This window comes from Podarcis muralis, chromosome 14, assembly GCF_964188315.1.
Source record: "Podarcis muralis chromosome 14, rPodMur119.hap1.1, whole genome shotgun sequence".
Taxonomy (NCBI): domain Eukaryota; kingdom Metazoa; phylum Chordata; class Lepidosauria; order Squamata; family Lacertidae; genus Podarcis; species Podarcis muralis.
In genome coordinates, this window is record NC_135668.1 from 21,647,897 (window position 1) to 22,188,150 (window position 540,254).

At 44.9% G+C, this 540,254-nt stretch overlaps 2 protein-coding genes, 1 long non-coding RNA gene and 1 other non-coding gene across 7 annotated transcripts; 2 read left to right on the forward strand and 2 right to left on the reverse strand.

Moving 5' to 3' along the window:
- Window positions 1-10,846: 10,846 nt before the first annotated feature.
- On the reverse strand, window positions 10,847-412,602 carry AGBL1 (AGBL carboxypeptidase 1). The gene is made up of 23 exons (XM_028706413.2): window positions 412,105-412,602; window positions 385,060-385,123; window positions 383,968-384,114; window positions 382,944-383,075; window positions 377,536-377,629; window positions 349,185-349,222; window positions 338,702-338,910; window positions 332,032-332,191; window positions 330,674-330,747; window positions 329,947-330,063; window positions 329,257-329,846; window positions 328,296-328,379; window positions 326,456-326,542; window positions 323,443-323,591; window positions 315,910-315,997; window positions 300,987-301,137; window positions 297,180-297,333; window positions 263,194-263,374; window positions 214,230-214,359; window positions 201,519-201,650; window positions 191,788-191,964; window positions 131,442-131,605; window positions 10,847-12,212 (listed from the first exon to the last, which is right to left on the reverse strand). The coding sequence occupies exons 1-23, from the start codon at window positions 412,153-412,155 to the stop codon at window positions 12,086-12,088; spliced, it is 3,300 nt and encodes a 1,099-aa protein (XP_028562246.2). The 5' UTR covers window positions 412,156-412,602; the 3' UTR covers window positions 10,847-12,085.
- LOC144325483 (uncharacterized) lies at window positions 393,811-398,652 on the forward strand. The gene is made up of 3 exons (XR_013390647.1): window positions 393,811-394,065; window positions 395,556-395,773; window positions 397,336-398,652. It is a non-coding gene; the product is annotated as an uncharacterized LOC144325483 (long non-coding RNA).
- A 59,438-nt stretch (window positions 412,603-472,040) lies between the features above and the next one.
- On the reverse strand, window positions 472,041-472,115 carry TRNAA-UGC (transfer RNA alanine (anticodon UGC)). The gene has a single exon. It is a non-coding gene; the product is annotated as a tRNA-Ala (tRNA).
- Window positions 472,116-507,370: 35,255 nt separating this feature from the next.
- On the forward strand, window positions 507,371-537,438 carry KLHL25 (kelch like family member 25). 4 transcript variants are annotated; one of them, XR_013390661.1, is made up of 3 exons: window positions 507,371-507,571; window positions 527,861-529,803; window positions 536,915-537,438. XR_013390661.1 is itself a non-coding variant. In XM_028706339.2 (3 exons), the coding sequence occupies exon 2, from the start codon at window positions 527,878-527,880 to the stop codon at window positions 529,645-529,647; it is 1,770 nt and encodes a 589-aa protein (XP_028562172.1). In that variant the 5' UTR covers window positions 507,373-507,571; window positions 527,861-527,877; the 3' UTR covers window positions 529,648-529,687; window positions 536,915-537,438. The 4 variants fall into 4 exon arrangements, 3 of the variants coding, with proteins under 3 accessions (XP_028562172.1, XP_028562173.1, XP_028562174.1); XM_028706339.2 differs by having other exon boundaries at window positions 507,373-507,571; window positions 527,861-529,687; XM_028706340.2 differs by lacking the exon at window positions 507,371-507,571 and adding an exon at window positions 507,616-508,020 and having other exon boundaries at window positions 527,861-529,687.
- The last annotated feature ends 2,816 nt before the right edge of the window (window positions 537,439-540,254 follow it).

Here is a 540,254-nt window from a genome sequence, read left to right on the forward strand (position 1 = left end):
CTAAGAACACCCCTACTTCTTTCTTTCGTTCTTTCGTTTGTTCTTTCATTCTGTCTGTCTGTCTGTCTGTCTGTCTGTCTGTCTGTCTGTCTGTCTGTCTGGTTTATATCCCAGCTTTTCCCCAAGGAGCTCAATATGCTGTACAGTGGTACCTCGGGTTAAGTACTTAATTAGTTCCGGAGGTCTGTTCTTAACCTGAAACTGTTCTTAACCTGAAGCACCACTTTAGCTCATGGGGCCTCCTGCTGCTGCCGGGCCGCCAGAGCACGATTTCTGTTCTCGTCCTGAAGCAAAGTTCTTAACAAGAGGTAATATTTCTGGGTTAGCGGAGTCTGTAACCTGAAGCGTATGTAACCTGAAGCATATGTAACCCGAGGTACTGTACATGGTTCTCCCCCCACCCACAACAACCCTGTGGGTAGGTTAGGCTGAGAGGCAGTGACCATTCCATGGTCATGCACTGAGCTTCATGGCCAAGTGGAGGTTTGAACCCTAGTCTTCCAGATTCTAGTCTGGCACTCTAATCGCTACAACACACCAGATGGCTGGACTCTGGAACCTCATCAGTAAACCCTCAGTGCCACACTGAGTTTGGAGGCACCAATGGTTGTCTCAGCATTAACTGCCACACTATGGATTATATCTAAGTTCTACTCAGAGTCAACGTTTTGAAATTAATGGACCTAAGTTAGTCACGTCCAATAATTTCAATGGGTATGCTCTAACTAACATTGTTTTCTAGCTTTGTGAAAGTCCTTGTGATAGTTCTCACAATGGGATTGGGAGGGCATGTCAATTTCTCCTCCCCTCCTCCTCCTCCCATATCTCTCTTAAGGAAGCCAAATGCCTTGGCATCTAATTAGTGACATGCATAAATGGATGAATGAGATTCTAGATGACTCTTGGGATCCCTTCAAATTCTAGAAATCTTTGAGTCTATTATTCTATACTTCTGCTATTTTATGTCCATTAAACAACAACTGGAAGGCAGGGGGACTTTTCAAGAGCTGAAAGAGGAGCACATTGCAAGACCTCTTCCCCCACCCCCAACAGATTAAACAGGGTTGCCATATTCCGGGGATCAAAAACCTGGACACCTTCCCACCATCAGGGCACCCTTCCATCCTGTATCTCCCTCATTTGCCCCCTCCCTGCCAATAACCCCTTCCTTGCCTGCCTGTTCCCCCCTTCTTCCCTCCCCTCTCTTCCCTTTGCTTTCTTCAGCCTTCTGCTCACGATTGGGAGGCTGAGTGGCTCCAGGAAGGTCACACAAAGCCAGGGTGACCACGAGGACCGACACGGGGCCTAGTGCAGCCCCATGAAGGCCACACAAGGCCTAGCACCAACTAGGAACAATAGTAGCCCTAGGGCGACCCCCAGCAGGCCGCTGCAAGCCACCCAATGCCTGCTTCCTGTTCTGGGGCACAGTGCCTTCTGAGCACTGTGCCCCAAAAAACCCAAAACCTAAAAATAAAAAACCCAAACCTAGACATTTAATCAAAAATTCACCCTGATGGGGGTGCTGCCGCCCCTAAACTGGATGTGTCCAGGAAATTCCGGATTTATGGCAACCCAAGATTGTGTTGTTGTTTAGTCGTTTAGTCGTGTCCGACTCTTCGTGACCCCATGGACCAGACCACGCCAGGCACTCCTGTCTTCCACTGCCTCCCGCAGTTAGGTCAAACTCATGCTGGTAGCTTTGAGAACACTGTCCAACCGTCTCGTCCTCTGTTGTCCCCTTCTCCTTGTGCCCTCCATCTTTCCCAACATCAGGGTCTTTTCCAGGGAGTCTTCTCTTCTCATGAGGTGGCCAAAGTATTGGAGCCTCAGCTTCAGGATCTGTCCTTCCAGTGAGCACTCAAGGCTGATTTCCTTAAGAATGGATAGGTTTGATCTTCATGCAGTCCATGGAACTCTCAAGAATCTCCTCCAGCACCATAATTGAAAAGCATCAATTCTTCGGTGATCAGCCTTCTTTATGGTCCAGCTCTCACTTCCATAACCCTAGAGTAAATCACCATAAACTCAGGGTGAGCACGCATGGCTCAGTTTATGCTTTGCATGTGAAATGACCCAAGTTCAGAGTACCGAATCAGGTTGGTCTACTAAAAAAAACATATTGAACCAATTCCTCTTCCATTCCTAACTCCTACCAAACTGGCAGCAACCCCATTGCTTCATATCAAACACTCTAGGAGAGAGAGAGCTCTGTTTACCCAGAAGGAATCTTCTAACTCTCCGTCTCATCATGCCCATCATGATTTATTCAAACATGTTTGGGGAACCAGTTTTTGCTGGGAAGGCAACGTATGGCAGGTAATCAGCCCTACCCATGATTCCATCTTCTGATATCACAAGAACTCCATGTGACCCATTTTTGCCCATCAGCTGATCAGCAGTGGCTGCAAACCCTTTCTGGTCCAACCACATCTTTACCTGTAAGGAAGATGTGAGTGGCTTGTTGGAAACTGCATCATGGTGCAAAATGGAGACTTCTACCAGGCCTAATTAGACTTGCAGCCTGGAGGTTCCCCACCTGCCTTAATCCTCTGTTTCTTCACATGCACACTGCAGCATCAATGAGATGGTTGGAGGAGATGATGTCAGCTTCCCCAAGCTCTGATAGGTTTCCCATTCCAAACTATATCAAGAAACTCTCTTCCAGTAATTAGCTATCACAAAGAGACATTCTTCTATCTAATAATTTATATCATCGGACATTTAAAGATCAGAGGTTTCTACACAGGCACACTTTCATCTCCCAATCTGGCAAACAAAGGCATTATCACACTTCAGTGGCATATTCAGTGGCCCATTCTAGCTAGGCAAAGGCACTTGGCAGAGCTAATGAAATTTGTGTCCTGGGGAGAGTCTTGGGAACCAGATAGTGAGTTGGGGGGGGGGCTAGAGCTGAGTTTTCTCCACACATGGACACCCACACCCCAGGTTTCTTGTGACATCCATGAAGGGTGGTCGCCCACTGGTCAACAACTTCCATTTCCCCTTCCCTTTCACTACATTGCCTGCCAAAGTAGAGACCTTTCCCTGTGTATTTATTATTTTTTTTAAAAAAACTCAGCTTGATAAGAGATTGGCAAGGGGAAGCTGACTTTTAAAAAATTATACTTCGCTATTAAGCCAAAGCACAAAAACCATCTCACGGACAGTTAACATAGTCAATATACACCGTTAAATTGATGAGCGACCTATATATATTTTAAAAATGGAACGGCTCGGCAGCCCTTTTGCACATCAGAATAATTTACCCCTTCTCCTGCCCCTTTCATCTGAAATGCTGAAAGCATCAATTTGCACCCGTGAAATGAGGAATAGCCTTGTGCGCCAGGTGGGGAGAACTGAGCAGCGAAGGAAAGAGAGGAGCCTGGCTTGGGGACACATATACTTCCCGAACAACTCTTGTGTCGGCAGTTTTTGGCAGCCAGGTGCTGGGAAGAGGTGATGGCAGCACTTCCTTCATTGTCATTTCTAATTAGTCTATGGCTTATGTGCTCTCTCTCTCTCTCTTGCACATGCATGCACACATACCCCTAAGCACATCAACTAGGAAAATATATCCCACTAAAATGAATGGGATCTACAACCAAAATGATAATTTAATATTGGAGCATCAAATGTCTGTTTTCAATTCATGTGGGGCAGCACCTGTTACAGACAGCTGTCAGCATTGCTGGGACAGCAGTGACAGGAAGAGACTGGAGCCCAGGTGCAAAGGACTCAGGATCTGACCCTTGCTCCCAGATATTAGGCAGGTCAAAGGTTTACAGTGGGGAAGAAAGTCTTCAAAAGTTCGGCTTTTTCATTTGGAAACTATGAATGTACTTATACAGAGTCAGCTCATTGATTCATGTAGCTCGGTACTGTCTACATCTGTTTAAACTTGTGTTCCCAAATGTTGTGTGACTACAACCCCCATCATCCTCAGCCAGCTTAGCTAATAGTCAGGGGTGATGGATGTTTTCATCCAGCAACATCTGGGAACAAAAGGTTAAGTAACGCCAATGTAGACAGCAGCGGCGTAGCGTGGGTTGTCAGCACCCGGGGCAAGGCAAGTAATTTGCGCCCCCTAACCCATGGATTTGCACCCCCTAAGCTGTGGATTTGTGCCCCCTAACCCGTGGATTTGCCCTAACCCCAGATGTTGCGCCCGGTGCGGCCGGGCCCCCCCTGCACCCCCCACGCTACGCCACTGGTAGACAGTACTAAGCTAGATGGATCAATGGCACTGTCTACAATGGTGTTATTTATCCTTGTGTTCCCATATGTTGTTGGACTAAAATGTCCATCACTGCTGACTATTGGCTAAGCTGGCTGGGGGCAATGGGAGTTATAAATCCAGCAACACCTGGGGACCCAAAGTTGAAGATCATTGGTCTACACTGACTGGTAGTGGCTGTCAAGATTTTCAGGCAGGTGTCTTTTCCAGCCGTACCCGGAGATACTGGTTGGAGGCAATAATGCTTTTGAATAACAATAGCAGGAAACCACAAGAAGGGAGAGTGCTCTTGTGCTTGGGTCCTCCTTGGGGGTTTCCTGCAGTTATCTAGATGGTCATAGGATGGTGAACTAGATGGGCCAATGACCCTCTTCAGCAGGCTCTTCTTATGTCCGTTCCTTGCCTGGCAAGTCTGTGCCATGGTCCCAGGACACTGGTTTCAAATCCTCTCTGTCTCTGTCTGTGTCTGTCTGTCTGTCTCTCTGTCTCTCTCTCTCTTAGTGAGGGCTGTTGCTTTCATACCTCATTTCTGGACATCCAGGAAGCATCTGATTGGCTACTGTGAGAAACAGGATGTTGGACTAGATTAGGCTGTTAGTCTGATCTTGCATGGCTCTCCTTATACTATCTGAATTGGGCTAATTTATCAAGCTGCCTCCTGGAACTAAATGAAGCTGATTTCTTTTTTCATCAAGACCCAATAGGGCCAGACCTCCACATAACTGATTTGAATGTCTTTTAATCTTATTCTCTCCCTCTCTCTTTCTTATTGTTAATTATTTGTTTTGAGCTCCAACCTCAGAGAGCTTTTTCTAAAGACAATTTCACCCAAAGCTTAGGAGGGCATCAAAGGAAATGGCTTCAAGCTGTGAAAAGGTCACTGGCTGGCACCTAATTAGACTGCCGCAATTTTGCTAATATCTGCAAGAAGGGCGAGGAGAAAATTCAGGATGAAGCAGATTGGAGCGGATGCTGTACATCTTGGGTTTTTGCTGTGGCATATGGACATGATAGAATCAGGCTGACACAGGACCACTTTCAGTAACTGGGAGGGCAGGCAAGAAAGCATCGCCTTGAGCAGAGGGTGTTGTAGTAAGAATCACCTTAGATGTTATCTGACATAGTCAGGAGTATCTCACTGTAGGTTAGGAAGGGCTATAGCTCAGTTGCAGAGCATCTGGCTTTCAGGCAGAAGTCCCTGGTTCAATTCTAGACTCCAGGTAGGATTAAAAGAGGCTGCTGCCTGAAATTCTGGAGAGCTGATGCCAGTAAACAATGCTGAGGTAGATACTTGCTGAAGAGGCTTGCTGACCTCCTGGAAAAACACAAATTCGATCTTCTCCTTTTAGGTAAAGATCATAAGAGGACCCGGACAGTCGCCAGATTCTGTCTACAGATCTGTAGGCACAGACCATCCCCTGATAAAAATGAGTCCGTCAAGAAAATCCCCATACACGGGTGACTCTGGGCCAATTTCCTATGGTCGCTTTTCCCAAAGATATTATGTGTTTGCGCATTTAGCACATATTTAAACATGTAAGCCATTGCTGTATATTGTTTTAAATGTCTGCTTTGCTTTTGGGAATTCAGTCCCATTATGTGTTTTACAAGCTGGTCTCTGACCATAATAAAAAAATATTATCATCTCCTGGTATGCCCCGCGGAGGACAACGTTTTGGAGGTCCCAAGTTGCAAGGTGGTTAGATTGGTCTCAACTAGGGCCAGGGCCTTTTCAGTACTGGCCCCAACTTGGTGGAATGCTCTGTCACAAGTGACTAGGGCCCTGTGGGACCTGACATCTTTCTGCAGGGCCTGCAAGACAGAGCTGTTCCACCTGGCCTTTGGTTTGGACTCAGTCTGACCCTTATGTTTCCCTCCCCTTATGGTTTTGATCTATGGGCTATTATTAAAATGAGGCTGCTTTTTAAATTGTATTTCAACCTGTATTTTAAATTGGTTCCTCCCCCCCCCCCTTATGTTTTTATTGTAATTTTACTGGTGTTAGCCACCCTGAGCCCGGCTCTGGCTGGGGAGGGCAGGTTATAAATAAAATTATTATTTTTATTATTATTATTATTATTATTATTATTATTATTATTATTATTATTATTATTCTGAGCTAGATGGGCCAATGGTCTGACTCAGTATAAGGCAGATTCCTATCTCTTGAAGATGACACTTCTTCTGGGGATGAAAGTGGGGGAGAATGCAATAGAGTCAGTCTCAAGAATGAGGACTCTGCCTCTAATACCCTTCTCACTAAGAGTGAATGGATGGTAGCTGTCCTACCGCCAACTCTCCTATTAGGGAGAACAAGGAGCCTGCCTTACATGGCAGATGCTTGCAGGTGGGTAGTGTAGCATCAAGGTGTTGTAGGACAAAGCTGTGTGTGCCACACACTCCATTCTCCACCTTCTAATCTAGCCTGCCCCCTTGGGTATGATGGAGGATGCTGGCCCTTCTGGGAAGGGGGTATTCCGTTAGCAACATGACTTATGGGTGGGTGTGCTGATTGGACAGTCCTGTACTAGTGGAGATAATCCAGACAATTCAAAGGTCCTTGCAGGATGCATACAGCACAATGTGGACTGCCATGACTCCAGCGTAACTGCGTAACTTGATGAGAAATTTTGCTCCTTATACTACTCCCTTGTTCACCCATGAACTTGTTGACCCAAGTAGGGATAGACCACAGCCCATGTCTATTTTGCATATGGGTAAGCATATGGTTTTATGGGATCCTGAGTGGAATGGGACCAATTCGGGTTCACCCAGGATTCAGTTTGATTGGGTTGAAGCTGCCCCAGATCACCCCGAGTTGAAACCAGGGTGCCCCAAGGTACCAGATTGGACCCCAACTTAGAGGGGATGGGCTATTCACAGCCGTATTCATATTTCCATTCCACTCTGTTTCTGCATCAATCTTAATTTTTAAAAAAAATATGTGCATGAAAAATTGAATTCCTTTACTCACACACACACAAAAAGAATCATATACTAGGTTCCTGCAGCTACTGCTACCTTACCTATCACATCAGAAGTGGGATCCAGAGGCACTGATGGCTGTTGTTGCCTCACTTAGTGTTTCAGTTCAGTCTGGGAAGGTACTGGACTGGTAGAGGAGGAGTAGGGAACTTTTTTTTTCAGTCTGAGGGCCACATTTCCTTACAGGCAATCTCCCAGGGGCCATATGCCAGAGGTGAATGTGGCCAGAAGCAAAAGTAGGTGGAGCCACTGCTATTCCCCCCCCCCAAAAAAAAGAGGCGCCAGAACTCACCATGAACGCCTCCCTCATTCTCTTCAGATTGCAATGGTGTCCACCTGAGAGGTGCTGGAACTCACCTGAGAGGTGCCAGAACTGAGTTCCGCTGAGTTCCAGCTGGAAAAAGCCCTGGGTGGAGCAATCAATGTTCCTTTCACCTTCATACATCCTTCTACAGTCATACCTCATGTTACATCCGCTTCATGTTACGTTCTTTCAGGTTATGTCCCGTGGTGACCCGGAAGTACCGGAAAGGGTTACTTCTGGGTTTTGCCACTCACGCATGCGCAGAAGCACAAAATAACATCACACACATGCGCAGAAGCAGCAAATCACAACCCACGTGTGGGCAGATGTGCCGCTGCAGGTTGCGCTCTTTTCATGTTGCGAACGGGCCTCCTGAACGGATCCTGTTTGCAACCAGAGGTACCACTGGGCTGTATTCCCTCCAGCCCAGCAAACTGCCTTATTGACATTCAAGGGCACATTCCAGCCACGCAAAAGCATACAAGTGGGATGCAGAGCAGGACCGTCAAAGGGTTTGGCCTGGGGAGAGTTCCAAGGGCTGAGAAAGGTGGGGAACAACTGTGCCTTATGCAGAGAGGAGACCATCCTAAGATGCTGCTGCTGCTGCTGCTGCCAGCACTGTGAGAATGAAGCTGTGCCTGCCAGAATTGCCACCTTCCTCAAATGATGGGAGGAACCAAAGCTCTTTGTCCTGCAGGAAGGGTGGCACCCTGGTTGCTGTGGTGAAAGCTCCTATTCTGGGGGCCAGGAAGGGTGTAGACACCCTCTCGGAATCACAAATGCGAATGGATAAACAAGCTGGGAGTTAATCTCAAATTGTTTTACACTCTGTCTCATTTCAGTCAATGCATTTCCGTTCCTCCGTGCAGAGCCTAGTTCTGCTTAATTACCATGACTCAGGGAGAATGCTAATTGCCGGAGAACCCTGGCAGGAGCCACAACAGAGGTCCTCTCCTGACCTCTAGGGGCCAGATGGGTGATGGAGATGCAGATTACATTCCAAACCAAAGGATGGTGCTTGTATGCCAGTGAGAGAGAGACCAGCTTTTTCTAAGATCCTTTTGGGATGTCACCTCCTGTTAATTTCTCACTTTTAGAGTTACCAGATGCAACAGAAGCCCCCTTGACCTGGGCCAGCAGCTTGATATGGATGACAGTTTTCCATTGCAGGGCAGGAGCAGCAGCGATAATTCTTTCCTCAGCTGATCTGCATGGATCCGTTTAGAAAGGGGGGTTTGTGTGTCCTTACATGTGTGAGTAAGTGGGTAGAGTAATGAAAGTGTTCATTACCACATTCACTGTTGGTCAGACACACACCATTGGCACGTGGACCCTGGAGGGCTGGCAAAGGGGAATGTGGCCCTCAGGTCAAATGAATTTGCCCATCAGCTGTTTCAAAAAAGCCTTTGATTGGGCTGTGATAAACATAAGGGTGTGAGGCCAGTGTAAATGAAACAGGAAAAAATGCCCTCCCCACAAAAAATGAATGGCCAGACAAAGGATAGATGGTTTCAGCTCAATTCTGCTTTTCATGCAGGCTACATTCACACAGCACTTTGTTCAATTTCCTCAACCTTCTCCTAACAGTTACTTTCTGCATTATAGTTGAGCTTTCACATAACACAAAGGCCAACTCAGGGCATTCTTTAGCATATGCGGTGCCAGGGTGCAAAAAACTGCCCCCCAGTTTTTTGGGGGGAGGGCAGGCCAAAGTTATTGAGCTTTTTCGGGGGGGGCACGCAACTCTCTCCCATGCCCTTGCAGGTGGAAGGAGGAGAGCAATCCCCACAGAGGCTTGGGAGGGAAGCTGCATGCCTCATGTGAGCAGCTCCCCAGCTGGCTGCCTCTGCACCCGCAGCAGAAAAACCTGTGGCGTTCCAACGGACTCTGCTCTGCTTGGCAGCAGCTGTCAGCTGGCCTGGCTCTTCAATCCCCAGACTCCAAATCTCAGCCCCAGACTCTCAGCCTGGCGCCCCTGAGAGCCCGTGCCCAGGTGCCCCACACCCCTAGTGCCTATGGATAAGCTGGCCCTGGGCCAACTTCATAAAACTATTTAGTGCTCATTTCCATGTCATTTGATTCCAGCAAAGGTGTGTGTGTGTGTTACAATTTCAGCCCCCTTTGTCCAGAAAATTGTGGGAGAAAAGTGACTAAATTTGGGGCAGTGTACTGGCATATTGTTCTTTCTTGGGAATCATGGGGGGAAAGGAGTGCGCGGGTGCAGAAAGGGTGGGGTAAGCATTGATGTTGCCCACTGATATTTGCTGTTGTATCACAGCACACCCACAGGTGTGAATGGAATTTAGTGTGGCATGCAGGTATATTGGTCAAAAAGCCACAGTTCCATAACACAAAATGTACTGCAGTGTGAAAGAAACATTAGAAAACAGGGCAGAAACACTAGCATTATAATCAGGAAAACTAACACGACACTCTCCGCATCTGAATGCACCTGATGCCTTGCAAAACGTTATCCTTTAGTCCGCCACAATTTTGAGTGCCTCAGCCTAAATGTAGCCAGGGGAAGAGTTGCATAGAAATGCACAGCACCCTCCACTGCTTAGCATCTGCCCCACTTCCTTGCTGCTCAAGGAAGCCATCTGACAGTAAAGATAATATAATAAATGACATTTTTACATCCCATTCTATACACCATGCAGGGCTCGGAGCACTGACTTTGACCCGGGAAACATTAGAAAGGCCAAGAACGGCACAGCCATTGCCTGTGGTACTCTTGTACTGTCACACAATCCCCCCTCTCTTTATTATTATTTTATTACATTTTAAACATTTTCATGACACAGAGGGGGGAATAAGTCAATCCCATTTACAGCTAACCCCGGAGGAAAAGGAGGAACCGTCCTCCATGAATTCTAATGTACCAGTGAGCAGGCTGAGAGGCGCTAAGCAACTGATGTTCTCGGGTCGATGTTTTCCTTAGTGCCTTCCTAGTAGGAGGAAGGCTCTCAAATGGTGGAGGTTCAGAACAAGGACTGATGGAACCAGGAGGAGCTGGCACATGCAGGAGATAAGGACGTCACCAGGTGGTTCGCTCCTCAAATGGCATTTCCTAGGAATTTTGGGAAGTTGTCTGTCTGCTTTTTGTGTGCTCAGGCACCTCTTGAGAAATCATCACCAAATTTGGCATGTTCTGGAGCCCCGGTGGAGTGGGGGAGTGCCAAAGCAAATGAGTAATGATGAATAAACAAGTAATGATAAATACTGCAGCTTAGTTCCAGCTTCCAGCTCTGCTGGCCCTTTGCCTGACCTCACAGCACCTCTTACATATATAGTCAAAAAAGAGGATGAAATGGACAACTGAATTGCAAACACTCTTTTATACATATAGCTGCAAATCTATAAATAACTGCTATAATTCAAATAGAGCAAAAACATACATCTCGTCCTAGTGGGGAAGATTGTGACTCCAGGTGGTCCATGTACCTGCCTGATCAGTCTCAACGTTGACGGCAATTTTAATGCTCTTCCTGATCTCCAGTCTTGATAGTTAAACTGAACTTAGATGAGTCAGTCCTTCAAACAGTCAACATCTTCCAGTGGAGGGCTAGCCCCTGAAAGCGTTTAAAAGAGAGGACTGCTCTCTGTTTAGATGGACTTATGATCACCCTAGCCTGAGAAATAAATGCCAAAGCTAACTTAAACAGAAATGTATTTCACCATAGTGGGGGAAAGGATGGACAGGTGAACTGCCTGCTTAGTCTGCTTTCCGGATGCTCCTAAATGTTGATGGGCAACTTCAAGGCCCCTGTTGCTCTCCCTCCTCAGGGTTATTTATGTTTAAGACAAATGTGGACGAGGCAGCCCTTCAAGAAGAGGACTCCTTCCAAAAGGGGACTCTGCTCTGTAAAGGTAGGACATGTAGCTCCCTTATACTTAGCTCTGGTCCACCTTGCTAGACTCCCAGTGGAATTAGAACTGGGTCTGATACTGTTGCCTTTATGCACAGGGATAAGAAAAGGAAGTGGGTCAGTTGAAAATCTTCACCCTTATGCTCAAGAAGAGTTCCTCCACCAACTCAGTCAATAAAATTGTATGTGTGTGAGAGAGAAGACAGAAAAACAAACCATTGAGCAGAAAACACTGCAAAAGAAAAGCACCATCCGTCATGCATCCTCCACTTTTGGCTAACTGGTGCTCACACATTGCTATAGAGATATATCAGTACATTACGAGGAATCTCTCCCTCTTTCTATGGAATCTAGATAATAGTTTCAATAGCAAAAAGAAGAAGAACAGAGAGATCTATTTTGGAAGTGCAAACAGGGCAAGACATCTGGGATTGGAACTGTCACCACATAAGAAGCAGATGCAAGCTGTGAGCTGCCTGCTCATTGCTTGAGGATTGATGGCTTGGGCCTGCTCTCCAGTCAGCTGAAGACCCCAAGCATTATTGACAGCAATGGGAGAAGCTGGCTGCTTGGGCTGACTCAAGATGTAGAAAGTCCTCCATGTGACGTGTGTGTGTGTGTGTCAGTGTCATACATCTTTCCTCTATTGGCTTCTGATTCTTCTTTGACTCCTTCAGCCCTGGAGCGATACTCCTAGATCTCTTTGTCCAGCTCTGAAAAGTCTCCTTCCTGGTCAGAGCAGCTGTCTGTGTTATAATCCACTTCATCCCCAAAGGGAAGTTCATCGTCCGTCTCCAGGTTGCCGTTGCTGCTGCTGCTTCTGCCACAGAATTGCAAAGAGAGAGACATAAAGAGAATTGAATGCAGGCAGCAAAACACTTGATAAGAGATCACAGCACATGTTAGTATGTGGGAGGGGACTGATAGAATGGCCAGAAATTGAAAAATTCTCATTTTTCTAATCAGTTCTCCACATTTCTGCATGATTCAATTCTATGATTCTACGATCCTGTTTTAGAAGAAATCTGGTAGCTGCTTTGGCCAAGCATCAGTGTGTTACTGTGGCCTGAACTTCTGGAGAAAGCCCCAATACAGTAGTTCGAGCTGAACATCCTCTCTGTTTTGGATTCAGGTTTCCAATACGTAATTGGGAAAGCTGAGTTTGCTCTGTGTGTGTGTGTGTGTGTGTGTGTGTGTGTGTGTAGCTAGGGAGCCCTTGCTCAGCAGGAAAATGAAATAAAACCACATTCAAGCAATGCACACAGATACATAGGAATTGATTGCCCCGCTGCACATTTAACGCCTACTGTCCCATAACCCCCATCTAGTGAGCTCTATGGGAGCCTCAGCAGCAATTTGCAACTTTATGATGTGATAAATAGAAATCCTTTGTTTTGATTTTTAATTTGCATATTTATTGAGAGATGACTTGATCTTAATTAGTTCTGCTTTGTATGTATGTGTGTGCGCATATTTGTTTGTTTGCTTGTGTTCTTGAAAGGCTGTTTTGTATGAGTAGGAGCCCAGCGTTCCTGCTGACATAACCAAAAACAAGAGAAAAGACAGGCCCATTGGGGCTGTTATTTATTCCTAAGTCAAACACCCCCTCCCCCATCTCTCTCACTCTTCTAGAAAAGGCTCTTTTATGTTAAATGCTGGCACAAACATTCAGTTCATGCTACGTACGCTAAGCTCTCAAGCTTCGGTGCTCTTCTGCATTTGAACATCAGAATATCTTGCTCAGCACTGTCTACACGGACTGGTAGTGGCTCTCCATAGTTTTCCTTCCTGCACTACCTAGAGACTCCAGGCATTGAACCTGAGACAGTGTGCAAGGCCGATGCTCTACCATTGAGCTACAGATAGCACTCCCTCTTCTTCTTCTGATGAAGAACTACTTCAGGGTGAGCTGCAGCCCCCAGAAACTCAGGAACAGCCCAGAACAGCAGCCATGGAGGAGTCTCGATGAGGTTTCCCTCAGCCAAATTGACGTTACAATTTTCTCACAATCTTCATTGTTTCCTGGTGATATATTATATTGCTGGCAGCTTTCTACAATTAAGTTGTAATGTTTGTGAACATTCTTTTTTATTTCAGACAAAACATTAAAATAAACAAACCAATATAAAACAAGCCAAACATTTCAAAGATCACACCTAGAGAAAGAAATACATAAATGAACCTTGTGTGTCCTCATTACACACTTTGGAAAGAATATATCTATAAATGCCAAACAAACAGCAGACTTACAAAGTTAACAACAATGTCCTTTAAATCTTCGCATCAGTGACATGATGTCAAATTAAAGAAAACGTGGAATATCGAGAAAAAGTTCAGGATAGCATACATCCCCCAAAAGGGGGGTATTATTGGTTCTTCTGTTGAGAAATTGATGAAAGGAAGGAAAGGTGACTGGTTATCATAAAATTTATCTTGTTGAATATCACCTCTGGCTACTCTGCAATGTTGTGTTAGTTTGTCTACAAGTGCCATCTTGCAAACCTTATTGTAGTAAAGGTAAAGGACCCCTGGATGGTTAAGTCCAATCAAAGGCGACTATGGGGTGTGGGGATCATCTTGCTTTTCAGGCTAAGGGAGCCGGTGTTTGTCCACAGACAGCTTTCCGGGTCATGTGACCAGCATGACTAAACCACTTCTGGCATGACGGGACACCATGACACGTACCAGAGCACACGGAAATGCCTTTTACCTTCACACCACAGTGGTACCTACTTGCACTGCTAGGCTGGGAGAAGCTGGGACAAAGCAACGGGAGCTCACCCCATCACATGGATTTGAACCGCTGACCTTCCAGTCTGCAAGCCCAAAAGGCTCACTAATTTAGACCACAGCGCTACCAAAAACTCTGCTGTACCAGCTCTGTGTAGTTAACAAACGATCTCTTCTCCATAAGAATGCAATCTCCAACCAGACAGGAAATGGATTATTAACGGCTTAAAAATATGTATCTTTACTTGCTGCTCAGAATAATGATAGCAAGACCAACTGTGGCCTTTAACCACTGTAATATTCAGAATTTTAATAACTCAGTGTAAAACATCATCCCAAAATCTGGTTATGGCTTGAAACTCCCATCAAAAGTGAATATAAGGTCCATTGGTAGAAGACCTCCACCAACCAAGAGAGGAAACCAAGAAACAAATATGACATAAATGCACTGGAGTCGGATTAATTTAAGTGATTGCTTCTTAACAAGTGTAGAAATTAATTTAAAAGAGGGTGGCCACCATATAGCCTTTCAGTTCCTTTCAGATATTTCCCCTATATCTGCTTCCTATATCCAACACAAGTCCCCCTTATTAATGAATAAGTTTATGAACATCCCATGACATCATAGCACCTCATCCAATGATTGCTCCTCTCTGCAAAGCATTCTTCATCATCATCATCCCATCTTTTATTTTATTTTTTTATCATCAGCCCATCTGTATAGATTTCTGGTTCAGAGCTGTGGCAAACACCCTATAAATAGGTAAAGGTAAAGGTACCGCTGCCCGTACGGGCCAGTCTTGACAGACTCTAGGGTTGTGCGCCCATCTCACTCAAGAGGCTGGGGGCCAGCGCTGTCCGGAGACACTTCCAGGTCACGTGGCCAGCGTGACAAAGCTGCATCTGGCGAGCCAGCGCAGCACACGGAACGCCGTTTACCTTCCCTCTAGTAAGCGGTCCCTATTTATCTACTTGCACCCGGGGGTGCTTTCGAACTGCTAGGTTGGCAGGCGCTGGGACCGAGCAACAGGAGCGCACCCCGCCCTGGGGATTCGAACCGCCGACCTTTCAATCGGCAAGCCTTAGGTGCTGAGGCTTTTACCCACAGCGCTACCCGCAAACACCCTATAAATAAACACTGTTTATTACAGAGAAACAATTAATAGTTGTCTCCAAGATTCTGTTTGTGATGACTATTTCCTTGATAAGCTTCCTTTTTCTGAGTTCACATTTCCTTCTCTTTCTCCATAAAAGTCTAAAGGAAAGGTATAACTTGTTAGGACTTGTACTAATTAGTTTTTCAGGAGTTCCCAAGGTAATTGCAGCTTGCAAGGTTTGTAATTGATTTTGCCAGATTAAAAAAAAAAAGTTGCCTGATAGAGGCCTGTAGAAATTTATCATGTCAAAGCAAGGGGAAAACAGCTTGTCAGGCTAAATGGAAGGATCATAAGACTAGAGAACCAAAGGGGCTGACTTCTGGCCCACAATATATCAATTTCTTTAAAGTATGTTTGAACCACCTCACCTTTTGACTATAAGATCCTTTCATCAGTGGAGGTTGGTGCTCATTGGGACTGGTAGGGCAGAAAGCAGGGAGGCCAACAGCAGATGGCACTACAGCCAATGACTGGTAGGGCCAGAACTGATGAAACACAGAGCCAACTAATTCTGGTTTTGCTCCCATTCTCCTCCCAGCTAAGTTCTACGAAGGGAACATAAAGACTAAGGAGGAGAAGGCTGAGAACTAGTGGCAGCTGCCCCCAAGATTAGTTATAAGTAAAGAGTTGGGGGTTGGCTAAGGGCACACTGAGCTTGGTGGGACAATGCCCCATTCACACAAATTGACCCACCTCCACTGCCTGTCACTGTCTCAATAAATAAATAAGAAAATAAGAAACAACATAAGTGAATGATATATTGTACGTGTAGTAAATTTGTTAAAAGCTCTGAAAAATCTAATTAAAATTAAGATTAAAAAAAATAAAACCAGCAGGCTTTGGGGAACTGACTGATTTTAATGAAAGAGCTGGTGGTGTGTTGTTTTTATTGTAGTTATTTGCGTGGCTTTAGTAGATTTTATATATGCATACAGGTAACTTGCAACTTAGCCACATTTAACTTGTGTGCATTCAGCTTTATGTGATTGGCAAATTTCCCCAAATATTTTTTTAAAGAGAGCAGGTGTCCAGGAAAAAGGACTTTGGCAATCCCACCTGCCATTGAACCCAATGTGTTTTGGCTACAGGCAATTTGGATTTACATGCAGTCCCCGGAACGTAACCCCACTGTAAGTTGAGAGTTGCCTGTATAGTTGAAATTCTGTCAATGCTTTTTTAAAAAAAATAAAATAATTTTTTTTTCCTTTCTCTGTTGTTAGCAGTTCTTGTTTTTATCTGTAAGCCACCTTGAATCCCAACAGTGAAAATGGCAGGGAATGAATGAATGAACCTGTAGATTGCAAATCTTATTTAAAAATAATGTTAGCATGAAATGATAAAACCATAAAAAAGAACACAGTTGAACACAGCAAATAGTAAATAAGAATATTAATGCCAATACTACTATTAGTAATAATAAATAGGAGGAGAAGCAACAGCCACATAACACATAGCAAGTTGACCAGATGCAATAGTCTGGGATCATGTTATTCGCAGCAGTATGATGCCATTTTAAACAGTCATGGCTTCTCTCAAAGTATTCTGGGAAGTGTAGTTTAGGGTGCTGAGACTTGGTAGCAAAATCCTATTCCGCCTCACAGGACTACAATTCTCAGAGTGAGGGGCGCCAACTCCTGGAGGCCCTACCCTTTTCGGCTCCCCAAATGTTCAAAATAATTAGGCCCAAGCACTGAGCCAAGCGCAGCGTGGTTTCAATGGCCAGCTTCTCCTCCTCCTCCTCCTCCTCCTCCTCCTCCTGTTGAACCCATCCGTTCCTTAGAATCAGCATCAGAGGCATTGATCATTGGCCCACATTTAAAACCAGTTAGAAGGCATTTTCTCCTCCCTTAGTAGAGACATTCCATGGCAGAACCATGGAACAGAACAGCTGGATCGAGCTGTTATGGGGTTCAGTGACAGAAGAGATCACTTTGTGTAGACTAAAGAAGGAAAGGGCAGAACAACCTTTGGGGTGGAGAAATAGGATGGGGCAGCTAAGAGATTAAGGTGCATCTATTCAGTGGGGGTGCAGAGTAGATTTGTTGTCCCAATGTGTGTGTGTGTGTGTGTGTGTGTGTGTTAAAAAATAATGCAGAGCTAAAAATTGCAACCAAAAAAGGTTTCTTTCCCCCTGGTAACCATAGCAATGCCACCCTCCTGCATTAATAAAAATGAAAAAGTGGCCCTTGGAGTAATTTAAGTTGTGAACCCCTTTGTAGCAGAGCTACAATCTGGGAGAAGCACATCACTGCATCAGTAAACTAAATAATACTTTCCCTCTAGATACTTTCATGCATTTGAGCTGAAATTTAATTGAAGCATTTTTTTTTCTAAGGGGAAGAACGAGCAGAAATAAAAAATAAAAAAAACAAAGAAGCTTTGGGGATCAGTACAGAGACTTGCCTCCCCCTGTTTTGTGACTGCCTTGCATCTGTTCAAGTCAGTTTGTTTTATTAATGCTCGCTTGGCCTAAAGCGATCGGAGGGATGTTAAAAGATGCAGTGTTAGCACAGTACTGACACAGGGATTCCCCCCCCCCTGTAAGAAATAAAATTAACGATTGCACATAAGATTGAACCCGGCCTTTCTCCAGCTCTCCAATCTTCCACATTTTTGGGGTTAACACCCCCCCCCCAACAAACCTAGCACAGCGGAAGGAGAATAAAGCACATAGATGTATCGCTCCATTATATTAGGATGCCTGCAAGAGGGTTCAGAGAGCCAATATTGAAGGAGAGCAAATGATCTGCAGAGACCTTCAAGTTCAAGTCTAAGAAAGGTATAAGATTCCCACTCCCCCCCCCCCCAGCTTCTGAATTTTTCGGTAGCAAACATTAGGAAACAAGAATTCCGATCTCCTTGCCAAGACAATAACTTGGGGGTAGAGCAGCTGTTTTGTACACTGTGGGTTCCTGGTTCAATTCCCGGCCTCCCCTGTCAAAAAGAATTCAACTAGCAGGTGATTGGGAAGATCTTCTGCTTGATATCCTGGAGAGTTGCTGCTGGTCAGTGTGGACAATGCTGGCTAAACCTTAGATGACGAAATCTGAAAGATCAGGGTTCAATAAACCACACAGTCATGAAGCTCATTGGATGAGCATAGGCCAATTGCCATCTCCCAGTTCAACCCACCTCACAAGCTTGTTGTGATAACGAAATCTCGAGGGGGGAACCATGGAAGGTACCTTGAACTCCCTGGAGGAACGGTGGCATACAAATGCAATCAGTAAATGAAATATCTGGTGCTATTTATTAGTGGCAAAAATAGACACTTTGAAGCCACAATCCTATGCACATTTATCTGAGAGCAAGTCCTCAGCAAGTCCTGAGCTCTGTGGGAGTTACTTTTGAGTAAACATTTATATGATTGTGCTTAAGCACGTGAGCAATCTCCATCCCATCCTGTGTTCATCCCAATCACTGCTGCTTCCGTTCTGCTACAGTTCGGCTTTTGTTAAAATCTATGTTTTCCATCTCACTATCCACTAAGACTGAAATGAACATCCTTAATCATGTGATTGATTTCAATGCTTTTCAGTGGAAGGGAAGCATTGAAAACACCAAAAATAACATAATTGTTCATATGCTATTTGCAGACTAAAAGAATGATGGCGGTGAATATTGTTCATATTCACTTGTGTGATTTCCATCCCTGACCTTAGATGAATACGCCAATTGTGTCAATTTCGGCTCCCATTTCTGTTTCCAACTCTCCAGACTCTCTAATTGTGCTGCAAGCGTTACACCTCTATGAATACACCATCCCTGTGTAAATAATCTAGGTTCTGGCCATTTTTATATAGGGTAGCTGGAAAACTGATGTGAGAGATCTTCATCTTACACAGCACCAAAAAATAGGAAGCGCATCACATACACACACAGACACCCCCCACACACAAAAGACAACTAAAGTGGATACAAATTTGCATGAAAGTTCTGTGTGCTAATTTATATGTATTGGTGCACACTTAGACATGATTAATTGCTAAAATTCAGTCAAAAATGCCTCTTGCTGGACAGAAGGAAGACTGGCCAATGGAGCGTGTGCCTGTTCAATCTGCAGATCAGATAATGAAGGGCAAGAAGTTGTTCTCTGTTTCCCCTGTTCTCCCTTCTTATGATTTCTCTCTTTGAAGCAGACATTCACACTATGCATTTAAAGCACTGTGGCCCTACTTTAAATGGTCTTGGCTTCCCCCAAAGAATTCTGGGAGCTGTAGTTTGTTAAGGATATGGAGAATTGTTAGGAGACCCCTATTCCTCTCACAGAACTACAATTCTCAGAGTGCTTTAACAATCAATCTGTCTTCACATGTTCAAACAGTATGTATCATTTGGATGCCTGAGAAAGGCAGAGTCAGCTCCCAAGAAACGCAGTCGGCCGGTGAACATGATCCAGACCCCACCCTCTCCATACATTCATTCATGTGTATCAGGGAGTATTGTGGTTTTTATTATTATTATTATTTGTTACCATGTTATGTATTATAGTGTTTTTATATTGTAAACCATCCTGTGATCCTTGGATGAAGGATGGTATAGTAGTAGTAGTAGTAGTAGTAGTAGTAAGTAGTAGTATCTTTCCCTGAACTTGGTGTGTTGTGTGAAATATGGCTAAAATCTGAACTCATAGAAACAACAACTCTTGAGTACTGTGGAAGCTGAACTATTAGAGTAAACATATGCAGTCTTCAGAGACAAAACAATTTAACATATGTATGAATAGTTCGAATTCAACATGGACATGCTCCTTAGATCTGCAACTTGACAATGGAAGTTTACAGAGAAAATTGATTTAATTGCTTTGCAAATCTATAACTCTCTGTAGGTTATTCATGTATTCATCTTCCATTATATTTGAGTTTGAGATTATGTAAATGTGTTTACATAAACCATGGTTGGCAGGTTCATCTGTGTCCCCTGATGCACAGCTTCAGCTATGTGGGGGGAAAGGGTTGGGGGCTTGGATCTGGGTCCAACTCCTTGAAGGCTTGAAGAAACAATATTAGTTTGGCAGGGGTGAAGGGGTGTGTGTGTGTCTGTGTGTGTGTGTGTGTGTGTGTGTGTGTGTGTGTGTGTGTTATTGACAGCTTAAAAGCCAGAAATTTAAATGGGAACGGCAACAATTTGCTGCTTGTAACTGTGATATTTTTGAGCTAACGTCTTGTTAATGAACCTGTGTTTGAAAGCTTTGATCACACACCTTATGTCATTTTTTTGTTTCTACCATAATGGGAAGGGGGAATAAATGTTTCATTCCCACAGAAATGTGCTGGGTAATTAGTTGCCATTTACTTCATCATATGCTGCTCAGACCCGGCTCTGATCTGCAGTTAGTGTCATGAGTCCCGTGGAGATCCCTTGGAGTGGGGATCCTAGCAGATGGAGGAAGAGATTGTGGAGTTGGAGCTAGACAGCGCAGAGGGGGGCCCGAGCAGGATGGGGTTGGCAGGACTGGTGCCTCAAAAAAATGTCTGAGTTAGAAGACGTGGCGAGTGATCAGACTCAGGAGCTGGATCCTGGGGAAGGTTCAAGCAGGTTGTCAGAGAGGTGTTGTTGTTTAGTCGTTTAGTCGTGTCTGACTCTTCGTGACCCCATGGACCAGAGCACGCCAGGCACTCCTGTCTTCCACCGCCTCCCGCAGTTTGGTCAGGCTCATGTTTGTAGCTTCGAGAACACTATCCAACCATCTCATCCTCTGTCGTCCCCTTCTCCTTGTGCCCTCCTTTCCCAACATCAGGGTCTTTTCCAGGGAGTCTTCTCTTCTCATGAGGTGGCCAAAGTATTGGAGCCTCAACTTCACGATCTGTCCTTCCAGTGAGCACTCAGGTCTGATTTCCTTAAGAATGGATGTGTTTGATCTTCTTGCAGTCCATGGGACTCTCAAGAGTCTCCTCCAGCACCATAATTCAAAAGCATGTCAGAGAGGTATTCTGCCCCTATAATACATCTAGCCAGGTACCTCTAAAGGGTCACGGTTGGCAGCCCCTCCTGTTACTCCTCTTACTAAGCAGCCTCCTCCAGGAGAGGTTCAGGAGAGTGAGTTGGATACAGAGCTGGCACCTCCAGCACCAAGGACATAGACATGCCAGTGTTGCCATGTACAAACCTCACAAGCCCAGCCCAGTTGCAGAAGCACCCATTTGCTAGCCTGGAGTAGAGGTGGCTGCTGTTTGCCATGCTAATGCTTTTGCCTGCACCCCCGCCCCCTTAAAAGGAAGAGGCAAAGGGTGTGAAGCTTGTTGGGTCAACGTCTCAACTCAGGTCACTATTTTAAATCAAACTGTAGGCTAAACATATGACAATGGGCTGTAGCCAATTAAGTCAATGTAGAACTATTTAAATCATTGGGCTTAAGTCAGTACTTTGATTGTGGTGGATCTACTCTGAGTATGGCATAAGTTGGCTTCCACACAATACCTCATGAAGAGAATCTTTAAACTGGCCATTATTTAGGGGGAAAGCCAGATATAACCATGAAGCTTGCAGGTCCGGGATTCAAGTATGAGGGCAGCATTATATCTCCCTAATTCCTTTAATCCAAGCGAAAGAATAGCTTCCCTCTTCCTTCCTCTCAACCCAATCAGCAAACATCTCTTCCTTCCTCAGCTCTCTCTTCACAAGTGCTCTTCTCTTTCTTTCCATGGCTACTGTTGCCTGACTAGCCTCCAGCATAGGAGGACGAAAGGCCTTCCTTCCAAGGTAAGTGGCCTGATGGGTTTGGGGAATCACAGGTGTGAAGGAAAAGGATTGGGGGGGACTCATGGGACAGTGGAAGGATCAGAGTTCATTATACCTCTGACTGGGTGTACAATAGATTCCCTTCCTTTGAGGAACTGGTTTGTATTATTTTAAGCCAGGGATTGCCAACATGTGACTGCCAATGTGTTTGCCAATACTTCTTACGGTGCCCATGAAAGGTCTCATTAAACATCCCCTCAGAAATGCAAAATAGACTGTTGGCTGTCCCTGCTCAGTTCCTGTTTGCATAAGTGCTCAGCTTCCCCTACATTGCTCCCTTAAACATGCCCCCTTGGATGCCAGAATTGGACACCCATCCTCCTATCCATTCCAAGCAGAAGAGAGGCACAAAGAGCTTCATTTTGTAAGGGTGGTGGTGATTGATGTACGTGCTTTTAATATGGTGTGGCTAAAGGGGACAGGGAGGATGCCCACACCATTTTGTGGTCCTTCCTCTTTTGGATGTGGCAGCCATTTTGTTATGCCACACAGAGCTTTCTCATCATTCCAAGGGTGTCCTCTGCCCCTTAAAGCTCAGCAACTGCTTTTAATTAGGTGAGCTGGGGAGACGGGTGGGAGTAAGTTGTGCTTCACTAGAATCTTACAGCATCTGATTTACAAAACAGAACTTCGTTGGTTAAAAACTGGAGAGCTCAGCCAGAAAAAGACCCTGCAAATCCAGTTGGCAATTATTAAAAGGGGGGAGGAAGCACACCCATGTGTGTTTTCTCAAATTAATTTCCACCAGCTTTGCTCATAGGCCATGCTTTTCTTTGCTTCTGTTGTCTGCCTCACAAGGGATCTGTGAGTTCTGATTAGTGCAGAAGACAAATGTGGAAACATTGTGTGTGTGTGTGTGTGTGTGTGTGTGCGCGCGCATGTGCTTGTGTGTTACCAAAGGGACTTTTTCTCCATTTGCTAGTTCCGTGTGTGCCTTAGCGAATGGGTTTAAAAGAGGATTGGACAAATGCATGGAGGAGAATAAGGCTTCTAAGTGGCTGCTAACCACAATGGCTATCCTCTAACTCCACAGTTGGAGATAGTGATGGTTCTGAATACCAGTTTCTGGAAACCACATGAGGGGATCGTGTTCTTATGCTCTGGTCCTGCTGGTAGGTTTCCCAGAGGCATCTGGTTGACCATAGTGAGAGCAGGATGCTGAATTGGTCCAGCAACCTATTTTCATGCTCTTACTGCAGAAGTAGGGAACCATATGCTTGGAGGCCAAGTGTGGCCAATGGACTTTTCTATATGGTCCTCAGTCCTCTTCCCAGACCACATCCTTCATTGGCTCTACTTCACACCCTCCTTGAGTATTTCATACCCTCCAACATTTCTCCGATGAAAATAGGGACGTCCTATTCCATAATAGCTCACTGGAAGGACAGATCCTGAAGCTGAGGCTCCAATACTTTGGCCAGACTCCCTGGAAAAGACCCTGATGTTGGGAAAGATGGAGGGCACAAGGAGAAGGGGACGACAGAGGACGAGATGGTTGGATAGTGTTCGCAAAGCTACCAGCATGAGTTTGGCCAAACTGCAGGAGGCAGTGGAAGACAGAAATGCCTGGCGTGCTCTGGTCCATGGAGTCACGAAGAGTCAGACACGACTAAACGACTAAACAACAACAACATTCCATAATACTTTTATTATCTATACCCTACCCATCTGACTGGGTTGCTCCAGGTACTCTGGGTGGCTTCCAACATACTTAAAACCATAAAAAACTATACAGAGCTGCCTTCAGATGTCTTCAAAAGGTTTTATACTTAGCTATCGCCTTGGCTTGGGGGTCACATAACTCCATACCCTCCGATGAAAATAGGGACGTCCTACTATACCCACCGGGGACACGGGTGGCGCTGTGGGTAAAAGCCTCAGCGCCTAGGGCTTGCCGATCGAAAGGTCGGCGGTTCGAATCCCCGCGGCGGGGTGCGCTCCCGTTGTTTGGTCCCAGCGCCTGCCAACCTAGCAGTTCGAAAGCACCCCCGGGTGCAAGTAGATAAATAGGGACCGCTTACTAGCGGGAAGGTAAACGGCGTTTCCGTGTGTGGCTCTGGCTCGCCAGAGCAGCGATGTCACGCTGGCCACGTGATCCGGAAGTGTCTCCGGACAGCGCTGGCCCCCAGCCTCTTGAGTGAGATGGGCGCACAACCCTAGAGTCTGTCAAGACTGGCCCGTACAGGCAGGGGTACCTTTACCTCTTACTATACCCACCAACATTTCTCCAATGAAAATAGGGGCATCCCAAGGAAAAGTGGGATATTCTGGGATCAAATCAGAAACTGAGACAGCTTCTGTAAATCTGGCACTGTCCCTGGAAAATAGGGACACTTGGAGGGTCTTGTATATCTGCCTAGCTGGAATGCTTGTTGTTTGTGTGGATAGAGGTGTGTGTGTGTGTGTGTGTGTGTGTGTGTGTGTGTGTGTGTGTAGAAACTAGGCTGCTGTAGAAAAGTAACTGTTTACATCTATTCAGTGCTATTTTTCTAGAAAAAGAGGTACCAGAACTCACCATGAACACCTCCCTTGTTCTCTTTGAATGGCAATGGCGGCCACCTGAGAGGTGCCAGAATTGAGTTCCATTAAGTTCCAGCTGAAAAAGCCCTTCATCTATTGTTCTGCAGTCTTTTGTCTATGGCCCCACCCACCACTCATATGTGGGCCTAAAAAGGTGGCCCAGAAAGGAAGGCGGCCTTCAAGCTAAAAAAAGTCACATCCCTGTCGTAGTATAATTCAGACACATGCAATAGCTGGCCTAATGTAGCTCACCTTCCATATATTGTGGCTGTCCAGATGTTAGTCATCTTCCCTGTTTTTGGAGCCATAAGCAGGCAGTAAGAGCTGAGTTAATCCCCAGGTGGGTCATAAGAATAATATTTAGCATTAATACAGTGCTTTCGAGTACTCAAATCAAGATTACTTATCTCAGTAATCTCAGCCTTCTGCATAGCATTACACATGAGACATCTTGTCTCTTGTCCCTATTCATGAACGTTTTTCACTTGAAAGCCGGTCCCATTAATGTCACTAGAATTGGCTTCCTGAATGGCAGTGCTTAGAATTGGCAATATCAGCAACGTTCCTTAATTATCTGGTTCAGAATATGAATTTGTCCAGCTCTTCATGCTCTGCTGCATTAGGAATTAAGCTTCATTGCCTCCCAAATGTACCTCTCTGGCTAGGAAAGTAAAATAAAATTAAGAAGAGAAGAAGGACCCTGCTGGATCAGGCCAAATGTTCATCTAGTCCAGCAGCCTATTCTTACAGGGGCCAACCAGATGCCTATGGCAGGGGTGGAAAACTTCTAGACCTCAGGCCAAACATGGCCTGTCAGAGATCTTAATTAGGCTCCCAAGGCCATTTCCCCCATACCACACCCACCCCACACCTGGCATCATATAGGATGACAGGTGTGGAGTAGGTACTGACATGACGTTGGAGAATAATTCAGAGGTTGAGGTGAGCTTAAGACTGTTTTTTTGTTTGTTTGTGGTTTTTTTGTGTGTTTTTGCTTGAGCAACAGTGATCTACAGGGGTTGAAGCAATATGTGACCCAGTGTACAATCATCCTACAAAATCTGCACTTCTCCAAATGTTGCAATTTAGTTCTCCAACAAAAATGTATATATTAGGAGTGCAACATTAGTGAAAATAATGTACAAAACTAAAGTTCATTCCATGAGGGGAAATTGTTTGCAGAAAATATGTACTTTGGTGAAAACTGCATTCAAAAATGTGTACCTTAGGAGAAAAACGCACTAATTTTTTTCATGAGGATTAAAATTTGTGAAGCACTAAGAAATGTAAAGAACTATATTTAAGGGCTGCACCCAACAGTTTCTGTCCACTAGTGAAAGGGTGCTTTCACTAGTGAGCTTTAATTTACAAAAGAGAGGATTGCAGTGCAACAGCTGGGCTAGTGGAAAATAGTTGTGCAACCAAGTTACCAGCAACTTACTTATTTATTCTTTTGAGCAACAGTGTTCTGCTGCCACGAAAGCCTTTCACTCGTGGAGCAAGGCTAAGTGACTTTAACTGTGAGCTACATTGGATACAACACAAAGTTGGATGGTGGGGGGGGGGGGCGGGTAGAGAACAAGAAAAACCAAAATTGGCAGAGTCATCCATCCCTTATCTAGATCTGGGCTTCATAGATTGGAGGAATAGAGAAGGTCCAAAGTTCTTCAGTCAGGTAGCAGCTTTTCTTTCTTTCTTTCCCTGCTTGGTCACTCCACAGATTCACTGTGTCAGAGTTAATGGTGCTCAGCTACAGTTGGTTCAGTTATCAAGGAGCAGAAAACATCTCTCAGGCAAGATGGGTTATCAGCTTATCTCGCAAAGCAGCCTATCAAGCAACACTGGCAGGGCGATTTGAGAAATCTATATTTTAGATGTTACCTTAAGCCTGAAACTTTGTTTGAAAACTTCATACATCTCTCCAAGCAGGAGGTAGCAAAACCCACTAAGATCAGATATCTGTCCAGATGAAAAAGTAATACACTGGAAGTATATGAACTGCTGCTTTCAGACGGCAGGGGGGTTGGGGTGGGATGGAGATGACACTGGGAGAATGAATGCTGTAACCACCCTGCCTTCTCCAATACTGCCAGGTAACTTTTCTTAGGCCTTCAACATTCAATTACCTTCTCGCCAGCAGAATCTCACTTTTGGATTCACAGAACAATTTGTGTGGGGCTTGAACTGACAGCTAGAAAGATTGCAGGCAGATATTCATTCTGCACATGACCACCCATCTCTAGGCATAAGATAAAACTGCAGGGAGACAGGACACATTAGCTAAAGAAACTTCCCTTGCCCAGATAGGCCAGAGCAAATCATGTGATAGCTTTCCATCCCTCAAAGGTTTTTGGGTTCGAGCATCTAGGATGGGGTGGAGAGAACCTCAAGCTCGGGGCCATTTGTGGTCTACCAACCTTCCCTATTATTTAGCTCTCAGGGCTCTCCTCGGGTCATGACACTTCCTGCACCAGCCTTGTCACGTGCCCTCCTAAAGTGCTTCTGCCTGGGCAGAATGTGTCCTTGAACCATTGTGATGCTTCTTCCTTGCCTGGCTAGAGGATGGAAAGATCTGCACATGTGTAGAAAACTCTTGTTTACATGTGGCTGGAATGTAGACTACTGTACAAAGGTAAAGGTCATAACCATTGCTCCACCTACTTTTGCCTTATACTGAGTCGGACCATTGGTTTGAATTCAAATTGCTGGAATCACAGGTGGGCAGAGTGCTCCTGTGCTCATGTCCTGCTTTTGGGCTTCCCATAGGTATCTGGTTGCCTTTTGTGAGAAGAGGATGCTGGAATAGATGGGTCATTAACCCAATCAATCAGACTTTTTTATTTTCTTATGTCCATCTAGGTTAATGTTGCCTATACTCACTGTCAGTGGCTCTCCAAAGTTTCTAGCAAGGGACATGCGAGCTCTACCAGGATATCCTGAGGACTGAACCTGGGACCTTCTACTTGCAAAGCGACTGCTCTACCGTGCTTTAAAAGAGGGTTAGACAAATTCGTGGAGGATAAGGCTATCAGTGGCTGCCAGCCATAATGGCTATGGACTTCCTCCTATCTCCAGCAGTATGCCCAGCTTAAGGACAGCTCAGTTAGTTAGAGCATGGTGCTGATTGCACCAAGGTTGCAGGTTCGATCCCTGCATGGGACAGCTGCATATTCAGGTTTGACCTGATGATCCTCAGGGTCCCTTCCAACTCTATGATTCTATGACCCTCTATGACCAGTGGCTGAGAAGCAGTAGAAGCAGTGTTATGAGTAGAAGCAGTGTTGTTGCACTGAAGTCCTGCAAGTGGCCTTCCCATAGGCATATGGTTGGCCACTGTGAAAACAGGATGCTGCAGAAGATGGACCTTTGGTCTGACTGAGTAGGGTTCTTCTTATGTTCTTCACCATCCATCAGTGGAACAGAAACAGCTTGATACAATCCAGTATGCTTGAACCTTCTCGATAAAACATCAGATGGTTTTAAAGCAACAATACTATTTGAAGATAGGTTTTCATTTAAATTGGAGTTCATTTAATCACTTTCTTGGCAGGTGGTCCTTAGATATGCCTTAGAGGCTAGCTTCCAGCCTTCTTCAGTGTCATCAGGTGGCACTGACTAGGACACCTTCACTTTAATAGTGCAGTGTCATTATCTGGAGCAAATGGAAAAAAGTTTGATGCTGGTTTTGTATTTAATTTGGTTTGGGAAGCAATTAAATAGAAGCCTGCATATTTCCTTCTGAACTGTTCCGAATTGGGGCACCCTGGAGATGGCTGGACAGAGGGCTAGGATATCAGGGTGTGCAAAGCTGTTAACATTTTGTCCAGATGGAATGATTTATTAAACATATACTTTAAGATAATGCCTCTCTAAGGAAGGAGGGAAATGGAAGGCCTCATGACTCCAGACTCCTTTGAAAGTTAAATTATGCTAAGAGTGGTTGCCATAGGAGAAGCACCAAGGTTAATGTGTCATTCCTTTCATCTTCTGAAATTCCATTATGCATGTGATGTGCAGGTCATAAATGGAATGAACTGGAGAGGCCCAGCCCTTAGTCTGCCAATTGGTCTTTGATGCTCCTCTCAGATTTTCTTTCTTTCTGTGGAGTGGTTCCTCACTCCAGGAAAGACACAGCTCTGCATCATTACAACTGTTGGAGTGTTTATTGGATTCACGTAGGATTAAGGTATGCAGCTAACAATAGACCTATTTCATTCTAAATAGGGCTTAACAGAACACATGAGGAGGGAATGGTGTGCATGAGTGTGCTACTCCCACCCCTGTTGCTGACACCTTTCACATGTTCAAGGGCAGCTGTCTGCAGCTTGGAAACTTCCTCCATCATGGTTTTTCTATGGCTGCTAGCCATTATGGCTATGCACTACCTCCATGGCCAGAGGCAGTATGCAAATGAATACCAGTTGCTGGAAGCCACATGTGGGGAGAGTGATCTTGTGCTCAGGTTCTGCTTGTGGGCTTCTCATAGGGCCACTGTGAAAACAGGGTGCTGAACTAGATGGGCCACTGGCCTAATCCAGCAGGCTCTTCTTACTGTCTTATGAAAAGGGAAGAATCCAGGGTTTCAGTTGCTCTTGAACACAGAAGGGGATGGTGATTGGAGGCAGAGTTTAGCATGCTCATGCATGCTCTTCCCTCCTTGCATGTTTAGTTAAACACCCTATACAGAACACATCAATAAGGTTCTCAGGATGGTTTCTGAGATATCTCTCTCCTGTTAAGTGGAGCCAAACCAAGTAGATGCATACTGGACAATGAAACGGTCATTAAAGGATAGGAATAGAGAAATCTGTCAATTTCAGTTTCTCTCAGTTTCTTATTTTTCTAGTCTTAAATTCAGCTCTCCACAATAGCCATCTTCAAATAATTCAGCACTCATTGGGATGTTTTAGATCTCCAAGCCCAAGCCAGCAACATCTCAATTGTACACATGGATAGCACTGTTTTGGCTGCTTAAGTAATAGTGTTCTCCTCTGAATGTTGGAAAGAGAAGAAGTTAGGTTTATTACTGGGGGAAAGAGGGAATATATGAGGCAGGATGTTAAGCAAACTTATTGGGTGGTTTCCAACAGTCTCTGCATTAGTGGATAGCAGCGTTTAAAGCTTGCATAATAAGGGAATTCCATGCAAAGGATGTGCTGTTGGAAGCATGTTATGCAACCACTGATCCTTGTTGCGCAATCCATCGCATAACCATCTTTGGTAATGTACTTGTGTTTCTCCTTGAACAACTGTTGGTTCTTGTTGTGCAACAAGCTGGTCCTCTTTGCGCAATCTGCTTCACAGCAGACTTTGGTAAGGTACTTCTGTTTTCACTTGTGCAACAATGTTCCACTTGCACCTTCCACTAGCACTATAACATTAACTGAGTTTAACATAGTGCTGCACTGGGTACACCCCACTGCATGCCCTGATAAGCCCACACTAATGCCACTTCCCTGTTGTCACTCCTGTCACCCTCCAGCTCCTTGAAGGCAAACATCTGGGCTTGTGGATTTCCTCTATTCTTGGAGGCCCCCAATGCATTTCAGAATCTTGATCCCCCACCTTTTTAATGCCTGGGGAACAGTTCTGTTGCAAGTCCAGTTATGCTTCTATTTGAGCAACTTGCTACAGACTCGCTCTCTTCCTTGAGAAGTAATGTATGTCATTTCTCGCTGTGCCATCAGTGAGGCATCCATCAGGCCTGGAGAGCTTGGAACCCGCTGATAAATGGTTGTTTTCCCTGCTCCAGCTAACATCTCTTAAATGTTTAACAGCACGATTAAACACATGCCTATTGGCTGCTTGGTTACTTTTTATTTTGGATGAGGCGCTGTGCTGTTCATTGGAAATGAGTGTGTGTGTGTGTGTGTGTGTGTGTGTGCAAGCGTGTGTCAAATATTCATAAATGGCAGAAGAATCTGAAGAATCTATCTTCAGTATTTATTTGTAGCATTTATCTATCAAGAGTATCTATCTTTGCATTGCTAGCTGCTGTGTAAGCTGGTGCCTTATCCATTTTCTCTGAGCATCTATCTGTCTAGCAAGACCCTTCTCCTCAGAGCATCCATTTGTAGCATTTGTCTGTCTACGGAATCATTTTAGGTTTCCTCGCCATATCCATCTCTTTAATGCCATCTATATATCCCCACTATCTAACTCGTACATCTATCCAAAAGTGTTTACTGTATCTTTCGATGGAAACTCTTTATCTTGCCTCACCATCTCTCAGTCACATTCCAGCTCAGCTTGTATTGCTGGGGATTCTAAGACTCCGAGGTCTTCTGTTTGGTCCTCAAGCTGTGATGGTTGCCTCCGCAAAAGTACCAATTAATTTATCTACTTTGCAAGAAAGGTTAGGCGTGAGGAAATGAACTCTGAAAGGGCACAAATACCACCGGGTTCACGTCTGTTTTCCAGACTTGAATGCTTTCTCTCCCTATCACATTGGAGGGGGACGTAGCTAATAGGAAGAAGAGTGGGCAACAACACACTAATTGATGAAGCAAATGACCCCAAAAGGTGATGAAAGGGCAAAGGGCAGAGAAATATAAGTTCTCTTGAAGTTATTGCAGCCAGCTGGGAGTTTTACTGATTGGGAGGGAGGCTCCCGGTTATGGAGAGACCTGATATCCCTGTATTGATCACCTGGCATTAAAAATTAGCAGATTTTTCAAATTTTAAAAAGAAGATATGATGTATCCCGAAACATCTTTCAGGGAAGCCGCAAATCCAAACAGAACCTCCTTGGATTAGAGGTGGGGAAGCAGTGCCCCTCCAGGTGTTGTTGGACTCCAACTCCCATCAGGCCTGTCTGCTGACCAAGTTGGCTGGGGCTGATGGGAGCCGGAGTCCAACAACATCTGGATGCCCACTTGTTCCCCATCCTTGCAGTGGGTGGTGTGTTTATTTTGCCTATGGGGATGTAAATAAGTAAAGGCATGGCTTAGGTTTTAAGTTGCTTTTTTCCCGGAGGAGAGGGATTGTGATCGGGAGCCTTTCCCGCGCTTTGCAGGGGGCGTGCCAGCCCCCCTGCCCATCATCCCTGCTGACGCGCCCACTCCCTGGTCAGCCTTCCAATCGGTAGGAAGCTCGGGGGCGGGGTTTAGCCGCCTAAAAGTGGCCGCGGCAGCTCTTCCCCTCATTGTGCTGCCGTTTCATCCTTTCTGAATGACCTTGCTATGGACCTTCAGTTGGTCGCCTTGGTTGTCCGAGGGGCCTGGTAAGAGTTTTTTCCCAATTGGCACCGGCCTCTTGGTTTTTTTGCCTACCTCGTGGCAACTCATCACAACTTTCTGGTATTGGTGGTTAGGCATTGGAATCTGTGGTTGGTGTATGGAAGGGCAGGTTGTGGCCATCGCCTACCCCTTCCTTATGGGTATTCCGTTAAAGGAATCCGGCGGTCGTGGATCCTGTCCGATGCCCTGCTGTGGCTGGGGGCCGTGGCACGACCCCGGTGACATCAGGGGAGAGCTTACAGTTGTATTTGCATCAACAGGCTCCCCCTACTGGTGGTTAACCCCTTTTAGACTTGCCCCTCTCTGAGGGGCAGAGTCAAACTTTGAGGTTTCTCCAATGCCTAAGCCAATACCTCTCACATGCTGTAATCAATAAAGTTGTGGCCTTTTCTAGCCCGTTAACCCTAAATACTGTGTCCATGTGTCTTTCTTAATCCCTAAGCATGGGGGGAGGGTCCTCAAATCACAATTTCATGCCTGAAGTTCCATGTACCATTCAAAACAAGTTCTGCAACCCTCAGTAGCAAATATTAAGGGCTGAAAGGAGACTGCAAAGGCAAGGGGTGACGTGGGAGGAAAGCCCCATTCTTTGAAGAAGGACCGTAAGCTCGGGGGTAGTAATCAGGCGTTTTTTCAGCCCAAACTCGCCAGAACTCAGTTCCAGTACCTCTCAGGTGGACACCATTGTCATTAAAAGACAACAGGATGAATTCTGGCACCTCTTTTTCGAGAAATATAGCACTGGTAGTAACTGCTTTGCATGCAGAAGTGGGGATGTAAGGATCAGTATATTATTGGTTCATGATAATTGGGCATGTGCTTATTCTTCAGCTTCTTTCTGATCAGGGTCACAAAATAGTGCAGGCATGACTACCTGCTCCTCAGTGAGAAAATAGCAACTAAACCAGCCTCTTCCACACCCAGAGAGTGAAGCTTTTTGCACCTCTCCTCTCTTCAGAACAGAAGTGGGGGCTGAGTGTCCAATCCTAACATCTAGTGAAGTGTGGGCATATTGACAGGGTCATGGTCAGTGTAGGAAAATCTGATCCAGTGCAAGCAGGAATTGAGAAGGGAGAGCAAACAACCTGCCATGCACTCTAGATTTTTAAGGGATATATAATGAGAGCTTTTGTGGGTGCCAGATGATGTATTGCCACTGGCATCTGTAGGCATTACATTGTCAGCCTTTGTTTTAGAGACTGCAACAGAGAGAGAGGTTAGAGAATAAGTTTGGTTTGGTTTCTGTTTTCAAGGAAAAGATTTGAGCAGTGAAGCAAAAGCTTCGGGAAACTCAAGTGCTTTTTAACATGGAGTGGCTTACCCCCGTCCTTTTTTGCATCACTTCGAAACGTAGATGGATAAAGAGGATAAATTTGCATGGGGAGGAGAGGGCGGTGGCAGAGGAAACTGAGAGAATCAGTGGTAACCATGTTTGATAAGGCTGTGATTAAATCAAGGTCTCACTCTAATTACGCTGCATTTAAAAAAAAACTTAGTCTAGTAAGTAATTGTAATTAAACTACAATTAAACATGTATTTATATCACTCTTTCCTCCTCCTTGCAGCTGTTTGGATGCACCTCCTGTTGTTGCTGTTTACCTTCCAAAACCTCTCCAGTCTGGCACAGGGGAGCCCATTAGATGGGAAGAGGATCTTCCCCAAGCCCAGGAGGTGGAGGAGATAACACAGCAGAAGTTTCCTAGGGTCTGAACTAGAGGCACATATTTGCAGACCTGCCTCTAGGAGAAGGAGGGTTGATTTTTAATATATAAAATAGTTTTGGAGCTCCAAGCAATGGTCCTGAAACTAGTAGGAATGAAGGAGAAGCTTGATGAAATAGGCATTTAAAGCTGAATCAATTTTGCACTTGCCAAAACAATCTGCAAACCAAAGCACAGCTATCCTTTGAAATTCACGCTTATACAAGTTTTGCAGTTCTCCAAACCATGTTTGGTGGGGGGTGGAAATAGGGGTAAATGTTATTGGGACTAAAGTGTGTGAGCTTCCCTTGGGTGCCTAGTCGGCCACTGCAAAAGCAGAATTGTTTACTAAATGGACCTTTGGCCTGATCCAGCAGGACTTTTCTTATGTTCTTAGAAGACATATCAGCAACCATTTCCTGTCAGGAGCTGCTGGATCTAGAACGGAGAACCAGTGGTGTTGCATCCTTTGCTGGCACCCGGGGCATGCATGTGTGCACCAAGTAGGACTAGGGACTGGATGCAGAGGGGAAACAAAACCCACCATGCTAACTTAACCCTTGCCAGGCAGGTGCCAGGGTTCATGGGGCACACTGTGCCACCTGTCTGCCTGCCTGCCTGTGCAAGGGGAGTCTGGCTGGCCGACATGACCCTTGATGGGCGCAGAATTGTATAATAAATGGGATGCCTGGCTTATGTCCCGTCAAAATCATGTGCCTGGGCTATGGCCCCCTTGGCCCTCCCCACGCTACGCCCCTGCTGAGAACCTACAATGGGTCATAGCTCAGTAGTAGATCATCAGTTTTACAAATAGAAGGTCCCGGGTTCAAATCCCAGCATCTCCAGACTGGGCTGGTAAGGAGTGCTGCTCGAAACCGCATAGAGCCAGTTCTAGTCAATGTTGGCAACACTGAGCTAAATGGACTAATAACTTGAGTTGATATAAGGTGACTTGAATGCCTGCAAAAATGAAATGGGGCAAAAGTACTCTGTTCTGTTCATTGCTTGCTTCCACTGCTGATTTTAAAATTCATGCAGGTTTGCTATATCAGTGGTCTTCATCAACCTTCAGTCCCTGATGTTGTTGGACCACAATTCCCAGCATCCCTCACCAATGACTAAGCTGTCTTGGGAATGATGGGAGTTGTAGTCCAACAACATCTGGAGTCCCGATGCTGAAGAACATTGTGCTATTTTATGCCGTTTAGTACATATATTTTAAAATGGGATTTTATCGCATGTTGTTTTGAGTGCTCTATAAAGTGGACTGCAGTCCATGAGAATTCCTTTATGCCTTTATAAACTGGTTAGCATTTAAGGTGCCACGAGGCTCTTTGTTGTTATATACACATAAGCATTGTATAAATCATCTTGATGTTTACGAGGATGTCAGAATTTTGCTTGGGTGGAAATGTGGTAGCACCTCTTCTTGACTGAATCTTCTACATGCACTCAACTATGCTAAATTTAGTAGCGAGGCAGCCTTGTCTTGTGCAGAGGAGTTTGCTAGCAAAATACAACCTTCCAAACAGCCTCAGGCTTCCAGGGCTCTATCTGAGCATGAGGGCAGGTTTGTTTCCTGACCTGTCACAAATGCTAGTCTCTCCTGGCTGCACCTCTGCAGGTGGGGGACATCAAAGTGAATTTGTCACGGCTTCTGCTCTCTGGTGCTCTGCGAGCAGTCTGTTGCCTTCGGGCTGCAATTTGGCTGTGCTGTAAGGAAGCATGTGTTATTTCCCTGAGCCCCGAGTAAAAGGAGGAAAAAGAGAAATATTGCTGTGCAGAATTTTGGTTCACCCCAGAACTCCTGGCAGCTTTGCCTGCAAGTCATATGGGTTACCCAGGGTCAACCACTTGTGATTTGATGCCTTAAGGCAAGAGATGGGGGACCTTTTCCAGCCCATGGGCCTAATTCCCTTCTGGACAATATTCCAGCAGTGGGCACCCCCAGGGGCAAAAGTGGATGGAGCAAAGAAAATGTTGTTGTTTTTTCCCCTTTGTACAGCAGAGTAGTTTCTACACACACACTTTATTCTCCAGCCAAGCAAGCAAGAATCACTATTAGAGTTCAGGGATCAGGGCCAGATTTAGGTTTGATCAGGCCCTAAGCTACTGAAGGTAATGGGGCCCTTTATATGTCCAGCTGTCCTTTGTCAGCAACAAATTGTCACTGTTTTTTGTGTGTTGAATATATGCTATATGGTAATTTATGGACCTAATAGGTACCTAAAGCCATTTGCACATAACAAAATATGTATTTTATCAAAGTAATTGTTGAACTGGAAAAAAATTGGGGCCCCCAAGAGAGTGGGGGCCCTAAACTATAGGTTGTTTAGCTTATACATAAATCTGGCACTGTCAGGGAGATATTCTAGCCAAGCAACAACACTGAAAGTAAGGCAGATGAGGACATAGGGTTTGGGCGAGAGTGTGTGACTCAGGAGGAGGTGGGGTCTGCGGAAAGTTCTAAGGGCCAGATACAGATACTTGGAGGGCTGCATTTCATAGAATCATAGAATTGTAGAGTTGGAAGAGTCATCTAGTCCAACTCCCTGCAATGCAGGAATACTGCACAAAACCATCCCTGGGTAGGCTTGAACCACCAACCTTTTGGTTAACAGATGTACTGATTGTGCCACTGGAGGCCCTTGGCACTTTGGTTTGAGGTTACCCACCCCTGGTGGGGAAGAAGGGGAAGAAATGGAGGCAGTGAGAGATTTTACTTTCTTGGGCTCCATGATCACTGCAGATGGTGACAGCAGCCACGAAATTAAAAGACGCCTGCTTCTTGGGAGAAAAGCAATGACAAACCTAGACAGCATCTTAAAAAGCAGAGACATCACCTTGCCAAGAAAGGTCCGAATAGTAAAAGCTATGGTTTTCCCAGTAGTGATGTATGGAAGTGAGAGCTGGACCATAAAGAAGGCTGATAGCTGAAGAATTGATGTTTTTGAATTATGGTGCTGGAGCAGACTCTTGAGAGTCCCATGGATTGCAAGAAGATCAAACCTATGCATTCTAAAGGAAATCAGCCCTGAGTGCTCACTGGAAGGACAGATCCTGAAGCTGAGACTCCAATACTTTGGCCACCTCATGAGAAGAGAAGACTCCCTGGAAATGATGAAGACTTCCTCTGATGTTGGGGAAGATGGAGGGCACAAGGAGAAGGGGATGGCAGAGGACGAGATGGTTGGACAGTGTTCTCAAAGCTACCAGCATGAGTTTGACCAAACTGCGGGAGGCAGTGGAAGACAGGAGTGCCTGGCGTGCTCTGGTCCATGGGGTCACGAAGAGTCGGACATGACTAAATGACTAAACAACAACAACCCCTGGTGTAGGGTAATAATTTTCAACTACAGCAAAACAAAACAGGATCCCAAACGGCTGCAAAAATCCACTCCTATGTTTGTATATTTTCTTCTCTCCAGCCATGGAGGGATCAGTCGCTCTCAATTTCACTTGAGTTGGCCCATAGGTTGCCGCTTTCCTCTTAGCAGGTTGGTGGGAAACTTTGTGATCATAAGCCAGGATATAAGGCCATATTAAATGAATTTACATAACCAGATCTATAGAGATGGCAATCTATGTAGGAAGCGAAAGCCCCATTCCACTGCTGTTCAGATTGGTTGTCCAGAGAAGGGTACAAACAGTGTGATGCCATGTTGCTAAACTTGCATTATCTCTGACCTTTGGAGGTGCTAGATAAGGCTGGTGGGAGTTGTAGTTCAACAACATGCAGAGGAGAGAGCTATCCATACTCTACCACTTCCTTTAAGCCCCACCGTGCCTGCCCGAATGTGGCCAGATTGCTCTGACTATCACCACTAGGTAATTCCAGCCAGCACAGAATCAGCGCAGGGTAGACACAGTGCAGAATCAGTGTCAGTGGATGGAAAACACTGGGTGAGAATCATCATCATCATCATCATCATTATCCCTTGTTACTTAAAAGGACTCCAGGAAACTTACATTAAAAAAAAAATACATAAATAAATTAGCTCATGGTGGGGTATGTAAAACATTAACATTTCCTACAACATATAAGATGCACACTCACACAAGATCAGCTATAGGAAGATTTGGCAGCATGCTAGCAATAAAACAAATTCAACTAAGTGTATCAAAACGAAGAGGCGTAGCGCTGTTTGCCAGTGCCTGGGGCGGGTGTGTGCATAAGCGCACCAGGTGGGAGCAGAGCGCGCTTGCCCAACCCTTACTTCTGACGCCACAGAGCGGACGCTCATGCGCTGGTGGGGGTGGGGCATGGAGGGTGTTCTTCATCCTCCACTTGCCCAGCCCTCACCCCTGACTTGTGGGTGCTTGTGCGCCACCAGGGGGAGGGCACGGAGGGTGCTTTTGATCCTCTACACTTACTCAGCACTTGCTGCCATGCAATAGGGATTTCTGCTGTGGGTGCCTGGTTCCTGCTCCCCATTGTGTACCTGGGGCAATGGGCCCCCTGCCACCCCCCATGCTATGCCACTGTCAAATTGCGAGTCTTTACTGAAAAGATGCCCACAAAGGCTATCATCACTAGGGAGTTCCTTCCACAGGTGGGGAGCCACAACTAAAAAGACCGTGTCATTACTCTCTGAGCTTCCCTCAGAGGAGGGGTCAAGAGAAGAGTCTTGGATGGTGATGGAAAGGAATTCTTCTCTGGCTCAGATTAAAATCCAAGGTGGAAAATAATCCAAGGAGTCTTAATTCTTGGGGGGTGGGTTGGGAAAGGGAGCAGCATCATGAGATCTCAAGCTCAGAAATAGGAGATTTGCAGCACAGCTGTGTGGGGCCTGGCACAATGTGGAGCTTACTGGCCTCTCCAGTACAAATCCCAGCTCCCTGACAGAACATCAGCACAGTGAAATACTGGCTAGGATTTCATCAAATGTTGACTTCTATTACTCGGTATCCTTGTGTTTCGAGGGCCTGATAGGCTGCAGGGAAATGAATGCTGGAATATTTGTCCCCAACAAATACCCACGAATAACTCTTGGCCAGCCATTTCATGTTTTTTTATGCAGAAGGTAACACTTGCAAGTTTAAGAAAAGATTGGAAGAAATTGAGAGCCTCAAGCTCAAGATCTATATTCACTGACAAGACTGATTGGGCCAGTTCAGGTTGATGGCTATCATATCACAAGAATGAGATTAATGGGGCCACTGTGTTATCTTGCGCTAATACCTGGCAGCGGCCAGGCTTGAGACAAGCTATTTGTGAAGAAAAGAGCAAGAGGAGGTGAAGGGGCAAGAAAATTAATGGGCATTTCACAGAGCCCCGATGCTATCACTGGACCTTAGGAAGGGATTTCTGCCGACTTGGCTTCAGACAAAGCAGGCTAGACTTTGCAGCAAAATAATAATAATAATAATAATAATAATAATAATAATAATAATAATAAATCTACACATTACGCAGCAGAATGCATGACAATTAGTACATTCTCAAAACTCCAGATGTGCCAACTGGCCCAAAAAGGTTGGCAACTGTGGGTCAACACTGACAGGATTTCAAGCAGGGGAAATTTCCAGCTCTTCCCAGAAATGCTGGGACTATCTGCATGCTCTACCACTGAGCTATGACCCATCCTCACCCCCACTACTCACTTATCATGGGTGTCTAGGAAACAGAGGCACCGGCTGTGGTGATCACACAGGGTCCCCAGACATTTCACCATCTATTGATTCCTGTGCCACCACTTTATTTCTCACTGCCACCACCCAGGCCCTACCTGGTACAATACTGAGTCCAGTCAGGGTTAAACTGGAATATAAACTTCTGTTTATTTATTGCAGTTTAACAAGTGTGTGGTTTCATAAACGGTATCGGTCCATTACATTCATGGGTATGCCTATCCAGACCTATAACTTCCGCTACCTGCTCTCACTCACTAAACCACCTCTCAGATATTTACTTGTCTTCCTAGTTCCTAACTGTTCCTGACTCAGCTTATTTCCGTACGCTAATTCAACCTACCCACAGACTCTATCCCAATTCACTCCCACTCCAACCAACCAACTACCCAACTCCCAACAAACTCCTCCTCCCAGAGCTGGTTTTATAGTCCCTTTGACTCCACCCCCTGGGTTCTGATTGGGTAACCTGTTTAACTGTTTCACCTCCAGCACTCTCATATGTTAATGTCACACCTGCTTGCGAGGGTGATGGGGGGGACAACAATGTTGTGTGCGTGATGCCTCGACATCCCAATGTAGCACACATGATGTCCTGAAGTCAGAAAGAGCAGGGGCTGGAGCCGAACGCAGCAGCTGTGTTTGCAATGGCTGGCGGCTTCTCCTCTGCCTCCTCTTGGCAGCAGCGCTGGCGGGAGGCTGCTTTGACCCTTCTTCCCTTCTTCCCTTCTTCCATGGCAGGAGAAGGGGGGAGTCAGCCACTGGAGCCACATTGTGGTCAGCCTCATGCTTCACCTCCACACTTTTTGTGGGGCCAAAGGGCTCAGCCCCCAGGAGCCGGCACTCCCGGTAGTGAATAAAGAAATATGGTTTGTGCGGCACAATTGCATGCGTATGCTCTAAAGTCAAGAAGCATGTGGGTCACTTGATAGTTAACCCAGGAGAGGGGCCTCCAGATGTTGCCTAGACTACAATTCCCATCACCCCTTTGGCCATGCTGGGTGGCATTGACAGAAGTTGGAGTCTGGCAACATCTGGAAGATACCACATTGCCTAACCTGGCTTAAAATCTGAACAGCACCAGCGGGCTGTGTGTGAACGACTGTCGCGGTATTATGAAAATATATTCTTAACCCTTCCTCCCCCAAAAAGGGGGGGAAATGGGGGTGATGTTTTACAAGGAGCAGGTACCAGCAGATCATTGGAGGGTTTTAAAAATGAAATAAAATAAAAAAATAAAATAAAATAAAAACAAAATGCTTGTAGTGAGAGCTACACTGTTCATATGTGCCCATAATGACTTGCTGTCAGGGAGATGCATGCTCATTTTTTCAGCAATGGAACACAAAGAGGTTGACTCTGGAATTTTCCCAATCCCTTAAATAGGGCTTTGCTAGGAGAAAAAGCCAGGTGTAGAAGCCAGGTGTTGACAGCAGGAGGAAAGTTCACCTGAATTCAACTATACAGCTCAGGGATCTGTCCTCACCTCCTTTGTTATACTTCCTTTTTCAGGTGATGCACTTTTGCCTGTTTTCTGCATTGCCTCATTTGCCCTAATTCAAACTGGAAGAACCATAGGAAAATTAAAGCTGCCTTATACTGAGTCAGATCCTTAGTCTGTCTAGTTTAGTATTGTCTGAAGCAGACGTGAGGAATCTTTTTGGCCCCGCGAGCCAGATCTTCATCTCTTCCCACCTGCATCGGTCCACTTTGATAGGTGGGTGAGACCACCCGGCAGTGAATAATGGGGTGCTTTCAAGTGGTTGACAAGTGAATGGTCCAGCCCAACTGTTAGTTGGTCCATGGGGTGGGGGAAGATAGTGACCAAGGCTATCAGCTGAGGAGTGAGGAGTTCAGCTCTGCTTTCTGCTTGGGCTGGTTGCGCAAGCTAGTTTTTCACAACAGCAGCCACATGGGTGGGATATAAAATAATAATAATGGTAATGGTAATAATAATAATTCATGATATTATTATTATTATTATTATTATTATTATTATTATTATTATTATCATTACCTGGCACCTAAAGATATATAATGAAGGCACAGGTAAGTCTTCCAGGGGAGAGCATTCCATAAGCAGGGAGCCACAGCAGAAAAGGCCTGTTATTGTGTTGCTGCCCTCCAGGCCTCTTATAGAGGGAACACATGAAGAAGGGTGATTCCAAGGTCTGGGTCCGTTCATATGGGGAGAGGCGGTCCTTGCTCACTTAAATTTTGATGTTAACATTGAATTGCTGATGTATCCTATCATTTTTGTGCTTCAGCTTTTTTAACGTGAACTGGTTATAGCCAGGGCTTTTTTCTTGGCTGGAACTCCCTGGAACTCAGTTCTGACACCTGTCAGGTAGGCATTCTAAGAGAGTGAGGGAGGTGGTGAGTTCCAGCACCTATTTTCCTAGAAAAATAGCACTGATTAGAGCATGGGTAGGCAAACTAAGGCCCAGGAGCTGGATCCGGCCCAATCGCCTTCTAAATCCGGCCTGCGAACGGTCCAGGAATCAGTGTGTTTTTACATGAGTAGAATGTGTCCTTTTATTTAAAATGCATCTCTGGGTTATTTGTGGGGCATAAGAATTCGTTCATTTCCCCCCCCCCAAAAAAAAAATATACTCCGGCCCCCCACAAGGTCTGAGGGACAGTGGACCAGCCCCCTGCTGAAAAAGTTTGCTGACCCCTGGATTAGGGCACTGGTATTTGTGAAAGTGGTGGGATAGAAATGGGCACTATTCCACTTGGGATTCAGTCGCCTAGCTTCAAAAGCCAGGTTACACAATTATCATTGATTGGGAGGCCTTGTGAAACAATAAAGATTGGATTTTTTTGTGATAAGAAAAATGATGGGGAACTGCCCGGGAAAATGTTAGCCGACATGTCCTTGATGCAGCAACAGCTAAGCTCCCTGCAAACAAATCAGGATGAATGCTTAATAAGCAGGTCACCATACCCTGAAAGCACTACGATACCACTTTAAACACCCATGGCTTCCCCCAAAGGATTCTGGGAGGTATAGTATGTTAAGTGTGCTGAGAGTTAAACCAGAGTGGTTTAACAGCTCTTCATAGACACCTCTGGGAATTAGAGCTTGGCAAGGGGAACAGGGGGTCTCCTAACTATTCTCAGCACCCTTAACAAACTACAGTTCCCAAAATCCTTTGGGGAAGCCATGCTTGTTTAAAGTGGTATCCTAGTGCTTTAAATCAGTGTTCCCCAACCTTGGGCCTCCAGCTGTTTTTGGACTACAACTCCCATCATCCCTCGCTAGCAAGACCAGTGGTCAAGGATGATGGGAATTGTAGTCCAAAAACAGCTGGAGGCCCAAGGTTGGGGAACACTGCTTTAAATGTGCGGTGTGAATGTGGTCTGTGGAAGGCAAACAGAGGTTTCAGGGTTGGGTTTATCAGCTATCATTGGGTAGTTCATAGTTTCGAAGTGTTTTCATCCCCGGGCTTTCAAAATTCCCCTTGTTCCTCCCCTCCCCTGCCTATAGGGTTGGCTTTGCAGCCTGACCCCTCTGTGCTTGCAAATCACGCTAAGTGGGAGAGAGCAGAGCTTTAGGTGGTTGTGTTTGATGCATTTTGTTTAAGTTGCTCATGCTGTTCCAACATCTGTCATTCCCTCTGCAGCCGTGCAATCAAACTGTCAGGGCTGAGTGAAGTTTTGCTGATCCAATCTGCTCCTGCTGCAGTTCCTTGTCAAAAACATCAGGATGTGGTGGATACAGTTGCATGCTCTTTAAACAACACAGCTTTATTTTCCCCCATTAGGGGTACTGTGGATGTTTTGGTCGGTTCTTTCACAAGTCCCAGAGTACTCTCCTTCATTTGCAAAACATGTGTGGCTTGGGTTGCGATCACAGTAACGCACAACAACACCCTGATTCCAGCAGTGTCAGAAAGCATCTCATTCTTCTCTCTTCCTGTGCTTGTGCTACCCAGACAGAAGGCAACTATATCTCTCCATCTTAGAATCATAGAATAGAATCATAGAGTTGGAATAGACCACAAGGGCCATCGAGTCCAACCCCCTGCCAAGCCGGAAGCACCATCAGAGCACACCTGACATATGGTTGTCAAGCCTCTACTTAAAGACCTCCAAAGAAGGAGACTCCACCACACTCCTTGGCAGCAAATTCCATTGTCGAACAGCTCTTACTGTCAGGAAGTTCCTCCTAATGTTTAGGTGGAATCTTCTTTCTTGTAGTTTGGATCCATTGCTCCGTGTCCGCTTCTCTGGAGCAGCAGAAAACAACCTTTTCCCCTCCTCTATATGACATCCTTTTATATATTTGAACATGGCTATCATATCACCCCTTAACCTCCTCTTCTCCAGGCTAAACATGCCCAGCTCCCTTAGCCGTTCCTCATAAGGCATCGTTTCCAGGCCTTTGACCATTTTGGTTGCCCTCCTCTGGACACGTTCCAGTTTGTCAGTGTCCTTCTTGAACTGTGGTGCCCAGAACTGGACACAGTACTCCAGGTGAGGTCTGACCAGAGCAGAATACAGTGGCACTATTACTTCCCTTGATCTAGATGCTATACTCCTATTGATGCAGCCCAGAATTGCATTGGCTTTTTTAGCTGCCGCGTCACACTGTTGGCTCATGTCAAGTTTGTGGCATTCCAAAAACACATCCTAGGAACGGATTTCTTGGGGGCCCCCATTTGTTTCAGAACAATTCCAAGTGCTGAGTTTGACTGTTAGATCACAGGTAAAGAACTTGGGCCCTGAAGAAATATTTCCCTCCACATTTGTCTGTTGATACACCATGATGCAGCAGCCAAGATGGCGGTCTCTAAATTTTGTTGGATTAACAGTTCCCATCTTCCATCACCACGGACAGAGGTTGATGGAAGTTGCAGCCCAACAACTGCTAGAAGGCACCACTAGGCAGGGGCGCCGACTTGGCCCCCACAACATGGGTGCCCAGAGCGCATACGTGTGCCACAAACATCACAATGTGACATCATGGCGGTGCGCTAGTTGGTGTGTGGAAGGAGACCACTGCAGTTCACCTCGCCAAGCACACCTGGGGTGGCATGACACAGCCTCTCTGTCTCCAGGTCAAGCCTCACCCAAGGATGGAACTGCTGCACCCGGGCGGTGGGATGGGTGTGGAAGACACATTCTGCTGCATGTTGTCCCAACCTAGTAAATAATCAGGTTACTGAGCTAAAGCCCAGGAGGCTACACACACAACACACAGCAGCATGGATCTGGCATACTGAACTGCACAGACCTCCTCCTGTGCTCTCTAACTTGCTTGCCATCTTTATTTTTTTAAAATAATAATAATAATAACTTGCTTGCCATCTTTCTCTCCTTCTGCTTTTTAAACAAATAACTGAGCACCACTCAGGTGACCAGATCAGAGCGCCTTGGGTACATTCCCGCCCAACTCTGTACACCTTTTATTACACATTGGCCAAGAGGTCAGAAGTCCTACAGAAAATTCACAAGAATTTCAGTGCAATTTTTTCGTAGTATACCTATTTCTGCATGCACGTTTGTCTAACAGACACACAATGTAAAGCATTTTTATATGATATTCTCATGAATATATGCAATTTTATGCACACTTTATCCTGATATATGGGGTTTGGGACATATTCATTGGCTTGAGAACTGCATTGCAAAATTCGGAGACCCTCAAATTTTGAAGCACGGCTGTTTGTGTTCACACATTCATTCAGACAGCCCAAATTAGCAAGGTTGACCTTTCAAAAGAAATGGACTAAAAGTCTCCACTCGCACCACTGCATTCATTCCTATGCGCCTTGTTAGCGACCCTTGCACTAAGATCTTCGGCAGAAGCACTTCTTAGGGTTCCCCCACAATCTGATGTGTGTCCGATGACTACCAGGGAAGAACATTCTTCAGAGTGCCTCCCCAAGTGGAAAGTGCTCTCCCTGTAGGGACTTGAATGGTTCCTACTGTTATATCATTTTGTAAATAGGGGAACTAAATTTTATTTTCCCCAGGCTCTTAAGCCCAACCTTTATTATCTCTGCATGATTGCTTTTATGCTGTGATGATGTTGTTTTTAATCTACAGGTGGTTTTTATGCTGCTCTTTAAAACTGTGCTGCCTTTAATGCTTTTGTTTCAAATTGGTTCCATTGTAATATTAACTCTTTGCAAACCACCCTAGGAACTCTGGGGAAGGGCTGTAGCAGGGGAAGGGTCATAGCTCAGCGGTACAGCATCTTCTTTGCATGCAGAAGTCCCCTGATTCAACCCCTGGCATCTCCAAGTAGGGCTGAGAGCAAAGGCAGAGCTAGACTTCCTGATCTATGATTGCAGTCATAGGATTGTTGTCTTGCACATGACGGTATAGGTTTTGACTCCACCGAGTGGGAAGTGATGGAGACAGGATGTTTTGTTACTGTGTTCCATGAAGTGGGACTATTGTCCTTTGTTCTTTTTCTCTTTGCTGTCTGATGCTAGAGGGAAAGGGAGCCATGTTGCAGTGCTCTGTGTGTGTTTATATGTAAATAAAGTAGATTAGCCAAAATGCTGAGTTGCTGAAGTCTGTTATGCAACTGCGCAAACTCTGCGGATCTCTAAGTGTGCCGGTGTCGGTTGGCATCGGTCGCTGTGATGTTCGGGCTGAAGAAAGCTTATGAAGCTGCTGAATGATCGACCAGGAGGGAGGGAACATGCCAGTCGGGCATGTGTCTCTGCCAGGGTCCTACTCGAGTGTAGGCTGAACTCCTGACAAGCCAGATGATCTGGCACCCAGACCTGTGGACCCAGGGGTGAGACTAGCCGTCTGCGAGCATCCCAGGGGGAGCAGGGGGCGATGTCACCCCCCTCAGGGATAGCACCTGGAGCGGACTGCACCCACCACCCACCCCTTCCTCCACCAGTGGCTGAGAGCAGCTGCCAATCAATGTACACAATACTGAGTGAGATAGAGCAATAGCCTGCCCCAATATAAAGTAGTTTCTTATGTTATCAGTAGAAGGAAGGTATGGATCTCTAATATTGTATGGTATAATATTTATTCATTCATAGGCAATGCTGGCTAGTTGCCATTGAGACAGAGCCAATGGGACAAAAGTTAGCAAGACAAGATCTTCTTCCGTCCCCGCAGGTTTAGCCTGTTGCCTGCAGAGCAGAGCCTTATCAAGGGCAGCACCCTGAGCCTTTTTTGTATGTCTCACACACCTCAATAAGGAAGGCACTTTTCAGAATTCTCTCTGAATATTCTCCACCAATTGTGCATCCCAAAGTTCAAGGGAGCGGCCAATTCCTCCCTCAGAATGCCGCCATGTTCAGTGACACTACAGGCTGTGTGTGCAAAATGCAGCTATGTGCTAAGACCGTTGTTGCTATTGCCACTTTCAGTAATAACCAGAGCAACCAAAAAGAAATCCCCCAAACCTGCTGGTGGGGAAATTTGGTAATGTAGTCATCAAATAGGGTGCAGAATTTTGAATTTGCACACACCTCTACTGCAGGGTGCTGAATGGCCAGGTTGTGACCTGCACACACCGCTTCCCTTTTTGAAGTGCCACAAACCAAATGAAAAAACACCCTTACCATTTGTCAGGGGCGACTTAAACCACATTTAATTGAAAGCCTTGTTGGATGCATGCTGGTTTTTTTTTATTATTATTAAAAAAAAAGAGAGCAACGTCCTTTAAAGACATTAGTAAAAAAGAAAGAAAAACCCACATCGGAACAAAATCAAAGTCAGACACTGATAAAGAAGACCTAAACTGGAGCAACTGATTATGAGAACATGCTCATCATTAGTGATAAAAAGAAATTGGCTATGATTTTTTAAAAAGGGGGAAAGTGGGGGGGGGGGGTTAAGAGAACCCACTAACTACCACCAGGACTAAATGGAGGTGAACAGCAGTTACTTTTTAAAGGCGCAATCTCTCCGACATTGCCTACATCTTAATAGTTGAAAGTATTAAGAGAGGAAACGGTTCTGATTATGCTCTGTTAACAGCCACATGCATTTTTAATCCGTTTTGCTGGCTTGTCGCACCTTATTCCTCCTCCTCATCCCCACTGGTGCTGTTATGTACATGGTCTTTAATAGAATCTTTATATGCCTTTCTTTTAATAGGACTCTGAACTTGGAGTTGAGGGGAGCTGCCTGTGGGTGCCCTCACTCCTACAGCGACTGCACGGCTTCTGCGTCTCACCCTCATCAAGGGGAAATTGCCTTCCAAATTGTGCTCCAGCCTATATCGAACCTAGACCCCAAATGCGCCTGTGCCCTTTTCCTCAGCCAAAGAGAAATTCCTGCAGAGATTTCAAAACAAAACCAAGCTTACAAATGCTGTCATACATTCAAAAGGGTGGAAATGGAAGGAGGAGGACCAGTAAGAAGCTCTGCTACATTTTCTTTCTTTCTTTCTTTCTTTCTTTCTTTCTTTCTTTCTTTCTTTCTTTCTTTCTTTCTTTCTTGAAAGATATGGATATTATCCATATCTATAGCTTATCCCCGGGAGAACCATATGCACCCAAACCAAAGTTTAGTAATCTGACACCGTCTTTTTCTCCACCAAGTGCCCCAACTGACCTCTGGGATGACACATTCAAGGAGCAAAGCAAATCCCAGTTATAATATGAACCCTAAAGTTCATCATCTTCTCTCTCTTTTTCCCCCTTTGTGTGTGTGTTTCATCTAGACAAACCCAAAAATCACTGAATCCCGGTTAAAGAATTCATTTTCCCATGCAGAGAAAGAAGCTGGAAAATGTCAACTGCCACTCTCCCGTTTATACTGCTGATGAAATAAAAGTTCAGGCAAAGAGGTAGAATGGTTCTGCAGAAAACTAGAAATTTTGATGATAGAGAGGCTTTCCTGCCTGATTTTATTGCTTGTGCTTTGGCTTTTCCAAGTAATATATAAAAACATGTATCTGTTGCCCACAGCCAAATACAATGGATACCTAAAGAAGAAGGGTGGGAGCTATTGGTACAGTATTGAGGAGTTGATTTCTCCTGTTCTGCTTCATTATTATTCCACAATTCTGATGCCATTTATATTCCACTTAGGTTGTCTTCCAGCAAAAGAGAGGAGAGGTGGTGTGGTTAGAGTGCTAGACTAGAATCCAAACAAATTGATGGGTCCAGATAGCATCTACCCAAGGGTCCTCTAAGAAATCAAATGTGAAATTGCTGACCTTCCAACAAAAAATATGTAGCTTGCTCCAAAGGCCAGTCTTCATACCTGAGGCCTATAAAGTGAGCAATGTAGCACCAATTTTTAGGAAAGGATCCACAATTTTTTACTGATAATAATTAGCTAAACAGTTGGAGGATCTATACAACTCTGTAACATGCAGAAAATAGCATTATTGGAGAAACCAAAGACTGGAACTGAGGGAAGTGGGGGTGGGGAGTGGGGGATGGGTTTGTGGGGGTGGGGTGGGGAAATGGGGGGGAATAAGGATATGTTTTTGGAAAATATGTTTTGTTATAACTTTGAATAAAAAATTTTTTTAAAAAAGGGGATAGGATGACTCTCCTAGGAGGAAAGATTACAACATTTGGGGCTTTTTAGTTTAGAGGAGAAGATAGTGAGAGGTGATAGAAGCATATATGGGGTTTGACTGGATGATCCTTGAGTCCCTTCCAACTCTACAATTCTATGATCATGCATGGTATGGAGAAAATGGACATAACCTCTCTCATATTTAACCAGATTTAAGGTGCTGGTTTTGACCTTTAAAGCCCTTCACAGCCTAGGACCCTCGTATCTATGGGACCACCTCTCCCGGTATGTCCCACGGAGGACCTTAAGGTCCATAAATAGTAACACCCTAGAGGTCCTGGGCCCTAAGGAAGTCAGATTAGCCTCAACCAGAGCCAGGGCCTTTTCAACACTGGCTCCGGCTTGGTGGAACGCTCTGTCTCATGAGACCAGGGCCCTGCAGGATCTGATTTCTTTCCGCAGGGCCTGTAAGACAGAGTTGTTCCACCTGGCCTTTGGCTTGGAATCAACTTGATTCCCCTCCCCCTCTTTCCTTTCTCCTTTTGTGATGGAACTCCTGCTTGGGGACTTTCCTGGATTTTTTCTGGCCCACGTAGGACCAGTTTGGATAGTTGGCCTTGGTGAAGACTTGACGTTTTCATCCCCCCAAATTTTTTTGATTTGAGTTCCTACTGAAATGTGGCTGCATTTTAATGTTGTTTTTAAGTTGTATTTCAATCAATTGTTTTTATACCTGGTGTTAACTCCCCTGAGCCCGGTCTTGGCTGGGGAGGGTGGGGTATAAATAAATTATTATTATTACGCTAGAACCTGTGGACATTCTATGAAGCTTAATTTAGGAAGATTCAGGACTGGAAAAAGTACTTCTTCACACATAGCACAGAGTTAAACTATGGAACTCACTCCCACAGGAGGCAGAGAAAGCCATCAACCTGGATGGATTTTAAAGGAGGATGAGGCAAATTGGGGAAGGATGATTAGTAGCTACTAGCCATGACAGCTTTGTTCTCACAGTTGGAGGCAGTGATGCTTCTGAATACCAGTTGCTGAAGCCTGCAGGAAGGAAGAGTGTTTGTGGGTTTCCAAAGGCATCTGGTTGGCCACTGTGAGAACAGGATGCTGGGATAGATGGGCCACTGTCTCAGTTCAGGAGGGCTGCTATTGTGTTCTTATACTTCCCTTGCTATGTTTGAGTAGACATGGTTAGAACTACACCATGGGTAGGCAAACTAAGGCCCGGGGGCCAGATCCGACCCAATCGCCTTCTAAATCCAGCCCGCAGATGGTCCAGGAATCAGCATGTTTTTACATGAGTAGAATGTGTCCTTTTATTTAAAATGCATCTCTGGGTAATTTGTGGGGCATAGCAATTCATTCATTATTATTATTTTTTCCAAAATATAGTCCGCCCCCCCCCCCACAAGGTCTGAGGGACAGTGGACCGGCCCCCTGCTGAAAAACTTTGCTGACCCCTGAACTACACCGTAACTAAGGATGTGGGAACCTGTCCTCATTTTTCCAATGTTCTCCACATTTCCATGTCAGTTTGTGATATTGTTTATTTATTTATTTAAAATCCCCATGAAAATTTATCAGCACTGGAGGGTGGGGTGGGGCAGTACATAAATACTGCTAGGAATGAATGTGCAAAGGACTGCCTGATCTGGAAACCACAAGAAGGGAGAGTGCTCTTGTGTTCGAATCCTGATTGCAAGTTTCCCACAGGCATCTGGTTGGCCACTGAGATAACAGGATGTTGGACAAGATGGGCCATTGGCCTCATCCGGCAGGCTTTCCTTATGTTCCTATGAAGAGAGATTGATGGTTAAACGACTCTGGAAAATGTAGCTCTGTGAGCTGTTGCTCTGTGCATGGAATAGGGGTACCCTAACAATTCACAGCACTCTTAACAAGCTACAGCTCCCAGAGTTCTTTGCGGGAAGCCACGACTGTTTAAAGTGTTGCCATGGTGCTTTAAAAATGTATAGTGTGAAAGTGGTCATGGTGTTAGGACGCCTCATGGGCTTAATTGTAACTTCATCTTCTGAACTTGCCTCATAGCTGAAAATTAAAAGGAAAACAATCCTATTTCTGAATGTCTTGGTTCCATAGGTGGCCCCATCATTGCTGGACCCCCATCGTTCCTGAATGGAAATACATTTTTTCATATATCCAGACTGCTTTTCTTTATTATCCTCAATCAATATGTATATAAAGAGTAGCTCCCCATGGGCTCATTTCCATCTGCTGGTGATAGAATTGGAGTGGGGAAGAGAAATTTGAAGCTGGAAATATCCATTAGGGTCCCTAATTAGACTCCCTTCCAAGCCATTGCTGTTCAGCTCATGCTTGCAGACTCCCCCATTCTCTATCAAAACCAATGGGGCTTTTATGTCAGGGAAAATACGTTTAGGATGGGAATATTAATATGAAAGTTATGGCTCTTTCAAAAATCAAGCACATGAGATGAAACTCCCTCACACCAAATGCACATTGACGTCATGTGCCTTCACTTTGCGCACAACTGATATTTCTTTCTGATGCCATCTCAGCTTGGCCTGACTGAGCACTGAGATGTTGCACAGAGCAACTAGCACCTTTTCAGAGAAAATATGGGTTCCTCATGAAAGTAGCTGAGTGCTTCCTTACGCCTGGCAAAAGAACAGCAGCTACGGCAGAAGTGCAGAAACCTTATGCCCATGGCCCCAGTGCAGGCCCCAAAGTCTCTCTAAATGGCCCTCATGACCTCCCCAGCCACACACCCTCTTGCCAGTACAAGCCCTTCACTATCCCTGCTTCACACCTTCCTGGGTTGTTCTTATTTATTTCATTAAATTCTAAAAATATCATATAGTACCTAGTCCACCCTCACCCAGAAGATGGTGTTTAGGCAATGCATGCAATATAGGTAAAAGGTAAAGGACACCTGGAAGTTAAGTATAGTTAAAAGCGACCATGGGGTTGCAGCGTTCATCTCGCTTTCAGGCCGAGGGAGCCTGCGCTTGTCCACAGACAGCTTTCTGGGTCATGTGGCCAGCATGACTAAACCACTTCTGGTGCAACAGAACACAATGACAGAAACCAGAGAGCACGGAAATACCGTTTACCTTCCTGCCATAGCAGTATCTATTTATCTACTTGCACTGGCGTGCTTTTGAACTGGCAGGAGCTGGGACAGAGCAACAGAAGCTCACTCCATTGCGGGGATTTGAACCACCAACCTTCTGATCAGCAAACCCAAGAGGCTCAGTGGTTTAGACCACAGCACCACCCACATCCAAATAGCACAGCAAGTTCTTATCTCAGGCTACCATTCGTGTAAAAGGTGATAAACTGTTTATGTCAGGGCTCAGCTAACTTTTTCAGCAGTGGTCTGGTCCACTGTCCCTCAGACCTTGGGGGGGCAGACTATATTTGGGGGGGGGGGTGATGCAAGAGCAGCACAAGCCCCGGTGGCTGTTTACCTGTGTCTTGCGATCGGCAGGGGCTGGCGGCGGCAGGGCGGCAGAGGGACAATGAGCGGTGTGCAAAAGGGCTCCAGAGAGGGGCTGCTTAAAATGGCGGCTGCTCAAGTGCTGCTGCTGCTGGCACCAACAAAGCCCAGCCCCCTTCCTCCTCTAGGCAGGGCAGGGAAAAGCCAGGAGGAGGGAGGGAGAAGGCGCAGCCACTGCCATGTGAGGGAGAGGGAAAGAAAGTGTGCGCTGGCAATCCATGCAGCGATTCCCACAACATCCACAGGCCAGATCCAGAAGCCAATTGGGCCTGATCTGGCCCATGGATCTTAGTTTACTGACCCATAGTTCATGTCAACCGAAAGGTTTGATAATATGAGGGGGAATCCTCTTCGTTTTCAGCCACGTTCATAATAAAGCTGTGCCAATCAGTTGCAAAAGAGTATTTGTGCTTCCAGCCTTGTGCCAATTTTATTCTAAAATGCCAGGCTCACATGCTTCTCTGTCTGATCTTTGGGATTCTGATCAGGACACACCCCTCCCTAGTCTTGCTTTGCACCCTTCTTGAGGGGTTGTGCCTGTCTGGAATGTGTCCATGAACTCTGTTAATGCTTCTTGATTGACTGGATGAAGAGGAGCAAGAAAACAAACAATGGATGCAGGTGAAATGGTGGGGCTCAGCAGACAGAATCAGAACCGGTTCTTTCAGTTCTTTCAATAAGCAGGGTGAAGTCTGGAACATCGTCAGTGGTGACGAATTCCTCTGAAAACAGGGATCAACAGGAACAGACTTTTTACCTCCCCACCTGACATCTCAGTTGCATTCCCTAGAACACCTTTTGCAACCTTTTATTTCAATTCACTTCAATTAAGGGGAAATCAAGCACTACGTCTTATGACAACTTTGTGAACATTTTCCCTGGCAGGGGAGATACCATGATCACTGACTCTACAGCTTTCAGAGACAGAGACTTTAGGGATGCGTCCATTGCAATTTCCAGCCCCTCCTCTATGTGCATATGAACGTCATGGTGATGTGTATAGTTATTAGTTGACAAGAATATCCCTAATGCAAAAAGTGAATATGTATGGACAAATGTCAGAATGACAGGTTAAGACTACAATTCCCACTGGACACAGTGGGATGCAATTTTTGAGTAAACATGCACAGTTTTGTGCTGCTAATGCATAACTAAGTCAATGGGGTGCACAGGAAGAAGATTCAGAGCCAATGTGACGTGTAAGTCCCAGTTTCCTTGGTTTGCCAACTAACAAATTTGCTGGGAAATACATTTGAAGAAGAGGATGGGAAACAGGAGCTTTGGGGGTGAGGAGCTGGGCAAAGAGAATATGTACATTGCTTCCTTTCTCCAGGGTGATGGAAAAAGAATACTGGAGGCAATTAGATCTGAGTTGGCCAATTGCCCCCTCCCCCCAAATCCACAATGACTGGACGAGATCCTTTAAAAACAAAAAATAGGAATGCCTTGAGGTGAAGCCAATTCAATTAGTTTCCACGGTATAACTGTCAAGAGCCAAATACTAGGTGGAATAATGAACTGATTAAATCCTGTAATTGCAATTCAATGGAGGAAACCATTCATCACGGAGATGGCAACAGTCCCCATTTTCCAGACTGCACTGGGCTGCCAGTGGAAAGATGGCATGAACACGAATCCTTAATGGAAACTTAGTTTCACTAAGCAATTATGCATGGATGAATTTGGGCTGCAATGGGCGGGGTGGGGGGAAGGCTTTAACTACACAGCTTAAAGGGTGAGGGAAATAGGTTTCTTTACTGAACCTCCCTCTCTCACGCACACAGTTGTCAGCTGCTCAGAAGCAAACGCATGAAGACCTGGCTAGATCATTCCCAGCCAAAGTCAGATCTCATAGCTCTTCTAAATCTTATATGTGATACATGAACTGAGATTGGCTGTATTAAAGAAAGTTGGATCATTAGGAAAGGGAATGAAAATAAAACTGGCACTCATCACGATGCAGTTACACAAATCTGTGTTGTGACTACTCTTGGAATACTCTGTCCCGTTCCAGTTGCCTCATCTCAAAAAGAATATTGCATAGCTGAAAAGGGTTCAGAAAAGGGAAGGCAAAAAGATGAAGATTTGGAGCAACTCTTCTACAAGGCATGGGTACAATACGACATTTTAGTTTAGAGAAAACGTGAAGAAGCAATGATGCACTAGAATGATGCATAGTCTGAAGAAAGTGGATAGAAAGTTGTTTTTCTCCCTCTCTCATAATACTACAACCTGAGGCTACCTAATGAAGCTGAATGTTGGAAGATTTAGGACAGACAAATGAAAGTGCTTTTTCACTCAGCACATAATTAAACAATTCATTCTCATGAGAAATAGTGATGGCCTCCAACTTGGGCGGCTTTAAAAGAGGATCAGACATATATGCATATTGTGCCCCAATATATGCATTTTCATGCACTTTCTGGGTGGGAAAACTGCGTTACAAAATATGGAGAACCATAAAATTTTGACGGATGGGTCCATTTCAATCCAGGTATTGTTTCAGGAAGTGCAAATTAGGTAGGTTTGCATCAGAACGTGAACCAAACCCAATTTATCCTCCTTCCCAAAGTTGCTACTGTTCCAAAGTTGTTGACTTGTCGATGGTAGTTGAGGGTGTGGTTGGACTCAAGTTAAATGACCCCTAATCGTTTGAGATGTGCTCTGCTCCCTAATTGTTTGAGATTTGCTCAAGTGTCATTTCAGTTTGGGTGCCATTTTGAACAACTGTTCTCTTCCCAAAAGAACTGTAAGTCACTTACAATGTAGCTTAATGCCACCACTGCAGAACTCCTTACCCATTTTGAGTGGAAATCTTTTTGGCCTTCACCTATTACCAGCTGTGATTGATTTGGGGTCAAGCCAAGCAATTCAGGTTCAGTTCAAGCACAGATGATTTACAGGTGCTAATGAGATACCAACTTTTGCAACATGGAGTCAATTCACACATTCCTTCAAGTCCAATTATGTGGCATATATCAATGTGTAAACCAGTCCCAGTTTTCTAAGTATTGATTGATTTCTATTTTATTTTTTGCAAAGGTCTGCCTGTAACTGTGCAAAGGAAGGAGGTTGTGTTGTGAAGAGAAAAGGGGAGGGTAGCAATAATTCTTCTCAACAAATGAACAGCCATTTTGTAAATTTTACATCTGGGGCTCCTGAAGGGAACAAAAGCTTTAGGAGACAAATATGATTTCCTTTTTGCCACTGGCTGACTTCACTTTTGTTGATGCTTCAGTAACAAGGGAAAATGGTTCTACTTCTGGAGGTGGGGAAAATTAATGGGGGGTGGATTGTCTCCACAACACATGGTTTTTAGATGTGCAGGAACTGTGAACCATTGCTGCAGGTGGCTAGCAGTTTGTACACTCAGCCTAACAAAATTGAATACAAACTTATTACAGGGGTTAGAGCTTCTGGTTTATTTCCCCCCCCCCCCACTTAAACACATAAGAACTTGCTAGATTAGGTCAGTGGCCCATCTAGTCTAGCATCTTGCTCTCATAGAGGGCAACTAGATGTCTGTGACTTCCAGCAACTGGTATTCAGACGCACTACTGTCTCCAACTGTGGAGGCAGAGCATAGTCATGACAAGTAGCTACTGATAGAGTTATCGTCCGTGGAAGCCTTATCCTTCTACAGAACTAGAGTTCTGAACTCTTATGGATCCACATTGAGCTCTACTCCAAAACTCTATTCTAAAATGGATCAAGTCCAAAACTTATTGTGATTCTTCAAAGCGTTTCCTTGCCTTCCCATTCCTCCTTTTCTTTCCCTTTCCTATTTCTGCAGTCCATTTCTGGTTTCAAATCTCGGTTGAAGCACAATGCTCTGCCAACATCGGAGCTCCAACATTGGTAGGATTGTCAGGGGGTGGTTTATGGTTTGTGTCAATGCAAACCAGGAGAAGGCATGCCCCCAAACAGGGAGAGAGTCATGCTAGCTATGGATGTCAGAGAATTGTGATAAAAACACAAATGGGGGCAGAAACGGCTCATATCCACTAATTTGTCCAATGTCTGGAATGGAAATCAATCCAGCAGCTACAATTGGTGTTTTCAGCTGGTGTTGATTTCAGTTTGCGAATGATATAATAATAATAATAATAATAATAATAATAATAATAATAATAATAATAATAATAATAATAATAATTTATTTATACCCCACCCTTCCTGGTTCAAGAACCGGGCTCAGGGCAGCTAACAACAAATTTAAAACACTTAATTATAAAAGCAGCATAAAATACAGTATAAAAACATGAATAACAATAAATTCAAAAACCAATTAGATAATCCCCAGGGCTAGCTGGCTGAATTGGTCCTACTTGCACCAGCAAGGGGGCCAGGGGAGAATTAGCTGTGGGGTCTCAGAGTGGGTGATCTTCATAAAAGGGGAGGGGGAGGGAAGAGAAGAGAAGGGAAGGGAAATAAAATTCTGAATTCAAATTAAAGGCCAGGCGGAATAGCTCTGTTTTACAGGCCCAACGGAAGGAGGTTAAATCCTGAAGGGCCCTAGTCTCATGGGACAGAGCATTCCACCAGGTCGGAGCCATCACTGAAAAGACCCTGGCCCTGGTGGAGGATAGTCTGACTTCCTTAGGGCCCAGGACCTCTAAACTATGGTTATTCATGGACCTTAAGGTCCTCTGTGGGGTATACCAGTAGAGGTGGTCCCGTAGATTATGTAATTATTTCCCCTCCCACATTTGAGTTATGTTTCCTTTGCACTGAATTGAACATGGTGGAATAACATAATGACAATGCAACTTAGGTAATTTACAAAATTACTTATGAAAGTTATGCCATTTTTGCCAAAGTGGACAGCAAGACTAATAATGTAGTTTGTTAGCAGAAGGTGAATTGCAGTGGAATGGAAACAGTCCTGCAGCCAACAAATACAGGGCAGAAGTGAAAGCGAAGCCTTCTGACACCCCTAATGCCAACTCAGGAACTGCTATTAAGATATGCTGTTAAATTTCCATCCCATTGTTTTCTGCTTGCTTGTCTTCTGCTCAAGAACTGTAGCACAAACATAAGGGTGGGTGAATCTGTCGATTTTGGTTAAGCATAGTTCTTCCTTTTCCCAGTCCTACATTGAGTTTGTTCACTTCTGCAGCAGTTTGCAAATTTATTTATAAAAATTCTTTACATTTCTCCTAATGTACACACTTTTGTATGCACTTTTGCCTAATGTATGCATGACTGCAAGCAGCTTTCTCCAATACAGAGTTTTTTTCTATGTTAGTTTCACTAGCATTTGTTCGCATCCTTTTCCTCTAATATATGTGTTTTTGCATGCATCTTTTGGCAGGAGAGCTGCCTTGAAAAAAATGTGGAGAGGTGCATATTTTGAAGAATAACTGGGTTTCAGTTAATGTGTACGTGGATAGCTTATGGAACTACAACTCCCATCATCCCTGAATATTCACCATGCTGGCTGCAGTCCAAGACACTATTTTGGCTGCCCCTGTTGCACTGATTCGGTGTAATAGCTCACATCAAAATGAAAACTGAACAAATTCCCCCACCTCAACTCTAAGTATGACCCAAAAGAGCTTTGAAAAGAATTTCACACACACACACATCTCTGTGGGTCACTAAAAGCTCTGCCTCTAAGGAAGCAATTGTATACACAAGAAGCTAGTGCAAAGCAAGCTGGCATAAATTGCGCCAGATCCAAACCTCTGCTCAGGAGTGGGGCTACTTCTGGGTGAGCCAACCTAAGCCTGGCAGAGAGAAAAAGAAAATATGCTTGAGTAATCACACCCCGAAGAATTGATGCTTTTGAATTATGGTGTTGGAGGAGACTCTTGAGAGTCCCATGGACTAGAAGAAGATCAAACCTCTCCATTCTGAAGGAAATCAGCCCTGAGTGCTCACTGGAAGGACAGATCATGAAGCTGAGGCTCCAATACTTTGGCCACCTCATGAGAAGAGAAGACTCCCTGGAAAAGACCCTGATGTTGGGAAAGATGGAGGGCACAAGGAGAAGGGGACGACAGAGGGCGAGATGGTTGGAGAGTGTTCTCGAAGCTACCAGCATGAGTTTGACCAAATTGCGGGAGGCAATGGAAGACAGAAGTGCCCGGCGTGCTCTGGTCCATGGGATCACGAAGAGTCGGACATGACTAAACGACTAAACAACAACAATCACACCCCTTTTACTGGCTGATGTTAGGTTACCAAGTCATGTGATGAAGCTGAACAGGTTTAGGAACCAGCCAAAGTCCCCCCACCCCACCCCACCCCCACCACTTCCCTTTCCAGGGCTTATGCCAACTTAAGATCCACCAGGCTTGACTCAGCCAGCTTCCTGAGATAGGATGGGGAAATACGCCAGCATATATCTGGCTGAGCCAAAGATGTAAAGTTATGCATAGCCCAGCTGTGCTGGCAACCTCCTAGCTCAGCCAGAAATCCACTGGATCTTAACCCTGCTCATCCTGACAGATCTTGCTATAGGATTGCTTCCTTAGGAAACTTTCTCCCCCAAATTACTTTCCTTTGACTTTTTCATTCTCTGCTTCAAGCTACTACTCTTTGTCTTACCTAATTCTGAGGCCATAAACAACTCTATTCTTTATTTATACCGCTCCCTTGAAGATGTTTATAGACATTGATCACATCGCACTGAGTCTTCTCTTTCCTTTCAGTACATAAATTTTGGTCCCTTGGTTTGTTGCTAGTCATATCATTGCTGTTGTCTTCCCTTATCCCCCAGGGGCACCACTTCGTTTATTTGTTTCTGCATCTCTTCGAACTGGCGAGGACCAGAACATAAAAATATGTGTTATTAATAAATAGGATAGAGTGTTGTGACATCAACAGAGTTTTGGCGATTGACATGGGCTTCAGATATGTCCCAAATTATGTGATCCCATTGTGCCAATAATCTAGAAGGATATATAATAAAAATCTCATATTTTTGTTCATTTTGGGGGGGGGGACCCTATCAAACTGACTAAATTTATCCTCCCAACTAAAATATATGTATTGCAAGAGTCAAAGACGTAGGAGGAATGACTTTGCATCATCTCCCTGTTGAAATAGGTATATAGCAGTTTTGGTAGTATCCCAAATTATTATCATATATGTTGGGATTATTGTACTTGTTGTTTTTAAAAGTTGCAATTGTTTCACTAATGTTTATGTTAATTAAAAATATTTAATTATTTTTATTAAGATTTTACAACAAATTTTAGCATAATCAAAAATTCAAATTACATGTTACATTTTCAGTTAACCCCCCCCCAACTTCCCTTTCTGGTTTATAGCACACTTATTTCTTCTGCATATAATTTTATATGCCTTATGTACTAAAATTAAAGTTGTACCTTGTCAGTCTGTTCTTAACATTTTAACCTCATTTTTCTATTTTCTATTTATATTTGTCCGTTGTAAGTGCATTACTCGAATCCTGCACTAGTAATATGTTCTATTATTTTAACCCACCCTGGGACTTTATGGTGAAAGGTGGGTAAGAAATCTTTTGTATCTTATACATCAATACATATAATGTATGGAAGATGCAAAATCAGGGCCAGCCCAAGCCATTTTGCCACCTGAGGTGGGGCAGGATCCACAACCGTCCTGCCATGCTATCCCCCAGGCACAAAATTTTTAGAGGCACAAAAAATCAACACTTGGTGCTGCCTCAAATACAGCTGCACGCTTCCGTCACTGGGCTCTGTTGAAAATGGCTTCTCCAAGCGAAGCAGGAAGTGACCTCTCCAGACAATGGAAAGACTCTTCTTTACTTATCTGTGCAGCTGTGATCTCTGGGTAACACAGACACCATTAGGCAGTTGAATGTGCATGCGTACTCAATCCATTTCCCTCCCTCGCACACCCCTCTGTGTGGCTCCAGGCTCTGGCAACCCACGTTATGCCACTGCTTCCCCCAAAAGACAAAGGCAGGAACTCTCCAGTTTTTCAGTGGTTTGTAAAGTTGGGTGGGCTAAAATTAAAAGCAGCTTGTCCCCTCCCCCCACACTTTTAAAAAATCTAGCTTTAATGTGTCCTTGAAATCTGATCATGCTTCCTGCTTGCCTGGAAGGAGAATAGAGTGGGGGGCAGAAGTGAGTGTGTGTAGATCCTAGCCTACTGTACTATGGTACCTCGGGTTAAGTACTTAATTCATTCCGGAGGTCCGTTCTTAACCTGAAACTGTTCTTAACCTGAAACACCACTTTAGCTAATGGGGCCTCCTGCTGCTGCTGCGCCACCGGAGCCCGATTTCTGTTCTTATCCTGAAGCAAAGTTCTTAACCTGAAGCACTATTTCTGGGTCAGCAGAGTCTGTAACCTGAAGCGTATGTAACCTGAAACGTATGTAACCCGAGGTACCACTGTACAAGGCAAATTTTTCATTCATTGCTCCAGCCATATTAAGCTCTGACCCCACCCACTGCTTGCATGTGGACCTCAGAATGTAGTCCAGAAAGGAATGTGGCCCCTGCACTTAAGAAGAGTCTCTGCCCCTTTTGAGAGTGACTGGCCCAGTTCCAGCAGACTCTACACAGTAGCTTTGCTCTTAGGTGCATTTAGTTTCTTCTCTCATAAAAGGCATTCAGAGAAGTTAAATCCCTCACTATCATTTGAAATGTTTACAGGATTTATTTCTACAGGCTAGAGAACTATTTAATCTCCAAAGAAGATAAAGTTTAATTCTTCCTCAAGTTTAATAATATCCACAAGCTGTTGACAGGCAGTGTGAGTACCCCCCCTTTTTTTCAATTTTCTTTTTGAGTTATACATCTTCAGCATAAACCAAGATTCAAGCTCTCCTCTCAACAACGCTGTTTCGTACATTATCCAAGCTGGTTTGTAGTCTCATTAAGGATGTCCTCAGTTCCTGTGGCATTGGCACAGGAGATAAGCCGAGCTACTTCCGCCAACGAATCAGAAGTGGCTTGACTTATTCTCTGAGCCAATTAGGCTTCAGAAGTCATCCATGCCCCAACCCTCCTCTCCCGCACCCCATCTTCCTTATTTCCTTCAACCTTCTCCATTTTAGGCAGTACTAAGGACCCATGTGCACTATACATTGAAAGCTATATTATGTCACTTTAAACAGCCATGGTTTCTCAAAAAATAAATAAATCATGGAAATTGTAATTTGTTAAAGGTCCTGAGAGTTGTTAGGGCACTTCTGCTTGCCCTGCAGAGCTAGAATTCCCAGAATACGCTAACAATCAATCCCTCTTACCATTGATGTATGATCAATTTAGGATCAATATACCACCCTGTCACACTGAATTTAGTTCATACCAGTGGGTATAGAATGACCAAACAGTGGGCATCATTGGACATGTCACTACCCTTTATGTACATGTTTCCTCGTGATTCACCCGGGGGGGGGGGGGGGAATGGTATGTAAGAATACTGCCCCAAATTTCATCACTTGACCCTGATCCAGGGTAACTACAGAAAATGATAGCACAAAACTCTCACGATTTTCTGGGTAAAGAGTTTTTTTGTTGTTTTTTCCTGAAAGCAATTAACATGGAAACGAGCACAAAACTTCTGCTAGATTTCAAGAAGTGGCTTTTACATTGTGTGAAAGATCACTTAAAATTCAGAAATTATCACCTAAAGAAATGTTGGGGGAATGGGATAAAGTACTGTTTGAATGCAGCCTATGTATCATCATCATCATCATCATCATCATCATCAAAACCATGCCTTCCCTGTCTGTTTGGTACAAATATGTTTATAGGTTGCAATATTATATTTTTGCTTTTTATCATCATGGCGTTTTCATATATATTTAACTTGCAGGTTACTTTAGCAGCCGGACCGAAAATAACTAGAGTAATGAAAAAGTCTACCCCATGCCTTTAATGTAGTTACATTGCTTAGTTCTAAAGCTTTTCTCCTTGTTCTAGTGCAATCTTGATCCAGAAAGAAACTTAAAAGTTCTGCCATGACCTTTCCTGGAAGAAAAAGTGAGCTTTGAAGCAGGGAAATGGTGGGTTCATGGGTCATTTTGAGAAGATGCAAAGACTTGTCAAACCCAAAAATATATTTCCTTCTCTAGTGATACAGAGAATGGAGACTCTTGTGACTAGGGGCAGATTAATCTGTCTATTTTGGTTCCGTTTCTCATTTTCCCCGCTCTAAGTTCAATTCACCCCATTACCACATGTGTTTGCAGACTTTTTTATTAGACTACACAAAAATTGTGACACATTCTCACATGCACTTCTCCTGATAGATGCATTTTGGATAAACATTTCCTAATATAAGCATTTTTGCAATTGGTTTCTCCCCAACTGCACCTCAGATTTCAGCAAAGTTTTGACTTTGAAAGACAGTATATTTGTTCGGAAATTGTGAATGATTTTATTTATGGGTGTATAAACAACTTCCGACAAGTATCTCCAATATATACGTTGGTGAAACACACACACACAGTGTTGCAAAATGTTTCGACTTCCACCTTCCTTATCTGCTCTGATAAAAATTAAATGATGCTGTTTCAAAGATGGCAGTTGTAGAGCTTTGACGAGGGATGCTCAAAAGGGCTTCATTCACTGAAGCTAAGCAACATTGGTACTGTCCTACAGGTTGAGGCCATGTGATATTAATGTGCCCATCATGTACATCCAGAAGTTCTCCATTTTTCCTACCATAGGTGGACGTGTGGTATCTCTATTGCAACTGCTGGTAAGTCTGGCAGGCAGTGGTTCTCAGAATTAAAATGTTTAGCAACAGATTCATCTGCTTTATTTTGTCAAAATTGCCCATTTGTGGTTTCTAAAATGTGTGCATACATTACTTGTAGTTTTAACTTTATACTGGATATGACATCCTGTTTTTTTGTTTTGCATTTGATAATATAGATTATACTGCAGGACCTGTAGGTGATGTTTGTTTGATGTAATATGGTCTGCCTGTCCTGTTGCTTTTGAAGAGATCTTTCTCCACGAGATACACACAGGTGATACAGTGTTTGGAATTACAAGGATGAAATCAAGGATTGCTGAGAGATGGCTTATAAATGCATCTTTCACTAATTTGAGTCAGGGCCAGATTAGAACCTTTAAAGGCCCCAAGCACTTAAAAGATTTTGGTGCCCCTGTATATATCAAATTCAAAATATAAACAATAATAAACCATAAAATAAAATACTGCTTTTGAAATGGAACAAAACCCACAGTAAGATGGAAAACAATGTTTATTTGTTTTCTATATTTGTATAAACAATGTTTATTTTTGTTCAGCTGCACCATATGGTCCATGGTAAATCCAGCAATGGTCAATTTCTCTGGTGGCTCCCCTTCCCTTGATGTTTTAAGCATGTGCTTATTTTGCTTAATGGTTAATCCAGCCCTGATTTGAGTCGATTTGGAGATCATCAAAATGCTGTAACAGGGGACTTGTTGAGAGCTATAGCAAGATATTTTGAGTTTGCTAACAATAGGTAGCCTTCTCTGATTGCCAGGTGATAGTTAGAAGATGCAGGATCGAAATCTACCACAAATGGGATACATGGTTCTTTGTTAGTTGACACCTCACTATGATGAAGGAGGTTTTTCTCTCCACAGGATGGAAGCCCAGTGCCCGTTGCAATCAATTTCATGTGGAGAATATCATCTTTGCAGAAGGTGCTCTTTAAGTTCACTGATCTTTCTTTAGTATTTTTCTTCATTGTTGCAAATGCACTTGATCCTGAAATCCAAGATGTAGACAGTGTTTTTCTTTATATGTTTTGGATGGCAGGATTTCCAGCATAAGGAGATGTGGGCATCAGTGGGTTCCTTGTAGAGATCATTGCTATTTTGTTCTCAGTGGTGAGGAGTATATCAAGGAAAGGGATTTGTGGGTTATCAATGGTGTTGCTGAATTAAAACTTGATAAACCCTTGGATGGATAGGGATGGTGGAATTTATAGATTGTTCAAAGTTCTTGTTGTCATTTGTCCAAAGAAAGGGTTGTTGTTTAGTCATTTAGTCGTGTCCGACTCTTCGTGACCCCATGGACCAGAGCACGCCAGACACTCCTGTCTTCCACTGCCTCCCGCAGTTTGGTCAAACTCATGCTGGTAGCTTCGAGAACACTATCCAACCATCTCGTCCTCTGTTGTCCCCTTCTCCTTGTGGCCTCAATCTTTCCCAACATCAGGGTCATTTCCAGGGAGTCTTCTCTCCTCATGAGGTGGCCAAAGTATTAACCATGGGGTGAATTTTGTCTATTCCCACAACTTCCACCTTCCCTTCCCCAAGTTAAATTCTGCTGCTTGCCCTGATCCTGTTTGTAACCAACACTCAGGAGTCACCTATCAAGAAACAGAATAAAAATGACAGCTCTTGGTGGGTTCTGAAAAGGCCAGATCCTGCTCACAGCAACAGGTGCACATCCTGGACTCCACTTGCCCCCAAATAACCATGGCAAAGTCCAAATGCTCCATCAGTTCCCAGCATTGCTGCCAATACCAGCGAGTGATCCAATTTACTTTTTGGCCCAAAGAATAATCAGATTAGTGGTGGGGGATTACATTTTGGCGGCGGCAGAGGGGAGCCTTAATCTGGTACTTGAACAAGGCATTAATTTGCATATAGGGCCAGTCAGCCAGCATATCAGAAGAGGATAATAACTTGGGTAGCTTCTTCTTCTTCTTTATCTTCTTTTATACCAAAGCTTTATCATTCTTCATATCTCAGACAGCAGACGTATTTTCCATAGTGCTGCACATCCAAATATATCAAAGTACTTTTCAGATATTAATTATAATTAATTACTGGCTGTGGTATGTTAATAATTCACAAGCTGCAAAAAGCTGAGTTTTTCCTGTCTTCCTGTCTCCCTTCTCAGTTCCTCTCATGCACCTCCTTCTGTTCTCCTCTTGATATGCCATGCTTTCATGACCTGCTCACTAGGAGTAGGAGATCAGTCCAGTTTTGTTTGCATTTTATTTATTTAGGAAAATATTTTTAAGAATGTAAGAAGTGCTTTGCTAAATCAGGCCAATGGTGCATCCATCTTCCTGTTTTCACTGCGGCTATCCAAAATGCTTCTGGATTTTTCCTGTCTTTCCTCAGATGTTTGGCCTGATGTCTGACATACACACATACACCTAAATTCACTTTGAAATTTGTTGTGGGTAATATGTTTGCTATAACTTATCTCCCGATTGCCACCTGCCACCTAGGATTGATTCTTCAGCTTTCTTTATTAGGCATTTTCTCAATGAAGATCTGAAATTCAGAGTGAATCATCCTTGACAAACTTTTGGCACTTGCCCGTTATTTGGGTGTATGGGGGGAGGGGGAGGGGAGTTGGCTGGAAATCTGATCACAGCGACCTCTGGGGAGATTTTTACAGAGCTTTTTCTTCCTCTATCCAGTTTCTACCCTGATCAGATGGAAGCATCAGCTTGCAATCAGAGACATAACAGCCAAATGGAAAGATCAATTGGGAGCTATCAGCAATTAGTACCGTTGTTATTGGCTGCTGCATTTGTAAGTGGAGGGGAGAGAAAGAAATGAAGTGGGCAAGTCAACATGTGCCTGAGGAACAAGAGGCCCTTGTCACACAGAGACCTAGGAATGGCAGGAGACGAGAGAGTGGTGGTGGCGTTGATTTTTCAAAATTGCCTTTCATTTCCCATTCCGTCGTCACAGCTTGTAGCCATCTGGCCCTGTGTGCATTCTGTCTCCCAAGACCATTATCGAACCATCTGGTTCACAGAAAGAGCCAGGTGGCATCCGTACCCTTTTGCTTGCAGAATCGCGAAGCAAGCTTGTGAGATGGAGAAACCTGGTGGGAGTAACAGAATCCCAAGTGCAGGGGGTGAGGGAGTCTTGATTGGCCTAAGGCGACATTGACATGCACAGAGGCAGTAGCTTCAATCTTGCTCTTTCCAGACCTTGAGGAAAGCCACCAATATCAAACTGCCCATGGTAATTTTTTATTGTATGTGTCATAGATGGGCAACCTGTGGCCCATGGAATGGATGTGGTCCCCAACCACATTTTATCAAGCCCCCCCCCCCAACACCTGTTGGAACTCTCTTGCATCTCTGCACCATCAAAACTCTTTTCTTCCTGCTTCCTTCCTCTTTATTTTTCCTGCTCTTTAAAAGGTGAAGAACCATAGCTCAATGATAGAGAAGCTGCCTTGCATGTAAAAAGTCCCTGGTTCCACCTCTGGCATCTCCAGGTCAGGCTGGAAACTCTCCTGCCTGAAATTCTGGATGGCCACTGTCACTCAGAACAGACAACACTAAGTCAGGTGGGTCAATGGTCTGAATCCATAACAAGTTTGTTTTGGGAACTGCCCATCATTGACTCTGGCTCTCCCCACCATCAACATGAATTCTCTGACAGATTACCAACGAAAGAATGCAGACCTCACCAAATAAAAGGTTGTCCCCAGCTACCTCTCATTCTAAGGACAACTAGAGCCAATCTGGGCCAACTGGAAGAAGTGGCACTCAACATTGTGTTTTCTCTTGCTGATTCAGAATGATTAGGCAAATGGGAAGCCGCTAGGATGAATTTATTCCTTAAAATATTTTTCTCCCACCGCTCCATCTAAAGACTTCCAAGGCAGCTAGGAACATAACATTAACACCATGGAATCATTAAGAACACAATTAGAGATGAGTGGGTTTCTGATGGCTCATGTCAGATCAACTTGGAAATAAACTAAGATACATCAACAACTGGGAAATAGCTCAGCTTATTTCTGAGCCAATTCAATATTGGCAACCTAACAACTCACCCAACCACCCTCGCAGTTGTCATTTGCAGATGATGCTTGTGGAACATGCAATAGTCAATGTGGTGCCCTTTATATATTGTTGGGCTACAACTCTCACCATTCCTGGACACTGGCCATGCTGGCTGGGTCTGATGAGAGTTGGAGTCCAACAACATCTGGAGGATCAAAGATTCCCCTCCCTGTATTAGATTTCCCTCTTGCCAGCAAGGCCAGGGACCTGGACTGTATCAGGCTGGCAAAAGTCGTTCTGAAATATGAGTGCCTGGGGCTCTGAAGGACTTGTATCTCATTAAAAACACAAACATATGGAAGCAGCAATCAGGAAAGGATTATGTTGTTGTTTCTTTTCAAGGAGACATGCCTTTATTTTTCCTATTGGCATGGCCCTTTACACTTGATGAGATGTGCATGTATTTTGCACCTGTTATGGGTAAATTTATTCAGAGTGTGGGGCAAGTGGACAGAGATAACTTTTCCTCCCTCTCATCCAATACTAGAACTTGGGGACATGCAGTTAAACTGAATGTCTGAAGATTCAGGACAGAAGAGAGGGGGAAACACAGCACATCGTTAAAAATATAAAATCTACTCCCACAAGAAGCAGTGGTGGTCATCAACTCAGATGGCTTTACAAGAGGATTAGACAAAGCCATAGAGGATAAGGCTATCAATGGTTATTAGCCATGATGGCTATGTTCTACCTCCACTGTCAGAGAGGCATTATGCCTCTGAATACAAATTATTGGGAATTTCAATTGGGAAGAGTGTCCTGCTGCACAAGCATCTGTTTGGCGACTGTGAGAAAAGGATGCTCAACCAGATAGGCTTTAAGCCTGATCCAGCAGTACTCATGTGATTATGGACCACAAATCCTTCCATGGGGGTGGCTGATGTAGGGCATAGGAAACTGCCTTTTGTTGAGTCAGACCATTGGTCTGTATAACTTGGAATTGCCCCTGAGTGGGTGGCACTGTAGGTTAAACCACATAGCCTAGGACTTGCCCATCAGAAGGTCAGCGATTCGAATCCCCGCAATGGAGTGAGTTCCCATTACTCGGTCCCTGCTCCTGCCAACCTAGCAGTTCAAAAGCATGTCAAAGTGCAAGTAGATAAGTAGGTAAGGTAAATGGTGTTTCTGTGCACTGCTCTGGTTCGCCAGAAGCAGCTCAGTCATGCTGGCCACATGACCCGGAAGCTGTAAGCCGGCTCCCTCGGCCAATAAAGCGAGATGAGCGCCGCAACCCCAGAGTCGGCCACAAGTGGACCTAATGGTCAGGGGTCCCTTTACCTTTACCTTTTTACCAGTTGCTAGGCATCATGAGCAGGGAGGTTGTAATCATGATTGGTGAGGGAGGGGAGTTGTGATTGTGCCTTCTATGTGCATTTCCCACAGGCACTTGATTGGCCACGGTGAGAAAAGGATCCTGCGCTAGATGGGCTTTTGGCCTGATCCAGCAGGCTCACCTTATGTTATGTTAATATCCAGATTCCAAAAATCATGAAATTAAAAGCAGGGCTGTGTGAAGGAGCCAACTGTTCAAATAGCTGAAAGCAGAAGCGGTCAAAACAAAGGTGAAAATTGTGTTCTTTTTTTCCTTCCTTTTTTTTTTGTGTGTGTGTGTGTATTGCAAGTTCCCACTACCACCATCCCCGGGCTGGTGATATGTTATTCTCCTTTCACCTTCAAAAGCAACATAATTTGAACATCAAAATAAAATAAAAACCACTTGATACACCTAAACATTTCATTTTTTCCCCCCTTCGGAAAAGAAAGAAAGAAAAAACCCCAAGAGTCTTGTAATAAGAGCTGACTTTTAAAATATGGCTTTAGCTGTAAGCTCTATCCCAGATGCTTTGGCGCTGTTGGTATTATCTGTTACCTTGAGGCAAGATTGCTTTGAGTTTTGGAATGCATTAGAGTTCATTTGAGACTTTGGGATCATCCTCCAGGAGAGAGGGAAGATGAATCCTAAAAAGGAGAAGAACAACTACTTTATGCCAAAGACTACTCTCCTTAGGCCACAATCCTATACACTTATCAAGGAGTAAGCCCAGTAAACTCAGCCAGGCTTCCTTCCGGGAAGATGTCTAGGATTGCATTGTGGCACATAGTAACACTGGGAGTTGCCTTATTCCAAGCCAGGCCCTCGGTCCATGTAGGTCAGTATTGGGTAGCCTGACTGGCAAAGGTTTCTCCAGGGTAGTCAGGCTGGAACATTTTCCAGCCCTACCTGGAGATACCAGGGATTGAACCTGGGACTGTCAACATGAAAGGCAGATGCTCTTCTACTGAGCTATGATCTCTCCCCCCCACACACACTTATGTACAAATCCCCACTTTTCAAGTCACATCACCCACATGGGTTATTGCCTGTGAATCACATGTATGTCATTTTCATGATTGAAGAAAGGAGATGATGATAGATGATAGATAGATAGATGATAGATGAGAGATAGATAGATAGATAGATAGATAGATGATAGATAGATAGATAGATAGATGATAGATAGATAGATAGATAGATAGATAGATAGATAGATAGATAGATAGAGATAGATGATAGATAGATAGATAGATAGATAGATAGATAGATAGATAGATAGATAGATAGATGAGAGAGAGATGAGAGAGAGAGAGAGAGAGAGAGAGAGAGAGAGAGAGAGATTAGTAAGCAGTGCTCTTTTTATAGAAAATGAAGCGCTGGAATTCACCATGAACACCACCTTTGTTCACTTAAAATGGCAATGGTGCTCACCTAAGAGGTGCCAGAACTGAGTTCTTGTGAGTTCTGGCTGAAATGAAGCCCTTGTAGTAAGTAAATAAATTCCCCCCTTGTAGCTGCTAGAAGAGAATTTCTCTGTTCTTCCCTGGCACCTATAACAGCTTCAGGCTTCCCTTTCTTCCCTGTTTTCCCTTTAGCACCAACTGAGCCTGGGGCCCAGGTCTCCAAGAAAGCATCACAAACAGAGATTTGTATTCTGCTGTCAGGGGGAAAATGGCTTCCCCTTTCAAAGTGTTGCTCTGAGGCCATGAGTCTAGATGGTTGCCTAGGGTGACCTAGGGAAGTTGAAATGCAGAGGAACAGAGAGAGAGGCAGCCTGCATGGCTCTGCTTAACTCAGCTGGAGATATTTGGCTTTGCAGCCCATGGATGATTTAACCTAAGTTCAGAGAAGTTCAGCTGGAGGCCTCCCTGTCCAGATAATGGCACCAGAGGGGACCATTTAGAATAGCTTCATTAGTGAAGCTGCATAACCTCCGAGTCCTTTGGCCAATTTCAGCTTGGTGTCCTTTTTCCAGCAGAACGTTTATTGCAAGCCTGCCTTACAGGAACAGCTTCAGGCCACCTTGGCCAAATCAGCTCACTCTGTTCCCTGCCCCCTTTCCCCCTACACCTTGATTACATCTAGAGATTGAGCAGTGCAAGTCAATGCTAATTGACACTTTGGCATTACATTTTACAGCCCTAGTGAGCCTTAGCTTGGCTGAACTTGACAATGCTAGGCATTGTCAGAGGGTTTGCACAGAAGTTAAGCCTTCCACGTGGCAGTGCATTTCCAGTAATCACAGGGAGAAGAGCCAGGACTGAAGGGAGCAGAGGAAATGAGTCAGGGATTCCTTTATAAGGCTGATCCACCTTATCCCTTGAAACCACTTCCACCTCCTTGAGTGGTTTGTGGCAGTTCTCTCCTCTCCCCCCCCCCCCCTCGTTCCATGAGGAAGGGAATACTAGGCACTGCCTTGCATTAATTCTTGCAGATGATGTCTCCACTTCTTCTAATGTCAAACTTGAGTGTCAGGGTAGCAATCAGTTTGACAGGTCAAGGGGCCACCCAAAATTAAGGTAAAGGGCTTGTGTATTCTCAGATTCTCCAACTTTGTGGAAGAATATTAATAGGTTAACAGAAAGAAAGAAAGAAAGAAAGAAAGAAAGAAAGAAAGAAAGAAAGAAAGAAAGACAGCCGGCCTCACAATGATCCACACTCTGAAATGGTGTCAATTATAGAGGATGGAGAAATAAAAAATGGGAGAGGGTAAAATTGGTACCCCTTCCTGCATTGTACAGAACAGTGTCAAGATGGAAAAAGGACACATTTGCCCCCTAGAATCATAGCAGTATAGAGCTGGAAGGGACCCTGAGAGTCATCTACCTCTTCCAGTTTGGTGACATCTGTAATTTAGATGAGCTTCCCCTCAATTCGTTCATCCAAGTCATTTATAAAAATGTTGAACAATAACAGGCCCAGGACAGAACCCTGAAGCACCCCACTTGTCAATTTTTTTCCAAGGATGACAAGGAACAATTAGTGAGCACTCTTTGGATTTGGTCAGTCAACCAGTTACAAATCTGCCTAATAGTTACCTCACCCAGCCCAAATTTTACCAGCTTCTCTATAAGGATATAATGGGAGATTTTTTTTTTTCAAAAGCCTTATTGAAATCAAGATACACTATGTCCACAGCATTCCCCTGATCCACCAAGCTTGTAAGAATACCAGCAAAATAAATGAGATTTGTCTAGCATGACTTGTTTTTTTGAGAAATCCGTGCTGGTTCTCAGTAATCATAGCATCCTTTTCTAAGTGCTCACAGACTGTCTGTTTAATTATCTGTTCAAGGACCTCTCCTGGTATTGGTGTCAAGCTCACTGGTTTGTAGTTACCAGTGTCTTCTTTCCCACCCCTTTTGAAAATGGGGGCAACATTTGTTCACCTCCAGTCTTCAAGAACCTCACCTGTTCCCCAAGAATTTTCAAAGATTATAGGCAAAGGAGATTACATCTACAAGTTCCTTTGTTACCCTTGGGTGCAGCTCATCAGGCCCTGGAGATCTGAATTCATTTAAAGTAGCTAGGTGTTCTCTTATCACCTATTTTTCTATCTTGGGCTGTAGCTCCATCCTTGCATTGTTTTTCTGCTATCACCAGGTTGGGCACTGTTTTCCTTTTGGGTGAAGACAGAGGCAAAGCAGGTGTTGAGCAGTTCCATCTTCTCTCTGTCACCCAATAGCATTTCTCCATCTTATCCATGCAGAGGACCTACTACTTGTTCTTGTTCTTCTTCTTGCTTCAAACATAGCCAAAGAAACCTTTTAAAGTTATTTTTAGCCTCTCTTGCAAGACTGAGCTTATTCTGAACCCTCCTTCACATTCTCCAGAAACCTCCCATTCCTTTGGACCTTGCCAGGTTGACCGGATCCCTGGATAAGATCAGGTCAGGGTTAGGTACCTGTGGCCCTCTAGATATTGTCAGACTACTACTCCATGCTGTCCGGGGCTGATTGAAGTTGGAAGTCCAATAATATCTGGATGGCCATAAGTTCCCAACCCCTGCGCTAAGAGTTGGGGATATACTGCTGTCTAGAAATATCAGGGATGTATTATTATTATTATTATTATTATTATTATTATTATTATTCACCACCCCTATGACTGGGTTGCCCCAGCCACTCTAGAATCAGTTAGCAGCTGAATGCAAGATCAGTTTGGTCCAAAATTCACTGTTCGTTTTGCAAATTTCTTATCACCACGACTCTGCTTGTTCCCAGTATTCAATGCCTCCATGGTTGAGCTTTTAAATTCCTGCAAGCCCCAGAAGGTTTGCAACCCTCTCCCATAAGGTGTTTTGAAGTGCAAATGAACGGAATCTAGGTAGAAGCTGCAGATTCAAAGGCAATGAATGATCTGCTATCAAGAACAATTATGAACAGGTACATATTTTAGTGGGGCAGAGAAGGGGAAATGCTGAATGATAGAAAATTCTGGAACACCTGGCTGCAAACTCCCTAGCATGCATATATCAAAATATATATTCTGTGCAGCTGCTGACAATAATCAACATGTTTAAGATTCCTTCTGAATCCCAGGCCTTCCGTCTATTCAGTGCAACAACCACCTGGTTATTATGCTGTAAAATCTTAATCCTCCTACACTTGTAAACAGCACTTTATTAATCAGATATTAGGGTCAATCAAAGCCTAATTTAGTTATGATTAAAAATGGGATTTATTTGACAATGACTACAATTCCATGCAAAAAATAATGATGATGGCATTTAGAACATTGATTACAGTACAGGAGTGCTTTAACTCCAGTTGTTAAATATGTTTTCTGGAGCCTGAATTGTCTCCTTCTTGTCCAGCTTGGATGTATACCAGATTGTGAAATTTAGGTCTGGGAAACAAATATGACCCCACGTTCTCTGGCCTAATGATTTGTCTCCTCATAGGAAGTGCCACCTTTCTAATGCTGAGAATGCCTTGCTGGGTCATACGATGCGAGCTGGTCCATGGATATATTCTGAAGTTGTTATCTGCATCAATTTTGTATTGGCAAAATCCTTGATCTTTTCAGATGTTCACATGCTTTAAAATTATAATTCTGCAGTGTGGGGTTTAATGGAAGGACAACAAAAGTAGACTTTGTGAGCCCTTATGGTTGCTATGAGACTTCTACTTTGAGACTGGAAGGATAAATAGCCACCATCTTTTACACAATACCTGCAGCCTTGGCACCATGCTCTAACCAACTGAACTATCCAGCTTAAGGATACCTATTTGGACATCTGGAGGGCTTATATTATACACTTAACTTAAGATGCATGAACTGATGGTTACAATATCTTTAATGTGAAATGATGGTGATTTTTTGTGAGTATTATTTCTATATTATTTTCTTTTTTAAAAAAAATGTATTTTGCTTTCATACCCCCCTTCCTCTTTTTTCTGAAATTTGCAGAAAAATACATAATTATTGTTATTTTAAGTAAATGTCCCCCTCCCTCCCATGCCACACACCCTTATCACCCTAATCAATGTGCCCTTGAACTGTGCCAATACCTCTTGTTCAGGATAAACCAGAGAAAGTACTTCTTCACACATGCACTATGGGAGTTGTTCCCACAAGAGGCAATGGAGGCCAGCAAATTGGATGACTTTAAAAGAAGACTGGACAAATTTATGAAGGATGAGGCCATCGATGGCTACTAGCCACTAGCTCTACCTCCATGGTCAGAGGCAGTAATGCTTCTGAATAGCAGTTGCTGAAAGCCACAGAAGGAGAGAGTGCTCTTGTGCTCAGGTCCTGTTTGCAGGATTCTAACAAGCATCTGGTTGGTCCAGGATGCTGGACTAGATGGGCCATGGGCTTGTTCTATCAGGCTCTTCTTGTGTTCTTGTTTGCCTGGGTGGAGGTTGATTGTGCTTTGATGCCTGTCTAGAAACCTCTGGCTTTTGTGTGTACCCTACTGTACAAAATTATGAGTTTTGACTGTTCTTCCATCCACTTATGCCCAACAGCAGAGGAAGCCGCTTGGGCACCTGGGGCAGTGCACCTGGGGCAAGGGCGGGACGAGCTGCCATAGGGGCAGGGTGCACCCAGGGGCCTACCTCCTCCCACTTCGCCTCCCTACAGCTGGGGGGGGGGCAGAGGATGGACCGTTTGGGCAGCACGGAGCCTGCATGCGCCCAAGCCACCATGCCTCTCCCAGGAGGGACATGTGGCTCAAGCGAGCTGTGGGCCCCGCGTTAAGTGCTGCCCGGCATCTTGTCACCCCCCTCAGTGGTGACAACTGGGGTGGTCCGCATCCACCGCACCCCCTGTTGAGGTTGTGAGAAACTGCAGCTTTGAAGCGGACAATTAGTGAGTTGGCAAGAAGCCAAGTTAAGCAAGAGTACGTGAGAAAGTCTGCTGGGAGGTAGGGAAGCCTAGCAACAGGTGATGATTGGCTAAACGTTTTCCCTTATAAGCAGCCAGTGGCGTAGCGTGGGCAGTGCAGGGGGGGCCGGCAGCACCGGGCGCAACATCTGGGGGGCGCGCTCGCACTCACAGCTCTCTGCCCCTACCTGGCTCACTCGGGTTAGGGGGCGCAAATTACTTGCCTTGCCCCGGGTGCTGACAACCCACGCTATGCCACTGTAAGCAGCATGACACAGTAGTCTGGTGTTGGAGTTCAGAGGTTGGTGTGTAGAGTTTGAATCGAGTCTGTGTAACTTGTAACTTGTAACTAGAGTTTGAATCGAGTCTGTGTAACTTGTAACTTGTAACTAGAGTTTGAATCGAGTCTGTGTAACTTGTAACTTGTAACTAGAGTTTGAATCGAGTCTGTGTAACTTGTAACTAGTAACTTGTACAAAGCTGTGCTATACTCTGTATATAATATAAGCAAATACAAATCAAGTTACTGTTCAGCAAGTTATGTTCCTGAGTTGTCATCCTGGACTACATGGACTAAGCAGCCGGTAGCAGAGAGTTTTGGTTGAGATCCATCAACCCCCCTTCCTCCGCTCCTGCTTATGCCTCTGGTCCCACTATGGAGGGTGTGTGTGTGGAATTCACATTTGAAAGTGAACCTGCCTAATTTGCAATTTCCAATACAATATGTGAAATGAAACACAGCCACTCTTTGAACTTCATACATTTCTGAATTTTGCAGCACAGTTCGCCAGCTAAGTAACGTGTCCAAAAATGCACATGTTGGGGTAAAGTACAGTATGCATAAAAATATGGGTTGTGGGGAATGCAGGGGCAGTCTTCATATGCGGGGAAATGGTTTTGCAAGAAATGTTTATGTTAGGCAAAATGGCATGCAACAAATGTGTGCTTTAGGAGAAATCTGCACTGAAATGCTGATGAATTTTCATGAGGACTTAAAAAATAAAGGGGGGAAATGCAACCCAAAACCAATTTCAAAAAAAGAGAAAGTGGGAGAAAATAAAACTGGCAGATTTACCCATCTTTCAGCCACACCTAACACTGGCCTACAGCCCTCAGAAAGCTGTTTCTGAGAGATCTCTGTTGTTGGGTGGCGAAGGTTCCCCACCCCTGTGCTAGAAAAGGATTTCAATCCAGCACCATTGCACTAGCATATACTGGAACAGTAATTAACTTGTCATACAAGAGAGTGCTTCTGTTAAGAAAGGATACAGGGGCTGTGTGTGGAGAGAGAGAGAGAGAGAGAGAGAGAGAGAGAGAGAGAGAGAGAGGGAGAGAGAGAGATGGATTTACATGAGCCAGAAATTGTCTTTGTTTACCTGGCTCTTTCTTTTCTTTTCTTTATGGATTGTAGGAAATCACAAAAACAGACACAGCAGCCATTAAGGTTGACTGTGGTCTGATTGCAGGGTTCTCTCTCTCTTTTTGCTTTCTGGGTTTTTCTTTTTTAATTGCATAGAATAGGGGTATTTTGGAAGATGTGTAATTTAAAGGCTCGTTGATTGCCTCCAACTTGGAATCACACTTTCAGGAGTGGGCGGGTGGAAGGGGATGCTAGAGTCCTTTCCATTGGCAATCGGCTGCTTGCATTCCACACTACCAAACAGCTGAGAAAATCATATATATATATATATATATATATATATATATATATATATATATATTCCCCAGCAATGAAATGCTCATTGTGCTCAGAGAATTGCATTTAAAGCAGCCAGGGCCGGAGGCTGGTTGTATTCAAGGTGGGATCGATGGGAGGTGTGCAAGGAAAGGACCCTGTGTAACTGACAATCCACCTGCCCCACCAACTGCCCACCCTTGCAGAAATCAACAGGTGGTTGTTGTTGTTGTTTTACTCTTGCATTTCTGGGGAGAACTTCTCTAACTTCTAAATGTGTGCTTCGCTCATTTGCCTCCTACAGCGATTCCAGCAGCATTGTGAATATGTTCGAAAGCAGGATCTCAATACAAAAATCAAGGTCTGGTTAGAGGTAGAAGTGTGGAGCAGAAACAGTTTGCATTTCCCCCAGAAAGCCTCTTTGTCTCTGGTCCTGTGCTATTACTTAGCAACCCACTCAGCTGCTGCTGCTGCTGCCACTAGAGCGCAGGGGTCTCTCTTCCCCACCACCACCTTAAGCTAGCCATTGGTTTTATTTAGACACAGTTGGGGAGTCTGGATGCTGATTTTGGCTTTATGAGTCTTCACATGCCTAGGCCAGTAGGAAGGCAGATCTTTATTTTAGCAAATTGTTTGGAGGCAGAGATGGGGGAGAAACTATGATGGTTCCCCACTAGGAACTCTGTTGGTGGGCATATATTCTGCACCACTTTGATACAGAGCTATAATACTGCTGTGGATTCATGGCTGTTCTTCCATGACACAGTCAGAAAGAAAGCATTATGGACCTAGATTAAACTAGCTATGTAGCTATCCCCTACCCCAGGTGACCAATGTGTTGATTGTTTGCCTGCCTCACTGGGATTCAAACATTTCCAGGGCCAGTCCTACCATTAGGCAGAGTCGGGCAATTTCCTAAGGCGGCAGGTGCTGTGAGCGTAGAATGAATGCATGAAGATGCAGGCAGGGTGGTTAGGGATAATTTATATCAGCCCAAATCCCAACCTTCACATTTTCATTCAACCTTTTATTCGGGAACTTGAATGCAGCTTGAATGCACATAGGAGCTGCAAATCAAGGGACCATACCCTATGCACAGATAACTTATCCAGAAGATCAGATGAGCTTGTAGAGCAGTGTTTCCCAAACTTGGGTCTCCAGCTGTTTTGGACTGCAACTCCCTTCATCACTAGATAGCAAGACCGGTGGTTACGGATGATAGGAACTGTAGTTCAAAAATAGCTGGAGACCCAAGTTTGGGGAACTTGTAGAGGATGGTATGAGGCCAGAGGATGTCATTCAAAGGCTTCCCACCTCAGTGCCTTCACCCTACATGCCATCTGCACCTGGCTAGTGAATTTACACAATGAAAATCTCATCGTGCCAAGGGCCTGATGGCTCAGAATTTGGCAGCCCCAGATGGACCAGGGGGAGGAGGAAGGAGAAAATGGGCAGCTGGACTATTTTTTGCCTGTCTGGTAAAGGGACCCCTGACCGTTAGGTCCAGCCGCAGACGACTCTGGGGTTGCAGCTCTCATCTTGATTTATTGGCCAAGGGAGCAGGTGTACAGCTTCCGGGTCATGTGGCCAGCATGACTAAGCCACTTGTGGCGAACCAAAGCAGCACACGGAAACGCCGTTTACCTTCCCGCCAGAGCGGTACCTATTTATCTACTTGTACTTTGACATGCTTTCGAACTGCTAGGTTGGCAGGAGCAGGGACTGAGCAACGGGAGCTCACCCCGTCACAGGGATTCAAACTGCCGACCTTCTGATCGGCAAGCCCTAGGCTCTGTGGTTTAGACCACAGCGCCACCCACGTCCTGGCTGGAAAGTGTCCTAAAACTCCTAAAACTCTGAGAATGCATCTTGCTTGCCTAGACGGAGAATAGAGAGGTGTGTGAAAACATGTGTAGAAATTACTGTACAATGGTAAATTTTGCATTCACTGCTTCCCTCATGTGGCCCTTAGAGGCTTGCCCAGAAAAGAATGAGGCCCTCAGGCTGGAAATGTTTCTTCCTCTCCTGAATTACACACTGGAGTTTTGACAGCCCAGGAGGGTGCAATACACTAGAATAGGGTCAGTTAGGAAAAAATGCCACTCACAGTGCACATATTTCAAATGAATATATTGACACTTGTAGTTTTCAGAGCTGTCAATCAACCCCCTTTCACAAAAGTTGAACTCACCAACAGGAGGGGGTTGGAGAGAGGAGGAGAGAAGGGGGAAAAATCTTTCTCCACATCCTCCTCCCTCCTCTTCTGTAACCCAATTTGATATCTTTTTTGTTGTTGGAGTCTTGGAGCTCTTGATTTTTTATTATTATTTTTTGGTAACATGTGACTGGCTTCAACACTGCAGAGAGGGCACACACGTGTCTAGGATGTATTTTTTAAAAAAAAGATATATATCTAAAAATGTACATGGAAACTTGGATCACAGGAGTCCTATGGAGGTGGAACTGAGGAGAGATCTAAAGAGATTACTTAAAGGGATGGACACCTCACAAGGGGTAGGGGAATAAAAGCAATTTCAGATGGAGGGCATGGAAGGGGGAAATGAATGGGGAAAACTTTCTCCTTCTGAAACAATCTGCAAAACTAGGAGCTGCAGGAGAACCAGGCTATGTCATAGCAATTCCTGTGGGAGATGGGAGATTGCTGTTTTCCCCGAGCCTCCCAATTAATTATGCATGACATTGAAGAGATGTAACCCAGTTTCAAAAAATAAAACAATGATTTAAAACACACACACACACACACACGAATGAAGAAGAAAGGAGTGAAAAGACAAAACAGTTTTGTTAATCCATGTTAGAGCTAATTTTGCTTTCATCCTAACCTGACAGGGAAATGGTACGCTGCAGCTCCTGTCATGTGAAGCAAAGATATCTCCACTGCCTGTAATGGGCAAAAACATTTTGCCATTGACCTTGAGAGGGAGGAGAATGTTCATGGGCATGGTTTCAAGAGAGGCTAATATTTTCTGCCATCAGCTCTACAGCTCACTGGTCATTGAACTCGCAGCTTGAGTAAATGAGATGTGTATCGGAGGGTTAGCATCTTCAAAACATCTGCTTAAGGATGGTGTCGGAATGGCCACACTCTGTGCATGCCGGACACCTCATTGAGAAAGCTTTTTAGTTCTCTTGGAACACCTTGGGTTCCTTTGACGTCCAGCCCACACAGGAATCACTGAATCACACACACACAAACCGGAAGAAGTGGTGTCAAGTTAGAGTGCAACTCTATCGTGTGAGATACTGAAGCTGAGTTGGGCCTTGTAAGTGGTGTTATTCTCCACTTACAGAGAAAAAGTTGTGTTGGTGAAATGAGATGCTGGTTCCACCAGCACCCCACCACCTCCATGGAAGCAAAGTTGGCAAAATAGGTTTAGCTGCCAGAGGCAAAGGACAAAATTCTCTCCCTTCCCCAAAGTATAGAACTGTCCAGACTGGTAGGTGAAAACTCTAGTAGTGTAACAGTATCCTCCACCACAACATGCCTGCCTGCCTGCCTTCTTACTTATTGCCAGTCATAGCTGTCAGCTTCTTCCTCCTTAGTCCTAGTTTTGCTCTTGTACTACTCAGAATGGAGGAGGAATGGGAGAAAATTAAAATTAGTTGGTTCTGCCTATCATTGGCTCTGGTACCACCTACTGTTGGCTTCTCAGCTTCTGCCCTACCAGTTCCAATGGGCATCAGGCACCAATGGCTCAGGAGGAATGCCTGGGATGCAGCCACTGCTGCCCCACCAGCGCCTGCTTCCAAAGACAGTCACCACACTCTGCCTAATGACAATACTGTTACAGGTTTGGGCAGTGCTTTTATTCTAGAAAAATAGGTTCCGGTACTCACCATGAAGTTGTTACAGTAAGTGCCACACTTTTTAACAAGGGTACTGTGCCCCCTGGGGGAAAAAAGCACTGGGTTTGGGAGGGGTGATCAGCCTGAATGATGTCCATGGGTCTGTTCCAGACCTGTAATCCTGTATCAGTGAGGTTAGAATATATCCGAGGAAACCTGTCAAACTGGTTCCTTTATTAAGGTTTAGCTGCTCAGCTAAATGCCCATCAACAGAAGCTTAAAAAGCAAGCTCTGTTGTCATAGAGACAAATGACTGGTTCTTTCCCCACCTCACATGGCTGGATGCCAGGTCATCCTAGAAAGGATAAAAGTTGGCTATCTTGGTGAGTTGGTTCTGATACTGGAAGCTGGAGATGCAAGAGACTTGTCTTGTTCTGTGCTGGACCCAAAGCTACAGCCCGGTGATCTCTATGAGAACCTAATGGGGAGGCAAAGTCTATGGAAGGTTAATGCTGTGAGTTCCTCCACCTTATTATATGGGTGGGTGGGTGTGGGTGTGCAAATATGTAGCCGGTTGATTGTTGTGTGGCTCCTACAGGCCCCCCAGCATTTCACAAACAAAACTAGGGGCATGCTCACAAAACCCAAGTTATCTTATAAAAGATGTAAGTCCTTCTCCTTCCTCATCACCCCACAGATGCTGCTAAAGTCTCCACTCTGTCTTCTGTATGCTGTTATTGTTTTCATCTGCAATTGCCAGTCTTCCTCTGATCTAAAAGCCAGGAGGGTGCTTGTTCTTTTGGTGAGAGATACTCTAGAAAAAACTATTTGTCCTACAATGGGTTATCAACAGTTTGTACTCTGCAGCTCCATTGTTCGAAATGGCAGGCTGTGCTCTGCATTTAGTGTTGTGTAGGCTGTGTGTTGCTGTAGCACTCATGCCTATGTGTTGATGCTTCACATGTTGCATGGTCCACCCTCCACGTCTTGGGACCCAGAGGAGGGAGCTGAACCCTGAAGAATGACAACTCAAGTGACTCACCGTGACAAACCATGAACAAAGTCTCACAAATAGATATTCTTGTGACTCAGGGACTATGCAGTGGATGACTCAGAGGTGGGGACATGCTGGCTCCAGGATTGCCAAGACCTTTCTTCAGAGGAGTCCCCATGTCTCCCCAGCCCCGCAGGAACCAAAAACAGAAAAAATGAGGCAACACACCCTTAATAGACAGACAACTCCCCTGGGAAAGTGGGTCTTACTATGTTAGATCCAGTTAACATATATAGGGGTTCAATTATCTAGGTTCTTGCTGGTATAATAACTTGCACAGTTGCCGGAGCAGAATTTTGGGAGCTCTCCAAGGTTCTGCAGGTGCTTTGGATTCCTGCCTTAAGACTATTGACTTGGCCTCTTGATGGAACACTGCTGGACTTCTGCAGCAAGCCTCAAGCACTCTCAGAACAGGACAGTGATGTAGCACAAACTGATTTAGTAGAGATGGATGCGAGAAAATCTGTGAGCAGTCCATGCTTCCACTTATTTTCAACCACTGCCCTCTTTATTTAAGGGGTTACACCAGGAATAGAAACTTTTTTTCAGAATGAGAGCTGCATTCCCTTGTGGACAAACTGCTGGGTGCCACAATCCATTGATGAGTAAGGAAAGGGAGAGTAGGGGGACAGAGCAATGGATACAACTCCTACCTTTACACATTAGGTTCCATTTCAAATAGAGGTTGCTGGGTTCTACATGCACTAACATATCTCCTTCAATATCCACAAACCAGGCAAGCAAGAGGCATGATCAAAGTTCAAGGATACAATGCAGTGAAGCAGAAGCACCCAAGGAAAGTGTGGAGAAGGACTGGGGGCATGGACTGGGGTAGTCTTGAAGGCCAGATAGAAAGGTCTGGAGGGCCACATTCATTTCACAGGCCTAAGGTTCCCCACCCCTGGGTTACACAGCTTAAACCTCCTCCATCTTCAAGTGGTGGTAATATCTCATCCATCTTCCTAGTCCACAGAAGCTATTGAGGCTGGCATAACCTCCTCCCATGGTATCCTGGCACCGATCACAAGACCAAAACAAGGGAGATCCCTTGTCCCATGTGAACCAGACATGCTGTAGATCAGAGAACCATTTAACTCTGCTTGATAAAAGCATGGTCTGCAAGCTCGAAACATCCCTTTTGCTTTGTGGACCTTCTCAGTTCACTGAAGCACAAAAGCATCAGGGACACAGCCTGCAGACACAATCCACTCCATCATTCTCTCACTGTCTTGACAAGTAAGACACAGCATCTTAAAGTGGATTTTCCATTTGTTGGCCCTGTAACATGCTTCATGGCAGCTCTTGTTTTGCAAATACAGCCCACTCTGCAAGCAGTAGTGAATGGTGGGAGGCAAGGGAAATCCTTAGCAAGAAAACGAGGGTGGGGAGAGGTGACATTTCCTAGAAGCATGTCAGGTTTCCTCCTCTTTAAAAAGTACTGTTGTTTTCTGTACAGGAGCAACCATAATTCATTCATTCAATCAATTAAAAAAAATGCACTCCTGCCTCCAGCTGTTACAGATGGAAAAAAATCTAACTTTCTTAAGCATATAGATGCTGGAGGCATAAATGGAATTTAGGAAGCTGCCTTATAATGAGTCAGATCAATGGTTCATCCATCTAGTTCAGTGTTGTCTATGCAGTGGCAGAGCATATGCCCATGCTGCCCAGGGCAGGTGAGCTCCTGAGGGGGGTGTGGCACAGAGAGTGCCCTCCCAGGCATGGGCTAGACGCTTGGGTACCCGGAGCAGTGTGCACGCCCTGCAGCAGGGAATGGAGCAAGCTGCCCATGGTGAACATTCGGTGCACCGCCCGCCCAAGACTCCCAAACCTTCCCCAAGCTGCTAAAATGAAGGGGGAAGGGGTGATTGCCGCTGGTAAAGCAGCGCAGCTCCCCCCTTTACCCCAACAGCTCAGGGTAGGCTTGGGAGCTGAGGGCTGGCAGAGCATCAAATGTCACCCCCCCCTCAGTGAGGGCACCCAGGGCAGCCCGCCCCCACCGCCCCCTCCCTATGCCCCTGTGTCTACAGTGACACTCAGCAGCTCTGCAGGGTTCAGACACTGGATATTCCAACTTTCCTTGGGGACTGAACCTGGAACTTCTTGCATGCAAAGCATGTCCTCTACCACTATGCTATGATGCTCAATGTTTGGGAAGAGTGCTTTCTGTAGCCATGGCTGGATTACGGAAGTTCCTGCGTGGAAGGTGCAGCTGGCCCCATCTCCTCTAGGAAACTGAGTTAAGAAGACCTTTTTATTTGAGCTGTCAGACTGAAGAACTTTATTGGACCAGTCATTTGTTTTTAAGCTGCTTGATCTGCTGTTTGTTTTTGTTTTACCATTTTAATGTGTGGCCTGTAGGATGCCTGGAGCATTGTGTTGGATCCAGTGCTGGATAGAATAGACCTATTGAAGTTCTTAGGTTACCTTAGGTTCATTAACTTCAATAGGTCTATTCTATCCAGCACTGGATGCAACACAATGCTCCAGGCATCCTACAGGCCACACATTAAAATGGTATCAATTTCATTGAGTCTACTCTGAATAGGACTATCATTGGAAGGGTCAGATATACAATAAATAAAGGACCTTTAATGGGTCTACTCTGAGTAAAACATAGTTGAATACCATACATTTATTTATATATTTGCTACATCTTATCTACTTTCTGTGGCCTCCTGCCTGAAGTGTTCCCTGTGCTGTGGGGCAGGGGCAGTAGGATGGAAGGTATTTGCTAGAACTACTCTATTCCAAACTTAATAATGGAAAGCGTAATGCTGGTGGTCAACAAAAGAGATTTAAATACTCTCTCAAGGCAAATCATAAAAAATATAGTATAAACACCGACAACAGGGAAACACTGGCCTGCAAGCACTCCAGTTGGAGAACAGCCTTTACCAAAGGTGTCATGGACTTTGAAGGCGCTCGAACTCAGGACGCAAGGGAGAAACGTGCTAAGAGGAAGGCAAGTTTGGCAAACCCTCACCATGATCAACTCCTGCCCGGAAACCTATGTCCCCACTGTGGAAGGACATGTGGATCCAGAATTGGCCTCCGCAGTCACTTACGGACTCACTGTTAAAACCGTGTTTATGGAAGACAATCTTACTCGGCTATGAATGATCACCAAAGAAGAAGAAGAAGATTTGCTAGCCTTGGGAGAAGAACTCTGTTAGGGTCCTGGCTTGAGAGTCCCCCAGGAAGAGGGGGCTGATTCTTAAACTACTCTGTAAATAGCAGCTCTGTGAGGCAATAAGGGACTCCTAACAACTCGTGGCACCCTTAACAAACTACAGTTCCCATACTTTTGTGGAGGAAGCCGTGATTGTTAAAGTAGAATCAGAGCACTTTAAATGTATGGTGCAGATGTGGTCCTGGACTAGGCCAGCTCATCCTCCTCTGATTCTGAGCCCAAGGCTAGGGTCATGGCATCAGGTGACAAGAAAAAAGAGGGCTTTCTTGTCTGTGATGCCCTCATTTTGGAACTCTCCTCCCTCCATGGAGACCAGCCTGACCTCCACTTCATTTTGGGTGTAAGGTGAATAGATTCCACCCCCCTTGGACAATTAATGCTTCAGAATTTAAATATCAGAGGGCGCTGCTATTTTCAACATGAACAATTTACTCTGCTCTTTTAATTGAGATTTAATTGTGCTGCTTGAATTCAATTCAGCTGCTTTATATTTGATTGTTGCTGTTTTGCTTTTAACTGCATCATAAACTGTCTTGAAGTAGATATTAGGGTGGTATATAAAAGTCTCAAATACATACTTAAATAAGCAAACATTAAATAGACAAAATAAATGTTGCTCCTCATTACCACCTTATAACATGGGAAGTAATGATAGTGCCAAGTGTTTCTGGTAGTAAGGAACCAGGAACTTAAAGGGAGAAGTTTTGTGACAGATGGAAAATAAGCCCACAAAAATTCCACAAAATCGATGAAAATGAATTCCTCCCAACACACCCAATAATGACACGTATGACACTATACTGGATTCCATTTGCAAAAATTTGTCAACATCCCCAATATGTCAAAAGATCTCTGCAATAATTATACGTGTGTGTGTGACTACATTTGCGGGGCTGAATAACCTCTAGAGCCTCAATCTGAGAAATTTTTTATGGTACGGTTCCAATTACCTGAATGCAGAAAATCCAAATTGCCTGAACTTTTGTTGTCAGGAAACCTTAAACTTGCAATGCATCCCTGGGTCAGCTATGCCTACTATGTAAACAGAACTCATTTTGATCAAAATAACCCGTTTAAATGAAAATATAAGCACTCTCTGCCAATCACAGATTGGACTCCCCAACACACACACACCGTTGGTGGAGACTGCAATATAGTTTTGTAGGTAAAGATTAACAGTTTCACACATATTGGTCCTGAAAATAGCCTTGAGTAACTAGATTAACTTCCTGAACATCCTGCAGATATGCCAGACATCAGGCACTGCAGGCATCAAAGAGCCCAGCCTGGATTTATTTTGGATTTGAACCAGGGTCCTCAATGCCTTGGAATCCACCCTAAAATAAAGCCATCAAAAATGGACTTCCCAAATGCAGGTTGCAGAGCTAAGCCTTGCCATGCAAATCTCCCAGAGCTGCAGCTGCCAGAGTGGAATAACAATCAATCCCTCTTCCCAGGAGACTCTGGGAATTGTAGCTCTGTGAGGGATGTAGGGTCTGCTAGCAACTCTCAGCACCCCTAACAAACTACAGCTCCCAGAATGCTTTGGGGAAAGCCATAACTGTTCAAAATGGCACCATAGCACTTCAAATGTATGGTGTGAATGTGTCCAGATTAATGCAGAAATAAGATGAACTGAATTTACAAGTGAAGACATGAAAAATTGGCCTGGGTTGGTGACAGACCGATCCCACTCTTTCATTAAAAGGAAACTAATAACTCCTTTGCAACCCTGTATATGCCAAGATTAGGCTATGGTGGATAAAATCTAGAGGAAGGGGTGGCAGTTTATAAAACAGTCTGACGGAGGAGGAACTGCAAAGGAGGTTACATCTCCTTACATCTGGCGTAGGCAAACTCGGCCCTCCAGATGTTTTGGGACTACAACTCCCATCATCCCTAGCTAACAGGACCAATGGTCAGGGATGATGTGAGTTGTAGTCCCAAAACATCTGGAGGGCCAAGTTTGCCTATGTCTGCCTTACATTGATTCCTGTGAATCCTTTCTGAGGTCCACCTTAGAATTTTGAGTACATTTCCACCACCGATGTGAAAAAGCTTTCCTATTTACCAACCCTCTGTGCTGAAATTCAATGACAACAGCAGATTGCACTCAGAGGGTGGTATGGGATTTATGGAGCAATCTCTGAAGTCTTTGGGCTATTAATTTTGAAATAATAGCAATAATATATGAGTATTTGGCTCTGAGGGGTAATGACTTTCTGGATTGTTGGTCAAATTTCTACCCTCTAACCTAAATCGGGTTTTGTTGCAGAGAGAAAGTAAGAACAGTACAGAGTCTGTATGTTTTCCACATTATGCAGTAGAGTTTCAACAATTCTAGCTCATCATTCCCCAATCCGGTGCCCTCCATATGTTTTGGGTCACAATTCCCACCGGCCCAAACCAGCACAACCCAACACAATATATGTGCGATTCCCAAGTGGTCACCCATCCAAACACTGACCACACCTAGTCCTGCTTAGCTTCAGCAAGGCGGTGGCCTCCTGTCCCTTCGGGCCATACCTATTCTTTCTTTCTTTTTAAATTGTGCTTTATTGCTTACAGAAGTTGTTCTAATACAATGAAGAGAATTTTTTTATAAAATGTAAAGCAGTAAACAAAATAAATCTCCCCACCTCCTTTCTTGCTGCAGGATAATGTTGGTAAAAGTAAAGCTTTAGTTCATGATACTGCTGAGGCTCCAATACTTTGGCCACCTCATTTGAAGAGAAGACTCCCTGGAAAAGGCCCTGATGTTGGGAAAGATTGAGGGCACAAGGAGAAGGGGATGACAGAGGACGAGATGGTTGGACAGTGTTCTCAAAGCATGAGTTTGACCAAACTGTGGGAGGCAGTGGAAGACAGGAGGGCCTGGCGTGCTCTGGTCCATGGGGTCAGGAAGAGTCGGACATGACTAAACGACTAAACAACAACTGATCTAAAGGCATGCATGTGTCGAAGGCGGGCAATATCCATGCTCCTTTGTCCTTAAAAAATAAAATGTCCAAATAGCATGGAATTTGTCTGTTGTCTGTTTTTTTCTTCTTAGCCCATAACTCTATAGGTAGTTTGTCCATTCGTGGACAAATTTCAGGTATCCACTCAAAAAAGAAACCGTAAGTTATGGATGCCTATTCTATAATAAGAACTGCCAGTTGGCTATGTTCTCTTTGCTGCAGGTAGTATGCCTCTGAACACCAGTTGCTGGGAATCAGAAGTGAGCTGAGTGCTGTTGCGCTAACATCTTGCTTTCAGGCTTCTCACATGCATCTGCCCCCCCCCCCCCAGTGTGCATAGCGGAAAGGCAGGTTAAAAAAAATACATAAGATACAAAACCAAAGTCACTGTTCATTCTGATTATTATGTCTCTCTTCAAATGTCCCATAAAAGGTAAAGGAACCCCTGACCATTAGGTCCAGTCATGGCCGACTCTGGGGTTGCGGTGCTCATCTCGCTTTATTGGCCCAGGGAACCAGCGTACAGCTTCCGGTTCATGTGGCCAGCATGGCTAAGTTGCTTCTGGTGAACCAGAGCAGTGCACAGAAACGCCCTTAACCTTCCTGCCAGAGTGGTACCTATTTATCTATTTGCACTTTGATGTTCTTTTGAACTGCTAGGTTGGCAGGAGCAGGGACTGAGGAACGGGAGCTCACCCCGTCGCAGGGATTTGAACCGCCGACCTTCTGATCGGCAAGTCCTAGGCTCTATGGTTTAACCCACAGTGCCACCCGTGTCCCAAAGGTCCCATAGTGTACAGCATAGAGTTCCAAAGATACTCATCACTGATCTCCGATCTCATCTTTTTGCCCTTATGAGTTCTGTAAACTCACATACGCTTTTCAAAGCATGCAAGGGGAAACAGCGATACAGACCTCAAACCACTTTATAAGGGTCTTTTTAATGTAAAAAACTAAACAAACCCCCAAAATACTATGCCTTAAAAAAAAAAAAGGCTATCTGTGTGAATTCGTCCAAAAACTCAGCATAGCACCAGAACAGGAAAGACTTTACTGCAGTCTTGTGTGAAACTGGGACGAGCTGGAATTTAATCCTGAGGTGATCCCTAGGGAAAGGATACTGGCTTTTAAATAAACAATTTCAAAAAATAAAAAAGGATCTGATCCAAACTAAGTTCGTTTCACTTAGTTCTCCAAGTGCAGTTAGCTTAGTCTGAATACAGCTTGTTGGGTGCACAGTCTGGTATGAGTTGCAATCACACACACCCCGCCCCCCACAAACTATGTTTGTTGGATGCCAAGCTTGCTCCAGCAGCATCCATCGTCCTCCTTGTTTTTACTGCAATCATAAGGTGAGAAAGAAAAGGGGGAGAACAGACACTGACTGTCAGCATGCCCCACCAGTGTCATGACCATTTATATCACACACACACACACACACACACACACACACACACACACTGCCCCCTTCCACCTTTCTTCCTACATTTAGAAGTCACTGAAAAAATGTTAATGGTCTGCTGGCGAAACCTGTGATTGGGAATGACGAATGAGCTGGCTGCTGAATGAGGGTGTGTAGCTAATGATTTTCTACAAGTGCTGATTAAAACATCTTCTTTCCATCTCCTGCCATCTAATTCTCCCCACTGCTGATTTATGGGGGGGGGGGGGAACCCCAGTACACCATGGCTGCAGATTTATTAGCTGACAACAGTTTAGCAGACCGACAGATTTTTCTCCCTTTGTCTCATTTTCTTCTAATGAAGGGGGAAAGAAGAGGAAGGGAAATATTTAATAGTCTTTCCTTCCCCTGGCCTCCTAAAATAATTGTTGCTGTTTTAGGGTTTTAAAAATGGGGTTACGTTTTAAACATCTAGGAGAGGGAACAAAAAGCTATCAGTTGGTATCCTGCATATCAGCTGGGATCTTGAATGATGATGTGCTCATTACGACATCAAAAGAGATTATAATTTTGCAAGCTATTCCATTTTTCTCCTGCTCACGAAGGCTGTCTGGTGATATTTCTCTGAGCTTCCACATAGCTCTGTGCAATGTAATATCCCTTTGAGCAGACATACAGTGGTACCTCTGGTTATGTACTTAATTCATTCCAGAGGTCCGTTCTTAACCTGAAACTGTTCTTAACCTGAAGCACCACTTTAGCTAATGGGGCCTCCCGCTGCCACCGCGCCACCACTGCATGATTTCTGTTTTCATCCTGAAGCAAAGTTCTTAACCCGAGGTACTATTTCTGGGTTGGTTGAGTCTGTAACCTGAAGCGTATGTAACCTGAAGCGTATGTAACCCGAGGTACCACTGTACTTGTCTCTGGCCCTCTCCAAGAAAAATCCAAACATGGTTCCAAGGTAGAACAAGGACAGCAGGGGCAGCTCAGGTAGGGTCTACCTGCTGGTCCTACAACTCCCAACATCCATTGCCATTGGTGATGTTGGCTTGGGCTGATGGGAGTTGTGCTCCAGAAATATCTTGAGGCACCATCAATGGTGGCTCGGGCCCATTGGAAGAGGTGGGATGCAGGGAGCCCCAACAGTAGGTGGAGCCAGAGCCTGTGAGAGTTTTATCTTTCTCCTCCTCCTCCTCCTCCTCCTCCTCCTCCTCCTCCTCCTCCTCCTCCTTGCTGCTAAGTCATACAAAGGCAACACTGTGGCTGAGTAGGAGGAAGTGGACAGGAAGTGCCACCCGCTGGACTGGAGGTAGGTAGGTAGAGGCCAGCTGGGGGCAGACTGAGATTGGTGGGGCAGTGCCCCATTCACCCAAATGGACTAGTCTCCATTTGTGCACCATGTTGGCTATGCATGAAGTACAGCATCCCTTGTCACTATCAGGAGGCTGTACTAACAGGCACTGCCAAGAGACCATTTCTAGGAAGAAGAGTTTCTGATAACCTTGTGTTCCAAGCAATATATATATATATATATATATATATATATATATATATATGTTTACATAATATCCTATTCAAGTTGTAAATCACGTTTGATGGGAAGTTGTTGCTATATGAACAGTTACAGCTATTGACCCTGAAGGAGAAACTCAGATAAAATAAAATAAAAATCTTATTTGTACAGCTTATTGAGGCTGCAGTCCTTTATTGGGATCCTGCAATTGTACGTGACTGTGAGTGCGTGCAGGTGAAGGTTGGTGGAAGTACACATGTGTTAGCAGATGTGGGCACTAAGCAAGTAGAAGTGTAATGAACGAGTGGAATTCTATGTTATGGAGCTTGACATTTTATATATTGTATTATTTATAGATTTGGATCTTTCCACACAGTATTTAATTTTTATTTTGCATGTTTTGCCTTTTCTTTCTAAACTGTTTGCATTCTTTTTTCTGATGAAGAGCAGCGTATAAATACTTGAAATTAATTCTTTAAGATGTATTTTCTTTTACAGAACCAATGCAATTTCCTCTGAGTTTTAAAATCAGAATGACTGGATTTTTTTTTCAGAAGAAAATTTACTGAGCCCATCTCTGTAGGAACAACACCCTTCCATCAGCAGATCACCTGCCTCCATCGTCTTCATTTCCCCCTGTTAAATTCACCTCACTGTCCACTCATCCCTTCAACCCAGAAGATGCCAAGAAGAGCGACTTCAATTGCTTTTGGAGCAACAATTTACTTGCCTGTCCTCACAAAGGCAAATATACCAATGATGCAATTCCCCTGCCGTAACTTGTGACACGGAGCACTTTCAAAACAACTCGCAAAGCCTGGCCTTTCCCCCCTAATTCTCTCCAGCTCTGAGTGAAAAGAAGTCTCAGAGAAATGGAAAGAAGGTGAGGAGTTATTTGAACAATAACCCCATTCCTTAGGTAGCGCACAATTCGCACCCACACCACCCCCACACTAGGGCCTGCATGGATGTACTAAACCCATTAGCAGCTCTGATACTAGAAGGTCATCTTGAAATAAATGACCGTAAAGTATTCTGCCAATTATAATGTTGTCTCTGCAAAGTGTAGGAGACCTTGGCTGCTCAGATGTGCTAATGGTGTGTTAATTGGAGAATGCTCAGGTAGCTCTTTGTCTACCTCTTGAGAGGTCTCAGATTCAAATCACAGGGAGTCACTAGCGAGGACAGATGTGGACATGCATTCTTTCCCAACAGTTGTACCTTCCTGAGCCGTTTGTATTGCTCTCCCAGAAAGGAGGCTTACCTTATAGGAGGAAAAGTAAATTGTTATTGTTATTGTTATTGTTATTGTTATTGTTATTGTTATTGTTATTGTTACCCCACCCATCTGGCTGGGTTTCCCCAGCCACTCTGGACGACTCCCAACAGAATCATAGCTGTCAACTTTCAGATTTGAAAAGAAGGGATCAGCAGCCTCACCTGTCCCAGGGAAAGTCTACGGGATATCTAACAATCCGGGATAGCAGAGGGAAGCAGTGGGAAATGGCGCTGGAATAAGGGAATTTCCCGCAAAAAAAAAGGGAAGGTTGACAGCTATGAACAGAATATTAAAAACACAATGAACCATCAAACATTAAAAACTTCCCTAAACAGGGCTGCCTTCAGATGTCTTCTAAAAGTCAGATAGTTGTTTATTTTCTTGACATCTGATGGGAGGGCATTCCACACAGTGGGCGCCACTGCTGTAAAGACACTCCCATCCTGTTGAATGTCAGTCAATTGACAAAGAGTTTTTGAATTTATGTCAGCAGTCATTTTAAGTAAGGTGTTGTATACCTATTTCTCAAACTTGAGAAACTTGTTAGTTTTAAACATTGTTTTAAGAAGTAAAACAACAAAGAAATAAATATAGGCCTGGCATTAGGACTGGGCAGTCTTTGGCTCCAGTTCTGGTTTTCTGTGGACCCAACATGCAGATAACTGAGCTACCCTTGCCAGTGCTCCTCACATGGCTATGTGCCCCCCCCCTGCCTGCCTAGGGCTCTGCCCCTTGAGGAATTCTGGGTGGTCCAGCAGGGTTGCTGAGCAGAATATTGGGACCTTGTGCAAAGGTTCACTGGCTCCACAATTTCTAATTATGATGGACCCCAATATATGGGGGGGGGGGAGGGAAGCAAGGACCCAGTGAAACAGTGATGGCAGTGCTGGGGCATTGTTTTGCTTAGTGTCATCACCACAGGTGTGTCAGGATCCTGCCTACCAACTGGTGTGCCACCACCAGCTGCCAGGTAAATGCAGGACCCACAGGAGGTGAGCACCAAGATAAACTTGCTCAGGTGTTCCCAGAACATGGAGGTGAGGGTTGTTTGAAGAAATGCTAAGCCTATATAAAACACAATGAATAAAAAAACAAATTCACAGAGGAAAATACAGACTGGATAAAATAAATAATGAAAGCCTCATAGAATCAGGGCATCACCATGACAATTTGTAGAGACATGATTGAGGCATCAAATGGAAAGCACAAAATGTTCAGTTTCACAGGGGGAGCAGAGAAGAGTGGTTCTGACAATTTGCCACTTGAGTAAAAGAAGCTGAAGAGAAGAAAAGGCAACAGTGGTTCACTCCATGGAGGAAAGCCAGTATGGTGTAGTGGTTAGGGTGTCAGACTAGGATCTGGGAGACCAGGGTTCAAATCCCTGCTTGGCCATGAAGCTCCTTGAGTGACCTTGGGCAAGTCACTGCCTCTCAGCCTAACCTACCTCACAGGATTTTTGTGGACATTACTGAGGTGTGGGGAGAATCATGTGACCATCTTGAGGTCCTTGAAGAAAAAGGTGGGTTATAAATGCAGTAAACAGGAATAAGAGTAAATAAAAAAACAAATATAAACTATATAAATAACTAGGAGGTGCTCCAGGGAGGGATGCTGGAGAATTATTGCAAAACCAGAAACTGGAGTGGAGATTGCTGATGCTTTGCTTATGCATTCCATGTCTGAAATGGAAAGGAATCCAGTGGTTGCAATTGGTATTCACTGTTGTTGCTTTCAGGCCTTAAATGATATGCAGTTGATTACATTTCCCACATTGTCTGGCTTTTCCTTTGGTTTGGGCATTGTGTGTGTGTGTGTGTGTGTGTGTGTGTGTGTGTGTGTGTGTGTGTGTGTTTAAACCTAAGTTGCTTTGAGTCTTTTAATAATAAAATAATATATAATAATTATAATTGTAGTAAATTTTCGAGAGGACAACTATGGGTGCATTCAAATGTGGGTTTTCCCAGTTAGTTTTCCTGATTACAATGCTAGTGCTTCTCTCCTGTTTTCTGCAGCATCTGTTACGTTATGTTACATTATGGAACTATGGCTTTTTGACTGATATACCAGCATGCTGTGCTAAATTTCATTCACACTAGTGGGCGTGGAGTGGCACAAAAACGAACTTCATTGTACATTATTACTACTACGCCACCCTTTCTGCACATGCATGCTTCTGTTCCCTCTTGAAAGTGGCAAGAAAGAACTATATGCTTTGTATACCACCTCAAAATTCCATCACCTTTTTCCTGTGATTTTCTGGATTAACGGGGATGCAAGCAGATTATTTTGTTTAATGGCATCTTAATACAGAAAGGGCGGAACTGTTCTAATGAAGGCAACAGTGAGAGATTAAGACATCCCTACTCTGAGCCAGTATAAGTATGCACCTATAGGTATTCTAAAGCCTTCCTCCCAGCTACTGGGCAAGACCTCCTCTATAGGCTTCAGTCACCCAAACAGGGAAACTGACTTCGCTGCTGAGGTGGGTTCCATCTCGTCTGTAGACTTCATAAAAACATAGGATAGGTCCAGTGGTCAACAAGATGCCTATGGGAATCTCTCCAGTAGGATTTGAGCAGAAGAACACTCTCCCCTCCTAAGGTTTCCAACAATTAGTATTCAGAAGAATTGCTGTGGAGCATTCAGTTATGGAGGGAGAGCATAGACATCATGGCTACTAGCCTTGGATAGACCTTCTCCCCCATGAAATGGCCTGACCCTCTAATCCAATCAGGAGAAATGGCTTCGCTGATGAGGCATTGTGTCGTACAAATGTCCCAGTTTCTCAAAAACTTAAAATAAAGCCTGTCAACACCAAAGTTCTAGGAACAGATGGGGCTGTTGGCAGGAAGGGTGTCGGAGAAAGAGGGACACAGCACTATCAGAAGTGAAGTGATAGACCGAGAAGTGTGGCCATGTGTGCGTAACACAGATGAATGAAATGCGTGAGTAGTACGAATGGGTGTGTGTGCACAAGAGTGAATGGGAAATGGATACCGAAGAAGAGTTTGGATTTGATATCCCACTTTATCACTACCCTAAGGAGTCTCAAAGCGGCTAACAATCTCCTTTCCCTTCCTCCCCCACAACAAACACTCTGTGAGGTGAGTGGGGCTGAGAGACTTCAGAGAAGCGTGACTAGCCCAAGGTCACCCAGCAGCTGCATGTGGAGAAGCAGGGAATCGAACCCAGTTCACCAGATTAGGAGTCCACTGCTCTTAACCACTACACCACACTGACTACTACCGAGGGTCCCATAAATAAAAACACACCTGCTTTTCGAACACAGTTGTCTGCTTTTCAATGCCTTGGTTTCATTGTACGCGGTGCAAGATTCCAGAGATTCCAGGTGCTGGAATCCCTGGAATGAGACAGAGGCTGGTGTGTCTTTATGATATATGGTTTATTTGCACATATATATATAACCCGAACCTGCAGTGGAGGGGTTCCCAGCGATAACATCACCAAAGAGTTTTGTTTCCCCCATAGCCGCAGCCTTGGATTCAGACAGACACCAAACATGGCTCTGTCTCTCTGCCTTCTCCTAGCTTGCCGCTTTACACTTGGCCTACATCCCTGCCAACACTCAGCTCTTGCCTTAGTCTAACTACCAGACAACCCCTCCCATTTTCCATCACACATAAATCCACTTCCTTTGTTCCCTTAATGGCCCATCACCCAGGCTATCACCTCAACAGGAAGCTAGCCTGGCTTATATTTTAACACTTGCTGGATTTAGGGGTTGGAAGGGTCTCTGCAAACAGCCTACTTCCCCCCACCCCAGACTCATTATGATATGTACAGATGTTTCAATTATGTTCCTGCATGCTATTTTGTGGTTGCAGAAGGACTTCAAGGTTGGGATGCTGCCAGGAGAGGGGGGCATTTGGCAGGCCCCCCAGCTGGCTCCAGCCACCTGCTGGCAGCCGGGCGATCTCCACTCCTCGGGACAGCATCAAACAGCAACACAATCCTCAAAGACCTTTATAGACTTGGCACGCTCTAATCAGCAGAGTGAATAATTTCTCACAACGGACGTGGCAGACAGAGGCATGCGTAAGCATTATTTACAGGCGTTTATTCAGCATAGTTCAGGAACAAAGGCAAAAACATGTCTGCTTCCCTTCATGCCCAAGCACACAGCAGTATAGCAAAAGCAATATACAAACAGAAGTTCCCAGCAGACTGTGCTGGAAGTAAACAGGCATGTGACACACAACAGTCATGCCTGTTCCTATTAAGGTGGAACAGAACTATATCCTAACAGGACAAACGCCTACCATCCATTACTCAGCGCTCTGGAGACCTTACTGCCCTTCGCCACATTTGAATGTCTATCTTAAGGTCATCAGTGTTGTTTGGATATCTATTTAAGCTTAGTGACAGCTTAAAATAATGTACATTTAAATTAGGATAGGATGAATGAATTATAATAATTATTATTAATATCAGCTGACAGTCCTTTCTTTTTATTTTAGTAATGTTTTTATTTCATAAAATTTATATACTGTTTGATTGTTTTTTAAAAATGAAACAAAACCTCAAAGCTATTTCCAAAAAAGAAAACAATAAAATTATCAATAAGTAGCACAAAATCATAGAATCATAGAGGTGGAAGGAACATCAGGAGTGAATTTGTCCAATCCCCTGCAATGCAGGAATCTCAACTAAAGCATCCATAACAGAACAAGAATCTAAAACTTTTTCCCCAAGATAAAATCAACCATAGACTAAAAATATATTGAAACATGCATCAATTTTCTCAATATCTGAGTGGGCTAGTCTAAACAAACATGTTTTTAGCAGGCACCAAAAAGAGAACAGGCAAGGTGCCTGCCTTATATCAATCGGCAGGGAGTTCCAAAGTGCAGGTGCTACCACACTAAAAGATTGATGTAGAATGGCATTTTGTGACATCTGTAACAGTGCTAGTTCCAGCAACTGAAGCAGTCGAGTGGGTGTAAATGAGGTATACATAGGTAAACTGGCCCCAAGTTGTGAAGGACTTAATATACTAATACAGTGGTACCTTGCAAGACGAATGCCTCGCAAGACAAAAAAACTCGCAAGACGAAAGGGTTTTTTGTTTTTTGAGCTGCTTCGCAAGACGATTTTCCCTATGGGCTTGCTTCGCAAGACGGAAGCGTCTTGCAAGTTTGTTTCCTTTTTCTTAACACCGTTAATACAGTTGCGACTTGACTTCGAGGAGCAACTCATAGAACGCAGTGTGGTAGCCTTTTTTGAGGTTTTTAAAGACTTTGGTGATTTTTGAAGCTTTTACAAAACTTTCCCGACACCGTGCTTCGCAAGACGAAAAAAATCGCAAGACGACAAAACTTGCAGAACGAATTAATTTTGTCTTGCGAGGCACCACTGTAGTAACACCTTGGACTGGGCCCAGTAGCAAATCTGCAACTATTGCAGATCTCAGATGAGCACAGGGGTATATGCTGCCAGGCCACACTCCTTAGTTCTGGAAGGATGGCACTGCAGCAAATATTAGCCAAGGATTTGCTTCATCCTGGAGCCGTGCAGGGAGTCAGGTGTCTGAGTTCCTGGTGTGATTCCCTCAGAACCTGCCACCCCTACAACCTTAAATACACGTCTGTGTTATCGTGCCCAATGGAGGAGAGGAGCTGAGCCTGAAAAAGAGAGTTGTTCAAGGCCAGATAGCGAGTTCACAGCAGAGGCAAATTCTGGACCAGGGTCCTGCTGCTGATCTGTAGCTCTATCTTTCAGCTGCTGTGCTGTGCTGTCTCTCCCACCCCCAAAAGCTCAGCACGCACAGTTCCTCTGGCTGAAAAATGACACTGATCTTACATTTCAAACAAGTGTCTTATTAGGACTCATTTCAAAGGCACGCAGGCCTTGCTCTGTCAGTCCTTTATGCAGCACACGGACTGTCAACGCCAGTCCTAGCGCGACTGTCGGAATGTAAAAGAGACAACCCAGAGAGGCAGAGATTACAAACATTGATTGAAATGAAATCAAATACCATAGGCCCTGTGTAAACCACGGACTAGATTTATCGTTACAGTAACTGCATCATTACACCTAAGCATCGAGGACACCACGTGCGCGGCTGTTGGCTCAATAAGAAATATTGATCGACAACTTTGCCAACACCTGTGATCTCAATAAATACCAGACAGCGCCGTATTTCAGATCTAGCATCTGCCCATGTTTGCAATCTGCCGTGCTTGTGCGTTGGAAGAAAATTCATACGATGAAGACGTGGACTGTAGGCTCGTGTCTACACCTCACATTTGAGCTAGGATGGCAGGGCTGCTTCTTGCATGGCTAGCATCGCTGCCAGGAAAACCAGCTATAGCTCAGTGGTCGATCACCTGCTTTGCATGCAGAAGGTACCAGGTTCAAGCCTTGGCATTTCCAAGCAGGTCAAGGAGACCTTCCTGTCTGGAACCATGGACAGCTCCTGCCATTCTGTGTAGACCAGGGGTCGGCAACCTAAGGCCCATGGGCCACAAGCGGCCCACAGGGGTCATTTATCCGGCCCACAACCCACCCCTGAAACCGTGCCACTCGCTAGGCGAATCCCTGCGTGCTGTGCTAAGCTGGCACAGCGCAGTGTGGGGACTCGCTTCCGTGGCACCAGACATTGCGTCTGCGCAGGCGCAGGAAATCGTGGGCGCACGTGTGATCTGGCCCACAGAGGGACCTTTGTTGGAGTGAACCGGTCCCGGTGAGGTAAACCTTGCTGACCCCTGGTGTAGACCAATGTTTCCCAAACTTGGGTCTCCAGCTGTTTTCGGACTACAATTCCCATCATCACTTTCTTCATATAAAACTATTCATAAATATTTTCCAAAATGAAAATAGGCTTTAAAAAAAAATCTTAAACAGTAGCATGGGCAGGGTGCTTCGGTTCAGGGGGGCTGCATGAGGAGAGAAATGGTGGGACACAGCTGTCTTTCCAGTTCTCCCTGGGTTTCCCCAAGTCTTTCCCCTCCAATCAGGGGGGAAAATGAAGGTCATCAAAGGGAGGGTCTCTCTGTGGGAGGAGCAGCGGATTGAGATATGAGCTCAGATACCAAAGTTAGGGAGGCAACATTTTGGAACCATTGGTCCTTCTAGCTAGGAATGATGGGAGTTGTAGTCCAAAAACAGCTGGAGATCCAATAATGGGAAACCGTGGTGTAGAGAATACTGTTCTAGTTGGATCAATGGTTTGATTCAGTACAAGGAAGCCTCCTATATTTCTATTATTGTATTCATGGCCTGATTTTGAACTACCGGTACCTAGAAACATGGAGTAAGATTTTCTTTTTGTTTTGACACAGAATGCTGGACTTCATGGACCTTTGGTCAGATCAGGCAAGGACCTTCTGATCCAGGAAGATTCTAATGTTCCTCGTATCTTGTTTTTATTCCCCATATCTTGTTTATGTGTGTTGATAAATCACAACTGTGTCACTGAAGAGATTTCTCATTTCTTTCAAAGAGGAACAGAAAAGACGCAGCCTTGACCCTTCTTTTTCTACTTTATTCACATTAAGCCAGAGAGTCTTTGATCATGAAGCTTTTGCAAAACTTACTGCTTAAAGTTTCAGGTCAGATTTGGAGGGGGGGGAATGGCTGCTCAGAAAGTAGCTCAGATGGAGACTGCCCTCAGCTGGCTAGTTATAGGAAGGAGAGAAGAAAGCCTGTGATTGAAAACACCAATGGTGGTAGGGTGATACAATGAGCAACAAACCTAGCGGGGTATATGTCAGTTTTGCTCTTGCCTTTGCTACTGTGTTTTCTATTTAGAACCTGAGATAGAGCTGTGGGTAAAATGGCTATCTTAGAATTAGCACAGCATGCCAATATAATGCAGGTATTACATTGGTGGTTATTATCCCCACATATTTTCTACTGATGCAAGGACTGGAGCATTTAAGGATCAGAATTCTTTCTTTCTTTCTTTTCTTTTTTTCTTCTTTCTTTCGGGTGGAAACCTTTCCAAATCCATGAGTCAGAGCCTTATCAGGATTTACATCATGGACCAATTTGACAGGTGAGTGAGGCCACCTACCTGTCAATCACCTAATGCCACAAATTACATAAGAAGGGGATTTCTTGCTTTGAAGCCCCAAGGTTGAGGTTTCAAAGCACTAGCAGGCACCAAGGCAGTGCTAAAAGTATGCATTTCCCCATCTTCACTTCAGTAGTTTCTTCACTGAAAGACACTTTGAAGTGAAACAACTGTTGAAATGAAAGCGGGGAGATACCTGGACCAAGCAGGACTGCCTTCCCTCCACGTCAGCTGATGGATCCTGCTTAGCACTGGTTTGGGGTGAGTGAGAGAGCTCCTTGCAGAGCTCTTGCACACACCTGGAACGACGAGGATCTGCCTTCTCTAGCTTCATTCAATGAAGAGAGGAGAAATCAAGCACTGAGCTCCTGATTTCTGCAGAATTTCAAAGGCTCTCAACAACCAGCTCCTTGTTGGGTGCTTTGGAAACTGCTGAAACATTGGCCATGTTGGCTGGGCTTGATAGGATCTGTAGTTTAGCAACATCCAGTGAGCCAAAGCTTCCCCCCATCTGATGAAATGCCTCAGGAGTGGGGAGATTTTGTCTTTCCAAGAGCCGCTTCATATTCTGGGCAACATTTCAAGGGAAACATGCTGGTGGTAGGTGGGCCAGAGGTTAAGCAGACAAATCAGTGGAACTTTTTCTGTGAACCACCCTGAGGCCCCCTGGTATAGGGTAGTATATAAATTCAATAAAATTAAAATAAAATAAAGTAAAATAACTTACTCCCAGGTAATAAGGTTAGGATTGCAGCCTTCACTGACCACAACTCACTGATTAATCAACTAAGACCCACACAATCAGTTGGTTAGTGTTTCTCTAGTGAAACAGCATTTGTAAAGTCAACTACAGTTGCCACTCAGTTGTTCTGGATTTTTTTTTAATGGGAATTTAGAATTTCAAGGGAGGCAAAAAAGTGTTTTGATAAAGCTAGCAACATTTATCAGGCTGAAGGGATTCCGATAATCTTGGCTGCTGCCAAATCCATCATAAGGTCATAACTCTAAAAGAAAAGGGGGTGGGGATCTATTCATGTGCTTCTTGAGAGTATCTAGCAAACCCAACCCAAAATGAAATCTGAAGCAGATCCCCCCCCCCCAGCTTTAGGTTGTTTTTGCCTGATAAATTTCTAGTGAAGTTAAAAAGCTCGCAACAAGTCTCCAAAAGGTTTGCACATCCTTCATTTTAAGTCAACCCCCGCCCTCGTGAAACCTGTTGGCTCTCACCTTGATCTAATCTTACCTCGATCTATAGGCTGAACAAGAGCTGCCTCTGTCTTTGAAGATTGATGCCCTTGTACTCCACAATTACTTTATGACCTAGACTCCCTAACAAAAGTCCCTTGATTTATCTATGCTGCGGTGATGATCCTCACCCTGTGCCATAACCACGAAGGTCATAAGAAGGGAGATATTTCTGCCAGCTCATACAGCGCATCAGCTGCCAACACCTCTTAATTTGCTGCACTGTCAGAATACAAGGAGTGGGGTCAGGAGAGTCCATGGTATGATATATATGGACCCTCCTGGAACTTCTGGAAAGAAGTAAGCTCTTGACAGGAGGCAAAGATTAACAGGAGAAGGCCCCAGTGGCAAGAATCACCAATACAACTACCAAGGGAGTAGGAATGGGAACCTCCCTGGCCTCCAGACATGAACTCCTATCATCTCCAGCCAGCATGGCCCACTGATCTGGGGTGGTGGGAGTTGGAGTCCAACAACATCTAGAAGACCACAGTTTTCCTTGCCTGGGGGTGGGTTATGTTTTGTATAGGAAATAAGCCCACCAAACATCCAAAATATTGAGGTTGTTCCAAAGGTGCATTGGGATTTTGGAGAGCCACCACATGATTTGATGTAGATGCTAAGTTGGGACCAGCCCTAGCTGGAAAAATGCAGTAGTCAAGCTGCTCACAAGAGCAGATTACTGGCTGCATGGTACTCCACTGCTAAGAGAGCTACAATGGTTGCCAATTTGTTTCTGGGCCAGGTTCAAGGTTCTTGTGTTAATTCTCAAAGCCCGAAACAATTTGGGCCCAAAGTAATTTTAAGGATTGCCTGATTCGTTATGCTCCACCATAATCACTAAGATCCTTTGATGGAGCACTTCTGGTGGTTCCCTATGCCCCTGAGGCTGGCCTTCACGAGGGACCAAGCCTTAGTGTGACAGGCCCTGCTCTATGGAACTCCTTACCTATAGAGTTTCAGCAGAAAATGTCCCTGCCGTTTTCCAGATCTCTCTTGACATGCATGTGTTCCTTCTGTGCCAGGAAGATTGGCCTGAGGCACAAGGCCACCCCTTTCTCAAGTAGTCCCTGGTCTTTATATCAGCTCTTGGTTATAACACCCGGGTCCAAATTTATTATGGGGAGATAAATTCTGACTATGGTATAAAAAAGCTCTAAAGCAATTACAATCCGAAGTATTTTATTCTTCTCTTCTTCTGATTTAAAGAAGGGGGGCTTTGTCTTTCTGACTAACATGACGCAGCTGATACGTCCCTCCCCATTCCAGCAGCAAGCAAGCCACCTCTTTGTGCCGCCGTGAATGAAGCCCTCGGGACCCGTTGGGATGAAAGGAGCTATATAAATCTCAGTTATGGCTATTATTACTTTCTCCCACATTTATCCACAGAGTAAATGGCTAGGTAAGTTGATTTTTTTTTCCAGGCGGCTTTTCATTATTTGTCGAACAAAGCTACCTGCGAGCACCTGGCTATTACTTACCCCAAAATTTAATTTGGCGGCTAATGCATCCTGGCATCCTGTGAAGCCGAGACAGTATAATCAACCCAAGGAGACACATATTTACTAAGTAGGAGCCAAGGGGCATATTCACGTCCTCATGGGAGTTGTGAAAGTTTTAAGCTCAGGGGATGTTTCAAGATCATTGCAGCTCATCCACATCACTGTTCTCCAGCTGATGGGTCGGGGCCCAGTATTGGCCTACAGCCTAACCTAAGGTGGCGTGCAATAGCAGTAATGTCACCATACAAATGCATCTTTGGTCTGAAGATAGGTCCCAGATGTTGGAAGCATAGGTGCTACTCAGTTTGCATAAAAGGGTTTGCATGAGGTTAAAACAGACAGACAAAGGACCTCCAGATTCCCAGACTATCCCTGCACCATTGACCTCTATGCTGAACTGTCCATCCTTTGAAGTTTAGACTGATAGGTTGCATCCCTTCTACAACTTCCATCTCCTTCTCAAACTTCTTTCTTCGACCTCAAGATGATTGGTCATCTTGGAGCTATCATTTGAGAACAAAGGAACAAATGTGATTACCTTTGCCTTCTCTAAACTGTTCAACAGTGGAATGGAAGGTGGTGGACTCTCCTTCATTGGAGGTTTTTAAGCAGAGGTTGGATGGCCATATGTCATGGATGCTTTAGTAGAGATTCCTGCATTGCAGGGGGTTGGATTAAATGACCTTCTGAGGAGGTCCAGTCCACTGTCAAACAGCTCTTACCATCCAAATGTTCTTCCTGATATTTAGGTGGAATCTCCTTTCTTGTCACTTGAATCCATTGCTTTCTGGTCCGACCCTCCAGAGCAGGGGTGACAACTTGAATAAAATACGGGGGGGCAAGTAAGCTCTGACCCTCATAATTGATCACAAGATATAGCACACATACAGCATTTGAATTGCAATGCCCATCAACTTGGGAGGGCGGCTCCCTCAAATATTTTAGGGGGGGAGGGAACCCTAGGAGTTGGCTTCTATACTTGAGAGCAGGAGAACACAAGCTTGCTCCATCGTCCATGTGACGGCCCTTTAGATATTTGAAGGTGTCTACCCTATCTCCTCTCACTCTCCTGTTATCCAGGCTAAACATACCCAGTTCCCGCAACCATTCCTCATACAGCTTGGTTTGCAGACCCTTTGTCATCTTTAGCTCTCACAGAAATGAATTTCGCAATCTGCTTATGTATCCATTATATGAAAATGCCCTTCCCTTTGTCCGTTCCGGACCTTCTGCTGGACCCCACCTGTGGAGGGATGCTGGTGTCACTCTACCAGCACAGAGCTTCCCCTTCCATCTGCTGAACAGATGAATGGAAGTGCAACTGGTGGATTCCCAACAAGTGACAGTCAATGGTAAAATCCCAAAGCAAGGTGTTTCTTTAGGGGTGAGGAGGAATGCAAGAGGCTATGCCAGGCTGGGATCCACTTCTACCCTGCCAAGTCACTTCACCAGCTCCAGTCTAAACCTTCCACCCAGCTGGTGTGCTCAGTAGGGCTGTAGATGCAGTAGTAGCGTCACTGCTCTAATAAATCTTGCCAAGAAGCTACCAGGGTCAGGATTGCACCCTACATTATCAGCTGTACATTAGCCCAGGAGGTGCAAATTAACTTCGATTCAGTGCTCCTTTAAAGTTAAAAGTCACGCTTTCTAAAACAATACACAAACCGAAACACAGCTAAGCTTTGTAATTTGTACATATCTGAATTTTGTGATGCAGTTCTCCAGCAATGTTTACAAAAGTATTATGTATTTGTCTTACATGCACATATTAGGAGAAACTGCTTGCAAAACTGCGTACATTAGTCAAAATGGCGTATAAAAACTGTGTGTTTGGAGAAATTCACATTAAAATTCTGGCAAATTTTCATGAGGATTCTTCTTAAAGTCACATATTGCTGCAAAATGTGGATAAGTGAATTTAATATTGGGAAAAATGGGAGACTGAGAGAACAGAAATTGATGGATCTTCCCATCCCTTACCTAATTGGAACAGATCAGATTCCCCAGGCACCCTTATGTCAGGCACAGCTTTAAAATCATCACAGATGTGACTGTCCAAACATCAACCTTGGACACTGTTAAGAAAAGACGTGTAAAAAGAACTAGCAGTGTGTGTGCAGGGGAGGCGGAGATGTGGCTTTTCCTTAGCCAAGTTCCAATCAAGAACTGCTGGAATTCCCTAATGGGATCAGATTACCAGGTAGTCAACAGCTGACTTCTGCCAGACCGTGGTTAGTCATCCTTTCCCAATAGTCATGTATGTGATTACAAAAAAAACATGTGTACCTTGTACCAACTGAGAACCAAGTATGTCTGTTTAAATTGCTGCTCTTGAATTTCCAAAAGCTGTTTGTTCCGCAGCATGAAGGCCTATTGCTTGAGCATCATCAGATCAGGCCTGTGCAGAATCAATCACTTTGGTTGTCTAGATCATGGCCTGCATTTGCTGTCCAGGTCCCAATGTTCTTTCCTTCATTTTATAATAAAATTGGTTCTAAGTACATGAATGGTGAACTGTTGCTCTGGCTCTTAGGTATAAAAATACTCACATCGTATTACAGGTTTCACAGGTCTTTTCTATAAAATGGCCAAGGTTGATGATGCAAAGGTGTTTTGGAAAAATGCCTGCCCTTTCTGAACTTTTTTTTTACTCCTTTGAAAAAGTACTTATTCATTTAAATTGATTTCAGTCACCCTTAGTGATATTGCCATGCAGTCATATCTGTTTGACTACATAGTGTTTTCTGCTGTGCTGAGAAGCACAGTGTCTGTATAGGTCATCTCATTCCCTACAGGATCCCTGATTGGTTGGGATCACCCATGCAAGAGATCCAGGAAGGGGGAAGCAGAAGCAAACAGGGGAAAGGGGATTGAAAATAAAATTGAAAATTAGCACAGTATATGCATCCTTCGGGGGGGGGGGGGGAGGGGAAGAAATAGCAACCCTGCTGAAATAGCGAGTTTCAAGCTGAAAATGTAAAGTGAAGAATATTTGTCACAGTCCTAAATTTAAAGCTAAAAATATCTCCAAGATGTATACAGCCCCCATTGAGGTTATATACAACCATTTCCTTAATGTTGGTACAGTTATTTTTCATGGCTCCCTTGCTAGGGTCATCAACCTTCCCAAACTGTCCTGTGTGCTCTCCAGAAATTAAAGATTAATCACCCAGATACTACTGCTGGTGGCAACTTGGGAGAATAATTGTAGGAAGTTCTCTGAATGAATTCTGAATGCTAAAGCAGATTTATCTTGTTATTAGTCTCTCATTAGTTTCATGCATTCCTAGAGACCCCATAAGCCTGTAATTATAGTTTATAATCTCAAGTGCACACTGGTGCTTTCCCCCCCTTTTCACTTGGGGCACAGTCTGGGAAATTGCTCATTCCACAGAAAGCACCAAGTGAGGTTCGCAATCTTGGAAAGTACTGCTGAACCAGTATTTTCACTTCTTCTTTTTTAGTTGGTGGGGGGAGGCATTCTCAGAGGAGAGGCAAAGAGAAACCATGCCTGGAAACTGGCAAGAAGGGAAATGTTTGTGAAATTGTGGGGGCTGAAATGAGTAGCACACCTAGTTTAACAACTCTAGGGGGTACCTGACAGTTGTCATTATTTTCTTCCTGTTAAGAGACTAAAAAGGGGGGGGGGGGTAAAGGAATTTAGCACCACTCTTAGGCATCTTCTCCAGCTTCCTGGCTGGCTAAAAGGTAAAGGGACCCCTGACCATTAGGTCCAGTCGTGGCCGACTCTGGGGTTGCGGCGCTCATCTCGCTTTATTGGCCGAGGGAGCCAGCATACAACTTCCCAGTCATGTGGCCAGCATGACTAAGCTGCTTCTGGCAGACCAGAGCAGCGCATGGAAAGGCCGCAAGTATTTATCTACTTGCACTGGTGTGCTTTCAAACTGCTAGGTTGGCAGGAGCAGGGACCGAACAACGGGAGCTCAACCCTTCGTGGGGATTCGAACCACTGACCTTCTGATCGGCAAGTCCTAGGCTCTGTGGTTTAACCCACAGCGCCACCCGCGTCCTCCGGACTGGCTGCACACCCTCAAATGCCAAGGTGAGGAAAGTTTTATTTTATTTTTTCATCCCAGGGGGCGCATTCCCTTTGAGGCCACCATTTGGGGGCCACGTGCCAGTAGTGGGCAGGACAAGAGGTAAAACTGGGTACAGCAATGAATGTATGTAAAGTTTGCCATTGTACAGTAGGCTGGTTTCTACACACACACACACACACACACACACACACACACACACACCTCTCTTCCATCCAGGCAAGCAAGAAGCATGACACATTCCATCCAGGCATAAACACACAAGGAGAGTGCAGAGCAGAGCTAGTTGTTGGTGTGGTTGAGGAGGGGTATGTGGCCTGTGGAGAATCTTAAGGGCCAGATAGGGAGCACATTCAGGCATCTGCTGTGCATGCAGAAGATCCCAAGCTCAATCATACGGCATCTCCAAGGAGGGCTGGAAATGTCCCTTGTCTGCAACCTTGGAGAGCTGCTGCGGTCAGCAACTGACCCCAGGTCACTCATTGAGCATTTATAGACCACATGGGGATTCAAGCCGTGGTCTCCTAGGTCCTGTTCTGACCAGGGCCATCTTACCCATAGGCACTAGGGGTGCAGGACACCCGGGCGCTGGGCTCTTAGGGGCACCAGGCCAAGAGTCCAGGGCCTGAGAGTTGAGTCCGGGGAAGAGCCCACCCGTTGGCTCTTCTGCTGCGGGTGGCTCTGTGTCGCGAGTTCAGGGGCAACCGAGCCAGTGAGACGCTGAGGCAGCCAGCCGGCTCTGCCCTCCTGCACACCTGGGACTGGGCAACCAGGGGGGGCAGATATTTGCACCCCAGCACCACATATGCTTAAGACAGCCCTGGTTTTGTCCCTCTGACCACAATAGCATGCTGGTTTTCAATTGCATTCCCAAATTGATCACGAATCTAAGATATTGTTCCATCCTAAGACAATCTGGGCTTGGGGATCTTCCCCACCAACACTGTGTAAAGTGTGTCTATTTCAGGTTCTGTATGTTCATTTAGCCAATGAATTTGATAATTATCCCCTACCTCTTTTAAAACATTCACTTTCCCCTCTCTGCAATAGATCTCTCCACCAAGTCAGCAGGAGCTCGGCTCTATCAAGCATCCCAGGGAGAAGGGGTTGTTTAAGAGCCTTATCTGGGCCAACCAGCTGGGGGAACATGGATGGTATCACAAGCCAGTAAACCATCCCTTTAACTGCCGTACTAAATTCTGTGCGACTCCAACCCCTCTTTGTCATAGAGGTGACTGGAAACCTTTGAGCAACAAAATGTCAAAGAGATATATATCATTCCACTTTATGGGGCCGGATCGGAGAGGCTCTGGGAAACTTCTTTGAACTTTTCCTCCCTGCACATACCTGTCACATTGGGAAAGCCAAAGGAGTTCAATTTACACCAGATGCATGTAAAAACTAATCAGTACTTCTTTTTCTGGCTGTGCTCGGAAATGCCTTCTTCTTTGAGATGTTGCTATTGTTGTTGCTGCTATTTTGCACTCTAGCGGAAAAATATTCGCTTATCAATTTACATTGCTCACACTTGTTCATAATCTCAGGGCCAAAACTGGCATGGCGTTATATGCATCTTTGTATTTATCTGCAGGGTTTTGGCTTTTTCCTTTTAAAAGCAAACTGCACCAGCTTTGGGGTGGGGGCCAAGCTTATGTGAAATTTCCCCCCAGTTCAAATATCTGCTTCACATAAAAGATGTTACTCTGGACCACTGCAAAGGAGAAAAGGTGACCTTTCTACCTGCTTCAGTTCTGACAGTTATCATCCCCTCCCCTTGCTTTTTTAAAAAATCGCATTTTTAGAAGCCTACACATTAAATCGGGACATGGGTGGCACTGTGGGTTAAACCACAGAGATAGGACATGCCAATCAGAAGGTTGGTGGTTCGAATCCCCGAGTCGGGGTGAGCTCCCGTTGCTCGGTCCCTGCTCCTGCCAACCTAGCAGTTTGAAAGCACCTCAAAGTGCAAGTAGATAAATAGGTACCACTCCAGTAGGAAGGTAAATGGCGTTTCCGTGTGCTGCTCTGGTTCGCCAGAAGCGGCTTAGTCATGCTGGCCACACGACCCAGAAGCTGTACGCCGGCTCCTTCGGCCAATACAGCGAGATGAGTGCCACAACCCCAGAGTCGGCCACGACTGGACCTAATGGTCAGAGGTCCCTTTACCTTTACCTTTTTCACATTAAATCAGGGTTGGGGGACCCTTTTCAGCCTGTCAACCCCATTCCCCTGTGATAAACCATCTGGGGAACAATATGTCAGTGGTGGATGGGGCCAGAGGCAAAAGTGGATGGAGCAGTGAATGTAAATTTTACCTCTGTACCATTGGCTGCCTTCCAGCCATGTGTATGTCAGGGGTTTCTACACACCCATCTCTCAGTCCTCTACCCAGGCAAGCAAGAGGCATTATCCCCATTCAAGGACACATTCCAGTCAGGCAGAAATATTCATGGAGAGGATGTAATGGTTGAGGGATGTGGCCTGAGGAGAGGCCAGAGGAACAAAGAGGCCTAGAGGGCTGCAGTCAATCACTGGGCCTGACATTCTCGACTTCTGTGTTAAATGCAAAGACACGTTTAACTCCAGGTATGGCTTGGTCCTTTCCTGCCCTCAGTGATGTCATCACTAAGCAGAATCTGTTTGTCTACCATTCTGATGTCATCCTGTTCATAGCTGGGTGCCAGATTGGGTGGGATCACATATGTGACTAACCCAGAAGAAAGAAAAAGCAGCAACTGGCAAACATAACAGAACCAATGAGAATCACAGTGATGAACATTTGTGAAACCTACATGCACACTTCCCCTTCCCCAGAATAAATTTACACCCCACCAAGATCACTAATTTCTACCCAAAATCTGAAACCGGGGAATATTCAGTACAAGTCTTATTTACTCTCCTTCCACTGATTTAGTGTTCCCAACCCAACAGTCACTTATGATTCCTTAAATTGTGCTGAAAATGAAGCCAATAAAACAAGGTGAGGTGGATTTGCCGTTAGTTAGAGCTATGGTGACCAGATGCGATAAATGACAGGAATCCTATACCTGTAATAGCTACAAGGCAGGCAGGCAGAGCATACCATTTTACAGCACTACTGTGGAGAGATAAACTATAGCTGCCAAAAATCACAGTTCTCCACAATTATTAAAATATTTGAGGTTTTCATCTTTTGCTCTTGATACCCTTAATTAGGCCGCTTTCTTTTAAAAAATAATAATGAAAGCAAACCATTCCAGTTCTTTGTCTAAGGCCCTCTCTGTACTATCCATTTAAAGCTGTTTCATGCCACTTTAAACAGCCATGTCTTTCCCCCAAAGGATCCTGGGAACAGTAGCTTAAGAGTGCTGAGAGTTCTTAGGAGACCTCTATTCCCCCCACAAGGGATGCGGGTGGCGCTGTGGGTAAAAGCCTCAGCGCCTAGGGCTTGCCGATCGAAAGGTCGGCGGTTCGAACCCCCACAGCGGGGTGCGCTCCCATTCTTCGGTCCCAGCGCCTGCCAACCTAGCAGTTCGACCTAGCACTCCCGGGTGCAAGTAGATAAATAGGGACCGCTTACTAACGGGAAGGTAAACGGCGTTTCCGTGTGCGGCTCTGGCTTGCCAGAGCAGCGATGTCACGCTGGCCACGTGACCCGGAAGTGTCTCCGGACAGCGCTGGCCCCCGGCCTCTTGAGTGAGACGGGCTCACCACCCTAGAGTCTGTCAAGACTGGCCCGTACGGGCAGGGGTACCTTTACCTTTACCTTTTTATTCCACCCACAGAGCTATAATTTCCAGAGTGGTTTAACTGTCAATCCCCTTTCCCATGGAAATAGAGTTCTCCCAACAACTCTCAGCAGCCTGTAAAAATTGCAGTCCCTACTGTTCCTTAAACAGTCCCCATGACTGTTTAAAGTGGCAAGAAACTGGAGACAACCATGTACTGTGGTACCTTGGGTTAAGTACTTAATTTGTTCCGGAGGTCCCTTCTTAACCTGAAACTGTTCTTAACCTGAAGCACCACTTTGGCTAATAGGGCCTCCCACTGCTGCTGTGCCACAGGAGCACAATTTCTGTTCTCATCCTGAAGCAAAGTTCTTAACCCAAGGTAATATTTCTTGGTTAGCGGAGTCTGTAACCTGAAGCGTATGTAACCTGAAGCATATGTAACCCAAGGTACCACTGTATATCCGATTAGGCTCCTTGGGGGGAGGGGGGCTGGAAATAAATAAAAGACTGACATACTGACAAGAAGCACTAAATGTTAACAATATCCAGCTGAGTTTCCTCAACTGTCTGGAGGGGGAAAATATGTGCTTTATTGTCCTTCCTAAGACAATGGACAGGGGGCAGATCTTTGTGTTTTTCAGAGAGGGATTCCAGCTAGGGAAGCAGAAATGTGCCTCTAACAGATGGAAAAGATTTGTATGATAAGGCTTCTTCTATCGCTTCATTGTCATGCAAAGTATTAAAAAGCCTGTCTACAAATTAGCATGCATTGCAAAAGTTCTCCACTTTATCACGTGCCTCTTTCCTTTAATGAGCGGCATATCTTCACAAGAACTCAGGTGGCTGCCTTGACTGAGAGAGTGCATTACACCGCAATGCCCCTCAGAGCAGCAGTCAGTTCCTATTTGCACTGGTGCTCAGCCTCTCCTACATCAAATACAAACATCCCTCAAACATTTACAAAAGCAAATGTAGGGTTGCCGTATTTCAAAAAGTGAAAATCGGGACACAAGGGTTGTTGAGTTCCTTTGGAGGGGGAGGGGCAAAGTTGTTGAGGAGGTTTTTTTACCTATTTCTTTAGTAAAAATCGCCAAAAAAAAGCAACACTGTCGATACGGGTTGCCATACGCCCAGGTTTTCCAGGACATTTTGGCTGCTTTTTGAAAATTCCGCCCAGACACCATTTTTGACGCATGAATCCCAGCTATGTCTAGGAAATTCCAGGCACATGGCAGCCCTAATGTAGGTGCCTTTTCCCATTGGGTGGGGCATGTCTGCACCATTCTGCATCCTGGTTTCTTGTGGACCACCTTTTTGTGACCCTTGCAGCCGACATTTTGTGCTATGGCATGCCCCACAACACCCATTTTGTGTTATGCTACACCCGCATTGCACTTTCTCAAAATTCCAAATGGCCCCACTGGCTCAAAAGGGCTAGCAAACCCTGGCTTAGGGAGTGCTCTGTGTGGAAGGCCAGTGACTATAGCAGGCTTCCTCAACCTCGGCCCTCCAGCAGTTTTTGACCTACAACTCCCATGATCCTTAGCTAGCAGGACCAGTGGTCAGGGACGATGGGAATTGTAGTCTCAAAACATCTGGAGGGCCAAGGTTGAGGAAGCCTGGACTATAGAGCGACCACCATCTATGTAGGCACAGAAAGGAATCTATGTGTGTTTAAAGTAACAGATCTCCTTGTTTTGCTGCCTGCAACACTGCCACATAAACCACACTAACCAAAGAAGATTCTGGTACCTATTGCAAGCTCATAACCACAGATAAAAGATTCAATCTACCTCCCATTGAAGTAAATGACAAAATTCCCATTGATTTGGATGCATCATTGCATTTCCCCCACCTCACTTTTATAAGGCTGCCAAACCACAGGACTGAAATTTTCCATCTCCACTGACCTCCCTTACATACAACTTTCTATTTGTAAAATATGTCTCTTTCAGAAGGAGAACAGAAAATGAATGATTCCCTCTCCCTTTTCCTGTTTATGAGTTGCTCACCAGCCAACTATGGCTTTCTGAAATATGTTCTGGGGCCAGGGAAATTTAATTATGTTGCTTTATGAAGAAAAAAAGAGGAAAGTTGAACAACATAATTGAGATTTCTGCATCAGTGCTACAAACCCTGTTGCTCATTTCCATCATTTCAAAAAGCCAAACTTTCAGCTTTCATTTGTTTGTACCTGACGGTTCTTTCTGATCATAAAACCATAGAATCGTAGTGTTGGAAGGGACCCAGAAGGTCATCTACTCCAACCCCCTGCTTCACAGGAATCTCAACTAAAGCGAGACGATATTGAACTAGATGGACAATCTGACTTGCCATGAAGCTGTTCCTTATGTTTTGAAAGACATTAGTTGGCTAGAAGAACAAGCCTGTTGATTGTTTTAACAAGGAAGCTGAATATGGGACTCAGCTGCTACCCAGCTACAAAACTGTTTACCATCTCCTTCTGATGTTAGCTATTGCTTTAGCAGATCTGCTAAAAGTCAAGCAGAACTCCGTGTAATAACCAGGAGCTTATGAAGTTCAGCACTCCTTGAGCTTGCCTTTATCAGAGGATGTCTGGTACTATCACTTATATTATTGTCTGTCCTAATCTTTCTTCCTTTGTGTGCATTATTTGAGGAGAAAGGGGGAAATCCTTAGCGTTCTTGGATTTAAACAGAGCAGAGAGAGGGAAAGCCAATCAGTTACCACTTTCCTATTGTAACAAGCCCAGAAGGGACCGTGAAAAATAACCCATGCAGGAAGATATTCCGGAGAGTTAAGGAGCAGTTTCTTTAAAAATTTGCTACCACGTGAAATTTTAAGCTATATTTGGAGAACAGAGGAACCTGCAGCATCGGGCCAAAGCTCTGTCTAGTCCACTCACAGTGGCCAAACAGATGCTAATGGAAAGCTTGCATGAAGAACCTGAGCACAACAGTGCTTTCCCAACTTGCAATTTCTAGCAACTGGTATTAGAGGCATGCTGACTAGTTGACGTTTATCCTCCATAAATTCAGGCTCCGGGTGAGAATTTCAAAAGCTAATAAGGTTCATCAGGGGGCGGGGAATTACAACCATTATAGCATTAACAATAGGTGCCTTTGTGCACAATGAGTGCATAATCTGTGTACACATAGCACTGAGCTCCACACACTGGTACAGTTATTCACATGTAATAGTCTGTGAGCGTACAGTCTGTGTACCTTTGTAGTTGTATATTCTTTCATGCAAACAGTTGTACATGTGTAGGGGTAGCTTGTACCTGGGTTTATTGCAGGGATGGCAGAGAAATACAGTTCAGTTTGGATCTCAATATGCACCTACTTAATTTGCACCTTCAAAAACAATGTATGAACTGAAACACAGCTATCCTTTGAAATACTAACTCCCACGAATTGTGTGGTGCAATTCTCCAGCTAGTTAATGTGTGCAGAAGTGTGCATATCAGAAGACGTATCCCAGTGAAAATGCTATGTACCATGTTGTTTTGCAAGATGCTTGCAAAGATGTGTAGATTAGGAGAAAATGGTTCAAAAATGCTCGTGAATTTTCACAAGGACTTTTTTTAAAAAAAAAACAACCACAACAAATTGTGAACTGATAAGAAATGCAGCGGACTGACTTTAAGATTGGGAAAATGAGAAACTGAGGGAAACTGAAAATGAGAGGTGTGTCCCTCCTTAGTTTGGTGTAGTGGGTACTGAAGTCCACCCAAAGTGAAAATCAAGGTGGAGCTAGAAGTTCTTGCTCAGTTAAAACTCAAAAGGGTTTCCCCTAATTAATTACAGCATGAAATAGGAGCTCTGGGAGATGTATGCCATTCTCCTTCTTCCTGCTTTATCCACACAACAACCCTGCGAAGTAGTCTAGACTGAGATCTATAGCGACTGGCCTACAGTCACACAGTGAGCTTCACAGTTGAGCAAGGATCTGAACCTGGGTTTTCCCAGCTAACCATTGCACCACACTGACTCTGACTTCCCACCTGGACGTAAGCTAAAAGATTTATAGGGCCCACCTCAGCCTAAATACCTCAGGGATTTGGAGAAAACAAAAGTAGACTAGTATTTCCCCATCCCCTGTCACCTCCAGGGTAGGTTTGAACATTGCTAAAGTGCTTCGCAAGATCGCTTTCAAGGCCAGTGAGGAACTGACAAAGAGAAATCAACACTGAAACTTCTAGTTTTAAATCAAATTCCTACACCCCAGATACACATACAACCCCCCCCCAAAAAAAAAAATTTTACCATCTTCTTATGTCTGACTTCCAACTATGTTCTCTTTCTTGGAGTTATTATTTGCGTTCACAATACAATGAGCTTAAAATTATGCTGGCAACTTCCCCGAAGGTCTGTGGAACGAGATCCCAGGGAAATTATTTGTCTTTTCTTCCCACTTATCTCCTCCTCCCCCTTGGCGTACAAGCTAAAAAGGCTGCAGTGCATCGCCAACATTATTATTCTCTAAATTGCAGCCAGGACTTCAGAGCTTGCTTCACCCCAAGAAAGATACAAAACATGATTAGATACAAAAGTGTGATGAGGAGGAGAAGGAGGAGTAGAGAACACCTTGAAATATGAAGGGGAGATGAAGAAAAAGGATTGAAATCTGCTTTCAGGATAACCATCTTTTCATCTGTCGCGTTGCCTGGGCTCTGATGCAAAGCCCCATTGAAGTAAATGAAAATCTTCCCATTGGTTTCAACAGGCTAATAAATAATTCTTCCTAATGTTCGCACACAGGCCTGTGTTTCAACCTCCAGTACCTCGTCATTTCTGAATAGCATTTTGGTGCTTAGCACCCCTTAGAGGTGGAATGCTTGCACTCTTCCAGACTAGTAAATAAGGAGAGAAAATTTAGCAGCCAAATGAAAGCTTGTATTCATGGAGCATAAGGCTATTATTGGCTACTAGTCATGATGGCTATGCTCTGTCTCCATAGAAGCAGTGATGCTTCTGAGGACCAGTTACTGGAAGCCACAGAGGGGAAAGTGATCATGCAGTTGGTTCTGTTTATGGGTTTGCCACAGGCATCTAGTTAACCACAAGATGCTAGACCAGGTGAGCCACTGGCCTGATCCAATAAGATGTTCTTATTTTCCTATCCCACCTACGTTACAACATTTTTATATCAGTAATTTATGAATTTTTAAAAAAGTTTTTTTATGTAAGCTGAACAGGGTTTACCCACTTAGGAAAGGACCCTCCAAAATAGGGGTGGACTATCATACATTATTTATAGAGGACATCCCTCAAATCTGGAGCTGGTCCTGTTAACAGCAGGTACAATATTTGGGTCACATCCACACGATACACTTAAATCACCCTTATACCACTTTAAAAGTCATAGGCTCCCCCAATCAATCTGGTGAACTGCAGCTCATTATATGGGCTGAGAGCTATTTTTATTCAATTTTTTATTAGATTTTCATAACTTTGGCTTCAATTAAATTCAAACTTCAACTTTGTTATATTTTTCTCTTAGAATTTGACTTCCCACATTCCCTTCCACGCTGTTTTTACATTCATCTCTTTTAGATCCTGCAAAATATCACACTTTTCACCTAATACATTTTCCTCTGTTACGTCACATATTTCATCTAAAATATGTATTCTCCTGTTTCATATATTATCATTTCTTCCCATTGCTCAAATTTCAAATGCTGCCCACGATTTCGTTTGGTTGTTATATATATATTTTTTCAAATAATCCCAAAAAGGCTGCCAAGGGCTGAGAGATATTAGGAGACCCCTCACAGAGCTACAGTTCCAGCACCCCAACAAGCTATAATTCCCAAGATTCTTTGGGGAAAGCCATGCACTTTAACGGTGCATTAAATATGCTCTAAATGTATGGTGCACACGCAACCTTTCTCTGTCCTTTCTGCTTCAGATTCTGCCTTTGTGATTCCAGTTCAGGTCACCTTCCGGGCTTCAAATGAGATTAGCCTTTGCTTTTTGTGCCACAGAAAATTGCACACAGTGGTTTCCACCCAACGGGATACTTTTCCTGCAGACTATAAAGCAAAATGAGCTGGACATTGTTGTGAGTAGGGTTGCTGAACAGCCTGGAAAGCAAGTCTTAAATTGAGTCTTCAAGTAATAAATATTGTGGGTAATAATAAATAATAAGAAAAACCTTGATAAAACTTACAGAGTAGATTATGCCCCACACTAGCTATGAAGTTAGGGTTGCAGTCCAAGGAAAGTGCTTGACAAATCTTTGCAACAGGAACTCCGCTGTATTGAACTCTGTTTGGCTTTAGAGTTCAAGGTCTCCTGTCTTTGGGCTACAGAGGCTTGCTAAAGATAGGGATGGAAGAACATGTCATTTTCATTTTCTCATTTTTCTCATTTTCTTCCTCTTTCTCATTTTTTTCAATGTTAGGTCACATTCACACCCTACATGTTGTTGTTGTTTAGTCGTTTAGTCGTGTCCGACTCTTCACGACCCCATGGACCAGAGCATGCCAGACACTTCTGTCTTCCACTGCCTCCCGCAGTTTGGTCAAACTCATGCTGGTAGCTTCGAGAACACTGTCTAACCATCTCGTCCTCTGTCGTCCCCTTCTCCTTGTGCCCTTCATCTTTCCCAACATCAGGGTCTTTTCCAGGGAGTCCTCTTCTCATGAGGTGGCCAAAGTATTGGAGCCTCAGCTTCAGGATCTGTCCTTCCAGTGAGCACTCAGGGCTGATTTCCTTCAGAATGGATAGGTTTGATCTTCTTGCAGTCCATGGGACTCTCAAGAGTCTCCTCCAGCACCATAATTCAAAAGCATCAATTCTTCGGCGATCAGCTTTCTTTATGGTCCAGCTCTCACTTCCGTACATCAGTACTGGGAAAACCATAGCTTTTACTATACGGACCTTTGTTGGCAAGGTGATGTCTCTACTTTTTAAGATGCTGTCTAGGTTTGTCATTGCTTTTCTCCCAAGAAGCAGCTGTCTTTTAATTTTGTGGCTCCTGTCACCATCTGCAGTGAACATGGAGCCCAAGAAAGTAAAATCTCTCACTGCCTCCATTTCTTCCCCTTCTATTTGCCAGGAGGTGAAGGGAGCAGTGGCCATGATCTTTGTTTTTTTGATGTTGAGCTTCAGACCATACATATAAACTACTATTCCCCTTCACAGAGCTACAGTTCCCAGAGTGGTTTAACAATCAATCCCTATTCCTAGAGAACTCTGGGAATTTAAGCTCTGAGAGGGGGATATAGGGGTCTCTCGGCACCCTTAACCAACTACACTTCCCAGGATTCTTTGGGATAAGGCATGGAAAGTGGTATAATAGTGCTTTAAATGTATGGTGTGGCTGTGACCTTAGTATCCCCCCCAAAAAACACGCTGCATTGGGACATTTGGGAAATGGGAAAGCTGGGAATAGCTCTGTTCCAATCTGCACAATAGCCAGGGAGGTGCAGTTCAGGTCAGCCTGTACTGGAATTTGCAAAGATCGAATTCATCAGGCAGCCTGACCCATTAGTGACCTTCCCCCTGGAGGAATCCTTGTTGTGCCTTTGAAAACCACCAGCTTAGATCCTTAAACACAAGCAGAACAGAAAAGGCCTTGTCAACAGGTTTGGTTTCCGATACGCTGAAAGATTTCTTTGAACCTTTGTTTCTTTCTAGTCTACAAAAGGCTCTCTCTCTCTCTCCATGCATTAGCCTTTCTATCCACAAGGATAGGCATAGTGAGGATAGATGGGACCCCAAGGCTTTGGAAACTTCAGAAGGTTAATCAGCCTGAAGACGGTGGAGGTCAGTAGGTTCTGAAGGATGAGGGGAAGCAGCCTAGCAAGCACTTGACTTTGTGCCAACAACCCAGGAAATCCAATACCACACATTGTCCTAAGTGGCTGAGGGCACAGCTCAAAACATTTTCGGCACGGAGCTTGATTGCCTTCATGCTGGGATCTATTGAAAAGCAAGGGGAGGGGTCCTCACTCTCATCCATATGATCTCGTTTCCAGGAGCATTCATCAAGGGTCCTGCTCATTCATTAACAAGACATCACTTCTACTTTTTTCAAAAAAGCTTATGCAACAAGAAGCAATCCAGCATGCCTTTTGGGTCTCTCCATGAGCAGCTTGATAGAGTTCGTAATCTGCTACACTTCAGCGGTTTGCATGGGGATGGAGGAGCAATTTCCTCCATTCACATTTTAATGTCAGCCGAATTCAAATTTCCTGAAACATGGACCGAAACACAGTTGTCCTTCAAAACCCATACTTTTCTGCTTTGAGAGTAAATGGGTGGAGGACACTATGTACACTGTCCTGAAGGAATGGCAGGAGCAGTCTATCAGATCATCTGGAATATTAGCAAATGCCCTTAAAATTGCCCTCACCTGTTGATCCTTTACTCACCAGGGCCTGCCCCAGCTCTTGTTCCCAGACCCACCTAGAGGTAGTGGTTATTCTTGAAATCACAAGGTGCCAACCCTGGTGAAGTTGCTGCTTTGGGGGGGGGGGACCTTCTGAACTTTGGTACTGGCCTAATTTATGAGTTATAAACGTCTCCTTTTCTATACTTTTGAGTCCATTTCATGATTAATTTAGTTCCACTGAATTTCCTTTACTAACTGCGGAGCAGAAAAACGCATTTCCTAGCCTATTAATCTCCACTCTGGACCCATTTACAGAGGGCTAAATGAGGGAGAATCCATTTGCGCACTTTGTTCTCAAACCAGGACACTTCGGGAATAGTAAAGCATTCTATGCCCTGGAAAGGGCAATAAAAAATCATTAAGTAGAAAGCAGGAAGGATGGCTATCCACAGATGTTTTAAGTTCTAGCACCAGAGGCCAACAACAACAAGTGGACAGCTCAGTTGGTTAGAGCCTGGTGCTGATGATGCCAAGGTTGCAGGTTCGATCCTCATATGGGACAGCTGCATATTCCTGCATTCCAGGAGCTTGGACTAGATGATCCTCAGGGTCCCTTCCAACTCAGCAATTATATGATTTTATAATTATGCAAACAAAAAACAAAAACAAGCATTTCCAATGCATTCTACAAAAGCAATGGGAGAAATCTAGGCTTGTCACTGGGTCCTATCTGGAGATGCCAGGGACTGAACCTATGGCTGTCTGCATGCAAGTCAGACGTTCTTTGCTATGGAGCTTGCTGCTAGATCACAACATTCAAATTCCCCCATCTTTGGTTAAATGGTCAGGGGGCATGTAATGGGAAAGACTTCTACTAGAAAAGCACTGCAAGTCAGTGCTGACGATACCAGGCTAGATGGATTCAGGAAAAGACAGCCTCATCTATGACACTGGGTTTCAGTTCTAACACCTACACTGCTGATATTCAGCGCACTCCCCCCCCCCCCGGCCCCAATTAAAATAGGAAGAACAGTTTACTCTTAGACTGGGAATGATATTTGCTCTTGATCAGCTCCTAGCACAATGGGAAGGCATCCTTCTCAGTGCTATTTTTCTAGAAAGAGAGGTGCTGGAACTCACCATGAATGTCTCCCTTGTTTTCTTTATAAGGGCAATGGCGTCCACCTGAGAGGTACCGGAACTGAGTTCTGAATGAAAAAATTCCCTTTTCCTTCTAACATTCCAGTTTTACAGCCCAGTTGACAGTATCCCATTCACCAGGGCTCAGGGAGGCAGCAATTCTCCATTCCATTCTTTTGTTGTTCCACCCTTCACTGTCTTGACCCCAGACCAGGAATCAGCAAAGTCCTCAGGCACCAGCCCTGAGAAGGAGATAGATCCACTCCCTGGCTCACCACATGTGGAACCAGAGGTACAACAGTACACATCTCTTCGCCAGAATCCCAAGGCGACACCTCTGCCACCAGGCTCCAATGACCAGCCCATACTTTCCTCAGGTGATCAGGAGAGCCAGGAGGAGATATCTCAAGGCCTAGAATAAGTCATGCAGTGGTGGGGGGAGAGACTTGGCAAAGTGCCCTCCTTGGGGGGGAAACCACCCTCACATAAATTAAAAACTGTCCAGGGGCCAAAGTGCTTGAGATTGCATATGACACAAAATTAAAATGACAAAGAAGCAAACACAGCAGCTCAGGAATGACAGGTACTCTATGCAGGTGTCTAGATTTTTGTACAGTTTACAGTTGCGATCTTCTTCTTTTTGAAATAATAAAAAAGTAATTGTTTTGATTTGGACTATGGAAGCCTACATAAATATAGCCCACAAATCTTTTCCCTCTTGGTATGTTTTATTATCGATGCAGTAAATTGCATAGCTGTATCTTATATTTCCTTATTGGCAATTGTGACAACACAGAGATATATAGTTCATTTCTTTTTTCTGCAACCTGTGTGTTATAAAATTCATTACAAATAATTAGGGGGGAAATGAATGTGGGCAGAGGATACACATGCAAGAACATGAAGGCCCTGGAAAAAAAAGCTACAGAAAATTGGCCAGGTGTGCAGTATCAAATTTGGGAATGGGGAAGAAACCAGGCAGGGGGCTAACAGACAGAAATGGAACAATGCAGTTCCCCTAACATTTCAGTTCCCCCTTTCAGCAACAGGAGCAGGACGTTCACAACTCCAAAATATGGGGGAAATTTCAGATTTAAAAAAATCTGCATGAAAAATTGTACTCATCCTAATAGGACACATTTTTGTACACAATTTTGACTAGCACGTGAGTCTTTGCATACAACATCCCCCTGATAGGATGCATCCTTGTATATTATTTTCATCAACACACACATTTTTGTTATGCATTGGTTCAATAGGTGTGAATTTGGGAGGTTTGGTGAATGAGTTTCTCCCCTCATCCCTGTCAAGCTGCAGATGGTGACCAACCTTGCATGCTCTCTTATGCACAACCTTCTCCTCTAAGCTATGTATTTGGCAGTATTCGGCTCCACTAAACCTGGCAATTTGTTTTCCTGCCCGCAGTTTCCAATATGTACATCTCTTGGGACCAAGGTAGACAGGACAACTTACACCTCCTTGTTTGCTTCAGGCGTTGGTCTCCACCCACTCTGGGGAGAACAAGCGTAACAATACATAAATAAAAACTCCCCCCCCCCCATCCTGCATATTACAAGCTTCTTTGATGTAATGGTGACCATAGAAGGCAGTTGCTCGAGATCAGCATCTCAAAACCTGATGCTGATGGTACCGCCAAGGACATTTTTAATGATGGATCAAGGACATTGGCTGGCTGTTTATGAGAAGAGTTGTTTAAACAGGCTGAGTGACAGTCTTAGCATGTAAAAGCAGCTTCTCACACACAAAAGAATCTAGGAATGTGAGCATGAGAGTGCAAGGAAGAAACTATGTCTTAGTTTTCCATCTTTTCTGATCCACAAGCCACCTTTAACTTTAGTCTTTTCATTTTATGAGTGTACATATTCCTGCTTTTCTCTCTACAATGAGGGTGTGGATCCTGTGACTCTCCGGATGTGGTTGAATTCCAGCTCTCAACAGCCTCAGCCAGCATGGCCAATGGGTAGGGATGATGGGAGTTGCAGTCCAACAATATCTCAAGGGTCAAAGGTTCTCCACCCCTGGTCTAGGATGATCAGATGCCATTGTGTAGAAGAGGGTGCCTTTGTTGATGCAGTTTTTGATGCCGAAATGAAAAAAGCTACACAGAGGGATGGGAAAATCTGTCAATTTTGGTTTCCCTCAGTTTTTCATTTTTCCTGAACCTTTCAGTTTCTGAATTATTATTATTTTGTTTAAAAAATCATGGTAAAAATTCATCAACATTTTAGTGCAAACTTCTTCTAATAGACACAAGTTTGTATACCACTTTACCCAGTGCCTTTCTTCTAGACAAAAAGGTGCCCGTACTGCGTAGCCTTGAGTATGCTGGGGGGGGGAGCACTGTTTCCCTTACAATAATGCATTTTTCTATGTTAAATGCATTTTATGGACACTTTACCTGAGTATATGCAATTTGGTTTACATTATTTAGCTGGAGAATTGAAGAGCAAAATTTGCAGAAGTGCAATATTTGAAGGATGGATGCGATCTGGTGCTTGTATTGTTTTGGAAATTGAGAAATAGGTAGAGTCACTTTTAAATGCAAACTGAATCAAATTTTCTGCCCCTTCCCTAGCTACATGTGCCATAATCTCTTCGTCTCCTGTCTGATAACAGTATAGAAGGCCTCCTGCCTCCACAACTAGTCAGTCTTTCACCTGTTTTTGCTTTCCCATAAAACTAGAAAGGAGATTCCTACTAAACATCAGGAAGAACTTTCTTGCAGCAAGAGCTTTTTGACAGTGGAACAGACCCCCCCCCCCATGAGATGTGGTGGACTCGCCTTCCTTGGAGATTTTTAAGCAGAGGTTGGTTGGCCACCTGTCATGTATGATCAAGTTGAGATTCGTGTGATGCAAAGGGGTTGGACTAGATGACCTGAAAAGAGAATGGTGGTGATTGGAGATGTACTGCAACGGGGGTGGAGGGAACAGGGCTGTTCCATCTGTTCTGCTGAGAAACCAACTGCCTCTGGTTCTCCTTTATCACCTGGTGGCAGCAGAGGGACCAGCAGACACCATCTGTCTTTGCCATGGGTAGGCAAACTAAGGCCCAGGGGCTGGATCCAGCCCAATCGCCTTCTAAATCCGGCCCACGAACACTCCAGGAGTCAGCGTATTTTTACATGAGTAGAATGTGTGCTTTTATTTAAAATGCATCTCTTGGTTATTTGTGGGCATAGGAATTCATTCATTTCTCCCCCCCCCAAAAAAATATAGTCCGGCCCCCCACAAGGTCTGAGGGACAGTGGACCGGCCCCCTGCTGAAAAAGTTTGCTGACCCCTGGTCTTTGCCTTCCTTTCTCCCTCTTGTGTGACCTAACAGTGGCCACTCCATCAGTCTACCTGCACTGCTTCTATCCTAGCTGGTTGCTATGAAAGCCATGCTGTGTAGATGTTGCACTCTAGTTCCCATCATCCCTGATTTTTGACCATGCTGGCTTAGGCTGATGGGAGCTGTAGTGCAATGAAATCGGGAAGGGACCATGTTGCTTGGCTCTGGGCTAGATTTTCCACCTTCCCTATATTAGGCAGTGTCAAAGCTTGAAGGGAAACTGACAAGTCTTTGTTTGGCATTTGATAATGATTTCAGAGCAGAGCCGGATTTAGGTTTGATGAGGCCCTAAGCTACTGAAGGTAATGGGGCCATTTATATGTCCAGCTGTCCTTTGTCAACAACAAATTGCCACTGTTTTTTGTGTTGAATATATGCTATATGGAAATTTATGGACCTAATAGGTATCTAAAGCCATTTGCACATAACAAAATATGTATTACTTTCTATGGGAAAGCACACCTTGGTTTTGGAACGCTTTGGTTTTGGAACAGACTTCTGCAATGGATTAAGTTTGAGAACCAAGGTAGTACTGTATATAGAAATGAGCAAACCAGTGATATTTTAGGGAGCCGGCTAGCAGGCGGGCCCCATTACTTACATCATGGGAGCCTACACAACACAAAACACTTGCTGTATGTAGGTTTAATTTTATTTGTTTTTTATCTTATATTTTGGAAATGTATATCCAGGTTTTTTCTTTAGATTTTCTGGGGGCCCCCAAGAGAGTGGGGCTCTAAGCTATAGCTTATTTAGCTTATACGTAAATCTGGCACTGTCTCACAGGACATACAGCCCCTGGGCTATTTCATGATAGGGAGGAAAAGGAGAAGTAACAGTTGTTGATTGGATAATATGCATCTGATGGAGACATGGGGCCTGGTTATTTGTAGCCCTGTGCTCTTGGGTAATTTGAATAACCTCCATGAATCGCATTAACAAGCATCACAATTGTAGGGGTTTGAAGTTTCCAGCTTTGATGTCTTCAGTTTCAGTTTCCAAACCAGCACCCCACGCCCGCCCTGTCCTCAGATTTAGTAGATGCTATTTGATAAATTAATTACCTTGGCAGTGGTGTGCACAATTTGAGCCCCGCCTGGCACTCAAGTCTTGGTCGGGTGTTTGATAACAATCTCAGGGGCCGTGCAGCTCCTAGGCTATTTCATAATCAAAAAATGTCAATCGGATAATGCGAAAATGAGCAAACAGAGGAAGGCACAGACAGCTCGGGAAAAAGCATTAATGAAAAGTCGCTGAATTAGAATGGCCCACCTGTGGATGCCTACGTGGAGTCCATCTGAATACCAAACATATTCATTACCGCCAGCTCTGCATGACTGAGTCTCTGAAGAAGGCATTGGTACTGAGCCGTCATAATAGGAAGAAAGGGATGGAACAGTTTGCAAGGATAACAAAGCACTCTTCAGGTCAAAGCCACTATGCCCCTGAGTGGTTGTTGCACTCAGGTCCTGCTCATGAACATCCCATAGGCACCCTGTTGGCTACTGCTGAAAACAAGACAGGGGTGTAGCAGAACAGGGCAATGGCTGCAGGCACGTTTTTCTCGGAGGTGCTGTGCATTTGGCTCCACACTCCGCCCTGCCAGCCCTGAGCCTCTTTGTGATGCTGGGACTTTGTAAAGTTGTAGAGGGCTGGCAGGGCACCATGAGGAGGACACAACAACCACACACCCTTCAATCCCAGGCTCACCCTTGCTTTGTGAGGCTGGGTTTGAAGGGTGCACGGCTGTTGCGTCCTTCTCACCCTGCCCTGCTAGACCCAAGCCACTTTGCAAGGCTGGGGTGATCCAAGGGCTGTGTTGGCCGACCGGGCTCCCTCCCCCATGCACTGGCAGACAGGCAGGCAGTGCAGCTTGGCCCCAGGATCGCTCTGGCAGCGTCAGTGGTGAGGGTTGGGCTGCCACAGTGGGCTCCATTCACTCTCTGTGCCACACCAACCCGGGTACCTGCAAACCACGCTACACCACTAGAACAAGATGCTGGACTAGATGGGCCTTTGTCCTAATCCAGGGAGGCTCTTCTTATGTTTATAAGTCTTCTTCATGTGAGTAGAAGAATAGGGGAGAACGAGGACATACTCCCTAGCCTCACCCCCTTTGTATAACAGAAAACCCTTTCTATTTGTGTAGGCTGCTCACATGATTTAGAACTCTAAGGGTCAAATTACAAATTCTCTTTGAAAATTGCTTTGAGGGAGGTCCCCCCCACCCCCAAATCAGGCAATGTATAAAGTTTATGAAATAAATAAAACCAGCCCAATCTGTAAAGGTTTCTATTAGTTTTCTCATTTTTTCCAATCTTAAGATCAGTTCTACACATTTCCACATCACTGTGATTCTATACACAAACACACACATATGAATGAAAAGGTCCTCATGGAAATCCACTGGCATTTCAGTGTGAAGTTTTTCCTTACATACACATATTTTTATGTAATTTTTCATTAATACAATGCATTTTTGTATGTTATTTTCACTAATGTGTACATTTTAGTGCACATTTGATGCCTTTAGGCACATATTTGCCCATGTTACTTGACATTGTGAAATTTGGAAGAAGCACAGTTCCAAGGGATGGCTGCTTCTCAGTTCATATGTTGTCTCGGAATGTGAAAATAGATTAAATGTGAACTGAATTAAATTTATTCCCCACCCCTACTTCAAAGCTGTCACTGAGTTGGAGCAATAAAGGAGGCCTACTACATCTACTGGAACTGCTTCCAAGTCCAGTTGGGTCCAGGATTATTTGCTACTGAATATGCCACTAATATGCTGCCTCAAATGACTATTGCGGGCAACCCTCATTCAGCACAGAAGCATTCTCTTGGAAACAAATGGCTTTATAATTCCTGAAATGCACCCAAGAGATTTCCAAGCCTAAGTTCATGGGAGGAATAATAGGAAAAGCAGGAGGGAGTAAAAAGCTGGGCTAGGAAAGGGAGCTGGATGCCTATCCTAATAGAGCTTTTGTTTCTCTCCAGAAGAGGAAGCAATCACAATTGCCGTCTCCTCATTGGCCATGACAAATGCGAAGGAACTCAGAGAGTGTTGACTAGAACCTAATCGCTTTTCTGGCAAATGAGCCATGAAAGCTATTGTCAAAAAACATGATGTCCAAAGTGTTTGCTGGCACTTCATCTTCCCAGCTGAGAGAACTCCTGGAGGTTTGAGGTGATAGGAAGAGGTTCTGTGAATGCAACAGCCGTGACACTTTCAGGTATGTTCCTAGAGCATTCTAAGGAAGCCATCATACAGCTGAAATACCTTCTCCCAATTTTGCCACCCGTTTGAAAGCAACAAACAACCCCCAGGCATGCGCACAATTTTTAAATTTTTTTTTTCTCTTTTCTCTTTTATTCTTTATGGTTTTGTTTCTCTGCAAACACCTATGAAGTATCTGGGCTTCCTATTGGTGGCACAAACCATGCACCTACTGGCTGCCCCTGTTTTAGGTGCAAAATATAAGACTGAAGGCAGGAACCATTGCCCCCACTCTAATCTGGCTCGAGTTGGCACCATGTAGCTCTGTGTATAGCCAATTAAGAAGGAGGGCGTGGAAAATTGCCCTTTCTCTTATTTGGCTTCAAAATGATTTCAGATAAATCATGAGATTTGGCTATATGATGACAGCTATATAAATTTCAGAGTGAGGACAATGCTTTCTGCCTTCATTTTAACATCGCATTGGTGAAAAGAAAGAAAATGTTGACCAGCAGGAGTGATATGCACAGTTTCTTCCATTCTGAACCATGGGTATATGGCACAAAAAGGGAACAATTGGGTGGCCTTTGATTCTTGCTATGAATGTTTTGTATTATTATTTTTTAACATGCACACATTATACATAAATTGCCTTGCATATCCATTGACAAATAATTGTCGCAGTCCAAACAGGAGCTTCATTGCTTTATTTTTTTCCCTAAAGCTTTGTTTGTTGACTTCATTAAAGTTGTTCATTGTTAGAGGGATGAAGGCTGCAATTCTAACGATGTCTACTCAGAAGTAAGTTCCACTGAATTCAATATTAGGAGAAATTAACAAAATTCTTTTAAAAAATTCGTGAGCATCTGGGTGCAAATTTCTCCTAATGAACACAATTTTGTATGTAGTTTTGACTAATACATACATTTTGGCAAGCAATTAACTGCATTATAACACATTGCTTCATGTTATTTTCACTATTATTTTTTATGCAGACTTTCCACTAATAAATGTATTTTTGTCAACAATGGTTGTTGGAGAACAGCATCGCAAAATTATAGATAATTGCTAATTTTTGCTGATGGGTGTATTTCCATTCTCACATGGAAGCTAGGAGATATGTTGGCAACAGTACTACTGCTCTCATCATGCTACCAACGGGAAATGCTTCCAGCTCCACTTTTGTTCTAAAAGATCACTTAATGTCAGCTACAGAAGTGGTCATATTGTACCATTTCTGAGCCAACATGACAAATAACACAAAGCCTAACTTTCCAACCAAGTGTTCCACACTGGCAATGCCCTTTGCAAATGTCTCTGATCAGGTGAGTTCAGAAAGGAGGAAGGTGTGCTGTCAGTTCCATTCTGGAAAAGACGTGGAGCTGAAACAGTTGAGAAAGGTGCATTAAAGGGCATCTATACAGATAAGACCTGACAGGTAGAATCAGTTGCTGTCGCAAGACAATGCTCACCTGGAGAGTGACACTGCCAGCTATATCAGGTGCTGGAGCAAAGGGAAACTTGTATAGGAGACAAAGAATAGAGATTTGTAAGAGAAGGGGGATCAGTAAAGATGAAGAGACAATTGATCGGCGGCAGAGTGTATGCTTTGCATACAGAAGGTCCCGGGTTCAATATCTGGCATCTCTAGTTAATTTATATGACTCTCTTGGTCTTCTCTAGGTAACAGGCTATGGACAAGACCTTTGCCTCAGAGGTCGTGTTTGTCTTGTTGGACCACAGGTTGTGCAGAGTTGTAGTCTAAATGAACCTCTAATTTCACATTCAGGGAGAGGTCAAGGATTAGAGGTCAACTGCATTACCTTGGCATGCAGAAGGTAGCAGGCTTGATCCTGAAACTCTCTTCATGCAAGAGTGGGAACCCTTTTTCACCTGTCAAGTGCCATGATCCTTTGGAGATAATCTGTCGGGGGCTGCATGGCCAAAAGTGAATGGGCACCCTTCCCTGCCCCAAACTCACTTTATTCTATGATCTTCCATCCCCCCCCCTTTTTTTCCTTGCCACACACATGAGAACAGGCTGAGGGCTGAATTAAATTGTGCCAAGGGTTTCATGCTACCATTAGGCTGGATGTTGCCCACCCCTGTCTTAAGGGATCTCAGGTAGCAGGGAAAGTCCTCAATCTACCTGGGACCTCCAAGAATTGCAGTCAGTGAAGACTAGATTATACTGTGTTAAGCAGACCAGGTAGACCAGGATAAGGCGGATACATAGGGTAATATTTGGTGGTGTGTTCTTTCAGGATCCTTTTGTAGCGATCAATGTAGTGATCAATTTTCTTTATGGATATCCGTATGCAAACTTTGCTCATATTTATTCTGAGTCTAAAGCGGTAGGCTTACAATGATTTTAAAGCCATAACACAGTTTAAAGCCACCAAGGAAGCTGTCATTAAGTTAACAGCAATTCAATTAAACGCTGTCGCAAAGGATCGCAATACCAAACACAGCCATAAAACACAGCTCTCTACGTTTCAACCAGCCCCAAAACGTGAGTCTTGCATTGCTTCTGAAAACTTAGAGAAGAGATACAACTCACAACCATGTACTCACCGTATACTTTCGCTGTTCCTTTATGGCTTTATAAGCCACCCATCATTTTGCAGAGTGTATAATAGGATAAAACCATTACAAAACATAGTCACAATTCTGAAAGCAGCAGAATAATAAAAACAGATATTGGCAGTAGAAACAGCAACACACACACACACCAAAGGATCAGCTTAAGCCCGCTGGAATGATTATTGATCTTCAGCTGGTGGGTTGGGGTCCACTACTGACTTGTATCCTGAGCTAAGGTGGGTCACAAGAACAGCAGCACCTCCAGACAAATGCATGGTTAAAATAAGCCAAGAAATTGGTTTGGTGGACTCTCCTTCAGCCGCCAGGGAGCAAAAATCCACCCAGCACCCCCAAATTTAGTTGAGATGCCCCACGTTGTTGGGGGTTTTTTTTTGGGGGGGGGGAGATCACTCACCTGTAACAACGACACAGCAGAAATAACTGCTTTTGTTTCCTGACTCTTTGGAAGTATTTGACGCTGCAGAGTAACAGAGCGATGGAGGAGGTTGGTGGGGACTTTTGCTCCATTGCTTTTCATTGCCGCCGATTGAGAGGGACCGGTATACAGTAGGTATACATTTGGCGCCCCCCAGAAATTGGCGCTGGGGTGCCCCACACCCCTTGCACCCCCAGGTAAAGATGGTCCTGCTCTCCTTCATTGGAGGTTTTTAAAGAGAGGTTGGATGGCCATCTCCCAGGGACTCCTGCATTGCTGGAGGTCGGACTAGATGACCCTCGTGGTCCCTTTCCAACTCTACTATTCCATGAGTCTATGATCTTCAAATGCATGTTTGGGTTAAAGTTGAATCCTGTATCTGAAACGGCGGAAGACTAATGAGCTAGATGACATGTCAAAAAACCTGGCAATTAATTAAAAGTCTTCCCCTGATGTCATGAAGACGTCAGGCTTGGTGTATATCAAGAAAAGCAACAGGTCACATTAAGAAAGAGATACAGAGCTTTGGACCAAGGCTTCACTTCCACCGAAGGGGACTGCCAATAAATCCTGCTCGCCCCGGCAGCCTCACCCTCCATGCTGCTTTGGCTACTGGATGCCTCAGGATACCCCTATCATAGACGCTGGCTTAGTCTAAGAAACTGAGCTGCTGATTCGTGCAGTGTAATGTATGATATGGCAACACGGCTGTGCAATGTCACTTTTTTGAGCACCACCACCATTTCCCATCTGGTCGAAAGAACCTGCACTCAAATGAATTTTCTCACGGTTATTTCAGCACATCTTGTTCTCAGGATCTCTCACTCCACCCCACAAGGCTGGGATGCAAGAGAGGGATGAAATAAAGTCAAATCACCAAAAAGGAGAAGAAGAGAACAAACAGCGTGCTTTGCGTCCAGGTCAAGACGAAAGCCAGTGATGCTGATGGACTTCGTTCTGCCCTCAATTTTTGCTGGTGCCCTTCTGCCTCTGAGCCGACTTGACCCTCAACACCACCACCACCTGCCTTCCTGCAACAACTATCTGCCTTTTTAAGAAAATTCTTGGCTTTGCCAGGTGTTTGGAATGTTCCTTCCCTATCTCCAAGTTATTTTAACTCAAAAGGCTTCCGCAGCTCTCCTGCTCTGAAGTCAGGTTTGATTTATGCCTGGAATCCATCCGTCTGGCCAGGCTTGAATAGCTCCCTTTAATGACACGCGGATTGCTTGTCAGGCGGCTGTCCGTGGCACGGCTGGTGTTTGGAACACACAGTAATTGCTTCATTTATACGCTCACATGTACAAGCGAGCATGACTAATCTAAAGAAATGTCTCTATTTTTAAGGCTATTTGCCCCCTTCTCTCTCTCTCTCTCTCCTTCCATAAACATTAAAAATGATGAACAAGACTGTAAATATGGTCTCCAGCAACACGAACAGGTGGTGCTAATGGCTGTTAAAGCATCCCTGAAGGGAGAGGATGGGAACCCACCATAAATTATGGGGTATTTCTGCAACAATGAGAGGGGGGATACCATTGCTTTCTGGGGGAAATGGAAGACAGGATCAGTTCAATGGGAGACCCATTATGTGAGCTGAAACTCTTAGCAAATTGTGCTTTCTTTCTATGCTGTTCTTGGAAATGTGTTAGGTTGGCATTTGGCATGTGTCCAGTAAGTAGGCATATCTTGGATCTGGCAAAATCACTTGGGTCCACAACCTCTGTAAGGCCAGTTGCATGAAGCAATCATTCTCTTTGTGGCCTTGTTGTTGCACACACTTTTAAGGAAATATTATTGCCCCAACTTGGACGTACAACCTGGGAATCATCCGTCTCTATCCCCATCTCCAGCAAACCTCCATTACAGCTCCCAGAAACAGACTTGGGAAACACAGAGAGAATTAGGCAATAGTAAAAGCCTCTACTTTTCAGGTAGCATTAAGACTTTAAATACGAAAAAACCACCTGGGGGAGGGGAAGAATCAGCCCATGCACTTAAAAGAATTTATTTTGCTGGTTCCTTTCCGTGCCTCAAATCACAATATTGAATTTACTAGCAAACTTACTATCTGGCTGGCAACATAGCATCAGATAAGTATCACACCACACAATAAAAAAAAAAATCCCATTGCCTGATGCCTTGAGGATCAAGAACAGTCACTAATCTGAATTAGGTGGCCATGTGTCCTATTTTACAGTGGATAGTCCTCTATTTGAAAGAATCCTCTATTTGGAGGGCTCTCTGATCCATGTCCAGTTTAGAAAATCATAAGACAAGAGCCTTGGGCCTTGAAGTTGCCCAACAACAGTTAGCAGCTAACACCTAGACGCCTTTCACATGTACTACTGACAAGCCAGGTATCCCCCATCTTATATTTGTGCAGCTGGTTATGAAAATTTACACAAATGTGTATGTTGTTTAGGTAGCCACCCTAGTGCTTCCATTGAGGCTAGATACAGATATTGGGAACAAAATCAGGTGCAAATTGTGCTTCTATTCTGACCTTTGGGCTCGGAGGTCTGTGATTTCCTCTTCCACGTCCAGCAGAGCTGTTGCTTGTGCCATCACCTTCTTGCTGCAAGGCAGGGATTTCAGCTGCAGGATGAGGAGCCCAAGGCAAAACTTGGCTCCCATCTCCTCCAGTTCCCAAGTCCCTATTTGTAGACCCTGGGGACACATAAATGGAAACCATCAGAGCTCCAAACAAAGTCACCAAATTAGGACTGAGTGAGTGTTGGAGTTTGGCAAATATATTGCAGTGGGGTACAGAAAGAAACAGGCTGACAAGATTACTGCATGAAAGAGATAAAGACAATTTAAGGTTTATTAGTCACAGAAAACAAAGCAAATTCTGGGTTCAGGTTTTACCAGAGGCCGAAATAGAGGCACTAGTACATGCTAACTCATACTGAGTGGCTTGAAAGGACTAACTTGGAGAAGAAGCAAGAAAGGCGTAAAAACTGGAAAGGAAGTAACCAACTTTATGAACAAGCAGAAGGAAGGAACAGGACAGGTGAAAGAGAAGGCACAGGTGAGGAGGAAGAACAGATAGGCAGAAAGACAATCGCCCCTACTGGTTCGTGTAACTAATTGCAAGCATTGCTGCTTTACTCCCAACAGTGAGATCACCATTTTGCTACATGTTCCTGCTGAGGAAGAGGGCAGAAGCAAATGACAATCCCAACCAATGTAGGGCCAATAGGATGGTCCATTGGCAGATAGATAGTAATGCTGAGCCTTCATGAAAGCTGCCCATTTGAGCTGTACCATTCCTTTGACTGCACCAGTAAACCATTCAGATTCCTTCTTTTTTGTGGGAAAGAGTTGCATCCTCCTTGGGGGAACCAAGAAGGCAAACACTCTCAGGTCACATGCACACTATTTAAAGCACATGACTTCCCCCAAAGAATCCTGGGGAACTGTAGTTGGTTAAGAGTACTGGGAATTGTAGTTCCATGGGGAGTAACCTACAGTTCTCAGGATTCTTTGAGGGAAGCAATGGCTGTTAAAGTGTTATAAATATGCTTTCCATAAACAGTGTGGATGTGACTGCCATCATTAACAGGGGCAGAAATAAAAAGGAAGATGGGTAAAGGGAACATAAGCAAAGGACCATCTGTTGAAGAACAAGCAAACAACAGGAAGCCAATGACAAGAAACACACCCAAGAATCACAACTGTAGGGTTGGAAGGGAAGCCAAAGGTCATCTAATCCAACCCCCTGCAAAGCAGTGAGAAGGCTTAATATCACATCATACTGGGAAAGGCTTAAGGACTCCAATCTGTGTGAAGCCGGTTTGAGAAACAACACATTGAACACTAATATTTTATAACGAAGTCAAACTGCGGGAGGTAGTGGAGGACAGAGGTGCCTGGCGTGCTCTGGTCCATGGGGTCACGAAGAGTCGGACACGACTAAACGACTAAACAACAACAACAACAAGGTTACATGTGCATTTTTGGATGAAAATCCCAGCACTGGAAACTCTGCAAGTACACAGTAAAGGGGAGTGTGAATGCAGGCTAGTTTTAATTCCAATCATATTGTAAGGAAAGTTCCTCAGCCCACGCCGAATCCACCCACCTCCTTTCCATTAAAAAAATAATTTTTTATTATTTTTTATTTCAAAAAAAACAGCATGTGAAACTGTATCCAGCTCCTTCAAACCGCCACAACTCAGCTTCAGCAAGCAAAGCAATGCTAACTCCAGCCCGGACAACTGCAAAACCTTTTATGTCTCCCCATCCTGCTGAATGCTGACTGCTGAAAAAGCGCCGAGGATGAAATGAAATAGTCACAGGGTCCTCATTTGCTCTCTGCGGGACACAAAGCCATTCTCAATTATTTCCAATGGGAGCCTCTCTATCCTGGGGCGGTGGGAATTGGACCCTGGTGCATGCAGGGAAGTGAGAAAGTGCCTGTGAACTCCCCTCTGCTTTGGCCCTCCTTGACCCTTACTAAATGCATACATCGGCGCTCTCGCACAGAGAGCAGGCTCAATTGCCACACTGCCTAGCTCCTTTGCTATCAAGCCAGCCTGACCCTGCCGCACCAACCCCTCCCTGCCAAAGCTCATTGACACGGGCTCCCATTGCCATTACTACCAAAGAAGGTTTCCTTAGTAACAGCAACGAGCTGCTTCCCAAGGTGTGAGCTGCGTTCCAGCATGGCTGTGTTTCCTTTCTATGCTTGTGACTCAGATTAGGGGCTATTATTAACTAGCAAAAAAAATGTGCATTGTGATTGCTGGCTGGGGCAGAGGAAAGGTGTGTGTGCATGTTGCAGAGAGACATTCGGTAGCCAGGCTGCCTGTTTCGTTTGCCTCCCCCTTGCCACAGGACCATGGAGTGCAGCCAGATTGCTTTGGGCCCAGGGCTTTGAAGCAAAACAACTGCCACTTCTCAGTCAGGGGATTCCCTATCAAAGGAAGGCATGGAGACCCCAGCATTACACCAAGTCCTGGATCAGGCTCAACCTGAACGAAGGAGCCAGAATCCTTGGAGGAGGTGAAGGCTGGGTGAGTATGGCCTCTGATGTCAAGACCAAGCAAGTCCTAGGTCTGAGGGAGAGATGGTGGCTCAAACAGAAACGTGTCCCATCAGGAGGACCACCCAACTCCTAAGGATTTGGACATGATCCTCAAGGAGACCTCTAGATCAGTGGTTCCCAATTAGCTAACTCCTTGGACCCCTAGTTTTCAAAAGCCAAGCCATTGTTATAAGAATTCTAAGGTTTCAAATATAAATTAAATGTTCATAAATGTACAAGGCAAAAACATACATAAGTATATAAACCGTGTGTCTGAAATAGTACAGGAGAGCAATCCTGAAGCCATTTTAACTCTCTCAGTGAACTCAAGTATTCCTCTGCAGTAAGAGAGGGAAATGGGGAAAGCCTTCCCATTGTCATTTTGCTTGCAAATCCTGTCTTAAGGGCATATTTGTGTATGACTAGGGTGAGCCTGTGACCTGGAGTCAGGAACTAAACTATTAACCATCACAAAAGAATGGCCAGGCTGCCCAGGTAAAGCAATCAAGTGACCCTTATCAGGTATCCTGGCAAACAGGATTTATACTTTAGACTGCCTCCTGTGATGTATTTCTGCTGTAGACCGCCTCCTTCTGTGATGTATGCATGATTTTTCAAAAGGGGGGGCCTTGGGCTACAGGGTGGGCAACTTCTATATAAGGGCTTGCACACCATTGTTCTGGGTTCCCTCCTCTCTCCTGCATATGGTGAGTGGGGACCCTGTTGCAACAGTTAATAAAGATCAGGCTTACTAGCTGCTTTGCTCCTCAATCTACTCTTGTTAGTGTCTGTTACTGTATTTTCTCCTACCAATAGGGAACCCACTTAAGGACTCTATACGGGCTCTTGGTCAGTCCCCATGGCCCTTCACTTCATCAAATCTTGTCCTCTTTGAAAAAAGTTTGGACACCACTGCATAAGGGGAAAGGAGCAGGGTTGTTTTTTCTTATAACCCCTAATTTTGAAGGGGAAAAAATGATATCTCTACAGTGGTATCTCTGGTTGTGAATGGGATCCATTCTGGAGGCCCATTTGCAACATGAGCAGAATGCAACCCTCATCTGCGAGTGCGCGGGTCACGATTCGCCGCTTCTGCGCATGCGCGTGACATCATTTTTGCACATCTGTGCATGCACAAACGGCGAAACCCAGAAGTAACCCTTTCCAGTACTTCTGAGTTGCCACAGGACGCAACCTGAAAACGCTCAACCTGAAGCAAAAGTAACATGAGGTATGACTGTATGGTAGTTCTCATTATGTGAAAGGTGACGCAGATCCCCTGGGTGTGTTATGTGGAACCCCTGGTGTCCAAGGACCCCCTGTTGGGAACCACTGCTCTAGACGAAGGCAATGGATAGGAGGGTACATTTGCAGTGAAGGCATGGTAGCAGGGAGGCCTGGCTGGGCAAACTGAAAGACTGCAGAGATTCCAGAGGACTCTGCTCAAGTTTGCTTCCATGTTTGCTCTCCAGCATGCTAAGGACGGCTCCTATTAGTATGCTGCCCGAGATCTCGCTGATGGAATTAGCGAGGAAGAAGACTGTCAATTTATTTATACCCAGCCTCAGGGTATTACAACTGTGTGTGTAAAGCTATTGTGATGCAGAGAGCATTCAGTGTGGTGCATACATGTATAGCCTGGCTAGGAACAAGGCAGATAATGCAAAGCCTGTGTCCCCAGAGAGAACACCTGGATTATTCTGCTTGCCAACCAGAGGTCAATTTTTCAAACTTGGAAGGATTTCGTCTCTAAAAGAAGAAGAAAATCCTCAGTTCATCAATGCGTTTTTGGACTCTGCTTTCCTGATCCTTTGCATGGATCTCTAACACACTTGCCCTCCCTATTTTTAGATGAACTTTGCTCGATAATGCTTCTGCCGGCCACAGCAATATCCAAAGGTCTAATAATTAATGTATTTCTGTCTAGTTTTGTGGCTCCTCCAGAGGGCAGTTTGCCGAATAATGGAAAGGGATTGTTTGTGAACACGTTGAAACTAAATATTAGACCTTTCTTTGTAATTATTTGTGTAGTTCCGATAGCCTGTTTAAGTAATGACTTTCTGCTTGCTCTGAATTTCTTGCCAGGTTTCTCCTACATACGTTCCAAGATTACTTTTTCATCTTCCACCTTTAATTCTTTTTTTTCCCTTAGAGGACACATTTTTTCACTGCAAAAATATTTATTTCTGGTACGTCATATTTGGTTTTGTGGTGTGAGCTAATTATTATTATTATTATTATTATTATTATTATTATTATTATTATTTTATTATTATTATTTATACCCCGCCCATCTGGCTGGGTTTCAATGCTTACAAGCTTCTGGACATGAAGTGGGTTTCAGGCAGTGCTCTGGGGGACACAGATCTCTGAAGATGCTCCAGCAAAAAAAAGAGGGCGGGAAAACCCTTATTTGGTATCAATAGCAGGTGCTACCTCGTTGTTAGTCCCACTTATACTGCAAGGTCTTGCTTCACTCAGAGAGGCCTAACTTTCTCCAGTAATCTCCTGCAGTGATGCAGTAGGGGAGCCCCAGCTCTTCCTGGGCCTTTTGCAGTAGATTCCTCTGTGTTAGAGGACTGCAGCAGAGCCAGCCCACCCATGAGGTAGGGTGAAGCAGCTGCCTCAGGTGGCAGAAGCCCTTGAGGCGGTGCCCCCTGCAGGCGCCCCACCTGCCTAGCCACCTCCACCGCTGCTGAAGCAGTGCCACTACCCAGTGCCGATTTCCGGTGAGATCTCATGAGATCATGCCAAAATCTGGCTCCTGGTTCCTGACACCCACTTCCTCACAGAGTGGACTTTAATGATAAGGGAAATACTGTGGAGATGCACTGGGAAGTATGGAGCAATGTTTTCTTTGGCATAGCATCATCTGATCGCCACCAAAACAAATGCATGGTCCCTTCCAACTGTACAATTCTCTGATTCTGTGAAATCAGAAATGAATGCTGATCAAATAGCCAATGTCATGAAATGTCCCTGAAAACTTAGCAAGGTTCAATGAACAGGTTATCTGGAGGTGCCCTCACATGCTCTCCCACCTCTCTCACCAGCCTGAAATTCAAATTGTAAGGTCCTTGGGGCACATACTGTATGTCACCCTTTGCCAGTGTGCACTGATTCTGCCAAATTAATAAAAATAACACCTGTTGTTTTGAACAACTCAGGGTAGAGCAAGGATGGGTAAATCTGTGGATTCTGGTTTCTCTCGTCTCATTTTCCCAGTCTGAATTTCTGAGATAGACGAGGGGGGAACCATGTTCTCAGGAAAGCTGGAGGAAATGTTCTCCCTTTGCCCCTCTACAAGGAACCAAAAAAAAAAAGAGCTCAGCCTGTCAACTCTGATTAAACCTCAGTACCCAAGCGTCTAAAGAGAGAAATCTGGTACCCAGGGATCAGGAGGATCCCTGTTTCCACACTAACACACAAAAATACTTTACCCGAGTACAGTGGTACCTCCGGTTATGAACTTACCGGTAATTCATTCCAGAGGTCCCTTCTCAATACAAAACCACTTGTAACATGACGTGCACTTTCACTAATGACACCTCCCACTGCCACCGCACTGTCGCTGCATGACTTCTGCTCGCATCCCGAGGCAAAGTTTGGAACCGGGAGCATCTACTTCCCAGTTAGCAGAGCTCATAACCTGCAGCGTTCACAAGGGGACGGTACGTAACACGAGGTTCCACTGTATGTTCATTGGCTGGAGAAAGATTTGGAGAGGTGCAAATTTCAAAGAATGGCTGTGTTTTGGTTCATGTATTGTTTTGGAAAGCACAAATTACAGTAGGTGGGTTCACATTTAAATGCAAACTAAATTGAATTCCTATCCCCCCCCCAGCAAATCACAAAGTAGGAGCACTCAAAGTAGGAGCACTCGGATGATCTCACTGAGTTGAAAAGTAAAACCCAGTCTCTGTTTGAAGTGAACAGTGTGTGTTAACAGGTAATCCTCCCTCCAAGGGTCTCCAGCTGTTACACTTGAGCTATCAGGTTTATCAAAGCAATGTGGGGGCCCAATAGAATCGCTAACCAGAGCAAGAACAATTACAGTTTGGTGCTTCTCAGGTATATTATGGTTTTTATTATTATTACGTTTCTGCTCAGAGGTTGTGGGTATTTTTTTAAAAGTTTCTTCATATCACCAAATAATGCCCCCGGGAATCATAAAATCACAGGAAACATTTCAGCACTGTGGCTGCCTTGAGTTTTACAGACTGATTAGTATTTTGAAGGGAGAGGTTGCCATGGTATAACGGATCCAGAAGTCCCCCCCCCTCTTTTCTGTGCTGTTGTAGAGGGCACAGATATTGTTTCCTGCTCATAAGAACAAAATAGGGGCATAGTAAGCTTCCCTATATGTAATTTGGCTACAGACTTAGGAAGGGATGAAGATATCCAGACCAGCCTCCATGGAACAGATGGTTCGCAATACAGGTTTTCTAAGAAGGATGAAAGCCACTATGAGAAGAACATGCCATACTGAGCCAAGGCTGCACATTCCATGAGACAGAGACATAGAAAAGTGCCATACACAAAGTCCGACCATTGGTCCATCTAGTTCCAACACTGACAGCAGATATCCAGGGTTTCAGGCAGGGGCCATTTCCACCCCTACTCTGAGATGTCCATGATTGAACCTGGCACTTTCTGAATGCAAAACATATGCTCTACCACTAGAGGTGTTGGAGAATTCCAATGGAAATGGGAGCAAACATTGGCCACGTTCAGTTATTTGTCCCACGTCCAGAAGAGAAATCAGTTCAGCAAATATTATTGGTATTCACTGTTGTTGCTTTCCAACTGCAAATGATACGTAATTGGTTACATACCCCTCATTTGCATTGCGTTTCATTTGCACTGAAATGAATAGGGTGGGAGAATGTTGACGATGGTGATATTATGTAACTTACATGGATGGCAAAATGAATAACAGTTTTTGGAGAAAGACAAACTGCAGCAGAATGGAAACAGTGTTGCATGCAACCAATGCAGGGCGACACAGAAAGCTATGCCTTCGTACATCCCTACCTACAACTGAGCAACTTCCCTTTCCCATTCTCTCCCTGCTGAATAATTCCCAGTTTGGTAGTGCTGTACCATCTGATCTAGTGGTGTGCCAGAGTCTATTCTTCAGTTGCTGAAATGTTTTCTTCCCCTCTGCAAAAGCAGCTTCCATTTTTTGGCCATTCTCGAGGCACTTCAGGATTTCTTTAGGATTTCAGTGGCTGTGGGGTTTTGCCTTTCCCTTATTGTTGTGAGGTAGCCGAGGGTGGTGCGCTGGTCTGCTTCCTTTCCATTAAACATTTCTCTAGCACTCTGCAGCCTCCCTGGCTGTCCACACTTCCTGATCTGAAAAAGTCCCAGTTATTCTGTGATGTCTTCTTCTGGGCTTTGATAGAAGCATGGGCATTCAGGAAGGCTGAAGAAGTGTAGGCCACTGGGGAGATTATTTGTGTGGAATGAAAGGGCAAACACAGGCATCAAAAACCCTGCATTCCACCCATGAGAATGTCACTGAAGTTTTCTCTCCCCTTGGATAGGTCCCAAATGAAATTTATCTTCTCATTCATTGATGGGAAATTATTGGGGGGAAATGCAGATGAATTGTGAAGAGGGGAGGCACACCACTATTCTGACATAGTATGGGCATCCTCCCACTTACATGGGGTTACGTTCTGCCTCCCTGCATGCATAAGTGAAAATCATGTAAGTGGTGAGCACACTCTAAAGAGCCTCTAAACGCCCATCCCCCCCCCCCCCCCGCTGTCCAGCTCTGTCTCTTGCTCTCTCTCCACACAACTCTCTCTTCAACTAGAAACCCGGGAGCTGAGTGGAGGTTGGAGGACATGTGCAAAAGTAGCGGCTGCTGCTGCTGTACAACCACACATGTCAGCTGCTAGGCAGGGAGGCTGAGCAACCTAAATAAAGTCCCACTGTGCCTCCGGTCTGTTTGGGGCTTCCTGTGGCCTCACAAAGTCCTCTTTGGACTCTGGGGAAGGTCTACTTGTGAACCACAAGGACTCTCCAGCTCTCTCTCGCTATTTCCTGGTTTAAATGTATTTATTTATTTCCTGGTGCTGTGTGTATACGCGGTTGCGTGCAAGTCAATTGCACAGGGGAGGCACCTGTAAAGCACAGCACAGCTCAATTTAGAGGCAGGCATCTAACTAGGAACAGGTGAATCCATTTATTCCCTGACTGTGTCACTTCTGTATGTGTTGACTCATAAAACCACCTGTTTGGTCTTTAGTAGTAATCCTATAATTGCTTGTCACACGAGCTTGATGTTAAAGCATCGTTTTATATTACTGAGGTCATAATTATTATGTTTTAGAAACTTCAGTCATATGTATGTCGGGGGGTGTTAAACTGTCTTCTCCTTCACCTGTGGCAGCAAAATGTCTTGAGACAGCCTTATCTACCATTGAGCTATGGACCCTGCACTATAGACTCTATCGTCCTCACCCAGAACGTGGGACTAAGCCAGACTATTCCAATGTAGTCTACACCGTAGGAGTGAAAAATAAGGAGCTTTATGGCCTCCACAATCTAAAGCCGCCTAAAGGATGCAAAGATCCAATTTTTGTACTTAATGCAAATCTCTAATCCTTTCAATGAATCCTGACTGTGTTATTTCCTTTCATAATATCCACAGGTTAATTATGGACCACATTTGAGTAGGGTTTATGATTCCTCCCCTTTCATTTCTACAAGGGGTCCTCTTGAGCTCATGTTGTGTTACAGAGCACTAGGACAGCTTTCTATATGCCATGCAATATCCAAGGTAACAATTTCATGGCTTGAGCTTGAGCAGAGATGGACACCTTGGCCTAGTGACATGGCTGTTATATTATGGATTGAGGGAGCCAACAAGCCAAGTGTGGATAAAGGCCCCACCCAGGGGCCAAACTGCACATGGTGGTGCAAGAGGTCTCCTGCTTTTTGCTTTTTTAATATGTAAAAGAATCAGAAGTGTGGTTAGAGTATTAACCTAGGATCTAGGAGACCAGGGCTCAAACCCTCACTCTGTCACGAAGCTTGTTGGGCCAGTCGCTGACTCTCAGCCTAACCTACTTCACAAAGCTATTATTGTAAAGATAAAATGGAGAATGGGAGAAGAACAATGTCTACCTCCATGAGTTCCTTGGAGGACAGGTGTGATATAAATGTAATAATAATGATCCCCAGCATCTCCAGGTAGGAGTGGGGGAGACTCTTGGCTGGAACCCAATCTGTGTGGATAATACTGAGCTAGATGGACCAACGATCTGACTCAATATAATGCAGATTCCTGTGTTCCCAATTTCCTTATGTGTTTCATTTGCTAGATGATTCCCTCCACGTCTGCCACAAAGCTCTTTCATAGGATGGAAAACATTACCCTGAAATCAGCCCTGAATTTCAAGCTCAGTATCTCATGCAACATTAAGCTACAAAGACAAAAGGCTTTGGAATGACAGACCACTAACATCTTGTTCACATAGGACTGGTTGGCCACACCTAATAAACTGGAGAAACCAACCGGCAGATGAGATGGTTGACTGATTCTCTTTGGCACCTTCCTGGTTCTGATACCCTGTGAGTTTCCCACCAAGAACCTTGGCAACTGCATTGTTTGGGGTTCCCTGTAAACAGAGATGAATTTAATTTTTCCAACACCAGGGGTCAAGCCAAGAGGGTGCCACAAGGGATGCCCCAACAATGACTTAGAATGGAAGGCGAGAGGCAGGAGGTGTCAAATTCTGCTGATGCTCAGGGTGCCACTGAAATTTGAAAGCCCAAAGTCTACCATCCCGACAAGCAAGAGTCATTTTCAGCATTCAAAGACACATTCCAACCAGACAAAAACACTTGGGATACATAATAGGGCTGGTGAGATGTCTGGCCTGGGAAGCAATGGTGAGAACTGAGGAGTGTTCTGAGGACCAGGCAGGGAATCCTGGAGGGCTGCATTTAGCCCCTGGGTCTGAAGTTCCTCATCTCCAGAATAATGGCTGGAACCAGGCTGAGTTTCTCCTTGCTGGGGGAACGATACAACCCCCCCCTCTCCCATTACTGTGATCCTTGCTTCTGTGGTGCAAAGGCAACTGGGATGGGCACAATTTATTTCAAGCAGGGGACCCAAATGGATTTAGGAGGATCCTTTATTAATGCACATAAATGGAGCAGGAGAGAAATGGGGAGCATCGATGCTGCCCGCGACATGCAGCGGTTTCCTCTCTGCTGCATTAAGAAGCGTCAGCTGCTCTTTGAGTTGAGCACAACCCCCGTTTCCCACAGAGATTTGTACAGAAGTGTCTGCAAAACCATCAGCAGGCACATTTTGTCCCCTACTGCCTTTCTTCTCTTTCTCTTATTGTTAAAATAGTGACAGCTTCAAATGAAATATCACAGGCATATGCAACGCCACTCGCATGTAGAGTCTTCTTTTAAGGGACCAATCCACTGAGGGTGAGCAGAAGCCAGAAGTGCCGTGTGCCGTTTTTGAATGTCAAATGTTTTAAACCATCGCCTCTGGCACCTGCTCTGAATTCCACAGAACAAACAGTTGTGGCGGGAGGAGGGGGGGCCTTCTTCTTGCTTGTTTTTGCATCCTCCCCTTTTTCTCTCTCTTTCTTGATCTCTTTCTTTCTTTCTTTCTTTCTTTCTTTTTCTTCACAATAAATGTAATGCAGCCCAGCTCTCCCCGAAGAGCAATTTGCGTGGGATTACCCACAAGGTCTTGCGCCGGGGTAAGACGCTCCAACTCCTGGTGCAGATTAGACTTGACGGTGCGAAAGAATGTGTCAAAGGAAGGGAGGGGAAATAAATGATAACGGCAAAAAGATAGTTACGATTTACATCACCCACTTCTGTAATCTGCCAAAATACACTCTGAAATAGACGAGTGGGGGGGGGGACCATGTTCTCAGGAGAGCTGGAGGAAATGTTCTCAACCCGGGCAGAAAACAAAAGAGAAAAAAGGAAAAGAAAGGAAATGGATCCCTGAAAATTGCTACAAAGTAGAACTATAGCTGGTGAGAAAATGCAAGGTACATCTCGCTCACCCCTGCCCACGCATATAAGCCTGCTCTTAGATTTGCACTCATGCAGTGACCTAAAAAGGAATCTGGCTGAACCACAGCAATGGGGTTCTTCTCCCCCTTTCCTCTCCCTCCCACACATCCTTGTATTCCATCCCTGGCAGATTTACACAGAACATTGTGGAGCAGAGACTCTGGTTCGGAAAATGAGTTTGGGAGTCCTCCAAAGCAGCGAGCCACTGGGGAAAGAAAACAGTGCACATCAATTCTCCACTAGGCAGGTGTCAAAAAACACAGCTGAGACAAGATTTTTGAGGACCAACTGTGGGGTGAGACCTATGCATTCTCTTTCCTTTATGCACATACATATTAGGTTTCCTATGTGAGACTTATGGAGGTCCACCAAAGTCTGATACCATTCCTAGTCAGAGCCAGCAATGCTTGGGCATTTGATAGCCCCTGGTACTGGGGGGACTCTAGTAATTTGGGAAGATTTATTGGGAAGGAAGCCACTTTTTATTTTATTTTTCCCAAAGGGAGAGTCAGCAACCTGGCAGCCATAATTCCACACACCTGCTTACATGCGCACACACACACACACACACACACACAGAGAGAGAGAGAGAGAGTGCTTCCTCTGAAATTACATCATAATGAAGTGCCATTGCGGAGGTATTGTTGAGGAAGGGAGAGTGGCTCCTGTAGACTTCTGCAGGGCCGGCCCATCCATGAGACAGACTGAGGAAGCCAAATCCAAGCAGCACCTCGGTGGGCACTGCCTCTGTCACTGGAGAAGCAAGAAGGGGCTGCCGTGGCTTCCAGGTTCCAGTGAGATCTCACAAGAGGCCTGTGTCAGGCTTCGGGGACTCAGCTTTCTCCCCCACTTTGGCCGTAGATAAGCAGGACAAAGCAAAAAGTGTTGCTTACCATTTAAAGAGTCTTTAATGATCACAGCAAAAGAACAAAGCAGCCATTCTTGGAATGAAGGTGCTCCCAATGAAGGTTTCCACCCACTTCCCCACATGTCACTTCTGTCTTGCAACCTGATCTCTCAACCATTGTGCTTTTTGTATAGCCACCTTATTTGCTCTACATGACCTTGGACTGATAGGCTGGGCACTTTCCAGCGAGAGTCTGTTAACTCTCTCTCTTCCAATTCTTTTTTCACTTTGCTGTTCACCCCCCAGTTCGTCCAAACTTTTGCCTTCAGAACTATGCCCCTCTGCAAACCACTGCTCCAAATCTATACTACTCCACTGCTCCTGGGCAGCTTCAGGATCCTGGTCAGGAGCAGTGGGAGGGGGAGGGGGAAGCTCCCACCATTCCTCACCAGAGCAGTAATCCTCAGCCTGGTCTCTGACAGCCTGCAAGATCTTGCCATAACCTGGAAGCTAATGTCACGCAACCCTGGTAAACAAGGCTGTGGCAGGGGTGTCAAGGGGGTGGAGGTGGCCATGGCATTTGCACAGGGAACACCTTCCTCTTTTGTGTCAGGTGGCAAAACAGAATGGACCACCCCTGGACTTCTGATAGAAGCTTTGTCACTCATTCAGCAGAACATAACAAAGACCCAGGCATTAAAATCTGAAGAACATAACCAGAGACTATTTATTTATTTGATTCCTTTTATGAACTGCTTCCCAGAAAATATCTCAAAGCAACTTCACAGTGAAAACAAGTCCATATGTAAAAAACAACTCCACATACACAAACAGTGAAAAACAATTCCATATATAATTTCATTTATAAAAACAAGGCCAAATCCAAGACTGTGATTAAGATCTCCACTTTAAGAGCTCCATTTAAAAGGCTTTGTTGAAACAAGGAAGGCCTTCCAAAGGCAATAGACAATAGAAGCAGCATCTGTCTGATTTATAACAGGAGTGAGTTCCAAAGCTTGGGTGCCACCACACCAAAGGCCCCATTCCTATATAGAACTGATCTCATAATGCAGGCATCCCCAAACTCGGCCCTCCAGATGTTTTGGGACTACAACTCCCATCATCCCTAGCTAACAGGACCAGTGGTCAGGGATGATGGGAATTGTAGTACCAAAACATCTGGAGGGCCAAGTTTGGGGATGCCTGTCATAATGAGATGGCATTGGCAGGAGACCCTCTCCTGCAGAACACAGTGATCAGTTAAGTGTGTAAGATGATCTTATCGGTATCCTGGTCCCAAGCTGTATAGGGCTTTGTACACTGGTACCCAGTGACGGACCTACATTTTTGGAGTACTGAATCTTGAACTGTTATGGAGGGGGCCCTTCGCAATCAGCCTCAAGGTCTGGGTAACCACAGCTATCTTCTTAAGTGGGGTTGTCCTATGACAGATCATAAAAAAAACACTTTTAAACAAACTACTACATCTTTAGAATAAAACTGCTGCACTGTATTATCTCACATACCAAAGTCACTGGTGTGAATAAAAATTTCCTGTGCCTTATAGTTTTATTTCCTATGCCTTGGTAGTTTTCAAGTTGGGGGGGTGAAAATTAGGATGCATGATGCATCATAGAATGATTTGAGCTGTGTGACTCAAAATGGGCTTACTGGACCCAAAATTCTTAAGCAATGTGGACTAAAATGACTTCCGGAGCCCCTCCAGAATTAGGGGTCCTGAATTTTAAGCTTCATTAGCTTCATAGTAGATGAAGCCCCAGTAAGTACCAACACCTTGAACCTAGCTGGGTGGCTAATTGCTGGCTATCCTGTTGCCAGAGGTCATGAACAGGAAAGGGCTTATTGTACCGATGCCCCACTTGCAGGGATCCAAGAAGCATCTTATCAGCCACCACAGACCCTCCAAGTATCCTTATTTTCCAGAGAGAGCCACAGATTTACCCAAGCCATCCCAGTTTCTGATTTGATCCTGGAATGTCCCTTTTTTTTAAGGATGTCTCTATCTTCATTAGATAAATGCTGGAGGGCATGGAGTTGTGTGACCCATGAGCCAAAGACATACACTAAGTAACTATACAGTCGCACCTTGGAAGTCAAACGGAATCCGTTCTGGAAGTCCGTTCAATTTCCAAAACGTTTGGAAACCAAAGTGTGGCTTTTGATTGGCTGCAGGAAGCTCCTGCAGCCAATTGGAAGCCCCGGAACCACCGTCGGACATTCGGCTTCCAAAAATAGTTTGCAAACTGCAAACAGGGTTTGCGACATTCGGGAGCCAAAACGTTTGAGCACTAAGCTGTTCAAAAACCAAGGTATGACTGTACTACCTTTAGTAGACATCTGAAGGCAGCCCTGTATAGGGAAGTTTTCCCCCCATGTTTAATGTTTTATTATGTTTTTATATATGTTGGAAGCCACCCAGAGTGGCTGGGGCAACTCATTCAGATGGATGGGGTATTAGTCTTGTTGCTGTTGTTGTTGAATAGGACATCCCTATTTTCATCGGCGAAATGTTGGAAGGTATGCCACCATGAGTACGAGATACTGGGCTAGATGAGTTTGTGGCCTGTTCCAACGAGGCTCTTCAGATGTTCATGCTTCTAGTCATAGCTCAGAGCCCATCCATGCATTCTTTGAGTGCTGTCATTCTGCTCATTTAAAATAAAATAAAAAAAGCTTCCTGCCCGCCTGCTACAGGACTGACAGGTTCCTGGAAAGCTTTAAGCCCTGCTCCTGCTGTGATGGACAGAATGAAAGCCATTACAGTTTCACGGACTCTGATAAGCTGGAGAAGGAATTGCAAAGATGTTGGTGGCAAAGTGTGGACGGAAGGCAGAAGAAAAGAAATAGAATTCAATCAAGTGCCATGATTCTTCTTGATACAAGAGCAACGTGTTGATGCATTTGCTAGGAGGGAACGGCCCACCTGCCATGGAGAGTAACATGACAAGCTAAGGGCTCCTGCAGACATTTCCAAAAGAAGCAGCAGAGAGAAAGCATGCTCAATGCTGGTGCTGCTGCTGCTGCTTCCCACATGTCTGGATCAGAGGATGTATGCCATGTTCCCCAAATGAGGAAACATGGATTCATCCACAGAGGAAATGCTCAGAATCCCATACATCCAGTGGTGAAGATCAGCTCTACCATTAGACAAAGTGAGAAAGATTATTTTGTATGTCCAATAAGATTACATTGTTGCTGCTGCTGCTGTTGTTGTTGTTAGGACTGTGCGCTTTTTATCTCAGTCTTTAGCAATCATAATAAATATTTGATTTGAATTGATATTATTATTACTGCAGGGAGGAGAAGCACTTGAAATGTTGTGCCAGACCCTTTAAACCAAGCTGTTCAGTTCCAGTGATACTTATTCCTGGGGAGATAATTCTCATGCATATAATGGTCAAGAGAGGATAATCAGAGCAAAGCTTATAAAGACCACTGATTTCACATAAACATTGGGTCAAGTGTTAGTAAACCTAATGAGGCAACTTAAATCCCCGAGCCAATCAAAAGACAAGTGGCTTTCTGCAAAGTTCCCAAGACAGTGGTGTTTATCATGAACACAGATCACCTTCAGCAACTTTTATGAATAAGACACATAATCTGTGACTTGCATGATTTTAAATCCTATGATTTTAAAGTGCTCTTATACCACTGTAAGAATCATTTCTTCCCTCAAAGGCTCCTGGGAAGTGTACTAGGTTAAGGATGCTGAGAATTGTTAGGAGACCCCTAAAGCACAGAGCCTAGGGCTTGCCCATCGGAAGGTCAGCGGTTTGAATCCCCGCAACAGGCTGAGCTCCCATTGCTCGGTCCCTGCTCCTGCCAACCTAGCAGTTCAAAAGCTCGTCAAGTGCGAGTAGATAAATAGGTACCACTCCGGCGGGAAGGTAAACAGCGTTTCCATGAGCTGCTCTGGTTCACCAGAAGCGGTTTAGTCATGCTGGCCACATGACACGGAAGCTGTCTGTGGACAAACACTGGCTCCCTCGGCCTATAGAGCGAGATGAGCACGCAACCCCAGAGTCATCCGCGACTGGACCTAACAGTCAGGGGTACTTTTACCTTTATTCCCCTTAGAGAAGTACAATTCCCAGAGTAGTTTAACAATCAACCCCTCTTCTCAATGGACTCTGGGAATTGTAGCGCTTTGTGGGGAATGTGTGTGTGCAGGTGTCTCCTAACAATTCACAGAAGCCTTAACAAGCTGTTTCCCTGGATTCTTTGAGGAGAGCCATGACTCTTAAAGTGGTATCATAGCATTTTTAATCATAAGGTAATATCAAAACCTCAAAAATCCTGGGAACTGTAGTTTGCTAAGAGTGCTGAATGTTATAAGCTCACAGAGTTACAATTTGCAGAGTGGTTTAAAAATCAGTCTCTCTTCTTGGGGAACCTTGGGAGTTGCAGCTCTGTGAACTCACCACCCTTAACAAGCTACAGTTCCCAGAATGGTTGAAGTTTTGAGAATACCTTATCATTACAGTTGGTGAAGTTGGTGCATCTGTTTTCCTTGCAAGTAGAATGTTTCTCCAACACTCCGCAGCCTCCCTAGCTGCCCAAGGTTCCTGTTAGGATAAAGACTTCTTCTGGGTGTGGATTGAAGCATGAGAACCTGGAGAGGCTGCAGAGTGCAGACCACTGGGAAGATGATTTGCGTAGAATGAAAGAAAGGGCACAAACAAACACCCTTCAGAAACCTCAAAAGTAAGGCAAGTGCTTCAAAAACACTGCACCCCACCCATTAAAATGTAACTGTATTTTTCTCTTCCCTTTGATAAATTTTGAACGCAATTCCATTTCTCATTAATTGATGGGGAACAGGGAAACACTGGCAACATTTTCATCGCAGCCGTAGTTTTGACACTGCCAAAAACGTTCACACAAAAAACACCCAACACACGCATTTCGGCTCATCCCTAATTAGAAGGATTCTGAAATGAAATTGTACGTTAAAAAGACAAAGAGGTTCTAGGACACAAAATGGTGTGAATGTGGGAGTGTTAACATAGCCTAAATAGATGACAAATGGAGGCGCAGCTAGACTGCCCATGTTTGGATGCAAAATTCCTGACTGTGCTTAGCGCGCTTGCATTTATTAGCCCAACACAAATTACGGCTGCTAATTAGAGATACAACAGAAGGGGAAGATATTCCTGCCTAATGCTAATCTCTCCCCTTTTGGAAGTGAATTTGATTATGCCCAGTCACAAGCAAATGCCATGTTTGCCAACCCCTAATAAATCCTAAAGTGATGGCACAACAAGATTGCTGATGTCCCCCCAATTCCTAGCATTTGCTTCAGTGTTAACATGGATTTATTCAGCAAAGCATAGGGAAATCAGAGCAATAAAAAAACAAGACTTAAGCAGAGAGAGAAATCAAGCTCTTGGACACATAATTGGATTGGAACCTCTCTTGCCCAGCCTTTCCCAGAACAAAAGGGAAACACTGGTTTCCCCACGACATCCTTCCTCTTTGTGACTGTGTATATTTGGCAGGAGTAGGGAACTTTGGGAATTGTAGCTCTATAAGGAGGAGGAATAGAGGGACACGGGTGGCACTGTGGGTTAAACCACACAGCCTAGGACTTGCCGATCAGAAGGTCGGTGGTTCGAATCCCCACGACAGGGTGAGCTCCCGTTGCTCGGTCCCTGCTCCTGCCAATCTAGCAGTTCAAAAGCACATCAAAGTGCAAGTAGATAAATAGGTACCACTCCGGCGGGAAGGTAAATGGCGTTTCCGTGCGCTGCTCTGGTTCACCAGAAAGTGGCTTAGTCATGCTGGCCACATGACCCGGAAGCTGTACGCCAGCTCCCTCGGCCAATAAAGTGAGATGAGTGCTGCAACCCCAGAGTCGGTCACGACTGGACCTAATGGTCAGGGGTCCCTTTACCTTTACCTTACCTAAGGAGGAATAGAGTTCTCCTAAGAAGTTCCCCCACCCCCTGGCCTGGTCAAGAGGTTTTCTGGTAAAGGAGATGGTGCTTTCATGGACAATAGCAAAACAAAACAAAACCCAGCACTCAACTCCCAATCTAGCCTGGTACTGTACCAAGTGCCCAGGCAGGCACAACTGAGTAAAGTCAGGCCCACCCAGCTCACTCGCCCAAGTCACCCAATGCAACCAAGATCAAGTTGTGGGTGGTCTTATAATAATAATAATGAATAATAATTTTATTATTTATACCTGCCCATCTTGCTGGGTTATGGAGGGCATAACAGGGCATATGGGGATCGCATAACTCCATACCCTCCAACACTTCTCTAATGAAAATAGGGACGTCCTAAGGAAAAATAGGACATTCCAGAATCAAATCAGAAACCGGGATGGCTTTTGGAAATCTGGGATTGTCCCTGGAAAATACTGGCACTTGGAGGGTTTGCACCCACACTTTGGAACTCCTTGTCTATTGACATCAGGCAGGATCCTTCATGGCATTCCTTTAGGTGCCAGTGAAAACATTTCTGTGTGGGCAGTCCTATCTAGAAATATAGAACGTTAACATGCATTGTAATCTGGCTTGTAGCTTATTTTTTATTTTTTAGTGTGTGTGTGTGTGTGTGTGTGTGTGTGTGTGTGTGTGTTGTTTTGAACTGTTTTTTTCTGATAATTTCAATGTTTTTTTTTCTTTTTGTAAACCACTTAGAGGGGTTTTATTTAACTATCAAGTGGTAAATGATTGTTAATAAACAGAATAGATAAAACCAACTCCCAGCACTCTTAATGAACTAGGATTCCTAGTATGATACCACTTGAAATGGACAGTGCAGATGAGAACTAAGCACGGGCGGGGGGTGCAGGGGGGGCTGGCCGCACCAGGTGCAACATCTGGGGCTTAGGGTTAGGGGGCGCAAATCCACGGGTTAGGGGGCGCAAATTACTTGCCTTGCCCCAGGTGCTGACAACCCACGCTACGCCACTGCCCCCAGCAGTGCAATCCTGGTGGGGTGTCATCACGCCTGACCCCCAGTCCGCACTGGGTGCCACGCCCCCGCAGGTGGCACGCCATGCCCCTGCGGGTGGTGTGTCACGCCCCCAGAACATGCGCCACACCCCCAGGATGTGCGCCAGCATGAAGCTCCACCACAGGGCCTAAGGCATGGTCCCTCTTTAGCAGAAAGCAACAGAGAATCCAGACTCTGTGATTGTTGCACTTTGTTGATGCATGTGTTTGCAGAAAACGCATCTGCCGTGTGCACTTTATTACATTTTTAGGCACATACTGTGTTGCTGTTGGTTTTTTCAAAAAGAAATCTGTCTAAGAAAATGTTGTTTATTTATTTTAGTAAAATATTGATATCCTACCGTTCCATCCTTAATAGAACCCTCTCGATGCAGCTCCCGGCCATTATTTAAAACATTAGCAACCAAATAAAACAGCATAAGGAAAGAATAAAAGCACACATACCAGAAGACAGCAGCAATATTTCATCAGCAACTAACAAATATGCACGACAGAACCATCTCAGATTACTGCCCATCTAAAAAAGGACTTCTAAAAAACTTGTTGCCTAAAGACAGAATGAGGATGTCAGCTGAGAGTTTTGGGATAGAAAATATATTAAGTGTCCCTAAGATAAGATGTGGGGAAACTCAAGCCTAGGGTACAAATGCAGACTCTTTATCCGGCACTCAGGACTCCCCCTGGCCCAAACACTCTCTTCAGCCAAATGCCTCACTGGTCCAAGTTTACACCCTCCTGGGGTGTTTTCGGCTGGTTGGAATGTATTCTTGAACTCTAGAAATGTCTCTTGCTTGTCTGAATGGAGGACAGAGAGAGCTGTGTGTAGAAAGCAAGCTCCTGCACAAAGCTAAAATTCTACTTCACCCACTTTTTGCATATGACCCCCAGAAAGTTCCCTAGGATGGAATGGGGCCCTCAGGCTGGGGAAGATTTATCGGCAAAAGATTATCCTTATGATCATCATACTACTGCACTCTTGAAGAATCACGAGTGACAACAGTTCCACGATGCACCTTCAGCCCTCTTCAATGTCTTTGCCTGTCTCCAGCCCTACATGGAAAATAAGGCCAGGTGCAAGACCGGTGTGGCATTTCCTCCATTTATTTTTGCATGCAAGCACACAGACACCTCAAAGCACATGTGACCAAGATGAGGCACATAAGGACGCCTGCACCGCTGTACCCATTTTGTGGAAGTCTTGTGTTGCGCTACAGCAAAGATCAGGACAGTAGAGTCAGTAGCTCATCTCTAATTACTTGCAAATGAAAAAGCACCAAAAAGGACAGATTTCCCCGCTAGCTCTGCATTTACTAAAAGGTCACGGTGGATGTGTGATTTTTCTCTCTCTCCCCCTACTGAAAAGCGATATCAGGGACTAATCAGATCTGAACTTCATCATTAACTGCATCACCTTCCTACGCTATTTTCACTTAAGCGTTCTCTCTCTCTCTCTCTCTCTCTCTCTCTCATCCCTCCACACTCAGAAGCAAAGACTTCCTGAACACACACAGCTCCCTCAAAACACTGCGGATATCAGCTCTTGAGTTTCTTAGCCTCCTGCCTGGGTCTGGAGGGCAATATTGATCCTCAGGTTGAGGACTTCACAGCCAAGTGGGAAAGCCATTTCCCATATCTCTTTTCCTCCTTTCTGACAGCGACCCATCTCCCTTTGCCATCATTGATCTTCTCACTTTCATACTCGGGATGCAATTCTTTACCTGGAAGGAAGCTCAACTGAACTTCTAAGTGGACATGTATAGGACTGCACAATCATGGGAGAATCACACAGCTAGTCCTACTTTATTTGTCCTACTTTACAGAGGACACCCCTCTATTTAAATGGAGTCCTTTATCTGAAGAGCAGCCTGGCCCAAGCCTGGTTTAAATAGAGAGAATCATAAGATGGAAAAAGAGGCATCTTGATATTGCCCGTCAGCAGTTAATAGCTGGCATAGGAGTCAACTCCTAGGGGCCGAGGCCCCTTCACCCCCCAATCAAATTTTTGAAGGGGCCATCCGCCCCAAGTTGATGGGCATTGCTGCTCAAATGGTGTGCATGTGCTGTGTCATGTGATCAATTTTGTGGGATGGGGCTTACCTGGGCCCCTCAATATTTTTATTCAAGTTGGCACCCCTGATAGCTGGGGGGAAGACTGAGCAGCGAGTGGAGGAGACCACCTCCACAGCCTGACCCTTCCAGAGAAGAGGAAGACAGTTCAGAATTACAACAGGGGTTTGAAGGAGGTCACAGCTCAGAGGAAGATGAGGAGGAAAGCTGAGAAATAATGGGAGAGGAGGAGGAGGAGGAAGCACTAGGGGAGCGACAGCTAATGGACTCAGTGTCTTTAGAAAGCATTCCAGACCCCACCCCCTCTCCCAGAACCTGGCAAGCCTTGAAAGTCGGGGAGCAAAGAGCTCAAAAGCAGAAGGCACTTTTCAGCACCCATAGCACTGACTCGTGAGGAAGTGGGAGAGACGGAGGGGGTAGAGATTCATTCGGGGCAATGCCATTATTCTGAGAGGCTGCATTCCCAAGCCTCTCTCTGTGAATATTGAGTAAAAGCAGATGGTAAGGACTTTTCCTTGTCTCGTCTGTTTTTTGCAGCTTGCTGTGGGGTTTGATTCCTCTGCCATCTGACACCTGGCCACAGTTTTCCCCATGGTGGTGAAATGTATTATATTTCTATTTCCAGCGTTTTTAGGTTGTGCTCCGCGGCGACCCAGAAGTAACGGAATGCGTTACTTCCGCGTTTCGCGACTCGCGCAGACGCTCAAAATGACGATACGCACATGTGCATAAGCGGCGGATGGCGACCAGCGCACATGTGGGTTGCATTCGCTTCAGGATGCGAACAGGGCTCCGGAACAGATCCCGTTCGCATCCAGAGGTACCACTGTGTAGCTTTAAATTTGATGGCTGTAAAAAGGGTTAAGACAAATTCATGGAGGTTAGAGCTATCAATGGGCACTAGTCCCAGCAGCTGTGTTTTACCTCCACTGCTGAAGAATAGTGTGTGTCTGAATACCAGTTGCTTTTACACTCAGGTCCTGCTGGTGGGCTTCCCAGAGGCATCCGGTTTACAAGGATGGTGGACTAGATGAGCCAGCAGCTTTCTTCTCACGTTCTTACAGCCATTATATCTAATTGTAAATCAGTGCAGCACTGACCCAGCATGATTTGTCAGCTCCCAAAATGCCTGCCCACTCCCTGCCAGGGAAGAAGGGGGTGAGGGAAGATCTACATCAGGAATAAAGGGAGAAGAAAGATTGACATTGGGATCTGCTGCCCTGGTGAATCCTACCACCTGAGGCACTTGTCTCCTCTTGCCTCATGGGTGGGCTGGCTCTAAATCTGTGTGCTCTTCATTGGTGAACGTCTTCCACCCAAACGGCAGTTGAGCAGAGAATGGGACCGAAGAATGAAGGCTCTGTGTTAGTCTTTTCGCTCTCCTCCTTTATGTCTACAAACAGCACTTCTCTCAACTGCAGGATTGGTTCGTGCTGCCCCCTGCTGGAATATTTATAAAATTCTGGGTCAAAACCTCAGCTTTTGACTGGCAGCTAACATTGGTTGGATATTAATTAATTAATTAATTAATTAATTAATTTTTAGAATGTGCAGTGGCACCTTAGAGACCAACTAAGTTTGTTCTGGGTATAAGCTTTCGTGTGCATGCACACTTCTTCAGATACACTGAAACAGAAGTCACCAGACCCTTATATAATATATAGTGGGAGGGTGGGGTGGGGTATTTCTCAGAAGGGTAGTAGGAGATGGGTGATTGACTCAATGGTTGCAGTAAACCTGTTGACGACTGTTAACGACTGCTTGGGTATGACTTCTTAGTCTTTCTTTGGGGCACTTATCCTCCCTTCCCTTCCTCTATTTTTTGCCCCATCTTTGCTAACTTCCTCCCTCGGTCTTAAAATTCTGGCTTTAGTAAAGCAAATGAAACTTTAACATATGGCACGATGAAAGTCTGTATATTTTTTTCAGGGCAAGTTATTTGTTGTAACAATTGTTTTCTCACAAGTTATCTTCTGTACCATGCAAATAAATACCGTATTTTTCGCTCTATAGGACGCACCGGACAATAGGTCGCACCTTGTTTTAGAGGGGGGGAAACAAGAAAAAAAAATTCTCCCCCTCTCTGCCCAGCGCCCCTTCAGCGAAGCGGCAGGAGACGCTGCGCAGAGAGGGGGAGAATTTCCCCACTCTTGTTTTCCCCCTCTAAAACAAGGTGCCGTTTAAAACAGGCGGCTACCTTGGAAGCCTGGAGAGTGAGAGGGGTCGGTGCCCACCGACCCCTCTCGCTCTCCAGGCTTCAGGTTCCTTTCGACCTGCTCTTTGGGGCTGGCAGGGGGAAGCCCACCACCAGCCCCAAAGAGCAGGTCGGGGAGCGGGGAAAGGCGCACAGCAGAGAGGCTCCTGCCATAGTCGCGCGTCACCTCTCCAGCTGGGAGAGGATTGCGGGGGGCTTCTTTAGCCGCGTGTGCGCAGGGGCGCCGACTTATAAAAAATATTGGGGGGGCCCATACCGGGGTCCTGCCCCGGGAAGTTTTCTAAGTTCCAATGTCAGCGGCACCCGGCAGAGCAGCCCTCTCGGCCACGGCAGCCCGGCTCTCCCAGCCCCCGGGGGCCGCCCTCCTCCCTCGCGCACCCGCAGCGTTCCCGCCCGGGGAGGCGGCGCCCCCAGAAGAGGCGGCGGCGGCAGCAGCAGCAGCCGCGTGCAGCCCGGGCTCCCCTCGCCAGCCGCGGGAGCCAAGGCGCGCGACGAGGGCAGCCGAGGAAAGGAGCGCGCAGCCCCGTCCCGCCCTCGCCACTCACCCTTCTGCAGCGGCCCCGCCGCGGCGGCGGCGACTCCCGCAGCGCCTTTTCCGCAAGGCCCGGGTGACGTCACCGGCGGAGGACGTTTCCGCTGCGCGCGCCCAATAATTTTCTTAAAAATTAAAATTTTGAGGCCCCATGGAGTCGGCGCCTATGCGTGTGCGCTCTCCTGGCTGGAGAGGTGGTGCGCGGCTAAAGAGGCTCCTGCCGTAGTCGCGCGTCACCTCTCCAGCTGGGAGAGGGTCGCGGGGGGCTGCTTTAGCCGCGCACGTGCTCTCCTGGCTGGAGAGGTGGTGCGCGGCTAAAGAGGCTCCTGCCATAGCCCCACGCCACCTCTCCAGCCGGGAGAGGGTCGCAGGGCTATGGCTTCTTCGCTCCATAGGACGCACACGCATTTCCCCTTCATTTTTGAAGGGGAAAAAGTGCGTCCTATAGAGTGAAAAATACGGTAAACACCTTGACCTTGATCAAAAGGTACACGGGCTTGTTGATTTCATAAAACCTCTCATTGGAGAGCTGCTAGATTTCATGCTTTCAGAATACAGGGAGATTGGATATGGATTCTGATGTGCCTTTTGGGGAAGTATTACCTAGTGAGAGGATCATACCCGCTGAGCACTGGCCCTTCTGAGTCAGCCTTCACCTGCCCTCCCCCCCCCTTGCAACTCACTGCTCCCACTCCAGGAATGCGAGGCATTTTAGATCAATAGCCCCCTAAGAGCCTTTCAATCCAACTCTGTCAACACCATCCTCTTGCATTTGCAATGACCAGCATGCTGACTACAGAAGCGAAAGCATCAGTATTCAGGGGACGTTAGGTAGACACCAGAGTAGTTTAGCATATAAGCCAGGTAGCTGCTGCAGAACCTTGAAAAAACATCCCGAGTTTTTAGGTCATGTATATTTTTTGCGAGTTGCACACAACCCAGGATTTTCACTGAGTGTGATTCTTTTACTATCACAGAGAAACTATGAGCGGTGCATTCGTCTTCACGGTTATTTTTGCATGTAGACTTCCCGCAACAGGAATCATGCTCAAAGCACCTTTCAAGAAAGCAGGACTCCATCTCAAAATTAAGCATTGCGAGAGCAATTTCATAATGATATAATAAAGCAACAGCATAATACCAGATCTAACAACACACACAAAAGCACAACATTTCAGTATTATGAAAATAGCAAGGCTGCATCGACAACATTACAGCTCCTGGCAACAGCACAAATCACAAGGGAGCTTGACAAGTTCACCTTGGTCCCTAGAAACCCATCTCAGGGTCCCTCTCCTGCAGCAACTTGCAAAGCTTCCAGAGGCATTAGCAAAGGTAGAGTAGCTGTAAACACTCCTCCCATGATGTTTCTCTCCTTTGCACACCACTTTAAGGCAGAGGATCTGATAAATCCTATGCACAATTAGGGATGGGTGGGGGTTATTTGTTTCATGTTTTAATTCAAGCTTTGGCACTTCCCAAAACAATCTGCAAAGCAAAACAGAGCTTTCAGTTGGAATTTTCACTTCTCAGAATTTGTTGATGCTGTTTTCCAACCAATGAATATGCACCAGAATGCCTATATTAGTGCAGGGGAGGGCAGCCTGTCAAACCTTCATAGGTTTATGGACTCCAACTCCCATGAGACCTGGCCAGCATGGCCAAAAATCAGGGATTATGGGAGTTGCAGTCCTGCAACATCTGGCGAGCCACAGCTCTTGTATTGAAGGAAAGCGCACGGCAAATATATATATATATATGAGAAACAATACACAAAAAATGCATCCTATGATGTGAAAGCTGCCTGCAAAAATGGATATACAGCGGTACCTCGGTTTAAGAACAGATTAGTTTATGAACAACTTGGATTAAGAACACTGCAAACCCGGAAGTAGGTGTTTTGGTTTGTGAACTTTGCCTTGGAAGCAGAACATGTTCCGCTTCCTGTTGAGTGTGTTCTATTTGTAAATCGAGTCCCCTGCTGCTATGGGAAAGCATGCCTTGGTTTAAGAACATTTTGGTTTAAGAACAGACTTCTGGAACAGATTAAGTTCATAAAGCAAGGTACCAGTGTACTAGGCAAAATTGTGAATTGTGCACACCAATCTCTATAGTAGAAGAATGCACATGAAAAGGTATACATATTGTCATGCCACAGCTGCCTATATCAAGATGCAGATCCTCCATGGAACTACATACACTCATATTCATCTCTTCTTCTGGAGCAGTATTGAGGGTCTCAATACTCCTTTTAAATGGAAACAGCAATGTAAATTTGAGATTTCTCCACTGCTGCTAATGCATATCAATCCTTCCCTGAAGCACATTTGGCTTTTCTATTATTGACACTAATGCTCAGCTCCGAAGCTACACTTCAGTGCCCCCCACGCTCATAAGGCCACAAGCCTCCCCACTTCTGAGTACCTTTTCAACACACTCCATGCCAGTCCACTTGTGTTGGGTTCTATCTTCAGTCCATTATCCAAGGCCCCATCTGTACTATACATTTAATTCAGCATCATACCCTTTTCAACAGTCATGACCCCCCCCCCCCCAGGCTGAGAGAGGATGATTGGGCCCAAGGTGGATATCAGCCTTTGCCAACCTTGTGCCCTCCAAATGCTTTTGACTAAGGGGTGATATGATAGCCATGTTCAAATATATAAAAGGATGTCACATAGAGGAGGGAGAAAGGTTGTTTTCTGCTGCTCTAGAGAAGCGGACATGGAGCAATGGATCCAAACTACAAGAAAGAAGATTCCACCTAAACATTAGGAAGAACTTCCTGACAGTAAGAGCTGTTCGACAGTGGAATTTGCTGCCAAGGAGTGTGGTGGAGTCTCCGTCTTTGGAGGTCTTTAAGCAGAGGCTTGACAACCATATGTCAGGAGTGCTCTGATGGTGTTTCCTGCTTGGCAGGGGGTTGGACTTGATGGCCCTTGTGGTCTCTTCCAACTCTATGATTCTATGATTCTATGATTCTATGACTACAACTCTCATCAGCTCCGGTCCACATGGCAAAAGCTGGCCTACAAAGCTCCTTTGCAATGTTCCCTAAATGTCTTCACAATCTCCATCCATCATGGCTTGGTCGAAGAAGTGACCTTTCTGTTTAGCTCTTGAAGCCATCCCATGTCCTGATGTTAAGTTCTGTGCATTTTATTTCTGCCCCTTGGGGCCAAAGAAAATGACCATTTTTAAAAGGTCATTGGGAAATCAGTGTCCAGCTGTCAGCTCAGGAGACATCCATATGGCTGTCAAGCTGCAGGGAACATCAGCTGCGGAATTCAACCACCGGGAGCAATTTAGCTGCTCGTGCCAGAGAGGGACACTGAAGGTACTGCACGGAGCCATGTTATCAGTGCAAGAATGCTTATTTCAGAATGCAAAGAGCACTGCCAGATTGCACCAAATATTTTGCTAACCTAGCATTCTGTTTCCAAGGGTGGCGGGTGCCTCTTGGAACCACACAAGCAGGGCATGGAGACCACAGTCCACTTCTGTCTCCAGCCTCTTCGGTTGTAGCCAATGTTGCGCTAGTTAAATCACTTTGCAATATATACCAGCAAAATGTTGTTCCACAGGAGCACACATATCCAGGGATGCTGGAGATTTTGTTGCACAAAATCTTTCACTAGTGCAACTGTTGCATTGGATTCCTCCATTGTGCACATTTAAACTCAACCATGCTTGCTCTAGCAGATAGAGAACTATGGATACAGCCCCTTGAGTTCAGAGGTATACTGCGTCCAAATTTAAGGTTTCAAATTTCAGCAGCACCTTGTGCAACAACAAAATTTGGCGCCCCCTCACCTCTCGTCTTCCATCCTGCATCATAGTTATGGTGCCACCTGCAACATCCCTGAGGCTTCACGTCCACTGCAGCCGAACTGGTTACACTCCCCTAAATCTGTCTTTGCTGCATCTGAACATGCAGGGACCATTTACCTTCAGCTATTAAGAATACTGGAAGAGCCCAGATAAATCAGGCCAAAGGTCCATCTAGTCTAGCTTCCCGTTCTCACAGTGGGCAACCAGATGCCTATGAGAAGTCTCCAGGCCTTTAAATAAGGTTAAAGAGACCTCCTTGTCTCAGCTGGCAGATTGGGAGGGTAGTGGATCAGTACCCTGTTTGGCCCCTTCTACTTTCTTGGGCTCCATGATCACTGCAGATGGTGACAGCAGCCATGAAATTAAAAGACGCCTGCTTCTTGGGAGAAAAGCAATGACAAACCTAGACAGCATCTTAAAAAGCAGGGACATCACCTTGCCAACAAAGGTCCATATAGTTAAAGCTATGGTTTTCCCAGTAGTGATTTATGGAAGTGAGAGCTGGACCATAAAGAAGGCTGATCGCCGAAGAATTGATGCTTTTGAATTATGGTGCTGGAGGAGACTCTTGAGAGTCCCATGGACTGCAAGAAGATCAAACCTATCCATTCTTAAGGAAATCAGCCCTGAGTGCTCACTGGAAAGACAGATCCTGAAGCTGAGACTCCAACACTTTGGCCACCTCATGAGAAGAGAAGACTCCCTGGAAAAGACCCTGATGTTGGGAAAGATGGAGGGCACAAGGAGAAGGGGACAACAGAGGACGAGATGGTTGGATAGTGTTCTCGAAGCTACCAGCATGAGTTTGATCAAACTGCGGAAGGCCGTGGAAGACAGGAGTGCCTGGAGTGCTCTGGTCCATGGGGTCACGAAGAGTCGGACACGACTAAATGACAAAACAACAACAACAACCTTGTTTGGCCTATCCACCACTGTCTCTAACACTCCCCACTTATAGAGCTGTCCACCACTGTTTTTCTGCCTGCCTGGCTACTGCCAGACACTCAGTCAAGTGTCGACTGGATGGCTACTTTCTGGCTCATCTCATAGCCTCAGTATGAGGAAGGGTCTTCCTCAGAGTAAGGCATTATGGTCATAGTGGCCCTGGATAGAACCTATTTCAAATTTTACTGTTTACTACTTTGAAATGTCAAAATAGTATTTGCAGCCACAAAATGGCAGCAGCATAGATGCCTTCCAGGGCTACCTCACCCACAATGCTTCACTCTGAGACAATACCCTATGTTCCTCCATCAAGGGTTTTGTAGTTGTATAGCTGCATAAACTGTGGGTGTTCCTCTCCCCCCCCCCATATCAAACTCACAATGCATCCTTGGTTTTCTTTTTAGTCTTACAGCTAAATGGACAACAGAGCTGTTTTGAATACCTAGAATAGGCATAGGCAAACTCGGCCCTCCTGATGTTTTGGGACTACAATTCCCTGACTACATCATCCCTGACCACTGGTCCTGTTAACTAGGGATGATGGGAGTTGTATTCCCAAAACATCTGGAGGGCCGAGTTTGCCTATGCCTGACTTAGAAGATCTTGTGAAAGCGTGCGTGCGCACACACACACCACATTTCTAAGCACAATTTTGATATGGTGGAACCTTAAAACGGCACCCAAATTTCATTTTGGGCAACGTTCAGTGGCAATACTGTATGATTCTCAGGGGCTAAAATTAAACCAAGGTCTGATACAGGAATGAATGCACAATTAGACCATGTTGCTCAAGCAGAGAATGTGATTAAATGTGAAACAACAGCAATTAAGAGGAAATGAGTAATCACAGGAACAACACACAGTGCGGCTTATTGTACAAACAGAGTTCCAGATGCCCCCTTTCCCCTTTCTTCTCTCTCTGCCTTTAAAAAAAACCCAGCAAAAACCCACTTATTTCTTTTCTGCTGTTGCCTTTGCATGGGACTAGCATTTCAAAACAAGCACTCATCTTCTCTCAGGTCTCAATTATTGTGGAAGATGAAATCATTTTATAATGTGCTTGCTTCCCCGTCCAAATGAGTTGAAGCCTTGCTGGCTAAAGAAGAAAGAAAGAAAGAAAGAAAGAAAGAAAGAAAGAAAGAAAGAAAGAAAGAAAGAAAGAAAGAAAGAAAGAACAGGGAGAGAGAAGTACACTTTCTACTGAAATGTAAATTGGCTTTCTGATTAGATTGGTTAAAAAAAGATTATAGAGGCCTGGCAGAAAATGTTCCCTCCAATCAGACTGAGTTCCGTAGGAAATGCACCCCCTGCAGTGCATGAGAGGATCAGTCTCTGAGTCACCGGCAGTGTGTCTGTCACCTCCAAAAACCCTCTCCCCCGCCCTCAGCTTTCTTTCTTTTTTCTACAATTCCATATTTCCGCTTTCATTCTATCAGAGGCAGCATGGATTATGGCAAGACTGCTGGACAGAGACTCTGAAGAAGAGCTGGCTTTCCGTTTGTGACTCTGTCGCTGCATATTTTTAGCAGCTCTCTGAAAACTCCACGGTCGCTCTCTGCCCCAGTTTCCACACTTCTCAAACTGGGACAATGATCATGAAATTCCTTGTCCCGGGGAAAACGGGGGGGGGGGGGGGGATTCTACAGTAGGAAAGTGGGCAGTAAATTTCTGCCCTTAATCAACTGCCCTTCAATCAAAGGCAGTAATCCAATGTCCACTTTCCCACTGCAGAATTTTTCCCAGAGCCAGAAACTTGGCACAAGAATGACCAAAATGGCTTCCTGAAGTCTCTAGACTCACCTGTGTGCCTGATAAAATCATATTCAGAGACTTCAGGAGCAATTCAAACTCCCCTTCCCAGCCTGGCAGGGCTTTAGAGAGAGGAGGGGAATGTGCCACATCCACACCCCCACTGCACACAGCAGCCAGAAGGGAAGAAAGGGGGGCGTAGGTAGATCACTGTGCCAGCCTGGACCCACATCAGCCCCAGCCCGAGCCGTCGGGGGAAGGGGCGGAGCTGTGCCGCCTTGCTGGCGGCTTTCCCCCTTCCCCTTTCGTTTTGACAGCTTGGGGGAGGCTTGGGGGTCGTGGGCGGGTGGCGCGCCATTGCCCCCCTCTGCCCCTGGGCTGCTTAATGGGGAGGAGCCTCCCCAGAGCTGTCAAAGGGAAGAGGGAAGCTGCTGGAGGCTGCCCACCAGGGGTGGCTCACTCCACCCCCAAGGGCACCTTGCCCCCTGTGATGTTCACCCTGCCCCCATGGCCCTGCCCCTGGGTGCACAGCATGCTCTGGGTGCCGGAGCAACTAGCTCCGCCTCTGAGAGTAGTTCGTTTTGATATATCTCAGCCAAGACAACACAGAGCATTTGTAGGAATCTGAGCATCACTGAAACCTCCCTTAAACTAAACTCAGCCACAAGAATTAAGTACAGTGGTACCTTGGATTAAGTACTTAATTCATTCTGGAGGTCCGTTCTTAACCTGAAACTGTTCTTAACCTGAAGCACCACTTTAGCTAATGGGGCCTCCTGCCGCCGCCACACTGCCAGAGCACGATTTCTGTTCTCATCCTGAAGCAAAGTTCTTAACCTGAGGTACTATTTCTGGGTTAGTGGAGTCTGTAACCTGAACCATATGTAACCTGAAGCGTATGTAACCTGAGGTACCACTGTAATTTGAACCCAAAGCAGAAATCCAAATAGAATATGCCAACGGTTTGTTCAGAACAGGGTTTAGTCCAGCATCCCTTTTCACATGAATCCCCTTCCCCCCAACTAGATTCTGGCTTTCTAAATTGCCTGGCCTTTTTTTAAAAAAAGGGGGGGAGGTGATCCATTAGGCAGCATCCATGTAAGACTTTTCCCGTATATTTAATTCCCAGATTTTCTGCAGTTTCCATGTGCTGCTTCTTTCCCTTCAGTGCCCTCCTCTCTTCCCCCCATTTTGCATAGATGCACTGATAAAATACTAAACACACACAATCCTAATGTAATAGTCTGTGTCATGCTGCCATGTGCTGTTTCATCGTGCTTTTATCAATGTGTGTATGTGCAGTTATAATGCAGAGAGAGAGAAAGAGCAAGGGGACTAACCTGAGCGGGAATATTTTGGAATACATTTTTCTGAGGAGATTTTTTATTTTCGTTCCACACAAATCACCTAAGAAAAATTTGACACTTTGTAGAGTTTTATCCAAATGTGTCCACCATTTCTAGTGGTAGCTGGTATGCCTCCCCCCCCCCCCCAATTTCTCAGAATGATGTTGGGTCCGTGGCATTTTGGATTATGCAAAATGGACCCAGTCAGCCAACGCAGTTGCTGCTGCTACGAGTTGTGGCAGAAAGAAAAGACTCTCTTAAGAGAAAAGACAGAAGCTATGTCTCGCTGCTGAGAGACTCTTGGGGGTATTTCTCAACCCCCCCACCCCATCCCACCCCACTTGGAGTAATCAGATGAATTTTCCCCTAAAAATTATCTGTTCACAAATAGGGTGGAGAGTTTAAAGGACTTTGCATGTGAACAGCTTTAAAACAGACTCAATGAACTTCTTGCTGAAGTGCACGGTGGGTGCTGCAACCCCAGAATTAAAGTTTAGAAAGTCTCCTACTTAAGACTGGCATTCAGGAGGAGAAATTGAGGGTGGGATGAGCCTATAGAACAGCCTCCCCCAACCTGGTGCCCTCCAGCTGAGGCTGATGGGAGTGGTGGTTCAAAACATCTGGAGAGCACTGGGCAGTGGAGGCCAGACCATTGATCCAAAAGGGCACTGCCATGTCAACCTTAGTCTGACCTCAGTCAGCCACCATCTGTCTAACTTCTGACTTACACCCAGTCCAGAAGATGCCACTGACTGTCACCTTCCTCCTCTTTAGTCTCAGTGTCACCCCTGTGGCACTCAAGAGGGCAGAGGATAGGGACAAAACCAGAATCAATGAACTCTGGCTCCATCTACTGTTGGTCTCCCTGCCCTCTGCCCTACCAGTCTTAACTGGGCACCACCAGCACCAAGTTGGGGGATGCTGACATAGAACAGAATGAGGAAAGGGGATCCACTTACCCCTAAGTCTTAGTAATCCATAACAGTGACAAATCAGACTGGATATATAGATTTCCATTCTGATACACACACATACCTCTAAAGCTTCCTCCTTTCTTTTCCTGAGATCTATTTTGGCAACAGACAATCAAACGTTTCACAGAGAAGCCACAGGATAGAACACCTTCTCTGGCTTTTGGCACTAGTGGGGTGGAAGGGTCAATGATCCAAACTAAGTTGAGGTTTATGGGATGGTTTTCCTATTGAGCATAGCTTTGTGAGTCTGTCCATAAACATATAAAGCAACTTAGATGGATAACTGGGAAGATGCAAGTAGTCCTGCTCCAATCACCAGGCAGAAGCACACGTTTCTGCTCCTAATAACGCAGCGGAAGTACCCCTAGGGGTACCTAAAATGGTTCTCGGAAAGTGTTACGGTCCAAGGGCCTGTGAAATCCCCACATTTCTGCCCTGTATGGGTTTGCAATCTGGTTTCAACTTCATATCACTTTAATCTGTTGCTTGGTATGCATTATCGTTTTGACCTGTGGCTGCAAGAAATAAAACTAAGCGGAGCTAAAAGCGTTGAATGATCATATGATAAGGATGTGGGTTGTTGCTTTTCTTTTCCTGGAAGGGGCCATGGAAAGGATAATTGATGACATTTCCCAAGGTTTCGTTTGCCAGATCACACCTCAGACATGAGATTTCTTAACCCCAAGAAAAGAAGCCTTCAGATGTTCCTCCAGGAATTTGTATGGGCTCCATCCACCAGGGCAACTTGATCTGGTTTGGGGAAATGGTTCCCAGCACTGCAGTGGGATTAATTTCCTACATAGCCAGACATTAGCATCACAGAAACACCCCATAGTCAGATACCATGGTCAGCATCCAATGCGAGAAAGCCTAGAGCTGCAATCCTGATGCTTCCTTGGAGATGAGGCCCACTGTACTTAATCCTAAGTAAGTGTATATAGGTGCAAGTTATGTGTGCACTTCCATATGCCAGAGAGGACTTTTTTCAATCTTGCCTCCCTGCACCAGCCCTTCAAGGTTGCTGTTTGTTTATTGTTTAAACAAGTTATATACCACTTAACTACAGTGGTACCTGGGGTTACAGATGCTTCAGGTTACAGACTCCGCTAACCCAGAAATAGTACCTTGGGTTAAGAACTTTGCTTCAGGATAAGAACAGAAATCGTGTTCTGGCGGCACGGCAGCAGCAGAAGGCCCCATTAGCTAAAGTGGTGCTTCAGGTTAAGAACAGTTTCAGGTTAAGAACGGACCTCCAGAACGAATTAAGTTCTTAATCCGAGGTAGCACTGTACAATAGTCTCTGAGTGGTATACAAAAGTGCAACACAAAGACTAAAAATCAATTAAAATTGCAAAATTGGACTTCAATTAAAATTCCTGCTGGAATAGTAGTAGTAGTAGTAGTAGTAGTAGTAGTAATAATAATAATAAGTAGTAGTAGTAGTCTTTGGTACGTGCTGGAAGTTCAGGGGGCGGGGCTTGCCTGACCTCAATGGGAAAGGAGGTGCTTTGAAATGGTTCAGGTGTACCTCAAACACGCCTCCTGAACATAAGCACAAGCTGCTGTTCTTTTAGCCCCAATGTTCACTGCCTCCCCATCCTTATTTCCTATGCCTGAGGATTCATGATTAGACTATGAGCTTCATCAAAGGGCAATTTTCAGCTGCCAAATAGATTTGTACAATAAATCCACACGGGGCCAGATTAACGAGCGAGAGAGACATCCGAAATCAAAAAAGCGAGCTGCTGTAATTCCACAGTAAACTTGAAAGGATGATGTAGGAATGATGTTTAGGCGGTTTAAAGAGACGCCATCAACATAACGCTCTTGGTATCATCCTCTCTCTCCTCCTCCCCCCTTCTCTCTCTCCCCCCCGGCATCGCTCCCACTCTGGTGCTCTCTTTTTCCTGTTGCCATTGTAGTTTTTTAGCTGGATCCCAGCTGCATAAAGCTGGCAACCAAATATTCAAAGCTATTTAGAAATTAAACAAGATATATTATCCTCTGTATCGGACTCCCCCAGCCTTGGGTCCCCAGGTGATTTTGCACTCCAAACCCCATCATATCTACCCACTGGGGGAGTATGGAAGCTATAATCCAACATCTGGGGTCCCAAATTGGGATGGGCTGAACAGCTAATTCCCCCCCCCCCCAGTTCATTCTTGCCAGCATTCAGTCTGTTCCATCTCATTTCATGTCATTACATCCTATTGTATACATTTTCCCATACTTTTTCCATAAAACACACACCTTTCCCATAAAATGCACGCTTGTGAGTTAATGTGTCCATAAAGCATACTTTTTGTATGCACCTAGGCTCCCCATGTGAATTGCCTGGAAGCCTCCGCAGTGTGTCAGGGACCGGACTAAGGAGGAATGGTGGAGAGTATAGATTTACGACAGTGGTTTGCAGAAGGCCACAGCTCTGAGAGAGAAGAGGGGCAAACCTGGGAGATAATGGGAGAAGAGGTGGGGGGAGAAGAAGAGCTGGAGCAGCTGGCTGACACGTTATCATTAGAGAGCATTCCAGATCCCCCTTCTCCCAGAACCCGGCGAGCGGTGAAAGTAGGAGAGCAGAGAGGTAAGAGGCAAATGGCCTTAAGCAGCCACCGTAAGGGGGTGGGGCTGTTGACGATTGAGAAGGAAAGGGGGTGGAGCTTACTCGAAGCAACACCATTACTCCTAGAGGCAGCATTTCTGAGCCTCTCTCTGTGAATATTGAATAAAAGACTTGGTAAGAGCTTCTTGTCTATTACTGGCAGCCTGCCATGGGGGGAGGATTGGATTCCCTGAAGCCTGACACAATGGGAGTTGCAGCTCACTGGGACAGCTTGTGGGCATCTGACAGGCTCTCCATCCCCTTCAGATGTCCCCTCCATACAATCTGTGGACAGCATCAGGAGAGGCTGGTGAGGAGGAGTGTGATGGAGGGACAAGTACACACAGCCATGCCATCTATCTCCATGCAGTCTCAGCTGAGTGGAGAGAAATGTCTGAACAGAATGAGTGCTCCCCAAGTAAGAGACACAGCAGAATCAGAGATAGCTGCCTGTCACACTTCTGCATGCTCCATGGGCTTTCCTCCTTCTGTTCCAAGAGCACTTCCAAAATCATGACTAGTGCACAAACAGAAGGGAGGAGGGATATTCTGAGGGTGGGTAAGAGTAAGATTTATACATGTACAGTGGTACCTTGGGTTAAGAACTTAATTCATTCCGGAGGTCCGTTCTTAACCTGCAACTGTTCTTAACCTGAAGCACCACTTTAGCTAATGGGGCCTCCCACTGCTGCCGCGCCGCCAGAGCACGATTTCTGTTCTCATCCTGAAGCAAAGTTCTTAACCCGAGGTACTATTTCTGGGTTAGCGGAGTCTGTAACCTGAAGCGTATGTAACCTGAGGTACCACTGTACACAGTAGGTGGTTGGGTGAGGGAACATCTCAGAAGTAAATGTCAGCTATCAGAGATTTTGTAGAATAGTACAGAGTACAGAGAATAGTACAGCACTTTTCAAAGCACTTCATTCCCATTCTCTAGTCGTAATCCTTACATACCGCCTTCTCTTTGTAGCAACCAACCCGATCTGATACTCCTGAACTTCCTTGCGATTGGAATGCAAATCCCAGGTAGAATTCGCACTTCTCTGGATTTTGCAGTCCACTTTGGATGCACAGAAAGTGCACATAAACATCCATTTTACATAAAGTTTAACTCAAAATGCATATTTCGCTGGACAATGAATTGGAAACTGTGTGTTTTGAGGGTGTGTTTCACATTGAAAATGAGCACAAAAATTAACGCAGTGGGATTCAACAGGATGGAAAGACTTTTAACTGAAGGCCAGCAAGACTGAAAGCAGATGCAATCAGCTGCTTAGCCTATCCCTACCCTTGCAAAGTAATCCAATGTTATCATTCCCCATGTGGCGGAGAAGGGAGACAAGGATACCTAGTGAGTTCAGGGAAGGGGTGAGAGTTGAACCAGGAACTTCCTGATCTTGTAGCCCACTATGCTACACCATCCTCAACATTTCTCCACAGCATTGCCATTGGTGGCCCCATCTGAGGTCATTCAAAACTCTCCGCAAACCAAAACTCTTATGCATCTCAGTGAAAAGCCTGACCTCAAACTCACCCCAGCAGTATAACCCAAGAGCTCAGATTCCCCAGTAGCTTTCATGTCAGATCTGTTTTCTCATCTGCTCCTACCAGATTGGATGCTGCAAGTGAAGAGCCTCCCCCCTCATATACACACACAGTCCCTGATGAGCATGCAAAGTTCCCTTGCCAGCAGTCACGATAGCATGGCAACAGACTAATGTGCTGTCAGATAGTGTTGTGTCAAAATCTGGGTGATGAGTACATTTATACCAGCACCACGGTAGTAGCACCTAGAGGTGCAGGAATGTTGATAGAGAGCCAGTCTTTGCCACTGATAGCAGATGAGCCTGGTCTAGCCCAGATTCCTTTTCATCCCAAAGCAGAATTGCTGGCTATTTGTGTGCACGCAAGTTTGTGTTTCTTTTTCCCCCTCTCTCTTCATTTGGACAAGGCATCCATTTTCTATAGGAATCCACCTTGATTCTAAAAGCTTCTTTGAGCTCTGAATGCTAACCATGTTAGGCTCGTCTTGGATTTGGTGGTAACTTTTGTGATCTGCAGTGTACACTCTCGTGGTTTTCAATAACTTCCGAGCTTTCTGGAAGGATATTACTTCCTTAACCAGTGTTGAGAAGCCTGTGGTACTCCTGATATTGCTAGACTCCCAGTTCTTCCCAGGCGATTCTGCCCAGGGCTGGTGGGAGCTGGAGTTCAGCAATTTATGGAAGGCCACAAATCACAGATTCCTCCTCTTCACTTTCACCTTCCATTTTATAGGCCTACTCATTTTTTTGTCATTTGGGGTATCTATAACTTTTGTGTGGGAAGCGGGTGGCACTGTGGGTTAAACCACAGAGCCTAGGGCTTGCCGATCTGACGGTTGGCGGTTCGAATCCGCGCGACAGGGTGAGCTCCCGTTGCTTGGTCCCTGGTCCTGCCAACCTAGCAGTTCGAAAGCACGTCAAAGTGCAAGTAGATAAATAGGTACCACTCTGACGGGAAGGTAAACGGTGTTTCCGTGCGCTGCTCTGGTTCGCCAGAAGCGGCTTAGTCATGCTGGCCACATGACCCGGAAGCTGTTCGCCGGCTCCCTCGGCCAATAAAGCGAGATGAGCGCCACAACCCCAGAGTCGGATGCGACTGGACCTAATGTTCAGGGGTCTCTTTACCTTTATATAACTTTTGTTGTGACAGGAACACACCTTTGTCAAGTGTGCCAAGCAGCTGCAATAAAGGAATCTTTATTTGCCCAATGTGGGCTTAAACCCATGACCCTGATATTAAGAATCACATCCTCTATAGACTGAGCCATCTGATTTACTTTTACACAACAGTGCTCAGAGTAGCTCAAAACATAAACACACAGAGAGAGTTGTAAATACTCACAAGCATAATAAATACAGAAAATAAATCCATAGAAAAACAATGCAACTAAGCTAACCTAGCATTTTGGTTTATTTTTGTTGTGCTATAGCACCTTTGGACAGCAATAATGTGGCTAAATTACGGAAGCATCATGGAACAACTAATAAAGCCAAATAAAACCACCACCAAAGGATTTTTATTGTGTCACAAACATCATGTTGCAGAACACACCCACAACAACACACCAGCCTGTGGGGGACCATCTTCTAATCCCTTTCCACCCACTGTGGAGACCACCTTCCAGACCAACTCCCACCTGATATTTCTGAAACTTACAGATTGTTTTGAAGTCCACGGGGAGAAAAGCAAGACAGTGATCACATTAGGGTGAAAAAGGATCCTGGAGGAACCAAGCCCTGAGATCACTGGAAGGTCACTGGTGCTTTTTCAGAAACACTCTGTATTCCTGGAGGAAATGGATAGAAAACCTTTCCAATCCCAAGGAGACCCTTGTGCTCCAATGCATTTTATTTATTTATTTATTGTGGTCTGCTTGGTTTGCAAAATGGAGCATCATTATTCCTTAATGAGTAAATGGGAGTAAGTGTTTGTAGGAGGCACACCAGAAATAAGGTATTTAGATGCTGTTCCCCAGTACACATACAAAAAACTAATAGCAGATCTGTGAAAATTGTTTCAACATAGCAGACAGCAGGGTAGTTTCAATTTGCTCAACCCCAGCCAAGAATGATGGACCTGAAAAGCACTGGATGACTCCCACCTCCACAGATTCAGATCTATTCTATTCTGATCTCATCCTTGTCATTGTAGGGCTTGTATGCTGTAATTTAACCATATGGTGTAGGGCTTATTCTCCAGTTACAGGCTGGGTGATGCCCAAAAACCTGTCAGCAGTGAAGGGGAAATAACTGATTTAAGATGTGCCATTCCCACTAAAGGGGGAGCCAGGCCTTTTGCTAATGGAGCAAGAGAAACAGAGGTCCTAGGATTCCACATGGAGAGGACTTTGATGTTGCTTCCAAAACCCAAGCTGTCTTTACAATCTGTGGTCCAAAGCCATTTCTCCCCTTGTTGTAACATTTGTATGTTACATAAGACAGGCCGAGATGATGCATCATCCACTTGTCTTCTAGGCTCCGATTCAAAATTCAATTTGCAAGCCTAGTCGTTCAGAAAGGGCAAGGAAAGGTCAAGTGTTGACGCAAGATGGAAAATGAAAAGAACAGTTTGTCTCGGATTCCATAGCTCTCTATGGCCTTACCCCATCCAATTTCTCAGTCCTAATATTCTCCATGACCTTTGGTCTCCCAACTGTACCATCCTTAGATGCCCAAGGACCTTGTAAGCTTTTAAACAATATGCTTTATCCTTGGATGCTCCTCATGCTTTTAGGACAGCAATAAGATGCCTCTCTGTCGCATCCATTCTCCAAACTCACCTCTTCCTAAAGCCTTTTGTTTTTATTCTTATTCTTAATTAAATCTGTATACTGCCCTATACCTGTAGGTCTTTGGCTTCCATGGTAACATAGGAAGCTGCCATATAACAAGTCAGATCATTGGTATCGAAAATATCAATTGGCTCTTCAGAGTTTCAGACAGGAGTCTCCCCCAGTCCTACCTGGAAAGGCCAGGGATTTAATTTGGGACTTTCTGCAGGTGCTGTACCACTGAGCTACGGCATAACACTGTCACCCTCCTCCTCAGTTGAAATGAATCCTAAGTAGCTGAAAGAGTCTTTGCTCATCTTCGTACCTTGTTTCTCTGGCCAGTGGCAGAGGAAGAGGAGTGCGGGGGGAGCGTACCGTCCCTGGCAGCATGATTCCAGTGGGGTGCCATCGCCGCTGCCCCCCCGCCCGCGCTGGGTGCCACGCCCCCACAGGCAGTGTGCCACTCCCCCAGGACACACGCCACGCCCCTGTGGGCAGCGCACCATGCCCCCAGGGCACGTGCCAGCCCCGCCCCCACCTGCTCTCCCCCCCCCCCCCCCCCCCGGAGCATGAAGCTCCGCCACTGTCTCTGACCATACCCCTCCCTCTCTTTTTGGTTGTCCTTGCATAGACTTATTTTCATGGTGAGGAAACCTGGAGGCCCAAGCACTATTTCGGACAGACCTTGTTTCAACCTTCTTGCCCATGCAGAGATCGTTGTAAGATGGAAAGCTTCCTGTAATTTTCTCCCAAGTCACAGCTCTAAATTCACTCCTAATGCAATTTTGAATAAAACTAGATATTAAATTTTGGTCCCAGGATCCCAGAGGAAATAAACAAAGCAAGGCAAAATAAACCAAGGTGGGTTCTCTCCTGTAACAACAGTAGTTTCAAATAAATCTCTCCAACCTTGATTAAATCGGCCCCAGCAGTTTCTCTTTGTTTACATATATTCTAGAAATTTTAAGCACGCTATTTTGTTATTGAGACGGATATAAAGGGCCTTCTGCCTCATATTCAAAGCCATTATAAAATGGACATGCCTGATTCTGAACTTATTTTCATGGAAGTAAGTGCCTTCGATTTGGATGAAACCTATTTCCATTACAAGTTGTGATCCTTTACACACCTCCTCCATAATATGTTCAGTTGGGACTTACATCTGAGTAAGCATCCATATGATTCATTACAAGCATGCTTACAGTTTCAAGATAAAGAAATTGCTCACATATTTGAAAAGGTTGGATTATGAAGCTCTATGCAGCAGGGACTTCTCCACTCCCCACCTCCCCCTTCTCTTTTTGATTATGAAATTTGTAAAAAAAGAAAGAAAGAATGTTTTAGTGATGGTGGCAGAGTAGACCCAGTTAAACAAATAGAATTGAGTTACTGAAGTAATTTAATTCCAATGGGTATGCTCTGAATAGGATTAATGTTGGATAATGCCAATTATCACCACCTTAAAAAGTAAATTTTGCACTGGAAAATGTTCAAATTGAAGTTACATTTTACATACTTTTTGAAAACAACCATCTAGTCCCTTGATTACATAGGCTGACTTGCTAAATCCAGTGGTCACAATCCAGCTAAAGTTGGTTATGACTCATGACCTCCTGGAAACATATGAGGCTGCTTCCATTGATTTTGATAGGCTTTGGTCATGATGGTGTTCACTAGATGGAGACAAATAATTCCACACCTGATGTTGTCTTTAAAAACCACATCCAACCACAAAATTAGCTAAAGGATTCTTATCCCTTGCCATTGTGCTTCAGTTCTATGTAGGATTGCAGCCTATGCCCGTTTTTGTTCAAAGGAATGGAGGAAGAATCTATTTTAAATAGATTTATATATGGAATTTGGCCATTTCAACTGAACTGATCTTTACCAGCCTTCTGCATCTAGCACTGAGTTGTCATGACACTGCAGCCTCACCTCTCAGATGTCATTGATCAGATTTGCTGTTTACTGTTGCTGCTGGTAAGGAGTCCCAAAGCAAGGGATGGCCTACCATGTTCCCAGTTGACCTGCCAGCCAGGATGCCATTGCTGATTCCAGAGCAAGAGAAGAGTGGAAACTACTGCAGCTAACTGACTTGTCTTCCTGTCCACAGATAGATAAGAGGGATGCTGCTTATGGGCAACCCTGATGGCGTGACCCCAAAGGGAGTTGTTTCTGGGTTTTCTAGAAGCATGAGGATTTGTGATTCAGCAGAAGACGTGAATAATGTATTATTGGATGGGAATTGAAACTGTGTGTTTGCTGCCTAGAGTGAGTCTCAATTGCAATGTTTTTAACACGTTGCAAAGTTGCAGATACCACTCAATGTGAGAGACTGAACCAGTACAGAGTAAGGCCCTACCTGAGTGAAAGGCAGGCAGGGATTATCTTGCTGTTAATACGATGCTGTATTGCCCTAGATGGAGGTGAGTGAATCAGCTACTTGTAAGTTATGCTTAATGTTGCCAAGAATTATTATTTTTTAACTAGGCATTCATTTTGTGACAAATTTGGGAGATGTTACTGTGGAGGGGGAATAATAATAATAATAATAATAATTATTATTATTATTATTTTCAAATATAAAGTAGCATGGGGAAACAGTTTATGCACAAACATACACACACATATATAATTAATCATCTGCAAAATAATATGCAATCAGATGTATAAAAGCTGTATATTTTTATAGAGTCATATGGATTGTTGCATTATCTGTTTATGTGCTTTTCATGTTAGGAAACCTGGAGTGTAGAAGTGTTCAATAAGTATACACTATTATAACATAATAAGGTGTATATAATACAGAAAACAATGCACCTAAATTGTGTTGATGATATATTTTTAGCAGAACAAGTAAAAAACAAAAAATCTCAGTGAGATCAAGGAGCAAGATGGGAATTAGAAGAAAGAAAACCTGTGGCAATAAGCTCAATGTCAAGGTTTTCAGAAAATCCCAATTCCATTTGTTCCTAAGTACATTGAGGCTACATCAAGCTTGGCATGGTGGTAGGACTAAATGGGCCATTTTATTCCTTTAAAATCTCTACTGAGCTACTTCCACTAGCATTATAAGTCTGAGCACAACAGTGTATTCCTCCAGCACCTAATGCCAGAATCCATCAACATGGGAGCTGGGAGCAGATGGGATGAATGACAGCTGAAATCCACCTAAGCATGTGCCAGGGGAATCCTTTCTCCAAAGACGGCACCATGGGGTACCTTAGCAGATGGACCACCACTTGGCAGTTGACAAGCAGCCAGCTCCTGTGCTTACCTCCTGAAAAGAGACGAGAAGCCTGTCCTGTTTAAGGAATGTGGCCTTCCATTCCAAACTAGCCCTGGCATTTTTTTTTATAAAGAGGCAATCCTATTCTATTAAGCTCTTTGCTTCTGTCTTCTGGGTTTCTTGGTGTGAAATGAAGAAGAAGAAGAAGAAGAAGAAGAAGAAGAAGAAGAAGAAGAAGAAGAAGAAGAAGAAGAAGAAGAGAGAAGGGAAGGGAAGGGAAGGGAAGGGAGGAAGGAAGGAAGGAGGGAAGGAGGCATTGCTTATAGAGACAGGGGGACTCTGTGACTGTCACTCCATTAACCTGCATAAAATTATACCTACATTGATGGACTTTTAGGCCCTCAAGAGAAATGCTTCACATGGGATTAACCAGTCAACATGGATAACCAGTCAATATGGATGGGAAAACCTTTTCAGCTGTTTCCAGAATATGCAATTGGTACTCAGATCTCTTGACACTTTGCTTGGGTGCAAGCTTAAGGACCATGCTACTGGTTTTTCCCATGAAATAAAACAAAGCATGAGCCTCTAATTATTCCAGGGCCTTTAATTATTCCAGGGCTCTTTTGCTTTAAACTCAACAATGCGGCAACTTGTTCTGTGTATTCAGTCAGAAATGACTGACAATTAAGGAGCAGTTGTCTAAAGGGAGCTGGTGGTGTCCTTGAGTCCTGAGAGAGCACCTGTTCAAGCCTAACCTTCTCTTTGCTTCACTCACTTGTGAGGAGTGAACTGTCTAACTAACACTATTCAGATGGGAAGCCTTTGTGATAGAAATGTCAGCTGCTTGGAATGTCACTACCAGATGCTTTCAAGTTGTCCTTAAAATTTCAGAGGACTACCAGTGATGTCTCAGATGAAGCCTGATAGCTATCATGCTCCCCCTATGTTGCCATCACTGGCACCAATTGTTTCTAAGATCTATCTATCTCCATGTCTCAATCCAAGCTGAAGAGAAAATCAGATCTGTTTAGCTTCCCCCAGTTAGAAAAAATTACAGTGGGCAGAGGAAACTCTCTCCTTTCCATTCTCCCAAAGGCTCTCTTTAAAGAGAAATCCATATCACAAGTAAAATCCACTTCAAAAGAGGCCAGAGTAGTATCTGTAATCATTTTTAAACTCATTTTTGTTGTTCCCTGTTGCTGGGAGTAATCCGTTCATAGCTTGATCTGAAACGTGCTTTGTTGTCAATCACTTTCTTCAAGGCCTGGAGACTCTGGGCAAAATTCCATTCCAGCATCCTAAAAGGTTGCTTAATACAAGGGTACGCTCAATGATCCACAGGGCAATTTGACAGTGGAAGGGAGCATTGGACAATGGAATGGTCTGGAATTGGCAGGCAATATGGATATGAGTATTGAGTACTTGAGAAGCGAGGGAGGAATGTACTCTAGAAACTCTCCCCTTGGCTGGAAATGATATATGATGAAGGTACAATTCATCTCCTCTGCAGAATCTGACCAAAGGCCCATATTTCTTAGCTCAGTGGCAGAGAACATGTTTTGCATGCAAAAGGTCCCAAGTTTGATTGGGACCAGCTAAACAAATGCTGCTAAGTGGATGATTTGATTAACATCTCCATGATCAAAGAGCAGGTGACTTGATGGACCTCTATCTGAGACCTTGGAAAGTGGATGCCAAAGAGCTAGACAGGGAAAATTGAGCTGCTGTAAGGCAGTCTTGGGATGGTGACAGATCTGGATAACAGCTGGATTTTATATTTTCGAAAACATGGGAAAAACCACTGTGCGTTTCTTCTTCCCAGAAACAAGCCTTCTGCACAAAGGTAAAATTTCCAAATATTGCTCCATTCGCTTTTGCCTCTGGCCACCTCTGCCACTTCACACACCAGGAAGAACTGTGGACCTTGTACAAAAAAGGGCCCCCTGCTTCTGCCCTTATGGGCATGAACCAAGACAGAGGGGGCTTACCAAAAACCGATGACAAGAGGCTGTGGTTCTGCCATCACTACCCAAGTGTCTCCTGCTGCAAACAGTTCCAGGGAGCAAAAGTGAAGTCAGAAGACAAGAGACTTCAGAGATTTGTTGCCCTAATAATTCAGTAAGGAAGACCAGGTGTTGCCTTGGGTAACAACCTCATCATGGCGTCAGCCTTTGGGCAGATGGGGACAGGAGGACCATTTCCCTGCCCTTGCAAACAGGTTCCTTTCTGATTGTTTTTGCCACTTTCAAGCCGAGGGAGTAAGGGCATTCTAGCCTCTGCCCTCAGCACCTCTTTCAGCAGAGAAACACTTGGCTGTATGACTCAATCAGAGGTGAACAGCAAACAGAGTGTGTGGGGGAGAGAGTTTTCTTCCTTTTCCTTCAGTAGAATAAAACCTTGCATGAGATCAATAGTTTCTTTGGTTTTGTGTTCCTGCTCCTTAAGGGCAGCTGGCTTATTGCATTTCCATTGATCAGACACACAGGCAGGGCAGCTCGGCAGAGATCAACCGAGTGTTGCGATTTAATTTTCAGCAATTTGGAGCAAAATGACTTTAAAATGAGCCAGGGAGGGGCGTGGGGGGTCACTCTTTGTTCTTATTAGAATATCACCAACATCAAACTGTGTCGTTTTCACACTTTTGACATAATCTCTATCCTCCCCACCTCCCAAAAAAAATTTAAAAATGGGATTCTAATTTTTGAATTCTAAATTGACAACTTTCCCTTCACTTGGAACCGAAAGTCAAGCTATACACAAGCGGCAAGAGTCACCACATGATGAATTTGTTCTAGGAAGGGGAATGAAAGGTTCAGGTGCATTTTTAAGAGAGGGAAGAAGAAGAAAGTGAAGGGGGAACATCTGGTATGAATGCAAATAACTAGGTATGGAGGAACAGACTATCAAGGACAACCAGGGGCTAGGCTATTGGAGAGAAAGTAGGCTAGAACCTATGAAGCACAATCCTTATAAGTTCAAGGGGGCATATTTCCTTTGTGTATAAAGTGCACAGGATTTGTAGACCCACAGCTTGACCCTATGCTTGGTCATTCAGAAATACGCCCTGCTTATCGCAACGGGATTTACACAGAGCAATCCTATTCACAACCTCTAAAAGGTACATCATATTGTACTGAGTGTGGCTTACTCCCAGTTAAGTGGGGCTCAGATTGCAGAATTTACTCCCTCATAGGGATGACTGATCACCTTCCCATTCTCTCTAAAGCTGGTCACAGCTTTTTGGATATTCCATGCAAGCACTTGAAAAGCCTTGAGGGGTCCCCGCCCCCCTGTGCTGGCTTTGAACACCTGAAATATTCCTTTCAGGTATCCACTGCTGCCATCTCCTGCCCCTTCCCCAAAGGCAAAAGAAAAGCATATAGTGGAGGGAAATGACAGCAAAGGCAGCAGCAGTCACTCCCACATGTTTCTCCTCCTGGGGATATAGGCTGAGAATGCAAATCCCAATATCCTTGGTGAGGAAGAAGTCACTTTTTGTGTTATTTCCCACTGCAGAGGAAGCTATTGGGAGAAGCTGTTTTGAACTGCATAAGAAGTGCTCTTCAGGCTGAAGTGTTCTCAGGATTGCTCGGTCCATTACTCTCTAGTAAGTCTTACTCCTTACTGCTTAGGATTACCACCTAGGATTCATTGATACCCAAAGATGATCACAAATGATGCAAAGATACAACGGCAGTCCTTTCCTTGGGGGCAAAACATAGCTAGAGTTGTCTGCCTTGCTCCAACAAAGATGCTACATTACCTCTTGGTGGTTCTTATTTCCTGGGATAAACATAAAAACCATTGTCTACACAAGTGATGGAGAACCCGTGGCCTTCCAGATGTTGAATTTCCTTCATCCCTGACTATTGGCCCTTCTGTCTGCAGCTGCAGGGAGTTGGAATCCAGCAACATCTGGAGGTCCACAGGTTCTCCAGCCATAGATAGCACTGTTTGCTTGGCAGGTGAGCAGCTGGAAGGATTCTTATATTTGCCTGTAGGGAGATACCCAAACCTATGTCACACCAAAGCCATGTTCCGGTCTGCCATCTTGATTCAAAATGGTGGCCAACATGTAAGCACTGCCAAAGAGCACTGCCCCCACCTTGGGAATTATTCTGCCAAGTTTGGTGACAATAGCTCAAGACCTGTCGGAACTTATAGAGAAGAAACAAACAAATCACTTTCCAAAATATAGAGTAGATTTGTTTAATTTAATATACTTATATCCCACCTTTCTCCCAAGTTGGGATTCATTATTCTTACTAATAGTAACACATTTGCTTTCCAGATACCATATTTTTCCATATATAAAATGATGCTTTTTGCTAAAAAAAGAAAAAGAGAGAGATGGGCAAAAAATTGATGTTGGCTTATACACGGATAGTTAATGCAGAGGGAGGATGTGTGATTAATGGCAACAGCAAACAGGAGATTGGCAGCAGCGATTGGGTGGGTGATTGGCAACTGTAGCGAGATGGGCAGTCAATTGGCAGCTGCGGCAAGTGGGCAGGTGGGCTGTTGGTGGTGGTGAGTGGGCAGACAATTGGTGGCTGCGGCGAGGTGTTCAATCAGCAGTGGCTCTGGCAAGCGATCGGCAGCAGTGGGCAGGGAGGTGAGCGATTGGCGGAAGTGACCTCCCCCCCACCCCCCAAAAAACTAAACAACTTAATTTCTTAATTTTGGGTAAAATAAAATAAAATAGGGGTCATCTTATAATTGGGGGTGTCTTATACACAGAAAAATATGGTAATCCTTTCTGGAAGTGCATGGGTAGCAGTCCTTTGCCTTTCCAGGACAGGCATGAAAAGCAACCCAGGAACATATGTATTTCACATATGTTCCCTTGTTGCTTTTTACACATCACTTCCCTGAGTAGCAATCAGCACACAGCATTCCCCATCCCCAGCATTTTGCTCTCAAGTATTTACATACAATTCCCTACCACTGTAACCTGGTGCCAGGTCTCTGCAGTGTTTTTGACTTCTTCTTTTTTAACTGCAAAGCTCTGCTGGATCAAGCCCACCATCAATAAATAGATTGAAGCTTTCAGGGTCAATGCTGGTCCCATAGTGGTTTATTTTCAGCAGATGCAGCAATATTTGCAAGCTGGTCAATTTCTTCGTAAAGCCAGTGTTTGGGTTTTGAGAATTAAAGTTGGCATTTTGCCGTTTTACCAAGGTGAAATGGCATCACAAACAAACTGAATAATGAAGTAGGGGAGGATTAATATCCTCATGCACATTCACCAGATGCTAACTATGGGATAACCAGCCTCATATAACCAACATGCTTACATCTAATTAATGCTTGAAGGGGTTAACACCATAGAGTGAGCTGTCCTGCCATGGTTAGTGAGGTCACTCCCCCTCACCTATATCAGTCATATAGTTGTACCCTATTCTACCAGAGAAGCTCAATATGTGAGTAGGCCTGTGCCAGTTAATCCAGTTCTGACCACATGGCTCTAACAAGCCTCTCTTGAGTTCCTATACCAATACTTTAAGAACTTTTACGACTGTAAGTAAGCCAAGTTTTACTGCCTGTGCAACTTTTTCCGAATGCTGTATGGGAAAGCACATGAACCAGACCCTGAAATGTTTGTAAGTAAACCAATTTTAACATACCAAACATCTGGTCTTTTTCTATGAATAATAATAATAATAATAAATTTTATTTATATCCCGCCCTCCCCAGCCGAAGCCGGGCTCAGGGCGGCTAACAACACCAAAATAGTGCAACATTAAAAACATTATAAAAATTAATTAAAATCAAGATTGATGGCAGCCATAAAGTTTTGTAAAGGTTGCCAAAGGAGGGAGTCAGGCTGCGCCCTAACCAAAGGCCTGGCGGAACAGCTCTGTCTTGCAGGCCCTACGGAAAGATGTCAAGTCCTGCAGGGCCCTTGTCTCTTGTGACAGAGCATTCCACCAGGTTGGAGCCGCAGCCGAAAAGGCCCTGGCTCTAGTTGAGGCCAGCCTAACCTCTCTGTGGCCTGGGACCTTCAAGGTGTTTTTGTTTGAAGACCGTAAGTTCCTCTGTGGGGCATACCAGGAGAGGCGGTCCCGTAGGTACGAGGGCCCTAGGCCGTATAGGGCTTTGAAGGTTAAAACCAGCACCTTAAACCTGATCCTGTACTCCACCGCGAGCCAGTGCAACTGGTATAGCACCGGATGAATGTGATCTCTAAGCGAAGACCTCGTAAGGAGTCTCGCTGCGGCATTCTGCACCCGCTGGAGTTTTTGGGTCAGTCTCAAGGGCAGCCCCACGTAGAGCGAGTTACAATAATCCAGTCTGGAGGTGACCGTCGCGTGGATCACAGTAGCTAGGTCAGGGCGAGAGAGGTAAGGAGCCAACTGCTTAGCTTGGCGGAGATGAAAAAATGCCGCCTTTGTAATAGCTGCAATCTGCGCCTCCATGGAGAGGGAGGTATCGAAGATTACACCCAAACTCTTAACGGACGGTGCTGGCACTAATTGCACCCCCGCAAGAGATGGGAGTTGCCCCCTCATTCCCATATCATCCCGTCCCAGCCAGAGGACCTCTGTCTTCGAAGGATTTAACTTCAACCGGCTCCCACGTAACCATCCTGCCACAGCTTCCAAGCATCTGATCAGTGTGTCTGGGGCCGAGTCAGGATGGCCATCCATCAACAGATAGAGTTGGGTGTCATCAGCATACTGATGGCAGCCCAGCCCAAAACTCCGGACAAGCTGGGCGAGGGGGCGCATAAAGATGTTAAAAAGCATCGGGGAGAGAATCGCACCCTGAGGCACTCCACACACCAAGGAGTGGCGCGATGACAATTCCCCCCCAAGCGCCACCCTCTGTCCCCGACCAGAGAGAAGCGAGCGCAGCCATTGAAGGACTGTGCCCTGGATCCCCACGTCGGCAAGGCGGTGGTCCAGAAGTTCGTGATCGACCATGTCAAAAGCTGCTGACAAATCTAGAAGAATCAGCAGCCCCGACCCGCCTCGATCCAGCTGTCTACGAAGATCATCTGTTAGGGCAACCAGAGCCGTCTCGGTCCCATGACCAGCGCGATAGCCGGACTGGAATGGATCCAGAGCCGATGTTTCATCCAGAAACCCACCAAGCTGTTCAGCAACCGCTCTCTCAATCACCTTACCCAGGAACGGAAGATTCGAAACCGGGCGGTAATTGGATAGATCTAAAGGATCTAATGATGTTTTCTTTAAGAGCGGGCGCACCACTGCCTCCTTCAGTTCCCCTGGGAATGTCCCCGTGCCAAGGGACAAATTGATGATATCCCCCAGGAGAGTCCGCACCTCGTCTGGACACGCTCTAATCAGCCAAGACGGGCACGGGTCATCACACTTCCCACTCCCCTATGCTATGGGAAGTGTGAAGTTTTGGAACTCACAAGGGCATATTTTAAAAGCCTAACAGCCTATATTTCCACACTAGACTTTGCTGCATATTTTGTGGTTTTAAATCTCTGCTGGGGTTCTCTCACCAAAGAGTATTTGCCCCAAACCTGGATCTTGGCATCCAGGGAATTCTCCTTTCTATATACCTATTCAATTTTTTCCTTCAACTAACAACAGAGAAGTTTTATACAACAATGTCCCACACCTCTGAGCAAGAAGAGCATAAATAGTAGGGCTCTGCATCAGACTGAGCTGAACCAGAAACTGAATTGGTCCAAATGCAAAGTGGAATGTGTCTCTTCCACCTGCATCCACCTCAAAACTATATGTTTAATTGTGATTTTTTAAAAACTTAATTAAGCATGTGGTTAGGAGGCAGGGTGGGGAGGAGAAACAGCATCTCCTTCCCCAACAGAATGCAAACTGCTTCGAGGTTTTGTTTTTAACAATCAAACAGCATACAAATTGTATTAAATTAATTACCGTATTTTTCGCTTTATAGGACGCACCGGACCATAGGAGGGGGAGAACAGGGGGAAAAAATTCTCCCCCTCTCTGCTCAGTTCCCCTTCAGGATAGCCACCTGACAGGATAGCGGGACCTCTTGCTCTCCAGGCTTCAGCGAAAGCAATGCGAAGCCTCCAGAGTGCGGAGGGAGCGCTCCCTCTGCGCTTCGGAGGCTTCGCGTTGCTATCGCTGAAGCCAAGGAGCCTGCATTCACTCCATAGGACGCACACACATTTCCCCTTAATTTTTGGAGGGGGAAAAGTGCGTCCTATAGAGCGAAAAATACGGTAATTAATAAATGCTCTTGTGCAAATGTCCTGCTTCCAGACTTCCCATAGGCATCTGGATGGCGACTGTGGGAACAGACTGTGTATTAGATGAATCTTGGCTCTGGTCCAGCCTGGCTCTTCTGTTTGAAGGACCTGGTCTCCAAGCTTTTGAGTTTGACCACTGTCTCCTCCTGAACTGCACAGTCAGTGCTGGTGTTGAGAAGGAATTGTCAGAGAGATGGATGAGAGGAGATAAGAAGTTACGGTATGTTCTGGAGAACCAGCAGCCTTTCATTTCTGGAGGGGATCCAGAGCCTCTTGACTGCCCCTTCTCCTGAGAAAAAGCATAGGCGAATTGCACTAATTTCTAGTATTTATGACAGCTAGTGCTCAAATCCCCATTCTCACGTCTGGTTGCATAGCTAGCTAACTTCTTTGAAATAAGCAAAGGAACAATACCCATCACACCACGTAGCTCCAGGAGCAAAAGGATGAATGTGGACATTCAGCACAGAGCAACAACCAGCACAGCACTGGGGGGAAATATTTGAGTTAAGTCTACAACAGGCAGTGGTGACCACCAACTTGGATGACTTGAAAAGAGTATTAGACAAATTCATGGAGGAGAAGGCTCTCAATAGCTACTAATCCTGAGGGATATATTTAGGGCTGTCTTGATGTGGGGGTGCAAGGGGTGTAGGGCACCCAGGCGCCAAATTCTGGGGGGCGCCAGGTTCCCGCCGCTGAAGCCGCCTAAGCTCTTAACTATCTACCTGCTATGAAATAATAAATAATTTTGATCAAGCTAGAAAAACAAAATACATGTATACCTAGGTATTACCGAAATGTATACCTACTGTTTCACTAAAGGACTTTCGACTTTGTGCGCTCATTTACCAAAGACGCTTGTCATTCACAACAGCGGGGCTTGACTCAACGACGGCGCTTATCAGACTCAACAATGGCGATTGTCATTCTCAACGGCGCCGTGCATGCAAAATTAACTCTTACATCATAATAAAAGTTACCGTAATTTGGGGGCTAAACTAAATTTGAAGGCACTGGGCAGATCTTTGCACCCCGGCGGCGCATATGCTAAAGACTGTAGTGGATATGTTCTGTCTCCACTGTTGGAGGGTGCATGCTTCTAAATACCAGTCACTGGGAGGGAAGAGGTGCTGTTGTGCACTCAGGTCCTGTGGATTTCTTATAGGCATCTGGTTGGCCACTGTGAGAACAGAATGCTGGACTAGATGAGCTGCTGCCTGATCCAGCAGTCTCCTCTTGCGTCCTTATTCTTCTTATGAATTCTTAGGAGAAAATGGAGGACATGGAGTAGCAGATGCAGAAGTGGGGGTTCCAAGGGATTGAGAGTGGGGAGAACAGGATCCCAGGGAAAGGGTTCTGGGAAACAGAGGTTTGGATAAGCATATCTCCCGGCTCCTTTGTTACAACCCATCTTTACAGTGACACTTCCATACATATTTCCACCATTTGGAGGGCATTTTACTAGTAAGTTATAAGACATTAAAATATCAATTATTGGAAGGTAATAGCTTTATGTTCTCTTATGTAGCTCCAACATAAATGTCAGCGTTAAGAAATGATATTTCATTCTGGGACTAACAAATCAGGGACTTAGTGTACGGGGGAGAAATGATTGGAACTACTTGAAAGCTGCCTGAACCAGAGAAACTGCAAACATATTTATATTCTTACGACGGAAGAGGGGAAAATACACCCCTGGGCATGTTTTAAGTGTCCTCCGTCTTTTGGATAAATGGTGATGCTAAACAAAAAAAAAAAACAAAAAAAGGGAAAGGGGGGAAATGAAAAGATGACCTTACAATAATAACCTCATGATCCAACTGCAACTGAGCTTTCCAACATACCGAAATCATTTGCAATATGTTCCGAGTGGAAATTTTTATGCTGCTTTATAATTCATCTGCTTCCTTATGGACCTGAACAAAAAAGGGCAGGATTTCCTTCCCTCTCTTTCCAAATGGTGTCTCACATGTAGAATTGCTAGGGCACTCTCTGGGGTTCATGCTACCTTGCCTTGCCTTCACTCTCAAGAGGCAGTACGCCTCTGAATATCAGCTGCTGGAAAACACAAGTGGGCAAGTATTGCTGCTTGTGGACTTCCCAGAAGCATCTGGTTGGTCAACATGGGAACAGGGTGCTGGGCTACAAGGGCCATTGACTGTGAGGCTCTCCTGATGTGGTGTAGTGGTTAAGAGCAGTGGACTCATAATCTGGTGAACCGGGTTTGATTCCCTGCTCCTCCACATGCAGCTGTTGGGTGACCTTGGGCCATTCACACTTCTCTGAAGTCTCTCAGCCTCACTCACCTCACAGAGTGTTTGTTGTGGGGGAGGAGGGGAAAGGAGGTTGTTAGCCGCTTTGAGACTCCTTAGGGTAGTGATAAAGCGGGATATCAAATCCAAACTCTTCTCTTCTAATGGAACCAGGAGTACTGGAACCTGCTACGCAAAGTCCTAGACCTATGGAGTGCCTGGTTTGTTCCCCGAGTACCCAGTGTCTGACACCAGGTCAGGACTAGGCATGAAACCTTTCAACAGAATTTGAAGCTCAGGACACACCATATGATGTTATGCACACCATAGGGATGCAAGAGAAAACCGTGTTGCTAGGACAGGATTTCTGATCCATCCTGCATCTGGAAACAGTTATGCCATGAACTGGCCCTCCACATTGATGGAGTGTATGGCTATCAGTGGCTACTAGCCATTATGACTAGGTTCTGCCTTCACTGTTGGAGGCAGTATGTCCCTGAATACCAGTTCCTGGAAATCACATCATATCCACTCATATCCTGCTTGTAAGGTTCTCATGGATATCCTGTTGGCCAGGCTGGCAACACAGCACTGGACTAGATGGGCCATTAGGTTCTGGGGTTCTTCTGGGGTTCTTGGGAGGAAGAATGAAAATAAGTGTGGATATATTCCTGATATTCTACAGAACAGCAAAGGCTATCCGTTGGGTAATGGTGGTCCATTCTAGCCCATGCCAGTGAAAATACAGACAGAGCTACAGAAATGCAAAAGGAGGCTGAGCCTTTTGAAAGTCATATCCTTTGAATGTGAAGCTTTTTTCAGAGAGCCAGTCATGATGATAGTGACTCAAACATGAGGTCAAATGAGGATTTTCTACACTTCTGTATTCCATCCTTCTTATACAGAGCTCAGAGTGGTGGCATAAATGGTTTCCCCCACCCACCCAATCCATTTTACCACCATAGCAGTCCGGTGAGGTATGCTGGGCTGAAGGAAGTGACCAGCCCACAGTCACCCAGTGAGCTTTGTGCTTGAAAAGAGGCTTGAATCTCCTTGCTGTGGACTAGAAGAGATAGGGAACCTCTGGTCCTCTATATGTTAATGGACTCCCAACTCTCATCAGCCCCTGCCAGCAATGGTCAGGGATGATAGCAGTTGTAGCCGAACAACATCTGGAGGTCCACAAGTCCATTACAGTGGTACTTCGGATTAAGAACTTAATTTGTTCTGGAGGTCCGTTCTTAACCTGAAACTGTTCTTAACCTGAGGTACCACTTTAGCTAATGGGGCCTCTCGCTGCCGCCGCACCGCTACCAAGTGATTTCTGTTCTCATCCTGAAACAAAGTTCTTAACCCGAGGTACTATTTCTGGGTTAGTGGGGTCTGTAACCTGAAGCATCTGTAACCTGAAGCATCTGTAACCCAAGGTACCACTGTACAGTATTCCTGTCCTGGGATAGACAATACTAAGCTACATGGACCAATGCTTTGACCTGGCAGCTCCCTATGTTCCTTAGCTAATAAACAGCCACTTTGAACTGGAGGAACAGCAAGGTTTCCTCATGTTAGTCATGCATCTCCCAACTGAATAGTTGGCCATGGTGCAAGCTTTATTACATTGCAGAGTCCAGCTTAGTGCAAGCTTCGTTACCCGGCTTAGTGCACTGCCTTCTGCAAGCAAACTTGCCTCTCTCGCATCACTTAGTGCAAGCTTTCCTATATAGCTGTGTCCGACTTTAGCAGGAGCTATGTCTCTGGAGGTTTTCCTCCTGAAGGGTCATAGTTCCATCACAGGACTGACAAAAGGATCAGAGTGGCACAGAATGCATAAACATTTGATGTAACCTATGGGTCACAATAAACATAGGACTCTAGCATAAGGCATGGAAAAGCAGCAGCCTCAGATTACAGATTCCAAGTGCCTTGAAGGATAGCAGAGTTGGGAGAAAAAGCACAGCATACTTTTGGGCAAGAGAATCCATTGTTCTTCTCTTTTGTTCTTTGACACCCTGGTTTCCTTTGAGAGGAACTGGGGAGACAGAAATTTAAAGTATAAATAAATAAGCAAACAAACTCACTAGAGAATCCACAGCCATAAGCCTCATGGAAATGAATAGGCTTTCTTCCCATTTCAATGATGTTATAGCTAGAGAATTGCCTTCTGATCAAGTGTGTGTGTGTGTGTGGTGCAGGAATGTCAGAGAAGTCTGGTGAAAATGGAGCAGAAATTGCCAATGTTCATTTATTTGTCCCACGTCCAGAATGGAAATTGGTATTTGCTGTTACTGTTTCTTTCAGTCCACAAAATGGTACATTACTTCCCCTCCCCCATTTGCGCTGAAATGAATGGGGTGGAATCATGTAATGACAACCTAATTTAGTTAATTAATTGTGTACATTACATAAGTCACATACTTTTGTCACAGTGGACAGCAAGACAAATAACATAGTTTTTGACTGAAGACGAACTGTGGAAAGGAAACAGAGCTGCAAGCTGTATGCAGGACAGAATGCAAAGCAGAACGCAGGACAGAATGCAAAGCAAGGCCTTTCTACATCCCTTATATGGTGGGGGCACCAACCAGATTTCCTGCATCAAAATGTTTTGAGCCTGCCCTTGGCTTAGGAAGGAGATTGGAGGTTGGGCATAAAGGTCAGAGCTATTCATGTTCTCACAATTTGCACTAATAAGCTCTTTTGGCCCACAATGTTGGAGCAACATAAAAAGAGAGAATTAGCTTCCTTAAACCCACTTTTACTTCTGGCCCTTCATGTTTTTGTTCTTGGTCATTGAGAAACAGCCTTTTGCAACACCCACCCATGTACTCCAGGTGTTGGTTTGGAAATGGCTGTCCCTTTTCTCACAAGTGGGATGTGTTTAGTATGTTCCAGCCAAGCAGAGCAAATCCATTTCCCTCCCTGTTATTCCCTTCATATATACTCCTGTGTTTTCTGTCCCACATGGCTGTCCTGGAATTCTGTGTGTGCTTAGAACAGCTGCTTGGTTCCTCCTTGCTACGCTTCACTGATGCGTGGAGTGACAACTCTATGGAGTTTGTAATGAGCTTCATGGTCCCTTGACTCTGATCATAAATTTGATTGCTAAATAATCATCCATCTATTTACTTGCTGCATCCAATGAACATGCCTTGTAGAGATAAATAATGGTGTTGCATCGCTGTGTTTCTTCCTCCAAGGAACTCAGAGCAATCTCTTGGGTTCCCAAGCAATTCCTCACCGAAACACTGATGAGGCTCAGATCTGCTGATCTTCAGGGGATGGAATTGCATCAGAGTGCCTTCAGATTGTTCATTGTTGAGGGCCAGTAGGAGTACTTAAAGCAGGGGTGGGCAACCCAGAGGCCCCTTCCAGCCTCCCAAGCCACCGGAAGTTGCCTGCCAGGGCCCCCCTCTGCCCTACTCCTGATCCAGTTAGGAAATGAAGCCCTCTTCTATTTTGAGAAGATCTTCAAAGAGCAAGAAGGCAGTAGGATCTTTTCTTCCACCTTAGTGATAAGTACCACAGCACTAAGATCAGTGATCTGCCTGCTCTGTAAGACTAAAAGGCAGTATTTACAAACACACACACACACACACACACACACACACACACACACACATACCCCAGCACTAGGATAGGGAGAAATGCTTCCTTTTGATTCTTAAAAAGCATGCAGACGCTTGAAGGGCACCAGGTTGGTGATGCCTAGCTGAAACTCATATCCCAACCTGTGTTTTTAGTACAGTGGTGCCCCGCAAGACGAACGCCTCGCAAGACGGAAAACCCGCTAGACGAAAGGGTTTTCCGTTTTGGAGGCGCTTCGCAAAACGAATTTCCCTATGGGCTTCCTTCGCAAGACGAAAGCCCATAGGGAAATCTCCGGGACAGCGGGGAAGCGCAGCGCGTCTTCCCCACTGTCCTCGGACCTCCTCCGAAGGCTGGCGGCGGGGCAGAGAGACCTCCTCCCGCCGCCAGCCTTCGGATGGCTGCTCCGAAGGCTGGCGGCGGGGCGGAGAGACCTCCTCCCGCCGCCAGCCTTCGGATGGCTCCTCTGAAGGCTGGCGGCGGGGCAGAGAGACCTTCTCCCCGCGCCAGCCTTCGGATGGCTGTCCTGAAGACTTGCGATGGGAGGAGGGTTTTCCTTCCCACCGCCAACATTCAGAATCCTGTTCTGAATGTTGGCGGTGGGGAGGAAAAACCCTCCTCCCACCGCAAGCCCCGGGAACAGAGGAGAAGCGCTGTGCGCCTTCCCCTCTGTTCCCGTACCTGTCCTGAAGGCTTGCGGTGGGGAGAAAAGCCCTTCTCCGCACCGCCAGCCTGGCAAGCGGTCTCCATAGGAACGCATTAATTGATTTTCAATGCATTCCTATGGGAAACCGTGCTTTGCAAGACGAAAAACTTGCAAGAAGAAAAAACTTGCGGAACGAATTAATTTCGTCTTGCGAGGCACCACTGTACCTCCATTATTACACTGTGCAACCCATAATGTGGGCATTTCCATGATTCAGGCTGGCAGCCTGGCTGAACCTGTTGAATTCCCAAAGAACTTGCTGAACTCACAACAGAACAGGAAATGAACTGAAGGCCTCTGACAGGGCTGAGGAAACTTTTTTAGCCTGAGGGCTCCACTTCTTTGTGGACAACCTTCCAGAAGCCACATGCCAGCGTTGGACACGTCTAAAAGCAAACATGGTAAGAGCAATGGATGTGACTCTTGCTCATGTTCTATCCATGTAAAAGTCAGACACACACACACACACACACACACAAACAAAAAACCTCCAGGGCTGGCCCAAGACATTTTGGCACCTGAGGCAAACCACAGAATGGTGCTCCCCTACCACCCAGCCAAGGAAGAAGGGGCAAGTGAATATCTACATCAGGAGATATGATCACTGTTGGAAGCTCTGCCAGTGACTGAGGCCTTTGTGAAAAGAGCCCCACCCTTAAGGATGTTAGAAAATTCCAATGAAAACAGAAACAGGACCTCAACGTGCCAATGCTCACTAATTCATCCCACCTTCAGAACAAAAATCAATCGAGTAAATACGATCAGTATCCTCTGTTGTTGTTGTTGCTTTCAGTTTGCAAATGATACTACAGTTTTCCCCTGTTTGCACCGTGTTTCCTTTGCAATGAAATGAACATAGTGGAAAATGACAACATAGCTTACATAAGTTGTGCTATTAATTACATAAGTTGTGCAATTTTGCCATAGCAGATAGTCAGACAAAGAACATAGCTTTCGGCAGATGAACTGCAGTGAATGGAAACAGTGCTGCTGAATACAGGAGGGAATGGAAAATATTTCCCTCTTACATCCATACTCATGCCACCACATACACTCAATGTGGTAATCACAACCCACGCACCACCAAATCCCTCCATCAAAGGTTCACCAAAATTCTTTTTTTTCCCCTCAGCTTTTTCACAGGCCACTTTACCTTACATTCCCATTGAAGCACCAATAAGCACAGTATAATTATAAGCTGCCTAGATGGAGTGGCCACAAAATGTTAGCTGCTCAAAGTTCTTTGGAAGAAGAGCAGGATATAAGTGGAATGAATCAAGCCAAAGAAACACACAGCTGTTTGGCCTAAGAATTTTTCTGGCAGGCGGGTGAGATCAGATGTGGCAATCCTAACTCCACAGCCCATTGTGTACTATGAAAACTTCTGTCCAATATATCCTAGCAGAACGAGCCTCCATGTAATTTAATCAGAAGAATGAGCTGGAAATGTTTGCAAGAGCTAATGTTTGCCCTTCTGAAGGTTGGAGATTTGGTTTTAATTAAATTACAAGTGCTCCTTGTTAATATAACCAACGAAACATTTATTCTTTGGCCCCAATTCTTTTTCTCCTGCACGCAAGATCTATGCCCAGTTCCTCAAGCAAACAACCAAGTCTTTTTCAGGGCTCAGCCCTACCATCTCAGGCAAAAAACACAGAAGTAGTTTTAAAGAGTAACAATCACTCCATAATTTAGTTCATGCTTGTATTTTTCATCATGGGTTGGAAGCACCATTTGGAATTTCTCCTTCAGCAATCAAAATGTTTTAGGTCATTCCTCAACTTCTCTTTTTAGCTGCTGATCTGAGATACACATATACAGCCGAACCCATCTGCAGTGTCATAACACTTTAATCAGTCATGGCTTCCCAGAGTTCAAAGTCATGGGAACTGTCGTTCCTTAAGGGTGTTTTGAGTTGTTAGAAGACCTTTATTCCCCTCACAAAGTTACAATTCCCAGAGTCCCCTGTGAAGAGGGATTGTAGTTCTGTGAAGGGAACAGAGATCTCCTAAAAACCCTCAGCACTGCTAACAAACTACACTTTCCAAGATGTGGGGAAGCCTTAGCTGTTCAAAGCTATATGGTCTTGATGACATCATCACGTTGGCTACAAGTAGTTGGGATTGGATTGTGATTTTGTGTGGGTCTTTTTGAAAGAAAGAAAGAAAGAAAGAAAGAAAGAAAGAAAGAAAGAAAGAAAGAAAGAAAGAAAGAAAGAAAGAGAAAGGAAGGAAGGAAGGAAGGAAGGAAGGAAGGAAGGAAGGAAGGAAGGAAGGAAGGAAGGCACCTGCATGGATAGTATATAAAGAAGGATAAAAGAGGTGCACACAAAATTTGTTTTCCAAGCAAGCATCACAGTACCTTGTAGAGGCCATGGCTGCATCCGCAGTAAGTGCTTTCCATGGTGTAGCTCCTCTGCACTCCTATTTCCCGCCAAACCACCACGCGGGCTGTCGAGTCACGTGACTTCTCTACCAGGAAGCTGCAGCTGCTCATGAGAAATACAGGAGCTACTTTGTCCAAGATCTTTGGCAGGGTCTGCAACACATACACACACACAATAAATCTATAATCATTTAAATGTGTTCATCGTTGGATAAACCTACCACATTTTATCTACCTTTCCATCCACTTTTCCCCCCTCCAAGCAGTTCCAAATAGCACCTGTGGCTTCCCCCCCTCTCCTCCAGTTTATCCTCACAACAACCCTGTAAGGTAGGTTAAGCTAAGAGACAGTGACTGGTCCAAGGTCACATCATGGCTGAGTGGGGATTTGGACCCTGCTCTCCTAGATTCTAGTTAACCACAACACCACACTGTCTACGACAGTGCATGTATGAAACCTGTGATGTAGTGGTTAAGGGATTGTGGTCTGATCTGGGATACCCCCCAAGTTTAAATCTGGGAACTGGTCATAGCTCAGTGGTAGAACATATTCTTGGCTTGTAGAGGTCCTAGGTTCAATCCCCAGCTTCTTCAGGTAGGGCTGGGAATGTCCCCTGTCTTGAAACCTGCAGGGTGACTTCCTGCCAGTGTAGGCAATACTGAACGTGGTGGACTAATGACCTGACTTGATATAAGGCAGCTTCCAATATTCTTCTCTCATCTCAATGATGAACCCATTGGATGTCCTTATGCAAACCAGTATCTCTTGACCTCAGTCTTTGTCCATCTGTATTGGTTGTTGCAGGATTGTTGCAATCCTCTGTTCAGCAACTGGTTTTCCTGGATGACTACTCTGGGCATGACGGTATCTCGTTCCTGTCCCCGCTTTCCACATACAGCTAGCCGAGTAGCCTGTCAGTCAATACTTCTTCCCAGGTACTCCATTCTACATATCTCTTTTCAGTTTCAGACTGACAACTAAAGAAACAGGCAGCAGCATTCAAGAAACCAGTTTTGGTCCAGAGGCTTCACGTTGCTGACTGATCCCCCTGCTGTAAGAATTGCTAAAAGTTTGCAATCGTTTTAAAAACGAATGAAATACAAAAACAAAGGCGCTCCATTGGCTTCAGTCATTTTATTTATAGGAATGAATGGGAATTCAAATGAAGGAGTCCCAAATGTGTTTCAATAGCGCTGCTGGAACAGCCTGTACAGGCCACAAGAAAGGTTACAGAGAGGAGAAGGAAAAGAGCAATTAGGCTGTGATGGGGGGACCTTTTTAATTGCTTCTAAATAGGGCGCTTTTGTCCTATCTATCTGAAATTTGGTAGATCTGGGCGAGGAGTGTAATGCTTAAAAAATTCATGCCAGCAGGATGAAAATAAATCACAGGCAACAGAAGACAGGCTGGATCTCCCACTGAAATCGTTGGAAAATAACACTGAATGGAAGTTACATAAACCATTTATCTGGTTCTGAATTAGTAGCAACAGAATAAAAGAGTAATGGGATGTACTAAACATTTAATAATGAAAATGTATGGCATAACTAACCAGGAAAAAAACATTTTCTTACACATCTCTGAGAGTTGAAGAGATAATGTACAGGAAACACTTCAAACATATAGGGAAAATACCATAAATGATATGATTGATGTGATTGGATTTATTGGACTTGTATATAGCTTTATATTCTGTACACACACACCCCAACATACATATACACATATATGCACAATTTATTATATATATGATGCAATAAAACAAATTTAAACAATACACAGTATCATTAGAATAACCATTGTAAGCACACGTGTAAGCACACACTAAAGCCCAGATTAAGAAACTGTAACAGCACTATCATTAAAGCTGTTCATATGCCAAATGCCCTGAATTCATTCATTCATTCAAGGATTTATATCTCTCCCTTCTAATGCAATGCATTACTCAGGTCAGCTTTCAGCAATTAAAATATCACAATTCTTCATAAAACAACAGGACCGATCATGTAATGCAGTATAAAATAGAGGAAGGTTCAGGAAAGGGGGTGGGGGGGGACAGAAGTCATTTGCTTGGAAAAGCAAAACCCTCCAGGATGAATTTTGAAAAGTCTAAACCCAATCATCAGAGGTAGATGCACTGCATGGGGTAAGGTGTTCCACAACGCCATTACCAAAAAGGTCACAAACCTTCATGGGGGGCAGGCATATGCACCAAAGCCACATTAACAGCAAACCTTTAAAACACAATGCTACCACTTTACACAGCCACATAACCTCCAAGTGTCCTGATTTTCCAGGGATGGTCCCAGAATTGCGAAAGCTTTTACGTATTTGGTTTTAAATGCATTGCAAAGGCCTTCGTATCTTATGTAGTTTTGTATCTGTAAGTCATTTCAAGGCTTTTTTTGTGTGGAAGAGATTAATGCATATTAAAGTATCTATAATCTGCACTTCATAAGAGTAGAGGCACATGACACACAAGATTATAATATCAGTAAAAAAAATTGGCGCTCTAAATCATTGCGTCACACTGACTCTCAACATTCCGGAACACAGCAAAGCAACTTTAGAAGGCTTGCTTGCTGGTCCGAGAAACTAGGAGACTCTGCTTTGCCTTGGTCCGCCTCTGCCACACACAAACCAACTTAGGGTGTCCGGTCCGAGCCCCTGCTGGATGAAAAGCAAACACAAGAACCACTCCCCAAGGCATGCAAATGCCTGCCACTATCACTCAGAATGCTCCTTAGACCAGCCTGAGCCAACCTGGTAGCCACACTGGCTGAGGTTGATGGGAATGGTCTGGGTTGCCATTTCCATGCTGGACCAGATGGGCTGTGGGTCTGATCCAATAGGGATTTTCTTAAATTATTAGTAGGGTGGAGAGTACCTAATATGGATTCATGATATGGAGCTATTCTGATTTTCTTGTGAATTGCAACTGGAGATCAGCTGCGTCCTCCCCAAATCTCTGTGTATCTGCCTCTAATTTAATAGATACACACACAAATAAATACTCTGTGCAAAACTGCTGGACTTTATACACTAAATGTTCTTCTGGAGAAAACGGTTGCAATATCTATTAGGGGGCGACTTCAGCTCTGATATACACCTTCTTTCTTTACCTGAGCAAATATCGCCACCTATGGTTCCAAGAGGGAACAGGATTATTTTCACAGATGAATTGTGCTTGTTTGCTTTCACATTTCATTATCATTGGTCAGTAGATTACCTGATGCTCTATTATTATTATTATTATTATTATTATTATTATTATTATTATTAGCCTACAGCTAATATTGTTGGCTGATGGTAAAAGACTCTAACTCACTGCTTGGAAGAAACACACACAGATCTAGGAGCCACATTGACCATTTTAAACTGTCAACAGTAAGCAGCAGTTTTACTGTATTTGCATCCTCCTCCATCACCATCTTTCACACACACATACATTTGTGCATTTGTGTGGTATTTCTTACTGACAAAACAACAGGCATCCAGGCACATTGACATGGATCCTCTTACACACACATCACAAAGGCATGCTCAAGGTGTCGTTCAAGAGAAACAGAATAAATGCTATGTAGAGTGACATTGCCAAAACAAGAGGAAATGCAACACACACCCAAAAGAGAGGATGGAAGAGGATGCTGGTTTGCACATCACTTGCATATGCTAATTTGTTTTGAAATGGATGCAATAGTTTAAATGGAAATGCAATGGCTTTCACCCTAGTGGAGAAGACTGTGACCAGGCAATGGCCCATGTGTCTTCCCAGTCTTCTGTCCAAACGCTGTTGATTGTGGTTGGGCACCTTCAAGGCCCCTACCCCTTATTCTTCTTAGGATTATTTTAACTGGACTTGTACCAGACAACCCTTCAAATAAGAGGAATACCCTGTGTGAAGTTGGACACAGGACCAGCATAATTATAAGCCTTTGATTCTCTCATCCAGGCAGGTCAAAGCTGGGCAAATCTCCTGTTTCATCCCCAAACACAGTTTGCTTAGGAAAACATTCACCACCAGCAGCTTAAGCTGATCCTAGAGCCTAACAGGTAAGGCCAGCCCAATCACAATGAAACTGCAGAAATGACCAGTATCATAATGTGCATATGTCAATCATCCCCAGTCACCAAGCATTCAATAACCCAGTGCAGAGGAGGAGTCAAATGATAAATGCATGAGCAAGTTCTCTGCCTTGTACTAGCTGGGCAGCCTGAATTGTCTATATCGTGTGTGTTTTTCTCTTGCAGTTCTGGTTGGACAGCTAGCTGATCACAGAAAAGGGCTTCCCTTGTGTCAGGGAACTGCCATCAGTGCTGGAGGGAGAGAGCAAGCTCCAGAGGGATCCCAGAGAGCGTCCCGGGATTGGGAGACGCAGCCCATCTTCTGGGGAAGGGAATCAGCTTAGCTCCAGTGGAGAAGGGGGGCAGATGGGGGAATCAGAGATGTGGTCACATGACTCCTTGCCGGGGACCAGCGGGGTGAGGAAGGGTCCTCCGCTGCCTATGCCCTTCTTGCGCAGAAAGCTTCTGTGCAGGGAGAGTAGGAGGAGACTGGGCATCAAAGAACTTCTTTGCTGGAAGAAGTTTAAGAAACGCCCACTGACGGATTCTGCCAGCGATTGAGACAGCCACAGGTGAGTGGCTGTCCGGACAGGAAAGGTTCACTTAGGCAACCCAGCCAGGTGTTGGCACAGGCTTACGCACGAGCAACCCCTAGAACCATTACACCTTGCTCCTGTATCAGCTTGGTCCAAAAAATCTGCAAGGGAAGCTTTTTTGGCAGCAGGAAAAAAATAAGCATGGACACCTGCTCATACCTGCAGATAACAAAAGCAATGGGGACTTGGGAGAGGGTGGAATCTGGCAATGCTAAATTCCCACCTTAGCTCTTTAGATGCCTCGAGTTCCTTAAACAACATGTTTCAAAGGCTGTTGGGATGCTCTTGAGGGTTTCAAACAGTGAGTCACTCCCAGCCCTACCTGGGAATACTGAGGATTGAACCAGGGACCTTCTGTATGTGAAGCAGATGCTCTACCACTGAGCTACCATGGTTTTGTTTAGTATAAAGGAATTGTTGAAGACTTTTAGTTTGTAGAAATTTGCCTTGGGCTTGGCGCAATGATCACTGTGGTCCATGGCTTGGGCAGAGTGGGATGTTCTAAAGACGCTCACCAACTTCCTCTCCCCTAGTTGCCATTCGGACAACATACACACCAATGCCCCCAAAACATCAGACCCACTCAAGCATCATCTGTGAAGGTCTGAGAATTTTCTTCTTGTCCTTGCCCAGCTGAGCCCAACCCAACGAAGGGATGATGAAAAATATATATGCAGATTCCCCAGCTCGATTCAGCTCCTTAAGACAATGGAAATTGTCTTTATAATCAACCTTTTTTATTTTAATTAAATAAAAAGGCTGGTAGGTAAGTGGAACATAAGTGTGTGGAGTGCTCATTTGTAAACATTAGCAAATACGAATTTAATATTCTGTTTGTTGTAACCGTGTTTCTCAGGTCTCAAGCTAATGGTTCTTTCCTCTCTGTTTATTTTCTCATTAATTATCTTTTAATTGTACATTTCCAAAAAAAAAACAATTCCAACCAACCCCATACCAATAAACAAACAGATCTATTTGTAACAATGTGCCAAAATGACTGTTAAGGACAACTTTTCCTTTCCGTTTTTCTCAGATATCTCCAAGGAGGTCATTTAAAGCTAAAGAAAACTCATCTACAAAATCAACATTCCAGGAGCTCAAGGCAAGTTTCACGGAATTTGCAAGCCCATGCGCTAAACCCTGTCCCCGGAGCCTACCCACCCCCCCAGAAATGAGACATGACAACAATGTATGGGTTTAAATTAGGTCACAACTTTGTTGAATTTCAGGTGTAGGAACCTTGGCTTAGGGCTTAGCAGGTATCCCTCTCAACCAACAGGGGCTGAGGATGTGCAGGGCAATCAACTGTAGTAGGAGGGAACTGTAAAGCCTGAACTTGCACAGCGTGCCCTCCCACTTCACCAAAGCCGGGAGTTTGACCTATATGCCGCCGCTCTAGGGCCAGTGACTTCCACAATCAGCCCTTTAACGGGCCCTGCAAATGCCACAGTGTGGGGGTGCATGGAGATGTTACCCCCATCTCGAAGATAGACTATAGGAACTGACCAAGGCCTAAAAACCGCCAAAGTTGTGACGAATTGCTACGGAGAAGGCAAAACCTGCCAATGCAGGGAAAATGCCTTCCCGGTTCTGAATACAGCAACCATCTCACGACCATAGCAGCGCATAGGAAGCAAGACCTAACTTGCAAAATGAGACCATGTTATATTTTTAGGGAGAGTAGAGTGGGTGAATCTAGCAGGAAAACAAAGTGAGTCTGGGCCGAAGAGCATTGGCCCTCACCCCACCCCCAGCCGCCAGCCCATTGTCCTGCCAAGATGGGGGTGGGGCGATGGCCACCCTGCAGCAAGGTGGGTGGCACCTGGCCAGGTAAGCCCACGCAGTGTCGCAAACCCCCCCCCCCCACACACACACCTCTTGGAGAGGGTGAGCAGAAATTTTGGTGATACAAAAGCAGGGACTATCCAGTTAGTAAAGGTAAAGGGACCCCTGACCATTAGATCCAGTTGCAGACGACTCTGGGGTTGTGGCGCTCATCTCACTTTACTGGCCGAAGGAGCCGGCGTACAGCTTCCAGGTAATATGGCCAGCATGACTAAGCCGCTTCTGGCGAACCAGAGCAGCGCACAGAAACACAGTTTACCTTCCCGCCAGAGCAGTACCTATTTATCTACTTGCACTTTGACGTGCTTTCGAACTGCTAGGTTGGCAGGAGCAAGGACCAAGCAACGGGAGCTCACCCCATCATGTGGGGATTCAAACCGCCAACCTTCTGATCGGCAAGCCCTAGGCTCTGTGGTTTAACCCACAGCACCACCCGCGTCCCTATCCAGTTACTAAGCTGAGGGTAATGCTGTTTACAGTTAGCCAACCAAAAGGGGTATGTGGAGGTGTTGCCTACAAGTCAGGAGCCAGGGTAGCCTGAGTCCACTTATGTGTGGAGTCAAGGGCAGAGCTATGGCATTGTGTAGAAAGGCTGTCTGTGGCGCTCTCAAGAAGGAAAGAGGATACTAGGTAAAGACTGTATGAAGCATTTTATGGACTGGTGGGTCACACCTGTCGGGAAACAGGTTTCATAACACGTGGGTGTCAATGTTTAATGCCTCCACTGTCAGACTGCAGCAGAAGTTTGCTCGTGGCTCATCCATTGCGGATTCAAGGCACACACCTCAGTTGCTGGAAGGCAGCCCTTTGATGCTCTCTATATGCTTGCCAGCAATCCCCGGTTTCCTAAAGTTTGGCGGCAACAAAGCTCCAGAAGATATGCTGACGACGAGCTTTTCCCCCACCTTGCCGTCCCTCACCCCGCCAACGCTATCTTGCTCAGGCTAAGGAACGCCGTGTGAAATATTTCCTCTGGTCAATGTTTCAGGCTCACGGTGTGCTCTATTAAGATCACTTCGGGAAATGCTTTCACTTTCAATTACAGCAGGTGCAGCTAACCCTTAGCACTGCAAAGTGGGAAAGCAACGCACACAGCTAAAGGTATTTACAATAATTTTATTCACCCCACACACAAAAGGTGGCTCCAAAAAAAAAAAAAAGGAAAAAAATCATTCCATCTCCCACCACCACATTGGTTCCCCATTTTCATTTTCCAACAGATGCTCCATCTGCACTATACATTTTAAAACAGTATCATGCCACTATAAATAGTCATGGCTTGCCCCCTGGGAGGCGTAGTTTGTTAAGGGTGCTGAGAGTTGCTAGGAGATGCACTATTCTTCTCCTAGACCTACACTTGCCAGAGTGGTTTAACTGTCAATTCCTCTTCTCAGAGAACTCTGGTCATTGTAGCTCTGGGAGGGGAATAGGGATCTCCTAACAACTCTCAACCACCCTTAACACACTACACTTCCCATGATTCATTGGGACAAGCCATGACTACTTAAAGTGGTAGGATATTGCTTTAAATATCATATATATTTAGGTTTTTGGGGTTTGGGGACTTAAGGGTTCTGAACATGCTGGCACCTCTTATCTGTTTCTCAGTGGCTCTGTGTGGTTTCCTCTCTGTTGAAATTCTCACCACCTGAGTTTGTTATTCTATAACTGTTATTATGTACTGAGTTGAATAGGATCCAAAAGGCAGCAGTCTGATTGATCCTAGAACAATAGGGTCCAGAATGCAGCAGTCTGATTGGTCCACAGGAGCCACCCAATCCAGCTCCAGGTGGAAGTGAATCCGCAACCAGATTGGCCTACAGGTGAATCCCGGAATTAGCCAATCACGTGGGGCCCATTGTGTAAATAATGTATATAAAGCAGACATTCTGGGGGAACTTCCATTCCTCCTCACCACTATGAGCTGAATAAAGAGCATGAAATCCACTCTCGACTCAGAGTATATTTCAATAACATAATTAAAAAATCAAAAGCAGGAAAGTCCAGGGCTATCTCCAGACTAGAGATGTTGGAGAATTCAGAAGAAAACAGAAAAAGGAAGTAGAAATTGCTGTAGTTCATGTGTTTGTCTATAGTCAGGAATAGAAATCAGGCAAGCGAATACGATCAATATTTGCTCACCTCTTTGTTGTTTAATTGTGTCTGCAAATGAGATGTAATTAATGACTTTTTTTACATCGCTTTGATGTTTCTTTTACATTGAAATTAGTGTGAGCTGATTAAGTTATGTAAACAGTTACAAAAGCCATGTTAAGTAGCAGACAGGGGCACAAATTATATTAGTATTTGGTGGAGATCGAATTGCAGCAGAATGCAAACAGTGCTGATTATGATGAATACAGGTCAGAACAAAAAGCGCTTCTTAAATCCCTACTCAAGACTGTCAGTATTTTCCAGAAGGTAGTCAAGCACATACCGTATTTTTCGTCCCATAGGACGCTCCGTCCCATAGGACGCACCTAGTTTTTCCCCCTTTATTTTCCTCCCGCAGGGCTGCCTAGGCTGCAGAGGTGTTCCCGAAGCGCCGGGCGCTCTGCTTTCAGGGCACCCGACGCTCCGGGAAGCAGGCTGCTATCCGCAGCCTAGACAGCCCTGCAGGACCTCCCGCAGGGCTGCCTAGGCTGCGGGTGTCTTCCTGAAGCCTGGAGAGCGAGAGGGTTTGGTGCGCACCGACCCCTCTCGCTCTCCAAGCTTCAGCGAAAGCCTGCATTCGCCCTATAGGACGCACCCAGATTTCCCCTTCATTTTTGGAGGGGAAAAGGTGCGTCTTATAGGGTGAAAAATACGGTGTCAGGAAATGTAGGTTTGCCCAATTAAAGTAGGTTAAAGTGTTCTCTCATGCAACCACAAAAGTTCCACTTTGAAAAAGAAATAGACTTTTTCAAATGGAGGGTTGAATCAATTATTGTGGAATGAAAGAACAATGAACAGGAAGGTGTATGAATTCCCTGCAAGCAAATCAGGATGGATGCAGGATGAATACTCATTGTCAAATAACCTCCCTGCAAACAAACCAGAATGAATTCTGAATAAGGATCAAATACCATTTTACCTCTGTGTAAGCTTTGCACAAGCAAATCAGGACAAATGATTAATAAACAGGTCACTGAGAGGAGCAACAGGGCAGTTTCACCTGGAATTTCTGTGCAAAAGTCTGTACTATAAGAAGAACGTCTTACCCGATATCCAACATCCTCGGTGACAACAGTCGTATCAACAGTACGTCCCGCCTGCCACAAGGTCTCCTTTATACTGCATCCGTATAGAAATGCATTCTTCTTCTGGGAATGGCCGTGGTAGTCGCAAAACACCTGAGGATAAGAGAAAAAGAAAGCTCCTAAATCTTGCTGTCTTGCAGGAGAGAGCTGAGTAGTTGCTAAGAAACCACTACTGGGCCAAAGAGAAAGCTGTTCAAAAATGAAGCCTGGCCTGGTCACCTGTGCTGAATACAGCATTGCCTCTGGGTGACCATGCATGACAGTAAAGGACATTGTTTCTGTTGGGGGAGGCTGATAGGCTAGAAATGACTAAGAAAGGCACAAGAGAGGTTAGCAACAATGGATCCATTCCTACCTGGGTGACCGATTCCAGAAGTTTTGTTTAGTGCTATGCTGAAGTTTCTGTCTCTATTTTTCCCCAGCCATTCTTGTGGTGATTTGTGGAGAATCAAAGCCCCTCCAAAAATGTCATAGAGAAAAAGAATTTTCTCCAAAATCTGCACATTAGGATTTAAGGATTGAATGGATGAGGTGTTTGGTGGTTTGGGGTTCTGTCACATTCCCAGTGTGATGGGACCCTTTCTCCCTGTCTCCTCTACCAGCACTTAACTAGAATGGCTTCAGAACGGTGGAATGCAGTGTGGTGTTTCGTCACTTCCAAGTCACCCAAGGAAGCAGGGGAAGTAAAAAGCGAGCCGCACACCCTGAAGTGGTTTGGGAGCAATGCAATGGCACATTGTATCATTCTGAAACCATTCTAGTAAGTGTGGGAGTGGGGCGAGCAATGTTGCCCTCAGGACTTCCTTGTGTGCTTGCCATGTGCATCTGGTTAGCAACTGTGAGAACAGGATGTTGGATTGGATAGGAGTGGCCCATTTTAAAACATTGAAACTCAACCCTTAACTTTGCAGAATTAAGGTAAACAGCAGCCCACACCTGTGTAAATATTTTGGAGAGAAAAATCTGTCACCCTAAAAATCAAGAGAATAGTGCACCCCAGTTTTTGTGTGGGTGCAATATATTTTGGAAACTGAAAGTAGGACTTTTGGACCGTCTCTACCTTGGTTTATTTTCATTCCGCTTTTCCACAGTGGATTGTGCTCAAAGCTGCACATAAGAAACATCAACTTATAATCAACATTGCCCTTCTAGGTGGAGGGGGACGACCAAATTTCTTACAAAGCACTTTGAAAACTCAAATAAACAAAGGCAAACACTTAATAAGCAAAGGATAAACTAAATATTATAATGAAATAATCTAGTCTTAATGCATACCAAGAACAATGTAAAAGATAAATTAACAGGATAAAACAAAACGAAAATCCAGTCCCGCAAGCACTAATTTTTCTGTTTCAGATACTGTTCAGAGATGTTGGGAATGGGATCATCTCACAAGGCTAGATGGTTTGCAAGGTGCTGTTTGGCACTACTGCTCAATCTCTTCGCATTTACCCTATGTCAGGGGTGGAGTACCTCAGGCCCAAGGGCCAAATGAGACTCCCAAGCCCCTCTATCTGGCCCTCAGGTCAGTCCCCTTCTGCTCAAGCCACACCCCTCATCAGCCCATCTTTGCACCCTTGGACCCTGATAATGCCTCTTGCTTGTCCAGACAGAGGGCGGAGAGGGGTGTGTGAGTGTGTTTAGAAACTACCTACTGTACAAAGGTAAAATTTAAGGCTGTACAAAGGTAACCTTTACATTTGTTGCTCCACCTACTTTTGTCTCAGGCCCCACCCACCATTGGCATGTGGTCCCTGGAAGGTTGCCTAGGTGGCCCCTGGGGTGAAAGAGCTCCCCTACGCCTGCACTATGAGGTCCTGCAGGAGTCTATCTTGTATCTCACGCTGTTTAACATCCACAGGCAACAACTGAGAGAGGTCATTCAAAGATTTAGGACAGAGCTGTTCAAAATGTAATTGTGGACGTTGCTGGCCCATAGCTACTCTTGGGACTTCTCTGCACTTCAGATTTGTATTGATTTCATAGCTGCCATTGCTTCCCCCAAAGAATGATGAGGTTGCTAAGAACTTAGCAACATAAGACGTTGTCTTTCAGTATGTTGAGTCAGACTGTTGATTCATCTAGCTCAGCACTGCCAATACTGACTTGCAGTTCTTCAACGTTTCAGGCAGGAGTCCTTCCCAGCCCTACCTAGAGATGACAAGAGATTGAAACCTGGGACCCTCTGCATGCAAATCATGTGCTCTACTACTGAGCTACACCTCTTCCCGGATTCTTTGTTAGAGACCCTACAGCTCCTAGGTTCCTCAAGAAGAAATGTCTCTTAAGACAGTTTAATTCTAGAGTGCAGATGCAACCACGGAAGAGAAGTTCACAAGATCCTACTCTGCAATAGCAGGACAATTTATCAGCTTCCTTTTTGGTTTCCCTTTCCTGTTATCATTGAGAGAACTGAAGCCTGCACATTATGAAGCAATTAAGCACCACTTGGCTGTCTTTAAATCCACAGCTTATACCACGCAGTTTGCAGGAATGGAAAAGCATGCAATTATGTGAGCTGCTCCTGTACACTGTTATTACATTATGTACATCCAGGTGAATTGAAGAACAGTATATGACCTTCCTTTGTGGCAAAATACTTGTGTTTCCCCCCATCTAATATGACTGTCTAATCCATCTGCCTAGCTTCTGCTGTTGCACACAAAGCTGATGGTTGTTTTATCAAGGCCACATTCAGGTTGCCTTTATATGCAGCTATCGACTGATCAGAGTGAAAAATCAGGATTTATTGACGCAAGAGGCTAATATTGACCGGGGCTTTTGAAGAACAATCAATTTGTCCCGTTTGCAGAGATGGGAAGCCAATACCCATTGGCGCTACAAAACTTCTCTGCATCTTCACTACAGTATTGGGAAATCTCTAACTTACAAGCATAGGTTTTTAAGGAGTCAGTTGCTTCTTTAAGGTAATGTCTCCAACAGAGAACGAGAAGGCTGCAGGGAGAAATCAGCAGCGCAATTTATCTCTGACTCCCCAGTGCTGCTTCCTGTTGTGTGAGAGAACTGATAGTGATGGGCAGATGAATTAGAGTAGAGGTGGGGAACTTCAGGCTTGTGGGCCAAATGTGGCTAGTGGGAAAAGTGGGAAAAGGAACAATCGGTTTTTCAGGGATGGATTTGGGGTGGGAGTGGTGACTCCTGGGGCAGCAGAGGGCAAAATGCCATTATCAGGGGGCTGCAAATTGGGGGTGTCCACACACACACACACACACACAAATACACACATAAGTGTGTTTGTTGGAGAGTGTGTGAATGAATGCCCAAAATTTTGCTGAAGAAAAGCTCTTTCCTCACTTTTGGGAAATGGAACAAGTTAATATTTCCAATCTCACTACATCTCCCATTTGTCTGTTCATAAGAATGGAGGTCATCAAGATCGCCATGTGAAAGTCAGTTGTCACTGCATTTCGACAATCAATGTAACATTGTAAATAGAGTGTCTCTTTGGTCAACCCTGGTTAACCACAACCCAAACCGACAAATCGACTGAGGGAAAGTCATGAAGATCAGAAAAGATGACTATGCAGGTTGGTTTGAACTCCAAGATCTCCTCCTTTCGAAAACAAAACATTGTCAGGCTATCAATAGCTATTAGGCTAAGCAGGGAAACAGGGCTATTCTATCCACTCTGCTGAGCAACCAGCTGCTTTTGGCCCTCCTTCCAATCTCATATGGCCATTTCATTCTGCTTCCCAAACTGCTTGCATCCCAGGTGGGCATTTTAACAACAGTTAGTTTAAGAAACGGGCACCTGATCTTCCTGTTCCCTCTCCTTCTTCCCCATTCCATCTTCTCCTTTCCTTTTCTGGCCTGTCTTTCAGATGTCAATCCTGAGAGAGTAAAGACTGCCTTGACTACTTATCTTGTAAGTTACTCTTGGAGTCTTCTTTGGTGAGAGATTGAGGGTGGGGATTTAAAAAAAAACCAGAAAAGAAAAATGTTCGGAAGCAATATACCTCAGGATACCCAACAGGATACAACCATTGTCTTCATGCTCTGCTGGAAGGCTTCCCACAAAACTCTGATTGCCCCCTGCTAAGAAACTGAATGCTGACCCAGATTGCTTTTTCAGGCAATCCAGGAAGCCATGCTTCTGTTCTTCTGATGGAACTCCATACCCCAATTAGAAAGCCAAGAACAGGCAACATTTCCGGAGCCTGAGTCTTTGAGTTTCTTTCTCTCTACACCGGTCCTTTGCTACTCTTTGAGTCATGCACATATTTTCTGGCTCAGTCTCCAGTTCATACATTTTGGAAGTAAGCCTCTGTATTGTGTTCAATTACCTGGTATTGGCCCCATCTGAACAACTGAGTTTGTCATTAAAGAAAGAGGCTGAAGAGATATAGATACAGATGATATAGATTTATCATTATCGATATGGATAGATATAATTTGGCTCTAGTATTACTTCCAAGCTCACACAGCTACTCATAGCTTTGTTTAACCATAAGTGGGACATTGTATTTATTTATTTCCCGTATTTATTTCACCTCCTCTTTGAATATCGAACAGGGATTTCATAGCCTCGGTCCCATTCTGAGATAGAACGCCCAGTTCCACTGGGTACCAATTACCAGCCAATTTAGTGCACTCCTAACAACTAAAAAGGATCAGACATTATCCACCTAAAATACAGCTTTCCACGTTAAAGAAGTGCCCAGGAAACCTCAGCGTGCCAGACTACTGGACCGCTTAAGCTTCCCCAGTTTACCATTTTGCATCCGAGAGATTAGTGCAGGCAGATCTGTAATGATAGGGCCATTATTGGCGTGGTGAGAAACAGGGAGTCCCACTTGCCAGTGCAGGATTATACCAGATCATCAGATGGAAATTGTCTTGGGAGCTTCAGCAGAATTTAACCTGTTTCAGCTGAAAGCAGCAAGGCTATTGGCAATGGGAGAATGATAGCTGTCTTATGGACTGTTGCAGTTTGTTGTTTTGTTTAATGGCCTAGGCCATAGGAAGCTGCCTTAAACCAAGTCGGACCTATTGGTCCATCTAACTCAGTATTGTCCACACTGACTGGCAATGGCTCTCCGGGATTTCAGACAGGGGGTCTTTCCTAACCCTACCTGCAGGAATTAAGCACGGGACCTTCTGGACTTAACCAAGACTCATTCTGATAGAACATTGCTGCACAGGTTTGCCTAACATTTTACATTTTACCCTGTGACTTTACATCTACTGCTGCAAGGTCAGAAATAATTGTCATAACTGAAATCACTGAAGCAAAAATACAATGTCTTATAAGACTGTGACTAGGCATCCTTTGTGCCTGCTCAGTCTGCTGCCGTTGGTGTTAACAACTGATGGGCAACTTCAAGGTCCTTGATCTCCTTTCTGAAGGCTCATTATCTTTCAGCTGGACTCAGACCAGGCAGCCCTTAAATGAAGGATGCCTTCAAAGATGTCTCTCCTCTGTAAAGTAAGACTCATGGCCACCTTAAGGGATAGCATCTTAATTCTAGTTCAAATGCATGTACATCCACGTGCAGCAGGAGCAGACATTGTGGTGGGGCAGTGCTGCTGTGACATCAGATTTATCTGCAGAAGGTCCTAGCTTCAATCCCCAGGATCTCTAGGCAGGCGGGGAGACACCCCCTGCCTATGAACCCCCCGAAGAAGCTCTGCCAGTCAGTGTTGACAATACTGAGCTGTTGTTGTTGTTGTTGTTGTTGTTGTTGTTGTTGTTGTTATTATTATTATTATTATTATTATTATTATTAATTTGTACCCCGCCCATCTGGCTGGGTTTCCCCAGCCACTCTGGGCGGCTTCCAAAAATATTAAAAATACATTAAAATGTCACACATTAAAAACTTCCCTAAACAGGGCTGCCTTCAGGTGCCTTCTAAATGGCAGGTAGTTGTTTATCTCTTTGACATCTGATGGGAGGGCGTTCTACAGGGCGGGCACCACTACTGAGAAGGCCCTCTGCCTGGTTCCCTGTAATTTGACTTCTCGCAGTGAGGGAACCGCCAGAAGGCCCTCGGCGCTGGACCTCAGTGTCCGGGCAGAACGATGGGGGGTGGTGACGCTCCTTCATGTATACTGGACTGAGGCCATTTAGGGCTTTAAAGGTCAACACCAACACTTTGAATTGTGCTCAGAAACATCCTGGGAGCCAATGTAGGTCTTTCAGGACCAGTGTTATGTGGTCTCGGCGGCCACTCCCAGTCACCAATCTAGCTGCCGCATTCTGGATTAGTTGTAGTTTCCGGGTCACCTTCAAAAGTAGCCCCATGTAGAGCGCATTGCAGTAGTCCAAGCGGGAGATAGCTAGAGCATGCACCACTCTGGGGAGACAGTCCGTGGGCAGGTAGGGTCTCAGGCTGCGTACCAGATGGAGCTAGGTGGACAAGTGGTCTGGTTGGATATAAGGCAGCTCCCTGCATTGCTGTGACACCTTCCAGAGAATGGTTTCCTTGCTGCTTACTGGGGCAGGATGGAGCAGGGCAGTGCTGAGGTTGGGCTGCCTTTGCTACTGCTCTCCCCCTGCATCATCTGGGTAAGCAGCAGCAATGCCGCTGTCACCACCTAATTGCACCGGCCATGCGAAGGGGCACTATATGTGAATGTTTGCTTCCCTTCCCTGCAGTCTGCCCACCTTCGTAACTGCCTATCCAGATAAGGAATGGGCTGCTAAATCTGTCGCATTACAACCAGCCACCTTGAGGATGCAAGACACAAAAGCTTTCATTTTAAATCAAATGAAACCGGACTCTTGTATAATAAGCACAAATAGATCGACTATGAGATTAACCATCCTATGGTCAGTTTAATCTCCACTGTGCAGGAGTTGAGGGGGACGGGAATCATTCAGCCATGTGTAATGGAGGAAGGCTCAGGCTGCGATCCTTGGTGTGAGAATAGAGGTGTTTGTCATGCACTCCACAGCACTGCTGGGATGGTTGGAAGCAATTGGGTTGGCAGGCTCTGGAGGAGGAGGAGGAGGAGGATTGTGGGAAACTGGGTTGGAGGAGAGGGATCTCCCCTTCCCCTTTTTGAAAAAGGGAACAGAGATGCTGGATCTCCCCGCTGACCTTCCTGCAGAGCAGAGAGCCTCATTAGAGGCTGAGGAGGGCTTTCCTCAGCCATGGGGGGGGGGCAGAGCAGGAGATGGCAGAAACTGAACAGGAACCTGAACAGGAGGGGGCAGACTTGTTGCCAAGAACTAGGCACCACCTTCACAGATGGGAGCAGACCCACCCGCCTTGAAGAAGTATACACTTGCAATCTCCACATTCCTACAAGGCAAGAGAGCCTCACAACTGAGCTCACCACACCTGATTTTAAAAGCTCGGTGAGAAGGTATCGGAAACTTGTTTGGACATCTTTGTTGCTTCCGTCCAGTTCTAATCTTCTTGCCTTGCTCCTGAACTCCCAAATTGTGACTCCCGAGCACTGTGTCTGCTGCTGAGCCTGTACTGTTACTTGCCTGAAGAAAGGTCTCTTTCTTTCTTACAAGTGGGAGCCTCTGTCTGTGTGTGTTGGGCAGGAGCCAGCAGAGTGTTATAAGTATTACACAAGACACACGCAAACTATCCCCACAAGCCTGTTTGCTCCCTCAGCTTTTAATCACATCTTATTAAGCACAGATTAAATTCATGGTCCCCTAATAATTGCATTTGCCAAAGCTTTGCTCCCCCAAGCCATTTGCTTCTGTTGTCACGCCTGATTATGGCACCTTAAAGACTAACAGATTTATTGTGGCATAAATTCTGTAGCCTAAAACCCACTTGATCAGAAGTCCAGATGTTCTAGACCACAAAAACCTATGCCGTAATAAATCTGCTACTCTTTAAAGCTCCACAAGACTCCCTCTATTTGTTTATTTATGTAACAAACTAAACATGGCTTCCCCTCTGGACGTACACAAGAGTGCCCCTATCTTCACCTGTCAAATGCTGGCACATATGACTTGGTACCTGCATCAGAGCTATGGTGCAAGCAAAGCACCTCTGATTTAATCCAGATAAACCATGTGGACTTCTGTCCACAAATTATTAAAGGGGCATATGAACAGCAAAAAGTTAAGATGGGCAGCAATAAGAAGGCTACACCATTAAATATCTCAAAATTCTATCGCTCATAAAAATGACACTTGGAGCAACTTGGTATCTATAATCTTTTAGCAGAAAGTGCCCAGTGCTGCTCGGGTATTCTAAGAAACAAAACAAAAAAAGTTATTTTAAAATGGATAGTGTAATTTGGGTTGTGTGTATTGGTCTACCATCTTGATTCAAAGTGGTGCTCAGCATCTAGACATTGACAAAGACCACTGCCTGCCCCTTGGGAAACCTTGTGCTGAATTTGGCAATGATATCTCAAGGTGTGGATGAACCCACAGAGAACAGACAAATGGACAGATAGACAACCCACTTTCCAAAATGGTGTGGTCTACAAATGTACCAAACTGAGAACTGATTGTGGGGGGTGGCGTCCCTTCAGAATTTGTACTAATAAAGTTAGGTGGTTTAGGAAACTACAAAAGCTTACTCATAATTTTGAACAGATTTACAGGAGTATTTCTTTCACATTTTGGTGATAACTGTTGTGTATTTTATCCAGACTCATTAAGGAAGCTGATCCTCTGTTGGTTTGGTAACTTTCTGAGCAGTGGTTCAAAAATTATTAAGGTTTCCATGTTCCATTAAAGCCCAAGGCAGCAACTACTGGTAAATTAATGTGGTATGTGCACATTTCATTTTTAATTAAACAAAAAAAATCCCAGTGTCTGCAGTCAGCCACATAGTGGGCACTATGTGCAATATCTACGGTATTCATTTAGCTATGGAATAGGATAGTAAAGTGCAGTAGTCAGATGAGGAGTGGCCAACCTTTTGGGGCCCATGAGAAGGTGCTGTGAGTCCTGAACAAACATACCATACTTTTCCTTGTATAACACGCCCCCATGTATAACACAACCCCTATTTTGGGGGACTCAAAACCTAGTATTTTAACAAATTTCCTTTTAAAAAACCCCAGGGAAATTCATTTATTAAAAACCCTGCTGGCTGAAGGCTAGAGTTAAGGCTATATTGTTGGCTCAAGCACCGCAAAGCTTAGAAACTGGGAGTTACCGTAATGCTGATGCCTTAACAGATATAACCCTGTGATCAGCAAAGGTGTTGCACAATCTTGCTGTTCCTTGCATCAGTATCTGGCAGGATCGTTCAAACACCGGGAGATGAGGGCCTCTTCTGATGCAATAGGAGTGAGACTGGTGGTACTCCTCATGACCTGCTACATGAAGCTCTGTTTCCAAGCACTGTCATGATGGGTGATTGTGCCAGTAATCAAAAATATCAAAGCAAGTTTTGAAAAACAGTTTGTCCATTTAAACAGACAACACAAAAGGTGAATCTTGGCAGTGTGCAGGCAGTCAATATTCTGATTTTTAACAGGAATGAATTGCTTAATGATTCTGATTTCAGTGCATTTTAGGCCAGTGCCTCTCCACTCCCCACCACCCAAAAAGTGCTCACAGGAGCTCACGTCAATTCCAAGTTAGTCAACTGAGCTCACAAGGCAACCACAGAAGTCTTGCAGCATGCCTGCTGGCAAAAATCTCAACATGATAGCAAATGGACATTTTGTTCTTGTTCATCATGCGGCAGTTCCCAAACCAGAATCAGAAAGCTGAACTGTCAAGTCATTCAGTTTTGCTTTGGGACTTACAGTCCTGACTTCGGGACTTCAAAGCAATCAATCATTTGGCATCAGTCTGGCATCAAGCAATTGGAAGACAGGCAGGCCCTCCCATTGGTCAAATTTGAATTGCTAGGTTAGGGCTCAGTAAGGTGCTGAACCACAGAGTCAAAACGGTTCGCCATCCTGGTCTTAACCCATCCTGCCAGCTACTGATGTAAGCAGCAAACAGGCTTGTGCCAATTCTCAGGAAGATTCATCTGCAAGTACAGCAAGACACGGGACCATGGCTCCGTGGCACAGCAACTGCCTTGAAAGCAGAAGGTTGCGGGTTCAATCCCCGACATCTCCAGGTATGGCTGGGAGAGACTCTCTGCCTAAAACCCTGGATAGCAGCTGCCAGGCAGTGTGGACAATACTGAGCTACATGAACCAACATCCTGACTCAGTATAAGGCAAAGTGGGGCATTTTTGGTTCAAAGCGCTCCATCCTCCCTCTCTGAACTTGGGCCTGAAAGACCAATAAAAGGTTTGGCCAGGCGGAGAGGGTTGCAAGCAAGAACAATTTGTGATATTTCACAACAGAATTACTGATCACAGGGCACACATGATAGTTAGCTTCCTGGCTTTGGAGAGCTTGAGACAACATGAGATAACCTTAACTTGAGCCTTCAATTGACAGGTTTGTGTGTGAGTTTTCACTATTGGATATTTTTCTCTTCTGGGTACAGTGTCCTGGGAATCCTACCATGGCAGAACTTAACAGAAAAGTCTGCCAGGCCTGCAGTTCCTTTCCTTCCCAGGAAAAAGTGATCAACAGTTCAGCTGCTTGCCCTATCGAAAAGCTGTTAGTTTCCCTCTTTCTTTTCCTTTGCTCCTTTAAGCTGCCGTTCCCACTTTGAAGAAATGGGGGGTGGGGGGGGAATGCTGCCCACATGTCACCAGGACAAATGAGACCAAAGTACTTCACTGAAATCGTTTGGCTATTGGTGAACTTGGTTCTGTAAGCTCCCTTGGAAAATAAGAGGTTTACTTCCAAAGCAAGGAGGAAAGGTGTGTGTGAGAGAGCATGTATAAACTAAAATCAATGAACCCTTCAAAGGCAGGGAAAATTCAGTTCTCCAACAGCCTGTCATGTTCTAAAGGCCAAGAAAGAGTGAGACAAAGGAATCAATAGCTAAGTCTAAAGCTAAGATTTGCTGAGAGCTTGCAATGGCCTTTGCGCAAAGAGACGCAGCTCCAGGCCCTTCTGGACTCCAGGGAGCGAAGTCAGATGGAGGCCCAAAGGTAGAGATGGAAGGATCTGTCGGTTTCAGATCCATCTTTTGCTCATTTTCCCAATCTGAAATTCCGTTCTCCACATTTCAGCCACAATTTGCATTTTTTTGTTTTTCAACCCTCATGAAAATTCACCAGAAATTTTAGTGCAAATTTCTCCTAATAAACACATTCTGGGTAAGCACTTTCGACTAATGGAAACATTTTTGCAGGCAGCTTCTTCAAATATAATGTATGTTATTTTTACAAATACGTTGTTTTTTATGCACACTTGACCCTACATATATGCATCTTTCATAAACATTGTTTGTGAATTCAAAAGGATGGCTGTGCTTGAGTTCTCATATTGTTTCAGAAAGTGCAAATTTCATAGATTCACATTTAAATGTGTCAGGGGCTGGACTGAGGAGGAATGGTGGGGGCCACCACCCCTTCTCCTGAACCTCCCCAAGAACAGGAGGACAGTATAGATTTAGAACAGTGGTCTGCAGAAGGGCATGGTTCAGAGGCTGCAGAGAGCAGAGCTGGGAAATATTGGAAGAGGAACAGCAGGAAGAAGCAGCAGCACCAGGGGAGAGACAGCTGACAGACTCAGTGTCCTTGGAAGGCATTCATAACCCCCCTTCTCCCAGGACCAGACAGGCATTGAGGGTAGTACAGCAGAGAGCTCAGCGGCAGAAGGCTCAGATTAGCTGACACATGACTGATGTAGAGTAGGGGAGATGAAGGAGGGGGACTGCAGTTAGAGCAATGCCATTTCTAGAGAGAGGCCGCATTCTTTTGTCCCTCGCTGTGATTATTGAATAAACTAATTGGTAAGAACTCTTCTCTTTTTATCTGGTTCTTTGCTGCCACCAGAGGAGGGTTCCGATTCCCTGAAACCTGACAAAATGTGAACATAAGCAATCTTCCCTGGCATCTCTACCCATGGGTATTTACATTTGTGGGGCACTTCCTATCTTTCAATCCCATATTTGCATAGGTGGGCTTAGTCAAGGGCACTTTGGCTTAGCTTTCACAGAGGCTATACCATGGATGGAAAGTCTGTTATTTAGTGGAAGAGCATGTGCATTGCATGCAGAGGGACCCAGGTTCAGTTCCCTACATTTCCTTGTTGGTTTATCTATGTATCTGTTTATCTATTCATATTCATTTATGCGTTTTAATCTGCTCTTACATAAGGCTGACTACAATATATAAGGATAAAATCAACAAAAGATCCATAAAACATCATTAAAACCACAAATAAAACCAATATCAATCAATACTGATTAGTTAAAAGAGGGGAAAATCTGGTTTTTCTTTTTTAAAAGTATTCATGAAAGTTCATTGGCATTATATTGTGAATTTCTGCTAATGAAACAATTTTTGCAAAACAATCTCCCCTAATAAAATGCTTTTTTGTATGTGTGTGTAAACTCATTGCTTAACTCACTTGAGCTCAGTATATACATTTTTTTGTACACATTTATAGGCTGGAGAACTGTACTGTGAAATTTGAAGAAGTGCAAATTTCAAAGGAGGACTGTCTTTTGGTACATGTATTGTTTTGGAAAGTTCACAGTGGGTTGGTTTGCCTTTAAATGTGCGCTAAATCCAATGTATCTTTCCACTCGGACCCCATGTTGTGGTGGAGGGCCACAGGTCCCCCACCTCTGCAGCAGAGGTAGATAATAGTCTAAGGATAGTTGGGCAAAGAAAATACGAACGACAAAGACTCACCACTGGAGTTCGGCCTTGAGTACTGAGATAGTAAAGGAGGCCCTTTGTGTGGTAAATGGTGGGCTGGCATGCTGGACTGGGATTCAGCCATCGCCTATTCAAGTCATCCGCACTTAAGGAGCATCGTTGGCTAGAATCAAAGAAGAAGGAGAAATCTAAGAATGAAAAAAGAAAAAGATTGAAAACCGCAACTCGGTAATTCTCACAAAAGGTGTTGAGAGCCAGGGCAGGCTTGGCTACTCACACTGTTCTTTATTCCTGCACACTTTCAATTTTGATGGAATTGAATGAAGTCAAATCTCCAGAGTTGTTTATTTTAGAAGCTTCATTTCTGTGCTGTATTCATTATCACTTTCTTTGCCTGCTGAGGCATGTACTGTTGGACTTAACAATATTAGGGGCAGTCTTATTTTTACAGTGAGAGCAATATGTGTAATTCAAAAAAAAGACTATTTCTTGTAAAATACTTTGCAAACATCCGTACCTAAGAGATGCTACACAGGAGTGTTGCTTTAAATAGCTCCCTGTTGGCTGTATAATGCGAGCGGGGCTCTATGGTGACGCATTTCTCCCCAGGTACAACTTGACCAGGGCTGAAAATTGGCCTCAGATGTCCTGAAATATATACTAAACTTGCAGATATCCAATGAAGCTGAATACTGGAAGCTTCAAGACAGATAAAAGAAAGTACTTCTTGACATAGTGAAACTATGAAACTAGCACCCACGGGAAGCAGTGGTGGTCACCAACTTTACAAGAGGATTGGACCAATTCATGAAGGATAAGTCCAAGCATAATCTTCAGCCTGGGGGCCACGTTCCCTGGTAGGGAGGTCCAGAGGTCATGTACCAGTGGCAGAGAAGGTGCGATGGAAAAGTGGGGAGAGCACTGGAGGTGGTTCTTACCTTTGATCTGTAGCTTGTACATTCCAGTCGTGCAAAACCCAGGTTTTCAGAGAGACACACACCACACATCTCTCCATACTCCTTGCATACAAGCAATTGGCTTTATCATAGTTCAATGACACATTCTAACCAAGCAAAAGCACTCAAGGGAGGGTGTGGCCTGTGAGAGGGGGTGTGGCCTGTGAGAGGGAGTGTGGCCTGGGGAGCATTATGGCCTGAGTTCCAAAGGCCAACTAGGGAGGCTAGAGGGTAGCTTTTCATCCTTTGCCTGCAGCTCCCAGCCCTGCTTTAACTGCAGCATCCGGAGTGTTTGAACTGGGAGTCATTTGCATAGCAGCTTATGTAAACCACTGCTGGATTATATAGCCTTTCTGTTGTGTACAGCCAGAAGGGGCTCTCGAGTTACTATATCCAAATCATTATCTAGTTTTGTAAAATATTAATGGTCTGTACTGAGCACAAAGTTACAGGCTTTTATAGATTGCCAGAAGTATTGAGGGTTTTATTTCTCATTCTGCATAAAGCAATTTATTACATACTTTGCCGTTTGCTTTGTTTTTATAATAATGCCTTAATTTAACACCTTTTTTTAAAGGAAAGGCAAATGTGCTTGAGGCTTTCTTCATTATTATTTTTTTACAGCATCACTAGCTCCACTAGAGCATTATTCCTTTCTCTCGACTCTCCTTCTTGACCCTGCAATTTTAGTCATCTGCCCCCTTACAATGCATGCTGTAGATAGTAAAGCACTTGCAGTTTCTCATCCTCAGTGAACTAGAATCTGCTATTAATGAAAAACGGTACATTCTGTACAGCTGGTGTCCATCTCATTCATACTGGCTGGGGCTGGTGGGAGGTGTAGTCCAAAACATCTGGATGATTTGGGGAGATGATCGAGGGAAGCAGAAGCTAACATCATGCCCTGCAGATGTGGCTGGATTCCAGCTCCAGCCAGCCACAGCCAACATAGACAATGATCGGGATTCAGGAACCCATGAACTGGCCTGATAACTGAGTCAGACCATTGGTCCATCTAGATCAGGATCATCTACAGTGATTGGCAGCAGCTTTCCAGGGTTCCAGACAGGGATTATTCCTAGCCCTACTTGGATACCCGCCAAGTGTCCCAGAAAAAAGGGACATCCCATATTTACATGTGAGATCGGGGTGGCCATTTTAGGTGTCCTACTCTCGCCCAGGAAAAAGTGCTTTTCATAGAATAGAATCATAGAATTTTAGAGTTGGAAGGGACTCTCAGGGTCTTCTAGTCCAACCCCCTGCAATGCAAGAATCTCAACTAAAGCATCCATGTTTTGGGGGGTGAGAGGGCGCAACAGGTCTCATGACTCGCCTGGGAGCATGTCCTGGAAGATGCACATCCTGAGGTTTTTTTTATCTGAAAAAGTTGGACAGTATATACTTGGAGACGCCAAGGATTGGAACTGTGAACTTTTCCATGAAAGAAGATTCTCTACCAAGAAGCTAGAACTTCTTCCTTCTTCCTCCTCTTCCAGTGCATGCCAACAACCAAGCAGAGAAAAAAAGGAAGCTTCCTATGTTCCTATGAATTTGATCCTGTTATTGTTGTTGTTGATGATGGTGGTGGTGGCATTTCCCCACAAATAAACAGCTATATCTTTGTGGGCTTATTGTCAAGGCTCAATTACTAGAGCCACACTGAGCTGAGGAAGATGCTGTCAATATGCATTCACAAGCTGCTGTACAAGACAATAGAAAACAGGAAGTTGCCTTATATTGAGTCCAACCATTAATCCACCTAGCTCAGTATTGTCTACAATGGCTGGCAGTGGTTCTCTGGGGTTTTAGTCAGCAGTTTTCCCCACTGGGTAAAGGACCCCTGGATGGTTAAGTCTAGTCAAACTGGACTATGGGGTGTGGTACTCATCTCGCTTCAGGCCAAGGGAGCTGGTGTTTGTCCACAGGCAGCTTTCCAGGTCCTGTGGCCAGCATGACTAAACTGCTTCTGGCACAACGGAACACAGTGACGGTAGCCAGACCACACGGAAACGTCGTTTACTTTCCCACTACAGTGGTACCTATTTATCTACTTGCACAGGTATGCTTTCGAACTGCTAGGTTGGCAGAAGCTGGGACAGAGCAAAGGGAGCTCACCCCGTCATGCAAACTCAAACTGCCGACCTTCTCATTGGCAAGTCCAAGAGGCTCAGTGTACCTCACCATCTCATGTCCAAGGGGGCAGTGGCTTCATGGGCACCAGGTGACAACCTTTACGAGCCCCATTGGGCTCATGGGAACCACACTGGTGATCTGGGTTAGAGTGTTGAACCTGGGCTCAAATCACCAGTCAGCCAAGAACCTCACTAGATGCCTGGGCCAGTCACTGTCTCTTAGCCTACCCTAACTCCCAGGGTTGTTGTGGGGATTAAATTAGGAGGGGGAGAACTATAGATGCTCCCTTGAGCTCAGGAGGGATATAAATGCCACAAATAAATAAATGAAGCACTGCCTTGTGGTGACGGTGGGGGTTAAGTTCTCCTTGGGAATGTGATGTGCTTCTTTTAAGGTGGGGAGGAAGAGCGATGGCTTCCTGCTCCTTTGTGCTTCGACTGAGAACACGGCCCAGAGATTCCATAATGTGCCGACACAAAGCTCTCCTTCCCCTTGTTCCTTGGCAGGAGCCATTTAGCCGCACATTGCATTGATGCTGCCCCATGCTGCTCCAAAGGCATCCTGGTGTGTACTTGCATCTCTTTCCCTTCTATAGATATTCTTGCCCACTGCCGACACTGCTTTCCTCACTCTTATTAGGATGCGCAGTGAATTGCAAAGCGGCTCTCCAGCTATCAAACACAATATGTCCCTTTAGATTTTTATAGCTGGCTGTGCCCCAGGTGCTATTATTATCAGTCCTAACATCACTCACTCCATATGATGGGCCCTGTCTTTCTAGTTATCTGTAATGGGCAGAAGATTTTGGAATCAGTTTTATCTCCCTGCTGCAGCGGCATTTTCTCCCTAAGAAGTGACTCGTGACTCCCTCCTGCTCTCTTTGTCTCTCTCATTCTCTAGTGTTTCATTCTCTTCCCTTTTGTATTATGCCTACTGTGGTTTTTGGTCTCCTTATCGGTGTCTGCATCTGAATTTGTCTTTGTTTCCCTCCCTCCCTCCCTCTATTTGTCTTTCCCTTTCTCACTTAGCGTTTCTTTTGCTGAATCCTTCTCTCTCTTTTCTTTCTTTTTTATTTTTTAGAAACACAAGTCTTTTCCTTTACCTGTAGCCAGTTCAAATGCCAATCCTATATACCAGTCCTCACCAACCTGGTGCCCTCTAGATGAGCCACGTTCACACCTTACATTTAAAGCACTGTGATATCACTTTAAACACAGCCACGGCTTCCCCCAGAGAATCCTGGGAAGTGTAGTTTGTTAAAGGTGCTGAGAGTACCGGTAGTTAGGAGACCTCAACTCCCCTCACAAAGCTACAGTTCCCAGAGCATTTAATGATCTATCCCTCTGCATGGGAAATTCTGGGACTTCAGCACGGCAGTAGGGGGTCTCCTAAGAACTTTTCGCATCCTTGTTGTTGTTTAGTCGTTTAGTCGTGTCCGACTCTTCGTGACCCCATGGACCAGAGCACGCCAGGCACTCCTGTCTTCCACTGCCTCCCGCAGTTTGGTCAAACTCATGCTGGTAGCTTCAAGAACACTATCCAACCTTCTCGTCCTCTGTCGTCCCCTTCTCCTTGTGCCCTCCATCTTTCCCAACATCAGGGTCTTTTCCAGGGAGTCTTCTCTTCTCATGAGGTGGCCAAAGTATTGGAGTCTCAGCTTCAGGATCTGTCCTTCCAGTGAGCACTCAGGGCTGATTGCCTTCAGAATGGATAGGTTTGATCTTCTTGCAGTCCATGGGACTGTCAAGGGTCTCCTCCAGCACCATAATTCAAAAGCATCAATTCGTCGGAGATCAGCCTTCTTTATGGTCCAGCTCTCACTTCCATACATCACTACTGGGAAAACCATAGCTTTAACTATACGAACCTTTGTTGGCAAGGTGATGTCTCTGCTTTTTAAGATGCTGTCTAGGTTTGTCATTGCTTTTCTCCCAAGAAGCAGGCGTCTTTTAATTTCGTGGCTGCTGTCACCATCTGCAGTGAACAATCTACAACTCCTGGAATTCTTTTGAGGAAGCCATGACTGTTGAAAGTGGTACCATAGGCCACATTCACACCATACATTTAAAGCACTGGACAGCTTCTGATATTCATATGCTCTCAGGACAGTTCAAACCAGAGGTAGCCATAATTGCACTCTCCAGATGTCTGATGGGAGTTGTAGTCCAACAAGATCTGGAGTGTACTGCATCAGCAACCCCTAGCAAAGACCATTGTTCAGTGGCAGAGGGTGGGAGTGGGTGGCGCTGTAGCCTAAACCACTGAGCCTCTTGGGCTTGCCAATTGGAAGGTCGGTTTGAATCCCTGCGATGGGGTGAGTTCCCATTGCTCTGTCCCAGGTCCTGCCAACTTTGCAGTTCCAAAGCACGCCAGTGCAAGTAGATAAATAGGTACCGCTGTGGCGGGAAGGTAAACGGCGTTTCCATGCGCTCTGGTTTCCCTCACGGTGTTCCGTTGTGCCAGAAGCGCTGCAGTCATGCTGGCCACATGACCCAGAAAGCTGTCTGTGGACAAACGCCGGCTCCCTTGGCCTGAACCAAGATGATTTCTATTAATTGTTGTACCCATTTTGAAAACACTTAAATAGTTTAAACAATGAGATCACAAGTAGAGTTCAGTGGGAGGCTTGTCTGAACAGGTGTCTCTTCAGGAGTTGGTGTGATATCACAATAGGGATGGGCCCTCTCATATTTCAGTAGGGAGACCCCTGACCATTAGATCCAGTTGTGACCAACTCTGGGGTTGCAGCGCTCATCTTGCTTTACTGGCCGAGGGAGCCGGCGTTTGTCCACAGACAGCTTCCGGGTCATATGGCCAGCATGACTAAGCCGCTTCTGGCGAACCAGAGCAGCGCACGGAAACGCCATTTACCTTCCCGCCAGAAGGTACCTATTTATCTACTTGCACTTTGATGTGCTTTCGAACTGCTAGGTTGGCAGGAGCAGGGACTGAGCAACGAGAGCTCACCCCATCATGGGGATTCGAACCGACGACCTTATGATCAGCAAGTCCTAGGCTCTGTGGTTTAACCCACAGCAAGGGCATTCCACAACTCAAAAGAAAAATCTTATGTTGCCACAAGCCAACAACCATCAGGCCATGACAAAATTAACCAGGTCCCATCAGCTGATCACAGTGCCCTTCACAGGAAGTGAACACTTAACCTGGTGTGGAGATTTAGGGTTTTGTATGTATGTAGCAGGCAGTGCAGATCCCTCAGCACTAGTGTGATAAGTGTCTGATGAAAATATGAACAGAGTGCACCCCCCACACCTTTAAAAGGGCTATATTTAACTTGCTAAGGGGCCTATAATCAGGGTATAAACTTGAAAGTTAATGTGGTGAGCTTCCTCCATATTTGAAGGAGAATGGGAAGTTTATTGGGTTACCCCCATGACAGTAATTGTCACAGGGAAGCTGATCAATTGTGCCATTCCCTTTGAACAGATCTTTGTGCCTTCCACACATAAAAATCCAGGGAGGATACATAAATGTGAATTATTTTATGCTTAACATGATTTAATGCAGAAATATTTTTTCAATCTGCGAACAGCAGAGAATACTGTGATTAGGCAGTTGGGCGTGTTCTGGGAGGCTAAGGAGCAGGCTGGGAAATGAATCAACATTTTTTAAAGCATGGAGAGAAAGAGGAGAGGTACAGATGGGAGGGATCCCTTTTGTCATTCTCTCCCTGAAAATGTGGTTACATGAGACAAGATGTAAGATATAGCAACTCCCGAGCTTGTTTTGTAGATTAAACAGATTAAATTGGTGAAGGATTACTGGTGAGAGCACGTTTAACTGCTGATATTGAAAGTTACTATCTATTTTAGCTCTTGTTTGAAAAAGGTGTGTGTGTTGTGTGTGTGATATTTTAAAAACATATCCAAAGTAGTATATGTACAAAAATACCGTTTAAAATACATAAAATATTGGTAGAAAACAACTGCAGCAAAATTAATAAATCAACTCCAGCTGTGTGTGGGAAAGGTATCTTGCACTGCCTCTAAAAAGACAGTGAAGGGCATGTAGACCTCACAAAGGAGGATCTTCCACAGCACTAGGGCCACAGCAGAAAAGACCCTGCTTCTCATGAAAGTTTATCTAGGATTCATATGAGATGGAATTTGAAGCAGGACCTCACTAGCAGATCTTAACTGCAGGGAGGGATGGGCAGATCAGTCTTCCAGTTTTGCACCTGTTCATTCATTAGTCAGTTCCATCCTGTTTTCACAGGATTCTGCTCTTTTAAAAAAACAAAACACTTTTGGAAATCCACATTTTAATGCATTGTACCACAAAAATACACATTTTTAGTATGCGTTTTACCATAAAATGCATTTTCACTTGCAATTTCATATGCTTTCCAAGGTGAGCCGAGAACTCCAGAATAACAAAGGTTAACTGCGGTCTGATACAGGATGTGTGAATTCCATTCAAAATGCAAACTGAACTAAATCTTCTAGCATCTTTTATACACAAGATGTTCCCTTAGATGGCCTGGCTGTAAGCCTTTGGGAGGGGGACTATTGTGGGGTGTGTGTGTTTTCCTCTTCTTTTTAAGCTGTTTTGGTTCTAATGTGATATTTTGACTGGGCACTCCAAAGAAATGTATAAAGTTGCCCTTTCTCCTGATAATAAGCTGCAGCTTTCATTTATCAAAGAGCAAGTTCTCCCCTCTCAGCAGGAATGCCATTTAGGGAGGGCTGTGTCTCTTGTCCTTTGGATTCCCGCCCCCACCGCCCCTTAAGAGCTTATTTCTGGCTCACTCATGGGTTCTTCATACAGACTGACTGGTCTTATACATAATTCAACAGGCCTATGGATTACAAATGTCAAATGTACAGATGCTTTTTTTTAAAAAAAAGTGATTGTCTCATCTTCTCTGTAGTGATTGTGTAGAGTGCTTCAAAGAAAAAAGGAGAAGCATTAAAAATGCACTTAAAACATACTGGTTTGGGGCAATTTAACCACAAAGTATCACTAGACCTCTTAAGAAGAGCCTGTTGGATCAAGCCAATGGTCCATCCATTCCTGCATCCTGGACTCAAAGTGGCCAATCAGATGCCTGTGAGAAGGCATCAAGCAGGACCTGAGCACAAGAATCATAGGATCATAGGAATGTAAAGTTGGAAGGGACCCTGAGGATCATCTAGTCCAACCCCCTGCAATGCAGGAATATGCAGCTGTCCCATACAGGGATTGAACCTGCAACCTTGGGATTATCATTCTCCCAACCTGTGGTTTCCAGCAACTGGCATTCTGAAGCTCTACACCCTGCCATCATGGATGCAGAGCATGTTCCCACATGTGGTTCCTCCTGCCTACCCTCTTGTTCTCTTCAGATCTCCTCCCACAGCTGGACCTGAAACTGCATCCTTTTCTCCTTCACCTTGACTGAAAGCCATAAAACAAACCTTTAAATGTTTTGCGAGTTGTTTTTCGACCTTAAGCCAAATTCCATTGTATCTTGGGGTAGTAAAATGTCCCCTAAACACACCAAGGTTGTGGCCTTAGAAGGAATCTGCTATCCTATATTAGTTTACATTTGAGAGAGAGAGAGAGAGAGAGAGAGAGAGAGAGAGAGAGAGAGAGAGAATCTTATAAGGTGTGTTGCATCCCAATAAGTGAGCATGGATTGAGCCAAAAGCAGGGAGGATAGTGGAGTAGAAATAAATAGCTTGCTAGGGACATTCTTTTGCTGTTCCCATGAACAAAACTCTGCATGGAAACTTAAATATTCATCCCCAATTCAGTTTTTTCTCAGAATTTCACCCCTGGTGCTTTATATATACAGAAAAAGGAAATGGTAAGCGGTAAGTGGCTGAAATTTGAGGACACTGTTTTAATTATTGAACAGGTGACAACATCCTAAGATAGGGTTGAGGAACTGGTGGCCTTCCAAATGTTGTTGAATTCCAGCTCCCGTCATCTTTGACCATTGGCCATCCTGGTTGGGGCTTATGGGTACTGGAGTCCAGCAATTTCTGGAGGGCAACAAGTTCCTCACCCCAAGTCCTAGAAGGACTATCTGCTTCTGTGGAAATTCTGCAATAAAAATTGCACTAGGTTCTAATTGTAAACCCAAGGCCTGAAAAAGTAATTTACACTGAAGTTGGCTGGGGAAACCCAGCCAGATGAGCTGGGTATAAATTATTATTATTATTAGTAGTAGTAGTAGTAGTAGTAGTAGTAGTAGTATTTATTGGTAAGAACTTAAGAGCTGGGTTAGATCGGACCAAGGGTCCACCTCATCCTGTTCTCCCCAGTGGCCAATAAGAAGTCCAAAAATGTAATGGAAATGCAATAGCCCTCCTCGGTTGCTTCTCCCAACAGCCAACAATATGTAAATGTATTAAAATACAACCAACTGATAGGTTAAAAGATAGACCAAAAGACAATATGTTATTCAGCCAACAGCCCTGGAAAAATGCACTACAGCTTTTTAGCAACTATAACAAGAGATCACCATATATATATATCTCTACAATATTATTAGCAGTATACGCCGGGTCAGCCTAGTGTAAAGCTGCAGAACATCTCCTGAGCCTTTTGTCATTTCCTCCTGGAAGTCATCAGTTCTGCACCTGGGGCAGCCAAAGGGCTTTCATCAGCATGACACTCAGAGGACTCTTCACCCTGATCGACTCGAGGAGACAGAGATAGGTGATGCTGTTGCTTTGCCAAGGGATTACAACACTTCAGACCATTGCAAGCACACATAACAAAACACAGCTGGAAAGCCACAGGGCATGAGCAGGTGTTTTTCATGAAGGAATCCCTTCTGCTCTGCTTAGTTGCACACCTCCTTTGTCTATGCAATCCCACCACCCCAGCACTAGAAGAAGCTAACAAGACTTGGGGGCTGGGGCGGACCTGTCGACTCCACACATAATCATGGCAATAACAAAATAAGGCACCAGCTGGCTGGTCAATGCAGCATCGCTAATAGAGCAAAAAGGCGCATTTCCGCACACAGTCAAGATGCAAGAGGGTTTAAGAGGAAGAGGCCAGGCCGGGTCAAAAGGATTCTGCCAAGATGACTCACACAGCTCTACTCCCATTCAAGATTAATGGTCTGCTTGCAATCCGGAGCCTAGTCAACTGTTCGAAACGCACAGTCCTCAGAATCCCCAGGGAGGACCAAATGTTTCCATTCTTTCCCCTGTCAGCTGTAAAGCTAGGAAAGAGTCTAGCCTCCCCACTTGCAACACTTCACAGATGAAAATAAGGTGCCGCTTTCACTTCTTATTGTTAGGTCAAGGTCACCATCACGTACATCCCCGATAACACACGGCCAAATACTCCTCCATTTGCTGCATGCTGGGTGATGTCCAACTGTGGGAGTCTACTTGGGCAACAGCTATTCTGCTAGCAGGGATCCCATTCTCAGCATAGAATCTAATGGGCGTCTTGCAATTGCAAAAGGGGTTGTCCTATCCCTGGCACAACTGCAACTTCTATACCTGGTAAGAGTTAAGCATTGTGTGCTACCTCTAACACCACTGCTTGTGCAACCACTTGTGCAACAATGTAATCTCCTCTTGCATTAACATTGCACTGGATTTTGTTCCCTCTGTTTACTCAAAGGGTGGGCTGAAATTTCTCAGAACAGAATTTCCTTGACTAACATTTTGACAGTCTTCTTTTTTCTTGCTCCACCCAAATGCCCTTCTTGTAAATTTTGGGCACAACTCTGCATCCAGTTTTAATATTGCTTAATATTCTTTTACTATTGTTGAAGTCAGCTGGACCCTCCCTCTCCCAGTTCTCTCTTAGCTCATGCCTTCCTTCATCTGCTAATATGAACTAACAACTGAGTTTCATTCAACGTTAAATGAGCCAGAATATTGCTGAAGAGAATTTTCTGGGGGGAAACATCTGGAGAATTTCATCTATCTCCACCACACCATACTACCCCAGCAAGAATATTTAGCAATACGTCCCTTTCACCCCTCACAAATAGCCATTTTCGTTCAACCCTAATTTTCTTATTGTACAGTCATCTAAACTCATCAGGTTTCTGAAATGGGGTTTGCTTGTACCTTATATACCTTATTTAATTATATCAATAACATTTCCTCTTTAAGAAACAATTCAGTGTAATATTAGTTTTGTTTTTATTTACCCCACCTTTCCTCCAAGGAGCTCAAGATGACATATTACACCTGTCCCCACCCTCACCCCTATTTTAATCCCTCAACAACACCACAAGGTAGGTTAAGCCGAGAGAAAGTGACCGGCCCAAGGTCACCCAGTGAGCTTCATGGCTGAGCAGGAATTGAACCATGATCTCCCATGTCCAGCACTCTAATCACTACCCCCACTTCATCTTATGTCGCTCTTGATTCCTTGGGGTTCCTGCAAGTGCACTTGCAAAAAATAAATGCACTACAGTGGTACCTCAGGTTACGTACTTAATTCGTTCCAGAGGTCCGTTCTTAACCTGAAATTGTTCTTAACCTGAAGCACCACTTTAGCTAATGGGGCCTCCAGCTGCCACTGTGCCGCCGGAGCACAATTTCTGTTCTCATCCTGATGCGAAGTTCTTAACCCAAGTTAGTGGAGTCTGTAACCTGAAGCGTATGTAACCCGAGGTACCACTGTAAAGTAATAAAAAAATCCACCTCCTCCTGCACACACAAAAATCAGAGTTTTAATTTATAGGGCTCCAGAATTGGGGCTGAGGCACTGCTTGAAAGGACTGACTTTCTTGCCCCTGTCAGCCTCCTTCCCAAGTCTCGTGGGGCTAGCAATTTTACACAGTGCTGACCATCGGACAAAGAGGCCTCTGCCTCTTGCAGACAGAGATTTCCCCCCCTTCTCCCTCCTCATCTATATTTCAACCAGCACACAAACGCATCAGAACTCATCTTGCCAAGTGACATTTGGCTGCCAACCAGCTTAATGATGCCGCTGAAGGTCTCCTTCCTGCTTACGGAGGGGAGACGTTGCGCCAGTGGGGAGGGGGGGCAGCGCCTTCCCCATTCCGGCTCCCACTAATGAAGACTCGGTGCATAATGCTTCCTCTCGGGCAAACGCTCTTCTGAAGCATTACTTTGTCAGCTCCCCCTTGCCTCTCGATAGCTTGAACACACTGCCACTAATTAGCGTAATGAGGTTTCGGTGTTTCACCTTCTACGTCTGACTGAGTTTTGTCATGCAGGATGATCCTTTCTTCTCAAGATAAATGATGCAGAGTCCAGGCCCCCTTTTACTCAGCGCATGTCTCGCTGCAGCTTCTCAGCGGTATTTACCATAGCAGGTCTGGTCCTGAAACCGAATGGTGGATTTGCACGTGAGCCTATCCTATCCTACAAAGGTTTGTGGAGGGGAGGGATCGTGCATCGGCGTGGAGCCACTTCACATCTTTCCAGCTGAATTCTGCCCAAAGATGGAAAGAAGGAGAGGCGCCAACGAAGGGAGAACGGCTTCTGCAAATGATGGCATATGCAGAACTGGCAAGATGAGCAGCAAAGACTGGAGACCAAAATGACGAAAAATTCCTTGAGGACTGGAAGACTTTTACTGCGTATTTAAAGAACTACTGGAGTGAGATGAAAACATGAGTGGGACTTGAAATATAAGCAGCAGTGTTAATTATTAAGATAAATGGGCTAAAATGGATGTATTGAATAGTATATGTGAAATATGCAGCATTCAAGGTAAATATGGAAACCATGGAAGGGGAGGATGGGAAGCCAATGGATAAAGTAATTTATGGTCTATGGGTTTTTTAATAATAAAAAAAAGAATTACATGATCATAAGGACATAAGAAAAGCCTGTTGGGTCAGGCCAATGGCCCATCTAGTCCAGCATATTTTCTCACGGTGGCCAACCAGATGGGAACCAGATGTGACCAACCAGATGTGGGAAGCCTGAAGGCAGGACCTGAGCACAAGAGCACTCAGCCTACCTGCAATTCCCGGCAAGTGGCATTCAGAACCATTGCTGCCTCCAGCTGTGAAGACAGAGCATACCCTTCAGGGGTAGAAGCCCAAATGATAGCTTAGTGAGAGATTCAAACATGGGACATCACTAGTGAGATTTCAAACCAGCACAGGAAGAAAACCTCCGGGGGCGACAGTATTTTGAGTTCAGTGTGGGTATCCTACCATCTGCTGAAAAACTGGAACTCGGAGGGTTCCTCTTCTGTGTTTTCCATATTGGCACCATACCTCCTTCTCTTCCTAACTGCAAGAAATCCAACACCCTTTGGCCAAACCAAGGGCTCTTGGCTCACAACATTTCGTGTGAAGATAAGTGGTAGGAGTGTGCAACACATTTCGAGAAGTGCACACTGAGGAGTGGAAAGTGAGCGGCCAATGCTTGCACACACACACACACACACACACACACACACACACAAACACTGAGCACCTTCCATGGGAAATGCCTGAATAAATAATGGAGCTATTAAGTTATCCAGCTTGATACCAGAGAACTGAAAGGTGACTTGGTTCTTCCCAACAAGGCATTCACAGGGTTTGGACATGATTTACAGCAGAGATGGCCACCAGCTGCCATGCAAGAGGAGACACTGCACTTTCCCTGTAAGTAAATTATAGCTCTGTCAAGGCAGCATTAGCTGAAATATGCTGAGTGAACAAGGAAGGGTGCTGTTTGCTAGCTCAGCTTCCTTCGCCGGGCAAGCAAAGTGTAAGCAAAAGAGAACCAGCAACTCCGTGATCTTCTGCAGCCATAAGGGCTGTATCTCATCAGTTGAGCTTTTGCTTTGCATGCAGAAGGTCCCAGGTTCAATCCCTGGCATCTCCAGGTAGGGCTGGAAGAGACTGCTTGAAAGCCCAGAGAGCTGCTGCCCGTCAGTGTAGACAACACTGAGCTCAATTGACCAATGATTTGACTTAGCAAAAGGCACCTTCCTTTGTTGGGCCTATGTGAGTGGGAGTTCAAGCCAACATGTTAAAATGATGCTATTCTAGCATGCACAGTTATCTGTGTATAGCACTTTATGACATACTGCAATCCTATATAAGTCTCCCCAGAACTAAATCCCACTCCCAAATAAGCATAGGATTGCAGCTGGAACTCTAGATGACAGGGATGGGGAACTGGATCCAGCCAGTGGGCCAGGTCCTTATCTCCGCCACCCCCTGCAGGGCCACCCACCTGTCCATCACCTGACATCACAGTGACAGATAAGTGAATCATCTTGCTCACATGGTTTTAGATCAAAGGTGCAACCCTGCATTTTATAAGCAGAGGCCCATGCACAGCACTTTGCCAGCACCGATGACCAGCTGACTGTTGGCGCTTGCAAATCCTAGTGCACAGGGCTTTGCGAGTGCCATGAATCAGCTGGCCAGCAGGGCTTACAAACTGACTTTTGGCCCAGCCATGGTTTTACCTGCCCCACCACTGATGTGAAGTATAGGGCAGGTGGATGTGGCTTGGCCTGCCAAGATTGATTTGGCCCATGGTCTGAAGCTTCGCCACTACTGCTATCTATACACATGTACTGGAAGGAAGCCACATTGAACATAGTGGGGTTTACATGTGAGAAGACAGGCGTCAGATTGTGGTTTTACCTTTAATATACAAAGCCAGAAAACAACGAGCTTCACATAACCAGAAAAAAGCAGAATACAACTGTCCGCAAGCAGTATCTTAAAATATCTGTGATGCTGATCTTATACATGCTAGGCCTGAGGTCTAGCCTGAGGTCACATTCCACCTTGCGCTTTCATCTGGACCATCCTCAAATGCTGGTTTAAGTGTTTTTTTAAACCTTGCCTTCTGGGGTTAACCTGTGGCCTGAGGCTGTGGCCCTGAAGCTGACCAATTGCATGAGAGGCACCACCAAGGAAACATTTGCTGTTCCAAATTTTCAGTCACCAGAGAACGTAAATTCAATTTAGTAAAATGGAAACTAACCCTCCAAGTGCCTCAATTTTCCAGGGACAGCCCTGGAATTACAAAAGCCATCCTGAATTCTGATTTAACCCCAGAATGTCTCTATTTCCCTTTGCCAGTGCTGGCACCATTGAGCTTAGGGAGGAGAATTTGTTGGCAATTGACCCAAGTGGCAGAGATGGTGATGGAGCATCCTGTTGCCTCTCCATGGCCGCCTTAGGTAGCTTGTAGCAGCTGCTGGAGAGCAGGTGAGGAAGAGGAGGGGCTACCACCACCAAGGCCCAGCCCAGCATAACGCACTGGTTCTGAGGCAGAGGCAGAGGGCAGGGCTGCCCTGGACAGGAAGGAATGGGAAGCAGAACAGAGCACAAGAGTCTTGATTTAGATAATTATATTTATGCCTCCACACCTAATCTTTCCCCTTCCTAAAACTGATTTATTAGTGTGTGTTTTTCTTTTTGTAAATGTACCAAAGAATAAAATAAAATTGAGATTAAGGGATTTTCTCAGGACTGTGGAGGCTGTGTGGGCTGTGTCGCATTGGTCAGGTGATGGTGGCACTTGCCCATCTTGTGATAGGAAATGCTCTGCGGCGGTGGAAGCAGGGGGGGAGGGCACAATCGTTGGTGGGAGTGGGAAATGGCTCTATTTTCATCTGAGGAATGTTGGAGGGTATGTTTATGCACACTGTCATCTAAGAAACGTAACACAATACAACACACAAAGCCCTTCCCTACAAAACAACTAAAAAGGGGGTGAGCCCATGCCCTTGTCACACCCCAAAGGTCAACCCAAAGAGATAACCCCTTTGGTATCTCCCCTTTGGAGTCAACGCTGGCAGAGCCACCCACCACCCCAGCTTATGTCTTCCTCAGCGCCAATAAATGCAAGGTATGTTGTTTTGTGGACTGTGCAAGGCGGCTACTACCACCCAGGCAAATGGCATATAGCCTCAGTGAGTCCTAGACTTGATGTCTCCCCAAAACAGCAGCTTCTTGGAGATGTCTGCTTCCCAAAGGGGGCTGATATTAAACTATTTATGTCTCCCCACTCTCCCTATCTCAGCTAGCTGCCTGCCTGCCTCCCACTCACCTCCTCCTGCTGCTGCTATGTATACCACCTTGAGCTCCTTCGATGAAAGGTGGGATATAAATATAAATTAAAGCACCAGGACTACAAATGTCCAACCCAGAGCTCCATCAATGCATTTAAGCATCCTGTGTGGGGTTGTAGCTTGTTTGCCTCCGTTGCCATTTCCTTACCAGGAATACCATCCTGGAAAGGACTGTCCCTAAGCATCTGGCCACACAGGGAAGCATGGAGCATGAAACACCAGGTGATTTATACAGACAAGGTAAGAAGAGGTAACTTGGGAGAAGGGAAACTCAAGAGGCAGAACAGGCAGCAACTGGCAGATTCCCTAAGCTATTTATTTCTTTGTTCCCTTCCTCATCATATGCACCAACATGCACCATACACTCCTTGAATGCTAATTTCCCGGTTTGGAGGGGGAAGTGGGCAGGGAAGGGAGGAAGTAAGAAAACAAAAGAAATAAGAGTACAAATTGCACATACATAACTGTTGCTCATCCAAGCAGGTTTTTTTCTGGGCGCTTCACAGTAGTAAAGTTAAACGAAGCATTCAATGCACATTTATTAAACTAAAGTATCCATGGGAGAAACCTCAATGGGGCATGCAGCATTCTCCGCAGAACATTTGTAAAATAAATAAATAAGCAGACAGGAAAGTTGTTTTAACCCCGAATCTAAAAATTGCCGACTTTAGATTTAAAAATAAATAAATCACGGCGACTGCCTGTGTTGCTCCCTACGGTAGGGCCAGAGCAGGCAGAACTCGAGGAATCTGATTCATCAGCGGTGGAGTCAGAATCTGACTCATCAGGGGTGATAAGGGGTGGAGCCTTAAAGGAATGGATATTGTGACAATCTTGAGCTGTTTTTGTGAGATGACAGCACTGGCTACCTAAGGGTTGGAGATAAATTTGCTTCCACTTTTCAGGGACATTGGTCAATCTAGCTCATATTGTCTACACCAGGGATGGGGAACTGTTGGCTCTCCAAATGATGCTCCCATTGTTCTTGATCTTTGGCCATGTTTGCTTGGGCTGATGGGAAATGGAATCCAACAACATCTGGAGGGCTGCATCTTCCCCAACCCTGGTCTACGCTGACATCTCTCCAGGGTTCCAGACAGGAGTCTTTCCCAATCTTATCTTGATATAGAGAACTGTTTCCCAAACTTGGGTCTTCAGCTGTTTTTTGGACTACAACTCCCATCATCCCTAGCTAGCAGGAGCAGTGGTAATGGATGATGGGAATTGTAGTCCAAAAACAGCTGAAGACCAGAGTTTGGGAAACATCGATCTGGACCCTGGGCTCAAAGTGGTAGAGCAAAACTCATGCTCTACTCCTGAACTATGACCCTTCTTTTGGTAAGCCAACTCAAGTAAGGGACCAGCCACTTCACAGATCACACAACAGCTATCCTGAGTACGCCTACAAAATCTACAGTGAGCAAGGGTGGCAGCCAATCCTAGGTCTTCACCAGTAAACCTATCGGAGGCATGCATTTTCAAACACACATTTGCCACATATCACATTTTACACCTAGAGAACCTTTGGCCAATTTCCTCTCCCCATTGGAGTTGCTAACATTTTCAACCAGCCCCAGATCCTGTGTCTTTAACAGCAACATGATTAGCAGACAATAGAAGGTAATGATAGTATTATGGACATAGGCAATGCGGAGGGAGGGGGATCAGTCAAGAATAGGCAAGTACTTGACCCAGACAAGTATCTTGCCATCCACCTCATGATTATTTGAAATAAAGACACTTTTTCCTCATGCAAATTATAACTGGATCATAAACTGGAAATTAATATAAGGCTGTAATCTTCAGCATGCTAACTTGAAAGCTAACACCATCAAAATTAATAGGATACACTCTAGGAAAAAATATATCTTTAGGATGGGAATGTTAATTTGAAATATGCCATTATTTCTCTGTTAAAAACTTGCCATGTGGAACAAAGCTCATTCGCAACCCCTCCCCAATATATTCTTTTCTGATGACACCACTTATGCTGAAGTATTTCACCTGCTGGTTTTTGCAAATCAAATGGCTACTATTGATACGACGGGGAGGTCTATGCCTCAATAAAGGAACATCTGCTTTGTTTGAAGAAGGTCCCATGGTCAGTCTCCAGCATCTCCAGGTAAGGATGGGAATATTTCCTGTTCAAAACCCTGGAAAGCTACTGCTGTGTGGACAATACTATGCTAGATGCTCTGAATGCAGGAAGTGCAAGGTTCAATCCCTAAACATCTCTCTCCAGGTTACTGAACTCTCCTCAACTCTTGCCCTGCATTTTATGCAGGCAACTCACAACTTAGGCCCATTTAACTTGTGAGCATTCAGCTTTACACGCTTGACAAATAAAAGGGGTGTGTGGAAAGAGGGAGGGCATGAAGGGGGGGGAAAGACTTTGGCAATCCTACCTGCCATTGAACCCAATGGATTTTACTAGATGCAAGTTTGGCTTTATGTTCTATCCCCGTAGCATAGCCCCTGCGTAAGTTGAAAGTTGCATGTATATAGGTCTCCTTCAGGATGAGATCCAGACCTTTCTTGTTGTTGGAGGGAATGGTCTTCCAGATTCTTCCAGCCTCACCATCAGATGATTTAATTGGCCTCTGATATGCCTCCTCAGAGGGGGGTGAGGGGTTTGTTTGGGTTTTTTTGGAACTCTGCCAATTGAGCTTGGCAGTGTGGTGGTCTTCACAAGGTTCTCTCTCTAACCATCGATTGATATGCACGCAAAGTCTCTCTCTTCCTCATCTTGCTGGTGCTTCTGAGAAATAGCAGACTGTCAATTTCCACTTCTCCTCACTTAAGGCGATGCAAAGAATGTCTCTTCTCTAATCAGCTATTTAAGCCAGATGTTGCACTGGCAGGCAGCTCTGGATTGGCTAATACAGTGGCTCCCAAATGTTCCTTCTTGTTGCACAAGATTTAAAGCCGGTAAACGCTCACATCAGTGGTCATATGCTGCTTTCAGCCTGGAAATCTGGAGTGATTTCACACACTGTAAATTGAAGTCAAGGCTCTTGCAGCCAAGAGTGAGGCATGTTTTGAAGGCCACAGCCTGAGCTTAAATCCCAAGCTTTTCTTTCTTTTATCAAGGCTTGGACACTTGAACCTGTCAGTCATCTGACATCACGATGATGAGGTGTCTGCTTCGAAGCAGCCCCAGCAGGATTGAACTCCTGGCTCAGACCTGATTATACCTTCAAGACTAGTCCAAGAAAATTCCGCAGCCTGAGGCAAAAGACGAGGTGCTGACCCGTCCATTCCTTGTGCTTAAGCCACATGTACTGGCAAGTGAATCCTATTTCAACACTGGCAAAGACACAGCATCCGCCAGTGTACCTGAAGGCAACAGGTTAGTTTAGGAGGCGTATAATAGGCCTGGGGGAATGCAGCCCTCTGGGGAACGGCTTGGAGGCTACCATTGCTGCCTCCCAAGCATCTGCCGCCTGAGGCTTGCCTCACTCCACCTACTGGTAGGGTTGGTCTTGCTGAAAATACCTCATTGAGGCGGACAATATGGACATCTCCAGCAACGTTTCCTTTTTGCTGTGAAGTTATTGTCCACATTAATTTTATGACTGGGTTTTTTGTGAGCCCTTATGGTCACCAACAAATTTACAAACCAAGCCTTGAACATCACTCAACATCTATATTGTGCAGTGGTCTGGGGACCTCACTGTCCTAGCTACATCGGAATGCATTTTTGATAAACATTCATTTCATTGGGATATCCTTCAAGACTTTTGGGTGGTGTATATAAACTTATGCTTAAACTGAGATGGCTATAATGATGGTTATTATGTTACTAATGTGAACAGATTCCCTCTCTTTTCTTTCTTTCTTTCTTTCTTTCTTTCTTTCTTTCTTTCTTTCTTTCTTTCTTTCTTTTTTTCTTTCTTTTGTCTGCATGTTAAATTTGTTATAAATAAACCTTGGTTACAATTTGGTAAGGCTACTTACCAAATAGATGGTTCTGGTCCACAGGTTGTTAGTTGGCCATCCCCAGTGCTCTTTTTCTAGAAAAAGAGGTGCTGGAACTCACCACAAATGCCTCCCTTGTTCTCTTATAATGGCAATGGTGCCCACCTGAGAGGTGCCAGAACTGAGGGGGGAAAGCCCTGGCCATCCCTGATATAGGTAAAGGTAAAGGTAAAGGTAAAGGTACCCCTACCCAAGACTGGTACGGGCCAGTCTTGCCAGACTCTAGGATTGTGTGCCCATCTCACTCAAGAGGCCGGGGGCCAGCGCTGTCCGGAGACACTTCCGGGTCACGTGGCCAGCGTGACATCGCTGCTCTGGCAAGCCAGAGCCGCACACGGAAACGCCGTTTACCTTCCCGCTAGTAAGCGGTCCCTATTTATCTACTTGCACCCGGGAGTGCTTTCGAACTGCTAGGTTGGCAGGCGCTGGGACCGAACAACGGGAGCGCACCCCGCCGCGGGGATTCGAACCGCCGACCTTTTGATCGGCAAGCCCTAGGCGCTGAGGCTTTTAGCCACAGCGCCACCCGTGTCCTATCCCTGATATAAATAACATGCAAAATATGTAATTACTCCCCCCCCCCTTTCTTTAATGGTTTCTTTGTTGCACTCCTCCACCTTTTAGTATGTTGGAATTTACAGTCATTAATGAGCAGTCATAAATGAAAGCATGCCGTGTAGAAATGGCGGGGATGTTTACGGGAAGTGATGGAACATGAGAATCTATCCTGAGCCTTCTTTCTTCAGACAAGTGAGGCATGAGTTGCATGATTCCAGCAACGATTAGGAAGCACCCGATCTGTCTTTACCCACACTTCACTTTATCAAATGAGTTTTGGAGGGGGGAGGAAGCAATGAAATCTACCCCCTTCCTGTTTGAAAGATTGATCATTCTTCTGCCCTTCTAATCCATGCCCCCCCCCGCACACCCTTCTCTGTTCACCACGAGGTGCTCTTAATACCATAATTACTGAATTATTAGCTCAAAAAGGGATTTACAAAAAAACGGCTCATTATTTCTCAGTGATGAAGGGAGCGTGCCATGGAAATGAAAGCTACTGCTTGGAAGATATAAACCTGGGGACCTTATTAATGGGCTTTAGGCTTGTTTTAGATCTGAGCAGAGTTTGAGCAGCAGCAGCACCAACAACAAAAGGGTACTCTGAGTGCCATTAATGAGAACATTTAGCATTCTATTACTCGATATAAAAACAGCAAGCTGCAAATAACCAGCCAGGAGAAAAAGAGAAAGACGTGTGTGTGTGTGTGTGTGTGTGTGTGTGAGAGAGAGAGAGAGAGAGAGAGAGAGAGAGAGAGAGAGAGGTTTTAGTAATGAATGCAAGGAAGAATAATGACAGGGCCAGCCCTACCATTAGGCAAAATGAGACAGACACATCAGGTGACAGATGCTGAGGGGCAGGGAGCAGGCAGAGCTGTCTGTCTCCCATAGGGATGTAAGAAAGTAGTGTTTTCTATCCTGTCCTGTATTAGTTACATGCAGCACTGCTTCTGTTCCACTGCACTTCATCTTCCACCCAAAACTACCCATTGTCTGCTGCAACAAACTTACATAATGTAACGTATGTATTTATTATGTAAACTGGTTGTCATTATGTTATTCCACCCTATTCATTTCAGTACGTGGCGGGTGGGTCACAATCAATTATGCATCATTTATAAACTGAAAGCAACAAAAACAGAATGGACACATTCCCTATATAGCAGATAGATTTCTACAATGGCCAGAAGTCTTGATGCTACTGGTGGACCTACAGGGTGAAATTCATTTCATCACTCTCACTTAATTGAATGAGAAAGGCCGCAGGTGAAAAATCCTTTTCCTGCATTTCCAAAGCGCATCCCCATTGCCTCTCTCCCTCTGCAGCAAAAGGTCAGGAACTCTGATAAGAACAGTATCCTTCATATATATATATATATATATATTGCACCTTTCATTCCCCAGGATCCCAGAAATGTTTCATAAATTTATGCTTCTATATAATGTCCCAGGCAGAGAAAGAAGATTGCAGGCTGACTGCTGTGTAGTTGAGAATTTTCTGTATCCATGTGAACGAGGAACCCAGGACCGTCTCTGTATCAGATGCTTCCAGAATGGCTAATGCTACAAAGGATTGATTTCAGATCACTGTCAAGGTAAGGTGAGGAAGCTTCCCCAAGGTATTATAAACATTTGATTTTAAAGGAAGTGTGAGCTCCTGGGGAAAAGCCACAGGGTGGAGGTAAAGCAGGTGTAGGCAGGGATGAATCTGGAAGGTTGGAGCGATGCATTGAAGAATGCAGCAGGTTGTAGAGCAAATGCAGGGCAGAACTCAAGGAGAACAGAACTAGATATCAATGGAATCTAACAGCACCTGAAGCTTTTCAGACCTCCAGACTTCAGCATAAGTGGTGTCACCCAGCAAAGGGGACAAGTGCTACCCACAACAAAATGTTGTCATGTATCCTTACCTCCTAATAATCTTAAATTGTTTTAAACTGTTTTAATATTGTGCTTTCATGTTGTAACCTGCCCTGGAACCTTAGAGTGAAGGGGGTGACAACAACAACAACAACAACAACAACAACAACAACAACAACAACAACAACAACAACAACAACAGGAGTTTTCCTGTGCAGAGTTGCAGTCAGACAGTTATGTCCTCCTGCAGGATACTCCATTCCATCCCCCCCCCCTCATTTCCCATTTTTTCTTTTCCAATGGATGTTCTCATGCACAAGCCTCCTTGAAAGAGAACCAAATGAGAGCAAAAGGACTGGAAAACCTGATTTCCTACTCCAGTCTTACACAAGTTTTTCTTTTTTGAAAATCACATTTTATATCCCATCCTATTTCCAAGGAACTCAGACAACAAGCTACCTTTGTTTTGTTCACAGAACAATTTCTGTAACATAAGAGTGAGTGTGTGTGTGTGTGTGGTGTGTGTGTGTGTGTGTGAGAGAGAGAGAGAGAGAGAGAGAGAGAGAGAGAGAGAGAGAGAGAGAGATTTGCTACAAGCCATTCATGGAGCTTTATGTTTCAGCAGGAATTTGAATCTAGATCTTCCCATTCCAAGATCAACACTTCAGCCATTATTCGATACTGATTGTCCTCAGTGTGTACATGGAACTAGAGAGAATTGTGTTGAAAAATTATTAAAGGGGAGAGAATTTTTAAGTGACATTTTCATGAGCATGCTGCAAGGTTTCTTCAGTGCTTTCAAGGTGACTGAGGGAGGTGTTGGTGTTTGTCCTTTCTCTCATTCTACTTATCAGCTCACCAGCAGTCTGCATTCTGCAGCCATCCTGGAGGCCTGTGACTCATTTAATGCCCAAGGGAGACATCAAGAGAGAACTCCTCCCATGGGGAATTTGCTGAGCAGGAAGCATGGGTATTATCCCTGACCACCTCACAATGATATGGAAAGCTTCAAAACTTGCACCCTCTGAAATTCTAAAGTGACCTGAGAATGTGGAAGAATAAATGGAATCCTGTCTCACAGAGGGAGAAAACCATGGAGCATTGCCTTGACATGTCTGCCTGCCTATACTCCCCTGACATAGGCCGAAACATTTCCCCACCACCACCTCTTCCCATTTCCCATTACTGAGCAATTTTGCTTTCCCGAGCACTATCCTTTCCCCTGGTTTTCATCCATGGCTTCTTATCCACAACTAAGGTGTGTAGGTGTGAGTCAAATTGGATGCTTTGATCACAATTGGGCAAACTGGAAGGCAGATAATAGTCTAGTCTTCCCACACCTGATCTCCTCATGAGAGGTCAGTGATGGGGGTCAACAGCTGAAATAAGAGTCACTGCATGCGAAGGAATGGCGGGTGGGGGAGAGAGAACCTGTATCATCTAATAAAGTGCAACAGAACAGGATGGGGATAAGGACAGGGTGTTGAGAGGGTTTGTATCGTTTTGTGCTTAGATGTCACATTGGAAGAAGGGAAAGGATTGACAGCCTGAAAGCTGGTCAATCTCTTGTGTTTATCCTGTAAATTGATGTCACCAGGCGGCTCTTTCACCCAAGAATTGCTATGCCGTGTTAGGAACAAAGTGCATTGGGCACACATTTTGTCTTCAACAGTGGCCAGACACATGCACCAGAGAAGGTTACAAGCATGCCACAATGGCAACCACCATCCTCTACAGACTTGGCACCAGCTCCTAGCATGGTTAGGAAAATGCTAGTGTCCCATAGGACCCACCACAACTGATGCCAATACCCATTTCTTTTAGGATCTGGCTCTTAAAGTGCGGGTCTGCACCATAGAAGCCAACTCCTAGGGGCCAAAGTCCCTTCCCCCCCTATAGAATATTTGAGGCCATACACACACCCCAAAAAATGTTGATGGGCATTGCCATTCAAATGATGTGTGCACACCATGTCTTATGATCAATCATGTGGAGCTGGGCTTTCCTTGGCACCCCCAAGTTGGCAGCCGTGGTCTGGACAGCTGCAGCTACAGAGTCTTCACTCCCTCCAGTGCCTCTGAACATTGTCTCCAATGTGGCGACTTTCTGCCAAGCTGCACTGGAATCCAGAGGCATTCTGGAACAGGGATGGGAAAGAAATTGGCTTGCTGCATATTTTAATCCAACTCTCCCTAGCCTACACTTCCCAGAACCAATATGCAAATGAAGACATGGCTTTCTTTTGAAATTCTTGCTTCTCTGAATTTTGAAATGTGGTCTCCAACCACAAAATGGAAGCAAAAGTTATACATTGGGGAAAGTATCCGCAGAAAGTGCACATAGCACTAAAACTAATACTCAGAAATATCAAGGGAAACTTTGCATTTTCAACAGGTCTTTTGAGTGAGAAATTTATCCTCCCTGTAAAGGTAAAGGTAAAGGGACCCCTGACCGTTAGGTCCAGTCGCAGACGACTTTCTGGTTGCGGCGCTCATCTCACTTTAGTGGCCAAGAGAGCCAGCATACAGCTTCTGGGTCATGTGGCCAGCAAGACTAAGCTGCTTCTGGTGAACCAGAGCAGCGCACGGAAATGCTGTTTACCTTCCCTCCGGAGTGGTACCTATTTATCTACTTGCACTTTGACATGCTTTTGAACTGCTAGGTTGGCAGGAGCAGGGACTGAACAACGGGAGCTCGCCCCGTTGCGGGGGTCTCAAATTGTTTTTACTTCTGACAATGTTTATAACATATGAAATTGTTCAGAACATTTTTAATCGTTTTCTTTTTACATGCGAAAGTGTTCTCTGAGTTACTTTTTTAACTGTTATAACTGTTTTCATATATATGAAATTGTGCAGTTTGTGTAATGGTTTTTATTGCATATGTGTTTCTACTGCACAATTGCTTTGAGATCTTTTGTGGCAACAGGCCATAAATGGGGGTAGGGGTGTGTCTTTCCTTAAAACAATGTATATGTTCGGCAAAAGCTCCATACAAAAAATTATGTATTTCTTTAGTTTCATTCATGTACATTGCAAACTGATAAGGAAATAGGGTGAAGTAAAGTTGGGGGGGGGGATGAAAAACTAAGATTGAAATGAAGATGGTGGCTGCAGCAGCCTCACCACAGCAGCCAATTTCTCCCCTCAGCACTGGGCACCTGGCAGAGCTGAGAGAGGAACCAGGCACTGAATATTTGCTTTCCCCCCAAGACTTCCACACCTCACCATTATCCCTCACCACTGCCTGACCTTGTCGCTTCCCATACCCACCACCCACTGAGATAACTGGGGGAGGGGGTCAAAGAGTGATGCCTCAGGATGGCAAAGAAATTCAATTCAGTTCATAGCTAAAGCAAACTTAACAAATTTGGGCTTTCTGAAATAATAGGAGGACCGAGCCGCAGGCACCCTTCAAAATTGACACTTCTCCAAATTTTGCAATGCAGTTCTCCAGCCAAGTAGCTGGTACAAAATCATTGAAAATAAGAACATTGGGGGGGGGGGGAGCCCTGTAGTCAACCAGTGTGTGAGGCAGCTAACAGGAGAGGAATGCGGAGAAGTGAAAACAAATGGAGTCAAAAGGGATGGAAAGAAGTGAAGGAAAGCTCTGAGCAGGTGATTAGTTCTGACCTATGGTGATGAAATGGGAAGGAAACTGAAGCAGATTGAGAGATGACAGGATGGGGGAAAGAGAACATTTTTGGTACGTGGGTGGGTGTGGAAGGGAGGGAGGGGGGGAAGGAGGGAGGAAGAGGAGGAGGGAGGAGGAAGAAGAGGAGGCAGTCCTGCAAATTCTGCCCATGTTTGGCTCTGGCTCCACCCAAAGAAAGGTCCCCAACTCCTGCTCTAACAGAAGGGATTCCCTGTGCATCAATGTGCATCAGTTACTGGACGTGGGGTAGCTGTAATTTTAGGATGTGATTATATCATGATTTTAAGCTGCTTTTCTTTTCCAATTTTTTTCCCTATTGTGCGCTGCACAAATGTTGTTTTCCATTATCTATCTTGTGCATGCCATCATGCTCCTATATATATATATATATATATATATATATATATATATATATATATATATTTAAAGGGCACAATGTGCAAACAAATAAATAAACGTGGCCACCATGCTGTGCCTACAATGTGAGCTTCGGTTTTCGCAGGCTCTCCGCGGCTTGTCTGGGTGGGTGGTCCCTTCCTTCGTCACCCTCTCCTCCACTCACCACTCATCAGGTGGCAGGAAAGAGGAAGCCGGCATGATGGATCACAGAAGCCCCTTGACATATTGTGTCATTTATCACACAACAGCTTCCCGTCCTGCTAAGGGGGCCTCGTCCATATGTCAACGTCGGCTTCTGCGCCACCCCAATGCATCAGAGGGAAATGTTTGAATATGGAGCAGAGCAATTCCTCAAGCTTGTCTCAGCATAGATCCCCACATACGTCTAGTCCCTTCCTGAGTTTGTCTTTGGTGCTTATTTATTTAATTTGCACACAAACGCATACACACAGTTCTTGGGCTTGTATTAAACAAAGCGATCAGGTGAAGACAACAGATGGATGAAATCAGCTAAAAGTCATGAGGTCCTGGGAGAGAGGCAAATATAGCTGAGTTTAGGGATGATGCACATATTTGGGATAGATTGTCTGCTTGTTTGCGATATTAGACACCCAAGGCAAAATTTGCTGTTCCATGTAAGTGTGCCAGACAGGGGATAAGTGTGCCAAACAGGCAGCAGGTTTTCTACATTGTTGTTCAGTCTGCAAAAATAAAAGTAGTGGCATAATGGTGCAGCTGCTGTGTTCAGAACTCAACCCGTGATTTAGATCTACATTAAATTTAATCTGTATGCTTGTGAAAGGGTGATGCAGTGGTACCTCGGGTTAAGTACTTAATTCATTCCAGAGGTCCGTTCTTAACCTGAAGCACCATATTGCTAATGGGGCCTCCTGCTGCTGCCGCGCCACCAGAGCATGATTTCTGTTCTCATCCTGAATCAAAGTTCTTAACCCGAGGTACTATTTATGGGTTAGCGGAGTCTGTAACCTGAAACGTATGTAACCCGAAGCGTATGTAACCCGAGGTACCATTGTATAATGCAAAATGGCACATATGATGTGCAACACTGATCTGCTTTGGCTGGGGGGTGGTTCATTTCTGCTTTGCAGGATAAACATCCCAAACATGCGATGGTACCAGCTTCCAAAATGGAAGAAAACTGAGAAATGCTCTCCCCTGCTTCTTTCCAATAAAGTTTTCTCCAACACTGTGCTGTTGGCTGCTGAGGTTTCCTGATCTAGGGGTGGGGAGGCTTATGGGAGGAGGAACCTCATAAAGTTTTCTTCTGGGCTTTGGTTAAAGTGCTGGCACCCAGGAAGGCTGCAGAGTGCAGACCACTGATGATAAGGTTTGTAGAATGAATGAAAGGATCCTAACAAACACCCACTTGGCCATCTCAAAGGTAAGGAAAACATAGCAAAAAAATACACACACACAAAAAAATCCAACATACAACCTAATAGGATGTCACCCTCCCAAAATTCTCTTTCCTTTGGTAATTTTTGAATGCAATTCATTTTCTCATTGATCAATGGAGAATGGTCAAAAAAATGCTTGAGAAAGATTCAGCACAGTGCTCATGAAAACCTGTACTTATCCCTGACAAAAATTGCACTGCATTAAAAGAACAACATTATTTTTTAAAAAATAAATAAAATGGTTTTCCAATTACAAAATTGATATTAGAAATATGAAGCAACAACCAGCCAAAATGAAGCATTTTAAAACCCCATTAAATTTCATGGCAGGGACTGAAGCTCTTTTTTGTTACCATTTCCCACCAGCAGAATCAGCAGAATTTTACAGTGTTTCGGCCTGACTGGATCCCACACCGCCCTTGGTTCCTTTTACTGTGCAGCTCTGCTCCCGCCTAAATAAGCAAAATTTCTGTTTCATAAACATGTAATGTGTCTGCAAAAGGAATCATGGGCAATTTATGCCTGGAAAATTGGCCAATAAAGTTTTATGGCACCAGGTTCCTACTGCTTCTTTTAATATGAGGAGATCTGAAATTAATTCCTTCCTAGGCAAAGAGTTATAACCCCAGCTCTTCAGGTCCAGACCCAACCTTGTGAAAAACCCCATGCTGACTTATTTTGAAGATGATAATCTTTCTGTTTGCACAGCAAGCCCTCTATAGGCGAAATATTTCAGAGGGATGAAATGAAGCAAAAGAAAGTGAAATCCCAACGAAATTCAAAACCTGATGGAATCTTGATACTTTTCTCTTATTCTGACATTTCCCCAGCATTCTGTGTTCTATAGAACGTGCAATGAAATCCATATACAGTCATACTCTGGAAGTCGAACGGAATCCATGAGTCTGTTCAACTTCCAAAACAATCGAAAACCAAAGCACAGTTTCTGATTGGCTGAAGGAAGCTCCTGCGGCCAATTGGAAGCCACGGAAGCCCTATTGGACGTTCGACTTCCAAAAATAGTTCGCAAACCAAAACAGCCACTTCTGGGTTTGTGGCATTCGGGAGCCAAAATGTTCAGGAACTAAGCTGTTTGACTTCCAAGGTACGACTGTATAAGCACACTTTCCTTTTTATTCTAGTAGAGCAATCCATATTAGAGTCATTGGACAAGTTGCTTTTTGGTGCCAAATGAATTGTTTTACATTTTCAAGCTCAAATAATTGCTGTGCCGGGCCTGTGAGGAAAATTGTATCAGGGTTGCTATATTACAAGGATTATGTGCCCCAAATAATTTGCACCACTGGTGAGAAAAAGAAATTTTAAACCAAGTTACTTTATGTATTTACATACTAGTAAAATTGGCTTGCATTTAGCTTAGTTGACTCCTTTATGAGATAAACTGTTATATGGTGCTTACTCATAAACAGTTATGAGATTTGGCTTTTCAGAGGCAGAAAACACCTTAAACATTGTGGGTAATGATTTAGGACGGATGTGTTTCCAGTTTTGTTCAGCCTTCAGGCTGTGTGCCAAATTTCTAGCTCATGGGGAAAGACCTTCACAATTTGATTAGTGATGAGCAAATTTTCCTCATCCCAAATTGTAATCAGTTTGCCAATTATGAACACAGTCTGAGAATGCTGGAGAGGGAGAATTGGGGGGAGATTGCCCTTCCCTTCTTGGAATTCCAAAGTGTCTTTTAATTCTTTTGCCCATGTGCATGCTAAAAGTTTATCATGCTTGAGAATTATAGGATGGGATGGAGAAGGAATTGAATTGACTGAGATAACCATGGGATGCTCTCTTTCTGTTCCCACATGTTGCATGTTACAGTGCCTTGCCCTATTTTTAGTTTTTAAAAGCAATTTGTTTGGTTAAAAACAACAATTAGGTGTTTTGTTGTTCATGATGTGTCAAGATTGAGTCTGTGTCAGCCATGGTGTGCAGGCCAGACCCGTACCATGTGGACCAGAGGTGGGAATAGAGGAGAGTTTTGATTCAGTTTGCATTTAAAGGCAAACCTACCAAATTTGTACTTTCCAAAATAATATGCAGCCCAAAACACAGCCACCCTTCACAGTTTGCACTTCTCTGAATTTTGCAATTAGCTTATCCATCCAAATGATGTGTACAAAAATGCATACACAGGGTTAAGTGTGCATAAAAATCCATATACAGTGGTGCCCCACAAGACGAATGCCTCGCAAGACGGAAAACCCGCAAGACGAAAGGGTTTTCCATTGCGGAGGCGCTTCGCAAGACGAATTTCCCTATGGGCTTGCTTCGCAAGACGTTTTCGAGTCTCGCCATTCCCCCCCCCCCGCTTTCCCCCCCTTTTTCAAAGCCGGTAAGCCGTTAATAGCCTTCTAACAGCTTAGCCGCTAAGCCTTTAATAGCCGCTAAGCCGCTAAATCGCTAATAGCGCTAATCCGCTTAGACGCTAATGGGGTTGCTTCGCAAGACGAAAAAACCGCTAGACGAAGAGAATCACGAAACGGATTCTTTTCGTCTTGCGAGGCACCACTGTATTGGTAAAAACAGCACATACAAAATGCATTTCATAAGAGGAAAATGTTCCACAAAAATGTGTACATTTAGCAAAATTGCATAATAACACATATATTAGGAGAAATTTGCACTAAAATACTGGCGAATGCAGAGAACTGAAGAATGGGAAATTGAGAGAATCTGAAATTGATAGATCTGTCCATCTCCAGTCAAAGATGCTTCCATGGACAAGCCAAAGGGTCAGATACCGGGTTGGGTAGATGAAATGAGGTGAAGCTCGGTAGAGGACACCCTCTACCGTCCATTGTATTACAGTGGTACCTTGGGTTAAGAACTTAATTCATTCTGGAGGTCCGTTCTTAACCTGAAACTGTTCTTAATCTAAAGCACCACTTTAGCTAATGGGGCCTCCCGCTGCCGCCGCGCCACTACTGCACAATTTCTGTTCTCATCCTGAAGCAAAGTTCTTAACCCAAGGTACTATTTCTGGGTTAGCGGAGTCTGTAACTTGAAGCGTCTGTAACCTGAAGCGTTTGTAACCTGAGGTACCACTGTATTACACTTCACCCAGAGCCTTTCACAAAGTCAAGCATCTCTCACAAGCCTGCACAATAACTCCAACACTGAGCTCCAGAAATTCCAAACCCAAATGGTAGCCTCCACATGCAAATTTTTAATGCCCAAATCACTAAACCTATGAAGGCTGTGTTTCAGATTCTGTATTATTTCAGAAAGTGTGGGTGAGGTACATCCACCTTTAAATGTGAATTGAATCAAATTTCTTCCAGCCACCTATCCCTAAATCCAGACTCATGTTTTACCTTTTTTTTTAAAAAAAAAAAGGTCACATTTACATGATTCATGCCTGGCCCTTGAAGCATACATGCGCAGGTTTGTTGTTGTTGTTGTTCTAATCTGGAAATCCCAGCTAAATTGATTGCTTAAGTCAGGAATCATTAGCCCTTTTTAAAAGTTCAAGGCAATTTCAGCAATCAGCCAATGTGCACCAGTTGCTGCAGCTGCCTCTGTGAGTGCTTTGCCCAATGAATGCAGATGGCACAGTGCAAAAATAGGTGCATAATTTTGTGTTGTTCTCAATTCAGATCAGAAGCATCCCGCAAGCTTGGTGCGTTTGGCTTGTCATTTGGACGGCAAGCCTGCCATTTTTCAATTTCAGCGGCATCAGGGTTACTTTAGGCTCAAATATTTTTAATGTGGAAGGGGAAGCCAGTCACCACTGAACAACTAAAAATAGATGTGGGTGACCTGAATTTGTCCTGATTGCGGAAGCACCAGCTCGCCCATATTATGAAGAATGCTATTGCAAAATATTAGCTATTTGGGCATTAACAAGTTTCAAATGAACCGTATTTGGGAGGAATTTTCCACCTGACAAAATGGCTCTTGTCTTGTGGTTTTGTTTACCTCATAGCAATAGTCACAACTCTCATGGTTCAGGCATTGGGTAAGCCTTAGTCTTGGTGTCAGATCATGTGGTTGACTGTGCATATAAGGGATAAGGTGATCCTACAGGTAAACTGGCCCTAAGCTGTTAGAGGCTTTGTCTGCTAATATTAACACATTGAACTTGGGCAAGTAACAAAACAGCAACTAGGGTGCCCCCCCCCCCCGCACACATCCCTCTGAAACAACCAAACATTCCCCTATAGGGATGTTGAAATCAGCCCTACTGGCAATACCACATCATGTGGACTTGCTAATGTTCTCCAAAACCATACATTACCTGCTATCGACCATCTTTCCCCATAACACACCAAAAACTAGGAACATGGGGTACCTTGGCAATGTTTTTCATCAGGCAGAAGCATCTGTCACTAGGAGGTTTAAACGTAAGATTTTAGAGAAATCGGCCTTCCCCGCAATGCAAATTGCTTACTTCTCCAATCTGCTTTTTGGTAGCCATGGAAAATGATTGCTCCAAATCCTTCGTATAACAACGCCATTATATACCTGAAAACAGTCATCATCTCCTTCCCCAATCTTCTCAAAATTTAAAAACCTATCCAATCCCTTCCTGCTTCCCCTTGTGTTGTTGCTGGTGAAAACCTTCCATTATTTTCATTATCTACCTCTGAACCCACTCCAATTTATCATCATTTTTTATGTGAGAAGAGCCTCCAAATTGAACACCAGAGTCTTTTTTCCCCCTCCCCTGATGTTCTTTCATGTTCTTTTGGGGTTGTTTCGCATCAAAGCAAAACATTGGCTCAGCATCCGTAACAAGTATTTGCTGCCTTCAAGATAAACTGATAATACTGCTTGCCCTATGGTGAGGAGACCAAAGGCAGCATCAAAATCTGTCTTGAATTATGGGAAGAAATGGGCCCTTTTTTGAAGTGTGCTAACTGCTGCCAGAAAAGGTAGAGCATAGTGGGCTGGCCCTACCATTAGGCCAGGGATAAAGAGCATTAGGCCTATAGGTCAAATGCACCCCTCCAAGCTTCTCCATTTGGTCCTCAGAATTCTCCCCAGGCCACACCTCACAGGCCATATCCTCCTCAAGTACCAGGGAAGTATTTTGGAGTCAAAGGTCTGTGAACTCAGTTTAGATCTGGTATCCAAAACATTTTTTTTTTCCAGTTCAGAATTAAGCCTTTTGCACGTGGCTCTGATTCTAGGGGTTCCAGCAGAAGCACAAAGTAGATCTTGCAGACCCTCCAAGTGTCCCTATTTCCCAAGGATGTCCCTGATTTAGAGAAGCCATCCCAATTTCTTATTTGATCCTGGAATGTCCCACATTTTCTTAGGATGTCCCTATTTTCATTGGAGAAATGTTGGAGTATATGGAGTTATCCAACCTCTGAGCTGTCTGAAGGCAATCCTGTATAGGGAAGGTTTTTTTTTTTTTTTAAATGTTTAATGTTTTATTATGTTTTTATATTTTGTTGGAAGCTGCCAAGAGTGGCTGGAGCAACCCAGTAACATGTGTGGGGTATAAATAGTAAAATTATCATTATGGAATGGGACATCCCTATTTTCATCAGAGAAATGTTGGAGGGTATGGATCTTGCAGACCTGAAGCCTGCCCACCTCTGGTGTCCAGCACCTTCCAATCCCCATTTACAAACACCACCATCCATAATAACCAGCAAGCAACTCAGCTTATCCCCAACTTTCTTCCTCAGGACTTCCTTCTCCAGCCCAAGGAGTCAAAATTTATACAAGACATTTTGGAACCTGAGGCAAACCACAAAATGGTTCCTGCTTCCTGACCAGAGAAGGAGGGTGAATGAAGATCTACTGCCCCTATGGATCTTCCCACCTGGAGCAGTTAACTCACTTTGCCTCGTGGGTGGGCCAACCCTGCAATGTCTTACAGCCTTCCCAATAGGGGTCTTCACTCTGTGTTTGTGTTTTAACAGACAGAATAACGAATGAACAAGCTGCATATGTTCATTCATTTTTATGGGAGTCAGCAAATGTGAATTTGGATGAATCACATGAACTGGATGGAAATATATTAGACCATTCATTTTTAATTGCTTTGCAATGGAGGTTTTGTTTTGCCTTGAAGAAATGGGCTAGGATGTGTACAGCTCCCAGGGATGAAATTGACCAGAGTGAAAAGCTCTGTTTAATTTAGATAGAATCATAGAATCATAGAATCATAGAATCATAGAGTTGGAAGAGACCACAAGGGCCATCGAGTCCAACCCCCTGCCAAGCAGGAAACACCATCAGAGCACTCCTGACATATGGTTGTCAAGCCTCTGCTTAAAGACCTCCAAAGAAGGAGACTCCACCACACTCCTTGGCAGCAAATTCCACTGTCGAACAGCTCTTACTGTCAGGAAGTTCTTCCTAATGTTTAGGTGGAATCTTCTTTCTTGTAGTTTGGATCCATTGCTCCGTGTCCGCTTCTCTGGAGCAGCAGAAAACAACCTTTCTCCCTCCTCTATGTGACATCCTTTTATATATTTGAACATGGCTATCATATCACCCCTTAACCTCCTCTTCTCCAGGCTAAACATGCCCAGCTCCCTTAGCCGTTCCTCATAAGGCATCGTTTCCAGGCCTTTGATCATTTTGGTTGCCCTCCTCTGGACACGTTCCAGTTTGTCAGTGTCCTTCTTGAATTGTGGTGCCCAGAACTGGACACAGTACTCCAGGTGAGGTCTGACCAGAGCAGAATACAGTGGCACTATTACTTCCCTTGATCTAGATGCTATACTCCTATTGATGCAGCCCAGAATTGCATTGGCTTTTTTAGCTGCCGCGTCACACTGTTGGCTCATGTCAAGTTTGTGGTCAACCAAGACTCCTAGATCCTTTTCACATGTACTGCTCTCAAGCCAGGTGTCACCCATCTTGTATTTGTGCCTCTCATTTTTTTTGCCCAAGTGCAATACTTTACATTTCTCCCTGTTAAAATTCATCTTGTTTGTTTTGGCCCAGTTCTCTAAACTGTCAAGGTCGTTTTGAAGTGTGATCCTGTCCTCTGGGGTGTTAGCCACCCCTCCCAGTTTGGTGTCATCTGCAAATTTGATCAGGATGCCCTTGAGTCCATCATCCAAGTCGTTGATAAAGATGTTGAATAAGACCGGGCCCAAGACAGAACCCTGTGGCACCCCACTAGTCACTCTTCTCCAGGATGAAGAGGAACCATTGATGAGCACCCTTTGGGTTCTGTCAGTCAGCCAGTTACAAATCCACTGAGTGGTAGCATAGTCAAGACCGCATTTTACCAGCTTCTTTACAAGAATATCATGGGGCACCTTGTCAAATGCCTTGCTGAAATCAAGGTAGGCTACATCCACTGCGTTCCCTTCATCTACCAGGCTTGTAATTCTGTCAAAAAACGAGATCAGGTTAGTCTGACATGACTTATTTTTCAGAAATCCATGCTGACTATTGGTGATCACAGCATTCCTTTCTAGGTGTTCACAGACTGTTTGCTTAATGATCTGCTCCAGAATCTTCCCTGGTATTGATGTCAGACTGACTGGGCGGTAATTATTTGGGTCCTCTCTTTTCCCCTTTTTGAAAATAGGGACAACATTTGCCCTCCTCCAATCTGCCGGGACTTCGCCTGTTCTCCAGGAATTCTCAAAGATGACTGCCAGTGGTTCTGAGATCACATCTGCCAGTTCTTTTAATACTCTTGGATGCAGTTCATCTGGCCCTGGAGACTTGAATACATCTAAACTAGCTAAGTATTCTTGTACTATCTCCTTAGTTATTCTGGGCTGTGTTTCCTTTGCTGAATCATTTGCTCCAAATTCTTCAGGTTGGGCATTGTTTTCTTTATCGGAGAAGACTGAGGCAAAGAAGGCATTGAGGAGTTCAGCCCTTTCTGTGTCCCCTGTTTGCATTTCACCATCTTCTCCTCTGAGTGACCCCACTGTTTCTTTGTTCTTCCTTTTGCTACGGACATACCCATAAAAGCCTTTTTTGTTGCTTTTAACCTCTCTAGCAAGCCTGAGTTCATTCTGTGCTTTAGCTTCCCTGACTTTGTGTCTACACGTGCTGGCTATTTGTTTGAATTCCTCTTTGGTGGTTTCCCCCCTTTTCCATTTTTTGTACACATCCTTTTTTAATCTTAACTCAGTTAAAAGTTCTTTAGATAGCCACCCTGGCTTCTTTAGGCACCTTCCATGTTTCCGTCTCATTGGTATTGCCTGACGTTGTGCTTTTACTATCTCCCTCTTAACAAACTCCCAGCCATCATGAACTCCCTTTCCTTTTAGTATTACTGTCCATGGGATTTCACCCAGCACTTCCCTAAGTTTTATGAAGTCGGCTTTCTTAAAGTCAAGAAATTGAGTCCTAGTATGCTTGGCTGCTCCTTTCCGCTGTATAGTAAACTTCAGAAGAGCATGATCACTCGTGCCTAATGATCCTTCCACTTCTACCCCACTAACCAGGTCATCAACATTGGTTAGGACCAGATCTAAAATGGCTGTTCCTCTTGTTGCTTCTCCCACTTTCTGGACAATGAAGTTGTCTGCAAGGCCAGTGAGGAATCTGTTTGACCTTATGCTCTTGGCAGAGTTTGACATCCAACAAATATCCGGGTAATTGAAGTCCCCCATTACTACTATCTCCCTTCCTTTTGCATGCTTGGCCATCTGTTCCAGGAAGGCATCATCTATGTCCTCCGTTTGGCTTGGGGATCTATAGTAAACTCCCACAATGAGGTCTCTGTTATTCTTCTCTCCCTTAATTTTGACCCAAATGCTCTCACTTTGGCTTTGAGATTCTAAATCTTGGATCTCTTCACAGGTATACACATCCCTGACATATAACGCCACTCCTCCCCCTTTCTTGTCTGGTCTGTTTCTCTTAAATAGATTGTATCCCTCCATTATTACATTCCAATCATGGGACTTATCCCACCAGGTTTCAGTGATGCCTATTATGTCATATTTAGTTTGCTGTACCAAGAGCTCAAGCTCATCTTGTTTATTTCCCATGCTTTGCGCATTAGTGTACAGACATTGAAGTCCATTAATCATTCCCCCGTGTCTCTTATTTAAGGATTTTTTCCTCCCACCACTAGGTCTGCATGCTGTTTGCTCCATTTGGTCTATGACATTTGGATGATCATCTTCATCAATTGATAGACTCCTACCTTCAGGAGCACTGTCTCCCTCCCCCACATTAGTCAGTTTAAAGCCCTCCTGATGAGGTTTCTGAGATTTTTGGCAAAAACATTCCTCCCAACCGTTGTGAGGTGCAGCCCATCGCTTGCCAGAAGTCCATCTTCAAGAAACTGCAGTCCGTGATCTAAGAATCCAAACCGCTCCTGTTTACACCATTTGCGAAGCCAGCTGTTCACTTCCACTATTTTCCCCTCTCTCCCTGGGCCACGTCGTTCAACTGGGAGGACAGATGAGATGACAATTTGTGCATTTAGTTGCTTCAATTTCCTGCCGAGAGCCTCGTAGTCTCTTTTGATCTTCTGGAGGCTATTGCTTGCAGTGTCATTGGTTCCCACATGAACCAAGAGGAAGGGGTATTTGTCAGTGGGTTTTATGATTCCTTGCAGTCGTTCAGTTACATCTTGGATCTTAGCCCCGGGGAGACAGCACACTTCCCGAGACATCTTGTCAGGCCCACAGATCACTGCTTCTGTTCCCCTCAGTAGGGAATCCCCTATCACCACTACACGCCTCCTCTTAGGTCTGGTCAGGGTTCTTCTGTGAGCTGTCCGTTCCAAGGTCGCCTGCACATTCCCTGAGGACTGACTTTGCTGCTCGTCTTCATATACCTGATCGACTGTAATGAGGGAGAGATCCTCAAATGGAGTGTGCTCTTCGTCTTCCATGCTAGGGGAGAGGACCTCAAAGCGATTGTGTATTTCTAAACAATCAGAGCGAACCCTGGGCCTCCTACTTCTTTGAGTCACGTTTCTCCATATATCTGGCTCCTGTGTTGGTGAGCTAGCCTCCTTCTCAGGGGAGTCCCCTGTCTCCTCCTTGGTGGAGACGGTGTGCTCTGTTGCTTCCAAGAAGAGCTCCAGCTCTCTAATTCTTTGGAGCGTAGCTACACGTTCCTCCAGTTGCTGGACTTTGTCTTTTAAGACAGCAATCAACATGCAATTGCTGCAGGTAAAGCTGCCTGCAATCTTTGGCAAGATGGCAAACATTGCGCAGGAACCGCAGGCGACTGCAGCTGTTCCCTCCTCCTCCATCTTGAGTACGTGTCGTTGGGGGTGGCTACAGCAGTCCTCCATCATAAAAAGTGTGAAGACAGGACAAATAACTCCCCCCACAAAAAAAACCCTAGGTCTCCCCCAACAAACGTTTGAGACTAGCTCCCCTAAATCTAAAATATGGATCGAACTGCCCTGCTAGCTCTGATAGATAGCAGTTAGGCTGCAACCCTAGCATTGGAATGTAGGAAGTTGCCTTATATAGAATTGCATGAAAACCAATTTAACTGCAGACACAGAGCCTTCAGTCCAGATTGGGGGGGATTGAAAGCTGTACTGGGAATTGGTGGTGGGGGCTACTCTCAAAGGCTGGACTACTCAATTAAAGTCCTGTGAAATTTTCCTTAGAAAGCTGCATAATCACGGTTGCAAATTGCATGGAGAAACTGCATGGCAGGCTCCCCACTGAAGCCCTTTGAACTCCAATGCATGGAAGAAGGTGGGGGGATAAGTGAGAATGTTCCTGCTCTCCTGTTATCACAAGAGGCTTTTAACACCTGAATTAATTTTGGATCTGTGCAACTTTTAAAATGGTTGATACAATGAATATCATTTGTGTTGTCCACCTGAAATTTGGTGGGTTAGCAATGTGTGGGTGATGGAATTGGCTATAGAATGCCTCTGCTGGCTCCCAGGCACAGTTTCTGGGCCCAATTCAAAGTGTTTGTGCCGACCTTTAAAGCCCTAAATGGCCTCGGTCCAGTATACCTGAAGGAGCGTCTCCACCCCCATCGTCCAGCCAGGACACTGAGGTCCAGCGCCAAGGGCCTTCTGGCAGTTCCCTCACTGCAAGAAGAGAAGTTACAGGGAACCAGGCAGAGGGCCTTCTCAGTAGTGGTGCCCGTCCTGTGGAATGCCCTCCCACCAGGTATCAAAGAAATAATTTTAGAAGACATCTGAAGGCAGCCCTGTTTAGGGAAGCTTTTAATATTTTATGCTTTATTGTGTCTTTAATCTTCTGATGGAAGCTGCCCAGAGTGGCTGGGAAGATCCAGCCAGATGGGTGGGGTATAAGTATTATTATCATCATCATCATCATCTAAATTTCATGTCATTAAGATTGCAAACATAGAACTTACAGGCAGCAGAACACTGGCTGGATATTCCATTGAAATCAATGGAGAAATGGGTGAAGTTCCAAAGAATAGGAAATGAAGCAAATATGTAAGAATTCCTCAAGTAGGACCAGAGCAGGGCAACAGCACTCTCCCCACTTGTAATTCCCAGAAAGTGGTATTCAGTAGCATACAGTCTCTGACAGAGCTGCCGAGGGCTCTCCTCATTCTCCAAAGAAACTGTGTACAGCCAGAGTTTCCCAGTGGGTATCTGGCTGGCTGCTGTTCATGCTATATTATAAGGACCTTGGGGGACATGGGTGGTGCTTTGGTCTAAACAACTGAGCCTCTTGGGCTTGCTGATCGGTAGCTCAGTGGTTGGAATCCCCGCAACAGGGTGAGCTACTGTTGCTCTGTCCCAGCTCCTGCCAACCTAGCAGTTCGAAAGCATGCCAGCACAAGTGGATAAATAGGTACCACTGTGGCAGGAAGGTAAATGGTGATTCTGTGAGCTCTGGCACTCATCATGGTCCTCCGTGTGCCAGTAGCGGTTTAGTCCTGCTGGCCACATGATCCAGAAAACTGTCTGTGGACAAACGCCTGCTCCCTCGGCCTGAAAGTGAGATGAGCGCCACAACTCCATAGTCACCTTTGACTGGACTTCACTGGCCCACCTTTTACCTTATAAGGACCTTGGGTATGAACCTTGAGTTCTGGGCTATTCCAGCCAGGAATAGATTATGTGAAATGAGTGGCACTGGGGAAACACAAGAAATAAGTGCTTGTTTCCCTGCCACAGTCATGAAAGTGCACAATGCATAGCGGAAAATCAGAAGGGAAGGGGTAAATGGGACATGCTGAAGTCTTGGAATGTCTCAGGGAGGCAGCTCAAAGTGCAGAGAGGCTCAGCGCAATAAGAGCAGCTGGTGCTGAGTGATGGGGCAGCAATGTGGCCTCTTCCAAAGGCCTAGGGATACATGGAGTTGAGAGATGGGCATGTTGCCACCACGGTGACACCTGGCCGCTAATTAGCCATCATCCCTCTCCCCCTCCTCACCAGCATGGCACACTGTACACCCTGAGCAAATTACATTATTTTTAAAAAAGAAAGGAAACTAAAACACAACAAAGCAAAACCCTACTGCAATCTCTCCCCGGCGACCCCTTTCTTCGGCTCTTCTCTCGCCCTTTTATTTATTGTAATTACTTTAGTAATAAGATTTGTTTTCCTTGTTATTATATATATTACCGTGCAGGGCAACAACGAAAACAACAGCAGCGGAAAATAACAATGACTGGGAAGAATTATGCATTTTATTTATCTCTGTGGCCATTATGGGGCCACTGAGCAAGGGGAAGCGGGGAGGGGAGCTGGAGCAAATGCGGATGGGAGGGAGCAGTTGGGGGAAGCTGTAAATAGAGAAGCAAACACATTCCTGGGGAGCCAAGATGTATGGGAGTGCATTTGCCAAGGAGGAAACAGTGGTGCTAAATGAAGCCAGCTCATAATTCATGCAGCAAGGCAGCTCTGGCAGATAAAGGATGGAATAAATAACACTCTGGAAGAGTGAAGGCGAGTGGAAGAGTTCTTGTGGCCCACGAGAAGAGAGGAGGGCGATTTGCAAGGCCTGGATTTCAAAACCAGTGCTGGGATTCTGGTACCTCGGGGTGTGTTTTTTTCCCTTCTCTCTGCAACGGCGGCTGTTTTTCGCACATTAAATGTGCATTTGTTACTTTTACACTGCACAAGGCCGCGATGTTATATTATATGAAGTTTTATTTAGATACCACTTTTTTGGCCCAGAGGCCCCAAAGCGGCGAACAGTATATTGCTGCATACAATGAAAGTGCAATGCATCAAAACGATAGCAAACAGCAAAATGGGCAGATATCTGCCAATCACATTCGGGAGCTGCCTTCATGCTCTCACTGCACTTGCAGCTCTCTAGTATTCCATCGCTCACCGGGACACCCACTTCCTATCTTCCAGTCTCCCTGCTTTCCTGTAGTGTCAATAGATCCACAAGTGTTTGGGTTGGGAAAGGGAACAGAAATGGGGGGGGGGGTTGGGAAAGATGCAGAGGATCTGCAGGAATCTTTCACTTTGATTCCATGTATTCCTCTGTCAACTCCAAGTCTGATCAATGATTCTGCAGCTCTGAATCATTTTTAATTTAATACTTCTGGGAAGAGGGTTAAAAAAAAATTCAATCAAACATGGGCACAGTTGGCAAGCTGTGGGAATTAGCATTTGGCAGCGTTCATTATTGCTGTTTATGATGAAATAAATTAGGAGGGTTGTTGTTTTTTTACTGATGCAATTAATAACCCTAAATTTAGGTATCATAAATAACAATATTTATCTGGACCTGCAGTGTCTGGGAAAGACTAGCCAAGAGCTCAGAATGCCAGCAGTTTAGGATTGGATCTTGCACAAGTGATGTGGCCCAGGCATTTCTTGGCGTGACATTAAGAGAGTGTGCCAGTAAAAAAAGTGAGCAGCTGAGAATAGGGATGTTGGAGAATTCCAATGAAAACAGGAGCGGGAGTGGAAATTGCTGATGTTCACTTATTCATCCCATGTCTGGAAAGGAAATCAATCCAGAGAATATGATTGGTATTCACTGCTGCTGTTGCCTTCAGTCTGCAAATATGTACTTGAATACTCCTCCCCACCACACCCCATTTGCCTTGTGTTTCCTTTGCACTGAAATGAAAGAGGTGGAATAATGTAAGGACAACATAAGGTAAAGGTAAAGGGACCCCTGAACATTAGGTCCAGTTGAGACTGACTCTGGGGTTGCGGCGCTCATCTTGCTTTATTGACCGAGGGAGTCGGCGTACAGCTTCTGGGTCATGTGGCCAGCATGACTAAGCCGCTTCTGGCGAACCAGAGCAGCACACGGAAACGCCGTTTACCTTCCCGCCAGAGCGGTACCTATTTATCTACTTGCATTTTGACGTGCTTTCGAACTGCTAGGTTGGCAGGAGCAGGGACCGAGCAACGGGAGCTCACCCCATCGCGGGGATTCAAACCGCCGACCTTCTGATCGGCAAGTCCTAGGCTTACATAATTAATTAGGTAAATTATATAAATTACACAATTTCACCACAGCAAACAGCGAGACAAATAACACAGTTTTCTGTGGAAGCTGAACTGCAGGGGAACGGAAACAGCACTACAGTCGTACCTTGGATCCCAAACGCCTTGCGAGTCGAACATTTTGGCTCCCAAACGCCATAAACCCAGAGAGATGTGTGTGTTCCAGTTTACAAATATTTGTTGGAAGCCGAACATCCGACGGGGCTTCCGTGGTTTCCGGCTGGCCGCAGGAGCTTCCTGCAGTCAATCGGAAGCTGCAGCCTTGGTTTCCGGATGTTTTGTAAGTCAAACGGACTTCCGGAATGGATTCCGTTCGACTTCCAAGGTACGACTAGACATGCAATGAATACAGTGGAGGATGGAACATGGTGCCTCCTTGCATCCCTAGCTGAGAAGGTGCTGCAACTCTTATTTCTGCTGACCATGGGTACATGTTTCAGCTGAATTGAATGTGCTAGAGGGTTGAAGCAGCCCCCTGATTGTGGCGGCTGGGGGAGGAGGCCATGCTACCACCATCTTTGGCTCCCCCCGGCTCCTCCCAACATCTGGATGTTGCGCATGCAATGTCAGGATGTCGCACGCATGTGACATCATATGAGACATTCCCCCTTCCCCATCGCCCTCGCAAGCTGCACCTCAACCATCACAACACCGTAATTTAACTCTACATGGTGTGAATAAGTACTTTCTTGTTCTTGAATCATTTTTCAGCTTCAATGGATGTCCCAGATTTCTAAGTGTTCTAGTTGTAGGGCTATGGGAAATAGAGAAAAGCTTTCCACTATCCACTATCTCCACACTATGCTTCAAAGAGAAGCAATGCACCACCCCTCCATATTTTTTTTCAAGAAGGCTCTCTTATCCTTGAGTCAAACCATTGTTTCGTATAGCTCCAGATTGCAGATGGGGAAGAAATGTGTTCGGTTCCCATTTTAATAAGAACCTCCCTAATTTGCACTTCCCAAAGACAACGCAGCCATCCTTTGAAATGTGCACTTCTCTGAATGTTTGTGATGCTGTTGCAATACAAGGAGCATATATTTGGGGAAAGTGCACACACAGATTGATATAGTGGCGAAAGTAATGCACAAAAATGCACTGTATCAGAGGAAGTGCCTTGCAAAATAATATCAATATTAGGCAAAATTGCAAGCAAGCTGGGATTTCATTCTTACCATGTGGTGAAGAAGTCCTTATTACAAGCCAATAGAAAGATTGCTTCATTACCAAGGGGTTATACATTATAGCCCTAGCTCAGTATACTGGTGTACAATAGGTACAAACTAGGTAACGCCCTTCCTGGAGACATCAGCCTAGAGGTTTCAAACTTTGTCACTTCCCCCATCTCCTTGCATGTTGGCATCACACATGACTGAGAAACTAATCTGCAAGAAACACAGTTCATTTTTTTGCCCGGCAGATGCAAATCATCCCTGTTTATTGTACACCTATTGTTACCTTCCCTTGGCTTAATTGCACCTTTCTTTTTCAGGCAGTGCAATGCAGATGCAAATCCCTGTTATACAGAGCATGTTCAACAGACTTAAGTGCAGAACGTGTCCTTGGGACTCAACTATACAGCTGCAAATAAAACGTTTTAAGTGTGTTTTAAGTGCAATATACAATGTGACACTAGATGGCGATGGTGAGTCTTATGGAAAATTTGATGTACAATCGTACCTTGGAAATCGAATGGAATCCGTTCCGGAAGTCCATTCGAATTCCAAAACATTCGGAGACCAAACCGCGGCTTCTGGTTGGCTGCAGGAAGTGGGGGCGGCACAGCAGCAGCGGGAGGCCCCATTAGCTAAAGTGGTGCTTCAGGTTAAGAACAGTTTCAGGTTAAGAACAGACCTCCAGAACAAATTAAGTTCTTAACCCGAGGTACCACTGTATTTTTAAAAAATGCTTTTTTAAAAAAAGCATTTTCAGAGTGATTTTTATATGTGTCTAGATTCCGCAGAGACATCACCTTGCCAACAAAGGTCTGTATAGTTAAAGCTACGGTTTTCCCAGTAGTGATGTATGGAAGTGAGATCTGGACCATAAAGAAGGCTGATCGCCGAAGAATTGATGCTTTTGAATTATGGTGCTGGAGGAGACTCTTGAGAGTCCCATGGACTGCAAGAAGATCAAACCGATCCATTCTTAAGGAAATCAGCCCTGAGTGCTCACTGGAAGGACAGATCGTGAAGCTGAGACTCTAATACTTTGGCCACCTCATGAGAAGAGAAGACTCCCTGGAAAAGACCCTGATGTTGGGAAAGATGGAGGGCACAAGGAGAAGGGGACGACAGAGGACGAGATGGTTGGACAGTGTTCTCGAAGCTACAAACATGAGTTTGACCAAACTGCGGGAGGCAGTGGAAGACAGGAGTGCCTGGCGTGCTCTGGTCCATGGGGTCACGAAGAGTCGGACACGACTAAACAACAACAACAACAAAGATTCTGCCGAAGTCACGTACCCCTTTGTTTGTGAGAGTAGGTATGTAACTTTCTCAAAACTGCTGCCCATCTGGGACACTTAACCACAACAGAAAACATGCAGCTGTTCAAATCAGAAGTGGGACACAGCATGGATATATTTGTTTCATGGCTTCCAGGGAGAACCAGCAGGGTAGGGGGGTGTTCCCCACTTGAGCTATATGCTGTAGTAGTGTAATTACATCACCGCCATCATGTTTGCCGTAGAAGTACATTTGCTTATAGCTTTCAGATCACATTAGCAAAAGCAAGCACCCCGGCCTGGTTTGTCTCAGGACTTCTTAAGCCTCCTGGAGCATGATCAGGGAAGGTCCTGTTGGGATGAGAGCTCTCCTCAACTGGGCAGGGTGTACACTGATGTGGCAGCCGATGTCTAGGCTGCTGGCAGGAACCCTTTCTAAATGCCACATATTGGTGCCTTATCTCCGTGACTGAGCAGGAAGGCTTTGGCACTTGCAGAACGAGCCACTTCAAAGCAATGCAGGGAGGGGGAAATCCCTCTCTAAATCAAGAAAGATGCTGAGATAAGTAGACGGAAGCAGCATCAATAGCACAACTAAAGGGAAGGGGGGGGGAGAGATTTATAGGGGCATCTGCGTGCGAGATGCAAAATCACTCTGCTCGTTAAAAAGTCAGATCCGAATGGGGATACTCAGAATAATCATCTTGTTCAGAATTGTCCTGGCTGGCTTCTTTATGAGCTTTCAAAGGAAAGGAGAAGATATTAATTTATACCAGCACTTTAAAGGCAGTGAGTTGGAGAAAGTAGGCAGCATGATTGGAAGGGCTCTGGAACACAGGGAGGAAAGGTGAACTGAAACTGCTTGGCTTGTCACAGATGTTTTCAGGAGGTGGAAAAAGCTTCCCTCTCTCTTCAGAGGTTTTTCAGCACCTCTTTCAAAAGGTTGACTTATTGATTTATGCTGCCTTCATATTGCGCAGTTTTCGGTAATGTCACTGCATAGCCAAACCTGATTGGCTGTGTGGCATTGTAACATCACCTTTTCATCATTTGATTCCTGGTCCTGGTGGGGTCCCTTCTCAGCTCATCCAGAAAGCAGCAGCAGCAACCAGAGGGAACAGTGGTATTTTAAAAGGTAATATTCAGAGCAGATGTCTTTGGTATGAAATCATCAGCTCACCACAACACCTCACCTAGGAGGGGTGGTGCAATATTCCTCAAAGTTTTTCAAGGATAAGCCATCTGCCTTATTCTGATGTCTTGCCCACATGTCTTCTGCCCCTGCTCCTCATTGCCCAGCTGCGGGATAAGCAGCCTGATGCTTATGTCTAATTAATGCATGAAGGGGTTAATACCACAGAGGAAGCTGTCCTGCCAGGCTTAGTTCACCTTCAGAGGGACTAGGTCAGTGATGGCCAAACTTGGCCCTCCAGCTTTTTTTACAATTCCCATCATCCCTGACCACTGGTCCTGTTAGCTAGGGATGATGGGAGTTGTAGTCCCAAAACAGCTGGAGGGCCAAGTTTAGCCATCACTGGACTAGGTAAACAAGACTTGTTCCCCTCAATCGACCAGTAAAGCTCAGTGTGTGAGGAGATCTGTGCTGATTGCAGCAGCTAAGACCACATGGCTTTCACAAGCCGATCTTGTGTTCCTATACCACAAATTTAGAAACTTTCACCACTGTAATTAAGTCAATCTTTACCGCCTGTGCAACTTTTCTGAATGCTGTATGGAAAAGCACATCAAACAGACATTTGCAGAGTTTGTAAGTAAACCATTTTTATCTTACCAAACGTGTGGTCTTTTTTCTACGCTGGAGGAAGACGGAAACCTTAGAAGGAACTCACAAGGGCATATTTCAAAGGTCTAACAACTTAGATTTCCCCGCTTTACTTTGCTACATGTTTTGTGATTTTAAATCTCTCTCACCAAAAAGTACTTGCTTCAAACCTGGATCTTGGCATCCAGGAATTCTCCTTTTATACCTATTTTTCCTTGCCACCAACACCAACCACATGTTCTATGAGTGTTTAACACACTCAAATCATTCTGGACAAATCCCAGATCAGCTTAATTCAGTTTGGGAACCAGACTGAAAATACACAGCGAAGGAGACAAAAACGAGAACACAGCAGCCTAATGGGGACTGAGTATGCCCAGTGCATATAGAATACAGATTGACTGGTGGGCGGGGGGGGGGGGGAAGGGAGGCTGGGAGACCAGAGGAGGAAATGGAATAGAGCGTCCTGGAAAAGGGCATGGCTGGCTGACAGGAACCTGAAACAGGAGGGTTCCACATTGCCACATTTTGCTGCAACTCTCACTTGTGATATACAGTCATAGAAATGCAGGGAACGCTTTTGCTCCTCAAGGAACGCCCTTCTTTCCATGAGTCAACTGGAAATTGCAAGAAAGGTCAGGTGTTCCCCCAGGCCTGTGTCTAGTGGAGATTTTAATTATGTGCAGTGATAATGGAAAGCTGGGAAAGCAAAAGGCGTTTGTCTGGCCCTCGACTTCTCAGGGGCTGTGAGGTGTGTGTGTGTGTGTGAGAGAGAGAGAAAGATTTGAAAACCAGCTCAGGGCAATATCCCATTATTTCATTCGATAGGATCCTGAGCTACTTTCCCTTTCAGCTGTTGTATCAGTGCCACAGCGTGAAAGGTGTGAAGGAGAAGTGAAAAATATGGAGAGACCAAAAAATCAAAGCTTCCAATAAGCCCCTCTAAGGTAAACCTTTGCCCCTCCTTTCTATTTCAAAGGGAACTCACTTGAGAAACTCGATAAAGCACAGCTAAAAAAATTATTCTCTCTCTCTCTTTTTCCTTTACGTTTTGTTTTTTCTTAAGCTGCCAATTTGGTCCCAGCAAGATTCAGACCACCATGACCCAAAAAGAAACCACTGAGTTTCTCAGGCACGGTTCCTGGGCCCAAGGATTGGGGCACTACAAACAATTCTATACTTCCATTTGTGAAATGCTGGAGGCCATGCAACTCAGAGCAAAAAAAGGTAAAGGGAACCCTGACCATTAGGTCCAGTCGTGACCGACTCTGGGGTTGCGGCGCTCATCTCGCTCTATAGGCCGAGGGAGCCGGCGTTTGTCCGCAGACAGCTTCCGGGTCATGTGGCCAGCATGACTAAGCCGCTTCTGGCAAACCAGAGCAGCGCACAGAAATGCTGTTTACCTTCCCGCCGGAGCGGTACCTATTTATCTACTTGCACTTTGACGTGCTTTTGAACTGATAGGTTGGCAGGAGCAGAGACCAAGCAACAGGAGCTCACCCCATCATGGAGATTCAAACCGCCGACCTTCTGATCAGCACCTATGGTTCTACTCAGAGCAAAACTTAGCTGGTTCCAAACTTATTCATCCTTACTAAGCAGTAGACAATCACTGTGTTTAATGAAGATTCTTCTCTGAAGTAATTGTCCATAGAATTGTGGCCTTAAGTCAACTTAACATTCAGTCTGATTGAATAACTCATTAACAGCTGGTGGGGTGGTGGTATTTTATTGCTTTTTTAAAAAATGTGGATTTTTTTAAAGAAAAAAACCTGATGATCAATCAAGTTTCCTTCCCTTTAAAGGTTCTCCAGTACTGATGTCATTGATGTAAATGATCAGCCTCTCATGACTCAAGCAATGTGTTTTAAGATAATTTCCCAAGCAACAAATGAGCCCCCCCCCATGTTAATCAGTCAAGAGAAACTGTTGTCTTCATTAAATACACTCACTATGTCACTTCCACTGAACTACTGTAAAATTTATGTTAATTGGCTAAATAACTGATTAACTGGTTAAAAGGTAGACAGTTAATTTACCCAGAAAATGCATTATTTGGTGAACAGCCTAATCAAATACTAACTTGGGAGAACCATCATATTGATAAATGCATTCTATATTTAGGGAAGGGCAAGAGGTGTCACCAGCTCCAAGTCGCAACTAGACAAGGGCCCAAAGTTGTGTACCATTGACAGTGGTTTGAATAATGTTGAAATATATAATATTTTAAATAAATAAATAAATATGTTAAAATAGGAATCAAATAGGGTTTGAATATGGGAGCTGGAAAGCTAAGAGGCTTAGCAAGGGCAGCTGACCAGGCAGCACCATATACCACTACAACTCCTCATTAACGTATCTCATACTAATAAGGAATGTCCCTTGTTGCTGAACGCAGTAGCTGGAACTCACAACTCCATAGGCCTTTTAACATGGCCAGCTTAATTGCTTGCTAGTAACCCAAGCGATGCAACTTACTTGCCATTGATGACTCCATCTGGATTCAGCATGGGGATGACTTTGAAGATGAAGCATTGCCTCAGGAGATCTGCAATGGGGTCACTGCTGAGCAGGAACTCAAGTGTCCCCTTCATTACCCAGCTGGCATTGCTCTCACCAGGATGGACCCTTGCCATGAGCACTACATAAGGACGGTCACCTAGAAAACACAGTGGGAGGGGTATTCTTTTAAAAAAATGCTTTTTCCTGTCCTTCTCCCCCTCAACTATCATCATCATCATCATCATCATCATCACTACTGCTACTACTAACATACAGTGGTACCTTAATTCGTTCCGGAGGTCCATTCTTAACCTGAAGCACCACTTTAGCTAATGGGGCCTCCTGCTGCTGCCGCACCGCTGGAGCACGATTTCTGTTCTCATCCTGAAGCAAAGTTCTTAACCCGAGGTACTATTTCTGGGTTAGCGGAGTCTGTAACCTGAAACATATGTAACCTGAAGCATATGTAACCCGAGGTACCACTGTACAGTCATACCTTGGATCCCAAACACCTTGGCTCCTGAACAAATCAGCTCCCGAACAATCGAAACCCAGAAGTGAGTGTTCTGGTTTGTGAACGTTCTTTGGAACTCAAACATCCAATCAGGCTTCCATGGCTTCCGATTGGCTGCGGGAGCTTCCTGCAGCCAATAAGAAGCTGCGCTTTGATTTCCGAACATTTTGGAAGTCAAATGGACTTCCAGAATATGGATTGTGTTCGACTTCCAAGGTACGACTGTATATCTGTCCCAACAACCTCATGGGAGCTTTATATTCTAAAATGGCACTAAAGCACCAGGAGACTTTCCCATGTGACTTTTCTTCTGGGTGGAAAAAGAACAGTGCTTTCTGTTTTGGAGCACCAGTGGTCCACTGGCTTCGTTCGTGTGGTCCACAGCATGTCTAGGGAATTCAAATTGAAATGCCATAGAATAAGTTTTTTCAGAAATGTTGCAGTCTGTAAAAATCATCAAGCTGGAGAGCGGGTCACAGCCACATTTTGGAGCATGTTTGATTTCTGTTTGAACCCTATGCTGCGATTATGGGAAAAGCAAGAATCTTGTGGGGTGTCAATGCTGTAAACTCCATTGTAGTCTTATATGTGTGTGTAAATAAACCATATATCCTAAAGACAAAAAAAAATGCCATAGAATAAAATACAAGAGATAAAAGAAGCGATACAAATACAACTAAAAACCATACAGCATCTAGCACAGAACACAGGCAGAAAAATTGTTAACTGGTCTGCCAAAACACTCAGCAATTTTCAAGTGGTTGGAGGGAGGAAATGGAGGAACCACTGGCTTTGACACCCAGAGCTGCTTTCTCCATTACTCTGTCAGGTTAAACAAGCATGTAGCAAAAACGCATATGCCTGTAGTGGCCATCATTTCTGACAGCCACTACAGACAGATGTTGGCAGAGAATCAAGGCCTTCCAACCCATTTTGGCTTTGCATCACATTTGACAACATACCAGCTGTATTCTTTAGTCTCTCTCTATTCTAGCCTGCAGCTGAGAAAGGGGGGGAAGTACCATCCACCAGAAAAAGCAAGGGCGAAAAATAGGCCATGCTGTGATTTGGGTCTCGCATGTATTAGTACATATGCAGTAGAATGATGTGGTCATGTTCTGGGATTGTATAATGGATTGTACCAGTCAGAGACTATACAGGTGGGGAGGAGCATTTTCAATGTTCCCCCATATTTTAAAAAGCCCACAAAAAAAAAAACTGCAAGGAAAGAAAACTGCGCATGCATGTGCTGCTGTGGGGATCTTTGGCTCTCCAGATGTTATTGGATTCCAACTCCCACCATCCCTGACCAGGCTGGTTGGGGCTGGTGGGAGTTGTAGTCCAATAACATCTGGTGGGTCATAGATTCCTCACCCCTGAACTAGGGCAGCCAGGGGAAATGTACCGTGTGTGTGTGTATGTGTGTTAGTTCATAAAATTTATACACCAGATCATTATAGTATACAAAAAAAAATCAAGAAAATCAGGGAAAATTTACAACCCTGCTTTAAAACATAGAAAGGTTAAAATATTTTAAAAGATTAAAGTCAGCTTAACTTTCTAAGCATTTTAAATTATATGTCCACCTTTCAATAAAAGCAATAATTTTCAAAGCAGATTAAATTGTAATACAAATAATTGAAAGAAATCGCAGGTTTAAAAATTTATAATATGTTTTTTTAAAGAAACCTGATGAACAGAAGTGAAAACAGTAAAATCAGCAGCAATCAAACCAAACAACCCCTGCAATTCCAGTTTTCTGCATGCGGTGAGGTCAGCTGGCTTCTTTGACCTAGGCGAGTATGCAAAAATGTTGCTAATCTAACTCAAGTTTGAAGTGGTACACTACCTTATTCCTTCCACTGCTTACTTAGATCCAGCCTTCTCTATTATCTCTAACAAGGAAAAGCTGCTAGGGAATGGGGGCATTCAGCTTGATGAGAGTGGGGGCAAATCACAGCCTAGAAGAGGGCTCTCAAAGTACAGCCCCTTGTATTGGCTATCAGAGTCAGAGGCCACTACAGGAGCAGTGAGACTTCAGCACATGTGGCCCCTTACAAAGAAATTAATGTGTGTGCTGGCCCATATCCGCTGTCTCAATTTAAACACCATTACTCACAGCTGCAAACACAATTCCAGGCACTCGCTTGTTCGAGTAATGAACAGCCACTTCTGATTCCGAGTCCCTTTCAAAGTTTGCCAGTAAAAGTGGAAGGAGAATGAAATATCTTCTTTCTGAGAATGATGAGCGTTGACAATCTTGATCCCTAGCTGGCAACCCATCTGACAATTATATGATTTGGTGTGACACTCAATGAGAGATCGTTTCCCCCCCCCTTTTTTTTTTTTGCGTGTGTGGGGGGAAACAACAATTGATGGCACCACGCTGGTTCTGAGACTGTTTTGTCATGCTCAACCAGATCACTTCAGAAAAATGTAAAGCTACATTCAGTTGCTTCGTGGGGTTTGGATTTGGAAGAGGCCCCAAGGGAAGGACGAAGTACGAATGACACTTCTCTCTTTTAAGAAGAGTCGAAAGCAAGAGCACTGTTGCAAAAGCTGCTTTTATGTCACGCCGTGGTGCTACTGTGTATCTCTCTGTCATCCATGGATTGTGGAATCATCTCACGCAAGGGTGGAGAATCAGTTTTCAGCTCAAGGGTCACATTCCCTTCCTAGGAGCACATGGCAGGGCCAGAGGCAAAATAGTCTATAACGGTGCGGGACGATTGCAGAACAAATGAATCCAGCATAAAGGAGATGGAAGCATGTCCAAGGGGTCTTGATATGAACCATGCCCCTCTCTTCATCTGTCAAAGCCTGGAGAGTTTGCACTCACTGGGTGTTTCTGCATGAGTTGCTAGTTGTTGTTGTATAGTCGTTTAGTCATGTCCGCCTGTAATGGTTCTAGGGGTTGCTCGTGCGTAAGCCTGTGCCAACACCTGGCTGGGTTGCCTGAGTGAACCTTTCCTGTCCGGACAGCCACTCACCCGTGGCTGTCTCAATCGCTGGCAGAATCCGTCAGTGGGCGTTTCTTAAACTTCTTCCAGCAAAGAAGTTCTTTGACGCCCAGTCTCCTCCTACTCTCCCTGTGCGGAAGCCTTCTGCGCAAGGAGGGCGTAGGCAGCGGAGGACCCTTCCTCTCCCCGCTGGTCCCCTGCAAGGAGTCATGTGACCGCCTCTCTGATTCCCCCCATCTGCCCCCCTTCTCCACTGGAGCTAAGCTGATTCCCTTCCCCAGAAGATGGGCTGCCCCTCCCAATCCTGGGACGCTCTCTGGGATCCCTCTGGAGCTTGCTCTCTCCCTCTGGCACTGATGGCAGTTCCCTGACACCGCCTCTTCGTGACCCCATGGACCAGAGCACGCCAGGCACTCCTGTCTTCCACTGCCTCCCGCAGTTTGGTCAAACTCATGTTAGTAGCTTCAAGAACACTATTCCAACCATCTCGTCCTCTGTCGTCCCCTTCTCCTTGTGCCTTCCATCTTTCCCAACATCAGGGTCTTTTCCAGGGAGTCTTCTCGTCTCATGAGGTGGCCAAAGTATTGGAGCCTCAGCTTCACGATCTGTCCTTCCAGTGAGCACTCAGGGATGATTTCCTTAAAGATGGATAGGTTTGATCTTCTTGCAGTCCATGGGACTCTCAAGAGTCTCCTCCAGCACCATAATTCAAAAGCATCAATTCTTCGACGATCAGCCTTCTTTATGGTCCAGCTCTCACTTCCATACATCACCACTGGGAAAACCATAGCTTTAACTATATGGACCTTTGTTGGCAAGGTGATGTCTCTGCTTTTTAAGGTGCTGTCTAGGTTTGTCATTGCTTTGTCATTGAGTTGCTAGATTCGCCCCCTATTTGGAAGGCCTTTGCCAATGGGATTGCTCAGCAGCATTTAACAACATATGATTGATCAGCTACCTGTGGCTAGATGTTCCACAGGCCTGACCTGTCTACTCCAGATGCCAATTTGCCATGCTGGTTGGGGATAATGGGAGCTGCAGTTCAACAACTGGAGGACACTGTGTCACATCTCTCCTCATCCCTGACTATTGACATTTCTGGCCAGGGCTGATGTAGTTCAACAAAATCTGGAGGGCACCATATTGGCTACCCCCAGGTTCCTATACAGTCTGTGTTATGCTTGAAGCAACAGACAGTACAAATGCCTTCTCCTGAATCATATGCATCGTATTTCTTATTTCCCAGCTATTTCATTGGCTGCCCCCTCCCTTTCTCGTCTTCTCCCCCTCACCATGATTTAGAACTGCTCTCTGGTCTCATTGCTGAGCGAAACCTATGGGATTCTGCATTTGTGGCTTGGAATTGGACTCCTGAGGGCCCCTAATGGACAACAGCTGTAAATAGCACTGAGCCAAATACAACATGCTGCCTTAAAAAATAAAATAAAATTGATGACTGAAGCCTTAACAATCCTTATCTGTTCTCAGAGGGGTGGGGAGGGAGGGGAGCACAGCATGTTAATTGAGATGCCTTGTTTCTGCTTGTAGATGCCTTCTTCTTCTTGATCACAGGTAGGGATGGAAGGGTCTGTCAATTTCAGTGCTCTTTGTTTCGCATTTTTCCAAACTTAGATTCACTTCCCCACAATTCTGCAGCAATCTGTGATTTCTTTTTTGTTAAAAAAAAACCCTCATGAAAATTATCCAGCATTTCAGCATGAATTTCTCCTAATAAAACCATTTTTTGCATGCAAGCAATTTCCCCCAATGTAAATAATTTCTATGTATATGTATTTTTAGGCACACTTTTAACTATTGTATGCATTTTTGTAAACATTTGTTAGACATCTGCATCGCAAAATTTAGATAAATGTAAATTTCACATGTTGTTTCAGAAGGTGTGAACTGAGTAAGTTTGCATTAAAATGCAAACTGAAAGGACTCTCTCTCCTATCCCTGCCACTCCATTTCATTCTCACTGGCACATTAGTCTGTTCCATCTTGCATGCCATTCCATCCTATTATATGCTTTTCATACCCACTTTTTAATGTAACAAACATCCTTTTCAATGCGTTTATCAGCAAGACACACATGCTGTTGCAAACATATTTTAAATAAAATATGCATTTTTTTTCAGGTGCATTTTTGTACACCAAAACTGTATTGCACAATCCAGAGGTGTGTGTTGTCAGACTAAGGAGTTGCAAGCAAGTCTGGGAGAGTCAGATTGGGTTAGTGGTCCACTGTACATAGCATACAAAACAAATTTCTCTCTGATCCCTAAGTAATGCTTGGGTGAGCATGCTGCTGAGCTCCCCCTGGGATGGGCGAAAGGATCAGAATGGTGAAAACACACTCATCTCTTCTGTACCGTAATCAAAGAATTGTAGAGTTGGAAAAGACTACCAGAGTCATCTAGTCCAACCCTCTGCAATGCAGGAATCTTTTGCCCAATGTGGGGCTCAAACCCACAACCCACAACCCAGAGTTTAAGAGTCTCATGCTCCCCTGACTGAGTTATCCCAGCAAACATATGATGCTCAGATACATGCCTGAACTAGCCATTCAAATGGTATTACTGATTCATCATGACCTCAGATAATGAGACAACCCAAGTCAGAATTGCCTCTGCAGTACCCTAATTCATAGCTGCCTAAACAATGCAAATGTCTTCCCAAGGCATATTGCATGGAACTTGTACAAGGTCTCTTAATGGGCCGAGGTCCTTCAAGGCTGTGTTCGAAGGCCAGCTCTTTCAAAGCATTAGGTGACCATTTTGAGAAGAGTCCTTATTGGATTCTGGGGAAGCTGCCAGCCAGCTCAGGTTAGCTATTTATCTCTGCAGAAACCTCATGTGGCACATAACCTTCTCTGGGAATGTAAATAATAAAAAGGGGGAAAGCGCAGGAACCTTTTTCCGCTACATAAAGTCTCATCCAACATATCACATCTTGTTACACTGCATTACGTTCTGACATGCCCAGAATATAATGCCGAACTGCTGGCAGACGTCAGCCAGGAAGAGGTGAATGAGGGTTGGTGTCATGGTTTGTATGTGTTTACTGCAAACTGGAGTAGAAACAGAAAAGAAAAGAAACGTTCACAGTTTTGAGAGACAAAAAGTATCAACAGGTGCAGAATTTTTAACACTGCAAACAAGCTGCAGGCTGCTATTTGCCTGGAAAAGTGGAGGTTTGGAGGAAATGCCTCAAAAATCACAAGGGAGGGTGTTCTGGCAAATCTCCTAATGTCTATCCTAGCTGATTGAGAGAGACAGTGCAGATTAGTAGGGATGGATGAATCTGTCGTTTTTGTTTTTCTTGGTTTCTCATTTTTCCAGCAGTAAGTTCCATTCCCCCTATTTCCGCATCAATGTGCAATGCTTTCTTTTCAGGAAGGCACATTCCATGTGCATTTCCCCAAAATTATGCATTTTCATATGACAATGCTGCCCAGTGTAAGCATTTCTGCAACCAATCTTTCCTAATACGATATAGCTTTGCATATTATTTTTCACAAATATATGCCGTTTTGTGCAATCTCTTCGGTTGGCAATCTGCATAACAAAATTTAGAGCTTCAGGATTTTGAAAGGTAGCAGCGTTTTGGTTCACTTGCTAGTTTAGCAAATGCAAAATTGGTAAGTCTACAGGAAAATGTGAACTGAACAAATTTGTTCCCCTTCGTTACCTGGGAATGGGGATTCTATGAGCCAATTCTTACAGACGTAGGCAGGTATCTTTATACTTACATATTTCTCAAACTACAACTTCCATCATCCCCAAACACCAGCCACACCAGCTGGTGATGATGAGACTTGCAGTCTTCAAGTCATGTGGCCTGTGGTTTTCCAGGGTTTCAGACAGGCGGTCTCTCCCATCACCACCTACCCAATCTTTTTTTGAGTGTGAGAGAGATTGAAGCTGGGAAGCTGGGACCTTCTTAATGGAAGGAAAAGCATGCACTCTACCACTGAGCTGTGCTCCATCTCCTGATATTCTACACCAGGAGTAGAGAACCTCAGGTCCATACGCATATGCACCCCTCCTTGCCTCCTTATGTGGCCCTTTGAATTCTCTCAAGGCCACAACCCTCCCAGCCACAACCCTCATTGGCTCTGTTTTGCACCCTCCTTTTCAACCACCTTTTCTTCCTTCCTTCCTTTGTCCCTCCTTCCTAACTGCTTCCAAACGCCCTGTGCACAGAAACAGTTTCTGGATAAAGGCAACGAGGGTCCTGACAGTCTGCAATGATTCTTTTGGATTTTGCAACTATATATTATACATGCAGGCATTGTTATTGTTGCACACGGCAAAAGGGAACATTACGAACGTTAAATTGCTTTGCCCATGAACTGCCTTGCTCAGTACTTTCATATCCTGGTGGGGTTGTTTCATGAGCCGCGTTGCCTGGCAACCTCCTTTGTGTGCCTGTGTGTGTGGCAGTGTTATTGGAATGCACTCACCTTTTAAATGAGAGATTCTTGGAAGGGATTGGGCCATAAAGAGAAAAGACCCAGACACAGGCATGTGATGCCCAGGCCACAGTCCATTTCATGTCTTAGAGAGGTTTGCGGGATGTGCTTTGAGAACTAAGTGTGGCATGATGGACAGGAACACAGAAAGCTGCCTTATACCATGTCAGACTGCTGGTCCATCTAACTCAGGCATCCCCAAACTCAGCACTCCAGATGTTTTGGGACTACAGTTCCCATCATCCCTGACCACTGGTCCTGTTAGCTAGGGATGGTGGGAGTTGTAGTCCCAAAACATCTGGAGGGCTGAGTTTGGGGGTGCCTGATCTAGCTGAAGGGCAGGGAATCTTAGTCCACTAGAAGGTGCAGTTTGGTCCAGGAGCCAAACCACACCTACCTGTGAAGCAGCTGATGGAACTGGGTGATGTCAGCTGATGGACAATGGGTGGGATTCAATTCTGCATTCACAGTGCACACAGAGCTAGCGTACACAGCTAAAGCAGTATATTTAATCTCCCATCCATTTTAGCTGGAGAACCACATTGCAAAATGCAGAGAAGTGCGAATTTCAAATGATGGCTGTGCTTTAGTTCATGCAGTTTCAGGATATGTGAATCAAGTACTGGATTATGGAAACTGGATCAAAATTCTGATGATGGGATAACAATCATTGGGGCATGTTTCAGTTGTCATTCTGTTTGCCTGTTTTGTGTGTTTCTTTCTGAACTTTTCTTACCTGTACCAAACCCTTAGGAAGGGATGGGTTCAGGAAGATAAGCAAAGTTGTGTTTGGTAAGCCCAAGAATAGCTGGCCCACCTGGTGGACAATAGCCACAGCAATAGCGTCCTGACAGCAGCAGAGAAGGACTTGTGTATGAGAACACCATATTGGCTCTGGCAGTGCATCTGTGCAGTCCCAAACTTCCCACTGCCTCATAATCCCCTTCCTGAAAAAGAAAAAGAAAAGGAAGGGGTGGGTTCACAGAGACCCACCCCTCATGAAGGAGGCTATGAATAGCAACTATCCACAAAGGCTATACTCCACTACTGGAGGCAGAATGCCCCTGTATACCAGTTGCTGGGAATCACATGTTGGGAGAGTGCTGTTGCCCTCAAATCCTTCATGTGAGCTTCCCAGAGTCATCTAGTTGGCCATTGGGAGAAGAGGATGCTGGAATACATGAGCCTTCAGTCTATCCAGCAGGACTTTTCTTATGAACCAGCACGGCAAAGGCTGATTTAACACACAGGAAACTGCATGCTTCCATAGTTAAACTATGGACTTCACTTCTGCAAGATTTAACAATTTATGGAGAATAAGTCTATCAATGGCTGCTAGCCATGAAGGCTATGTTCCACCTCCACTGTTGGAAGCAGTATGCACTCAGGTCTGGCTCAAGGGCTTCCCATTGGGGCATCTGGTTGACCATAATAATATAATAGCAATTTATTATTTATACCCCACCCATCTGGCTGGGTTTCCCCAGACCACTGTGAGAACAGGATGCTGGATTAGATGGGCAAAGGAAACTGCCTCAGGCTAAATCAGTCCAGCTACAGTGGTACCTCGATTTACGAACTTAATCCGTTCCGGAAGCCCGTTCTTAAACCAAAACCGTTCTTAAACCGAGGCGTGCTTTCCCTAATGTGGCCTCCCACCGTGGGTGCCCTTCCACTGTTTGGATTCCGTTCTTAGACCGAGGTAAAGTTCTCAAACTAAGACACTATTTCTGGTTTTGTGGAGTTTGTAAACCGAATTGTTCTTAAGCAGGACTGTCCTTAAACTGAGGTACCACTGTAGAAGAGAAGAAGAGGAGTTTGGATTTGATATCCCACTTTATCACTACCCGAAGGAGTCTCAAAGTGGCTAACATTCTCCTTTCCCTTCTTCCCCCACAACAAACACTCTGTGAGGTGAGTGGGGCTGAGCAACTTCAGAGAAGTGTGACTAGCCCAAGGTCACCCAGCAGCTGCATGTGGAGGAGCGGGGAAGCGAACCCAGTTCTCCAGATTACGAGTCCACCGCTCTTAACCACTACACCACACTGGCTCTGTAGTTCAGGATTGCCTCCGATTACCAGTTGCTGGGGATCATAAACAGGAGAGCAGGTTGTTGAGCTTTTACCCTTCTCGTGGGGTTTCCAGAAGCATCTGGTTAACATCTGGGAGAACAGAATGCTGGTCTAGATGGGCCTTTGGTCTGATTTAGCAGGGCTCTTCCTACGCTCTTAAATTGATCAACTATTGCAAGCAACCATCTTTCTGAAGTATCTCAGCCTGGATCTTGGTATGGGAAAGCACCAGTAATTCAACTTCCAACATTGTTATGACTGAGAACAGAGGGTTGCCCGCAGTATCATTCCCTCATCCTCTCCTCCTTCCTTTCTTCCCTCCCTCCCTGTTTGCAACGCTGTTGTCATTTCCTAACGCTGATGTCACCCCAGTAAATGCAGGCGGTGTTAGATTGGAGTCGTGAGGGCAGGGATATCCATCATGAGCCGTTGCCATGATATCTACTTCAAAGCCTGAATTTGTTCTGAGGCAGGAGGCAATTTGGGATCCTCTTAAGTATTTTACGCTGATCACTGACCTCCCTGTGGCGTGTTTTGAAAATGGAGCCTAGCATGGGTGAATGGGAGAAATTGCTTTTGCAGAATTGAGGCAGGATGCCTAGGATATGAAAGGCAGGCGGAGAGGGGGATGGAGGAGCCCATTTCTTCAACTGAGCGTTACATGAGACAGAACACAACTACCTTCTTTTGCATGGTCTGAGTAACGTGCTGCATGATGGGAAGGTGGCTCCATCCAGGTTCCCAACTGTTCTCCTTCATTAGAGTAAGGGTTAAAAGACTCTTAAAGGGCAAAGATAGCAGAGGGTGTGAATCTTTTCAGGAGGCCAGCTGCTCAGTAGAATGGAGAGGTTCAGGACAGTACCTTCTGCTGGGCCCCATCCTGTGTCCATAAGTTCCCCTGGTGGACTTACCCAGTCACAGGCAGCAGCATCTCTCTGCTGAGTACCAGGCAGGTGGGTCAGGTTGCCACCACCAATTAAATTTCCTACAATGCCACCAATATGGCATCAACTCCGGAGTATTGTGGGGCACTTAGATGGCAGCTCCTGGACACTCCCATTTGAGATTCCTCGTGTATTGTGGATGTTTGAGGAATTTTTTTACTAAGGCCTTTAGAGAGTGCCATGGAATAGGTGGGTAAAACCTCAGCGCCTAGGACTTGCCGATCGCATGGTCGGCGGTTTGAATCCCCGCGGCGGGGTGCGCTCCCGTTGCTCGGTCCCAGCGCCTGCCAACCTAGCAGTTCGAAAGCACCCCCGGGTGCAAGTAGATAAATAGGGACCGCTTACTAGCGGGAAGGTAAACGGCGTTTCCGTGTGCGGCTCTGGCTCGCCAGAGCAGCTTCGTCACGCTGGCCACGTGACCCGGAAGTGTCTGTGGACAGCGCTGGCTCCTGGCCTATAGAGTGAGATGAGCGCACAACCCTAGAGTCTGTCAAGACTGGCCCGTACGGGCAGGGGTACCTTTACTTTTTATGGAATAGGCACACTGGCACCAGCAGGCACCACAATGGATGTTTCAGTGTCTGAGCATTGGTATCACAATATACATATATACATAGGGGCACAGAAGGGGCTAACTGCATTTCTAGAGGGAGGGTAAGCTTTGCTAGACATCACGTTTTTGAAAGAGAAATAATGGTATATTTCCCATGAATGCTCCATCCCCAAGCATTCTTCCTCTGACTCACAGGAACACAGGAAGCTGCCTGAAACCATCTAGCTCAATACTGTCTACAATGACTAGCAGCGACTCTAGGCAGGGATATTACCAGCCCTACCTGGAGATGGCCACAGGTTCAACCTGGAACCTTCTGCATGCAAAGAAGATACTCTATTGCTGGGCTATGGCCCTTTCCTTCTGAAGTAAGCTCTGTTGATTTGGATGGGATTATAAATTCCCACCACCACCCTACCTGACTTCTGATACTAGCAGATGGAACTGACCCATGGGGAACTTGTCTCCATATATTTTGATTGATTACAACGGAGAAAGGGACTTGTGCAACCCTGTATGTGTTTACTGAGAAGTATATCGCACTGAGTTGAATGGTGGAACTTACTCCGAGGTACTACCTATAGGAGTCTGGTCTAAGTACATGAACAAGTGCTTTTCGCTGAAGTAAACAACAAAAAAAGTTACATAAATGATGGAATGGAAACTGCTTCCACAAGAGACAGTGATGGTTGCCAAGTTGGATGGCTTTAAAAGAGGATAAGACATTCATGGAGGATAAGGCTACAAATGGCCACTATTTCTGGTGGCCTATGTTCTACCTCCACAGCTAGAGGCCTCATGCCTCTGAATACCAGTTGCTGTAAAACCAAAGGACGATAAATCGCTGTTGCACTCAGGTCCTGCTTGTGGAAATCCCGTGAGCATCTGGTTGACCACTGCTGAGAACAAGATTCTGGATTAGACGGGCCACTGGTCTGATCCAGCATGCTCTTCTTATGTACTTAACGGGGGGGCTGTTTTGTAATAATTTCAGACTCCCAACAGTTACTTGGGTTCCTTTTTGGTTCATTCCTAAGAGGCATTCTAATTATATGAGGATTGTTGCATGCTGACAACAGTTACATTTTCTCTTTATAAAGCAGAGGTGGGTAGCTCTCAGGGACCACATCCCCTTGGGGGTAGAGTTCTGAGAGCTGCGTGGTAGCAGTGGGAAGACCCCGTGATGGATGGAACCAGAGACAAACTTGTTCTAGATTAACTGATCCAGAATAAAGACCACCCTCTTTTCATGGTTGCATCAGATTAGAATTCCCAGTCCTATGCTGATATTTTCTTAACCAGAGGAGTCTACCAATGGAAGCCACGCTGCTCCAGTGTCGTGTGCTAAATGCTGTGTTAGGAGACAGCACCAAAGTATTTTTCCTATGCCCAGGAGCTCTAATATCCCAAAGACTTGGAATTCTACAGCATCCCTAGCACAGATGGTAGCAGAATGAATGGCAAGATATCTGTAGTAAACATGGAGCAAATGGCCTCTGTCCCCACCTAGCGAGCCAATATTGAAGATGCAATCATATTCAATTTGCAAACATATGTCTAATCAGCATAAAGCAATCTAATTTTAAAATGGTAAAAGTGCAGGATTCCAGACTTCTTGCTGCGAAACGGGACAGCCGGTGCGTTCCCCAAATCCCTTTGGGTGGGCTGGCATTTACTTCTTGAGAATTAATCATGTTGTTTTGGACGACATGTGTTTTCTTTTCCGTGTTAATGTCTATGCTTTTGATATTTAAGAGAGTAGGGGAGTTAGAACTTGCCTTAAACACTCTAAGGACCAAGAGTGACAGTAATTCAAAGTAATAAAATTAATAACCTCAGCAAACAGAGGCACTATTATAGAAAAGTATGTGAGCTGTGCCCCTCCTCCTCCTCTCTGTCTGTCTCTCTCCCTCTCCCATCCCCTCTCTCTTTCTCTCACACAAACAAACAAACAAACAAACACCATTTGCAGTCCACATACGATTATTGGTTTGGAGCAACTCACTGCTTTCATTTTAGACATACAGCGGCTCTCAGCAGACAAGTTGGCACAGATGGAATCCCATCAGGTATGGAGAAATTCTTTGAGAATGTCTAGAATTTTTCAGTGAGTTTGATTCTATGAGCTTAGAACTCTCTCACTCTCCATTATGTCATAGGAAAGCCAGGAAAATTGTGATAGCTTGCCCCCCCCACCCTCATTGCCAGTGTTTTGAATTACCACTAAATATATCTGGAAAGATGAAGGGCACAAGGAGAAGGGGACGACAGAGGACGAGATGGTTGGACAGTGTTCTCGAAGCTACCAGCATGACTTTGACCAAACTGCGGGAGGCAGTGGAAGTCAGAAGTGCCTGGCGTGCTCTGGTCCATGGGGTCACGAAGAATCGGACACGACTAAATGACTAAACAACAACAACATATCTGGCACACATTTGAGTTTTGTATATGAATGTCATAGACTTCATTGCTTACAATTCATGACCTTTTTGACCCCACAGTGCTTACTGATTTTGCTCTCTACATACCTATGGATAGATAGAGTGATAGATCAGGGCTGACTGAAGGCATTTTGCTGCCAGAAATGGAAAAGGTTCACTGACACCCCAATGACACTGGCTGTTGAATCCTATTTCAATACTGGCAATGGAATAGTATCATCCACACGTGAAGGCAGAAGGTTAGTTATGGAGTGGCAGAACATTCCATGTAGCACATAAACCTCTGTCCCCTAGAAGGCCACAGCCAGGGGGCTCAGGAGAAATGGTGAGGTGATATCATGTCAGGAATGAGCCAGCTCCAAGTGAAGGTTTGTAGCCAACTGCAGAAAGCAGCCAGGAACAGAGAGGTTTAGATGTTAGTCAGGCAGGGGAGAGAAGACAGCTGCAGACTTCGGCTCTTCCTGACCTTGACAGGCAGACTGATAAGGCAGTAGCTGAGAGCAGGCTAGAACACAGCCAAAGCTCACAGGAAGCACAAATAGGCATGAACAAACTCAGAGACAGCTTCTAAGAAAAGGAAGAGTTTGGAGCTGATCCACTCAGTCTGAAAATTCAGAGAATGGGAGGGCTGCTAGATAGGCAGCAAAACAAGAGACGTAAAGGTTGTAAGTTCAATATCTTCTGTCAACGTCGGAAGGTATCTTCAGAAGGGTCATCTTGAGTAATGATGCCAGAGGCTTTGTTAGAGCCATCCAGAGCTATCTGTTTGTTTTTGTAGTAAATCCTCCTATTTAATTACCTACGCTTACTGTGCTATCAAGCGAGTAACCTGAACTCCTGACACATTACTACTGCCCCTGCCCCAGCATCTGCCACCTGAAGCTCTTGCCTTACTCTGCCTCAAAGGAGGGTAGAAAAATCAATTTCAGTATATTTCAGTTTCTCATTTTTGCAATCTTAAATTCGGTTCTCCATATTTCCACATCAGTTTGGAAATGACAATTTCCAGGAATCTGCAAGGAAGGTGCTTATTAATTTGAAATTGTCAGCAAGATAGGTTTTATTTCTCCACTCCGTTCTTCCAATTGTTTACATAATAGTAGCTTATTTATTTGTAACAATCCTTGATCTTGTACTGATTGAAATGTTTCACTTTCATGTTCTATGTTTTTCTTTACAATTATTTTTTATTAAAAAACAACAACAAGCTGCCATGAAAATTCATCAGCATTTTGGTGCTAATTTCTCCTAATATACACACTTTTGTATGCATATTTGCCTAATATACACATTTTTGCAAAGCAATTTCCCCCTAATATAATGCATTTTATGCAGCATTTACACAAACACATGTGCATTATGCATACATTATCCTTGTGCATGCATTTTGTGCACACATTACTTGGCTGGAGAATTGCAATGCAAAATTTGGAGAAATGTGAATTTTCAAAGAATGGCTGTCTTTTGGTTTGCACATTGTTTCAGAAAATGTGAATTAGACAAGTTTGCCTTTGACTGCAAACTGAATCGAATTTCTCCCTCACATGCAACTGAGGATAGACAGACTTTGAGCATGTGATAAAATGGCTCTAGTCCACAAAGTCTGATGCATGAAGTTTTCAGTCTTTATGGTGCCCTGTGCCACTTGTTTTATTTTCTTTTTATTCATGAGGGGGAAGCAGAGCACTCCTAGGTCCCAGCCTAGAGATTCTGCCTCTCTGAATTTTTCTGCTAAAAATTGCGCTGAAGCATCTGCTTCGATTAGGCAGCTTGGCACGGCATAAGGAAACAGGCAAAAACTAAATCCTACCTCCTGCTGGTTGGAACGCAGTTTGTATCCACGCCATGCTATTTCTGTAATCTCTTTTTTCATATTTGTGTCAGGGAATATCAAAAATGCTTTTAAAAGAAGCGTCACTTATTTAAATAAAAGCGTATCCTTGTAAATCATATTGTCATAACAAAATGGATGGCTCACATACTCCATGGAGCTCATTTATTTTTCTCCTTTCGCCTTTCAGAAAGCCTTTTTTATGCCCGCACTCTACTCGTGAAGTATCTGATGTGCATCCCACCACAGATCTTTAATTGCCTAAAAAGGGTGCACATTTGTGTGCAGTGGGAGAGATACACAAATAGAAGAGAGAAAAAGTTATTGCCAGGTCTCAAACCCATCATAAAACCCAACTCGGTTTTTATTGTGCTGTGCTTCTCTGAACTGCCTACTCTTGCAGATGCACTGATTCTGCAGTACATAAGAAGCATGAAAGAGGGCAGGGAGTGGAATGGAGATGTGGCGATCAGAGCAGGTTCCTTGGCTTTGCAGTTAATATGCATGGCTGTGAGGCTAGGCAGCTGGAGGAGGAGAAGTTGGGAAGATGCCAGTGAAAGAACTGGGGCTGGAGGGAGTGGCCTATTTGTCATCCTTAGAAACTCCAGGGAAACTTGCCATGCCTGATACACCTGGAACTGGGTGCAGAGAGTACACTTAACTGCTGAAAGGAGCAAAGCTGTGGGCAGCCTGAGAACTCTCCAGCCCCCTTGATGCCTGTCCACAAGCAACAAGTGAGAGTCTAGGCAGGTTCCAACAGGTTCCAGGAACTCTGTTCTTTGTGAGCTTTTGTGGGTGAGCTTGTTTAGGCCCTGGGTGAGAGACAAGGTTGATGGGGAAAGTCCTGAGAAATAGCCAGGAGGAGTCTGAAGGCTTAGCCACACTTACCTTTCCTCCACTCTTTCCAGGCACAGACCACAATTCCAAACTCTGTGTCCAAACAGCCAGAGTTTTCCCAGCAAAAACCCACTCTTTAAAGTTCAATCGGAGCAAACGTCAATCCACACAAAACCCAAATTGATGTTTACTCCAATTCAGCTTAAAGAGCAGGTTTTCATGGGGGAAATTGGGGCACGGGAACATTCAGACATGTACCTCTGCCTGGAAAGAGTAGAGCAAAGGGTAAGTGTGGATAATTGGAAAGAGTTGGTCTATATCTTACTAATAAATTCAACATTTGAAATGGTAACTGCATTTTTTTTTGTAACATTTGTTGTTTAAGCTGTCTGTTGGTGCTTACGTTTTCTGTACACAGCTTATTTATTTTTATTTCATAAAATTTACATACTGCTTGATTGTAACAACAACAACAACCACCCTCAAAGAGATCTATTTTTATATACCAAATGGTATAGCAGTGTAGAAATAGCCTAAATAAATAAGGTACTTCCATGGGAGTGTGGGGAAACCTCAGAATGTGACACTGGGTTGAAAATTCAGCTTCCTTAGAACCTCTATTTTCATTTCCCCAAGGTACTAGTCCCTATGGCTGAGCAGATACGTTCAAATGTGTACAAGGGATGTCTCAGGAGACAATGAGGTTCCTCAGTAAGATACTTGGGGACATGGCTTCAAAACTCTGATTATCTCTGTCCTTTCCTGTAAGGAGCAAAAATAAGAAATCATGCACATATTCTCCACTTGCATAATTTTAGAGCATGCACAGTTCAGTTTTCCCTGGCACAAAATTTGGATAAAGCCTAAATGTCACGGGGCAGTGATGTATCACATCCTAAACTAAATACAGTGGTGCCCCGCAAGACGAATGCCTCGCAAGACGGAAAACCCGCTAGACGAAAGGGTTTTCCATTTCTGAGTTGCTTCGCAAGACGATTTTCCCTATGGGCTTGCTTCGCAAGACGAAACGTCTTGCTAGTCTTGCGTTTCCCCCCCTGCTCCCCCCCCCTTTTTCTAAGCTGCTAAGCTGCTAATAGCTTTTTAGCAGTTTAGCCGCTAATCCTTTAATAGCCACTAAGCCGCTAAACCGCTAATAGCGCTAATCCGCTTAGCCGCTAATAGGGTTGCTTCGCAAGACGGAAAAACCGCTAGACGAAGAGAATCGCGGAACGGATTCTTTTCGTCTTGCGAGGCACCACTGTAAGTGGGATAGCATAAACTGATGACATCGTTGTTATTTATTCATACCCCACCTTTTCCCCAGAACTGGGACTCAAGGTAGCTCACACAAAAATTAAAGTAAATTCAAATAAAGCACACATGGATAAGGCGTATAAATAGTTATGATTAAAAAGCAATTCAACTATCTATGGAATTAAAATAATGTAAATATATATATCAAATTGCAGATAGGGTGGGGGACAATACAGCACACTGTCAATAACTCTTTCCTTGAAAGCAATCAGTTTGGCTTATTTGAGATCCAATATGTAAAAAGGTCTCTTTGCCATTGGTTGACATTTTAGGAGAAAGTCAATAACTGTTTGGGAAGAGAACACAGCTCAGTGATAGAGCACATGCGCTGCATGTAAGAACATCCAGTTTCAAAGACCCTGGCAGGTGGCAGGTGGTTGGACAAGCCTCTGGCTAGGACCTTGGAGAGCAGCTGACAGGAGAGCTGCACACAGTCCTCCTGACCTAACTTGGATCCATTCCCAAATCAGTTAAACATATGGGCAGGAGAGGGTGGGATAAGGAGATACTGTGTCTCCTCGTCCACCCCAAAGAGAGCAGGAGAATCAATCCTGGCGAGTGGTGTTTCACAAGCATGTTCCCTGCAGGGTACACAATGGCAAAGCAATGTTCCCTGCAACTAGCAAGACTGCACCCTGAGCAAAGGATTGAGCTACATCAGTTTGACTCCACATATGTGTTCCACTGATGGGAACTGGGACATGCAAGCTAAAGCTCCTTCTTGCCCAATGTCTCACTCCTTAACAGTCCTGGGCTCGCTTCAGGAGGCCCAACGTGACCCATCCAGAGCTTTCTCCACCAGACTCTGCTGGAACCCAGTTCTGTCCAGTTAGGTTTGATCTTCAAGTCTTTGGCTTAATTGGGTGCATGGTCCTAGCTAACAGTTAGAATAGACAATCGGTCTAATTTGATTTAAGACAGTTTTCTGTCATACAGATGGTCCCACATTTATTATGCGATAACATCTTTCATTCATCACAAAAGAGAGGAACCCATGATGGGTCAACATGAGATCAGTCATAATGATATAAGATCTTATTGATATATCAGACCAACATACATCTAGCAGTCCATAATTCAGTCCCAACGGTGGCCAGAAGGACACAAGTAAAGCTATTCACTTGCCATCTGTCTCCAGTGTCTGTTATTTAAGGGTATACTGCTTCTGTGTATGGCCCTTCCATTAAGCTACCCTGGCTTGTAGTCCATCAAATGAAAAATGAAGGCTTTAACACCATGTTGAAAGGGCTGCTGCCTCCCTAGGAGTTGGTGTCATTGTTGATGCTTTTTGCTCTTTTCTTGTTTGACAACCCAGTGTACAAAAAAAGGACCCTGGCATCAAAGAGCCCTAGCAAGCAAGACATGACCTGATGTGCGAAACACAGCTAAATAGCTCATGCTGCCAAAGAACAGGATTTATACACAGGCATTTAAGAGAGTAGTCATCAGCTCCAGTTTGACAAAATGTACTTCTCACAACTCAGGTTCGGAACACATTCCTGAGCCATACAGCTTGACCTTACAGCAGTGCTTGCTTATTGGCAGGCTAATCAAATATTTGACATTTGGTCAGGCTAAGTCAGGCTTTGCTGTTGTTAGAACAAAGTCTACCCCTTCAGAGCTGTCCCAGGTCCTGAAGACACTGACAGACCCAGTGGCCTTGTTCTTGTTGAAGATGGTAAGCTGCCATGCAGGCTGTATTCGTTTGGTCTTCAAGTAGACAGCTTATGTGATTGAGCACTCTCCCACAAGAGAAAAATCCTATAGAAGAGTAGCATGTCATAGGGAAAGCTATACTAAAACTTTCCCCCTATATATACCAATTTTCTGATGCAAGAATTTATTCTTTTTGGTGGGAGGAATATTGAGTTATATGACTTCCCACCTGCAGTCAGAAGTGGTGCAGTCCCAGCACAACTACCATTTCCATGAGATCTAGGCCTCTGATTCTTTGGTTCCTAATCAACCTATTGTATTTTGCCTGTTACATACTGTCTTGTATTATGAATTCATCTGTCCTCCAGTCAAGACTGAAGTGTAGGAAGATGTCGAGTCAGGCAGAAACTGGGAACCATGGCAAGGGTCAAGATGTGAGATCAAGACAAATGTCAGTGCCGAGAAGACATCTATTTCCTAGAAAAACTCCAAGGGCCTGATAGAGGGAATCTGAGGTTCCCTATCTCTGACAAACAGGTGTGTGTGTGTGTGTGTGTGTGTGTGTGTGTGTGTGTGTGTGCGCGCGCACATGTACATCAGCAGCTATGCTTTGGTAGGGAAACAAACAGTGCTTTCTGTTAGTCCATTCTTTCTTCTCTTCCCTTGAAGCCACATTCTACTTTTTAGAGCGGAAGCATTGGAAATATATTCTCTCTTCCTCCACAGCCTTCATACCACAGAGAGAAGAGGCATTTGTACCCTCCATGACGGTCTCTATTGATGACGGTTAAGCCACCCAGTCTCAGATTGTGAGTATATTTTGCCCTTAATGCAATGTTGCCATACATAATTTTCACCATGGAAATTAATCTATACAGTCAAAACTAAGGAAGTGCACCTGAGGCCACCATTACAGTACAGTGGTACCTCAGGTTACATATGCTTCAGGTTACAGACACTTCAGGTTACAAACTCCGCTAACCCAGAAATAGTGCTTCAGGTTAAGAACTTTGCTTCAGGATGAGAACAGAAATCGTGCTCCAGTGGCGCAGCGGCAGCAGAAGGCCCCATTAGCTAAAGTGGTGCTTCAGGTTAAGAACAGTTTCAGGTTAAGTACAGACCTCTGGAACGAATTAAGTACTTAACCTGAGGTACCACTGTAGTGCTAAATCTGTCCCCTACCCTATTGACTCTGGCAATTGTGAATTTGGACATGCTCCTATCAGTCTAGCCCTATTTTGAAGTCTGGCTCTTGGTCACACTAAAATGTGACCAGTTGTTGGTAATAGATGTGTATGTGTGCTTCAAAAGGGGGAGATCAAGACCCTTACTGAACAGCTCTCCTTCCCTTTCCCCAACAGTTGCTTAAACAGATTCAGTGAAGAAAACCAGGGGCGGGGGGACAAAGGCTTGTAAAAGAATTATGAAGTATCAGGGAAATTACATTTCCCTCCCCTCCAAAACTAAGTAGCATGACAATTGCAACTGATAGAGCAAATTAAATTCTAAATGCACTGGTGATTTGATATATATCATTTTGCAAAGTGTTACTGAGAAAGTGCTGTTGCTGGAAAAAAGAGTTAAGTTCCAGAACGAGCCTTGTCGGTTCTGAGACCTGATCCAATTATGTAGAGTTCATTAACATAAATGTAAGGATAGGGAAGGACACAATGGAACAAAAAGAAAAGCAAAGAATATATTTCAGTACACTCTGTTTGGGGAACTAGAACTCTTTTGACCTCAAAAAGAGGATTAGTCAGATCCATGGAGAAGTTCAACAACTACTAACTTCTGATAGAGGCAGTAGGCCTGTGAATATCAGTTTCTGGGAATCGCACATGGGGAGAGTTCTGTTGCACTCAAGTCCTGCTTGTGAGCTTCCCATACCAAGGGCATCTGATTGGCTACTGTAAGAAGAGGATGCTGTGCTAGGTGAGCCTTTCACGATCCTGGAGGGCTTTTCTGGTGTTCTTAAAATCCTGACCAGCATGACATGGCTGACCAGCATGGCAATGCTCCATCTTTGCTGTCCCAAGCAATGTCACTTGAGAAAGGTCTCTATGCATCATTCTGCCTCAAAATGGAGCAACTAGACTGTTGCCTAATATACACATTGTGGATGATTTAACACCAGTCCTGTGCTAACTGCACAGGCTTCTAGTTTGTGCCAGATTTGGGGCCAAGTTCTCTGAAAGACTGCATTCACAAGACAGCCCAAAATTAACAATCTGCAAGAGAGGCCTTGCAGTCACTGCATGTGGAACCATTTCAGATCTGCTGCAGTTTGTTTTCCACAAAAAAACACACACCAAAAAACCCCAACCCTATGTTATTTGTCTCACTGTCTGCTCTAGTGAAATTACGTAACTTACATAATTAATTACATAAATTACCTTGTCCTATAATATTCCTCACCATTCATTTCAATGTGAAGGAAATGCAATGCAAATGGACAGAGGCATAATCAATCGCATATCTTGAGTGGACCGAAAGCAACAACGTATACAATGGATTGATTTCCATTCCAGACATATGATATATTTTTTTAAAAAAACCACATTAGCAATTTCCTCTCCCGTTTCCATTTTTGTTAGAATTCCCTGACATCCTTACTCATGCCAAAGAGGATATTTGGGGCAATTCCTTTTCTGCTGCAGTGCCCCAAATTGGTGGCTTTGATGCTATCAATGGTTAGAGTGTTAGCCTTGGATCTGAGAGGCCAAGGTTCAAATTTCCACTCAGTTATGAAGCTCAGTGTTGTGGGGTTAACAAGAACAATAATAAGAACCCTGTTGGATTAGGCTAAAGGCCCATCCCATTCAGTATCCTGTTCTCACAATAGCCAACCAAATGCCTGCAGGAAGACCGCAAGCAGGCACAAGTACAACAGCAGACTGAGGCAGCAGCCTCAGGCAGCAAATAACAACAATAATTTAATAATTAAAAATATTTTTTATACCCCACCCATCTGGCTGGGTTTCCCCAGCTTACAGCATATATAAAACATAACAAAACACCAAAGATTAAAAACTTCCCGATACAGATGTCTTCTAAAAGTTATGTAATTCTTAATCTCCTTGCCGTCTGAAGGGAGGGCGTTCCACAGGGAGGGTGCCACTACTGAGAAGACCTTCTGCCTGGTTCCCTGTAACTTCACTTCTCACAGTGAGGGAACCACCAGAAGATCATTGGTGGAGAGCCTCAGGGTCCGGGCTGAATGATAGGGGTGGAGACGCTCCTTCGGGTAAACGGAAGGGGAAGAATTCCACCACCACCTTTCTCCCTGAGTTTCCTAATCTAGCTTGCTCTGTACCTTTTCAGCCAGTCTGCTGTTCTCAGGTGCAATGGAAGAAGGTGCCCATTTGGAAATAAGAGCTGATTGTCAACCCAGGCAGGTTCTGTACACGGAGGGGCAGGGTGCCAAACATATTGGGCCGATTCTGTTCATTTGCCTGGGATAATTTACACCATCAGCATCCATGCTCCTCTAAGATCTGAGCCCAGGTTCCCCCGCCCCCCACCAATAGCCATTTTAATGTTCACATGACACATGCACATTTTGTTTCAGGGAAGATTAGGTGGGAGGACAAAGGGATGCTCTTATAATAGCTATTAGGAACGGAGGTGGGGGAGAGAAGCAAGCTCTTGTTCAGTTATTAGAAAACAATGGCTGAGCCATTATACCTCTCCACCCCCCCACCTCTGTCTTTGCGTTCTGTGTGTGTGCCTGTTCCAGGACTACAACAATAGGAATATAATCGCGGTGTGGCAGATAATGAATATCCAGAGCTCTTTTCCAGGTGAGAAGTGCTGTATTGTGACTAGAATGAAAACAGACATAAAGCACTCCTTCTGGGGGAGAGGCTTTTGAGGCTGCTCCTGGGATACATAGCATGAAGATTGCTGCAAGGGGAAAGAGAAACTCCAGAGAAAGAAGCTGGCAGTAACTGTGCCCATTTAGAGCATTATTTTATAGAGTTCTCGCCTCTGGATTTTGACTAAAATGATACTCAGAGTGAATTCTGAGGATGATTCTTAGGCAAAGCAGACCAAGGCAAGAGGAAAGAGGTCACCTTTATAACAACACCTGTATCCTCACATGGGAAATGAGCATGCAAGACTAGGGATAGGTGAATCTGACAATTTCAGGTTTCTCACTTTCTCATGTTTCTTCCAATCTCAACTTCAGTCCTCTGCATTTCCACACCAGTTTGCAGAAAAACAGGAGAATTCTTTAGGAAAATTCATCAGCATTTTAGTTGTAATTTCTCCTAATATACCCATTTTGGTATGAAATTTTGCCCAGTATGCAATTTTCCCCCCAAAGAAATTTCCCCTAATGTGACTGTGTTTTTTGCATGCTATTCTCAGAAACACATCTCGTTTTATGGACACGTTACCACCTGCATATGTATCTTTCCACACCCTATTTGGGTGGAGAACTGTCCTGCAAAATTCAGAGAGCTGCGGATTTTGAAAGATGGCTGTGCTTCAGTTCACGTATTGTTTTGGAAAATGTGAATTGGGTAGGTTCACCTCTAAATGTGAACTGAACAGAATTTCCCCCACATCTCTACATGATGTGGGGTTAAAGGCCAAAACTTTATTAAATCAAGGACCTGCAAGGGAAAGAACCATTCCCTCCTTGAGCACTTTTGCAAGGCAGGAAATTGTGCTTGAAGTGTGATGGGTGCCTCTTGCTTGCCTGGACAGTGTGTGTGCCCACACACACACACACACACACACACACACACGATAGGCAGCTGTAGAAGAGTAAGAGTAAGAGTAACATAGATTTAGCTAGTTTGATGAAGGCTGCAAGGGGAGTCTTCAGTTCCTTCACTTGGGCTCAAGGTCTCTGATCAGGCAGTTAACTGATCAATGCACCTCATAGTCTCCTTGACCTTTGACCTTCCTGATGCTGCTGAACTACCACTCCCATCATCCCTAGTCATTGACCATAATTGCTGGGGCTGGTTCAGTCACATCTGGAGGGCCAAAATTTCCTCACACCTGTTCTATGCATTGATATGCACCCAGCGGCTGAACTAGAGCTCAACTTTAGGGTCTCGTTTCCATCCACATCCTGCCGTTGAATGAGCATTTTGCTTGCAAGTCATCAAAATGTCCAAAACTGGGCAAGCCCTGAGCTCCAGGTGCCTGCCATTGCATGTGCATTCCATTTTGCTTCCTGATGCCATCCCACATCTGCGACCGTCCAAAAACGATGCCCTCCTTTAATAGAGCTGCCTCTTGGCACAGGAAGAGTCAGTTTAGAGTAGCTCATATGCCTGCCTGGCTCTTTTTAAACACTACAACAACATTTGACCTTTTCAAGCATGCCTCTCCAGCAGCGGGAGAGTGACTGGAATTTACTACCAAATCTGGGGAAATGCAGGACTCAGTGAAATATGCCCTCTCTCTCCCCCCTCCCCCTATGTCACAGTTTGAGCTGGATATCAGAGGCCCAGTAACAGCTCAAGGCTCTCTTTTACCATTTAGAAGAGGAGAAGGAGGAGTTCATTGCCTCCCGAGGACCATATTTCATTGCTCTACCAGACAAACATGGGTGATTGGAAGCACAGCATGCAGAGGGTATTCGAAGGCCATTCCAGCTGGGAAATTAGATGGATTCCCACCCACTCGGAGAATCATGAAAGTGAGTCCTAGCACAATAGCAACCAGCATCACTGCACTGCATCCCAAATATTTATTTCAAGAGCTGGTCTAGCTTCGTAACAGTTCACAGCTAACTCACTCCTGTATTGGGGGGAAGTTGTATAGTAAGGCTGCAATCCTATATGCACATAAAGGTAAAGGTAAAGGGACCCTTGACCATTAGGTCCAGTCGTGACCGACTCTGGGGTTGCGGTGCTCATCTCGCTTTATTGGCCGAGGGAGCCAGCGTACAGCTTCCGGGTCATGGGGCCAGCATGACTAAGCTGCTTCTGGCGAACCAGAGCAGCGCATGGAAACGCCGTTTACCTTCCCGCCGGAGTGGTACCTATTTATCTACTTGCACTTTGACATGCTTTCGAACTGCTAGGTAGACAGAAGCAGGGACTGAGCAATGGGAGCTCACCCCGTCGTGGGGATTCGAACCGCCGACCTTCTGATCGGCAAGTCCTGGGCTCTGTGGTTTAACTCACAGCGCCACCCGCGTCCCCATATGCACATACCTAGGAGCAAACCCCATTGAAACAAGTGGGACTTGCTTTAAAGTAAGCAGGGCTGCGGCTGTGCTTTTGAGCAGCATTAAAGACTGGTAACACAAGTGCCCCATTCCTGGCCTATGGGTTGTATCCTGAGCATTAGCCATACTCAGAGGAGTCCCATTGATATTAATACATAGCCATTAATTTCAAAGCATCTCCTATGGGTAAAACTTAGTTGGATACAACCTCATAGCTCCCCAGCTCCTGAGCCCAAACTGACAAGATCATGTGCCTTCAGGGGAGCACAACTGCGACAAGGCCGTAATCTAATTAAGTTCCTGTTTTGCTATCAGATACGTCATCTCTTTCCTCCGAAAAAGTTATTGAAAAGAGAGGGGGAGGACAGAGCGTGAGCTCTTTGTAATTAACATGCAGCCGTGCCTGTCATGCAGGGAGCAGGCACAGTTATAATAACTCGGGAGTCAATAATTCATAAACCATAATGCATTATTAATCAATTATCGAGGCCCGAATTACATTTAATGAGATTAAGCTGATTGGAGCGCTAAGCTGTTTGAATCGTATTGATTTAATCAATGTGCTTAATTAAACTGTGTACATTTTCCCCACACACAATCGTCAGTTCACAACACCCTGAAAAAGTGGCCATCTCAGCCCTTCCTTGCTGTTCTTAATTAGGAGGGACGTAGGGAAATTGTATTTCATTTTTTAAAGTGGGGGGGGGGATAGACCCCTGTTTTTTTAAAATAAATGACAGATCAACCAACAGCTTATTATGTGGCTGTCAGTGGAGAGCTAACAGATTTTGCAGAGCTAGCAGCTCCTATGCCTTCACCAACGTGACATGACGTCCTTCAGTGAGGGCCTCACAGCTCATATCCCACACAGTGGAACTGACAGGTGGATGAGGCTAACCTTCCAGATAAGTGCTTAAAGCATGGGTGAGTTATGTTTCTCAGCCCAAGGGCCACATCCCCTCATGGGAAACCTTCCAGGGGCCACCTCTCAACGGGGGTGGGGCCAGGGGCAAAAAAAATAATGGGTAGGCCCTGAAGCAAAAGTCTGCGCTGTGTATGATCTGGTTGAGATTCCTGCATTGCAGGGGTTGGACTAGATGACCCTCGGGGTCCTTTCCAGCATTCAAAACTCCCATTGTACTGGGCGCGTTTTTTGACAGGGAATTTCATTAATGCGAGCAGTTTCTGAGCTCTGGGTGTGGTACTGCGCCTAAAATTTCAGATTAAAACTGCCACTGCTGGAAGGAAAGGACTTCCCCACTTCCACTTTCTGCCTCCCCATTTCCAGCTACTCTCTGATGACTGGAGAAGAAACCCTCATAAGAATATTAGGGTGGGGCGAGCAGGGGAACTATGAGTTTGTTTTTTGTGGTCGTCAGATGAGGACTAGACTATGTGAACATAAGATTCTTGTGATATAAAAAGTGCACCTAGACACTCTGTTGCGGCGCCCATAACCTACTGTAGGTTCAAGGTGCCATTTAGCTCCTAGTTTTCATATCTCAGTTTCTAACACTAGTCCCTTCCAACTCTATGGTTTTAAGTGACTCTTACCTTTCTGCAGTAGGGTGCATACATCCCAGTCACCAAAGGATAGAGGTTTCTACACACACACATACCACTACAGCTCTGCGTCCTTCATCCAGGCCAGCAAGAGGCATGACCCCAGTTCAAGGATACATTCAAGCCAGGCAAAAGTGCTCAAAGAGAGCATGGAGCAAAGCTGGGGAGATGCATGGCCTGGTGAGAGTCACATTCAGCCCCAAAGCCTGAGGATCTCCTCTACCTGGCCTAGAGCTATGCACAGATGGGCGTCTCTACACTATTTATAGGCAGAGAAATTGAAGTGGGTGGACCATTTCACCAAATTTATCCAGGGAGAGGAGAAGTTCCCCAACACTTTCTCAGGGATGGAACTCATCATAGCAGAAAGTACAAGATACTCCCTTCCTTCCCTGAGGTTTTATTTGCTTTTGCTGCTGCTACAACCGCAGCCTGTCCATCATTTTGCACACTCCACAACGCCCCAGAACCAGTCTTATTGTGGGTGCCACACGCAGACAAAAAGTGGTGAAGAATATTCAGACGGGGAGGATCTGTGAAATTGCCTTCTTTTGAGGGGAAGATGTCGGTCTGAAAAAGAAAAAATTGTTCTCGCAGGGGGGAGGAATGTCATCTGAGAAATTTTCGCTCAGCTCTAGTACTGCTTCACAACACTCCCCTGTCAACCAGGCAAGGTAACAATGGCCTCATCAATGACACATTACAAAAGGCAATGATTTTGCTTACATGGAGGCTGTATACCTTAAGCACCATTCCTTTGAAATTGACTTTGTTGCAATCAACAGGGCTCCCTTCCAAATACACAAAGCCTGGATTTAAGTTTGCCATCCGTTTCTTTCTGGCAGGGCTCTTGGGACTTCAACAGCTGCCTGATAGGGCTGATAATCAACAGGCAAAGCTCTTCCCATCACTGTGAGTTAATGGAATAAATGGCAGTCATTTACTTTTATGGGAGACGCTAAAGGGGCTTAGGGGGAGCCCACTGGGACAGGAAGTTAAATCAGCCACCTGCCTCTGGTGACTCCAGTTTCTTCAGGGAGGTGGAGAGGTAGGTTTATAATCATCTGAGTAACAATGTCATGCCACAGTGGCATGCTGTAAGACAGAAGTGGAAGTCATTTTTTCAGCTCTAAGGCTGCATTCCCTTTAGGGTAAGCTTCTAGGGGTTCCATGCTACTGACGGTTGGAGCCAATAAGCACACACCCACACCCCCGGGGCTTCTCCCCAGACTGCACCTCTAGGGCAGAGAACTCACAATACACACAGAAAAGTGAGCCAAGCCAACGACTTGGGGACCAAGTCATATCCTGTGGCGCTTGATAATGGAATTATACTGATATATAAAAGTTTACCAATTTTACTGCAGGTAAAATAGACACACACACACACACACACACACACATCTACACACTTTCATACAAAATATTGCATGAAATTGCTCAATAAGGACATTACGATCAACAATGGAACCCAGTTAATTTTGGTGCTGCCTGAATTGCCATGACACAGACTTCTTCACTGGTAGCACCCGTGTTGCAGAATGCAGTCCGCTCTGAAATATGGGAGGCCTCATCTTTATTGGCACTCTGCTGGCTTTGGAAGATGCACCTGTTCACACAGGCATTCCCTTGATCTCTCAACCTGAGCTTCCTGTTTCAATGTCTCTCCTGCATTGGTCTCTACAGCCACAGCAGGTGCTGTAACTCTGTATCTCTCCCCCAAAGGCACACTCCTCCATTGCCTCCTCAGACAGATGGATGCCAACCATAGCTGTTTTCCTAGGATTGATTTGTTGTGTATTTTAGCTGGGGGTGTTAACATTTGTGTAACTGGCTCCCATAAATAGTAAACTACTTAGAAGTCTATTTTAGCATTAAATTGTATCTAAATGTAATACAAACAGAGTGGTACCTCTGTTTGTGAACTTAATTCATTCTGGAGGTCCATTCATTAGCTGAAACTGTTCTCAAGCCAAGGTGTGCTTTCCCTAATGGGGCTTCCCACCACAGGCGCTCTTCCCCCAGTTGGATTCTGTTTGCTTTCTGGGGTAAAGTTCACTGGTGAGAATGCCTACTTCCGGTTTCGTAGCAGCCGTTCCCCGAAGCGTTCGTTGACTGCACTGTTCACAGACTGAGGTACCACTGTAATATGATATGCACAACTGTTCCGGTGTACACGTAGGCAGGTAAGAATCCTACAGGCATGTATACACACACAAACATATACACAAAACCATGGGATACTCTCTGCACAGAGGGATCCCACCATGGCCATTGCTTTCCCTTTCTCCAACAACCTGCCAGGGGAATGCCAGCAAGAGTAGGAAGACAATGAGGCAAGTGATGGCAAATGAGAGCAAGCAAAGGCAATGTAAATGAATGTGAAGTTTTGCAAAGTGCTTTTAAAAGGTTACCGAAAGGAAGGAGGCTATTTGGCACTGCCAAAAATGCTCCCCCCTCCCCCCAAAAAAGAAGAAATGTGAATCAGTTCAGCTTTAGTTTCAAACCCCACCATCAGCTACCACAGTGAGCACTTCAATGTCCTTACTTAACATGGGCGTTAAGTGCCCAATGCTGTGACAGTTTAATTTCTCCCCTTGGTGCAGTTTCTAAGCTGTATGATGCAGCCTGAACATAATACATAATAAAACCTTACACTTGTCATAGCACAGTTTGTCCTGGGCGGAATCTTTAATTCCATTGACAATGCAAGAGCCAATCACAGACTCTCGCTTAGCTTCCACATATTCCAAAACGAATATGCAGTGTTGGCGGGGGCGGGGGACATACGAGTGTTTGGGTTATCATGGGAGGAGGGTGATGAGTGGGATGAAACCAGCCACAAATCAGCTTCCTTGGGCCTTCTGCATATTTAGAACAGGAGCATTTGAGAGGCAATGAGAGACTCTGTGAATTCTATGACGACTCCCTCTTTCTTGTAACCCTCTTCCAAAGAGAAGCGACATTTTAATAAGCAGGTTCGTGCAGCTTGAATAGCCGATCTGTTATCTCTAGAATTAGAAAAGGACGAGGGTGCTGGAATGTATAAAACATGCAGGTCTCAATAGATTTGTGCATGGAAGATGAATACTAGGGTGGCTCCTTATGCCTCTCCTTCCCGTGTTCTATTACTGATAAGTAATAAGCAATTACTGGAAGGGACAAGAAGGAATGCCAGCAATCTCAAGCAGCCCTGTGACAGAAATTGTAAATCGCGGGACACCTGTAAAGCAGAGGTGAGGAACCTTTTGCAGCCTGAGGGTCACAGTCCCTTGTGAGCAACCTTCTGGGGGCCGCATGCCAGTGGTGGGAGGGGCCAGAGACCAAAATGAAAGGAGCAACAAATGCAACGCTTACCCTTGTACAGTAGGCTACATACCAGCCATGCAAAGTCAATGGTTTCTGTGCACACAAATCTTCTCTACCCAGGCCAGCAAAATCTATTCCATTACAGCCAGAACTAGAATTTGAGCAGGACCAGGGAAGGGAGAGTCTGGAGGGCCATGGTTGCCCTCCCCTGGTCTGAAGTTCCCCTTCTGTAGCTGGCTCAGTATGGGAGAAGGAGACAGTTGTCTCACTCTCTGTAGCACCAGGGCAGCTCATAGGAAAGTGATGGCCCAATTCTTGCTGCTCCATGGCACCATCCTGATCACATCTATAAGTCTGGGTTGGGGAGCTTTTGGTCTTCTATATGTTGCTGGTCTACAACCCCCCATCATCCCTCTGGGAGCTTGCAATCCAGCAGCATCTTGAGGGCCACAGCTTCCCCAACCCTGACATAGCCTTACATAACTGGTGCCTCAGGCTTGAGGAAGTCATCAGCCAGAGTAGTTCTCTAAGACTTCTGAAGCCTAGCTTGGTCTAGCCTAAGATCTGCTCCTGCTTATTTATCCTTTTAGAACCTGACCTTTGCTGGATCAGACCAAAGATCCATGAGAGACCAACATCCAACATCCAGTAGCCAACTCAATGGCTATGGGAAGCCAGCAAGCAGGACCTGAATGCAACAGACCTCTCCCCACTTGTGATTCCCAACAACTAGTTCTGCACTGAGTTATCTTCCTGTGGCCTCCTTTGGAACCCAACCTCTTGCCTATCTTGGCCTACTTTCCCTTTCATGTGACCCTGGGGCCGTACTCTCCATCTTCAGGGCATGAGGGCAGGGATGTGGTCTATTGACACCAGATGCTTCTATTGACACGGAAGAACTTGTGCAAGAGGGGCCCATTGTGCCAATCCCACTCTGGACAAAGGCAACTGAGTTACCTTGCTCCACACCCACCCTAGTGGAAGAAGAGTCTCCCTTGCAGCTTCAAACCTGATAACTACTAAAGCAGGTTGAGATTCGTTAAATGAGATTCGTTAAATAAAACCACTCACTGAATGTGCAGCTAACTACTCGGACTTGCAGCTCCTTTTCAAAGCTCAGTCTCAGGTTTTGCGCTTATGGAGTCTCTCTAGGATGGAGCTGTCCAGGGTGCTTAAGTTTGCCTCAGCCCTTCCCTACATAACCTCATCTTGCTCCATTTGCCCAAACCTGAACAGGATGTCTGGCCTGATCCATCAGAGCTTTGCTTATGTTCTCATTACTCACACCTGGTGCCCCAGATTCCCAGCAAGTACCCACCTTTTCTTGAAATATTAACCCACATAAAAATGTTTCTAAATAAATAAAGTAAGTCAATTTAGTCTTGAGAAACCACATTGTATGTGTCTGCTTTGGGAGGTGCTGGGGGCAGCTCTCTGGGAAAGCAAAATTATTGTAGATGTTGCCATTATGGAAGATTTGTATACTGTTTAATCAACATAAACCTCTAAGTAGTTTACATAAAACAATATTCATAAGAAAAAATTCTGGGGGGGATTCAAGTTCATGAAAATATGAATAAAATTGGCGATTTTAAAAGCAAATATGCATTAAAAAAAATTACATTGGGACCCAGGACTTGCTGGTGAAGAGTGGATAATAAAGACATTTATTAATGGTGGTGGTGTTGTCTAGATCAGTGTTTCCCAACCTTGTGCCTCCAGCTGTTTTTGAACTACAACTCCCATCATCCCTGACTAGCAAGACCAGTGGCAAGGGATGATGGGAATTGTAGTCCAAAAACAGCTGGAGGCACAAGGTTGGGAAACACTGGTCTAGATACACATTCCTAAACAAAAAATTTTTAGCAGGACCTGAAAATTACACTGCAAAGGCACCAGCCTTACTGCAATGGATTTTGAAAGGAGGTAACAGCAGGGGAAAGTAGCAGAGTTCCTTGTGGACCTAAAGAACAAAAAGCCCACCTGAGGGCAATGAAAGAAGGGCTGTCTTCAGCTCTGCTCCACTGCCTCTGCTGACTAGGTCTCCAAAGTTCTAGATGACACCCTTGCTGAAAGCCATATCTTCCATCCATGTGGCTTATCCACAAGTGATGAAGGGAACTCCCATTTGTACTGGTGACAAAAAGGCTTTTAAACATTTACTGTGTTTTTCCAAAGCTTGGCCATTTACGAAATTGCAACAATGGACCCCCTTATCCCTTCCTCCCTGACCCATAGATTAGAGGGCTTGTCAAAACAAAGCCAGGGGAGTGAGGCATGGGGGTTGATCAAAGCTAGGAGGCAGGGAAATGAATTTTGGTGTATCTCCCAAAAGCTATAATTAACCAAGCTGCTCAGATGAAATAAGTAAATACATGATTATTCAGCCTTGCCCGGAGGCAAGCTTGTAGCACACCACATGGTACAGTCTCTTTCTGACAATTCATCCAGCAAATCAAGTGGATTGCATACTTAGAATATCGCTGTTGTTATTGTTCCTGGAGCATGCCCCAGGTCTGAGTGGTACCTTAACTAGCAAGCAAGCTACACTTAATATACATTGGTCCCTGAAGCAACTGGGTGCACAGCCCATTTCTGGCCATGTTGCTGAAGCAAGTGACATTATTTGGTCTTACAACCAGTTCAACTAGTTCTTCCCTTTAGGTAAAGGGTAAAGGGGACCCCTGACCATTAGGTCCAGTCGTGACCGACTCTGGGGTTGCGGTGCTCATCTCGCTTTATTGGCCAAGGGACCCGGCGTACGCCTTCCGGGTCATGTGGCCAGCAGGACTAAGCCACTTCTGGCGAACCAGAGCAGTGCACGGAAACACCGTTGACCTTCCCGCTGGAGCGGTACCTATTTATCTACTTGCACTTTGACGTGCTTTCGAACTGCTAGGTTGGCAGAAGCAGGGATCCAGCAATGGGAGCTCACCCCGTCGTGGGGATTCGAACCGCCGACCTTCTGATTGGCAAGTCCTAGGCTCTGTGGTTTAACCCACAGCGCCACCCGCATCCCATTCTTCCCTTTAGAAAGAACAATATTCAGGTTTTCACCACAGTCCTTGTAAGCAGCGCTTCCATAAACAGACATTAGAAAACACAGCCCAATCTGGGAGTGTTTCTCGACAGCAGTGAAAATTGGGCAGATAATCTCAGTTCAGCCCAGGGTTCCATCTGCTGCATTTTAACCCATTGCATATGACTGTTAAATGCACACTGTCACTCACATTGAGTTTCCAAATGGAGGAAGGCTACAAACCAAATGAAATGGACTAACTCAGAGGCATCCATGACTTACGGAACTGCTCCAGGTCATCGCTGCTTTCTGACTCAGGCATGGCTGTGATTGTCAGCAGGGGACAGGGGTTTCCTCCCAGAGTGTGGCACAGAGTCTGCCTCCTGAAGAAGACTTTCTTTGCATTCCTGGCTTGCTCCAAGATGTCAAGATGAGACTGGAGAGAGAGGGGGACAAAAGCAGGAGGACGTGTGAAAAGTCCATCCAAATAAAATCAAGGATCCTTATCATCCAGCACCCTCTTTGCAAAATTGACCAGTCAGATGCTCCTGGACACTCACAAATCAGGGTTGTTGTTGTTGTTTTAATGTGCAATTGACCACAAAATGTGCAGTTAGGGGGAAACTGTGCAGCTGGAAAAATGGGCTAGGGTGGGGGAAGACTAGACATGTCAGGTGTTTATGGGTTTTTAAAGCACTTAAATGATAGGAGATATGCGGGATGGTATGGACACAAATTATATAAAGGGTCTCATTTCCATACTTTCAAACTTCCCAGAATATATTAAAATACCTTCTTCTTGGGGACCTGGCCCTCCTTTTCATCACTTTCATCTTTGGGCAGTCTACATTTCATCACATCCTTGTAAATACAGTGGTACCTGTATTTAATTCGTTCCAAAGGTCCGTTCTTAACCTGAAATTGTTCTTAACCTGAAGCACCACTTTAGCTAATGGGGCCTCCAGTTGCCACTGCGCCGCCACTGTGTGATTTCTGTTCTCATCCTGAAGCAAAGTTCTTAACCCGAGGTACTATTTCTGGGTTAGCGGAGTCTGTAACCTGAAGCGTATGTAACCCGAGGTACCACTGTACCCTGAATCCTGTTTTTGCATCTTAGCTCTGTCTCACACCTTGTGTTCCTTCTGCTGCAGCCAGTGCAAAACTGCTGGTCTGGGGGTCCACTCTGCCTATTGTGACACATACTATAAAAGATGCAAATATCTACCTGCCCAACAATGCAATCTGTCTCTGTGCACCGAGGAATTAGGCAGCTGAGCCAAACCGGACCCAGCCTACCAATTCAAGTGCTGCTGAGTGAAAGGTTGCAATGTCTGCATCCCCTTCACAACAGCTCTTCAAAGGCTGAGTGGAGGTGGGATAAAACAAATGGCAACAGAGCAATGAAGCAAGCTGGCATTAACAGATTGTCTCGTCCCTTACAGACTCACCCCATACCTGAGCTCCACAAGAGAAAGCCTCCTGCAGATACTATCTTATCAGGAAGTCTGTTCCTCATTGTGTCAGAATTAGACCTTTAGTGTGGCAGCACCTGTCCTCTCATTGAACACCAGACAGACACCATCTCTGTTTCCTCTTCAGCACCTGTTGAAGACCTTCAATAAGCCTTTTAAGTGGAGATATTTATACCAGTCGATATCTATCTTTAATGTATATAGTTTTAAACTGTACATATGCAGACACACATATGTTTGCAGTTGTTTTAACTGTTTTAAGTATGCAATTCTTTTATATATGTTTTTAACGTGTTATTACGAGATGCTTTGAGATGCTGCATAGGAAGCAATTCATAAATCAACTAAAGGACAACAACACTGGAGATTGGTTTCACACCCAATTCCCTTCACTTCAGCTCCTTCACCCTGCATTAAAACAGCTCCACTGTAACTGCTAGTACCAAAACATTTTCTTATTGGTCCTGCTTCTGCCCAGTTATCATTGTTTTTGAAATCAAAGTTGGCCCTCTAGGTTCCACTTGTATGTGCTTGTGTGCAGCAAGACTCTATTAATAACTATTTTCATTTATCACCCTGGAGTAAAATACATTCATTTATTACTCCGAGTAACAGTGGCATTGAATACTGTCCCTTTGCACAGTACGCAGAGGTGTGCTATAAATATGCTTTCAGTTATTAAATGCACATTATATTATGATCAGTGTTTCCAAGTCACTGTTTCCATATGGGATTTTATCATCTTTTCATCTGCATTGTGCAGGTAATTGAGCCCCTGAGTTGCTAAATCACTATGAATTCATTACTGATCTGAAGGGACACACACACACACACACACACACATTTTGCATGGACATATGCTGGGAAATAAAACCTAATGATGCACATTCATGAAATGGGTTTTTGTTCATCATCCAGTCTGCAAAAATGGAATTGTTTTCCCATGACAAAAAGTTAGAAGCTCCAGGAGAAAGTTGTGAGTTATTTTAGCTGACCTGGTCAAAGCCATCACTGGGCGGGGGGTGGGGGGAATGTCCCTAGCAATCATTATTTGGCCAGAGTCAGGAAAGGAGTGTTTCTCCATACCTTAGTACACACAGGAGATACACCTTCAATTTATTTTAAATGTAGTGTAGGGTAGTGTAGTGCTGAAACTATTCCCCATATTTCATGGACATTTGTAGCATTGTCAAAAAAGCCGTACTTTTTTTATTATTGTTAGGTAGTACTTGGAGAAATGTTAATTTGCATTCAGACTCTCTTATTTGCAGCCTCTCTCTCTCTCTCCCAAGACCCAATTAAATTGTTATTTCCCCCCAAGAAATACCATCATATAGCCAAATCTGACTGAGGACTCAGATGAACATCATCATCTCATTCACTACATGATTTCCACAGACCAATGACAAATCCAAGAAGCACTGCCCTCACTCACAATTGACTTGTTCCCCCATGACATCATTCATTACATAGCCCAAACTAATTTGCAACAGTACACATAGACATTGTTTTCTTCCCTATATGGTCCTATGGCAAAGGACCAGCTAGTCAGGACCCTGGAGAGCTCCCCATAGCTAGCACTTCCTAGAACTATGTCAGAGAACTATTGCCTCAACAGCAGGCTGAAGCCTTCTTTTATGAAGGCTGGGAAAATACCTCCAATCAGCCCACCTCCTCTGAGGGGCTGTCTGGTCATTTTAAGGCCCCCTGCATTTTGCAGTGCATTAAAGGGCAATTGCATTTTGTAGAATTTTAATATTATATACAAGGTCCGTATAGTTAAAGCTATGGTTTTCCCAGTAGTGATGTATGGAAGTGAGAGCTGGACCATAAAGAAGGCTGATCACCGAAGAATTGATGCTTTTGAATTATGGTGCTGGAGGAGACTCTTGAGAGTCCCATGGACTGCAAGAAGATCAAACCTCTCCATTCTGAAGGAAATCATCCCTGAGTGCTCACTGGAAGGACAGATCCTGAAGCTGAGGCTCCAGTGCTTTGGCCACCTCATGAGAAGAGAAGACTCCCTAGAAAAGACCCTGATATGGGGAAAGATGGAAGGCACAAGGAGAAGGGGACGACAGAGGACGAGATGGCTGGACAGTGTTCTCGAAGCTACCAGCATGAGTTTGACCCAACTGCGGGAGGCAGTGAAAGACAGAAGTGCCTGGCGTGCTCTAGTCCATGGGGTCATGAAGAGTCAGACATGACTAAACGACTAAACAACAACAACTGACTTTTTGCTTGTGATTTTGCTTGCAATTGCTATGAACAGCTTAGAGACTTTGTTATATTAAACAGCATATAAGTTATTAAACTGAATTTAAACTACTTTATTATATAATCTCTGGCTCCTGCAGAGTAGAGGCAGTGAGGGTTGCATGGAGACATGTCCTCTGATCCAGACAAGCCAGGCAAAACCACGTCCTCTGTCCTGAATGCTCTAGGAGTGAGGGGAAGTGTGGCTTTGCAAACAACACTTCCACTCTGCCGCTGAGCCTGAGCGAAGCTTGTGGCCAAACATAGTGAAACACTGAGCCTTCCCCAATACCAGAATGCAGACTGAAACAATTTTTTCCCCATCCCCAATCTGGAAATTCATCAGAGGAAAGAGTTTTACCATCATAGCAGAGTAGGTGTAGGGATAATGGTATGCCAGGTAGCAGACATCTTCCTTATGAGGGAAAACAATGCTGAAAGTAAGTGTGTAGCAGGATTTCCCATGGGTTTTTCCTGAAGCTGTAGCCACTGTGCAATTTTGGTAGTGGTTTCTGGTAGAAGGAGGGAGGGAAGGAGAGAGAGAGAGAGAAAGAATAACCTGTTATTCTCATTATTGCTGCTGTTGTTTATATACCACTTAATGCCCAGAAGGCTTCTAAGCATTTTACAAAATAGAAAACAAACAAACAAACAATTGCACAACACTGTTACAATACAGGGTAACTAAAAATACACTGCAATTAAAATATGCAGTGGAATAAATCCCATTAAAATATAAAGGGCCATGACTGAAATGAGCAATAAAACATCCCATTAACATAACACAGCAAGTAAAACAGCAATGAAAATAGGAGACTCTGGTCAAGAGATCAAGGGAATGCCTGTGTAAACAAGTGAGTCTTCTAGGGCCGGCAGGATGCCACTGCAGATGAGGCCTCTCATATTTCAGCAGGGAATGCCTGACTCAATAGGGTAGCAGAGGAGAATCATATACATACAGGTCTTGCTACCCAAACAATGCATTCCCAGGAAATTGTTCATTAGGCAAGCATTCACATAATGAGCTGATTATGTCTATTATTTCCTATGGGAACATTTCTAAGCTGTGATTTGTCTGTTCTTCTTCTCTCCCTCCACACTTTCTGCCTGAAACTGGTGTGGCCAATCAGCAAAACTCAGACAAAAGAAAAATGGGTTTGTCTGATTTCTCCTGCTCCCTGATTTGTCTGATCTCTCTCCCTTCCTCCATGTTTTCTCCCTGAAATGACAGCTGCCGATCCGCAAAACACAAACAAGTAAGAAAGTGGGGGGACTCCAGCTGTTTGGATATCTGAATCAGCTGTTCATGTGGTGAGGTTTGGGTATAATTCTTTATGTTTGGATAACAGGAATTTCAGATAATGAGTTTTCTGATGGCAGGACCTGCATGTATACCAATAGGAATTTCAATTCTCCAAGTGCAAGTCCTGAGCTAACAAATATGGCACCAGCCATACACAAGCGGAAGGAATCCACATGCCCAGAGGACTCTGGGGGATAGAGGCAGAAATACCCCAGTGATAATTTAGCATGCTCAAAGGGCGTGGAACAGTGACTATCTGTTAGACAGTGCAGAGGTTCAGGGTGATCACAAGGAACAAGGATAGAACGCATAGAATGGAGTGGCTGAAATTCTGAAGAGGGGTCACTCCATACTGCAATATTTTGTTGCAGGTCTCATTTTGCTGCTGGCTAATTTCTTAGATTCAAGGAATTTCAATGTAACACTGAGCTTTTAAAACTGACTTACGACCACTGCAACCTGACTAGTGACTAACATTTCAGAGTCTCAGTTTTTCCAGTTGTAAGGTCAGATTTACCCCATTTCTGCACCAGTTTGTGATTTAAACAAAAACAAAAACATTTTTTCAAGTTTGCACAAAAAACCATATGCATTTGCTCATACATTTTTCATAATATGCATATTTTTGTATGTAATTTTGCCTAATATATGAATTTCTGCAAGCAGTTTCCCCCAATATACCTATTTCTCTGCCTGCACTTTGACATGCTTTCGAACTGCTAGGTTGGCAAGAGCAGGAACAGAGCAACGGGAGCTCACCCCGTCACGGGGATTCGAACTGCTGACCTTCTGATCAGCAAGTCCTAGGCTCTGTGGTTTAACCCACAGCGCCACCCGCGTCCCTACGAATCAGATGGAAGTCACACCTAATCCAGCACCCTGTTCTCACAATTGCCAACCAGATGCCGCCGAGAGGGCCAAAAGGAGGACTTGAGCTCAACCCACTTGTGATTCCTACTTGCAAGCCAAATGATTTCTCTTCCATTCCTACTCCTGATCTGAGAACACAAAAACCAGGAGCGTCATTCCCAAAGGTTTGGTATATGGGAGAGGCAAAGTTTGCAGCAAGCTTCAAAGGCATTCTCTTGTTGCATATATTCAAAATGAAAACAGGGGCGGGGAAGAGAGAAAGAGAAGCTGGGTATGCGGAAAGCATTTGTTCTTGTTAACTTTTCTATTAGGGTGACCAGATGGAAAGGCAATGGAATTACTTTTAATAGCGCTGGAGAAGGGATTTCAGCAGGTTCAGCTTCTCACACCACTGCATGACAAGCTGCACTAATCGAAATCCCCTCTCCTACACAATAATCAAAGGTACAGGAGTCCTGGTTTCTTTTGCCAATCCTAGTTTTGACTCTTTGTAATGACTAAAGGTGTAGCTGTTTCTGGCAGTAATGCTCACCTGTAACAACATCTCCTCAGATTGCCTCCCTGTTTAGCATCATAGGAAGCTAGCTGCCTTATACTGAGTTCAGACCATGGGTCCATCTAGCTCAGTGCTTCCTACACTGACTGGCAGTGGCTCTCCAGGATTTCAAAGAGGAGTCATATCTAGCCCTACTTTGGAGATGCTAGTGAACCTGGGACCTTCTGCATGCAAACCTGATGCTCTACCACTGAGCTATAGCCCTTTCCCTAATTTTGAAAGTAAGATGCGGGTGGTGCTGTGGTCTAAACCACAGAGCCTAGGGCTTGCCTATCGGAAGGTCGGCGGTTCGAATCCCCGCGATGGGGTGAGCTCCCGTTGCTCGGTCTCTGCTCCTGCCAACCTAGCAGTTTGAAAGCAAGTCAAAGTGCAAGTAGATAAATAGGTATTGCTCCAGTGGGAAGGTAAACGGCATTTCCGTGCGCTGCCCTGGTTCGCCAGAAGCGGCTTAGTCATGCTGGCCACATGACCCGGAAGCTGTACGCCAGCTCCCTCGGCCAATAAAGCGAGATGAGCGCCGCAACCCCAGAGTCGGTCACGACTGGACCTAACGGCCAGGGGTCCCTTTACCTTTTTAAGCAGCTTTGTAGGAAATTTACCATGGCAGATGGCTCCTCAGGCCTGCTGCCATCAGGTAAGTTTGCAGCTGGTGGAGGCACTGATGGCCTTGCGCATTTCTGCACCCCACCCTGACCTGGAGCCAACCCAGGCAGAAAGAAGGAATGCAAATGTTTCAAATGTTTAAACAAAGGAAGGGTTGTTCCTGCAGATTGACCATGGCTGGATGCTTACGCTTCTGCCACTTTCTGTCTGCGACACCTTTAGCCCTGCCTTGATTCTGATTAAACATATGCACGCACACGCGCACACACACACACATATCACACTCCCCAGGAAAATACAAATCTTAAGAACGGATGTTCCTTCTCTGTCCTCACCTGGTCTTTTGCAATGTATCATTTTTTTAAGAGCCAGCTTCAAGGGTGATGGTGAAAGAGTTCCCACTGGCTGAGATGAAGAGCCAATTCACGCATTTCAGAGCAACCGCATCGCACCAAATTGCATCTGCAAGTACATCTCAGACAATAATTTCCCCTGCCTAGCACCAATTATGCTGTTGCTAAACCTTCCCATTCTGAAGGACTCTGTGACACCCCTCCCCCTCCTATTGTTTTAAAAAAGATATCTTATCAGCATTGTATTAAAATGCAAAATATAAGGAAGAGACCGAAAGATGCAATTTCAACTGCTGAAATTTACACAAACTGTTTATTTCCCTTGTGTTGGTGTTGTTTTTATTCAGTGGGGCAAAGTCTCAAGATAATCATTCTCCTGAAATCCCATGGCCTAATCATAGCTTCTTTTGTATGAGACATAAAATAATTTGTTGACTTACAAGAATGAAATGGGTGGAATAGAAGCAACAACAACATCAAGAAGCTGATAGTTCAGTTGGTTAGAGCCTGGTGCTGATAAGGCCAAGGTTGCAGGTTCGATCCCCATAAGGGACAGCTGCATATCCCTGCAGTGGGTTGGACTAGATGATCCTCAGGGTCCCTTCCAACTCTACAATTCTTTCATTCTATGATTCCTTTCAGAGCAGTCTTCCTCAACCTGCTGCATGCCAGATGTTTTGAACTACAACTCCCATCAGCCCCAATCAGTGTGGCCAATGGACAGGGATGATGGGAGCTGTAGTCCAAAATACCTGGAGGGCACCAGATTGGGGAAAGCTGTTCTAGCCATTGCATTTCTTAACTCAGAAGCTGTCTTCCAACTTCCAGAAATGTGAGTTCTGATTTTGCTACCATAGTATTACTTTGCACATGCACAGAAGCATTCCCCGCCATCTATCTCAGGAGGTAGGTCAGAGAAGAAGAAAAAGACATTCTCACACTGACTCCAATTTAGCTAAAGTTAGTGATGACTTACAGTATGATTTTATGCATGTCTACTCTGAAGTAATAATAAATAACAAGATGAAAGACTTACTCTGAAGTAAGTCTCATTGGGTTAGTTCAGGCACAGGCAAACTCAGCCCTCCAGATGTTTTGGGACTACAACTCCCATCATCCCTAGCTAACAGGACCAGTGGTCGGGGTGATGGGAGTTGTAGTCCCAAAACATCTGGAGGGCTGAGTTTGCCTGTGCCTGGGTTAGCTGAATGGGTCTTAACTGTTTTGGCTGCAATCCTACATCCTCTCACCTAGGATTAAGTCTCTTTGAACTTAATATGATTTATGTCTGTGTAGATAGCATAGCATGGAGCTGTTAGTCCCATTGAAATGGAAGAAACACTTTAGAACCAAACTACATGTTACATTAAACCTACTGAAAAACTGAACTACTTATGCAGAGGCTGTAGTTCAATGACAAAACACCTATTCTGCATGCAGGAGGTGTCATTCTTGATCCCTAAAATCTCCATTGAAAAAGACCAGGGATGAAAAAGACCAGGCACCCTGGAGGACTACTACCAGTCTCAGATAAGATTACAGGTAGAGAACCTCATGACTATAGAGACAATGCCTCTCTGTCTGGCCCTCAGAACTTTCAGCAGACCACACCTCCCCAGAAGCCCTGCTTCACATCCTCCTTGAGTGATTTTGCCTGGCTGGAATCTGTCCTTAAGCTCTCTTCATGCTTCTTGCTTGCCTGGATAGAGGACAGAAGGTGTGTGGGATGGGGGGGGGGGTTGTGTGTGGGTGTGTAAAAACTAGCCTGTTGTACAAAGGCACCATTTGCTCTGGCCGCTTTTGCCTCTGCACACTCAGTTCAATGACTGCAAAGTGGATCCTACAAGGATCCATATGATCAAGAGCCTTGTGTGATTGGGGATGTTGCTTACATGCAACTGTTCACACACATATATTTTTATTGTAATTTTACTGGTGTTAGCCGCCCTTAGCCCAGCTCTGGCCAGGAAGGGCGGGGTATAAATAAAATTTATTATTATTATTATTATTAGCTCTCTCCGCAGCAGATGTTGTGCTGAAGAGACGGGGTGAAGCATGCCATGTTGCGGGTGGAGTCAGAGGTACGTTACTCCCTCCTATGCTAATACACAGAGGAGGCCATTTGGAAAAAGGCTTAAGCTTCCCCTAGTTTACAGTTATATGCATGGGATAGCATAGATGGAATGAACCATTTTCTCCCCTTCCTCACATTAACTGTGTATGATCCACATTACGTCTGAGAGCAAGCAACTTTGCCAAAGTCACCCACTGCAGCTGATGACCAAACTAGAATCTGACTCCCTGTCCTAGTCAGACACCCAAACCATAACACTGGATCACACATTCTTAAGCAATTAGCCTCTGACACAGCCTGAGCTTGTGATTGCAAGCAAGACCTATTGAGTTCTTCAGAACTTACTTCCAGCCCTAATAAGTTCCCTAAACTCAACAGCCTTTGCAAAGCCAAAAAAAAGAAAAAAAGAGCACCAACATTAAGAAAGAGGATATTAATCCAAATCACAATGCTATTAGCATGCAGACTCAATTCGCTGTGCTTTTGAGTCACTTTATAATAGTCAAACCCTAAAGCAAGCTATTTCTCCTTCAAACACTTTGCACTGTTTCCAGCACAGCTGGCACCACCAGTTAATTAATAATCATCATAATTATTATTGTTGCTATCATCATCACTTACTGCGCACATTGTTTTTCATGTTCAAAGTGCTTTACAAATGTTATTGAATTATCCCCCACATCTCCCTTCTTCAGCCAAATTAGCAAGACCAGAAGGCAGAAACTATTGCTATCATTATCCAGATTTTGTAGCATGGGAATGGAAAGAAAGGCAACAAATGCAAAACACACACACACACACACACACACACACACACACACACACTGGCTTGCATTTGATGGCAGAGATCAACATCACAAAAGCTCTGTCTTATTTGTGACTTGAGAACTGCCACACTGTAGCTAGTGCTGAACCAGAAGTTCTCAACTGTGAACTTCCAACTTGGATTTTGGCCTGTGAAAGGAGCAATAAAAAGGGTCCCTCAAACCCCTGTCAATTGTTTTTCATTTTGTGGGGGGAGGGATGGGTGGAATTGAGGGCATTACACCAGCAGCATTCCTCCCCCAGCACCCATCAGCTGATAGCTGCCATTTGTTCCCCCCAAAGGGCTACAGAACATTACCCTATAACAGGGTCCAACAATGGTCCATCTGAGTTCACCAAAGATCCCTGTTGGGTCAGATCAAACATCTATCCCATTTCCCACAGTGGTCAACCAGATGCTTCTGGGAAGCCCACATGCTCAAGAAGGGCATCTACTCTCCATGGTTTCAGAAGCAGGAGCCTTTCCCAGATCTACCTGGAGAGGGCAGCAGTTGAATCTGGAACCTTTTCCCTGCAAAGCATGTGGTGTACTACTGAGCGATGACCCTTCTCTTCATCAGAAGCCCTCATTAGATCACCTCTACGTCATCCTAGATATATATAATCAACTGGAAGTCAGGTATTTAATGTCACCAGTCCCATGCTGTGGAATACTCTTCCAGAGAGTATTCTAGAGATTCAGCAGGCATCCTTGCTAACTGACCTTCAAGGAGGATGGAGGGGAGAAGTAGAGGCACATATTCTTCTCTGCCCCACTTCTGACCACATGCCTGTGCAAGGTCACTGAATTGGTTCAGGGTAGATCATCCCAGGTCAGATTGGGGCCACTCCAAAGCAGCAGCAGAAGAAGAAGAGTTTGGATTTGATATCCCGCTTTATCACTACCCAAAGGAGTCTCAAAGCGGCTAACATTCTCCTTTCCCTTCCTCCCCCACAACAAACACTCTGTGAGGTGAGTGGGGCTGAGAGACTTCAAAGAAGTGTGACTAGCCCAAGGTCACCCAGCAGCTGCATGTGGAGGAGCGGAGACACGAACCTGGTTCACCAGATTATGAGTCTACACCACTACACCACACTGGCTCTCCAGACTGGACCTTGAATTGGATGGAGGGGCCCATATACAGCCCTAGTTTACAAAGTCAGCAGAGTAAAGTAGAGAAGCTAAGGACTGTAGAAGGTCAGTTTGCAGATCAAGGAAAACACGAGTGCTCTTTGCAGGTTAAATGAAAGAGGCAAGGGGGGCAGTATGGACTTGCACAGTAACTCTTCCCTCTTCTGCTGTAATTTTGGGCATCCTCCAACTTATGGAAGGCAGCAGTCTACAGTAGTGCACTTCTGATCTAGAAGGACTATCCAGATCAAGAGAATCTAAGAGCCCAAGACAAGCCTGCTAGTTCAAGCCACAGGACCACCTTGTCCAGCAGTCTGTTCTCACAGTGGCTGACCAGGTGTCTGTGGGAAGCCTACAAGCTGCCCACCTGTGATTTCAAACAACTGGTATACAGAGGCATAATCAGAGTAAACCCATTGAAATCAATGGGCAGGACTACCTTAGGTCCAATAATTTCAATGGGTCTACTGTGGGTAGAAATTAGTTGGATACAACCCACTGCAATGTAGCACCAAGTTGAAGTGGAATATTGTTGCACAAGGAAAAACGCAAGCGCATTACCAAAGAGCGTTAACAACAGATTGCACAACAAGAATCAGCTGTTGCGCAGGGGGGAACACAGGTACATTACCAAAGAGTGCTGTGCAATGGTATCAGGTGTTGCACACCAAAAATTAGCTGTTTCACACACACACACACAAAGTTTCCGCTAGTGCAACAGCTGCATTGGAATCATTTGTTGTGCAGCCTTTAAACTCTGCTGTCTACTAGGGCTAGGCCCCCGTGTCTCCAGAGAAACTGAGGAAATCAGATAAAGTTCTGGTTGCTTGTGACCTTCTGCATTAGGAACCAGCACCCACACACACGCACACACATGCACACATACATCAATGCTTTTCTGTTTCTATTTTTCACTTTCCCATGTCACAAAGGACACCAAACAGCCAGCAGGCAAAAAAGAAAGGAAAGGAAAGGAAGTGGATGTGGAGAGAGGGGAGTAAGAAACTACATTTGTACTGATCTGGGCAGAATTTTAACTACTGACCTAGAAATAAAAAGTTCAGCATCCAATTACCAAGCCCTTGAGCCATCCAGCTTTGCGACAGCTCAGGTGGGGTTAGACAATGAACTGGAAATGAACTGTGGAACGCAATGCCCTGATGTGCCATTGGGAGCCTCACGAGCTGCCGCTGATGCTCCTTAAATAATCAGCTGGAAAGGAACATTATTGCTCTGTGTGTAATAATTGTAAACAGTTGCCAAGACAGCAAACAGTGAATTAGATCATTTTATAGGGGCTCCCGCAACATCCCCCCCCTCGCTTTCCCACACAGGCACTAGTGTATAACTGTCACTTTGCAGGCAGGCAATAAACCAGAGCAATGGCGTTGGCAAAACCCTTTTTGACAGAAGGTTTTCTAATAATCTCCATAACGTGTTTGGTTTGGGGGGTTTTTAACTCTCTCTCATGGGAAGGGAAATGATGCCAGAGCAGAGACGTGGGCTGCCACATTTGTCTTCTTTGGGAGTGAGTTGTCCCTGCTCCCTGACCGCACACACATACCTCCAGAGGAAGACAAATGTGAGTGGAGTTCGGACAGTGTGTGATCTGCAGACTCGTACATCTCACTTCCCTCTGTCCTTCAGCTCAGAGCAGTCATTCCTGAACTGTGACTAGTGATGCTGCTGTGGCATATGTTAATTAAACACTCTGCGACTGTGACAGTGCTTGGAATGAACACGTTCAATTTAACGGAGTCAGTTGAATTACTTCAAAAATCTCTGAACTTCACCTGAAAAAAGCTCCCACAATTGCCAGGTTAAGCGAACATGAATAAAGTTCATTTTGGAGTAGAATTTGGAGTGTATAGGGTTAACCTCCTGAATGTCCTACATCTGGGGAGGAGCTTCCTACGTAAAACAATGTACGGACTTTTCCTTCTTCTCACATGGAAAGCAATCGCTGATTGCTCTGCTGCTGCCTAGCAGGATTTATGCACAGGGGAAACATGCTGGACAGGCAGCAATTCCACATAGAACTTTGCACAATTTCTAATTCATCTTCAAGTTCATTCTCTCTCTCTTTTCCTATCTAGACCCTTTGGGCCTTTAAGCTTAAAAATTGCAATTGTTAGAAAAAACAAATGTTTAAAATTCACATTCTGCTGTGTGTGGGCGTTAATATTCCCTTAGTCTTCTTATGTATATTTTATACACCAGCACAACTTGTAGCATTTTGAAGGCTGAAAAAATATATATTGCCAGGGCCCATTTGGATGACTTCAATTTGAATTGGACATTAATGAAGCTGGTTGGTTTTGTAAAGTCACTGACGTGAACTGCAATCAGTCCACACAGCAATGGTGGGTGGGTTTCAGGGAGAGAGTCATGGAAATCATTTGGCAACTGCACACCACAGTGTTGAGATTCCAGGTTCCCCAGTCTTGAATCTCTTGAGCCACATGTCAAAAGAATTCCAAGAAGCAGGTCACGTCCACTAACGTCCATAGGTTTGTTCTGAGTAGGACTAGCATTGGGGACCATTGAGTGGACTCAGACATATAATTCTCCCTTCCCTCTCTCTGTTGCAAATTGAAATTGAAAAACTCCTCAGGACTGAGACCTGTCTTCTTATATTTGATAAGGTGTTGGTCATAATGGCTGGGTGTGTGGTGAATAGACAGGTTTGCCTCCAATGTAGCACTAAGCTAAAGTCACTTAGTGGTCCCGTCCCCCCTTTGGTGAAATGTTGTACAAGAGAATCCATAAGCAGGTGGCTAGTAACTTAGTTGCACAAGAGATTTGCAATCTGTTGTGTACAGTGGTACCTCGGGTTACATACTCTTCAGGTTAAATACGCTTCAGGTTACAGACTCCGCTAACCCAGAGACAGTGCCTCAGGTTAAGAACTTTGCTTCAGGATGAGAACAGAAACCGTGCTCCGGCGGCGCAGCAGCAGCGGGAGGCCCCATTAGCTAAAGTGGTGCTTCAGGTTAAGAACAGTTTCAGGTTAAGAACGGACCTCCAGAATGAATTAAGTACTTAACCCAAGGTACCACTGTAATGAGTTTCTACTAGTGCAGCTATTGCATAGGATTCCTCATTTGTGCAACGTTAACGTTCTCACACCCACTAGCACAAGAGTGGACAGGGAATGCTGTAAACAATAGGTAACTACTGTAGCTACTAAAGTTAACTTGTATGTCTATGGGTGTGCCTGTATGTTTGCAAGCACTGTTATCATTCTACTTCCATAAAGTTATTCATTTGCTGTTTGGAAGTGCATTTCTAAAGCATAGTAGGGTCCTGATCTCTCTCCCTGCACCAGAGAACATGGAACATGTTGTGGGCAACTTTGTTACACAATGGACCGTGCAAACCTGTTTCACAACAAGTTCCGCCAGCACAACTGTTGCATTGGGCTTCCTCTGTTGTGTGACATTAAAACACACATGTCCACTAGCACAAGAGAGCTTTGGATGCAGCCCAATGCATCCAATAATGAACAAAGGAGGGCTTCCACCTTGGACAGTACCTAACATTTGCACTCAAATTGTGTGTGAGTGTTGGGCAGGGGCAGAGGGAGTGGGGTTCAGGAACTATGCCAAATCTTGTTTCAAATGCACTCTCTGTATTGCAAAAACCCACATTCCCCAGGCCTATTTGCATTCCTGGATGAGTTTCAAAGTAGTTTCTGGTCCTTCAGCTGTTCATAATAATAATAATAACATGTATATAGAGTGTTAGAGTATTTGAAGTGCTTTGCATTCATTAGAACAGTAATCTTCAGAACAGTCCTGTCATATCAGTAGGTCAGTATTACCTTTCCTGCTTGTTACAGATGTGTAGAGGGGGCGGAAAAGCTGATAGATGGTATTCTCCCAAGGCCATCATTGGCAGAGGGATTCCCCAGGTCACATCTAACATAGGAAGCTGCCTTCAACTGAGTCAAAGCACTGGCTCCATCTTGCTCAGCAATTGCCTACACTGACAGGCGGAGGCTCTCTGGGGTTTCAGGCAAGGGTCTTTCACAGCCCTACAAGAGTTGAACCTGGGAGCTCCTGCATGCAAAGCAGATGCTGTACCATTGAGCCACAGGCCTTTCCTGCATTGCCTGAAGTTAATTTGCCAAGGCTGAGCTAAACATTCAGTCTCAATTTTGGAACTAGGGCTGGTGCAGGAGCTGCCAGAAACTTTGAACCCATCCACTGCCTCAAACTGCCCTTCTTCACTGCCAGTTGTTTTGCAGTGTGTTCCTTGCAGCTGCTGCCATTGTTGGTTTTCATCCTACAATTCCTTTCTGAATGATGCTGAAAGGTGTTCTGAATGATGCATAGTTCAAAGCAGAATTGATGGGAAAAGAGAAGTGGTGGAGACCAACCAGCAGAAAGAGCACCACCATTGATAAGTTCACCTCTAGGCCCATTTTTATTTTCATTGCTGTCCATAAGGGCTATTCATCACTTTTAAAATTATATCAAACAATACCAAAACTTGTGCCACAGCTGCACCCGAATTTCACAGACAGGAAAATGGGAGGCCATCCCACTATGTATTATCCCAGGTTGGACTGGTGAGGCTTGAAAAATAGAACACCTTTAGGAATTTTATCAGAAAAACTCATTTCTGAGAAATTTCAGCCTACCAATTATCTAAAGAAAATTGATGATGTGTGAACTGGGAAATCAGATTAGATTAGAGGAATCCAGGCAGACGTTGGGGGCAACAGTGATCCTAGGCAGATATATGGGTGGATAGGAATCAGATGACAGAGATGAAGAATGAAACCTTTCCAGAGCACATCAACATAAAATTCAGCACATTTCATATTCTGGGGGAACAAGCGGGGGGGGGGGGGGGAGAGAGAAAGAACAAGCCAGTCCTATCCCATCATCTGTAGCCTATCCCTTTCCAGATTATGATTAAGAACTTAATTGCACTTTCACAGTTTAATCGTACCAGTCAGCTGCTATTTAATCACTGCACAATAACGGCCTTGTTAATGACATTAGGGCCCATTATGACTGTAATCAGCCTATAAGCCTTGCATCCCCTACATCTGCTTGCGCCCAAGTCTGCCAGCACTCGGGAAAGTCGTTCATGCCAGGAGAAAGCAGGAGGGAGGGAGGACATGCAAGGAGGGGAAAGGAAGCCATTGATCTGGCTGGAAAGTGGAGCAAGGTTGCTAGATCAGGATGGAAAGGGAGGAGGAAGAGAATAGGAAACAGAGTGTCGTGCAGTGAGAATCTCCTGTTAAAAGCTAGTTTGCAACAAGGGCCTAAGAGGTGCTGTAAAAATCATAAGGAGTAAAGAAGTGGGTGCCCACTACCTAAAATCCTAAAATCAACTAATTGAAATTGCTTCAGAATATCAACAGCAGAAGGAAGAGAGAACATTGTTTCTCAAGGCAGCTAAGGGATCAAGGTTTTTCTTTTCTTTTCTTACATTATGGAGCACTGCCACCTCTCTTTTTTGCTGCTCATGGTAGCCATTTTGTGTGGGCAACCTTGGGGGGGGGTTTCTTTCAGAGAGGAAAAATAGTACATTATTTTCAGGGTGGGGAGCTATTCATTATAGCAGGGATAGAGACCATCAGGCCCCAGGAGCTAAAGTCAACCACCAAGCCCTATCTGTCTGGCCCTCAGAACTCTCCTCAGAACACACCCCTCATTGGCCCTACTTCACACACTCCTTAGGAGTCTCGGCCTGGCTGGAATTTGTCCTTGAACGCCATTCGCTGGCTGGTTGAGAGGGGTTTGTGATGGCAATATGAAAAAAGGGAATGTGTACCAAAGGTATAAATATGGATGATTGTCAGAGACGCTGAAGGAAGTCCAAAACAGTCATAATTTGTTGTATTCGGGATAAAATGTATAATTGGATGAAAATTAATAAAATTTAATTAAAAAAAGAGAGAGGGGTTTGTGAGTGCATGTAGAAACTAGCCTACTGTACAAAGGGGAAATTAGTATTTGTTGCTCCACCCACTTTTGACTTTGCCCCTGCCCACCAATGGCATGTGCCACCCACCCAAAAAGGTTGCACAGAAAGGAATGCAGCCCTTGATCTGAAAAAGGCTCCCCAACCTTGCATTACAACAACAATGGTTTTCCCCTCCTTTTTTTCGTCTTGATTAAAACCCTTGTTTACTCCTGCCATAAACAACAGCGGTAGAGTCACTACCAGTGGTCACCCATTCCAACGCCATGACCAACCCTCAGTGCTGGGGCACACGTGTGTGTGTATTTGTGTGTGTAGGGAGTGGCAGCATCCATTGGGGTTCCATCCTACTGACAGCAAATCTACCACTTTCATTCCTTTGTCTGGGGGGGGGGGGGAACAAGTCTATCCCACCCATCATTGTTGCCAAGGCAACATTATACGAGAAGTAAAACAAGCTTTCAAAAAGCATCGGGTGGGGGGGGGGGAGAAGTTGCTCCTGATACTAAAAACACATAGAATTTTCACACCCACACAACTGAAAGTTGCAAGGGGTTTTGAAGGAGGAGGGCTGTTCTCAACCCCAACATGTAGGTCAAATATTCCTATTGGAGAAAATGTCACTCAGCATTCATGCTTAAAGGTAAAGGTAAAGGGACCCCTGACCATTAGATCCAGTCGTGACTGACTCTAGGGTTGCGGCGCTCATCTCGCTTTATTGGCCGAGGGAGCCGGTGTTCAGCTTCCGGGTCATGTGGCCAGCATAACTAAGCTGCTTCTGGCGAACCAGAGCAGCGTACGGAAACACCATTTACCATTCCACCACCTATTTATCTACTTGCACTTTCACGTGCTTTTGAACTGCTAGGTTGGCAGGAGCTGGGACAGAGCAACGGGAACTCACCCCGTCGTGGGGATTCGAACCGCCGACCTTCTGATCGGTTAGTCCTAGGTTCTGTGGTTTAACCCACAACGCCTCCCGCATCATGCTTACGGAATTAAAATTGGAAACATGGACAAAGCCCTCATGAAAATTCACCTGCATTTTAGTGCACATTTCTCCTAATATTTTGCCTAACATACACATCTTTGCAAAGCACTTCCCCTAATATAATGCATTTTTGTATGCTATTTACACTAATATATACATCCCGCCCACCCCCTGCACATTTTACCCCAGCATACGCATTCTTGCAAGCAGCAAGAGAACTGCTCTGCAAAATTTGGAGAAGTGTGAATTTTAAATAATGGCTGGGTTTGGGTTCGAGTATTATGTATTACATACATTCAACATTAAATGAGAACTGAATTGAATTTCTTCCCCATCCTATCTGTATGCATATATTTAAAACTGATAACTATTTTTTAAAAAGAAAACACTAACTTGTGTGAGTAGCAGGTAAGTGACTGTAGTTGCATCCATTGCAAATGGTTGCCCACAAAGAGAAAGAAACCTTCAGACTGAAAAATGTTCTCCCCACCACTGCCCTAGAAAAAACAACAATGATGTTTTTGTTCTCCATCATTTTGTAGCCCCTGTGATCTGCATTTACAGGGTGAAGTAGAATTGGTAGTGCAAAGTTAATGGGGTAATAATGACTAGCAGGAGAGGAAGCGACATTCTGGAAGAGGAGGTGGAGTACACTTACTTGTAATAACAGATATCATAGCCCACCCGAATCCAGTGAGGTCTGCCCTGGAGAGCTTCCTTCACTGAATACATGACCGGTTGCATGCCTACACAAAACAAAGGCAGTTTTTAAAAAAGTGATATGATGTCCTCTGCAACTGCAAAACAGCTGTTTTACCCAGGACATTTCTTAGGTGAAGACAGACACTTTTCAGGTGAAGACAGACATAATACGTTCAGTGCAGTGAAGTTGCTCTGAAAGCAGTTCTGCACATACTTTTCTCTCCAGAATTGAGCACTGAAGGGCAGGGGAACTCATTGGTTCTGAAAGTTTGAGGCGGAAGCTGGCGGTGCATGGCAGTAATCGGTTGCTTGCTGTGCGCAGTATAACGTCACCAAGAAACCTTCCCTGACCCAAAACAATGGTGCGATTTGCACATCCCTGTCCTGTTCTTCATTAATAAGAGGGGTGTCCCCATGTTGCATTTGAGTGTACAGGCTTTGTGCCCAAACAGTTGACTTGCACCAATGAACATGTTGCACTATTTCACACCAACACCTGATAATGTTTAAAGACAGCTTGTGACAGATCAATGGGGATATGCAAAAGTTCATGCAGTGGGTTTAAAAAAATGTGGCTCTTTTAAAGCAGACTTTCCAACTGAAACTTTGAGCAAGGGGCAAAATGGATGGCAGCAGTGGACTAGATGACCGTTATGATCCCTTCCAACTCTACAATTCTAAGATCTGATACTGTCATTTCAACCATTAAGGCAGGAGGAAGTTGGAATTGTCTCATGGATGAGGGGCATGTGTTGTGAATTCCCATTATATATTTAGTCTGTCTTCACCATACTCCCCACCTCACCCCGCACTCATCCCACAACAAAAAGGTAAAGGTAAAGGACCCCTGACGGTTAAGTCCAGTCGCAGACGACTCTGGGGTTGCGGTGCTCATCTTGCTTTACAGGCCGAGGGAGCCGGCGTTTGTCCACAGACAGTTTTTCCAGGTCATGTGGCCCGCATGACTAAGCCACTTCTGGCGCAATGGAACACCAAAACCAGAACAGCGCATGGAAACGCCATTTACCTTCCTGCCGGAGTGATACCTATTTATCTACTTGCACTTTTTGGCATGCTTTTGAACTGCTAGGTTGGCAGGAGCTGGGACCGAGCAATAGGAGCTCACCCCGTTGCAGGGATTCGAACTGCCAACCTTCTGATCAGCAAGCCCAAAAGGCTCAGTGGTTTAGCCACTGCTAATTCTCTGCTTAGTTTTCATTAAGGCAAATACATGTCAAGAAGTCCTTAACTTCTTTGCTTTTAAGAGAATGCCTTTTAATCAAGATCATCGAGTGACAGATCTGGAGAACATAGCAAACATTTCTCCAGGGCACTAGATGGAACATATCCAAACTACAGATACAAATCTCATTTAACAGTCACTCTTTGGCAAATGGGAGAGATGGGGGTGGGCAAGGCTGAGATCTCTAGGAGAGAATTCTCCGTGCTCCCACCATTACAATTCCTGGAATTCTTTGGAGGAGACCATGAGAATTAAACATTTTTTAAATGGGGGGGGGGCGTGCCTTGTCATTGAGCAACATGGAGGCCTAACTCTGCATCTCTGCCTGGAATCAAAACTAGTCAAACGGCATAGAAAAACATTTTTGAAGAAATAATATTATAAATTTGAGGGGTATAACATCAAGACCATTGTGGAAAGCAGCAAAATTGGCAGAAATGCAGGACGTGTCTGAAAGTCAACCAAATGAATCAGCCCTGTCAGATTCCGACAGTGATCTTAACATGGCACTTAATGACAGTAAGGCCTGCAAGGGAGGGAAATAGTGAAACAAAAACATAGCCAGAATCAGATGATTGTACATGCAGGTCTCGCTCTCCAAATGCAATGTGTTCTCAGGAAATTGTTTATTAGGAAAGCATTCACATAATGAGTTGACAATTTCTATTTATTCCTATGGGGAAATTTCTGGTATGTTGGGTATGTATTTTTCGGTTTTTATATTGTAAACCAGCCTATGCTCCTTGGATGAAGGACAATACAGGAAAAATATATTATAATAATAATACTATAATAATAACAGCAGCAACAACAACAACAACAATTCCTATTCTTTTTCCAAGGACTTCTCACAGGACTATCAATGAAACAATTAAAAAAATGGCAAGAACTTTTGGAATTCTTTAGTAGTATACGCAATTGGAACAGAATTAGCAATAAAGTGATTTGTCAGCATAAACTGAGAAGAGAACTGAGCTTCACTCCTTTTTTTGTCATTTGAAACAACTTAGTGCTTTTTTCTGGGGATATTCAAGGGTACGCAGTACCTGAACTGTTTTTTCTAGAAGAAGAGTACTGGTTAAAAGTGTGGGACTTACTATAACAACTTCATGGTGAGTACCAGCACCCTTTTGTCTAGAAGAAAAGCACTGACAACTTTTATGCATAATCCGTGTGGATTTCTCAATCCCTTGGAAAGGTACTGAACTGTCTATGGATTCGTCTTGGCTGATGGCATTTCAAAGTTCAAGAGCAGGCATAGGCAAACTTGGCCCTCCAGATGTGTGGGGACTACAACTCCCATCATCCCTGACCACTGGTCCTCTTAGCTAGGGATGATGGGAGTTGTAGTCCCAAAAACCTCTGGAGGGCCGAGTTGGCCTATGCCCGTTCAAGAGTTTTGACTCTTGTTAACCCATTTTTAAAGGCTACAATTCAGGTTTGCAGGTGCTGGGCTAAAAACTTAACACCATATAACTCCCCCTTAATGCTCATTTTGGAACATGCAGACTTTAGGTGTGTGGATAAATATTGCCAATTGCATCCTGGGAATCCAAAGGAGTTTACAGAGTATGTGACCTTTTAAAGAATGGTAAGCCCCTTTCAGAGACAGAACTGCTCCAAATATTAGATGACATTCACCCAGCCTGGTTTCTAGTATTGCAAGTAAGATCATTTGCATGCCACCAACTAAGAATTAGGAAAGACGGTTGTCCTTTGACTTGGTTTGAAAATTTAATTTTACAGAGTAGATCACGTTCCAAAGCAATGATATATTATATTTACAAAGCTCTTTTTACTGAATGGACAGGTAGCCTTTTTTAGTCCTAAAAGTGTGTGGGAAACAGATCTAGGGAAAGAATTAACAGATGAAGCTTAGAATGATATAAGGGGCAAAACACCACTCAAATCTATGTCAGCTAAAATACAGGCCCCATTTAAGGTTGTCCATAGGTGACACTGGATCCCTGTAAAACTTAACAGAGTCAACCCAAGCATCTCACAGGATTGTTGGTGAGGCTGTAGGAGGAATGGAGATTTATTCCATCTTTGGCAGGAATGTCATTTTGTGATGTTTTGCAGGAAAAAAATCAATTACATATCTTTCCTTCTGATCCAGCATGAGAATCATTTATGAATGAGTCAAACTTCTGATGGCTTTCAAATAATTCACTGATAATTAGTAGCCTTGCTGTTTACTGCAGCAAGAATGGAAAGATCATGTCATTGGAAGATGACTGGAGTCCAGTATGCAAGAGAGAATATGGGGCATAGTGTTATCGGAGCAATTGGTCTATCACAATTGAGTGGTTACAGGTATTGCCCAAAAAGATTAATTTGACATAATACAGAGGCTCTTTATCTGATATGTCAACAAAGATGGACACTTGATGCAACCTCCATCAAGCCAGATATGAATGTGGTGGAGTTATATTCAAAGGACTGAAACAGCCTAAGGATATTGGTGTACTTTGTGATAATTTCCCCATTGTACCTTTTGCTGTTACAAGTACTGTGTCCTTGTACTTTGTCACTTGCGAAAAAATTCAATAGAAATGCATATATATTTTAAAAATAAACCAATATAGTTCTATAATGTAGATAAGCTCTATAAAACAATGGGCACTGCAATTCCAGAATGCCCCTTATCACTTAAGTTTCCAAGAACATTTTTTTTAAATCTCAGGCAGATTTTTTTTTAGGAATTTCAAACTGATATACTGTATAGTCCAGCTCTACTGACAAAATATTACAAGTGAGAGTTCTTTTGATGATTAAGAAAAGAGGGAGAGGTGAAGCAGTCAAGCATACAGATCTGTACACCAGAAACATGAAAGCTACTCTTATTTCCTTGCAGACCCAGTCCTTCTGAACCCAGGAGGATGGACTAGGAGTGAATAACCTTTTCAGCATTAAGCTTTACTGTGTATTTTGCCTTCACCGTCGCCTCCAACTTCCACTCATCTTGTCTACCCTTTTTGAAAACATAGACTGCAAGCAGTGGCGGAGCTTCATGCTCCGGCACCGGGGGGGCAAAGAGCAGGCGTGGGCATGGTTGGCGCTTGTCCCGGGGGCGTGGCACACTGCCCGCAGGAAGCCCCTTTAAGGGCCAGGAGGCAAGATATAAATAATTTTATAAATAAATAACAATAACACATTTTTCAAAAAGAGCCTTCAAAACACACAGAAATGTGGCAGATTTGGTGTCAAATTAGCTCCATGCAGGATTGGTGGTGGGCATCGTATAAATATCACTGATGACGTTAAGAGGCCGATTGCAGCAGATGCTGTTGACCGAAAGGACTGACCCACACACATAAACACACACACACATACAGTGGTACCTCGGGTTACATACGCTTCAGGTTACAGACTCCGCTAACCCAGAAATAGTATCTTGGGTTAAGAACTTTGCTTCAGGATGAGAACAGAAATCGTGCTCCGGCAGCACGGCAGCAGCAGGAGGCCCCATGAGCTAAAGTGGTGCTTCAGGTTAAGAACAGTTTCAGGTTAAAAACGGACCTCCGGAATGAATTAAGTACTTAACCCGAGGTACCACTGTATCTCAATGCATCACTAAAGCTTTGTGGCTTGTTGCTACACATCCATGAGCTCCTTCCATCAAAAAGCCCTTTGCAGATTGAACACTAAACCAGGAAGATCTAGCTTCCTGTTCCTCCTCTTGGAGAGGCACAAGGAAGGGATCAGAAGTATCCACTTTCATTTGTTGCTTTGCCTGAAGTGGGAAATGCAGTTAGCATTGACCATGGTTTATCCAAACAATTTAGGATAAGAAACCACGGTTTTATCCTGGCCTGTTAGGACAAACCACAATGAAAACAAAGCACATTTAACCAGTCCTGGTTAGCTGAACATGAAGGTGGATGCCCCCGATATCCTTTTGGCTGTGATGGAGGATGAAAGGGCAGAAAGGAGTGCCCAAGCCTAAGGACTTGCTCATGTCACACTAAAGTATGGTTTAGTGCTAAATTCAACCTGCCCATGGCATTTGATCTGGGGCAGCTGTTTTATGGGAGCAATGTTTAATGCGAGCGGTGGGGTGAGCTCCCGTTGCTCGGTCCTTGCTCCTGCCAACCTAGCACGTCAAAGTACAAGTAGATAAATAGGTACCACTCCAGCGGGAAGGTAAACAGTGTTTATACATGTACATCGATGCTTGAATCCTGTTCAAGCATGGAGGGCTCTGTCCACTTGACCAGGAGCCCAATTCCCAAACATGTGTTTGGACCCTGCTGTGATTACACAGTTGTGCATTAAGTTGCTCCATCTACATGTTCAACTGGGGTATAGTGTGAGGCATGGAGAAGAGCATGTGTAGAAACTATGCTTTTTTCCTAGAAAAGTAGGTGCCATGAAGTTGCTACAGTAAGTGTCACACTTTTTAACAACAAAAAAGAGGTGCTGGTACTACATACCCTTGAGTACCCCTGGAAAAAAAGCACTGGTAGAAACTGACTTTTCCCACGGGTGGAATGTAGCCTATTGTACGAAGGCAAGAGGCATACTCATTGCTGTAGGTCACATTGATATTCTACATTAAAAACACATTTACAGTGCATGGTTTGCCCCCAGTATTAATGGGAAGTTTGGTTTGTTAAGGGGGCTGGGAACTGTGGCTCCATGTGGGGGGAACTACAGTTATCATTATAGTTTTTTGAGGGGGGATATGCTTTAAATGTATGGTGTGTGGATGTGTTCTGAAGTAATGGATGTGTCTCTTTTACCTGCTGACTTTGGGCCCTAGAAGTTCCCCATGAAATAATGCAACCCTCAGCCTGAAGAGGGTTCCACACCCCTTACCTTAAGTAATCACCCCCCTCACTGCCAACATACCCTCCCACTTTTCCCTTCCTTGTAACCTATTTTCAAAAGCAAGAGTGGCGGGAACTGTGATGAGAGACAAAAGCAAGGGTTCCCCCCAAGCCTCAATCTCTCCCTCTCCTCCACCATTACCCAGCATTAGAAATGCTGGTATTGATGCATTCTAGGGTGGTAATTCCTGAAAGGAACTACAAAACCCATAATCCAAAACCATGCCACATCATCCTCTTACTCTAGGCCAGGAATAGGCCAACTCGACCCTCCAGATGTTTTGGGACTACAACTCCCATCATCCTTGACCACCGGTGCTGTTAGCTAGGGATGGTGGGAGTTGTAGTCCCAAAACATCTGGAGGGTCAAATTGGCCTATGCGTACTATAGGCCAAGTAGAAGCTAACAATAAGTTATGCAGCCCTCCTTTTGATGCTTCCCCACCACTATTGATATCTCAATTGTAGCCTCCTCTGGGCAGGGATTTATCTGTTTTGCTGATGTTTCTTTGCAAAGCACCAAGCGTAAAGAGGACAATTCATAAATGATAAATAACCAATTATTCCTACGCTAGTCAAATAACATCCTCCATAACTCATCTGCCTGCATCTTTCATCTTCAGTTACAAATAGTTGTTTAGTTGCAAATCTCCACATTAGCAGATTTATGTTCTCACTTTCTTCCCCAGTGCTTTGCTGGTGAGAGAAGAGAGTGAGAGATCATTCTTTTGATAGGCTATGACATTGTCCACCTTGGCTGATTTCAAGGCAATGGCCAGTCACCCAAAAAGGAGCTGGGCAGCTCATTTGAAAAACAAATCATGTGGCCAAGAAGTGAAAGTCAAATGGAGCAAAAACTGGTATGGAACTGGTGAGAGGTGTGAAAAGACATCGAGGTTTACATAGTTTGGGCACTTGAGAGAGAAACCCACTGCCTTTTCTCAGATAAAGAGTTGGCCTTGTACATCGGGACTGGAGAACCTTTTTCAGCCTGGAGGCTGCATTCCTTTAGAACTCTTCACATGCCAGTGGTGGGCGTGGCCAGATACAAGAGTGGGTGGAGCCATGAGTGCAAATTTAAGTCATATCTAACCCTTGGTAGGAACAAGTTGCAGCAAGCTTCAGGTCTCTGTGCTCCTCTTGGAATAGATTCTGACATTAATCTTAACCATGGCTTGTTTGAAACAAGCCAAATTCAAACCATGGGTTGTGAAGTTGGCTTGTTTCAATGGACAGTAGTTAAGATTAACCACAGTTTAGGGTTTCAGCTTCAGTCATGCGTCACTGTACCTGGAGAAAGAGGGTGATCTGGGGAGAGTTCTGAGGGCCAAATACATTTGGCCCCTGGGCGTACGTTTCCCCACCCCTGGCGTATATGGATGTACCTTCCCTCCATTGTCACAAGCACACTTACCAAAATTAAACTGGCTGTTAGGCTTCTCACAGTTGATGATGTTGAAGCGATAGGGTGTAGCAGACTTCATGGCACTGACCTCAAAGTAGAACCACTGGTGATGCTGGCAGCTGTTGACATCAGGGTTGAGGATCAAGTCGTACTCAAACCTGGATCACAAGCCACAAAAAGCGCAGCATTAAGAACCAAACAGCCAAGTGATGCATTCAGCATTATGGGGCTCTAAGAAGCAGAACACATTAAGTGTTCACAAGCAAACCCAGCCAAGTCAATAGTTGAGGTATGCAATGTATCAAGGTGAGCCACTGAACTAGGACTGCAGTCAAGGAGGGGACCACCTTGGCTTGGATTCCTGGAAGATCTGCTCCACGCCTTGCTTGAGAGGGTGGGACTCTGAGTGCCTTGATCTTTGCTGGACCCCAAGCTATGACTTGTGGATTTCTTTGGGAACCTAACGGGGAGGCAAGATCTGTGAAGTGCTAATGCTGTCAGTGCCTCTGTCCTATGCTCAGGTTGTACATAAAACCTTATGTCATGAAGACACCATAGTCTTCACTGATCTTCATTGCAAGGAAACTAAACTCTGGATAAGCTTAGGCATTTTTCTCATCATTTGGAGATTTGGCTGCCAGCAAGAATATTTTGCTTTTCTCCTCCTATATTTTCTCCTGTGCTGCCAATTCTGGTGAACACACATAGCAGCAACAGTGTGCCAGTTAGCCAGTGCAAATTTTCATTTTCCCTCTCTTCTCAAAATATTGTTTGTTGATGGCGGCTTAATTGATGTAAACATAATAGGTCTCATTCATTTCCTTTCATATGCTTTAAAGTTAATTTTACAGATGAATAATATGCATGCATACATGAGTAATGTCTCTCTCTCTCTTTTCTTTTTTTGGCAATGTCTGTTCCTTTAAGCACAACTTGCTTTTTAAAAAAATAATCTTTATTTGTAATGTCAGTTTGCCACATGGAATGTAGAGCTATGTGATCAGTGTTCACCCAAGCTAATAACTTAATTTTCAACAAGTGAAAATAAAACACATGGCCTCCCCCCACCCCAACTCCTTAACAACAGGCATGGGTGCCAGTCTGCTTATTGCATGTGAAACCGAGAATTCTATGATGGACGTTCTTCATACCATATTTCTTTCACATTTCTCAGGGCAGTAGTGGCTGGTCCCAATTTGGATTGGTGCAATCGAAGGCAGGGAGGCCAACACTAGGTGGCGCCAAGTAAGGGCTCGTCAACATTTATTCCCCTGTTGTCCTGCAATTCTTTCCGTTCAGTCCATGACTTCTAGGCACAGGTCTGAGACATTGTTTTGTTTTGTCCCACAGCTTGCCCTGGGAAAACCCGCTGTTTACCACTGAATCAGAACGAACGTCAATTTACAAAAAACCCGGATGGCATTTGCTCCGATTCAGCAGCATACAGCAGATTTTCCCAGGAAAAGCGGTGTGACGAAAGAAAACACCTCCCTGACCTGGGCCTAGAAGTCACAAAGCAAATGGAAATGTGGAGGAGTCCTAATTGTAGTTCTGCTCCCATCTTCCACGCTACAAGGGCAATGCTGAGAATAAGAAGGGGGAATCCTGGAGGATAAATCCTGGAGGACTGGCTTTAAAAAGAGAATTGCACAAATTCATGGAGGATAAGGCTATTGGTGGCTACCAGCCATGATGGCTATGTTCTGCATCCACAGTCAGGGGCAGTGGGCTCCCGAATACCATTTGCTAGAAACCACAGTAGCGGAGAGTGCTCTTGTGCATGGGTGCTGCTTGGGGGGTTTCTACAGGCGTCTGGTTTGCCACTGTGAGAACGGGATGCTGGAATCGATGCAGCTGACCCAGCAACCTCTTCTTACATTTTTAAGCTGGTAACCAGTAGGACCTCCTGGGCTGGTTGTAAGAAGGCAGGCAAGTACAGTCTGGTTCAGGGCAGATTCAGATTGGTGGAGCAGAACCCCATGCACTCAAATAGACCAACTTCCATTGGGACATAGGTAGCCAATGTGGTGACTGTCAGTTTTTTCTAAACTACCACTCATATCATCCCTTCCCATTGTCCAAGTTAGCCAGGGCTGGTGAGTATTAGAACAACATATAAATGGCTTGTTGCTGTTGTTGTTGCTGCTGCTGCTGCTGCTGGCATCCATCTGTCTCGGGAGACAATGGAAAACGGCACCATTGGGGGTAAAGTCAGAGAGTGTCAGAGAGTTACAGTGAGTTACATCAGAGAGTTACAGTGCCTGCTGTGGCTGTAGAGACCAATACAGAGGAGACATGTTTTGTTGCAGCTAGGGCAGGTGAAGGCATCCAGTTGTGCTGCTGGAGATACTGTGTTGCATATCCCTATGTTATAGTAGCACCTATGTGGCAAACTCCTATCAGTTTCATAGTACAGTGGTACCTTGGTTTGCGAACTTAATCTGTTCTGGAAGTCCGTTCTTAAACCAAAGCATTCTTAAACTTCCCATAGCAGCGGGGGACTCAATTTACAAATGGAACACACTCAACAGGAAGCGAAACATGTTCTGCTTCCAAGGCAAAGTTCATAAACCAAAACACCTACTTCTGGGTTTGCACCGTTCTTAATCCAAGTTGTTCATAAACTAAGTTGTTCTTGAACCAAGGTGCCACTGTACTTAACTGTTGCAGCTTCAGCATTGTCTATAGTAACTTGCAATGGCTCTCCTGGATTTCAAACAAGGGACTCTCCCAGTCCTACCTGGAGATGAATTTGGGACCTTCCATTCGTAATGTAGGTGCTCTACTACTGAGCCATGGCCCTTCCTCAGATAGTGGTGGTAGCACCAGCCAGCAAGCTTGGTCCTCCTACCATACCTCCTACCTTCCAGCTCTACCTGGAGATGCTGAGAATTGAACCTGGGACCTTCTGCATGCAAAGCAGATGCTATACCATTGAGCTACAGCCCTTCCCCATGCAGAAGCATTGCAAGCACATACTGCTATCCCCATTCTCACTTGTGGGGTTATTTCAGCTACTTACTCTCGTATTTGGATAGCCTTGCGTAGGTTTCCAGATTCAAATTTGGAGAAGAACTTCAGGCATTCTGGAGCATCCGAGCTCAAGGAGCTGAAACAAGATTTTCAACAGGATTATGGAAAGGCTTGATGGCTGAGGAGCAGCAGCTGCTACTCCAGTTCCCTATTAGGGAAATTAAAAGAGGGCAGCTGGGAGCAACAGAAATGCAGCTAGCTGATCATTGTTTGGATCCCCTGTAGGTAGATTAGCTTTTCATCCTCTTGCTTCTGTTTCAACACTGATGGAAGGAGAAGAGGCTCCATGAAACCACTGTAAAGCAAGTACATGATTGTCTGGGAAGTTTCAGCACTGATCGCTCTCCAAACTTCACAAGAAGCTGGCCTGTACCATATAAGACTATTTGACTACTTTAACTATCTTCACAGTCTCAAACAGGGCACATTCATATCAATGGCAGCTGCCCCCTGGAGAGAAATTTTACACTTGGCTCTTGGCTGTATTTTACCCTTCTTTCAGTGATAAGATGACTTTGTCAGACACTGGTCTTTTTCTCTGTCACAACTTGGGTGGAAATGGTATTGGCAGGATACACAAACAACCTGAGGTGGCACACGAGCTCCCAGCCATTGCTTGGGTGAGGCCGTGCCTAACATCACTCACTTCAGGTTGTCAGCGGGGCTCCAGTCACATGGCCTGGACCACATTAGGCTCTCTCCATTGGTCAACTCTCATGGACATATTTCAGCAAGTATTTTTCAAACAGAACATCGAAGTTCGAAATGGAAAACTAATCTGTGACACAGTGCCATGCGAACCCCACTTATCTGGCTGTAATCCAGTGATGGCCAGACTTGGCCCTCCAGCTGTTTTGAGTCTACAATTCCCATCATCCCTGATCACTGATCCTGTTAGCTAGGGGTGATGGGAGTTCTAGTCCAAAAACAGCTGGAGGGCCAAGTTTGGCCATCACTGCTGTAATCAATAAAGTTATGGCCTGTTTTCACTCCTACACATCTTTTGGGCCACCTGCACACCATACCTTTAAAACACAATGATGCCACTTTAAATAGTCATGGCTTTCCCCCAATGAATTATGGGAGCTGTAGTTTGTTAAAGGTGCTGAGAGTTGTCAGGGGACCCCTATTCTTCTCTCAACTATACAGTTCCCAGGGAATTAACTGTAAATTCCTCTTCACAGGGAAGCCTGGAAATTGTTCTACCACTGAGCTATGGCTCTTCCCCTTGTAACCAGTGGTTTTACCTACTGATGAATCCTGCTCCCCTGGGAAGCCTGCCTGGCGCCCACTTTGCAATAGCAAACAAATACTTTTTATCCCTTTTAAGCGGCTTTAACTTTTTGTACTGGCTGTTAGTCCTTTCTACCCTGTGATCTATTGTTTTACATAGGGGCTGTATTTGTATTTTGCTGTTGTAAGCTGCTTCGGGAGTACTGATTAGTACTGAAAGGCAAGATATACATTTCAGAAGTTTCATTTCGGAGAGCAGCTACATCACTGTGAAGCTCATTCCCATGGAGATATGCCAAAGCTCAAGTCTGATTATAGTACAGACATTTGTGTATCTGCTAACTTCTCAGATTCTTTTCACTGGGCTGTTTTTTCAGCATGTGGGAGTCATAGTTTGTGGGGGAATGAATGTCAGTCCTGACCTCCTTTCACATTCCATCTGACTTCCATTAGACATTTCATTCTACATTGGATGTCTTATACCTAAAAGCATTAGTAGAAAAGAGTCTGGAAATTTTAATAAATGCAATAGTTAGTTGCTTGCCCTTGCTCCAGCTCCCAATGACATCATCCTGATCTAGAAGACAGAAACTTACCTGGAGCTATCCAAGTCAAAGACAACTCGATTGATTATATCAGCTGGCTGGATGACACGACGGATGTCATCAAATATTTTGGCCCTGTGATGAGAAGAACAAGGCTTAAACCGCTGAGGAAATTATGCACACAGAAAAAAATCTCTCCCCATTTTTAAAAATATCACTGTCTCTCTGCAGCTTCCACCCTCAATTCTTTAAAACAAGCAGAACTTTCACTAAAACATGTAAGTGATCCAGTTCTGGACTTCAGCCAGCCAGCCATGTCCTCTCCCAGGAAACTCCATTACATTTCTTCTCCACCCCAGATTTCCATTCCTCCTCATCCCTTCAACAGACACTCAGCATTATCAGGCTACTGAGCATGCTCAGTTGTAATTGGAGAGACAGGTGGCCCATTATAGTATGGTTTTCTAAACAGGTTTTGTTGTTGCTCTTCAGCTAATATTGAGGTCAGTGGAGGCTGGTCGATTAGGGCACTGCCCCACCAATCTTAGCCTGCCCTTGGCCAGCCATCACCTCCCTGCCTTCTTACTTACAGCCAGTCCAGGGGGATGGGCAGCTTCCTTTTCCTTAATTTCAACATTGCCCTTGAAGAACTCAGCAGGAAAGAGGATGCGGGCAAAACTAGAGGAAGTTGGCTCTACCTATCATTGGCTCTGGCTCAGCCAATCATTGGCTCTGGCTCCAGCTAATGATTGAGCTCCCTGCATTCTGCCCCATCAGCATCAATGGGCACCAGCCACCAGTGCTTAAGGTACCCCCAAGGCATGCTGATAGGAGCCTCTTGTTTCTCCATGGTCACATTTTGACCATGTAACTGTTGGCACTTATTCCCCAAGTTGGCTGTTAGAGGGAGTGATACCTGACATTGCTCCATCTTATCACACATGACACTTTGCTTGTCTGTGTGTATGTCTTTGTTCTGCCCTATCTTTATAACAGAAAGGGGGAGACTTACTTTTGGATGCCATATCTCCTCTGCTGAACAGACTGGCTATAAGGACATGGTTGGTGACCCCAGAAATCTGGGAATGCCAACACTCTGTAGTCTGGAATGGACTGTGTGGAGCCAGCCCTTGCCATGTAGAAGCGGGGGTTGTGAAAAGGGATATTCCCCGGATGTCTCTCCAAAAGCTTTCTCACAACCTCAGAAGCCTCCACTGTCTTTTGGCAACTGGGCCTGCAGGAGTTCATATGCTGAGGCTGAGAAGTTGTTCTGTTCCTCAATATGTCCTTGGGAAGAGTGTGCAGAGTGGTTGCACAGCCTTTGTCTGGGCTGTCGCCATCTCTGAAGAAACCCTCCAAAGGCACATCACAAGCCTCTTTCTCAAGTTCTTGAGACGGATTCTCTTTTTTCACCCAGCTCTGTACTGGAACTCCAGAAGTCCTTTGGGGCAGTTTTCCATCTTCAGTGATTTGGTCCTTTTCTCTGCATTCGGGCTGGTGCTTTGAGGGAGCAGCATTTGGAATGACATGGAGGCAGGAGCCCGTCAGAATCCCAGGAACATCCTCAGAGTTTAGCTCATCTTCAGACTCTGATTCCAACTCCTTTACAAGATGGGAAAAAAAAGATAAAAGGCACTGACATGGCCTCTACCATACAGCAGCCTCTCAGATTTATTCAAAGATTGTAAACCCATCATCTCACCAGAAAGTTGCAGCAAAGTTCTGGACACATGGCCTCATATTGTTTGAGTTCTGATTCAGGCCGGTCAAGATCTGGTTTTGACATGAGCTTTTCAACATCTGTCTCTAAGTCATCATCCTGCAGAATAAGAGCCAGAAAGGTAATTGTGAAAGGCACCATTCATTTGCACCAGGGTTAGGAAACCTGTGGCTCTCCGAATTATGTTGGACTTTAGCTCCCATTATCCCAGGACATTATCTCTCTCCCTCCCTCCCACTCCACCCATCTCCGTGGTGGTGCCTCATGTCAGGAATGGTTCATTCTTGGTTGAAGGATTGCTTGGACTCCCTAAACAATGTTCTCTCTCTCTCTCTCTCTCTCTCTCTCTCACACACACACACACACACACACACACACACAAACCTCTCCATTTTTGTCAATAGGGAGGTGGGTTTCAAGGCAGTGTACTTGGTGTTCCCCACCTTCACAACAACCTTGTATATGGGTTAAGCAGGGATGGATAGAAGCTGGCCCAAAGTCATCTGGTGAGCTTTATTTGTGGCTGGGTGGGAATTTGAACTCTGGTCTCCCATGTCCTAGTTGAACATTCCAACCACAACACTGGCTGCACCTGTTAAAGTTTCCTCTTCCCACATCTATTAAAGATGTAGGAGTCCTGGCTATTTTTGTTGTTTATTATTCGACGCATGGATGGTTGGCCTTAAACAGTGTCCAAAAGAATACATACTTCCTCCTTATTCTCGACATCCTCATTCTCTATGTCCTTCTCGATTTCTTCGTCAACATCATAATCACAATCATCTGCAAGAAGATAAAAGAGAGTCACTGACAACACTAAGAGTCCCACTGATGACCAAACTACCCAAGAGGTTGAGCTCTTTCACATCCAAGGATAAACAACAGGAAGAATTTCACAGCAAATCAACGCCTCAGCTGTTTCCTAACATGTAGGAGTTATCTTTTTTTAAATGACCCTTTTAAGCATCTATCTGACACACTTTCGAACTGCTAGGTTGGCAGGAGCGCCCTCCAGATAGCTAGCTTTAAAAGAGGATTAGACTAATTCATGGATGATATGTCCACCAATGGCAACTAGCTATGATGGTTTATGTTCTGCCTCCATAGCTGGAAGCACTAATGCTTCTGAAAACTGGTTGCTAGAAACCACAGCAAGGAAGAATGCTCCTGTGCTTGAGTCTTGAGGGTTTCCCACTGATGCAGCTGGCCAACCACTGTGAGAACAGGATGCTTGATTAGATGGTCCATTGGCCTGATCCAGCATGCTCTCCTTGTGTTCTGAGATGTTCCTGGACCTCAGTTCCTATCACCTCTGGCCATTGGCCTTGCTGGCTGGGGCTGATTATAACTGGAGTCCAACAGCATCTGGGGGGCTGCAGGGGTCATAGGAAGCTTATTTATATGAAGTTGGACCATTGGTCCATCTAGCTCAGTACTGACTACACTGACTGGCAGTAGCTTTCCAGGACTTTTAGGAAGGAGTTTTCCCCAACCCTACCTGGAGATGCCAGAGATTGAACCTGGGACCTTCTGCATGTGAAGGAGATGCTCTACCCCTAAATGACAGCAATTCCCCAAAATGAAGCTTCTCCTCATTTTAGTAAGGCTTGCACAACAGAACATCTGGCAGATTTTGCTTTAGCTCACTCCTTCTCTCTTTTTCATCCTACGCTTGCCAGCATCTCCTCCTTTTCCACTGTTACTCAACCCTAGCACATATGGTGATAACTTCAGTTCAATGGCAGCTGGGACCCCTTGGGACTGATGGAGCAGAGAGCAAGGAGCCCAGCAGTAGGTGGAGCCAGAGCCAATGACATGCAGAACCAACCCATTCTACTTTTGTCCCCATCCTCCTTCCTGCTAAGTTCTACAAGGGCAACACTCAAACTGTTGGGGAGGAAACTGACAGACAGTGGCACCCCCTGGGCTGGTTGTAAGTTTAAAAAAAGCAGGCCAGTGGGAAGTGACTGGGAACCAACAGAGGTTGGTGGAGCAGTCCCCCATTCATTCAGTCTTGATTCATTCCTTTCCCCTTCCCACTTAACACATTGCAGTAATTTACAGTACCTTCAGACTTTGGATGTGAAGGTCCAGTTGCCCCAGGGATGGGAAAGGAATAGGAGCTGCTGAGAGTAGCTGAAGGAAGTGGCGTCTTGGGGTAGGTTTTCCTCAGGATCTGAATCACCGTATTGACTATTGGATCCAGACTCTTGCTGCCCAAGTAGTCCTAGATGAAGAAACTTAGACAGTTCTTTCCCTGCTGAAATTATTCCTCAAGACTGGGATGAGGACTCTCAAGCCAATGAATCAAATACCTTCGGACCTTTACAACTGAGCTTCAGAACTCCTCTGAGGTTACACGCCTTTCTAGTTTACACCCCTTATCCCCATGCAACATCCCTCAATGGCTGTGCTTTGTGTCCTCCTTTGGTGCTTTTGCCTGACTGGAATGTTTCCTTCAACTCTGATTATGCCTCTCACTGGTCTGGAATGAGGGTGGGAAGCTCAGACTTTTACCGTGCAGAGGTAAGAGTCACACTTTTTGCTCCGCCCAGTTCTGCTTCTGGCCCCTCCCACCACTAGCATGCAACCCCACCCCTGGAAGGATGCCGAAGAGCAAGTGCCGCCCTCAGGCTGAAAAGAATTCCTCATTCCCTGCTCAAGATTTTTATCCACAAGGATCTCAGCTATTCCTAGAGATTTTGCTGCACCATCCTAACAATGTTTATTCAAAAGGATAAGAAATGACAAAGACAGCTCTCTGTGGAAACATCTGAGTGGCAGGCGCAGCCCTGACTTCCCGTGTAGGGTTGTTCAAGAATTCTGATAGAAATGGAAATGGGAACAGGAATTGCCGATTGTAGCTAATTCATCGCGTGCCCAGAACAGAAATCAATCCAGCGAATACAATTGGTATCCACTCTTGTTGCTGCTGTTCAGAAATAATACTTAATTTATTAAGTTTCTTCCCCATTTGCATTGTGTTTCCTTTGTGTTGGAATGAATAGGGTGGAATAACATAAAATAGCAAGGTAATTTACAAAATTAATTATGCAATTTATGTAATTTCCCCCACATTGGACGGTGAGATGAATAATGTAATTTTTGACAGAAGACAAACTGCAGCAGCAGGCAGACAGTGCTCCATGCAACTAATACAAGCCAAAACAGAAGGCCTTTGTACACTCTTATTCCTGACCTGAACACTGATTCATGCACTGCTGCCAGATCTGGTGGGGAGGCAGGTGCTCCCATGAACCTATGAAATGTCCTTCTGGATCAGGCCAAGGGCTGGTTTAATCCAGCATCCTACTCTCATAGTGGCCCTTTTCTGCACTTTCCCCAGATCTACAATTTCCTTTCGCAGGAGGTGGAGGTGGTAGCCAGAACACTGCAATGTATTCCAAATATGCTCACACTATGGATCAAGTCATTACACTCAACACAGGTGGAAGCTGTCTCAGCACATGTGCAAGAGTTTGCATGAAAGAGTGTACACTTGTCGATTTGTACAGCTTCACCATTGAATAGACATGTACACAGAATATACACTTAGTATGCAGATTGTACACTCATTGCATGTAACATGTGAACACGCCTACTGACAAAATACCACCATCCGTAAAAATCAGATACAGGGTTGGAGTCTACAGGAGGGTTTTTTGATTGTTAAATAGATTTTTTTATTCCATTTCCATTAGTAAAAACTGGCTCTGTTGTTGTTGAAACTGCATTGCTGTCATTATTATTGAACAACTGGATTGGTCAACTTGCTAAATTCAGTGATTACCTCTTTTAACTTCTAAAGCTGTTCAAATCCAGTAGACTGGTCATTAGCTGGCTTTGATCCCTAGAAACTGCATCTGGCTTTTCTTTTCAAAATAAATTATTAGTAAACAAAAATAAAGTAAAGATAAAGAGCATAAACAAATGCAGGTTTAAACCAGCATAAGGTTGCACATTATCATTGAACTTGTTCCAAAACACTGCTAAAATACCAATTTTTCCATAAACCTTATAAACTGCTGCTAATATTATAATATCTAAAAAAATTGTGTGGGAGAACATATCTCTGACTGTATCTGAATGGACTGAGGAAAAAAATTGGTCCATAATAACTATGATTCAGCTAATTTATTATAAAAGAATTCAAACTGCAACTGGCTTTTCATGCATTACCTAAGACTATTTTTCATAGCATCTGCCAGATTTGGTTCTGTGGATGTTTTTCTCTGAACTCAGCTGGAGAGGAGATTCTCTTACACAAATGAGTCAGCACAAGTTGCTTCTGCCCTCTGGGATGGAAGCAGAGCAAGTCCTCAGCATCAGGTAACGCAGTCAGGATGCAAGGATGTCTCTGATTCCACCCCATTATTCTCTTCTTTGATTTGTCCTGCACCCCATGATTCCTGAGTGCTAGGTGAATGTTGAGAATTAATTCTGGAATTGGAACATGGGCAGTCTGCATCTAGACATTACAGATGCACTTGTCTTCTTCTTCTTTGGCGATCACTCGTAGCCGAGTAAGATTGTCTTCCATAAACACAGTTTTAAAAGTGAGTCTGTAAGTGACTGTGACAGCCAATTCTGGATCCACATGTCCTTCCACAGTGGGAGCATAGGTTTCAGTGTGGGAGTTGATCATGGTGAGGGTTTGCCAAGCATGCCTTCCTCTTAACGCATTTCTCCCTTTCATCACACTGACCAACACACAATCTTTGCAGTTAGGCTCTATTCCGACGGCATGAGTAATTACCGGTAGATTCTTATTTGCTGCAGCCTTCATCCACCTTCACAGCCATTGTAACATACTGCTTGTTATCTTCCACCTATTCTGCTGTTGAGGACTTTTTGGATCATGCTTTGTCTAGCTCCTCCCTTTTGACCTTACCATCTTGGGTGACCCTGCTGGGAGTATGAGACACCCGACGGCTTCGCTCACAAGGGTCATAGGAACATGCAAGCCCACTCAGCACAACAAGGTGATGATCCAGCAAGTGAGAGATACACTTGTGCCCATTGACAAAACACATGTGCAATATATGTACAATTGTGTCAAATAAATTTTTCAAGAACCACATCTCAATGGTAGAGTATCTGCTTTGCATGCAGAAGGCTCCAGGTTCAATCCCCCAGCACCTCCACGTAGGGCTGGAAGAGACTCCCTGACTAAAAGCCAGTGCAAGCTAGTGTAGACAGTACTGAGATAAATGGACCAATGGTCTGAACTCAGTATAAGGGCAGAGTCCTATGTCCTCTGGCCATCCAATTGCTATTGAATTGTGCCATTGCATAGGCAGCTTCCTGTGTCCCTTCAGTGTTTTGCTGAAGTGCACATCCGCTCCTGCACATTGATATAAGCATCACAGACCAAAATGAATCTTGATGCAACCAGACACCCAAGCACCCTGGTTTTTAGTTTTGGCAGTGTTTTGCGTGGACAGGCGGAGTCCCCAGATCCCGCGCGGTCCCCCCGTCATGTGGAATAACGACTCAAGACAACGTGCTATGGGATTAAATTGGCCACAACTTTATTAAATTTCAAATATGGGTAGACCTTGGCTCAGGCATTGGGCATTCTCCCTCCCCAGTCCCCAGCCGGGGACCTAGGGAGCATCAGGGTTATCCAGTGGGGGGGGATGGGCCGGCTCTGGAGAACATATGTTCAAGCAGAGATAGCCGCCCCCGTAACGCCAACGCCGCAGGGGAGAGCAATGACGACCTTTCGGCGTACGGTCAAAGCCTCCCTTCAGAAAACCCCTTTAACGGGGAACCCTGGTATCGCCGCCGCAAAGAGGAAGATGGACAAAAGGATTCCGCCCAAGGCCTGATACCGCCAAAGTTGTGACGTTTTGCTACGGGAAAGGCGAAACCTGCCAATGCAGGGAAATTCCTTTCTGGCCCTTTAACAGCAACCTTAACGTAGCAGCGCCCGCATACCTGTGAAAAGTTAACCTGCAAAACCTGTGAAGAAAAGTTAACCTGCAAAATGACATTAACTGAGGGTGGGTAGGGTGGGAGAAGCTCTGGAGCCAAGTGAGGATTCCCAGGTAAGATCCTCCCTCTATTGTGTGGGCAGGTAATCCCTCCCCTACCTGGCCTGGTCTCCTTGGCAACGCTTCCCCCAGGTGGGATTGGACAACTGACTGAGGTAGACCTCCAGGTATCCCACCTGAGGGAAGGCAAAGCCAAGCCTATGCTGTTGGAGCCGCTCCAGATCTAGGGGCTGCACGCGTCCACGCAAAGGGCGCCCCCCGTTTTAAGCGGGGAGCGGTCATTGTCAATGTTTGCAGATGCATGAGTAACAAAGAGCGAAGGGAGATGTGAAAGAGCTAAAAGCTGCCTGTAAAGTGCTCTGAACAAAATCCAGAAATTGAAAGGGGGAGAAATCCAGTGGAAATGGCAACTAATTGTTGCAGCATGGAATGGTGCTGTTCAGGATTTCAGCAACTCCATTCCATTGCCCACTCCACATTTTCCATTTTGTCCGCAACAGGTTGTTGGCATTCCATGTCTACTGAGGCTGTTCAGTCCTCATCCAGCTGTTTTGAAGGAGGCATATGGTTTATTGGAGGAAGAGGGCTGCCCTAATCCCCCTAACACTTCCCTCTTGTGTGTGTGGTTGGTGCCTATTTGGCGACATTAAATAATAATAAAAATGAGACTCTTAGCTTGAACCTCAGAAGTAGAAGGACTGAGAGAACAATGGAGATTCCCCAGCATGTTGGCTTCCTTTCAGGACTAGACTGGCTAATTCAGAAACCGCAAAAGGTTGGGAGGAAATTCACAGGAAGAGAACCTTGGACGAATCCTTACTGCTTGGTTGTCAGCTAAGCACAAGCCTCTGCAATTCTCTCCTTACAAATTAAAAAAAACACACCAACCTTTCCCTGCCTGCTAAATGACCGCTGTCTTGGTGGCGAGGGCAGAATTCTTAACCATTTCAGATGTGTAGTGTTCCATAATCTTGGAGGCATTGCTGGTACAGCTCAAATACCCAAAAGAAAAAAGAAAAACCCGTCTCCAGAGAGGGAGAAGCAGAATGGCAAAGCGATCATATATCTTTGCTGCTAAGCTGCATGATGCCCATCTACATAAGAATGTGATTGGTTTTTCATCCCTGATGATTTGAGGGAAAGCCTTCCAATTCCCCCATAACAGAAGCAAAGCACGAAGTTCAGTATTGCTGTGCAGAATAGGCATGTGTGTTTATTAAGACACGCAGCCTGCAACAAAATGTTGCAGTGTGTGCTCACCGTCCTAGCAGGAATTGCCCCATCCTCCAAGATACTATCAGTTCTTAAGAGCTTTAGGGAGGGCTGTGGCTCAATGGTAGAGAACCTGCTTCGCATACAGAAAAAGGTCTCAGGTTCAATCATCACCATCTCAAGGTAGGACTGGGAGAGACTCTCCATCTGAAACCCTGGAAAGTCACTGCCAGTCAGTGCAGACAATATTGAGTGAAATGGATTGTTGGTCTGATCCACTGTAAGGCAGCTTTCTATTATTATGTATGTTTCTATTGTTGTAGATCTAGAGTTAGCAAATGTTAGAAATTAGTAAAATGGTAGAATTTGGATAATATTTGGAGTATTGATGGGAAGATTCTGGGCCAGTGGGAAAAATAAAGGCAAAGCTTCATTTCCAGCTCAGGGTCTCACCTAGGATAGAGACCATTATTATTATTATTATTATTATTATTATTATTATTATTATTATTATTATTATTATACTGCCCTATACCTGGAGGTCTCAGGGCAGTTCACAGAACAAAATCAAAATATAAAACCACATAATCAAAATAAAAACAACAACCCAATAACGCCCCCCCCCCAAGAAACTAAACGAACTACCAGTTTTTGGTGCCCAAAACCAGTTCACTCCTTTTGTTCCACCCTGCCAGTCTTGAGGAGAAACAAACCACAAAGCTTGACTCAGTACAGTCAAACTTCGGGTGTTGAATGTAATCCGTTCTGGAAGACTGTTCGACTTCCGAAACATTTGACAACCGAAGCGTGGCTTCCAATTCTTTGCAAGAGCTTCCTGCACTCAAGTGGAAGCTATGTCGGACGCTCAGGTTCCGAAAAACGTTCAAAAACCAGAGGATTTAATTCCAGGTTATTGTCATTCAGAAGCCAAAACATTCGAAAACCTTCGCTCTTTTGGGGGGGGGGCAGTTAGAGATCGCTCAGGGTCCGAAGACTGAGCAGAATCGACCACAAACACCGCTCTTTGGGGGGGCAGTTAGAGATCGCTCAGGGTCCAAAGATTGACCAGAATTGACCACAAACATGATTGACCAGTAGACCGCGATCGACCTGTTGGGCATGCCTGTTCTACAACATCAGCGGGGGGGGGGGGGGTATTTCAGCCTGCGGGCCACATTTCTCTCAATGCAACCTCCTGAGGATCACATGTTAGTGTTGGGTGGAGCCAGAATCAAAAGTGGGCAGAGCAACTGTAAATTTTACCTTTCTGCCATAGACGAGTTTCTACATTCACACCCACACACCCCTCTCCGTCTTCCATACAAGCAAGCAAGAGACATCAACAGAATTCAAGGACAAGCACTTGGGAGACAATGCTGGGCAAATGAGAGGCGTGGTCTGGGGAGAGTTCAAAAAGCCCCCTTTCATCCCCTGGGGCCTGAGGTTCTCCCACTCCCACTTTAGAGGAAATCAACCTTCAAATGCAAACCCAACCGGTGCCAGGGCTTCTGCAATGAATCTTTGATCACCTGGGTTGTTTGAAAGAGAGTCTCCATGCCACGTGCGAGGAGGAACGCTTCTCTGCCAGACCGAACATTGGTGATGTGCTTGAGGCAAAGCAGGAGACCCCTCCGGATGTGGACATAACTGTTGGAAGTATCGTGGTGATGCCAGTCCTGGTACAGCCGGAGCAGTTTATGAATATAGCCTCTGTTCACGGCTCGGCGGCTATTCGACTCTGAAAGCAGAGGACAACAGGTGACTTAGCAGCTGCTGGGAAAGTGCGCAAATGAGGACACAGCTATCATTTACACAAATGCATGCATTTTGTTCCATCCGACATGCTGTTTCTCAGGGCTATTAATATTTGCAGGTGTAAAAGCGATTCTACCAGGAGATTTCTATTTTCCACTGACAATGCATGACCCAAATCAAAATCTGTCTGGTTCCATGCAGACTTCCCTCCCTCATTGTCTTTGTAGTTGTACACTCTAAGCTGAGCTATAAGCACTCGTCTTTTTCCCCTTGGGAAAATGCATCATAGATTTTGTAGCTGTAAAGATGCATAAATTTTGTTAGGTGCCATGTATTTTTTAACTCCAGTGTTTAAATGTCCACTGTATCTTTGCAAAGAAGGAGGATGTGGAGCAAAGCAGAACTGGCCACACCTTTGTCGCCTTATTGTTCACACCCCCGTGATTTCCTGGTCCAGTAGGCACCATTCATCACTGCTGATACAGTAGATGAAAGTTAAACTTATTATACTGCAAGACTGTGCAATGCTTGGTGATAACTTCTGGATGAGAGAGCAATGGTTCTGACAGATGCAAGGCTGATTTTGCTTAAACCCACCCTAATGAAATTATCCATTTCATAAATCTCAAGCAAAGCCCTAACCGACAGCATATCACACAGCCCATGTGTCCCCATATCATTCAATGAGATTGTATCTGGCTCTGGGAATATGTGCTCCCATTGTAAGGGTCTTTTTTTTAATAAAACAAAGGTCAGACTCATCAAAAGCTGTCAGAAGCATGGTAATCAAAGAGACCATTGAGCACACCTTCTTGAATCACAATCATAGGGGCTACGATCATTCAGACTGTCTGGTTTGCGGCTTAAGTGTTTTCAAGTCTACTAAGGCACCAATCCTTTGTGACATTATCACATTGGCCCACAGATACCAATGAAGCCATAAACAAGTGAAAGGACAAGGTTAACACCAGCTCCATTTGTCAGACCAGTCCCAGCTTCAGAGATAACCATCAGCGTGTGTGACATGAATATCTGTGCTAGAAGCAGAGCCTTTCCAACCATCACCCCAAAGCTGTGGAATGAGAAATTTTTCCTCCTTGCTTTTGTTGAAAGAAGAGATCATGGACCTTCCTTTTTTTCCACCTGGTTCTCTCAGTAGGTTGTTGCAGGGACCAGCGAAGGCCTCTTATATAGCTGCTCAGGTTGTCCTCTTATATACCTGCTGGGATTGACAAGGCATCTGACCCTCACCTGAATCTCATAACTCTCTGGACAGGTGATTTGGTCTGCAGCCACAGTGTGGAAATAAAGGAAGAGATTGCCCACCAGATACCAGGCACTCTACTATTTAAAATAGGCCCCAGTGTTTTTGTTACAATCCCCTTCTCAATTAAGTAATCAATTTTAATCTAGAATTTAAATTCTCAAAACTTTCTTATTTGTTAATTCGAGCAAGTAAACTACTGCTCTCACTTCATTACAAACAGTATTTCTACCTGCAACACACTTGAGCAAACCTGCTCCTCTTCCTTTCTCGGATATTTTGTTGCCATTTGCAACTGTATCTGGCTCTAATTAGTTATCATTTAACTCTTTGGGGAAATAATTAGCATTACACATCATGTGCATGGAAGTTGCCGAACCAATTAACCAACAAGAAGGATTACTGTTACTAGCACCAGTTTCCCTCTAACTTAATATTGCTGGATAGTCTTGATGAACTGCAAAAGCATTTTTAGTTTGCTTTCTGTTGCCACCCTGGAACTTTTCTTTATTAGTGCCACTTTGTTTTGTACGATTCCTTGCAAATGAAGGAAAACAACTTTTCTGCTTGTACATGTTCATAATATAATTTTGGTTACTGAGGACAAACAAGATTGTACAAAAACAAGATTGGGCGCAGGCCTGGCCAGGACATAGGTGTCTTGACTGTGACAAAAGTGACCTGAGTGTTTGCTTGATTAACAGCTGTTGGGAACTTCAAGGTCCCTGCTTTCCCTTCTTATGGTCTTTGTACTGGACCTGGAGACTCCAATAGAGAGCATTCCATGTCAAGAAGGAGGGCAAGTGGGCATCGTATCAAGTGACAGAGCAGGAGCTACACAGAGCAGGGCCTTTTCACTGGTGGTGCCCATTGTATGCCTCGCTCTTCCCAGACCTGCTCTCTTTTGGCCTGTATTTTGGAGCTTTATAATTTAGGAAGACTTTGGAAGAACTGGTTGACAAGTCTTATTAGTTGCTGAAGTATGAGCGGATTTTATTTGCTGCTATTCTGTGCTTCTGGTGCACCAGGGTTGACACCAGCATAATAGAGTTGGCCAGGATGCCAGAAGGGATATAATTTATGAGCTTTCTCCATTATCTGCAAAGCAGGGGGTGTTTAGTCAACAGTGCAAAGGCTGGGCTGAAGCACTCCCTGCTGGTTACCTGCTTTCAGCAATAGGGGTCGCTGTTTGGTAGTACCCAATTGGTTAGCTGTCAGATTCTAGAGCTCCCTATTGGTGGCTCTTAGGTAATTCACAAAATACAGAGTCCATTCATAAAACAGTGTTCATTCATAAAGCAGTAACATAAATTTCCATTGCTACATATTGGATGTATATTTCAGCGGTTGAACGTACAAGTTTATGGCCATGCTGTAGTGTAGTGCTTATGTGACTGTGAATAAAAGGTGGCTGGGCTCATTGTTTCAGGGTTTGGGGTGGGGGAGCGGTGACAAAACTGATTTCCAATAAGTGCGCCCCTTTATTTCCATAACAAGTCCTTGGGTCCGTATTCTAAATAGTGACACTAGGGACTTAGAAGGTGCAGGGCTTGTCAGTCCAAACACTGCACAGTTCCATCAGGGCTGACCTTAAGGTAATTGGAGCAATTGGGCGAAATTGGGCCCCGCGTGCCACTCCTAAGGGGGCCCTGCACTAGGGCAATCTTGATGGATTTTATTTATATTTATAAGATTTTGCAGACTTTGGCTGTGAACTGGGGCTCGGGGGGGATTCAAGTTGTGCCCCACTGCTTCAAATTGGGCCCCACTGGCTAGCCCTGAGTCTCATAGTTGCTGGGCCTGAGTTGCCCTACCCTTGCATGATGTCTTGGGTTTGCAATTTTGGGAGAGGGGAGACTGCAGCACTGGGGAGTGGGCAGGCTGGTGAGGCCCCCTAGATTTAGAAGCCCTAGGCTTCAGCCTACATAGCCTATACATAAATCCGGCACTGTGGGAAGGACCTCATAATCCCTGGAGAGGCAGTGCTAGTCAGTGTGGACCATGGGTAGGCAAACTAAGGCCCGAGGGAAGGATCCGGCCCAATCACCTTCTAAATCCGGCCCGTGGATGGTTCGGGAATCAGTGTGTTTTTACATGAATAGAATGTGTGCTTTTATTTAAAATGCATCTCTGGGTTATTTGTGGGGCATAGGATATCATTCATTTTTTTTCAAAATATAGTCCGGTCCCCCACAAGGTCTGAGGGACAATGGACCAGCCCCCTGCTGAAAAAGTTTGCTGACCCCTGGTGTGGACAATACTGAGTTGACTCAGTATAAGACAACTTCCTATCTTTCCTATAAGTTCCACAATGTTTTGACTTGTTTTTCTTGCACATAAAGAGTTATCTGACTCAAAACACACTGGATGATTTGTGGATGACTTTTCTTTAAGATCTTTCTTCTGCCACCTTAGGAACAGTCATTTTCTGCTTTGGGGAACATTTTGGGACTATAATTGCCGGTCTCTTTAAATTGCTCATTGTCGCTGTTGTTGTTTTTTCTCAGAAAGAAGCAGAGCAATCCGCTTTCCAGGGGCCCCTCCTCTTTTTTCCCCTCTCTTTTTTTTGCTTCCCATAACCACCAAGCAAATGCCTGCAAGATCCGCTTCAGCTCGCTAATTTCCTTTAAAAGATGCACAAGTTTCTAATGCTGGTGAATGCTGATAGTCGGCAGTGACAAATATGACCAACATTAGATTAAAATAACTGGCTGATAAACAAATTACTCACTAAAAATAAATATTGGATTAAGGGCTTTGGAGGGTAGCATAGTTATGGTAAGAGTGCCACCATGTGGAGCCAGGAGAATATCGTTTGGAAGGAAAGAGATTGTGGTGGGGGAGGGGAGGCAAGCAGTGACAGCTCAAATTGAACCCTACAGTCTTTGAATTAATGCACCAGTTATTTAAATTGCAATGTTCAGAGCGTGTGTTGTGAGTGTGTGCTTATTTATTTTTAGAGTGACATTTGGCATGTATGTGTTTGTGCACACGTGATCCTATGCACATTAACTTGGAAGTAAGCCCACTGAGTTTAATGGCATTTACTCCCTAGCAAGTGTTCGTAGGATTGCAGCCCTGTTTATTTCATGCATTCCCTATTTCCATAGTGGGTTAAAGCTCCCAAGGCAAACTGCAATATACAAGGGGAGGGATCCAAGTAACACGTCGTGTCAGTGCAAGGATTGACGCTTGCACGGCAGAACTTCCCCTCTTCTCCTCCCACCATGTGCCCCTTGAATCTGTTCTAGAGGCAGATTTGTGAAAGATATGGGGCACAAAGGGAGGAGAGGGAGGAGGTCTATTGTGCAAGCCTAAATCCATCCACAGATGGGACTCTCTGGTTGGATATACTGCCCACATAGTGCAAAACCCCTAACTTTTGTAACAGAAGTAATAGCTCCCAGTTAAGTGTTGGAGGGTTCTTAAGTTGCTCTGCTGTTTTCATAACACTCGGGGTCACTCCTGTCATTAGGCAGAGTGAGGCAGCTGCCTCAGGTGTAAAAAGCTGGGGGGTGGGCAGCAGCAGTGAGGTGCTGGAGAGGTGCATGCCACGTGGCCTGCCTTGCTAAAACATGTCCTAGAGTCATTTTCAGACTTTTGCTTGCCATGTTGGATGATTGGGAGTGGGTGGGGTGGGTGGGTGTGAAATTTACATTCATTGCTTCATCCACATCCAGATTTGCGCTCCACTAGCATGTCTTCCCAGAAGGGAATGTGGCCCTCTAGCTGAAAAGTGTTCCTCACCCCTCCTGTCGAGCAAATGTGTCTCAAGAGAGATGAGAAATTCCCACGTGCACCACTCTGGGCTCTGTTTCAAAACCAAGGATTTGTGACTTCAGTGACTCCTAATGATTAGTCCAAACTGTATTAGCATTTTATACCTTGGGCTGACATGGTACCCTGTATATGTTGCGGACTACAACTCATCCCTGTTGTCCCTGACCATTGGCTGATAGTAACTTGACTCCAACAACATCTGGAGGGCATCATATCTGATCAGATATCATCTACTCAGACTGGCTCTACCTCTCTAAGGTCTCTAAGGTCTCAGCTGTCCAAGATCCTTAAGATGCTAGCGATTGAGCTTTCTGCATGCTAATGTGTTTGCTCTTTTGCTGAGCTGGGACCCACACAACCTAGGAAGATGCTGTTCATTAAGTCACACCAGAAGTCTATCTAAACTGCTACTATCTGCTCTGATGAACAGGACTTCTCCAAGCAGAGATTTTCCTATTAGTGGTGCTCTCAGGGAAGGACTTTTGGGCAAATCCAAACAAAGCGGGGGGGGGGGGTGTTAGCCAAATTTTGAAGTAAGTTTCCATCTCAAGACAGAAGTGGGACCATGCTTTACCTAGTTCAGCCTTTGCCAACCTGGTGCCCTCCAGATGTTTTGGATTGCAACTCCCATCAGTCCCAGCCAGCACTGCCTGAAATTCAACAGTGAGTGGAGCCTGTTTGATCTCAGCTGGGAGGGAAGTCCACAGAACTGAGCCCAGCGTTACTGAATGTACAACTCATGGTGTCTATAACCCATGCATCTACATCTCACTAACAGAGAGTCCTGTAAATCAGGCAAGGATATAAGAAATCATGAGGTATCCCGGACCTAAGTTGTTATGGGCCTTCTAAATTAATAGTAGCAAATGGGCAGCTAGTGCAAGATTTTAAGGACTGGAGTTATGTGCTGGAGGCAGAGGCGGTTTTAGGGTAGCACAACCGGTTCGGCCGCACGTGGCACCACACTGCCAGGGGCACCACAGCAATGCCATGGAATGGAGAGAGAGAGGCAAGGTGCACTGAATTTTAGCATCGCATGGGACACTGCTGAAATTTGAGTGCTACTTCTGGTGGTGCTCTGTCCCTCCCCCCCCACACACACACACAACAGTCTAGCCACAGCATTTTGCACTAGCTGAATTTCTAGGCCAGGCCCAAGGGTAGAATAGTAAAGGGTGACCTAACTATACAACAGCATCCCACCCGAGAACCTGAAATTCAATTGGAAATGCCAGAAATTGAACTTAGGACCTTCTACTTGCAAAGCATGAGCTCTGCCACTGGTCCGCACCAACTCCACATTGTTGCCTCTGTATTTATGCTCAAAGGTACCCTCCTAGCCTTGTGATCTGTTCTCTGCCTCCTTTTGCCCTTTGCTTATTTTTTTTGCCAAGACTCCAAACTCAAACACTAATATTGACTAGCCTTCTGGGTCAAAAACAGTAATGTCAGGTCTTGCTACTGACAATCAAGCTGCAACGCACGCACGCTCGCAAATACCAGAGGGGGAACAAAACCTGACTTGTGGAATTTTCTCCCACGTACAGTGACTCCTGTAGCATATGTCTGACCAGGTGTTGTTGTGTTAATGCTGCATCTCTACTGCTGGTGTTACTACAATACACACCACACAGTGCTATGCCGACGTAATAGATACCACTTCCACTCTGTGCCAGGTGTAGCTGTAGTCATGCCAATATCAGCAGGGACACCACAGAGATTCCAGGCTCAGCTGAGGTCATCAGGAAGAATCAACTGTTCTGTATGTTTGGAGGTCTTCTGGAAGCCCCTCCAAACATACAAAACAGCTGATTCTTCCTGATGAACTCAGCTGTACGTTTGGAGGCCCTACCATTTAAGCAGAGTGAGCCACCTGAAGCAGAGTTTCAGGGCCAGCCCTATCAAGAGACAGAGGAAGTAAGTTTGGGACTAGGACATAAAGCTAAACTGTGCATAATCAAAAAAGAAAGCAAAAGCTTTTGATCTCTTCCTTGTGGTCACATCAGAGGAGGAGAGAGGAGGAAGTGGCTAGGTGTGATGTTTGAATGCAGCCAATACTGCTACTCAAATCTGTTATCTTTGTTTACACACACACCCTCTATAAACAGGTAACAGGTTTCAGGATTGCTCCCTTCCCCAATCTCCAGTGTCTTCTAGAAACCATCTTCTAACAATGTCCTCCCATCAAGACCCATTCCTTCACCATCTTTGGCCATTACAAAACACTGACCAAACACTGGCGTACTGTGCTCAGGCTTTGCTTTTCAGGGGAGCCCAGAGCGAGAATCTCACAACCCTGTTAGAGGACGATTTAAGTGCATCTTTAACCAGAACACCCTTCCTGCTTTTAAATGAGTATAAGACAAGCAGAGTATACACTGCAGAGTAAATGAGAGCATTATACAGCAGGTTCATTGAAGAAAAACAATCCTCCAACAATGTATAACAGTGGGAAATAGGGAGTGGCTCAGATACTGACCCTTGGTGCATGAGACTAAAGGGCTACAAGCACAGGGACATCTTCATTTTAACCGGTGAAATACTGGAGGGTGTGGAATAGCACCCACAGTGGCCAAAGTGAAAGATAAATTGAGAACCTACATCTAAGTGTAATTGACTCCCTCATCAAACCATGCAGAGAGTGGCTTGGCTTGCTTACATGAATAAACTGGAGTTAACCAATGCCTGCCTTCTGCTTCCTCGTCCTTGCTAGATTAACCACACAAGTGATCCCAAACAGTCAGGGATCACACCATGAATGGTCCCTGCTTGGATGGGCCACTGTGGTGTGGCTTCATGTTGATAACACTGAGGGGGAGGGCAACGTAAAAGAATAGGGGAACTTCCCCCCCCCCAAAAAAAAGTTACAAAAATATGACTGGGGAAAGGTGATAATTCTCAGCAACACCATTGGGGGGAAAACCTTTGTACTGTTGTCTCAGCTCTAACTAAGCTTCAGTGATATGAAGGTCCTGGAGATGCCCAGGAAAAAGGGATAGCAAAGGGAAACTCTTCCCTTCCCTTCCCTTCGTTTCAGCTCTGGAGCGGCCTGATCATCTCCCTTATTAAGATTTAATGTCTGAGCCAGAAGGTGTTTCCTCGTTGCAATAATTTGACCTTTAAGTGCCCAGGTTAATGCTAGAGTATTATTTGCAAACGGAGAACATGAACTGCCTCATTTAAGTACAGCTTTCTCTGGATCCAATTTTTCACCAATGCATTCATTCCTAATGCTCATAAAAAACAAGGAGAGAGGGAGAGAGAAGGAGACAGGGGCAACGAGGAAGAGAAGGAGATCATGGGTGAGAGAGAGAGAGAAAGGACAATACTTGCATTGTGATTTATAGTCGGGAAGATTGTCTGCAATGGTAGAGCACTCTTTCTTAATCAAAGCTTTATTAAATTCTGGTAATAAAAGGCTAAGTGTTTTTAGATGGGGAAGAGGCATAATAGGGTATAGCATTCTCTTCACGAACATTCATCCTGAGTGTGCGTGGGCTCATATAAGAGGCCTTTCCATCTGACAGATACTCTAAAGGGTAGATACAAACTGTCGCACATCAGTTCGATCATGATGTTCAAGTTCCCCTACCCCTCGCACCCCCTTGGCCATTTCAGATTGGATCAGAAATGAACAGAAGTATCCCCCCCAAAATATATATATATAATCAGGAAATGCACCGATCCAGATTAACACACCCAAGTCCCATTGGAACTGGTGGGACAAAAGGCAAGGAATCCATGTACAGTGGTACCTCGGGTTACATACACTTCAGGTTACATACGCTTCAGGTTACAGACTCCGCTAACCCAGAAATAATACCTCAGGTAAATAACTTTGCTTCAGGATAAGAACAGAAATCGTACTCCGGCGGCGCAGCAGCAGCAGGAGTCCCCATTAGCTAAAGTGGTGTTTCAGGTTAAGAACAGTTTCAGGTTAAGAACGGACCTCCAGAACAAATTAAGTACTTTACCCGAGGTACCACTGTAGTAGATGGAGCAAGATCCAATTGCAGTTAGAGCCAATGAATTCTAGTTTTGTTCCCAGCCTCCTCCCTGCTGAGTTCTACAAAGGCAACAGACAGACTAAGCTGGAGGAAGCTTACAACCAGAGACATCCTGTGGACTAGCTGTAAGCAAGAAAACAGGGCGGAGTAGGCAGGGAGGCTGATTGAGGTTGGCTGGGCAGTGCAACGCTTCTCCTAATGGACCAGCCTTCACTGCCAGGTCCTTAAATCCCTCCAACTTCCTCTTATCCGCTGCAATGTGTCCTTGACATTGGGGGGTGCTGCCCCCCACCCAGCCCACATCTGATAGTTAAGTCTTTATTGACAAAGAAGCACACACAGCAGCTCTCGCAGTGCTCCAGATACACAGACACAAACACTTCTAGACTCTAGGCAGCTGTCCTGCCCTGAAAAGCAGTTGCAGCAACAGGGGCACCACACACATACACCCAGCTTGTGTATCTGACGGGGGGGCACACACATGTAACCTGAGGCTCTGCCTACAAGGAAGCAATCACTGCACTTCCCTCTTCAAGCCCTTCCAGGAGACAGAGGGTGGGGGTGGCAGGCAGTCTACTTGCCCATCTCTTCCCTGAACACTCTTCCTCCTCTGCTACATCCAGCATCCCTCCCTCCCTCTCGGCCTGCTCTGTCCCTTCCTCCTGCTGCTGCCCTGGGTCCTGCCACACAGCAGCTCACCGGGGTCTCTCAGGCAAGGGTCTTCCCCAGTCCTGCCTGGAGATGCCAGAAATCGAATCTGGGACCCTCTCCATGCAAGGCTCTAACCCCAAGCCAAGGGCTCTCCCCTATGGTCACTGCCAGTCAGAGTAGACATCACTGGGATAACAATGGCATGTCTCAGGAGAAGGCAGCTTCACAAACATCAGAGCAGTTAAGATATTAATCTTGCCATTTTAGAAACGGCACCCCGGGGGGCATTTTTCCCTCTTACTGCTTTTGTAAGTTATGCATTTCAAGGCACAGTAAATAAGGTAGGACATGACCTAAATATCACATGCAGCCTCCTCTCTTTTCGCTGTATTAGTCCTCTGTGCCCTGTTTGCAGTTTCAGACAAGCAGTACTGATTAGGATGAAGGAGGAAAGAGGATATATCTTTGGGGAAACAGGAACATTTCTACCTACATAGACAGTGCAGGAAAGGGGAGGGGTGGGGTGGAATTCAGCGAGGAGGTGGAAAAGCTTACTTGATTTCAACAAAGCTGCCAGAGCTTCAACTGCTGCCCTAGGGAAAGAAAAGAAAAAGAAGGGAAATATCATTTTCTTCCATAATTTCTGTAACCTTTGGCTTCATAATCTCTCCTGCGGTTCCCCCAGCTACTGCAAACTGAGCAGAAGAGCTCTGTGGAAAAACCATCACACTTCCATCATCTTGCACCAGCTTGCAAGGCCTTATCCTTTGCGTTTGGCTCAGTTCTACAATTAGCCTTCTAGCCTTGCATTAGCGTTACACTGATCTGGAGTGACCAGTCAGTACAAACAGCTACCCAGTGCGTCGTGAGGAATTAGGCGGAATGCTTTTCTTGCACGACTCCTCCAGATCTCGCTCTCTTTTGCTGTCTAGGAAGCTCCCTGTGACCAAGTCAGACCAATGGGTCCATCTGGCTGAGCACCAGATACATAGGCCAGCCATTGCTCTCCAGGATTCTGTGCAGGAATCTCTCCTAGCCCTATAACAAAATGCCAGGGGTTCAACCTAAGACCTTCTGCATGCAAAACAGATTCTCTGCCCCTGAGCTGTGCCCCTTCCCCCAATCTCTCAGTGCTGGGAGAAACTGGCTCTGGATTTCAGTGAACTTCCTGGTGCCTAAGCCATGACTGACCACAAAATAGTTCCAGGAAGTACATTCTAGGATTCTAGCCAGGAACTTGTCAGTGGTTTTCTAAACCAGTTGCACATCAGCACCGCAAACATAGATATAGAGATAGAGATAGAGATAGAGATAGAGATAGAGATAGAGATAGAGATAGAGATAGAGATAGAGATAGAGATAGAGATAGAGATAGAGATATATGTGTCAGGGACTGGGCAGAGGAGGAGTGGTGAAGACCACCTCCCCAGCCTGATCCTTCCAGAGAAAAAGAAGAAGACAGTTCAGAATTACAACAGGGGTTTGAGGGAGATAACAGCTCATGGCAGATGGTGGGGAAAGCTGGGAAATAATGGGAGAGGAGGAAGAATAAGCAGCAGAGAAGAAGAAGAAGAAGAAGAGTTTGGATTTGATATCCCGCTTTATCACTACCCGAAGGAGTCTCAAAGCGGCTAACATTCTCCTTTCCCTTCCTCCCCCATAACAAACACTCTGTGAGGTGAGTGGGGCTGAGAGACTTCAAAGAAGTGTGACTGGCCCAAGGTCACCCAGCGGCTGCATGTGGAGGAGCGGGGAAGCGAACCCAGTTCACCAGATTACGAGTCTATCGCTCTTAACCACTACACCACACTGGCCACAGAGGGCGACAGCTGATGGACACAGTGTCTTTAGAAAGCATTCCCCCTCTCCCAGGCATTGAAAGTAGGAGAGCAAAGAACTCAGAGGCAGAGGGAACTTCTCAGCACCCGTAGTGATGACGCATGAAGGGAGAGAGGGAGGGGCTGGAGACTCACTCGGGGCAACGACATTATTTCAAGAGGATGCATTTCCAAGCCTCTCTCTGTTAATATTGAATAAAAAGCAGTTGGTAAGGACTTTTCCTTGTCTTATGCATTCCTGGCAACGTACCATAGGAGGCTGGATCCTCTGCCACTTGACAATATGCATCTTGTATATCTTGATTTTTACCTTTTTGTTCTATTACTGTTCTTATATTGGGGTTTTAATGTTTCTTTTTATTTTATTTCTGTTATCTTTGGGATAAAAATGCCTCAAGTAAATGTAATAAACACATTAGCATAAGAACTATTATTAATATTGTAAAATATCATTAGTGGTACTGAAAGCTGCTGGGTGGCCCATCAGGATCAAGGCAGCCAAACTGCCCCTGCAAAGCACATCTCACAGAAGAGGTGTTCACACAGTTACAAGTTATGGCAGCTCCTGTGTGCTCCTGTCACTGTGCTTTTTAAGCTGGGTTCACATAGCATTAGCCACAATCCATCTGCATCCTGTAAGTAAGTAAGTCAGTAAGTAAGTTCCTAGCCTCGCATGCTAACCATTTAACCACACAGCTCCACCGTATACATAACATCTATTCCCCCATTGAACTTCAAAGATGGAGGACTGGTACTTCCAGTCAGACGTCAGACGGAAAAGTGCCGAAATGCCATTGTTGGGGCAGCTAGCAAAGCAGCTGAAAAGTCAACAAGTTTCTGGAGCATAATGTTGCTGCTTTGTTTGCCGGCTTCTGGGAAGTTCTATGTGTCCACAGCATGCCACATACTGGCATCTTCAAAGCCCCACATGCCCGCTGCGTTGTTTCACCGAAATCACTATATAAACAAAGCCTCCGATAAATCGCATTAGCTTTCTCACCAAGCCAATTATCAAGCTGCAGTTGGAAATAAATATTTTATTGCCATTCAGCTGCCATTTATCGCGTATTCAGCTCGGCAGCCAAGCAGAGGCGAGATTGCGGGGCAGAGAAGCCCACTAGCACCCGCTGTTCCAAGGCTGGCCTTCTTCCTTGTTTACAATGCAATCCCACCCCCCTCCCCGCAAAATGAATCAATTGGAGTCCAGAAAAAGCTTTGCAAACAAGCAACAAATCACCATGTAAAAGCCAGCTGGGCTGATGCTTCAGTGCACTGATTGAAAACTAGGGCAGTGATCAGAGCCGCAGAACAGGAAGAAGAAGGAGAAAAAATTATAATGGCCAGGTGGTTACCGAGTGGTGGCCAGTGAGACACCAGCCAGTTTTGTGTATCAGAATGCCACCTGATGGAATGGGAATGAGCAGGCTGTGCCAGGAACACGGCAGTATTTCTTTGCTGCATCTCCTTCTGTGTGCACCTGTATATCTGTGCACAAATCAGAAGTGATGCATAAATGACAACAGGGTTTTAACAAGGAAGATGGGGAACATCTGCCCTGTGCCGAATCAGACACACGGTCCATCTAGCTCGGCATTGTCTACACAGACTGGAAGTGTCTCCCTCTGGTGAAAACCATACATCCTGCAGAAAGGCTAATTCATATTAGGAAGCTGCCTTTCACCCTCTAGCCAGTGGCCCACCTAACAGTTCTGTCTACTCTGCCTGACAGTGGCCCTCCAGGGTTTCACAGGAGTCTTTCCGAGGCCTCCTTAGACATCTTGAAGATGGCACCTGGGACCTTCTGCGTACAAAGCAGATGTTTTGCCACAGAGCTTCAACCCTTCACGCTAAGAAGCTGCCAGAAAGTCAGACCCTTGGTCCATGTAGCTGATGACACTTACTGGAGGTGGCTCTCCAGGGTTCCAGGCAAGGGTTTCTCCCTGATGAGAGATGCTGGAGGTTGAACCTGGGATCTTCTGCTTGGGAAGTAGATGCTCTGCCACTGAGCTATCTCACTTCCCAGGATGTAAGGAGGGATGACTCTTCCCATTCTCCCTTCTCTCCCCCACCACACCCACAGAAGGATTATGATTGTGATAATCATGGTATGGCCAGTGAAATTCTCAAAGGGATGGTAGATGCAAGCATGCTCACAGGTGAGTCTGGTTGGCCACTGTGGGAACAGGGTGCTGGGTTGGATGGCCCATTGGCCTCATCCAACAGCCAGGATCTTCTTATGTTCTCTGCCACCTGAATGGAGACCCGCAGAGAGGCTGTGGACCTCTAGTGCCTGAGATGCAAGGTCAGTCTCAGAAGAGCAGGTGTATCCTGCCCATTAAAAAAAAAAAAAAAGCCCCATCAATGGGTTGAGGCTGAGTTCATCCTAGGAACATGTGAGCATGGTCCATCTAGCTCAGTTTTGTCAACACTGACTGGCAGTGAAAAAATTCTGCACCCTTGCTTGGGTTCCAAGGCTCCAATCCTTGGTCTCCAGGCTCTGGATCTGACCCTCTAGCAACACTAACACGGGAAAGACCAGTCCTTACTTAGCCCCTGCATTTCATGTATGTTACAGCCTTGTTGGGTTGCCAGACTTCCATGGCTAACCTGAAGTCTCCAGGTTTGCCTCCCTCCCTTCAGATGGCAGGTGGTGGGTTTGAATCTCCAGTTGAGAGATGATGATGATGATATGATTTAAAAAAATTATTAAGCATGCAGCTTGCAAGCTATAGCCCAGTGGGAACACTTAAACCTATCTGGCCGGAAGCAAGTAGGCTAGATTAAGTGTTCCCTGCCCAGGCTCCTGAAACAGATGAGAAGAAATGGTCCCCTCACTTCGGCTGGACCTGAGAACATCCTCTGTAACTAAGCTGTCTATCTTACTTTCCAGTAAGTGATGTGAGGTCTGGGATGCTCCTGACTGTGCAACAGGAGTGATGCAGTAGAGCAGTAAAGCGAGAGGGGGACACTGTGTCATAGATATGGCAAGTTGACAAATTCACTGCTACATACGGAGAAAGTGAGAGCAGGAGATGGGTGGTTTTTGTGAACATGGTCACCTGGTATCATCATAAGGCAAAGCAATGTTCTTTCCTCCAGCATCAGAGGGAGATAATGAGATGAAGAAGGAGAGAGAAGCGAGGATCTGGATAGAGGTGGGGGGCAATAACCAACAGTAAAACTGCATGGGGGGGGGGGAGAGAGAGAGAGAGAGAGAGAGAGAGAGAGAGAGAGAGAGAGAGAGAACTACAGAGAAACTGAAAAGGCTCCGAAGCTGTGAGCATATGCTGCAGCAGAACTCTTGACATTGTACCCAGTGGAAAACCTGATAATTGTCTCAAGAAAAGATGGGAAATACACAGACAAAGCTCCATTCCAAAAACCCAGACCTTCGCCAAGGAGATTCTGATGAATCCCTGTAACAAAGAGCCAAGTTTCACTCTTTTAAATCTGCCTCAAAGAGAGGGATGGAGGGAAAGAAGATAGATGATAGATTAGATCAGGCTTCCTCAACTTCAGCCCTCCAGATGTTTTGAGACTACAATTCCCATCATCCCTAACTACTGGTCCTGCTAGCTAGGGATCAGGGGAGTTGTAGGCCAAAAACATCTGGAGAGCCAAGGTTGAGGAAGCCTGGATTAGATGATAGATAGATAAATAGATAGATAGATGATAGAGATGATAGATGATAGATAGATAGATGATAGATGATAGATAGATGATAGATAGATGATAGATGATAGATAGATGATAGATAGATGATAGATAGATAGATAGATGATAGATAGATAGATAGATAGATAGATAGATAGATAGATAGATAGATAGAGATAGATAGATGATAGATAGATAGATGATAGATAGATAGATAGATAGATAGATAGATAGATAGATAGATAGATAGATAGATGATAGATAGATAGATAGATAGATGATAGATAGATAGATGATAGATAGATAGATAGATAGATAGATAGATAGATAGATGATAGATATAGATAGATAGATGATAGATGATAGATAGATAGATAGATGATAGATAGATAGATAGATAGATGATAGATGATAGATAGATAGATTAGATAGATAGATAGATAGATAGATGATAGATAGATAGATAGATAGATAGATAGAGAGATAGATGATAGATAGATAGATAGATAGATAGATAGATAGATAGATAGATAGATGATAGATAGATAGATAGATGATAGATAGATAGATAGATAGATGATAGATGATAGATAGATGATAAATGATAGATAGATACCATCTTCCTGGGGAAACTATGTAAAAATAACATTGTTAGGATGGATCAGTCTTTTTCTGGACCATAATTCCATTCATAAATCTTTTTTATCCTGTGTCTGCATTAATCTGTGGGTTGTTGTTGTTTTTTTAAAAAACAACTATGTATGAAGTTTTATACTTATATACATATTTTATCAGAAAATTCCATTTCATGTATATCTTATCTCAATGTGCATAATGTGCATATTTCTAAGCATATTTTACTCTGAAATATGCCACTTTGTTTTCCATATCTTGGTATGCTTTTGAACTAAGGATTGCAAAATCTGGAGAATTCATGCTCTGGTCCTTTTACACTATTAGTCGAAGAGGTGGAGATCTGGTCAGTTCACCGAAAGATGCCGACCAAACAAAATTCTCCTCCATCTCTAGAACTTCAGTGTAAAAAAAGGAGGCTTGCAGAGCTTCTAAGAGGTAAATTAGTCAAGCAGAACTTTAACTGGTTTAATCACTGAGACCATTCATTTTATTGATGGGGATGCAAAGCAAAGCCACATTTGCTTATTAGGGGGAGGAGTTACCAGTTCTCTGGTGTGCTGCTACAATACTGAATGCAAAAGGAAATCTTAACCATCGCTGTTAGCTTTTTCAATTTCTTATGAGATAAGTTGCTATTTAACTTGCACATTATGGAGAATGGGCTCCTAGATGACTGCGGCAGAAGGCAGTTCAGACTGCAGGCACAAAGGACCATATTTTTCAGAGCTTCTCCACTTAAATGCCTTCCTGTGTGTACTTAAACAGCACATCAGAGTGAAAAGTTTGCAGTAATTTTCACCAGGATGCGCCACTATGCCATATACAAATGACATTTTAATGTGGGTCCCCCCCCACCGCCGCATTCCTCTTATGAATTCCTTCCCCTGAAACATCCCAAAGCGATTGAGAACTAAAGGCAATTTCAGATCCAGTGCCGATATAGATTGAGATAAGATTCACCACTGTAAAGGCTTGTGGGGAAGGGGAGGGTTTCAATAGGCATTGCAAAGAGAATAGAGGTGGCGTCAGTCTGATATGTAAGGGAGAGCATTTTAAAGGGTATGTTCCAAGTCACATGGTATGGAATGGGCCTTCTGACGAGATGGTATGCAGCTGCAGAAGTCTCCATTCTGCAGAACTCAAGTGATTGGTTGGGTCTATGAGATAATCTTCTGCAGTTACAGCACCCCCCGACTACAGACCTACACCCTCAGGGGGAGTACAACCCTGACCAAAGCACACAATTGACCAATTATCTGGACTCAGGGTCAAGGGAACACCTAGTTGGGCATGTCATTGCTAGCACCTTGCTCACGTCATCAGGCCACATCACTGAAACTGATCATGTGATGTCACAGGAAATGCTGGAAATAGAAACCTATACAGTGGTACCTTGGAAGCCGAATGCCTTGGCTCCTGAACAAATTGGCTCCTGAATGATCAAAACCCGGAAGTGAGTGTTCCGGTTTTCAAACATTTTTCAGAAGCCAAAAGTGGGGCTTCCACGGTTTCTGATTGGCTGCAGGACACTCCTGTGGCCAATCAGAAGCCATGCTTTGGTTTTCGAACGGTTTCAGGAGTCGAATGCACTCCCAGAACACATTCTGTTCAAAAACCAAGGTACAACTGTATTGTATATTAAAAATATATATATAACCCACACTCCAGGTTATGCATGCACATGTCAGCAGCAGAAATATGAAGTTACACAGCTCAGAAAGTTCCGCCACTCTTGCTGCATGAATAAGCTAAAACTAATAAATCTAAGGAACCTACATGGGAATATGGGAAACTGCATTATACCAAGTCAGACCATTAATCCAGTATTGCCTATTATAATAATTGACAGTGGCTCTACAATGTTGGTGCTGACCTTTAAAGCCCTAAATGGCCTCGGTCCAGTATATCTGAAGGAGTGTCTCCACCCCCATCTATCTACCCAGACTGAGGTCCAGCGCCGAGGGCCTTCTGGTGGTTCCCTCACTGCGAGAAGCCAAGTTACAGGGAACCAGGCAGAGGACCTTCTCAGTAGTGGCGCCCTCCCTGTGTAACGCCCTCCCACCAGATGTCAAAGAGAACAACAACTACCAGACTTTTAGAAGACATCTGAAGGCAGCCCTGTTTAGAGAAGCGTTTAATGTTTGATGCATTACTGTATTTTAATATTTTGTTGGAAGCCACCCAGAGTGGCTGGGGAAGCCCAGCCAGATGGGCGGGGTATAAATGATGATAATGATGATGATAGCAAAACTTTTCCATCTCCACCTGCAGATGCCGCAGATTGAACCTGAGGCTTTCTGCATGTAAAGGAGATGCTCTACCACTGAGCTATGGCTCCTCCCATGTGTCCACATGGTCTCTCTTCGCTTTTCAATCCTCACTTATAAGTAGCAGTTAAACCACAGTTTCCCAATTTGGATGCCATAATAAACTGTTGTTTTATAAGCCAGGACAGAAGGACCAAATCTAGGCATGTGGAAAGGGGGATGGGTGGAAGAGGAGGGAGCAAAGAGACACCCAGCTCATTCATGGGCTTGTGGCTGGACCATCCCAATACCTCAGACAAAGCTTGGGTGCCATGCAGATGTGAGTTTTTTAAAAACCAGGTCTGTGACTGTATAATGAAATTTGTATTTGCTGCATTGGTATTTCGAATTATTTGTTGCATTTGTTTTTCAAATTGTTTGGTTAGGAGCCAGATGACTACTCTGCTGCAAATTATTTAGCAGCTTGACAGTGCTGTTTAAAATGCATAATCATATGAGATGCTTTATAATCAAAAAGCCTTAGAGCTAGAGAAAGGGACAAAACCTATAGCGATCTGGCTGCCGAGCCAACTGCTCCGAACAACCAAGGCCTCTGAAGCACCTCCAAAACCAGCAGGTTGGACAGGGAACAAGCAAACAGATTGAAAAATGCTTCTTGCACATTCAATGTGTGCAAACTATGGACATAAGCAAGGAGGAAGCTCTTCATTGTTCTCTGTGCCAAATGAAAATGAGATTATCTAACAAGACTGGACAAGCACAAAGATGCGATAATAAAGGAAAACAATCTTTTATCTTGATACGGCCAAACCCAGGGGCCCATCAAACTTCACAAAATCCCTCTGCACAAACACACTTTTGTGTAGAAATTAAGCAGGTATGAGGCCGCATTTTGATGGTTTCATGCAGGCAGGATTTGCCATAGCTAGCTACAAGGGAAAACATAGGTGTACACAAACACTGTGTGATTTTCATGCTGAGTTCAGCATGAAAATGTGTCCCGTGTGGAATTTTGCAAGATTTCTAACAGCCCCTTAGATTTGGGCTCACAAACACAATACAAAGAAACAAAGGATGAGATTGTGACTCCGCCACCCTGGGGCCCTCCAGCTGGCTGGGGCCAATGGGGATTGTAGTCCAAAAAAATAAAATTGCTTTCCCCCACCCCAATTAATTCTCCTTTTGCTTGCAGTGGAAGAAAGTGGCTTACCTTGGGGAGGCAAATTGAGAGTAGCCAGGCAATCTGCCTCTGCAGCTACTAGTGTGAGTGAACAGTGGAAGGCAGAAGAGCCGTAGCACCATGACAGAAGAATTGTTTTGCATGCAAAAAGTCCCAGGTTCAACCCCTAGCATCTCCAGGTAGGTCTTGGAAATACTCCTGCAAATAATACCAATGGGATCCCCAACCCTTAAGCACTAGGCCATCACAGTTAAGTGTGGGTGAAGGCAAAGCTTTTGTGTTAGGTGAGCATTTGATGTTAATGGACCGTGAGGAAGCACACCACAAAACTGTGAGTGTTTCTGGCTCTTCCCTGGGAATCATCATCCCTCCCTTTGTTCCTGTGCTTTGTGCTGCATCCCAGCTGTGGCTCAAGCCCAGGGTTTCCCAAACTTGGGTCTCCAGCTGTTTTTGAACTACAGTCCCCATCTTCCTTGACCACTGGTCCTGCTCGCTGGGGGTGATGGGAGTTGTAGTCCAAAAAGAGCTGGAGGCCCAAGTTTGGGAAACCCTGCTCTAGCCTGATTGGACAGTCAAGGAAATCAACAGTTTAAAATATACACTATAACAGGGCTGTCCAACAGGACGATCGCGATCTACCAGTTGATCGTGGGATCCTCCCCCCCCCCCAAGCACCAAAAAAAAAAAGTTGGACAGCCCTGCACTATAAGATAAAATTGCAGATTAGAATACATGTCAGCTTTATATGTCAAGGTAAAGGTAAAGGGACCCCTAACCATTAGGTCCAGTCTTGGCCGACCCTGGGGTTGCAGCGCTCATCTCGCTTTATTGGCTGAGGGAGCCGACGTACAGCTTCCAGGTCACGTGGCCAGCATGACTAAGCCACTTCTGGCGAACCAGAGCAGCACATGGAAACTCCTTTTACCTTCCTGCTGGAGCGGTACCTATTTATCTACTTGTACTTTGACATGCTTTTGAACTGCTAGGTTGGCAGGAGCAGGGACCGAGCAATGGGAGCTCACCCTGTTGCGGGGATTCGAACCGCCGACCTTCTGATCGGCAAGTCCTAGGCTCAGTGGTTTAACCCACAGCGCCACCTGCTTCAAGGCAAGCTTATCTAAATAGAAGGGTTTTTAGAAGGTGCTGAAAAGAATACAATGGGCAGGGAGTTTCAGAGTTTAGGAGCTGCCATACTATAAGATTGATTTGTTACAAATGCAGAAGTATAGCTACACATAATGGTCTGCACATTCATCCTAGAGGTGCAGATTGAGTCAATCCAGACTGGAATTTGCAAAGATCGAACTCCTCATGTCTCCCTCCCCACCCCCCTGCCCTAACCTACTATATGCAGGTCACTGAACCCTTCGCCTCCTACAAGCCTCTGCCTCTCCCAACTGCTGCATGTTATAAGGCACTCTGGAGATAAAAGATGCTACCATCAAAAGAGAACCCAATACAGAGTGTTCTCAGACTGTAACGATGTATGGGAGATAAGAAGAGTGCTCATTTTTAGACTTATCTGCAAGGAGATAAAATGCAGCAAAACTAATTTGAAAACGCCGAATGATTGGGGAGGGCTGGGGTGGAAAAAACTAGAAAAATGTAAAGACCAACTTATAGCAAGATAAGGGGGAAATTGCAGGATATGTTCATCCCAACCCTGGCCATGGGGATGAAATGTATGTCAGTGGAGAGGATCTGCTAGAAGAGAGCAATGGGGAACATAATATCAGACAATGAGCCCACTGGTTCAGGCCAAAGGTCCATCTTGTCAAGCATCCTATTTTCACAGTGTCCAGGTAAAGGGACCCCTGACCATTAGGTCCAGTTGTGACCGACTCTGGGGTTGTGGCGCTCATCTTGCTTTATTGGCCGAGAGAGCCGGTGTACAGCTTCCGGGTCATGTGGCCAGCATGACAAAGCCGCTTCTGGAGAACCAGAGCAGTGCATGGAAACTCCGTTTACCTTCCCGCCAGAGCGGTACCTATTTATCTACTTGCATTTTGACGTGCTTTTGAACTGCTAGGTTGGCAGGAGCAGGGACCGGGCAACGGGAACTCACCCCGTCACAGGGATTCGAACCGCCGACCTTCTGATCAGCAAGTCCTAGGCTCTGTGGTTTAACCCACAGCACCACCCGCGTCCCTTTTCACAGTGTCCAAGCAGGTGCCAATTGGACTGGGCCAACGCACCCATGAGGCAAGGTAAGGCAACCGCCTCAGGTGGCAAGGTCCTCCAGGGGCAGCAGATCGTGATGTCAACCTTTCTTCCTTCCTTCCCTTGTTCCTGGCGTAGATTTTCCCTGATGTCCTTCTTCCCTGGTGGGGAGGGGGGATGCCATTTTGGTGGGTCATTTGAGGGGGGGCAAATACAGGGATGGGAATCCTATGGCTCTCCAGATGTGGCTGGACTCCAACTCCAATCATCCATGGGCCGAGTTGATGGGAGCTGGGGTCCAGAAACTACATCTGCAGGGCTGTAGGGACCCACCCCTCACTTAATAATTTTATAAATAAATGAATAAATGCTTCCACCTATTTTGGGGGGTGGGGGGTTTACATTCTGTGTCAAAAAATCTTACAGTTGCTTCCATTCCAGGCAGCATCTTTAAGTGCTGCTTTTCCTCAGTGTTGTGCAGAAATTGACCCACTGATTTATAATAATAATAATAATAATAATAATAATAATAATAATAATAATAATAATTTATTTATACCCCGCCCATCTGGCTGGGCCTCCCCAGCCACTCTGGGTGGCTTCCATAGAAACCAAAAATACAGTAAAATATCACACGTTAAAAACTTCCCTGAACATGGCTGCCTTAAGATGTCTTCTGAATGTCAGGTAGTTGTTTATCGCTTTGACATCTGCTGGAAGGGCGTTCCACAGGGCGGGTGCCACTACCAAGAAGGCCCTCTGCCTGGTTCCCTGTAGCTTTGCTTCTCACAATGAGGGAACCGCCAGAAGGCCCTCGGCGCTGGACCTCAGCGTCCGGGCAGAATGATGGGGTGGAGACGCTCCTTCAGGTATACTGGACCGAGGCCGTTGAGGGCTTCAAAGGTCAGCACCAACACTTTGAATTGTGCTCGGAAACGTACTGGGAGCCAATGTAGGTCTTTCAAGACCGGTGTTATATGGTCTCGGCGGCCGCCCCCAGTCACCAGTCTATTGAAAGATTTTTTTTCCTGTGAAAGGGGCTTACATTTTTTCCACCTCAATCTTGGGACACCTGAGTATTTCTTTAGAATTTCAGTGGGTGCAGGATTCAGCTCATCATTACAATGTGGATGAGTGGCGTGTGCATGCATGTGTGTTTCTTTCCACTGAATATTTCTCAAGCTCTCTGCAGCCTCCCTAGCTGCCTGCACTTCCTGATCTGAAAAAGCCCCATGGAAGGAGCTGCCTCGTGATGTCTTCCCCTGGGCTATCACGGAAGGCACCCAGGAAGGCTGCAGAGTGCAGAACCCTGGTGAGATGATCTATGGAATGAAAGAACAGACACTCACAAATACCCCCCCCCCCGGCTGCTTGAAAAGTAAGGTAAGCAGGACAACTCCCCTGTACAGTACTCCACCCATGAGAATTTCACCCAATTTCTCTCTCCCCTTTGATTTCTTTTTGAAGTGCCATTTTCTGTTCTCCTAAGTGATGAAGAATGGTCAGGAGAAATGGCAGGAGAAATTTTTGGCATGGCACTAAGCAAGATTTCAGCTCCTCCTTGGATTAAGTCCAGGGGCAACTCAGCCCCAGGCCTTGTTTATAGATTTCTGTCTTGGTGCTGTCACTGTTGATAACAGCCAGGGAGGTATGAGTGAGGTGAAGAGTACTGACAAGTTTATCATGGCATGAGCCTGCGTATTGTCTCCATCGCCAGTCCGCCATGCTGTACCAAACTCATCATACTTGGCCTTGCGCGGAAATTTAGGGTAAATTTAGGAAGGACATTTCCTTGGGGCTGCAGAACCAGGCAAGGATCTGGCAGGTCACGATAAATGCCTAACATATTTTTTACTGGATTTTCAGACTCTCAATATTGCTCAAACAAGGCTTTTTGGGAAGGGTTGCCCAGTTTAATCCTAAAATGGGAGAGTGCCTTGTCAATTGTTGGCACCTACAGTAAGAACATAATAAGAGCCCTAACTGGATTAGGCTATTGGCCCACCTAGTTCAGCATCCTGTTCTCACAGTGGCCACCCACATACCTATGGGGAGCCTGCTAGCAGGACCTGAGCACAAGAACCCTCTCCCCTCCTGTGGTTTCCAGCAACTGGTATTCAGAAGCATTGCCACCTCCAACTGTGGAGGCAGAACATAGCCATTATGGCTAGTGGCCATTAGTTACCTTATCCATGAATTTTCCCAGTCCACCTAAAGCCATCTAAATTGGTGACCATTCTTGTCTCCTATGGGAGTGAGTGCCATTGCTGAAATATCTGCTGAGTTTATCTATGCTCCTGGGTAGCAGACTGAGCAGGCAGATGGGTTACCTGTTCACAAAGTCCCCCATTAGGGTGAGATGTAGTTCTATTTAAAATGTAGACATTATTTCTAAATTGGCATCTATACTAATAATAATAATAAATTTTTATTTATATCCCGCCCTCCCCAGCCAAAGCTGGGCTCAGAGCGGCTAACAACAAGTAAAAATAGCACAGTGTACATAAAATCACACAGTCAATTAATTAAAATACATTCTAAAATCAATTCAAAATCAAATTAATGGCAACCATTGGGCTAGAGTTCTGTGAGGATTACAGAAGGAGAGAAGGGGTCAGACTGTGCCTTGGCCAAAGGCCTGGTGGAACAGCTCCGTCTTGCAGGCCCTGTGGAAAGATGTCAAGTCCTGCAGGGCCCTAGTCTCTTGTGACAGAACGTTCCACCAGATCGGGGCCACAGCCGAAAAAGCCCTGGCTCTAGTTGAGGCCAGCCTAACTTCTCTGTGGCCTGGGATCTCCAAGATGTTTTTATTTGAAGACCGTAAGGTCCTCCGTGGGACACATCAGGAGAGGCGGTCTTGTAGGTACAAATTAGCGCCTGCAAATCTGTGTCTTCCTTGTTACTGATAAGGTGTTTTCTCTGCTTTTGGCAATGAATCACCCAAGCCAATAGAAGTTGCAATGGCAGCAGCTACACAAAACCTTTCACGATATAGAATAGCTCCAGGTGATTAAAATTATAATGTGTATATAAATATATTAAAAATCTATGGTGAATATAATCAGAAGAGGGGGAATCAAATGTGCACAGAGCTGCTAACAGCTGAATGAAAAACATCCTCTTCTGACACTTCTCAGGAACTGTTTATCATCATGCAGTTCAAGAGCCCTCGCGGGATTCTTTCCCTTTTTGTCTCAGGGACACATGAGGAAACAACCAGGCAGGAGGGTGAACTGAAACATCTGCTGCCGTTGTCTCTGCAGTGATGGTAATTCCAGAGAGCTTGCATACAGATCCCCTCTGTGCAATCAGAATGTCTGAGCAGAGCCGAAATCCATTTTATGACCTGGGCCAGGGGTTGCCAGTGCGGCACCCATGGGTGCAAAGGCACCCTTGAGGTGCACACAAAGCCAATCTTAGATACCTTATCTCCACGCACAGCCCCCATTGGTCATAAGGGGGAGGTGAAGGTGGTTTTCTCCCATGAAAAGTACATAGAACTGGAGGAAGAAGTGGAAAGAGTCAGGATCGACAAAAGGAAGTGCAGTATTTTTCGCTCCATAAGACACACCAGACCATAAGACGCACCTAGTTTTTGGAGGAGGAAAACAAGAAGAAAAATATTCTGAATCCCAGAAGCCAGAACAGCAAGAGGGATCACTGCGCAGCAATCCCTCTTGCTGTTCTGGCTTAGCCGCTCGAAGCCTCTTCAGGGTAGAGGGATGAAGGCTCCCTGGGCCCTGAAGCAGCTAAGCCAGAAGCTAGAACAGCGGAAGGGAGTGCTGCGCAGTGATCCCTCTTGCTGTTCTGGCTTCTGGGATAGCTGCGCAGCCTGCATTCACTCCATAAGATGTACACACATTTCCCCTTACTTTTTGGGAAGGAAAAAGTGCATCTTATAGAGCAAAAAATACGGTACCTCTTCACAAAGCACAGAGTTTAACATAGTTAAACCATTCACTTCCCAATACCAACATCCTCCTTCAGATGGCGCCAGAGTTGTTGTCACACCATCACCTTGGCACCTGCCATCTGGAGCAAAGTCCTTTTGCAACTGCCTCTCCCCACCTCGCTGGCTCATCGTCTATTTTCTAAACCTCATCCGAAAGCATCTATTTCCCTCCCGTGACTTTGCCTTTTAATTTTCCAATCTCTCTTCGCTTCTGCCGTTTCGCTCTTCCAGTGCCAATAACATATAATTCGGCACTGTAACTATATTTACCCCGAGAAGCATTTCTGACATAGCGTTGCTATGAAATCAGACTTTATTGCTTATTACAGCTCAGGCAGGTTGTTCTGGGAAGGAAATGATATAGACCGTAAAAACAGATATGCAGGGAGAAGTGTGTAAATGAAGATGCCTTGACTTCAGAGCTCATTTGTTCTATTAAAATGGCCCATTGCATAGAACTCAAATGCAGTGTTTTATTTACTTATCCTACTGATGTCACCTCCCTCTGTGCCATACAATCTGAAATATGAAGTGAGCTTAATAACTACCTAGTGTAGCAACGAGGACAAGTTCCTTTCTTCTACAGCACTATAGAAGCAGCACTACCATCTTCAATGCCAGCATGTGCACTAAGTACTGGACAAAACACAGAAACCAAAAAAATAGCCCCTGCCTAGTTTAAAAGATGGGTCCATGCATTCAGCTAGGCAAGATCGAAGCACATATGAGCACAAGGAGCCCTGCTGGATCAGGCCAGTGGCCCATCTAATTCAGCATCCAGTTCTCGCAGTGGCAAACCAGTTGGGAAGCAGGCAAGCTGGAAGTGGGTGCAGCAACAACTCTACCCGCTTGTGATTTCCCAAAACTGCTCTTCCGAGGCACACTGCCTCTGACAGTGGAGGGAAAGTGATAACTGCTGATAGCTCTGTCCTGCACGAGTTTGTCTAACCCTCTATTGAAGCCATTCAGGCTGGTGGCCAGTGAATTCCATCTTGTGGCAGTGAATTCCATAGTTTAATTATGTGCATAGCGATGTATGGAAGTGAGAGCTGGACCATAAAGAAGGCTGATCGCCGAAGAACTGATGCTTTTGAATTATGGTGCTGGAGGAGACTCTTGAGAGTCCCATGGACTGCAAGAAGATCAAACCTATCCATTCTGAAGGAAATCAGCCCTGAGTGCTCACTGGCAGAACAGATCCTGAAGCTGAGGCTCCAATACTTTGGCCATCTCATGAGAAGCGAATACTCCCTGGAAAAGACCCTGATGTTGGGAAAGATTGAGGGCACAAGGAGAAGGGGACGACAGAGGATGAGATGGTTGGACAGTGTTCTCGAAGCTACCAACTTGAGTCTGACCAAATTGCGGGAGGCAGTGGAAGACAGGAGTGCCTGGCGTGCTCTGGTCCATGGGGTCACGAAGAGTCGGACACGACTAAACAACAACAGCAACAATTATGTGCAAAGTTAAGAAATCCTTCCTTTTGTCTGTCCTAAATCTTCTGCCATTCAGCTTCACTGGTTGAACCTGGGTTTTAGACTAATGAGAGAGAGGGAGGAAAAACATCTCTCTGTCCACACCAGGCGTAAACTTGTACACCTTCATTCAGGTCCCTCCTCGCTCCCCTTTTCTCTCACAGCTTAAAAGCTGCAAATGTTTTAACCGGTACTATTTTTCTAGAAAAAGAGGTGCTGGAACTCACAGCGAATGCCACAGCGAATGCTTCCCTTGTTGTCTTATAATGGCAGTGGTGACCACCTAAGAGATGCCGGAACTGAGTTGTGGCTGGAAAAAAAGCCCTGGTTATAACCTTTCCTTATATGCATAGTAGATGGGAAGCTGCTGTGTCGCTCTTGCCTCCATGTATACAAAGCAACATGCAATTCTACTGTGACATGCATTCAGCTACAAGCTGTTGTGCCCCAATTAGTGGGGAGGTTCTGCCTTGTACACACACCATCCTTCTCAAGAAAGTGCTTTCCTTTTCCTTTCCTCTTTTTTTTTTCTTTCTTTCTTTGCTTAGCAGGATGTTCTATTCTAAATCCCATGTGCAGATCTGAAAGAAAAACTCACAAATCTGCCTGTGACCTAGCCAAAAGTACGTATTTTTGGAGTTCTCCTCTGGGAACTCCAACAGGGGATCAAGTGAACTGTACAGTAACTTCCAAATAAGTGGGCATTAACTAACAGTGAATTCTTGACTGCATTCCAATAGAATTGTATGTTCCTGTCCAAGTAAAGACCCAAACAGCTCAGCACAATTAATGAGAAATCAGCAACTAACAAGGGGAATTAGGGCTGATTTGCTTCCCGCTTCACCTCCAAAACTGCTGCCAGATAAACATATGTATAAAGCTGTCCGAAGACTATTCCTCAAAATGTACCGATCCTTGGCAGCCGCACTTGTACGTTGCCAAGGAACTAATCAGTGTGTCGGTGCACCGAGTTCATTTCTCATGCTCAAAATATTGGCTGGCAGAGACTGAGGGAAGAAGGGGCACTCTTGGGTTTCCAACTTCTGCTCAAACATTGGGAGGCAGAGGCTAGTTCAACCATAGCAGAATTTCACAGCTTGAGCAAACAGTGTGGCCTTCTGGAAGCAACCAGTAGGATGGTGGTGTCAACCAGACCTCTCATCACCAGCTTCTCTGCACTTTTTGAGGTGGGAGGAATAACATGGGCATGGTGCAAATGTGTTGGGTTGACTCCACCAGTGTGTTTGTCCCATGCTGCCCCCATCACAGTCTTGACCCTGTCGCTTTCGGGAAGCTGCAGTGCCATCAATGATGGGTGGTCAAGTAAGCACCCCCATGCCGACCACTACTGATGACTTCAAAACCACCATTAGTGTACTCCTCCTTGTCTTTGGCCTTGTTTGAGAACTTGAGAAGCATGCTGGGCCCATCTAGTCCAGCTTCCTGTTCTCACAGTGGCTTACCAGATGCCTGTTGGAAACCGACAAGGAAGACCTGAGCACAAGAGCACTTTGCCCGCCTAGCAACTGGTGTTCAGTGGCATACCGTCTCGGACAGTGGAGGTAGAACATGGCTGTTGTGGCTAATAGTCAAGGCTAATAGCCTTCTCCTCCATGCATCTTACTAACCCTCTTTTAAACCCATCCAAGTTTATGGCCACCACAGCCTCCTTTTTTCTTTGCCTGTTACCTTTGGTCCTCCAGCTTCAGCTATCTGAAGGTCTCCTGCTCTCTTCTGTAATGCCTCTAATCTTTCTATTTTGCCTCTAGGGATGCTTAAGGAATTTGATCTTCATGACTTCATATACAAAATTAGCAGATCCACATCTCTCAGTCTAATGTGTACACGAGAGCTTAAGCTATCCATTGGATTTTATGCTTCTCTGCCACGGGTATCTCCTTTCAGTGTTTTTCAGTTCATTTGCTATTATTTTCTGAGCTGTTTTTCTGTTTTCCTAAGCTCTTTTTATTACATTGTGTGCATCGCCTTGAGACATATGTGTGGAAGATGACTAATAAAAAATAATTTAAACATGTCCAATATGCCTTTTAAATGCATACGTTTGGAGAAAATGTGCATTTAAAAGCACACGTTGAGAGAGAGAGAGAAATACAGTATACAGTTAAATAGATCTTAAACGTTATTTTGTGAGGAATCTTCTTTTTTCAAATTGCAGATTAATGTAGAAACAGAATGGAATCCTGGGTTTAAAATGTGGAAGAATCATAGAGCTATATCCATTCCTAATTGGCTCCCTCTCAGAACAAAAATCTTTCCCAGAACATCTATGTGATCTTCTATGATATGTGATGCCACCAATTTTGTTCCTTTAGACCTCAGCACAAAAACATGAATTTTCCTTTGGCTTAAGCCCTTAATCTTTATTCCCAAGTGAAATGAACATTAAATGCTCATATAGTTGCCTCTGATCATGTTCATTTCTAGTTACCCTCCTTCCTTTCCCACCCTTAGTCAATCAGAACCCATGTCAACATTAGATGGAAAACTCCTTGATGCAAGGATTGGCTTTGAAAAACACCATATACCTCACACTAGAGGTTATGAACCTCTAGTTCACGGACTGAATAAGTCTGGATCTGGGGACTCTATTCACTAGCCCTGCTTTGAGTGTTTTGGCCTGCCTGGAACATGTCTTGAACCCTGATAATGCTTCTTGCTCACCTGGATGGAGGATAGAGAGGGATGCTTGAATGTGAGAGGAACTAGTGTATTGCACAAGGTAAAATTTGCATTCAAAGCTCCGCCCACCTTTGCCTCTGTCCCCGCCCACCACTGGCATGTCCAGCCTGGAAGGTTGTCCAGAAGAGAATGTGTTTCTCTGTCTGGAAAATATTCTCCACTTCCAATATCCAGTGGTGGTGCATTCTTCACCATGGTTGAAAAAATTCAGTCATAGCAAATCGTTGCATAACCATTCTGGTCACTTTGCTTCTGCCCACCCTCCACAACCACAAAATACAACTGCAAATCCCAAGTTCACTTTATAGATTGAGTTGTATGGTGCTATCTATGCGCATGGCATTTTACGAAGTACAAGAGGACAGATCCCGAGGTACCTACAAATGTTATTTTCATCTCCTCAGTTCACTTTCCTCTCTGTCACAACTTGCCCTTAATCAAGATGCCCCCTTGGCTCTGGGCAATATCCACTCAACCTTTCAGTAAAGAGAGGGCAGCGCACTTTGAGCTTATGCCTGTCTTTTCTAAGACAGCCTCTGTTGTTTCGCTTCACAGAGGAGGAGGAACTGCTGAAGCACCAATAAACAGCGTTTGAGGATAAGCAGGAGTGCTGATCGCTTATTCCTGCCATAAATTACCTTGTAACCCCAACGCTAAGTATTGCTTGCATCCGAAGGCCCACCAGTGCCTCGCTGCTCACAATATTAGAAGGCCATCCAGCAAGATTTGACACTTCTTTGAAAGATTGCCACCGGCCAGTTTATTCACTGACGACTGTGAATCGCATAATGTTAGAAATGGCTGAAAAATCCGCCCCTATCTGATCCAAGGTGGGGGAGTACATTTCTGACGGGGAATAATGAGCCATTTGGCATGCATCCCAAAAAAAGGTCAATTGGGGCATGGGTGAACCTCCATCTAAATAGCCCAGGGGCTGATGCCAGTGAAATAAATAGCACCATGTATCTTGTTACTACATGCTAGCAGGCTTAGTAAATAGCTCTTGTCTCGGTGATTGACAGGGCTGGCTCTCGCAGTGACCTTGGCTTAACCGGGAGATGGCTGGCCACCTTCATGGGATGGGATCTATAGACATCTCTCAGGAGGGGTGAGCTGTGCATTCCATATTCTTGGCACCTAACCAAATAGCAAGGACCATACATGCCTTTTTGAGGGAAAGCTGTCTGCTCCTTCCTTCCAGCCAGAGGAGAGATTTCTGAGTGAGTGCAAAAACTAAAGGGTGGCTGCATTTGCCCGGAGTAAGGGGTAAATGGGTATATGAGGATTGGGGATGGGTCAATTTCAGTTTCTCGTGTTTCCAGTCTTAAAGTACAGCAACCCAACATCAGTTTGCAATTAAACTACAAAGTCCTCGTGAAAATTCAACAGCGTTTTAGAGCTAATTTCTCCAAACATACTACTACTACTACTAATAATAATAATAATAATAATAATAATAATAATAATAATAAAGTTTCACTTAATAATCCTGAGCTGGTAAATAGCATTAGTCAGGAGTTTTAAGTTTTTTTCAAAGAAAAAATACACCAGAGGTCGCTTGGTCTATTATAAGGGATGTGAGTAAGGCATGTACACGCAGGTCCCATAGAACCATAGAGCTGGAAGGGACCACAAGGAGCATCTAGTCCCTGACATATAGCCATCCAGCCTGTTTTAAAACCTCCAAGGACAGCAAGTCCACCACCACTATCCTCACTATCCGAAAATTCACTTATCTGCATGTAAAAGACGATGCTCAAACCTCACTGTACATTCCACAGATTCAGATAGCTAATCGGCTGCCTTCCTTATTTCTTTGTTTGTTTACTGGTTGGTGGCAGCCATTTTCAGGCAGAAACCACGGAGAGTGTGATCAGATGAATCAGAGAACAGGAGAAATTGGCTAAATCATTTTTTCCCCTTTTGTTTCTCTTTTTCTGATTGGCTGCAGCCATTTCAGGAGGAAACCATGGAGAGAGGGAGGGAAGAGATTGGACAAATTCCACATTAGAAACGTTTGCATAGGAAATAATGGAAACTGTGGACTCGTTATGCAAATAACAAATGATTTCCAGGGAACGCATCGTGATTGTTAAGTGGGACCATCATATAAAAAAGGTATAATTATTTTTAAAGTGTCAGAAACACAGAAAAAGAATATTCAGCAAGAAACTCAGCTGAAAACTAAAATTAGCACTTAGATTTTCCATTGAAATATGTGGAATTTTATGGCCACAATCCGAAGCACCCTAAACACATTTACTTGAAAGTAAACCTCATTGAACACAGTGGGACTTGGATCTGAGTAAGCATGCAGAGGGTTGCACTGCACAGTGTCTACATTCGACTGAATATTTTTAATGGAATTTACTTCCAAGTAAGTGGGTTTGGGATTAAGGTACTTGTCTGTGAAGTTATCATGCAAAGATTGCTCTGAGCATTCCCAGGATAATGGCTGCAAACTTTTGCATTAATGAAGCTCTCAACTGAATGAATTTTCCAGCAGCGTCAAACCTGCTGTTTGGAAGGCCCCAAACCAGCCAGCCATGCTCTGTAATCTCCTAGCCACACTGGTGCATGTCAGATTCCCATTATATATCTGCTTCTCTGGAGCCATAAAGTGCCTCTATGGCTAAACGCTATTCTAATCACAGGCAGCAATCCAGCAGGAAGGACAGAGGGAGGGCAAACAGGATTTGCTTACTCAGTTAAGTGTAGCAGGGACCCATCAATCATGTCTTCAGTAGCTGCAACTGTCTGAGGCCATGCACTTCAAGAGCCAATGAATTTCCAGGCCCGCCGCTTTGCAAAAGCACGCGCATGCACGTACGCCGTGACCCCAGCTCTTAAGAGGCACAGCACATAAATCAAAGAGAAATTTTCCTTAGGATGCTTTGAATGTCTAGGACACACGTGGGTATCATTCATTGAACTGCTCGTTGCCTTCAGCTTTGAATACTAAATGTCTACATCCCCGAGTCTTGTTCGCTGAAAAATAGATGGCCAGATATTTAAAAGGAAGGAAGTTGTATGATCAGATGCTTGTTCAGCTCTCAATTAAAGCAGGGCGGATTGTGGCCCAAAACTGTAACTTTATAGATTTGGAACAACTAGAGAGAGCAAAATGTTACCAGAAGGATGACAGTGTTACATGTGTTGTGGCAAAAACCAAGAAGGAGTTTCGTGGAATTCAACTAAGGGTAGAATTCAACATCACACTCTTCCAATTGCTCCATCTGCAGATGCATTCCAGTCTGCCAGACAGAATGATCCCCTGCACTGTTTGGGGGATTCTCCTGACGCTCCCCAGAGTGAATTTGGGGTTGGGGGCAGGGAGGGGGAGGGGGAAAGCCGAAATGTGCAAGCAGAAAAGTCCTCGTGCTTTTCCTTCCACTGACAGAGCTGGCTAGGTTTAATCCCACCCTAGCACATTTATTATGGGATAAGCTTTCACAGACCAGAGTGCACTCCATCAGGTGCATAAAGCATAATCCTAAATTGGCAGGAATAGATACGTTAGAGGTGGTGTGAGTTGAGCAGCTAATTTGCAAAGCAACTAGTCACTGTGCACATTCACCATGCATTTAATCAGTTCATATCATAAAGAGGGAATTGGGCGTATTTCCTGCGCAGTAAGCAATGGGTTGTATTCTGTGCTGGTCCTGCTCAGAGTTGACCCCTTGAAATTAATGGACATGAATAACTTGGGTCCCTTCATGTCAATTGACCTCAAAGAATCCTTGAAGCTGACTTTTTTAAAGGATCTTGAGTGTTGTTAGGAGACCCCTATTCCGATCACAGACCTACAATTTCCAGAGTTTCTTGTGGAGAGGGACTGACTGTTAAACAACTTTGGGAATTGTAACTCGGGGGGAGGGGGGAAATAGAGGTCTCCTAACAGCTCTCAGTGCCCTTAATAAAGTACACTTCCCAAGATTCTTTTAAAGTGTTTAAAGTGGCATCATAGTGCTTTAAATGTATCATGTAAATGTGGCCTTAATTGGATATAGCACTCCATATCACTCTGTATCGGGGTAGTCAACCTTTTTACACCTACCGCCCACTAATGCATCTTTCTTGATGGTAAAATTTCCTTATCGCCCACCAGTGCTCAATGGAAGGAGGATTCAGCTTGTGCCGTAGAACCCCCTACCGCCCACCTAGAATCCTGAAACGCCCACTAGTGGGTGGTAGGGACCAGGTTGACAACCCCCGCTCTAGACAGTGGTACCTCAGTTTAAGAATAGCCTTGTTTACGAACTACATATTTGGTATATGAACTCCTCAAAACTGGAAGTAGTGTTCCGGTTAGTGAACTTTACCTCGGTCTACAAATGGAAGCCAAACGGTGGAAGGACACTGGCAGTGGGAGGCCTCATTAGGGAAAGCACGCCTCAGTTTAAGAACAGCTTTGGTTTAAGAACGGACTTCCGGAACAGATTAAGTTTGTAAACCGAGGTACCCCTGTACAGGGGTACCTCTGGTTGTGAATGTGATCCGTTCTGGAGGCCCATTCACAACATGAGCAGAACGCACCCCACGTTTGCGCATGCGCAGGTTGCAATTTGCCACTTCTGCACATGCACGTGACGTCATTTTGTGCATCTGCGCATGTGTGAGCGACGAAACCCGGAAGTAACCCTTTCCAGTACTTCCAGGTCACCGCGGGATGCAACCTGAAAACACACAACCTTAAGCAAATGTAACATGAGGTATGACTGTATGTGTATGTAGGAATGTAATGTTCCCTGAGGATGACCATGCAAGTCTTAGCTGCATGGTAGATGGTCCCAGCTACTGCAATCTGCACACATTCAAAAGCCACATGAATGAGGTTTGCATTACACACCATCGGTGGGGTGTGTATGGAAGTAATCTTTGGTGGAGAAAATTTGATCAAATGTTTTGAGAAACAAATCACAACATTGGAAGGAAACAGAGAATTGACAGGAATCTGATCTTTTTTACATTAAGCTCATGAATCTGCAGATAAGATACATTGATCTACATTGATATACATTGAGAATAAATACTGAACACCTTGTCTGCCAAATAAGTGACCTAAGGGGTGTTTGTGGGGTTTTGTGGGGTTGGAAGGGGTTATGATGATTCAGAGAGAAAATAATACTGAGGAAAAGGCAACTCTGTAAAACTCTGGCAGCCTTTCTCTACACTTCTGGAACAATGAGGAAAAGGAGAAGATAGATGTGGAAATGATGTGCTCATTAATGCAAGTTATAATGTGAAGAACGGTCTTACGACCGGAGATAAGTAATGGGAGTATCTTGAATTCTTACAAAGGTAATACATGAATTGAAAGCAGATACGATGACATTAATATGTGGCATTAAAATCTTTCATTATGATAAATGCTGTCTTGCGGAAGAAACTTTGAAAAATAAAGGTGAAGAACCAAACTCTATCTTATGTGAATGTTTGGCTCCAGGTGCTTCTTGGGCTCTTTCTACTCCCCCCCCCCCTTTTTTTAATCTGTTCTTTGATAGGTTAACATCCTTTGATGTTTCGTTATATGTATTTGCTGTGCTGTTGAGTGAATTGCAAGTTTCCTTTTGATGATATGGCTGCTGAGGATTGCAACTCAGTCTTGTCACTTTTATTATTTGTTTGTTAAAACATTGATAGCCCATCCCTCCCCCACCTTAAAAATATGTTTTTGAAACAACAGAAACAAGTAGAACGCAATCAACAGGAACACAACAACTGCAGCACAACAAAGATTTCAAAATCAGCAGAGATAACCACTAAATACAGCAGTAGTGGGAGACCTCAAATTGGGGCTCAAATGCAGCACTCCAAGTCTCTCTATCAAGCCCTCTAAACTCTAACCAGACCACAGCTACAGTGGCCCTGTGTCACCCCCTGAATGCTTTTGCCTGGCTGGAATGGGTCCTTGAACTCTGATCATGCCTCTTGCTTGTCTGGATGGAGAGTAGAGAGGAGTGTTATCAGTTGGTAGAGCATGAGACTCATGGGACTCAGCTATGTTAGTAAAAAAACGATTTGAATGCACTATAAACTTGCAACAAACATGAGTCTGACCAAACTGCGGGAGGCAGTGGAAGACAGGAGTGCCTGGCGTGCTCTGGTCCATGGAGTCACGAAGAGTCGGAAACGACTAAACAACATAAACATACAACACCAGATGGCGCCAGAGAGCAGGACATTTTTATACACAATTTTACATAGGGGTTTTTTTTAAAAAAAATTGTTATAACGATCTAATTTCTGGCTTATTAATAGCTTATTAATTTTTTATTAATAGACTTATTAATTTTTTCCTATGTGTAGATCTACCCTTAATTTCAGGGTTGTGGGTTTGAGCCCCGTGTTGGGTGAGATTCTTTCATTGCAAGGCGTTGAACTAGATGATCCTTGTGGTACCTTCCACTGACACCAAGCAGGCGCTTTCATTGTACTCTTTTCAGAAGTGGCTAAAAACATATTTCTTTAGGAAAGTCTACCCAGATGTGTAGAATGTTGACATGCATTTTAACCTGGGTTTCCTTCCTTTGTCCTCTTTCTTTCTTTCTCTTTCTCTCTTTCTTTCTTTCTATCTTTTTGGCTTATTATTGATTTCTAGTTATTCCTTTAATGTGTTATATGACTCTTTTAAACTGTTTTTGTTCATAATTTCATTGTCTTATTCTTTTCTAAAATACTCTAAGGTTTGTTTGTTTACAATCAAACAGTATATATATATATCTAATAAATAAATAAATTTAAATTAATAAACAATGCTCCACCCACTTTGCCTCTGATCCTGTCCACCAGTGGCACATGGCCCTTGGAAGGTTGTTCGGAAGGGAATGTGGCCCTTGTGCTGGAAAATGCAATGCAGAATCGCCATGAAATGAATGTTCCACTGAAGAGCCATCTCTTTTCTATGTGGCTGAACAGGCATTGTCGAGAAAAAGAAAATGCATGGTGTTCACTCAGTTTGCTGCCCAGGTCCTGCTAACTGTTGGTGTCCCTCCTCTCCTGTCTTACGATGCTTCATCTTTAAACTGGGCTTGGGCAAGAGACCCCTTCAAAGAGAGGGCTCCTTCAAACTGGAGACTGACCTCTGTAAACTAGGACACATGGCAAACCTAGAAGGCAGCAGTGTGCCCTGACAGCTGCCTGAGTGAGCTGGGTGCAGGTGAAACATTAATTTCATGGCGATTCTGCATTGCCTTTTCCAGCACTGTGCGAAAGAAAAAGAGGACACAGCGTTGCATAAAATGCATATGTGCACTCTCCAGATTTCTCCCATCAACCCCAGCCAGTGTGGCTGCTTTGCCTACTTAAGCACAGCCCTATGATACTGATGGGACTTGTAGTCCAAAACATCTGGAGTGAACTGGGTAGGGTAACACCTTTATTGGGACCAATGACTACGGTATTGTTTTTATTATTGCTATACAAATTATTAGGGACGCGGGTGGCACTGTGGGTTAAACCACAGAGCCTAGGACTTGCTGATCAGAAGGTCAGCAGTTCAAATCCCCGCGATGGGGTGAGCTCCCGTTGCTCAGTCCCTGCTCCTGCCAACCTAGCAGTTCGAAAGCACGTCAAAGTGCAAGTAGATAAATAGGTACCACTCTGGCAGGAAGGTAAACGGCGTTTCTGTGCGCTGCTCTGGTTTGCCAGAAGTGGCTTAGTCATGCTGGCCACATGACCTGGAAGCTGTACCAATAAAGCGAGATGAGCGCCGCAACCCCAGAGTCTGTCACGACTGGACCTAATGGTCAGGGGTCCCTTTACCTTTATACAAATTATTATTGCTGTAGCTATTACTATCATCATCATTATACAGCAGCGCTATGTTCTTCTTGCATCCAGCCATCTTAGGGGCATCTCTATTATTGACATATCACCATCATTATCACAACTGTAATTTTGCAGTGCAATGTTCTTCTTGTGTTGTTATTATTATTGCTGTTATTATTGTTGCGATGATTCAGCAGCACTGGTATTATTCTCCAGGGGCGCTATGTTCTTCTTGCATCTGTCCATCTTCAGCACATCTTTCCCACAGTCGCCCATGTCTTCAGCTTTGATATTTCTCGGCGCGCCTCTCCTCTTGCTTCCTGCCACATCAAAGCAGCAGGAGAAGCAGAAGCAGGCGCAGCTCTGGGTCACGTGCACCTTCTCTTTCATAAGGCGTGCACGCCTTGTAAATCTCGCTCTGGGAACTGGCTGGGGACAGGACCAGAGCAAGGCAGCTGTGTGGCTAATTTTAACTTCACACTGGAGAGTCACAGCAGCTTTCAGACTTGGCAAGGGAGAAAAAGGCACTAAAAATAAATAAATAACAGGGTCTCTCTGACCCTTGAGGTTTTTAGTGGGAGATGCATCTGCAAGGCAGCTTACTGTGTTATCCATTCAGTATCCAATTCCTGCTCCTGCTTCCATGACATTTAGGGGTTGGGCTGCATCTCAGCGGTAGAGCTCAATGGCTTTGCATGCAAAAATTCCCAGTTTCAATGCACAGTAGCTCCAGACAGGGCTGGGAAATGCTCCTGTCTGGAGCCCTAGAGAGCAATGGCCAGTCTATGTAGACAAAGCATAGGCAACATGATGTTTGCCAGATGTAGGCCAGATGTAGCTCCTTTCATCTATTAAACGGTCTCCCTCAGGAGGTTGTGGACTGCCCTTCCTTGGAGGTTTATCAGCAAAGGTTGGATGGCCATCTGTCATGGATGCTTTAGCTGAGATTCCTGCATTGCAGGGGGTTGGACTGGATTAGCCTTGCAACACTACACTTCTATGATTCTACCTCTGATGTTGGCTGCAGCTTATGAGAGTTGGAGCATCTACTCCTGACGTAGAGACATATCTGAGCTTGGTGAGCTAATAGTCCGATTTCCTTTATGAATGTGGACATCAAAGCCTTGGATTAATTTGGGCTGGCACCTTAGCATAAGGGTAACATTTAGCTCTGTTCACTCCCCAGCCTGTCACTTTGATCTTTAGTACTTTTGCCACACACACACACACACACACAAGTCCAGAGGAGGTATGCCAAAAAGTTCCCCCGCTACCTTGTCGTTCTGGTGTGCTTCTTGGTGTAAGGTGTAATGACTTTGAAGAGCAGCTCCATGGCTCCATTCACTCCCAACATGGTTCCCACGGTAACTGTGCAAAGGAAACAGGCAGTCAGGCTAAAACTGGAGGCGGGGTGTATGTGTGGGGAAATAGCATGGTTTTGGAATCATAGCCTAAGAAAGTGGGCTTCTGGGGTTGTTAACAAATTTCTGGCTCTCTCAGCAATCTTATTATTATTTTTTATTTGTTTATCCAATTTCTATCCTGCCCTTCCTCTCAAGGGAGCCCAGGGCGGCAAACTACAGTAAACAGTTTAAAACAAATAAAAACATCTAGAACATCCAAACATATTTCAAAAATAAAATCCTCTTTTCAGGCCGAGGAAATCTGTAAGGGAATGAGAGCAGTCTTAATGGGTTGAAGCATTTATCCATCTGGCCCCACTATCCTGCCCCTTGACTTGCTAGTTTTCAAACTGGGGGTTCAGGAACAGGTCCAGAGTCAGCAGGTGGTACTCTCAGGTGGATGCTAGGGCCCTAGCAGAGCTTAGAACTGATGCCTGTCCTTGGGGCCCCATTATAATAATCCTTTTTCTTGTGCACTGATGAGCACCAGGCACTGGGCCTGGAAAGCCGTGGCCATTTTTATTTCCCACAATGCATTGCTCTGGGCATTGGAGGACACTAATGTGGTGGCTCCCAGTGTTCATTAGAGGACACTTTGCCCAAGGCTTCTTCAAATCTGGAATCGGCCTTTTAGTGAAACCTGGGGAATTAGTCAGGTGTTCTGTAACTTCCCTGAAAGAGTTTGCCCACTACGGGAAGATATTTCCCTGCTATGCTCATCAACATGATAAAGTTGGGTGTATTGGGGTTTAGCCATATCTCAGAATGGCAGACTTGTGGCCAGCACTCTGTGTGAACTCTGTGTTCAGTCAGTGTAGAAAAAAGGAATACCAACCTTTGGAAGCCAGTGGATTGGACACATTAGGAATTTTGAGGAAATGCTGTGCGAGCCAGTCCCATAACAGCTCTTATGGAGGTGTTTAAGAGAGGTCAAGCCAGTACAAACAGGAACCAAGCAGGAAGAACAAACACTTTTTAATCTGGTGATCCAATCAACATCAGGGCACACTATGCAATGGACTATCAATCGATTCTAATCACGATTCGTTTTTGCTCAGTAGCAACCCAGTGGAATAGGGACTAAAGCCTGCTCAGTAAGAACCAGGCTCCAACTGAAACAAATCACTCAGTTTATTAATATACAAAGCTTAAGTGAAATGAAAATGAAATTATGAATCTTATAGAACTTATAGAGAAAATTGAATTTATAGGGATACAAAACAACATAAAATATGATTACATTTAGAGCGACTTAAATCAATTGGATATAATTTGCATATGAACTATGAAGTAGCATTGACAAAGCAATCAAACTAAACGGAATATGCACTATTATGGATTAGATCACCAGATTAACAACAGTCTCCCACCCATTGTGGATTTTTGAGTGGAGAATTCTGCTCAATATGAGGTACTGGTAGGCACACTTGCACCCAAGGCACCACACTGACAAGCCCTGGTAGAACATACACCAGAATCCTCTGCAACATTTACTCTCATAGGTGGCCCATTTCTCAGCTTTGATAAACCATTTGCCCTCATAATTTCTCCCTTGCCATCTAAGATGATAAATTTGCAGGCATGCACCCAGTCACAAAACTTCATGTTCACACCATTTGTTGAAAGGGCCCTGATGTCGTAAATATTCCCATGATTTCAAAACCGCACTGTAGCCATTAACACAACACTGCAAATCCTACAAGTGTCCCTATTTTCCAGAGACAGTCCCAGATCTAGAGAAACTGCCCCAGTTTCTAATTTGATCCCAGAATGCCCCCATTTTCATTGGAGAAAAGTTGGAGGCTATAAAGTTATGCGGCCCCCGAGCCAAAGAGCTAAGTAACTATACAACCTTAGAAGACATCTGAAGGCAGCCCTGTACAGTGGTACCTCAGGTTACATACGCTTCAGGTTACAGACTCCGCTAACCCAGAAATATCACCTTGGGTTAAGAACTTTGCTTCAGGATGAAAACAGAAATCGTGCTCCGGCGGCATGGTAGCAGCAGGAGGCCCTATTAGCTAAAGTGGTGCTTCAGATTAAGAACAGTTTCAGGTTAAGAATGGACCTCCGGAACGAATTAAGTACTTAACCTGAGGTACCACTGTATAGGGATTTTAAAAAATGTTTACTGTTTTAGTATATTTTTATTATATATTTTGGAAGCCACCCAGAGTGGCTGGGGCAACCCTGTTCTATGGGCGGGGTATAAATAAAATTATTGTTGTTGTTGTTGTTGAATAGCAAGTCCCTATTTTCATCGGAGAAATGCTGGAGGTTATGACACTGGCCACACAGAGAGATCAGTGTTGCCAGCTTCTCAAGTACCTGTGCCGTATTTTTTCTGCCATGACAGCAGCAGCACCCACAACTGAGCTTGGCACACACTTTCGAGTTAGGCATCCCAAGTGGCTGCTGGCTCCTAAGTCTGGCCTTGCACCTCAACATTCCAGCTCCTCCTTCTGCTGCATATGGCAATCAGGCAAAGTGTGAGCAAGGACCCTGACACTGCAAGGCTCATGGAGGGGGGCTGTGGATAAAGCACCCTGCAATCTAAACCCAGATGCATTTCAAGTGACATCTCTGTTACATTCACCTTTCAAATAATGCTTATCTCAGAAGGGCTGGAAGAACATGCTTGGCAGCCTTCCCAGGAAGGTCCATAGTGAGAAGCCAGTGGGGATCCTGTAAACACATAGGAAACCCACGAGGCCAGCAGCCAGTAGCATTAAATCTTCAGGGGGAAGATCTGAAATGCTAAGCTTGTCGAGCCATGCCAAAGGCTGGTGGCCCAATTAGGATTCTCCAAAGGGGAAACAACCACTAGGTTAGAGGAGGTCAAGAAGGAGCAGCGAGAGCAGTTGGCAAAGACTGATGACATCGGAAATTTGGGACAGAATCACCAGTCGTTCCGCCGGAGAGAATCATGTGCAGACCTACCACTAAGCAGGGTGAAATAATCTTGGAGAAAGCAGCTAGAGAAATGTCCTCCACCATCACCACCCACCCACACATCTTTCATAACAGTAAGATCTTGTGGACACCCAGCAAAGCTGAATGTTGGAAGATTCAGGGCATATAAAAGAAAGTCCTTCTTCACGCAGTGCATAGTTAAACTATGGGACTTGGTCCCACAAGTGGCAAGGATGGCCACCAACTTGGATGCCTTTAAAAAAGGATTGGGCAAATTCATGGAGGGGAAGGTTATCAATGGCTACTAGCCGTGGTGGCCAAACTTCTGCCTACATGATTGGAGGCAAAAATGCTTCTAAATACCACTTGCTGGAAACTACAGGAGGGAGAGGGCTTGGGTCCTGCTTGCGGGGGTTCCACAGGCATCTGGTGAAAACAGGATGCTGGACTAGATAGGCCATTGGTTCCTCTTTTGTTCTTACATTCATAATCTCCTTCAAGTGCTGTCCATAGGGGAAGGTGGAATAGATAAGATCAGGAAGATGAAGCAAGACCTTTGGGTCTTGGGCTAGCATTGTCTGGATGATTCATTGACACGTCCTTTTGAGAACCCACTGATTAAGAGTCTGGGGGTGGAAGGATTTGCTAACCTATGACCCACTAAGGTTGCTAGACTCTAACTCCCATCAGCCTCGGCCAGCATAGTTGATGACCAGGGGTGATGGGAACAGTAGTCCACCAATATCTGGAGGGCCACAGCTTAGCCATCTCTCTTTTAAAAGATGCCACATTCTACCAACCCAGGTCATAATTGTAGGTGATCACAATGGCACCACTAATTTGCCTGCTTATGATGGTCCAGAAGCTGAGAAGTGCCTGTGTGAGTAAGTTTGGGTTCTGAATTTTTAATACAGTGCTATTTAATACAGTGTGTCAGGGAACTGACATCGGAGCGAGAGGCGAAGGGGAGGCTCCCAGATGATGCTGGCGAAGGACCCAGCAGAAGGGGGAGAAGCAGCTCAGGAGAGGGGGAAGGAAATCAGCGGAACACCAGGGATAAAGGGGAGGAAATGGAGGAAGCGGAGAGAGGGCTCCAGGACTCTTCACTGGACATCAGTGAGGAGAGCACAGGTCCCCCGCTACCCACGCCCTCCCTGTGCAGAAGACTCCCACGCAGTGAGAGGAGGAGGAGACTGGGAGTCAAACAGCTTTTATGTTGGAAGAGGTTTAAGAAACGCCCACTGACGGATTCTGCCAGCGACTGAGGCAGCCACATTGAGATGGGCTGTGCAGTCAGAACGGTTTGACAAGGCAATTTAGCCTAGAGAGGCGGCAGTTTACGCACGAGTAACTCATACCCATTACACAGTGGTACTTCGGTTTTCGAACAGCTTAGTTCACGAACAACTTGGAACCCGAACACTGCAAAACCAAAAGTAGGTGTTCCGGTTTCTGAACTTTTTTCCAGAAGCTGTAAGTGCTCCGTTTTGAATCCCCCTGTGTTTCCTGTTGCGCTGCTATTTTGCATCCCCCCCCCCCCATTGTAATTCAAGCCTTCTGTTTCTGATTGCAGTGTTCTAAGGTGGTATTTGGAGCTTATATTTGGTGCTTTTGTTCTTGCTATTTATTTTGCATTTTTTGTTTGAGGATTTTTCAGTTAATTTGTTTTTGTGACTGTGTGGATCCCAGTTCAGCTACTGATTGTTAGGTTGATTGTGTGACTATGGAAATGGATAAAAGCCCCCCATCCAAACAATGACTATCATCAGTGCAGGAAAGAAAAACATTTTTTTTTTAATAATCTACAATGCTGGGTTTTTTTTATTTTATAGTACAGCACATTGATTATTGTTTTCATTTCATGGATCAATGGTCTCATTAGATAGTAAAATTCATGTTAAAATGCTGTTTTAGGGGTTGTTTTTAAAAGTCTGGAACGGATTAATCTGTTTTGCATTACTTTCTATGGGAAAGTGCGCCTTGGTTTTGGAACGCTTTGGTTTTGGAACAGACTTCTGGAACGGATTAAGGTACCACTGTATTGTCACGATGTTCTGGATTGTGACTCCCATCATCCCATGTGGAACGGAAATCTTCAGTGGGGACCCAGAAGTTGCTAAAAGAAGCCCCCCACTACCCATCTCCTAAACGAAAGTTGCTTCCCAAAATTCTCCACTCTATTTGCAGGCAGTAAAACCGGGCCGGGGGACCACTTTCACAGATATAGGGGGAGAAAAGAGAAATTATCCAGTGATTTTTTTGGGGGGGTAGGAGTAGGACTGTGCATCAGGATCATTCCATGGAATTATGGGAGGAAAGGGCTGCTAACGCACACAAGGAAGAAGGGAAAGGGATTGCATACTCACCACTAGAGGCATAAACATGCAGTGCCCAAAGGCAGTGGGTGAGATTCTGGTGGTGATTTAGATTTTTCCTTGCCAAGCTGAGTGTCATATCAATCACCTCCAGTCTTTGTGCCTTCAGCCCAAACTTCTTATCTGAGAGACAGCAGGAGGAGGAGGAGGAGGAAATGATTTTGATTATTTATTTTTTAACAAAAAAAAAAATTGAACGACACAGGACGGTAGTCAAACCTCCAAGCAATTTTCAAGAAATATCAAAATTATCAATAAAAACATTTTTCAAACATATTTTTTTAAAAAAATTAAACTAACAGGAAGAGCGATTAAAACACATCAACATCCACGTGTCCAGATAGACTTGCCTTTAAAAAAAATGTCTGACTCAAAGTAAGGTAGCTTCTTGGGTTCCTAGGTCCCCCAACCCCACACCCTGGTCTAAGCCTCAGTGAGGGCAACACAACTGAATACTACCTCTGTGGCTTTGACAGTCCAAAGTGCCTCAACTAGGGACCTCATATTTTTTGAGGTGACAGAAATATCTCACTCTGAGATGTGGACTACAAGGTAAAAGCTAAAAGGTAAAGGCCCCTGGACGGTTATGTGCAGTCAAAGGCGACTGTGGGGTGTGGCGCTCATCTCACTTTCAGGCCGAGGGAGTCAGCGTTTGTCCACAGACGGCTTTCCCGGTCATGTGGCCAGCATGACTGAACCATTTCTGGCACACAGAGGACTGTGATGGAAACCAGAGCACATGGAAACACCATTTACCTTCCTGCCACATTGGTACCTATTTATCTACTTGCACTGGTGTGCTTTTGAACTGCTAGGTTGACAGGAGTTGGGCAGAGCAACGGGAGCTCACCCCGCTGCAGGGATTCAAACCCCTGACCTTCTGATCGACAAGCCCAAGAGGCTCAGTGGTTTAGACCACACCGCCACCCACACCCCTATGTGGGACGCAATGACACAGCTAGCAACACAGAATTGCAATACTGGTGGACATGCACCCATGGTTCAGAAGCTGTACCTTTTTGGCCAACTTTGGCCAGCAAGCGAAACAGGGGCAAGAGGATGTCATAGTCCGGTGTGGGAGTTTGTGTTGCGTTCACCAGAGCCTGCAGAAGTGCTTCGCTGCCACCTTTGCTAATTGTATAGTGAAGCCTCCTATTCGTTCCTAAGTGGAAGCAAGAAAATGAAATAGTTGCGAAGTCCTTTCCCCACCACACATAAACATACAAGCAAATATTCAAGTCCAACAGGGACCCTGAAAACTCAGATTAGCTTTCATATTATTTTTTATTTACTTACTTATCTCAACAATTTGTATACCACTTAATTAGTGTCACTTTTTAGCGGTGTAAAGGAGACCCAATGCAATAGGGCTGAGAGTAAGTTAAAACGTATTATCTTTTTATATTTTATTATGTTTTTATAGTCTGCTGAAAGTTGGGTTGCACGCTCATCTCGCTTAAGAGGCCGGGAGCCGGCGCCATCCGAAGACACTTCCGGGTCACGTGGCCAGCGTGACGAAGCTGCAACTGGCGAGCCAGCACCAGCGCCGCACACAGAAACGCCGTTTACCTTCCTGCTAGAAAGCGGTACCTATTTATCTACTTGCACTTAGGGGTGCTTTCGAACTGCTAGGTGGGCAGGAGCTGGGACCGAAAGACGGGAGCTCACCCCACCGCGAGGTTTCGAACCGCCGACCTTACGATCAGCAAGTCCTAGGCACTGAGGTTTTACCCACAGCACTACCCGCGTCCCTACCGTTGGACTAATAATAATAACAATAATAATAATATAGATTTTCAGTTTGAGTCTGTCTGACCTCAATCCCCCATTCACTCTAATGGACCAGCCTTCACTAGAGGGCACCCAGAAAGACTGCACAAAAGTGAAGACAGTGTCATGATTTGTAGAATGAATGAATGAAAGAGCACTCACAAAACTCATCAGCCACCCAGGAAAAAAGGATAAATTGAAACAAACAAAAACAAAACCCGACCCATAAGTTTTACTGAAAAAGTTCCCTCCCTTTTTCTAATATTCAAATGCAATATTTCTTTTCTCATTAATTGATGGGGAAGGAATTTTTGGCAATGTTCACTTTTCCACTTACCAACAGAAAGGAGGCATGTGAGAACACCCAGGATATTCAGAATCACATCCTTATCATAGGAACTCTGTAATATGTAAACACATTGTTGTAAATGCTACAGTGCATGCCAAAAAGGAATACACAAAGCGCTCACTCTCCCCCTCTCCCTGAACCCTTTGGGGAAAATGGAATATGGAGAGAAGTTCCACAGAGAAGAGACAGATGATGGGTATTCAACAGTAGAACAGACTCCCATGAGAGGGGGTGGACTCTCCTTCCTTGGAGGCTTTTAAGCAGGGGTTGGGTGGCCATTTCTCATGCATGATCTAGTTGAGATTCCTGCATTGCAGGGGGTTGGACTAGATGACCCTCGGGGTCCCTTCCAACTCTACAGTTCTAGGATTCATGTGTCAGATGCCGCCTGGCTGCTATCATTAAAGCATGTGATCACTCTTCACTGTCTTGGAGCATTTGCTGATATCCACATTTAAGAGCTGCTGGGATGGAAAGAGAAATCAAGAGTACAAAAACAGCCGAGTGCCTTCTGGCACCTGAAAACCAAACAAGTTTATTATTGTAAACATCTTCATAAACTGTAGGAACACAGGAAAGTGCTTTCTACTGGCTCAGATCACTGGATCCACCTAAAGATTTTTTTTTTTAAAGGTAAAGGGATCCACCTAGCTCAGCATTGTCTATGCCAACATTTCCCAAACTTGAGTCTCCAGCTGTTTCTGGACTACAACTCCCATCATCCCTAGCTAGCAGGACCAGTGTCAGGGTTGATGGGAACTGTGGTCCAAAAACAGTTGGAGACTCAAGTTTGGGAAACCCTGGTCTATGCTGACTGGAAGCAGCTGTCCAGGGTTACAGACCAGAAGCCTTTCCCAGCCCGACTTGGAGAGGTCATGCAAAGCAGATGTTCTACCACTAAGCAATGTTCCTTCACCAACCACAGCAGGGGGTGAGGAACCTCAAGCCTGAGGGCCAAATGCAGTCATCTAGGCCTCTCTGTCTTGCCGGTAGCATTCTTAACAGGCTACATCCCTTTCGACAGCCTGTTCTCCACCTTCTTCATGTAATCGTGGGCACCTTGTCCATTCAGAAATTGCAGCTTTGCGTAACACCCAAAGACTTCTGAAATGAAGCTGCCTGCCATAAAGGTAAAGGTAAAGGTACCCCTGCCCGTAGGGGCCAGTCTTGCCAGACTCTAGGGTTGTGCGCCCATCTCACTCAAGAGGCCGGGGGCCAGCGCTGTCCGAAGACACTTCCGGGTCACGTGGCCAGCATGACATCACTGCTCTGGCGAGCCAGAGCCGCACACGGAAACGCCGTTTACCTTCCCGCTAGTAAGCGGTCCCTATTTATCTACTTGCACCCGGGAGTGCTTTCGAACTGCTAGGTTGGCAGGTGCTGGGACCGAACAACGGGAGCGCACCCCGCCACGGGGATTCGAACAGCCGACCTTTCAATCGGCAAGCCCTAGGCGCTGAGGCTTTTACCCACAGCACCACCCGTGTCCCTGCTGCCTGCCATAGTTGATGCTTAATGCCAGATGAAGCACTCAGACACATTTTTCCCCTTCAGATCCTGTAGGGGGCTGGTTTAAAATGTGTTGTTTTTGTTTCCACTGGGTAACATGTTTGAATCTCAGATCAACTGCTCAGCAAGTCGCCAAAAAAAAAAGCTTTATGTCATCACCACTTGTGTTAATGGCTTAGGCAACAGGCAATCCAATCAGCTAAAATAAACAACTCAGTGCAATAGGAGTATAAATCAACACAGTCTTTATTGCTGAAATCTAACCATGAAATCCATCCACCTGGAGAAGGAAATGATACAGTACCCGCCCCCTCAGGTTTGCAAAGTGACTGGTCAACTTGATCAGGGATGAGCACCATAGGTTCAAGGTTCAAATGCAGACCTCTCTACTGTCCCTTGAGGCTCCTCAAAAGCCACACATCTTATTAGGTGCCCTGCTCTGCTGTTCAGCAACATAAGGCACAGCCCAACCCAAGTGTAAGACAAGGCAAGCTGTAGGGTAGACAAAGCTCTGGAACCATACTAGCAAGGAACAAGCCAAAACTGAGCCCTTATATAGTAGACACAGCCTGATTGTTAGCACCGCCTGTGCTGCATGTTGCTGCTTGACTTAAAGTGGCCCACTCTTCTCCAGTAATCTTCTACTGTGATGGATTTCGTGGAGGGGGGCTTCAGGATCTCCTGGATCTTCAAAAGTAGAGTCTTCTGAATCAGAAGAAGGCAGTGCCACATCATCAGGCTGGGCGTGTTCATCTGATAGCAGAGCTTCTGGGGCTGACCTTGCTCAGCCTTCCCCACAAGTCCTTGCCTCCATTACTTAGTAAAAAGGAATCTGACTCCTGGTCCCTGACACCAGGAAGTATATTTGTATAAGGGGATGCAAATAAAAACTTCTCTCCCCCCCCCCCTCTGTGTGTGCATGTCTTAGTTTTATGGCATTTCTGTGGGTGGATCTACATGTTACAACATAATATGGTCAGAAACCCTGTGTGAATGTCATAATATTAGTGCAATGGGACATTTCCGGGAGAGAATCACTAAGCAGAAGGGGATGCTTAACTCTTCCTCCATGTACTGATTCTCCCTTACAAAGACCCGCACCACATCCTGGCTATGACACTGAAGGTAAACCTGAATGGAAGGAATTTGCGGGACGGTAGAGACTGGCTAGGGGGAATCCAATAGGTGTGTAAGTGGTTGTGTATGGGTCAGATTTAAGAACCTCCCATTCTTCCATACCCTGTTATTTTTGCAAAAGTGTTTCTGAGAACATGAGTACTCTCACCTTGAGACACCCAGTAAGTGTGTGCTGCTGATCAAACCCAACTTATGGGGAAGGAAAGAAGCAAAACACATAAGAAATTTAGCTCAGGAAAGGAATGCATGACTTCATCTTCCAGACAAGGGGTGGAATATCTGGGGTTGGCAAATCCCAAAATACATGGCTACAAGGCTTCAGGCAGCACTTGAAGTTGCTCCTTCCTTCACCTCTTTCTACATAATTCCCTTTGTCGGAGTTGCTGTTCTGACACTGCTGGCTCCATTGAGTGTTTGTGCTAAATTCAAACGCGCAAAGCAGATCAAAGCCATGCAGAAGTCAAGGTAGCTCTGTTCGTGCCTGATGTAAAGTCACAGAAGAGAAAAGGAAATCTTAGGCAGGGCTGGGTATTCAGCACCAAGGACAGCCAGCCACTAAATAAAGTAGGGATGGAGGAGAAATTCAGGTTGGATCCCGCTTTAATGTGAACCTACCTAAATTCACACACCCTGAAACAATACACAAACTGAAGCACAGCTATCCTGAGAAATCTACAATTCAAAAGCTAGTGCCTTGTTGAAGTCAACACGTTGGTATTTGTGGCTCAGTGGTAGGAATGTGGTTCAATTTGCATTTCCATACAAACCTACCTAATTCACAGTTCCGGAAATGATACACAAACCAAGATACAGCTACCCTTCAAAACTCACACTTCCCTGAATTTTCCAATGTAGTTCTCCAAGCAAAAAAAAATGTGTACAGAAAAAGTATACACATTAGAGGTCTGCATAAAAATACAGATAATGGTTAAAATAATGTACAAAAAGGCATGATACTGAAACAAAGTGCATACAAAAACATGTGTTTTAGGAGAAATGTCCACTATAATGGTGATGAATTTTCAGGAGAACATTTCAAGAAGAAAAAAATGCAAGCTGATGCAGAAATGAACTCAAGAGTGGAAAATGGAAAAAAAAATGTGGAGAAACTGAAAGTTCACCCATCTTTAACACATGGTATCGTAATTGTTGGGGCTGGGCTATTGGCAGCAGTGGCGTAGCGTGGGGTGCAGGGGGGCCGGCCGCACCGGGCGCAACATCTGGGGGGGCATGCTCGCACTCGCAGCTCTCTGCTCCTACCTGGTTAGGGGGCGCAAATTACTTGCCTTGCCCCGGGTGCTGACAACCCACGCTACGCCACTGATTGGCAGCAGTCTGGAGTTGAGCAAGGAGCCCAATGCTTGGAACTGTGGGATCATCCAGTAAAGGTAAAGGGACCCCTGACCATTAGGTCCAGTAGTGTCCGACTCTGGGGTTGCGGTGCTCATCTCGCTTTATTGGCCGAGGGAGCCGGTGTACAGGTCATGTGGCCAGCATGACTAAGCCACTTCTGGCGAACCAGAGCAGCGCACAGAAATGCCGTCGCAGGGGTTCGAACCACCAACTTTCTGATCGGCAAGTCCTAGGCTCTGTGGTCAGAACCAAATGGAAACCAAAGAGTACAGAGTACAGAGTAAACCATGGGGCAGGGTCAAAAAGCAAGTCACAAGTTAGGACTGAAGAGCACATCAGGATGGAAGGGCAAATGAAGAGGCAGCAGTTGTCAGAGGTATTTCTGGGAGAAGGTCAATGCTGAGGTTGGGGATTATGGACATGACCCTCCTTCCCCATCAGGATACATCTGGGGAACACTCCTGTGACAGTCCCAAGGCATTACATTTATCCAGACTGCATTAATCACACAAAACTCATTCCATATGTTTCCAAGTGTGATCACATCTTGGAGTAAAGGGAAGACCAAGAAGAGAAATAGAACCAAATCCTCCTATTTTATTCAGTGGGATATTTATCAATAAATATTTTATTTGATGTGAAGGAGGAGAAGAAAATCGCTTTATCTTCCTCAGGGTCATATCAAACGAGCAATTAAAAAATAAAATGCTCTTCCAAGACTGAAGCTGGGCAGTGGGTGGGAGAAAACAGGGTTTTTTTGTATTCTCTTTGTATATTAATAATGGGTTATAATCACTCAAGTGACTTTTGATTTTTTTAACATTGCAACAAAATCATTGCTAACATCAGCACCACAAAATGGTTTGCCACATATTAAATAGCTGTATGTTAGCCAAACATGAAATGTCCTTTGTTACGTGAGAAATATTTTCCCATAGTTCTACAAATCAACTCCTCTTTTTCCCCTAACACTATTAGAGAGCAATCCTAACCAGCACCAAAGGATAGGTTGGAAGTTGTCTTCCCCCAGTGGAAAGGAGTTCCACCAGAAGGACAGAAGCACTGTGCAACATGCCCTTGGCATATGCAGGGAAAGCTCCAATCCAGTGTTCCCACGGAAGTACCCACAGAGGGAGAAACTCTCCACTGCCAGGAGGCTAAGTGCATAGCTGTACCCTTCCTCGCCATCCATCTCTGCTTTAAAGCGAAATTTGGTTCATCGGCACATGATGTTTGGGAATGGCTGTGGAAACTCCACCAGCATCAATTCTCCTGGACCCACCTCTAATGCATTTCTCAGTAACATCCAGTGCTCAAAACAAAGTTTAGCTGGATCTTTCTCCAGCATTTTAAACTACCCCTTCCAATTCTAGTTCCCAGGTCTTTGAGGGCTGTAGGTTTTTTCCTGACGTTTGCAATGCCATGGGTTTTTATAGTATTCAGAGTGAATACACATTTCATTTGAAGTCCCACTGCAGCCTAGAATTTGCAGAATCAGTGCAAACTAAGACCTTTTCAGTCAAAGAATGTCAATTTATTCGACTGACCCACTGAGCCCTGACCTGGCATCAGCTATGAACCTCTCAAAGGACAAACCAGACAGACTGAACACTTTGAGGAGCAGGCAGGTCCTCTTGAATCCAAAGCTAAGGATCTTGGGGCTCTCTTGGTTGATACCGTGAAGAACCTCTGAAACTCTAAGAGGAGGAGGTAGAGAAGCCCCCACTCCAATTTCCAACAGCCTTGGTGCCAAAAGCTTTGAGTCCAGCCTGAGGAACAATGGCACAGTATGCATCTATGAGCCCAGAGTTATCTGTCTACACAAAGCTCTACTTTGCCTTTTCGTCTGCAGGTGTGTCAGTGCTGGACCATAGTCTTGCCTCGGTAATGGACTGGATGAGAGTCAATAAACTGAAACTCAATCCAGATAAGAGTAAGGCACTGTTAGTGGGTTGTTTCCTAGACCGGATGGATGGGAGGCTGCCTGCCCTTGAAGGGGCTACAGTCCCTCTGAAGGAGCAGATACGCTGCTTGGGGGTACTCCTGAACCCATTGCTGTTGCTTAAGGCTCAGGGAGCTTAGTGGCACAGAGTGCCTTTCATCAGCTTAATTCTGCCATCTATGTGCTCTGGTAACCTCTAGGTCAGATTAATGTGACCTGTTACTATGAAGATGGTTCAGAAACTTCAGCTAGTTCAGAATCAGTGACGTAGCATGGGCAGGCTGGGGGGGGGGCATGGCGCTTTTCTTGAGGGGGTGCAAACAGAGACAGCTTCCTCACACAAAGGCCCAACACTGCCAATTGCAGCTCCATCCATGGGTCAAACCTAAGCCGAGGGCAGAGAGAGGAGAGTGGGCGGCAACACTGTCACCCGCTAAGGCAGCTTTCTTACACCCAGCCACAACTCCACTTCCAGGTCAAGCTTGACCCAGGGAAAGAGAGAGGTTCTTTATCATGAGTGTCTACTTCTTAGGGGTTTAGTCTTGTTTTAAATTTAGTTGTTGTTTTGTGTGTTTAACTGTTTTTAAACATCTTGTGTATAAATTGCCTTGAGACAGTGCTTTAGGAGGTGATTAATAAATTAATTAAGGGATGCGGTAAAGGATGCGCAAACCACTGTGGTCTAAACCACAGAGCCCAGGGCTTGCTGATCAGAAGGTCGGCAGTTTGAATCCCCGCGATGGGGTGAGTTCCCGCTGCTCGGTCCCTGCTCCTCCCAACCTAGCAGTTCAAAGTGCAAGTAGATAAATAGGTACCACTCCAACGGGAAGGTAAATGGCATTTCCGTGCACTGCTCTGGTTTGCCAGAAGTGGCTTAGTCATGCTGGCCACATGACCCGGAAGCTGTTGTCCGCAACTGGACCTAACATTCAGGGGTCCCTTTACCTTTAAATAAATTAATTGCATTAATATCAATATTATTAATTGTCTGGGCTTTTCTGCATGGATCGGGCAGAACCTTCTAAATGGCTTGGCATGTGCAAATGGAGAATAGCGTAGGCTCCTCTGTCCTTTTGCCAAACCAAAGTGGCCCTCAACCCAGCATTTCTATTTTGGCCTCAGCAAAAGTAGGCCAAATAAATGCAATGGAGCCTATTTAAAGGTGATGAAAGGGGGCTCTTGAGGCTCAATACAGACATATTAAGTAACAACTTTAATCCTCCAAGAAAAGTGCCCACAGCTGAAGAGGATCGTGTATCCTTCAAACTGTACATTGTGCATCTATGGAGGTTTTTCCAGAACAGGACATGCAGTTGACAAGTTCTCATTCTCTGTTCCTCAAAATTGCTATACAAAAGGTGGCTTCGCACATTACCAAATGTTGACGCAGGACAGATTCCCTGTTTGCATCTTCTCGTGCACAGAAAGGGATGCACAGCATGTATACAAGGTTGAGTAGACACCATGCCCTTGTGCAGTAATTTTTACACAGGTGTCTGACCTCCACACATAAGGACCAAGGTGTGGGGTTTGCATTCTTTTCCAACATGGGCACAACTTTTGCAAACCACCACAAATGCCTCCAGCTCCTCAAAATTAGAAGTTTGCAGGAGTGTGCAAAGAAAGAAGAGGGGACTGCCACATTACATGTGTGGCTGGTTGCCATGCCCATGCTTCATTGGTAATGTTTAAAATGCCCCCATGCCCCCCTAGAGATAAGCTTGAAACCAAGCCTAAGCATCTGCTATTGAGACCACTGCATAGTAGTCTTTCGCTGTTTACTCCTGATTTCAGGTCTCTTCCTCTGTTGTTTTTCTCCTCTGGCCTTTTCTGCCCTATACGTTTAAAGCAGTATTATACTGCTCTAAACAGGCATGGCTTTGTTTGTTAAGGGTACTGAGAGTAACTGGGAGACCCCTTCACAAAACTACAGTTTCCAGTTTGGTTTAACAATCAATCCATCTCCCCAGTAGTGGGGTGGGAGAACTGGGGGGAGGGGAATCACATCTGACAACCAATGTGCCCCTTTGGTTCCAGATAGCACATGGGTAGACAAGTCTTAAACACAAATTTTAATCATCCTCTAGCAGCTATGGGGGCTCACTTACAGAAGTAATGTATTTAGAAGTAATGTATTCAGTATTCTCTGGAAGTGTATACTCGATTCTGACCAAACTAAGCCTCCTAGAGCTAAATATACACCAGGAGGCTTAGTTTGGTCAGAATCGAGTCTACACTTCCAGAGTTAATGCTAAATACATTACTTCTGGTAAATGAGCTGCTAGAGGGCTGTGAAAATTTGGGTCCCAGGCTTTTTAGACTCATCTACCCATATACTTTCTGAAACCAAAGGAGAGCATTCATCTCTCCTACCCCACAACAGGGTACTCTGAGAATTGTAGCTGTGTGAGCAGAAGAGAGGTCTCCTCCTAATAACTCCCAGCACCCTTAACAAACGACAGTTCCCATGTTCTTTGGGGGAAGTCATGACTATTTAAAGCGGTAAGATACTCCTTCAAAGGGGCCTCTGTCAATTTTTAGATTGCAACCACCTCGAGGGCAGAGATCTGGCCTCTTGTACTCAGTAAAGTGCCATGCCACCTGGTGGCATTTTGTGAAAAATAATTTATGCATTTTCTACATCATATGCTACATCTCCTTGGTTGCTAATCCATAACTGATACAGTGCATAGCTATCTCATATCATCTCCTCATTTGAATTTTTGCTGATGTGGCATTAGATCTAGCAATTTGATAAAAGATAGGAAAGTGTTGGATTAAATGACTCTTTGCTCCGATATCTCTTTAGAAACTGAAAAGCATTTTGAAGTGCAAAATATCCTGGGGTAGCCAAGGGCCTGATTGGAAGTTTCTGAGGGCCAGATGGGAGCCATAGGCTGCCATAAGCAGATTCCTAGTGTCCAGACATGGGTCAATTCCACCCTTCAGGACTGGAATTAGGAAGGAACTTGCAACTGAAAGTAATCTCACTGCAACACTCTTTGGTCCATGACGGATAACCGCAAAAACTAGACTCGGTAGCATCAAATCTTGTGAGTCCCTTTTTGTAAACTTAATTGCTTTTCTCCTTTGTTCTCACTCTGGGGTGTGAAGGTTTTTAAAAGATGATTTTTTAAAAAACAAAACAGTGCCTCTATGCAAGCTCCCCAGACACCCCTTGAATTGTTTTATGCTGTTTCCCTCCCTTCCGTTACTAATGCATTTTTAATCACACAATTATTTTATTATGCGGTACTTGTCATAAAACACACTATTGTCTAACCTTAAAAGGAGTCTCATCAAATTAGACTATTGAGAGAATCAAAGAAATCCGAAAGAAAATCAAAACACCTGATACTTTGCAAGCAGCTTTTTCAACTTTTTTTCCCTCCCATTAATGTTTCTCATGTTCTTTCAAAAACAAGAAACCCAATTTTCTCTCGGGGGTAACCTTTTATTTCATAATAGGCTTGCTTATAATATACTTCACTTTAACATTTGTTCTCATCATTCGTTTCTTTTTAGTTAATGCATTTTTGTGTCTTTATGTGAACTCTCATTTGTTGAGGGCTGCTGTTTTTCTCCCAGCTGAAACTCTTTCATATGCTGTTAACCAGGTTCTTTAAAATGTGATTTGGGGGACTTTTTAATGACAACAATCTATGTGCAGGTCAGTCCGAAGCAAAATCTTTATTAGGGTGGCTTTGAGCCAACAATTTTAAAGCTATGACTCCCTTAAACCCTGCATGCAAATCATTTAAACTGTGTTCCACTTGAGAATCAAATCTGGGCTGACTTCAAAGGAGAAAGGAAAGCTCCTAGGAGGGAGCTGGGAGAGTCCACCATTTTCTGTGTGAGACAAAGGTTAAGGGCTACCTTTGAGAGAGGACTCTGGGTTTTCTTTTCTCTTTCCCCCCCTCTGTTTTTGTTTTTATTTAGATTAGTTTCTTTTGTCTTAATGTATTATGAAAAGCTTTCATAAAGTTATGGGGAGGATGAAATCTGGGCACTGGGAGATTTCAGAAGGGGTTCAAAAAGGCTACAAGATGCCCCTCACACTTTACTTCCATTACAAACCGTTTTTGAAAAAAACGAATGCCAAACCATGGTGGCTGGTGCCCATTGAGCTCTTATGTGCTCTTTCTTGCAGTGGCTTAGCGTGGGTTGTCAGCACCCGGGGCAAAGCAAGTAATTTGCTCCCCCTAACCCGTGGATTTTAGCACTGATTTTAGCACTGCGAGTGCAACCGCCCCCCGCCAGATGTTGCGCCCGGTGCGGCCGGCCCCCCCTGCACCCCCCACACTACGCCACTGCTTTCTTGCTTGGGAAGCAATGCCCTCTTTGCATGCCAGGTTATACACCAGGTCCTATGAGATCTCATGGAACTGTCCAAGTTCCCACAAGTTCTTGTGGGGCATCCCAGGTATTCTGAGGCCGACATGCAGAGAGGGCTTTGCTTTCCAAGCAAAGCAGAGAGCTTAAAAGTTTTCCTTGCACAAAAGGAGCTTTTAAGCTCTCTGCCTTGCTTGCATTTAACCTGCAGGACTTCAGCCAGTGGCCTTCAACCGCATCAGCTCTGCTGCAACAGACCAGGTCCATCAGGCCTCTTTTCTCTCAGCTGTCATCTGGAGGCAGCCATTTTACCAGGGATTGGAAACTGAGTGTTCGTTGTATCAGCTTTGCTGGATGCCTCGCTCCATCACTTCCTGCCTCTGAACTATGCCAGCTGGTCTATACTGGAACAACTATCTAGAAATTGATGTGAGTTTTGAGTTTTATTTTCCTCTTCCCTCCTTGTCTCCCTTTTTCCTTGTGTGTTGTTCATTTTACTGACTGGTTGATAAGAATGTAAGCCTGCAGGTACTTGCAGGTGTCTTGTTTTGATTTAATATAAGCCACTCTGGAAGCCTTCTCTGGCTGAACAGCAGGGTACAAATGCTCTAAATAAATAAATAATATGATTGAAGTGGCACAAGTCAATTACACATTCCAGTAAGTTGTGATAGTACCTAATGTTATTTCAGTTTTAGACCGTGGGAGCCAAACTGTTTTGGGCCCCCTCAGTATCTTTTGGGAGGGGGCTGGGCGCCCACAATCTTGAGGGGCTGGAGGAGGCTGAGCACTGAGCCAAGTGCAAAGCCAAGCATGGCTCCAGTGGCCAGCTCCTTCCCCTCCTCCAGCTGCTGCAGAGGTGAAAGAGGGTGGAAGCATCCTCTTGCGTCCTGACAGTGGCGGCTCCAGGAGGAGGTGGAGGAGGAGCTGCCAGCCATTGAAGCTGCACGGCCGCCGAATTTGGTTCTAACCCCCAATGTCCTGACATCATGCACACGACGTCTGCCCACCCATCGCCCTCACAAGCTGGCACCTCTGCTTGGAAGACTGACATCACTGCTGCCAGAACTTCAAAAGTCAGTCCAGCCAGTCAGAAGCACTTGGGGGTGGGGCATGGAGTGTTAATTTCTGTGTGTTACCACTGTGCAGTGCTTTTGGAGTCACAGGACTCTGTTTACATTCCAGAGACATTCCAGGGTATTGGAAGTCTCATGGAAGACAGGAGACGGATGTGATGTTACTGGTTTCCTGTTCCTTTGTTTTCCAGTTGTTCTCTGCTTTCACAGAGAGAGGATGTATTTTTCTTTGCTGTCTGCGTACTTAGTAATAAAGCATAGCCATGTAGCCATAAATCTCATCACTTCCGCGTGCTGCTTTGATTCTCTGCTGAATGCGATGTGCCTGGAGCCTTATCAGTGGCTCAGGTCGTCAATCAAGTCGGAGGGCAATTCCGGAGGATGATGAGCTTTATCAGCTCGGTCGAACGCAGGTTCCGACATGGAGCAGGGCTTGTGAGGAGTATGACCAAGGGCCACATAGGGAGGCCAGGAGGGCTGCTCCCCCCCCCCCATCTGATCTTCCCCACCACTGCTAGAGCAGCAATAAGTTGTATTCCAAAACTTCTGGAAGGTAACAAATTGGAGGATGCTGCTGTTGCCTCTCTGCTCATTTTCTAAAGTGCTACGGACCAGAAAGGGCTCCTTTGTAGATCTCAATCCCAACAGAGAATTTTGGGGGGGGGGGTTGAAAATATGATGAGAGCTTTTATGATGAGGCCATGAATTTTTCTTTTGGGATAACAAGAGAGAGGGCACTGCAATTTAAGATACCTCTCTCTTTTTCTCAATACGCTCCTTTTCCTGCTTATGCGTAAAATTAGAGAGTCTTACCCAGCAAAGTGGTGCTCCAGACACAATTCTGATAAGATGAGGGATCTATCTGACTTCAGCCGTCCCCTCTGAAACATCCTTCTTTCTTTCTTTTTTACCCAGGCAAAGAGTCACCGCGGCGGATGTGAAGTGGAAGCGCATTTAGGAAATAGATTAGGAGCGAAGGGCGAGCGGAGCTTGTGCTGTACAAGATTGGGCCTGGCTGCATGCATCTCTTATTAACTCACTTGAACTTTGCCTCTCCCCTCTTAACTCCCCTGCTGCTTACCCATGTGGAATGCAGAGTGAACTACAATATCTAATTTATTTCTCTGTCTCCTGTAGGGCCAGGCTATAGCATCACCAGACTAATGTCGCTGTTAAAGCTTGTGCGCGCATGTGTGGATGCAGGTGTCTGGGGGAGAAGGGAGAGGGGCTTTTTTTCAGGGGGAACTTGATGTAATTCAGCTCCGGCACCTCTCAGGTGGGTGCCATTGCCATTATAAGAGAAAAAAAGGAGGCATATATGGTGAGTTCCGGCACCTCTTTTTCTAGAAAAATAGCACTAGAGGGGATGAGTCAAGCTTTAATGCTCTCACTGCAAATTCCAGAGTGTTTTGGAGAGAGGCAAATTTCCACAATGGAAACCCTCCTCCCCAAGTCTCTAATAGGCTCATTTCCTCTTCTTGCAACTGTTGCTATAGCCCGTTCCCTCCCATCCACATCTGGGCCCAACTAGTATTATATCTCAAAGCAGAGGTTGCCAACGTCGTACTCATCCTGACCATTGGGCCCTGGTATATGCATTTTTCTATACATTACTTGGAAGGACAACTGCATTGCAAAATCCAGTGAAATTTCAAAAGACGGCACTGTTTTGGCCCACATATTGTTTTGGAAAGCTTGAATGGGGTACGGTTTCCTTTAAATGTGAACAGAATCTAATCTAAAACCCCACCCCGCACCCCTAGCAGTCACACATACGGCATACACCCCACCTGCAATCTGGAATGCCCAGGAAAATCTTTTCTACTGGAATCAACCCTTTGATTGCATAAACTGGTCCTGATGTTCATGTACACATATACATAATTGGCCCATTTGTTTCCAGAATAGCAATTTATTCCTGGAAGGATGAAGCACACAGAAAAGCAGCTCCGCTCACTCAGCTTCCAATGACTTCAGCCATTCAGCATTTTAATCGCAGGAGAAGGTCAGCTGTACCAACCTTCCCTTCCCTGCTGGTGTCCTTCTGTCCATCTGTGCTGCAGACAGGTGGGTAGCTCAGATGCCAACGCAGGAGCATCTGTTCTTCCCACTATTTCCCAACTGCCACCACTCATGCTTCCAGGTAGATCAGTGCAAAGCAGAACAATTGCAACTTCATCTTTCGCAAGAGGCCGTGGCTACCTGATGCTTCCAGTTGCAAAGGCTGTCTAAGGTGGCATTAAATATTCCTTCTTTTCAGCTTTGACTCTGAATTCATTCATTTTAGCAGGGCTGAAGTATTTCCAAACACTTATATTATATATTATTTTCTTTTTCTTTCTCTGCAATTAGTTACAGGGTTAATCCCAGCCAATCAGCAATTGTGTCATGGATGGAATGATGTCACAATGCCAGTGGTTTTTTTTTCTGGGAGGATGCATACCCCTAAACATTTTGTGAATCTAAGTTTGGCCTCATTGAGGGGCAGTATTTAAATATGAATAGTAAAATGAGAGTACCCCTAAACATTTTTTTTGGGGGGGGAACACTGCACAATACTACATAGAATTGCAAAACAAAAACCGCCGACAGCATCTAAAATGAAACATCCAACACAAAACAAACAAACAAAAAGCCTGACAGCATCCAAAAACAAAGAAAACATGTCTCAAGATTGGGGGGGGGCGGTATTTTCAGAACAGCCCAACATGTTTCGGCCAAGTGAAATTGAAAAAATGGCCTGCAGAGATTTCTGCAAAATATATCTTCCATACAGTTACAAATCAATGTGTAAAGGACATTGAATAACTTTTATTGCACAGATTCCCTAGACCACAGCAGCACAAAGCAAAATAATAAAACGGAAACCAGGAAACAGAATTTGCATAAATGCACATAAAAATCACTACTCGATGTTTGAGATTTGTAATTAGTAAAATTAGCAATCAGGATAAAATAAAAACATATTAATGTTAAAGCATTTTTTTATATATAAAATAACACACATTACTGATTTAGTACAAACCATGATGAACAATACAAAAGTAAACAAGGAAGAGTCTTTCAGACAGCCTGATATAATGAATGATAATAAACTATCAATAAGGGAGTGGCTATTTTTGTGATAATGAAGGATACTGAGCATGTTCTCGGCAAGCTGGCCTTTCAACAATTACCGCTCACTCCTTCTGAGAGGTGGGCAGGGTTTGCAACCCAGCACGAGGTTTCCCAGGACCAGGGTGCCACCCACCTTGGCTACAGGGTGGCAGTCGCCCCGCACCCATCCCAGCGGACCAATGGGCTGAGGGCTAGGGGCGGGGCAAGGGCTGGAAAAGGGGCTGATGCTCTTCAGCCCAGGCTCACAACACATTGGGCTGTTTTGAATATAAAATCCACATTCCCGCCCCCCGCATCTTGAGACAGTGCCACATAGTGAATCAGATCTGGCAATGCTATGGGATGACCTTACTGATGGGGGGAAAAAAAAACCTGTAGGAATTGAAAGGGGGCCAGTCTTGGCATTCATCAAAGTGACGTGCTTCGAGTAGGGAAATGGGGTAGATGAAGGCAGGAAATGGAAATAGTTAAACTATGCAATTCGCTCCCACGGGAGGCAGAGATGGCTACCAACTTAGATGGCTTTGAAAGAGTAGATGAATCCTTGGCCTATAAGGCAACTAGCAACACTAGCTATGCCCTGCATCCACAGCTGAAGGCAGCAGTGCTTCCAAATGCCAGTTGCTGGAAACCATGAAGTGGGGAGTGCACCTGTGTTCAGATCCTGCTAGCTGAATAGGACTAGCTGGGCCCATTGGCCTGATTTAGGCAGCTGTTCTTATGTTCTTGTGTTTCCTGCTCTTGTGGGAGGCACCATTTGTGTTCCACTTGAGGTCACACAATGATCTTGGGCCAGCACCGCAACTGAGAGCAAAGGCCACGCTTCCTGTATGTCACATGGGGACTGCCACTCAATCAGGGATCATACAGTAGGTGGGATGATGTCACAATCCTATTGGGCTGTGTGATGACATCTTAGAGCAAACTCAATAGAAGGGGAGCACAAGGGAGGTTAAAATAAATGAGCAAACGTGTGTGTTCCAAAAGTATCTGAAAGGGAGCTATTTTACAACAGTGTCAGAAAGGCCTTTTAAAAACCCACCCTGTGAATCTATTTCAGCCCCACTAAGTATCATTGCATGCCAATGTCCAAGCTTAAAAAACTGCTGCATGTCAGCTATCAAATACAGACAATATTTGGAAATCAAATACCATCAGACGTCTAATACATGCATCAGCTACTGGCAAGTATTTAGGTAGTGAGGTCCGTGTACCCTGAAAAGGGGGTGGTGTTAAAAACTGTAATAGATAAATAAAATATTTGGCATCAAAATTCACAGAGCATAATTTTCCAAGAGCAACTGCGTGACCCAACTATGCCTGGAAGCACACAGACTCCCCATTCCCTTCTCTAGCAAATACACCCTTCTCTGGCATGCAGGATGGTGCTTTTGGTCCCATTAGCCCATTCCACAGCCCACCAGAAAGCCTCACTGTGGACAGGTGCGCATAGCCTCTCCATGAGTCAAGCTCTTCCAATGAGGGAAGCGGAGAATTCTTTTGTCTCCTAGCTGAACATGATGAGAATGCAGCCTGGGGGCGTGGAACCTGGCAAGCACCCTGGCCCTCAGACGGGGCTTTTAGCAGGGCCAAGCTCAAATTAGTTTGCTTGCACCCAAGTGGGAAACTACTTATTTGGTTTCTATCCCACCCTTCATCCTGTAGGAGAAAATGTATGTGCAGGGAGAGAGGGGAGATGGTGGGGAAGGACCATAACTCATGGGCTTTGCATGCAGAAGGTCTCAGGCTTAATCCCTGGGTAGTCCTGAGAGAATATGCAACTTGCATGCAAATCTGTCTCCCCTTTCTTGGTGATGCCTAAGTGGCCACCTTAATTATCTGGCTGCTTATTGGGTTGAGCTTTGTTCTTTGTTACAGAGAACATAAATACCTTATTGGTCTGCATATGGGCCATACTTTCCTCCCAGATCTGGCTTGTATAAAACCCGAGGGTGGCGTGTCAACATGCTGCTATAGATAGAGCTGCAATTTAAGCTAAGATCTTGGGAACCCCACAGAACTTCAGTAAACTTCAATAGTTTTTGTAAAAATATTTTACACCCTTCTCGACAGGTGGTGCTGGTTGCCCAGTTGAATTGTTCACTATGAGACACGGCAAGAGGTAGCATGTATTTTTTTAGACTGTAAAAAACAGTGGATGGTGCCAGAGATTTACAGTATTTTCCCCCCTTTCAAAGATATCTTGTTTTAGGGGTGGCTTATATTTGGACCAATGCAGTATACAGTGGTACATCGGGTTACATACGCTTCAGGTTACATGCACTTCAGGTTACAGACTCCGCTAACCCAGAAATAGTGCTTCAGGTTAAGAACTTTGCTTCAGGATGAGAACAGAAATCGGGCTACGGCGGCGCGGCGGCAGCAGGAGGCCCCATTAGCTAAAGTGGTGCTTCAGGTTAAGAACAGTTTCAGGTTAAGTACGGAACTCTGGAACGAATTAAGTACTTAACCCAAGGTACCACTGTATTCCACTGCCACCAAGCACTCTGTGCTATCTACTGGGTTGAGAGAGCCCTTGCCTCTCTAGACCAATTTGTTCAGCTGTGACTGAGCTGGGAGCCCAGGCCTCTTTGACTCCTTTCAGAATCCCTGCTTTGATGCGGAGCCCTTTGAAGTCTTCTGGGTTGCCAAATTCCACACGAGAAGCTTGAAGATTAAAGTCACTGTGTTTAGCTTGTGATGAAGCAGTGTTGAATTATCATTTGGTTTTCTGGCAGTGGCACCCACTAAATTCATGGGAAGCTGATTCATGTTGCTGCTCTTTTAAGGAGCACAGGTGAACAACAGAATCGAGTGGTAAAGCTTTTCCAGGACTACCATTTTTCAGTGGCCATCAGGGTGGAAGGAGCACCACACAGCATGTTCGACTGACATATAAACACCTCCTCTCCGTACCTTCCAATATTTTAATATATGAATAGGGTATGTCTGTGACCTGGATTCAAGAACAAAGGTACTTACCATCTCTAAAGAATGGTCCGTATAGTTAAAGCTATGGTTTTCCCAGTAGTGATGTATGGAAGTGAGAGCTGGACCATAAAGAAGGCTGATCGCTGAAGAATTGATGCTTTTGAATTATGGTGCTGGAGGAGACTCTTGAGAGTCCCATGGACTGCAAGAAGATCAAACCTATCCATTCTGAAGGAAATCAGCCCTGAGTGCTCACTGGAAGGACAGATCCTGAAGCTGAAGCTCCAATACTTTGGCCATCTCATGAGAAGAGAAGACTCCCTGGAAAAGACCCCGATGTTGGGAAAGATTGAGGGCAGAAGGAGAAGGGGACGACAGAGGACGAGATGGTTGGACAGTGTTCTCGAAGCTACCAGCATGAGTTTGACCAAACTGTGGGAGGCAGTGGAAGACAGGAGTGCCTGGTGTGCTCTGGTCCATGGGGTCACGAAGAATCGGACGCGACTAAACGACTAAACAACAACAACAAAGAATGGTCACATTGGCAAGGTAATGCAATCAGTGACCAGTATCAGCAGGGCCAGATTTAGATGACGAGAGGCCCTAGGCTACTCCACTTGTGAGGCCCCTCCCCCACCCTCACAACTAGAAGAAAATGGAAAAGTGTTATAAACAAAATTGAGTGAACCCAAGGATGGTGACAGGTATTTAAAATTCTACAATTCACAATTTCTCCTCTAAAGGACATAAGATATTATTGTTAAATACAATGGTGATTTTAAAAAATGCATAAAATTAACACTGAAAAACTTTTGCAAGAACTGAACTTTGTAAACCTTTTGTGGCCTGGGCAGGCCTGGAACTAGTTTCCATGTCTAGTTCCTCTCTAAGGAACCAAGTTCAGCCTTCATGGCATTTAACCATGGCTCAGCATCCTCTGAGGTTAAACTTTGGACCTCTTGGAAGCTTGAAGGTTCCCAAACCTTCTCTGAGTAACTAACAACATCTGTATCTGCTTTGACTGTTTTAGCAAACTCTTCAGCACACCTTTTGGGTGGTTTACCCTTTGTGGCCATTTCAGATCTGTGTACTATACACAAGTCTTCCATGCTAGGCTTCTCAGCTTTAGCAGGCAGGCCACAGGCCTGGGCAGGCCAGGTCGTCCTCTTATATACCTGCTGGGATTGACAAGGCATCTGACCCTCACCTGAATCTCATAACTCTCCTGTAGCTGCCTCTGATTAGTTATCATTTAACTCTTGGGGGAACTAATTAGCATCATACGTCATGTGCATGGAAGTTGCCGAACCAATTAACCAGCGAGAAGGATTACTGTTAATAACACCAGTTTTCCTCTAACTTAATATTGCTGGATAGTTTTGATGAACTGCAAAAACATTTTTAGTTTGCTTTCTGTTGCCACCCTGGACCTTTTCTTTATTAGTGCCACTTTGTTTTGTACGATTCCTTCAAATGAAGGAAAACAACTTTACTGCTTGTATATGTTGATAATATAATCTTGGTTACTGAGGACAAACAAGATCGTACAAAAACAAGATCGGGTGCAGGCATGGCCAGGACATAGGCGTCCTGATTTTGACAAAGGTGACCTGTGTGCATGCTTGCTTGATTAACAGCTGTTGGGAACTTCAAGGTCCCTGCTCTCCCTTCTTATGGTCTTTGTATGGGACCTGGAGAATCCAATAGAGAGCATTCCATGTCAAGGAGGAGGGCAAGTGGGCACTCTATCAAATGACAGGGCAGGAGTTACATGGAGCAGGGCCTTTTCACTGGTGGTGCCCATTGTATGCCTCGCTCTTCCCAGACCTGCTCTCTTTGGCCTGTATTTTGGAGCTTTATAATTTAGGAAGACTTTGGAAGAACTGGTTGACAAGTCTTATCAGTTGCTGACGTATGAGGGGATTTTATTTGCTGCTATTCTGTGCTTCTGCTGCACCAGGGTTTACACCAGCGTAATAGAGTTGGCCAGGATGCCAGAAGGGATACCATTTATGAGCTTTCTCCATTATCTGCAAAGCAGGGGGTGTTCAGTCAACAGTGCAAAGGCTGTGCTGAAGCATTCCCTGCTGGTTACCTGCTTTCAGCAATAGGGGTCGCTGTTTGGTAGTACCCAATTGGTTAGCTGTCAGATTCTAGAGCTCCCTGTTGGTGGCTCTTAGGTAGTTCACAAAATAAAGAGTCCATTGATAAAACACAGTGTTCATTCATAAAGCAGTAACATAAATCTCCATTGCTACATATTGGGTGTATATTTCAGCGGTTGAACATACAAGTTTATGGCTATGCTGTAGTGTAGTGCTTATGTGACTGTGAATAAAAGGTGGCTGGGCTCATTTTCTTGGGGTTTGGCGGGAAAGAGGTGACAAAACTGATTTCCAATAAGTGGCCCCCCTTTATTTCCATAACAAGTCCTTGAGTCTGTACTCTGAATGGTGACACCAGGGACCTAGAAAGTGCAGGGCTTGTCAGTCGAACCCCTGCACAGTCTCATCAGGGCTGACCTTAAGGCAATTGGAGCAATTTGGCCAAATTGGGCGCCTCGTGCTGCTCCTAAGGGGGGCCCTGCACCAGGGCACTCTAGATGGATTTTATTTATTTCTATAAGATTTTGCAGACTTTGGCTGTGAACTAGGGCCCTACCAAAAAAAAATAAAAAAATCAAGTTGCGCCCCACTGCTTCAAATTGGGCCCCACTGGCTAGCCCTGAGTCTCATAGTTGCTGGGCCTGAGTTGCCCTGCCCTTGCATGAAGTCTTGGGTTTGCAATTTTGGAAGAGGGGAGACTGAGGCACTGGGGAGAGGGCAGGCTGGTGAGGCCCCCTAGATAGAGGCCCTAGGCTTCAGCCTACGTAGCCTATACATAAATCCGGCACTGAGTATCAGCTATCTTGTCAGACAGAAGAAAAGGCGCACTCTCAAATTCCTGTTGTAGACCGCCTCTTTCTGTGGCACATGTATGATGCTTTTTGGGGTGGTCTTTGGCTAAGGGGCTGGGCAATTTCAAAAGTCTTTAAAGGTTCTTGCCCACCTTTGCTCCGGATCCTCATCTCCTCGCAAGGGGGGGGGGGACTCTGAGCAATAGAAAAATAAAGATCTTCCTTGCTTTCAATGGATCCTGCCTCCACTCAATTTTCTCTGACTGATAACGGACTTAGTGGGGACAATGAACCCCTTGGGCTGTAAAAGCCAACCTAAACTTTTTCTATAACAATACCACTTTAAACAATCATGGCTTCCCTCAAGGAATCATGGGAACTGTAGTTAAAGAGTTGTTTGAAAACCCCTGTTCCCCTCCAAGAGCTACAATCTACAGAGTGGTTTACCCAACTAAGTCCTCTTCCCAGGAAATTCTGCGAATTGTAGTTCTGTGAGAATAATAAAAGTATTCTAACAATTCTCAGCATCCTTAACTACAGTTTTAAGTATTCCTTTTGGGTACGCTTGACTCTCTAAAGTGATATAGTACTGCTTTAGATGTATAGACCAGATGGGGCCATATAAACATGTGTGATTTAAAAAACAAAACAGTAAAAATAAAATTAAGCTCCCTGAGGCAACAGCCCAATGGACACTAAACTCCATGCTGCACCAGAAAACTCCCCTTCAGTTCCCAAAATTGTTTTCCTTTTGGAAAACCTGCAAACAAGGTGTGAAGTTAAAAATTCCCTCACATTGTTGCTCCCCAGTGACTGGGATTCTGAGGCCTGCTGCTGCTGTTCCTGCCATCATAACTCATAAAAAGGTAAAGGTAAAGGGACCCCTGACCATTAGGTCCAGTCGTGACCAACTCTGGGGTTGCAGCGCTCATCTCACTTTACTGGCCGAGGGAGCCGGTGTACAGCTTCCGGGTCATGTGGCCAGCATGACTAAGCCACTTCTGGCGAACCAGAGCAGCACATGGAAACGCCATTTACCTTCCCGCTGGAGCGCTACCTATTTATCTACTTGCACTTTGACGTGCTTTCGAACTCCTAGGTTGGCAGGAGCAGGGACCGAGCGACGGGAGCTCACCCCATCGCGAGGATTAGAACCGCCAACCTTCTGATCGGCAAGTCCAAGGCTCTGTGGTTTAACCCACAGCACCACCCGCATCCCATATCTTGACTCACAGCCATTCTCAAAAAAAGGTCCCACTATGCTCAATGGGGCTTATGCCCAGGTAGAGACAGGGTAGAAATGTGGTTCACATCTCAGTGCAAACCTACCTAACCTGCAGCTCCCATAACAATACAGAAATGGAAAAACAGCTATCCTTCAGAATTCACACTTCTCCAAATTATTTGATGAGGATCGGGGGGGGGGGGAATGTATAAAAATATATATGTGGGTCAGTAAGTGAAGATGCATATATTTGTGAAAATGACAAAACAAAAATACATTATATCTGCTTTCAGAAATGTGCATTTTAGGAGAAACATGCACTAGGATACTCACAAATTTTCATGAGGACCTTTAAAACGTTTTTGTGTTTTTTTGCAAAAATGCTGTAGAAATGTAGCAAACAGAATTTAAGATTGGAAAGACGGAGGGGGGACAGAATTGACATTTGCCCATCCCTACTCCCAGGTAAGTATGTGCAGGATTGCAGCCTCAGTCAATACCAAACATCATTGCATAGGGTATCAAGGCAGAGGATTTCCCCCTTGACCACAGCATATAGCAATATCTCAGTCTGCCATCTCCAAAGCAAGTGCTGGGAAAGAGGAGCAGGGCAATTGATGATGTCTAAGGGAGGCTCCTGTGTCTGTTCCCTGCTAGGCTCCTGTCTTGTGCAGAGAGGAATCCACACATCCTCCATCAACACATGATTTTCACCTCTTTCGTTTTTGAATTGTAGCCTGCTGTCAAGCTGGCTGTCCAGCACACTGGGATGCAGGTCACGCAGGTACCTGCCAGCCGTCCCAGAGAGTGCCAGCTCTAAATGAGCACAATCCAAAACCCAGAGGTTGTGGCCTCAGCAAATATGTGTGCCATTCTGAGTGCTGGAACTAAATCCAGGATGCCTCATATAGTGTCGGCATCCATTGCCAATGAATAACAAGGGCATCCTGTCATCCTGAGCTTTGGAAAGATATTGGAGGCTCATCAGATCTTATATCTGTTTTAACACATTGGGGTTTTATTTTTCCCTTCTGACATGCTGTGGAATTACAAGTTATGGGGTTTTTTAAAAAAAAATCTAGCCTCAATGTTTCTTGTATTTTATTTAGAACTTAGTGGGCTGAATTTAAAGTTCTGTGTCTGCAAACACAGGGGCTCTTGCACCAGCAGGTGCATTCGTTTTCATGTAGCATAGCAAAAAGTCCCCTCTGAGTAAAAGGGTGTAAATGACTAGTTTAGGGTAAAATGCTTTTGAATACTCCCTGATTTTGAACTCTGGGAAACAAAACGTGTGGGGGTTTTTTTTAAAAAAAAAAAACAGCAACCCTAAGTTGAACTATTTTCCTTTAATAGATAGGTATTCAATGATTTTCACCCCACAATCAACCTAACAATGAATCAAGTAGCTGTTTTACTACAAAGGAATTTCAGAAATAGACTGGAAAGAGAAGCTGCTGAATTGCAACTCATTACCAAACTTAAAACCATGGAGAGACCTGGTCTGAACAAAGACATTGGATTCTTATCTCATTATACATGACAAAGCCATTTTTCACCTTCTCACCCCTTACTTTTTCCTGTAAGACCTATTCCAGTCGTTAAGAGTCGTCAACAGGCTCATCACAGCTATCTGCCAATCACCCATTCCCACCACCCTTCTGAGTAATACCCCTCCCCACCTTCTCACTATATAGAAGGATCTGGCAACTTCTGTTTCAGTGTATCTGAAGAAGTGTGCGTGCACACGAAAGCTCATACCAAGAACTAACTTAGTTGGTCTTTAAGGTGCTACTGGAAGGAATTTTTTTTATTTTCCTTGAAGTGCTTGTTTTCCACATGCAAGGAGTACTGGGAATGAAGGGCACTCAAGCATGCAATGAATAAAAGTCCACGCAGCAAGAAGCAGTATATTCTAGGTTAAGGCGGCACTGCTTTATTTCGCTGATTCGATCAACTGAGTCGTGGGTCTGAATGCTGAACTTCAGAGTATGCATAAAAGTAAGGGCTCATTTCAGGACAAATGGAAAAACTGGACTGAATGGAGCCCATTCAGTTCAATTTGCACTTATTTGGAATAAACACAGAGAGGACAGAATGGGCATGAATGGGACTCCTCCTGTGTCCATTCAGACCATGGTGGGGGTCACATACCTAGCTCAGGTAGTGGCCAAGAAGATATTACCATCATTTATTTTCCCCGCTCCATGAATATCCCAGTGCAAACTTGCTCTCAGACATTTTGTGGGGGAATTGTAGCTGACACACACAGAGAGAGGGGGGGGAATGGAACATTTTTCTCCTAGCCACCACCCAACATCACAAATGGTCTGCACTGGGATGTTCGGGGAGGCAATTGGAAAGGGGGTACAGAATGTCAGCCAAAAGCAGCTTCCGATGTTCTCTACACTACCTCCACAGGGGAGGACCCAAAATTATTATTTAAAAATAGCAATGTGATTGTGAGTACCAACATGAAAAATTAGCCAATACAGAAAGCATGAAAAAGAATGGAATTTCAGTGAAGGAAACATGGGATGAACCGATTTTTAGAAATAATAATAATAATAATAATAATAATAATCCTTTTTGCACACTCTTACATGAAATACAAGGTGTGAGTCTTCAATTTGATCTGCATTTTGCAGGGAGGAAACGAATTCTGCAAATCGACAGAGCTCATGAATTTTACACAAGGAACAGTCTGAAGACAAACGTCTGCCACACCAAGACATCTGTAGTCTATGTAGTTCTACTTTGAAGCCACTAAGTCTTTTTTCACTTGTCATATGCACTTCCACAACACATGGCACAACACACCACCATTTAATTACTTCTGCCTGTCTTTGAATAGAGACATTTTTTTAATTGCACCAAGGAATGAAATTTTCCGTGAAAAAGTTCCAGAAATTAAATGGCTTTGCATCCTGACTCCAATTTTCTTTCTAATTATGTAGCGGGTTTTAATTAATGGGGGAAAGCCAGTGAAGTAGAAATCGTGGTTTTTCATTTTCTTTATCACATTTTCATTCTGAGGTTTTTTCCGTGTGGCTCAGGGCAGTGGGCAAGGTTTGCCCACTCCTCTTCCGCTATCAAAACAGCCCTGTCAGGTAGGACATCCCTGTGAAGGAATGACTGGCACAAAATTATCAAATTATACTAAGGCCTCTCTGCTCCTAGTATAAAACTAACTACTAGTTAGTTGTACTCAGAGAAGACCCACTGAAATTAATGAACCTAAGGGAGTAATGTTCATTAACTACCCATTAACAACAGCAACAACAACAACCACCAACAGTGAGTCAGGGGCAGTTTCATTCCTCCATTTGTTCTTTCTCTCATATTTGAGCCATAAATTGTGCACTTTCCACTTAGTGTAGTGCTTAGAGTGTTGGACTGGCACATGGGTTCAAATAATAATAATAATAATAATAATAATAATAATAATAATAATACCCATCTGGCTGGGTTTCCCCATCCCCACTCAGCCATGAACCTCACGGGTGGGCCAGTCACTGCCTCTGCCTAATTTACCTCACAGGATTGTTGTGGTGATTAAATGAGGCAGGTTGAGAACCATTGTATGGATGAGAACCATTGTATGCCACATTAAGTGTTGTGGAGAAAAAGGTGGGCTGACATTAACAACACATTTTTAAAACATCCTTATAACCTCTTCCCTGCCTCCACACACAAAAAAAACACCCACAAAAAACGGACAAAATCAGGACTTTGAATTAGCAGGGAAACTTCGGGACCTGCTAAATAGGGACAGAGGAGTGTATATAGCTATCTACCAAGAGCTGGGAACCATTTTTCTCAGCTTGATGCTCACATTCCCTCATGGACTGCCTTCTAGGAGCCACATGCCAATGGTTTGTAGGGCCACAAGCAGAAGTAGGTGGGGCAATTCATGTGATTCCTCCCTTTGTACAGAAGGCTAGCTCCCAAACTCAGAGGCTTCTGTACAAACATTCAGACAAGCAAGAGGCATAATCCCAGTCCAATGATACATTCCAGCTAAGCACCTCGTAAAGGTGCAGAGCGGGATCAGTGGTGGCTCCAGAGATGAGCTGTGGCCTGGGAAGGGTCCAGAGGGCCTGGTAGAAATTCCTGGGGTGTGCATTTGTCCCCTGGGACCTGAGATTCCCAACCTTAGAGAGAGGGGCGAGGGAGGGAGGGAGGGAGGGAGGGAGGGAGGGAGAGACCCACTAGGGACCCTGCCATTTCCACCACCCTTCTATTTACTGCCTTCATAAAGGTAAAGGGTAAAGGGATCCCTGACCATTAGGTCCAGTTGTGACCAACTCTGGGGTTGCGGCGCTCATCTCGCTTTATTGGCCGAAGGAGCTGGCGTACAGCTTCCAGGTCATGTGGCCAGCATGACTAAGCCGCTTCTGGCGAACCAGAGCAGCACACGGAAACGCCATTTACCTTCCCTCTGGAGCGGTACCTATTTATTTACTTGCACTTTGTCGTGCTTTCGAACTGCTAGGTAGGCAGGAGCAGGGACCAAGGAACGGGAGCTCACCCCATCGCGGGGATTCAAACCGCCGACCTTCTGATCGGCAAGTCCTAGGCTCTGTGTTTTAACCCACAGCGCCACCCACATCCCTACTGCCTTCATGCTCCTGCCTTAATGACAGACATGCTACATCTCCATTAGTGCAAACTAGGATGCTCCTCTCCCTCCATAGGAGCTGCTGGAAGGTGTCACATCCAAGATGTCAAAGATGCTAGCATAACCAGTACGAGCCTTAATTCCCAAACTGCAAAAGTCCACTTTCTGTTTGCAGGTTGGAAGGTTCAATCTCCCTTTGGGCTTTCACCAACATAGGAGAGATTGTTTTTAAGAAAATTCTGTTGAAAGGTTTTTACATATACAGAAATCATTCTTAGAATTCAGGTGTCTGGAGTAAATAACAACAACAGCATCCATTCTATGCAGCTACAAACCCAAGTCTGATTTCTAGCACTTGCTTTTTAAAACAAAAACAAAAAAAGGGATGCTAGACCTGAATGCATAAACCGGGGGCAAAAATCATTTGTTTTTCTGTTCTGAAACCCAAAACAAATCCCAAACTTGCAGCAGACTTAAAACAGCTAGGACTGCTGCAAGAAAAGATTTCAGTGCAAACAATCTATTACAGTACCTAATATTTGCACAGCATCTGAATGTACAAAAAGCACTCTATGTACATTGCAAAGTTGGTCAGTACTGTATTATTCTTTCTGTGTTGCAGACAGAGGGCTGAGAAACAGACGCTTGCCTAAGCTGGCCACCTGATAAGTTCATGGCATGGGTGAGACTTCCTGGTTCAGTGCTCACAGTCTCATTCCATGCACCCAATCTGATTTTGGACAGCAGGGAGGTGTTAAATATCAAAGCAGGTACATCCATTCAATTCTTATGGCTGACCTTGAGACAGGAGGGAGGCAGGCAGGCAGGAGGGAGGGGAGAGAGTAAGACAGAACCAACAGGGGTCTCCCCATTCCAGCTACTTTGAAGTCCTCTTACCTGAAGCGTAGAGAGAAGAACTTGCAAGCCACTAACTTCTTGCTCAGCCATGCTGCTCTATGCTCACTCTCTAAGTACTAGCGGTGCATGCAATTCCAACAATTGCTTTGCTAACAGTCCTCGGCCTGATTCAGAGAGAACAGCTAAACTCCAGAGCAGGAGAAAGTAAAAAACCAGAGCAATGCAACTCTAGACCTCCACGCAAGAGATAAATGTACACACAGGCACTCACACTCTCCCTTCACATACACACAGCCCGCCCCCTGGTCTCCTGTCCCTGTAGTGGTCTCCCACTGTGACGGAGAGATTAATTCCTATATAAAGAATCTGAGGGATTAAGCAAAGTGCTCTGCGAAAGGTCCGGGTGTTGGGTGCACAGCCGGAGGCGTGCAGGGTGGGTGGTGATGGCAGCAGGAGGAAAAGGCAAAGAGAGGAGAACCTCAGATCCTCTGGGCAAAGCCTGCGAAGAAGGAGGGGAGGGCGATCGAGGCTGCCTGCCTGTCAGACATTCTCAGCTGACCTGCTGATCAGTTCCAGAGAGCCCTCAGAGGCCAGTCTGCTCCGACTGCTTCTGTCCTAGTGAAATTGGAGACACATGGAGATTGACAGGGCCCTAGACATTGGCAAGCAGAGGAGTCCTGCAGGCTTAGTAAACCAGAGCTCTTCACATGCTTTGTTTTAAAAAAAAAAAGCTGTTTGTAAGCTGCAGCCTATCTTGTATGCAGTACATGAACTGGCCTAGGTGTGTAGAGGGATTTTAATCAATAATCAAGGCAAGTCAGTAGGCTGGTCAGCAGCTGAGAAGAGAGAGCTTGGGGGGCTCCCAGCAATCATTCAAACCTGAGCTGTCAGGTCCAAATGGTGGATCTATTTTAGTACAGCTTTGAACTTTGTTATATTATGAATCTTTCCTGTGCATGCAAAAATCTCCAGGATCTCCAGGTAAGGATGGAAAAGACTCCAGTCTGAAACCACCAGAGAGCTGCTGTCAGTCAGTGTTGGCAAGACTGAGTTAGATGGTCTGACTTAGGAAGCTGCCTTATTCCACTGGTCCATCTAACTCGGTTTTGTCAACACTGACTGGCAATGGCTCTATGGGAATCCTCTAAGGGAGAAATGGATAAAAATTGGGTGAGGAAGGATTAACTAAGGCATGATCCTGATTGATTGCCCCCCCCCCCCGAAAAACTCAACAAGTTTGGGTCTCCTCCCACCCCAAAACAAGCTCAACAATTTTGGTCAATCCAATGGATAGATCACTGCCAGTTTTTTTATAATGGGAGTTTATCGCAGTCTCTTGAGAGTTGGACATGCCTGTTTTAGAGCAAGTTGCTCACTAGGAGCTCTCCGTGGTGCTGCAAAAACTTGTCCACCTTACTGCCTTCACAGGATCAGAACACAATGGCTATGTATCCCCCAGCCACGGAACACTTTAGACAGCCACAATTCTGGTTTTCCAAGATTTCAGCACAATCTGTGATCCAGCAACCATGCTGAAGCTAAGCAGGACTGGCAATGGGCAGTGCTTGGATAGAGAAGACCTCCTATGTTGCTCTGGTAAGGTAAAATGTAAAAGAACTCTGGATGGTTAAGTCCAGTCAAAGGCAACTGTGGGGTGCCGCACGCATCTCACTTTAGGCCGAGGGAGCCAGCGTTTGTCCGCGGACAACTTTATGGGTCATGTGGCCAGCATGACTAAACCACTTCTGGTGCGATGGAAGCCAGAGCACACGGAAACACCGTTTACCTTCCCTATTTATCTACTTGCACTGGTGTGCTTTCGAGCTGCTAGATTGGCAGAAGCTGGGACAGAGCAACGGGAGCTCACCACCATCGAGCAGATTCGAACCGCTGATCTTCCAATCGGCAAGCCCAAGAGGCTCAGTGGTTTAGACCACAGCACCACCTACGTCCCTCGTTGCTCTGGTATGCAGAAGCAGGTGAGTGGATCCTCTGCCCTCCACAACCAAGACCAAACACCAACACACACAGAGAGGTGATGGGAGTTGGTGTCCAACAAACCTCTGGAGATCATTATATGGGCTACTCTTGGGCCAGAAAGTGAGCAGCTGCAGGAACCTTAATGTTAGTATTTAGCGCCTCCGATGCTGCAGATGAGATTGGTGTAAATCACATGCCTGTCTGGGAAGAGTGTGGGAATGGAAGATAGTCTTATCTCTTCCACTGTATGTACTACTGTACTTTTGCTTTTACTTGTTTCCTGTTGCGTGGCGAGTTCTAGCCTCCCCCCTCAGAAATAAAGACACGAGACACAAGAATTCGGGTTAATGGGTCAAATTAGGCCACAACTTTATTGATTACAGGAATTGAGCGGTATTGGCTTAGGCATTGGTCCTAACAACTAACCGGCTTCAGCCTGAAACCTGTCTGGCTGCAGCGCGGCAAAGAGGGAGACCCTCAGCCGCGCCAGACCTAAATGCGGCTAGGCCACGCCCCCCAGGCTAGCCGATTGGCTGGCTCGGGGATGACACATCCAAGGATTCCCCTGGTATCACGAGGGCTGAAGCCAGCCCCCTCAAGTGTGGGGAAGGGGCGTGAAGCCCGCAACCCCACCTCCTCCCTAGCTCGGAAGTGGCTTTCCTCTCTTAGAGCTGGAAAGAGAAAACATCATGATTCCTTTGTCTGTACATAGTGTGCATATAAATACGTAGATTAGCTCTACAATGTCTCACGCTTCTTGCTGTGTTATGCTAGAAGATTAGTGTGCATATATCATTTGGTATCTGTCACTGAAGCACACTGGAGAAGAAGGAAAATGCCTTTTCCAGAGCTGAGCATACTGGAGGACGCTTGGAGTTTGGGGGCTGCAGGGGCACCCCAGGGAGTTTTCCAACACTTAAGTCCTCACTCCCTGTCAGGTAGAACTCCATGCCAACAGTCAGTTTCCTCAGGATTGCAAAGGTAAAAAGAAGCATGCTTAGGCCTCTGGTTGGCCACCATGAGAACTGGGTGCTGGTCTGATCCAGCAAGCACTTCCTCTTTCATTAAAAGCTGAGATTTTTTGGAAGCTGGACATTGTGCCCTGTTCCACATTGTGTGCTTTCCCTGCACCCCTGCAGAATCACCGCTTACACTCAGCCTTTTGCATAGTCAGATATAGAAACAGAGCAATCAGAAGATATTTCCTTAATAAACCACCGCCGGACGCTTCATCACTTCCCCCCACTTCTATCCTGCCATAACACGATTGATAACAGACTTTACATCCTGAGGAGTATTTCCATCCACCTTTGTTCTCAGCTTTGTTCTCGAAGCCTTTGTTCTGAGAGCACCCAAGTGACTTACATCCAAGCCTGGCTATGTAAGAACCCTGATCAATGCTTTTTTTCTTTTTTTCCCCCCTTTTTCTTTTAGCCTTCCTCTAGACAATTATGCTTGATGAATAAGCTTTGAGTGATTACAAGCCAGTTAGAAAAATAACAACTAAGGCTGAGGGCAATCCTCAGGTTTGAGAAGGTCTCTTACAAGGTGCCTCCAAGTGCCCAGGTTACTGAGCCACCTGGCCTGAATCCCAGAAGATGCCCGCCATTTTGAATTCCCACAGTGTCCAGAAGTGACACGACATCAGACCCCCCAGAACTCAGTGGGAAACTTAACAAAGCGAGGTGGCTCCCAGATCTAGCAGGCAGAATTCACAGTGCTGGTTATAAAGCACTATCTGGCTTGGGCCCAAACTACCTGAAAGATCGTATCTCCCTGTGTAAACCTGCCCAGGTGCTAAGATCCTGTGTCTCCCTTGTTTCTGTTGCTTTGATCTGCCCTACCAACCTGACATATTAAAAACAAGTTCTCCTAAAAATACTGCACTCTGCGCATCCTGCAAGAATCTCGACTTGGAGAAATTAACACAGCTGTCAACTGTGCTTCCAGGGTCAATCTCGGAGGCTTTGTCTCACCCTGGCAGGGCCCAGCATGTCTAATAAAAGAATTTTATGTAATAACCAAGGGAGAAGAAGTGTAGAGGAACAATGCTGCGAGATGAGCAGAGGAAGAAAGGAAAGGAAGGGAGAGGGGGGAAAAGCCCTTTGAAAACATATTTTATAAGCCCGGCTAGCACTCAGCATGCTGCAGTGATTAATCCATTGACGAAAAATGACTTTGCAGCTAATTAAAGGCAGCTTAAAGAAGCTGTTTTGCTGGCACCCCTCTCTGGTGCTAGTGGTAATTGCACCTGTCAGCAAAACTGGGTGAAACTATCAATTTCCACAGTGTTATATATTTTTGCACATATACATATATATTTTAAAGGAAAGTGGCATGCGGTGCAGGCCCATAACCCAGTTCAACTACATCATGGGCTTTTCTTCTGACAGCCTCAAAGTAATAGCATTTACTTATGCCATTAATTCTAGTTCCATTGTGGGAATGCCAGCTGTCTGAATCTACTGGAATTGGAATCTATTCTACCTCCAAAAATACCCAATAAGTCTTCCATTTCCTGAAAGTTTAATGGTTCCCTGGATCATTGATTCTCAACTGGAGAGACCTGGCCCCCTACTGGGCTGCAGCCTAACCCAAGGCAAGTTGCAACAGGAGTACTGCCACATATGGAAAGAAATTATGAAGTGTTTCCCGATTGCATTTGAGGGCTAAATGCAGGTCCCAGATCGGAAGTGGTTGAAGCCTAATGTTCTAGATCAAGGCGAATTCACATATGCAGTGTGGTCTATCAGTTGATGGATGAACAGGGCTGAATCAGTTTATATTGTTTGCTCCCCTATCTGCGGAAAGAGTAAGAACACACTGTGCCCTCTCCATTAACCCAACATGCCTCCCCCACCTCCAATGTCAGTAGGTGTTCATGAGGAACATAATGTTCTAACAGGAAATATGCACAAGGAATTCAAAGCATGTAGGCACAGAAATCAACAGTGCAGATATATGGTGACATCATGCGGCAGCTAGACTTGTGGCTGGGGACGGCCGCCGAGACCATATAAAACCTGTCCTGAAAGACCTACATTGGCTCCCAGTACGTTTCTGAACACAATTCAAAGTGTTGGTGCTGACCTTTAAATCCCGAAACAGCCTCAGCCCAGTATACCTGAAGGAGCATCACCACCCCCATTGTTCTGCCCGGACACTGAGGTCCAGTGCTGAGGGCCTTCTGGTGGTTCCCTCACTGCAAGAAGCAAAGCTACAGGGAACCAGGCAGAGGGCCTTCTCAGTAGTGGCACCTGCCCATCAGATGTCAAAGAGATAAACAACTACCTGACATTTAGAAGACATCTGAAGGCAGCCCTGTTTAGGCAAGTTTTTAATGTGTTACATTTTAATGTATTTTTAATCTTTGTTGGAAGCCACCCAGAGTGGTTGGGGAAACCCAGCCACATGGGTGGGATACAAATTATTATTATTATTATTATTATTATTATTATTATTATTATTATTATTGCATCAGAGGGGGTGCAAGGAGGAGAACCATGCATTTATTTCCCACTACAGGTGAGGAGCAAACAGAAGCAGCTCACTGGGTAGGGCAGGACTACCAGGCTAGCAACAGGTGGGCTGCTGTTACTTACCAGAGGTAAGAGACCTGAGGCAATGGAGAGGTTGGCATGGTTCAAACACACCAGCAGAACCAATCCAGTGCCTCTGCTAGTGCATTTGCACTGCAATGACCTCCTTGTGCCTCGACCCTCTCCGTTGCAGTAAGCAACAGCAACCAGTCTGCTGGGTACTTCTGGTAGCAAGAGGGGAAAGTATTATATGAGCTGGTTTTTAGTGACTTGCAACAGAATATATGAAATTGTGCTCACTGAAAAGACCCTGTCAACTAGTACTTGCCAATCTGAACTTAACTAACAGCAGTCCAGAGAGAGGAACACCTGATGCTGCTGTAGGTAGGGTCATATGGTGATAAGTGTGTTGGAGGGGGATTTCCAGCCGGTGGCAGAGGACAGAGTGACTCCAGGAGACATAGGTGTAAAAACCCAAACTAAAACGAAGACTTTATTACTAAGCAAATAAACACAAACTCTGGTGGGTGTTATTCCTGCAGGCAGGCAACAAAACTCAGCTTTTTTCCTTTATAGCAACGGTCACCTGCAGCCAATTAATCCCAGAAACTTCTTAAAGGTATACACACATGTTTCTGTGCCGAATGTCCTCTAACACCCCCTCTCATTCAAACAGAAACAATAGTATTTTAAACAGAACAGAACATGTTTACATATCACACACAGCAACTCCCAACTTTGCTACCAGTCGTGCATGTTTTTTGAATTTCTAAACCGAGATAATTTTTTACTGGACCCAAATCTCTTACTTTAAATTCCTTTCTTAGTTGTTCTGCAAATTTTTCCACTTGCTTGTCACCTTTTGTAGAGTAAAGCAAATCATCAACATAACACAAACACAATTCTTGTTTATCACCCTTTCCTTTAGTGTACAAGCAGTTATCAGCTAAGCTTCTTTTAAAACCAAGATTTTTTAAAGCATTATCAAGACATGCGTTCCAATTTCTAGCTGACTGTTTGAGCCCATAAATTGCTTTGTTCAGCCTATATACAGAATTCTGTTCTCCTGCCTTAAAACCTGGCGCTTGATTCATAAAAATTTCTTCTTGCAGATTTGCGTTAAGATAATCTGTTTCAATATCAAAATGGTTTACCTTAAACCCACGTTGTGCTGCAAGAGCTAGCAATAAGCGTACACTTTCACTCCTTGCAGTAGGAGAAAAGGTTTCATCAAAGCTTTCACCTTTTCTTTGAGTAAAGCCTCGTGCTACCAGTCTGGCTTTGTACTTAACATCACCATCTGCCAAGTGTTTTATTTTATACACCCATCTACAGCCCACTGCCTTTTTTCCTTCTGGCAATGGCTCAATGGTAAAGACATTGTGTTCTGCTAAAGATTTCATTTCTGCTTTCATTGCATTTTTCCACCTTACTATTTCCTGGTGTGGTAACTTTAAAACTTCCTCATAATCACAAGGTTCCTTTTTCATATCACAGTTTTAACTTCTTGTATAGTAAACCTTTCTGGAGGTACCCCCTTATTGCTTCTTTGTGACCTTCTAACTTGAACACTCTCCCCCTCTGAACTATCTTCCCCTTCTGATTCACCCTGCTCAGGAGAAATTGGTTCAGCTTTAGGAGATTGTGTACTGGGATCCTCATCCCCTGAATCCTCATCACTGTCACTTTCAGAACTTTCTTTAATTTGTGGCTTTTCTTCCTCAGATTTCACAAATTTATCTGTATCATCAGAAGATAACACAACTTCTGAATTTCCATGTAAACGAACCCAACCATCTTGCTCACAAAACTCTGCATGTCTTGATATTACAACTCTGCCACGCCCTAGTGCAAAACGATACCCCTTTGACCAAGTTTGATAGCCAACAAACCTAAGTTTCTTTGCCTTGGGCTCTCCTTTCCTTCTCTGTCCTTTTGGGATGTGAACCCAAGCCCAGCAACCAAAAGTTTTAACATGGTCCAAAAAGGGTTTTTTTCCATAAAGCAAAAAATGAGGGGTGTTGTTTATGGTAGAATGAAACAATCTGTTCTGTATGTAGTTAGCACACAGAATTCCTTCTCCCCAATACTTCCTGGATAGGCCAGAATCACATAGCATTGAATCTAGCATTGTTTGTAAAGATCTTATCTTGCGTTCTGCAACTGAATTTTCTTCAGGCGAAAAAGGACACGATTTACGGTGACTAATACCACGCTTTTTCAACCAAACTTGGAGGGCTTCAGACATAAACTCGCCTCCACGGTCACTTTGCAACTGGGTAACTTTGTAGGGAAACTGTCTTTCTATATAGTTGACCCAATTCTTAATCAGTTGACCAGTTTCACTTTTGTGTTTTAACAAATATACCCAAGTATACCGGCTACAATCATCCACAAGAACCAAAAAAAACTTTGCTCCTCCTTCAGACTCTGCAAATGGCCCACAAAGGTCTGAATGTACTAAAGCAAATGGCCTCTTGCTAATTCTAGTACTTTCAGGATAAGACCCTCGCTTACTTTTAGACTCCTTGCAGGTATTGCAGTCTAGAAAAACTGAACATTTTTTCATTTTAATTCCCTTGCTTAATTCTGGCATTTTTGCAATACTGCGGAAATTGGCATGCCCCAAACGACGATGCCACAGATGCTGGCACTCATCATGCAAGGCTCTATTACAGGCTTTAACACATGCCCCAGACTCACTTACTAGCTGGTCTTTCAAAACAAACAAACCATTTTGTAGCAACGCTGTAACCACTTTTCCAGCTTTCTCTATTCTACAGCCTGAACCAGAAAAGGTTACTTTAAATCCCTGCTTAACAAGACTTGTAACTGAAAGCAAATTATTTTCTAAACTTGGTACACATAAAACATTGGTAAACTTGGTACTTAAACAGTTGATATTCACACTACCCTTTCCAGCTGACTCATGCACTGTTCCATCAGCTAGTACTACATTTACAGATTTACAAGGCTGCTTTTCTACAAGGGTTTGTGCAGACTTGACAAAAATGTTTGTCGCTGCTGAGTCTAAAATCCAGTCTTGTCCAACGTCGTGACTGGTGCCTCGAACTGCTGCAGAAACATACTGGACTCGACTCTTCCTGTCTCCTCGCTTCCCAGCAAACGCAGGCCGCCCTTGTCTTGTATTTTCTCCCACAGACACAGTGCACTGTCGTACTAAATGCTTGGTTGACCCACAATGATAGCATCTTCTAACTGTGAACGCTGCTTCCTCTCTGTGGTCTACAACCTCTTTAGGTTGCCGCTCCTCATCAGTTGCATATCTTTTACTGGACTGCCTCCCATTTCTGGAGTTACAGTGAGGGGTTGTGGCCTTCCTCTCATGGCGTCTTTCCTCCTCATCAAGCAAACGCCCAGTTAAGAAATGCATTGTTAATTGGCTTTCTGGGATTGCTTCCAGAGTCATCACTAAATTGTCCCATGACTCAGGAAGTGAAGACAGCACAATATAAACCTTTCTCTGTTCAGAAAAATGTTCCCCAAGTTCATTTAACTGTGAAAATAAATCACGCATTCTTTGAAGGTGTGTTGAAACACATTCACCCTCACTTAGTCTGGCTCGGTACAGAGCTCTCATTAGAGTAATTTTGCTGCCAGCAGTGTCTCTAATATGTATTGCTCTCAGTGCTTGCCAAATCTCACTTGCTGTTTCAAGGTCTCGCACATGAGATAACTGAGACTTCTCTAAACTCAAAATTAAATTGGCATAGGCTTTGTCCTCCAGCCTTTTGTCTGCTTCATCTACTTCTTCATCCTCCTCTTTTACAGGAGGGTTAACAATAACAGTCCAACATTGTTCTTTCTTTAAAAACGCCTGCATCTGTAAACTCCATGACATATAATTGGACTCTCCCAGTTTCTCTACTGGAAAATAGGAAGCTCCCCCTTGAGCTCCAGCTCCAAGTCCAGCCATGGCGCCACCCAGCTTTCAGCTTTCCACTCAGTTCTTACTCACACGTGGCTTGAAAAAATGTTCGGCTCCTGGTCCCAAACAGACACTCCCTGCCGATGCCTTCACACAGCCAGCTGCTTGAGAAACACTGAGTTGCTTCCAGTCTCTGGGTTCTTTTCACGCTCTGTCTCTGCCCACTCAGGACTGGGGACTGGGCCCATAACCTGTTGGAGGGGGATTTCCAGCCGGTGGCAGAGGACAGAGTGACTCCAGGAGACATAGGTGTAAAAACCCAAACTAAAACGAAGACTTTATTACTAAGCAAATAAACACAAACTCTGGTGGGTGTTATTCCTGCAGGCAGGCAACAAAACTCAGCTTTTTTCCTTTATAGCAACGGTCACCTGCAGCCAATTAATCCCAGAAACTTCTTAAAGGTATACACACATGTTTCTGTGCCGAATGTCCTCTAACAAAGTGGTCCTTCAGATAACCTGGCCACAAGCCATTTAGGGCTTTAAAGGGTGGCCAACAGCACTTTCAGTTCTTGCACTGGTGTCTGCATTTGCATGTAAGGTGATGTCAAGCCAGAATGTCCTTCTTTAATTATCTTCCAGTTAATAACCAGGAAAAACAACAGGGTTGAAAGGTTGATTCACTATTGAGTATCATTTCTACATTGGACAACAATGTCTGGATTTCTCATTAGAAGTGGAATTCAGAAATAAACCAGAGATATATAGACAGCTGTTGGTGAAGCTTTGATCTCCCACTGAAAAGATGAAATACTTTTCACCTTCAATCCCTACAATAACTGGGGCCAGAGGGGTTTGATGGTTTCAGATAAGCATTTTAAACAAAGTTCAATTTATTCTCCTTCAACCCTGACAGATTGATTGTCAGATGACTTCTGAAATAGTTTCAGTTAGAAGACCTATTTATGATAAGCTAATCTTATTTTGGGGGGAGGGGGTGTGTGGGTCATGGGCACACAATCTTGGAAGTGAATTCTATTTATTTAACTGCTTGGCTGGTCCCTGCCAACCCCATCACCCCCGTGTTCTGGCACCCAATGAACATTCTTACAATGCTAATGAATAGGCTCTGTGCCTACAGATAGGATCCAGTCCATGAACTATGCCTAATTTGTCAGCTGTATAGTTTGGGGAACACTTGCTGTGAGACAGAACACTTCACATCTTTTTTTCACATACACAAGCCCCTGGTGTGCTAACCATATGCAATTCCACCAGAGAAGAAATAGCTGCACAATGTGTGAGTTCTTCTCATCACAGAGGAGCTTTCACATCAACTCAATGGAATAATGGGTCTGGCTAATTCTGAATATCTCTTTCTAGCATGGAACCATTTTCCAGCTGATGCAGCATCCCAAAAAAGTCATTGGGAATAAGCACCAGTCTTTAAATACTGCATTTATTTGTGTATAAAGGTAAAGGGACCCCTGACCATTAGGTCCAGTCGTGGCCAACTCTGGGGTTGCGGTGCTCATCTCACTTTATTGGCCAAGGGAGCCGGTGTACAGCTTCCGGGTCATGTGGCCAGCATAACTAAGCTGCTTCTGGCGAACCAGAGCAGCACATGGAAATGCCGTTTACCTTCCCCTATTTATCTACTTGCACTTTGACATGCTTTCAAACTGCTAGGTTGGCAGGAGCAGGGACCGAGCAACGGGAGCTCACCCTGTTGCGAGGATGCAAACCACCGACCTTCTGATCAGCAAGTCCTAGGCTCTGTGGTTTAACCCACAGCACCACCCACGCCCCATATTATTTGTGTATACATAAATACATAAAGCTCCCAGGTGAGAACTAGGAGGGTCTGTCATTATGGCCCCATGCGCATTATATATGTAAAGCAGTATGATAGTCATGGCTTCCCACAAAGGATCCTAGGGATTGTAGTTTGTCAAGGAAGCTGAGAATTGCTAGGAGGCCCTATTTTCACACATCAACAATTCTCAGTTTCCTGGGAAGAGGGCTGTTTATTCTGAGAACTATAGCAGCTTAGGGTTGCCATATTTCAAAAAGTGAAAATCCAGACACAAAAGTTGTTGTTGTTGTTTGCAAAATCTCCTATCATAGCTCTATGTGGGGAATAGGAGCCTCCCACGAACCAAAGGCAAAAAGGCATTTTAATTTACATTTGATTGATATGAATGCCAATTTATTTGAAGGAGGGGAGGGTCATTTGGTTCATACAACAGCCTTGTGCACTATCTCTCAACGTACTTCACAGGGTAGTTATATGGGCAAAATATACCAACCCATGTACAGTGTCGCAAGCTACTCAGTAAAAAGGCAAGATTAAGTGAAATTAGGCTCCCATTCCTAAGGCTACACAAGAGAGCTTCTTGGTAAGTTTCATCCTTGATGATGATGATGATGAACACCAAGGCTTCAGATCTGATCAAAGAAGCATAAGGTAAACAGAGGAGTCCATGGACTCGGTTACACTGGGCAATTATAATGTTAAAAACGTGTTATAAAAATGTGACACCAGAGGATGCTGTAGAGCAGTGATCTGTCGCCAATGGTAAATTGCATTGAGAGCTTTTTTATAGCATTTTTTTAAATAGCGTTTTTCCTGTTAGTGTAGATCAAGCCCCCTTTACTTGATGGTCTCATTACTGAAGTAGAAATATTATCCAGGCTGTTGCTTAAGAAAACAAAAATGTCTTACAAAAAGAGACTTCTTTCCAATCTTACATTTCCATATCTTGTGTTCCATTACTCAACAAAACAATTCCATATTTCAGGGTGGGGGGGGGCGGAATCAACTGTTCTACAACCTCCCTTCTTTCCTTTGGAAGCAGCTCGGTTAATTTATCAGTTTCCGCAAATCCCTTGCATTAGATCAACCACTCTCTTTTTCTTGGAGCTTGTTGACACTTCCATTTTCTGGCCCATGCTATCTTAGCAGCTACCAACAGAATGCATACTAATGATTTGGTACGAAGTAGAACTGATTAAAATATTGATGGTGAACAGAAGGGAATATGGAATTTCTTGTCATTTCTTGCAAATCACAAATTAAGAGTTCTCACACCTATTTCCACATAATGTTTTTCTCCTTTTTTTCTTTACCTTGCCACTTGCTAAATGTTCACTCCTCCATCCTGTGACTAGCAGAAGTGGAAGAACCCTCATGGACTGCACAGTTGTGACCCAACAGTCATGAATGGTGGCCTGCAAGGGGGATTGGAAACCATTCTGGCTTTGCGCCTAGGGCTGCAAAATTGGTGCAGCAGGGACAGAGTTTAAGCAATTGGCTGGCCACAATACATGGCCTGGTGTGCTGCATTTGACTTGGTGAACCAAACAGTTTCTGGGCCTGCTATCAACTATGAAAAGTATTTTTATTATTATCTTTAAAATAAAAATCCTATCCACTAGTACCAGTCTGATGCTTTGACTTTGAATATCTACAGCCCTATTAAATGTTTCTTGCAAACAAATTGCTCCTTGGCCCAAATCCAGGTGAAAATGTACGAATGCCCTAAGGAACAGTAAAGTCGTAACAATATGGACAAGTGTAAAGACTTTAAAGAGCTCTCCAGGTATACACAATAAGCGCTTGTGCAAATCAAGGAGTAAAGATAAAGGGGGGGGTAAGAGAGAATGGAGCTCATAATCATTTTACGACTACATTCATTTTTATGAACATCCTTTTGTGTGTGTGTGTCAGAGCTCTCCTAGACGGATTCAGGTATTGATCTTTCCAGTATTGTTAACTCATAACCAGACCATATTTGAAAACATAAAAGTTTAAGAGGGATCATAAAGAAAAGACAGACGGCTTCGGCAGATCACCTCTCACCACGGGGAATTGGGAAGCATAAATCTCACCAGGTTTGGGGAGGCGGGTGGGAATTATGCACATCGAAATTAATTCCTGGCCGAGTCTATTTCTTAGGGCATCTATAAGCTTTAAGTCATCATATGAAGATGGAATGACAGATGGCATAAAGTTAGGATGAGGAGAGCTAGGGGAGCTATAAGTAACTAGGAAAGAGGGACTGGAGGAATTATATCTTCCCCACACTTCCTGCATGCAGAGATGAGCAAGCCTAGATGCATTTGCTGAAATTCACTCCTTGTTCTGGAGAAGGAGAACAACTCAATGGAAGAACACCAGCTTTGACTACAGAGGGTGGGTGGGGATGAATAGGAGCAACAGACCTGGGCTCTGCACCATGGTGGGGGGCACACTTGGCACTGGCAGCAACAGCAGTCACAGTCTGGCTGGCCTCCTGCTAGGGATGGAGGAGAAAATTGATTTTGTTCACAATTTAACAAGAAAATACCTAATTTGCAATTATTGAACCCATAAACAGAACACAACTATCTTTTGAAATTTGCACTTCTCTGAGTTTCGAGATGCAGTTCTCCAATCAAAAAATATATGCCAAAATGCATATATTATGGGGGGGTTAAGGCCCATATGTTAATGAAAATAATATAGATAAATGTATTATATCACAGCAAAGGGCTTGCCCAAATGTGTCCCTTAGTCAAAACTGCATACAAAAATGTGTTCATTGGGAGAATTTTGCACTAAAATGCTGGCGATTTCGGGGCGGATTTAAAAAAAAAACAAAACACAAATTGCGGCAGGAGTGAATTTGAAAAATTTGAGAAAGTTAGATAACTGGAATCAGTGGGTTCACACCTGGCTGCCTTCAGCCTCTGGGTGAGGCTCTCCACCTTCTCCCCTCCTAGAGCAAGGCAGGGAGAGAGCAAGGAAGTAGAATCAAAGGCTGAGGAGAAGTGTTAGAAACTGAGATATGAAAGCCAGGAGCTAACTGGCACCTTAAACCTGTTATGGGCGCAAGAATGAGATGTCTAGGCACACTTTTTTAATAAGAATAAGAATACATACAGACAATACTGGACTAGATGGATCAATGGTCTGGCTTGGTAGAGGACAGCAGCTGCCTTTGTTCAGTTGCCATTTTCAGACACTGACTTTGGTGGGTCTGTAGCCAGAACGGTGTCCATGACCCAGCAGCAGACTATATTGACTAAATCTGATGCACTGATGGTACCATTAAAAGAGCTCCATTGGTGGAACGCAGAGAATGGAATGGTAGGAGCTGGATTCAAAAGTATGTTGAGCCTAAGCCAACTAGGGCTTTGTAGTTTATAATCAGTACTTTGAATCCTGCCAGGAAGAGAACAGGGAGAAATTCAACTCTCAAAGTGCAAAGCTTCCCCCACCCCCCAAAAAAGAAAACAAAACTAGTCCTATAAATTAGGAAGCCTTGAAATGAATGCACTCACCAAATGTTTCTATCCTGTAGTCACTTTTACTTAGACGGTGTGCTCATTGTTTATTTTATGTGTTTGGTTGTTTGGTTCTATTTTATGTTCTCTACCCCACCCTGGTATCTGCAGAGACGAAGGCCAGGTTTCAAATATTTGTCATAAATAGATAATAGTAAAATCCACAACAGCAGAACATAACCTTGCCTCTGCCTTTTCTTTTTTCCTGATGTGACTCTGTCTGATGTCCCTTAGATTAAAGCTCCTTTCAACAAGAACAAGTGTGGGGAGATGCAGCTTGAGTGGTTAAACTGAAAAGCAACCAGCCATTATGCATATTCACCAAAACTCGTGGAGAATGTGCACATAATCTGCCCATGAAGAGTGAATTGTGCACATTTCCCAGTCACTATACATAATCTCCAACAGGCCTCCCTATCTAGTCCTCAGGACTTTCCCCACATCACACCACCTCTCCCCAAGTCACTTTCAATATTCCTCAAGTGATTTTGCCTGGCTGGGCTGTGTCCTTGAACTCTGGCAATGCTTCTTGCTTGCCTAAATGGAGGATAGAGAGGAGGAAGTGTGTCTGTGCAGAAACTAGCTGACCGTACAAAGGTAACATTCATTGTTCTGCTAACTTTTGCCTCTGTCCCTGCCCACCCCTGGCATGTGGCCCTTGGATGTTTTCCCAGAAGGGAATCTGGACCTCAGGCTGAAAAAAGGCTCCCCACCAGAGATTTAGAGGATGGAAAACACGCCAAAGAAAGATTGTCGCTCAGCTGATCTTGTTAACATGCTCAGGGATGGCTGGGGTGGATGATTGTTATCATGAATCTGCAGCCTTTATCTATTAGCCAGAGGGTTTATATCGTGTTTACATTGTGTTTGACACAGTGCAGCCAAATCTGTGTTGCAAGCCTCAACGTGCTCCTGCACAGGGGACACAAGATAGACCAAGCCAAGGGAGAAAAAAACACTTGTCCCATGCAGCCGCTTTGCAGTGGGAAAGATGCTGCAGTCATTAAAATTAGCAACATGTATATGCACATGTTTGAAAGAAAGACCCACTCTGTTTTTTTGCCCAAACACAGCAATGTACCATGAATGAAGTTCCGGGTTATTTACTACTGCCCTCTTCTGGACAAAACCAGAACCACTTCTTTTTACATCTGGGAGCCTGTTTGTTGCAAATGGTCAAGGATTATGGGAGTTGTAGTCTAGCAGCACCTGGAAGACCACTGAGTCCTAGGGTTGCCATATTTCAAACGGTGAGATATGGCAAAGTTGTTGAGCTTTTTTGGCAGATGTGCAAAAAATTAAGTAGTTTTTGAGCTATTTTTAATTGCCAAAAACGACACTCAAACGTGTGTTGCCAGGGATTCAGCCTTCTACATGTAAATAAGATGTTCTGCCACTGAGCTACAGCCTTTACCCAAACAGCAGGAATAACCTTCCACTGACCAGACACACAGATTACCAGGTCACACTCCGCCCTACTCAGGTGGAGATGCACTGCATGACTATTTAAATTATAGTCATTGCTTCTATACATGCTCATTTTATGCAAATCAAGGAGGGTGTGGTGCATTCCTTCTTTTTCGACAGTGTGTAAGTGGCTACCCCAGGGCAGGAGCAGAAAAAGAAAGCAGTTGCCCTGACTGGGTAGGGGTTGACATCAACGTAAGTTGTTTCGTCTTTCAGCCTTACAAAGAATTGCCGTAGAAATTTTAATTAGAACCACCGAGTCACAGCCAATCCCTTCACGCTCACTGTGTCTGGGAGCAGATTCTGAGCTTGGAAGGAGGCCTCCCTTCAGGATTTCACCGGCTTTTATTTGCACTGCAACTGTATTAATTTTATTCCCTCTGACAGCTGTTTTAGACCATTTCACTCTCGGCTGGAAGCATGATCAAGCCTGAAATGCAGGCTGTAAATAGAAGCCTGAGTCGCACAGTAAACTGATTTAATGTGTAGCATGTTTTATTAATGTTGCAACATTTATTGTGTATTTTAAGTCGTCATTGATTTTTATTAAAATAGACACTTTTATTACGGGCGCTAAATAAAATACTGTGTTTCCTTTCTCCCCCTCTTCTTGCTGTGAATTCTAGTTAATTTGGAAGTGCTTGTGGAAGCTGGAGCTGAATCTTTCCAGCTTTAGTCAACTTTACCACTTGGCAGCATAGACACCAAAGAACAGGATCAGAACTACTGGCTCCTTAGCTGCTGAAACTGAAAACCCCCAGTTCCATTAAGGATTACTGCTGAATTCTAGCTAAAGTGGAATTGAGGGCCTGTATTGGGACATATTCAGAAGACTATTGTATTATGAGGAGTTAGGTGTAATGCTCTGCAAATTTCCCCTTGAGATGCCTTCAAAGGTGCTCAGGCACAGACCTGGACATAGCACTTCCTGGTGGTTAAAATAGAGTAGAGCTCTGCAAGAGTTAATCACAACTTGCTAGAGTTAGCATTTTTTATAGAAAGGCCAAGTGATGTAAGGAGTGGGAGACATGAGGCCATGAATCCTTTAGAGAAAGTGCCACCTGGGTCCCCACATGACTGTAAGCAGTGGCGTGGCATGGGGGAAACCACAGGGGCAGTTGCCCCGGACACAAAATTGCTGTCTCAATACAGTGCTGTCTCAATACAGCTGCATGCTTCCATCGCTGGGATCCCTTGAAAATGGCTTTTGCATGTGAACCAGGAAGTGACTTCTCCAAACAACAGAACATCTCTGCTTCTCTTATCTATGCAGCTGCAATCTCCTGGGTGATGCAGATGCCGTAAGGCAGTTGAATGCGCATGCATACTCTGTCTGTTTCCCTCCCTACCACCCACCTTCCATATGGCCCCGGTTGCTGGCAACCCACGGTACGTCACTGCTCATAAGACACTGACTTTGCACTTTAAGTGCTGAGCAGCATAGCATGGGACCATCTAGGCCACCCCAATGCTTTGCAGCCCACTGTTCATTATGACTACTCCCCTGGCCTTGCCAGACAGAAACATACACAAGGTCATGGGAAGGTGACATATGTACAGATGCTCAAGTGTTGTCAGGACTCCCAAGTCTTCCAAGGGCCAGTGGGAATCGTAAGGGGAGAGGTGCAAGTTGGGGGTCCTTTTGCTCCCCTTATTTTGACAAGACTTCATTTTCTAAAGATAGCCTTCTTTCGTCTACTATGAAAAAGCATAACAAGTATATATCAGGTGTAGCCAAAGTGGTGCCCTTTAGATGTTGAGGAGTATAACATCAGTCCCAGCCATCATGGCAAAAAGCCAGGGATGATGGTAAGGTAAAGGTAAAGCGACCCCTGACCATTAGGTCCAGTCGTGACCGACTCTGGGGTTGCAGTGCTCATCTCGCTTAATTGGCTGAGGGAGCCGGCGTACAGCTTCCGGGTCATGTGGCCAGCATGACCAATCCACTTCTGGTGAACCAGAGCAGCGCACGGAAACGCCGTTTACCTTCCCACTGGAGCAGTACCTTTTTATCTACTTGCACTTTGATGTGCTTTCGAACTGCTAGGTTGGCAGGAGCAGGGACTGAGCAACGGGAGCTCACCCCGTTGCGGGGATTCGAACCACCGACCTTCTGATTGGCAAGCCCTAGGCTCTGTGGTTTAACCCACAGCAGATGATGGTAGTTTTAGTCAAAAACATCTGGAGGGCACCACGTTGACTACTCTTACTCTTACATTCTTCTGCATGGTTAGCTTGGTTGTCTGATTCCCCCCATAACCTATACATGCGGCACGAAGGCTGTAGAAAATGAGAGCTACTTTGTACTAAGAGAGAATGCTCAAGCTTACCAGCATGAGCCACATTAAGCCTGGCAGGTGGGTGAGCCACCTACTTGCATCATCCATTAATTCCTAAATGCTCCCCGCAGAAGTTACTTCTTCTCTGAAACCAACCTGCCTTTGAGAGCACCAGAGGACCCTTAAATGTCTGGCCAGCCAAGGTGATTGTGTTCTGAGTGGGACCCATTTATCCCATCACTGGCAAGCATTCCCCACAAACGGCATACTGCTCTTCTCTTCAGGCTTCTGCCTCGCCATTTAGCTCTTGCAATCAGGTCCTGAGAGTGGACAATCAGCTCTCCACATTTGAGCCCCATTATTAGCAGGAAGCGGTTGCAAACTCCAAACGTAACAAGAATCCGATCTCTTACTTATTCTGCATACAGACACATCCGTTTCTTACTGGCCCAGGCTCCTGTGATTCTAATAGGAGGACCGTGCAGAGCTTGTCGGAGGCCCAGGGCAGAAGTCTTTTTAGAATAAAGTTATAAACTCAAACAAAAAAGCAGTCGATCCCTTGCAGGGCCTTCTAACCAGAATAGCCCTCCAAGGCCTGGGGCAAGTGTACCCAGCTGCAACTCTCTCTTCTACACAGGCCTATCTAAGACCAAGTGGGCACACAGGATTATAGGAGATGAAGCTCCTACTACTTAGCTCTATTCAAGGAGGAGGTTTTCCCTGCTAAATGTCAGCATGATGGACTGCAAAGGCATGGGAGTGGTACTCAACATACTATTTTAATGCTATTGTTTTACTGTATATTTTTATGGGTGGTATTTTTATTTTAATGTTTATGCTGTTGGTTTTTATACTTGTAAACATCTTAGAGTTATGTAAAAAAAAATTATTATTATTATTATTATTACTACTACTACCACTACCACTACTCCCTCATCACCTCTAATTGCTTGCTCTCTAACTTTCAGCAGAAGTAAAACATGGGATAAACTTTTAAAGTTGGACTTTTAAAAGAATTTTTTTACATGGAACAATGCTTCTTTGTTATTTTGACTGAAGAGTAGAGATGGGCAAGTTTGTCAAAAACTGATAAGAGAGAGAAATGGAAATTGACAGACTTGCCCAACTGTTTAGTTCTCCACATATCCACATCACCTTGCAATTTATTTATTTTTTAAAAAGCCTTGTGAAAATTATTAGCATGTTAGTGTGAATTTCTCCCAATATACTTAATTAGCACGCATCTTTGCCTAACGTAAACATTTTAGCAAAGCATATTTCCCCTAATATTTCCATACCATAATGCATATTTATGCACTCTTTACCCTGGTGTATGCATTTTTACACATATTCTTTTGCTAGAGTACTGCATTGCAAAATTCAGAAAAGTGCTAAGTTCAAAGGGTGGCTGTGTTTCAGTTCACCTATCGTTTCAGAAAGTGCTGATTGGGTAGCCTCACTTCTGAATGGGAACTGAATTGAATTTCTCCCCCACCCCTACAGAAGAACTAGTGAAACTATCATTGCTAACTTTTCAGTCTGCCACTCTTAACTGTGTCCTTTTTTAGAATGGCTTGATCTACAGACATTAGCAGGTAAAAAAACATTGATTCCGAAACTGTTTCGTTTCCAGCTGATTTCTGCTGTTCAAACCACTGTCAAGAACACATGAGGAGGCATTTTTCTTCCTGGAAGAGTTGGATATACAGTGGTACCTCGGGTTAAGTACTTAATTCGTTCTGGAGGTCCTTTCTTAACCTGAAACTGTTCTTAACCTGAAGCACCACTTTAGCTAATGGGGCCTCCTCCTGCTGCCGAGCCGCCGGAGCACGATTTCTGTTCTTATCCTGAAGCAAAGTTCTTAACCTGAAGCACTATTTCTGGGTTAGCGGAGTCTGTAACCTGAAGCGTATGTAACATGAAGCGTATGTAACCCGAGGTACCACTGTACTATATTCAATGCAACTTTGTTTGGAAATGAGAAGAACTGGTGCCTGTTCTATTGTCACTGACATTATGGAAGTATATCTGTGGGGCTCATCTACATACTTGTTTACAGCAATCGCTGCTGCTCCCGCTTCCTGATTCCTTGAGGTGAAGAGTCTCCCATTTGTCACCGAAGTCAGCCTCAGAGACCTTAAGCCGCTTTCTGTTCAGACAAGTTAATCAGGTGCTCCTTGTCATCAGAGTCGTCTTGGGAAGATTCATGAGACCCTCGTACGAGCCGGGTAAGAAAATATACTGGTGTCCATGTTCCACACCATTTTGAAGTTATTTCTGGAAAGCCAATTTCAGCACTCCTCGTGATTAGATGGGCAAGTCAGAGATGGAGAGAGAAAAAGAATCCAGGCCTGTGCTTTGTGAGTGGCTCGCTGAGTGAAAAGTTTCCCTGCTGCAAAATTCCTGAGCTTTTTTTCCCGCACTTGCAAGTGGTGGTCTGTGCTTTTAGCAGGTACTTCACAGGCAGAAACCCAGAAGGTGAAGCCTTTATCATCATCACTCTCTGCCCTCCAGCATGATCCACCTGAGGTCAGCCTGACCCTTTCCATAACAGAGGCAGGATTTTAGTTGAGTTCTTAATGAACTATTGCGGACCTCTCGGTAGCGGGGGGAAGAGTATTAAAGGCTAAATATTTGTTAGCAGAAGCTTTAGCCATCTGGGCGCCATTTTGTAGACCATCTGCTTAACACCCTCAGCCTCACCTTTCTGATCAAATGCCTGGGAGAGCCCACTTTTGATTGGTGGGGGGGGGTTGCTTTGATTGGTCTGGCGTTGTCATCCCCTTTATGCTATAAACTGGCAGGCCTGAAGCAAAACTTCAATTGGTCCAGTACCTGAGTAAGACCTGCTATGTGAGGGGGGGAGAGAGAGAGTGAGTCCTGAGGTGGTAGAATGGACTGTACCATTTCAGACTTCAGGTGAGGGGAGGAGGAATAACATTTTTTAAAAAAATCCCACTTGTTGTTTTTTTAATAACATCTTTCTGCAAAGTAAAAAAATATGTACATGCAGGTCCTGCTTTTTTTTTTGAAGTTTTTATTGTTAAAATAATTTAGCATTAATGCACACATATTGCGAATATACAAGCATACAAATATACATTTCATACAATCCTTAAAAATATTCAAACATACCTACACTCAGTCCCACAGATAATTCCTTTTCCCATCACCATCCACCACCCCTCACCCCACCTTTGTGTTAGACTTCCAATCTACTCAATTGCAATTTCTTTCCATTTCTATTACTTTCTTTCACATACCTTTAACCTAATTTCATGCTTCTTTTTTCTATTACACATTGTTATCCACCTTATTTAGTATTTCAGTATTTAAAACGGAACTTGTTTATTCTAATAGGAGTTCTGATTTTTCAAGTATCCTTTAAACACCTTCCAGTCTCTGTCTATCTTCTCTTTTGAGATCCTTCCAATTTCTCCCATTGTTTTGGATATATTGTAGTACTCCAATAATTTGACAAGCCACTCTATTTTTGTCGGTATAATACCACTTTTCCAATTTTTTGCAATCAATAGCCTTGCGGCTACTGTTGTGTACAGATATAATGTCTTGTCTTCTTCCTTTAGACTTCCTGGTACTATTCCCAAAAGGAAACCTTCTAGTGTTTTCCTAAATGAATATCTAAACATTTTTTTCATTTCGTTATATATTGTTTCCCAAAATTGTTTGATGTTTAAACAGTTCCACCATATATGTATCATAGTACCTTTTCCAGTGTTGCATCGCCAGCAGACATCACTACAATTTTTATTCATTTTTGCTATTGTTTCAGGTGTTAAATACCATCTATGTTTTCAGGTTAAAGAACACCTGACATGCAGGTCCTGCTATCCAAAGACTCATTATACAAAAATTCACTTATCCAAACACAAGGAATGAGCACACAAACCTCGCTATACACACTGCAATTCAGTTATCCAAACATCTGCAGCTGCATGTGGTACTGTAAACAAATAAGCAGCCTTAAACAAGCCTTACTTTTTGTGTTGGAGATGAAAATGCTTGCTGGTTGGCAATCTTTTGGGGCTCTGAAAAAAGGGGGTGTCAAGGTGGGTGCCATGAGTAGTGGGCCCCGCCAAGGCACTGAGGCACTGGCAAATGTCCAGATATGTGGACACTGGACCTGCAACTTCCAGCTTCTTAGGTTTTCCCTTTATGAAACAGCACCTTTATTTATTTGAGAAATTTCTATACTACCCTCCTGCCATACTACCAAGGTAGTTCACATAAGAACGGAACAAAATAAAGAGTGCAAATTACAAAGCCCGGAATCATAACAATATAATTCGCATAGATTGAGAAGAGGTTTCAATTTGTTGAGAGACCGCATTTAGCTCCACCTCTGGAGAATAAGAAATGGATATTTTACAGGCCTTTGACACAGAGTTCTACATCTTTAGAATTACACGCCAATCTCTCAAGTTACACAGTTCTTGAGATCAGAAGCAATAAAAAACCTCTTCACCTGAGGCAAGTTTAACAGCAGCTTTTCTTATTTCTTTAAAAAACAAAACAACCAGTGTTTTTAGCATTTCTTGCTACCTCAAGCAAGTTATCACTGATTTGGCATCAGATGCAGATCGTGTGTCATGTCACTGCCAAATAATGTAAGAAATATATCCATATATTATCATTTATTATCAGCCTTATTTATTAGATTATATATTGTTGACATGCCGAAATGGCTTCTAATAGGAACCGAGAGGAAAACAACTTTATAAAAGACTGGGGGAAATTGCAAATTATCTTAAACGTTATTGTAGACCTATAAGTTCATTAGCAGGATTAACTTAAACCAAACAGTTAATGTTAAACGATAACTAGGGAAGAACTGTTAATTGGAGTAACGAAGGAGATGCAGTGTTATAGATTAAAAATTATAAGAAACCGCAAAGGGAATGAGGGGAAGTAAAAATACATATATTTGTTGCAAAATATTGCATTGTATTTATGTAAAAAAAATCTTAAAAATTGAAAAATAAAATGTATATATAAAAAATTACCCCCCCCCCAAAAAAAAAAGGCTTCTAAAAATCTTTTTGCAAATAAAACAGGAATTAGAGCTAAACTTGTGCTATATTCCACAATAATTTTCGCATTGGCTTTTATGTTGTGTGAAAGCTCAGATATAATGCATATATTAACCGTTAGGGAAACTTAGGGCAAATGAAATAAACTGTTGTGTGGATGCAGCCTTGTGTTATATTTTGGTGTATTTCTGTCAGGGAACTGCCATCGGAAGGACAGGAGGTGGAAGGGCTCACAGAGGTTGAGAGAGACTTAACAGCTGAAGAGGGAACCAGCAGGGGGAGAGAAGGAGCTCCGAGGGAAAGTGAGTCGGAGGGATGGCTCAGAGACACTTCCAGCGAAAACAGTGGGGAGGTTTCAGGACCTCCTATAGGGACACCCACTCCTCGCCGGAAACTGTCGCGCCGAGAGTCCAGAAGACGCGTTTCCGTTAAGGAGCTTTTATGCTGGAAGAGATTCCGTAAGCGCCCACTGTCGGATTCTGCTAGCGACTGACGGAGCCATGCTTAAGGGGCTCCGTTATAGACAGAGGTTTGCGGACTTAACCAAACTCTGAGGGACTAGGATTTTACGCACAAGCAGCTCATCATCCCATCACAATTTCTGGACCTGGCTTTTAATTTGTATTAAAGCTCAAATATAATATGGAAATAAATAAGAAAACATTGGGGAAACAGAATAAACAGCTGTGTGAATGCAGCCACACTCAGCTACAGTACCCGTAATCAAATGCAGAAAGTCAAAAGATGCAGTGTGTGTGTGTGTGTGTGTGAGAGAGAGAGAGAGAGAGGACTCATCTACACAGCTGCAAATAAAACATTTTTAATGTGTTGTAAAGTGCAGTATACAAATGTGACACTAGATGGCAAAAGTGAGCAATGCAAAATTCCATGTATTTTTCAAAAGGTTTTTTTTTAATCAGTTTCACAGCGTTTTTATGTGTGTGTAGATTCCACCAGAGTCTTATGCATTCTTATGAAATGGAAATGCTACAACTCAGAACACCATCTCTTAGTCTGTATCATTTATCTCTAGTCACCTGGCAACGACATTTTTCAAATACAGAGGTAATATATACAACTGAGGGAAATGAAACACTTTCTCACTCAATTTCTTTGGTACGTAAAATGAAAGAAAAAGATTTGTTTCTCTGTGTTAAATGCCTTGCCAGCTCTGTTTATATTGACCCATTCGTTATCTGTTGGTGTAGTTTAACTGTGACATCACTGAGGATTATTTTCCTCCCTCCACAGCATGATTTTCTCATGAGGTCCAGATAGCTCTGTTGTCCAGCCCCACAATGAGAATAGCACTGTAACAAGGTTATAATGTAAAGCACTAAGCAATTAGCTGGCAGATTTACCTCTCTGTCTTAAAAGGATTTTTATTGCTTAATCAATCTCAAGCAATTTATAAACAAGACTGGGGTTTTACGGTGGAACATAAATCTGCCGTATTTGCTTCCCGGATAGAATGGGAGGGTATGTGCGCAAAGATCTAAATTCCAAGGCGACATTTTATCAATTAAAAACTTTTAAAAAAAACCTCTGTAAGGGGTAAAATTCAAAAATAGCAGCTATCCCAGAGAGAGAAAATAGAGAATTGACTTATTAGGCCACACCTGGGTATTTGCAATGACTTACAGGTACACAGTTTCTTGAGAGAGCTGAAACATTGATTTACAGTGCTATTCTACACATGTCTACTCAGAGGCAAGTACATTTGAGTTCAATCGTGTTTACTCCCAGGAAAATGCATATAGGATTGCTGCCTTTGTCCTGGATATCCCCCATGTAGTGATGCACCTCTTTTAATGGGGTGAGTAATGCTTGTCCTTATTAATATATTATTGGATAAGTATTTTAGAATCAAAGAAATGTCGAGTTGTAAGGGACCCCAGTGGTCCACCCTGTAGAACGCCCTCCCATCAGATGTCAAGGCGATACAGAACTGCACAACTTTCAGAAGAAATCTGAAGGCAGCCCTGATTTGGGAAGTTTTTAAGGTTTGATGTTTTATTATTTTTCCAAATATGTTGGAAGCTGCCCAGAGTGGCTGTGGCAACCCAGTCAGATGGGCGGGGTGTTGTTGTTGCTGCTGCTGCTGCTATCGCTATCTAAATTAGGGGCCATCCCTGTCTTTTGTGCAAGCAAATTCCATAGTATAACTATGCCCTGTGCAAAGAACTACTTCATTCTGTTTGTCCTGCATCTTCCAACACCAGCTTGATCCAGCAGAGTCTTTTCATGATTCTTATGCGGTTCCATTTATGAGCTTCCCATAGGAAAAGGTAAAAAGGTAAAGGACCCCTGGACGGTTAAGTCCAGTCAAAGGTGACTATGCCGTTGCAGCACTCATCTCATTTTCAGGACAAGGGAGCCAGCATTTGTCCACAGACAGCTTTCCGGGTCATGTGGCCAGCATCTCTAAACCGCTTCTGGTACAACGAAACACTGTGACAGAAGCCAGTGCGCACGGAAATGCCATTTACCTTCCCACAGCAGTGGTACCTATTTATCTACTTGCCCTGGCATGCTTTTGAACTGTTAGGTTGGCAGAAGCTGGGGCAAAGCAACGGGAGCTCAGCCCATTGTGTGGATTCGAACTGCCGACCTTCTGATCAGCAAGCCCAAGAGCTTCCCCTAGGACTCTGGTTTACCACTGTGAGAGCAGGATAGTGGGTTACATGGGCCACAGGCCTGATCCAGCAGGCTCTTCTTATATGGTTGGGTTTTAGCTCCCATCACTCCCAACCTCTATGACCAATGTTGAGGGTTGATGGGAATTGTAGTCCGCAATATCTGGAAGACCATGGGCTCCTCATCCATGCCACAGACACTTAGCGGCGACAGAGCACAAGACAACAACAAATACCTCTGTGATGCCTGAAGAAACAAAGAATATGGTCCGAAAAGCGGCATCTGTTGCTCAGGAAACCCTAAACCTTTAAGAACATAAGAACGTTGGTGAAAAAAGCCTGAACCTTTAAGAAGATTGAATGGTGCCGCACTTGCAATCCAGTGTTCGGTTCTTGATGCCACATCACCAAAAGGACTTTGCAATGCTAGAAAAGGTACAGGAACGGGCCGCTAATATGGAAGCAACTCCCCATTGAGGAAAGGTACAATATTGGGCCTATTTAGATTAGACATGAAAGCAGACAAAACAGAGGTTCATAAATGTATGCATTGTGTAGAGAAAGAAGACAGAGGTGCTTTCCTGCCTTTAATAAAGTCAGAACCTGGGGTCAACCAATGAAGATGAATGGTAGCAGATTCAGGAGAGGGAAAAGAAAGTATGCCAAAAAACAGTGCAGAGTTCAACTCCTGTTAAATCTCTTTGGGGTGTTTTATAGTACATGATTCATAAATGAAATAAATGAACAGGCTAAGGAATTGACTCCAACATGACTGCCAACTTTAGACTATTTTTAAACGGGATAAGAGAAATTCATGGAGGAAAAGACTACCTAGGGCTACTAGATCATGTGTATCCACAGGAATTTTTCTTAGGTGGGGGGGCAAAATAAGACATTGAGCAGGCTCATTACTCACCAAAAAATATAAGCAATGCCTATACTTTTTGTCTTATGACTCAGGTTCTGCAAATGGTGGAAACTCTCTCTTTTTTAATGGAAGCTGGAGATTATGGTTTATCTGGTGGAGGCTTTTCCCCACTTGGGACATGGGTGGCGCTGTGGGTTAAACCACAGAGCCTAGGGCTTGCCGATCAGAAGGTCAGCGGTTCGAATCACCACGACGGGGTAAGCTCCCGTTGTTCGGTCCCTGCTCCTGCCAACCTAGCAGTTCGAAAGCACCTCAAAGTGCAAGTAGATAAATAGGTACCACTCCAGCGGGAAAGTAAACGGCGTTTCCGTGTGCTGCTCTGGTTCACCAGAAGCGGCTTAGTCATGCTGGCCACATGACCCGGAAGCTGTACGCCGGCTCCCTCGGCCAATAAAGCGAGATGAGCGTCGCAACCCCAGAGTCGGTCCCTTTACCTTTACCTATTCCCCACTTACTCACCACTATGAATGCCCATGTTCAGGATACCAATGACTAGGGAACCACAGTGGGGAAAGGGCTACTGACCTCATGTGTTGGTTGTGAACTTCCCATAGACATTTGGTTGACCCCTGTGGATACAGGATGTTGGGCCAGAAAAAAGCTTTGGTGTATTCCATCAGCAGAGCTCTGCTGATGTTCTTCTGCCCTTTCAGCCAGGAACTCTCTCATGAAGCATCTGCAGCATCACCTCTCTCTATTTCCACACACACACCTTCAATTCCCCCCCCCCCAAATCTTCCTCTTCATCCTTTGGCTTAATCCCACCTTGCACAGCAGGAATGAGGGACCCCTGGCCCCTGGGCCAAATTAGGCCCTGCAGTTTCCCTTCAGACCAAGGCTACCTGCCCTACACCTGCCATTTTATGTGAGCTAAGTGGAGATGGCAGCTGGAGCACCTGTGCAACTGAGTTTTCCTGTAGGGAACTCAAGCATGCAGCTGATCTCTGCCTATGCTGGGTGTTGTGCTGAGCCACAGGACTGGCAAAGCCCTTTGTGCTACAGTTCCCAAGCGCCCCAGAACCAGCTGGATGCCAGTTACTTCGGAAGCACTGTGCAGGGGACTTTGGCAGATGGCTGGGATAACCTGCCTGTCAATCATCTGGTGCCATGTGATTGACAGGTAGGTTGTCCCACCCACCTGTCAAAATTAGTCTGCAGAGATCTCTATCCCACCAGGCCAAAAAGGTTCTATAGCTCAACAATGTACCACGTGGTGGAATTGTAAAAAGATTTAAAAAAAAAAAACTTTGGGGAAATTATTTATAATGAGGTAAAGAAAATGTTCAAATTAGCTTTCATCAAAAAACCAGAAGCCTTCCTTTTAGGTATCATGGCTGCAGACATTCCAAAGGAACTAAGGAAGGTATTCATGTATGCAACCACTGCCGCGAGAATGCTGATAGGCAAAGGGTGGAAGGGAGATAAAATACCAACTAAAATGGAGTGGCAGGTGAAATTATTTGAATATGCAGAATTGGCAAATATGACAGGAAAAATTAGGAACCAGACAAACCAAAAGTTTAACAAAGAATGGGATGTATATAGGTTATGTTTAAAAGAACATTGTTCACATACGAAATCTTTGACATGCTTTGGTTAACTTCTTCAGTGTTATATGCTACAAAGATTATAGATAATTTATGGTAAGTTAAAAGTCATACAATATGCAGTCAACAAGGAAACGAAGGACCCATACTGAGGAAGATGGAAGACTCAACGTATGGAAGAACTTTATTTTATATATAACGTTTTCTTTGTATTTGATGTGATTTGTTTTTTCTTTTGTTCATTTTGTGGTGAATGGATTCAATATTTAAAATCAATAAAGATTAAATTGCCAAAAAAAAAGAAGGTTCCATAGCTCTGCTGGATAGAAGCTGAATCTAAGTATGTACAACTGAATTTGTGTGCATTATTCCTCAAAGTACCATTGCCTTACCGTCCTTTCCCTCTGCTTTTCTTGATCTTGTCAAAATTTAGATTGTAAGCTGCTCTAAGCAGAGACCTAGCTTTTTCTTGTGTTTTCTAAAGGTCTGCATATGCCAAAGGCATGCCGTAACTGTTGTTAACAGTTCAGAAGTCTCCTGTTTTTAAAAGTCCAAAGCAATTAAACGGCCATAAAAGCATCTGTTCCAGCTGTCAAAAGAGAATACGACAACTTCATTATATTGCATTGCATAAGTAATTTCTCCTCTCCAAAGGATTCCCAGGACAAATGCATTTAGTCCTTCACTGGGGCACCTTTTCAATTAATCACCTGTCAGCCAAAAGTTGTCCATCAACTGCCAGGCAGCAAATCGAGTGCATGCTTATGAGGGCTAAGGAAATCCCAGGTGACTGCTCACATAGATGTCTAGGAACACGACCTCATTTCTTATTGCAAGAATGGGAGGGAGACTATATCTGCATGATTTAAAGGGCCTAGTTCTGGAGATAGACTAAATTGAGGGGATTATGCCCACAACAGCACATTCTAACAGTGCTTTTGTGGTTGCATAATTCTAACTCATTATAGCAGTGGTACCAGCTTGCATAAAAGTGTCCCCCCATCTCTCTCCCTCCCTCTCTCTCTCTCTCTCTCTCTCTCTCTCTCTCTCACACACACACACACACACACACACACACACACACACACCACTCTTAAATAAAGTGATTTGAGCCTACAGTCTGCACACTTGAGACACAGAGCAATGTAACAGCTCAGAATAGCCATTCCGCATTTAGATCTAGTGCTGAGCCAACAGTTCACCAAACAGAACTTTTGATTGCATTGGGGAGCTGGGGTTCCTAGTAATACAGGAGTGTTCTCTGTAGCCTTTGCGGGATTGGGTACATTCTTTTTGGGGGGACAACATTCACCAGCATTCCTGCAGCCTCCCTTTCATTCACAATGTCAGGGAGCCAGCCAGCAATAAATCACATGGAGTACATGAAGTTAACTCTTTATTAGCAGAAACCAAGCCAGCCCAGGGGAGCCAGCGATTTTCATATACATATTTCAGATACAAAATCTTATTTCATATACACTTTTCACCTAATATACTCTCTCTTTTTTGGCAAAACAATTTCCCCTGATGTAACGGATTTTCATATGTTATTTTCACTGATATATGAATTTTTGTATACCTTACTTGCACAACTCAGAGAAACACAAATTGTGGAGAAAACCTGTGTTTCAGTTCACATATCGCTTCAAAATGTGAATTAGGTAGATATGCCTTTAAATGCAAACTGAATCGAATTTCTCTTTACCTCCTCCACGCACGCCCAAGTAAATGGGGTTAGAAGTGTAGCCTACGTCATCTGTATTCCCTCCTCACAAAGAAACTGAACCCTGCATTGGCGGTCACATGGGAAAGTGCATAATGGAACAATCTGCTTATTCTCTGCAACCTCAACTACAGAGATCAAGGCCAGACATTCAGAACCCGAGTTCCCTGCTTTTCAGCAAATCATCTACTTCAATTATATTTTTTTTAAACACACATCCTTTGAGATAGCCTAGGGGAGTTTCCAGATAGATCCAAGTGCAAATTAAGATAAAGCTGTATGTATAGATAGAGATGTAGATAAGCAGATACAGATTCCAATATAGAGATCTGCAAGTGTGTCGCAGAGCCTGTGGGCCATTATGTATTGAATGAGCTATGTTCCGTGCAGTGACTGTACGCAAGGCTCTCGCTTTTCAACACCTAATAGGAACAAATGTATATTCACACAGTTCACTGATTTAACAGCTCTTAGCGTTTTTGATGAATAGCCCATTATATTTTCAATTCCTAGACTTTTATGGCAAAAGGTTGGTGGGGGGAGTCAAGAGCCAGCAACTCACTGGCTTATACCTTCCAAACTTGGCAGATAAACTCTGCTTTGCCCCCAGATTCAACAGCAGGGGGAGGGAAGTCTAAGGCAGGAACAGATCCCCCCAAAAAATGATGGGAGAATAAAATATTTGCCTGCGCAATTATGTCTAAATTAATACAAGATATAGGATTAAAGCAAGGAATACATAAAACTAATATACATACATAACAGTAGAAAACTGATTACTTTGTATTAACTATTGGAAAAACATAGGACAAATCAATATATATTTTATGTATGTTTTCTTTATTACGATTAAGCTATTAACATCAAGAACAGTAAATAACTTTTATGAATCTGATGACAAAATAGCTTCATACTTCTTTACTCCTTTATCATTGTATGCATACTGTAGAATTCTTTTTAATGCAATTAATAGCCTAGTGTTTGCACAAACATTCTCATTAACCCAATGCAGTAGTTTTCATATGAACATAAGAAGAACCTGTTGGATCAGACCAGTGGCTCATCTAGTCCAGCCAACCAGTGGCCAACCAGATCCCTATGAGAAAACACAAAATAAGACCCAAGACCAAGAGCCCTCTGCCCTCTTTTGGCTTCCAGCAACTGGTATTCAGAAGCATTGCTGCATCCAACTGTAGAGACAGAGCTTAGCCATCATGGCTGGTAGCCATGGGTAGCTTAATAATAATAATAATAATAATAATAATAATAATAATAATAATAATAATAATTTATTTATACCCCGCCCATCTGGCTGGGCTTCCCCAGCCACTCTGAGCAGCTTCCAACAAAATATTAAAATACAGTAATGTATCAAACATTAAAAGCTTCCCTAAACAGGGCTGCCTTCAGATGTCTTCTAAAAGCCTGGTAGTTGTTGTTCTCTTTGGCATCTGGTGGGAGGGCATTCCACAGGGAGGGCGCCACTACCGAGAAGGCCCTCTGCCTGGTTCCCTGTAACTTGACTTCTCCCTGAATTTGTCCAATCCTCTTTTAAAGCCATCCTACTTGGTGGCCACCACTGCTTCTTGTGGGAGTGAGTTCCACAGTTCCACTATGCACAGCTTGGAGAAGTACTTTCTTTTGTCTTCCAACGTTCAGCTTCGTTGGATGCCCACAAATTCTAGTGATATGAGAGAAAGAGAACATCTTTTTTCTATCCACTTATGCTGAGTTGCGCCCATGGAAATATTGAGACTCCTTGGAATTCCATAATCAGAAGCAGTGGACGTATGGTCCCTGAAGGTCCCATAGCTTGGTGGCAGAGCACATGTGTTGCATGATAAAGGTCTCAGGTTCAATCCCTGGCGTCTCCAGTAACAGGTTGATCTCTGCCTAAGGTTCTGGAAGGGACGCGGGTGGCGCTGTGGGTTAAAGCACAGAGCCTAGGACTTGCCGATCAGAAGGTTGGTGGTTCAAATCCCCGCAACGGGGTGAGCTCCCATTGTTCGGTCCCAGCTCCTGCCAACCTAGCAGTTCAAAAGCACGTCAAAGTGCAAGTAGATAAACAGGTACCGCTCCGGCGGGAAGATAAACTGCGTTTCCGTGCGCTGCTCTGGTTTGCCAGAAGCAGCTTACTCATGCTGGCCACATGACCCCGAAGCTGTGTGCCGGCTCCCTCGGCCAGTAAAGCGAGATGAGCACTGCAACCCCAGAGTCGGCCACGACTGGACCTAATGGTCCCTTTACCTTTACCTAAGGTTCTAGAGAGACACAGCCAGTCAGGGTGCCTGATATGATTGGTCTGATATGGTTTACAGCAACTTCCCATTTCTTTAGGGCAGTTCGCCCATCACTGCCAGGGCTACTATCCTGGAGACAGCAGCTGGTTCCACAGGTGAGTCAAACAGATGGGTCTATAGCTTGGTCTGAGTTTCCCAACAGAAGTCAGGCCAAAGTCAGCACAGGCCAAAATCAGAAGACGGTGCGCAGGTGAGTGGCAACATCTTTGACCCCTGCAGCAGAATGTCTCACACCAGATCACTCCCTTGAAGCAAGGAAAACCCCAATGGAGACAGGGAATAAAGACTTTGATCCTCCTCTTAATGCACTAAGACTTTTTTGCTACAAACCCACATGCCCCGTAGGTCATTTTGAACATGTTTAGGGCCCATTTCATGTGATGTGCTGCCTCCAGTTGGGGCATGCATAAGCTGAGATGAAACATTCTCACTGCAGAGGAAGCCCAGTAAGTGCCATGCCTGGCCCTGACCTGGTACCAGAGTCCTTGAATGACAAAGTAGGCACCCCATCCCTCATCCCCACACACAACCTCCTCACCATTTCCACCTCCAGTCAGGGAAGGTGGAACAGGGAGGCATCAAGCAAGCTTGATTGTCAACACCTCTGGCTGCAGAACGTTTGAAATGCACTGACTTAATGGGTGGGGCCCAATTTTCCACAGCCTTTTCCCCCGCTGGTATATTCATCCTCTCCTAAGTGCTTTGGGGCAGGGGCAAAGGGCTGCCTAAGCTTTCTGCTGCCTTCTTGTTGTCCATGCTGAAGGATGAGGATCTAGCCTCCAGGAAAATATGTGTCCACCAGGTGACAATGAGAAGCTTGACACCCAAGTCAAATCCACATGGGGCAGTTTCACTAAAGCTTGCTGAAGATGCAGTGGGTAGTCTCCCCCCCTCCCCAGCTCTGCTCCTTCATCTCACATATCAGAAATTTAAAAATAGAGGAGTAAAGCCAGAGAATGTGGCCATGTCAGGACCAGCATCATCAGGCATCTGCTAAGGCTCACAACCCAGCAGGGGGCCACCCAGAGGTCTAACACACACACACACACACACACACACACACACACACACACTGCCTCTTCACACATGTGAGTAGTGGCAAGTTACAGGCACTGGTCTGAAGGCACCTGAGGCCACCACCTTGCTGAAACTAAGTAGGTACGGATCAGGTCTAGATATGGTCAGTGCCCACCAGGGAACCACAAATATGTCAACTTGGGTTCTGTCATGGAAGAAAGGTGGGCCATGTATATCTTCATATATACATAGAAATGTAAGGCTGGCATCACACAGCTCCCATTGGAGGATTTACATTCAGTCAGGACAAGGGATGGAAGCAAAAGAGCAAGCAGGTTTTGAAAAGCACAGATTCAAACAACAGCAGAGATTTGAATAAAACAGGGAAGCAGGGACTCAGAGGAGTTGTGAGGCAATGTTGGGGGGCCTTGAAGCAGCTGTGGGGGTGGGGAGTCAATGAAAAATAAAGGGGTTGAGGTTGGTAGGGGGTAGGCAGGGTTGGCGAGCAATGCGAGAAGGGGGGGTGGCCCCAATAATAAAATAAATAAGCAGGATTTGTCCTCGCTGCAGCATTATCTTCAACTTCAGGAAGTGGCAACCATTCTGTCTTTGGGAGGAGAGTTAAACCTGCTCACCTCTTCTGAAATCCCAGCCATTTAAATAAAAAATTTTAAAGGCTGCTCCTAGATGCACAGCTCCATTGCAATTTCTGTTTCTTTGTTACACAGCAGCCAGGGTGGGGAACTTCAGGCTCAGGGGTCAAATCTAGCCCTCAGAGTAGGAATGGAGAAGAAATTTTCGATTTTGCTTGCATTTTCTGTCCTCTAGGGCAGTGTTCCCCAACCTTGGGCCTCCAGCTGTTTTTGGACTACAACTCCCATCATCCCTCGCCAGCAAGACCAGTGGTCAAGGATGATGGGGATTGTAGTCCAAAAACAGCTGGAGGCCCAAGGTTGGGGAACACTGCTCTAGGGGCACAAGGGTAATCTGGTACACTAAGGATAAGGAGTAAACATCCATCCAGTTCAGTTTTCTAGCACCCTTCAGTTCCATCTAAGACACCTCACATTTCCCTTGACATTTTGGACATGAAAGCTAACAACTGTGACCCACACACTAAACATAGACCAAAACTAATTGTCACATGCTGCTGGGTGTAAGTCCTGTGGTACAGCCTGTCAGGAGGGGGTGGTAATTTTTTCCTACTCCTGGTTTATGAGAAGCAAATGCATTAGGTCTTTGCAGACATCAAGGTATTGCCAAGTTTCCTTTTCCCATTAGAGGTCAAACTCTCATTATCTCTCCTTTGGTGCTTTATTTTCCCATTCACACTTCACCAAAATTCAGTTTCCTCAGCAGGCTGTTTTCAGCCTAGATTGAATCTAAGTCTTGCATTCCACAAGGGTGAGTGCAGTTACCGTATTTTTCGCTCTATAGGATGCACTTTTCCCCCTCAAAAAATTAAGGGGAAATGTTTGTGCTTCCTATGGAGCGAATGCAGGCTCCTTGGCTTCAGAGAAAGCAACACAAAGCCTCCAAAGCGCAGAGGCAGCACTCCCTCCGCGCTCCAGAGGCTATGCATTGCTTTCGCTGAAGCCTGGAGAGCGAGAGGGGTCGGTGCGCACCGACCCCTCTCACTCTCCAGGCCCCCAAAGGCTTCGGGTTCCTTTTGCTGAAGCCGGGAGAGCAAGACTCTCCTGGCTTCAGCGAAAGGAACCCGAAGCCTTTGGAGCGCCGTGCGAGGTCCCGCTGCCCTCCAGAGACTTCACCGGCTGTCCCAGAAGCCTCTGCAGGGCATGGGGATGAAGGCTCCCCGTGCCCTGCGGAGGCTTCGTGCAAAGCTAGACCAGCTATCCCAGCGGCTATCCCAGAAGCCAGAACAGCAAGAGGCTATCCCAGAAGCCAGATCCCTCTTGCTGTTCTGGCAATTCAGTTTTTCCCCCCCTTGTTTCCTCCCCCCCAAACTAGGTGCGTCCTATCGTCTGGTGCGTCCTATAGAGCGAATAATATGGTACTTGATATGTGTTTGAAAGCCCTTCCCTTGCTTAGGTGAGTCTCATCTTTTTCTGCCCCAGGTGAATGAAGTGGTGCTTTCGATCTTGGTGTCTACCCACCCACAACATCACTGGGCAGGTGTGGATGCACACAAATGAAACATAAGTGGCTACACACACATCTGGACCAACTGGACCGACACACAAGTGAGGGAAATGCAGAATCCATCTGCACTGAGCTTTTCTTTTCAGAATGAAACTGCTTTGTGAAAAAGCACTTTTCAGGGGGCATAAAATCTACAATAGATCCAGATGGTGTGTGGACTATGTAGAAAAAAAGAAGATCTCAGTGTGCACTGTATGCAGAATATGATGTCGTTTGTGAAGCTGGTGCCAACTTTACTGGGAAACGACCACCTCCAATCCCCAGGCCACTTGTTTGGTCATTGTCATCTCCTCCCCAGCAACACTATGGAAGTTCACAGTCCCTGCTCAAAGCAAAGGAGAAATTAGTCTTCACTTTTAATGTCACACCTTTCTTTGCGGTTGCATAAGCTGCGGTTTAAAGCAGGCAGGCTGCTTACAATTCAGGATTCATATCTCTAAATGTCTCCTCCTTCTTCAATCTCCCGCTCATTAAGTGACAGGATCTAATCACAGCTCTAGTCCCCACATCCAACACGCAAACACAAATCTTCCCAGAGATGATCAAAATAGCTATTTTATTTATCTTTATTCTTTCGCAACCCTTTGCTTTATTTGCATATTCAAGTGGTTATTAGGGGGAGAAAAAGTCATGCATGCAAATTTGACATTCAGATGTCAGATCCCTCCATAAATAAGGTCAACTATGATGAGGACACATGTTACGTCTCCAATTATAGGTCTCTTAATGTCTAAATAATGCTAATGTGAAGCATCTGCCATCAGCCCACAGCTCACAAAAAGAAAGTGGGGGGGAGGAATGTTTGTCAGTTCATCACTTTGACTCAGTCTTTGCCATGCCTAACCTGTGAACTCACTAGAGATCTTATATCTAAAACAGGCTAAAAACTGGGCGTTGATTGTTTACGCCCTCCATTTCCCAATTATTGAATAAGCAGCTGTGAAGTCTCAGAATGTTCGCCAACATTTTTCCCTCTGGGGTAAATGTGTCAGCAACTGAACACTGGCTAACAGCACAGTTTCTTCATGTTCAGGAAGCTTTGCATTTGCACACAAAGCAGGAAAAGCAGGAAAAGTTGGAGGTAGGTGCTAAGGAGACTGAATTTGACTTAAATTAATCAGCCCAAGTAGAGACATCACCTTGCCAACAAAGGTCCGTATAGCAAAAGCTATGATTTTCCCAGTAGTGGTGTATGGAAGTGAAAGCTGGACCATAAAGAAGGCTGATCACCAAAGAATTGATGCTTTTGAATTATGGTGCTGGAGGAGACTCTTGAGAGTCCCGTGGACTGCAAGAAGATCAAACCTATCCATTCTTAAGGAAATCAGCCCTGAGTGCTCACTGGAAGGACAGATCCTGAAGCTGAGGCTCCAATACTTTGGTCACCTCATGAGAAGAGAAAACTCCCTGGAAAAGACCCTGATGTTGGGAAAGATGGAGGGCACAAGGGGAAGGGGACGACAGAGGACGAGATGGTTGGACAGTGTTCTCGAAGCTACCAGCATGAGTTTGACCAAACTCTGTTTCCAAACAAGACACCAGCTGCAAATCTCAGCAATAGTCATTCTCTGTCCACCCACTGCCAAGAACATAAATGACAGATGACATTGTATCTCACAAGGCTTTACTGTGCCGCAGATGTCTGAGGTGGTCATCTGCCAGAGCTCTGGTGACAGTTTCACCATCTGATCTCCTGCTGTATATTTATAGTCAAATAGTGTTTCGTGTAGCTGTACGCTTCCTGTTACATAACCACAGGAGAAGGAGCTAATTGATGTCAATGTCTTAAGGTCTCTCGGGTGTCGGATGGCTGAAGCGCTTGTATCATTGCACAGTGCAAAGAAAAGGTGACGGAATATAGAGTGACCAGGGTTGATGGCAAGATTTCAGAGCTTGCGGCCAAATGCCTTTAAGGTTTCTGGGGGCATGTGGGGGACCTGGTTGCTTAGAATCATGGAATTGTAGCGTTGAAAGGTATCCCAAGTGTCATCCCTGGCAAGGCTGAAATCTCAACTAAAACATCCATGACCCAATCACCATCCAATCTCTGCTTTAAAACCTCCAATGAAGGAAAGTTCATTGCCTTCCAAGGGTCACTGCCATCTGCCTGCCCCGTCATGTGAGAATGGGCCTTGGCAGTGGCAGCCTCTCCTCCTCACCCCTTTTCCAGCAGCCACTACAAGCTGCCCAAGGGAGGAGGCCGGCAGTGGCAGCCATGGGGTGCTCCTTCGCCGCCGCTGCCGCTACCACCACTTGAGTCAAGCGCCAACTCATCCTCCTCCCTGAGCTTCGTGGTGCCAGCCCTGGCAGGGGAAATAGGGACATTCCGGGATTAAATCAGAAGCTGCAATGGCTTTTGTAATTCCAGGACCGTCCCTGGAAAATTGAGAGACTTGGAGGGTGTGACTGTAACTCCCATAATTCTTTGGGAACTCTGGCTGTTTGAAGTGCTATGGTGCTTTAAATGTATGGTGTGAATGTGGCCATATGAGATTACTTTTAAACAAGCTGAACCCTGCCCTCCCACCCACCCACCCCCCAAAAAACACCCCTCTAATGGCTGCAGCCTGAGCAGCGGGAGATAATACGAGAGGCAGTGTATGAGATTAAAATCTCTCTCCCGCCTCTCACTTTGATTCCAGTAACTTTCCTTTTACGAAGAATCTCGCCAGCACAAAAAAGAGCCATTAACAATATTTCCATCTCTGCCTCTTCTTCCCTTTCTTTTTATTACATTTATCACGAGTAATAGAGGAAGCCAGCCACTCATATAGTACAAAATGTGCTCATTCAACCCAGTTCCCCCGCACACAATGCGCGGAGCCTATTGCTTCGGCGGCCGCCTTATTTTTCTCTGCCAGGTGCTGAGCGCCACCCACCTCCCTGACAATTGCTTCGGCACAATTACTGTATTGATTTGATGCAGCATTAGCCCCGCGCTGGAGATGGTTTATGTTTTTTAATTTGCAATTAGATAAAATAAAAAAAAAAACCAGCCGGTGTCTCTTCCTTAAAAGACAGCTGACAGTTGTTTAGGCTCCAGCAGAGGGGTTGATGGAGTGAACTTTTTACTTGACTTCGTGAAAGCCGTTTTCTTCGCTAACTCTGGAATACGCACTGCTTCTCTTTCTCTGAGAGGCCTCTTCATCCTCTAGAAAGACAAAGTCTCTGTCCCACTTGGTTCAAAAGCTGCTTAGGCAGGAAGAGCTGAATAGCAAAGCAACTACAGTGGTACCTCGGGTTAAGTACTTAATTCGTTCCAGAGGTCCGTACTTAACCTGAAACTGTTCTTAACCTGAAGCACCACTTTAGCGAATGGGGTCTCCCACTGCCGCCGCACCGCCGGAGCACAATTTCTGTTCTTAACCTGAAGCACTATTTCAGGGTTAGCGGAGTCTGTAACCTGAAGCGTATGTAACCTGAAGTGTATGTAACCTGAGGTACCACTGTATCAGGAGAGACCAATATTATGCTATTGATAAGAGGGGTGGTGATAGCATCTTACATTTTTATCACCTTGTTCATCCTGGAGGATTCAAAAGTGCTCCACTGATTTGAGGGATCCGCTCATCTGATCCTTTCCACTTGCCACCAGCCCACCTCTGGGCTTGGGAAGGCGGAAGAAGCTGAATACAACATGCAGCTAAGCCTTCTTGGGTGCCTCTCAAAGGCCTGGCAGTAAATTCAGTCAAATAATGGTTTCCATCGTAGTGCATTGTTGAGAGAGACAGAGATGTCAGTGGAAGTTAGGCACAAAGGAAGCGCCTGGGTAATTTAAGTGTGTATGGAGAGAGGACAGGGAAAATAAGAACTCTTTTGTCCCCTGAGATGTGCATTATGTTCCCTTCATATTCTCAAGTGAGTTGAAGTCGTTGATTTATAGAGCTGCATGAGATAGGCATCCGTTTTGATTTTCAAGCCAAATTCAGTGGTGAGGAAGACATTTTCCCTGGAAAATATTTGGTGCACATATTCACTGTTTTCAGTCATGTTCAGTGCCATTGTTGCTCATCCAGCATCTCCCCCTCCCGCCTCCCGGTCCTTGTTGCAGCTTGATTAGTCATTCCTGGACGATTTATTCTTATAAACAACACTTTTGTAAAAACAATAACAACATGGTTACACCATGCCAAGGTTACAACAATTTAATGTTAAAATAAAGTTACACCAATGATTGAAATATAATTAACAATGGCATGAAGGCATCCATAAATACCAGTTGGTTAAAATAAAATTGCTTTTTCAAAGGCCTGTCTCAATAGCACTGGGTTCTGGTGACATCTGAAAGAAGGCAGGAACGGTTCCTGCTGAACCTCTGCTGGCAGGGAGTTCCACGGAACAAGGCCTGACACAGTAAAGATTTGGTCCCTAGTGAAGGCTGGCTGAACCTCAACAGCGAGGGAAACCATAAGACGTGTCCCATCATAGGATCTGAGTGATCAAGTTGGAGCATAAGTGCTCAGACAGTCCTTAATCACATGGGAGTACGTATTGGATAGCAGGGGTCAGCAAACTTTTTCAGCAGGGGGCCGGTCCACTGTCCCTCAGACCTTGTGGGGGGGGGGGCGGACTATATTTTGAAGGGAAAAAATGAATGAATTCCTATGCCCCACAAATAACCCAGAGATGCATTTTAAATAATAGGACACATTCTACTCGTGTAAAAACACGCTGATTCCCGGACCTGTTGAATGGTTTATTTAAATGTAAAGGTTCATCATTGTTCCACTCGATGTGTATGTCTTTAAGGGGCCAGAGCAAGATAACGAGACCCAGCTTTACAGCTGTGAGACGTAGCAGGTGCTGCTGAGTTGTATTTGATTAAGGTGTGTCAGCATCTGGGTGTAGTATATAAGGAGCAGCACCTAGCTCTCCCATTACCCTGGGGGTTGGGTTGGTGGTTGGGTCTGGTTTGGTTGTTAATGTATTTAGTGTAAATGGAGTTTTTGTTTTTCTTATTAAAACCTTGTTTAAGTTATTTTTGAGTCCTTTTCATTTTTAATGCATGATCTCCCCAGCAAGCTATCTGCAGCGCTACCATACTGCAAATAGCCAACATCTTTGGTTATGGGCCCAGCTGCTGAGTGGATGACTGCATATTTTTGGACTCTGAGAAAGGTTTGAAAACTCCTTCTCCTGTTAGTGTAATTTTTTGTGGGTCTGGAAGAGTTCCAGAATGGTTGACCGGGTTCCTGAAGCTGAGAAGGCTCTGGTCTTCCCACAGCTAACAGATGAGAACTATAGTTTATGGTCTTTTCGGGTGGAGGCGCTTTTGACCTCTAGAGAAGTATGGACCTATGTAACTGATGACCCTCCTGACCCTGTAACTAATGCTTGGTCGAAAGGAGATGCAAAAGCCAGGGCGATAATTAATTTGGCAGTCAGCGACCAGCAAGTAGTCTATATAAGAAATAAGAAAACTGCCAAAGAAATGTGGGACAGTCTTGCAGCAGTGCATGTTAGAAAAGAGTCAGCATCTGCATTGACGTTTTTCAAGCAGTTGTACCAGACGAAGTTGCAGCCTGGTGGTGATTTGGCAGCACACTTGAGACGTCTGGAGGCAATACGCGGCGAATTAATTCGAAGGGACATGGTGATACCTGATATTCAGTATGTTTTTATCATCCTTTGTTCCCTTAATGAGGACTTTGATGGTATAGCTAGCCAGATATCTGCTGTTCCACCAGCACAATTAACTGTGGAAGGGGTAACGGCAAGATTAATGGGCGAGTTGGATAGAAGGGAGGCTTGTGCCATAAGCACTCCTATTTCCAGAAAGAATGAGGAACCCCATATGCAAACCTGTGGTGATACAACTGCATTTAAAGCTGCAAAGCGTTGTTGGTTCTGCAATAAGCAAGGACATTTTGCAAAGGACTGCAGAGCCAAAAGAAAGCAAAGTACTCCCAAGTCTGTTTCTGTTCGTCAGTCACGGTTGTCAGCCCAACAGCAGACATCGTATAGTAAAGACAGAAACGAGCCGCGAGCTTTTCATGCTTGGACTACAAATCGTAAAAGAATTAAAGATGCCAAGTGGAAGTCTTTTATTATAGACTCTGGAGCATCTCAGCACATCTGCAATGATCGAAGCTTGTTTATTTCTTTCGAAGAGGAAATTGGTAATGTACATTTAGCCAATTCACAAGTCTTGCAGTCGCTTGGCAGAGGTACTGTTAAACTTGACTCTTTAAACATTACAATAGCAAACTGCATTTACTGCCCGTCAGTGGACAATCTATTATCAGTAAGGTGTTTTGCTCGTCAAGGCATAACTGTGCGTTTCTTAAAATCAATGTGTGAGTTTTTTGATGGGAACAAACGTTTATTGTATGCCCGGGACTCTGATGGTTTATATAGACTGTATTTTCGCACCTACTCCCAATCGCCTATAAATTGCAGAGCAGCACAGTCAAGCCAGGGGTTGAGGAATGTAAGGCCTCATTCCGGGTGTGTCCATGAGGCGCACAGAATTCTGGGACACCTGAATTTTGCTGATGTAATTAAGACAAAGAATATCGTTAATGGCCTCAACTTAAAACCATGTAAATTCTTTATGCAATGTCTATCCTGTTGCAAGAATAAGATTAAGGTTGCACGCAAGGGTAGGTGCTCAGATAGGAAAGTAACTGAACCATTTGAGCGTGTACATTGTGATTTAGTTGGGCCACTCCCACCATCATTAGGAGGTTCTAAGTACTGGCTTACTCTGATAGACCAGTATAGTAGATACTGTTGGACTTATGCAATAGCTGAGAAGTCCCAAGCATTTGAAAAGTATAAAGTTTTTTGCAACTGGGTAAAAACGCACTTTAACAAACCAATTAAGAACCTGTTTTCTGACCGGGGCGGGGAATTTGTTTCTGAGGATTTTGAGAAATTCCTGGAAGCGCAGGGGACTACTCATGAGTTATCTTGCCCCCGAAGTCCCTGGCAAAATGGGCTTGTTGAAGTTGTGCAGCGTGACCTACAGGCAGGGGTTAAAACGTATCTGCATGATGCTAATCTGCCCAAAGACTTTTGGGCTGAAGCACTTAATGCATTTTGTTACGTTAGAAATCGCAGTTATCATACTGGTTTAGATGTCACCCCCTATGAGAAACTGTTTAAAAAACGCCCTAATCTGAAATACCTCCGCATTTGGGGTTCAGATGTAATTATGCATTATCCTGCTAAGCAAAAATTGGGTGAACGTAGTGTCCAGGGAAAATTAATGGGCTACCAGCAGGGGGCGTACAGAATTTACATACCAGCAACTGGCAAATTTCATATTACCAGAAGCATGATACAAACTGTAAATTGGAATGGAGTTGCTGTCTTCCAAGATACTGATGGTATAGATAATACTGAGGAAGAAGAGGAAGAAACAGCAGAAGAAGCAGCAGGAAATAGTGCTTCTGAATTAATGGGAAAAGACAAAAAGCCTGTTGAGTCTGATAAATTGTTTGATGATTTAAAGTCACAGGCACCCGAGGGGAGGTCAGATTCTCTTGAGTTTTCTGACCGTGAGCTTAGCCTACAGGCACCTCTTCAATCTGACAATGATTTACAACCTGAAACTAGTGGTTTACTTAGCCCCATTAAGTCTGAGAAGTCTGACTCTCCTTCTGGACTGAGACGTTCAGATAGAAAGAGACAGAAGCCACAACGATTTGCAGATGAACATTTTAATACTGTGTATGCCAATAAGGTAGTTTTTGAGCCAAAAAGCTACAGTGATGTTCAGAAATTACCTAAGCAACAAGCTGCAAATTGGTATAAAGCTATGAACTCCGAGATAGCTTCTTTAAAAGAGCATAACACTTGGTCTCTTGTACCACAAACCCCAGATATGAGACTTATTGATTCGAAATGGGTTTATAGAGTTAAAACGAATGACAAAAATGAAGTTGTAAGGTACAAAGCAAGATTAGTTGCTAGGGGTTTTCAACAAATTCCAGGCGAAGATTATGATTTGTGTTACTCACCAAGCGTAAAATATGAAACAGTTAAGCTTTTGTTAAAAGATGCATCACAGCGTGGACATTCCGTTTATCACCTAGATATAAAAACTGCATATTTGTTTGCAGATTTAAAAGAACAAATTTTTATGCGTGTTCCTGAAGGCATAGACGCCGCTGAAGGTTTGGTATGCAAATTAAACAAATCCCTTTATGGTCTGCACCAAAGTGGAAGGAATTGGCACCAAACTTTAGCAAAAGAATTGCTGGATATTGGTTTTTCACAAGGAAAGGCAGACAATTGTGTGTTCATAAAGGAAAGGGCAAACTCTGTAACAAAAATATGTGTGTATGTAGATGACGTATTAATTTCTACAAAAACTAAACAGGAATATGAACAGGTGGTATCACAGTTACAGAAGAAATTTGATGTAGTGGAATTAGGCATAGCTAGAAATTACTTATCCATGCAAATTGAGAAAGGCAAAAATGGATCTTTTCTGGTTCATCAAACTGCAAAAATTGATGATCTTGTTGAAATGCTATGTTTAGAAAATGCAAATGGGAAGGAAACACCTATGGTGTGTGGTTTCACCTTTACAGGTGAAGACAAGCCATTTCCTAACAAAACTTTGTATCGTTCTGCTATAGGCAAGCTAAATTTCATTCAAAGAATCTCAAGACCAGATATAACTTATGCTTTTCACTTTCTGGCAAAATTTGTGGAAAAGCCTACTACACAATGTTTCTCTGCTCTTAAGAGAGTGGTAATGTACCTTAAACATACCAAACATTATAGGTTGCAGTTTACAACATGTATTGACAAAGGTTTTGAAATTTTCTGCGATGCATCTCATGCAATGGAACAAAATAATTGCAGGGGTGTGTCTGGTATGGTGTTTTGTTATAACGGTTGTCCATTTGAATGGAAGTCCCAAACACAAACCATTATTTGTCTCTCCACAACAGAAAGTGAATTATGTGCATGCGTTCAGGCCACTCGTGATGTAGAATGGTATCTGCAAGTGTTTGCAGACCTACAGATGCAAGTAACACTACCAGTAAAAGTTTACCTTGATTCCCAGAGCGGACTTGCTATCCTGTGTTCAGAGACCAATACACAGCGCACTAGAGTCTTAAGGTTACGTTTAGAATTTGTAAAGAAACTAATTACTGACGAAATGATTGTATTTGAATATGTTCCAGGTGACAATCAAATTGCGGACATTTTTACTAAAGCACTTCCAAAGGTTACACACGAAAGACATGTACAAAGTATGCTTTATGTTTTTGTTCCACAATGATGAACCGCAGGGGAAATGTTGAATGGTTTATTTAAATGTAAAGGTTCATCATTGTTCCACTCGATGTGTATGTCTTTAAGGGGCCAGAGCAAGATAACGAGACCCAGCTTTACAGCTGTGAGACGTAGCAGGTGCTGCTGAGTTGTATTTGATTAAGGTGTGTCAGCATCTGGGTGTAGTATATAAGGAGCAGCACCTAGCTCTCCCATTACCCTGGGGGTTGGGTTGGTGGTTGGGTCTGGTTTGGTTGTTAATGTATTTAGTGTAAATGGAGTTTTTGTTTTTCTTATTAAAACCTTGTTTAAGTTATTTTTGAGTCCTTTTCATTTTTAATGCATGATCTCCCCAGCAAGCTATCTGCAGCGCTACCATACTGCAAATAGCCAACAGGACCATCCACGGGCCGGATTTAGAAGGAGATTGGTCTGGATCCAGCCTCTGGGCCTTAGTTTGCCTATCCATGGAATAGGGCAATGTCCGGACATAATGTAGCAAATAAGCTGTAGCCATATGATGGCCACTGAGGGTGCTATGGAGTGAAAGCGGTGCTCCCAGGATTGTGACATGGATGATCTCACCAACTGGGAATCCCAGGACTCAGCTACATTCCTAAAGATAAAGCGCTTTATATGCATTATAACACTGTGACACCAGAGGGCACTGTGGAGTCCCATCTTTTGCCAACGGGATTTCCCTCTGTATGAAGTTTACAATGCGTTTAACTGAATCGCTTTTCTGATGTGCCTAGCTCCAGCCCCACAGTGAACACAATGTTGTTGTTGCAACACTAGAAAGGATCAGATCTGACTCCACTGAAGGCAACTAAAGGCATCTGAGAGCAGGTGAGGGCAGTGTAACTGAACAAAGGAACAATTTCACAAGGAACTTGTTGGGAGAGTGCTCCGGGCTATCAGCAGCCCCGCCCCCGATCTCCAAGCATCCTCCGGTGAGCATAGCTCTGGAAAAGGCATCCCCTTTTCCTGGAAAGGGCTCCAGCGACATAAACCAACTTGATTTATGCACACTAGCCTTCTCTCTTGACACAGTACAGTGGTACCTCTGGTTGTGAATGGGATCCGTTCCAGAGGCCCGTTCACAACCTGAAAAGAATGCAACCCGCGTCTGCGCATCTGCACATGCGCGGGTCACGATTTGCCGCTTCTGCGCATGCACGTGACGTCATTTTACGTGTCTGCGCATGCGCGAGCAGTGAAACCTGGAAGTAACCCATTCCATTACTTCCGGGCCGCCGCGGGACGCAACCTGAAAACGCTCAACCTGAAGCAAACATAACATGAGGTATGACTGTAGAAGAAAGAGGCACCGTAGTTCTAAACTACTATTTATTTACAGAATATTTCCAGACAACAGCATCATGGCATCTTTTCTCTCCAGCTCCAAGAACAAACAGAACAGCGTGAAAGTGAAAGTACAGTTTCACAGAAACATACCGAAAGAGAGATAAGACAGTCTTCCATTCTCAGGCTCCACTCAGACAGGCGTGTGAAATATACCAATCATAAAATCAGCATCAGGGAGCATGACCCCCCACCAAAGGGGGGGGGGGAATCATCCCAAAGAGGAGTTGTTTTTAGCTCCTGCCAAAAAACGTGCATGAAATAATTTCATCTTACCCTCCAAGTTGCTACTCTTGAGCATGGAGGAGTTGAGCTGGCTGGCCTCTAGCTGGCCTGGCCCCCGACCCAAAATGTAGCAAAGGAAGCACTTTCAACGCCTCTCCATTCCTGAGATTCTTTCCCTTCTCAGAACAGAATGCATGCACTAGGAGCAAGATGGCATCTCCAAAACGGGCATAAGATTCCATTCTAAACTTGGGGTGCTCTGACTGAGTGAGCACCAAACGTTCCATGGATGCCATGTTTTCCAATACATCATCCCCACAGGGGTGTATGCATCTTGTTTATAGATCCCAATGTGAACTTTGCTCATTTCTAGAGGGCATGCCATAATGTTTGTCAACTGTCAGATAGTTCGCGTGTCACTCATCCCTATGAAGGAACCTCTCTAACTAGCTGTAATAAGAAAAAACGGGAAAGGGAGATTTGGGGATGAGGCGTGTAAAATACAGGGCTGGATAAGGATGAATTCTATTCGGTTCCCATTTAAAGCCAAATCCATCAAATTTGCATGTTTGTAGAAGCGTGCATTATATTAGGGTAAATTGCTTCCAAAAATGTGTACATTAGTCAAAACGACATATAAAAATGGGTTTATAGGGGGAAATTCACAGTAAAATGCTGATGAATATCCACTTTCCACTCCACTGCCATAATGCAACCTATGTAGTTACTTATGCAAGTTACGAATTTAATGTAAATAATGACTTAAATATTTCCATATTTCCAAACCATTCATTTCAATGTAAAGGAAAAGTCAATACATTTTTTAAAAAAAATATATCATTAATTGCAAATCGCTTGCAGGCTTAAAAAATAATAGTGTGTGTGTGTGTGTGTGTGTGTGTGTGTGTGTGTGTGTGTGTGTGTATACTGACTGTATTCAATGAATTGATTTCCACTCCAGACAAAAAAGCAAAAGCACAAACAGCAGCAATTTCTATTTCTGCCGCCAGCAGAATTCTGTGACATTCCTCATTACAACCAAGTGTCAGAAGACAGACAAGCTACAGAAAAATAGACTTGCAAGTACAATTTAACCTCAAATTCTGTTTCTTCCTGGGTCAGGTTCCTCCAATTTTCATAATCCTTGGGGATTAGTGTCCTCCACTCTCCTGGAGTGACACTGCAACTGGCAAATCTCTCCATTTTATACTATTTAAACACTTGAAATGTGAAGAGGTGATCCCCTGGGGACGTTTAACAAGAGGCTTAACAAAGCTTGAGAAAAGAAAATTGTTTCACATCGGGGCAGTCTGAGAAGAGTTTTGTTTCCTTTTTTTAAAAAAGGCACATACCATAAGCGCATACCATTCAAGGTCAAAACATACATTTATCTATTTGTTATTGGAAAGTGTTGTCACCTAGATATAACTTTAAATTCCCTGTTGCGAAGATCAGGTAGTGGTTTAGACCATACTTTGAGGAATCTCTAGGTATTAACTATTCAGTGGCACAGAGTGCCCTCCATCACCTTCAGAAGGTGGTCCAGTTGAGCCCCTTTCTCGACATGGATAGCCTAACTTTTGTTGCCTATGTTCTGGTAACCTCTAGGTTAGATTTCTGCAACACCTTATACGTGGGGATCCCTCTGAATACGGTTTTGAAACTTCAGCTGGTGCAGAATTCGGTGGCCAGGTCTCTCGCGGGGGCAAGGCGATCCTGGCCCGACTGCACTGGCTGCCAATTAGTTTCCGGGCCCAATTCAAAGTGCTGGTTTTGACCTGTAAAACCTTAAATGGCTCAGGACCACAATACCTCAAGTACCACCTCTCTCCATATGAACCTACCCAGACCCTGAGGTCATCACCTGAGGCCCCTCTTTGTGGTCCAGAGGCTGGCAACACAACAATGGGCCTTTTCTGTGGTGGCTCCACATTGATGGAATGCTCTCCCCAGAGAGGCTTGCCTGGTGCCTTCATAACATATCTTTAGGCACCAGGTGAAGACATTCCTCTATAACCAGGCCTTTGGCTGATTATGGTCTTTTAAATGTGTCTGTGGAGGGGGTGTTATTGGTTTGTTACAGGGAACAAGTTACAGGGAACCAGGAAGAGGGCCTTCTCAGTAGTGGCACCCGCCCTGTGGAACGCCCTCCCACCAGATGTCAAAGAGAACAACAACTACCAGACTTTTAGAAGACATCTGAAGGCAGCCCTGTTTAGGGAAGCTTTTAATGTTTGGTGCATTACTGTATTTTAATATTTTGTTGGAAGCCGCCTAAATTATTATATTATTATTATTATTATTTGTTTCTTCATTATGCATTTTGTATTCTCATACTGCGTTTTTACACTGTAAACCACCCTCTGATCTTTGGATGAAGGGTGGTATGTAAGTTTCATAAATAAAATAAAATAAATAAGAATATAAGAAGAACCAGATGAGTCAGCTCAATGGCCCATCTAGTCCAGCACCCTGTTCTCACAGATGCCTTTGGGGGACCCTCAAGCAAGACCCGAGCACAAGAACAATCTCTCCTTCTGTGGTTTCCAGCAACTGGTATTCAGAAGCCTTGCTGCCTCCAGCCATGGAAGCAGAGCATTCTCATCATTGCTAGGGTCCATTTATAGCCTTCTCCCCAATGAATTGTCCAATCCTCTTTCACAGCCATCCAAGTTGGTGGCCATCACTCCCTCTTGTGGTAGTCAGTTCCAAAGTTTAACTCCACGCTGCATGAAGAAGTATTTCTCTTTGATCTGCCCTGAACCTTCCAACATTCAGCTTCGTTGTTGAGGCCACCTGTGAAGTGGTTTGTGGATTTTTAAAAGTTAAATGGAAAATAACTTTTTTTAACCCCACAAAACAGTCTGAGAGGGACTGGTGAGCCTTCAGAATGTTGTAATCACGAGGGGGCAGCAGGAGCGTATGAAGGGGGGACAGAGGGGGCGGTCCTCCCCGGGTACCACATGGGGGGGTGACAAGATGGCCCGCTGCTTCCCCCCAGCTGTAGAGCGGCCGAGGGCACGCACACAGTCAGTATGGGTGCCACTCGCGCAGCGTCCGTACGCGCTGCCGAGAGTGCACAGTCCATATGAGATGCCAAGCGTGCGCAGTCCATACTGACGTTGCGTATGCGCCACCGGGCAGTTCGCCCTGCCCCTTGGCATCCCGCCCCGGGTGCCGGAGAGGGTTCCTCCGCCACTGGGTGGCAGTTGAGATGGGTTGAGGGAAAGAAAACTGCTGCGGCCAGGAGTGGCCAGCAGGGAGCAGTGCTGCCATAGACCTCCCTTCCTGGCAGCGATGTTGCTACCATTTCTCCCTCACGCCTACTGGGATCACCCTCCTCTCTCTTTGACGGGCCTATCTCTCTCCTACTTTCCCCCACCCCCAACTAGCTTGCAGGTTTTTGAAATTAGCCTGGGGGCTGCAGGTTGCCCACTGCTGTCTTACAGGTAGGGGCATCACTGCATCTAACATCTCATTCCCTGTGTAAGATTGCTTCATGTCTTCATGTGTCTCTTGCACCCCTCATGGTATCCAGTCACAGCTATCCTCTGCTATTGCAAAGCATTACGCCCAAGTGTGCTTCCCTTCCTTGGGTTTGTGTATGCGCTCATGTGATAAACAGCCCTGAATTTCAAGCCGAACCTTGCCTTGGACTTTTAATACACGTTGGCCAACAAAATACCTACTTGATGCTCGACAGGCAGACCTACTGTAGCGGAGATATCAATGCGCTCCGAGTCCCAGGTGATGCAATTACCCACTTAGCTTGTACCGAAGCCTCGTGGCTCTGGAACACATTATCAAACTCATCCAGCACTTATCGCTGGGTACCAAACAGCTTGCACCAGTCTTCTCAGATCGGGTTAATCAACCCTCTGGTATGCCAACCGCATCCAAACCACCCAGGCTATTTACTTGCTTGCTATTGCGGGTGCCATTGAATAGTTTTATCAGGCTGCTCCACAACAAGGGGGAGCCAGACTGAGAAGAAATACCCATATTTCTCCTCCTAGAGAAACTCGAGTTGATTTGGGGACTCGAGATGTGAGGTCCTGACATAGCGTCTGAAAAACACAGATAAAGCAGACAGAACAGCATTATCTTTGGGGGCTGGGAGCGTCTTGTTCTGCGTAGAATACCTCTTCTCTTATTGACACCACCCAGGAAGCATTCCTCAGATTATATGAATATATTGCCATGCCCAGAGGCAGAGCATGTGACGTGCTCTCATGTTCAATCCCCAGCATTTCAAGGTACGGCTGGGAGAGATCCCAGGCTGAAATCTTGGACAGGTGCTGCCAGGCAAGACTGAGCTAGGTGGGCCAGTGGTCTGACTCAGTAGAAAACAGCATGTTCCATTTAACATTTGTTTAAAAACCTGAAGCATTTTTATTAGGAATTGTAGGGAAAGATCTGCCAAAAAAGCTGAAAAGCATCTTCATGTATGCGGCCGCGAGAGTTCTGGTTAGCACAAGCATGGAAGACTGAAGAAACCCCAACTAAAGAATCATGGCAAGAAAAATTGATGGACTATGCAGAACTGGCCAAACTGACATACAAGCTACGGGACAAGGATAACTGTGACGTTAAAGATGAATGGGAACCCTTTACAAAGTATTTGAAGACACAACAAAGTGAACTGGACTCCTTGGCTGGTTTTGAATAAACATTCACAAACTTTTTATTGATAATAATCAGCTAAATAGTTTGAGGATTTATACAACAGTGTAACATGCAGAAAACAGCATTTTTAGAGAAATCAAAGACTGGAACTGAGGGAAGTCGGGGTGTGGGGGTGGATGGGTTCTGTGGGGGGAGGGAGGGAGGAAAAATGGGGGAAAATAAGGATGATAGGTTTCTGGATAATATGTTTTGTTTTTATTTTGAATAAAAAGTTATTTTAAAAAAAGAAAAGAAAACAGCATCACAAGTTCTCCCAAAGAACCCTGGGAACTAGTTTCTTGTGGGTTCTGAGACTCGTTTGGAGCCCCCTGTTCACACAGCTCCAGTTCCCAGAGTTCCCAAGAAAGAGGGGTTGACTTTTAAATCACTCTGACAATTGAACCTCTGTGAGATGGTTAGGAACTCTCAGCACCCTTAACAAGCTACACTTCCCATGATTCTTTGAGGGAAGTCATGACTGTACATGGCTACCCACATGCTGTACATGGCTACCCACATCTCAAGAGCTTCTTTTTTTTACAAAAGAAATCTTTTGACTTATTTTGATGGTGATGATAAAACTTACTTCTTTGTACACATTAGATGAGAACAGGGGGGGAAACAGCCCAGTTTTCCTGTTAAGCCATATTTCTTCCTCTGTTTATGGCGTCTCCTCTTCCTTCGTTCATTAGGCTCCGAAATATATATGCAATGCAACAAAAGCATTTAGTTAAAGTAAAAGAGTAGTTATTGTTAAAACACATTGTAAAATGCACTATAAGCCTCCCATTTGGTTAAGAATGTGTAAACAGGCAGGTTGCCAACTGAGGGTGGGGGAGAAATGTGGATTTGTTTGCATTTTAATAAGAACCTAACTAATTTGTAAGGGACGCGGGTGGCGCTGTGGGTTAAACAACAGAGCCTAGGGCTTGCCGATCAGAAGGTCGTTCGTTCGAATTCCTGCAACGGGGTGAGCTCCCATTTCTCGGTCCCTGCTCCTGCCATCCTAGCAGTTTGAAAGCACGTCAAAGTGCAAGTAGATAAATAGGTACCGCTCCGGTGGGAAGGTAAACAGCGTTTCCGTGCACTGCTCTGGTTTGCCAGAAGCGGCTTAGTCATGCTGGCCACATGACCCGGAAGCTGTACGCCGGCTCCCTCGGCCAATAAAGCGAGATGAGCGCTGCAACCCCAGAGTTGGTCACAACTGGACCTAATGGTCAGGGGTCCCTTTACCTTTACCTAATTTGTACTTCTTGAACCAATACACAAACTGAAACACAGTCATCCCGTGAAATTGTCACTGCTCTGAATTTTTGCAATGCCGTTTTCCAGCCAAGCATTATGTACAAAAATGCATATATATATCGGTATGGGTATATATATAGTGGGTTGCAAGAATGTTTATGTTAGTGCATGATGGATGCAAAAATGTGTTTATTGGGAGGAATCTGCACTAAAAATTTCACTGACAGTTTTTCGCAAGGTGTGTGTGTGATTGCAAATTGCAAACTGAACTTAAGACTGGGGAAATGAGAAATTGAAATTGACAGATCCATTCACCCCTAGCTGCATGTCTCATTTGCATTGATTGATTGATTGATTGATTGATTGACTGGTTGCCATTCTGCTCTGCCATTTGGACCTTTAGGGCTTATGCTGAAAAAGCTGAGGCCATCAGAAGCCAGCTGTATGCAAGGCACCACTTTTGCCTAGCTTTCTCTTTCCTGATCCCCTCCAAGGGATAGTTGATGATTCAGCCATGTAACTAAACCAGTGCCCATTTCAGCCAGGCAGTCTCTGCATAGTGGAGACCTCCTCCTCCATCTACATTCACCTAATGTCGCCTTTACACCCTCTACCAGGACCTAAATTCTTATCAGGCGCACTTACTGACACTCTCCACTCCTCAAGTTGCGCTAACAAGATTTGAAAGATGCTATTAAGCACATTATTCCAACCTCACGTTGGTGCCCGCAAGGTTGTGAGTTGCTGCTGTTGTTTTAATTTAATACATATATTCTAGCACGATAGCAGAAGCTGTTCTTGGATTAAGGAAAGCAAGGGCATATCAGGGGCAATTCTGCTTATTTGCAGCCTGCAGCTAAATGGGATGGTTGCCACCTTTTTTTCTGTGATTCGGTTCCTGCGCCTTTTTAAATCTGCCAAAGTTTTCTTTTTTAAGATAGAGGCTTTTAAGTGGCTGTGCCTAGACTTTGGAAATCTTTCTCTATCCCTCTCTCTGTTGGCCTTTTGCAAGCATGTGAAGATCTTATTTAAATGGGCCTTTGACCTGTCAAGACAATGACTTTTGATTGCTGCTTTTTATTGGGGTTTTTTTTAAAAAAAACTGCTGGCTCCTTTAGGCAGCTGATGTAGCGCAGTTAAAGACTCAGTTACAAACTTGGGAAGTCCTTGATTCAAATCCTGCCTCCATCATGAATTCACTAAGTGGTCTTAGGCAAGCGTAAGTGTAGAACAGTTATCGAAAAGCACAGATGAAATGCAAGTATCCATCACAATATTATTTAAAAAACACAGATTTTAGAAATCACAGAATTTCAAACCAAGTGTACAGAACAAAGAACTGCAAATGCAAAATTAAAAGGTGCCTGAGCTTTCCCTCCCCTCGTCCCTCCCCATCTCTTTTTCCTTGTGTGCTGTGCCTTTAGACCAGGCATAGGCAAACTCCGACCCTCCAGATGTTTGGGACCACAATTCCCATCATCCCTGACCACTGATCCTGTTAGCTAGGGATGATGGGAATTGTAGTCCCAAACATCTGGAGGGCTGGCGTTTGCCTATGCCTGCGTTAGACTGTATCTCTGAGGGCAGGAACTGTCTTACTAGTCAATCACTTTCTATTATTCCATTCTGGCCATGTAAGATTCAGTCGAGATTCCTGCACCGCAAAGGGATTGGACTAGAAAAGTTGTTTTCTGCTGCTCCAGAGAAGCGGACACGGAGCAATGGATCCAAACTACAAGAAAGAAGATTCCACCTAAACATTAGGAAGAACTTCCTGACAGTAAGAGCTGTTCGATAGTGGAATTTGCTGCCAAGGAGTGTGGTGGAGTCTCCTTCTTTGGAGGTCTTTAAGCAGAGGCTTGACAACCATATGTCAGGAGTGCTCTGATGGTGTTTCCTGCTTGGCAGGGGGTTGGACTCGATGGCCCTTGTGGTCTATTCCAACTCTATGATTCTATGATTCTATGATTCTATGATTCTAGATTGGTCTCTTCCAATTCTGCAATTCCAGGCTCCTCTGGGGACCTTACAGCCAAGGAAGAGGGTAAAAATGATTTTTAAGAACAACTGAAGGCAGAGGAACAAGGTTAGCTGTAGTTAATAATGATAACTGAAAAAGCAGAACTAGCAATAATGTGCAGGTGTCCGATGTGATAGCAGGGTAAGACTTTGTATTAGCAGATTTTAGAAATCACAGAATTTCAAACCAAGTGTACAGAACAAAGAACTGCAAATGCAAAATTAAAAGGTGCCTGAGCTTTCCCTCCCCTCATCCCTCCCCATCTCTTTTTCCTTGTGTGCTGTGCCTTGGTCAGCAGAAGGGCCTTGGTCAGCAGAAGGAGCAGAGGGCACCCAAAAAGCAACTATGCTTCCTTACCATGATAGAATTGGATGGAATCATGCAGGGCATGGAGAAAGTGGGTAGAGAGAAGCTTTTCTCCCCCTCTTATAACACCAGAACCCGGGACATTCAATGAAGCTGAATGCTGCAATATTCAGAACAGATAAAAGAAAGCCCTTCTTCATGCAGCACAGAGTTCAGCTACGGAACTCACTGCCACAAGAGGCAATGATGGCCACCAATTTGGATGGATTTAAAAGAGGACTGGACAAAACCATGGAAAGAGAAGGCTAGCTTTGATTACTATGTTCTGGCTCCACAATCGGAGGCAGTAATGTTTCTCAATACCAGCTGATGGGAAACCACAGAAGGAGATAATGCCAGACCCTCCAAGTGTCCCTATTTTCCAGGGATGGTCCTATTTTCACTGGGGAAATGTTGGAGGGTATGGTAGGGTACGTCCCTATTTTCATTGGAGGGTATGGAGTTATGTGACACACACACACACACCCGAGCCAAGGAGACAACTAACTATACAGCCTTTAGAAGACATCTGAAGGCAGCCCTGTATAGTTTTATTATGTTGGAAGCCACCCAGAGTGGCTGGAGCAACCCATTCAGATGGGTGGGGTATAAATAATATTATTATTATTATTATTATTATTATTATTATTATTATTATTATGGAATAGGACATTGCTATTTTCATCGGAGAAATGTTGGAGGGTATGTAATGCTATTGTACCCGGGTCCTGCCTGCAGGCTTCCCAAAGACATCTGGGCATCTACCGTGAGAACAACAGAGAAGCCCCTGGCCTGATCCCGCAGGCCCTTCATATGTTCTTACCATATATTTATTGATCTATCATATTTATATGTCATATCTAAGGAGCTCCTCTTCCTCCTCCCCATCTTATCCTCACAACAACCCTGTGAGGTAGGTTCGGCTAGGAGACAGGGAGGCAAGGTTCCCTCAGTGAGCTTCCATGGTGGAATGGGAATTTGAACCCAAGCCTACAAGGTTCTAGTCTGACACTCCCAACAACCTAACCTCTACACCACACTGGCTTTGGAAGTGATGTAATACATATTGCTATCTAAAGAGTAAATAATATTGAGCTGGCTCCAGTCCTGGCCCCCTTCCTAGGGAAAAGGCCACAGCTCATTGACTGAGCCTCTAGTTTGCATGCAGATGGTCTCAGGTTCAATCCCCAACATTTCCAGTCTGCTACCCTGGAAAGCTGCTGCCAGCCAGTGTAGACAAAACTGAGCCAGATGGACCGGTGGTCTAATCCAGTATGAGGCAGCTTCCTATGTGCATCTGCTATAGGCTCATGGTAGACCCATTCAAACTGATGGATTGAAGCTAATCATCTTCATTAACTTCCGAGTAGGCCTAATGTTGCATATAACTCACTAAGTCCAGAGTTTAAAATGGTCAAACTACGCTATTGCTCCCTGGCTGTGAATGTTTAAACATATAGTCTGCAAAGTCTCTTTAAATTCTGCGCTGGAATAATTCACATTTTTGGGGAAAGCGAAGGGGGGGCAACGCTTGTTATCAGAAAAACAAGCCAAGGGAACCCTCTGGAGTTCCTCTGGCACTCATCTCCGCCGTAGTCATTCTTTCCTTGACACCTACTTCCCGCTGGTTCCAATTATGTAGGTTATGTTCCTGCCAGTTTAGCTGTGATGACGGCTTTAATAATTGATATTAACATGCTTAATATGCTCACTTGCTATTGCGTGCACATGGAAGTGTGCGCTTCTTCTTTCGTGGTTCAGACTGAACCGAAGTCAAAACAGCATTCTGTACGGTTCTTTGGTAGAGCAATGAAGTCCTCTTCGGAAACAGAATGGACAACCTGATGTTTGAAGTCTGGGCCACTAAGAATCTGTGTGGGGTGGTGGTTAGAATATGAGGAGATTTGAATGCTCCCAAATCTTTTCCCACTTTCTGATACACATCCACTCCATTTGGAGCCGAGTTCTCCACTTCCTGTGGAACGGAACCTAAGGACAGGGAGCACAAGAAGCTGTCATATACTGAGTCAGACCATTGGTACATCTAGCTCAGTGTTGTCTGCACTGACTGGCAGAAGCTCTCCAGGGTTTCAGACAGGGATCCCTCCCAGCCCTACTTCTATGTTAGAAGAAGAGTTTGGACTTGATATCCCGCCTTTCACTCCTCTTAAGGAGTCTCAAAGCGGCTAGCAATCTCCTTTCCCTTCCTCTCCCACAACAAACACTCTGTGAGGTGAGTGAGGCTAAGAGACTTCAGAGAAGTGTTACTAGCCCAAGGTCACCCAGCAGCTGCATGTGGAGGAGCGGGGAAGCGAACCCGGTTCACCAGATTACGAGTCCACCGCTCTTAATCACTACACCACGCTGGCTGTTAGTACCGACACCTTGAACTTGACCCTGTAACACATTGGCAGCCACTGCAAGCACCGTGATAAGTGCTGGCGGTAGTTTGCCCCCCCAAAAAAACATCGTAGCCACTACATTCTGCCCTAGCTGTGCCCTCTCATAGAGTGCATTGCAGTAATCCAACCACGAGTAATCCAACCCCCGTTCCTCCGCCAGTGCCAGTGACAGACCTTCTTTAACAATAGATTTCCAAGGTTCGCAGTCAGCTTCAGCTAACAGATGACTGACCTGACCTGTCTAGGAAGCACTGCCCTCGCTCTAAACTGATCTGTCCAGCAAGCATTGCCCTCACTCTGCATATGCTTCACTTGCCCTCTCTGAAATCAATACAGCTGTAACAGCAACAAAATAGCACAAAAGCAGAAGTAGATTGGGTGAAAACAATGGCTATGAACCCAGAAATTGAACAATTTCATTGAATTAGGGGTTGATGAAGAAAAATAGTTCCACTCCACAAAGCACAGTCCTAACATATACCTTTAATTAAAATGCTAAATTTCCTCTGTCTTTTGGTTTCTGTTTCTGGAACTGGTGTCAAGACGTTAGTTGTTTTGGACTGGGTGATTAACTAATAATGATACTACAAGAATTCTCTGTCGGTTTATTCCAACCAGTTTCTGGTAATTTCATAAATGACAGAGCGGGGAAGAGACTGTCCTAAAATCTCTACTTGATATGAGGAGAGCGTTGCTGTAAAGAGGAGATGGGAAGGGGTGAAGGTCTACCACTTACTGGCCACCAAGTTAGATGTCTTTAAAAGAGGATTAGACAAATTCATGGAGGTTAAGGCTATCACACTTTCTCCTAAGATAAGCATTTTTCTACATATCCAGTCGGAGAACCACATCACAAAATTCAGAGAAGCACAAATTTCAAATGATAGCTGAATCTGTGTACTGGCCCAGGAAGTACAAATTAGGTCCGTACCAAATTTCTCCCCCATCATTAACAATGGATGATTTAGCCTTTCCCCCTTTCCTACTGTTATTTAATTCTCATGTGCCCACTCAGGCACAGCTGCAACTTCCATGTCTTTCTTGCACAGATTAAATCTCAATATGGTTTCCAAACATCCTCCCTTTGCTGGAAAAACATTTGACAGCTGATGAAGTTTTCTTTGGGTGCTTCCTTCATCTTCCCCCCTCCCACCCCAGCCCTACCCCCAGCCGCCCACAATCTCAGATGAAATCCTAGTTGGATGAGCAGTTGCTGCAGCCAAGTCAGTTTTTGATCGAGTTGTATTAACTTTGAAAAGCTGACTGACTCATGCTTAAAATGGAGCCACTTAAAGGCAGATGAAAGACCTTTTTTATCCGCGTTGAAGGAAGTTGTTCAAAAGCAGCAACAGGGTGGTGTGTTTTTTTTTATTCCTGGAGACAAAAGAATCCCTTTTCTTACTTTGCTACTCTCTTGGAAAAGATCCTTTACAGCACTAACTTTGTTCGCCAGAGACGAATAATGGGAGGCACAGAAGGAGGTGGAGTGAAAATTTAATAGGGAGTTTCCTGCAGACTGTATAAAAGGTGGCGTGTAGTTTTTAAACTGATGGTGATAGTGTTTAGGTTGACAAGCAAGCTCCAGAACAAAGCAGGTCATTCCATAATCAGCCTGAGGACGATACACACCACTGTATCCTTTTGTGATTCTGGAATTCCTCAAGGCAGCATTTCTCAAACTGTGGACTGGGGAGAGGGATGGGGAAATTGCTGATTTTTGTTTCTCTCTGATTCCCTCCCTGCCCCTCTGCCATCTTACATTTAGTTCCCCACATTTCAATGTCAGTTTTCATTTTTTTTTCCTAGTGCAAATTTCTCCTAATATACACGTGTTTCCATGCAATTTTGCCTAACATACAAATCTATGCAAAACAATTTATCCTAATAGGATGCAATTTTTGGTGTTATTTTCACTTATATATGCATTTTTTGAAGCAGAGACATCACCTTGCCAACAAAGGTCCGTATAGTTAAAGCCATGGTTTTCCCAGTAGTGATGTATGGAAGTAAGAGCTGGACCATAAAGAAGGCTGATCGCTGAAGAATTGATGCTTTTGAATTATGGTGCTGGAGGAGACTCTTGAGAGTCCCATGGACTGCAAGAAGATCAAACGTATCCATTCTTAAGGAAATCAGCCTTGAGTGCTCACTGGAAGGACAGATCCTGAAGCTGAGGCTCCAATACTTTGACTACGTCATGAGAAGAGAAGACTCCCTGGGAAAGACCCTGATGTTGGGAAAGATTGAGGGCACAAGAAGAAGGGGACGACAGAGGACGAGATGGTTGGACAGTGTTCTCGAAGCTACAAACATGAGTCTGACCAAACTGCGGGAGGCAGTGGAAGACAGGAGTGCCTAGTGTGCTCTGGTCCATGGGGTCACGAAGAGTCGGACACGACTAAACAACAACAACAACAACAAATGCATTTTTTTAAAACATTAAACATTTCCCAAGTTTATCACTTGGCTGGAGAGGTACATCTTTTGTGCTGACCTGCATCTGACCTCAGCCTTGACAGAAGCTGCCTTATACTGAGTCAGACCATCAGTCCACCTAGCTCAGTACTTACAACACGGACTGGCAGTGGCTGTCCAGGATTTCAGGCAGGAGTCTCTCCCAGCCCTACCTGGAGGTGCCAGGAATTGAACCTGGAACCTTCTGCTTGCAAGGCAGATGTTCTACCACTGAGCTATGGCACTTCCTCACTCACACACATGACTTCAGGTTTCTTAAATGAACTAACACCTAAACATATATAGCCACACATTGGAAGCTGAATGCCTTGGCATTCATATGTTTTGACTCCCAAACGCCACAAACCCAGGAGTGTTCCAGTTTGCAAACATTTTTTGGAAGCCGAACGGACTTCCAGAACGGATTCCGCTCGGCTTCCAAAATACAACTGTACATGTAACAATGCATATACAGTGGTACCTCAGGTTAAGTACTTAATTCATTCCGGAGGTCCGTTCTTAACCTGAAACTGTTCTTAACCTGAAGCACCACTTTAGCTAATGGGGACTCCTGCTGCCGCCGCACCGCCAGAGCATGATTTGTGTTCTCATCCTGAAGCAAAGTTCTTAACCTGAAGCACTATTTCTGGGTTAGGTCTGTAACCTGAAGCGTATGTAACCTGAAGCGTATGTAACCCGAGGTACCACTGTAACCATATAAAAATATAGTCATAGAACCATGGCTGTCAACTTTTCCCTTTTCTTGCAAGGAATCCTATTCAGAATAAGGGAATTTCCCTTTAAAAAAGGGAAACATTGACAGCTATGCATAGAACTGTAGAGTTGGAAGGGACCCCAAGGTTCATCTACTCCAGCCCCTTGCAATCCAGTCCAACCCCTGCAATTAAGTATTAATACTTCAAATCCATATATAAATGTGTTTCGGACCTATTCCTCCTTCATTGCTGAACAGAAAACCTTACCAGCCTTCTGCCTTCTGGGGGAGGGGGGGGAATGGATTAATGCACATCCTTTATCATGTTAAGGCTATAATCCTATGCACACTTGCCTGGTAGCAAGATCCATTAAACAGTTTGGCACTTACATCTAAGTAAACATAGATAGAATTGTGCTAAAGTCAAGACTAGCACTCAGCAAGGAAATGATACTTATATCTGATGTAGAAAATGGAGTCAGGCTCTGCGAGTGTCTTCATTTCTCTCCTGAGCCAGCTTGTTTCTTTGGTCAAGGAAATATTTGAGCATGTGACTCTTACTTGGACATAAGTTCTGAATTCTCAAGGAAGCTCAACCTTTGAAGCGTTCTGGCTTTTTTTCTTGCAAAACGTGCCACATTCTAGGTTTGAATGTGTCAGGCACAATCAGCAAAACAACCCAGCATGGCCAATGCTTTAACCGCTACTGCCATCTTGTGGTCGGTTTAAAACAACGTCTAGCTGGAAGTTGTTCAATTGCTCTGGGAAAGGGGCAGGTATATATCAGGGGTGTGGAGCGTCAGGCCCAGAGGGCCTCTCCAACTGAGACGCCCTCCTCCATGTCAAACCTGCCTCTAGCCTTCTTCTGAGCACTCCTTAATTGCTTTTGTCTTGCTGGAATGTGTGCTTGAATTCTGATCCCATCTGCACTATACAATTAAATTGGCACCATACCACTTGGAACCAGTTGTGGCTTCCCCAAATGAATTCTGGGAAGTGTCGTTTGTTAAGGGTGCTGAGAATTTCGGAGACCCTGATTTCCCAAACAGAACTACAATTCCCAGAGTCACACGCCCTCCAACATTTATCCGATGAAAACGGGACATCCCAGTCCATAATGATGATTTTACTATTTATGCCCCACACATCTTAGCGGGTTGCTCCGGCCACTTTTGGCAGCCTTCAACATATATTAAAACATAATAAAACATTAAACATTTTTAAAAACTTCTCTATACAGGATTGCCTTCAGACGGCTCGGGTCGGATAACTGCATAACCTTCAACATTTCTGCAATGAAAATAGAGACATCCTAAGGAATAGCGGGACATTTGGGGATCAAATCAGAAACTGGGGCGCCTTCTGTAAATCAGGGACATCCCTAGGAAATAGAGACACTTGGATGGTCTGGAGTCATTTAACTATCATTTTCTCTTCCCATGGAACTCTGGGAATTGCAACTCAAGCAGGGGAAGAGGGGTCTCCTAAGAACTCTCAGCACCATTAACAAACTACATTTCCCAGGATTCTTTGGGTGAAGACATGGCTGTTGAAAGTGGTTTGATACTGCATGGAATGTATAGTTCGGGTGGAGTCTGTGATAATGCTCATTGCTTTCCTGGATGGACAATGGAGCGTGCACTGACTTTTGCATGGCTGGAACACAGCCTGCTGCAAAAAGGTAAGCGCCACATCCATTGCTCCACCTTCTTTTATATCTGGCCCTGCCCACCATAGGCATGTGGCCCCTGGAAGGCTGCCCATGAGGGAAAGTGGCCCTTGGGGTTAAAAGGGCTCCCTGCCCTGGTGTAGACACTTAAGTCTTCTGTTGCCATGTTGCATGAGGGCAGTGGCCCATTTGCCCTAGTGGACCAGCCTCCACTGCACCTAATTTATATTTTTTAAAAACCCAACATTAGGTCTTAGAATCATAGAGTTGGAAGGGACCCTGTGGATCACCTAGTCCAACCCCCTGCAAAGCAGGCATATGCAGCTGTCCCTTATGGGGATCAAACCTTCAGCCTTGGTGTCACCATCACCACGCTCTAAACAACTGAGCTATCCAGCATCTTGAGATACTGGCTGCTCCTATCCCACCAGGTTCCACCTCCTAACCTGACTGTCCCTTGAGCTCCCCAGCTCCACCTCCTGCCTCTGTGTGTGTTTGAGACTCAGAACACCAGGCAACCACCGTGCAGCCCATTCCCATAGACTGCACACGGCCTCTGCAAAACTTCCCAGATTCCACTGCGACATACCTGGGGTCCTGTTCTTATAAGATGATGTGGGGGAAGATTCTCTGTAACAAGGCGGGACAGTACAGAACCTTGAAAAGCATTGCATAAGATGTTCAAATAGAGTCAATGATGCTGTTCCTTCTTCACATGGTGAATTCATGCTCTAAGACAGTCCTCTCAAACTTGCCACTCTCTAGGGCTTTTGGACTACGATTCCCATCAGCCAGCATGGCTGGTCATATTTAAAAGTATTTGTGCTCTAATTAGTCCTTGGTTTGTGGCCATTGTTTCTGTGTGGTTGTGTGCTTTTAAATCTTTGTGTATCTTGTAATAAAAACTGAGAAATCAGCAACCAAACAACAAAAGCAATCTAAATTATATACCACAAGAATTTGAATTCTGTGTCCTGCGTAGATTGTGTGAATTGAGCAAATTTGTATAATATCTCTTATTTTGCTTAATTTAGTCATGCAGCCATAAGGAGATGATAGATGATAGATAGATATAGATGATAGTAGATAGATAGATCCAAAATAATGAAAGGGCAGATGTGGTACCCAAGAATTATGGCTCTTGCCATAACAATTTGTTGAAACTCTGCCCCATGCTCTTATTAATGAACCAGACTGGATTCTGCCACTCATTATTCTCAGGCACTACTACTTAAAGGCGAAAAGGTTGCAGCAAGTCCAAGTAGCTCTCTGCAGAAATTGCACATCTCTCTTTTATGGGTTGTTTAGCTGCAATTACTCTTCAGTACAGAGCCAAATGTACATCCCATAAAAAGCACTCTTCTTAGTAACATGCGCAAATGGCCGCCTCACATAAAATACCCATCATTCAACCATCGGTCTCAATATGCATCTTGCCCCTGAAGCCTCTTTTCCTCAGGGGAAGCCTCCAATTAACTGAATTCCTCCTCTTAAAGCATCGGTAAGTAAAGCCAGCCCGTAAAAGATGCAAGGCTGCATGCGCCGCAGGCTCTGCAGCAAATCTGGCAGCAGTACCCAAGGCCCTTGCTATCTTCATCGCAGGGCAGTTCAGGGGCAGGGGAAGCCACAGGAATGCCCATTGCTGCTCTGCAGTGCCACCCTGATAATGGCCGGAAACTGCGCTGCTGCAGCTTGTGAGCCCAACTCAACCAGGAGTCTTTGGTGGGATAATAGACATCCTGCTGGCTCGATAGACCTCCTTCAGACTCCTGCCAGTAGCAGTGTGATGAGGAGGAGGAGGAGACACCGGCCATTGAAGCCATGTGGCTGCCATGTTTGGCTCTACTGTGGCTCCTCCCAACCTCCTGATCTCACATGCATAATGTTGCAACATCATGCGTGCAACATTGCCCCCCCCCATAAGATGGCACCTCTGCTAGCTAGAAATCATGAGCTACAGGTTCTTGAAATCCAGGCCAGACCCTGCTTCCTTCAGCACTGTACAACTTCCTTGAGCAACCTGACCAACCATCTGCCTGACTGCATTACCTGTAGGGCCTTTGAGATGACCCCTTGCCTACCTTCAACCACACCAATCACTCAGCCTGACAGCTAGCATCCCATGGACCCTGAAACATGACTGGCTGGGGGATCTCTGACCTCGCTGAGCTGTGATAGTATATCCGGTGAAATGGAAAGCAGTGGGGGAGGATTTGCAAAGTGGGAGGAGGACGGGGGAGGGTTTGCACAAGAAAACCAGTGGGGTGGGAAAGGGGCTAAGCAGACCCTCTCACCTGCCACTTCTCACCTGCAAATGCAAAACTTTGTTGTCCATTCAGTGGCCAGTCAGATGCCTGAGGACATGGGTAAACAAATGATGCAGACAGATGCCTGAGGACATGGGTAGGCCGCGGGCCAAATCAGGCCCAATTGCCTTCTGGATCCGGCCTGTGGACGGTCCAGGAATTGAGGCATGGATTGCCACCACACACATTCTTTCCCTCTCCCTCCCTCTCCCTCCCACGGCAGCGGCCCCTCCTCCCTCCCTCCTCCTGGCTTTTCCCCGCCCTGCCTAGAGGAGGAAGCGGGCTGGGCTTTGTTGGTGCCATCAGCAGAAGCAGTGCTTGAGCAGCTGCCATTTTAAGCAGCCCCTCTCCGGAGCCCTTTCATGCGCCACTCATCGTCCTGCCACCGCCAGCCCCTGCCACTTGCAAGACACAGGTAAACAGCTACCAGGGCTTGTGGTGCTCTTGCAGAGTTTTTTGTTTTTGTTTTTTTTCAAAATATAGTCCAGCCCCCCACAAGGTCTGAGAGACAGTGGACCGGCCCCCTGCTGAAAAAGTTTGCTGGCCCCTGCCTGAGGACCATAGAAGTCAACTCCTAGGGGGTCGAGGTCCCTTCGGGGGCCCCAAATAAAATATTTGAGAGGACAGGCCTCCCCAAAGTTGATGGGCATTGCTATTCAAATGGTGTGTGTGCACTGCATCATGCGATCAATTCTGCGAAGCGGGGCTTACCTGGCTCCCCCCCCAAAAAAAAACGTATTTTATTCAAGTTGGCACCCATGCTGCAGACCCAAATGCAACAACCCAGTAGTGATTCCCAGCAGCTGATAAGTAGTGTTTACAATCTGCTGCCTGCACCAGCCACAGGTCAGTGCCAGGCGGGGGATGTTGCAAATCTTTTGTGTCTGGTCTTCCCTTTCCACCCCTCCCTGCCCAGCCAGGAAATTTAGCCTGGAAGCCTGCAGGCTGTGCTGAAGGAACAGAGAGGTGCCTTCTGTCGCATGACTGGAATTACAAACGGATGGCATGCAGCTATCTCGGTGTCACACTCTGATCACTTGGAGAGAGGCATCATCATGCTTCGCTTAGCCTCCCTACACTCTGCGAAGCTTTGTGTAAGGCGGGGGGGAGGGGGGAGAGGGAGAGGAGGCAGCTACGTTGCGTTGGCACAGAGGGCACCGCCAGCCCTCTTATCACCTGGAAGGAAGAAGCGGGTGCCAACGGAGAGACAGACGACTGCTGCCCACACGCCCCATATAACTTGGATTAATTAACTGCCTTTCATTTGTGACACCTCAGCATGAATTTTGCATTAGGCTTGATTCAGTAAAGTTCACAACTGACACAGTCCCCTTTTTATGACAATCTTCTCAATTGTTCCTTTCATGGAAGAAAGGGGGGGGGAACACCCAACCTGGCTTTTTTTTATTTTTTTAAAAAAAACCCTTTTCACATTTGAGGATGTCATAAAGATGTTTGAGCTGTCTCTGGCGTACAGTTGCCTTTAATCTCGAGAAAGCGATTTTATAACCCACTCATACCTACAGCATTGTTGAATGAATACTGGGGAATGAGCCCCCACCCCACACCCCCTATCCGTTTACTCTATTAACGCAACAGGCTTTTTTATTTTATTAATGTCAATGAGAGGCAACCAAGGCTCTCGCCTCGGTGCAAGGCTTGTCATGGCAAAAACATTTGAATGAGAGGAAGCTTAATGAAGGTGATGGATGTGATATGATCACATCAGTGCACATCCTCTGGAGTTTTTAATACACAGAGAGTGGATCGTCTTGGCCAATTAGGGCTGGCGGCGTTTATCAAAAACAGAATCTACTCTCTCCTTCCTCAGTCTGGATACACCGAGCCGGACATCCCCAGAGATTTGTCCCCCACAAAAAAAGAGAGATGATGAATGTGTTTTTTGAGACCTCGGAGGGAAATAGATGTTCATGCTCTTTCAGAGAGGAAGACAGGCAAAGATTGATGAAAGGAGGTACCTAGGAATCTGCGTATCCAACACGTTTACACGTCTGCCATGAAAGCAGAGTCTCTCCAGCTCATTCTGGTTTGAAAATATCTATTAACCACCCATCCTATCTTTTGAAAGGGAAATTTGAGCCTTAAAAATCCTACCCACCCGACCACCCCCCAAAATCAGGCATTGAACTATCTCAGTGTCTTTCCTCTCCCTCCAAAATAAAATTCCTTTATTGGGGAGGAGCAGGTGAACTGGATTCCTTCCTTAATTTGTTGACTGATTTTAAAAACTAGTCTGAAAGTCCATTACAAACCATTAAGGAAGCAAATTATCAGACCCAGCTCTACCATTAGGCAGAGTGTGGCAGCTACCTCAGGTGGTGGCTTGCTGGGGGTGTGGAGGCCGGCGGCAGAGTCCCCTTGGCCATTCTTCCTGAGCCACTCCCACCTGTTGGAAAACAGAGCCCCATAATCTAGCTTGTTGCCCTCGGGTGGAGGATGCTGACCTGTCACCATTTAGGAAGTAAGATTCAGCTAAAGCTATTGGGAAATTCCATTTGAAACAGAAATGGGAGCCACAATTCACATATTTTCCTGGGGTCAGGAATAGAAATCAAGCAAGCAAACATGAGCAGTTCTTGCTATTGTTTTCTCAGTCCACATACATTACTTGCATGATTGCATTGGTTTTGGCATTGGTTTTCATGTTTCCCTTCCATTGAAATGCATTTAAGTTAATGACATAATTAATTATGTTGGCTTCTGCTATAGTGGATGGTGAGGTGAATAACATAGCAGAAGGTGAACTGTGGCAGCAATGAAACAGTGCTGATTGTGACAAACACAGGACAGGTTGGAAACTGCTTCCGTTTTGCATCCTAGATTCATTTGCCAATTCAGTTTGCTTCTTTAATTGGAAATCCTTTTTCTTTTTCTTTTTTTGGCAGAGAGGTCTTGTCCTTCACCTCAGCCTGGAAAATATATTGGGCTGGCCCTGCAACTTACTATTCACTGTCAGCTAAAAAAGGTAAAGGGACCCCTGACCATAAGGTCCAGTTGTGGCCGACTCTGGGGTTGTGGCGCTCATCTCGCTTTATTGGCCAAGGGAGCTGGCGTACAGCTTCCGGGTCATGTGGCCAGCATGACTAAGCCACTTCTGCCGAACCAGAGCAGCATACAGAAACACTGTTTACCTTCCCGCCGGAGTGGTACTTATTTATCTACTTGCAGTTTGACGTGCTTTCGAACTGCTAGGTTGGCAGGAGCAGGGACCGAGCAATGGGAGCTCACCCCATTGCGGGGATTCGAACCGCCAACCTTCTGATCGGCAAGTCCTAGGCTCTGTGGTTTAGCCCACAGCGCCACCTGCATCCCTGTCAGCTAGAAGGCTATCAAACAGGTGTGCCAGAGACCGAATAGCCTTCTTTATACAGCAGATACAAGACATGACATGGGGTGAGTCTACACACAGGGGGGGGCACTATAAATAAGTCAGAAATTATATAATAACAAAAGAAAATAAACCCTATGAAAAACCGTGTTTAAATATTTCTTGCTCTCTGGAGTCATCTGGTGTTGCATGTTTATAGTGCATGCAAATCGTTTCTTTACTAATGTAGCTGAGTCCTAGGTAAGCTGAGATGTTGATCCAATGGTTGGCACACACCTTGGACTCCCATTATAAAGTAGTGAGGCAGGCATGGCTTTAGTGCGGCAAGTGGGGTGCATTTCTTGACTAAGCAAACAAATAGAAAATCCTCCTAGTGGGCTGGGCCTGAGCCAAGGTGATGGAGGAGGCTGTGGCAGCTTGGAGCCAGGCTTGGCATCTGACACCTCCTCTGTAAGCGGAGGCTTGCCAACATAATTTTATGGCCCATTCTAGCCTGCGGAGTCTTTCCCCAGGATTATCAGCGTCCAAGTCCTTGAACTCCTCCCACCCCTTGTGCTGATCTGACCGGTCTCTCTGAGACGTCTCCATACATCCTTTGTTCATCCTTGCTCAGGATGAGCAAGTAAAATCCTCAGTGATACATCGGGCAATAGATATTGGCCATAATATAGATATGGAAGCATGGGAATGATTGTGGAATATGGATAAAAAATTTACAGCATGTTATGGTCTAAGAGAAAATGATATATTGATGGTACCTAACACTGAATAAATTTGCAAAAATGTATAAATCCAAATCAAATAAGTGTTGGAAATGTAAAGAGAAAGAAAGTGGTCTTGTAGTAAGGTTAAAGCTTACTGGGAAATGATATATAATTGTCAGGGAACTGACATCAGAGACACGAGAGAAGGAGAGGGTCTCCGATTCTGCAGGTGAAGGTCCTAGCACAAGGGGGAGACTCAGCTTGGTGGAAGGGGAAGGAAATACGCATAACACCAAGAGTCCAGGAGAGCAAGGGGAAGAGGAGGTGGAAGGGCTCCGGGATTCTTCCCTGGAAGTCAGTGAAGAGAGCCCAGGCACTCCGCTACCCACGCCCACCCTGCGCGCAGGAGACTCCCGCGCAATGAGAGGCGGAGACGATTAGGTGTCAAACAGCTTTTATGCTGGCAGAGGTTTAAGAAACGCCCACAGACAGATTCTGCCAGTGACTGAGGCAGCCACGCGGAGATGGGCTGTGCAGTCCGAAGGGTTTAACCAGGCAACCAAGCGCCCAAACGGGGTCGGCTTACGCACGAGTAACTCCAAACCATTACAATAATGGATTGAAAATATGTTTAAAATAATATTTGTAAAAAACAACCCCAGAAGCCTTCCTTTTGGGAATTATAGGGACAGAACTACCCAAACTGTATAGAAATTTATTCATGTATGTGACTAATGATATGATTACAAAACTGATCTTTATTTTATTTAAGTCAACCAAGTCTACCACTAATCTAATGTAGCTCCACTTGGGAGACTTTTTGCTGTTAATGCTTGGCTATAGGCTTCTGCATTCTTTGGTACTGTAAATTTGTATGTTTCCTCTCCCCTTCTGACACAGAAAATAGCAGGTAATCTGATGCAGAACTCCAGATTAGCATTCCTTCCTTGGAGGAAACCACGTCTTTGGTCTGCAAGTTGTTTCGTGAAGTCTGGAAATATGGAGATTTCATTCTTTCCCCAAATTAGTGGCATTTCTGAGGACCGTTCACATGCTGTTCTTAGAACCAAATCTCTGGTTTCAGTGTGCGGACACTCAACTATCACCAAATTAGAAGGAGCTGTGTTTCTTCGTTGTCGAATTGGGATTCTAATGGCCTGATTAATTTGCAATGGAGTATCTGGCCCCAGCTGTAGCAGTTTTCTGAGGAGGTCCTCCAAGAACTCTGGCGGATTGCCTTGAGTTGGAATTTCACCAATACCAACTATGCGAAGGTTGCGTCTATCTGCTTGGTTCTCCAGGACTGTTATTCTGTTGTCCAGAACATTATAAATGGCTTCTGCCAAGGCTTCATGGAGAGCTAAACTTTTTCACAATTTTCCACTCGTGTGTTTATTTCTATTACATCTTGTTGAATCTGAGCCATTTCAGCTTTCAGGCTGGATATCTCCTCCTTAAGATCAGTAATGTTTTGATCTAAGGCTGAAACTTTGACATCCACCTGAGTTAATTTATCTTGCATTGGTTTCAGGCATTTAGTCTGTGACACAATTTCCTTAAGTGTGTCGCCAGTGAAACTCTCCAATACCATCTTTCTCTCTTTCCTAGCTTCTTCTACTTTCTGTTTTGCTATTTTGCTGCATGTAGTGGGAGTGGGAGCAGAGTTCGAATCCCCGCAACAGGGTGAGCTCCTGTTGCTCGGTCCCTGCTCCTGCCAACCTAGCAGTTCGAAAGCACGTCAAAGTGCAAGTAGATAAATAGGTATCGCTCCGGCAGGAAGGTAAACGGTGTTTCCATGCACTGCTCTGGTTCGCCAGAAGCAGCTTAGTCATGCTGGCCACATGACCTGGAAGCTGTACGCTGGCTCCCTCGGCCCATAAAGCGAGATGAGCGCCGCAACCCCAGAGTCGGTCACAACTGGACCTAATGGTCAGTGGTCCCTTTACTTTTACCTTAGTGGGAGCAGAGGATGGGATGGTTGGGACTTGTCCTTTTTTACTTGCCTTGGCTAACTTCAATCACCTTGCCAGTGACAAGTGGGAGATAAGGAACTTCTAGGAGCCTTTGAAGTTGAAACAGGCCAATGATAAGAATGTTACTTGCCCAAAAATGGAAAGAGGAAGAGGTTCCAGAGAAAGAAGAATGGATACAAAAACAATATGCAGAAATGGCGAAACTTACCGGAAAAATAAGAACTCAAGATAACAAACTTTTTATAAAAGAGTGGAAATTGTTTATAGAATATTTACAAATAAACTGTAAACAGATAAGGAATATTGACAAGATTATTGCAATAACCTGCAGTTTTAGAAGAGTATATATTTAAAGTAGATGAATAAATGAGCAAATTAAGTTAATTTGGATATGCAGAAAATATTAAAAATAAATTTAAGAAACCACAGAAAGAGGGGGAAAGAAGTCGAGTTTTGAAATGGTAAAATGATTGTAAAATTATTGAAATGTATAAAATTGAAAATAATAAAAAAGAGATGTCTCCACACAACTTCTGGCTCATCAATCTCACTTCAGTGCACACCCCATCCCTCCTTGGTGCTGCTTGTTTGGAAGAGCAAAAACCGGGGTGGGGGTTGGTTGCTAAACAATCTATTAACAATACACAAGTTCAATATGCAGACTGTAAGAGATTATTGGAATAAAGAATTGGAACTTTCATTATTACCCAGACAGTGGGAAAATGTATTAGCTTCAATACCAAGGTGTTATTAGATTTAAAATTAAGACCAATGCAACAGATGATAATAATAATAATAATAATAATAATAACAACAACAACAACAACAACAACAACAACAACAACAACAACAACAACAACAACAACAACAGCAACAACAACAACAACAACAACAACAACAACAACAACAACGTTAGTTAGTTATATTCCGCCCTTCTGCCTGTGTTTCCCCAGCCCTTTGGGCAGCTCCCAACAGAACATTAAAAACATGATAAAACATCAAACATTGAAAACTTCCCTAAACAGGGCTGCCTTCAGATGTCTTCTAAAAGTCAGATAGTTGTTTATTTCCATGACATCTGATGGGAGGGTGCCACTACCGAGAAGGCCCTCTGCCTGGTTCCCTGTAACCTCACTTCTTGCAGGGAGGGAACCGCAAGATGGCTCTCGGAACTGGACCTCAGTGTCCAAGCTGAACGATGGGGGTGGAGTTATACTGGGCCAAGGCCGTTTAGGGCTTGAAAGATCAGCACCAACACTTTGAATTCTGCTCAGAGATGTACTATTTATTGGACTCTTTATGACTGTATAAGAAAGAAGTAGCTAAGATAGCTCAGTGTTGGAGATGTAGTATCACTATGACTGTGCAGAAAAAGTTAAATTTTTCAGCAGAGCATATTTTATTGAACTATATACCTGCAGTATGGAAATTATCAACGGGACAATAGAAATAGATTTTTCATGCCCTAATGGTGGCCAAGAGATTGATACTGAGGAATTGGAAAAATAAAGATATGATACCCTTCAGTCAATGATGACAATACGATATCACTGGCAATTTATGAACACACCACTTACAAGCACAGATGCTGTATTGATAAATACAATAACATTTGGAATGAGTTTATGCAAAATGCAATAGGCTATTAACATTTACATAAGCATTAGTACAATAACACTATGCCAACGTATACAAGAATGTATGGAAATATCATACATTGTTGTGTGGGGGTTTTTTTGCATATTTTCGCTTTTATATGTAGCTTTGTTGTCGTTTTTCTCCCTCTCACTTTTCCTTCTTTTTTCTGTATCACTTTATTACTTTTAAATAAAATCACCTTAATAAAACATATACATATTTTTTTAAATGATGGGCCGTACTTATTGTGGCCAGTCAAAGGTTGTGTAGTTTTGCTAGGGGAAAAAAGGGGGGTAACCATGTCATTCAGCCCAATAGAATATCATGGCCCATAAAAGAATACGTAAAAAGAACACACAAGCCCCTTTCTGATGCTGTTAGAATAAAAGCCTAGTTTTATGAACTGAAATGTAATTATGCCTTTGTTTATCGCAAGGATGGGTCCACCAAGCCACTTTTGAGGAGCGCAACATGTTCTGATAAGCGAGACTCTCGCCTGCCCCATGATCCGCCACCTCCCAGCTAAGCCTGCTGCCTTCAAAAACAGCTTCTAATTAATTTAACCCCAAGCACAGCACAGGCAAAATTTCCTGCTGGCAATTAACAAGAAAATAAAAGCCGGCATTCAGGCAGGATCAGGGGCTCCCTTCAGAGCCTGATGAGCCTGAAGCATGGGAACTAAACAGGAGTATCAAGGGGGGAACGGATGCCTCTGCTTTTAATTAAGCAACGGAGCACAACCGCTGATAATAAAACGAAACAGAGACCCAAGGAGCCCAAACTGTTGACTGTCTCAGCAGCCAGACATTGAAAGTGTGAGAGAACAAGAGCTGGGGCGGCGTCACCAAAAGAGGAGAGGAAACGCAATGTCAAAAATAAGGTCAGGAGAGGACCCAGGTGTGCATAAATTTTGCACATGCTAATTTATCTGAACCAGGGACGCGGGTGGCGCTGTGGGTAAAAGCCTCAGCGCCTAGGGCTTGCCGATCGAAAGGTCGGCGGTTTGAATCCCCGCGGCGGGGTGCACTCCCGTCGTTCGGTCCCAGCGCCTGCCAACCTAGCAGTTCGAAAGCACCCCCGGGTGCAAGTAGATAAATAGGGACTGCTTACTGGCGGGAAGGTAAACAGCGTTTCCGTGTGCTGCGCTGGCTCGCCAGATGCAGCTTTGTCACGCTGGCCACGTGACCCGGAAGTGTCTCTGGCCAGCGCTGGCCCCCGGCCTCTTGAGTGAGATGGGCGCACAACCCTAGAGTCTGTCAAGACTGGCCCGTATGGGCAGGGGTACCTTTACCTTTACCTTTAATTTATCTGGGCCGATGAAAACTCTGGGCCCGTCCAGGCTGACCTTTCCTTGAGGGTGTAACATGTCACTGATGCAGCCATTGTGATGGGTTTATACTGGACTGTCCACACATAACTCCATTTTATTTGTTATTCTGTGGTGTTTCCCCAGGCCACATTCACAACATACCGTATTTTTCCATGTATAAGGCTATATTTCCCCCCAAAAAATTAAAGTTTAAAACTGGGGGGTCGTCTTATACACCAGATGTTGCAATTATTTATTTCTTCGTTTGGGGCTCAAAAAATAGGGGGCGTCTTATACATGGGGGCGTCTTATACACGGAAAAATACAGTACATTTGAAGCACTATGATACTACTTCAAACAGTCATGCCTTCCCCCGGCTAAGAAGATTCTGTAGTCTGTTAAGGTCTGAGAGTTGTTAGGAGACCCTTATTCCCCTCACAGAGCTACACCCTTGTGCAAATTAATTGAAACCAACAATGAATTTAGCAGTTTATTGTACAAAACTCACATATACATGTACAAAACTCACATATACGTAGATTAATAACGTGTATGACCTCTGCTATTTTTAAGCAGCATTTGAACACGGTGTGGCATGGAGTCTACTAGTTTCGAACAGTCACTGTTGGTTTTCGGATCCCTGTACCACACTTGAATCAGCGCCTGAATGAGCTTCTCCATAGTCATACAGTCCACAGCACGGAGGTGACTTTTGCATATAGCCCACAAATTCTCAATGGGATTTACATCCAGGGAATTCCCTGGCCAATCCTGTATTTGCTGCTCTGTCATGAATTTCTTCACCACTTTTGATGTGTGACAGGGGGCTAGGTCCTGCTGCAATACCCCAGTACCATCAGGATACCTCTTTTCCAGCTCTAGAATAACTCTCTTTCGTAGAACCTCAATATATTGTGGCAAGCGCATCATTCCTTCTATTGGCTGCAGGCTTCCAACACCATAATAACTGAAGCATCCCCAAAACATCTTCTTTTGTTGGTACTGGACAGACTGATCGATGTGGCAATCACGAAGTTTCTCTCCCTGTGACCTTCGAACATGCTGACTTTGTTTCAGTTAATTTGCGCAAGGGTGTACAATTCTCAGAGATGTTTAACATTCAGTTTAGTCTTCTCATGGAACTTTGGGAATTTTAGCTCTGTGAAGAACTTTAAAAAAAATGTTTCTACACGGCACATAAAAGTTAGCAGGAGTTGGCACCAAAGAGATAACTCTGAGGATGGAATTCCATAGTGGGGGTGCTACCACCGAGAAGACTCTGTGCCCAATCATCTCAGAAGGGTAACTATAAGGAAGCAGAGCCACCTCATCTTTACTCAGCCTAATACACAAACTGAAACAGAGCCATCCTGCAAACCTCACGCTTCTCAGAGCTTTGCAATGCTGCTGTTCTCTAGCCAAGTAATGTGGACCAAAATGCATATAACAAGAGGAAGTGTGCATAGAAAATACCGTACATATATTAGTGAAAATAACATTCAAAACTGCACCATACTTGGAGAAACTGCTTTGCAAAGATATGTACATTAGGAGAATCACACATAAAAATCCAGGCACTCTTGGAGGAAACTGATTTTCTAGATCCATTTCAATCAGGGTTTAGGCTCGGTTTTGCCACAGAAACCACTTTTGTTGTCCTGTATGATGACCTCTGTCGGGAAAGAGACAGAGGAAATGTGTCCCTATTAATTCTCCTTGACCTCTCAGCAACCATGGTTTCCTTCTGGAGTGGCTGTCTGAGTTAGGGTGAGTGGCACCACTTTGTAGTGGTTCTGTTCCTACTTGGAACATTTTCAGAGGGTGATGCTTGGAGAGTGTTCTTCAGCATCATGGAGCAATGTGGGGTTCCTTGGGCCCTGATTTTCTCCCCTATGTTGTTTGACATCTACATGAAACCACTGAGTGGGGTCATTCAGAGTCTTGGAGTACATGGTCAGAAATATGCTGATGACACACAGCTCTCGTTCTCCTTTTCATCTGCAGGTGTGGCAGTGGAAGTGCTGGACCATTGTCTTGCCTCAGTAATGGACTAGATGAGAGCCAACAAATTGAAGCTCAATCCAGATAAGACTGGGGCACTGTTAGTGGGCAGTTCCCCAGACCAGATGGATGAGATGTTGCCTACTCTTGATGGAGATACACTCCCTCTGAAGGAATGGGTACATAGCTTGGGAGTACTCCTAGATCCTTTGCTGTCGCTTGACGTTCTGTTGGCCTCAATGGCATGGAGTGCCTTCCATCAGCTTCAGCTGGTGGCTCAGCTATGCCCCTATCTGAACAGGGATAGCCTAACTTCTGTCATCTATGCTCTGGTAACCTCTAAGCTAGATTACTGCAGTGCATTATATGTGGGGTTGCCTCTGAAGATGGTTTAGAAACTTCAGCTGGTGCAGAATTCAGTGACCAGCTTACTCACTGGGGCACGATTATTTGAGCACATAACACCAATCCTGGCCAAACTGCACTGGTTGTCGATCAGTTTCTGGGCCCAATTCTAAGAATTCATTTGTACCAAGAAAGCTTCAAACAGTTCCTAGGCCTTTGGCTAAGTAAGCAATCTATGGCCTTTTAAACTGGGGGGGGGGGGGGAGAGAATGGCTGAATCTACACATATATAAAAAACGCTGTGAAAATGCTTTTTAAAAAAATGTTTTAAAATATATATTGAATTTGCCATTAGCTCACCTTTGCCATCTAGTGCCACATTAGTATAATTCACTTAAAATAGTACATTTGCAGTTGTATAGCTGAGTCCAATGTTGTTTTTGTTTGTTATCATGGTATGCATTTTTGTGTTTTTATATTGCAAACTGCCCTGCGATCCTTGGGTGGAGGGTGGTATAGAAAATAAATAAATAAAATAAAATAATGATGTGCATAATAGGAGAAATTTGCATTAAAATGGTGATGGATTTTGACTTCCGGGTTGGCGCCATCGCCGAATGGCGGACTCCCTCCGAGCTCTGGAGGGAGCCTGCTCGGCAGGGGCTGGGTCCTACCGCACCGGCGATGCGGGGACCCTTAAAAACCACGGCCACGGAGGCCGTGTACATGGAGACTCGGCCGGCACCGCTAGCGCCCTCCCGACTCGTGAAGGAGCCTTTTTAAAGGCTACGGATCGGGTGCCGGGAAGAAGCGTGGTGCTTTGAGTCCTCTGCTATCCCTGCCGAGCGAAGCCGCATGCCATCCGGCGGAGAGCGCTGACTTCTTCCATTGAGAATTCGGACTTCTTAACAACAACCCGTGAGTAATTTGGAAACCGGGTTCAAAAGGAGAAAAAAAGAAAAAAAATTTTCGGATTGGACACGAGCGGGGGGGGGATCCAAAAAGGAAGTCAGTCCCCCTCCCTACTGTAAACCTGCCAAAACAAGGATTGGGAAACCAAGGTCCAAAAAGATTTGTATTGCTGATAAAAACTAAGAATTCCACGATGGGAAACTACAAGAACTGTGCTGGAGGAAGAATTGAGGGAGAAGGAAAACGTAACACCCCCCCCCCTGGGAACCGGGGTGATTGAAGAGAGAGCCTGGTGAAAAGAGTCGGAGATTTTGACAGCTGTCAAAGTAGCTGTCAAAGTCGGAAATTCAGAGAGGATTTTATTAAGAGAACTTGGCTGGTTAAATTTGTTACAATTTGCTACAACCCGTTAAAACTTGGATACAAAATGGCGAAAACATGGATAACAATCGGACTTTTGGACTAGAGAAAACAAAGTTACAACAATCCCCCTAGAGGAGTTTCGGGACATTACAAAGATGGTCGTAAGTGGAAAAATACCATTGGAATTTTACAGGACTGGTTATCTTCTGGGAAAGCTGCAAAACGGAAATAATATTTTGTCTACAGGGTGTTCAGCTAAAGAAGACAATAGAATTTTCTATTGAAGAAAGGAAGGGACTGAACGCAAGTTTTTGTTCCTGAATAACAATAATCCCTGCAGAGTTACTAAATTTCTGAATTAGAACGTTTTAGCAGCGGAACAAGAGGAAACTGGACTACAATTTGGAAAGAACAATGGGGGGAGTTTTATTAAAGATTTGAAGTTAAATGTCTTAAGAATAATTTTAAAAATAACTATAAAAAGAAAAAGCCAGCAAGGAGTTGGGGGAAATATGTGATTTATGGACTTTAAGAAGTCCAGGCAGATAACATGGTTTGGTGGTCAGGGGGAAATTAAACCGGGGACGGGGGGGGGGGGGAGAGAACTAAAATCCAAAGGCTTGTCAACTTTTTTCTGAATTGGTTCTTTTTCATCTATTATACTTTTTATTACTTATTTCTTATATTTCTATTGTGTGGGGTGTCCTTATCATTAAAAAAAGGGAAATTGTGGAATGAAAATGGGGGGGGGGGGCCCTGGGGAGAGAACTTTTGTCTTTTATTAAGGGTATTGATGAGGAGTGTATAAATTTTAAATACGAATAATGGTGTAAACAAATTAAGTTTTAATTAGAACTGAGAGCTTGTGGAGCCAACAATATGAAAGGGGAATATGGTAGGGCTGGGGGAAGGGGGGAGTCCCGGAAAGTGGATGTATGAAAATAAGGCTTTGAATGTACTTTAATCTTTACTTTCTGTATTTCTGAAAATCTTAATAAATATCATTTAAAAAAAATAAAAATAAAATGGTGATGGATTTTCACGAGGACTTTAAAAAAATGCATATGGATATGAAAATCTGAATGAACTGAATGGAGCATTAGAAAAATGAGAAACTGATATAGAAATTGACAGATTCGCTTACTCCTGCTCAACCCACTCTGCTTGCCAACACTTTGGGATGGCATTTTGCGAAAAGCACTTCCAAAACACACACTCAAGGAAAATCTTGCCAAGTAACACCCTCCATTTTCTGTCCTTATCGGCACCAGTCATCACTGAGTAATAGCTTGGAGTCAGGGCAGCCTGCTCTCATGATTGTATGTGTGGCACTTCTTTGGATAAGTGGTTTTTACATGCGGCAAGGTGTGACATCAATCTAACTCTAATTGCCCCTGCAAGAAACCAGTTGTATTTTTGAAAATGCAGCCACGGCTAAGAGTCAAAGTTATGACTCAGGCAGGACCCGGTTTGAAATCTCACTTGTGCCATGAACTTGCTAGGTGGCCTTAGAGAAAGCTACGCTCTCTCTCTCTCAGCCTCAGTTTCCCATCTGCAATATGGGGATATTAATAAGGACTTACCTTACAAGGTTGTCATTATTTATAAAAACAAGGGAATGGACGTGAAGCACTTTGAAGACTGAGAGCTAACTAGGTGCTTAGATTATCATTCTATCAGGATAACACATAACATGTTGTTTTCTTACACGAATGAGAGAATCAAACATGTGCGCCTATGTGCATCATTATATACGAACGCCAGCAACGTGCTCAATTTGTCATGTGTGCATACATGCATCATGTAGCCAGCAAGACATCCATCTACAATCAAAACTTGGTAAATCAGTAAGGTCTTTGTTGTTGTTGTTTAGTCATTTAGTCGTGTCCGACTCTTCATGACCCCATGGATCAGAGCACGCCAGGCACTCCTGTCTTCCACTGCCTCCCACAGTTTGGTCAAACTCATGCTGGTAGCTTCGAGAACACTATCCAACCATCTCATCCTCTGTCATCCCCTTCTCCTTGTGCCCTCCATCTTTCCCAACATCAGGGTCTTTTCCAGGGAGAGTAAGGTCTTTAGAGACTGCTTAAAACTCTAAAGCTAGGGACACAAAATCCTTGGGCAAAGATGTGTGGCTATCACTGAAAAGGCCCTGTCCTTGTCAACTCATAACCTGTGGGCAAACCATATAGCAGAGCCTCTGAGGCCAATCTCAGGTTATATAAAGGACCACCAGGCAGCTGCTTTTAAATGATATGAAAGGGCAGCAAACTGTTAGTGATTTCATTGATAAGTATTGTATAGTATAGTATTGTATTGTATTGTATTGTATTGTATTGTATTGTATTGTATTGTATTGTATTGTATTGTATTGTATTGTATTGTATTGCATTTGTCCTGTCAGGTGGCAATGTAACTTGGCCAGCCTTAGATGCAGCTTAATTTGGGGAAGGGGTGGACACAGATCACTATCCTACCCAAGGAAGCAAAATGGTGACATCTTAGAAGCAAGCCATGCCCAAGACATTTTGCTGCCTGAGGCAACATTCCATGTGGAGAAGCTGCCTGGAGAGGCAGTTGAACCTTACGTCTCCAGCATACCTGAGGCCAGCAGTCTAGTTTAGAGGCTGGATAGCAGGCCTGGGAAATACATCGCTCTGGGGAATAGCTGGGGCGACAACTATTGCTGCCCTTCAGATCTGCCACCAAAAGTGCAGTGGAGTCTGGTCCATTAGGACAAATGGAGCACTGCCCCCAGAACCTCATCTTTCCCTCAGTCAGCCCCCCCCACCTGCCCTCTTTCTTACAACCAGTCCAGGAGGTGGCATTGCATGTCAGCTTCTTCCTCCTCCTTGGTCTCAGTGTTGTGCCTTGTAGAACTCATCAGGGAGAAGGATGGGGAGAGAATCAGGATGAGTTGGCTCCATCTGCCATTGGCTCTGGCGCCACCTACTGTTGAGCTCCCTGCTTTCTACCCTACCAGTCCTTGTGGGAACCAGCCACCACTGCTGAGGCAATTGCCTCACTCGGCCTAATGATAGTCCGAATCTTCTTGGGAGTGGCGCTCTTAAGATGGCATTAGCTGCCTCCCTGGCATGGTGTTCACACACTGTTTCATCCGCCTTGAACTGTTTGTTGTCAAATGCACATTTAATTCATCCATTAAAGTGCGTATGGTGGATTTACTGCTTTAATTGGGTTGTTAGCCCTAGAGAGCATTCTCTCCTTCCAGTTGCACTCCTGAGGGAAGACAGGCTGTGTGCTGGACGCTGAGGGATTTGGGGGAGAGAAACAGCAGCATTGTAGATTCCCAGCTATCAAATTCAGAGACCAAAGTGCCACGTCTCACAACCCTTCATCCAGACACCATTGTTACCTTGCCCTGACCAAATCTGAAGCATGAGGGGGACAATTTGTCACATAAAGAGGCTGCTCTCTTGCTGTGTTCAGAGAGACAGTTTTCACCTTATGAAGTCCCCTGACACGCACCCCATTTGGGACAGTGTCTGGCCCATTTTCTCCCTGTCTGACAGTCGCACATCAGCGACAGTTCCCATTCGAGGAAGCAGACACCCTAATTGACTCATGAAAAAAGAGAATGGAGGGGGGAAGGAGGGAGGGAAGTGGAGGTCCTCAACCAAAATAAAGCACCCTGAAGCCTTCCATCAGTAAACTTGTTGCCATAGGAACGGCTGGGCATTCTTGCTCATCCACAAGCACAGATCTACAACGACACCTACAGATCAGTCACAATACAGCAAAAGCTTCACGGGGTTTTGTTTTTTTCCTGGCTAAATGACTTGGAAACAGAATTGAAGACCTGCATGGAAATGTGATAACTTAGCATTCCCCCGAGGAGGGATGGAGAACGTCCGACCCAAATGTGGCCTCCCAGACCTCTCTATCTGGCCCTGTGGACTCTGCCCCTAGGCTGCATCTCCTCAGCTCTGCCCCTCACCAGTACCTTCCTGAGTGCTTTTGCCTGGCTGGAATGTGTCCTTGACCTCCAGCCATGCCTTCTGCTTGCCTGGATGGGAAACAGAAACGGACGCATGTAGAAATTAGCCTACTGCACAAAGGTAAGATAACATTCATGGCTCCATCCCATTTTTGCCTCTGGCCCCACCCATGTGGACCCCAGAAGACTGCCCAGAAGGGATTGTGGCCCTCAGTCTCAAAAAGGTCCCTACCCTTGCCCTATAGAGCTTACCAGGGCTTAGCGCCAGAATCTGTTTTTAGGGTGCAGTAGAGTCAGTCATGACTGAACCTAATGGTCAGGGGTCCCTTCACCTTTACCTTTACCACTCCTTTTTGCTCTCTTATTCTCTGCTCTGCTGAGGTGGGATGGAGAGAACAGCTGGCCCACCTCCTGTTAGAAGATCTGCCATATCTCCTCTTCCCGGGAGAAACTGGCCACTCTCCAGGCACCCGGCACAATCTCCTGGTGACCTCCCTGTCTGCATTCCCGGCAGATGCAGGCAAGGTCGCGATCAGCGATCCTCCTCAAACGTGAGAAGAACACACTGCTCTTTCCCCCCCCCCTCCCAGGCAGGGGGAAAGAGAGAGACAGAAATGTATTTACATGCCTTTATTTCTGTCTTTGCAGCATTACAGAGAAACACGTCCTCTCTGATCAGAGTCCATCAGAAGAGAGACAAAACTCCTCCTCCTGTACTTCCTGTACAGGTCACTCTAAGCTATTTCCGGTGCTTTGCACTGAAATAAGACTCCCCCTCTGTTCCCATGGAACAGTTCCAACATTCCCATTATGTTTTGCTTTCAAGCCACCTGCTGCTCGCGGTTGCATTGCATCCATATCGTAACACTTCCATCCTTCCTTCCTCCTTCCATCTACCTTCCTTCTCTCCTCACTCACCTGCATGAAAGACCATGAGTTATCCAGCCCTGTGGATATTCTGGTGTAAGGGCCTGCTGCTTGATTTTCATTACCAATGCAACACTGACAATTATGCTATAGTAAGGAATGGGAAAACTTCTGGCCCCCTGAATGTCATCAGGTTTCAACTCCTGTCATCCCTAGCCAACATGGCCATTGGTCAGGGATGGGGCAGATGTGATCCAACAACATCTGGAGAGCCACAGGTTCCCCATCCCCATCATCATAGGTTGAACAATAGGGACCAGATAGCACTTTGACACAAACCCTGAACTAAGCAAACTTGTTTGCCACAGTCACTGAAGTGCCACAAGAAGAGATGAAGGATGCCTTGGAAAAAATTGGTCACTGTGTTTGGAGTTTTCTTCACTCTATGCTTTTCAGAGTGAGGAGCTCCAAGGCAGCATTGACCCCTGCTGTCATTCTCTCAAAGGAAAAAGTAAAGATGCAGAGGGATTGCCCAGGGTAGCCCAGTGTCACACCTAAGGGTGAAGAAGAAATTGGAGTCAGTTCCTGTTTAAAGGCAAATTTTCCCAGTTCGTACTTTCTGAAACATTACATGGACCAGAACACAACCATCCTTCTAAACTTGCACTTTCCTGAATTTTGCAATGCAGTTCTCCAACCAAGTAATTTGTACAAAAGTGCACATGCTAAAGAATGCATTAGAAATGCATATATTAGTGAAAATAACATACCAGATGCATTATGTTAGGAGAAATTGCTTTGAAAAAAATTCACACCAAAATCCTGATTTATTTTCTTCTTCTTCTTTTTTAATGCAGACTGATATGGAAATGTGGAGATCTGAATTTAAGCTTGGGAAAATGAGAACCTGAGAGAAACAAAGCTTGACATATTTATCCATCCCTAGTTGCAGCTGTCTAGGGACGCGGGTGGCGCTGTGGGTTAAAGCCTCAGCACCTAGGACTTGCTGATCAAAAGGTCGGCGGTTCAAATCCCCGTGGCGGGGTGCGCTCCCATCGTTCGGTCCCAGCGCCTGCCAACCTAGCAGTTTGAAAGCACCCCCGGGTGCAAGTAGATAAATAGGGACCGCTTACCAGTGGGAAGGTAAACGGCGTTCCGTGTGCTGCGCTGGCTCGCCAGATGCAGCTTGTCACGCTGGCCACATGACTCAGAAGTGTCTGCGGACAGCGCTGGCTCCCGGCCTATAGAGTGAGATGAGCGCACAACCCTAGAGTCTGGCAAGACTGGCCCGTATGGGCAGGGGTACCTTTACCTTTACCTTTACCTTTAGTTGCAGCTGAGTTGTGCTACTGGGAGAATTTTAGAGGCATCACCATTGCCCAAAAAGCACAGCTCCATCCCTGAGCCCTGGCTAACTCAGCAACAAACAGATTATGGCTGTAAGAGCTTAGATATTTTTCTGTCACAATGTCCAGTCTTTGAAACTCTTGGCCTTCAAGAAATCAACAAAAAAGCACTCAGATATTCATGTAGGCCCATAAAGAATTGAATCCCCCTCCTCTACCATCTCTCTCTCTCTCTCTTAATTCTCTAGGGTGCCCTGATGCAACCTAAGCTGGAGCTGACAGTCATGGCAGGGGCAGGAAGAACCCACAAGTATCACAATGGCTTGTGGGTTCATAGCTCATGGTGCCCTTCTCATCTTTAAAATGGGTGCAATAAATTTTGTAAAACTTTTTTAAAGGACTGCCGCACATATGATGTCATGGCAGGCATGCTAAAAAAAACCCTAGATTTTCAATTTGATCAGTGGGACAGATCTGGATGAGATGATGTCCCATAAATAAGTGCTGAATGAAGAACAACTCTGCTTCCATCCATGCAGAACTTGTTCACTGCCCACCCAACTGCCCATACCCTCCTTTGATACCTCTCAGGGGCCCTTCCCTGCACTCCAGTGCAGCACCGTTAATGGATGTGTTCCTTTTGTGTTTAATAACCATTCCTTACGAAATAAGCGGCTGGGAAGGCTAACAAAGCAGCCAATGTGCAAACCGTGAGGAGTGGGGCCCATTATCCTCCTGCTCTTGCTGGCTCCCACGCCATGGGCAGCAGAGTGGAAGAGCCAGCACCTTGTAATTAAGTGCAAACCAAGGAGATCAATTAAAGATGTGGGAGAGGGAAAGAAAGGGAAGCATTGTCATAACAATATAAGACCTCTGAACATGAGCATAGCTAAAGCTGAGCAAGGGGAGGAAATGATAGGGTGGCCTGCAAAATTGGTTCTGGGCATAGCAACGCCCTGAATTAGTGGTCTTTGAATTTTCCATGACCTCGCGGCTCGATATAGGGGAGAAGTTTTATTCAGTTTGCATTTAAAGGGAAACCTGCCATATTTGCACTTTCCAAAACAAATTAGAAAAGTGGGGATGGAGTGAAGGAATACATGAAAAAATATGGTTCCAGAACTGGAATATTAATAGATAATGTGTTAAACCTGCAGGGAATAATAAAGGAAACAATACAGTGGTGCCCCGCAAGACGAATGCCTCGCAAGACGAAAAACTCGCTAGACGAAAGGGTTTTCCGTTTTTTGAGTCGTTCCGCAAGACGAATTTCCCTATGGGCTTGCTTCGCAAGACGAAACGTCTTGCGAGTTCTTGCGAGTTTGTTTCCTTTTTCTTAAAGCCGCTAAGCCGTTAATAGCCGCTAAGCCGCTAATAGCCGCTAAGCCGCTAAGCCGCTAATAGCCGTGCTTCGCAAGACGAAAAAACCGCAAGACGAAGAGACTCGCAGAATGGATTAATTTCGTCTTGCGAGGCACCACTGTAAAAGAATCAATTGAATAATTGACAACAACACAACAAGATGGAAGAATTGAGATCACACATGGGTGGAGGGGAGTGGGGGGTATAGGGGAATTTATAAAAAAATTCTAATATAATATTTCTAATTCCATTGCATTTATATATAGCAAAGGGAAGTCTATAGCAATTAGGTATATTTTCATCTAGTCAACTATGTAATAGGCTTATGTTACAAAACGAATATGGATTTTGAATTTGAAGTTTGTAATTCTTTTTCGGTTTTGGAATAAAGTTTTAAAAAGAGAAAAAAACAAATTAGAATAGTTGTGCCTTCTTCCTAGGGAACCCTGGGGGTTGTAGCTCAGGGGTCAGGGCGGAAATGGAGATCTCTAGTCAGATTTTTTAGCAGGTGTTGTAGTCAGGCACAGTGAATTAAATGAGCACTATGCCACCACGCTGTCCTGAGAAAAAGCCCAATCTCCTGGCTTCTCACTCCGTTCCTTTAGACTAGATAAATCCTGCTGCAGGCCTGTGCTTAGAGCCCTGCCACAAACTGTACTTAATCCCCTTTTTAAAAAACAAAAAAATAATCATTGTACATTAGAAACACCTATGTGTGACCTGAATCAGTAGTTGAGATTCAGACATCACAGCACCCATACCAAGCTACAGTTCTCCTTCCCTGTCTTCCTTTGAACTAGATAAACCCTATTGCAGGTCTGTAATAGGGACTGTATAGAAGAACCCTGCTTTAAAAAAAACTGTTACATCACAAACATCTTTATGTAACCTAAATCAGCAGTTGGGAGTCAGATATCACAGCAACCACACCAGACTACCCGTCCTTGTATTTGTGGCGGAAATAATGACAGCTGAAAGTTATATTAGTTCTACATAACTTTTTATCCACCCCGCCTTTCTACTTCTCCCTGTCTTTTCTATTTCTCCCTTGTGATGAGAGGGGAAGTCACATGTTGTGGTGTTATTGGTGTAACCCACCTTACATCAGCTGACAACCAGCTGTGGGTTCTGATCCACCAACTGAAGACCAGTGTCATGGGAACACAAGAAGATGCCTTATAGCCTTCCGGGTTGGCGCCAGCGCCGAATGTCGGACTCCCTCCGAGCTCCGGAGGGAGTCTGCTCGGCAGGGGTCGGGTCCCGCCGCGCCGGCGATGCGAGGACCCTCAGAAACCATGGGCGCGGATGCCCATGGACCTGGTGACTCGGCGGGCACCGTTCGCGCCCCCCCGACCCGCGAAGGAGCCTTTTTAAAGGCTGCGGAGTGGGGGATGGGGGGTGGCGTGGTGCTATGAGTCTTCCGCTTCCCCTGCCGAGTGAAGCCGCATGCCATTCGACGGAGAGCGCTGACTTCTTCTTTTGGAAATTTGGACTAAAAATAACAACCCGTGAGTACTGGAAATCAGACCTAAAAGGGAAAATGTTTTTGTTTTTTTAAAATTCAGCACGAGCGGGGGAGATGCAAAAAGGAAGTCCGTCTCCCCCCTATTGTAGACAATTTACAGGAAGGATTTGACAACTAAGGTCGAGAGAAGAGCTTGCTCTTTTTTATTGATAAAAGCTATTAATTTCACGATGGGAAATTACAAGTAACTGTGCTGGAGGAGAAGAGTGGATGAGTTAAAGTACAACCCCCCCCCCCCGGGAACCGGGAGAGATCCGTGAGAGAGCCTGGTGAAGAGATATAGAGATTTTGACAGCTGTCAAAGCAGCTGTCAAAGTTGGAGAATAAAAAGAGAACTTTGTTATGAGGACTTTGCTGGTTAGATTTGTTACATTTTGGATATAAATTGTCGAAAATAAGGAATAACAAGTTACCTTGACTTTTGGGTTTGATTTGGAAGGAAACTAAGTTACTATAATCCCCCTAGAGGGGCTTTTGGACATTACAAGAATGACTGTAAGTGGAAAAATACTCATGGAATTGGACTGGACTATCTTATCTCCTGGGAAAGCTGCAAAAACGAAACATTATTTTGTCTACAGAGGTATTTACACTAAAGGAGACAATAGATTTATCTATTGAAGAATGGAAGGGACTTGACGTAAGTTTTTGTTCCTGAACAAATAACACCTCTGTAGAAGAACCAGAAGTTTTTGAACTAGTATGTTTTTGCAGCGTAACAGGAAAAGAAATTTGAGGAAAGAGAACAAGGGATCCACGACGATTTGGAAGAGAATGAAGGAGGAGCCATATTATTGTAAAAGATCAAGGAAGGCCAAAAGCCTGTCGGGGAGGACACAAAGGAAAACAAGAATTGGACTAAGCTGAGTTAGAACATTTGGGACATTCAGACTTAAAAGGATTAAGAAACAGAATTTGAGTTTTACTCTTAAATATAGAGGTCTGGATGGAAGAAAATGGACTTTCTTGAGATAGAACTTTTTTAAGATTGGGTGTTTGAAGTTAAAGATTACCAAGAAAATCGGCAAAGTAGAGTTGAGAGAGATCTGGACATGGAAGTGAGGCCTCCAGGCTGATAGCAGTTAGACTGATGGACATTGGGGATCGATACCGGGAAAGGGGGGAGGGAGATTTGGAATCCAAAGGGTGTAAAATTATATTTTGAATCTTTTTTTTCTATTTCTTTTAATTTTTGTGTGTATTAAAAAGGGAATTCGTGGAAGGGAATTGGGGCCGTCCTTAGGGGGGGGGGATTTAATGTTGAAAGAAGGTATCTTTAAGGGAAAGTGATTAAATAAGATGAATCAAATTGAATATTGGGTTAAATATAATAAGTTTTAAATTGGGGGTAAAAACTTGTGGAATTAATTTAATGGAAATGGAATACAAGAGGGGGAGGGGTGGGGAAGTCCTGGAAAGATGTTAATGAAAAAAAGGTTTTAAATGTTCTTTCTTTTTCTTTTTTCTTTTTTTCTTTTTCATGTTTTGGAAACTTCAATAAATATGTTTTTTTTAAAAATATATAGCATGTCAAACCATTGGTCTATTTTGCACCATATTGTCTGCACTGACTGGCAGAAGCTATCCAGGCCTTTAGACAGGAGTCTCTTCCAATCCTACCAGGAAATGCCAGGGATTGAACCATATACAGTGGTACCTCTGGATACACACACCTCTGGTTGCATATCCTTCAGGATGCGAACACGGCAAACCCGGAAGTATTTTTCCAGGTTCCGCCACACGCACATGCGCAGAAGTGCTTTAGGTGCCACGCGCATGTGCAGAAGTGGCACCTCCAGTTGCAAATTCCTTGGGATCCGACCGGAGTTCTGAAACAGATCCCTTGTGCAACAGGAGGTACCACTGTATCCAGAATTTCCCGGACATGTCCGGAATACCACAGTTGGAAGCAGTGTCCAGGTGGAAATCGTCTGGGAGTATCCAGATGTATGGCAAACCATTTCAGTGGTGTTGGTTTTGCTGATTTTCTTTAAAAATAGCTCCAAAACTTCATTTTTGGGGCAAATAACTTTGGGCAAAACTTTAAAAAGCTCAACAATTTAGGCCTCAAAAAAGCCCAACTTTTCTGTCCTGATTTTCACAGTTTGAAATATGACAACCCAATCTTTCCACTGGAAGATGCCCTAAACTGCAACCCTGAACTACTTACCTGGGAGTAAGCCCCATTGAACTCTGGCTTACTTCTGAGTAGGCACATATGGAATTGCTCTGCAAGGTTGAGTAACATTGGAGCAACTTACATTACGATGTTCTGCCCCAAAGATTGGTGAGGTTTTGTTTTATTAATGCTCCAGAGTGTTTGTTTGCGCATTTGCATTTGTAAAGCTGGGTTTTGTTTCAGCCTACGCCTTTGAAGAAACAGAAAACTCTTACATCTTAATCTGAAACAAAGTTCTTTCCCCAATGTCTATTGCTTCCCTCTAAGTGTGCTTCAAATCATAGCCACAGTGGAAGCAGCAAAGTAATGACAAAGTAATTACATCAGGCACCAGTTACCCAGAAAAAAAGTTGTGTTCTCAAGCATACCTACAGCTTAGAGCAGGGGTCTGCAACCCGTGGCTCCGGAGCCGCATGTGGCTCTTTTACACCTTTGCCGCGGCTCCGGGGCGGATACTAGCGAGGGGAGGAGGCGCATTGTGCACCTAGACACTCCCCACTGTGGCGGGCGCTGTACTGGCTGCGACGTCGCACGGGGGCAGTGCGTGCGTTAGTCATGCACCGTCCTGACGTCACCTTCCCGCCCGCCCGCTACATTGTAAGGGGCATGTACGCTGGTCACTGCATTGAAAGGGGGCATGTACGCTGGTCACTGTTTTGAAGGGGAGTGAAGAACACACACACACACAAAAAGGTAACTTGTTAATTTAACGTTTATTTCTATGAGGAGGAGTAATTCTGAGGGGTCAAACAAATAAATAATAAAAAAGTGACAAAAAAAATATTTTTATAATGACGAGTTTTGCGGCTCCCAGTTTTTTTTTCTTCGGAAACGGGTCCAAGTGGCTCTTTTTGTCCTAAAGGTTGCAAACCCCTGGCTTAGAGAATCCAGTGTGAAATAGCCTCTAAATTGTGAGTTTCAGACTAGGATTTTTTTCCCTTCACTAGAGGGCTCTCTCCAGTAAATAAGAATTCCTTCATCATGTAGCAAAGGGGAAATCCCCCTAAAGGTATGAGCTGCAGAAGTACACAAATAAATTCATCAAAGTAAGAGTTGCCAACAGTCCACCCTGACTGGTTCTTTTGATTTAGGGCCAGCTGACAGAAAAGCAAGATGCAATATATATATTTTTCTTCCACAGCCTTTAAAAAAAACAGCAACATAAAATCTGATCACATAAGATCAAGGTGGCAACTATTCTCTGGCTCTCCAGATACTGTCGGGCAGCACTTTTCATCTTCCTTGATGATTAGTAATGCTGGCTGGAGTTGGGGTCTTAACAACACCTGGAAGGTCGCAGGTTAGCTACCCCTGGTCTTAGAATCTCACTACTTCCACTCCCTTACCGGACATGCCTACTTCTGTTGCCCCATGATTCACCCATGAAAATGGCAGGAAATAACTGTATGTTGGCATACTGCCCCTTTCATCACTTAAGTCCCATGATGTTCTGGGTTAAGGGGGCTGCAAACAGATTTAATTTTTCCCCTGGAAGCTAGCAACACAGAAATAAGCGCTAAACTTCCACTGTATTCCACTAGATTTCCAAAAGTGGCTCTTACATCATGCAAAAGCTCAAATATAATGTTGAAATTAACAGGGAAACATCAGGGGAATGGAATAAACTACTGTGTGGATGAAGCCTTAATTTAAGTAATTTATCTGGAACTGATATCAGAAAAGGAGAAGTGTCTGTAGAAGAATGGAGGCTGTTTTCTGCCGCAGAGGGAATGATTATGCTAAAATCTTTCCCTTGGAAGCGGGCTACCCTCTTGCTGCCCCCACCCCAAAGAATAAAATAAACCTCATTTGTGTTGCGTGGGAAGACTGGATGCATTTCAAAGCAATGCAGTCGCTAGTCTTAAGCTATCAGTGTGATTTGGCCCAAACACAATGTCAATCTTTGATTACTTTCAACATCCTCCTTAGAGGCTCTCCCCCATCATATAAACATGGCCATTGTCCCAAAGTCAAGGGGGAACACTCCTTGTGAATGCCTAATTAGTTCCCCATTAGCAGCTCTTACAGAGAGCAGATGCAGATTTCCATCTCCAGTGCCATCTGTTGTGCCTTTTGCATGTGAAAGTGTGCTCCTGGTTCTATATTTAATGGCAATGTGCTTGCAGCCATTGAGGCGGAGGAGAAATGCCATTTAAAGTTGGCAACTCAGTGCTTTGTTGTGTCCGCCTTTGTCCTGAGGTGGTGAGGCAGTGGGGTGGAGCTGTCCTCTCAACACCAGCATCACTGCCACTAACCTGGACAGTGCAGGGGCAAGGCAGCAAGGTCAAGGCTGGGGAGGCCCATTGTTCCAGTACAGTGGTACCTCGGGTTAAGTACTTAATTCGTTCCAGAGGTCTGTTCTTAACCTGAAACTGTTCTTAACCTGAAGCACCACTTTAGCTAATGGGGGCCTTCTGCTGCAGCAGCACCGCTGGAGCACGATTTCTGTTCTCATCCTGAAGCAAAGTTCTTAACCCAAGGTACTATTTCTGGGTTAGTGGAGTCTGTAACCTGAAGTGTATGTAACCTGAAGCGTATGTAACCCAAGGTACCACTGTATTTGAATGCTCACAGGATGGTGTTATGAGTTGAAGGGAGGGCAGATCCCCTTAAACTGTTGAATTTAGTAAATGTTAGAATTTAGCTAATACAGTGGTGCCCCACAAGACGAATGCCTCGCAAGACGAAAAACTCGCTAGACGAAAGGGCTTTCCGTTTTTTGAGTCGTTCCGCAAGACGAATTTCCCTATGGGCTTGCTTCGCAAGACGAAACGTCTTGCGAGTTCTTGCGAGTTTGTTTCCTTTTTCTTAAAGCCGCTAAGCCGTTAATAGCCGCTAAGCCGCTAATAGCCATGCTTTGCAAGACAAAAAAACCGCAAGACGAAGAGATTCGCGGAACGGATTAATTTCGTCTTGCGAGGCACCACTGTATCTGGAGTATTAAGAGAAGATGCCGGGCGCAGTGTAACAATACAGGCTACACCGGTTTCCCTGGTCAGGAGATTGCGTGATAGAGGTGCCATTAAGAAACAAAGAGAGCAGAGTAATGGGCCATTAAGAATGACTGACAAAGCAAATATTGTTGTTCCCCCTGCCCTGAGTAGTGGACAGAGACAAAAGAGTTGGGAGGGGCAGGTTGCCAAGGGTACCAGGGGCATGATGTCAGCACAGGGGGAAAGTGTCCTTCTGCATGTGGTTTTTGGAAAGAATGAGAAGCAAGTGCGGGGCAGAACTCCATGCGGGCTGCCTGGGAGAGGCTGTACCCAGAGACTGGGGAGCTGGCTTCTACTCTGGACCCGAGCTTGCTGAAGCTATGGGAGAAGCAACAAGAGACAAACTTGGGGTGTACTGTTCTACATTCCCTCCACCAAGGCTAAGATGCATATATGTGTAAATAAAACCATATATCTTAAAGACACTACGGTCAATGCTGTGCCTCATTTTTCTAAAGGAAGACCCCTGTAATCTCTCACTATTCGGCAGAGATTGGAGTGGCCCATAACAAGATGCAAGTCAAGGGCCTGGATGCCTTTTTGCTATCTACTCTCTTTGATGACATCCTGAATCGATTTCATGACAACCCCATCTTGGTGTTCTGTTTCCTGGAATGGGCAGAAACCGAAATGCATCTGGGCTACTTCTTTAGCAATATCGTGGAAGTGAATTTCACATTCTGAAAGACATCACCATGACCATGTCCCAACATCTGTAGGTTACCAGGTTGAGGAAGGTCAACTTACCTCAATGGAGGACTCAACCAGGACTGGCAAGGTTACTGAAGCAGGCAAAAGCAGTCAGGTTGATGCTCCTTCCAAAAATGCTCTAATACAGAAGTGGAGAAGCCAGGGCCCTCCAGATAAAAGAAAGCACTTATTTATGTAGTGCATAGTTAACTTATGGAACTCACTCCCACAGGAGGAAGTGATGGCCACCAACTTGGATGGGTTTAAAATAGGTTTAGACAAATTCACAGAGGAGAAGGCTATAAATGGCTACTCAACCTAATGGCTATGTGATTTCTCTAGTGATGGAGGCAGTATGCCTCTGAATACCCGTTGATGAAGACCACAGGAGGGGAGAATGCTCTTGGGCTCAGGTCCTGCTTGAAGGCTTCTCACAGTCATCTGGTTGGCCACTGTGAGAATGGGATGTTGGACTAGATGAGCCACTGGCTTGATTCAACAGGATCTTTTTAAATTGCTGTGGTTTGCAGCTGCCACCAGTCCCAACCAGCCTAGCCAATGATCTGGGATGATTGGAGATGGAGTCCATCCAGCAATATCTAGAGGTCTCCCCCACCTTCTGCAACATATATGGCCACATCATCAGGTGCTCTTGTTGCTGCTCATGATGAGAAGGGATAATTGACATTTCATTTCGCCTAGAAGGAAAACTGACTGGCCCCTAATGCAAGGCAGCTTTTCAAACTGACAAGGCTGCTCCCTGGAGAATTATGCACTCCAAACGCAGTCCTGGGAACAGTTGCAAATAGGCACTCAGGGCAAAATGTCTCATCAGCATCTCCATGCTTCTTAAAATTGCTGTTGGGCAATCTTTTGTCCTAACAGTGCCGCCTGGGGAAGCCATTCGGAGATGGCAAAGAGCAAACAGCTCACTGTTAAGTGAATCTGATGGGCTTTATTATCCTGCGCTCTGTCTTACTGGTGCAAAAAAGGGGCGGCGATGCTGAAGTCCAAGAGCTGCACCAGGGTGTATCTACTCATCATGGGGCAAGAAAGACCCTTCGGAGACAAGGCTCTTTTCTGAAAGGTTTGCAGCTATTTCCTTAGTTGGCTTTCTCTGCAGACAGCCGCTATAAATTTTCCCCTATCCATGGATGTGGATGGCAGGCTGGGTTAGCTAGAGTTTGCTGAGGCAAGGGTTTTGTTTGAGGGGCAGCCCATTGAATCTGCTCTCAGAATTAACAACTGCTGCATTTATGTTCCTCGATGGATCTTTCCTAGACTGGAGCGGTTGGGCAGAAATTATCTGAAAAGGGGAGGGCAGGCAACTAATTAACACCATCATATTTGATATTGCTTTTAGCCATATTTATTACCATTATTATTTCATATTTTGCCACGAGCCACCTTGGAACGATTTGTAACCTGAAAGGTGAGGTATAAAAATAAACTCCGTCTAATGCAGAAATTGCTGATGGCTCAGAGTCTGAACTTCTGGATGATGCTAATAACAGCCCGGAGACCTCCAGGTATAGGGCAGTGTATGAGTTGAATAAATAATAATAATAAGAGAAGGAGAGGACCCTAACAATGACATGTCTAGCAACTGACTCTGACAAAATTGTAGTAAGGCACCCCCAGAATAAGGGGACGCGGGTGGCGCTGTGGGTTAAACCACAGAGCCTAGGGCTTGCTCATCAGAAGGTTAGCGGTTCAAATCCCCACGAAGGGGGATTTGCTCGGTCCCTGCTTCTGCCAACCTAGCAGTTCGAAAGCACATCAAAGTGCAAGTAGATAAATAGGTACTGCTCCAGCAGGAAGGTAAACGGCGTTTCTGTGCACAGCTCTGGTTCGCCAGAAGCGGCTTAGTCATGCTGGCCACATGACCCGAAAGCTGTACACCGGGTCCTTCGGCCAATAAACCGAGATGAGCGCCGCAATCCCAGAGTCGGCCACGATTGGACCTAATGGTCAGGGGTCCCTTTACCTTTTTTACCCACAGAAATAGAGTGGAAATAGAAGCACTGCAATCTACCAGGGACAAGTGCCAGAAAAATAGGGACTTTTGCCAAGGGCAAAACAAGGATTGTCAGGATATATGACAGTCTGTCAGAGAGACAGTGTGGTATAGTGGCTAGAGCACTGGACAAGGACCTGGGAGACCAGGGTTCAAATTCTCACTCAGCCATGAAGCACACATTGAATGACATTGGACTGGGGCTGTCTCTCAGCCTAGCTTATATTGTCTAGCCAACTATTTAGAATATTGATTTGTGTTTTAATCTGTTTTTAGTTTATGGTTGATTTTAATTTTTGAATGTTTAAAATTTTTGTTCGTAATATTTTTATTGATAACTTTATTAGTTTAACTTTTGTGTGTGTGTTTTTTTAAAAAAAACAATCATGCAGCGTATGAATTTTATGACATAAATAATAAAATAACCTACTTCACAGGTTTGAGGATGAATTGAGGAGTGTGGAGGGAGCCTTGCATGCCACATAGTAGTTTGGATTTGATATCCCGCTTTATCACTACCCTAGGGAGTCTCAAAGAGGCCAACAATCTCCTTTCTCTTCTTCCCCCACAACAAATACTCTGTGAGGTGAGTGGGGCTGAGAGACTTCAGAGAAGTGTGGCTAGCCCAAGGTCACCCAGCAGCTGCATGTGGAGGAGCAGGGACAAGAACCCGGTTCCCCAGATTACGAGACTACCGCTCTTAACCACTATACCACACTGGCTCTTCCGAAGCAAGACAGGATGTAAATGTAATAAATAAACAAATAAATAAAACGTGAGGGGTGGGAAACAGAAGGAAGGAATGAAAAGAGAAAAAAGTGTAATAAGAGACTGATGCAAGTCGATGCAGTCACCTAAGCTTACGGGTTGCTTTGATTGCAAATGTGCACAAATTGACTAAAACTGTTGAATTATGCAATTAAAAATATGCAATTAAAACCTGCTTTTTAAAGGAGATGTTGCCATTTAAATCCCCAGTCTCAAGATAGAAGCCCCTATTTATGTTACTCTCTAACCAGCATTGATAAAATTTTATTCTAATTTAGAGGCGCCTGTACCTTTAATGAGAACAACAACAACCAGCCTGTGCTGTACTGTACTCCTTTCTTTTCCCCCGCCCCTTTGGAGACTTTCAGACCAATCCCACAGCTCCACCCAATAATCTTTTCCCCGCCATCTGATTGGTGAATCAAAGCGCTGAGCCACTCGCCTTTTCTCTCCCAGGAGACGCATCGATTGGCGCGGCCGGGTCACTCGTCACAATGCTCCCTCTTCTGATTGGCTGCTTTGCACCGTAGGCTGCAACCTCCACCTCCTGTTTGGGGAAACTAGTTACTTTGATCACCCCCCCCTCCCCATTACATTGTATCATGTGAATGAGTTACTTTTAAGTGGCGGGGGAAAGGGGATGAGTGCTAATCAGCGGGGGGAATCTACTGTGATCTGCAAAGTGAGCCATCATCCTGGAGAGATCTTGAAGGTGAGTACTGGACTTTTGATAGGCGCTCTTTTCTGAAGCATCCTTCTTGGGGGCGAAGAGGCGTCACACCGGAGGGAAGAGTCGGTACTCGAGAAGTTAACATACAGAGCGATGATCTAGATGCAAACGAGATCCAAGTGGGGGCACTGCTGTTACCTCTGAGCAGGTTGCTTTTGAGCCCAGCCTGGACAATCCAGCTCCGACGAGCCCACACGACAGGTCAAGGGTTTGGAGAGAGGGCTCTGCTAGTTGCTGCCTGCCACGCTTTGCGAAGAGGGTTTAAGCAATTTGCAAATAATGCTGGAAATAACCAGAAAGGCAGGGAGGGCGAGAGAGAGAGAGAGAGAGAGAGAGAGAGCGCTTGATCAGGAGGTGCAAAAACCCAGACTTTGAAAAAAAACCGCAACGCGTCCAAAATCAGTATTGCTGTCTGAGTTTCAAAACTAGAGGTGGGTTCTATTCTCACCCCTATCCCGATTATTTTATCTTTTGATGCAAAACCTTTTGGCCTGCAAACATATATTTTTTAATGCATGCCAGCTTAAAAACATTGACATCTTTTTTAATATATAGTCATGGTGTAGGAAGGGAAATGTTTTCTTGCGGATTCGGGTTAAAAACATGAACTCCTTTGTTTACTACATAGTTATATGATGGCATATGAGGTTAGGATAATACCAGGACAAGCCTAGGGTTCGCCGTATGGGATCTGAGCTTTTGTTTTGTTTTGTTTGTTTTTTGGTTGTTCAATTAACACCCATCTTTTTTTCTTGAGCTGGTTGTTTTAAAATAAACTCCGAAAGTCAATGTGGGGTTATTGTGGACGGATGCGTGCTCTATATGAGTGTTTTTTAATGTGTGTCTGTGGTTTTGAGAGGAGGGAGACTTTACAGAACAGCTTTTAGAAGGTGATGTGGACTGCAACATAATTATTTCCAGAACCCTTTCCAGAACCCTCTTGAGTGCATTTGAACGCCCAGGGAGACCTTAATTAGGGTCACAGATTGCTGCTTCCCTACACTAAATACCTACCGGTAGCTTCCCTGCTGATGCTGGTATATGACACTCTGGAATGATGTGGTCTTTGTCTGCTGAGCTAAGACACAGCTTTAAAATCCACAATCACCATTCTTTTTTGTTCTCCAAATTCTTCTGAGATAATATATATATGTCAAAACACACATGTGTGCATGGAGGTGGGGGATAAAAGAATATATTGTGTGACCTATATCAGACGATTGTGTGTGAGACTAAGAGACTGCAGGAAGCTTAGCTAACTAGATGTGTTTGTTCATTAATTGCATATAGCTAGAAATACACTGAAAGTGATATTTGGGTCACAGGGTGCTGTTTACTGCAAAAAGCCCCCATTTCCTGCAGTACTTAGCCAAGCCGTTTATAATCTTATTCAGCAGCAAACAATGGATCTTGCTTTGGAGGGCATGCATGCAAGTAAAAAAAGAATGATTGTCTGGAAAGTGACACCCAGAGAACCTTTGTGTGTTGTGTGCCATTGTATGCAGAAGTACCTGATTCAGACTAATTTGGATTGAATTGCTTGCTTTTTAGGCTATGGTTGTTGTTGTTTTACATACTTCTTCCCTCACATCAGGAATTTTCCTTTATCCCTGCTATCTTGATTTATTTTCCAACAGTACATTTTCCAATACAGTTTTTTGTTATGTTAAGGAGCGTGACTAACTTAGGTCTGAAATTTCACTGGTGAATGCTGGCCCATCCATGAGGCAGATGGAGGCTGCTGCCTCAGGCAGCGGAACCCAAGGGGCGCTTGGGCAGGCAGGCACCCCTTGATGCCTTTGCAAGAGAAGGGAGGAGAAGAGGCTGTGGTGGCTTCGGGGTCCACTGAGATCTCACAAGACCAAAATCATGCAGAGGCCTCTGCAGGGCTCTTACATTTTTCACTAATGGATGTTTCCAAACATTTATTTTTTTAAGGATAGCCTTGTGCACAAGGCATTGCCATAATCCCCTCCTGTTTCCAGCACAGTGCTGCAGCTCCTGTTGGGATGGGCCCAGGTTCAGTTTCTGACACACCCCCAGTTTATAAGAAAGCACCTCTTGCAGAAGAAGTTGCAAAGAAAACAAAAACCACATTTGAAACCTTGGAGAATCATTGCCAGTTAAAAACCTACACGTCTTGCTGGATCTGACCAAAGGCCTATCCTGTTTACAGTAGTGTGCCCAACACTGGGGCTTGCTGCTTGCAATCCTGGAGGCAGCCTATAAGCAGTGAAGGCTAGTCCTTTAGGGTCAATGGGGCACTGCCCCACCAACCTCAGTCTGCCTCACTTCCCACTTATCACCAGACTAGGAGATGGCATGAGATGTCAGCTTCTTCCTCCTATTTTTTGTTGTTGTTTAGTCGTTTAGTTGTGTCCGACTCTTCGTGCCCCATGGACCAGAGCACGCCAGGCACTCCTGTCTTCCACTGCCTCCCGCAGTTTGGTCAAACTCATGCTGGTAGCTTCGAGAACACTGTCCAACCATCTCGTCCTCTGTCGTCCCCTTCTCCTTGTGCCCTCCATCTTTCCCAACATCAGGGTCTTTTCCAGGGAGTCTTCTCTTCTCATGAGGTGGCCAAAGTATTGGAGCCTCAGCTTCACGATCTGTCCTTCCAGTGAGCACTCAGGGCTGATTTCCTTCAGAATGGATAGGTTTGATCTTCTTGCAGCCCACGGGACTCTCAAGAGTCTCCTCCAGCACCATAATTCAAAAGCATCAATTCTTCGTCGATCAGCCTTCTTTATGGTACAGCTCTCACTTTCATACATCACTACTGGGAAAACCATAGCTTTAACTATATGGATCTCTGTCGGCAAGGTGATGTCTCTGCTTTTTAAGATGCTGTCTAGGTATATCATATTAATATGCCACCTTTTCTCCAAGTAGCATAAGGTGGCATACATGAATCTCTTCCTCCTCATTTTCTCCTCATAACAACTCTGCGAGGTAGGGTTAGGTTGAAAGGTCACACTGTTAGTTTCTTGGCTGAGCAGGAATGGGTCCCAGGGTGGTTTACAACATTAAAACACAATACAGTGGTACCTCTGGATACAAACGAGATCCCATGATGACTTTCTGTGATTTATATTTTATTAGAAGATTTTCATTTATAAAAACATAGTGACCAAAAAGAGAAAAAAGTGTGAGAATGAAGGGGGGAAGTCAGTTACATTTCCATACATTAGTATAAAGATGTGTATAACTTATTATGTTAATACATTTAATACATATTAAAAAAAAACCCCACCTAATATATTCTGTATAAACTCATTCCAAATATCATTATATTTATCTAGTGGAAGTCTGCATCCATAAGCAGTTTGTCCACATGTTGCTAATATTGTCATGTTGTCAAGCCATTGATCATATCTTTATTCGTCCGGTTCATCGGTATCAATCTCCACCATTAGAGCATGTAGAATCCAAAAACTGGGATACTGTGGTCAACAGTATCAAAATCCACCAAGAGATGACGGAGGGTGAGCAGGTTCACACTTCTCCCTCCTCTCCCCTGATAAATGTCATCACCCAGGGTGACCGAGGTAGATTCAGTGCCATGACCAGACCTGAAGCCAGCCTGGAGTGGTTTCACAAACAACACTAATCTGGATAAACAGAACCCATATAGAGAGGGAAACGGGATCATAGTGGCAAATGCCAGCCCCAAACTACACACACTTAGTTGGTCGTGTGCATGGGCTTGGAACATCCAGCCGTAAACTCTGTACATAAGCGCATGTACATTTCATTGTCTCCACACTAAGAGCCAGTGTGTTGTAATGGTGAGGGTTCGGGTCCCCACTTGGTCATGAATCTCAGTGGCTGAACGTGGGGCAGTCCTCCCCTATCTACCTATCTACCTAATGTACCTCAGAGAATTAACATGAGGATAAAAGGCATGCACTTTGTGGGGCTTCCCTTGGGATTGGTCTGGAAGGTGCAGCTTGGATAGGATGTTGTGGCCAGGTTGTCAAGTGGAACACCTGGATGTGCATATTACACCTGCGCTGAAGGAACTGCAGTGGCTGAGGATCAGCTAGCAGGCCATGGGTACCTGTTATTAACCTATAAAGCCCTCAACAATTCAGGACCAGGTTGCCTGAAAGACTCCTTGCCCCTGTATAGACCTGTAAGATCACTTAGATCAGTATTCCCCAATTTTTGGGGGGGACTTCAACTCCCATCATCCCTGGCCACTGGTCCTGCTAGCTAGGGATGATGGGAGTTGTAGTCCAACAACAGCTGGAGACCCAAGTTTTGGAAGCGCTGACTTGGATCATGTGGGCAAATTCTACTCGTGGCACAGCACTCTACAGAATATCATAGGGCAGTGGCACAGAAATGGGCATTTCCAGTTGTTACCCCTGGTCTGTGGCATGCCCTTCCCTCTGCCATACATGAGGCAACAACCATTAGCTGTCTTGTGAAAGCTTATCTCTTTGTCCAGGCTTTCCATGAAACATAAGATGCTGCTGCTTTGTTGGGAGTTTTTTTGGTTGTTGTTCCATTTCTATTTTAATGACAGTCTTTGCTTTTCTATTGTATACTGCTTAGAGATCTTAAAAAATATTATAAATGGCTTTGAATAAATCAAATAAAATGGGTGTGTTGGCAGAAGGCTGGAGAGATACGTATGCTAATAAGCTCATGAGCTGAAAGATGGGATACAAAAGGTTGTTGTTGTTTAAAAAAGAAATTGTGATTAGCATGTATTACTGAAACTGCTGCATTTTTAACACTTGGCTATAGTTTTTCAGTTATCCCCACAATGATCCTGTAAGGTAGCGAGCATGACGACTCTGAAATCACCGGGGGGGGGGGGGCGGGGAGGTTGAGCATGAGAGCTGCTATCAATTTCTGGAGGCAGTCCATGGATTCGTGCCTGAGATGAGGTCTGAACCAGGGCCACCCTGGCTAAAAAGCTCCCTTCTCTCCACCAGTGTGCTTCCTTTGATCTAGTTAAAGCACAAACTGTGAGCCTCATCTCCATAATTCCAAAGCAATTTGCTGGTTCATCAACTTCTTAAGCAACAATCAGAGTCGGGAGCAAGTGGAACAAGATAGACAGGACCAGGTTAAATGTGTGGACAGGCTACAATTAAGGACGTGCCGCAGAACGGTATATACTCTGTGCTTGAAAATCTAGCCTCTGTGCCAAGTTGAGCAAGATTTTGGGCCTAAAATATTTAGTTCTGCAGCCTGAGTACAATGTAGACATGTGTCTCTGTTTTATCCATATCTGTTGTTTTATCTACTAACTTAAAAGAGGTGAATCTCTCCCGCCAGTATTCCTGAAGAAGGCAGCTTGCAGAGAATGTCGTGTGCTTTTTTTCTAATGGAACAATAAAACTGAGTTGTGAAAACTGCAAAAGCTGTAAAACAGTGTAAGAGCAGTAGAATAAAACTGTATTTTAAAAGGCCTGAGAAAAGTAAGGGCACACGATGGCAAAAACACACTACAGAATAGAGAAGGGTGCCAAAGCAGCAGCTCCCTGGGAGATGGTGCCACAGCTGAAAAGGCCCAGATCTAAGCATCTGACTAAAATCTGGATGTGCAGGCAAATACACGTGAGAAAGCAACAGTATCTGTGTTTCTGCCTTCCAGGGGAAATGACTTGTTGGAACTACGTACACCTTCAGAGTTCTTAGATGACTGGCAGCCCTTGTGATTCACGCATCCCCTCAATCCTGAGGACTAGCGACTTGCATTTTATTAAAAACTGAAAATCTTATGGTTCGGAAGGTGCAGCATTGCACATCACACACCAGATTGCCTGCGGGTAGAATACATCATTAGAGACCAGGAGCAGCCAAGAATTTAAGCCTACAAGGAAAAATCCAGCAGCAAGCAACAGGAGATCTGAGTCGTTGCGGACAATCCCAAGCCAAATAGATGAGGCTTGCATTTATTTAGGTTGCATCTCTCCAGGTGTTGCCAGCGATGCTTGGCAATCTGCTGGCCGGGTGTACTGTAGGAAAAGGGCAGGTGAATTGGAAGTGCAAATGTTGAAGCTTGTTTATGGAGAGTTGCATTTCTTCCTTTCCCTTGCCGACAGTAAATTAAATTGCTCTGATGCTGCTTAACAGGACCCCGTTCTGCTGGAATCCCTGCTACGAAGCATTTGGGATCAACTTGTTGCATCAGCCCATAACCACCGACTTGACTTTTAACCACAATCACATCAATGCGTCTTTCCTCATCAAGTTTACATCCCCACAGTGACAATTAGCACTGCTTCAGCTGGCCAAGGAGCCCTTTCTGCCAATGCTGGGCAGTCCTTTTGCAACTTGTCTGCTTTGCAAACTTGCAGAGGCTTTAAATTCTGATTTGTCGGCCAAAGGCCAGCCTGCCTTTGCCCTTCATTCCAGAGGCGGAGATGGGTGCCTTTGATTTATTAGGCAGGGTGTTCATAAAGGCCAGAGTGAAATAAGGGGAGGGCATGGTGTTGTGGCCTCCTAACCTATGGACCACTAGAGTCCTATTGTGGAACAAACTCTTTTCCATTCCAGTGTTAGAAACTCAGATATATAAGCTAGGCACCAAATGGCTCTTAAAACCAAAGTTACAGTCGCCAAAATTGGGGCAAGATGGCACTAAAGTCTTATTTTTCAGATGATGGATTGACTCTGATTGATTCTCAATTAAAGTTCAGATGACCTTGAACTAGGTTAAGAGCTTTGAGAACTTAAAGAAGAAAAGTCACTTGATCCAGCGAGAGTCCACATATACGGTATATTGGCCTATTCTGACCTCTTTTTCTTAACGGTAGCTGCTCCTGCTCAGGCTACACAGAAAAAGCAATTTGGTTCCAGACATTCATTCTGATTGTGCAGATAAAATATAACCTATAGAATTCTACAAGACAGGGTATTACAGTGGTACCTCGGGTTAAGTACTTAATTCATTCCAGAGGTCCGTTCTTGACCTGAAACTGTTCTTAACCTGAAGCACCACTTTAGCTAATGGGGCCTCCTGCTGCTGCTGCACCTCCAGAGCACGATTTCTGTTCTCATCCTGAAGCAAAGTTCTTAACCCGAGGTAATATTTCTGGGTTAGCGGAGTCTGTAACCTGAAGTGTATGTAACCCGAGGTACCACTGTAGTTTGTGAAAACAGTCCAGATCCAATGATCCCCAGATGGTGGAGATGTCAGGCCCCATCCTGGCACCCAGGCATCTTTGCGTGGTCACAAGTGGTTGATTTGTTGTTGTTGTTTAGTCGTGTCCAACTCTTCATGACCCCAAGTGGTTGATAGGTAAAGGTAAAGGACTCTGGGGTTGCGGTGCTCATCTCGCTTTACTGGCTGAGGGAGTTGACGTTTGTCTGCAGACAGTTTTTCCGGGTCATGTGGCCAGCATGACTAAGCCGCTTCTGGCGAAACCTTCCCGCCGGAGTGGTACCTATTTATCTACTTGCAGTTTGACGTGCTTTCGAACTGCTAGGTTGGCAGGAGCAGGGACCGAGCAACGGGATTCGAACCGCCAATCTTCTGCTCAGCAAGCCCTAGGCTCTGTGATTGAGACCTGGTGCCTGGCTAATTTCGAACACTGCCTTTGGCATAGCCTAAGTGCTGTGTGCCGCTCCGATCAAGAGTATCTTTCAGCTTCATGCTTTGCCAAGATCTTGTTCACAGCCTCTTGAACCACACAAAAGCAAAGGTACCTGTGTACCACTGCCCCCTGAGAAATTCCATAGTAAGGTAGTGTCTTTAATTAGACCACTGCAAATATCAGAGAACAGAGAGCAAGGCCTCCATTGCTCAGTGGCTGAGCATCTGCTTAGCATGCAAAAGGTCTCAGGTGCAATCCCCAGAATCTCTAGGAAGAGCAGGAAAAGACTCCTGTTTGAAAACTGCTGGCAGTCAGTTTGAAGAGCCGCTGACTGTGGAATATACAGGTTTGAGGTGGATCAATGATGTGAATTGGTATAAGGCTGCTTCCTGTGTTTCTAAGCTTTTGAGATCCGGAACTCTTCGTCAGCAGGGGGGTTAAGGGAAGCAGAAGGTGGGGAGACACTCATTGGTGTTAAAGCGATTGGCCTTTAGGCAGAGTGTGGGAAGAAGTAGCAGGCTTACTAGAATAGGCCAGCCTTTCCCAGGCTGGGGACTTCCAGCTGTTTTAGACAACATTTCCCATCAGCCTCAGCAAGCACAGCTTCATGTTAGCATTGTAGCTCAGTGTCAAAACATCTGCTCTGCATGAAGAAGGTCCCAGGTCCAATTCCTAGACCTGGACCTATTAAAATCTCCTTGTCTAATACCCTGGAAAGCAACTGCCTGTCATTGGGAACAGGACTGAGTGAGATGGACCAATAGCCAGGCTTTGTGCTGGATGAAGAAATACACAACACCTGATGCCCTGGTTTTGAAAACAAAATCCAGCAGTTATCTTAGATCTCTCTCCAATCTTAAACACAAAGCAAAAAGGTTCTTTGCGCTAGAGAACAGCAGTAAAAAGAAACCTAACCTGGTGATTATTATATTAGCAAAACTAGAGTTTAAATACAGTACATACTTTCGAAATAGATATTCCTGGCTATTTCAGGGCATTGGCCAGACAGGACTTAGGCATTGTTAATACCTCCGAAAAAACAATGGCAATTTGCAACGCTCAGTAAGCTGAAGGCATCAAAGCGTTGGAGCTGTATTGCAGCAAGACTTCAGCGCAATGTTCCTGACTTTGAATCAACAATAGAGCAAACTTTGAAAAGAAAGTCCCTAGAGGTACAAATACATGCCTCATTTGCACACACATGAAAAAGCATTTCCCTGTCCCTGGTTTCCAATATTTATCTCTTCTCGTTTCTGCGTCTAAATACCTTTATACAAACTATTAATTTTCCATGTTGATGTCCTTTATCAAATTATATTACAAGTGCTAATCCAATCCTGCTAACGTTTTTAGGTGCTTACAGTGTTCCTTCATGTATTCTACAAAAATAATCCATTCTCTTTTAGATTTCTTGTCCTCTTGGTATCTGATCTTCCTGGTCAGTCTCGTCATTTCAGCATAGTCCATCAATTTCCATAGCCATTCTTCTTTCGATGGGGTTCTTTCTTCTTTCCATAAAGGTAAAGGTACCCCTGACCATTAGGTCCAGTCGTGGACGACTCTGGGGTTGTGGCGCTCATCTCGCTTTATTGGCCGAGGGAGCCGGCGTACAGCTTCCGGGTCATGTGGCCAGCATGACTAAGCCACTTCTGGCGAACCAGAGCAGCGCACAGAAACACCGTTTACCTTCCCGCCGGAGCGGTACCTATTTATCTACTTGCATTTTGACATGCTTTCGAACTGCTAGGTTGGCAGGAGCAGGGACCGAGCAACAGGAGCTCACCCCACTGCGGGGATTCAAACCGCCGACCTTCTGATCGGCAAGCCCTAGGCTCTGTAGTTTAACCCACAGCACCACCCACGTCCCTTAATCTTCGTTCCACAAGGCTACCTAGATCATTGCTTTGGCTGCAGTCCTTAAAGAGCTTAACAAAGTGCACTCATTTGAGCCCAAGGAAGCTGCTCAGACTGAAGGCGAGGTTGGCTACACCCAAACTTGTGCTGCTTAAAATATAAACGGGGGAACACCCTTTGCTGCTAAGGGTAAGCCAGGACGGCCTTTTCGGAGGGCATTGGCCAAGAGAGCGCCACCCTCTCTTCTCCGGTTGTCTTGCATTAACCTTGCGGAACTGAGGACATTCCCTGCCTAATATTAATTGGCAGCCCCCGCCTATAAAGGTACAGTATCTTTTCTTGTAAATGGGATGGGATGCTTCTTTCAAAACCATTTTTGGCAGCTTCTGGGAGTTTTGCCACCATCAGTTCCCTGTTTTCGTGCTAAGTATAAGTTGCTATTTTTACTCCTCCCTTTCTAAATGTTTACTGGGAGGGTGTAATTAGCAACAAACATCTGTTTAGGCCCAACCAGCTGCAGTGGCCCGTGGGGAAATGTGTTGCTGCAAGAAAGGCCTGGAGGAAGATGATTTGGTTTCTGACTTCAGGAAGATTCCCTCCTTAAAGGCTCTGGTCCTCTGTGGGATGGAGCAAGTGGGAATGTCCAGCTGGAGGCTGGGTGTATCAATGACCATTGAATGTCCCAGAGGTGCCGATTGTTCTTATGCTGCATTATAAAGACAGAGGTTTATAGGTTTATATCGAGAGATTTACTCCTACTCCTCAAAATGATCACGGCACTTCCACAGCATGGATGGGGGAGAAATTCCATTCATGTTTGAAGGAAAATTTGACCTAATCCACACTTTCTGAAACAGTATGTGAACTGAAACAGGGCTGTCTTTTGAAATTTGCAGGTCTCTGACCTTTTCAGTGCCAATCTCCAGCCAAGTAAAGTGTACAAAAATATACAATAGTATATAAAAGTGCAGTATATTAGAGGAAATGTGTATATTAGGAGAAATTAAAATGATTATGAATTTTTGGAAGTTCTTTTTTTTAAAAAATCTCATATGGATATGGAGAACTGAATTTAAGATACGGAAAAATGAGATACTGAAATCAACATCTTTGCCTAACCCTATTTCACCCTACCCACAAAACTGAAATTGGGCACATATGAAGCTCAGAATGCCCTGATTTCCAGGAAAGTCTAAGCGGGTTGATATATGTATAACACCAGCACCCTTAAAAATGAAGAACATGTGGCACACCAGAGAGCTGGTGTAGCACGATGGCCAAAAGACTGAGCTGTGGATCAGGAAGACCCTACTTTGAATTCTGCCTCTGCCATGAGCTCACTAGGAATCCTTAGGCAAGCCTGTTCCTCTCAGCCTCTGGCCTCCCATTTGCTAACTAGGGATGCTGAGAGTTGTCCAAAACATCTGTAAGGCCCTTGGTTATCGTAAGGCAAGGTTGGGGAGCCTCTTCCACCTCAAGGGTCACATTCCGTTCTGCGGCAGCCTTCTAGGGGCCACATGAGTGGTGAGAGGGGCCAGAGGCAAAAGAGGGTGGAGCAATTGATACAAATATGACCTTTGCCCAACAGCAGTGATGGCAAACCTTTTAGAGACCGAGTGCCCAAACTGCAACCCCAAACCCACTTATTTATCACAAAGTGCAAACAAGGCAATTTAACCTGAATTGGTGCATAATCTGCAGTAGCTGACACTACTCTGACTCCTAAGGTAAAGGTAAAGGGACCCCTGCCCATACGGGCCAGTCTTGACAGACTCTAGGGTTGTGCGCTCATCTCACTCTAGAGGCCGGGAGGCAGCGCTGTCCGCAGACACTTCCGGGTCATGTGGCCAGCGTGACGAAGCTGCTCCGGCGAACCGGCACCAGAGCAGCACACGGAACGCCGTTTACCTTCCCGCTAGAAAGCGGTACCTATTTATCTACTTGCACTTAATTGTGCTTTCAAACTGCTAGGTGAGCAGGAGCTGGGACCGAACGATGGGAGCTCACCCCGCCGCAGGGATTCGGATCGGCAAGTCCTAGGCGCTGAAGTTTTACCCACAGCGCCACCCGCGTCCCTCACCTCACTCTGACTCCTACTTCGCCCTTAAGAAAGAAGTACCTGGTTACCATATTGCATTGCATTGTATCTGGGGAATTTGTGTGAAGTCTAGGCAAGCTCTGTCAGTGTTTGCACTGAAAGAGAAGATGCATATAGATCTTTTTGCCGTTCATTAACCCAACAATTGCCCATTCTCAACACCGTTGTTTGCCTTCATGAAGGTTAAGTGTAGTTAATATGTTTTGACATCACCACCATGAGACCAGGTTTGTCTTCTCTATGAGATACTCATCTTCACTGTGAGGATAAAATAATTTGTTTCTGCAGCAGCCAGAGCAGCTTGTAGAGAAACTAAATTCCAACAGTGTTTTCCCTGCTCCCTCGCCCAGCCCCGACTGGCCCCTACGCAGGGTGTCCGGCGTGTCCCAGGGCACACCCTCACCTGCTGCACTTGGCTGTGGTTGAGCTCGGTGAAGAAGCATGCCAGTAAGTGGGAGGCGATCATGGCGTGGCGAGGCTGCTGGGGCCCAGAGCACCCTGCCCAGCGCCTCCCTTTGGCCCCAGCCAGAGGGTGTGTAAAGCCTCAACCTCATAGCAGCAGCAGGAGGAAGGTGGCTTAGCTGCCCAAGTTGAGCTGAGGACTCAACACACCGCCCTTGCCTTCTGCTGGCTCTCTGCTGGGGCGACTGCGCATGTGCCCACAGAGAGGGCTCTGAGCGCCCCCTCTGGCATGCGTGCCATAGGTTTGCCACCACTGACCTATAGGCTAGTTTCTAGCCACACTTACCTTATATCCAAGCAAGGAAGAGACATTGTCAGAGTTCAAGGACACATTCCCACCACTCAAAAGGTAAAGGGACCCCTGACCAGTAGGTCCAGTCGCGGACGACTCTGGGGTTGTGGCGCTCATCTCGCTTTATTGGCCGAGGGAGCCGGCGTACAGCTTCCGGGTCATGTGGCCAGCATGACTAAGCCGCTTCTGGTGAACCAGAGCAGCACATGGAAACGCCGTTTACCTTCCTGCCGGAGAGGTACCTATTTATCTACTTGTACTTGATGTGCTTTCGAACTGCTAGGTTGGCAGGAGCAGGGACCGAGCAACCCACCACTTAAGGAGAGTATAAAACAGGGGTGTAGGGGGTGTTACCAGAAGAAAATTCTGAGGGTCGTATTTGGCCCCCTGGGCCCGAGATTCCCCAAACCTGTAATAAGGGTTGCAGTTAGAAAAGCATGTGAAGTTCTTTGAACACTTGAAAGTAGCATAGAAATGTTTGAGGGTGGTTATTCCTCCCATGTGTTTATTCAATGAAACAGGAATTCTGTGCACAAGTCACCCAAGATGGGGCAGGGGTGGGGTGGGGATTCCCACTAGAAGGCAAGTAGGTAGATCTGTGCCTGCAGCATGTTAGCTGAGTGCGCTAGCGTGCATCCCGTACAACATATAAGTTGTACAATGCAAGCTGGCATTGAAATGGCAATTAAAGGCGGTGCTGACAGAAGGATTTATTCCCTTATCTTATTTGTATTTGTCATCTTGCTTCTAGCTGTCCTCAGCAAAATTCCCCCTCTGCTCCCCAACGTAGCATCTTGCTTGCTCCCTGCCCAAAAGTTTGAACCAGGTGCCTTCAAACTCCGGCATATTCATCTTTGGCAGATTAGGTGAATAATTAGCTCTCGTGTTTACAGAACACTTTGCCCCTTGAGTCACTCTCCAGAGGAGAAGCTGCTAAATGCCACACAGGATGACGAGGGCAGACATTAAGGGAACTCCACCTCTTGCAAACTAAACTCAGTGGGTGGAATATCATCAAGTGGTTAAGGATTGATCAAAGTCAACACCTGGCTAGGAATCCGCTGTGGAACCAGGGCTTGGGAGGGGTTTTTTCCCCCAGACACAGCGCTTGGATTGCATCAGTGAGGCTGTTGCCTGATTAACAGACTGAGATTTTATATAATTGTTTAACTTTGCATGATAGGGAGGAAAAACAAGGTTCTGCAGCCAAAAATGCTGACGCAGAGATCAGTTGCCCTTCTCTTAAAACTGGGGTGGGCAACCTTGTTTCTGTCTACAGTAGTACCTCAGGTTACATACGCTTCAGGTTACATACGCTTCAGGTTACAGACTCTGCTAACCCAGAAATAGTGCTTCAGGTTAAGAACTTTGCTTCAGGATCAGAACAGAAATCATGCTCCAGCGGCGTGGCACCAGCAGGAGGCCCCATTAGCTAAAGTGGTACTTCAGGTTAAGAACAGTTTCAGGTTAAGAACAGACCTCCGGAATGAATTAAGTACTTAACCAGAGGTACCACTGTACTTGCAAAGAGTAGTATTGGGTAACTGCCTTGGCCCACAGAAAACTGATCTGCAGGTGACACCATGGATGATTTTGTTGTTTAATATTGATATGAACCTGCTAGGTGTGAGACAAGGTGGCACCCATATACTGATGATACCAAGCTCCGTTTCCTGTGTAACATCTGAATCAGGAGAGGCTGTTCATGTCCTGAACCGTAAGAACACAAGAGGAGCCTGCTGGACCCATCTAGTCCAGCATCCTGTGCTCACATTGACCCAAGCAGGACAGCAGAGGAGCACTTTCCCTCCTCTGTGTTTTCCAGCATTCTGGTGTTCAGAAGCATTACTGCCTCCAGCCTGGAGGTAGACCATAGACATCATGGCTATCAGCCATTGATAACCACCTTCTCCATCAATTTGTCCAACCATCTTTTAAAGCCATCCATGTTGGTGGCCATCACAGCCTCCTGGGGGAACGGGTTCCATAGTTTATGCAATGTGTGAAGAAGTCCTTCCTTTTATCTGTCCTGAATTCCAACATCCACCGGATGTCCACAAGTTCTAATATTACAAGAGTGGAAGAAAAGTTTTTCTCCATTTGTTTTCTCCATACCATGCAGTTTTATAAACTTCTATTATGTCATGCCATATTCACTCCCCCCCCCCCAAACTAAAACGTTCCAAACACTGCAGCCCATGCCTGGAATGTGAACTACTAAATAGCAACAGAATCCTGACAAGACAAAGGCCGCATCCATACCACACATTTAACACATTCTTATTCCGCTTTAACAGGTATGGCTTTCCCAACACAATTATGAACGTGGGCCCTTTCCGTGGCACGTAGGTGCTACACCACTGAGCTGTGGAGGCATTTGAGTGGTCACTGTGGGTGTCAGGATGCTTGACAAGATGACTTATTGGCTGGGTGGTGCTGTGGTCTAAACCACTGACCTCTTGGGCTTGCCGATCAGAAGGTCGGAGGTTCAAATCCCTGTGAATGGAGTGAGCTTCCGTTGCTCTGTCCCAGCTTCTGCCAACCTAGCAGTTCGAAAGCACACCAGTGCAAGTAGATAAATAGGTACCGCTCCGGCGGGAAGGTAAGCGCCATTTCCATGCGCTCTGGTTTCCGTCACAGTGTCCCATTGCGCCAGAAGCAGTTTAGTCATGTTGGCCACATGACCTGGAAAGCAGTCTGTAGACAAACGCTGGCTCCCTTGGCCTGAAAACGAGATGAGCACCGCAACCCCATAGTCACCTTTGTCTGGACTTAACCATCAAGGGTTCCTTTATCTTCTTGCCTATTAATTTCAGGTATTACTAAGCACTTGGTGTGCTGTGGTAAAAATCGTTTGCGTCACATCAGCTGAATGCCTTTGCACCCAGAGCGGCTTCAGTGCCACATCTGCAAATCCGTCATGATTCAGACTAGTTTAAAGGGAAGAGGCAATAAAAGTATGCAGTGCGTACGCCAGTCTGCAAAGTTAACAGTGTGTTTTCTTTTAAATTGTTTCAAATCCTCCGAGCCTTCAGGGATTAGCACAGGAAAGTGAAAGCTTTAAGTGGGTGCTTTTGCATGCTGGGAAAAATGAAAGTGTTGGTTAACTCACTTCTCTGCACAAGCCTAGGTATTTACTGGGTTGTGTGGCTGCCTGAGGAGGCAGATGCCTAAATTGATGCCTTTGAGTAGATTCATACATATTTCATTTGTTGCTGCTTTGGTGATGCTGAAACCTCTCGCATCTGTGCACATCCATCAAATCTTGGGCTGAGCCCCAAACTTTTAATTCAGAATTGATGTCTTCGTGATGACTCTTGGTTATCCCCAGAACCAGCCCTTCAATAGCAGAAGCAAGAGCTCTGGTGGGCTTGATTATCTCTGTAGCAACGGTAATCTCAATCTTGCCAATAGAGTCCTGCCAGAAGCGCTTTGCAATAATGTACATTGCACATAGAGCCAGGCTTGTTCAAATAGCACTCAGCTGGTCACCTGTAAAGGAGTGAAAGTTACTTCTAGGTGAGGAGGAAAGGAATACTTACGCAATGCTTCTTTTTTCCCTTGTGTATCTGGAAAACTCTCCCGATAGCTAGAGAAGGAGCTGAATTGAAATATTTAATTGGTGGTGGGAAATTCAATAAAGCATGATGCATGCAGTTTAAATTTTATAAGCAAACAAATCCAAAGCTTTACTTGTAAATATTTTAAGGTATTTGACCTCTATAGCAAACACTTCCCTTACATTATTTATATTTGCTGGGGGGCGGGGCAGGGTGAAGGCACTGCGAACATAATAATTTTAGCACGCCTGAAAAACTGCATGTTTCCTAGGAATACTGTATTGACCTAAAATAAAAGCAAGTTAGATTTGATGGGCATTACTGTATATTCCTTCCAGTTGTCCTTTTTTTATCTTGCCTTTTTTCATTACGCTGCCAGTTTTACTGAAACAATGCATTTCTGTCGAATGTTGTTCTGGGGAAATGTCCAGAAATCTCCCCATTTATGCCCCACACCAGTGACCTGCCCCCCTCAAGTATCTTCCCCAGGGATTTGAGTCTCTTTCCATTCCCAGAAACATTATAATTGAAACCAGAAGTCTCTTTACCTATGATCTGGGAATGTGTACCAGGAAGGCGAGGGGGGGAAAGGGAGGGGAAACCACCCCTCAATTATTATTCTGGGATTTTAGCTTTGTAATTTTCCTCTTTATTTCTCGCATGTGTGGCCAAAAATAAAATAAAATAGGCTGTTCCCTCGAGCTAGATCCTAGTCAGCGGGAGTGAGCAATGTGGGCAATTTGCAGCAAAACAAACCCAAATTGGGGATGGATTCTTTGTGTGGGTAAATAACTCTTGGCAAGGCCTTGTTGTAGCAAGTGGAAAGATGTCTGGAATCCAGATGAGTCACCTCAGAACAGCAGGTGAGAGGCCTGGCTTGCCAGGAGCCAATGACCACCAGGTGGGCCTGCGCAATTCGTGACCCACCAACTGAGCACAGCCTGCTGGCAATGTGTTGTGGCTGGAAAACACTCCCCAGCACTGCCGCCTTTAAAGAAAAAATAATAATATTATTTCTGCAGGCTGAGTTCAAAAGGGTTTGTCAAGCCCTGGAGGGCGGGGGGGAAAGGTCAGCTGACTGCAGTTGCAATTTGTCTCATCTCCATAGAGGAGATATGAGCAGCGTTGAGCTGGGCTGCATTCATACCATACATTTAAGCGCTGCCAGGGCCAGATTTAGGTTTGATGAGGCCCTAAGCTACGGAAGGTAATGGGGCCCTTTCTATGTCCAGCTGTCCTTTGTCAACAACACATCGTCACTTTTTTGTGTTGAATATATGCTATATGGTAATTTATGGACCTAATAGGTATCTAAAGCCATTTGCACATAACAAAATATGCATTTTATCAAAGTAATTGTTGAACGGAAACCAGTGATATTTTAGGGAGCAGGCTAGCAGGCAGGCCCATTACTTACATCGTAGGAGCCTACACAACACAAAACACTGGTGCTGTATGTAGGTTTTATGTTATTTGTTTTTAATCTTATATTTTGGAAATGTACATCCAGTTTTCCCCCCCCTTTAATATTTTGGGGGGGCCCAAGAGAGTTGGGCCCTAAGCTATACCTTGTTTAGCTTATACGTAAATCCGGCACTGAGCGCTACTATACTACTTTAGAGAGCCATTTAAAAAAAGGTAAAGGACCCCTGACAGTTAAGTCCAGTTGCAAACAACTCTGGGGTTGCGGCGCTCATCTCGCTTTACTGGCCGAGAGAGCCAACGTTTGTCTGCAGACAGTTTTTCCGGGTCATGTGGCCAGCATGACTAAGCTGCTTCTGGCAAAACCAGAGCAGCGCACGGAAACGCTGTTTACCTTCCCGCCGAAGCGGTACCTATTTATCTACTTGCACTTTGACGTACTTTCAAACTGCAAGGTTGGCGGGAGCTGGGACTGAACAACGGGAGCTCACCCCATCGCAGGGATTTGAACCACCTACCTTCCGCTCGGCAAGCCCTAGGCCCAGTGGTTTAGACCACAGCACCACTCATGTCCCTGCTTAGAAAGTCATGGCTTCCCCCAAAGAATTATTTGTACCCCGATTTTCTACACATAGGTCACCAAAGCATACTAAAATAGAAAATAAAAGATGCATACTAAAAAAAAACATCTCTCCAAGCCTTACTGTCTGAAATATTTTAGGTGGAGCTTTCAGAGGCTGAACCTGTGTTACGTAGTGACTGGGAGTATTGAAGAAACCCAGCTTCAAATCCCTCATCTGTCCTAGTTCATAAGTTTATTGTTCTGGCCAAAGACCATGACACACAAACCCCTCGTCAACCATGGAAACTAACCTGGTGACCTTGGGACAGACACTATTTCTGAGCCTGCCCTACCTCACAAGGTTGTTGCAAGGATTATGGGGTGTGTGTGAGGGGACTTTCTTTTGGGGAAGGGATATAGGCTCTGTGGTAGTGTCTGCCCTGCATGTGGAAGGCCCCATGTTCAATCTCCAGGTAGGTCTGGGAAAGTCTCCCTGCCTGAATTCCTAGAGAGCAGCTGTAGGTCAATGAAGGCTCTACTGAGCTAGCTGGACTCATGGTCTTAATTCAGAATACAGCTTCCTATATTTCCATGTGTGCACCACCTTCAGTTTCTTGGAGATAGAGTGAGGTGAAAACGCAATAACCTTGCGACCTTGCTATGGTTGCTTTCTAGGTGGAGGACAATTTCGGTGGAGTAGCTTCAAGAGATGTAGCTGTCGATTTGCCAGCTGTTCATGGGGTTCCATTAAATCATGTTGCGTTAGCCTGAAGATTGTTATGCTATGGGTGTAGCTTGCCAAGAGATGCAAGACTGTCATATCCATACAAAAACACTCTAAATAACCATCTAGTTGGGCGGGCGGCTTTGGGAGTTATTTGTTTTGTTTTAAACCAGTTGGTAGACAGGTAGGCCTACCCAATTCCCTGATGGGAGCTTAAACCTGTTTTTTGCAAAGCAAATGAGTCTGGCAGAATTGGGAGCACAAGACTGTGCAGAAACACAGGCTCGAATCTCTGCACCCTGCTAATAGCCACCTATTTTATAAAGAAGCCAAACAGCCTGCCTGCAAATTGCAGCAATTTCTTCTTGCACTCAAAGCCAGCATGACCCAGGCTAAGCCAAGAGCAGCCCAGCGCCCTTTTCTCTGAAAATACTGTTCCCTTGACCAGGCTTACGAACGCCTGTCTGCATGCAGAGTATAGATTTATTTTTCTTCAATGTCCAGTGGGAGAATGGTGTGAAATTTTCATTTATTTTCATATTTGTTTTGGGGGGAAAAGAATGATTGCTTGCGAAATGAATCCCTCCTGACACCCCACGGTTCATGTACAGTTAGAATTGAGAAAATGATGTTAACAGGATTTTTCAGTGTTTGGATTGCAAAACTGAGCCGAGCACATGTCAAAAGGGTGCAGTCTCTGATTTATTAACTGCTGGAAATCAGAGTAGAATTAAAATCAAGAATATAATAAAGTGCAAAAAATAACAATAAATTTAATAGCAAGGATGATTTATAATAAACCTTTATTTGAAACACTCTCGAGTATTCCAGTCGTTTCCTAGTTGGAATCTTTGCAGCAACTCTGTTAATTGCAGTATTGTGATCCCCCATATTGCAGATGGGAGGGATTGAGGTTTAGAGAGTAAATAACTAGCCGAACGGGGCAATCCTATGACGAGATCTACTGAGATAAGCAGTTTAGGCTGCACTGGATCTCCAACTCAGAAGCTTATTCCTAGTTCAGCTGGATTGAAGGCCCCAACCAGGGCTGGCCTACCCATGAGGCAACCGCCTCAGGTGGCAGGATTCACAGGGGCAGCAGACCCCAATGCAGATTTTTATTCGGCTCTTGTTCATGATGTAGATAGCTGCTTTTCATTGATGTCACTGTTGGATCTGAAGAAGTGTGCGTGCACACAAAAAACTTATACCCAGAACAAACTTAGTTGGTCTCTAAGGTGCTGCTGGACAAGTTTTTAATTTTTTTATTTATTTTGACTGTTGGAGATGGATTTAGTCATTCTCCTAGGTGCTCACCCTCAGCGCCTCATAACTGTAGGCATACTTCCACGGAAACAAAACGTTGCATTTAACTGTTTGGGGCAATATGCAATACATGTTTCTGGCTCATTTTCTTGAATGGCTCTTGGTAGCGTACAAAATGTGTGTCCCCCACCCCCTTTATCCTCACAACAACTTTGTGAGGCAGACTAGACACTGTGACTAGTACAATGTTGTCTGCTGAATTTTCCAGCTGAGGATGGGCTTGAAACTGGGTCTCCCTACTGTTAGTTGAACTTTCTAAGCACTCTGCCACATTGGGTCTTGATAGCCCATGCTCCATGATTCTTGGTTTTTGTAGCAGTGGGCCTGCATTGCTGATCTCAGGTGAGAAAAAGCAGCAGGTGCCAACCTGTTCATTCCTCTGAAACTCAGAATTTCTATGTTCATTTTCTTACAGATAGCAGTCCAGTAGTCATGTCAGTCAGCGTCCATGAAAACCGCAAATCCCGAACAAGCACTGGTTCAATGAACATCTTGCTGTTCCACAAAGCCTCCCATCCAGACTGTGTCCTGTCTCACCTCAACACCATGAGGAAACACTGCAAGTTCACTGATGTCACCCTCTGGGCCGGGAATAAGTCCTTTCCATGCCACCGGGCTGTGCTTGCTGCTGCCAGCAGGTACTTCGAAGCCATGTTTAGCAACGGCCTTCGCGAGAGCTTGGGTGACAAGGTGAATTTTGATGATAGCCTGCACCCAGAGGTGTTGGAGCTGCTGTTGGACTATGCTTACTCCTCCAAGATCATAATCAATGAAGAGAATGCAGAGTCCCTCCTAGAAGCTGGTGACATGTTGCAGTTCCAGGACATCAGGGATGCAGCTGCTGAGTTCCTTGAGAAGAACCTGCACCCTTCCAACTGTCTGGGCATGATGGTCCTTTCAGATGCTCACCAGTGCAAGAGGCTCTATGAGCTTTCTTGGAGGATGTGCTTGGTCAACTTTGAGACAGTCCACAGAAACGAAGATTTCAATAACCTCTCCAAGGACACCCTGCTGGACTTGATTTCCAGTGACGAGCTGGAAATTGAGGATGAGGAGAAGGTCTTCAAGGCAGTCATGCAGTGGGTGAAACATGACTTGGACAAGAGGAAGTCTTTCCTCCCAGAGATGTTGAAGCACGTGCGACTGGCCTTGCTGCCTTCCGAGTGCCTGAAGGAAGCCATGACCTACGAGGAGCTGATCACGGCGGAAGACCAGAACAAGCAAATCATGGATGAAGCTCTTTGGTGCAAAAAGAAGATCTTGCAGAATGATGGGGTGGTCACCAGCCCCTGTGCCAGGCCTCGGAAGGCTGGGCACACTTTGCTCATCTTAGGGGGCCAGACGTTTATGTGTGACAAGGTTTACCAAGTAGACCACAAGGCGAAAGAGATCATCCCCAAAGCTGACCTCCCCAGCCCTCGAAAAGAGTTCAGCGCCTGCGCCATTGGCTGCAAAGTCTACATCACTGGAGGTAGGGGCTCCGAAAATGGGGTCTCCAAGGATGTCTGGGTCTACGACACAGTGAATGAGGAGTGGTCCAAAGCTGCCCCAATGCTTATCGCTCGGTTTGGACATGGGTCGGCCGAACTGGAAAACTGCCTCTATGTCGTTGGCGGACACACCGCGGTGGCCGGGGTTTTCCCAGCTTCTCCTTCAGTTTCACTGAAGCAGGTGGAGAAGTACGACCCTCTCGCCAACAAATGGACCATGGTGGCCCCTTTGAGGGATGGCGTCAGCAACGCAGCCGTCGTCAGCGCAAGGCTGAAGCTCTACGTCTTTGGTGGGACCAGCATCCACCGCGACATGGTGTCCAAAGTCCAGTGCTACGACCCGGTGGAGAACCGGTGGACCATCAAAGCCCAGTGCCCCCAGCCCTGGCGCTACACGGCGGGTGCCGTCCTGGGTAGCCAGATCTTTATCATGGGTGGAGACACGGAGTACACGGCGGCCTCCGCCTACCGCTTTGACTGTGAAACGGACCAGTGGACGCGGATTGGGGACATGACGGCCAAGCGGATGTCCTGCCATGCTTTGGCCTCTGGGAACAAGCTTTATGTGGTGGGTGGCTACTTTGGGACCCAGAGGTGCAAGACGCTGGATTGTTATGACCCGACTTCGGACACCTGGAACTGCATTACCACTGTGCCTTACTCTCTCATCCCAACAGCGTTTGTTAGCACTTGGAAACACTTACCGGCTTGAGGCACACAGTCTGCAGGAGAGAGCTGAGGAGCTTGAGGAGGTAAGGTATCTTAACGGAAGTTTCTGCTGATGCCTGCAGATTCCTCTTTTGCATGGACTTCTAGACAGGAACCCCAGAAGCTTAACAAATATAAAAGATGTGACAACCCTGCAAAGGTGTGTATTTTGATGGCGTCTTTGCTCTGGTACCATGACAAACATTTATTTATTTATGAGTTTTGTTTTAAGAAAAATTATACAGGCCTTCAACTTTTCTAGGGTGAGTTTATAAAAGCAACAACTACAGTGGTACCTCGGGTTACATACACTTCAGGTTACATACACTTCAGGTTACAGACTCCACTAACCCATAAATAGTACCTCGGGTTAAGAACTTTGCTTCAGGATGAGAACAGAAATCGTGCTCCAGCAGTGCGGCGGCAGCAGGAGGCCCCATTTGCTAAAGTGGTGCTTCAGGTTAAGAACAGTTTCAGGTTAAGAACAGACCTCTGGAACGAATTAAGTATTTAACCCGAGGTACCACTGTAGAGACTTTTTTGTCTGGTGGATGGGAACTGTGCTGAAAGCATTCCAAGCAGAAATGCCCTAGTAATTGCCAGCTCTTGAGGGGGTTACATTTCTTTGCTGTGGCTTGAGGTTCAGTTGGCTCGTTGGCACAGAGCACTTTCCATCAGCTTTGGCTGGTAGCCCAGCGGCACACCTACCTATCTGGACAGGGATAGCCTAGCTTCTGTCGTCTGGTAACATCTAGGGCTGAGTCTGCACACAGGGGAAAACCCTGCTGTAAATAAGTCAGAAATTAAATCGTTATAACAAAAGAAAAGAAAAACGCTATGGAAAGTTGTGTAGATTTTTTTTTTAACCCTCCTGTACCATCTAGTGTTGCATGTTTATAACGCGTTCAAAACATGGTTTCTTTCCCAGATTACTGCAACACATTACATTTTAGGTTGCTACTGAAGATGGTTCATAAACTTCAGCTGGTTCAGAATTCAGCAGCCGGGTTACTCACCGAGGCAAGATGTTTTGAGCATAGGACACGAGTCCTGGCCCAGCTGCACTGGCTGCCAAGTGGTACCTGGGCCCAATTCAAAGTGCTCATTTTGACTTACAAAGCCTTAAATAGACCAGAACTGCCTTCCATCAAGGACTGTCTTTTGCCATATGAATCAACCACATCAATGAGCTTGAGAAGGCCTGGTTAAGCTTGCTGTCCTCTTTGGGGTTCTAACACAGAAAGAAGAGGTCTGCTCTGCCATGAAGCAGCTGCTTGCTGCTGCTGCTATGGGACTGACCTGTGTTTCCCCCAGGTCCAGCCTCCAGTCCTTTCACACCCCATTGCTGATGCCCCTTCCCACTCCCTCCCCTCCTGACAACTGACACAGCCACTTCAGCATCTAATTAACTGCCGCTTAGCTATTAAATACTGCTGCAGAACGCATTGAGGAGTCCATCTTTTCTCCAGCTCGGGTTACAGGGCTTCCCCTTAAGAGCTGCTTTCTCGCCGGAGATTAATTTTATGGGCCTGCCACGCAGCTGCGTCCCACGTAGCGAAGGGCCAGGATGCTTGTATCAGCAGCAGCAAGTGCTGAGGATAATGGCTGGTGGTTTTCTTCCGCAGAAGAAAGAGGCCCAAGCTTTCGCCATTTTTAACAGAAAGAGGTTTCCACCAGGAAAGCTGTTTCAGCTGGGTATAAGTTGTCACAAAATGCACTCACATACCAATACATATTAGTTTGTAATTATCCTTTCCTTTTGCCCCTGCACTGTCCCTCAGTAACATCAGGTCCCAGAATGGGAAGTCTCCTGAACAGCAAAATACCAAGGTTTTCAAGCCACCTTCAAGGGGATACTCTGCCCTAAACGGGGTTGAGAATGACATAGTTTTACACCTTAAATGTTTGGGCCAGATTTCCCAGGGACTTCAGGCTACCTCTGCTGACAAACAGGTTCTTGGGCTTTTTATAAGCAAAACTGTTGTGCCCCCAATGTGCTCTGTAGTTTAGCAGCAAAACCTGTGCCAAAGAGCAGTGAAAAATCAAAGTTGAAACAGCTGGAAAAACAGTGATGAAGTGTTTGCTGAAATATACACTTCTGTTTCTTTACCGTTTACATGTATATACACGCACACACATACCTTTAACGTCAGTGATGGGGAAACCTTTGGCCCTTTAAATGTTGCTTGACACCAACTCCCATCAGCGAGTGTAGTCAGCGTGCATCCATGTTGGAGTTGCAGTCTAGCAAGACAGGAAGGGCCCAGGTTCTCTTCCTTCCCCAGTATGTTTTCACGAACAGAGCTTGTCCCCTGCAATTAGTACTGGGGCAGGAATGATATTGGCAGAGTCAGATAGGATGCCTCCGCCTTTTTTTTGCAAAGGAGAGGGCCTCCATTTCAAAGCAAAACGTTGTTGTGAAAAGATATGCAACTCTTAAATCACACTTTCTCAATAAAGGGACCTCCACCGGTTTTCAGACTACGACTCTCATCAGACCTGGCTAGGAGCTGATGGGAGTCATCGTTGAAAACATCTGGATGTCACCAGGCTGGGAAGGTTGTCCTAACCTTTCAAGATCTTACTTGGAGGTTTGTAAATCTGAGCCAGAGATGAGCAGCAAGCTCCCTGCTGGAAGTTCTTGCTGAACTCTGCAGAAAGCTGTGGTGGGGACAGATTAGAGTTTTCAAACTTCTGCCTTAACTGGCATTCTCCCTGACAAATTGGCTTCCTAAGGGCTTGGGTTCCTTGTAGTACCAGCAAGCATTCATCCGTTCAACTTCTCCCTACCTTTTGTCCTCCAAGAGCTGCTGCATGTACCCCCAGAAGCCAGTCCTCTCTCTTCTTTAGAAGTGATTTAAAACAAAACAAAAAGAGGCTGGAATAATCTATGATGATATCGACAAATTGAAGCATTGCCCCTGTAATGTATATATGTAATAATGTTGGCTATAAAGGAGGAATGTGACCTGGATTGCCTTTCCCTGGTGTTAATCACATTAGATCATATTTCAGAATGAATTCTCGTTTGCTGACCAGAACGTCCTGTGACACTAATTTATTACGCAGACAGTAATTCTGCGGATTAACTCTGATTAACATTGTGAAAGTAAATGCTTTCCAAACACAGCACGTTGTCCTAGATTTCTGTGCTGTAAACTGGCTGCTAGTGCTCCATAAAAATGGATTTCAGGTTATATTGGCTCACCATCCCACTGCTGTCCTCGATGCTCACATGATTATCTCCAACCACCTCTTCCATTTACATATATTTAATGCTGTATTGTTTTTAACACTCAATTGGGAGCCGCCCAGAGTGGCTGGGGAAACTCAGCCAGATGGGCAGGGTATAAATAAATAATAATAATAATTACAATAAAACTCTCCTTTTCGCTTGTTGTTTTACTATGTAAAAACCACAGCCTAAACGAGCGTTCCCCAACCTGGTGCCCTCCACATGTTTTGCAGGTGACCACAATTCCAGTCGGTGGGAGCGGATGGGAGTTGCAGGCTAAAATATCTGGAAGGCACCAGGTTAGCAAAGGTTGGCCTAGACTACCAGTTGCCAAACTAGTACGATTTTGTTGGCCTAGCTTGGAAGAAGAGTGAGGATGTGGTGCTGAACTTCTGGCTCCTTTGCCAATCAACCCATTTACAGTTAAGCAACCCATGGGCCTCAGGGAGTTCAAACACCACGAGTAATTAATTATAGACGGCTCCCCGTGACTCATCTGCTATGAAAAGCTGCCAGCCGTGAAACTCTGCAAGAAGCCGACTGCTTGGCAAGTGAGGTACTCTGGCATTTCCAGTTCATTTGGCACATTTCTGCATTTGGATCTGCGCAAGATCCAACCACGCAACTCACCTGCTTCCTCCCTCCCTCCATTTGTGGAAATCTTGTTTTTCTCCTCTGGGGCTGTAAAAGCAAGCAACCTGCTTAATGTACCAACTTGTGTCTTATCTAATTCCATTCCCTGCATGAGAAGCCCAGATGGATCAAACCAAAAGTTTATCCAGCCCAACATCCTGTTCTCACAGTAGCCAGCAAGATGCTTATGGGAAGCATGGAAGCAGGACTCTGACCACTTGTGGTTTCCTGCAGTTATAATAATAAAATAATGATGGGGATGATGATGATGATAATTTATACCCCACCCATCTGGCTGGGTTTCCCCAGCCACTCTGGGCGGCTTCCAGCAAAATATTAAAATACAATAATTCATCAAACATTAAAAACTTTCCTGAAAAGCGCTGCCTTTAGATGTCTTCTAAAAGTCAGATAGTTGTTTATTTCCTTGCCATCTGCTGGGAGGGCATTCCACAGGGTGGGTGCCACTACCAAGAAGGCCCTCTGCCTGGTTCCTTGTAACTTTGCTCCTCACAGGGAGGGAGCCGCCAGAAGGCCCTTGGCGCTGGACCTCAGTGTCTGGGCTGAACGACGGGGGTGGAGATGCTCCTTCAGGTATCCTGGTTTGCCAAAGCATACTGCATCTGACAGAGGAAACTCTCCAGGGTTTCAGGCCGGGAACATTCCCAGTCTTACCTGGAGATGCTGGGGATTGAACCTGGGACCCTGTGCACGCAAAGCAGAAGCTCTACCACTGAGCTACAGCCCTTCCCCAACTAGTCCCCATTGAGAGCCTCCAGCAATCCTCACCTAGATGGAGGGGGATATTGTGTTACTCAGTTCTTTGGCTGTCAGGGACTTCAATGCGTGTGACTGACAGCTCTCAGCATCCCAGATTTCCTTTCCCTTTCCATCCATTTTAGGCTCCCTTTGTCTTGCATCCTCTTCCTTTTCCAGACACCTCCTTTCCTACCCTTCCTCACCTGCTCTGCTCCTTGGTAGCTTCTACACAAGCTCATCCAACAAAGAGCCAAAGGGCCAAAGGGCCTTTAGTTTTAGAGCAGTTCCGCCAACAAAATCTAGAGCCCCGTCCTCCTCTGACATCAGAGCAGTTCAGCCAATCGTCACCTCAACATTCCTCAGCTGCTGCAAATCCACGTTGTTGGGCTTGAGGTGCATTGCCTCGCAAGGAGGAATTAACTGGATTGTCCTCTGTAACCTGGGTAGGAGAAGACTGGCTACAGAAAACGGGCTGGTTCTGCTGAGTAGATGGTTGTCTCCAGAGCCTGTTTATCAAGCCAAGCTGGGTGGGAGTGGCTGCCTTTTGGAAACAAGGTGTTGTGCAAACCAAGCTCTAGCCAAGCCTGGATTGAAATCATAAGGTACGGCACAAGCACCAGCACAGAGCACTCTTACACAGCAATAAGGGAAAAAAGGCAACCCCACTCGTTCCTAACACGATGCTCCTGTGCCAAGCATCATGGGTAGGGGTTTCTGAATGTGCCAGGGAACTCTCCAGGTATGCAGAAGATATATTAGGTAAAGGTAAAGAGACCTCTGACCATTAGGTCCAGTCGTGGCCGACTCTGGGGTTGCGGTGCTCATCTCGCTTTATTGGCCAAGGGAGCCGGCGTACAGCTTCCGGGTCACGTGGCCAGCATGACTAAGCCACTTCTGGCGAACCAGAGCAGCGTACGGAAACGCCGTTTACCTTCCCGCTGGAGCGGTACCTATTTATCTACTTGCACTTTGACGTGCTTTCAAACTGCTAGGTTGGCAGGAGAGAAGATATATTAGTTGGCATTAAAAAACCCCAAATAAACTCCTAATGGTCTGATGAGGACTAGGGGCATGCAATCCCCCGCAGAAGCCACAGAATATACAGCATTCAACCCCATCTGCACAGTCCTTTTAAAGCAGTATCCTTCCACTTTAAATAGTCATGGTTTCCCTCAAAGAATCCTGGGAACTGTAGTTTGTCATGGGTGGTGCAAGTGCTTAGGAGGCACACACCCCCCATTTGCCTCACACTTTACAATTCCCAGGGTTCCCCAGAAAGAGGAATTGGTTGTTAAACCACACTCTGAATTATACTTCTTTGAAGGGAATAGGGGTCTTCTCACAACCCTTCACAAACTTACTAAGTCACTCAAACAGTTCCTATCAACAGCTTGTTGCCAGCTTTTTGATTTGAAAGATTCTGGCCCTCCACCCAGTGACTCTGAGCATGTGCAAAATGAAGTTATGCTGACTGGAACAGGAGAAGTTTTAGTTTGTTAGAACTAAACAAACTAAATGGATTGTTAACAAAAGCAAAATTTACTGAACTTGCATTTAGCTCTTCTGCATGTGCTTAAGGCGGCAAACAACCCAGACACAACACACACAAGTAAAATGGCAAGACGTATAATTAAAAACATGAAAAAGAGTAGCACTTGCAAAGAGTCCAGTCATCAAAATCTTAGCAAGCTCCGGTAACCAAAAACGTAAAATACAGGTCCTGAAGCAACATAGTCCTGAAAATCTAAATGCTGTGACAAGGAGTTAGGCCTCACAGTAACTTCTGAAACAGTGATGGGAAATTTGTGGTCTTCCAGATGTTTTTACCCTGCTGGCTGGGGCTGATGGGAGCTGGAGTCCATCAACATCTGGAGGGCCACAGGTCACCCATCCCTGAGAAATAATAATTATTAATAATAATAATAATACCCCCCCCCATCCAGCTGGGTTTCCCCAGCCACTCCGGGAGGCTCCCAATAGAAAAAAACAGAATAAAACACCAAATTAACCCCTGAGAAGGGAAAGCAGCAGGGGCCTTTAGGTTGCACATCCAGAGTTTGTACCTGAAAAGCAGACTGAGCTGGCCAACAAGGCACCTGGTCAGAGTCCTCCTTAAATGGGCATTTTCATTTGTATTATAGTAATTATTTCCAAAGGTTTGTCCATGCCTAAAAAATGAGCACATTTAATGCAAATCCCCGTGGTCTTCTGACAACTTCTTTTGGATATACATAAGAGGCCACCCTAGCGATGGGACTCAGTTGCTATGCAGTTCTAATCTCTGGACACAAGATGGAGGGCTAGCTCTGGACTGGTGCCATTTTGCTTCGCGGAGGGCAGCTCGATTTGCTCGTGCTCAAATCGCCAGCTGCTGTGCTGACACGTGAGATCAGATAGCTGGGAGAAGGAAAGCAAATAGTCCCACTGTTTGGTAGGTGACTGGGAGGCAGACTGAGAGAACGAGGACTGGGCAGTCCATTTCTCTGAGGTGGTTCCTGCAAGCTTTAGTTTATTGTCCAAAAAGCCTTTCTGGAAACAAGAGGCCTCCCCCATCCGGGTGTCCTCCAGATACTTTGGACTCAAGGGAGCACATAAGTAGTTGTGTGGTCAGGATATTAATGTTTTATTCCCTCTCTCCCCACAGATAGCGACACTGAATTTGTATGTCAGTAGTGATACTGGAATCTGCACAAGTGGCTACTGGCTTTGCTGTCTACTGCCTCCCACAGGGCTCATTCTTCACTGCCTCAGTATGGGGAGGGATGTCAGGCTGCTCCAAGAAGTAACCGGATGGATGGATGGGGAACCTGAGCAAATCATATTGGTTCGCTCGAAGGTAAAGGGAGCAACGCACTGTGGACATCCTTCGATGGCGGCAGCTTTGCCAGCGCCACATGGGTGCCATGTTGGCATCGGCTGGGTTTGGAAGAGAGCCCAGTAAGGGAAGGGACTGAAAAGCCTCAGCATCTTTCTTCAGACAAAGGAAGCCTTTTGAGGACTTCAGAAACTCGTCTCTCGGCTGCACCACATGAATGAAGCACAGGCACCTCTGCAAGGGCTAGATTTGCGTTGAGTCGTTTTGGAAAAAAGAAGCACGTCTTTCTTTGTACTACTTTGATGGTTCCCCAGGAGTTCCGACAATTTTAATAAAAGCTCTTTGGGAAGCTGTCTGCTTTGGACGGGGCTGCTTCTTTTTGAAGTACACCTGATGTAGGGATAATGACAGGGCTAGTGAAGCAGTAATTACAAACACACTGTTCCCTGGTATGGTACAGCCTGCAAAACACTGCCGTAGAAATCGAAGCAATGCAACACTGGCAAAAGCGAGGTTGGGTGGGAAGAGGGACAAATACTGAGGCTCTGCTGCAGAACCTGGGAGGGTTAGAGTTAAGCCCTTGTACATAGGCAACCTCTGTGGGCACAGGCCTTCCCCTGGTGCCCACAATGCCTCATTGTCCCTGCCAGGACCTCCTTCAGCACCCATGAAATATACCCTCAAAAATACACAGCTTCTCTGTGAGTGAGCTTGGTGGTAGCTCCTTTTTCCTATTGATGGGACGACTGCACCCTTTCGTCCTCTGGTCTGCTCCTTTAGGTGTGGTTTCCCTTTTATATTATGCCACACACTCTACAACAGGGGTCAGCAAACTTTTTCAGCCGTGGGCCAGTCCACCGTCAGACCATGTGGTGGGCCAGACTATATTTTGAAAAATAATAATGAACAAATTCCTATGCCCCACAAATAACCCAGAGATGCATTTTAAATAAAAGCACACATTCTACTCGTGTAAAAACACGCTAGTTCCCAGTCCGTCTGCGGGCTGGATTGAGAAGGCGATTGGGCCGCATCCGGCCCACGGGCCTTAGGTTGCCTACCCCTGCTCTACAATAGCCATTTTGTAATTGGTACCCCCTACAAATATCACTCAAGTGTCCCACTCCTGTGCTGCAAAGATGGGAGCCTGTGTCATGTAGCTAGGCTAGGATGGGTAGGAAAGGGACCCGGGTTCAAATCTTTAATCGGCTCTGAAGTTTACCGGGAAAACCTGGGCCGTCTCTCAGCTTCACCTACCTTACAAAGTTGTGAGGACAACATGGGGTTGGGAGAGTGGGGGGGACGGACGACCATTTATATCACCTAAGATTCCTGGATCTCTTGGATCCCCTCTCTGTTCCTCTTCTATGGAGCTACTTCTGCACTCCTCTATTTGTAATTATTTATTTTATACAAACGCATTATTCTTCTTTTAAAAGAAACACCCTAAATCTGAAGAGGTAGTTTAAATTATGCAAAGGAATTCAAACACATGCAAACATATTTAATTTCCAAGATTCTGAACGCAAAGAATTTAAGCAAGCACCTATGTGTTTGGGGTTTTGTTTTGTTTTTTCATAATCTTACAAAACACACAACATAAATACATCTATTTATATGTCACTGAATGCTCACATAGGCTCCTAAGCAGTTTACAAATATCCATAATTAAAATATACAATCAGATAATTGCACAGGTAAAATAACAATTCAAAAGGGGGACTTGGGTGCATTGCAAAAGACAAACAACAGATTCACGTTTTGGGTTTTTTAAAGCTAGTTTTTCTCTTCTCCCTTGAAAGGCCCTGGGAGGGAGAAGGTTGGGGGAAGAGGGTTGTTACTGGATCACTTTGGAGGACAAAAGAATGAGAAGTTATTTGTTCCTCTTTAATCTTTAGGCTGGTGTTGGCCCAAAAATCCAATTCAGAGGCGATTGGCAAAAGCAAGAGTAGCCCCCCCCCAGTCTGTTGCTAAGGGATTAAGTAGGAGGGGGGCACAAAAGAGCCGTTGCGATAGCTGAATAATAAGGTTCAGCCTGAGGGACATTTTGGTTAATGCTTTGGGGAGGGGGAAAGAAACGCTGCATGCTAATACCCAGCCCCAGATTTATTCTCCAGGCTGAAAACAAAGAGCATTTTGTAAACAATGATGGGTTGTCTGCCTTTCAGGGTCAGCTGCTTACCCCTTTCTCATGCCCCAAGTCCCGTCTGTTAAGACGCTGCATCCAAGTTAACTGAAAAGAGGGATCAATCTCTGGCATCGTTCCTGGGACATGAGTGTAGCAGAGTATGGCCATCTTGTCCTGTCAGATCAGCCTGCTCAAATTTATCTCCCATGATGCACAGAAGCGTGAGATGGCCATTGCTGTACTAGGCCCCATTTGCAACATACAGTGGTACCGCGGGTTACATACGCTTCAGGTTACATCCGCTTCAGGTTACATACTCCGCTAACCCAGAAATAGTGCTTCAGGTTAAGAACTTTGCTTCAGGATAAGAACAGAAATCGGGCTCTGGCGGCACGGTAGCAGCAGGAGGCCCCATTAGCTAAAGTGGTGCTTCAGGTTAAGAACAGTTTCAGGTTAAGACCAGACCTCCGGAACGAATTAAGTACTTAACCTGAGGTACCACTGTACACTGAAAACACAATGAGACTACTTCAATAGACATTGCCACCACCCCACCCCCGGCCTGGCAAATAATCCTGGAAACTAGTTAGTTAAGAGTGCTGCCATGTTATGCAACACCAAGAATACTGACCGTGGAGGCCCCAAATCAGGACATCAAATGCGTCTCATTAGTTACAGAGTGAAAGTGAGATTCGTAATAAAAAGATGAGTATGACCAGCAGTGAAAATTCATAGCCCAAGCCTATTAGTCTCCAACTTTGCCAGCTCATTACCAGGCAGCAGCGAGGAGAAGGGCTGCAAATTCATCGATTTCAAGGTTTGCTCTGTGCACTGGGTTTCTAAAGTGCGAACGTCCTACGCTGTGTAAGAATTACACGGAAAAGCAGAGGACAAGATGGCGTTGTCCACACTCATCTTTTCCCTTTCATCAGGGTCCATTAAAAGAAGCAAAGCTAGGGATTGACTGCCTCGCGAATCCCAAGTTGAGCAACTTGTGGCACGGTCACAACCATAGCAGCTGTCATTTCCAGCAAACCCAAC

What these genes read in the sequence shown, in the direction of transcription:
- AGBL1 (XM_028706413.2), bottom strand. Translation starts at nt 412,155, where the DNA reads ATGGCTGAGCAAGAAGTTAGTGGCTTGCAAGTTCTTCTCTCTACGCTT. An exon ending in CACATGCCTCCTTTCTGTTG is followed by an intron (nt 384,115 to 385,059) that starts GTAAGTGGAAAA and finishes GCTTCCACTTAG; the next exon opens with GAACGAATAGGAGGCTTCAC. An exon ending in GCAGCCATGGCCTCTACAAG is followed by an intron (nt 131,606 to 191,787) that starts GTACTGTGATGC and finishes ATGTGTCCCCAG; the next exon opens with GGTCTACAAATAGGGACTTG.
- KLHL25 (XM_028706339.2), top strand. Translation starts at nt 527,878, where the DNA reads ATGTCAGTCAGCGTCCATGAAAACCGCAAATCCCGAACAAGCACTGGT.